This window comes from Bos indicus, chromosome 16 (genome assembly GCF_029378745.1).
Source record: "Bos indicus isolate NIAB-ARS_2022 breed Sahiwal x Tharparkar chromosome 16, NIAB-ARS_B.indTharparkar_mat_pri_1.0, whole genome shotgun sequence".
Classification (NCBI taxonomy): Eukaryota; Metazoa; Chordata; class Mammalia; order Artiodactyla; family Bovidae; genus Bos; species Bos indicus.
The window spans coordinates 80,791,493-81,346,516 of NC_091775.1; the positions used below are offsets into that span (position 1 = coordinate 80,791,493).

At 58.6% G+C, this 555,024-nt stretch overlaps 13 protein-coding genes, 3 long non-coding RNA genes and 1 other non-coding gene across 43 annotated transcripts; 6 read left to right on the plus strand and 11 right to left on the minus strand.

Annotated features, from left to right (window-relative positions):
- Positions 1-91,413: 91,413 nt before the first annotated feature.
- Positions 91,414-95,441, minus strand: LOC139176485 (uncharacterized). Its single transcript, XR_011560989.1, has 2 exons — positions 95,332-95,441; positions 91,414-94,934 (listed from the first exon to the last, which is right to left on the minus strand). It is a non-coding gene; the product is annotated as an uncharacterized lncRNA (long non-coding RNA).
- Positions 94,263-100,043, plus strand: SYT2 (synaptotagmin 2). 2 transcript variants are annotated; one of them, XM_070768789.1, is made up of 8 exons: positions 94,263-94,434; positions 95,277-95,443; positions 96,596-96,715; positions 96,845-97,012; positions 97,166-97,333; positions 98,031-98,148; positions 98,539-98,672; positions 98,935-100,043. In XM_070768789.1, the coding sequence occupies exons 1-8, from the start codon at positions 94,263-94,265 to the stop codon at positions 99,139-99,141; spliced, it is 1,254 nt and encodes a 417-aa protein (XP_070624890.1). In that variant the 3' UTR covers positions 99,142-100,043. The 2 variants fall into 2 exon arrangements, with proteins under 2 accessions (XP_070624890.1, XP_070624889.1); XM_070768788.1 differs by lacking the exons at positions 94,263-94,434; positions 95,277-95,443 and having other exon boundaries at positions 96,021-96,715.
- A 3,598-nt stretch (positions 100,044-103,641) lies between these two features.
- PPP1R12B (protein phosphatase 1 regulatory subunit 12B) lies at positions 103,642-274,229 on the minus strand. 11 transcript variants are annotated; one of them, XM_070768778.1, is made up of 25 exons: positions 273,850-274,223; positions 226,728-226,858; positions 221,221-221,339; positions 219,594-219,753; positions 217,553-217,697; positions 216,552-216,626; positions 214,978-215,057; positions 214,182-214,372; positions 210,430-210,542; positions 207,791-207,991; positions 206,820-206,902; positions 205,854-205,979; positions 200,103-200,282; positions 172,133-172,223; positions 161,692-161,895; positions 159,592-159,781; positions 159,396-159,508; positions 158,568-158,609; positions 122,934-122,950; positions 120,222-120,351; positions 119,484-119,588; positions 114,964-115,014; positions 114,334-114,384; positions 110,679-110,834; positions 103,642-107,958 (listed from the first exon to the last, which is right to left on the minus strand). In XM_070768778.1, exons 1-24 carry the CDS (start codon positions 274,132-274,134, stop codon positions 110,700-110,702), a joined length of 3,018 nt encoding a protein of 1,005 aa, XP_070624879.1. In that variant the 5' UTR covers positions 274,135-274,223; the 3' UTR covers positions 103,642-107,958; positions 110,679-110,699. The 11 variants fall into 11 exon arrangements, 10 of the variants coding, with proteins under 10 accessions (XP_070624879.1, XP_070624883.1, XP_070624882.1 ...); XM_070768782.1 differs by lacking the exon at positions 273,850-274,223 and adding an exon at positions 233,448-233,565; XM_070768781.1 differs by lacking the exon at positions 273,850-274,223 and adding an exon at positions 227,097-228,883.
- Positions 240,567-240,757, plus strand: LOC139176573 (U2 spliceosomal RNA). Its single transcript, XR_011561034.1, has one exon. It is a non-coding gene; the product is annotated as a U2 spliceosomal RNA (small nuclear RNA).
- A 3,169-nt stretch (positions 274,230-277,398) lies between the features above and the next one.
- UBE2T (ubiquitin conjugating enzyme E2 T) lies at positions 277,399-282,106 on the plus strand. The gene is made up of 7 exons (XM_070768790.1): positions 277,399-277,517; positions 278,637-278,785; positions 279,269-279,338; positions 280,590-280,695; positions 280,790-280,888; positions 281,001-281,078; positions 281,757-282,106. Exons 2-7 carry the CDS (start codon positions 278,677-278,679, stop codon positions 281,880-281,882), a joined length of 588 nt encoding a protein of 195 aa, XP_070624891.1. The 5' UTR covers positions 277,399-277,517; positions 278,637-278,676; the 3' UTR covers positions 281,883-282,106.
- A 71-nt stretch (positions 282,107-282,177) lies between these two features.
- On the minus strand, positions 282,178-284,689 carry LOC139176486 (uncharacterized). Its single transcript, XR_011560990.1, has 2 exons — positions 282,685-284,689; positions 282,178-282,638 (listed from the first exon to the last, which is right to left on the minus strand). It is a non-coding gene; the product is annotated as an uncharacterized lncRNA (long non-coding RNA).
- A 433-nt stretch (positions 284,690-285,122) lies between these two features.
- LGR6 (leucine rich repeat containing G protein-coupled receptor 6) lies at positions 285,123-371,370 on the minus strand. Of its 5 annotated transcripts, XM_070768798.1 has the most exons (18): positions 370,836-371,368; positions 353,560-353,631; positions 351,187-351,258; positions 345,461-345,532; positions 314,650-314,865; positions 311,128-311,199; positions 299,135-299,203; positions 297,442-297,513; positions 297,211-297,282; positions 296,446-296,514; positions 295,652-295,723; positions 294,799-294,864; positions 293,976-294,047; positions 293,496-293,567; positions 292,127-292,252; positions 291,653-291,804; positions 288,504-288,584; positions 285,123-286,388 (listed from the first exon to the last, which is right to left on the minus strand). In XM_070768798.1, exons 1-18 carry the CDS (start codon positions 371,036-371,038, stop codon positions 285,193-285,195), a joined length of 2,826 nt encoding a protein of 941 aa, XP_070624899.1. In that variant the 5' UTR covers positions 371,039-371,368; the 3' UTR covers positions 285,123-285,192. The 5 variants fall into 5 exon arrangements, with proteins under 5 accessions (XP_070624899.1, XP_070624901.1, XP_070624900.1 ...); XM_070768800.1 differs by lacking the exon at positions 311,128-311,199 and having other exon boundaries at positions 370,836-371,369; XM_070768799.1 differs by lacking the exon at positions 297,442-297,513 and having other exon boundaries at positions 370,836-371,369.
- A 1,365-nt stretch (positions 371,371-372,735) lies between these two features.
- On the minus strand, positions 372,736-391,402 carry LOC139176487 (receptor-type tyrosine-protein phosphatase V-like). 10 transcript variants are annotated; one of them, XM_070768793.1, is made up of 35 exons: positions 390,040-391,399; positions 388,646-388,749; positions 388,399-388,465; positions 388,079-388,127; positions 387,680-387,952; positions 386,987-387,256; positions 386,555-386,818; positions 385,733-385,987; positions 385,395-385,634; positions 385,006-385,281; positions 382,907-383,179; positions 381,449-381,712; positions 381,031-381,297; positions 380,474-380,755; positions 380,166-380,306; positions 379,751-379,961; positions 379,391-379,455; positions 378,462-378,579; positions 378,332-378,379; positions 377,873-377,966; positions 377,697-377,787; positions 377,532-377,608; positions 376,511-376,645; positions 375,907-376,029; positions 375,365-375,525; positions 375,090-375,225; positions 374,688-374,761; positions 374,451-374,607; positions 374,296-374,350; positions 374,100-374,176; positions 373,883-374,011; positions 373,663-373,773; positions 373,424-373,581; positions 373,058-373,193; positions 372,736-372,926 (listed from the first exon to the last, which is right to left on the minus strand). In XM_070768793.1, exons 1-35 carry the CDS (start codon positions 390,151-390,153, stop codon positions 372,867-372,869), a joined length of 5,355 nt encoding a protein of 1,784 aa, XP_070624894.1. In that variant the 5' UTR covers positions 390,154-391,399; the 3' UTR covers positions 372,736-372,866. The 10 variants fall into 10 exon arrangements, 7 of the variants coding, with proteins under 7 accessions (XP_070624894.1, XP_070624893.1, XP_070624896.1 ...); XM_070768792.1 differs by having other exon boundaries at positions 373,424-373,584; XM_070768795.1 differs by lacking the exon at positions 373,883-374,011 and having other exon boundaries at positions 373,424-373,584; positions 390,040-391,400.
- Positions 391,403-393,408: 2,006 nt separating this feature from the next.
- PTPN7 (protein tyrosine phosphatase non-receptor type 7) lies at positions 393,409-400,993 on the plus strand. 2 transcript variants are annotated; one of them, XM_070768804.1, is made up of 9 exons: positions 393,409-393,628; positions 394,028-394,211; positions 394,462-394,546; positions 395,613-395,689; positions 396,835-396,972; positions 397,186-397,296; positions 397,731-397,979; positions 398,966-399,079; positions 399,752-400,993. In XM_070768804.1, the coding sequence occupies exons 1-9, from the start codon at positions 393,570-393,572 to the stop codon at positions 399,902-399,904; spliced, it is 1,170 nt and encodes a 389-aa protein (XP_070624905.1). In that variant the 5' UTR covers positions 393,409-393,569; the 3' UTR covers positions 399,905-400,993. The 2 variants fall into 2 exon arrangements, with proteins under 2 accessions (XP_070624905.1, XP_070624906.1); XM_070768805.1 differs by having other exon boundaries at positions 397,822-397,979.
- Positions 397,292-401,988, minus strand: LOC139176492 (uncharacterized). Its single transcript, XR_011560994.1, has 4 exons — positions 401,825-401,988; positions 399,285-401,711; positions 397,773-399,158; positions 397,292-397,681 (listed from the first exon to the last, which is right to left on the minus strand). It is a non-coding gene; the product is annotated as an uncharacterized lncRNA (long non-coding RNA).
- Positions 401,989-402,124: 136 nt separating this feature from the next.
- On the plus strand, positions 402,125-408,671 carry ARL8A (ARF like GTPase 8A). Of its 2 annotated transcripts, none has more exons than XM_070768806.1 (7): positions 402,125-402,393; positions 406,253-406,333; positions 406,520-406,593; positions 407,608-407,701; positions 407,838-407,905; positions 408,123-408,193; positions 408,480-408,671. In XM_070768806.1, exons 1-7 carry the CDS (start codon positions 402,271-402,273, stop codon positions 408,527-408,529), a joined length of 561 nt encoding a protein of 186 aa, XP_070624907.1. In that variant the 5' UTR covers positions 402,125-402,270; the 3' UTR covers positions 408,530-408,671. The 2 variants fall into 2 exon arrangements, with proteins under 2 accessions (XP_070624907.1, XP_070624908.1); XM_070768807.1 differs by lacking the exon at positions 402,125-402,393 and adding an exon at positions 402,697-402,930.
- A 3,624-nt stretch (positions 408,672-412,295) lies between these two features.
- GPR37L1 (G protein-coupled receptor 37 like 1) lies at positions 412,296-416,620 on the minus strand. Its single transcript, XM_070768803.1, has 2 exons — positions 415,598-416,620; positions 412,296-413,555 (listed from the first exon to the last, which is right to left on the minus strand). The coding sequence occupies exons 1-2, from the start codon at positions 416,618-416,620 to the stop codon at positions 412,749-412,751; spliced, it is 1,830 nt and encodes a 609-aa protein (XP_070624904.1). The 3' UTR covers positions 412,296-412,748.
- Positions 416,621-471,329: 54,709 nt separating this feature from the next.
- ELF3 (E74 like ETS transcription factor 3) lies at positions 471,330-475,557 on the minus strand. Its single transcript, XM_070768809.1, has 9 exons — positions 475,376-475,557; positions 474,852-475,022; positions 474,427-474,648; positions 474,239-474,334; positions 474,029-474,148; positions 473,795-473,884; positions 473,548-473,664; positions 472,539-472,734; positions 471,330-472,037 (listed from the first exon to the last, which is right to left on the minus strand). The coding sequence occupies exons 2-9, from the start codon at positions 475,012-475,014 to the stop codon at positions 471,923-471,925; spliced, it is 1,119 nt and encodes a 372-aa protein (XP_070624910.1). The 5' UTR covers positions 475,015-475,022; positions 475,376-475,557; the 3' UTR covers positions 471,330-471,922.
- A 2,460-nt stretch (positions 475,558-478,017) lies between these two features.
- Positions 478,018-491,626, minus strand: RNPEP (arginyl aminopeptidase). The gene is made up of 11 exons (XM_070768808.1): positions 490,991-491,626; positions 486,674-486,814; positions 486,264-486,412; positions 484,768-484,884; positions 484,106-484,341; positions 482,339-482,452; positions 481,639-481,751; positions 481,445-481,553; positions 480,496-480,720; positions 479,411-479,553; positions 478,018-478,510 (listed from the first exon to the last, which is right to left on the minus strand). Exons 1-11 carry the CDS (start codon positions 491,429-491,431, stop codon positions 478,352-478,354), a joined length of 1,947 nt encoding a protein of 648 aa, XP_070624909.1. The 5' UTR covers positions 491,432-491,626; the 3' UTR covers positions 478,018-478,351.
- A 7,030-nt stretch (positions 491,627-498,656) lies between these two features.
- Positions 498,657-512,368, minus strand: TIMM17A (translocase of inner mitochondrial membrane 17A). Its single transcript, XM_070768810.1, has 6 exons — positions 512,219-512,368; positions 508,068-508,167; positions 507,882-507,945; positions 504,054-504,182; positions 503,336-503,446; positions 498,657-501,322 (listed from the first exon to the last, which is right to left on the minus strand). The coding sequence occupies exons 1-6, from the start codon at positions 512,242-512,244 to the stop codon at positions 501,237-501,239; spliced, it is 516 nt and encodes a 171-aa protein (XP_070624911.1). The 5' UTR covers positions 512,245-512,368; the 3' UTR covers positions 498,657-501,236.
- Positions 512,369-516,782: 4,414 nt separating this feature from the next.
- Positions 516,783-544,217, plus strand: LMOD1 (leiomodin 1). The gene is made up of 3 exons (XM_070768813.1): positions 516,783-517,227; positions 541,531-542,979; positions 543,493-544,217. The coding sequence occupies exons 1-3, from the start codon at positions 516,967-516,969 to the stop codon at positions 543,517-543,519; spliced, it is 1,737 nt and encodes a 578-aa protein (XP_070624914.1). The 5' UTR covers positions 516,783-516,966; the 3' UTR covers positions 543,520-544,217.
- A 3,200-nt stretch (positions 544,218-547,417) lies between these two features.
- SHISA4 (shisa family member 4) lies at positions 547,418-550,147 on the minus strand. Its single transcript, XM_070768814.1, has 5 exons — positions 549,995-550,147; positions 549,574-549,745; positions 548,760-548,893; positions 548,010-548,177; positions 547,418-547,894 (listed from the first exon to the last, which is right to left on the minus strand). Exons 1-5 carry the CDS (start codon positions 550,065-550,067, stop codon positions 547,848-547,850), a joined length of 594 nt encoding a protein of 197 aa, XP_070624915.1. The 5' UTR covers positions 550,068-550,147; the 3' UTR covers positions 547,418-547,847.
- Between the last annotated feature and the right edge of the window lie 4,877 nt (positions 550,148-555,024).

Genomic DNA, 555,024 nt, shown 5'->3' on the forward strand with positions numbered 1-555,024 from the left:
ACAGAGAAAGGAAGCTTAAGGCCACACTGCTCCTGGAATAGAGCCTTGCCTGTGGAGATCTTCTCTGCCCGTCTGGGCTGCCCCGCTCCTGCCCTGCCAGCTTTTCTTCTTCACCTGGAGGGCTGTACATGATCCCTGACAGTAGCATCCTGGGTGCTAGAGATTCTTTGCCCCTCGGGGATGGGGGGCAGGAGTGTGTGTGAGCTGTCCCTCCCCGGGTGAGACCACCGACCTTTCGTACACGATGGTGCTGCAGTTGGGGGCGTGTCGCGGGCTCACTGATAGCTGCTGGTGAGGAACCCGGCCTGCTGCGTCTTCAGCCCTCCCCGCACCACCTCTTGCCCGCGTGGCTGTGCAGCGTGAAGATGCAGACCTCCTGGTCACCCCTCTTAGGGACGCACCACGATGCTGGCAGTCATGTGTGAGCTCTGAGGCTGCAAAGACAGTCACACAAGCGAACTGACAGCTTCCTGTCTCTGGTCTGCAGCCGAATGAGGAGGAAGAGGGCCGAGTGCTGAGTGAGACTGGCGTCTGAGCTGGGAGGGCCTGTGGACGGAGAGCCTGGTGCGCCGCCGCCTCTGGCGGCCGGGGCTGCTCGTGCAGCACGGTGGACCTGCCTGTGTGTAGACTGCCCTGGAGGAAGACAGGTTTGGGCGGTCTGTGAGGAAGGTCTGCCTCTCTACTCTTCATTCCAGCGCCCTGGGCGTAGGGGCTTGCTCACCCTCAGAGTGAACCTGAAGCCGGAGATGCCGCCTGTGCTTGGGGTTGACGGAAGCCTGCTGCTTGGTGCCTGTGAGCGCTAGCGACAGGAGGCAGAGGCGCTGGTGAAGTTTGGGGTGCTTTGGCAGAGGTGTGACCACAAGCTAGCGACAGGAGGCAGAGGCGCTGATGAGGTTTGGGGTGCTTTGGCAGAGGTGTGACGTGCGACACACTTAGTTTGCTAGCACATCCACCATAGAAAGGAGCACGGCCTTTGGGTGCCTGGACGGGGGTAAGCCTGTGAACAGAGTGGGTGCCTCCTGCACTGGGTGAAGCCTGGCTTCTCTCCACCTCTGGTTGAACTCTTGTCACAGGCCCCTGCCTCTCTGTCTTGCTGTGATCTTGATGGATAATGCAGCATTCCATTTACACCCCCTTGCGGCTGGAACCCGCCTTGGTTGGAGTTCACTGCCCGTGGGTGCTGTTCCAGGCTAAGTCCTTTCAGGGTTTCCCAGCTTGTGACAGACTGGAATGGACCACAGATAACCGTGTCCTGTAACGGGGGGGCAGAATGCACAGCAAGGGTCCGTGCCCGTTGCCGTTCAGTCACTGTGCCAGTCTGTGCTGGGCATTGGCCTGTGTTAGAAAGGCCTTTCCTTGGTGGAAAGATGCGGACAGCACATCCCTTCCACTGGACTTGACCTGTTGGGGAGAAGCACTGAGGAGAGGTGAGGAGCCTGGTGCGCCGCCCTGAGCAACCAGGGGGATGGCTCCCGCCCTCCACCCTCCCGTCCAGCACATGGCTCCTGAGAGCCCCTCTGCTCCTCAGGGCAGTCCCTGAGAAGCTCCCTGGACAAGACCTCGTGTGAAGTCACACCACTGTAAATCCAGTTCCAAAACATAGAGTCCACGTGTAATGTGTGCGTTTCACTTCTTCCAAATCGGTGTGTACTCTGCCGTGTTTCAAGACTGCTCACGCAGGCATTTAACCTTCTTGCCGGGGGCGTGGAGCCTGCAGACGGTGGCCCAACCTGCTCTTCTGTCCTGGGCTACTTGCACTAGGAGGAGGGGCGCGCTGTGCTCTTGTTTTCAGGAGGACTCACTGAGTTGGATGGAGGAGTGCGATTGCGAGGTCGTGGGCCTGGTTCAGGTGAGTGGAAGCCAGAGGACTATTCTGTTTTCCTTGAACTGGAACACAGGAGAAAGTTAATGGCTTTTCTCAGGGAACATGGTTATTTGCTCTATGGAAAATAAATGCCCAAGACACAGTCTCCCTGGAAGCAAATGCAGCTCCTACAAGCTGAATGTCGGGGACGCGGCGGGGGCTCAAGCAGCGGCTCCTTTCTGCCCGTGATCCCAGCACGAACACACACGGGAGGCCCCTCGTGTGCAGGCCAAGGACTGGGGGTTGGATAGTTTATCAGAACGTCAGCGGGTGAAAAAGGGACGCTTCCTGTTCCCTAAGTCCTGTGTTCATCCACTTAAGAGACTAAAACTGAGGAAATCACAGCCTGGGGGCAAGGGCTTTTCTCCACAGTGATCGCCATGCATTATCTACGATTTTCAGTTTGGGCTTCCATTAAAATGGATAAAGAATTGAGACCTCGTGTGAAGGAATTTGACTTTCAGAATTCAAATACTTTTTCTGCAGTCTTCTATAAGTTTCACCCATACCAAATTTAACAGCAACTTTATAAGCAGTTCTGTCTAGTTTTTATAAAAGCAACTCTTTATACTCAGTGGTTTATAGAATGACAGACTTTCCTGGTGGTACAGTGGAGAAGAATCTGCCAGCCAGTGAGGGCACACGAGTTCGATCCCTGGTCTGGGAAGATTCCAGATGCCTCAGAGCGGCTAAGCCTGTGCACCGCAACTACCGAGCCCGCACACCCAGAGCTGCGCGCCTCGGCAGGAGCAGCCGCTGGGACAAGAGCCCCACGCGCCACAGCGACGAGTGGCCCCCGCTGACTACAAGTAGACAAAGTGAGCGCCGTAACCAGGGCTCAGCACAGTCAGAAATTCAGATCGTCTGAAAATCGTGACTACAGCTTGGAATAGGCGAGACCAGAGAGGGCCAGCTGTAGGCCCAGAGAGTCCGGGCTGGGAGACCCCGCGTGGCGAGCTGCGTGTCCTGCCCTGGTCCAGCCCTGGTGAGGCTGCAGGCTCCTGGGACCCTGCTTGGTGCCCTCTGGCCGGGGCCCACCGAGGCTTCTGGTCTCAGAGCGGGTGGTGCGCATCCCGTCTCGTGTGAGAGAGCCAGCACGTGGCAGCCCCAGGAACCCCGGTGGGGTGAGCCTCCTGGGCCTGTGCCTGCTCTAAGCGAGAGCTCTGAGCACATGCCTAGGGCTGGGAGCCCACTGCATCGCTCTGCCCCAGCCCCGACGCAGGGGCTGGGGTCGAGCAGGACGACCTCGCTCCCAGTATCGATGGGACACGAGCCCTGTGGCCCTGGTGGTGCGGGGCTCCAGGTTCTTCACGAAGCTCCCTTTTCCCCGTGGATAGCAAGGACAAAGGCAGTAACGTGTCTGTGACTGCTGGACTTAACCACATGCCTCTGTGGGTGCCAGTGAGGCCAGGGTCTGCTGGGCACAGACCTCCCAGCTTTGTCACGCTCGAGATGGTCTAGTTGAGCTTGCGGTGGACATGGCTTTGGCCTGTTTCCTGCACTCTAAATTTCCACCCTCCACCCCCACCTTCCAAGAAACTTCAAGGAGCAGGAGTGAGCAACTTAGAGGGTCTTACTGCATCAAGGCGGAGCAGGGCCCAGAGAGCAAGGCAGAGGCCGCTGAGCAGGAACCAGGAGGTGTTCCTGGGAACCGAGCACTCGGCCAGCAAGGCCCTGGCCACTGCCCAAGATGCCCAACCCCGCACCGCCTGCTCCTGGTGCTGGCAGAGGTTTCCCTGGTTGGATTGGCCGGGAGAGAGAAAAATAGGGGCTTAGTCTTTGGGATTCTTCAATGTTACTGAGGCTCCCACACCTGCTTCCCAGCTTCAGTCTTTGGAAGATGGGGAGAGCGGGATTAGGGACCACCATTTACCTGGCAGAGGTCTGCACTGTGCTGATGGGGACCCTCCCTGCGGCTTCCTTCCCCCAGAGCCCCTCCTAGACTGCCCTCTGGAAGCAGCGTCGGGGTGTGCCTTGCTCGGGAGCCAGACCCAAGCCCGTGTCCTGGAGACAGCCAGACCTTCCTGCTGTGCTGGGACCTGCACAGCACGGAGTGCTCCACAGCCACCAGGTGCCGTTCCTAGGGCTTCTCTGACCCGAGGAGCTGTTTCTCTGTGGGTGTGGGGCCTTCACCCTTAGCTTCAGAGCTTGAAATTGGAAGCAGGTGGGTATTAGTTGAGGGGGGAACCTCCAGGTTCCTGTGAAGGCTGTGCCCCCAGCCTGGCTTTGTCCCGGGTGACAGCAGCTGAAGTGAGAGGCGGCCCTCAGGACGGGCCTGCAGGGCTGTTGGGGGGCGGCAGGGGGCGGCAGAGGGCTGGTGCTGGGCCACGGTCCTGCCAGGTTCCTGAGCCCGGCCTCCCCGATGCGTGCGCCTGCAGCCTAGGTCCCTTAGGGATCCGGCTCTGTTCGGGGGAGACTCCGACGGGGCCTTGAGCTGGGCCCTCAGGCCTTCTGCCCAAGCGCCCGTGGCCCTAGTTCTGGGCTTCATGCGAGGTTAGTAGATTTGTGGCGTACAAGAACTTGGATGCTCTCCCTGAGAAGCTGAGTCCAGGGCGGAGGGGCTGGGACTCGCTGGTCTTGGCCTCACGACTGGTGGAGTCAGGAGAGCCGCCCTTGGGTTCTGTCACCCCACACTGACTGTGCAACTGTGCTGAGGGGAGGCCGGGCCCACTCACCTCCCCCAGCCCCACCCAGCCCCCACCTCAGAGCCCTCTGAGCAGGGACAGGCCTTGCCTCCGAGGGGGACCCTTGGGTACAGACTCTGCGGTGAATGGAGGAGACATCTTCAAGGACCCCCAGCGTGACCAGGAGATGTATGTGGTGGGGGGGGGGGGAGGTTGGCAAGCAATGATAAGAAACAGGCTAGCACAGCCCTTCATACGTGCTGGGTGCTCTCCGAAAGCTGAGCCTGCCTTCACGCTCTCTCCACAGCCTTTTGTGCGGCCAGCACCACCGTCGTCTCCCAGATGACGTGCAGCTGCTAGGACTGAAGGCCCTCCAGCCGGGGCTCACGCCCAGACAGTCAGGGTGCACAGTCTGGACCCATACACACACGGTGACAGCCTCTGTGTCCTCTTAAGCCTGGCCTTTGGGGGGTGTGGCTCCCCAAGGCCACAAAGAATTCCTAAACACTCCTCTACAAGCTCCTGAAGCCCTTAAAGCTGTGGGTTTTCTCCCACCCCCAGTGCAGTGCAGCCTATAGGAGCCTTGGAGAAATGACAGGATGTGGTTTTTCTCCTAAACTGGTTTGCTTAATTCAGACAGGTGGGAGATGCACTTCAGCTGTCTTATTAAGGTCCAGGTATCTGCAGCTTCAGGGTGCAGGGACCCTGCTGATGGGGGGCATCTCCCCCCTGGCACTCTGCCCTCACCCTGCACCTCCTCCCATGGTTGGCAAAGGCATGTCACTTGGCACAGGCCAGGCATATCTACTGAGATCCTGACAAGTGAGCAGGAGAAAACAAGACCTTCGGTGACGGGGGGCGGCACGTCCAGGTGACGGGCCTGGCCTCAAGCAAGGCTCTGGTGGCCGCCTTCTCTGGACAGAAGCCCCAACAACACCCACAACCCAGAAGAAAAGACCCAACTCGCCACGCCGCTCGTGGACCTAGCTGCACACACGCAGCAGTATTTCAGACCAGAGGCAGAGCAGACACGCCAAGCCCTGCCCCAAAGACGAGGCTTAGGCTCAGGTCCTCTCCTTCCTGAATCTTGCTGTGGGTGGGCCACAGGCTGAGTGAGGAAGCTTCCAGGCTCACTGTGTCCTTGGGAACATCCGTCTGCCTCTCTGGGGCATATGAGGACAGCCATCATGAAACTTGCTAGCCAGAGGCAGCAGTGACAAGCCCCGGCTGCAGCGCAGCCCCTCTAGGTGCCCCCCCGCCACAGTCCCGTGAAGTGAGCTCACCGCTTAGTACCGGAGCCTGCGGGCGGCGAGCTGACCCCAGCTTGAGATTGAACCCAGGCAGCTGGGCACCAGAAGCCACAAGGGCCAGTTCCACCTGCAGGCCCCCTTGGGCAGTCAGCAGGGGAGGGGGCCAGAGTGGGTTGACCGGGCTCCTATGTGTAGATGCCCTCAGTGGCCTCTGCTCACTGCCGCAGAGAACCTGTGAAGAGAACCTGAACGACCTGTCTGAGCCCACCTGCCTTAGCCGAGCCCTCGGCCCTGACCTTGCGTGACTCCCCGACCCCGGCACAGCGGCCCCCTTCCTGCCACTGAAACGTCGTGGCTGCCTGTTGTCAAGGCCCTTCCCAGGGTCCCGCGGCCCCCGCCCCAGCCGCAGCGCCTCAGCAGCTGCTGAGGTCTCTGTTTGACGGAGACACGACACCCTGCTGCCACCCTGACCTGCTGCTGCCATCTGGAGGCTCCAGGAGGCCACCTGGGCCAGTCGCTGCAAGACTCCTGCCATCCGCCCGGGGAGTCGGGGGTCTCAGGTGCCACAAGCCACGGGGGGTGTGCCAGTGTCAGCCTTGGCGCTCCCAGCCCCTGGCAGGTGCCGGACAGACAGCATCTCCGCTGGGGGACGGGGTTAGGGCACACGGGTGAGGCTGCAGTCGAAGGTGTCTGGCTTGCTGCAGACGTGCAGAGGCCCAGGGAAGGGCAGTGGGGCAGCCTGGGACACGCTGGCCGGCCAAGCATCTGTCGAGGCCTCTTCCCCCTCGACGGCCTCTGCACTGCCGGCTGCTCTGAGACAGCCTCAACGCACGGACACTTCGTGGACTGGGAGATGTAAAGGGCCCCGCGGGAATTATTCAGAAAGGGTCTCAGCTGGTTTGCTTCTCACCCCCCTTGATGGTGGGTGTCCTGTGTCCTGAGAGCGGTACTTGCCCTCGGGAAAGAAGGGTTCGCCTGGTGTGGCTCCCAGCTTGGAGCACTCAACAGCACACAGCCCCTTCCGTGCATTTCTGGATTCAGGGAAGACAGGGGCTGTCTGGGGAAGGAGCGGGGTAGCTCAGGAGAAGCTGCTCCTCGACTGCGGTGTGGGGGCCTCCGCTCAGAGGCATGCACTTACCTGGGACACCAGACTGGCAGGTGCTTCGCTGACGAAGGAGGAATATAAAGATAAAACTGAGTGTTTATTACTATTCCCTTTCAAAAGAAAAATCATGTTTACTTCCAGAAAAGTTAGATCAAAGAATGTAAAAAGAGGAAGTCCCTATGATATTCATGAGGTCCTGTGATCTGATCAAATCTGAGATCATCATCTTTGGGATTTATTTCACTTCCTCTCTATGCCAGGTATGGTCCTGAGAATCTTAAGATGACTTTTCTAGCAGTATAAAATTAGAGAGAAGTCCTCCTCCACTCTCCCTATCTTGTGGTATTTGAGTTTTATTGGACTCAGTTGTTAAAACTTAATTGTTTTTGTTCATTGCATGGGGAATAAATAGTTCAGTCGCTCAGTCGTCTCTCTTTGCGACCCCATGGATTGTAGCACGCCAGGCCTCCCTGTCCATCACCAACTCCTGGAGCTTGCTCAAACTCATGTCCACCGGGTTGGTGATGCCATCCAACCATCTCATCCTCTGTTGTCCCCTCTTCCTCCTGCCTTCAATCAGGGTCTTTTCCAATGAGTCAGTTCTTCGCAATCTGGGGGCCAAAGTACTGGAGTTTCAGCTTCAGCATCAGTCCTTCCAATGAACACCCAGGACTGATCTCCCTTAGGATGGACTGGTTGGATCTCCTTGCTGTCCAAGGGACTCTGAAGGGTCTTCTCCAACATCACACTTCGAAAGCATCAATTCTTTGGCACTCAGCTTTTTTTATAGTCCAACTCTCAGATCCATACATGACTACTGGAAAAACTATAGCTTTGACTAGACAGACCTTTGTTGGCAAAGTAATGTCTCTGCTTTTTAATACGCTGTCTAGGTAGATCATAACTTTTCTTCCAAGGAGCAAGCATCTTTTAATTTCATGGCTGAAGTTGCCACCTGCAGTGATTTTGGAGCCCCCCAAAATAAAGTCTGTCACCGTTTCCATTGTTTCCCCATCTATTTGCCATGAAGTGATGGGACCGGATGCCATGATCTTCGTTTTCTGAATGTTGAGTTTTAAGCCAACTTTTTCACTCTCCTCTTTTACTTTCATCAAGACGCTCTTTAGTTATTCTTCACTTTGTGCCATAAGGGTGGTGTCATCTGCATATTGGAGGTTATTGATATTTCTCCTGGCAATCTTAATTCCAGCTTGTGCTTCATCCAGTCCATCATTTCTCATGATGTACTCTGCAGATAAGTTAGATAAGCAGAGTGACAATATACAGGCTTGATGTACTCCTTTCCCGATTTGGAAAGAGTCTGTTCCATGTCCGGTTCTAACTGTTGCTTCTTGACCTGCATACAGATTTCTCAGGAGGCAGGTAAGGTGATCTCATATTCCCATCTCTTGAAGAACTTTCCACAGTTTGTTGTGATACAGTCAAAGTCTTTGGCATAATCAGTAAAGCATAAGTAGATGTTTTTCTGGAACTCTCGTGCTTTTTCGATGATCCACTGGATGCTGGCAATTTGATCTCTGGTTCCTCTGCCTTTTCTAAAGCCACCTTAAACATCTGGAAGTTTATGGTTCACATACTGTTGAAGCCTGGCTTGGAGAATTTTGAGCATTGCTTTGCTAGTGTGTGAGATGAGCGCAATTGTGCAGTAGTTTGAGCATTCTTTGGCATTGCCTTTCTTTGGGGTTGGAATGAAAAGTGAACTTTTCCAGTCCTGTGGCCACTGGCATATTTGCTGGCATATTGAGTGCAGCACTTTAACAGCATCATCTTTTAGGATTTGAAAGAGCTCTGCTGGAATTCCATCACCTCCAATAGCTTTGTTCCTAGTGGTGCTTGCTAAGGCCCACGTAACTTCACACTAAAGGATGTCTGGCTCTAGGTAAGTGATCACACCATAGTGGTTATCTGAGTCATGAAGGTCTTTTTTATATATTCTTCTGTGTATTCTTGCCACCCCCTCTTAATATCTTCTGCTTAAGTCCATACCGTTTTTGTCCTTTATTGTGCCCATCTTTGCATGAAATGTTCCCTTGGTATCTCTAATTTTCTTGAAGAGATCTCTAGTCTTTCCCATTCTGTTGTTTTCCTCTATTTCTTTGCACTGATCATAGAGGAAGGCTTTCTCTCTCTTTGCTGTTCTTCGGAACTCCACATTCAGGTGGGTGTATCTTTCCTTTCCTCCTTTGCCTTTTGCTTTCTTCTCAGCTGTTTGTAAGGCCTCCTCAGACAACCATTTTACCTCTTTGCATTTCTTCTTCTTGGGGATGGTTTTGATTACCACCTCCTGTATAATGTAACAAACCTCTGTCCATAGTTCTTCAGGCACTCTATCAGGTCTAATCCCTTTGATCTATTTGTCACTTCCACTGCATAATCATAAGGGATTTGATTTAGGTCAAGCCTGAATGGTCTAGTGGTTTTCCCTACTTATTTCAATTTAAGTCTGAATTTGGCAATAAGGAGGTCATGATCTGAGCCATAGTCAGCTGCTGGTCTTGTTTTTGCTGACTGTATAGACCTTTTCCATCTTCAGCTGCAAAGAATGTAATCAATCTGATTTGGTATTGACCATCTGGTGATGTCCATGTGTAGAGTCTTTTGTGTTTGTTCATCACATGGGGAATAAATAATTATAGTTCACTTAGCCAGCTTCCTGGAGGAGTTGGCCTTCACTGACTGCTTAGACACCTTTTTTTTTTTAATTAAAATTTAAGATATGCGAATTATGTGATACTTAACTTTATCCGTGTTTCATTTTTTGGTTCCATCTAATGAGTTAATGTCTTTGGTATTAAAAGCATTTTTATGCAATAGCTAAGAAATTAAGTGGAGTTGAGTATGAAATATATTAGTGTAAGTCAAACTAAAATACCTCTAAACCTGGTGTGTCTACAAATCAGGTCAGATGAAGGTCACTAAGACCTGAGTGGCAGGAATTGCACAGAAGTTTTAAAGCCCTTTGCTCTCTCATAAGCAGGGAGGCAAGTGCCTCAGTGGAAGCTTCACCAAAGTTTGCTGAATTATCAGAAGCAATGCAAACTGCTCCAGAGACTGACGGGGTATATGGGGCGTGGGGGGTGTAGCTTTGGGGGCACATTCGTGTTGGGAGGGGTGTGAGGAGAAAGCAGAAGCCGGGAGCTGCTGAGGCCTGTGAAGTGATGGCCGGCTTGCCCCGCTGGCTCTGCTCTGTCTGCTCGAACGACAACAGCAGAGCTTTGGAAGATTCTTGAGGCAGAGACATCCCCAGAACACAGTGGGGGTGCAATCCAAGTGCCAGCAGACCTGTGAGTGATGGAGATGGGCACAAGCAGGATTATTTAAGCAGCTGAGCGGCCAGTGGGTGGGTGAGGGTGCAGGGGGTCTGGGTCCCCAGGGAGAGCAGTGATGGGGGTGATGCCACCTCCCTCTGGCCTGCCTCTGGCTTGAGACAATTGGAAATGAAACAGTAGGAAGCTCTGTTCAGCAGAAAGTGGTGAAGCCGAGTAACCAGGGGGTTGTAGGCTCGTTCTCCCTGGAGAACCCTCAAAATTAGGCAGCCCTCTCCTACCTTCATGGGTTCAAATGGTATTGCACAGAGACAGAGTGATTGCCTTGATGGCCTAGTTGAGCAGCAGTTCAGCGTCTAGGGTTGACCACAGGCTCTTCTTTCAAAGGACTAACAGTTGGAAAGCAAAGTAGTAACGCGGGTGGGTGGTGGGCAGTGGGCGTCCCTCCCACCCTTCTCTCAGCTCCAGAGCCTGGGGAATGGGTGCCAGGGGTGCTGAGCTCCCAATCATGCTTGTAGCCGACACTACTGGTCCTGATGGGTTAATGCAGAGGCCGTGGCCAGGAACGTCGCATTTTTCATTAAACCAAACTGACTACAGCCTAGACTCTAAATAGTCTGGGAGGCAGGCCAGCTCCCTCTGCCCCTGGGTTCTGGGATCATTTAGGAGGAGCCCTGACAGCAGGTGACACAGGTTTTGACTGGAGTGTAGGCAGTGAGGCAGCCCAGTCGGCTTGGCTGGATTCTGTGCCAGGAGACTGCAGCCCTCTCTCTCGCCTGCATCCTGCAGATGCGTCACCAGCTGGGGAGCAGGAAGGACAACCCGGGCCCTCCAGTGAGGCAGCAGGTCCTAGGATGTCGGCCAGGGTGGGCAGCCTGAAGGTGTCAGCTCAGATGCCTCTCGTGGTCTGGATTCAGATTCCACTGCCCCTTGCTCTGTGCGTGGGGGTGACCTCCAGGCCTCCGGCAGGCGCAGCTTCAGTCTCATCAAGGACCCCGCAGGCCTCCCATGCCCTTGAGGCAAGCTGGCTGTGACAGCCTCCATGAGTGATACGAAAAAGCCCTGCTCCTCCCCCCGCCCCCCTCCCTCAAAACTTACTTTCTTTCTGCTCCACCCCCACCCCTGGCCCCGCTCGTATTCCCCCTCACTCAGGAAGTGTTACTGAGAACTGAGGTCAGGTCAGGCGCATTCTGGCGGGAACCTCTCTGGGCATCTCTGGGAGAGGCAGATACTGCCCTCTGGTGATCAAGTTGACTCCAGGAGAGCTCATGAAGATTCAGATATTCCAGATGCCGCAGGAGTTCCAGGTGCGGAGCCGCTCCTCCAAGCCCTGGAAGGGAGAGCAGCAGCTGGTGCTTCCCACCCCGCCCCTTCCATGCCTCCACTGACTATCTGCCGCTACTTGGCCATAGGACCATTTGGGGGCTGTTTGCTCCCTGCAAACCACCCCAAACCCACCTCAGTTCTGAGGCCAGTCCGTGTGGAAAGCCCTGTCGTGTGATAATTGGTCCTCTGCTTTGTTCCTCCCACCTCCCCGTGCTTCTCCCTCACCCACGCTGTTCTCTGACCCGCTCCAGGCACCTTTAATACCTCCCAAGGGTCCTCCTCTTTCTCACCAAAGCTCGAGGCTCAGAAACCCCTCCCTCCAGGTGACAACTGCAGGTGGAAGTGACCTTCCGAGGAGGAGGACGGCGAGGAGAGGGGCTCAGAGACCCCAAACGGCTACCAGGGCTCCTGCGGCCAGTGATGGCGCCTCGAGCTGCAGTGGGTTTGGGACGTTGAGGGGGAGCTGGCACGAGAGAGACAGCCGCTCTCGGGTGAGGACCGCGAGGCCCGGTTCCCGGTCCGACCCTTCCTGACCTTGAGCAGGAGTCCGGAGTGGGCTCTGAGAGCCCAGAGATGCTGCGTGTAGGGCACCCGGGTCCACCCGGGGCAGGCCCGCCCCCGCCCCCGCCCCCGCCCCCGCCCCGCCCCGCCCCTATCGCCCCTCCTCTCCCGCCCCGCCCCACCCCGCCCCGCCCCACATGGTTCCCTCCCCCTCCCCCGGACTCTGCCCGCTTCTGGCAGGTTCCCACCTCCAGCCGGTCACCGCCCGCTTCGCGGGCCCCGACTCCACTTCCTCTCGCCCCTCCGGGCCCCGCCCTCTCCCCGGACTCCGCCCCTTCTTGACAGGTTCCCACCTCCTGCCGGGCTCCGCCCCTCCCCGACCATCCGGGCCCCGCCCTCCTGGCTCCGCCCCCACTTCCCGCCCCGCCCCTCCTTCGGGCCACGCCCCTGCCCCGCCCCTACCCCCTCCCCGCACTGCAGCGCGCTCCGCGTGTTGCGAACCTCCCTCGCCTTCTGCCCGTCTCCGCCCGGCCCCGCCCCACCTCTCCGGCCCCGCCTCGTGCCCCCCCAACCCGGGCCCCGCCCTCGGCCCCGCCCCTCATCCGGGCTCCTCCCCCACTTCCTCACGCCCCTCCACCGGGCCCCGCCCCCGCCCCCGCCCCCACCCCCTCCCGGCACTGCAGCGCTCTCGGCCGGTCGCGCGCCTCCCTGCCTCCTGCCGGTCTCCGCCCCGGCTCCGCCCCACTTCCTCCGGACCCCGCCCCGGCCCCGCCCCCATCACCTCCCTGCACTGCAGCGCGCTCCGCGGGTCGCGCGCCTCCCTCGCCGCGGCGCAGGCTGCAAGCTCAGCAAGTCTTGCGGCAAAAGACACTCCGGCCGAGTTGGGGCCGGGGCGCCGCGGGACTCCGGGCCGAGCGGACGCCCCCTCGGCCGTCGCCGGCAGCCCGCTTGCCCTCACTTCGGGGACGCGGGTCCCTCTTGGCTGGCCACCCCGGTGAGTCGTACCGCCGCGGTGAGGGGCGCCGACCGCCTCCTCAGAAGTTTCTGCTCCTCACCCAGGGGCCGCGGGTGGGGTCCGCTCCCGGGGGCGGGCGGTCGCGGAGCTTTGAGGCCGAGGGGCCCGGGTGCCCGCACCGTCCTTTGGGGGAGTTTGCGCGCGTCCAGATGAGGCGTCTGGGGAGCCGGACTCGAGCGGCACGGAGCCACTGCTCTGCGGGTTTGGGGCGGGAAGAGGGGGCAGCTTCCGCCTTGTGTCCCCCAGGACGAGCTGCGGAGCAGAGGGCCGGGCCCACTCGGCTGCGCCCCCGGGCTCTGCGCCCCCGACCCTCTTCCCGCGCCCCCGACCCTCTTCCCGCGTCTCGGAGACGTCCCCACTCCCGTCTCGCCCACCCCTGCGCGCCTGAGCGGTCTTCAGCCGAGGTTCTCCTTGCCCCCACCTCAAGCTTCGGGGACCCCCGGCCCCGCCGTCGTGGGGGGGAAGCAGGGAGGATCCTGAGCTCCAGGAGGTAGAGACCCTGGGTCGGGGAGACGGCGCGGATGCAAACCACGGGGGTGGTCTGCAATCGAGGGTCCGGAGGAGCTGGGCCAGGGATGCGAGGGGGTGCAGGCACCCCTCACCTCTTCCAAATCTCATGACTCAGCAGACATAGGACGTCCCGTCGCGCTGCAGCCCTCCCCCGCGCTGGGCAGCACTCCCGCCACCAGGCAGCTCTCCCCCCACTGGACAGCCCAGCCCTCCTTCCAGCTGGGTACCCAGGCCCAGGAAGCACAGACAGCCCCTTCCTCTCTCTGGACCCCTATCATTTACCCCTACCTCCGCCTCTGTTCCTGCCCCGAATCTGGGCACAGAGTGGTTATTTTTTAACTCCAGAGACATGGCTTATCCCTTCTCCTTCCCTATTTTCATACCCACACTCCACAGGTGCAGCCAGGACACCCCCAGCCCATGGTGTGGGGGCACCAAAGCCTGGTCTCTCCCTCTGCAGCACGCCCCCTCCCCAGTCAGGGAGAGGAGAGTTGCTTTCCCTGGTGGTGGCAGAGATACAGGAGCTCAAGGACAAGGAGGTGCTGACCCAGGAGGGGGCACTGCAGTGAGAAGAGAGGGCTCCCTGCTTGGAGTGGGGTGGGCTGGGGGACAGGAGGACCTTAGGATCTGGGGACACCCAGAGAGAGGAAGGTGGGCTAGGGTCTGACGGGGAGCTGGAGGGCGCCCTCCCGGCCCCACTGCCACCCTGAAGGGAGGCTCCATGTGTAACAGCGTGTCCTCAGCCCATGGAACCGGCCCCTGGGAACCTGGGCACTTCATCAGAGGATGTGACCATTAAGAGCAGGGCACCCTTAACCCTCCCAAGTCATCTCCCCCTGCTTAGGGCCACCTCCGACCTCCAGGCTGCATCTCTGTTACCCCTAGAGAAGCCAGAGGGAAGAGCCGTGCCCAGGGCCCCTAAGGCCCAGCCCGGGGGCCAGTGGGAGAGGCAGGGCAGCTCTGATGCAGTGGGACGTGCCTGGTGTCCTGGTGAGCTGCGACCTGGCAGGCCCTGCAAGCTGCAGCATGGGTCTGGGCTCCCAGGTGAGTCAGCACCAGGGGTCCTGGCCAGGCACACTGCAGCCACCCAGGGAGCTTGGCCTGGGCCCCTGCTCTCCACGACCCTGGGGCGTGACCAGAGCTGCCCCAGGGGTCCTCTCCCTGGGCTCCTCTCCTCTGGGGACCAGCCTCTGCCAGGTTGGCTCTCAGGCAGATGCCCCAGGGGGCTTAGCTTTTTCTGGGCACCTCTTGGGCTTAAGGTTCGCAAGCTCCCCTTCTCCAAGGAGCTGGGAGCTTCTGGAAAACTGAAGCAGGAGAAAGAGATAAATGTTCCATGTCTAGCCTCACGTGGACCTGGCCCCTGTCCCTGGGAGGAGGAGCCCAACTACTCTGCTGAAAGTTTCGTCCAGGGCTTTTTTTCAGGCAACAGCTTTTAGGTTGCGGGGGCGGATTATGCAAATACAACGTTCAGTGTTTCAGCTTCAGGGCCTGCTGCCCGCACACAGATCAGGACCAGGAAAGGTGCTGGTGTTTCCCCACAGAAGAGCTTGCGGCTGGCTTCATCTCCTGACTGCTGCTGGCTTTATCCCCGGGCACAGCGCGTACCTCATTGCACACCTGCAGGGGCAGGGAGACCCTTTCTGGAGCTGGGGCCAGACTCTGACCTTACACTGTGGCCTTCCGCCCTTGGGCGGCTTCAGGCAGATGCCACAGGGCTGTCCCTGGTGCGGCACAGACCTGCAGAAGCCCCTTCCCTGCCCTCTCCAAGCCAGTACTCCCCGCCCCAGGCCAGTCTGGCCTCTCGTGTCCCTTCAGTCTCTCCCCGGGTTCTGACATCTCTCAGCTGGGACCCCTCAGAGAGCAGGCGGAGGGAGTTGGGGGGGATGGTTAGGATGGTGGGAAGGAGGCTGGGGCTCTGGGGCTGGGAGAATGGCTCTTCGACCCCTCCCAGGCAGAGCGCCCCCTCCCCGGGCACGATGTCCTCGTGGGTGGTCAAAGGCTGTGGGAGAGGAGGAGCTGTTTCACCTGACGCTGCAGCTGGGTTGTTGGACTGGGTTGTTGGATGGTCCCGACATTGGGTCCAGCTGCAGCTGGGCTTGCTTTTCATAAGCCAGACAACTCAGGGGTCAGGTTGATGTGTATACGCTTTCCGAACCGAAACAGCAGCCACAGGGACAGTCGTGGGTATTTAGTCGGTACAGGGGGGTGTTGACATAGGAAGCAGGCATGCGTGCACGCCAAGTCACTGCAGTTGTATTCGGACTCTTTGAGGCCCTATGGACTTGCAGCCCGCCAGGCTCCTCTGTGCATGAGATTCTCCAGACAAGAATACTGGAGAGGGCAGCCACATCCTCCTCCAGGGGGTCTTCCCGACCCAGGGATCAAACTCCTGCATTGTCAGGCACATTCTTTACCATTAGCGCCACCTGGGAAGCGCAGAGGCTGGGAGCCCTACAGGCCTGGGTTCAAACCTCCAGGCCACGAATTACAGAGCATGACTATTAATTCAGCCAGTGCTTATTGGCGAGGCCTGCCCTGCGCCTGGCTCTGTTCCGCTCACTGTGGATACTGGAGTGAACACAGCACACAGCCCCCGGCCAGTTTAAACTTTGTGTGCCGGGGGCCAAGGCAAGCTCCTCAGCCTCCTGCACAGCAGTTTCTGCGTCATTCTGCCTTTGGTTTTTGAGAGTCTGCTGTGTGCTTGGTGCCGGCAACGAAACAAACCTGGTTGCTGCCTTCATGGCCCTTACAGTCCAACGAGGAACGCAGACAGATAACTACATAGATGATTAACCACACCATGACAGGTGTTAGGTGAGCACACAGGTTGCTTAGAGAGCATATAATGGGGTGACCCGACCCCCTCTGGTGGGTCTCATCTGTGAAAGAGAGCTAATGACACTTGGCCACACGGTAAGTAAGCTCTCAGCAAGTGGTGACTGTTCACACGTCCCACCGGACAGACAGAATTCTGAATTCCCTACATGAAGCATCATCGCACAGGCACCCAGCTCACACTGCTCCTCCACCGGTCGGGGGAACTGGGGTCCGGGCCCGCATACCCCGAGCAGGAAGCCTGTGGGCTCCTTTGGGGAGAGTCCCATCACAGATGTTGGTCTGAGGCACTCATGCTGACCGTGGGCGACTCAGTCAAACCCTGCTCTCAGTCTCCCTGTCTGCTGAATGGAGATGAAGCTCACGTGGGTGACACCGGCTCTGGGGAGGATTAAACGAGCTCATTCCTGTAGTGTGTTTGGAACAGTGCGGAGCGTGGTGAATGCCAGCTCAGCGCCTTGTCATTATCAAGTTGCTTCTGCACACAGACCAGACTTTTTCTGGGTTCCCCAACTGAGGGGAGCCCTTCCCCGACCCTCACCCCCAGCATTTTTTTTTTTTTTTCAAAACTCAATAGAAGGACCGGCAGCTGTCACTTCCTCAGAGGCCATTCCACTGTCTCACCCCTCCGGCTTTCAGCCTTCCCGGCCGTGTCTCACCAGAACTTAATTTCTGGGAAGGGTTTGTCCCAGAATCCTTGATTTTCACCCCTGCACTAATGGTTCAGGGGGTGGCCAGAGTGATGGGTAAATTTGGATCCTTGGCCAGTGACTGTGAGTCTGGACTGCGGGGGGAGCCCCTGGCCGCCAGCCCCTCCTCTGAAGACGTCTGAGCTTCAGCCAGGTGTCCAAAGTCACCCACCAAGAAGGACCCCCAAATGCAAGGGCCACAGAGGGGTCCCGAGGCTCCCTCCTTGGAGCACCTCATTGTTGCCCACCTGTCTGGCCCGGAGACCATCTGACCAGACACCAGGCAGGGGCCAGCCCTGGCCGCTTAGGGAAGTGGGGCATCAGTTGCTGGGGCCACTATAGTGGCCACTGAACCTCAGGGGTTTGGTGTCACCAGGCAGCCCCAGACTGGGGGTCTGGCTGCGCTTGTAAAGTCAGGACAGGTTGTCTCTGGCTGCTGGCCGGGCCTTGGAGCTCAGCGTTCTCTGCGGGGGACACAGAGCCGGGTGCCCACCCGCTGCTTCAGGTTCCCCCTCCCTGAGTCTGCCCCCACGGTGAACAGCCTGCAGCTCTGTCCCTGCGGCCCTCAGGGCAGCCTTCACAGCCTCTGCTGCCCCGTTTCACAGTGAGAGGATAGACTCCCGGACAAGTTCCATGACTTGCTCAGGATCTCAGAGCACCTGCTTGGGGCAGGGGGCAGCTCTGGACCCTTCCGGCTGCGGCAGCTGATCGCTCAGAATGTTCCTCCATCAGCCACTCCTCCCCACCTTCCCGCTGTTCCACCTGTGCGGGTCCTCAGGGAGGAGAAGAAGGCAATCAGGCATCAGACGCCTGATGGAATTGCTGGGGTTGAGTCGGCCTCCTCCCCTGCTACGGGGTTTCGTGGGACTGGCTGTGGAGCTTTGGCGGCCTCAGGAGCACCTGAGCTTGAAGGGGTGGCGGGGGGAGCCGCGGTGGGTGCATCAGAGGGGTGCTAGGGGCCCGGCCTCAGCAGCCTTACCTGACGGCCTTGGCACCAGAAGCCTTCACAAGGTCATGATTCGGTAATTACAGGCTTCCTCTGACGGCTGGGACATAGGTCTGCGCACACCTGTGTGTGTGTTTACACACGCGTGTGCATGCCGCCTGGTGCTCGTGCATACTGGGGGCTCTGGGGACCGAGAGGGAGCTGGGGTCTGGTTGGTGTCTGACTGCCCCTCCGTCCAGGTCTGAGAAGCCGGGATGCTTGTGGGACTCACAGCTCTGCTCCCAGGCTGGCCAGGCGGGGGCGGCTGGACCCCCCACCGGTCCCACCGCCCCTCTTCCTTCCGCTCTCAGTGTGGACGGAGGCCCAACGGTGCTGGGAGGCTGGGCCTCACCGCGCCCTCTCCAGCAGCCTGGGGGCGCCCACAGGGTGGCGGGGCGGTGCTGGGCCCCGAGATGTTCCCTGCCCAGGACAGCTGCCCACCAGAACCAGGTTTCCTCAGGGTGGGCAGCCCTCCATTCCCTCCGCAAGAAGCCAGGAAGCCTGAGACCCTCATCCGGCCCTCTGGGACCAGGGTAGGACTGTGGCCGGGTTGGGGGCAGCTCCCCTCAGGCGTCTGTGGGGAGGGCGCCTCTGCATGGAACGGGGCACCCTAAGGCCATGGAGAGCCCTAGCAGGGCTTCCAGAACTGGGCTCATGCAGTGGCCCCGGGGAGTCAGCAATTAGGGAATATTGCAATTAGCGTGTAATTCCCCCATTCCATGCATTTGTATGGAGTGTAGTGGCTGCAACTGTGAGCCTGGCCCTAGGGAGACGGGAACACAGAAATGAATGGGGCGGGGCAGGGTGGGGGGTGCAGGGAGGCACTCAGCCCTCCCGCCCCCCGCAGGCCATGCGTGAGGCCCAGCGGCCCGCAGCTCTCCTAGGCGTCCTGCTCACCTTGGAGCAGGTGGGCATGGAGCAGGCTGCCTGGCGGTGTCATAGCTGATGGCCGTGGGGAGGGAAGGCGTGAGCAGGCGGCCCCTCCCGACGACTCTGCTCTGAAGTGATGGCCGCGGGTCGGGCGCCTCCTCCCTTTGGAAGCTGACCGAGGGAGCCGCTTTCCTGCTGCTGCAGAGAGGAAGCCCTCTGTGAGCTTTGTGACCCCCTGGGTGAGCAGGAGAGCCAGCACGCTGTCCGTCTCCTGGGTCCTCCTCCTGGGTCCTCCTCCGTGTCTCCTACATCTCCTGGCTCCCCTCCCCTCAGCGTCAGCCGTGCCCCCTGACCCGGCCCGTCTCAGGCCGGGGGCGGGCCCGCGGGTTCCCTCTTACCACCTGGAGGGGCGGGTCCTGCCTGAGGGGTGAGGGTCTGGGGCTGACACCCAGCCTCCCACTGGGAGTCCAGGAAAGTGCAGGCACAGGCTGGCTCTCCCAGTTTGATTCTCCCCGGGGAGGAAATGCACCGTTTTAATGAGGCCGCCCTGGATCTGAGTCAGGCCTGGCCTTGCAGGAGACAGGAGGCAGAGGGCAGAGGGGAGGCACAGTGGCCAGCTGGATTCGCTCGCTGATGCTGGGCACTGGGCTGCTTGGGGCAGGGGCAGGGCAGCCGCCCCAGGTCTGAGCTTCCAGGGAGGCCCTGCCCGGGGAGCACAGGCGGTGAGAGCAGCCAGTCCTCACTCCTGCCAAGCCGGAGAGACTCCCCGGCTTCCCCTGGGGTGTGGACAGTGAGCGTAGAGAGGGGCAAGAAGGGGTCCCCAGTCTGTGCCCCACGGTTGTGTGTCCTGCGGGTGAGATCTCGTGTGTGGCTGTAGTGGACGGCCCACGTGGGGACCAGGCTCTCATTGCAAAGTGGAGACTGACAGGCGGGGTATGGCCTGGGGCACCAGTCATGAGCTCCTGGGACAGCAGTTCTCAGCGTGCACCGACCTGGGGGGCGCAGGGGCCGAGATGCAGAGTCGGTGTCCCAGCCCCGGCGGGGATGAAGGCTAAGGGCCCGCTTCCTCTTCCTGCACCATGAGCCAGGTGCGGGCGGGCCCATGATGGGCCCTGTGTCTGCACAGCTGCAGCTGCGACTCAGCGCCCTGGGCTCCAAGGTGGGGTGAACGGGAAGTCTTGCCTTCTGTTCTGTGGCTTTCACGGCTATAGCTCTGAGAGGCTGTGGTCAGATCACCCCAGGAGGGTGAGTGGAGCGTGGAGCCAGGAGGCCTGGAGCCACTGGAAGGGCGGCCTCCAGGTGAGAGTGAGCGCTGAACCGGAGGCCCCACATCCTACTTGTGGTCACGCGTGGTGAGGGACCACCCTGGCACGTGGCTGCTTCCTGGTCAGCCATCCTGGGCTGCCTTCCAGAGTCCAGGAGTAGGAGGAGACCGAGACAGGAAAAGACAACCCCTCCTATGAGAGGGGTCAGCAGAGCAGTGTGTCCCTTTCTGGGGGTGGGTGTTCAGACCTGGACGTGCTCCACGGGGTTTTCCAGCTGCAGCGGAAATTCTTTGCTCTCCCAGCTCTGCCCCCTGTTCAGCTCATCCTCCCCATGCCCCCGAGGTGACTGGAGGTGGACCCGGGCTGGACTCGTGGGCAGAGAACTCAGTAGTGATCAGAGCCTCTCTAGGGCCACTTGGGACCCCCAGGGCTGAAGTTCTGTGGCCCCGAGTTCTGGCCTTAAAAAGATCCATGGTGCCCCTCTCAGCCCACGTGGACTGGCTCCCCTTTCAGAGGGCAGCTCCCTCTTGTCGGGGTTAGGGGCACCTCCAGGTGTGTGGTCAGAGTGGGGAAGACCCACAACGCCACGTGTCACTCCTGCCGCGGTGTGGGCCGCTTGCCCGCGGGCCCTGGTCCCTCTCGCTCTCCTTCCTTGGAAATCGAGGATGAACTTGACCCTGAGGCTGTACCTTCAGACTGCAGCTCCTCCTGGAGTTGATCTGGGGCTGTGGGGCTGAGAGGCCGGGGCTGGCGGGAGGCAGTGAGCTGGTGTGTCCGGGTCAGGACCTGGGCCCTGCCCTGGTGACACATGCTTGGGGAAGGAAGGACGAGGGGAAAGGCGCATATGAAAGCTTGTGGACTCATTCAGTCCTTTCAGCGGCAGGCTGGGCTCGCATGGAGCAGGGGCCTTTCAAAGCAGCGCTCAGCCTCGAGAATCCCTTCTGTGTCCCAGGCCTCTGCGGAGGGAGCGTCCTGACGCTGCCTGTTCTCTGAACTCAGTGTCAGAGGAGAGGCAGGGCCCCGGCCTGCAGCCCCGCACCCGTGTGCCCCTGGCCAGCCCCCAGGCCTGCACTCACTCACTCATTCCCACAGGAGCGTCCACGGGCAGGCACCCTGCCAGGACCGCGCAGGCCGGCCCTGCCCTCAGGGCCCTTACGGTCTCAGGGAACTGGGCAGTAAGCAAAAGAGGGTCACTTCATCACAATTATGGTAACTGGTGTGGAGTAAAGGCTGCCCAGTGTCCCGAGGGCTTACCATGGGGGCGCCCAGCACGTGGGGGTCGTGGGGCCCCACCCCGACTCACAGGCCGTGGAGGGGCCTTCTCCCCGGACGGGGGTCCCGCGGGCACCTGCGTGGTGCGCTCCGCCTGTGCAGTAGTGTGCGGCCTGCAGGGCAGTGGGGGGTCTGCGTTGGGGGCGGGCTCTGGTGCTAGAGGGACTGGGTCGCGTCTGCCCACGGTTCCCAGGTGGCTTCCGGTGCTCACTGTCCCTCCTTGTCACTGCTCCTTCCTCTGTAAAATGAGGAGGTTGGGTGAGGAAATCCCGCTGGCCATCCTCAGAGCCCCAGGAAAGTGTCCGTAGTTTGCAGAGGCCAGACTGCCTTTCGTCCCCTGAGGCTGGGACAGGGATTTGGGACCAGGACGATTCTGTGACCCTCGCTGCGGAGAGCAGGGGATGGAGGCCAGGCCGAGTGCCCGGGGTCTCCCAGGTGGCCGGCATCGGAGGTGGAGATGGACGGGGCAGCCCGCGGGACTCGGGGTGGACATCAGGCAGCACTTTCCTGCCTGCTGCACTGAGACATCAGGCAGCTCTCCAGACGGGGGAAGTGAGGGCGTCAGACAGACACTCCAGAAAAGCGGAGAAAGAGCCTTTCGGGGAGAGTGTTTGTGTGAAGGCGGCGTGGCGGGTGACCTTCCAAGGTCTCCCCCTCAGACAAGTCTGTGTCTCCCTCCTCGCCTTGCCACTGATGTCAGCGCCGTCTGGGTGTCTCTTGGAAATGAGTTTTTGGGCATAAACTGTCCCCAGTTCACGTCCCTTGATGACACATGTGGCTAACTGTGAGTTGTCACACTCCATCACATCGAGCCCAATTACACCTTTGCTGTCTTGTCCTGCTGTAATGGAAATATGGCTTCTGAGAAGTGTATTAGTTGCTGGTGGTGTGATCGCTGGGGAGGCTGGGCCTGGGGGTGAAGGGAGGCCAGGGTATTTCATGCTTCAGACCCAGAAACGAGGGCGGGAGACAGACTCTTCGGGGAACCTGGGACAGTGCTGTCCCTGGAAACAGGGGCAATCAAATGCCCTCTCCAGGGACCTTTGTGTCCTTGGGCTTTTTTTTTTTGTCATTACCCGTGGCCACAGGTTCTCCGTGTGTATGTGGGTGGGGGGGCGGTCCGGTGAACCCCCACCCCACTTCCATGAGGGAGACTCTACGTGTCTTTAAAAATGATTCACAAGGTCAGAGAGGCATAGGATTAACCTGACGTGTGAAGTATTTCAAGTGGTTGTGGAGGGCGTTTCTGAAGGGGAGTGTGGCTGGACATTGTGACAGAAGATGGAGCAGGTGGTGAGACCGCTTTCCAAGAGGAGAGGCAGGGCCGGGGTAGGTCTGGAAAGGGTAGGCTGACCAGCAGGCCTGCCGTGGTCCCAGGGTCTCTGCAGGTGTGGGGGGAGCCGAGGTCAGGTGGGTCACTGCGCTCAGTGAGGGGGAAGACGACGTGGGGTGGAGGGGCTTAGCAGGGCGATCAGCGCCAGGTGTGGTCACGTGGTCACAGGGTAAGGGCGTGTGTGAGAGTCAAGGCTGCAGGAGGTCATGCAAGTGCCCCCTCCGCCCGCTCTGCTCGTTTAAACCCAGGAGGCTGGCGTCTCCTGCTGAAGTAGCTCTGTTTTGGATGCGGTCCATTCACAACTGCAGAATGTTTGCCCTGCAAAAGCCACCATCACTCCACCCTAGGGTTGAAGGGAGTCGAGAGCCAGGTCCCTGAGGAATATGGCTTCTCGGTCTTTCAGCAGGGACTCCAGTCTGGGGCTCAGGATAGACTCAGCCCCCTCTTTTCAACACAACCTTGGTATCTTTCCAAATGTTCCCAGTGAATCTCAGGGTTTATGCTAGAAACATGTAAATCTAATCTGAAGTTACTTTGCCACTAACAGAGGACAGGTGCTCAGTGCTGTAATGCTCTGACCCCTTCCCCAGTAGACTTCAAGGACCCAAAGGAGGGTCACAGTCTTTGGACCCTCAGTTCTGGACTTTGGACATATGACCTTGAAAGATCCTGACACCTGCCCTCTAGCCTCTTGACGGGACTCTTCCGAATCCCCCCACATCCTTGAAATGTCCTGTTATCCACATAGCCTCCACATTTCCCTTCTGAATTCCTTCCCCCTGAGGCTCACCGGGTCAGTCTTGTTTTCTCGCTTTTAGCTGCTCCGAAAGGCTCTCAGCCTCTCAGATCAGGGGGCCATGCCCAGTTTAGGTGATGAGCAGGTTGGGAGGGTGCACTTCCCCGTCTCCGTGCTCCAGAACATCTTCCTGTTTATTTGTTGTTATTTTAAATTTATTTATTTTTAATTGGAGGATAATTGCTTTACCAATATTGGTTTTTGCCGTGTATCAACGTGAATCACCCGTAGGTATATGTATGTCCCCTCCCTCTTGAACCTCTCTCCCTTTTTAAAAACATTATTTATTTTTAATTGGAGGATAATGATAGAAGGATGGAACACCCCAAGGCACCTCCCGAAATGCCAAGGCCTCGGGGTGCTGAGATCACAGGCCGCGTTGTGCGGTGGTTCAGCACCATGGACAGAGCTCGGCGCTGCTCCCTGGAAGGAGGGTCCCGGTGGCAGTGTCCTAACCTTCTGGGGAGACAGACGCGGTGGGGGGGTGAGGGGAAACCTGGTGCTATGGGCATTGTTCCCGCCCTTTGAGATGCGGCCACGCCTCCTTCTCCCCCTGGGTCCACTGTTTACAACAGAATGGGGCGATGGACTCCAAGCACCGCACAGTGAGCCCTGGGGTCTGCATTGCCTTCACCACGAGGCCTTTAACAGCAGTGAGGCAGGCCTGGCCCTGGTTGGCGGGCTGTTGGCTTGCAGGTGTTGGAAATACACAACCTCAGGTCCTGCAGCCTGGCTGTGGTCTCCCAGCGTCAGTGACTTGTTGATTGTCTTTGTTCCAATACCTCATCACCCACTCCTCTCGTGCAGCATCCAGCCTGGGGTGGTGGGAGGCGCCAGCTTTTGTGGTGGGTGCTGTCCTGTGGGGCTTTCTTGGGGCCCCTGCCCTGAAGTGAGGCTGGAGTAGGGAGGGGGCTGCATAGGGATTCGAGATCGGTGGGTGGGAGCAGGTGATGGAGTTGCAGGGTGGAGGCAGCTGTAGCTAGGAGGAGGCATGGGTGGGCAGGATGCGATGGGACCCCGTGCCAGGGAAGGTAGGCAGGGACTGGCCTTGCTCAGGATTCAGAGGGCCCTGGAGCAGGGCAGCACTGCTTTCCGGCCTTTTGATCCCCCTGGACAGGGTCCTTCCTCTGCTTCCGGAGCTCAGGACACCCTTGGGTGGAGGAAACCTCTCCTGCCTCTGTCCCTTCCCCTCCACCCTTCGACCCTCAGTGCCTCCTGGACCACTGTATGCCCTCCGAAACTGATCATCCACACCCTCCCGGCTTCCTGTCCAGGGCACATGGCTGGGCCAAAGGTCTAACGTTTATCCCTCGAGTTATGAGAGACAGCTCAGCTGCCACCCTCCTCATGGGGCCATAGGACCCTCCAGGATTTACCTAGCAAAAGCAAAAACCCAGGCCGCACTCAGGTCACCTGCTGTCTCCCCTTGGGTGCCTCTCCCCTCACATTGCACTCAGAGATGCCAGGGGCCTGCCTGGGACCCCTGCCACCCGGGCCTCCCCTCCTTGGCTCCTCCTGCAGGCTGTACGTCGGGCAGAGTTTCCTCGTGCCCTGGCCCCTCCCCCAGGCTGTACGCTGGGCAGAGCTTCCACGTGCCCTGGCCATCCCACAGGCTGTACATCGGGCAGAGCTTCCCCATGCCCTGGCCCCTCCCCCAGGCTGTACGCCAGGCAGAGCTTCCCCATGCCGTTCATACCCCCAGGTGGTCGCTGCCTTCCCCCTCAATGGGCAGCAACAGATCCAACAGGGGGCGGGCATGTCTTGGCAGACAAGACCGGTGTCCGTGTGTGGACACAGAGTTCTTGCGACAGGAAAGGAGACCTGGGGCTTCCCTCTGGCACCAGGAGAGCTTGTTGCCCAGGTTCAGTCTGGAAAGCCAGTGCCAAACAGGGAGGTGGTTCTGGGGAACGGGGCCAGGCTGGGGGAGCAAGCTGGGGCCCCTGCCTCACTGCCGGAGCTCCAGGCTCTGTCCTAAACCTGTCCCCCTTCTCATCCCCTCCTGGGCCCTGTGAACAACAGCTGATCCATGAAGCCTGACTGCGACCCACTCTCAGGAAGAGGGGTCGGCCAGGACCTGGGCTTGTTGGGTGTGAATCAGCATCCTGTTTGACACTGGTCCCTGGGAGACGCTGGGTGACTGTTGACCGGACGCGTGCTGGGGTAGGGGCCTGTCTGTGGGCACTCAGTGGCGTGCTGTTAGAGGGGCCTGCCGCCCGGCAGGCTTGGTCCTGAGGGCCTGTCCTCTTTGTCTGGGAGAGTCCGGGGTTCTGTGACCTCGCCTTGGGGAAGGCGCCTTCAGGAAGCGGCCGGGGCTGCACTGGCAGTGGCGTCTTTCTGGGGACACGGAGCTTGGGACCTTCTGCCCAGACACGTCTGCCACCAGACATGCCTGTCGACCTTGAGAGAGAGCAGGTCTGTGTGCTTCTCGATTCTTGGAAATCCTTGTTGGGAGGCTCCCAAGTGTTAGCCTCAGCGTGGCCGGTGCCTTGCTGGCCATCTGTTCAGCAGGGTGACAGCCATCTGGATACGGTGTCACTTTGCAGAGGTGGGCATCCGTGGGACCCCGGGTGGGTGAGACAACTGGCTGCTGTTAGGGGGACTGGAGGTGGGGTGGGTTTGGTCCTGGCTCCAGTTACTCCCATGCTGTGTGTCTGGCTCTGGCCCTGACGGGGATGAATAATTGATGGTGACTAATGGATCGTTGCTCCTACATGAGATACTCTACGGGGACCAAGCAGACTTGCATAATCAGATGCTCCACTGCTCTCCTGGTGGGTGTGGGTCTCCCGGCTTCCCTTGACTCTCAGAACCCTGGGGTGGTGGGTGCTTCCCAGAGCGAAGGGGCATCTTTCTCAGGGTGAACTTTCTGGGGGAGGGGCAGAGCCCTCAGTCCTCAATTCTGGGGACTGGGCTTGCTTGCTTTGCTGGGTGTCTCTACTGCCCGACATTTGGAATGCTGGTGAACTTCCAGGGGAGGCAGCAGGCAGCCCCGAGGTGTCCGAGAGGCAGTGGGACAGTGATGGTGGACAGGGGGACACGCACCGGCCCCCGGTTCTTAGAACAGTCCTGGAGGGCGGACTCACCTCACTGACGAGGAAGAAATCTTGGAGGATGAGGTGATGTGCCTGAGGTCATGTGTCTGGTGGGCGGTAAATGATGTCACCGGGACCCCAGGATAGAATTACAGCCACAGCAGCCGTGTGCTGAGAAGGCTGGCTGGCCCCTGCGGGGGATGGGAGGATGGGAGTGTGTGTGTGGGAGAGTGTCTCCGGCTTGTCCCTGCATGTGTGGTGAGGGGTCTGAGCTAGTCTTTCCCTCCATCGCCTGCCCCGGCCCCCCATCTCTACAGGGGGGGGAGTGCAGCAGAGCTCAGGGGGGACACAGGGACGGGACTCACTTGGGGGCTGGCTCCCAGGTGGGGACGGAGGGGTAGCTGCCCCCACCACCCCGGCTTGGGTGGTGCCCGCTCCCTTGGAGCCGCTCCCCGGAGCGTGTATCCATCCACAGACTTGCCGGCCACAGCCAGAGCCTGCACGTACCCAGTCCCGTGTGATCTTTCCTCTGCCACCCTGCCTGGGGCTCCATCACCTCCAGAGGTGGGCGAGGGGCTGCCTGAGGCCCTGCTTTTTCAGGCACAGACCACTGGCCCGCACTCACAAGCTCTGCAAGACCCTGGGAGGTGGGGCGGTTCCTCCGACTGTTTCCACGTCTTGCCAGCTCCTTCTGGGGTCGGGAAGCTGTTCTAGCCCCAGGCCCCCTGCCACGGCTGCCCGGTCGGTCCGCACTTCTTCCCCACAAGTTCTCCTGTAACGTCAGGGGTGGGGGGACACGCATGATGCTTGCTTAGCAGAGTGGAAAATGGGATCGGGATGTGGGTGCAGTGCCAGGAGCTTGGTAGCTCTCTCCAGGAGGAAGTAGAAGGTGCCCCAGGAGTGTCCCCTGCTCATGCCTGTGTCCTCTGTGAGAGTGTCCTCTATGAGAGTGTCCTCTGTGAGTGTCCTCTGTGAGGAATGTCCTCTGTGAGTGTCCTCTGTGAGAGTGTCCTCTGTGAGAGTGTCCTCTGTGAGTGTCCTCTGTGAGTGTCCTCTGTGAGAGTGTCCTCTGTGAGTGTCCTCTATGAGTGTGTCCTCTGTGAGAGTGTCCTCTGTGTGTCCTTGTGAGAGTGTCCTCTGTGAGGAATGTCCTCTCTTAGTGTGTCCTCTGTGAGTGTGTCCTCTGTAAATGTGTCCTTGTGAGAGTGTCCTCTGTGAGGAATGTCCTCTATGAGTGTGTCCTCTTTGAGTGTGTCCTCTGTGAGTGTCCTCTGTGAGTGTGTCCTCTGTGAGTGTCCTCTGTGAGTGTATCCTCTGTTCGTGTGTTCTCTGTGAGAGTGTCTTTTGTGAGTGTGTCCTCTGTGAGTGTGTCCTCTGTAAGTGTGTCCTCTGTGTGTCCTTGTGAAAGTGTCCTCTGTGAGGAATGTCCTGTCTTAGTGTGTCCTCTCTGAGTGTGTCCTCTGTGAATGTGTCCTTGTGAGAGTGTCCTCTGTGAGGAATGTCCTCTATGACTGTGTCCTCTTTGAGTGTGTCCTCTGTGAGTGTCCTCTGTGAGTGTGTCCTCTGTGAGAGTGTCCTCTGTGAAGAATGTCCTCTGTGAGAGTGTCCTCTGTGAAGAATGTCCTCTATGAGTATGTCCTCTGTGAGCAGTGTCTTCCGTGAGTGTTTCCTCTGTGAGAGTGTCCTCTGTGAGTGTGTCCTCTGTGAGCGTGTCCTTGTGAGAGTGTCCTCTGTGAGGAATGTCCTCTATGACTGTGTCCTCTTTGAGTGTGTCCTCTGTGAGTGTCCTCTGTGAAGAATGTCCTCTGTGAGAGTGTCCTCTGTGAAGAATGTCCTCTGTGAGTGTGTCCTCTGTTAGTGTGTCCTCTGTGAGTGTGTCCTCTGTTAGTGTGTCCTCTGTGAGTGTGTCCTCTGTTAGTGTGTCCTCTGTGAGTGTGTCCTCTGTTAGTGTGTCCTCTGTGAGTGTGTCCTCTGTGAGCATGTCCTTGTGAGAGTGTCCTATGTGAGGAATGTCCTCTCTTAGTGTGTCCTCTGTGAGTGTACCTCTGTTTGTGTGTTCTCTGTAAGAGTGTCCTTTTTGAGTGTGTCCTCTGTGAGTGTGTCTTGTGAGAGTGTCCTCTGTGAGGAATGTCCTCTCTTAGTGTGTCCTCTGTGAGTGTGACCTCTGTGAGTGTGCCTCTGTGAGTGTCATATTAACAGGGCCATCCCCGCTGGTACCAGGGCCAGGGGAGGAAGGTGCAGGCAGTGCAGGAGCCCACATTACAGATGGGGAGACCGAGGCTCACAGCAGCGTGCCCGAGTTCACATTGCAGGTGGCGGAGGGGGTGGGCTCGCACCCTGGTGTCCAGCCTGAGTCTAGCGCTGGGTCTGGGGGCCGCGGTCAGGAGCTCTTCCCACGACGGTGCCTCTGTCTGTTAGTCTCTGCCGCAGAGGAGGGCCATTGCCCCTCCATGAACGTGCCCTCAGCCTTCTTCCAATTTCAGCTTCAGTTCTGGGTTCGCTGCAGAGGACTTGCCATAGGGGCGGGCACGGGGCGGGGGAGGGGGAAGAAAGGACCCCAAAAGGCAATGCTTAATCGCATGGAAAAGGATATGTTGTTTAAAAACAGCCCTTCCTGTCTGAGCAGCCGGGCCAGGGTGTCACACCCTCTGCTCGCCCCAGCGTCCAGTGGGGCAGTCCCCGTGGTCCCTTCTCTGCCCAGCGGTCCCTCAGCCCCCAGCCCGGCTGAAGGTCCCCAGGGGCCCAGGCTCTGGGCTCCTCTCTCGGGCGGGAGGCAGGAGGGCTCAGCGCCCCCATGGGGGCGGCTGCAGGGCCTTGCAAGCCTCACTCCCTCACTCTCTAGCTGCCATGTTGTGGGGGCCGGCTGGAGATGCTCGGGCCGCCCCACGCTCCACCAGCTCACGGAGGGCACGCTGGGGTAGACGTTAGGCTTCTCTGGATGGACGGAGGGACCAGGGAGTCATGGATGAAGACTCGGGGCCCAGGGGGCTGTGAGGAGCAGAGAGGCAGGGGTGTGAGCGGCCGTGTGCAGGTGAGGAGCTGGCCCCAGGCCCCAGCTCCCGCTGTGGGGTGAGGAGAGTGGCGGGGTGTGGGGGCAGAGAGCTCCGGCTTGCAGAGAGGGGCAGTGGTCCTCGAGGTGATGGGGGGCTCTGTTTGCCCCCCAGCAGAGTGTTCAAAGTGGGTTTCGGGACAGCTTGCCCTTGGCTCCCTGGGGGACCTGGGTGTGGGGAGCCCCTGCCCCAGACTGCCACCCGCTTCTCTCGGGCTGTTGGAGACCTAGGCAGCAAGCCTTCACCCTCAAGAAGAGAGGTGTCTGTTTCCCGAGACCCTGTCTGTTGGAGGTTAGGACGGGAGGTGGGGGTCACAAGGAGGAGCTCCGAGTCTGGACTGCTGAACCACCAGGGGGGTCCCTGCCACCCGCTCTTTTTAACTTCCGTGTTTGAGCCCTGACGCTGACCACAGCCTGTCTTCTTGGCCGGGTTTTTCCTCTTGTTTCGTATGTGTTTACTTGTTTGGCTCCGCCGGGTCTCGTTGCCACACGAGGACCGTTTGATTTGCGTCTTTGGCCCGTGGGATCTTTAGGTGCGGCGTGAACTCACAGCTGTGACAGTGGGATCTAGTTCCGCGAGCAGGCATCCAGCCCCGGATGCCGAGGGAGCGCCGAGCCCGCCCCTGGACCACCAGGGGGGTCCTGTCGCCAGCGATTTCTAACCCGGACTGAGCGGCCTTTGCCGTTTGCAGAGGTTTGTGAAAATGCTCAGGGACCCAGGCCGTCCGCCTGCCCGGAGGACCCGCGTGTGGTGCCTTGTTTCTGGCTCCAGGTTTTCTTTTTGCTCTTAACTCCGCCCACCCTACCCAGGGGCCCGGGCCAGCCTCACCTAGACGTCTGGAGGCCGCTGCTCTCCAGCTCTGCGCCTGACTGCCTGGTCTCCATCCTTCTTGTTTTCTGCAGTTTCTCTCTGTTACGTCTAGACTCACACTTTTTCTGCTTGGAGTTTGCTGGGTTCTTGAACCTGTGGGTTGATGTCTTTTCTCAGCCCTGAATCTCCTTTTCCGTCTCTCTGTTTTTCCTCGCTGTGACTCCATCTCAGGCCTCGTCTTCTTCCGTCTTCTGCCCTTTCTTCTGCGTCTGTGAGTGTTTGGCTGGGCCCCCTCCCTGCTCTGTCTCCCGGTTCTTCCCTTTCCTCCTCGGCTGCCTCAAACCCAGAGTGGGGCCTGTCCGCCGGGTTTGCTGCATTCATCAGCGACAGGCTCCACGTTTGCATAGCCCTGTGCCCCTGTGGGTCTCTGGCCCCCTGCTCTTCCTGACTGCGCACACTCATGGCATCTCTGAGCTTTAGTTTCACGCTGAGCGTCAAGCGTGACATGCCCTGGGCTCTCTCCCTCCAGAGATGATTGGCATTTGCTCCCACAGGTGCTGGGGGCATTCCTTGAGCAGGAGACTTCATTGAAATTCAAGGCTTGGGTTTCCATCACCAGAGGTGAAAGGTGACCAGAAGCCCATCCAGCCCATGCTGAGATGCATGTCCATGATGGGACCAGGGCTTAGAACAACAGGTGGTTTTTATCAGTCTCTCCCGCGTGGGCCCCACCCCAGGGGGGCGCTCAGCTCTTCCTCCTGTGGTGTGGACGTCCTCAGGACAAATGAGCCTACCCTGGGCTGCCGCCGCCAGACTGCAGCCCGGCATCTCCTTGCTCGGTTTCAGACGCTTTAACGTGACCGTTGGGTGGCATGGAGCTTTCCCCACTGTCTTCTAGGGGGCTGATCTGAGCTGCCTGGTTTCCCTTTTCCGAGAGGGAGTCTCCCTGTCTCATCCGTGCACGTGTGGCTGCCTCGGCCCGATGCCTGCCCTGGCCCTGGTTGAGGGCTCAGACGGACGGATTGGGGATGGGGAACTGAGGGTGAGGCCCCGGGCTGGGCCACTCTGACTGCTCCTCCAGACCAGTCGGCGGCTGTGGACATGACTGGTCACTGGCCCTGACTGGACTTGCTTGGGCCAGCACTGCCCATGTGGCAGCCATGGGTAGTGGCCGTGGGCCCAGGCGAGGGTGGGGAAGAGTGTGACTGAGCCAGCCTCCACACCCCCACGTTGCACTTGCCGTGTGAGCTGTCGAGGGCCTGTGCTGACCGGAGATGCAGGCACTGGACAGCTGGGATGAATGTCAGTACAGATCTGAGACTTGGGGCACCAGCGTGCCCCCTTCGCTTGCTTCCCAGCACTGCTCCAGGCGGGAGCGGAGAGGGGTAAAGGCACCCGGCACGTTCCCCTCGCGTCGTTCAAGCCAAACGTGGCCGTTTGGATGTTGGAAGTGCTTCAGTCTGGGAGTGCGGTAATTAGTCCTGGTGGGAACTTCATTAATCTTGATTTAGTGGCCAGTGTAGTCACACCCCTCCTACATGGAAGCGACTCGGAAAGCACGTCCTTCTCGGTGATGGCTGCGGGAGTTGAGGGGCTTGGGTTCTCCCCCACAGGGTGTCAGGAGCCTCCCCCACCAGATGCCGCCAGAGGCTCCCTGGTGTCAGCGGAATTGGGCCCAGGAGCATCTCTGTCCCCTGCGACCTGCCCGTCTGGGTTCAGAGGAAATGGCACCCCAGACCCCGCCATCTGCCCCAGAGTCATGAGGAGGGGTCGCTCGTGCAGGGGCCTGTCTACCGGCAGGGGCTGCGCCCTAAGTCCTCGATGTGGCCTGGCTCCCTCTCCCGGCGCGGGGCCCTCACTGATGATTGAGGCCGGCCGGGGGCTGGAGGAGGAGGAGGACAGGGGTGGCCGCTGACCGCAGTCTTCCTTTTGGGTGAAGACTATTCTGGAGTTCGCTGGCGGTGCTGGCTGCCCTCCTCTGACCTGGGGCCGCAGAGGGCGGGCGGTGTGGTCCTTCCATCTCAGGGGTCGGGGCACCTCTACACCCTGTGACCCTCAGAGACCCCAGGCCACCCCTACTCCCACCCAGGGAGGTTAGACCACAGAGATTCGCTTACACCCCCGGCACCATCTCTGCACTTGTGTGAGGCACACCCTGAATTTATCAACCACTTCCACAGACATTATCAGCCTGCTTACCCCTGCACCACACCTGCGGGTTTTAGATCTCATTAAGGAAAAGGGTCAAAGCCGACCTTAGGAGCGTCAGCCACACTCTGTGCGTGATTCAGAGTGTGCAGTGCCCGTATGTCAGGAAGAGTGTGTGCAGGTGTTTACTTTCGCGTGTCTGTGGATATGTGTGCACTGTTGCTGTACCCTCAGGCCCCGGATCCCCCGCCCCAGGGACCCCGGACCCCCAGTCCCAGGGACCCCGGACCCCCGCCCCAGGGATCCCGGACCCCCTGTCCCAGGGACCCCGGACCCCCGCCCCAGGGATCCCGGACCCCCAGTCCCAGGGACCCCGGACCCCCGCCCCAGGGACCCCGGACCCCCAGTCCCAGGGACCCCGGACCCCGGCCTCTGTTCTGCTCGTGCCAAGTGGTCCACCTGCCCATGGTGGCAGGACCCTGGCAGCATGCAAGGGGCTGCTATGTACTCAGGGCACCACCCCGAGGGGCTTCTTGAGAAAGTGTGAGCTAAAGTGTCGGCGCCTGTCTCTGGCCACACTTGTGTTCACACACACACACACACACGTGCTCACCATGCCGGTCGCCTGCTGCTCTCAGACCCTCTCCACGCCTGCCCTCTGCTCGGCTGCACAGGCTGAGAACTCCATCTCCCAGCTCCTTTACCAGTCGGGATCTGGGCATGTTCTGCCCCAAGGCAGGCGCTGGCGAGACCGGAGGCCTCTCCCCATTTCCCAGGAGGCTGCCTTGGCAGCCCCGTGTGTCTTCTGTAGCTCTGGCTCCTAACAGACGGCTCAGACTCTGGTCCTCGGGGCCCCCCACCCGTCTGCCGGCCCAGGGAGCTGTGGGTTCCTGCTAGCACCACCCCCCTGGAGCCCTCCCCCGTTTGGCTCCTGCCCTCGCACGGTCCCTCCTCCTGGTATTAAGTGTGAGACATAAGGACGATGCAGACGCCAGGGAGGCCTGGGCCGTTGGCTCGCTCCGTGGGCCTGTCTGCCCTGGTTTCCCAGGTGGGATGTTTTCTGGTGGAGAGAATTTTACCATTTCCCCAGCAGATTGGACTAGATTCTGCTGAAGCGGGCAGTCGGGCTGTCAGACCACTGGGGAGACTCAAGTTAAATGAGCTGTTTGGCATCCTGAGGATGAGGAATCATGTAACCTTTTTTCCTATTGAGAGCTGCTGACTAAAAAATGACTTACTTTAGTGAGCTCTTTAAAGAAACAAACTGTGCCCCATTTATCTGCTTCTTAATTTAGGAATTGTGATCAAAAAAGTCGATTGAGTAAGCACAACAAATAATAAAAATATAAACTTGGACTAATGACCAGTTAACGTGGAAAAACAGGACAAGGGATGGAGTGAAGAGGGGGGCGGGGGGTGTCTGGGGACTCGGAGGGCCTGGCTGGACTGTTTGTCTCCCCCCCGCAGAAGGTGGGCTCTCCCTGGCCTGCGGGTTTCTGCTGCTGGGCGCTGACCATCCACCCAGCACCCAACCCGAGAATGTTTCCATGACTAGTCACCGCCCTGCCACCCTGTGAGCCAGTGCTGCTGCAGGGTGAGCCGTGTCAGCTCTGTGAATGCTGATTGGATGCTTGCTCTGTGCCAGGCCCTGGGTTGAGAGGAGGACCAGAGTCGGCTTGCGGCTCGGGCTTCCAGCCCGGGTGGGGTGGGGGCTGCATACGAGGGCACAGGTAAGTGAGGAGCCTGGAGGCATGAGCTGTGATGGGGGGCTGAGCACAGCAGGAGATGCAGCAACCCAGGTGAGGCTTTCTAAGCCGAACCCTGAAAGTGCATCCCACCTGGGAGAGCAGGGGAGGCTTCCAGGCAAAGGAGCGGCAGGTGCAAAGGCCCAGAGGTGAGAGAGCGAGCCTGTGTCTGAAGCGTTGTAAGCCGTTGAAGTGGCAGTGTGGAGGGGACACAGCTGGGCTGGGCTGGTGGTGCGGGGAGGGAGAGTTGGGGTGAACAGCAGACGGACGAGTCGCGGTGGAAATCAAAACTGTGTCCAGTGAAGCCTCAAGATTCAGCCTTCAGTTGATAAGAACTGCACAAAAAAGAGACAGTAACCAAAACAGTGTGGACAGACATTAAGACAGACACACAGATCAGAGGTGCAGAACAGAGACTGAGCCCAGATATAAATCCACACATCCTTGGTCGCTTAATTTAAGACAAAGGAGCCAAGAATATACAAAGGGGAGAGGATAGTCTCTTCAATAAATGGTGTTAGGAAAACTGAACGCTTACCTTGCACCGTATACCGAAGTCAATTCAAAATAGATTCAAACATAAGACCTGAATCCTAGACAAAAACATAAGAGAATACAAGGGCAAAGCTTGAGACAAAGAGGGACGTTTGAATGTGGATTGGGTGTTGTATACTATTAGGTAATATTACTGTACCAGGTGTGATATGGCCAGCTAGTCATAGAGACATACATATAGTTTTTAAATTTTTATTTTTTATTGGAATATAGCTGATTAACAATATTGTGTCTCAGGTATATAGTAAAATGATTCAGTTATACATATACATGTAACTATTCTTTTTCAAATTCTTTTCCCATTTGGTTTTTACAGAATATCGTTTAGAGTTCCCTGTGCTACACAGTAGGTCCTTTTTGGCTATCTGTTTGATATCTAGTAGTGTGTACGTGTCCATTCCAGACTCCCAGTCTATCCCTCCCCCACACTTCCCCCGGTAACCATAAGTTCATTGAGCTATATATATATATTTAAAAGGCATTTTAGTTAGAGGCCTTTACTTATACTGAAGTATTTATGGGAAAAGTAACGTGATATCTGGACTCACTTCAAAATGCTCCCCCCCTGGCCCCAACAAAGGAGAGCACGATGGATCTAGGCAAATGAGATTGCAAACTGTTCATACATGTTGGGGGCAGGGGCCAAGCATAGGAGGCCCTTCTTTCTGCTTTTTCGAGGGTTTGGTAACACCTGCAGAGAAACGTGTTTGTAAGAAGTTGACCCTAAGTTTTGAAGTGGAGCCAACAGAAGCCCATGGTGCTGTGAACAGGCTCAGGGAATCCCACAGGGATGGTCCGTTTGGAGGCGAAGCTGGGGCACTCACTGGGAAAAATTGTTCTTTCTGCCAAGGGTGATGCCCCTCGTCTTGGGGCAGAAGGCTGCCTGAGCTCTGTCTCTCGGTGACCGTGTGAATGAGCTGAGGACAACCATCCATATCTCCAGATAGCTCCTTCTCCTGGCCAGCTGGGGCAGCCTTGGTGACCCCTTCCTGCTGCCTCCTGGAAGGGGTGGGTGGAGGCCGCCAGCCTGAGCCTGCCCTTGGGGTTTGCAGCTGAGGGTTCCCAAGGGCTTGTGGCCCCTTAGGCCCATCAGTTCCTTGGCCTTTTTCTGACAAGGGGGTCTTTGCACGTGTCAACCTTGGCACCTAGCACTTTGCCTGGTAGAGAGTAGGCTTGCAGAAGTACTGAATAAGTGAGTGAATGAAAGAGCAAGTGAATGGAATGAATGAGTTAACGAATGAGTGGGTAAACAAAGGAGACTGAATGAGTGAATGAATGAATGAGGGCGGGAATGAATGAGGGAGGGTATGAATGAGGGAGTGAACGAGTGAGGGAGGGAATGAATGAATGAGGGAGGGAATGAATGAGTGAATGAATGAATGAGAGGGAATGAATGAGGGGTGAATGAGTGAGTGGGTGAGTGAATGAGGGAAGGAATGAATGAATGAGGGAAGGAATGAATGAATAGGGTGGATGAGTTAATGAATGACTGAGTGAATGAGTGAATGAGTGACAGGATGAATGAGGGAGTGAACGAACAAGTGAATGAATGAATGAGGGTGGGAGTGAATGAATGAGGGGGTGAACAAGTGAGTGAATGAATGAATGAGGGAGGGAATGAATAAGTGATGAGTGAATGAGTTAATGAATGAGTGAATGAATGAACGAATGAGTGACTGAATGAATGAGGGCAGGAATGAATGAATGAGGGGGTGAACGAGTGAGTGAATGAGTGAGTGAGCTGATGAGTCATTCGATAAAGGATTACATGGTCCCCAGGGTGAGGGTTTTGTTTGGCCAATTGCCTGATGGCCCCCCCAAAAGGTGTCTGGGGCCAAGTGGGGGCTGGTGACCTGAGGACCCAGGGTGGGAAGGGGTGAGCCGCGGCGGGAAGTCCTGCTCCTGAGTGCTTGCGGCAGAGAGGGGTGAGGTCGCGGTGGGGCCGGGCACCAAGCACGGGGCCCACCCACACACTGCAGCCTGCAGGCACAGGGTCCCCTCTGCTTCTCAGGACACGGTGAGCCCCCGGGTGCCTGAACTGAACCTACTGACCTGGAGTCTCTGGGGCTGGGCCTGGGGCTCTGCACCTTACGGCGCTTCCAGGAGAAACTTCATGCACCTAGAATCTGGGAGGCGTTTGGCTGAGGCTGCGGGGTGGGGGCTCCCAGCAGTTGTGGTGAACAGACTCAAGGCCGGTACCCCTCGCCGCAGCCTGTGAGCTGTGGCCCATGCCCTCCTGTTCCTGATGAGGAGACAGGCCCCCGGGGTCAGTGCAGTCGCCCTGGGAACCCAGGCGGAAGGCGGTGGAGTTGGGACCACAGCCTGGACTCAGCATTACCCTGCCTGTGGGGTTCCCTCTGCCTCCCGGTGGGTGTACCCCTGATGGCTGACCTGACCCCCTTCCTGCCCTGAGCTCAGGGGCAGAGAGCTGTCCCTGCGTCCACAGCCTGTGCCCCGGTGGAAACGCCGTGTGCGGGGTGGTATCTCCCAGGCTGAGGGCTGGCTTGTTTTCATCTAAAGACCTCCTGCCCCTTGGGCCTGGGGGCCCCTCCTGCCAGGCCTGAGTCTGGTGGCAGCGGGGAGGGGCCCCGACCTCCTAGCTCCGAGTGCCACGTCGCTGGCTGTCACCTGCACGCAGATGGCAGGCTGGCAGCCCATCCCCCAGGCTGGGCCAGCCTGGCCCCGCTCTGTCCTGGCTGCCCCCGAGCTAGAGCCACCTGTGCCTGAGAGACTGGCTGCAGAGCGGGGCGCGGGTGGGGCCCCGCCGCCCTCCAGGTGAGGGGAGGGGCCTGGGGGCGCCGAGGGTCACCTGCCACCCAGGGCCTTTCCTCTGCTGGCCTCGGGCACACTGCGGTCCCTGGGGAGAGGGCGGGGTCTCCAGCAGCCTGGGTCAGGCTTTGTTTCCCTAGCTGATTGAGCCCGTCCCTTTCTAATTGGAAAGGCAGAGCTGGAGTGAAAAGTTCCCTGGAAACGAGACCCGAGAACAGAAGAAGGGCACCAAGGCAGAGTGTGTCACCAGCTGGGCAAGCGGAGGGGCCCCTCCCCCGGAGACCCCTGCAGCAGACTGGCATCTGATCCAGCAAAGGGGGGGTGCAGTCATCTACTCCCCCCAAAGAAGCTCCTTCAGAGAGAGCAGGGTGGGGTGAGGTTGAGCCCCTTGGGTCTAAAGGCGTCTCTTCTCAGTGATGGAGACTCAGCCAGAGGCTTGGGGTCAGGGTTGGCGCCGAGTGGTGCTCCAGCCACGGATGCCGAGGTGCCTGCCCCACCAGGCTGCACCCCAGGACTGGAGTCAAGGGCTGCTCAGGGGCGGGAGGAGGGCCGGCTGCCAGGTCCCGGAATCAGAAGGGTGGACGTCCCAGGCCGCCTGGCCGCCCCTTTTTAGAAGCATTTGGCTGTGCTTTTCCCTGGGAAATGAGGACTTTTAGGGGAAAAAAAAAAACTAACAAAAAACCCCAGCACTGTATTGCAGAGCCGCTGCGCTGGGCAGGCTCTCCTGTAGTCAGGGCCCGTAGTCATGTCTGCCCTGGAGCCGGAGCCAGGGAGCTGGGGCCCGGCCTGATGATGCCAAGGGACGACTCCAGGGCCAGGGAAGGACCCGAAGGGTGGGGGCGTCTCCTCTGCCTCCACTTCCCACCCAAGTGTCTCCATCCTCGAGGGCACATTTACCTGAAACCTGTCCCTTTACCTGAGTCTCCATCCTCATCATTTCTCCTCCTTCTCCCTCAAAAGGGACCGGCATCCTGGACTGTTCACCCACTGCCAGCCCCCCAGACCCCAGGCCCCCAGGGCAACTGGAGGTGAAGGGGCCGCATGGTCACCCAGACCCCACTTATGGAACCAGCATGGCCCCCAGGCCCCCGGCAGAGACCTGACCCGCCCGGCCAGTCCTGGAAGGGCGCCGGCTGCTCTGGGGCAGAGCCCGCCTGGGCTGGCTGCTCCAGGCAGCTGCGGGGAGGGGCAGCCGGACCCCAGCGCCACATGTGGGGTCAGCCCAACTGCCCCATCCCTAGCTTTCTCGGAGCCCTGTGCCCCCGACCCTGCAGAGGGGAAGCCCTCCCCCAGCCACTGGCCGGCCTAGAGCCCAGACTGTGTGAGGGCTGTCCTCGGCTCCTCACCTGGGGCAGCATTAGAGAAGGGGCCGGGGGCGCCTCCCCTACCCTAGGAGCCGGCACTGGGCAGCCCCGAGTCGGGTGGGCCCTCCAGGGTTCCTGCATCCCAGCGTCGACTGCCTGCTCCCCTCCGACCCCTCCCAGGGGCCTGTGGTCACCTGGCCCTCAGCGGGAGGGCAGCCCTGGGAAGCGGGCTCTGGGCTGGCGGCTGTCCTCAGGGAGGGAGAGGGCCAGGCTCCTGGAGGCTGGATGCTCACTGCCAGACGAAGCCTTGGGGAGACGGAGCCCGATTAGTACAGGAACCCCCTCTGACTGCTCTTGACGGGGTGTGGACATAGAAGTCAGCGGCGGGCTGCCACAGCGTGAGCAGAGGCGGGTCCATCAGGGACGCAAGTCGGGGTCCCGTGTGGAGGTGGCGGCCAGGTCTCACCTCCTCCCTCTGAGCATGGGCCCCGGATATGAGAAGGGACCTGGGCATGGCGTCCGGCTCTGGAGACACGGGCGGGAAGGTCCGCCTCCCGAGGACCGAGAGGGTTGTGGAAAGAGCGCTCAGCGGGCGGGAGCCCCCTCGGGCCTCAGCTGCCGGCAATGTTCCCCGTCACTGATGGCTCTTGGGCACTTGACCAGCTGTTGGTTTAGTAACAGATAAAGGAAACAAGGACCTGCGTGAGTCTCAGATGGAGGAGCTGACCAGGACGGCCTCAGGCAGCGGGGTGCATGCCCGTCTAGGAGGGCTTTTCCCGCCTGCACGCCAGCCCTCAGCCTCAGCCCATCCTGAGTGGACGCTGCGCACGCTGTCAGCCTGGGCTCCTCTGAAGCCTCTCGTGCCCCCTGCACGTCTCCTCGATGCCCTGCAGGTGGCTCAACACCCAGCTTTTGCTCGCACCCACCTGCCCACGCCTGGGCTGGCTCTAGGGCTCCCTGCCCCCTCACCAGCGCCCCCCCTCACCCCACACCCACCCTCCACCCGCCTCTGTCCTCCCAGAACCCGCCAGCTTTGGTCGCCTCTTTCCAGGGCCCCTGGGCTCCCGGGTCGTGCAGCAGCTGCTCACTCTGCCTGCTGGTTTCTGTGCAGCTTCAAGCCTCCACGCAGGTGCTGCTTCCTCCAGGAAGCCGCCCTTGATCTTCCTGCTGAGTCCCTCTGGTGGGCCTATAGCACCCTCCCTCCCCACTTCACAGTTCCGAGTGCAGCATACGTCGTATGCGTGCGTGGTTGTACAGTGTCGAGTGTGTGTGTGGTTGTACAGTGTTGGGTGTGTGTGTGTGGTTGTATGGTGCCGGGTGTGTGGGTGTGGGTGTGGGTGTGTGGTTGTACATATCAGGTGTGTATGTGTGTGGTTGTACAGTGTGTGTGTGTGTGTGTGGTTGTACAGTGTCAGGGGTGTGTGTGTGTGTGTGTGTGTGTGGTTGTACGGTGTCGGGGGTGTGTGTGTGTGTGTGTGTGTGTGTGTGTGTGGTTGTACGCTGGCAGGTCCCTACCTGGACTGGCACTGTCTGAGGACACAGCCTTATCTGCTCTCACTCAGCAGGGACCCCCGCCCACGCCAAGCTCGGAGTCTGATGCATGAAGTAGGCCATCCACACAGGTTGTAGGGGTGTGTGAACAGGCAGGGCTGAGGCGGGTTCACGTGAGGAAAGGCTGGAGGAAGACGTCCTGGCCCCTCTGAGATCGAGGCTTGGGCTCAGTGCACGTCACGCAGGTGCAGGCGACTGTCAGGCTTGGCAGAAAGCTGGCCCATCGCGGGCCAGAGCTGGCCGGCGCAGGGCCTTGTTGGGAGAGTGCACCTTCCAGGGTCTTGTGCCTGCTGCTGCCGGGCCTGGAGCGATCAGTTACGTTAATTGGCTCATCCATTTGAGCAGCGGCTAAGGCAGCGGGCCTGAAGACTGGGGAAAGACATTCAATTATTTGCACTGTGTCACCCTGTTTTCAAGAAGCTCGGCTAAGGAAGAGGTTTGAAAGCCCAATTAATCCCCCGTTGGGGGCCTGGGGCAAGAGCGGGCAGAGAGTGGGCCATCAGTGTCTCGAGCCCTGGCATCACTGGAAGATGATGCAGCGATTAGCTCCCTGCCCCTCCATAAAGGACGTGGATTTTGGGGGCTCTGAGGTGTCACCCCAGAGAGAATAACTCGGCCGACGTCCAGCAGGTCAGCTCTGGGACAGCCCGCCTCTGTCCTCCCAGCGCCCGGCCCAGCCGCTGTTGCCCCGTTCCCGGGTCGTGCAGAAGCTGCTCACTCTGCCTGCTTGGTTTCTGTGCAGGCAGGTGGAGGGCACAGGCGGGTGGCGGGGTGGGAGCGCCCTCCCCACAGACAACCTCGCACCAGCATCTGCTGCGCCTGCTCAGCTGAGGGGACCGCCCTCCTGGCTGATGGTTGGTGGGAGTGGGCATCACTTCAGGCTCCACAGTCAGCTTGTGTGGCTTAGGAAAGCTATGCTTCAACTTGCCAGTTCTGCAAAATGGGTAGATCATATGTGGACAGAAACTCACACCTCAGACCTTTAGGAAAGAGAAAGGAAACAGTGTGGGAGCATTTCACAACTGCTCAGACCCGAGGCAGGAGCTGTGAGAGAGGAGTGCACTGAGGTGGCGAGGAGGATGAGCCTGTGTCCACGTCTGGGAGCAAAGCCGGTCGCGGCCGCTTGTCAGGTGGTTGACGTCTCCAGATCAAGTGCTTCTTTGCCATCTATGAGTCAGTGTCTTCCGGAGGCATGTCCCCATCCAAACCCCTCTCTGAGCTCCAGGCCACGTTTCCAGATGCGTTCTGGACATTTCCCCTAATTCTGGTGCAGGCCCCCCATGGACTCCCCAGCTCACACCTCCCTGGACCCTCACCCCGACCCGGGCCTGTGCTCCTGCTCGTAAAGGGGAAGCTCATCCCACTTCCAGTCACCAGCCCGACCCAGGAGCCGTCCGACCCCGTGGCCCCAGCTTGGGGTCTTCCTCCTAGAGTGCACATGCAGGCCACCCTCCCCCTTAGCCCGGCCAGGCTCACCGCCCTGACCCAGCAGCCCTGCTGCCCCCGTGTGGGGCCCCACGAGCTATCTGTCTCCCAGTGCCTGTAGTTATGTGTACACTGTCCTGTGTGGAGGCAGTATGTCTAAAATCACAGCGTGCATACCTTAATTTAAAATACCTCGTTTATAAAAATGCTAACCTGGATTGGAGCCCTCAGCCAGTCCTCGTAGTGACATTAGAGATCACTGTCCACAGATCATCATAGAACATTAACGAAGACATTGAACTGTTGGGAGAATTACCAAATGCCACATGGAGACACGGAGTGAACGAAGGCTGTTGGAAAGACGGTGCCGGGGGCTTGCTCGCCCCAGCCTCCCGCTAGAGCAAACACAGGGCCTGCAAGGAGCAGCCTGAGGCCTGTGTTCAGGGTGTGAGCCACCTGCTGGGCAGGAGCACAGCTGAGGCCCAGGGTGTGTGTCCTCAAGGGAGGCTGGCCTCGGGGAAGGAGACGCTGGGTTTGCAGCTTCCGGGGCCCTGGGCATGGGGCGGGAGCCCTGGCCTGGGCCCCTCGCTGCCAAGTGAACTCCGCCAAGTCATTTGCATTGTGGAGCCTCAGTTTTCTCCGCTGTAAGCTGGGCACAAACACCCATTTCATAGCGTAACTGTGAAGACTGGGCGGCACCCAGCAGTCCACACCTGTCCAGCTTACAGGGAGGAACACGGGCCCGGCCTTGATCAGCGAGGTGGGGGCACAGGGGGCAGGGCAGGGCCCAGAGGAGACCCTGCACCTTCCGGCCCCGCTGCGAGCACGGGCAGGTCACTGCACCCTCTCTGCCCCTGTGAAACAGGCTCAGGAGCAGTCCTCTTGCGGGGTTCTGTTTGTGTGGGGTGAGTAGAATCTGGTCCGTGGAGGCTGCTGTCCTCACTGTCAGCGTCTCAGACCCCGACCCCCACCTGCTCCCGCAGGAAACCCCCAAGCCAGCCTCACCTTCCCCCACCTCCAGGAAACCCCCCCCAAGCCAGCCTCACCTTCCCCCACCTGCAGGAAAGCCCCCCAAGCCGGCATCATCACCCCCACCTGCAGGAGACCTATCCCCCCAAGCCGGCCTCAGCTTCCCCGACCTGCCCACCCAAGCCGGCCTCACCTTCCCCCACCTGCAGGAAACCCCCCAAAGCTGGCATCATTCCCCCCACCCGCAGGAGACCTGCCCCCCCAAGCCGGCATCATCCCCCCCCACCCACCCCCCGCCAAGCTGGCCTCACCTTCCCCCACCTGCAGGAAACCCCCCAAGCCGGCATCATCCTCCCCACCTGCCCCCCAAAGCCGGCCTCACCTTCCCCCACCTGCTCCTGCAGGAAACCTGCCCCCAACAAGCCGGTCTCACCAGCCTGGGAGCCTCCACAGCCGCCCTGCGAGGTGCCTCCTGGCTGCGTGCCCACTTGTGGCTGGCCTGTCTCAGTGCCCCCTGGGAGAATGAGAACCCCCAGGGGTGAAGTGCCCGTTTGGGGGGTTTCCAGGCAGGTGGTGGGGGCCCTGACCTGCTGCCCAGGTCCCTGGGTCAGAGGAGGTCGGCTGCCGGCCACCCTCCCCACCCGGAGGGTCCCTCCCTCTGGCCCTCAAGCCCTGCTGTGCCGTCTGGCTCGCCTGTCAGCTGCATTCTTTGTTTTCGACAATTTCTTTATCAAAACCCCAACCTAATGGCTGCCAGGCCTGCGCCCCACCCGGACGGCTGTGGGTGCGGCGCGTCCCCAGGTGTGGCTCTCCAGCCCCGTGTGGAGCGTGACGGAGACGCTTGCTGGGACGAGGGGATGGCGGGCGTCAGCCGTGACCTGCAGGCCTCGCACGTGGCACACGAGCCACTGCTCCGGGAGAGGCTCGGGGTGAGCAGGCGCTGGTTCCTGCATCAGCGCCTGCAGAGAGCGGGCACAGAGCTGATGCTCTCGGCCCCCGTCATGGCGCAGACGCCCTTCCCAGCCTCTGCGTGTTTTTACTGATGCAGCCTTCACAGTGTTTGGGGGAGGCAAACCCTTTGTGTCCCCGTTTGACAGAGGAGGCACAGAGAGGCCGAGTGACCGCCCAAGGGTGTGCAGCGGCTGGGGGCACAGCCAGGATCCTCTCCCCACAGGGGTCTGGTTTCAGAGCCTGTGTCTCAATCCCAGAGTCTGCCGGCTGTGAGGGTCCCGTCCTTCCAAGTCTGTGGCCCCAGAGTGCTGCTCAGGTTATCCAGTGAAGCCCAGGGTGGGCAGGGTGGGGAGGGAAGGGGAAGGGGAGGAGAGAATGGGGGTGGGGGATGCGGCAGAGGAGGGGGAGGGGGAGGGGTGGGCCGCCAGTGGCGCCAGCGGTGGTCACGGAGCTACTGCAGGGTTTCAGTGTCCTTTGGGCAGAAGCCCAGTTGCTGCATCCCTGGAGGGAGAGCTAGCTGAGAGTCACCGCTCCATCTGCACAGCTCTGAGGTGGAGACCCAGCCTGGTGGAAGGGCCAGAGCAGCCTCTGGAGGGGGCTCCCCTCCCTCCCCCTCCCTGAGCAGCCGCTGGACCAACTGGGGGAGCTGGCCAGGCTGCCTCCAGGGCCAGCTGGGGGCGTCAGGTGGAGGGCTGGGGCCGGGCTGCCCACTTCCTGGCAGCAGCCTTTGTGAAGGCCCAGGTCAGACCGAAAGGAGGACACGGGACAGCGGCAAGGAGCCTACCCAGAGAGACCAGCCAGTCCCCTGGGCCTTTCTTGATGGCTCCCCTCCCCGCCCCGCCGAGCCCGCAGCAGTGGCTTCAGCTCAGGTCAGGGGCAGCCTGGGGGTCTCCATGGAGGAAGCATAAGGGACCCCCTCCTGGGCCGTGGGCATGGACTAAGCCGGACGTGGCTCTTGGGGAGATGCTCTGCTGGCATCTGAGGCCGATGCAGGGCAGAGCCGGGAGTCGGAGAGGCCAAGCCTGGGCAGGGAGGGAAGGGGGCTGCAGCTGCTATCCGTCCATCCTGGAAGCCGGGGACAGACGTCAGGGCTCAGGAGCTGCTGGGTGAAAGGGGGCAGGGGGCAAGGAGAGAGGCCCCTGGGCAGAAGGGCGGGCGAGGAGGCTCCATTCTTCGTCCCTTTCTTTCCAGCAGGAACTGACCCCGTGCTCCAGGCACGGTCCTGGTCCCTTTAGTCCCCGCAGCTGCTCCGATTTGGAGTTGGAATTGGAGTCCCTGTGTGGCAGGCGCAAAGCCAAGGCTCAGGGCTCGCCCAAGGTCATAGCGTACACTGGGAGCACCGGGACTCCAGAAGCCTCAGAGCCACGGAGATTCTGAGGTGGTGCGGTGCTCCCCTCCGGAGCCCGTGGTCTGGGGAAGAGGTGAGAACAAAGAATGACCGGCAGCCAGTGCTCAGAGGACACGGACACGCACAGGGAGGCAGCGGTGGCGGCGGGCGGGCGGGCGGGCGGAGGGCAGTGTGGGCAGAGGCTCTGTGTGGCAGAAGGAGAACCGCCCTCGCAGTGCAGCTGGAGCACGGAGCGGGGGCAGAGCCGCTGTGGCTGCAGGACCGAGTCCAGTGAGGGGGTACCTCGGGGGGGGGCGGCAGTGTCGGAGGGGCTCGGAGGGAGGTAAGGAGCCCCCGAGACAGGCGTTGCCACAGGTGTGCCCCTAGCCCACGTGGACTAGGGGGCTGGCGTCCGGTCACAGGACCCAGCTCCACACCACGCTGCACCCTGAGATGCAAGCTTCCTGGGGCTGAAGGGGTGAAGGCTGCCCTGCCCACCTTGCTGCCTCTTGGGACTGTTTCCAGGCTCAAGTGAAACCAAGGCTGGAAGTTGTCCTGACCACCCTCCCCTGGGGAGGGTCCTCTGGTGTGAGAGGTTTTCTAAGCTCCTCTTTGCAAGGGGCCACAGCGCTCCTACCGGCCCGTGTAGCCCCAGGCCAGCCTGGGGCCGCGTCCCCTACCTGTACAGAAGCCCATCCTAGAGAGGAAGGGCGTGCTGGAGGGAGCTCTACCCTCAAAGGAGCAGACAGCCCTCCATAAATGCTTTGTTTTCTGTAATTAGGCCATTTCACCCCTCCTTGGACCACTTTACTGGAGGCAGCTTTGAGTGACGCTCAGTGGATCTTTTGCTCCGTTTTACTAGAAGGAGCCCGAGGGCCATTCATCCATCCCCCTGCATCCAAGCAGCATCACTGTCCAATCATCATGCAGGGTGGCGTCCCCCGACCCTGGGCATCAGGAAATACCAAGCGCCTAACCCGAGTCCAGCCTGTGGGACTTTCAGCTCCTTCCTCCTCCCGGAGAAGACACTTTGTGGGCTTTCAGGGGAGAAGCTTCTCTCTCTCCAGGGAGGGATGGAAGAGCGACCTCTGGGGTCAGGTCCCCTCAGTGGGGTAACCAGCAGCCCGGTTGGGGCTTGATGTGGGAGGAAACCTCCCCTCCTGCCCAACAGCTGACCTTGAGCCCCTGACCCGCGGGAGGCACGTGAAGGGTCAGCAGAACTGACCAGCGGGTCTCCGCGCCGCGTCCCTTCGCCCCGCTTCCAGCCCGCATGCCCCCAGCCAGGAGTGCCGGTGGAGCTCACGCCCGCGCTTGCAGCCTGGAAACCCCGAGTCAGCGTTTTCCGCAGACCCGGCCGGTGCCTGGCTGGTCGGTGCCCAGCGCGAGCGCGGTGCCGCCGCCGCAGTGCGGTGGCCGCTCGGGCGATGTGGCTGGCGGGCTGGGGACGCAGGGAGGAGGGGACACAGAGGGCTTGCAGGGCTGGGGGTTCCCAGGGTTCCTCGGCTCTGACGCTGCAGAGGTGAGGCGCCCCGGGGAGCCTGGCTAAGTTCTGTCCTAACACACCGGATTTGGGGGGGTCACTTCCAGGGTGAAACCCCAAACTTGATTCCGGATTCTGAGTCTGCAGGCGGGAGCAAGCAGAGAGGAGGGAGCTCCTGAGAGCGGAGCGGAGGGGCGGGGTCGAGGCCGGGCGCGCCGACACAAACCAAGTTCCACGCGGCTGAGCGGGTCCGGAGGTCCGGACGCTGGGTGCCGAGGCCGGAGGAGGGGCTCAGGGGTTCCTCGTCCCCGCTGCCCCTCCGGCCGCTGTGCTAGGGTGGGGGGCCCAGGCCCGGCCTTCCCGAGAGGCCCCACGGAGGTGCCCTCTGAGAGCGGGGTCGGGGTCCTGTGCCCTCCCCACAGGGCCCCTCCGCCCGCGTCCGTCCCCCCCGCGCCGCGGGAAGAGCCTGGGCTCCGGGCTGCGGGCGGACGGCCCCCGCCTCCCCCAGCCTTTGTCTCCGCGCTCCACTTCCTCTCCCTTTTCTCTTCCCGGCCAGGAAAGCCTTCATTCGTAGCCCCGGAGCAAATCGGCTCCCTCCCGCCCGCGAGCGGGTCCCCGAGCGCGGGGAGGCGCCCGCACGCCCGCCGCCCCTCGCAGCCAATCCCCGCGCGCGAGAGGCTCGGAGAGCCGGTGGGTGGCGGGGCGCGCCGGGTTGTCGCCGGGGGCGCGCGGCCGGCCTCACCCACCGCAAACTTCTCCCCCTCCCCGGGCCCGAGTGGGGCGGGTCGTGGGGCGGGGGTCGCGCTGGGAGGCCGGGCCCGCGCCGCCTGCGGACGGCCGAGAGCGGCCTCGGGATTGGCGGGAGGCGGGCGCGGGGCAGGTGTTACTACTGCGGCGCGAGGGAGCGGGCGGAGCCGCCGCGGCCGGACGCCGGACGCGCCGAGAGGGGCCTGCGCTCCGGGAGCGCGGCGTCCTGCCCACCGCCCTCCCGCGAGCTCGGGCCGCCACGCCGAACCGTCTCCCGGTAAGAGCGGCGCGCGGGCGGCCGGGCCGGGGCGCAGGTGTCGCCCTCCTGGGACGCTCGGACTCTGGACGGTGGGGGACGGCGCTCCGGGAGTCCGCGCGCTCCGGGAGCACCCTGATGGTTCCAGGGGGAGAATTCGGAATTATCCCGGGAACCCCGCGGCGGAGAGTGGCTGCGGGCGCGGGACCCCGCCGGGGACCTGGCGGAGCGCGCTTCCTTTCTGTGCCCCTCGCCCGGCCGCGGCCATCCGGGTCTGGGATGGGCGGCGGCGTCTTCCGCCCCTTCCTCTCCCAGAAACTTTTTCTACTCCAGCCAGCGCGCGACCAGTAGGTGGGGGAGGCGAGGGCCCGGGATCCCGGTGAGCGGCGTAGCTTGGAAAGACCGGGCTGGGGTGGGGGGCCGTAGGCGCGCAGACTGTGCTCATTTTTCTGTGTGACCTTGGACGAGCGGCCGCACCTCTCTGAGCCTTCAGGTGATGCGATGCCCCGGTGGGGAGTCGGGGCGTGGGGGGGTCAGGGCGGTGGGCGAGCAAACCCACGGGCGCACCTGCCGGCCGGGCCGCCCAGCAGGGCCCCGCCTCCGTTCCCCGCCTCTGCAGGAGCTCCGCGGCCGTCTTGGGAGGCGGGTGGCGGTGTGGAGCTGCGCTCCTGGCGTGCCAGGCGGAGTAGGGAAGCTTCCATGCCAACCCCGCCTGTGACCTTGGACAACTCTCTGACCCCGCCGGCCCTCAGTATCTTCATCTGGAAAATGGGGGTTTGGAGTTTATGGTGACTGAATCTCTCCTGGTCCTGCTGGCCTGCCTGCAGGTGGGGTGCGCTGAGGGGATGGGGGCACACCCCTGGGTGACCTAGCCTCTGGGGAGAACTGCAGCGCCCTCCCCTACAAGGCAGCGCACCTGAGACTTTCCAGCACCACACAGCCTTCTTGCAGCGGCAGAGCCTTTCCCCAGAAGGGTTCCCAGTGCGGCATAGGTGCCTGGGGGTTCAGGGGGTGTCATGGGCCTCCCAAGGTCACACTGTGTGTAATTGATGAGGATGGCTTGAAAGGCCGCACTGCGATGGCCGTGGACACAGGAGCTTAACCCGAGCCTGCCTGGGGTGCTCTGGCTCTCTTCCAGCTGAGATGAGCGGTGGCTTCTCAGGGGGTCTCAGGGTGCTGTGGGGAGGCTCCCGCTTTAAAATAGGAGGCCTGAGTCTAATTCTAGGTGCTGCTTCTCATTCTTGTGACCTTGTGTGACCTTGGGCGAGCCCCTTTCTTGCTTTCCTTGACTGTACATGGCAGGGGTCCAACCAGATGACTTCCCGGGACCCCTGCCGTCCTGTGGCTGCAGTTCCAGACAGAGTCTGATCAGAAGTGGGCTTGGCTGGGCGGTGGGGCCCGTGGCCCTGGAATTCCCAGCGCACGTCTGTCTGCAGAGTGGAGACCCTTGAGGCAGATTCTGGATGTGAGTGGGCCACCGGCAGGCGTTCCTGGGGGACCTGGGCTTACCAGTTAGTGGCTGTGTGACCTTGAGCTTCAGTTAGTTGTCAGGATGAAGTGATAACAGCTGTGGTGTTTTAGTTGCCGTGAGGCGTGAACAAGCGACACGTGTGTGTGCTCCGTCCGGTGCTGAGTTCTGAGAGGCTGCTGCCCGTGAGAACGATGAGGACCTGCAGGGGCGCGGGGGACCTGCCGTGCAATCTCCCAGCAGCTTCAGGGCGTCCCTGCAGAAGCGGGCAGCGGCTCTGCCTCCTCCCCTGTCTGTGTGTCTTTCTGTACCTCTTTCTTGGATCATTAGAGAGGTTCTACAGCTAAAAATTCACAGGCGAGAAAGTTGCTACTTTAATCTCACGCCTCTTTTCCGCTGGTTCCCCTGCCCCACTTCCCATCCCTTCTGAGGTTACAGGATGTGGTTCAGTCCATCCGCTCCAGAACCTTCCAGGAAGGAGCCAACAGGGGCCTAGAGAGGGTGAGGCTGGCCCCCAGAGGGAGTAGCCAGAGTGCGTCTGCACCCAGGGCAGTGGCGGAAGGACCCCCAGCAGTGGGGGGACCCAGAGCAGCAGCGGGAGGACCTCCAGGATCCTGGGGTGCCAGTGTGGACTGCGGGCTGCCCTGGGGTGGGGAGTGGCGTTGCCCCAGGCTCACTGTGTGACCATGGGCAACGTGCACTCAACTGCAAGGGACAAGGTTGGTTTAGCTGCTTGAAGGGCCCGTTGGTCTGCTTTTGCCGAGGCGGGGGGTGGGGTCCCATGGGCCGTGCCTCTCAGCCCTTTCCACTGGGGTCCTGTGACAGCCTGGGACGGTGGTGACGTCTCGGCGGGAACGCTGATGCTTAAAAGCAGACAGATCCAGGCTCCCATCTTGGCCTTTTCCTTTCAGCTGTGTGAACTTGGGAAAAGTACTTGACTTCTGAGGCTCTGTGCTGTCGTCTGCGGACTGGGAACACCGTTGCCTACTTGCCAGGGAATAGTTCACGCAAACTCCTGGGGTGTGGGCAGTTCTTGGTGTGAATCAGCGCGCTGCCCAGGTAGTGGCCTTTTGAGGTTCTGTGTCGTCACGGGGGACGCAGGCTAAGGCAGAGCGGGGACAGAGCCCCCTGCCCCGCCGCCGTCACCAGGCGTGGGGCTGCAGGCTGGGGTGAGTCTGCGGAGAGGAGTCTGGGCCAGCAGAGGCCCCCGGGGCCCAGGGACAAGCAGAGCCCGGCGGCCTCCATCTAAGGCTAGTCTAAGGAAGGGCTTTAGAGAAGGGTTTTGGGGAAAAGGCCTCACCGTCCCTGGGCCGTGTTGAGTGAACCACAGCCTAGGGCGCTGGGGGCACCTTGGGCATCGTCCGTTCAGCGTCTAGTTTTGCTGACGGGGAAGCAGGGCTGAGAGAGGGGCGTGCCTTGTCCGGGATCACACAGCATGTGGGCATCAGAGATGGGGTTGCACCTGCCCAGTGGGCCCTCAGGCCAGCCGCCTCTCCACTCTCCCCGTTAGGAACCAAACGGGTATTCTCTTCTAAAATCAGAGTACACGGTAAAGGGGCTTTGATGGCAGCAGAAAGGGGGTGAGGTCCTCAAGTGCAGCGTCCCCAGGTTGAACACTGAGGCCCAAGAGGCCTGGAGGGTCGGCCACAGTGGCCGGAGCCGAGACGCGCGCTCCTGCCCATGCCCTGCCAGTGACGCCAGCCGCCGCCCGCTTCTCTGGGGCCCGACAGGCCGCCTGGCAACGGGACAGCAAAATGCGGAAAACAAACCCAGGGGCTCGGGGGAGGCCCAGAGGCCGGAAAGGCAGAAAGAGCGGTTCCCAGAGCAGCCCTCCTCTCCTGGCTCGCCTCTTGGCCCGTCTCCGCCGGCCCGCCTGGGCCACTCCTGAGCACACCGCGGCCTGCCCACCTCCCTGCTGTGGCCTGAGTCTGCCGGGCGGGTCTGGGGTGGGAGTGCGGGGAGGGCTTCCGGAAACCGGGGCGGCGGGCCGGGGCCTCGGGGGGGCTCTTGGTCCTGAGCCGGCCGGTGGGCGAGGCACGCTGAAGCGCCCTTTGTGTGGACCCGTGCCCCTGCCCTGACCCCTGTGTACCTCCCTGGCTGAGGGGACCCCTGCAGAAAGGCCCTGGAGTGGCTGGCCCTGCGCAGGGCTCAGGCCCGCTCCCTCGTCTGCCCCCGAGCTCAGGGACGACGTGGAGAAAGTCCTCGTCAGGTCCAGACAGGCTGTGCGGCCTCTCTGCCTGCCCTTGTTTTATCTCCTCATTGTTCTCTGCATCCTGTTCACCTGTCCTGTGTCCTGAAGCTGGGGAAGGGCTGGGGGAGGGCGGCCAGAGCCCTCTGCCTTCCTGGACTGACAGGGACTGGCCTTCAGCGGCTTTTGTGGTCTCTGTGTTGCTGTAGAACCGCGTCTTTGCAGGTTCACGAAGGGGGCTTCAGGAAGCAGGGCGCTCCTGCCCCCACCCCCGGGCTGCGCTGTAGCAGGAGGGGCTCAGGTGGCACAGGGGGGCTTCCTGCTGTGTGGTGACTCTGCCAGGTGGGAGACATGGGTGGAGCCGGAGCCCCTGCCTCTTGTGGGAGGGCCTGGCTGTGCCACCTGCCCCCAGAGACCAGAGAGCCAGGTTGACCTCCCACCGTGGGGCCGGCCATGTGCCGTTGGACCTGGGGCAGCGCTGGAGAGACTGCGGGAGGGCCTGCACCCCTGCACCCCAAACCTCCAGGTAGCTTGCCTCCTGCTCCGAGCGGCCACCCAGCAGTGGCGGTGAGGGGCCTTCAGCCTGCTCTCCATGCTGGGCCCGGCAGGCAGCCTGACAGCCGGAAGTCGCTTACGTACCGTCCCCCGGGCCCCAGCACATGGCCTCAGGCGAGAGCGCAGCCCAGAGTGGACTCTCTGCACCTTCCTGGGCCCTGACCCGTCCAGGTGGGGTCTGGGGGCTCTCGACCTGGCGCCTCACAGGTGCCCGCATTGCCACCCCGGTGCCAGACACCTGTGTCCAGATCCTGCCTCCTGCAGGGCTGTGGCTAATTTTTTGAAACACTTGGGATAGCACGTGAAAGAACTGACAAAAGATTAATCTCCAAAATATACAAGCAGCTCATGCAGCTCAGTACCAGATAAATGACCCAGTCAAAGTGTGAGCAAAAGAGTCAGACAGACGTTTCTCTAAAGAAGACACCAGTTCAGTTCAGCTCAGTTGCTCAGTCGTGCCCGACTCTGTGACCCCATGGACTGCAGCACACCAGGCCTCCCTGTTCCTCACCAACTCCCAGAGATTGCTCAAACTCATGTCCATCGAGTCGGTGATGCCATCCAACCATCTCATCCTCTGTCGTCCCCTTCTCCTCCCGCCTTCAACCTTTGGGCCTCTGCCCAGCGGTTTTGAGCAGGAGCCCAGCCCGCCTGCTGCAGCGCCCCTGGAGTGCACACACCCTGGAGCCTGCTGTGTTCCCTCCGCCCCCGCCTCCGCTTCCTAAAGGTGTCTGCCGGGGCTGGAGTGTAGGGTCCTGGGTGGGTGCCTGTCCCCTGTGACCTTGGCTGTGGCCTCAGATCCCACAGGAAGCTGGAGGGGCGTTGAGAGGTGGGAGCACTTCCTGAGGGCTCGGTTGGGGAGGTGAGTGGAGGCTTTTCCCTGGATATTTGGGCTACAGGCTGGATTCAGGAAAAGCTTCAGGAAGAACCTCGGACGTGGAGTTCCGTAACTCAGAGTCCCGAGTCGGACCCTGCAGCCGGCTGCGGGCCGTTGCTAGGGCTCCCTGGCCCCATCTCCCTGCTCCCAAAACTGTGATCAAAGCCTTTCCCTTGCAGGTTTACAGGGTTTTACTTTTTTTTTGGCCATGCCACGTAGCACCCGGGAACTTAGTTTAACCCTGATCAGGGACTGAACCCCTGCCCTGCAGGGGAAGCTCAGAGTCTTAACCGCTGGACCACCAGGGAAGACCCCAGCTGAGGTGTAGCTCCGTGCCACACGGTGCGCTCACCCGAAGCGCGCAGTCGGTGACTTTTAGCACACGCTTTGCAGCCAGCACTGCCAGCTAACTGCAGAGCTTGGTCACCCAGAAAGAGCTGCATGCGTCAGTGCTCACCCTGTCCTCCTTCCCCCCAAGCTCCACCAGGGGATTGTCTGTCTTCTGTCTCTGTCAGTCTGTCTCTCTGGACGTTTCATATAAGCAGAATCATTCATCCGATGGTCTTCTGTGACTGGCTTCTGTTTTCAAGGTCAGTCCACGTCCGGCCTTTGTTCCTCTGAGCTGCTGAGTGATGTTCTGTGGCAGGGATAAACCACAGCGTATTTATCCATCTGTCGGTGGCGTTTCGGTTGGTGTTTGACGATGTGAATGCCAGTGCTGTGAACATTTGAGGGCAGGTTTTTGACAGGACACCTGACTTTATTTCTCTTGGGCATGTGCCTAGGAGTGGGCCTGCTGAGGCAAAAGGTATACAGTCACTCTCTCTTTATCTCTTTTTATCTTTATCTCCTCCATGTCTGGGGATTCAACCGGCTGTAGAGTGAAAATATTTGAAAAAAATTCTGAACAGTTTCACAGAGGAAAATTTGAATTTGCCACATACCAACAACTGTTTATACAGCGTTTCCATTGTATTTACAACAGAGTTTACTTTGTGTGGGGTGTTCTCAGCAAAATAGAGGCAAATTAAAGTGTCCAGGAGGGAGGTGTGCCGCGTGTATATGAGAGACTCGAGCACCCATGTGTTTGGTGTCTGAGGCGTCCTGGCACAGTGCCCATGGAGGCTGAGGACAGCGGTTCCTATTTTTCACTTATTTTTGAAGTTGGCAGTGACCCAGGCCTGTTCTGAGCATTGCATGTGGATAACTCCGCCAGTTAGCGCGATTCTCTGTGCAGAAGGTACTGTCGTTATTCACTTTCTAGAATAAGGAACCTGGGGATCAGGTTCCCAGGACACTCGCCTGGAGACCTGGACTTGAACCCAACACACGGGCTGAGTGCCATGCGCTGGGGGTGCTCCCCAGCACCGCTGCATGCTCCCCGCCACTGCTGGGTGCTCCCTGCTACCGCTGAGTGCTCCCCATCACCGCTGAGTGCTTCCTGCCACTGCTGGGTGTTCCCCATCACCACTGAGTGCTCCCTTCCACCACTGAGTGCTCCTCGCCACTGCTGGGTGCTCCCCGCCACCGCTGAATGCTCCCCACCAGCACTGGGTATTCCCCATCACGCTGAGTGCCCCCTTCTACCGCTGAGTGCTCCCTGCCACCGCTGGCTGCTCCCCATCACTGCTGGGTGCTCCCTGCCACCGCTGAGTGCTCCCCATCGCCGCTGAGTGCTCCCTTCTACTGCTGAGTGCTCCCCACCACCAGTGTGTGCTCCCCATCACTGTGGAGTGCTCTCCGCCACCACTGGGTGCTCCCTTCCACCACTGAGTGCTCCCTGCCACGCTGGGTGCTCCCCGCCACCAATGCGTGTTCCCCATCACTGCTGGATGCTCCCCACCACCGCTGAGTGCTCTCCACCAGCACTGGGTGTTCCCCATCACTGCTGAGTGCTCCCTGCCACTGCTGGGTGCTCCTCATCACTGCTGGGTGCTGCCCGCCACCACTGGCCCTCCTGGGGAGGTGACCAGACCCCCACACCCTCTGTCCCCATGTGGGGCTTAGGGACTCCCATGCCCCCCAGTATGGAAAGCCTCCCATGTTGCTCTTAAGAGGAGACAGGGAAGACCCCGGCCCTGGAGCGGGGTGTCCGGACTCCACCTTGGTCTGCTCTCCTGACTTGGGGAGAGGCCCCTTCTCTGGCCCCTTCCCTCTGCCCGTCTCTCTCCATGAGGCTCTGCACTGCCTCACGGCAGCGGGTGACACTCAGGCCCCCACAGAGCTCTGCCCTCTTGGAGTGCCGACTGACCAGGCGGGCGGGAGGAGGAGGGGCACCCGCCGCAGAACCCCCATCCATCACCCCTGCTGTGGGCTGGGGGCCCCTGGGTCCAAGCCAGGACAGAGCCTGTCGCCGCATGGCCCGTGCCTCCAGAGCCCTGCTCTGGAGTCCCGCACCAGCCAGCTTCTGACGCTCAGCCCTTCTCCGCCGTCTGGGGTCTTTGTGGGAAAGTGCTGAGCGCACAGGAGGTGCCCCGTGTGTATTTAGCCCACTCCGAACCTCCAGCTAGCCTGGCGACGCCAGCAAGGCGGCACGGCCCCCACGCATCTTCCCTCTGCACATCCAGCCCTGCAGCCTCTCCCAGGCCCTCCACTCCGCCCACCCCGCCTCCTGGAACCTTCCATCCGCGCTCTTCCTGACACCCAGGCCATTCAGTCCAGTCGCTCAGTCGTGTCCAACTCTTTGCGACCCCATGGACTGCAGCACGCCAGGCCTCCCTGTTCATCACCAACTCCCAGAGCTTGCTCAAACTCATGTCCATTGAGTCGGTGATGGCATCCAACCATCTAATCATCTATCATCCCCTTCTCCCGCCTTCAGTATTTCCCAGCATCAGGGTCTTCTCCAAGAGTCAGCTCATCGCATCAGGTGGCCGAAGCATTGGAGTTTCAGCTTCAGCATCAGGCCTTCCAATGAATATTTAGGACCGATTTCCTTTAGGATGGACAGCTTGGATCTCCTTGCTGACAAAATGTGGTCCACTGGAGAAGGGAATGGCAAACCACTTCAGTCTTCTTGCCTTGAGAACCCCATGAACAGCATGAAAAGGCCCTATGTCACAGAGCCTTTAACCCGCAGAGGGTCAGCAGTGCCTCTGCTGGGGAGAAGAGGTCCAGGGTGGGACGTGCCTTCTGCAAGCTGGCAGCCGGGCCTGGAGGACATGAGTGAAGGCCGTCTCGTCCCACATGCCCAGGTAAAGCCTGACCCAAGTCTGTGACCTCAGAGCTTCCAAAGTCAAACACGGAGGAGACGCTGGGGCACGGTGCCCCAGGACGGTGCGTCTGGTGCTGGGAGTGCCCACCTACACCTTGGTTGGTCATCACAGCGAGGTTCCCAGACAGCAAGGGTTTGCTCAGCAGTGACTGCAGGGGCTTCCCTGGTGGTCCAGTGGTCAGGAATCCGCCTTCCAGCGCAGGGATGTGGGTTCGATCCCTGGTCAGGAGACTAGGATTCCACATAAGCATGTGTACCTGTGCGTGCTATCGTGTCTGATTCTGTGCAACCCCATGGACTGTAGCCCACCAGGCTCCTCTGTCCATGGGATTTCCCAGGCAAGAACACTGGAGGGGGTTGCCATTTCCTTCTCCAGGGGATCGTCCGACCCAGGGACTGAACCGCGTCCCCTGCGTTCCCTGCATTGGCAGGCGGAGTCTTTAACACTGCACTACTGGGAAGCCCTGGGATCCCATGTGGCTCGGGGCAGCTGAGCCTGCACTGCAGAGTCTGTGCCTCAGAGAGAAGCCGATGTGTCGCAGCCAAGACTCCACACGCTGAAGACCTAGCTCAGTGCAAAAAAATAAATAAATAAATTGTAGTAAAAAATAATAATAATACTGGTTTTAAACAACGTGACTGCAGGCACACTGCCGTGGAGACGGGCACATGGAGTCTTCAGTCTGCGCGTGCATCTGAAAGTTATGTTGCGCCAGGCTGCAGTCTCCTAAGTGTGCAATAGCGTCATCTCCGTAAAAACAACTTGCGTGTTTTCATTACAAAACGGGCTTCCCTCATAGCTCAGTTGTTAAAGAATCCGCCTGCAATGCAGGAGACCCTGGTTCGATTCCTGGGTTGGAAAGATCCCCTGGAGAAGGGAAAGGCTACCCACTCCAGTGTTCTAGGCTGGAGAATTCCATGGACTTTATGGTCCATGGGGTCACAAAGAGTTAGACATGACTGAGTGACTTTCACTTCACTTCATTGCAAAACACTTTATTGCTGAAAATGCCAAAACAGCTGCAGGAGTAATATCGAAGATCACTGCTCGCAAATCACCACGGCAAATCCAGTAATAGTGAACGTTTGGAATGTTCACAAAAGGGGGCCTTGAAGGTCGTGCCGGCCAGTGCTGGGCACCTTCTGTGTCTTCCAGCAGTGGTCCGTCCTCAGCTTGAATTCCCCCAGTGACAGGGCACTCGTCCCCTCACAGAACCGCCGTCATCAGGGTTTCATCAAATGCTGAGATGCCCCTCACTCTGGGCCTGCATCTATGCTCCCACAGCATGAGGTGGGGGGCTTGCCCGGGGACGTCCGGCTGCCCGTGTCCAGGCCCCCGTGCCCCTGGAGTCGGAGGAGAAGCAGGGAAGCTGCTGGGCAGCGACTGGGCTTGGGTGGGGTCTTCCCGACAGGGACCCTGCTCGGGTGTCTGGCCACCGCAAGGAGCGAGATGCTGTTGGCAGGGCCGAGTTACACGCCTGGAGTGCGTGTCAGAAGCGTACAAATAGGCCAGCTCTGCTCACGGAAGCGGCAGGCGCCGGCCGTCGTCACCTCCGGGGCTGCGAGTCTGACGGTGCCTCGCTGGGGGCTCAGCGAGGGCTCGGGTTCCACGCCATCAGCCCTGCCCTGCCGAGCGCGCTGCCTCCTGCCCCTGTGACCTGGGGCGCGTCTCTGCCTCCTGCCAGTCCTCGTGGCCCTGGGTGTGCTGTGCGTGGACCTTGGAGGGGGTGTGCTGGCCGATCTCTCGGGGAAGCAGAGTCCCCAGCAACCATGGAGGGGCGGTCCTCTGCTGGGCAGGATGCTCCCGAGAGTGTGAGCCTGGAGATTCCACATCCTGGCCCAGGAGGCTCCAAGGGGTGCGTCCCCGGGCAGTGTCCTGCTGTGTCACTCCCAGGGGCCGGCTGTCCCCCCATCTTGGGGTCGGCGGCCGTGAGCCCTCCCATCTAGTTTTGTGGTCCTCACAGGCCGCTCCTGCCAGGGGCGGAGTTTCTGGGGTGGAGACTGGTCAGTGTCTTCCAAGGCCTTCCATGACCCCCGGTTCAGGGCACCTCTGCCAGGAAGCCCGCCGGTGGTACAGCCAGTCCTGAAGCCTGTCCCTGCGCTCCCTCAGCCGGAGCCGTGGAGACCGAAGGCTGGGGTGGACCCACCTGGGCTGAGTGCCGCCCTCTCTGTGCCCCACACGCGCCTGTCCCCATGCCACCTCCATGCAGAACCCTCCACGTGCCACTGTGCCCGCCAGAGCCGGCTTCCTGCCCCCATGGCTGTGCGCCCAGTGACCCCAGGGCTCAGCCGCTGCGCCCCCCGCCGCTGAGCCGGACGCCTGTCCGCAGCTGCTGGCACTGCCGGCTGGCAGGTCGCTGGCATGGCAGGGGTTCGGCTGGGATGTCTGGGTGGCCCGGCCTCACTGAGTGCAGCCCTGTCGCTGGTGGGGATGGGGGGCCTGGGGACGGGGGATGGGGGGACGGGGGCCTGGGGATGGGGGGCCTGGGGACGGGGGGTAGTGGGTGAGATGGAGGGTCGAGGTCAGAGGCGCCAGGTCTGCTTCTCAAGGCTGGACGGGGCAGAGGCTGCACCCTCGGTCATTAGGGATGTGGTCCTCACACACACATTCACACACATGTTCACACACACACTCACTGCATACACACCTCACACACACTACACATATGCATTCACTACATACACACCTCACACATGTGACATACTACACACACACACTCACTGCACACTCATCACAGACACAGTGCACCTCACACACACCTCACGCACACACGACACACACACTCACTGCATATGCACCTCACACACACACCTCACAGATGCACCTCACACAAACACCACAGACACTCCACACACGAGTTGTTGTTGCTCAGTCGCCAAGTCGTGTCCTCTTCTTTGCGACCCCATGGACCGCAGTACACTAGGCCTCCCTGTCCTTCACTGTCTCCTGGAGCTTGTCCAAGTTCATGTCCATCAAGTTGGTGATGCCATCAACCATCTCATCTTCTGTCCCCTTCTCCTCCCTCCTTCAATCTTTCCCAGCATCAGGGTCTTTCCCAGTGAGTCAACTCTTCGCATGAGGTGGCCAAAGTACTGGAGTTTCAGCTTCAGCATCATTCCTTCCAAAGAAATCCCAGGGCTGATCTCCTTCAGAATGGACTGGTTGGATCTCCTTGCAGTCCAAGGGACTCTCAAGAGTCTTCTCCAACACCACAGTTCAAAAGCATCAATTCTTCGGCGCTCAGCCCTCTTCACAGTCCAACTCTCACATCCATACATGACCACAGGGAAAAACCATAGCCTTGACTAGACAGACCTTTGTTGGCAAAGTAATGTCTCTGCTTTTGAATATGCTATCTAGGTTGGTCATAACTTTCCTTCCAAGGAGTGAGCGTCTTTTAATTTCATGGCTGCAGTCACCATCTGTAGTGATTTTGTTGTTCTTAATATCTTGAGCTGTTTCTCACTTGAGGCCTGGTCTTGTCTGTGTTTAAGGCCCTTAATGTGTCTTTTTCTCCGACCATCCCTGAATGCTGGCCTCAACTCTTTCTCACTGCGTCCTCCACTTGTTTCTTCCTGGGGCCCTGATCGTGTCCCTGACCGGTTCCCCTACCCTCTCTCTCAGTCCTCGATGGTGTTTGTAAGGCCCTGACACTTTTTACCTGATGCCCTAGCTCTCCCGCTAACATCCTGACACTGTCCCTAACTAAGATGCTGATACTATCTTGCCCCAAGCCCCAGGATATCCCTATCTAAGGCCTCTGTGCCAAGTTGCTTCAGTCGTGTCCGACTCTTTGCAATCCCACAGACTGTGGCCCTCCAGGCTCCTCTGTCCGTGGGATTCTCCAGGCAAGGATACTGGAGTGGGCTGCCATGCCCTCCTCCATCTAAGGCCTCTATCGTCTTCCCGTTTTGTGGCTGTGGTCACCATCTGCGCTGATTTTAGAGCCTAAGAAGAGACACTCTGTCACGGCTTCCACCGTTTCCCCTTCTGTTTGCCATGAAGTGATGGGACTGGATGCCATGATCTTAATTTTTTCAATATTGAGTTTTACGCTGGCTTTTCACTCTCCTCTTTCACCCTTACCAAGAGGTTCTTTAGTTCTGTTCACTTTCTGCCTTTAGAGTGGTATCATCTGCATGTCTGAGGCTGTTGATATTTCTCCTGGAAATCTTGATTCCATAATCAAGACTGTAATCAGCTTGGCATTTTGCATGATGTGCTCTGTGTATAAATTAAATAAACAGGGTGACAATAAACAGCCTAGCCGTATTTTGTTCTCAATCCTAAACCAGTCAGTTGTTCAGGGTTCTAACTGTTGCTTCTTGACCCTCATACAAGTTTCTCAGGAGACAGTTAAGATGGCTTGGTATTCCCATCTCTTTAAGATTTTTCCACGGTTTGTTGTGATCCACACAGTCAAAGGCTTTAGCATAGTTGATGAAACAGAGGTAGATGTTTTTTTGAATTTCCTTTCTTTCCTTATGTCCAGCGAATGTTGGCAATTTGATCTCTGGTTCCTCTGCCTTTTTAAAACTCAGCTTACACTGGAAGTTCTCAGTTCATGTGATGCTGAAGCCTAACTTGGAGGATTTTAAGCACGACCTCACTAGCGTGGGGGGCGAGTGCAGCGGTCTGGTGGTTTGAACGTTCTTTCGTATTGCCCCACCTGGGAATTGCGATGCAGATGGACTTTTTCCAGTCCGGTGGCCACCGCTGGGTTTTCCAAATTTGCTGGCGTGTTGAGTGCAGTGTTCTAACAGCATCGTCTTTAGGATTTTGAATAGCTTTGCTGGAATTCCACCGCCTCCACTAGCTGTGTTGACCCCAGCGCTTCCTGGGGTCCGCTTGACTTCGCGCTCCAGGATGTCTGGCTCTGAGCGGGAGGCCGCACCGGCGTGGCTTCCTGGGTCACTGAGACCATCTCTGTGCGGCTCTTCTTTGTGGTCTTTCCGTCTCTTCTGGGCCTCGTCTCCTTGATTAGGGCTTTGCTGTTTCTGCCCTGTACTGTGCCCGTCTTTGGTGGTGGTTCCTTGACATCTCCCGTTTTCTTGAAGAGTTCTCTAGTCTCGCCCTTCCTGTTGTTTCCCTCTGTTTCTTTGCGCTGCTTGTTGAAGAAGCTGTTGTCTCTCCTGCTGTTCTCTGGACCTCTGTGTCAGTCGGGCGTGTCTTTCCCTTTGCCCCTTGCCTCTCGCTTCTCTTCTTCCCTCGCCTGTTGTAAAGCCTCCTCCGACAGCCTTTGCCTTCTTTCTTCTCTTCTCTTTCGGGCTGGTTTGTTTGTGGTCTCCCGTGGAGCGTGCGGGCCTCCGTCCGTGGCTCCTCAGGCACTCTGCTCACGAGATCTGGTCCCTTGAATATTTGTCGCCTCCCCTGTATATTCGTGGGGGTTTGATTTAAGTCATACCTGATTGGCCTAGCGCTGTCCTCCGCTTTCTTTAGTTGAAGCCTGAATTTTGCTATGAGGAACTGATTATCTGAGCCACAGTCAGCTCCCCATCTCGTTTTTGCTGACTGTATAGAGCTTCTCCATCTTCGACTACAAAGAATATAATCAGTCTGATTTTAGTGCTGGCTGTTTGGTGGTGTCCATGTGTAAAGTAGTCCCTTGGATTGTTGAAGAAGGGTGTTTGCTATGACCAGTGCATTCTCTTAGCAGAATTCTGTTAGCCTTTGCCCTGCTTCATTCTGTACTCCCAAACTTGTCTGTTACTCCAGGTATCTCTTGATTTCCTACTTTTGGATTCCAGTCCTCTATAATGAAAAGGACATCTTTTTTGGGTGTTAGTTATAGAAGGTCTTGTAAGGTTCTTCATAGAACCATTCAACTTCAGCTTCTTCCGCATTACTGGTTGGGGCATACACTTGGATCGCTGTGATATTGAATGGTTTGCCTTGGAAACAAACAGAGATCATTCTGTTGTTTTTGAGATTGCATCCAAGTACTGCATTTTGGACTCTCTTGTTGACTATGATGGCTACTCCATTTCTTCTAAGGGATTCCTGCCTGCAGTAGTAGAGGTAATGGTCATCTGAGCTAAATTCACCCGTTCCCGTCCATCTTAGTTCGCTGATTCCAAGAATGTCTGTGTTCACTCTTCCTTCTCCTGGTTGACCATGTCCAGTCTACCTTGATTCATGGACCTGACACCCCAGGTTCCTGTGCAATACCGTTCTTTAGAGCATCGGACTTCCGTCACAGACGCGTCCACACTGAGCATCGTTTCCGCCTTGGCCCAGCTGCTCCCTTCTTCCTGGAGCTGCAGCAGCTGTCTCTGCCCTTCCCCACTAGCGGGCTGGGCACCTTCTGGCCTGGGCGCTCATCTCTCGGGGGCCTGTCTTTTTACCTTTTCATGCTGTTCATGGGCTTCTCATGGCATGAGAATGCTGGAGTAGTTTGCGTTCCCTCCTCCAGTGAGGCCTGCTTTGTCAGGACTCTCCACTGTGACCCGTCTCAGGTGGGTGTGGCTCCCAGCTTCACTGAGCTATGCAGACCCCTTCGCCACAACAAGCTGTGATCCAGGAAGGACCAAACCCATTCCACACCTCACAGGTCACAGTGCACCACACGCACACCACGAGCACCTCTTACACACCTTACACACACATACCCCACCTCACAGACCACACGCACGTGCACACACGCCACACATACACCTCACACAGGACACAGACACGCAACACACACATGCAAGATAGCAAACATACCACAAACACACCCCTCACACACACCCCTCACACACACCCCTCACACACACCCCTCACACACACCCCTCACACACACCCCTCACACACACCTCACACACACCCCTCACACACACCCCTAACACACACACCCCTCACACACACCCCTCACACACACCCCTCACGCCCCTCACACACACACCCCTCACACACACCCCTCACACACACACCTCACACACACACCTCACACACACCTCACACCCCTCACACACACCCCTCACACACACCTCACACACACCCCTCACACACACCCCTCACACACACCTCACACACACCCTCACACACACCCCTCACACACACCCCTCACACACCCCTCACACACACCCCTCACACACCCCTCACACACACCCCTCACACACACCCCTCACACACACACCCCTCACACCCCTCACACACACACCCCTCACACACACCCCTCACACACACACCCCTCACACACACCCCTCACACACACCCCTCACACACACCCCTCACACACACCTCACACACACCCCTCACACACACCCCTCACACACACCCTCACACACACCCCTCACACACACCCCTCACACACACACCCCTCACACACACCCCTCACACACACACTTCACACCCCTCACACACACCCCTCACACACACCCCTCACACACACACCTCACACACACACCCCTCACACACACCCCTCACACACACCCCTCACACACACACCTCACACACACACCCCTCACACACACCCCTCACACACACCCCTCACACACACACCTCACACACACCTCACACCCCTCACACACACCTCACACACACCCTCACACACACCCTCACACACACCCCTCACACACACACCTCACACACCCCTCACACACACCCCTCACACACACCCCGCACACACACCTCACACACACCCCTCACACACACCCCTCACACACACACCCCTCACACCCCTCACACACACACCCCTCACACACACACCCCTCACACACACCCCTCACACACACCCCTCACACACACCCCTCACACACACCTCACACACACCCCTCACACACACCCCTCACACACACACCCCTCACACACACCCCTCACACACACAACCCTAACACACACCCCTCACACACACCCCTCACACACACCCCTCACACACACACCTCACACACACCTCACACCCCTCACACACACCTCACACACACCCTCACACACACCCCTCACACACACCCCTCACACACACCCCTCACACACCCCTCACACACACCCCTCACACACACCCCTCACACACCCCTCACACACACCCCTCACACACACCCCTCACACCCCTCACACACACACCCCTCACACACACCCCTCACACACACACCCCTCACACACACCCCTCACACACACCCCTCACACACACCCCTCACACACACCTCACACACACCCCTCACACACACCCCTCACACACACCCTCACACACACCCCTCATACACACCCCTCACACACACACCCCTCACACACACCCCTCACACACACACTTCACACCCCTCACACACACCCCTCACACCCCTCACACACACCCCTCACATACCTTATTATATTTATCACACACACAACTACACACTCCCCATAGACACTACAACTGCACATACTGCACAATCTCACAAGCCACAAACACCTTATACACACCACACACACACACGCCACACACCTCACACACACCCCTCACACACACACCTCACACACACACCTCACACACACACCTCACACACACACCTCACACACACACCTCACACACACACCTCACACACACCCCTCACACACACACCTCACACCCCTCACACACACACCCCTCACACACACCCCTCACACACACACCCCTCACACACACCCCTCACACACCCCTCACACACACACCTCACACCCCTCACACACACCCCTCACATACCTTATTATATTTATCACACACACAACTACACACTCCCCATAGACACTACAACTGCACATACTGCACAATCTCACAAGCCACAAACACCTTATACACACCACACACACACACGCCACACACCTCATACCACGCACCCCTCACATGCACACCACGCACCCCTTGGACACCTCACACACTCCGCACACTCTCTCGTCTTCATGTTAAAAAGCATTTGCTTTTGCCTCATTGCTTCCACACTGTGTCTGAGAAGCCACACAAGCGTGTGTGTAGAGGGAGCACGCCCCCCTGCCCACCCCGGCCAAGCTGCCTCCAGCTGCACCATGGGCTCCCCAGGAGGCAGGCCAGGGGTCGCCTCTCAGGCCCCCGCGGGACACAGCCTGACCCCACCCAGCTCCCACGCCGTCTCCCAAGGCTGTAGCTTCCTCAGGGGGCCATGTGTGGCAGAGCTCGTGTGTCAGAGCCTCTAACGTTTAGTCGGCAAGAGAACGCATCTGTCTTTAGTGGCTTTCGGGTGAGTGTGACATCGTGTATCTGGGGGATGGGTGGCGGGGTGGGCCCCGCGTGCAGGGCGGGTTTGTGTCCTGAGTCGTCACTGCTCGGGTGCGGGGCCGCCCCTCCTGCCTGCAGCTGGGCCCCTGACACTGAGGGGGTCTCACCCAGCCCAGCCCCGCTCCACTTTCCTCTCTGCCACCTGCCCTGGCCACCTGTGTCCCTCAGTGTCCACGGGCCCCACTCAGTCACCCTTCAGGGTCCCTCTTCCCCCACCTGCTCCTTCAGACCCTTAGCTCATGAGGGCGCCTGTGGGCTTGGGAGACGGCATGGGAGCTGGGTGGGGTCAAGCTGTGTCCTGCTGGGGCCCGACGGGGTGACCCCCGGCCTGCCTGCTGGGGAACCCACGGTACAGCTGGAGGCAGCTTGGCCAGGGTGGGCAGGGGGGCATGCTCCCTTTACACACGTGGTTTTGTGGCTTCTCAGACACAGGCTCTGGGTGGTGGTCTGCAGGGTTCCCCGGGCTCCTGGTGTCCAGAGTTCTCTGCTTTGTGAACCCTACACCCAGGGTCTCGGTCCAGGGAGTGAGCTCTCTGCTCTGACCACCCTCACTTTGGGGAGAGTGGGCGGAGGCCTGGGATTTGCTGATCTCAGCCTGGACCCAGGGAAGGCAATGGCGTGTGGGTGTAGCAGGAAAGATTGAAGTGAGATTCTGGGCAGGACTTCCCAAGGCTGGGGCCCTGGGGCAGGCAGCTCCCCGGGGCCAGGGCTGGGCAGGCTCTGCTGCTCCACGTGGGCGGCAGCCTGGCTCCAGGCACAGGTGTCCATGGCCGATCCAGGCAGGCGCTTGAGGAGCTCACACAAGTGGCCATTTTTAGAACGCACTAGAAAATTAACTGTTTTAAACTTTAGCTTCTATCTCCCAGGACCAAATGTCGGACCAGAGCATGGGTCCAAAAAAATAAAGACAAATTTATCCTTAAGTATTGCTCTTCTTTGATCATGAGTTTGAGCAAACTCCGGGAGACAGTGAAGGACAGGGAAGCCTGGCATGCCGCAGTCCATGGGGTCGCAGAGTGGAATACTACTGAGCGTGAACAACAGCAGTCGATCTTAGCTACTGGGCACCTTGCTGGTTAACCTCTTTCACCTCCTTCCTGGGGTTTCTGCAGACACAGCGCCGTCAAAGTCAGCTCCCCATCCTCCCGCGTGGTCGAGACTGGGCCTGCAGCGACTGCACCCTCGTGGCCATGCCTGGTTGGCTGGGGGACCTGGGGGGCTTCGGGGGCGTGGACACCTGTGCCCCCGGCAGGGTTGGGGGTGGAGCTCCTTGTCTCCCTCGTGGGGTCAGGTTCTGTTCTGGAAGGAGCCTCCCCTGGGAGGGCGCGGAAGCTGCAGGAGGACCTGCTGTGTCTTTGGGCGGAGGAGCTGCAGGCGGCCCCCTCGTGGGGGTTGGGGGAGGCATCGCTGGGCAGCTCCCTCTCGTCCAGATCCAGGGCCCTTGGAGGTCTGGTTGAGATGCTTGGGGACCCTTGGGGGAGGTTCTCTGGGGGACTGGGTACCTTCGTGGAACCAGCTCCCGGTAGAGATGAAGGGTCTGGGAGCCTGGGAGGGCCGGTTGTGGAGCTGAGCAGCCGCCCTGGAGAGATGGACCGGACGGCCCGGGCTCGTTCCTGCAGGGGCGGGGTTGTGGGCAGGTCGAGGCCCAGCCTCTCCCGGCCTGGTGGGCAGAGACCACTGCTGTCTGGGCAGAGCCTCCTCGGCCGGCGGTGGGGTACTCCCCTCCCCCAGGAGGACGATGGGGACGGGCCAGCCAGCAGAGCCTCGGGGCTCATTTTCCTTCCAGCATCCGCCGTGGGCCTCAGCCTCCCATCCCAGGGCTCCGTTCTGTGAACCAGCCTTGACCACCACCTTGGGGTGAGGGGCCTCACTCCTGCCCGCCGAGTGGACGGGAGGGGGCTGTGGCTGCTGGCCGTGTCTTCCCCAGCCCAGCCCGGCCCCCTGCCCACGCACCTGCTTCCTGCTGAGGCGCTGTTTCCTTCTTCCCACGTCTGGCTGTCTGGCTCGGGAGATCCATCTTCTGAACACCGCAGCCCACTGCCCAGGACCGCGGCCAGAGCCTGGGGGTAGCCGGGACGAGCTTCCCCTGCCCCTGCTGTGCTCCGGCCCGGGCTGTGTGGCCTTGGGCAGATTCCTTCACCTCTCTGGGCCCTTCCCCACAGGGGTCCTGAGAACTGGTGTTGGGGCTTTGCATCTTTGCTTCCTTAGCTTCTATGGGGTAAGAGAGGGTGTAACCCTACCCGTTAGGCCTGTTGGGATGGGAGTGTAAAGCCTCGGTTTTTGCTGGAGAAATGGCTGGTGATTCCAGGAACATTCCCCTCGGGCGGGAGGGGTCTAGCCCCATCTTCCCGCCGGGGCACCCTCCGCCCCGGAGTGCTGCAGGTGGCTGTGTGCAGAGGCCCGGCCGCCGCCCCCCTTGTTTCCTGAAGTTGACTCTGACTCTGGAGGAGACGCGGGGGTGGGGTGGGGTGCTGACGCCTTGGATGAGGGCGGCCTCCGGAGCTCAGCAGGGGCAGCAGCTTCCATCCTGGCGTCGGCTCCCGGCCCAGGAGGCCACATGGCAGAGCAGGCCTCCCGCCCTGGGTCGAGCTGTCGGGTCGTCCCGCCCCGCTGCCCTCTGGGTGCCCCCCACCCCGGTCCGGATGGGCTCCGCAGGCCCGTTGCCCCCATCGCTGGGGGGGCGGGGCGCCCCTGGGCCCAGTGCGGGGGCCTGTGACGGAGGGCTGGGTGCCCATCTGTTCTCCCCTCGTCCCGCACGTGCCCGTTGTCTGCCAGGCGGGGTGACCCCGCCAGGATGGGGTTGCGGGGGTCTTTCCCCGAGGACCAGAGATGGAGTGTCTCAGGCTCAGGGGGCTGCTGCCCACCCCTGCCGCAGTGTGAAGGCCGCCAGGACGGGCAGAGCATGGCCCTGCCTTGGTGACTGCAGGCCATGCTGGGGCCGGCGGGACTGCGGCGAGGGGAGGGCAGGCTGGGGGCCTAAAGGCCATGCCCTGGGCAGCTCCGCTTCTCTGGATGGGCTGTGTCTGAAGGTGGCATGGCCGGATTTACATTCTGGAAGGTTGCCTTGGGGGCGGGTGTGCAGCAGGGCTGGGTGGGGGAGGTCATGGTGGGACGCGGATGGCATTTTGGGAGCTCTGAGGACTCGGGGCCTTCCTGTCTTAGCCCGGGGAGTGATGAGAAGTGGTTTATTAGAATAGGATGCTTGTGAGGCTGACAAGCAGATGGACGCGAGGGTGCCGTGCCCCCAAGAACTTAGGGGCCAGTTTTATAATCAGAGGGAAAGTGGGGAGGGGAGAAGACCACCTCCCTCTTCATCCTGGAGTGGCCATCAAGCCTCCAGTGTCAGCTCCTGCTCCAGGTCGGACAAGGGCGCTTTCTTGTCCCTCACGGTCAGGCCGGGGCAGGCGCTGTGGACACCGTTTTTCAGGTTCGGTGGGGGAGCTCCTTTCCATTGCTGCTGCTGCTGCTGCTGCTGCTGCTGCTGGGCCTTCACTGCGGCCGGCAGGCTCGTTGCTGCGTCGCCTGGACTCCCCTCTGGCTGCAGCTCGCAGGGCTTCTTGGTTCCGTGTGTTGCTTCTCTTGCTGTGGAGCCCCGGCTCCAGAGCACTTGGCTCAGCATGTGGCCTTAGCTGCCTGGGGGATCTTAGTTCCCCGCCCAGAGGTTGAACTCGCATCCCCTGCACTGGAAGGCGGATTCTTAACCAGCAGGCCACCAGGAAGGTCCCCTAAACTGTTGTCATGTGAGCAGAGAGCACGTCTTCAGTCCAGTTCCGTCTCTCAGTCCTGTCCGACTGTTTGTGACCCCAGGGACTGCAGCACGCCAGGCCTCCCTGTCCATCACCAACTCCTGGAGTTCACTCAGACTCATGTCCACTGAGTCGGTGATTCCATCCAACCGTCTCATCCTCTGTCGTCCCCTTCTCCTCCCACCTTCAATCTTTCCCAGCATCAGGGTCTTTCCCAATGAGTCAGTTCTTCGCATCAGGTGGCCAAAGTATTGGAGTTTCAGCTTTAGTATCAGTCCTTCCAATGAGTATTCAGGACTGATGTCCTTTAGGATGGACTGGTTGGATCTTCTTGCAGTCCAAGGGACTCTGAAGAGCCTTCTCCAACACAACAATTCAATAGCCTCAGTTCTTCGGTGCTCAGCTTTCTTTATAGTCCAACTCTCACATCTATACATGACTATTGGAAAAACCATAGCTTTGAGTAGATAGACCTTTGTTGGCAAAGTAATGTGTCTGCTTTTTAACATGCTATCTAGGTTGCTCATAATATTTCTTCCAAGGAGCAAGCATCTTTTAATTTCATGGCTGAAGTCACCATCTGCGTTGATTTTGGAGCCCCAAAAATAAAGTGTGTCACTGTTTCCATTGTTTCCTCATCTATTTGCCATGAAGTGATGGGACCAGATGCCATGATCTTCGTTTTCTGAATGTTGAGTTTTAAGCTAACTTTTTCACTCTCCTCTTTCACTTTCATCAAGAGGCTCTTTAGTTCTTTGCTTTCTGCCATAAGGGTGGTGTCATCTGCATATCTGAGGTTATTGATATTTCTCCCAGCAATCTTGACTCCAGCTTGTGCTTCCTCCAGTCCAGCATTTCTCATGATGTACTCTGCATACAAGTTAAATAAGCAGGGTGACAATATACAGCCTTGATGTACCTCTTTTCCTATTTGGAACCAGTCCATTGTTCCATGTCCAGTTCTAACTGTTGCTTCCTGACCTGCATATAGATTTCTGAAGAGGCAGGTCAGGTGGTCTGGTATTCCCATCTCTTTCAGAATTTTCCACAGTTTATTGTGATCCACACAGTCAAAGGCTTTGGCATAGTCAATAAAGCAGTAGATGTTTTTCTGGAACTCTCTTGCTTTTTCAATGATCCCACAGATGTTGGCAGTTTGATCTCTGCTTCTTCTGCCTTTTCTAAATCCATCTTGAACATCTGGAAGTTCATGTTTCACGTACTGTTGAAGCCTGGCTTGGAGAATTTTGAGCGTTACTTTGCTGACGTGTGAGATGAGTGCAATTGTGTGGTAGTTTGAGCATTCTTTGGCATTGCCTTTCTTTGGGGTTGGAATGAAACCTGACCTTTTCCAGTCCTGTGGCCACTACAGAGTTTTCCAAATTTGCTGACATATTGAGTGCAGCACTTTCACAGCATCATCTTTTAGCATGGGCTAGAGATCATGCGTTTCCGAGCTCACTGGGTGGGGTGGGGCTTTTACTGTTTGGGGCGTGTCTTGTGCTCCTGTTCAAGGTTATGTTGCTGATCGAGTCAGCTTGGTTTTACCGTGAAGCAAGCCTGCTCTCTTGAGTGATCACTAACTTACGGGGGTCTCTCATATCTTTTCCTAGTTACAGCTCCCTAGTGGAATCAGGGAGCTTAATCGCCTGCTTTGTCTCTTCATCCTGGCCCTGTTAGCAGGGTCACTGAGGCCTGGGAGAGACGGGGCTTGAGGGAAACAGAGGGGTCAGTGTCGTGGCCAAAACCAGGGCACTGCGTGCAGGGGGCCATCGCGGGGCGTCCAGCGTGACGGGCACACGTGTCCTCGGGGCTCGGTGGTCTCTCTTCACAGCGTTGTGAGGGTGGGTGGCGCCCAGGGAGTCAGAGGGGGACTGGGGCGAGAGTGAGACAGAGAGCGGGGCCTGGGCTGGCCTGGGCGGGCGGCTGTTCCAGGTCTCCCAGGAGAAGCGAGGAGGCAGCAGGCGACCCCAGTGTGGACAGGGAGCTGCGGGGGGCGCGAGGGCTGAGCACTGGGCTGGGAAGCCCCGTGCAGACTGCTTGCCGGGCAGGGCTGGGGTCAGCTGCGGGATGGTTTCCAAGAACCCGGAGCCTGGAGGCAGGCAGTGGAGGTCAGGGCCCCCCCCACCCAGGTGCCTGGGTCCTGTGGAGGAGGGCTCAGCGAGGGCTGCCTCCCCGGCGCTGGTCGCGCCCGTGGGGGCTCTACCCGGGCCCCGCCCGCCCTCACGCCGCGCATTGGGGTCACCGTGAACTGGGGCTGCCGGAGTCTGCTCCGGGTGGGGCCAGTGTTTTGCAGGGTGAGTCTCACCACGAGACAGAGGAACGGGGTGCAGGGCCCTGGGGGCTTCGCTGGCAGGACGGGCCTTGGTGGGACGTGAGCCCGGGGGCCAAGAAGCTAAGGAGATTTCAGGGGGGCTCCCCAGGTGCCACTCGTGGTAAGAACCTGCCTGTCAGTGCAGGGGACGTAAGAGACCTGGGTCGGAGAGCCCCCCGGAGGCGGCCGCGATAACCCACCCCAGGATCCTTGCCCGGAGCGTCCCGTGGACAGAGTCGGGCACAACTGAGCGCCTGAGCACGCGTGTCCAGGCTGAGGGTCGGAGCTTGCCGGCGGCTTGTGGCCACCGTGGCGGGACGGTGGTGGAGGCAGAGGCGACGGAACGGCATGGGAGGAGCCGCTGGGCCCAGGCCGGCCGGGCCGTGGTTCTGAGCGTGGACGGCTGCGCCGGGGCTTCACCCAGCTACCGTGTGGGCGTCAGGACGAGTGCAGGGCCCTGGCCGCCTCCAGGAGACGGCTGTCATGGGGCAGGCTGGGCTGGGGGCACAGGGAGCGGAGGTGAGAGTGTGCAGACCCCCCGGCTGTGGGGTGGGCCCAGGGGGAGGACCCCAGGGCTTTGGTCGAGCCAGGTGCCGCCCGCCTTCTCCCATGGGCAGCCGAGTCCTCAGGCCCGGGAGCCACCCGCAGGCCCTGCCCCCTCCCAGCAGCACTCTCCCCCGGTGACCTCCGGGAACGAGGTCTTTGATCTTTCATAAGAACCTGGATGACAAGACACTCATGTTGGCTGTTTTTTTTTAGCCCTTTATTTTGGAGTGTAGCCAATTAACAATGTTGTCATAGTTTCAGATGCATAGCAAGGGGGACTCAGCCATACATACGCGTGTACCCATTCTCCCCCAAACTCCGCTCCCACCCAGGCTGCCGCGTGACGTTGAGTGAGTTCCCTGGGCTGTACAGGAGGTCCGTATTGGTTATCCAATTTAAACATGGCGGTGTGTGCATGTCCATCCCAAACTCCCTAATACCCCTGGCGACCGTAAGTTCATTCTCTAAGTCTCTGAGACTGTTTCTGTTTTGTAAATAACTCCTGCATATAAGGGGTGTCACGCAATATTTCTTTTTCTCTGTCTGACTGACTTCTCTCAGGATGACACTCTCTAGGTGCATCCACCTTGCTGCAAATGGCAGGATTCCATGCCTTTCAACGGCTGAGTAATGCTCCACTGTATGTACGTAGCACATCTATCCATTCTTCTGTCGAGGGACGTCTAGGTGGCTCCCCTGTGCTGGCTTCTGTGAACGGCGCCACAGTGGCCACAGCGGAGCATGCATCCCTTTGGACCGCGCTGTTCTCTGGATACGCGCACGGGAGTGGGGCTGGGTCACAGGGCAGCTCTGTTTTCGGCTTTCTAAGGACGCTGCTTACTGTTCTCCCGGTGGCTGTGCCAGTTTACAGTCTCTCCAACGGCGTAAGCGGGCCCTCCTCTGTGCACTGGCTGCAGCACTGCGTGTGCGCTTTCTGATGACGACCGTTCTCGGGGGCTGAGGCGACACCTCACTGTAGTTTAGACTGCGTTTCTCTAATGACTAGGGATGGTGAACATCTTTTCATGTACCTCTGGGCCATCTGTGTGTCATCTTTGGAGAAATGTCTATTAATTAATATTAATATTAATTAATGGAAATTAATCCTTTGTCAGTTGTTTCATTTGCTATTATTTTCTCCCATTCTGACGGTTGTCTTTTCACCTTGCTTATAGTTTCCTTTGCTGTGCAAAAGCTTTTAAGTTTAATCAGGTCCTGCTTGATTACTTTTGTTTTTATTTCCATTACTCTAGAAGGTGGGTCATAGAGGAGCTTGCTGTGATTTATGTCATCAAGTGAAATGGTCAAAGAGACCAGGAAAAGGTGACCAAGAAAGGAAAGTTCAGTCCACACGCCTCGCCCATCTCTGGCCGCCCCCCTCGCAGGGACGTTGGCTGTCTCTTGGCCTTGGCAGGTCGGTATGAACCCCGACAAGGCTCCCTTTTGAGGGCTGCCTTCAGTCATGATGAGGCACCGCGAAACCGCAGGGCAGGGCTCATCACCTGCTTCGTGCAGGGCGTGTCATCCATTCACAGAAGCACACTGAAGAGGCAGTTGAGCAAAGCCGAGAACGCGTACACTGAGGAAGCCAAGGGGCTGGAGCTCCGAGTGTTCTTACCTCGTCCCGAGGATCCCGGATGAGCCCCAGGAGGGTAGCTTTTGGTGAATGGTGTCGGATCCGTGATCTCCGAAGAAGACTGAGCTTTGCGACCAGGGACCAGGCTTGATCGCTCAAGAGCTTTTATGAAGCAGAGTTTTATTAAAGTGAGAAAGGGACAGAGGAAGCTTCTGACACAGACTCAGAAGGGGCGGAGAGCACCCTCTCATTTTTTTTTTTTAATTTGGTTTTATTTCCATTATTTCAGGAGACAGGTTTAAAAAGATACTTGTTGTTCAGTCATGTCTGACTCCTTGCGACCCCATGCACCGCAGCACGCCAGGCTTCACCGTCCTGTATCTCCCTGAATTTGCTTAAACCCACATCCATTGAGTTGATAATGCCATCCAACCATCTTATTCTCTGTTACCCCCTTCTCCTCCTGCCTTCAATCTTTCCCAGCATCAGGGTCTTTCCCAGTGAGTCAGCTCTTACATCAGGTGGCCAAAGTATTGGAGTTTCAGCTTCAGCATCAGTCCTTCCAATGAACATTCAGGGTTGATCTCCTTTAGGATGGACTCGTTTGATCTCCTTGCAGTCCAAGGGACTCAAGAGTCTTCTCCAACACCACAGTTCAAAGGCATCAATTCTTTGGTGCTCAGCCTTCTTGAAGGTCTAACTCTCACCATCCATACATGACTACTGGCAAAACCATAGCTTTGACTAGACGGACCTTTATTGGCAAAGTAATGTCTCTGCTTTTTAATATGCTGTCTAGGTTGGTCATGGCTTTTCTTCCAAGGAGCAAGTGTCTTTAAATTTCATGGCTGCAGTCACCATCTGCAGTGATTTTGGGGCCCAAGAAAATAAAGTCTGTCCCTGTATCCATTTTCCCCGTCTATTTGCCATGAAGTGTTGGGACTGGATGCCATGATCTTAGTTTTCTGAATGTTGAGCTTTAAGCCAGCTTTTCACTCTCCTCTCTCACCTTCACCAAGAGGCTCTTTAGTTCCTCTTCACTTTCTGCCATTAGGGTGGTGTCGTCTGCATATCAGAGGTTGTTGATATTTCTCCTGGCAGTCTTGATTCCAGTTTGTGATTCATCCAGCCTGGCATTTTGCATGATGTCCTCTGCATATAAGTTAAATAAACAGAGTGACAATATACAGCTTTGACGTACTCCTTTCCTGGTTTAGAACCAGTCTGTTGTTCCATGTCCAGTTCTAACTGTTGCTTCTTGACCTGCATACAGATTTCTCAGGAGGCAGGTAAGGTGTTCTGGTATTGCCATCTCTTGAAGAATTTTCCACAATTTGTTGTGATTCATACAGTTGAAGGTTTAAGTATAGTCAGTGAAGCAGAGGTGGATGTTGTTCTGGAATTTTTTGCTTTTTCTATGATCCAGGGGATGTTAGCAATTTGATCTCTGGTTCGTCTGCGTGTTCTAAATCCAGCTTGAACATCTGGAAGTTCTCAGTTCACATATTATTGAACCCTAACTTGGAGAATTTTGAGCATTGCTTTGCTAGCATGTGAAATGAGTGCAATTGTGCGGTAGTTTGAACATTCTTTGGCACTGCCCTTCTTTGGGGTTGGAATAAAAACTGACCTTTTCTAGTTCTGTGGCCACTGCTGAATTTCTTATTTGCTGGCATATTGAGTAGAACACTTTAACAACACCATGGTTTAGGATTTGAAATAGATCAGCTGGAATTCCATCACCTCTACTAGCTTTGTTTATAGTGATGCTTCCTGAGGCCCACTTGACTTCACACTTCAGGATGTCTGGCTCTGGGTGAGTGACCACACCATCATGGTTATCTGGGTCATTAAGCTCTTTTTTGTACAGTTCTTCTGTGTATTCTTGCCACTTCTTTTTAATATCTTCTGCTTCTGTTAGGTCCGTATCGTTTCTGTTTATTGTGCCATCTTTGCATGAAATGTCCCCTTGGTATCTCTAATTTGCTTGAAGAAATATCTAGTCTTTCCCACTCTATTGTTTTCCTCTATTTCTTTGCACTGATCACTGAGGAAGGCTTTATCATCTCTCCTTGCTATTCCTTGGAACTCTGTATTCAAATGGGCATATCTTTCCTTTTCTCCTTTGCTTTTTGCTTCTCTTCTTTTCTCAGCATTTGTAAGGCCTCCTCAGACAGCCATTTTGCCTTTTTGCAGTCCCTTTTCTCGGGGATGGTCTTGATCCCTGTCTCCTGTATAATGTCACAAACCTCTGTCCATAGTTCATCAGGCACTCTATCAGATCTAATCCCTTGAATCTATTTCTCACTTCTGCTGTGTAATCGTAAGGGATTTGATTTAGGTCATACTTGAATGGCCTAGTAGTTTTCCCCACTTTCTTCAGTTTAAGTCTGAATTTTGTGATGAAGAGTTCATGATCTGAGCCACAGTCAGCTCCCGGTCTTGTTTTTGCTGACTGTATAGAGCGTCCATCTTTGGCTGCAAAAAATATAATGAATCTGGTATTGGTATTGACTATCTGGTGATGTCCATGTGTAGACTTGTCTCTTGTGTTGTCGGAAGAGGGTGTTTGCTATGACCAGTGCATTCTCTTGGCAAAACTCTATTAGCCTTTGCCCTGCTTCATTCCGTACTCCAAGGCCAAATTTGCCTGTTACTCCAGGTATCTCTTGACTTCCTCCTTTTGCATTCCAGTCCCCTATAATGAAAGGACATCTTTTTTTTTTTGGTGTTAATTGTAGAAGGCCTTGTAGGTCTTCATAGAACTGATCCACTTCAGCTTCTTCTGCATTAGTGGTTAGGGAGGGCATAGACTTGGATACTGTGATATTGAATGGTTTGCCTTAGAAACGAAGAGAGATCATTCTGTCATTTTTGAGATTGCATCCAAGTACTGCATTTCGGACTCTCTTGTTGACCATGATGGCTACTCCATTTCTTCTAAGGGATTCTTGCCCTCAGTAATAGATATAATGGTCATCTGAGTTAAATTCACCTATTCCAGTCCATTTTAGTTCGCTGATTCCTAGAATGTCAACATTCGCTCTTGCCATCTCCTGTTTGACCACCTCCAATTTGCCTTGATTCATGGACCTGACATTCCAGGTTCCTATGCAATATTGCTCTTCACAGCATGGGACCTTGCTTCCATCACCAGTCACATCCACAGCTGGGTGTTGTTTTTGCTTCGGCTCCGTCTGTTTCTTCTTTCTGGAGTTAGTTCTCCACTGATCTCCAGTAGCATATTGGGCACCTACCGACCTGAGGAGTTCCTCTTTCAGTGTCCTATCTTTTTGCCTTTTCATCTGTTCATGGGGTTCTCAAGGCAAGAACACTGAAGCGCTTTGCCGTTCCCTTCTCCAGTGGACCACGTTTTGTCAGAAAAAGATCACTGTGATTTATGTCGAAGAGTGTTCTGCCCGTGTTTCCCCAGGGGTTCTGTAGTGTCTGCTCTCACACTCTGGTCTTTAATCCCTGTCGAGCTTATTCTCGTGTGTGCTGTTAAAGAGTGATCTGCCTGCATTTCTTTGCACGTAGCTGTCCGAGTTTCCCAGCACCATTTGTTGAAGAGACTCTTTCCAGCGTTGTGTAGACCCGCCTCCTTTGTTGATTAGTTGCCGTAGGTGAGCGGGTTTGCCTCTGAGAGGCTTTCTGTCCTGTCCTGTGGATCTACATTTCTGTTTTGTGCCAGCACCATGCCGTTTCATGACTGCAGCTCTGTAGTACGGTCTGAAGTCAGGGAGCCTGATTCCATTTTTTTCCTTCTCAAGATTGCTTCAGCTGTTCGGGGGTCTTTTGTGTTTCCATACACATTTTAAGATTTTTTTGTTCTAGTTCTGTGAAAAATGCCATTGGCAATTTGATAGAGATTGCACTGTAGATAGCCTTGGCTGATGGTCTTTTTGACAATATTGAATGTACCAGTCCACAAACATGGCATGTCTACCCAACTCTTTTTGTCTTCTTTGCCTTCTTTCATCAGCATCTTATAATTTTCAGAGTGCAGTCTGAAAGATTGTACTTAGTCTCCTTAGGTAAGTTTATTCGTGGGTATTTTGTTCTTTTTGATGTGATGGTAAATGGATTTGTCTCCTTAACGTCTGTTCCTTTCATTGTTAGTGTATAAAAATGAAAGAGATTTCTGAGTATTAGTTTTGTAACCTGCAACTTTACCAAATCCATTGCTGAGCTGCGGTGGTTTCCTGGCAGCGTTTTCAGGATTTTCTACGTGTAGTATCATGTCATCTGCAAACAGCGACAGTTTAACTTTTTTTTCCAATTGGATTCTCTTTATTTCTTTTTCTTTTTCTGGTTGCCATAGCTAGGACTTCCAAAACCGTGTTGAGTAAAAGTGGTGAGAGAGGTCGTCCTGGTCTTGCTCCTGCTCTTAGAGGAAATGCTCTCAGCTTTTCACTTTTGAGCACGATGTCAGCTGTGGGTTAGTCACGTACGGCCTTCATTGTGTTGAGGTAGGTTTCCTCTCCCGCTTTCTGGAGAGTATTTATCATAAATGGGTGCTGGATTTTGCCCGAAGCTTTTTTTGCATCTATTGAGGTGATCATATGGTTTTTATTCTCAAATTTGTTAATGTGCTGTATCACACTGATTGATTTGCAGACACTGAAGAACTCTTGCATCCCTGGGATAAATTCTACTTGGTCGTAGTGTGTGGTCCTTTCAATGTTGTTGGATTCAGCTTGGTAGTGTTTTGTTAAGGATTTCTGTGTCTGTAGTCGTCAGTGATACTGGCCTGTAATTTTCTTTTTTGTGACATCTTTGTCTGGTTTTGGCATCAGGGTGATTGTAGCCTCATCGAGTAGGTTTGGGAGTTCTCCTCCTCCTGCGGCGTTCTGGGACAGTTCCAGGCGGCTGAGTGTTAGCCCTTCTCTAAACGTCCGATGGAGTTCGCCTGTGAGGCCATCACATCCTGGACTCGGTTTGCTGGTTGGTTTCGGTGCTTGTGGCTGGTCGGTTCATGTTCTCTTTTCCTCCTGGCTCCGTCCTGGGAGGCTGTGCCTTTCTGAGAATTTGCCCACCTCCCCCAGGTTGCCACACGGTTGCTAGTGGTCTCTCATGACCCTTGGTGGTTCTGTGGTGTGGGCTGTAACCTCTCCCTTTTCATCTACCGTTCTATTGATTTGAGTCCTTTCCCTTTTTTTTGGATGAATCTGGCTAAGAGTTTATCAATTTTGTTTATCTTTTCAAAGAATGAGCTTTTAGTTTCATTGATCTTTGCCGTTGTTTCTTTGTCTCTATTTCATTTATTTCTGCTTTGATCTTTATGATTGATTTCCTTCTACCAACGTTAGCTTTCGTTTGTCCTTTCTCTGGGTGTTTTAGGTGTAAAGTCAGGCTGTTCACTTGAAAGCGTTCCCGTTTCCCGAGGCAGTGTTGTGCTGCTGTAAACGTCACTCTCAGAACCGCTTCTGCTGCATCCCGTAGGCTTCGGAGCATTGTTCTCACTTGTCCTTAGGTACTTTTTGATTTGCTCCTTAATTTCCTCAGGGATCCACTGCTTGTTTAGCGTGTTGTTTAGCTTCCACTTGTTTGGTTTAACATTTTTTCTTGTAGTTTATTTCTAATCTCATAATGTCATGATCTGAAAAGATGCTTGCTGTGATTCCAGTTCTCTTAAATTTGCCGTCTCGCCTTTTGGCCCCGCGTGTGGTCAGTCCTGGAGCGTGTTCCGTGTGCACTTGAGAAGGACGCGTGTCCACTGCTTCCGGACGGGGTGCGCTGTGTTCCTGTTGTCCAGTCGCTCAGTCGTGTCCGACGCTTTGCGACCCCGTGGACGGCAGCACGCCAGGCCTCCCTGTCCATCACCCACTCCTGGAGCTTGCTCAGACTCGTGTCTATTGAGTTGGTGATGCCATCCAACCATCTCATCCTCTGTCGTCCCCTTTTCCTCCTGCCTTCAATCTTTCCCAGCATCAGGGTCTTTTCCAATGAGTCAGTTCTTTGCATCAGGTGGCCAATGTATTGGAGCTTCAGCATCAGTCCTTCTAATGAATATTCAGGGTTGATTTCTTTTAGGATTGACTAGTTTGATCTCCTTGCAGTCCAAGGAACTCGCAAGAGTCTTCTCCAACACCACAGTTGAAAAGCATCAATTCTTCGGCGCTCAGCCTTCTATATGGTCCAACTCTCACATCCATACATGACCACTGGAAAAACCATAGCTTTGACTATACAGACTTTTGTTGGAAAAGTGGTATCTCTGCTTTTTAATATGCTGTCTAAGTTGGTCATAGGAGAAGGAAATGGCAACCCACTCCAGTGTTCTTGCCTGGAGAATCCCAGGGATGGGGGAGCCTGGTGGGCTGCCGTCTATGGGGTCGCACAGAGTTGGACATGACTGAAGCGACTTAGCAGCAGCAGCAGCATGCTGGTCATAGCTTTTCTTCCGTAAAGCAAGCGTCTTTTAATTCCATGGCTGCAGTGACCATCCACAGTGATTTTGAAGCCCAGGAAAATAGTCTGTCACTGTATCCACTGTTTCCCCATCTATTTGCCATGCAGTGATGGGACCAGATGCCATGATCTTAGTTTTCTGAATGTTGAGTTTTAAGCCAGCTTTTTCACTTTCCTCTTTCACTTTCATCAAGAGGCTCTTTTTTTCCTTTTCAGTTTCTGCCATAAAGGTGGTGTCATCTGCACACCTGAGGTTGTTGATATTTCTCCCGGCAGTCTTGATTCCAGTTTGTGATTCATCCAGCCTGGCGTTTCGCATGATGTCCTCTACGTAGAAGTTAAATAAGCAGGGTGACAGTGAGCACTCCTGATGCACTCCTCTCCCAATTTTGACCCAGTCCGTTGTTCCATGTCCGGTTCTAACTGTTGCTTCTTGACCTGCATACAGGTTTCTCAGGAGGCAGGTAAGGTGATCTGGTATTCCCATCTCTCTCAGAATTTTCCACAGTTTGTTGTGATTCACACATTCAAAGGCTTTAGCGTAGTCTATGAAGCAGAAATACGTGTTTTTCTGGAATTCCCTTGCTTTTTCTGTGATCCAATGGATGTTGGCAATTTGATCTCTAATTCCGCTGCCTTTTCTCAATCCAGCTTGTACATCTAGAAGTTCTCAATTCACATACTGTTGAAGCCTAGCTTGAAGAATTTTGAGCTGTTACTTTGCTAGAGTGTGAGATGAATGCAATTGTGTGGTAGTTTAACATTCTTTGGCACTGCCCTTCTTTGGGATTGGAATGAAAATTGACCTTTTCCAGCCTGAGTTTTCCAAATTTGCTGGTATATTGAGTGCAGCACTTTAACAACATCATCTTTTAGGGTTTGAAATAGCTCAGTGAGAACTCCATCACCTCCACTAGCTTTGTTCATAGTGGTGCTTCCTAAGGCCCACTTGACTTCACATTCCAGGATGTCTGGCTCTGGGTGAATGATCACACCATGGTGGTTATCTAGATCATTAAACTTTTTTTTTTTTTTTGTATTGTACACAGTTCTTCTGTGTATTCTTGCCACTTCTTACTATTTTCTGCTTCTGTTAGGTCCATACCATTTCTGTCCTTTATCGTGCACATCTTTGCATGAAGTGTTCCTTTGGTATCTCTAATTTTCTTGAAGAGATGTCTAGTCTTTTCCATTCTATTGTTTTCCTCTATTTCTTTGCATTGTTCATTTAGGCAGCCTTTCTTATCTCTCCTTGCTATTCTTTGGAACTCTGAATTCAGATGGGAATATCTTTCCTTTTCTCCTTTGCATTTCGCTTCTCTCCTTTTCTCAGCTATTTGTAAGGCCTCCTCAGACAGCCATTTTACCTTTTTGCATTTCTTCTTCTTGGGGATGGTTTTGACCCCTGCCTCGTGTATAATGTTATGAACCTCCATCCATAGTTCTTCAGGCACTCTATCAGATCTAATCCCTTGAATCTATTTGTCACTTCCACTGAATAATCATAAGGGATTTGATTTAGGTTATACATGAATGGCATAAGGGTTTTCCTACTTTCTTCAATTTAAGTCTGGATTTTGCAATAAGACGTTCAGTCCATATAGTCTAGTGCATCATTTAAGGCCTGTATTTCCTCATTAGTTTTCTGTCTGCATTATCTGTCCATTGTTGAGAGTGGGGTATTGAAGTCCCCACTGTTATCGAGTTACTGTCAGTTTCTCTTTCTGGTTGTTAGTTTGCCTTACACATTGAAACGCTCCTAAACTGGGTGCACATGTATTTACAATCGTTACATCATCTCTCGGATTGACCCCTTGATCACTGATCATATTATGCGGATGCGTAAACCCTGCGGCCGCTCCCCATTCCCCTGTGGGTAAAGACAGCCCTCCTGCTGTGGCCACAGGCCTGCGTGTCCGGTCCCGCGGCCCCTCCACCCGTGCGGGGCTCCTCCGGGCTCTGGGCCCCGCCGCTCCCGTCCCTGGGCCTCCGCACGTCGTCTGTGCGCCAGCGCCTCAGGAAGGCGTTCCTGCTCTCCCAGAGTGGGCCAGACGCCGCCCGGTACAGACGGCCCTCCCGGCCCCTGGCGGCCCTCACAGCCGAACCTTTACCCTGGTTCGTGTGCGGTTGCTGACGCTCAGCTTGCGGTGCGCTCCCCGCGAGCAGGGTGTGAGCCGCGGTGTTGACTGAACGCACGGCCCCCCCACCGCGTCGGTGTCCCGACTGCCACCGTCTGGGTCCAGCCCCTGTGACCGGGCTGTGAGCGCACCCCTGGGGGCCCCCTGCCCGCCTCCCCTCTGCCCCCCTTTTCCTGGACTTCAAGGCCCCCGGCGGGCTTTCCCCGAGGCTGGTCGGTGGGCCGCCCGAGCCCGGGAGCGCGGCGCCGGCCCCTGGCGGGTTCCGGCTGCGCCTCTGCTGTGCGCGGGCCGCGCGGGCCGTGGAAGGGGCTCCGGGTCGGATCCCATCAGCGGCGGTGACCATCATCTCCAGGCAGACCCGGCGAGCTTATTCCTGTCTTTTTCACACCAGTTTTGAAACGTGGGTGTTATTTTCTCCAGTTTTTATTTGAGGAAATTGAGTTTCAGAAAGCGACTTGTTGGCGTCACGTGGCAAGCAGTGGGCACCCTGGGGCTCCGGCCGGGCTGCCTCCCCCGAGCACCGCCGGACCCGCGCCGCTGGCGGGGCGTCTGACAGAAGCCCGCGGGTACAGGCTGCGTGTGCACACGCCGCACGGGACACACACAGGCACCGCAGCACACCCACACAGACTATACCACACACACACACACCACACACCCACACCACATACACACTATACCAGACACACACACACCCACACCACACACACACATACACACACACACCACACACTCACACACACACACACACACCCCCCCACACACACACACCCACACCACATACACACTATACCACACACACACACCCACACCACATACACACTATACCACACACACACCCACACACTCACACACACATACACACACACACCACATACACACACACACCACACACTCACACCACATACACACTATACCAGACACACACACACCCACACCACACACACACATACACACACACACCACACACCACATACACACTATACCACACACACACACACCACACACATACACACCCACACCACATACACACACACACCACACACACACACTATACCACACACACACACACACCCACACCACATATACACCACACACACACACACACACACCACACACACACATACACACACACACCACACACATACACCCCCACACCACACACACACACACCCACACACCACACACACACTATACCACACACACACACACCACACACCCACACCACATACACACTATACCACACACACACACACACACACCACACACATACACACACACACACACCACACACACACACACCCACACCACATACACACTATACCACACACACACACACCCACACACACCACACACCACATACACACACACACCACACACCACATACACACACCACACACACCCACACCACACACATACACACACACACCACACACACACACCCCCACACCACACACACACACACCACACACACATACACACCCACACCACACACATACACACACACACCACACACCACACAGGCGCCACAGCACACCCACACAGACTATACCACACACACACACACCACACACTCACACCACATACACACTATACCACACACACACACACACACCCACACCACACACACACATACACACACACACCACACACATACACACACACACCACATACACACACACACCACACACACACACCCCCACACCACACACACACACACCACACACATACACACACACACACACACCACACAGGCGCCACAGCACACCCACACAGACTATACCACACACACACACACCACACACCCACACCACATACACACTATACCACACACACACACACACACCACACACTCACACCACATACACACTATACCACACACACACACACACACACCACACACACATACACACCCACACCACACACACACACACACCACACACACACACCACATACACACTATACCACACACACACACACACACACCACACACACATACACACCCACACCACACACACACACACACCACACACACACACCACATACACACTATACCACACACACACACCACACACACATACACACCCACACCACACACACACACACCCCCACACCACACACACACACACCCCCACACCACACACACACACACACACACCACACACATACACACACACACACACACCACACAGGCGCCACAGCACACCCACACAGACTATACCACACACACACACACCACACACCCACACCACATACACACTATACCACACACACACACACACACACACACACACCACACACACACATACACACCCACACCACATACACACCCACACCACACACACACACACCCCCACACCACACACACACACACACCACACACATACACACACACACACACCACACAGGCGCCACAGCACACCCACACAGACTATACCACACACACACACACCACACACTCACACACACACACACACCACATACACACACACACCACATACACACTATACCACACACACACACCACACACACACACACACACACCCACACCACATACACACTATACCACACACACACACCACACACACATACACACCCACACCACACACACACACACACCACACACACACACCACATACACACTATACCACACACACACACCACACACACATACACACCCACACCACACACACACACACCCCCACACCACACACACCCACACCACACACACACATACACACACACACCACACACATACACACACACACCACATACACACACACACCACACACACACCCCCCCACACCACACACACACACACCACACACATACACACACACACACACACCACACAGGCGCCACAGCACACCCACACAGACTATACCACACACACACACACCACACACCCACACCACATACACACTATACCACACACACACACACACACCACACACTCACACCACATACACACTATACCACACACACACACACCACATACACACTATACCACACACACACACACACACCACACACTCACACCACATACACACTATACCACACACACACACACCACATACACACTATACCACACACACACACACACCACACACATACACACACACACACACCACACACATACACACACACACCACATACACACACACACCACACACACACACTATACCACACACACACACACACCACACACCCACACCACATACACACTATACCACACACACACACACACACACCCACACCACATACACACTATACCACACACACACCCACACCACACACACACATACACACACACACCACATACACACACACACCACACACACACACCCCCACACCACACACACACACACCCACACCACACACCCACATACACACACACACCACATACACACACACCACACACTCACACCACATACACACTATACCACACACACACACACCCACACCACACACACATACACACCCACACCACACACATACACACACACACCACACACACACACCACATACACACTATACCACACACACACACACACCACACACACACACACACACACACCACACACACACACACACACCACACACATACCACACACACACACACCACCACATACACACTATACCACACACACACACACACCACACACACACACACACACACACACACACCACACACACACACACCCACACCACACACACACACACACCACACACACACACACACACACCACACACATACACACACACACACACCACACAGGCGCCACAGCACACCCACACAGACTATACCACACACACACACACCACACACCCACACCACATACACACTATACCACACACACACACACACACCACACACATACACACCCACACCACATACACACTATACCACACACACACACACACACCACACACATACACACACACACACACCACACAGGCGCCACAGCACACCCACACAGACTATACCACACACACACACACACACCACACACCCACACCACATACACACCACACACACACACCCACACCACACACACACATACACACACACACCACACACACACACACACACACCACACACACACCACACACACACACACCACCACATACACACTATACCACACACACACACACACCACACACACACACACACACACACACCCCACACAGGCGCCACAGCACACCCACACCCACACACACACCACATACACACTATACCACACACACACACACAAACCACACACACACACCACACAGGCACTGCAGCACACCCACACAGACTATACCACACACACACACCACACACCCACACCACATACACACTATACCACACACACACACACACCACATACACACTATACCACACACACACACACACCACACACTCACATACACACACACACCACACACACACCCACACCACATACACACTATACCACACACACACACACACAGCACACACTCACATACACACACACACACACCACACAGGCGCCACAGCACACCCACACAGACTATACCACACACACACACACACCACACACCCACACCACATACACACTATACCACACACACACACACCACACACACACACACACACACACCACACACATACACACCCACACCACATACACACTATACCACACACATACACACACACCACACACATACACACACACACACACCACACAGGCGCCACAGCATACCCACACAGACTATACCACACACACACATACCACACACTCACATACACACACACACCACACACACACACACACACACACACCACATACACACTATACCACACACACACACCACACACATACACACACACACACACCACACAGGCGCCACAGCACACCCACACCCCCACACACACCACATACACACTATACCACACACACATACACACACACACACACCACACACACAGACTATACCACACACATATACACCATCACACACCACACAGACACCACACAGGCACCACGGCACACCCACACAGACGACACCACACACACACACCACACAGGCACCACACTATACCCACACACACAGCACACCCACACACATATACACATATACATACCACCCACACACACTATGCCACACACACACAACACAGACACCCACACACACATACACAATACACACACACACACCCCCCGTACACACGCCACATCACACATTCCACACACACAAACCCCACACCACACACACATACCACAGATACCACACCACAGACACATGACACACACCACACACGCATTACCACATACACACGTCTCACACACCGTATGCATACCACACACGTATCCCACGTATGTACCATGCACAACACATCGCACACACAGTATCAGAACTAGTAAGCCAGTTCATACGGCAGGACATGAACCAGTACAGGAAAATCTACTGCATTCATACGTTAGTAATGAACAATTTGGAAATGAAATTAAGCAGGTCCGTCTACCACAGTATTAAAGAGACTCAATATCTACAAATTTAAGGAAAGTGTAAGACTTTATGCTGGAAAGTGAAAGGGAACATTGCAAGAAATTACAGAAGATTTTAAAGGGAAGGACGCTGTAAGACACTGTTGTTAAGGTGGAGATACTCCCGACACTGACCTGCAGATCAGTGCGTCCCGGTCAAAATCCCAGATGGCTTGTTTTTTAATAGAAATGAACATGGCAATCTTTTTTTAAACAAGCACACCTTAAAATCTGTATGGAAACTCGAGACACCCGAAATAACCAAGACAACCTTATTAAAGAACAAATTTGGAAGACTCACGCTGTCTAATTAAAAAAGCTAACGACAGGCACTTGTCCCTGGTGGCCCAGTGGACAGGACTCTGCACTCCACCGAAGGGCACAGGTGTGATCCCTGGTCCTGGAACCCACATCCTGCACGGCGGCAGCCGCAGCCGACCACTGCCCCGCCCCCAGAACCAACAATACTTTACACGGTGATTAAGACAGCGTGGTGTTGGCACATGGAAACAATGCGACAGAGAACACAGGAATAACCCGCACATTTATGGTCAGTTGATATTTTACAGGAGCACTAAGACAGCTCAGTGGGGGAATAATAGTCTTTGCAACAAATGGAGGGCCACACACAAAACACATTCATGGAGATGAACTCAGAGTGCTTTGTGACCTGAATGTAGGAGCTAGAAGCACATGGCTCCGCTAAGAAAACCTAGGAGTAAATCTTTGTGCCCTTGGGTTGGGTGATGGTTTCTTAGACACAACACCAAAAGCAGAGGCCATAAAAGAAACAAATTGGACATCATCCAAATCAAAGGACCCGTCAAAGAAAGAGCAGACACCGCGAAATGAGAGCAGAACGCGTCTGAAAAGGGGCTGGTACAGAACATACAAAGAACTCGTACAACTCAACAATAAAAAGAAATATTCAGTTAAAACATGAACACAGGATTTGAATAGACATTTCTCTGAAGGAGACATACAAGTGGCCGATAAACACGTGAAAAGAAACTTGGTGTCATTAGTCATCAGAGAAATGCAAATCGGAAGCCCAGCGGGATGCCACGTCACCTCTACTAGGATAGCCGTAGACAAAAGGATGTAACGACAGGTGCTGCCCAGGGTGTGGAGAGCTCGGAAGGCTCAGGCAGCGCCTGCGGGAAAGTAAATCGGTGCAGCCATTTAAAAGAAATTGATTGGAGTATAGTTGATTTACAGTGTGTTAATTTGTGCTGTACAGCAAAGTGGTTCAGTTACACGCGCGCACACACACACATTCTTCCGTAAAATATTCTCCGTTGCGGTGCATCACGGGATGTGAATGTGGTTCCCGTGCTGCACAGGAGGGCCTCGTTTACCGCCCTGTATGGAATAGTTTGCACCTGCTGACCCCGGGCTCCCGTCCTTCCCTCCTCTCCGCCCACAGCCGCAAGTCTGTTCTGCGTCCCGAGTCTGTTTCCGTTTGTAAATCGGTTCGTGTCCTGTTTCAGATGTGACGTGAGTGGCATGTGATGTCACATTGGTGATGGCGTCTTTCTGACTCGCTTCACTCCGGTGATCTCTGATCCACCCACGTTGCTGCAAGTAGCGTCAGCTCACTCTTCGTGAAGGCTGAGTGTGCGGTGTGCGTGCAGCGCGTCTTCCTTGGCTGTTCCCGTCGGGGCGCCCAGGCGGCTCCCGCGTCTTGGCCACAGTGTGTAGCGTCGCTGGGAGCAGAGTGCGTGCATCTTTGAATTAAAGTTTTGTCTGGCTGTTTCCCCAGGAGCGGGAGTGCCCGACCACGTGGGGACTCGGTTTTTAGTCTGTTAAGGAACTTGTACACCGATCTCCCCAGTGGCTCCGGGAAGTTTGGTAGTTCTTTAAAATGTCAAATGTAGTTACCATATGACCCAGCACCTCCGCTCACGGGTTTTTATCCCAGAGAAATGAAAGCATGCACAGAGAGGTTTACGGCAGCGTTGTTCAGGAAACTGAGGTGGAAATAACCGATGTCCATAAACTGATAAATGTGTGACCGGTGCGGAGGAATATTCCTCGGCCACAGAGCAATGAGGCGCTGACGGCGGCTCCACGTGGTGCCCTCGACGCTGTGCTGTGGGAGAAGCAGGACACCGGGCTTGTGTCATGGGATTTCGTCTGTGTGAGAAGTGGGAACAGGGGAGTCTACACACAGCTCAGGGGTTGCCCAGGCTGGGAGGAGGGGGAGTGGGGAGGGACAGGTGAGGAAGTGGGGCTTCTTTTTGGCGAAACGTTCTAACTGGGTTGTGGTGATGGCTGCACGACCCTCTGAATATACTAAACCCCCCCGAGGAAAGGAAGAGTGCGTGGATCCCGTGGGTGTGAACTGCCTTCACCTAAGCCTCCAGAGTCGGGGGCAGGGTTGCGGACGGCGGGGTAGGGGCGAGGGCCCAGGGCAGGGGCTGTGGAGGGCCGGGGTCTCCACCTGCCTCTCAGGGCGCATCTCCAGGTCGGGGCTGTTGACCAGCATGGAAGGAGCTGGCCGAACGCACGGCGAGTACGCGGGGTGCCAGGGGTGGCTGCGCGGCCTCCGCGGAGGACGCGGGCTCTGAACTGTGCCCTCAGCAGGACCCTGGTGCAGGGGGATTGTAAAACTCCTGTGCTGCTTGTCTGATGACCTGGATCCCCAGGGGTGCCCCCCTGGCTGCCCGGTGTGGCCGGGCAGGCGGATGTCATGTCCGCCCCACCTGACCTCAGGGGGCCTATTTTGAGCAGCAGAAACAGCTCGGTGGAGAGGGGAGGGGAGCAGAGTTGAAAAACTCCTAAGATCATTACCTTAAATGAAGACCATCACAAGAATACTTTAGCATCAAGAACTTGAAAACGAGCCAAGCTCGACAGTGGATGACTGCACGAGTGGGGTGTGTGTGACTGTCGGGCTGGGCGTTACATAGCTATTTAAGTGAGAAAGGAAGATTGTCATGATAAAGGAAAATACTTGGGACAAAATTTTACATGAAAAATGCAGAATACCTCACTCCCAGATGGAACTAGAGGTAAAGAACCCGCTGCCAAGGAAGGAGAGACACAAGCTCGATCCCTGGGCCAGGAAGATCCCCTGGAGAAGAAAATGGGGACCCGCTCCAGTGTTCTTGCCTGGGAAATCCCATGGACAGAGGAGCCGGTGGGCTGCAGTCTGTAGGGTCGCAGAGTCGGACGTGATTCTGAAGCGACTTAGCATTCAAATTATATATAGTATGGTCTCAACACAAAACACAGAAAAGAATTCTTTGCGGATCTTCCAAAGACACATGAGTTGTCCGTGGAAGGCAGGGTCCTGAGGAATGTCACCCAACTCTCCTCCCTCCCCCATACACCTGAGTTACTGCTGTTAGTAACGAGCAGCCCCCTGGCGGCTCAGACAGTAAAGAATGTGCCTGCAGGCAGGAGACCAGGGTTTGATCCCTGGGTTAGGAAGATCCCCTGGAGGAGGGCATGGCAACCCACTCCAGTATTCTTGCCTGGAGAATCCCATGGACAGAGGGGCCTGGTGGGCCACAGTCCATGGGGTCATGAAGAGTCACACTCGCTTGGACAGGAAGTTAACATGCCGTTGTGGGGAGGGTGCAGGGCTGGCGAGAGGCCCTGACTCAGCCCGGGGAGGGAGCGGCTCCAGGGATGGATGTGGGTACCACCTTCCTGGACCAAAGGCTGAACCCCACCCTGGGCGGGTGTTGATGGGGCCTGCGGCGCGGGGCCGAGGGTGGTCTGGAGGGTGGGGTGCTGGGCGCCGGCGTGGGCCCGGGAGGACGGCTCGTTCTCGCTGTGAGCTGCCTCCTGCCCTGGGCGGGGTGCTCGGGTGGAATGGGGTTCGGGAAAGCCACGTGCTCTGGGTGAGTGCGGGGGTGCCCAGGCTCTGTTTCTGCCTCTGTGAAATGGGGGTGTGTGTGTGACTAAGGGGGGTTCTGCACAGCCCTGGGGGCACATGCCGGCCGAGGGGTGGTCGTGTGGGTGCCACTGCTCCAGTGTTGCTACTGCTGGAAGTATCCTTGAACTTAAAGGGATTAAGTCGGAAAAAAAAGGCTTAAAAAATTTTTTTATTGAGGTTGATTTACAGCATCATGTTAGTTTCAGGCATTTCACATGTCATACGCAGAGCCACGCTTTCTTAGATTCATCCCCATGTGAGTCCCTACAGAGTGTGGAGTAGTCCCGGTGCCATACAGTAGGTCCTTCTGTTTTATACACGGTCGTGTGTATCCGTCAGCCCGGCTCCCTATCCCTCCCATCCCTTCCCCCTTATTTACCATGTTTATTTTCTACATCTGTGCCTATATTTGTTTTGTAAATAAGTTCATCTGTACCGCTTCTTTTAGTCCACACGAGTGATGTCTTTGTCTGACGTACTTCACTCAGTATGACCATCTCTGGGCCCACTGGTTTCACGGCAGGGTTATTAGTCCATCCTCTTCGGGGCTGAGTAGTATTCCACGGTGTGTGCGCTGTGTCTTCCTTCTCCACTCCACTGCCGATGGACGTGCAGGTTGCTTCCATGTCTTAGGCCATTGTGAACAGAGCTGCAGGGAACACTGGGTCGCATGTATCTTTTAAAACTATGGTTTTCTCCAGGTCAATGCCCAGGAGTGGGGGTTCAGGGTCATATGGTAGCTCTGTTTTTGATATTTTAAGGAGCCTCCATACTGTTCTCCATAGTGGATATAACAATTTGCATTCCCACCAACAGTGTAGGAGGGTTCCCTTCTTTCCAGGATTCAGTTTGCAGACTTTCTGAAGCTGGCCATTCTGACTGGTGCGAGGGGATGCCCAACTGGAGTTAGATTTGTGTTCTCTGATAATCAGTGATGGTGAGCGCTTTCTCATGTGCTTTTTAGCCATCTGTATGTCTTCTTTTGGAGAAGGCACTGGCACCCCACTCCAGTACTCTTGCCTGGAAAACCCCATGGACAGAGGAGCCTGGTAGGCTGCAGTCCATGGGGTCACTAGGAGCCGGACACAACTGAGCAACTTCACTTTCACTTTTCACTTTCATGCATTGGAGAAGGAAATGGCAACCCACTCCAGTCCTTGCCTGGTGAATCCCAGGGACGGGGGAGCCCGGTGGGCTGCCGTCTATGGGGTCACACAGAGTTGGACACAACTGAAGTGACTTAGCAGCAGCAGCAGCACGTCTTCTTTGAAGAAATGTCTGTTTAGATCTTCTGCTCCTTTTTAAATTTTTTATATTGAGTTGCATGAGCCATTTGTATATTTTGGAGATTAATCCTTTGTCAGTCTCTTTGCAAATATTTTCTTCCATTTTGCAGGTTGTCTTTTTGTTTATGGTTTCCTTTGCTATGCAAAAGCTTTAAAGTTTACTTAGGTCTCATTTACTTTTGTTTTTATTCTTATTACTCTAGAAAATGGGTCAAAAAAGATCTTGCTGCAATTTATGTCAAACTTATGTCTATGTTTTCCTCAAAGAGCTTTATGGTTGTCTGGCCTTACATTTAGGTCTTTAAGCCGTCTGAGTTTACTTTGTGTTTTGGTGTTAGAAGTGTCCCGTTTGCCCAGCTCCACTTATTGAGGGCTGTCTTTACACCATTGTATATTCTGGCCGGCCTCCTTTGTCAAAGATGAGGTGCCCATAGGTGAGTGGGTTTATCTCTGCGGTTTCTGCCCTGCTCCATCGGTGCCCATAGGTGAGTGGGTTTATCTCTGGAGTTTCTGCCCTGTTCCATCGGTGCCCATAGGTGGGTGGGTTTATCCTGCAGTTTCTGCCCTGCTCCACTGGTGCCCATAGGTGAGTGGGTTTATCCTGCAGTTTCTGCCCTGCTCCATCGGTGCCCATAGGTGAGTGGGTTTATCCCGCAGTCTGCCCTGCTCCACTGGTCTATGTTTCTGTTTTTTTGTGCCGGCACCACACTGTTTTGATGACTGTAGCTTTGTAGTTTAGTCTGAATTCAGGGGGCCTGATTCCTTCAGGAATTCCTGATTCCTAGATTTTTCTTTCTCAAGATTGCCTTGGCAGTTCAGGGTCTTTTGTGTTTCTGTAAGTTCCAAAATTGTAAATTTTTTTTGTTCTAATTCTGTGGAAAATGCTATTGGTAATTTGGTTGGGATTGCATGGAACTGAATCTGTAGATTGCTTTGGGAAGTGTGGTCGTCTGACAACACTGACTCTTCCAAGAGCACGAGGTCCCTCCATCTGTCGTGTTGCTGCGATTCTCTCATCAGGGTTAGTTTTCCGAGTGCAGGTCTGTTGCCTCCTCACGTAGGTTCACTCTGGGTGTTTTATTCTTTGTGATGCAATGGTAAGTGGAATTTTCCTCTTAACTTCTCTTTTTGTTCTTTTGCTATTAATGTATAGGGACCAAGGGGTTTCTGTGTATTAATTCTGTGCAGGTGAGCTTCACTGGTCTTCTGGCAGCACTGTGAGGGTTTCCTGGCATAGGGTCACGTCACCTGCAGGTTAGCTTCACTGTGAGGGTTTCCTATGGGGTCACATCACCTGGAGGTGAGCTTCACTGTGAGGGTTTCCTATGGGGTCACGTCACCTGCAGGTGAGCTTCACTGTGAGGGTTTCCTATGGGGTCACGTCTCCTGCGAACAGTGACAGCATTGCCTCTTCCTTTCCAACCTGGATTCCGTTTATTTCTCGCTCTCCTCTAGCTGCTGTAGCTGGGACATCCCCTGCTTGCTGAGCAACAGTGGCGAGAGGACACCATTGTCTTGGTCCTGATTTTAGTGGTGAGGCTGCAGGTTTTCACCATCATGAGGATGTTTGCTGTGGGTCTGTCACATACGGCCTTTGTCCACAGTCTTTAGCTTCTGGAAGAGCCTTCCGCAGCCTGTGGGCAGAGCCGTCTGCACTTGGGCCTCTGGGGTGCTCACCCTGCCCCCTTCCCCCGCAGCTGTCCCTCTGCCACCATGAGGAGCATCTTCAAGAGGAACCAGGAGCCTGTGGTGGCTCCTGCCACCACCACCATGCCCGCCGGCCCAGTGGACAACTCCACAGAGAGCGGGGGAGCGGGCGAGGGCAAGGAGGACATGTTTGCTATGTTCAAGGAGAGGTTCTTCAACGAGATAGTCAAGCTGCCTCGTGAGTGTCCCTGTGTGCTGGGTGGGCCAGGGGGGTGAGACGGCTGCGCACTCTCCTAATATTTGGGCTCTAGGCTGGATTCTTTGGCAATCCCCTTCAGGACTGGGGGTAGTGGGGGCGGCAGAGGGGTCTGTCACTAATGAAGGGAATAGGGAGTTTCTGTGCCCTCACCTCCCTGGGCAGAATGTTCTTACAACTTAGAAGACTCAAAAGGTGAAACCTAAAGATGAAGTTACACTTTCCAGTTACACTTTGAAATAGTTCTGTTAGACAATAACCCCCTCCCCACCGGGGCTTCCCTGACAGCTCAGTTGGTAAAGAATCCGCCTGCGATGCAGGATACCTGGGTTCGATCCCTGGGTTGGGAAGATCCCTTGGAGAAGGGAAAGGCTACCCACTCCAGTATTCTGGCCTGGAGAATTCCATGGACTGTATTGTCCATGGGGGTCACAAACAGTTGGACACAACTGGCCGACTTTCACCCACTGCTTCATAGATTCCTGGTGAAGATAGTGAAGAGATGCCCAAAGTCCAGACTTGGGGGGAGCAGCTGAGGGCTGGCCCCACTGCCCCTGCCACCCCCCCGCCCAGGTCACTAAGGAGCTCAGCCCTCTCAGCACTGCACTCAAAGGCTGCCCCAACCCCCCCCCATCAGGTCTGCACAAGGACTGTCCCATCCTCCGTGTGAGCCACAGTCACGTCTCAGCAGAGCCTGGCTGGGCCCCATGGGGGTGTGACGGCGGGGGCACAGGGCGCGTCATGATGGGCAGAGCCTATCTGGGTTTCGACTAGAGGGGGTGGGCTGCCCGGTGGCACCGCTGACCCCGTCTCCCCATGGGCAGTGCCCCCCTGGGCGCTGATCGCAATTGCCGTGGTCACGGGCCTTCTGCTGCTCACCTGCTGCTTCTGCATCTGCAAGAAGTGCTGCTGCAAGAAGAAGAAGAACAAGAAGGAGAAGGGCAAGGGCGCCAAGAACGCCATGAACATGAAGGACATGCGGGGCGGCCCGGTAGGCGGGGCGGCCCGGTGGGCGGGGCGGCCCGGTGGGCGGGGCGGCCCGGTGGGCGGGGCGGCCCGGTGGGCGGGGCGGCCGGGTAGGCGGGGCGGCCGGATAGGCGGGGCGGCGCGGTAGGCGGGGCGGCCGGGTAGGCGGGGCGGCCCGGTGGGCGGGGCGGCCCGGTAGGCGGGGCGGCCCGGTAGGCGGGGCGGCCGGGTGGGCGGGGCGGCCCGGTGGGCGGGGCGGCCCGGTAGGCGGGGCGGCCCGGTGGGCGGGGCGGCCCGGTGGGCGGGGCGGCCGGGTGGGCGGGGCGGCCGGGTGGGCGGGGCGGCCGGGTGGGCGGGGCGGCCCGGTAGGCGGGGCGGCCGGGTAGGCGGGGCGGCCCGGTGGGCGGGGCGGCCCGGTAGGCGGGGCGGCCCGGTAGGCGGGGCGGCCCGGTGGGCGCGGCGGCCCGGTGGGCGGGGCGGCCGGGTGGGCGGGGCGGCCGGGTGGGCGGGGCGGCCGGGTGGGCGGGGCGGCCGGGTAGGCGGGGCGGCCCGGTGGGCGGGGCGGCCCGGTAGGCGGGGCGGCCAGGTAGGCGGGGCGGCCAGGTAGGCGGGGCCAGGCTGCTCTGCCGGCAGGGCTGGTCCGGGGCGAGCCCCGCCAAGGGACAGGGGATCTGGGGTTCCCACCGGCAGGCCAGCGGGCCAGCCAGAACTCAGAGAACTGGGCTCCTCTCCGCCCGTCTCCTGGGGGCCCAGCCCGGAAAGGGCTTGGAGGTGTCCCGTGTCTCCTCTTGGGCACCTCACTTCCCCTTGTTTGTTGTGTGAGATGTTTCTTGCTGAAGGAGTCAGTGCAGAGGACTGCAGGAGGGCTCAGCCTGGAGGCCTCAGGGTGTGTGCATGGGAGCCCGGGAGGCCTCAGGGTGTGTGCGTGGGGGCCCGGGCGCGCGTGGGGCCTGTGTGTGGGGCGTCCCCGGCTCTACGCGGGCTGGTCTGCGCTGCGGGGTTTCTCACCACCGTCTCCTCTCCTCTCCCTGTGGACGCACCCGGCCTGGATGCCTGGCCCACACGCCTGGTACGTGTTGTCTGGGGTGGCGTCCTGTGCGGGGAGGACCGGGGCGGGCTCTACATGGGGGCGACCCCCCTTCTGTCCCTGATGCACCCCGCTCTCTCAGCCCCCCAGGATGACGATGACGCGGAGACGGGCCTGACGGAGGGTGAGGGTGAGGGCGAGGAGGAGAAGGAGCCAGAGAACCTGGGCAAGCTGCAGTTCTCCCTGGACTACGACTTCCAGGCCAACCAGGTGTGGGGTCAGGTCACCACCTCCCGGCGAGCCCGGCCCAGGGTCACTCGGTTCCCTGCGGCATGGAAACCCTGCATCCTGCCTGGCCCCCGCCCACGGGGGGCTGACAGGTGCCCGCTCTCTTCACAGCTCACCGTGGGCGTCCTGCAGGCTGCAGAACTGCCCGCCCTGGACATGGGCGGCACCTCGGACCCTTACGTCAAGGTCTTCCTCCTTCCAGACAAGAAGAAGAAATATGAGACCAAAGTCCATCGGAAGACGCTGAACCCCGCCTTCAACGAGACCTTCACCTTCAAGGTGACAGGCGGGAGGCACGGCGGACCGTGTCCCGGGCCATGATCCAGGCCCGGAACAGCTCGGTTGGGACCAGAGCCCGAGTCTCTGCGATGTCCACAGCCTCCGGACGCCCCCGAGCTGCCCTGACCCCTTCATCCTGCCTGTGCCCTGCAGGTGCCATACCAGGAGCTGGGGGGCAAGACCCTGGTGATGGCCATCTACGACTTTGACCGCTTCTCCAAGCACGACATCATCGGCGAGGTCAAGGTGCCCATGAACACGGTGGACCTGGGGCAGCCCATCGAGGAGTGGCGAGACCTGCAGGGCGGGGAGAAGGAGGAGGTGAGGCGAGGCGGGTCGGGGCGAGGAGTAGGAGGAGGTGAGGCTGGCGTGGGGCGGCGCCGGCCGGGCCCCCGGGTCAGCCGCCCGGCGAGGCCGCAGGCGCAGGGGACACCGCGCTCCTGTTCTCTCCACTGCCCGCTTAGCGCCAGTGACCCACCTGGGTCCTCGTGTGTCCGCAGCGAAGGCCCGCGCTGTCTGAGCGGGTTCTCAGCACAGGGCTTGTCTTCCCGGAAGCGGCTGCAGCACCTGCTCACACACTCACCGAGTACGAGCCCCCGCTGTGCACAAAGCCTCTGTTTAGACGCTGCCCTCCGAGCACCAGCCCCTGGGTGCGGGGTTGCACCCTGACCGGGACATGGGGGAGGTGGCCGGCTTTGGCCCCCAAGGCCCCCTCTGAGACGCTTCGGCTCCACGCCGTGGCAGTGGCAGAGACAGACCCTCCTCTCTGGTCGCGAGGTCCCTGCACTCTGGCACTGACACCAGATGGGAGGTGCCAGGGGCTCTGAAGACGACAGCGTACGCTGCGGGCGGGACCCCACAAACCCTATGTCCAACCAGAGCCTCCTGGGCACCACCGGCCATGGTGCCTGCAGCTCCAGTGTCTGCCTGCCGCAGGCAGGGCTGGGCTGCCCCTGGCCCGAGGCCCCACGGGGTCAGCCGTGCTGCTGAGATGGCCCGTACCCCGCTCTCCTGACAGCCGGAGAAGCTGGGGGACATCTGCACCTCGCTGCGATACGTGCCCACAGCCGGGAAGCTCACCGTCTGCATCCTGGAGGCAAAGAACCTGAAGAAGATGGACGTGGGCGGCCTTTCAGGTGGGCGCAGGGCTGCTGGCCGCCACCCAGGGCACCCGAGCCCTCAGGCTGCAAGGGAGGTGGGGGCGGCTCCCAGGAAGGGGCTGCAGGGCGAGGGGCGGGCTCTGCCAGGCTGGAGGGCTGAGCGACCACCCTGTCTTCGGCTAGTGCTCGGGGTTCCTGAGTCACCTTGGGCAGGCCGGTTTCATGTAGGCGTGTCTCATGGCCCAGGTCGGAGGATGGGTGGGGTGGGTCCCAGGTGTTCCCTGCCCAGGACAGATGTCACCAGGAGCCCCGAGCCCCTCACCGAGCCCCAGGCTGCGGCGGGTCACAGGGGCAACGCCTGTGACCACCCTGGCCCCGGGCTGGCGGTCCGGGGTGGGCTCAGGGCCTGGCTGCTGCACCCCACAGACCCCTACGTGAAGATCCACCTGATGCAGAACGGCAAGAGGCTCAAGAAGAAGAAGACGACGGTGAAGAAGAAGACCCTGAACCCTTACTTCAACGAGTCCTTCAGCTTCGAGATCCCCTTTGAGCAGATCCAGGTGCAGGGCTGGTGGGGCTGGGGCCCCCTGCTGACCCCCGCGGGCGGGTGGGCGGGCAGACGGCCACCACCCTGGGGCCTGGATCCGGGCGCTTCCCGAGCTGCCCCTTGTGTGGGCGGCAGGCCTCTCTAGCATGGCCTTTGTTACTCTGCAAGGATGGGTCTGCCCCTCCGGCTGCACGGGACCGGCTGGGTGGAAGGAGGTGGGAGCTGGGGGCGCTGCCCGAGGGCTCCTGCCCACCCTCCCCCCCCTCCCCCCGCAGAAGGTGCAGGTGGTGGTCACCGTGCTGGACTACGACAAGCTGGGCAAGAACGAGGCCATTGGGAAGATCTTCGTGGGCAGCAGCGCAACGGGCACGGAGCTGCGACACTGGTCCGACATGCTGGCCAACCCCCGCCGGCCCATCGCGCAGTGGCACTCGCTCAAGCCCGAGGAGGAGGTGGACGCGCTGCTGGGCAAGAGCAAGTAGGGCCGCGGCCAGGCCGCCGCTGAGACCCGGAGCCACGGACACCTCAGCCGCGCCCCCGCGGGGCGCCCTGCCCGTCTGTGTGGTCGTGCCCCGTCCCCTTTTTATAAGGACCCTCCCCTCCGACGGCTGTGGGAGGAGGGCCCCCAGAGGTGGCGTGGCCTGCCCAGCCCACCCCGGGAGCCGTCCCCGCTGCATGCCCGCACCCCACTCCTGCGAAGCTGCACCCCAGGCTCACCCCGAGGCGGTGCTCCCGGCTGGCAGTGCAGCCTCTCCCGTTCCCTGAGCGTATGGCCCCCCGAGACGGCGGCACTGCTGGGTTCTGGACAGGGCCCACGCTCTGGCTCCTGGCCGGGCGGGGGTGCGTGAGTGGCTGCTTCGGAGGCCAGGCGTGGAGACTGGATTGTGCAGAAGTCACTGCCCCTCGGGCTGGTTTCGGGGACAGCATGGACCTGAGCTGGTGGCCGGACTCACACGGGGTCTGTCTGTCCTGCGAGCTCACCTTGTGGACGGGAGATGTCAGACCATGAAGACACAGAAGACCCCTCCCCAGAGAGAGGGCGATGGGCCTGCTGAGCCCTGGTCTCCGGGCGGGAGGCGCGGGTGCCGGCCCCCAATGGGGCCGAGAGCTGAGCGGTGTCTCCCACCATCCTGCCAGCGCCAGTTTCCTCTTTTAGTCTCAGTGGAGCAGCACTGTCTGTGCAGACCCGGGGGCTTCCCGAGGAGGCCGTCCTTGGGCCTAGGTGAGCGGGGTGGGGGGGCAGTGGCCAGTGGCCGGCTGGCCTCCTGTCGTCCCCCGGGGCTTCTCTGGGTCCCCAGGGCATCCGTCCCTGCCCCGGGGTCCCCATGCTGGCTCCCCGCTCACCTCCCGTCCCCAGTGTTGATAAAAAGCCATATATACGTGAGTCCAGTGTGCACACAGGCTCCTTCCCCACCCGCAGCCTGGGCAGGAGCATCAGCCCGCGCCCCCCCGGTGGGCTCCCTCCTCCCCTTGCAGCCCCCAAGCGCCCAGAGCTGCTCCCCTCTCAGCCCACGTCCCCCCACCTGGACGGATGGCCGTCTTCGGCAGGCTCCTGCGGGAGGAAGACGCCGGGGTGTGTGCGCAAGGGCTTGTGTCCTGGGGGCCCCTCTTCACGGGGGGGAAGGGGGCGGCCCTGCCTTCAGGACTGGGTGACCACAGAGCAGCGGGATTCGGTGCTTCCTGAGGATCCCCCCATTTCAGGGCTCCACCCCAGGCTGACTTCTCACCCCTCCCATCCCCAGGACTGGCCTCCATCCTGATGCGTCTGCTGCTCTGGGGGTCTTGAGCCTGGATTTGGGGCTGGATGACAGTACTGGGCTGGCTGAGGGGCAGGGTGGGGGCACAGGGGCCTGCCAGGTCGGCTGGGCCCAGAGGAGCAGTCTGAGCAGACGTGTCTGCTGGCCTGTGGCTGCGGGAGATGCACGCGTGCTCCTGTCTCTGCCTGAGGGTCCTGGCCTGGGCCTGTGGGTACCCTAACCCTCCGTGGAGTGAAGGTCGCCAGGAGGGAAGTAGCAGAGGTGCCTCTCACAGAGGGGCTGAGAGTGACACGCAAAACCCAGGCCCCCAGAAACGAGCGGGGCCGCAGGCTGCTTCCTCGCCTCTCCGGAACAGGGGCTTGGGGCAGGGCCTCCGACTGTGGCCAGGGGCGTGGGGGGTAGGGGGCGGGGTGGTCTCAGCACAGCCTCAGCCCCTCCTCCCAGGAGACCACACAAGCTCCTGCTGCGGTAGCCTTGGGGCGGCAGCAGAGAGGGCCAGGGTCCCCGCGGGGGTGGGGTGCGGTGGGGCGCAGTAAGCAGGGTTGGAAGAGAGCCCCCCCTGGGTCCCGCAGGGTCTGGGTTAGTTCTTGGGCCCCCCCAGAGAGGCTGTCCCCGCCCCGCGGCCCCCTCTCCACCTAAGAGCCCTGGTGGCGGCCGACACGGAGGGGTCCCGGGCCTGATGCTGGCCGCCCTCAGCCCGGCAGCCCAGGTGCCAAGGTAAACGTGAGTTTCAGACAAACCACCAGTAACTGAAGGTGTGAGGCCGCCCTCAGCGCTGGCCGGGATGCCCCCGCACCCACTGACCTGCGGCCGTGCTCTGTTGGGCAGCCTCGTCCTGCGGCCACTCCTGCCTCCCCGGCTTGGGGGCAACGACGGGTCGCCGGGATTGTACCCATTTTCGAGCTGCAGGACTGGGAAGGGGACGCTGTGACCTGGAGACAGAGCAGGAGCCTGAGAAGCCAGCCTCGTCTGCCCCCACGCGCATTCAGCTGCACACGATGGCGGCCACCCATGCACACGCCGCCCTGCCCACGCCCGCCCCGGCTCCGTGCCAACAGCTGCATGGCCGTGCCCAGAGCCCAGCTCCGCATCACACCCCCGAGCTGCTCCCCGACCCCGTGTGTGAAGTCCGTGTCTCCCCCAGCTCCCCACGCCTGGGGAGTTGGCCTGGGCCCAGCCTGACCGGCTGGTGCATGTCCATGGCAGAGCTGTCCTGGCGGCCTGTGTGTGTGGCCTGCTCCCCTGCCTGCTGTCTGATCCACTGAAAAGCCATACGGAGGTCTCCGGGGCCGCCCTGTCAGAGCCCCCGGCCCCTCTGACCAGCTCCCCTCAGGACACTGTGAAGGGCTTGCCTGCCACCCCCCTGCCCCGCGTCCCGAGGACAGATGCGTGTCCTGCGCTCCTGGTGGGGTCCCAGCGGTGTCCCCCCGGCCCTGCTCCACATGGCGGGGGTGGGCAGTGGGGGCCCCGGGGGACGACTGGGATGCATGGGAGCTGTTGGAGGCTGGGTCTGTGGTCGGGTCCTGATGCCCCTGGGTGGACGCACAGCTGAGGGGGTGGGGGTGGCGGCGGGCAGCAGGGCTGGAGAACAGGTGCGTTCAGCTCCTGCTGTTGGGCAGGGACACCCCAGGAGTGGGCAGCTGTGGCTGCTCTGAGGTGGGGGGGGTGGGACCCCCATCCGCACCCAGCCCCGCCCCACCGCCCCCTGGGGAGGGAGGGAGGGACCCAGAGGACGGCAGCTCCTGCCAGCAGCCCCTGGGTAGGGTGGCCCTTCCGTGGGCCCTGCTGAGAGGGTGCACTGGCTGAGGCCATGGTGGGGCGTGGGCCCCGCGCTCCACGAACTGGGGGAGGGGGTGTGGGCGGGATGGACCCCAGACCCCTCAGAGCAGCCGGGCGTCCTGCCCCGACCCCTCCTGTCCCAGCACTGGCGCTGCGGCTTCTGAAGCCCCCAGACCAGGGCAGGCAGGCCCAGGCTCCTGCAGCGTGTGGCCCACCAGGACCCCAGCCTGCCTCACAGGCCCCCCACCCACCCCCTGCCCCCGCTTGGCAGTGCCCCCCCCCCCCCCACGGACTCTGGTCTCTCGTCAATTTGTTCTTTTGTAACGAGCAGCATCTCCTTATTAAAGAAAAGAGCTGAAAGCAAGCTGGGGGTGGGGGTCTCTGCTTGTTCCCGCTGGGCGGGGTGAGGGCACAGTTCTGAGACCCTGGCCCTGGGCTCAGGAGGGTGGTGGGCATGCGGGGCCCTCAGGGCAGCTTCTGGGGGGCCTTCAGGGAGGAGGGGTGGATCAGACCCTCGGTGCCCCCCCACCAGCCAGCTAGAGCAGGCCTGGGATGCGGCCGCAGCCTGAGCCCCGCGGGGTCTGTGGAATGACGCCACCTACAAATGCTGGGTTAGCTTACGGAGAAACCCGAGATGTCTGACCTCTGAGGCCAGGGCTTCGGGGGTTTTCAGGGAACAGGCAGCACCCCCCAACCCGGAAAGTGTGCCCCCCCGCAACGCTCCCCCTCACCTCAGCCCGTGGCGGTCTCCTCGGGGGTCCTGGCAGGCCCTGAGGCCTGTGGGCATCTGGTCCCGACTCCGGATCAAGAAGGCAGAGTGCCCTTCAGGCTGGCCGGGGGTCTCAGGAGGGAGTGGCCGGGCCTCAACGGTCCCCGGGTCTCTAGGGGATGCGTCTCCACTGAGCACAAGGAGCCCTTGCTGCGCACCAGCTCCTGAGCCTTGGACCTCTACGGGTGACCGTGGGGGACGAGGCGCCTGGCCCCTCCCCGGCCCCCAGTGTGGTGATGGGGCCTCTGCAGGGTGTGAAGAAACCGGGGGGCATGGGGGTGGATGCAGGGCCAGGCCTGGGCGGCTGCCTGCGCTGAACGCCACCATCTCCGGTGACCCCATCCACTGCCTTTATGGTCTGGAGCTCTGGAGGGGCTCTGGCTCCCCCAACCCAAGCAGTGGCCCTGAGACCCCGCTGCAGAGGGCAGAGACCAGGACCTGGCCACGAGCACCAGGGTCACCGCCGGACAGGCCCACAGCCCTGGGATGCAGGCCCCGACGGCCGGGACGGTGATGTGGGGATGCCACGGGCTGGCCCACGGCCATGCCATCCCAAATGTGCCAACCGCGTCTGAGATTGGATACCAAGCCGAGTCAGGCCTGGTGGGAGAAATACCACAGGCTGGCCCAGACATGAGGTTCTATGAGCCCCGTTTCCTAAAGCTCGGAGACCATCACAAAGTTAAAACACAATTTAATTTACTCATTTATAAATACTGTTGTGTTTACAGGCATCATACAGACGTGAATATTATTATTCCCAAACTTCCAAACACAGAATACTTAATAATACTATATAACAACAACCAGTAAAACAAAACCATTCACCTCAGGGTTGAAAGGCCACTCAAAAGTTGCATAAAAATACATTCAGCTCACGAAGTGCATCTGGGCTCCTCCCTGAACCCCACCCCCCAGGTGTGTGTACAGAGGTGCTGTCCCAGAGGGGAGTCGGGGACGGGGGGCTGAGGTGACGGGCGGGGGTGTGGGGACCCCGGGGAGCTTCTCACGCGTGCGCTCCACCCAGCCGGCCAAGGCAGTGGCAGGAGACGGGGGGGATGGGGACCAGAGTCACAGCCTGAGGCAGGGCCCCTCGCGGCAGGTTGGGGGACAGTCTCCCCTCCTGACCGGACAGTCGGCCTTTCGGGGGCTCAGAGGCCCTGCCCCTGCAGCCCGCTTCCAGAGGGCCTGGCTGGAGGCCAGTCCTCCAGCCCAGGAGGCAGGTGGGGTGGAGGCAAGGGGCAGGGCAGAGCCCAGGGCTCCGCCTGCATCCGAGACCACCTAGGCGCCTCCAGTTGAAAGCAGGGCTGCCCCCGGGGCCCTGCCAGGCCAGGCCTCCCCCCGAGGGCGTGTGCAGCTTTGCAAGTTGGGGCGACTCGTGGAAAACCCCTCCTCCTCTAAGCACCACGGGCTCCAAGTGAGAAAAGCAAAGACTGAGCGTTAGGGAAATGCGGGCGCAGGAGGGTGGAAAGCGTGTCTGTTCTGGAAGGACACAGGCGCATCCCAAAGCCACCGTAAGGGGCCACCCAAGGCAGAGATCACTCTGGAGTCCCCGTCAGGACAGTGAGCAGAGGAACCAGAGTGGCCGGGCAGTGGGGGGCAGGGGGCAAAGATGCAAGTTAACAGAGCCCCCGGATGAAGCTGGGGTGAGGCTGTGACATCTCCGAGCAGCAAACACACTACACGCAGGCAGGAAGCAAGAGTGACCCCTGAGCGCAGCACCCCTCAGGGGGACCAGACTCTCAGCAGCTTCTGCCTGCAGTCTTCTCCCCAGCCTGCACCCAGCCCGGCCTCCCGGGAGGCAGCGCCACTCTGTCTGGCCTTTCCTCGCCACAGAACCCGCTCACTCCCCAGGAGCCGCGACAGTGACCGCTCCCGGGCCCCAGGGAGTCAGCACAGGCGACAGACGCAGTCCTCGAGGGGCCGCAAGCTCCGTCCTGCAGCCCTGCTCCGGGCAGGGGGACCCACCTCGGCCCGGGACAGCCCCAACAGCCCCCAGGACTGAGACTGGTTCCCATTCAGGATGGTCCTCTGCCTGCTTAAGGGCGGCTGCTGGGGAGAAACACAGCTCAAGGCCACCAGGGGCCGCACCACCTCCCGAGAGGGCCACTCGCCCAGAGGCTCACCCAGCCACCAGGGGGGACTGCCCTCCACGCTGAATTCACTCTCCCGCTTAACCATACACTTAAACAGTTTGAATGGAGAAGAAAACAAGAATTTATGAAGTTAGAATGAGCAAAATCTGAGTGTGAGAACTATCTGGTCTCCTTAGGAATCTAAAAAACCACATACTCTCAGGTCTAGAGACCCGACCCCAGACCAGTCCAGCCCCTTCAGACGGCAGCATGGCTGCCCCGGGGCCCAACGCCCGGCCCTGTCCTTCCAGCCGCTTCCTCCTGCTGCCCCCCGCCTCCTCACGGTGCCCGAGGACTCACCCCCAGGTGCTGACACCTGCCCTGAAGCTCAGCACGGGGACAGCACTCGGTACTGGCCCTGACTGGGAGGACTGCCTATGCCCGCTCCGTCCAGAGGCGGGGTGCCAGGGGCTCCCCCGCTGGCTGGAGCTGGGCCCTCCCTGCTGGCTCAGCTGTGAAGTCGCGAGGCTTCGCCCTGGAGGCACACGGGCTGGGGCCGGGAAGCCCCTCCGTGCTGTCTCCACTGCCTTGCACCCACAGCAGCGCCCACCCCGTCGGGCTCCTGCGCCAGCAGCCTGGCTGAAACCCTGACGTCTGTCTGTCCGTCTGGGCAGATCACACAGTCAGGCGGAGGCGGGGGCTACTCCAACAGCCCTGACCCCTCCTCGAGGCAGGCGGCGGGGGCCGAGGGAAGCCAACGCCCTGCAGGAGGGGAGACGGAGGCCTGGTCCTCGGGTCCAGGAGCAGCGGCCTCGGGAACAGGGTGGCGAAGCGGCTGCAGCTGGAGGCCTGGTCGTCAGGCCCGCAAGAGCGGCCTCCCTGGAAAACCGCAAACCGCCGCCGACTAGGACCCTCCCAGTCGCCAACCTCCCATTCAGGCACCATGGTGACAGGGCAGAGCCCCCGGGGCAGCAAGGAGGCCCTGGCCACCACCTTACGACCCACACGGCCCGGAAAGAGACCGGATTCAGGGTCCCCTACAGAATGAGCTGCGTGAGACCGTGCCTGAGACTGCGGTGGCGCACACCACGGGCTCTGGCCACAGGGCCTGCCCTCCCGAGCTGGGGCCTAACACACGAGGGCTGCGGGAGGTGCCCGCGGCCCAGAAGGCACAGCCGGAGCTCCTCTGCCGGCTCCGCCTGCCGCGAGAAGGGTGGGGTGACCCCTCCCACTCAGCCTCCTTCTCCTGAAAAAGAGGCAGGGCCCTGCCAGCCCGGTGCCGGGGATCAGGGTCAAGACCCCCTGCAGGTCCCCCAGAGCAAAGGGGTGGTGCATTGAAGACTGGAGCTTCCCCTGACGTGGTGTCGCCCCTGACCCGCCTGTCCCCACTGTCAGACCCCCCGTCGTGTGCATGGGGAAGGGTCTGCACGCCCTGAGAAAGCAGTTTTGCTCCAGGAGACAGACTTCCTGTCTGGAACCGGGACTGTGATCAAGCATAGCTCTGGGTTAAGGAGCACGGGGCGCTTCTGAGGACCACGGAGGAGCTGGAGCACTCTGTCATTTTCTCAGACAGAGGTAGCATTTGCTGACAACTACACACCAGACGTCAACAGCAACCCCAAAGCTGACCTGCGCGCTCATACCAGCCAAGGGACGAAACTCCAACAGAAAGCACACGCCTCAGTGTTAACACCAAGCCATCACCAAGGACTCATGACCAAACTCTGCACTGGACCAAGGGCGTGGTCCGTCCAGGCTTCTCTCCGGGGAGGAGGCCACGCCAGGACGAGAAGAGAGAGCAGGCCATGTGGGGACTGAGCTTTGGGCCAGGGAGCCGCCGGCGCCTCGGGGTCCCCAACCACGCATGGCAGGGCTGGCACGTCACGGGAGGGCCTCAGGAAGACCTCCGCTCCCACCCAGAACCTTTCTGGTCATCATCGTCTCCCAACTTGCGAGTGATAAAGGCACAACCCCCGAAGCTCCCTGACCCGGGGTGGGGTCCCTGGACACGGCTGTGGAGGGGGGCCCTGCCCCTACCGGAGCCTGGACTCCTGCTGCTCCTCAGCAACTGAGCGCCTCTCCCCACACACGCCCAGAGTCACCACGTCAGCGTCCTTGAGGCTCGTCTCCTCGTCAGGAGCGAGTGGGCCCCACTCACACCCACCTCCAGCAGCCCGCCCCACGCGCCTCAGAAGCCCTCAAGAAGGTGTTGCTTCTCTCAGGACAGGAAATCGGGTCAAGGGAGCCGAGGCAGGTGGGGCGCTCAGAGCCCAGGTTTTCTGGTGAAGAAACTGCTGTGACGGGGGCAGGCGCACTGAGAGCCCGGCCCGGCTTCGCGGCCTGAGCGCCTGGACGGACTGCGGAGCTCGGGGCCTGTCCGGCATCTACGCCCCAGGCACGCACAGCGGGGTCACCAAGGGAGGGCCGTAACAGCACAGAGGCGGGGATGAGCCAGGCCGCCCGAGCTCGGGGCGGGCGCCTCAACAGCCAGGTGCCAGCAGGTGGTCAGTAGAAAAGCTGCTGCCACCGGCATCGCCGCGTGGGCTCAGAGGAGAGTCAGCTCCTGGGCGGCAGGGGCGAGCGGCCGGGCAGCGGGAGGCCGGGTCTGAGGCGGGCCTGGCAACCCCAAGCCGCCTCCGGATGCCCAGCCGGCCGAGGGTCGCCGTGGTGCCTTGATGGGAACTGTCTGAGCCGGGGGGTGGGGGTGGGGTGGGGGGTGGGGTTGGGGGGCCGCTGAGGGCATGGTGGCTGACGGTGGCTGGCAGCCAGAGGCAGGTCCTGGCTCGGCCGGCGGGCGCGGACACGGGCCGTCCCCGGCAGCCCAGGCTGGGCCTACTTGGACAGCTTGCTGATGACTCTGATGAGGGCACCGTTTTCGTCTTTCAGCCTCTGGTTGTCGGACTTGAGCTCCGTCAGGACCTGCAGGGCGGAGGAAGAAGCATGAGGCCTGGCGTGGCCCGCACCAGGCCTCTGTGTGAGGGTGACCAGCGCCAGCTCCCAACCCTGCGGCGGGCACACCCTCTCCCCTTCCTGGGCGAGTGACTGCTTCCTGTGTCCTCCCCGGGAGCACTTTGGTTGGAGAGACTGGAGCAGCGCGTGTGCTGGGAACCCAGGGATGTTCGGAGGGCGATGGGGGCGGCGGGGGACGGGGGCGCAGCCCAGGCCTCCGCTCACATCCACGGGACGACGTGCGGGTCCCGCTGCTGCAGCCCGGGGATGGGACCACTGAGGCCCCTGGGGTCGCGGCACACGTGGCCTCGTCAGCCCCAGCACCGGGCCGGGACTGCCGTGGGAGGCGGGTGCGCTGTTCCGTCAGCCCAGGACCCTCACACCCCGCTGCTTGACCTGTGGGACGAAGGGAGCAGTGGCTCCCAGCCCAGGCAGGGCGCTCCCAAGGGAGGCGTGGGGTCCGAGCGCCCTGACGGCCCCGCAGGAACGCGGCTGGTGTGTGAGCCAGCTGCAGGCACTGGTCCGAGAGAGAGAACTCGTCTACCTCGAGGGCGACCAAATCTCTACTCCCATCCCTTCAGGGCCAATGTCCTCTGCTCAGTCGTTCAGGCCTAAGTCCCCATGGGGCCATGTTCCTGGGGCTAATTCCAGGTCTGGCTCTGCTAGTAACACTCAGGGGCCAGTCAGATTCCTGAAAAGGATGGAACTGTCCCCTCAGCCCCTTACGGATGAAGCAGGTTAAGTTGCAGACAAACGTGTGTGGACCGCAGATAGAAGCACTGGCACCCAGAGGACAGAGGGTGTCCGGAGCGTCAGGACGGCCTCAGGGGCTGGGACACAGCCAACCTCACGGCCACAGGTGTGGACAGGAGCCCAGCATCGCTGTCCATGCACAGCCCCTCCCAGGAAGGCTGACGCTGCAGGTGCGGGTCCAGAAGCCGGGCCATGTCAGGCACCTGGCTCTCTTCTCTGGGTTTACCACTTTGTATCTAGAAAGGCCCATCCCTGCCCTGGTGCCCCACAAAGCAGGGACTCTGAGGGGCCCACAGCCGTGGCATGGCATGTAGGAGGGCGCTGATCCAGAAACACCAGAGCAGGGCAGTCCTCTGAGCCCTGTGATGCCCCCAAAGCCCCATCAGAGCCCAGACGGCCTCCCTGCCCACCCTCAGCCTCAACTGCTCAGATGCCTGGGCCAAGAGGCTGGGAGAGGCCCTCTGACGTGCCTTCCCAGGCCGCCAGCAGACGCCCGGGCCGAGTTCCCACAGCGGGCTCTGGACGGGAAGCAGTTCCACGTGGGTATGGCCGTGTCACCACTGGCAGCTCTCAGATTGGGTCTGAACCGCTGCCTTTGAAAACACGTCCAAAAACGGCCTCGACTCTCGGGAGATTCACTTCCAGGTTAAGACTCGATTCTTTGGGAAAACTAGGTCGAGGCACTTTCTCAGCCGCCTGAGCTCCTGCTAACAGTCTGGGGCTGTCGGAAAGGACCGGGAGAGGCTGGCGCCCAGACGGCAGAGGTCGCCTGCCCCACACTCTCCCAGTGACCTGGGGTGGGTCACTTCTTCTGACTCGGTTCTTCCCACAAGAACAGTGACTGGTTTCTCACGGAATGAGAACTTATAAGCAGAGAGCTTGGCACGGGCCTGCACAGACCTCCACCAGCTCCGCGGTCCCCAGCCCCAACCAGGCCCAGGATCTTCCGCACCAGAGGGGGAATGAGAAAACTGGGCCATCTTTTGGGGCCCCTAGTTCACCCCAAGTCAAGGGCTGATCTTCCTGAGTGGAGCGTGGCCCTCATGCACCTTCCCAGGAGGCCAGGGGCTGCTCGGCCGGCAGGGGGACCCCAGTGTGCCTGACGGGAACGGGGGTAGGGGGTTCAGACCCAGCGGGTGCAAGCTGCCAGCTATTGACCCAGAGGCACAGCAAGCCTCGGTCGGGACTGATTAGATTGTTGCTGGAAATTAAAAACTCGTTTCAGAGAGTGAAACCACAGAGCAGTGAGGACAGCTCAGGCCACCTTGGTGGGAAACGTGCCGACTGTGAGTCGGGCCTCAGACTGCGTGAGGGAGTGGCTCTGAGTCCAGCGCACGAGTTTCCTGGTCCTCTGGTGACCGCTCACGGCCACCTGCCTGTGGCCCCGTCAGGGAGGGCCTGGCCGTAGGAGGGTCCCTGCCCCAGACCCAGACCTGTGATAGGCAGGAGGGCACGGCCTGCAACACAGGAGAAGGCAAGACCCAGCGCGGCAGCTGGCGGGAGAGGAGCAGGCTCTGGGCAGGGCCCGGGGCCTGGTTCTCGCCTGGCTGCACACTGAACAAGCGGGGAGCTCTAGACACCCCAGATTTCAGACTCGGAGGCTGAGCAGCACGTGGAATCCAGCCCCGGGGGTCTGGAGCCCGCAGCCCCTGCCCTTGGTCACAGCACCCCAGGCCCAACCTGACTGCTGCAGGGAACAGGCTGCACTGGGGGCACAGCTGACCGAGAGCCCCCCCTCCCCCCACTAGAAACACGTGGTGTTCACACACAGGCCAGGACCCGCGCGGACCTGCGTGGCCACCTTGAGGGAAGAGTCTCAACAGGGCCCAGGCCAGGCCCCTGCCCTGCGCCTGCAGACCACCAACCTTCATGGACCCCACACGCGTAGGCTCTGGGGGCGAGTGCAGAGCCCGAGACCGACAACAGAGGGAACGTGCCTGGAGAGGAGGGGGGGAGGACTAGAGCCCCTGGGGGTCCGAGCCCTCGACGGCCTCCGAGAGTCTGGCCACAACCCGGGTCAGAGCCCGGTTCTCGGCCTGCAGCTGCTCATTCATGTGCTTCAAGGTCTGAATCTGTTTTAGCTGGTGGAGGTTCTGCAGAGAGTGAGACACGGACGGACAGACAGACAGGACAGGCCAGAAAAGAGAAAAGTGGGACAAAGAAGTCACATGACTTTCTGTTTCTGCTTTTAGTCTGCATGCAAGGAAGGCAAGGCGAGGCAGAAGACGGGGGCAGGCAGGGGGCGCTGGGGGCTGGCTGTGGCAGGGGGCGCTGGGGGCTGGCTGTGGCAGGCGGGGCTGGGGGCTGGCTGTGGCAGGGGTGAGCCTGGGGGCTGGCTGTGGCAGGCGGGGCTGGGGGCTGGCTGTGGCAGGGGGCGCTGGGGGCTGGCTGTGGCAGGGGGCGCTGGGGGCTGGCTGTGGCAGGCGGGGCTGGGGGCTGGCTGTGGCAGGGGGCGCTGGGGGCTGGCTGTGGCAGGGGGCGCTGGGGGCTGGCTGTGGCAGGGGTGAGCCTGGGGGCTGGCTGTGGCAGGGGGCGCTGGGGGCTGGCTGTGGCAGGCGGGGCTGGGGGCTGGCTGTGGCAGGGGGCGCTGGGGGCTGGCTGTGGCAGGGGTGAGCCTGGGGGCTGGCTGTGGCAGGCGGGGCTGGGGGCTGGCTGTGGCAGGCGGGGCTGGGGGCTGGCTGTGGCAGGCGGGGCTGGGGGCCGGTGTCCGGGGCTGCCCTGCTCCCCTCTCCTCACGTCCTCCCCTGAACTTGGCTCCTGACTCCCATTCGTCTCCTCTCTGAATCTCTACTACCTCACTTATGTTTCATTTTCAATGGAGCAAGGCCTGTGGGAGGCGCTCCTGTGGCAGCAAGGCCTGCTCTGCTGCCCGGAAGCCAGGGTGGAGACCTGCTCCCTGCCCCGGGGCAGGGCTGGGAGCGTGGCTGTGCCTGAGGCCGAGGCCTCGTCTCAGAAAGTGGACGAGCGGCCAGCGCCAGGCCCGTCCAGTGGTCACCCCACAGCACGGCGGATGGAGCAGGGGAGCGCGCACAGCCGTCCCATGAAGGACTACAGCCAGCGATAAACAGGATCCTGCCCGGCCCAGTCCTTCCTGCCAGACCTCTGAGCCTGAAGCTGGGACCATCGGCTCTGGGAGGGAGAGAATGGACTCCACGGATGGATACGATGACCTGCGGGTTACATGACTACAGACAGGTCGCCAGGCACCAGAGGGAAAGGACAGAAATGGAAGGTGAGGAAGGCTATAGTTTCCAGGAGAGAAAGAAGAAAACAAGCAGCAGCATGAAGGGGAAACGGTGAAAAGGAAACACACAGACAGACGGCCGACCCTGGACCCACAGCCGGAGACTAGCCGCCTGGGAAGCAGGAGGGTGGCCCGCGGTTCCCAGGACCCCAGAAGGGCCAGGCCAGGGGGTCCTCTCAACGAGCGGGTGAGTGGGGTTACGGTGCAGCGCGCGGGGCCAGGCGCAAGGACCCGGGGACAGTCCAGAGCGCTGCCCCTTCCCTGGGGCTGACGGGACTGGCGCTTTCAGTGATCACGGTCCCGCCATGAAATGGTCCTTGCCTCCTAGAGTGGCGTTCGACTAGGAGAACAACTCTCAGAACCTGGGAGCACAGGCGGGTCGAGGGGAAGAATGTCGCTGTCGGGGCAGGGCAGTCAGCAGGGGCAGGGCTAAGAACAGGCGTGGCAGGGAGCAGCCGAGCAGGGGGCCAGGGTCAGCCAGGGACGCTTCCAGAGCAGGAAAACAAAACTCCAAGAGCAGTATCCACAAGGATGGGCTGCAGGGCCTCCCATGCCAGCACCTGGGGGAGGGGAGGGGAGGGGAGCAAAGGGGATGAGGGGGTGAGGGGAGGGGAGGAAGGGGACGAGATTGGGAAGGGTGAGATGGGGGAGGGTGAGGGGGTGAGGAGATGGGGGAGGGATGAGGAGGGAGGAGATGGGGGTGAGGAAGTGGGGGAGGGGAGGGGTGAGGAAGTGGGGGAGGGGAGGGGTGAGGAAGTAGGGGAGGGGAGAGTATGAGATGGGGGTCGGGTGAAGGTGGAGAAGGTGGGGGTGAAATGGGGGAGGGGTGAGGAGATGGAGGGGTGGGGAATGAGGAGGTGGGGGAGGGGAGGGTGTGAGATGGGGCAGGGGGGAGGGGGGAGGGGGGAGGTAGGCCAGCCCACCTCAGGGTCCAGAGTCAGGAAACCAGCCCCAGCCCCATCTGTCCTTGAGCCCCTCCTGCTTCCTGCGACCACGCCTGCAGGGCCTGAGCTTCTGTATACACCGAACAGTCCCCTGGGCGCAGGTGTGACCAGGGTCTGCGGCTGGCCGGGAGAACAGGCTGGCCGCATGAAAAGCCAGGTTCCGGTCAGCATGCCTGCTGCCCGGGGTGCAGACACAGGCCCCACCCGCGGCACAGAATCCGGGCCTCGTGGGGCACCGCCCCGTGTGCCTGACCTCGATGCAGAGAAGACAAGGCCTGTGACCCAGCTGAGGGAACCGCAGGGGGAGAGGAGGAGACAGAGCCACCTGCCTGAGCTGCGGCCTGAGGGCTCCCACACAGGCGGGAGCGGCCCGGCGGCTCCCCCCACGCAGGCCAAGCAGACCAGAGGGCAGCCTGGCCTGGAGCGGATGAGGCCCAGGCTCCTGAAGGCCCTGTTTACAGGGTCCCAGCTCGGGCTGTGTCCACGCTCTCCTACGCGCTGGCCTGTTTCCTAAGGAGCACCCTGATAGCAGCCACAGTGTAGCTCAAGGGTGGCAAACACAGAGGAGCCCCGAGGAAGCAAGGCCACCCTGCGGACCGGCGCACGGACGTGCTGCCTGTGTGGGGGGCACGCTTGGAGCGCCGGGCAGAGCGTCCAAAACCAGCAGCTGGGGAGCGCGGGCTCCACGCCCTCAGGAGAGGCGGCCCTGCTGCAGACATAGGTGGGCCCTGCCCGAAACTGCCCAGCAGCGTGGCCCGTCCATCCACCCTGGGACGCCGAGCCTGCCGCGCGCGTGCCTCCCGTGCTGGAGCCGTGCAGACCGACGCGACTCCTGGTACCGGACTGCACGTGAGTTTTGACATTGTCAGGCCCTGGGCAAGTTTTTTCAGTAAATAACCAACCTTTTCAGACCATGGGAACAAGGAACAGTCTCCCACAAAGGGCTCAGCTCACAGCGCGGTGCCTCTGGCTCCCAGGGTGGAAGCCTGAGTGTGTTTCACACGAGTGTGCAGCCCCCTCACTGTCGCCCCAACGCCCAGATCCGACGCTGCCGTGCCCTGCCCCGCCCCCCCATCCTGTGCCCATGAGTGCAACTCCCAGGGCCTGAGGGCTGATGGTGGGGATGGTCGCTGCAGGTCCCTAGACCCACCGAACGTTCCAGGCGGAGGGCCCCACCTGCGGCCCGTCCTCAGGGTTTGTCCTCTTGTCCAGCCCCTTGGGTGAAGCCCTCAGAGGAAACCCTCCAGGTTCAGCTCAGGTTTGCCCCAGCCAGTTAGACGTCCCCTTGGCCCAAAGGCCACGTCCGTTCCAAGGGGCTGAGGGTCGAGCCCAGGCTCCCCTCACCCACACTGTGCACACCCCTCACGAGCCCCCGCGGCCGCCCACAGGTAAGCCTCTCCATACCTTCATCTCCTCTTCCATCTCCGACATCTTCCGCTCCAGGGCCCGCCTCTCCTGTTCAACAGAGCAAGACACTGAGTACTGATGGACTCCAAGGCAGTCAAGAAGCCATCCCCCCAGCCCCGCTTAGCCAGGACCTAAATGTAAAACGGATCTGCCTTCCAAATTAAACACAGTAACAGGAGAGATGGGAACGTATTTTATACTCCAGGTCAAGACGACATTGGAGGTTATCAGTACATCTGACTTTTCCCAACCCAAGAATGTCGACCCCCAGAAAGATCCTGAGTGTGCTCGGGAGGAGTCAGCAGCTGACTGAGAAGCCCCCTCTCCTCGGTCAGAATGAGCAGACTGTCCGCTCACGTTCGGTCCTTAGCCTTCACTCCAGGGCGCTGCCGAAAGCTCCCCTTCTGTTCAGCGGGGCGGGAGGGCGCGTGCGCTGGGGCAAGCACTCTTCAGGCAGCGGAGTCTGCACAGCTCCACCTGCCCCAGCGATGCCAGCGGCCCCCTGGACCCCTGCCCTGAGCTCAGAGGCTGCCCCGGGACCAGCAACCAAACTGCCGCCCGGAGGCAGAGAGGACGGCACGCACTGGGCCGGCCGCGCCGAAGCCCTGCCCCCCAGTGCACACGCACCCGCTTCTCCGTCTCCAGCGCCGACGACCGGTCAGGGACCTTGTCTTGCTTCTGTTGGTGCAAAAGGAAGGAAGGAAGGAACACAGTTGTTACTGGGGGTCTCAGGGCCAGAGGCTTGTCTCGTCCAGCCCCCACCGGCCGCCCACGAGGTGGCGGGGCTCCAGGCGGTCACACAGCAAGCCCTGCACACGGGTCCTGACACGACTGAGACGCACTTCACCACCACTCCTGGTTTCACAGAATCCCCACCGGGGGGGCGGGGGGGCGGGGGCAGGGCCCCCGGAAATATGACACGGCAGGGACACGGCTGCATCGTCACCACACACACAACACACCAGACACAACACAGACCCACAACACACCAAACAACACACACACTACACGCACACACAACACACCAAACACAACACACACACTACATGCACACACAACACACCAAATATAACACACACACTACACGCACACACCACACGCACACTACACACACAAACACACCAAACACAACACGCACACACACAACACGCACCCACACCACATACACATGTACACACACACCACACACACACTACATGCACACACAACACACCCACACACCGCACTACATGCATACACAACACACACACACCATGCACACAACACACACACAACACACATCCACAACACACCCACACTACACGCACACACAACACACACACACAACACACACACTACATGCACACTACATGCATACACAACACACACCCACACATAAGACACCCACATTACATATACGACACTTCCCAACACACACGTGTACACACATACATGTATATACACACAACACACACAAACACACCAAACAACACACACCCTACACGCACACACAACACACACACACACTACATGCACACACAAAACACACCCACACATACGACACCCACATCACACACACAACACTCCCTAACACACACACATGTACACACATACATGTATATACACATACCACACCCACAGAGACTACATACACACCCACCACCCACACTACACACACATTTTTACACACACCACACACAACACGTACGCACACAAGCAACACACCACACATCACACACACCCACATGTACACATACATGTATACACACGTTCAGCACACACTACATACACATTACATACACAAACAACCCCTCAATACACAGTGTGTGTACACACACAAACATCCAAATACACTACACGCCCACTACATGTGTATACACACAACACCCAGCACACACCACACACCCACACGTCACACACACCCACATGTACACACCACATGTACAGATACATCCACCACACACAACATGCCTACACACAACACACTATATGCACACTACACGTATGTGCACACGACACAGTACTACATGTATACACACAACACACACTACATGTACACAGAGGATATGCCCACATTTATCACACACAACACACTACTACCACATGCCACACGTGTACACGCACACACAACACACACACACACACACCAAACAACACGCACCCTACACGCACACACAACACACACCCACACAACATGCACACAGAGAACACACACACTGCATGTACACATACACAACACACACACTACATGCACACACAAAACACACCCACACATACGACACCCACATCACACACACAACACTCCCTAACACACACACATGTACACACATACATGTATATACACATACCACACCCACAGAGACTACATATACACACACCCACCACCCACACTACACACACACTACATTTTTACACACACCACACACAACACGTACACACACAAGCAACACACCCACATGTACACACCACATGTACACACCACATGTACAGATACATCCACCACACACAACACGCCTACACACAACACACTATATGCACACTACACGTATGTGCACACTACACAGTACTACATGTATACACACAACACACACTACATGTACACAGAGGATACGCCCATTTATCACACACAACACGCTACTACCACATGCCACACGTATACACGCACACAAACACACACATGTACATACACAGACACCACCACACACAACACACATCCAACACACACTACATACACACTCATTCACCACACACCCACAAAACAGACTACACATATACACATTCACCACATAAACACATCAGACATACACGACACGTATACACAAAACACAGAGAAACACACCATCTGTATACACACACACATTCACCACATACCACACACTGCCACACAAGCCCACACACACTACATTCAACACACACTACACACACCCACACACTCACCACATACACAACACACACTAAATACAAACACATGCACTACACACTCACAACACACACATCACACATGCACACATTCACTATACACTCGCACACAACACACACTCATCACATACACACCCACACAAATACACACACACCTCATATACACACATCCACCATATACACACAACACCCCCCCCCACACACAAATATACATGGAGATACAAACACACTTCAAGGCTGCCCGTCCTGCCCTGCACCGCGCCCCCTGCCCTCTCTGGAATCTCGGGCCAGAGGGAATGGAGGTGCCTTCCCCCGTAAAAGCCGGAGCGCCAGCCGCTCTGAGCGGCCCTTCTGCTCCGCTCCCTCTGTTCTGGGGACAAAGGCGGTGGTGTTCACGGTGGGCGGGCTGGAGTCCCTGAGGTCTCAGTCCGTCCACAGACCTGCCTGCTGTGCGCAGGGCCTCCTGCTTTCTGCACTGGGCCTGACTCGGGTGCGATCCCATTTGGACGAGGGAGGGGCTGCACTGCGCGCTGCCCTCTGCTGTTTCCTTTCTTTACACTGGCTGTGCTGGGTCTTCGCTGCTGTGCAGGCTGCTCTCCAGCTGCGGGGCACAGGCGCCGCACTGCGGTGGCTTCTCTCGGGGAGCGTGGGCTCTAGGCACGTGGCTCGGGCTCCAGGTTGTGGAGCGTGGGCTTAGCTGCTCCTCAGCATGTGGGATCTTTGAGGACCAGGGATCAAACCCATGTCTCCTGCACTGGTAGGCAGATTCTTTACCTCTGAGCCACCAGGGGAGCCTCTACTTTTAATACATAATTTGGAGAGGAGCTAAAAAGATTCAGCCACCACAGCTAAAAAGCAGAGCAGCTTCAAGGCTGGATTCCTCCATGGGGCATGGGGACGCCCCCAGGCCCCTTCTGCTCTCAGCACTTCAGAACCAGGCAGAATATCTTATGACCGATAGACCGTTGATGACGACAAAGTGACTGCTTATGCTGAGTACCAGGCACAGAAACACTGAATAAATACAGAAAGCACGCTGGCGTTCTTGAGAAGGCTTCTTTTCTCAGTGAAGCACTGGCCGGAACCGGCAGAGACCTGGGATTTCAGGCTCCTGTCCGAAGCTCTCGCCAGTGTCTCTGAAGGGCACGGCTGTCGGCCGCTCCCTCCACGGAGAAGCAGGAGAAGAGAAGGGGCAGGGCAGCTACTCCCTGGTCCTCCTCCCTGAGCCAGGGCCACGGGAGCCATTTCACAGCTACTTCACCTGCACTGGGAGAGCTGAACTAGCTTCTTGGGCAAAAGACTCGTTCTGTTTTGCCTTGGTTTAACTCTAAGCCCTCCGAGTTCGGGTGGGCCTTCCCTGCAAACACGCCGTGTGTCCATGTGGTAACCGTCTGCACACAGATGCGTGGGGCCGACGGGCCTCCCCCTCGCTGTCCACTGAACAGTCCGTTTTTGGTAAAGAGCAGAGGCCTGGCTTGCAGCGCCAGCATTTCTTCTGAATTTCAGTAACTCGAATTTGGCAAAACAAAGCATATTCCGACACACCCAGTACAGCAGTTGGCTCAAAAGTCCACACGCTTCCCCAGGGACGCAGAGGCTGAGCTTGTCTTCAACAGCCGCCACACAGTCACCATCCCAGCCTGTGGGGCACCGTGCCATGAAGGCAAGACTCGGAGGTCAAAGAGGCGCCGTCGGAGCTTCTGCAGAGGGAGTGGGGGCGGGGCTCCTCACCGGACGCCCCCGGCCTCTGACCCGTGCAGCCCAGGCCTGCGTGGCCAGCCCGCAGCCCCTTCAGGACAAAGTCAGCTTTGGCTGCCATGAGCAGGCAGGGCCCTTCCAGGGTGAGGATGAAGGGCAGCTCCCAGGACAGGAGGCTCTGCACTGCGGAGCTGTCCAGAAAGCCCTTGGGGCAGGCCCCCCCGGGACCGGCCCCCTCCCTGGCCCCCCGGGCGCTGGCAGCCCTGCTCGCCCAGGGTTAGGGGACACTGTCCCCGCAACGTGCTCGCTGCTCAGGTCCAGCATTTCCGTCTCTGCTTTCAGGCCATCCTGGGGCACAGCCAACAGCCGGCTCTGGCCTCCACCTGGGCCTCCTGGGCAGACTCAAAACTCTCCCCGCCAGGCCTCCAGGCGGCTTCCCACTGACCCAGCAATGACCCGTGGCAGGTGAAGCCCACCTCTCATCTCTGGGGAGGGCCATCCTGACCGCCTCGCTGCCGCACCCAAGCCTGGTTCTCCTCTCCCCGCCTCACCTGGGCCATCTTCTCAAGCTTGGACTTCACATCTGCTAGCTCGAGCTGGGCCTCCTGAAGTTTTGTCTTCAGCTTCTGGTTCTCGGTCAGGGCACTCTCGTAGAGCTGGGGAGGGAGAGAGGAGTCAGGTCCCCACCGAGTGGGCGGCTGGGGACAGGTCTCCTGCTGCTGGAACCGTGAGGTCCAAGGGACCGAACACAAAGACGGCGCTCCCCTGTTGCCATCAGCGCTGCTCCCAGGGCAGGGGACAGAGCGGATGCAACACTGTGGGTCTGTGGCGTAAAAACCTGGTTCCCGTACCAAAGAGGCTTGACGCTGGAGCCGCCCTTGTGTGTGTACCCATTTTAGCCAAGTTCTGCGTAACAAAACAAACGTTTTGGTAACAAAAAAGTTCTTCCTGGCACCCCATGCACAGGAAGGGTTTCGAGCCAGCCCCTTGAGCTGGGTTCTCTTCTGCAAGAAGTGAAGGAAATGAGCTGTGAAATAACATAAACCCTCAAACCAGAGTATTCTTACTGACCGCGACCGAGCAGCGTGTGGCTGGCGCTCACAGGGCTCATGGAAAGCAAACGGCTTTGCTCTCCCTTCCACAAGTCTCAGTCCTTGCTGCTTCCCACACCTCTAAGCACCCGATTCAGGGACATTTTTACTGTACAAGAAACAGTGGCCGGCGGAGAGGGGCGACCCAGGCGCCCTGCAGGGCTGTCCCGAGCGGGGCGGGCTGGGGGCGGAGCCCACCTTCCTGTAGTCCCTGCCGCCGTCCTCCTCCGTGCGGCTGCTCAGGGTGGCCAGGCGGGCCTCACGGGCCTCCCGGCGGGCTCTGGCTGAGGCCCGCTCGGTGGATGCGTCACTGCCTCCAGATTCCAGCCTGTGGGAGACACAGGGAAGGGGAAGCTGGTTCCGAGAACAGCAAGGTGTAGGGGGAGATGCTAAAGGGCAGCGGACATTTTCCCCAGAGGTGCTGAGCGCCACAGGGCACGCCCGCCGGGGCAGGGGCCAGCCCGCACCCAGTACGCAGTGGGCTGCGAGTCGGCGGTTTAGACGCTTGTGCCGGCTGAAATCTCAGAGCTTTTCACACTAGCTTCAGGGTAAATACCTTCCCTCGAGAGAGTGCTTTTAAAAGCAAGTTTCTTGGATCTCAGAGGCTCTTACAAAACAATTCCAATCAAGTCAAAAACACGTGGGCTTGGTGCTCCTTGCGGGGTGGGCGAGGCGGGCACGGGCGGGCGAGGAGGGCACGGGGCAGGCGAGCTCAACGTCCACCCCCTCCTCTGGACGCCACAGGGGGGCGGCCGTGCCCGGGACAGGACTTCACAGTGTGTAGGGGCTGCATGCTTGGAGTGGACGGTGGCTTCGTTCTAGAACTGGCTGGTCCGAGAGTGGATCACAGACTGAGCGGATCCCTAACAGTGTTCCTCTTTGTCTGGGGCTTTGCTGTTTCCAAGCTAAAATGCAGCCCACGGAAGGCCACAGACAGACTGGCCCTGCCGGGCTCCACCCTGAACCAGGACGCGTGAAGGCCCGGCTCCGGACCATCTGCCTGTGGCCCTGTCCTGAGGCCACTGCCCGGAGGTGGGTGGGACCCAGGCACCAGCAGAGGCGGGGCACAGAGGGCCGCCCTGTCCTCAGAGGGGGCTGCGTCCTACAGCAACGTTCTTTTTCTTCTTACACTTAAAAAAATCACCTTCTGTAAACAGAAATCTGTTCACTGACTTTCCTGACTATAAAAGCGGTACTGCTTGAGCAACTTAAGCGCGGGTCTCGAGTGCCTCAACAGAGAGTGAAAGTCACCCCAAGCCCCGCCCCAGGACAGTCTCTATCAACAGCTTACTCCGTGTTCCTGCAGGATGTTAGACGCGGAGGTAGGAACAGACACTTCTGTAAACAAAGTCAGGGAACACTTTCCGTGTCTGCCCCTCCTCTTCTCCCCACACGTATGTAAGGACAGGTCTCCCTCAGTAAAAAAAAAAGAGATGATTGTGGAGATTTCCACTGTATGGCCACGTGAGCGCTTAATCCATTATTGAAAGGCCCACACCGTCCATGCTAAGGCACTTAGGTCGTGTCTGACTTTGCGACCCCAGGGACGGTAACTCGCCAGGCTCCTCTATCCACGAGATTCTACAAGCGAGAATACTGGAGCGGGACGACACTTCCTTCTCCAAAGCACACACTGACCTGTCTATAAGGCTTGGTCTATCTGTTCAGTTACTTTCTTAGCATAAAATTTTAGCAGCGGAACTGTTTGGTCAAGAAGTAAATACACTGAGCATCCTACATACAGTAGGGCTTTTAAAACGGACGTCAAAGTTGCTCAGTTGTGTCAACTCTCTGAGACCCCATGGACCATACAGTCTGCGGAATTCTCCAGGCCGGAATACTACCGTGGGTAGCCATTCCTTTCTCCGGCACATCTTCCCAACCCAGGAATCAAACCAGGGTCTCCTGTGTTTCAGGTGGATTCTTTACCAGCCGAGCCACCAGGGAAGCCTTAGAACTAACGCAAGCTGCAAGAACGTTTTCCCCACTTCTGTCTCTTTACTAGCAGAAATCTGCATCTTGTGTGACGAGAGGAACCAGAAAGGCACATGTGACTTGGGGACTGTGGGCCGGCTCCCCCGATTCTGAGCCCCTCACCGTTCTACTCACTAGTTTTACAGCACATTTTGAAGTTGGCAGGGAAATTTATTTTCATAAATGGCATTATAATGTAACAGAGTTCACAAGAAATTAATGGAGTAAAGCGCTTCTTTCCACCAATCTGCAAAATTAATTTTCTTTAGGGTTAGAGGGAAATTAGATTTACCCTCAGCTGGTGCTGGCGAGAGGACACGCGAGGGGAGAACACGTGCCAGCGTGTAAATGTTAGGGTCTATCAACTAGGAAGCAGCGGCTCCGTCACGGATGGATCCGCCCCGCGCCTCCCGTAACCACGCACCCGTCCCTCTCAGGTTCATCAGAGGGACCACAAACCTGGGGACCGACGGTCTCCACTCTTTCACTTCGTTCTTCAGAAAGACCAAGTCTGCCCTTAGGTACTCAGTGAAAAGTTACAGAGGACCCCTCCCCAAACTCTGACAGGCTTCTTCAAGTTTTCAGGGCTTTAGCTCACTGGACAAACTTCCCCTGGGCCCATCTGGGTACAGGGAGAGGGCTGGGGCCCCTGACCCAGAACCACGGGTCCGGCCGGCCACCCCTCTGCCCCGAGCGCCATCAGCACCTCCCTCGGGGCCTGGCTGCTTCCTGCTGAGACTGTCCGTCCAGCCGTCTGTCTGTCGGGACGCTCACGCCCCCCGAGCCCAGGGAACCGAGGTGGAGGCAGGACGCAGCGTGATGTGGATGGAGGGGTTGTGCGGGGGACAAGGAGAGAAGAGAGGACACAAAGAGGCTGAGGCAGGCGGCGGTGCAGGCAAGCGTTTACTCACGGGTGTGGTGCAGGGAGGGCCTTACCTGGAGAGTCGCTCATGCTGCAGAAAGGAGACAAACAAGAAATCAGTGTCAGCCGCGGGCCGATGTCGGCTGTTTCCATTCCCAAGAGTACTTTCCAACCAGACACCCCAGCTTCACAGCTGCAGACGGGGTGCGGCTTCCCAGGCCGAGGAAAGGCTGCTCAGCGAGGCACTGCCCCACGCGCCCAGCACGCTCAAGACTTGCGGCTGGGTGGGGAGGGGGGAGCGCGTTGCGTTAAGCTGGGGTTCAGGGACCTGTGACGGGACCACCAGCCCCCAACAAACAGCCCTGCGTCCCAGGACCACGCAGGCCTTGACAGGCCGCCTCTCTGCATCTCAGTGTCCCGTCTACCCATCTCCTTCCATTCACACCCAGCCCTGCTCTCAGGGACGCCCTCCTCTACTCCGTGAAGGCCCAGGACCGTGCCCACTCCCCCCAGACCCCTGGTGAAGGGAGAAGAGGGCAGGCAGAGGCCCCCTTGCCCCCCGGACGGTGGGAGGAGCAGGGCGAGAAAGCACTGAGGCCTCGGGAGGAGGGCTCACAGGCCTCACCTGGGAGCCCGGCTGCTTACGGCCACTGCGAGCAGCAGCGTTAACAGAGTGGCTGCCTCATGTTTATCTTTGATCACAGATGACCTTTACCCTTTATCTCCACTTTTCTAATAAAAGAACTCAGGCAAAAACCAAAAAAACCCTCCATCGCTGTAGATGTATTTATTTTTCTCTTCTGAGGAGTTAATAACAATATCGTCAAGGGGAGACAGAGGCGGGAGGACGAGGAACAGGACGCGCAGGATCCCGCCGGGCTGGGCCTTCCCGGGGAAGGCACCCCACACTGCGGGCCGTGGGCCCCGACCTGGTGGCCCGGCTGCGAGGCGCCATCCCCGAAACCCCCGCCTGACCCGGGCTCACGCCCACCAGCTCTGCCTTCCACAGCGCCCCACTGGACCTCCGGCTGGCAGATGCCCCCTCAACAGGCCGAGAGCCAGCCTTCCTCCATGAATGGCACCATGGCCCCGGGTGACCTGCAGCTGGACGTGAGCATTCTGAGTGAAGACCCGCCCCACCACCTACGGAGGAGGTGCTGCAAGGCCTGACCTGGGGCCAGACGCCTCCTGACACCTCTGTAAGGCCCGGCCCCGCCCCTCTTCACCAGCCCAGCGGTGTCGCCTGGCCTGAATGCCGGTGCTCAGGCTGCCCCCAGGGGCTGTGCCGGGGTGGGGGGCTCATGGCCGGGGCCTGCCCATCAGGACAAGCCCGGACCCCAGAGAAGTGAGGCCAAACCCGGGCTGGGCGACAGCAAGGGCCCCAGCGAATGGAGACCGCTGCACAGGGCCTGCGGGGAGGCCGAGCGGGGGCACTGAGAGCGCGGCCAGCAGGCCTGCCTGAGCAGCGCGGGCAGACGGAGCGGGGCTAGGAGAGGCAGCGGGGAGATGGTGCTGCTCACGCGCCCCAGGGCCCCCCGCCCTCCTGGTGATGCCCCAGGACCACGCCCAGCCAGGCAGTCAGGCTCTCCCACCCACCCCACGCACCCGGTCATTCCGGGCCTCTGAGCGGTAAACCATCCCTTCCTGTCTCTCCTACAGAAACCCGAGCCCCTGGGCAGGGTGTCCGCAGATGGGCCCGTCTGGTGGCCCACAGGTTTACTGCTTGGGGGTTCCTGACGCCCTCTCTGTAAGAGTGTGACCTGTCGGGTGAGACTTCAGCCGCGTCTCCAGCTTAAAGTTCTGCGGCGCGGACTGTCTCTGGTGGAGACAGGAAATTCAGCGTCACCAGGTCCGCTTCAGCCAGTTCACCTCCGTCAGAGCACACGAATCACGTCCGGGACTCGCTCCTCGCAGGGCAGGGGTGGTGATCTCCCCACTGGGGTGGGTTCCCGCCGTCACGCCCCTGCGGTCCTCGGGTGGGACAGATCGCATGCGGGGACACGGCGTGGCCTCCACCAAGGAAGCTACACAGACGGTGGGCCAGCCCTGCCACGCCGCCCTCAGGACAGCCTGTGGCTCCCCGAGGGGCCGCCTGTGGGGCCGGAGGGATACACCCCTGCTTCTCCTGAGGGGCCGCGCTTCTCATGGTGCAAGATCCACCTTGGGCAGACTTCCACCAGAAGGTGGGGATGCTGGGGTCAGAGGGAACCGGACCCCTCCTCCACCCCTCCCAACCTGTGACCGCTGGAGCCCTCTGGGATCCTCGGCTTTTCACCTCTCACCCCTCCCAACCTGTGACCACTGGAGCCCTCTGGGATCCTCGGCTTTTCACCTCTGCCTGCAAGGACGAGCCTCAGCCACGTTTCGAGAAAGTGACCGGCCCCTCAGAGGACAGCGTGAGTCTCAGGAGACATGATCTGGGTGCAGGCGAGGCAGCTCGGCCACACACGCACCACTTCAGTGGGGGACACCTGGGGTTTCTAGAGACGGCGCTCTCCCTGCAGCAGCAACGAGCCCGAGGAGGCTTCTGAGAGCCCCGAGGGCAGGCGGGCCTGGACGGGTAGAGGCCTCGGGATGCAGCCCGGACTCGGACGGCACGGTGCTGGTGCTGAGATCGTATTCCAGAAACTACTGTTGTGCCTGGCTTCTTAATGCCCTAGATAATCTGGCGTCTAATGGAAAAACACCAGCTATGTTTAGGGAGAGAGAAATCTGGGTTTCTCGATCAAAGGAGCTGCCACTCACTCAGCCCAGCTCCCTGTCACTGCACCTCATTCGGAAGTGTGGGCCTGTCCCTGCAGGGAGCGCTCAGAGCGGGCTGGGAGAGTGGGCGGCTAGCCTGTCAAGGACATCACGAGAGTTGGGGAAGGGCCCAGGGCCCCCGGGGAGGAGCCAGAGCCGCCCCAGGGGCAGCAAGGGCCCAGGCCCAGCTAGGCCGCGCCCTCGGAGGACAGGCCGGGCGTCCTTGTGCCCGTGCTCTGGACACAGCCCGAGTCCCCCGCCCTCCAGAGCCACAGGTGAGCACAGGTGTCTGGCGGCCCATGCTTGAGTCAGCACGTCTCAGGAAGGACTCCCGGTTAGAGACATCGCTGCTCTGCTGGCACTGAAGACCAGCGCTGTCGGCCGCGAGATGGGACTGTGTGCTGAGTCTGGGCGGAGGGAAACTACTCAGTCAGTCTCGCAGCCTTTATGGCCCAACTTGGGGCCTCAGCAGCAGAGACGGCAAGCTGCTCAGAAAGCAGCAGGCACGCAGAAAATGGAAAGTAGAAGGAGGAGGACCCAGACAGACCGCAGCTCAGAAGCGCTCCCAAACCAAGAAGCTGGCTACCCCCCCGCCAACTCGCGAACCCTCCCTAACGACCTCACTGGCCGGGGCCTGTTTCTAATAAGAGAGCAGGGCCGCGGGCGCCGTGGACTCACAAGGCTGTCCTGAAACGGGACGGGGCCAGGCTGGTTTTCATTTGTGAAATGTAGAGGCTCTTGAAACACCAGCGGCTGGCTTAGAAAAATCCCCACAAAAGCTTTTAGCTTGGAGTTACTGGGAGTTCAGGAAGGTGGATAATTAAAACCAAACTCCTCTGACCAAGTTTAAAATAAAATCGTGGCTCTGGAGGCCAGGCCCAAGGGAGAGGGACGAACCGCGTCACGTGCCCAGGCCGAGACCAGCGGGCTGACTCCAGAGCCGTGGGAAAGCCTGTTTCCGCGCTCCCTGCAGAGGATGCAGCGGGCGCCAAGCCAGCGACTGCCTCGCGCCCAGACGAGGGCCCGCCTCACACCTGGCCACATCTGAGAACGTCCACACGACACCGAGCCTCTGAGAGCCCTTCCCCACATGCAGATATGGCCTTGGGGTCTGGGAAGCCTGAACCGACGGCCCGGGGGCTTTAGCTCTGAACAGGGCCTTCCTGAGTCCGGGCTGTCCCAGCATCCGGGACTACACGCGGGGGTGGGGAGGGAAACTGTCCCTCTGCAGAGAGCGGTGGGGTCAGGCGCTTCCCAAAGCTGGGGATGGGTGTCACCAGGTCTCCGCTGGACCATCTTCTCTTGCACAGCTGCCATCCGTGTGGGCCAGGTCCTGCCCTGCTGTGCCCCTGTTCAGGCTCCTGGCCGAGCCCGGCTGTGCCCCTGGGCTGGTACCGCAGCCCCCGCCTCCGACAGGGATGCGGCCGCCTCACACTCCTCTGCTCCCCCGCCATCAGCCCGGGACGCTCTGTGCTCAGGGCTGGTGGCTGGGTCAGGCCCGCCTTGCCGAGGGCTGCGTGCCCACCACACAGTCCAGGGAGAAACACGTGAGCACAGTCGCAGGCCCCAGCCCAGGCCGGGACACCAGCTCAGGATGTTATGGAAAGCCCCATGGTCAGAGGCTCGGCCGAGCTCACCCCGCACCCCAGGGCAGGAAGCGTCCACAGTGCAAGGCCCTGCAGCGGCGGCCGGCTGGCGGCTCACAGCCTGAGTCAGAATGACGCCGGGAGCATGACACGCGGGCGGTGGGTGTCCTCTGGGCAGTGATGTGGAGGCAACACTTGAAGGCAAAATCCAGCTTTTAAAAGTATTCAATCACACCTGACTTCATCGCGTTTTACTGCATTTGTCTTTACCAAGTACTTACTGCATATGCAAAGTAAACCAAGGGAGTCCAGAAACACAGGACTCACGTTCAGTTCCTGGAGACATTTCTGAAAACTCTCACTGCCAGATCGTGACGAATCGCATGGGAGGCTGGTGGAAATGAGGTGACCAGCTGTCGCTGCACGAGCTCTGTGTCCCCGCTGGCAGAGGTGCAGCCCGGCCGCCCCTCTGGTCACGCTGGCCCAGTCTCCACTCCATCCAGCCGGCACCTTCCCCTTGTGGTCACTCCCAGTTCCCCAGAATTCCCACATCTCTCGTGCTGTGCGTAGTCGCTCAGTCGTGTCTGACTCTGTGACCCCATGATCGTAGCCCTCCAGGCGCCTCTGGCCGTGAGGATTCTCCAGGCAAGACCACTGGAGTGGGTTGCCATGCTCTTCTCCAGGGGATCTTCCCGACGCAGGGATGGAACACAGGTCTCCTGCATTGCAGGCAGGTTCTTTACCGTCTGAGCCACCAGGAAAGCCCCACAGATCTTTTGGGAGCTCACAAAGTGTACTGATAGAAGGAAATACACGAACGTACCAAAGTTTCCCCGAAGAACCCGGGGCAAGCCCTCTGCACTTAAACACCGTTCGCAAACTGTCCTGAACCCACGGACACAGCACCCTCTCCAGGCGTCCTTCACGGGCCAGGTGACACGGACCAAGGACACGAGCCGGTTCTCGTGGTTCCAGTCAGGGGCGCCCCGCCGCACGCAACACGCATGCGCACGGGTCCTGGGTCTGCACGGCGTGCGGATGGAGTGAACCGGCATGGCGCAGGCACCGGAGGAGCTCCGTCAGCATCCGCCCCTGCTGCCCACTCACTCGGCCCCTCGGGCTGCGGGGCTGCCGGCCGCCACAGGAGTAAGCTCAAGCACACCCCTGCCCTCAAGCCAGGGTTTTGATTATTTGTAGATTTTGATTATCCAGGCTAATCCCTACTTGCCCTCTCTAACCCATGGGCACTTCGGGTTATTATTTGACTGAACAGTTACACTCTCTCTCTGATAACCAACCACTCGAGGTCGATGCACTAACACGAAGACGCTGCTGTCACTGGGAAGCGGGCAGCAGTCAAGGCCAGGCCTCCCGGGGAAGATGCCTGCTCTGCGGTCCAAGAAGGCGGTGGGGCTCCGGGCTGGGACTGCGCTGGCCCCTGCGGGACACACACTCAGGACCAGGAACCAGAGGAACGAAAGGCCGGCTCGAGCCTCTCCCGTCTCCTGACTGTAACCGTCGGCCCGCCCGTGGGGGATGAGGCCGAGAGACAGCGAGAGCCATGCTGGGCCCTGGAACCGTCTCAAACAGGAGACGTGGGCCGTGGAAGGCAGACTGGAGCCCCAGCCTCTCAACCCCACTGCCCTCCACGACCCTCCGCTCCCGGGTTCTCTGGGATGGACGCTCGTCACCGTAACAGCCAGATGTGGGCCCTAGCTCCCTGCAGGGGCGGCCCGGGTGGAGCCCTGGCCGCTGCGGCTCCTCCCCGGGCTGTGCTCCCTGCTGCTCCCCATGGTTTAGGTCACACATCTAAGCACTCTCTGCCCGTGATTTTCTCCTGAGCTTTAGACCAACCACTTCCCATCACCCCTGAGCCTCCCAAAGCACCTCTCACTGGACACGTCGCCGCAGGGCTGTGTCTGCCATCTTCTCCGGAGCTGCCCATACCGCGGCCTGCGGGTCACGCTGGGCCGCCCCCGCCCCCCCGCCTTCCAGGCAGATGCGCCTACTGCCCAACGGGCCTCCTGCGCCCAGCACCGCACCCGCGCCCTCACCTTGACCACAAGGCTCCCTCTGCCCCGCAGTGACCCCTGTGTTTCTCCTCATCTCCCCTGTGAGCCGGCAGGCCTCCGGGCAGGGAGTCCTTCCGTCTCACTCCCGGGTCTAGAATCGGCCCGTTGCGCGTGGAACGGTCCCCAGGGAAGATCCACCACAGTGCCGAGAGTCCCAGAACCAGCCTCTGGTCTGCAAGCCTCTCCTCTGTGGCTGACCCAGCCCAGTCGACTCGCGACTCGGGGCGCTGCTGCGACGGCGGTGGGACCTGCTTCCAGGCCGACAGGCCCTCCCGTTCTCGTGAGGCGCTTCCTGCTGAAGAGTCACTGCTGACGAGCTTCTACTCCGTGGATTTAAAAGACCAAACCAAACCCAGCACACCGGTGGTTCTGATTAGAAAGAAAGCAACAGCCAGCCACCCGCGCCCCTGGTCTGTATTATTCACCCAGACAACGCTTCTCATCCTGGGACAACAGGTTCTAAAATGGAGTCAAGACCGCATCCCAGACCGTAAGTGCCGGGTCAGGATGGGGGCAGCAGGAGAAAGTGACACCTATGGGGCTGCTCACTGTCTGCCATAGGGGCTGGTGGGGTGGGGGGAGCTGGAGACACCAGGCACAGCAAAGGGTGGGGCAGGCAGGGAGACAGGTGCTTTGTGGGGTGGTCGCTCCCCTCTGTCTGGGAGGCAGATGCCTCATGGGGTGGGTGAGCACTCCCTGCTGCCACAGGACCCAACACCAAACGTACCCTTGTTAGTTTGTAGAGCTGGTTACAATTTTAGCTGGTAAAATGTTCCCTTTATTCACATTAATAGCTAGGGTGAAAAATATTATGTAAAATCTGTGTATTTTCTGTTGAGATATAAGTCCTGAAGGAATAACAAGCCAGGTTACATGGGGAAAATACTACTGATCTTGGTTTATAGATGCAGGTCAAATCCTATTATCATAAATACCAAGCAATTCAAAGAAAATCTGTCTAATTAAAAGACTCCCAGGGCGCAGCTGATGTCCCACTTACGCCAAGACTATTTGGTAGAACAATGTCAACCAAGCACTGCAGACATGAGACTTTCTCGGCACTGTTATCTGCAGACGTGAGACCTTCTCGGGCACTGTTATCTGCAGACGTGAGACCTTCTCGGGCACTGTTATCTGCAGACGTGAGACCTTCTCGGGCACTGTTATCTGCAGACGTGAGACTTTCTCGGGCACTGTTATCTGCAGACGTGAGACCTTCTCGGGCACTGTTATCTGCAGACGTGAGACCTTCTCGGGCATTGTTATCTCTGGTATGCCCTGTACTGAGGGATGTTTTGGTAAATTAGCAAATGATATTTTGAGAATATTGACCAGAGGTTACCTGGCTCTTACTTTCAAGATGATTTAAAAATGCTAAACCATGTAAACTGACTAGTTTTTAAGAGAATTTATAGACTTGAAACCCGATAAATAGTCACAGTGGTTACAGAGCAAAAAAGAGCTGGAGGCATCTACGACACTAGTAGCTCGGGATTATTTTTGTATATTGGAAAATTACATCAAAAGGCAGTTTGTATGGCATCACTGATTCAATGGACATGAGTTTGAGCAAACTCCGGGAGTTGGTGAAGGACAGGGAAGCCTGGCGTGCTCCCCTCATGGGGTCGCGAAGAGTCGGAGCGCCTGAACCACAGTGCGTGCGTGAGCCAGGCACCTGGCGGAGCTGCTCAGGGTGTGAAGAGAGGCCGACCTTCAAGTGCTCGTCAATCAACGCGGGGGGAGACTCGCGCGGGACTCTGGAAGCTGTCTGGCTTTCCCTGAGCAAGAGGTCAGAGACGGCAGGCCTGTCACTCGGGGACCACCCCTCAGTTTTCAGACAGAGACGCTGAACTAGTGCGAGTCTGCTGTGAAAGGGGCAGCGGGGACCAGCATTGTGGGTCAGGAGGGAGGGTGGCGGCGCCCTCCTCATGGGGCTGGATTTAAAGCCATGGGCGGGTGGCGGGCGCCCTCCTCATGGGGCTGGATTTAAAGCCGTGTGTAGGAGTATAATCAGGGGCTCAGAGAATGAAAACTTTATCATTTTAAAATGACAAACTACAGAAAGTCAACTAGACCCTTGGTTGGGGAGGACGTATCTTTTGCACGTAAGTGAATATTAAGCAGGATGTTAGTTGCACAATCTCCAGGCAAACATTAGCTTACTACATTATCTTGAAAAGGTCGTCGTTTTACCACGTACAGAGACGCTGAATTACATAATATTAAAAGTGCCAGACGCTGCTGGGAGTTCAGAGGCATGATAACACAGTTTCACTTTCCAACTCCTGAAAACTCACCCTGTCGTTTGTTTTCTAGAGTCAGAAATAACCCGTTTGAGCTGCAGTTTACAGGCTTCCTGAGCACTGAAGAGCAACATGCCCTGAACTCCCCCATGAGAACAGCCGCAACCTCACAATTCCTCTGAGATGTTTTCCTTACAGGAAAGGAAAATGGAAGCATTTGCTGTTTAGCCCTTTGGATGACACAATTTTCCTTAGTGGGGGCTTCGAGCCTCGGGCCTGCAGAACTGGCTCCGGTGGCGTGTGGCCTCCGGCAGGACAGCCGTTCCCAGCAGGGTGCCCCAGGTCCTCTGCCGGCAGGCCAGCGATTCTGCCCCGGAGGGGGCTCAGGGGCCCTGGGGGCCTGGCTCCCGGGGCCCGCAATCTCAGTCTCCTGTGGCACCACCACATCCCAGGGCCACTCAAGCTCGTAACGGCTGTTTGGGAGCTGTGGGTCCTCAACCCTCACGAGTATTTGCCGCGTGCTTGCTGACAAGGGGCTGGGCCGGGTTCCACACTCTCTGGGGAGGATGAGGGGATGGCAGCACCCTCAGCAGGCCCCCGGGGCTTGGAACCGCGGCCTGGCCTGTCCTCGGGGCATCTGTGCTGCACACGCGCCCGGAAGCAGCATTAGGAGGCAGAGGAGACGCTGGCGCGGACCCCACAGGACACGAGCCAAGGCCTGCTGGGAGATGAAACCAGGGTTCCCCGCCTGTCCCGAGTGTCGACAGCCCCCGGTTAGTCTGCGTGTCTGACACCTGAGCGGAGCGGGAGGGCTTTCCACAGCGCAGGCCCAGGCTGCCTGGGTCCCCGGGGCTGCAGCCAGCAGTGGGAGCCCGGCCGCTCCCTGACCCGAGAAGCTGCACCCAGGCCGGGTTTTGGCCCCTCTATCCCAGAGCCTCGACTCTCTCCACCGTGGCCTTTGCCCAAAAGTTGGGGGACAGGTGGCCACTGGGGACTGAGACAGGAAGTAAGCTGCAGCCCGTGTAGAGAGGACACAGGCTCCCCAGCATGGGAAAGGGGCGTCCCTGGAGACCCGAGCAGGGTGCTGCCAGGAGGCACTGCTCTGGGAGCGGCCCCAGGGCTGAGCGATGCTGACCGGGGCTCCTCTCACCACAGGATGGCCCAGCTGACCCCACCCGCGGGCCCTGCCTGGCAGCTGCGGGGCGCGGGCTCCCCAGCTCCTTAGGGACGACAGCGGCCAGGCCATGTGCAAAGAGGCCCCCACACTCCCAGGACACACACAGGAGAGGCCGTGCAGTCATTCACACCATGAGAAATTCACTGAAAGCACATATAGAATTGCTCAGAAGACACACAAGACTCCTTCAGGGTTCCCCTCCAAATAGGAGAGCCGTGGCCACCCCCCAGGAGGAGCCGTCCCGACCCCCGACCGCCCCCCGAGCAGGGCGCTTGCTGCCACGTGCAGACACGCGCCCTGAAGTGGGAGCTGCCGGGGCCATCACAGCCAGCAGGGGCGCCTTCGGCTTCTCCAGCACAGAATTTCCTGATGGCCACCGAGGACTGGGACCCCGTGTCCGGAAAGTCTGCCCTCTGCTGTCCATCACTCAGAGGTACCCCGCGCACACACACAGAGCCTGCGCTTGCCTGAGGTCACCGCACATGCTTCCGCGGCCCTGGGGACACAGCGCCGACCCGAACGTCACAGGGAGGGGCCGCTGAGCACAGCTGGCCTCCACTCTGCTGTTGGCGAGGAGCTCCACCTGAGCTTTCCAAGGCCGCCCCGCAGCACCTCTGCCCAGCCTGACCCCAGGGCCAGCCCGGCCCCACAGGCCCCAGGGCCCAGTCCACAGCCTACCCCCGAGCCCAGACCCCAGGGCCAGGCTGACCCCAAGGCCCAGCCTGACCCCACAGACCCCAGACCTCAGCCCAGCCCAGCCCCACAGACCCTAGAGCCCAGCCCACAGCCTACCCCCGAGCCCAGACGCCAGGGCCCAGCCCGACTCCAGCAGACCCCAGGGCCCAGCTTGACCCCATGGCACAGCCCGACCCTAACACACCCAGGGCCAGTACAGAGCCTGGCCCCAACCCCACAGACCCCAGGGGTCAGCCCACAGCCTATCTCCGAGCCCAGACCCCAGGGCCAGCCTGGCCCCACAGACCCCAGGGCCCAGCCCACAGCCTACACCTGAGCCCAGATCCCATGGCACAGCCTGGCTCCGACACAGCCCAGGGGCAACCTGACCCCATGGCACAGCCCGACCCCAACACATCCCAGGGCCCAGCACATAGCCCACCCCCAAGCCCAGACCCCAGGGCCCAGCCTGGCTCTGACATAGCCCAGGGGCAACCTGACCCCATGGCACAGCCTGACCCCAACACACCCCAGGGCCCAACCCGACTCCAACATACCCCAGGGCGTCATAGCCCAGCCCCGACCCCACAGACCCCAGACCTCAGCCTGGCCCTGACCCCACAGACCCCAGGGCTCAGCCCACAGCCCCACCCCGACAGAGCACAGATGGAAGGGGTCTGCTTACTCGGAGAGTCTTGGCCGTCGGGGAGGGCGAGGCCGGGGGTGAGTCCGACTGGGCCGTCCTGCTCCGAGCGAGGTCCTTGCCCCGGCCGTGCAGGGAGGACATGGCCCCAGGGGGGTGCAGGGAGGGGCAGGGCCACCGAATGCCTCCGATCGCGCCTCAGAGCTGAGCAGGTCACGGGGGAGGCCCCGTCGGTGAGTCCACGCGGGGTCTGAGCGCGTCCAGTCCAGCCCAGCCTGCTTTTCCCCGAGGAGCTTCTCACGGAGGCCCGCACCCGCAGAATGAGGTCCAGGCTCCGGGAGCACAGGTCACGCCCGGGAGGATGAGCCTGCAAACAGCCGCCCTGTATTCATCTGCGGGGAGGACGCACCAGCCCCCTGGACACCATGCCGCCTCCCGGAGCCAGGCGCCGGGGCTGCACTGGGCCCTGTGACCGCTGGCCGCGACAAACGCAGCTTAAAGGACTTAAACATACAGACGCCAAACGTAAATAAGGCAGCCAGGGCTCAGGAGAAGGAAGCGGTCTGGGGAAGTCCGAGGAGGCTGCTCTTACATATAAACACGCGGCCCCACATGCTCCCGCCCTCCACTCTGACATTCCAAATCCTATTCGCTCAGCGAGGAATGCTGGGCGAGGGCCAAGGGCAGAGATGCACTTTCCACTCGGAACTCACTCGGGTTGGCACTTGCAGGAGGAGGAGAAAGCCCGTGGCTCCTGGGAACGCAGGGGGCCCTGGGGGCTAAGCCGGGGGGAGCGGGGACTCTTCCACATCTGGGCCCGTGAACGACAAAGCCCAGACAGGCACACGGAGGCCTTTCATGTCCAAGTGTAACCACACGTCACTCCTGCCGCCCCGTGAGGAAGCCGCAAGTTGAAACTCCGGCCACAGTGGAGGAAGCTCTCCGCACACGAGACCCTGGCGGCGGAGCCTCTGAGAACACAGCTCGGCAGAGTTTTACAAAATGCCATCACTGGAGGATCATGAGGGGCGGACAGAGCCAGGAGGAGCAAGCAGAGGACAGAGGCTGCGGGGAGTCCAGAGTTAAGCAGAGGAATTTCTCTGCTTGGTGTGGAAGGGCTCTGCGTTTGGCCTTAAAACATCTCAAGTTTAATCTCTTGCGCTCTGCGCTCTGCGCCATCGCCACGGTAGCCAGCACTTCCAGGCCAAGCGCTTTCTCAGCCAGCGGCTCCATCCCCGAAGTAACGAGGCACTCAGCATCCCGCCTCCTGCCCCACTCGCCCCCAGCAAGCCCCCTTCCCTCCAACGCCCGGGTATCTTCCCCACCCTTCTGAGCAACTTCTGAAGCTGAATCAAGGGAACTGGGCCTGCTCTGAAGAATACAGGCTGAAACGTCTATACAGGGGCCCTGATCCATTCCCAATCTAAACCCCCCTAGGAGGACTGACCAGTTCTACCACGAGCCAGTTACATGCACCCAAAAGGCAGGGATCTTGGGGCTCAGACCCGTAAGTCTGACCTTCTGAACCCTACTCACATGGCTACTCCCGCCTTTGGGGGCACGTGTTCCACTTAGAAGAGAAACACCGAGAAGATATTCCCACAGCGCGACAAGCTGGGGAGGTCAGGCGCTGTCTGATCTGAGAGACCCCGAGGGCCGGCACCGCCCCCGGTGCGGCGACCCGCTCCTTGCGGGCAGCTGCTCCCTGCTGTCCCTGTGCATCTCTCGTCTGCGTCTCAGCAGCACCGATGACCGTCAAGCCCTCCGTGTCTCAGTGTCTCTAACACCCATCATCTCGCCCGGCCCTCTCCCCAACACGGAAAAGGACGACCACCCTACAGACGGGGAGACAAGCCCTTGCGGGCTGACGACGTGGCAGGAGATGTGCAGCCAGTGGGAGAGGAGCGAGGCACAGGGCCCGGCAGGGAGCCCTGACTTCAGCAAAGCATCTCCAGGTGTCGGGGAAGGGCGGACAGCTCCAGCGGTTCGTGTAGATGCTGGCCGTCCGAGACGCTCACAGGAAGCGGCAGGCGTGCAGGGACAGAGATGAATTCTCCAGAAAGGTAAATCTCAGCTCTTTCTTTATCCACTGGTCCTTTTATATGCTTGACTTTTTCTTCAAGCCGGCAACAAGCCCTTACTGTCTCCCTCCTCACTGACGAGGCGCTGGCCCCGAGGACGTCCGTGTCCTTCCCGCCCCGATGGCCCCAGCGCCGCGCCTTTGGGTGGAGCCCGTCTGGTTTCCAGGGAGCGCCGTGTTGCAGGACCACTGCTGCATCGGGCGGCCAGAGACGAAAGCACCCCATGTCTCTCCACGCGGCCCCGTCACGAAGCGTGACCTTCTGACCTGGGCACACACGTCCCCATGGGGCGGCTGCTCAGTCAGACGCGCGGCATGGAGCAGCGGCGTGGTAAGAGTGGCCCCCTCGGTCTCCACCCGAGGGTCTGGCCTTTCCTCTCTCAGCCTCGTCACCGAAGCGCCCAGGAAAGGCGCCCTCCAGAGAGCGCTACACCATGTATTTCCACACAGGCAGGCGGGAGAGAATGTTGGGTTTGTGCTTCCTTTCTTCCAGGGAGACAAAGGAAAAAAGTTCAGCAATGTTAGGAGGTTCTCTGTTATAACTGAACCAGAGTCCCAGGCTGTCAGCTCAGCAGAACCTCCGACAACATGGGACCAGACGCAGGCCCCTGCGTGCCCCCTGCGTCTGACGGCACGTGTGCCCGCAGGCGTCCGCACACAGCAGGGAAGCTGTGTGTCCTGCCCACCTGCTCCCCAAGGGCTCTCCCAGCCTCCCTCAGTGGGCTTTTTGGTTCAGAATCGATGAGCCATGTGAGTCATTTCTAATGTCTCCCCTTACGTCTTAAACAAAGGAAACTGAGTGCACGGTTTAGGAGCGACGACGTTTGGTAAAACGCGCCCCGAAGCAGCAGCATGGCTGACCCAGCCGCCCCTCAGAAGAGCGTGTGCGCTGAGGCCAGGCCGCCTGCGCGCCGCCAGCCCGAGCCGCCGTCTCGAGAAGGAACATACGGAGTCCCAGCGCCTCCTTCCTCAATGAGGAACATGCTTCCCACACTCCCCCGTGAACGGACAACTCTGGACTGTGCTCACCCCCCGAGAAGCGCAGACGGCAGCTGCCTCCAAATTCAGCCTGTGTGAGCAGGCGGCAAACACGGCGTACTATGACACAACTCCTGTGTCGGCTGGACCTGCCATTCCACACAGACCAGCCTGCAGCAGGGGCCTCGTGTTTACTCAGAACAGATCTAAGTGCTCAGAGACAGAGACTGCAGCCCACCAGGCCCCTCTGTCCGTGGGATTCTCTGGGCAGGAATACTGGAGCGGACTGCCATTTCCTCCTCCAGGGGATCTTTCTGATCCAGGGATTGAACCCTCACTCCCTGCACTGCAGGCAGATTCTTTACCACTGAGTCACCAGGGAAGCCCATATATATTTCTATATATCTACGTACCACTTACTCTTTGGTTCATGTCAAACTAATTTTTTTAAATCCTAAGGGTAGAATATACAAACACAAATGTATGTACCCAGAAATGGAGTGGATATACCCACAGAACTGCATGCCAAACACAAACAACAGCTAAAAACAGTCTCATAATCAGACAGCAAACCCAAAGGGGGTGTATTTTATCATGGGACATATAACCTGTGCAGGTCAGGAAGCAACGGTTACAACTGGACATGGAATAAGGGACTGGTTTAGAGGTAAAGGAGTACGTCAAGGCTCTGTATTGTCAACTCTGCTTATTTAACTTCTATGCAGGGTACATCGTGAGAAACACTGGGCTGGAGGAAGCACAAGCTGGAATCAAGATTGCCGGGAGAAATATCAATAACCTCAGCTATGCAGATGACACCACCCTTATGGCAGAAAGCGAAGAACTAAAGAGCCTCTTGAGGAAAGACAAGTGAAAAAGGTGGCTTAAAACTCAACATTCAAAAAGCTAAGATCATGGCATCCAGTCCCATCACTTCATGGGAAATAGATGGGGAAACAATGGAAACAGCGGCAGATTTTATTTTCTTGGCTCCAAAATCATTGTGGACAATGACTGCAGCCATGAAATTAAAAGACACTTACTCCTTGGAAGAAAAGCTATGACCAACCTAGACAGCATGTTAAAAAGCAGAGACACCACTTTGCCAACAAAGATCCATCTAGTCAAAGCTTAGCAGTCACGTATGGATGTGAGAGTTGGACTATAAAGAAAGCTGAGCGTCGAAAAATTGATGCTTTTGCACTGTGGTGTTGGAGAAGACTTTTAAGAGTCCCTAGGACTGCAAGGCGGACAAGGCAATGGCACCCCACTCCAGTACTCTTGCCTGGAAAATCCCATGGACAGAGGAACCTAGTGGGCTCCAGTCCATGGGGTCTCGAAGAGTCGGACACGATTGAGCGACTTCACTTTCACTTTTCACTTTCATGCATTGGAGAAGGAAATGGCAACTCGCTCCAGTGTTCTTGCCTGGAGAATCCCCAGGACGGTGGAGCCTGATGGGCTGCCGTCTACGGGGTCGCACAGTCGGACACGACTGAAGCAACTTAGCAGCAGGACTGCAGGGAGATCCAACCAATCCATCTTAAAGGAAATCAGTCCTGAATATTCATTGGAAGGACTGATGCTGAAGCTCCAATACTTTGGTCACGTGAAGCAAAGAGCCGACTCATTATAAAAGACCCTGATGCTTGGAAAGATTGAAGGCAGGAGGAGATGACGACAGAGGATGAGATGGTTGGATGGCATCACTGACTCAGTGAACATGAGTTTGGGTAAACTCCAGGAGACAGTGAAGGAAAGGGGAGCCTGGCATGCTGCAGTCCATGGGGTTGCAGAGTTGGACACGACTGAGCGATAAAGCATAACCTCTTGGAATTGGTCACAAAAGCAGACCCGGGGCTGCCGCATACAATTCTGGAGCTTCTGGCCAAGGGGTCAGAAAAGGGCCTCTGGCTGCACTTTTGAGGATCACAGCTGACCCCTGGGATGAAACGTTTAAGTTAACAAATAGACACTGTAGAAATTTAGCCAGAAATGTGAGGTCTAGACTTCTCTGAAGATCCCACCCTGAAACCCACTCATCCTGAACTGTGGCCTCTTCAGAAGAGCGGCGGGGATGGGGTTGAGGGCAGGCTGTTGGTTCGGGAAGGTGAGGGAGACTTTCAACAGGCTCTCCCGGCCCCAGGGAGGTCTGCTCAGAGTCTGGCAGCCAGTATTTAGTCTTTTAAAAATCCTCCTGCTGCTCTTCTTGCAAATCGATTTTGGGGGACAGCTTAGTGTATAAACTTCTGAGACACCATAATATACAATACTTTAGTTCAGATCTAGGGAAGGAGGCAACGAGTCAAGTTATTAACAATCATTAACTATAAATAGTTCAGATCTCCGTTCCTCCTTCTGTAACCGAGAATCTGGAACAACAACAACTTTCAGGTGTACTTATGAATATAGGGCCAAATAAAGTATTTTCTACTTTTAACCATCAATTTGATTTTCTCCCATCAATCCACTGAACACCACTGAGTGCCCATGCAACGGACTTCCCAAACAGGTCTTCCCACTGAGAGGAGGCCAGCACACGCCAGCACACACTCAGAAGAAGAGTCTGGGGTCCTAGGAGCTCCATGGACTTATGCTGCTGTTTTCATTACTGGGTGCCTGGAGGGGCCACCAGCACCATAGTGGGAGGGGAAAAAGGAGCTCTTTGCCAGGCATCCCGTCTCTGCCCATTTCCCCACCTCCATCTGCATCCTTGGTCTGTGTGAGGGGAGGTACCCTCTGGGGGCCGGGCACAGACTCCTGAGCAAGGAGGACACAGCAGGAGCTTCACCACAAAGCAGACTCCTACCTTCCCTGCCTCTGGGAGGAGCCCTCCTGAGGAGAGCCGGTCCTTACCCCACATCTGGGTGGACTCCGGTTTCCTTCCCCATCTCTGAACAGCGGTAGGGGCAGACCCCCTCTGATCGAGCCCCCGAGGCCTGGTAAACCCTCCGCAGATTGGCTCAGGCCTGGCGTCTCTGGCCCAGGCTTGGAAGGCGGTGGTTAGAGTATTACCCGATTTCCTCTGGTGGTTATGGGGCTTTTCTATTTTCCTATTACTTCTTGAATAATTTTGGTATTTTATATTTTCCCAGAAAAGTATCTGCTTAAACCAAGTTTTCATGCTTATGGTCATAATGCTGTTCAAAAACACATGATTAATGTCCGTTTTCTCTTTTCTGTCCCCCTCCCTTCCGGTACTGTTCATTCTGACTGTCCCCACCAGCCCCCAAGCCATCGTGTGTCAGAGGTTTACCGTATTTTATGTCTCTTCACGGAATCAGCTTCTGGTCTCACAGATCACCTCTAGGCTGATTCGTTTCCGGTCCGTTGATTTCTGCCCGTCTCTTTATCTCACCCTTTCTACTGCACTTGGGCATTCTCTGTTCCCTTCGCAGCATCTCGAGTTTGAAAGCCTGGCTCATTGGTTTTCGTTCTTTCTTATTTTCAAGCATTTTCAACCGTAGTCTGCACTGAAGGCTGTAGCTTTTTCTCTTTAGCTACCCCCCCGCCCCGCCCCGAATCTAGTGTGAAGTAACCTCATTCTAAATATTTTCTAACTGGTGACAATAACCTCCCTGACCCACGCAGTGTCTTTATAAGGGGTTTTCAGCGTCCTTGTCCCCCACCTACACCGCTGCTGCTGCAGCCTCTGCGGTTTCGATGCCGCCCCCACGTCGCTCCTGCTCTCAGGATGGGCCCTGAGCTGCCGCCGGCTGCGGAACGCGCCGCTGTGCCCGGCACTCAGAGTCCCTCGCGCCCCCCTCCGCCTCTCCCTGCACCGCACTCTGGCAGAACCACAGCCTCGTTTAAACTGACCTTCCTGCCCTGCCACTGCCACTCCATCACTGCGAGGGGCTGGCAGAAAAGTACACCACCACACTCACCGGTCTCGATTTAAATACACCCCCTTGAGCCGGGGTGGGCCCCACCGCCTTCCAGGGCTGCGATCATACCCCTTCCACATGTTGTTCTCCAGCTGCTGGTCTGCTTGCTGCTTCACTGGGGAACGGCAGCAGGCAGGCCACATCCCGGCTGTGGATGGCCCTCTCCTGGGGCACCCGTGGCCTGGGCCTGCTCCCGCCCCCTCTCCCGGAACACCCTCGCGCTCCGCAGCCTGGGTCCACCCCCTCGCCCCCTTGCGCCGGCTCCTGCCAGGCCACTGCTCTGCTCCGCCCAGTTCTGGGCTTGCTCCCCACCGTCTGCCTCCCCCAGCCCCATCGGCCAACTTCTGTGTCCCAAGAAGCACCCCTGTCTTGACCCCATCTCTACTGTGAACTATCATTCCATTTCTCTGCCCCCCTCTGCTGAGAAACTTGTTTGCAAAAAACGACTGTTTTTCATGTTTCTAACTCCTCTCCCCAGCTGTGTCTTGAAACCTCTACTGCCAGCCTTTCTGCCCCCTGGCTCCAACGGAGCTGGCCCCGCCAAGGTCCCTGCGGACCCCCACACGGACGTCACTGGGCAGCCCTCGGCCTTCATGGCCTGACCCGTGAGCAGCCCTGAGTGCTGCGGCCACTGTCTCCATGGTGCACTCTTCCCACTCACACGGGACGGGGCACCGCCACTCCCCGGGTCCCTCCGGCCCCTGGGTCCGAGGCCCTCCCTGCAGTGCGGAGTGGACCCAGCTCAGTCCTTGACCCTCTCCTGTCTCAAGTACCTTTCCATCCCCTCACAGAGCCTCACGGATTTAAGCATCACCCAGACGCGCCACAGGCCTGACGGCGGGCAGCAATGGAGACCTCGAGCTCAACAGCCCCCACCCAGGCCCTGCATGCCTCCCCAGCCTGCGGCCTCCAGCTGCCGGCAACTCGGGCTTTGCAGCTGCTCAGACCAAAGACCTTGGGGTTGCCAAGACCCCTCTTTTCCTCACATCCCATATGTCCAGAATACTTTTTTCCATTGAGGTACAGAGTTCAAGTACAATATTATATGTTTCAAGTGTTTGAGTGAACTCTGGGAGTTGGTGATGGACAGGGAGGCCTGGTGCACTGGGATCGTGGGGTCGCAAAGTCGGACACAACTGAGCGACTGAACTGTACAATAAAATGATTGGCAGTTTCTAAAGTTATATTCCATTTATAGTTTTAATAAAAAAACTATATTCCGTGTGCTGTACAACATATCCGTGTAGCTGGCTTACAGACAGTAGTTTAACCTCTTAATCCCCTGCTCCAGTGTTCCCTTCCCCTTCCCTCTCCCTGCTGGTAACCACTGGTTTGTTCTCTAAGCCGGGAATCTGCTGCTTTAGTTTCTGGGTTTCACACTTTTCTCCCTCTGACGTTTCACGCAGTGCAACGCCTTCCGAGTCTATCCACGCTGTTGCAAATAGCAAAAGTTCATTCTTTCCTGTGGCTGAGGGACGTTCCGCTCCACACACCCACCCCACCCCCACCCCCACCCCCTTCACCCATTCCTCTGCTGAGCTGAGGGACATTCCACGCTACACACCCCCACCCCACCCCCTTCACCCATTCCTCTGCTGAGCTGAGGGACATTCCACTCCACACACCCCCACCCCCACCCCCTTCACCCATTCCTCTGCTGACACGCCTAGGTTGCTTCCGTACCTTGGTAGCTGCAAATCATGCTGTTATGAACACGGATGCGCTATCTTTCAAATCCACGCTTCTGTTTCTTCTGGGTGCATATCCCGGAGCAGAACTGCTGGGTCACATGATAGTTCCGTTGCCAGCATCTCGCTTTTCACGGTGGCTGCGCCAGGTCACACTCTCGCCAATGGTCTGAGTGTGTGGGGGCCCTTTCTCCACGTCCTCATCGTCTTGTTTGTGTTCTTTTCAACAACAGGAGTGCTGAGAGGTGTGTGGTGATGCCTCACTGCAGTCTTAGGTTGCCTTTTCCTGGTGATTAATGATGCTGGCCATCTCTGTATCTTTTCTGGAAAAATATTCAGGTCTATTCAGGTCTTCTGCTTGTTTTTTAATTGAGTTGTTTTTATGGGGCGTCCCTGGTAGCTCAGCTGGTAAAGAATCCACCTGCAATGCAGAAGACCCTGGTTCAATTCCTCGGTAGGGAAGATCTGCTGGAGAAGGGACAGGCTACCCATTCCAGTATTCATGGGCTTCCCTGGTGGCTCAGATGGTAAAGAATCTGCCTGCAATGCGGGAGACCTCGGTTCGATCCCTGGATTGGGAAGATCCCCTGGAGGAGGGCATAGCAACCCACTCCAGTATTCTTGCCTGGAGAATTCCCCTGGCGGGCTGCAGTCCACGGGGTTGCAAAGAGTCGGACGTGACTGAGCGACTAAGCACACAGGTGATACCTCACTGTGGTTTTAGTTGAGATTTTCCTGATGACTAATGATGTTGAACATCCTCTCATGTACCTGTTGGCCATCTGTATCCTCTCTAGAAAAATGTCTGCCCAGGTCTTCTGCTCGTTTCTAGTTGAGTGGTTTGCTCTTGTGAGGCCGAGTCGTATAAGCTGTTTATACATTTAGGATGCTGCCCTTCATCAGTCATGTCGCTTGGAACTATTTTCTCCCGTTCAGTGGACTGTCTTCCTGTTTTGTCGATGGTTTCCTTTGCGATGCAAAAGCTTTGAAGCGTAACTGGGTCCCCTTTATTGCTGCCCGTCTCCTCTGCTTCAGGAGGCAGAGCGAAACATTCATAAAGGTGGTTTGTTCCTCCATCTGCTTGTGTCATCTTCCGCTTCCTTCCTCGGCCTCTGCAGGGCGCAGGGCTTTTGCCTCCTCAGGAAGGTTTACTCCCAGGCATTTTATTCTCGTTGCTGCGATGGTAAATGGGGTTGCTCCCTTAATTTCTTTATGATCTTTTATTGATAGTGTACAGGAATGCAAGAGATTCCCGTGTGTTGATTTTCTGTCCTGCAACGCTGCCAGCGTCACTGAGCTCTAGCAGTTACCCGGCAGCACCATCAGGGCCCTGTGCAGAGTGGCAGGTTGTCTGCAACACTGACTCTCTTCCTTTCCAGTCTGGATCCCTTTCATTTCCTGTTCTTCTCTCACTGCTGCAGCTAGGACTTCCAAGACTATGTGGAGTGACTGGTGAGAGTAGACACTCTGGTCTTGTTCCCGTTCTCAGCTTTCAGTTTTTCGCCATCAGGTAGGATGTTAAGCTGTGGGCTTGTCATAACCCGCCTTTATCATGTTGAGCTAAGTTTTCTTTCTCCTTATTTTCTGGAGGCTTTTTTAATAAAAATTGGATGTTGAATTATTTCAAAAGCTTTTTGTGCCTCTACTGAGATGATCGTATGGTTCTTATTCTTCACTTTGTTGACGTGGTGTATATCATATTGTCTATGGATACTAAACCATCCTGGGAAAAGTCCCACTTGATCACGGTATATGATTCTCTAAATGTATTGTTAGATCTGGTTTTCTAGTATTTAATCGAGAGGTTTTATAATGTGTTCATCAGCGATACTGGCCTGCAAACGTGTGTGTGTGTGTGATACCTCAGTCTGCTTTGGTATCAGGGTGATGCTGGCCTCACAGAGTGAGTTGGAAATCCTCCTCCTTCTGCAACTTTTTGGAAGAGTTTCTGAAGAGGAAACCAGTCCTGAATATTCATTGGAAGGACTGATGCTGAAGCTGAAACTCCAATACTCTGGCCACCTGATGTGAAGAAATGACTCATTGGAAAAGACCCTGAAGCTGGGAAAGATTGAACGCAGGAGGAAAATGGGACGACAGAGGATGAGATGGTTGGATAGCATCACCGACTGGACAGACATGAGTTTAAGTAAGCTCGGGGAGTTGGTGATGGACAGGGAGGCCTGGCGCGCTGCAGTCCATTGGGTTGCAAAGAGTTGGACACGACTCAGAGACTGAACTGAAGAACAGGTGTTAACTCTTCTCTAAATGTTGGTAGAGCTAATCCGCCTGCCAATCAATGTAGAAGTAGATTTGATCCCTGGGTTGGGAAGATACCCTGGAGAAGGCATGGCAACCCATTCCAGTATTCTTCCCAGGAAAATCCTGGGGACAGAAAAGTTTGGCGGGCTACAGCCCACAGGAGTTCAGAGAGTCAGACACGATGGAGGCCCCGGAGCACGCGCACGCGCGCGCGCACACACACACACACGCGCATGATGCCATCTGGTCTTGGACGTTCATCTGCTGGGAGTTTCTGAAGTAACTGATTAAACTTCATTATTGGTAACTGATCTGTTCCCGTTTTCTGTTTCTTCTGAGTTCAGTCTTAGAAGATGGAACATTTCCCAGAATTTGTCCATTTCTTCCAGGTTGTCTGTTAACAGCACACAGATGTTCGATAGTCTCTTATGATCCTGTGTATTTCTGTGGCGTCAACTGTAGTTTCTTTCTCATTCTTTGATTTGGGCCTGCTGTTTTTCTTGAGTCTGGCTAAAGGTTTGTCAATTCTGTTTATCTTTTCAAAGAGCCAGTTCTTCTTACAACAGTTGAATTTACTTATTTTTGGCTATGCTGCACATCGGCATTCCCTGGCTAGGGTGCCTGGGCCTCAGCAGCTGTGCTGTGGGGCTTATGCCCTGACCGCGGAGCGAACTCGAGTCTCCTGCACTGACAGGTGGATTCCTACCCCCAGACCAGCAGGGAAGCTCTCCCCTCCAGTGCCCCAAGGCCTGGCTCTAGCTGACGCGTCTGTCTGGACGACTCTCCCTCCAGATGTCTTTGTGGCTGACTCGCTCACCTTCTTCAGCTCTTTGTTCTGCTCTCAGTCAACAAGATTCATTCCGACTTCCCACCTGGCAACAGAGCGTGTCCTCTCTCCACCCAATCCTCTTCATGCAACTTCTTTTTCACGCCGTGTCTGACATTTAATACTCCTCGCTGTGCTTGCTCTTTCCCACCCGCCACCTCTGCCTTCTCCCTGTTGAAGGTCAGCTTCAGGAGCCCAGGCTCTCTGTTGACTGTTGCATTTCAAGTGCTCGGGACAATGGATGTTAAGTATCACGTACTCGATAAATACTTGATGAATGAAAGCATGCAGCTGATTTTTAATTCACTGTGGTCCTCAAGATACAACCCCCCATGTGCCTGGTGTAGCTACCAGAACAAGCTGGCCATTTATGTTCTCCAAATCTTTTATGTCCTTCAGATGATTGCGTTTGTTTGACATAACTAGTTTCTGAGAGAGGTGTGTAAAACTCTGCAGCTCTGATTGTGGACATACTATTCATTTGCTACCCTGACAGCTTTTACTCTACGAATCTTGAGACCGTGTTTTCGGTGTTTACCGTCCATTATTTGGTAACCCCCTTGTGGGCTGCTTTTCACAATTAAGAAGTATTTCCCTGTCATTTGATGTCTTTTGCTTAAAATTATCTTTTGATGGATATTAATGTTGCCGTATCAGCTTCCTCTCGGGGAACATCTGCATACATCCCCCCATACTTTTATTTTTAACCCTTCACTACCGTTTTGAAGACAGCATGCAGTGTAATGATTCAACCTGAGTGTCTGCCTGGCTTTACAGGTAAATTCATGCTCATCAAGACTGTGAACATTTTGTTTTGAATCTATTTACTCTCTTCCCCTTTGCTTCTTTTCATCTCCTTTCCTGTCTTCCACTGGATGGAGTGAATTAATCTGAAAAATTTCCTACTTTTCCTCTACTGATGGGAGTTGTACCTTCTATTTCTATGTTATTTCAGTGGCTGTTCTTACGTAATGGTGTAATAGTTAAGGCATTTTTCCCTTTAGAAGTGTATGAAGTTAACCAGCCTCTTTCTGCTCAAAACTAGAACTGCAGGGCACTTTTACACCTTTAACATTACATCGCTTCTAGAATTCCAGATCCAAGTTTAAACATTAAGAAAAATTGGCTTTATCACCATGTTCCACACATCTTCTCTCTTCTGTCCCATTTCCCTCTGTGTTTGTTTTCCCTTCTGCTGAGAAACACGTGGTCCTCGTGCCAGAAGGGCCCATGGGCTGAGTCAGCCCGCGTGCCTGCACCGCCTCACTCTGTGCCTGCTGCGTGGCTGCGTGGCCGCGAAGAGCAGCGGGCTCGCAGCTGCTCCCCCTCAGCACGGCGGAGGCACCACACTGTCTTCTGGGGTCTGCTGCTGCCGATCTGACTACCATTCCTTTGCAATTGACTTGTATCATTAATGGCTTTTACTTTTGAAGTAACAGCAGTTCAGTTCCCCTAACATCACAAGTCAGAAAAAACATCAGTAAATATTTCCAAAGCTCAAACTCAAAATCAACTGTAGTGGAGGAATATTCCTACTGTTTGGAAGTTGTATGGATTGAAACTTTGGGTGTACTGGGAAATGAGACACGGAGGGCAGATGACTCTGACACGGTGATAAGCTTGGGCAGTAGCAGCCCCAACCGCAGGGCCTGTGTGTAAACCCTGCCTGTATCTCCCCGTGCGATCCACAGAGGAGGCCGCTGTCCCTGGAGCCAGACCACGGCACTTCCGCCCCAGGAGGTGCCCGGCCCAGGGGAGGACAGCAGCCTGGAGCCCACGGCGGGCGGCCCCTGCAGCTCCCGGATGGCTCAGAAGCTGTGCCCACTCTGGGGCTCTGGACTTTCAACCTGTAAAATAAGGAAGTTGGGGTGGGATTGTTTCCACAGTACCTTCCAGAAATAACTCTGTGACCCCCAGTGTCTGGGGCCTCTAAGGGCCGGGGCGAGCATGTGGACGGTCCACACAGCAGAAACCGGCGGCGTTGGAGGGCGGGGCGCAGCCCAGACAGCAGCTTGCACTTCATTTCAAGCCTCTGCTTTCCCAATGTCTGTGCTGCCCAAGCACTTAGAAAAAAATGACAGAAGCAACCGGGGCTCATAAGAGCAGAAGCAAGCGGGGCACCCTGAGTCCCGCCACGGGAACACGGCCACCAGCACTCGGCGACTCAGTCCGAGGCCCGCGTGCACACGCTCACGTTGCCGGCGGGACTGTGCAGGACTGTGCACCGGCCCATGCAGCGGCGCCCCACACGCACTCACCCAGGGCTCTGTGCGGCCTCTGCAGCTCACTCGCCACCAGCGGTCCGACTCCTGTCTCTTCTCAGGAAACCCCCCAGAGCTGGCCGTCGGGGATGGAACACAAGCTGTGATTCACAGTGTCCACTGCGAGGGTGAGGCACCGTCTGCCTAACTGCCGCCATGACAAAGGATGTTTCGGTGGTTTCCATTTTCCCACTAACATAATTGCTAAGTGGACTCTGCTCTGTTCAAAAGCACCAAACAAACGCCTCCCATGTAACAGGCATGTGAGCATTTACTGAATAAACAAATGTTTATACAGCCACGTATGTATTGTATAACCTCTGCTGAAAATGACTGCGTGTAACACTTCTCTTCTTTATCATATTTAGAACTGTTTCTAGAGACAGAGTCCCAAAAATGAAAATTCTGGATCAACTCGGGGTCTTTGATAGCTTGGCAATTTGCTTTCTAAAGAGAAGTATTAAAGTATTAATTTGTATTCCCAACATGAAATATGAGGCGATTCATCTCACAATCCTCTCAAACTGGCCTTTATCTTTTCCAAATATTTTCATATTTTTGTTGGTTAAAAAAATTCTACTTTATTTTGCTCATTTCCTTGGAAGAAAAGCTATGAGAAACCTAGACAGCATATTAAAAAGCAAAGATGTCACTTTGCTGACAAAGGTCTGCATAGTCAAGGCTATGGTTTTTCCAGTAGTCATGTATGGATGAGAGATTTGGACCATAAAGAAGGCTGAGCACCGAAGAATTGATGCCTTTGAACTGTGGTGTTGGAAAAGACTCCTGAGAGTCCCTTGCACTGCAAGGAGATCCAACCAGTCCATCCTAAAGGAAATCAGTCCTGAATTGGAAGGACTGATGTTGAAGCTCAAACTCCAATACTTTGGCCACTTGATGCGAAGAACTGACTCAATGGAAAAGACCCTGATGCTGGGAAAGATTGAGGAAGAGAAGGGGATGACAGAGGATGAGATGGTTGGACGCCATCATCAACTTGACAGACATGAGTTTGAGCAAATTCTGGGAGATGGTGAAGGACAGAGAAGCCTGGTGAGCTGCAGTCCATGGGGTTGCAGAGTAGGACATGACTTAGTCACTGAATACCAAGTTTTGAATACAAGTGAAGTTACATATTTTTATTCATAGATGTATATTTGTGAACTAATCTATTTTGAAGTAGTTTTCTAGTAATAATTACAATCTAAATCAAATTTATTCCTTTAAGCTTAATTGTTGTTTAGTCACTAAGTCAGTACTGACTCTTCTGAGACCCTATGGACTGTAGCCTGCCAGGCTCCTCTGTCCATGGGATTTCCCAGGCAAGAATACTGGAGCAGGTTGCCACTTCCTTCTCCAGGGGATCTTCCTGACCCAGGGATTGAACCCAAGTCTCCTGCATTGGCAGGTGGATTCTTTACCACTGAGCCACCAGGGAAGGCCCAAGCTCAGCTGTAGCTTGCAGTATAAAAGTATTTTGGGGAGGTAAATTCTAGAAGACACTTTCTTCAGAGGACTGACCTGAACACAGAGCAGGAAGTAGCTTATTCACAGAGCAACATGCGGTAACTCATGGTACAGTCAGGGTCTGTCTCCCAGGTCCTGCCCTGCCCCTTACTGTCGGGAAGTTCCGTTTCGCCTGTGATGTTTCTGGGGCGACGCTGTGCACCGAGGAGGGGAGAGCTGGGAGCCATTCTAGATGAACCCATGACCCCAGGGCTGTTTTCCACAACTGTTACCCTCCTGGGCACCTGGGAGCCTCAGAGACGGGCTTAGGTGCCGTCAGAGTCTGCAGAGAGCTAAACCTGTCACTCAGCAGGTGACTGCCTGTGTCCAAACTGTGGCTGGAGGCCTCAGGAGGTGGGAAGGGACAGGCTCGGATGGGAAGAGCTGGCAAGGGGCAGACGGGACCGTCATCTCAGGCTTTCTCCCCAGCAGGCCGTGAAGTGAGACCACAGGGAAGCTCCGTGGAGACGCTCCGTCCTCGACACTGCCCTCCGGGAAGTTCTGCTGCGTCCCCTGCAGCAGTGCGCTTCCAGGTGAGGACAGACGACACGGCTGCCTCCTGCACGACTCCCCTGCCCACACACTGCCGGTGATGCTCAAGAATTGAAAAAACGCTGCATCGACAAGGTGGGGCTTGACGGGAGGCACAGGGGCACCAAGAGGCACGCGGCCACCGGCAGCCTGTCCGAGCCGGTCACCTGACGCTTGACCCACAGGCCAAGTCCAGCCTGCTTCGTACGAAAAGTTTCGTCAGAACACAGCTACGCCCATTCAGGACACGTTGTCCATAGCTGCTTTCTCGCTGGAACAGTGGCGCTGAGCGGCTGAGACGGACCAAGTGTCTGGCCAAGCAGACAATACGGACGATCAGACCCTACATACAAAGTCTGCTGAGCCCAGACTGGCAGCATTTAGTGCCGAGACGAAGACCAGGCTGCCCCCTGCCCCCCGCAGGACAGGCCCCAGCACTTGCCTGACCCCCAAGGCCCAGAGTGCAGACCCCCCAAAGAGCCGGACGCTTGGACAGAGGGCGACCTTAGCGCTCAGGGACGACAGCCCAATGACCACCGAGGCGGTGAAGGTCTTCTCTGAGTCCCCCAGCGCCAGGCAAAGCTCCATTGTACGGCAGGCGCCCTTTCACTTGGTACAGAATATCCTAACACAGCATTTCCTTCTAGATGCTTCTCTAACCCGACAAAGATTTCAGGAATATAACTGGAGCTATAAGCTCCAGGCCCACACTAAGTGTTTTAGTTTGAACTATTAATTTGCTAAAGCGCTTTTTACAAGTCCTTTCTTTCTTCTCAGTAGCCATGGAAACTGGCGTAATTCACAGTGTAAGACTTGGGGCTGTCAGGAAGCGAAACCTCTGAAAGCGCAGGGAGCACGCGTGCTCTGGCCACCTGTGCCGACACCTGTGTCCCTCGAGCGCTACGTCTGGACAGAACATTACGATTTTCTATGAGAGAAATTCAGGCCCCTGAATGCCTGTTCCAATTCCCAAGTTTGCCTGATGGAAAATGGAGCTGGAGAAAACGAAGCCTGATAGACAGTGACCACGGCCCCACCAGCCCAGCCCTCCAGCCGAAACATCGGTCAGGGCCCCACCAGCCCAGGCCTCCAGCCGAAACATCGGTCAGGGCCCCACCAGCCCAGCCCTCCAGCCCTCCAGCCGAAACATCGGTCAGGGCCCCACCAGCCCACCCCTCCACCCGTAACATCGGTCAGTGCCTCAAGTTCGACATTCCTGCCGGGGCGAATCTATAAACACTTCCTTTGCTGAGAAAGAGCCGCAAATCCCCCACTAAGCTTGTTACCTCAATCATGGGGCTAGAAGGCTGACATTAGCTAGGCCTAAGCCATGGTTAAAGGTCTCCAGAAGAAATGAAGACTCCTGTAACTAAGGAAACCTCCAGACTGCACTGCACAGGGAGCAATTACCCTTGCGGGCTCCCCACGATCAAAGCCAGTGCGGCCTGACTCCATCCATGAAAGAGCTGAACCCGAGGGCGTTGAAGCCAGCCTCACACAAAACTGTCATCATGGTAATGACAGGGGCCCGGAATGCCCAAGCTGAAAACGATCTTCTTCTTACGAAAGCCATTAGCTGGTCTCGGGATATAAAGCTCTTAGGAAATACACTGCATGAAATTCACCGGAATGTTAAACAATCATCTCATTTGAGTGAACAACTTTATTTTCACTCTTTATAGCGGTAGGAATCGCCTCTTATAACAAACATTTTCTACTCCCCACCAACTATGACTATTCTGAAATGAAATTCTTAAGAGGTAAAACTCAGCTAAAACCACAAAAAATCAATAGTAAAACACGGAGAAGAGACAAAGGGAAATCACTGAAAATGAAGTGTGTGTTTCAATGTGCAAATCTGGGGCCAAGAACACCAGGAGGCGTCATGAGGCAGCCAGAGGTGGACCCCAGGAAGTGTCCTGAAGGCTCACGGCGGCGGAGATGGGGGTGTGTGCGGCGGGGGCTGCCGAACGACAATGTCCTCGCACAAGAGGCGATGCGGCTGGGGACGCGGTCAACCCACGTGCAAGCGGCTTCTCCTCAACCGACGTGGCGGACTTTTAGAAGCTCCCTCTGCCGAAAAATGTGAGCTCACACACAGAGTCAAGTCTGGCTTTGAACTCGGATGACAGGGAGGCTTTCACCCCTGACTGTGCAGGGCGGCGGGCAGAAGCCCAGGGGCAGGACAGTTGTGTTCAGGGGCACAGGGAGGCCTGGCTTCCTCGGCCCCGCCCACGGACGCAGGCACAGCATCTCGCCCACAGCGACCCCTACAGGACAACCTGCCCTAGAAGCTCTCGCACGTCTGTACGTCACGTGCTTTCTGTAGCAGAGCACACGCCTGATCGCAGAAAACAAGCTGCAGCACCGTTTCACACCTCTAACAGCGAGGTGCAAGGTCACAGGTTGTGACGAAACTGGAGGCCGTGAAGGCGGCCAGAGGCAGGAGGGAGAGACCCGGGTAAGTGGAAAGCTCGGAGGCTAAGTGTCCTCCCCTCAGCAACCGATGAACCTCCGCATCCCTGGACCTCTGAGTGGGGGCCACACAGACGCCCTGAAGGTCAGTTTACTCCATCTGACAGATTCCTGCCTGAGGCAGCATCCACTGACGTGACGGGGCCGCGGCCCCCAGACTGCAGGGTCTGAGAGGAGTACACGTGCACTTTACTGAGCTCTGCTCGGCAACAGCGTGACCTAAAACTGATGGAGTCCTTAAAAGGAAAATGCCAAAAGAAACTTCTCAGGCTGGCTTCTCCAGCTTGGCTGGAGGCAGGCACAGACGTGACCCATATATAGACAACCCAGCAGCCGCGGGATCCTAAGAACTACGGGTGCAGAGCAGAAGCGCGTGGGGGGCGAGGCGGTCCCAGCGAGCATGGAGGCAAGGCTGGAGCAGCCCCGCAGGCGGCCTGGACAGAGGCGCTGGCCCGCCTCCCCCAGCGCCCCGCCCGCGGTCCCCTGCCCACACAGCCCTGCCCGTTCCATCTGTCCCGGGAGCACTGTATCAGATTTCTCAGGGTTCGCAAGCCCTCTCATTCTGGGGACAAGCTAACTACCTTTTCCCTTTCTTCCCCTTCTTTTCCAGCTAAAGACAAAGAAGCTGAGGGAGGAAGATCTATATTTTACTATCTTTTCACTCAATTAAAAGGGAGAGTGGCTTGCTTAAAAAAAGATGATGGTGGTTTTCCAGTGAATGTGAAAAATACTACTTGACTACAGAAATAAGCTGTCCCGTCCGGAGCTTACCTACCGGGTCTCTAAACTTAGACGGTTGTTCTGTCTCAACAGCTCAGCTCGTCTGGGACATACTTTACCTTATTAGGCAATCGGGCCCTGGAGAGAAGGGAAAGCAAAACAGGCCTCGGCTTTTACCTAAAAGGAGAGCAGCAAAGACATTACCCAGCGGGGGCGCAGACAGAGCCTGCTGGGCGCCTGCCAGCAGACGGAGGGGCTTCAGCAGGCTGGGAACAAGGCAGAGTCCTGCCTGACGGAGGGGACAGCGCCCAGCAGAGCGCCAGGAGTAAGGCTGAGGAAACTCGAGCAAACAGGAGGGGAGGCTGCCACCTACTCCAAGCGAGTGGGGGTGGCGCGTGCGTCTGTGTGAGTGTGTGCGCGTGTGCAGACAAGCGGGAAGGCGGGCGGGCACAGGAGCGGGAGGGCGGCCGGCAGAGCCTGGGGGCTGCTGAGCACACGGCACACACAGGCGCCCCGAGCTCGCCTTCCTCCCGGCTCTGCCTGGCTCTCCGGCACCTTGGCATTCCCTTTAAGCTTTACTTCTCAAAACCCATCAGGTCCACTCTCAGAGCACAGGCACATGCTGGAGCCGGGGCTACTTCTCTGACTCCAAAAAGTCCATCCTTTATGGATAACTTAACAGCCAACCTCAAAATCAGAGTGTCTTCAGGTCAGTGAGAGTATTCCAAGATTCAGAAAATAGTCTGAATGGCCGTGACTCATCTCTAGCTATTTCAGTGTACTAAGTGTTTTTCACTTCACGACTCTAAGAGGTCGACACCATCATCAACCCCGTTTACAGACAAGGAAACGCAAGCGTCTCCTGCAGAGCAGCTGGGCTGCCGGGCCAGGCCTGCGCTCCTCTCGCCGTGACACTGCGTCAGACACGCGACGGGTGCATACTCAGTTGCAGGGTCCACACACAGCTGTGCGCACTTCCCCTGGGGCTTCCTGTGAGCTCTAAGGGAGGCGCTCAGGGACCCCCGGAGCTCCAGGGGCTTGGACTCGGTGCTTTCACTGCTGGGACCCATCCAATCCCTGGCCAGGGCACCAAGGTCCTGCAAGCCGTGCAGTGTGGCCAATAAATAAGGAAAACAAGAAGTTTTAAAGCTTCCTTTGGTTCTAAAATCCCAAGCCTATGACTGTCGTTTTAGACTGACCAAAGCTCCAACTCACAAACCCATAAGGACCACCGCATAGCACGCGGGTTATGGCCAACATTCCATAACAACCGTGAGACTGTTAGAAGAGAGGAACTGTGTTGAGGAGCTCGCTGTCTGCAGGCGGTCTCAGACGCTGGCTCAGCTCTGCTTCCCTCTGCCTGGCCCGACTTTGCTGAGTGTTACTACGTCTTTGAGTGTTCTCTGTTTTCCTTAAGGAGGGGCTTTCTTTGGAAAACGTATTTCTGGGAGCTCTTCTGTATGGAACTCTGATTTAGCCTGCGGATGGCTAGAATGGCACTTGTTCAGTTACTAAGTCGTGTCCACCTCTGTGTGACCCCAAGGACTGCAGCACACCAGGCTTCCTTGTCCATGACATTCCCAGCCGTCAAAGACCTATAGATGAGGTCGGAGACAGGCCGCGTCTCCTTCCCAGAAGCCATCAGGGGAGCTCCAGGAGCCAGCTCTCCACAACCAGAGGGCCTTCCCATGGGGACGCCCCCACACCAGCTGAGAGCTGGGGACAGGGGCCCTGACCCTGACCCTGAGCACGGCCTGCCCACGGCGGGCACCTCAGAGGGCTTGTTCCATGAGTGGAGTGGCTCCAGAAGACAAGGGACAGGAGGGGAGACGCGTGCAGTGGCTTCAGGTATAAGAGACACTCCCGCAGCCAAGTGGCTCCCAGAGCAAGTTTCATTTTCTGTTACAGCTTAGTTCAAAGCCTAGCTGTGCTGGAAAAACCTCAGTTTGGGTCTCTCTCTGATTCAGTTTGAAAGTCTTAGACCTAATCGCTTACGCCTTCTGGAGCACTGGACCAACGTGCCCCTGGACGAGCTCACCAGCTGTCTCCAGCAGGGATCTCAGCGCCCTCTGACCAGCACTTCCTCAGCACGTCTCCTGGGCAGGCCTCGCCAGGAGGAGGCATCATCAGACCAATGGTCCACTCTGGATGGGACACTACGCTGCCGTTCGAAGGTCAAGTGTCATGATTTGTTCAGATGATGGCACATGATTTGCCAGAAAGCAACAGGGATGTAGGGGGAAAGCACCTTCCTAAGTGGAAGACGGGAATACCGCATCCTGGTGGACAGACACACGCCCAGGTCGGGGCAGCAGGGGAGCGCTCCCCCGGACATGGATCAGACTCTCACGCGGCCTCTGAGCCGCCCTTCAAGGGAACCTTCCTTCCCGCGAGGAGGCACAATGCCACCAGCAACTCAACTCAAACACGGAACCTGCTCAGTAAAAAGACGACGATGAAGGAGTGAGAGTGCACCTCCCAAGGGGCAGGAGGCCGGAAGGACGGCTGCATGACGCGTGGAGTACGGCCAACGTTCTGCAAGAGCTGTAAACGGGCATCATCTCCGAGACTGTGGATCGCTACTCTGCACAGCTGAAGCTCACACATACTGTGCGTTAATATACTTTAACAAGAAAACCAGCTAGGAACGTCTAGACTCACCCTCCATCTTCTGAGGGAAGGTAGAGGGGGTCGAGACTGAGGTAATAACGAATTATACACTTGATGAAGCCTCCAGAAAAACCCAAAGACCGTTGGGTCTGGAGAGCCTCTGGGTTGGTGTGAGAGATGCGTGCCAGGCATTGGCAGACCCACCTCCACGGGGCAAAGCTTCTGAGCCTGGAAGCCCTCCACACCCCACTGCTAAGCCTCTTCATCAGGCTTCATCTGTGTCCCTAAATAGGGAAGGGGAACCACAGGGGACATGAGGTCGGCCCCAGCACAGTCACAGAGGCTCCTGAAGTGGGCCGGGGGCCGCCTGGAGAGCGCTCGCTCCCCGGGTGCTCTGCTGGCCCAGGCCTCAGAGCTCCCCCTGTGAGGCAAGGCCCCTCACTCAGGCTTTCTCTAACTTCCTCCCAGCTCCAAGGTGCCCACGTCTGGGAGGCGGGCAGCTTCCCTGCACGGACGTGGATTCCCTGCCACGTCACCTGCCTCCCGCCCGGCCTCCTCAGGCATGGCTCTTGCTCACCACGGCTCCGAGACACGTGTGCCCTCTAGTGATGAATTCAACTACACGTTGGAACCAGCCTGGGGATTGGGAAACAAGAACAGGGAGACCAAACAGCGTAAACAGAACAAAGGCAGGCCAAAGGCTCAAGTGAGAAAAGGTGCAGAGCCTGCAGGGCCCTGAGCACACAGCCTGCCCTGGGGCCAGGGGGCAGCCGCCTCCCTCGCGTCAAACCCAGACTCGGTTCGGCCTCACTTCCAAGATGAAGACAGGCGAGGACTTCTGGGAGGGCACCCGCCTCCCACGGACAGCCGTGCAGACCTGCTCCCAGCACGGCGCCAAGGGGCTGCTGAGACGCAACCACTGCACCACCTGTGGTCTCAGCACCTCGTGGCTTTTCCAGGGGGCCGGGGTTTGCCTCGATGGGTGCACCACGTGGGGCCTGGACGCATTCCTGTGTCACCCCACGGAAGCGCACGGGGCCTCTCCTCTCACCCAGAACTGAGAGCACCCAGGGCCGTTCCAGTCGTAAATCGTACCCGGACACGCATGTCAGCGCCACTTCTCTAGCTGAGCTACACGACAGGAAACAGACGCCCACGACATCAACACAGATTAGGGTTAGGCAACAAAGGTTTTCTAACCAGGCTCTAGTCTCTGAGAGGAGAGACATCCACACACATTTGGGATCATTCTAGCTCCCACCTGACCGGGGATGGACTCCCAGGGTCCATGGGGACCGGGACTGCTGCCCCGGGGGCCAGTAGGGACCCCGGCATCACACCTGCCCAGTTGCACAGGCAGCCGGGGAAGAGCTCACCAGGGCCAGGCTGGCATCGGGGCACGGGCTCACCGCACACCCTGCCCTCCTAAGCCCACACTCGGCATCCCTGCCTGGTGCCCCGGCACCAAGGAGCTCAGAAACGCGGAGACTGTGGCCTCCCCGTAGGGATCCGGCCTAAGCCTCCCCGCTGGGCTCCTGTGTGGAGCTGCCCGCCTCGACTCCCCTCCACACGCGGTGGCCATGTCCAAGCTCTGCAGTCACACTCGGGCTCTCCCATTAGGTGTCAGTCACAGCTTACTCTGTCTCCCAAAGCCCTGGCAACCCCCAGGAATGAGGTTGCGGTCACGGGCACACACCTTGCCCCGGGGGCCTCCTCGGGCATCTGTGCCCACACCGCCCCCCCAGCCCTTCCCTGTGAGCCAGCTGCAGCCCTGCCCCCACGAGGGGGCTGCACCCTTCTCAGTGGTCCCAATGGCACCACCTCTATAGGCCACTCCTGACCGTTCTGGGTCTCGACCCCAATCCAGGCAGGTCAACGACAGCAGAGCATTCCTACTTCCTCTCTAAAAATGAACTAGCTATTGACTTTCAGGATGAGTTGTTGTATATGTTCTGATAACATACTGTCACATAACTTAGGGTAGAAAAAAGGCCATCTATTTAGTAATTTCCCAGAGAAATGCACATATTCTCTCAATTCATTTGGTCAAAGCCAGACCAATCCCTTCCTCCTGGAGAAACAGCAGGAGGACGTCCCCGTGGTGCAGTGGGCAGGACTCGGTGCGTCACTTGGTGGCTGGGTTCCAGCCCTAGTCGGGCAGAGAAGACCCCCCAACCCTAACCCCGGGAGCCACGCAGCACGGCCAAGAAAACAAACAAAAAGCCCAAAGGAAGAAAAAGGAAAGACGCAGGGTGCTGCTCAGGAGCACGGAGCCGCCGCTCGCAAGCCACACCCAGGCAGGCGAGGGCGCCAGGTGTGCAGACCTGGGAGCTGCACAGGCCAGAGCAAAACCTCCTCTCAAGAGGCAAGTGTAAGTGACTTCCGACGGTCTCCACCCCGCCCTCTGCTCCTCTGCAGCGTGCAGAGGATGCCGATGCGCGAGAAACAGCATCACTGCATCCTTCTTCCCAAGATTTCAAAGGACTTTACACACTCCAACAGGACAAGGGAGAGGAGACAGAGGCGGAAATCGAGTTAAGAGCCTGGCCGGAGGCGCAGGAAACCTCGAGCAGGAACACGGCCCGGCGCACCACCTAAGGAGACGGGACGCGGGCGAGCAGGCGGCGCGGCCCAGGGCAGCGTCCCCCGACCCCGGACCCAAGCCTGCATGCAGCCTGCTCCTCTGTTAGGTGGGCAGACGCAGGCAGGGCGGCCCCACGGGGCAGCCTCACCGCAGGTCACTTACCCACGCTTTCTTCACCTCTTCCGGGACTTCCGTTTCATCTTCCTGGAAAGGCAGGCGGAAGAAAAACAAGCGGTCACGGTCGCAGACAGAGCTGGCAGCGCCAGTCAGCCCCGTCAGCACGCGCCTGGGCAGGGAGGGCTGGCGGCCAGGGGGGCCGTCGCTGCGGCCTCAGCAGTGCCTCGGAGCACCTCCTGCAGCCCGAGCGGATGCCCGGCGGGAAGAGAACTGAGCTCCCATGGCGACCGGACGCTCACACCCATCGCTTCTAACAGCGACCACCACCACCTCTCTTCCAGCCTCATCGAAGCGGCCATCTAGTTCCCAATGCATCACGCTCACCAGGACCTGACCCCAGCCGCTCGGTCCGTAAACGTCAGGCGCAGGCTGAGCCAACAGGCAGAGGCCAGCGGGGCGCGGACGCACGGAGCCCTGTCCTTGCTCAGAGCCAAAGTCACGCTGTGTCGCGTCACCCGCTCCTTCTTCTCCTTCGGAAGGGTAACCCTGAGTCAGACGACACTCTGAGAGCCCGGAGTCCTCGGCCAGCCCCGCGCGCACGGACGCCACGGTACTGACTCCCTGTGCGCCCTCGGAGCCCCAGGGGCGGCTCCGTCCGCAGGGCTTGTGCGCTGGCTCTGTCTGTCTGCCCTCACCGCGCCCTCGCCCCTGCCCGTGCGCTTGGCACTGCCCTGGGTGCCAAGCCAGAGCCTCCCAGACAAGCCCGCGCCCCTGCGGTCTGTCTTTCTCGTGACACGTCCTGACACGCAGCCTCGGGCGCCGGGTGGGACTCTTGCACCCACACAGGACGCCTGGCACAGACAGGCCACTTACGTCCTTTGTCCAGAAGTTGATGCCCGTGCCCCGCCGGCGCTCCCGGGGCCGCCTCCTCTCGCGGACGGACAGCCTGCCGGAGGGCTGGTCGCCCGGCTCTGCTTCCTCGCCCTCTGTTCAGGGAGGAGACAAGGCTTGGAGCTCAGGAGCCCGGGGCACGCACACTGGAGGCTGCGCTTTCCGAAGCCCAACGTACCGTTTTTGTCCATGTCCCGCGGCCCGGCAGTGTCTGTGGGCGGCTCTGAGCTCTGCGAGTCGGGGGCGGAGGACCCACCCGTCCGGAGCAGGTAGGAGCTGCTGTAGAGCGAGGGTCTCGGGGCAGAAGGGGACGCTGGCACTGTGGGCTGCTCGGGCTGAGCTGGACACCGCAGGGGATGATACACGGGCTAGAACAACCCACAGGACGAGACGTCAGGGGTCAAGTCCAATGAAAGCGTAGGGACAGTAGGTTTATTAAAAATGGGCTTTTCTACATCAAGAGGCTTATAAGCAGTTAACCAGCCAGAAAGGAAACAGGTCTGAACTCCTACTCTGACGACACTGCCGGGGTGACAGCAGCCCAGAAAAGTTCCTCCTAAACTGATGGAAGGGCGCTAGAAGCACCGGCTTGCTAACACAACTCCTTTGATTCTACAAAGCAAACAGGAAGGATGCTGGCCTTTCAAATTGGGGCATGGAAAGGCAGGGTGTATGCGGGAAGATAAGCTCAGGATAGGAAAAAACAATGTAAGAGTCATCTAAAAACAGATCAAATCTGGACCTTCTGTCAATTTATGAGCCTTCTATCAACTTGACATAACTAGGCTTGCTGACACTAAAAAACCCCACTTTCTGGGACTTCCCTGGCAGGTGGCGTCAAGATGCACCCCCACTGCAAGGGGTGCGGGCGTGATCTTGGGCTGGGCACCCCAAGATCCTGTATGTGCACCCCCACCCCCAAAATAAAAGTAAAAAAAAGTTCTTCTTTGAACTTTTTTTTTCCTTGAGAGTTAGGACAGAGCTCAACAATCAACCTTAGCATTTATTTGTTGAAGATGCAGAGATAAATTCTCACCACATACGGAGATTGTCTGATTCTCTGTTTATAAGTTATAGAGACAGAAGCAATAAGATACAGTCAGCTTGGGAGTCTGATAGGACGGGGTTCAAATTCTAGCTTCGGCACAAAACGAGCCGTGTGACCTAAGAAGGCGACTCGAGTTCTGAGTCTCCACTTCCTCCTTCGTAAAGCAGGGAAAACAAGCTCTTCCTCAGAGAGGCCTGGGAGGACTGGATACACCTACCGTACGCTACGTGCTTAGAACGGAACCTTGTACGTAGCAAGCACTCAAAAAACACTGGCTGATAAAACAGACGGAATAAACAACAGAACCGTGGCTCCTAAAGAGCAGGAAGACTTCTCTTCCTGCAACCATGGTCACCATAAAATTTATCGTCCCAACCGGGGCATTTCTGGGCGTGAAAAGGAATGGTATTGACAAACACCCCGAGACAAAAGGCATCACTGGACGTCTTCGGTGAACCAGGAGCACGCTCACCCTAAACAGGACCCGACATCTCTGACTGTGCTTGCACTAAAGGGGTGAGGTGCACGGTAGGACGCCCACCGCAGCGCAGGAGAGGCCGTGGGCTGCGGCTCAGCACCCCGCCACCTCTTCTTCCAAATCCCTCACTGGTGTCTGGCCGCGCTGTGCGGCGATGGGATCACAGCCCCCGGCCAGGGCTGAAGCTGGGCCCCGCAGGGACAGCGCAGCCTACTACCTGCTGGGCTGCCAGGGAACCCGTCGGGCTCTCCTGAGTCACGGAGATGCCAAGCAAAGTGCTGAACACCCCACAGCCTCAGTGCAAGAAGGACTGGTATTTATCTCACAGGGCTGTGCTGAGGACTGAACAGTTTCATATATGTGAAACAGCTAACACAGTGCCAGGCATAAACAATAATAAACGCTTCTATTTCTACCTGCACTTTATTACATCGAGACCTTTCTTTTCAGAACTGAAAGGCTTGTGGCGGCAGTCATCTCACGGGCACACGCACAGAAGCGTGCTGCAGCCTAACCTGCCCATCATGCCTCAGTGAGACTGGGAACAAGCACAGGAGCTAACTCCCGAGGAAACAACGCGTCACTTAAGGACAACATCCTCTGAATTCTTTCAGTTACACAGGCCCGCAGACGACAGATGGATGTAAGCAGGCTTCCTGAGAGGCGTCCACGCAGAGCAGCAAGCGCCGACTCCCCGCGAGCAAGAGTCCCCCGGCCACCCCCCGGACCCTGCTCTCCACGCCGGCGCTCACCTCTCCCTCCGGGCTCCGGCCCCAGGGCTGGCGGCTCTCCCCAGCTTCCTGGGTGGGGGCCGCCAAGGGCTCGTGCTTCCGGGGGCCGCCCTCAAGTGCTCCGGGACCCACGGGCTTCAGGCTGGGCTGCTCCTGAGCCTGACGCTCTACCCTTGACCGGCTGAACGTCCTCTCCGCTTCCTGAAGGTCCGTGAGGGTGACGCCCTGGGAAGACACCAGACAGTCAGAGGTTGCACCCTAACCACAGACACCTCCCCGTGAACGAGCAGGGAAGCTCCTCAAAGGTCTAATGGTACCAAGTTCCAAACAGCTCCCAACAGGTGTGAGGCCATCTGCAGCTAATATACACCGGACACAAACACCCAGGTGTGCAGAGGCCCCGGGCCTGGGCCAGGCGCACCACAAATGCAGCCCTCCAGCGTCGCTGCTCGAGCTCCACGAACACCCCCTGCCGCGTCCACACCCATGCACTCACGGCTCCTCGGGGCCCTCCCGACCTTAAAGAGCATGTGGGCACCAGCTGAGCCTGCCCTGCAGATCCCAGGAAAGCCGGAGTTGACTCACAGAAAGAGCCAGGCTCAACACAGTGAAATGTCAGTCAGGCTAGGACAACCACCAAACCCCAAACTGCATCCATCTACACACACACAGAGCCGACCGCGAGGGGACGGCCAGGATGGCGGAGCAGGAGACCCGGAGCACGGCCCTCCAGGGCCCTCCAGAGTGACCACTGTGAGGGGATGGCCGGGACGGTGGAGCAGGAGACCCGGAGCACGGCCCTCCAGGGCTCTCCAGAATGACCATCGTGACGGGGCTGGCCAGGAAGGGTCCGCCACAGATAAGGAGAGAGAAGCGGCCGCCGCAAGACGGCAGGAGGGGCGGCCCATCCGTGGCAGAGCGACTAACCACGGAGGTCGCCTCCGGGCAGCGAGGGGCTGAGGGGCGCCCCAGCTGGGGTCCTGTGCCGGGGAGGGCGAGTCCCCAGAATGCAGGGCTTCGAGGCCAGTGGGGCTCCCTCGGGGAGTCCCCGAGGGCTGTGGGGAGCAGAGACTCCGCTCCTGCAGGCACACACAGAGCTTCACACACCGCACAACCCAGGGCGGAAGCAGGGACTTCAAAAGAACCAGATCGGACCCACCGGCTGACCGGAGTGTCCCTGAGAGGCAGGCCGTGACACTGGGGACAAGACACTGGCGGCAGCCACACTGGGAGCTGGTCCCGCCCCAAGGACGCCGCTGCAGGCCAGCGCCACGGTGGGACCCTCCCTCTAGCCCAGTACCTGCGGCACGTGGCCCCCAGCAACACACACAGCATGGGAAGCCTCAGGCCCAGCAACCAAGCAGGCAGGGACGTGCGCCCGCACCCCTCCCCAGCAGACAGGCTGTCTGATGAGTCCTTGAGCCCACGGCAGCCCCTGGACAGCCAGCCCCTCACACCAGACAGGTGCTGGATGGGGACGCAGGGACCTGCGCCCGTGGACCCTGGGGCCCAGGTCCACCCACCAGTGGGCAGACTCCAGACCCAGACACGCCTGGGGCTCGGCCCTGTCCACGAGCAGCCTGAGCCAGCCTGGAGACCAGCCTCACACACCAGTGGGTGGACACCAGCCCCAGGACAACCGCAGGCCACTGCCTGCCGTGGGCTGACCCGGTCCACCACCTGCAGGCTCATACCAGCCCTGGGATTTCCTGCACTGACTCCCTCACCAGTGAGCCAGCAGCAGCCCCGGGGTCCCCCAGAACCCACACGGGGGCACCCCTAGAGCATGGAGTGCTGCTGACCACAGTGGGGTGCACTGCTGGCATGCACAGGACACTTCCTACTAACGGCCACTTCTCCAAGATCGGGAAAACAGAACCAACCTGCTAGATACGCAGAAACAAAGACAGCAAGTTAGGCAAAGTGAGGCAACAGAACGTGTTCTAGATGAAGGAACAAGAAAAAACTCCAAAAAACAACTAGAAACAGGCGATCTCCCTGAGAAAAAGATCCAGGCGATAACTGTGAAGGTGACCAAAGAACTCAAAAAAGAGTGGGGAGGCTTTAACAGACAGTCAGAAAATACAAAGAACGACCAGAGATGAAAACTAACATTAAAATGGAAATGCACTAGAAGGATTCAAGAGGCGACCAAGTGACACAGAGGAAGGAACCAGTGACCGAAGAGAGAGTGGGGCCAGCACACTGGACAGGACAAGGAGAAAGTGCACGTGAGGAAACGGGGCAGGCGTGGGGCCAGCACACTGGACAGGACAAGGAGAAAGTGCACGTGAGTAAATGGGGCAGGCGACCTCAGGACAACACCAGATGCACTGACGCTCACGCTACAGGAGTCCCAGCAGGAGAACGAGAGAAGGGGCCACAGAACATATTTGAAGACATAACAGCTGGAAACTTGCCTAACCTGGGAAGAGAAACAGACATCCGGGTCCAGGAAACACTGGGTCCCAATCAAGAATAACCCAAAGAGGATTATACCAAGACACCTCGGAATTCAATCGGCAGAAGTCAGAGATGAAGAGAGAACATTAAAAGCACCAACGGAAAAGCAACAAGCTATAAACAAGGGAACTGCCATATAGTCATCAGCTGACTTTTCAGCAAAAACTCTGCAAGACAGAAAGAAGGGGCACGCTGTATTTAAAGCGATGAGAAGGAAGGGCCTGCAATCAAGAATACCCTCCTCAGCGAGGCTCTCCTTTGGGCTGGATGAAGAAAGCACAAGTTTTATACACAAGCAAAAGCTAAGAGAGTTCAGCACCACAAAACCAGCTTTACAAGAAATGTTAAATGGATTTCTCTAAGCAAAAGACAGGAAAAAGGTGACAACTAGAAACATGAACATTACAAAAGGAAGACTCTCGCTGGAAAGGCAAATATGCAGGACAGGAAGTATCGACAACTCAACCAAGTACAAAGCCAGTGCGCCCTGGCGGCTCCGATGGCACAGAGTCCACCTGCAACCCGGGAGACCTGGCGGCTCCGATGGCACAGAGTCCACCTGCAACCCGGGAGACCTGGCGGCTCCGATGGCACAGAGTCCGCCTGCGACCCGGGAGACCTGGGGCTCCGATGGCACAGAGTCCGCCTGCGACCCGGGAGACCTGGGGCTCCGATGGCACAGAGTCCACCTGCGACCCGGGAGACCTGGGTTTGATCCCTGCAGACAGGTTAAAAGACCAACGAGTAAAATCAACTATATCCACAATAAGCAGTTAAGGGATAGACAAAATGAAAGGATGTAAAATATGATGTCAAAAACAGCAATCTTGGAGGGGAAAGAATGAAAAATGCAGGGTTATTAAAATCTTTTTTCAAATTAGAGCGATCATCAACTTGAAATTATCACATATGTATGTATATATACTGCTATATACAAACCTCATGGTAATTACAAACCAGGAAACTATGATAGACACACACACGAAACAGGGAAAGACGTCCCAACACACCACTGAAGACAGACATCAAATCACGAGGGCCGAGAACAAGAGAGGAGATGAATGAAAGAACCACAGAAACAATCTCAGAGCAGTAAGAATGACAGCAGGCACAGACAGAGCAATAAGCACTTTAAACGTAAACGGGTTAAATGCTCCAATCAAAAGAGAGAGTGGCTGACTACACTCTGATTCAAAAACAAGACCCATACACACATATACTGCCGACAACAGACACCCTTCAGACCTAAAGATACACAGTCTGAAAGCAAGGGGAACGAGAAAAGGTATTTGATGCAAACGGGAATCCAAAGAAAGTCAGGAAGCAGTACTTATGCCAGAAAAATACACTTTAAAATAAAGAGTGTTGCAAGAGACAAAAAGGGAAAGGACATAATGATCAAGGGGTGACTCCAAAAAGAAGACACAGCAGTCATATACGCACCGAACACAGGAGCGCCTCAATGAGTGAGGAGAACGATAAAGACGTAAAGGGAGGAGTCAACAGCAACATGAACACAGGAGCGCCTCAATGAGCGAGGAAAACGAAAAAGACGTAAAGGGAGGAGTCAACAGCAACATGAACACAGGAGCGCCTCAATGAGTGAGGAGAACGATAAAGACGTAAAGGGAGGAGTCAACAGCAACATGAACACAGGAGCGCCTCAATGAGCGAGGAAAACGAAAAAGACGTAAAGGGAGGAGCCAACAGCAACATGAACACAGGAGCGCCTCAATGAGTGAGGAGAACGAAAAAGACATAAAGGGAGGAGCCAACAGCAACAGAACAGGACGGGACCTCACCCCCCTCACACCAACGGACAGACGACCCGCACGGAGCATCAGGACGGGGACACTGACCACGTGTCACATCAGACCAGATGAACGTAATCCACTCAAAAGCAGCAGATACATATTCTTTCCAAATGCATATTCTCCAGGATAGATCTGTACTACTTAACACAAGCCACAGTAGATTTAATAAAGCTGGAATCACATCAAGCATCTATTACAACCACAAGGCTCTGAGATTAGAATTCAACTACAAAAAAGAAAAAAAACCCTGCAAAACCCACAAACATATGGGGGCTAAACAACACGCTACTAAACAGCTGACGGATCACCGAAGAGGTCAGAAGAGGGTGCAGAGTGCACCCGGAGACAAACGACGGAAACACAGCGCCCCGAGACCTTCGGACGCTGCACAGGCAGTTCTAAGAGGGATGTTTGTAGCAATACAGGCCTACCTCAGGATACACAGAAAACCTCACACAACCTAACCTTAACTAAAGGAATGAGAAAAAGAGGAATAAACAAAATCCACAGTTAGCAGACAGCAAGGAGATCTAAGCAGTCAATCCTAGAGGAAATCAACCCTGAATATTCACCGGAGGGACTGATGCTGAAGCGCCAATACTTTGGCCACCTGATGCCAAGAGCCGACTGATTGGAAAGACCCTGGTGCTGGGAAAGATTGAAGGCGGGAGAAGAAGGCAACAGAGGATGAGACGGTTGGATGGCATCACCGACTCGATGCGCACGAATCTGGGCAAACTCCTGTAGATAGTGAAGGACAGGGAAGCCTGTCCATGGGGTTGCAGAACGTTGGAGATGAGTTGGTGATTGAACAACGACAACAAAGTCAGCAGAAGAAGCATAATGATCAGAGTAGTAACAGATCAAACAGGAACCAAAAGTAACTGGAAAGATCAATCAAATCAACCTAGTTCCTTCAAAGGATAAAAAAAATTGACAAACCTTTAGCCAGACTCATCCAAAAAAAAGAGAGCTCAGATCAACAGTCAGAGAAGAAGCCACGACCGACACTACAGAAGTAAAGACACGGAGAGGCGGCTATGACAGCTATATGCCAGTAAGAACCACCACCTAGAAAAATGGACACATTTCTAGAAATGAGGATCTAAACCAGGAAGACAAAAACTATGGACCAATTAACAGTAATGAAACGGAGTCAGTAATAACAATGAAAGCTCCCCACAAACAGAGGTCCAAGACCAAACGGTTTTACAAGTGAATCTACAAAACATTTAGAGAGAGAACACCTGTCCTTCTGAAATGCTTCCAAAAAACTGAAGAGTAAGGAACGCTTCTTAACTCGTTCTCTGAGGCCAGCATCACCTCGCTACCAAAACCAGACAGATACAACACACAAAAAGAAAATTATAGGCTGAAATCCCTGATGAACATAGATGTAAAAACTGTCAATTAAATACGAGCAAACCAAATCCCATAAACATTAAAAAGATCAAACACCATGATCCCTCTTCATGGACCACAGCTTGCTGTGGCGAAGGGGCTTGTGCAATTCAATGAAGCTATGAAGCCCTGCAAGGCCATGCAAGACAGACGGGTCTCAGTGGAGAGTTCTGACAAAACATGGTCCACTGGAGAAGGAAATGGCAGCCCACTCCAGTATTCTTGCCTGGATAACCCATGGACAGAATGAAAAGGCAAAAAGATATGACTCTGGAAGATGAGCCCCCAGGTCGGAAGTGTCCAGCGTGCTACTGGGCAAGAGCAGAGGGCGCTACCGACAGCTCTGAGAAGAATGAAGGGGCGGGGCTGCTCAGGTTACACAGAGGGCGGGGCTGCTCACGACTGCACAGTAGCGGGGACGAACAGATGCAAGGGCCAGACCTGAGAGGGCGCCTGAGGAACTACCCAAAGAAAAAGAAACACGAGCAGGCAATGTGGTTGTCTGAGGCCTACAAATATCTGAGAAGTGGAAAGCAAGGGAGAAAGGGAAAGACAGCCCCACCTGAATGCAGAGTCCCAGAGAAGAGCAAGGAGAGATAAGAAAGCCCTTTAAACAAACAGTGCAGAGAGACAGAAGAAAACAGCAAAATGGGAAAGACTAGAGACCTGTTCAGGAAAGCTGGAGATGTCACGGGAACACTTCACACAAGGTCAGGCTCAGTAAAGGACAGAAATGGGAGGCCCTGCCAGAAGCAGCAGAGATTAAAGGGGGCAAGAAGTGACTGAAAAACTAGACAAGAAAGGTCTCAATGACACGGATAACCATGATGGTTGGCCACATCCTAGAGTGTGAAGTCAAGTGGGCCTTAGGAAGCATCACTACGAAGAAAGCTAGTGGAGGTGACGGGATTCCAACTGAGCTCTTTCAAATCCTAAAAGATGACGCTATTAAAGTGCTGCACTCAATATGCCAGCAAATATGGAAAACTCAGCAGTGGCCACAGGACTGGAAAAGGTCAGTTTTCATTCCAATCCCAAAGAAAGGCAATGCCAAAGAATGCTCAAACTACCACACAATTGCACTCATTTCACATGCTAGCAAGATAATGCTCAAAATCCTTCAAGCTAGGCTTCAACAGTACATGAACAGAGAATTTCCAGATGTACAAGCTGGGTTTAGAAAAGGCAGAGGAACCAGAGATCAAATTGCCAACAGCCGCTGGATCACAGAGAAAGCAAGGGAATTTCAGAAAAACATCTACTGCTTCATTGACTACACCAAAGCCTTTGACTGTGTGAATCACAACAAACTGTGGAAAATTCTTCAAGAGATGAGAGTTCCAGATCACCTTACCTGACTCCTGAGAAATCCGTATGCAGGTCAAGAAGCAACAGAACTAGAGATGGAACAGCTAGCTGGTTCCAAATTGGGAAAGGAGTACATCAAGACTGTATATTGTCACCCTGCTTATTTAACTTGTATGCTGAGTACATCATGTGAAATGCTGGGCTGGATGAATCACAAGTTGGAATGAAGATTGCTGGGAGAAGGTATCAGTAATCTCAGATATGCAGATGACACCATTTTAATGGCAGAAAGTGAGGAGCAAGCAAAGAGCCTCTTGATGAAGGTGAAAGAAGAGAGTGAAAAAGCTGGCTTAAAATTCAACAATCAAAAAACTAAGTTCATGGCATCTGGTTCCATCACTTCATGGCAAAGAGAAGGGGAAAAGACAGAAACAGTGTCAGATTCTATTTTCTGGACTCCAAAATCTCTGTAGAGTGCAGTGAGTGCAGCCATGAAATTCAAAGACGCTTGCTCCTTGGAAGGAAAGTTAGGACAAACCTAGTCAGTGTATTAAAAAAGCAGAGATATCAGTTTGCCAACAAAGGTCCACAGTCAAAGCTACGGTTTTTCCAGTAGTCGTGAGAGAGCTGGACCATAAAGGAGGCCGAGCGCCAGAGAATTGACGCTTTTGAACTGTGCTGCTGGAGAAGGCTCTTGAGAGTCCCTTGGACTGCATGGAGATCCAACCAGTCCATCCTGAAGGAAGTGAGATGGTTAGATAGAATCGCCGACTCAGTGAACACGAATTTGAGACGGGAGGACAGAGGGGCCAGGCGGTGCCGCAGTCCATGGATCACAGAGGCCTGGACTCACAGACGGACAACAGCAGCTAGTGATGCCGTGACGAGTGGGCTTATCCCGGGCACGCAAGGGTGACTGAGTATCTCCATATCCGTCAATGGGACAGACGCCGCATTGACAAACTGAAGAATAAGAACCATACGATCATCTCTGTAGAGGCACAAAAAGCTTTCGACAAAATTCAACATCCATTTATGATATAAAAACAATTCTCCAGAGAGTGGGGATAGAGAAAACACACCTCAATAATAAAGGCTACACAGGAGAAGCCTCGAGCGAACACCATGCTCAACGGTGGAGTTCTAAAAGCATTTCGTCTACGATCAGGAACAAGACAAGGATGCCCACTCTTGCCACTTTTATTCAGACAAGAAAAAGAAATAAAAGGAATCCACACTGGAAAAGAATAAGTAAAGCTGTCAGTGTGTGTGGATAACATGATCCTATACACGGAAAATCTCAACGATGCCACCTAAAAGCCACCAGAGCTCATGGATTCGGTAAAGGCACAGGGTATAAAATTAATGACAAGTAAGACAGAAACATGGAGAAGGCAGTGGCAGCCCACTCCAGTGTTCTTGCCTGGAGAATCCCACGGGCAGAGGAGCCTGGCGGGCTACAGTCCACGGCGTCACAGAGAGTCGGACACGACTGAGTGACTAAGCAACAAGACAGAAATGTGCAATCCAGCCCATTCTGCTTCTGGGTCTGTATCTAAAGATGCAAAAGCAGGGACTGAAGAGTCAGTTGCACGTCATGTTCACGGCAGCACTGCTGACGGCCGCCAAACGGTGAGAGCGACGCCAAGTGTCCATCAGGGGTGGCGGACGACCACGATGCGGTGTGGACACACCACGGAACACGGCCCGGCCACATGAGGGGAGGAGGCTGACGTGAGAGACACGAGGGACAGGCTGCCACCGACGGACGGCAGCTGCGCCCCCACTCAGCGGGTCACCTGGAGCCAAGGCCACAGGAGAAGGCGCACACGGGGGTGCCGGCAGCTGGGGGACAGAGGAGTGTCCGGGGGCTGAGGGTTTCAGTTTGGAAGAGGGAAGCAGTTCCGGAGATGGATGGCTGCAAAAAAATGTGACCGTCTTTACTGCCAATGAACTGTTTGCTTAAAAATGGCCAATTATCAAGCTGCACGTTACATATGTCTTCCACAATAAACCCAAACAAACATGGCAGCCAGTCTGGTCCTCTTGGGGTCATGTCCTCCGGGGGGAACGGACTGCCGTCAAGCACGAGCAGTCACAGCTGTGACAACCCCGGCTCAGGAGGGCGCCTGCCTGGCCCCGGGGGTCCGTCAGTCCTTAGCCTTCCTGCTCGGCGTCTTTAGCACCTGAAACTGCGGGGCTTCCCCGCCCCCTGGAAACGGCCTTCTCACCCCTCTGGACCATCTCCTGTTGACTCACCACCACTGCCGGCCCGGCTCAGCCTCCTCTGCCTCCCTGACGCCCAACCGCAGCCCCTGTCCTTGTCGCTGCCACACGCCCACGGCCCAGCTCGGCCAAGGGACAGCCGCCCACGCACCTCCAGGCTTCTGAGACCTCCCACCAGGTCTCGGCAACCTTTTCGAGATATTCCTCACTGCAATGCCTCCCTTAGGGCTCTTTCCTTTTGTAACATCACTAGTGAAACATAAGCCACACCCCGGCAGCACACACGCTGTCTCTGAGCATGCTCCCGGGGCTGCGCAGCATCTGCACTCAGCATCACAGACGCCCCCCACACCCTCAGGGTCGCTTCCCGTCCCCCCTCTCTCCAGCCCTGAGCAAACACTCATCTACTTTCTTTTCTCTGCCAGTTCTGGACACTTTCATACAAATGGAATCATGCCCCGTTTCTTTCACCCAGCATAACTTTTTCTTAAGGTTCATCTCATTGTAGTATGTACATGTTTTAGGACTTCATTTCTCTTTATCGCCAAACAACATTCATTGAATATGGAACACTGTTCATCCATTCATTGATCAACAGGAACTTGTGTGCTTTTCCCAGTTTTGCTAACTGCTTAACTCGCTCAGTCTGTGCAACAGCCCAGCTCGGGCCCCCCCCCCCCCCACCTGCTGGGACCCCCACCACCCACACCTGCTGGGACCACCAGGCGCCCCGGCTCCACAGCGCTGACCGTGCTGCTCCTAAGGGTCCAGGGCTCAGCCCTACAGCCAACATGCACGCTCCCGTGGGTCTATGCAGCAAGTAAAGCCTAGCCAGAGGACACACTGAAGGGGTTTCTGACTCCCGTGAATAATGCTGTTATAAAATCTGTGTAGGGGCGTCTCTGTGGACGCCTGCCTTTCTCTCTCGATTGCACACCCAGGAGCAGCACGCGGGCCCCGTGGTAACTGTGGTGAGGACCGAGCTTCTCCTGTAGGAATGAAATGGGGGCCTTAGCACAGTGAGATGATTAGGCTTAGGGAGGAAAGAGGAGAGACCTGCTCTGCTCCTGGAAGAACAGAAGCGAAAGCAGGTGTGTGTAGCTATGAACGCATCTGATTCTGTGCAGTGTGAGGTCTAACACGAAAGCTTCTGTTGCAGGGGCTGCAAGGAGGCACTCGTTTGCCGTTTTTTAACTGTTCCAGGGGGACAGCAGACAGACAGAGGACTCAAAACGCAGAGGCACACTCACTTGGGTAGACCTTCGGGTCTGCCGAGCCTGTCTGGAGCGCGCCTTCCGTAAGGACTCTGCTTCCTCGTCCCGGACAGGAGTCAGATACGACCTGTGGGGAGAGGCACACCAGAGGTGAGGCCCCGGCACACGCGGGCGCTCCCCACGTGGGCGGGCCCCGCGCACCAACACGGAGCCTGGCAGAGGCGGCCACAGAAGGCCACAACGGAGGATGACAGAAGCCAAGACTCAATCTGGACCTACTACTGCGTGCAGAGCCGCGTCCTAATGGTAACACAGGAGCCTTCCTTCCCCTCTCCCATCCTCACACGGCTCCTTTTCTGGCCTCATGCTCCGGTGCGAACCTCCAGAGCAGGTGAAGAGCGGTGTGACCCACCACCCGGCTCCCGCCTTCAGAGCTGGCTTCTGGCTGAGACAGCAGACTCAACTCCCCAAGTGCAGGCAGCTCCTCCCTCCCTGGAAGCAGGTGGGGGTGTGTGTGTGGGGGTGTGGGTGTGTGTGTTTGGGGGGTGGGTGGGTGTGTGTGTGTGGGGTGTGTGTGTGTGGGGGTGTGTGTGGGGGGGTGTGTCAGTGTGTGGGGTGTGTGGGGGTGGGGGGTATGTATGTGGGTGTGCGTCTGGGGAGGGGTGTGTGTGTGGGTGTGTGTGGGTGTGTATATGTGTGGGGTGTGTGTGTGGGGGGGGTGTGTGTGGAAGGGTGTGGGTGTATGTGTGTGGGGTGTGGGTGTAGGGGGTGGGTGTGTGTGTGTGGGGGGTGTGTGTGGGGGGTTGTGTGTGTGTGTGTGTGTGTGTGTGTGTGTGCACATCAGCTAAGCCTTCAGCAAGGTGTTATCTTTTTGCTGGTGGAGGGTCTCGCCTCCATGCTGATGGCTGCAGGCTGAGCAGTGTGGTGGTTGCTGAGAACTGCGGCAATTTCTTAAAATGAGACAACAAAGTTTGCCTGATTGGCTCTTCCTTTCATAAAAAGCTTCTCCGTAGCCTGTCATGTTGTTTGACAACATCTCACCCACAGCAGAATTTCTTTCAAAACTGGAGTCAATCCTCTCAAATCCAGCCACTGCTTTATCAACTAAGTTTATGTAATAATCTAAATACTTTCTTGTCACTTTGAAAGTCTCCACAGCTTCTTCACCAGGAGTAGATTCCACTGCAAAAAAAACTTTAAAAAATATTTTATTTTTTAAATTGAAGTACAGCTGACTTTCCAGTTGTCACGTATGGATATGAGAGTTGGACTGTGAAGAAAGCTGAGCGCTGAAGAATTGATGTTTTTGAACTGCGGTGTTGGAGAAGGCTCTTGAGAGTCCCTTGGACTGCAAGGAGATCCAACCAGTCCATCCTAAAGGAGATCAGTCCTAAATATTCATTGGAAGGACTGAAGCTGAAGCTCCAATACTGTGGTCACCTGATGTGAAGCGTCGACTCATTGAAAAAGACCCTGATGCTGGGAAAGACTGAGGGCAGGAGAAGGGGACGACAAAGGATGAGATGGCCAGATGGCATCACTGACTTGACGGACACGGGAGTCTGAGCAAGCTCCCGTGAAGGACAGTGAAGGACAGGGCAGCCTGGCACGCTGCGCTCCACAGCGGCGCAAAGAGTCGCACACGACTGAGCGCCTGGACAACAACACTTGATTTACAATGTTCTGTTAGTTTCAGGGGTACAGCAAGGTGATTCAGTTATACACATACCTCCATCTGTTCTTCTTCAGAGTCTTTCTCTTCAGGCTATTACAGTGCTGAGCACAATTCCCTGTGCGATACAGTAGGTCCTTACTGTTTATCTATTTTATGTGTAGTAGTAGTGTGTATATAACCCCAAACTTCTAATTTACCACCCTTATTTTCCCTCTAGTAACAGTAAGTTTGTTTTTATGTCTGTGACTATCTGTTTTATATGTAAGCTCATTTGTATCTTTTTTATAAAGACTCCACATATTAGTGATATCACATGGCATTTGTCTTTTTTCCGTCTGGCTAACTTCACTTACTGTGACAATCTCTAGTTACATCCCTGTTGCTGCAAATGGCACCATCTCATTTTTATGGCTGAGTTTTATTTCACGTATATATGTACCACACCGTCTTTATCCATTCATCTGCAGATGGACGCTTCTCATCCACAAGAAGCAAATCCTCACCCTTCAAGCTTTATCACGAGAGGCAGCAATTCTGTCCCAGCTTCAGGCTCCCCTTCTCAGCCTAGTTCTCCTGTGCAGCTCCTTCACCACTCAAGTCTTGGATCCCTTGAACTCATCCATGAGGGCTGGGATCTACTTCCTCCAAACTCCTGCTAAGGTGGATATTTTGATCTCTCCTCACGAGTCACAAACGTTCTTGGTGAGTCTTCTCCAGAGAGTTTTCAACTGATTCTGCCCAGGTCATCAGAGGACTCACTGTCTGTGGCAGCTACAGCCTTATGAAATGTAGTTCTTAAACAATATGCCAGAGAGTCAAAATCACTCCCTGACCCACAGGCTGCAGGACAGACGTGTTTTCAGGCATGAACTGCATGGATCCCACCGTCCACCTGCATCAGCGCTCTCGGGTGGCACCCAGCGCACTGTCAGTGAGCAGCAATGTTTTGAATCTTTATTTTCTGGGCAGTAGGTCTCAGTGATGAACTTAAAAAGTTCAGTAAACTTTCTGTCAACAGAAGTGCTGTCATCTAGGCTTTCTTGTTCCTGCACAGAGCACAGGCAGGGTAGACACAGCATAACTCTTCGGAGCCCTAGATTCCCGAAATGCTAAACGAGCACTGGTTTCAACTTAAAGTCGCTGCGACAGGCGCGCTAAATCACAGGCGGCAGCGATGGGCATGCTAAGCGCAGCCGAGAGGAGCTACCCCACGTCCGAGGTCAGGGGCAGAAGCCGGGAGGACCCCATACCTGAAGGGCGACGGCCAAGAGGAGCTACCCCATGTCCGAGGTCGTGGGGGGCGGCCGAGAGGAGATACCCTTTATTTTCTGAGCATCCGAGGTCAGGGGCAGTGACAAGAGGAGTTACCCCACGTCTGAGGTCAGGGGTAGCGGCCGGGAGGAGATACCCCACGCTCTTAAGCCCGAGGCCAGGGGCGGCTGGCGGGAGGAGCTACCCCATGCCCCCACGCCCGAGGCCAGGCCTGTTGGCCGGGAGGACCAACCCCACGCCCGAGGCCAGGGGCGGTGGCCGGGAGGACCAAACCCACACCGTGGCTGCGCGTGCACAGGAGGGCCTAGAGGAGCTATCCCATGTTGAAGGTCAGGAAGGGCGGCGGTGAGGAGATACCCCTCATCCAAGGTAAGGAGCAATGGCTGCGCTTTGCTGGAGCAGCCGTGAAGAGATACCCCACGCCCAAGGTAAGAGAAACCCAAGTGGACGGTAGGTGTTGCAAGAGGGCATCAGAGGGCAGACACACTGAAACCATACTCACAGAAAACTAGTCAATCTAATCACACTAGGACCACAGCCTTGTCTAACTCAATGAAACTAAGCCATGCCCATGGGGCAACCCAAGATGGGCGGGTCATGGTGGAGAGATCTGACAGAATGTGGTCCACTGGAGAAGGGAATGGCAAACAACTTCAGTATTCTTGCCTTGAGAACCCCATGAACAGCATGAAAAGGCAAAATGATAGGATACTGAAGGAGGAATTCCCCAGGTCAGTAGGTGCCCAGTATGCTACTGGAGATCAGTGGAGAAATAACTCCAGAAAGAATGAAGGGATGGAAGCAAAGCAAAAAGAATACCCAGCTGTGGATGTGACTGGTGATAGGAGCAAGGTCCGATGCTGTAAAGAGCAATATTGCACAGGAACCTGGAATGTCAGGTCCATGAATCAAGGCAAATTGGAAGTGGTCAAACAGGAGATGGCAAGAGTGAATGTCAACATTCTAGGAATCAGCGAACTGAAATGGACTGGAATGGGTGAATTTAACTCAGATGACCATTATATCTACTACTGCGGGCAAGAATCCCTCAGAAGAAATGGAGTGGCCATCATGGTCAACAAGAGAGTCCGAAATGCATTACTTGGATGCAATCTCAAAAACGACAGAATGATCTCTGTTCCTTTCCAAGGCAAACCATGCAATATCACAGTAATCCAAGTCTATGCCCCAACCAGTAATGTTGAAGAAGCTGAAGTTGAATAGTTCTATGAAGACCTACAAGACTTTTTAGAACTAACACCCAAAAAAGATGTCCTTTTCTTTATAGGGGACTGGAATGCAAAAGTAGGAAGTCAAGAAACACCTGGAGTAACAGGCAAATTTGGCCTTGGAATACGGAATGAAGCAGGGCAAAGACTAATCGAGTTCTGCCAAGAAAATGCACTGGTCATAACAAACACCCTCTTCCAACAACACAAGAGAAGATTCTACACATGGACATCACCAGATGGTCAACACCGAAATCAGATTGATTATATTCTTTGCAGCCAAAGATGGAGAAGCTCTATACAGTCAGCAAAAACAAGAACGGGAGCTGACTGTGGCCCAGACCATGAACTCCTTATTGCCAAATTCAGACTTAAATTGAACAAAGTAGGGAAAACCACTAGACCATTCAGGTATGACCTGAATCAAATCCCTTATGATTATACAGTGGAAGTGAGAAATAGATTTAAGGGCCTAGATCTGATAGATCGAGTGCCTGATGAACTATGGAATGAGGTTCGTGACACTGTACAGGAGACAAGGATCAAGACCATCCCCATGGAAAAGAAATGCAAAAAAGCAAAATGGCTGTCTGGGGAGGCCTTACAAATAGCTGTTAAAAGAAGTGAAAAGCAAAGGAGAAAAGGAAAGATAAAAGCATCTGAATGCAGAGTTCCAAAGAATAGCAAGAAGAGATAAGAAAGCCTTCTTCAGCAATCAATGCAAAGAAATAGTAGAAAACAACAGAATGGGAAAGACTAGAGATCTCTTCAAGAAAATCAGAGATACCAAAGGAACATTTCATGCAAAGATGGGCTTGATAAAGGACAGAAATGGTATGGACCTAACAGAAGCAGAAGATATTAAGAAGAGATGGCAAGAATACCCAGAAGAACTGTACAAAAAAGATCTTCACGACCCAGATAATCACGATGTTGTGATCACTGACCTAGAGCCAGACATCCTGGAATGTGAAGTCAAATGGGCCTTAGAAAGCATCACTACGAACAAAGCTAGTGGAGGTGATAGAATTCCAGTTGAGCTATTCCAAATCCTGAAAGATGTTGCTGTGAAAGTGCTGTGAATATGCCAGCAAATTTGGAAAACTCAGCAGTGGCCACAGGACTGGAAAAGGTCAGTTTTCATTCCAATCCCAAAGAAAGGCAATGCCAAAGAATGCTCAAACTACCGCACAATTGCACTCATCTCACATGCTAGTAAAGTAATGCTCAAAATTCTCTAAGCCAGGCTTCAGCAATATGTGAACCGTGAACTTCCTGATGTTCAAGCTGGTTTTAGAAAAGGCAGAGGAACCAGAGATCAAACTGCCAACATCTTCTGGATCATCGAAAAAGTAAGAGAGTGCCAGAAAAACATCTGTTTCTGCTTTATTGACTATGCCAAAGCCTTTGACTGTGTGGATCACAATAAACAGTGGAAAATTCTGAAAGAGATGGGAATACCAGACCACCTGATCTGCCTCTTGAGAAATTTGTATGCAGGTCAGGAAGCAACAGTTAGAACTGGACATGGAACAGACTGGTTCCAAATAGGAAAAGGAGTACGTCAAGGCTGTGTATTGTCACCCTGCTTATTTAACTTATATGCAGAGTACATCATGAGAAACACTGGACTGGAAGAAAGAGAAGCTGAAATCAAGATTGCCGGGAGAAATATCAATCACCTCAGATATGCAGATGACACCACCCTTATGGCAGAAAGTGAAGAGGAACTCAAAAGCCTCTTGATGAAAGTGAAAGTGGAGAGTGAAAAAGTTGGCTTAAAGCTCAACATTCAGAAAACGAAGATCATGGCATCCGGTCCCATCACTTCATGGGAAATAGATGGGGAAACAGTGGAAACAGTGTCAGACTTTATTTTTCTGGGCTCCAGAATCAGTGCAGATGGTGACTGCAGCCATGAAATTAAAAGATGCTTACTCCTTGGAAGGAAAGTTATGACCAACTTAGATAGCATATTCAAAAGCAGAAATACTACTTTACCAACAAAGGTTCGTCTAGTCAAGGCTATGGTTTTTCCTGTGGTCATGTATGAATGTGAGAGTTGGACTGTGAAGAAGGCTGAGTGCCGAAGAATTGATGCTTTTGAACTGTGGTGTTGGAGAAGACTCTTGAGAGTCCCTTGGACTGCAAGGAGATCCAACCAGTCCATTCTGAAGGAGATCAGCCCTGGGTGTTCTTTGGAAGGACTGATGCTAAAGCTGAAACTCCAGTTCTTTGGCCACCTCATGCGAAGAGTTGACTCACTGGAAAAGACTCTGATGCTGGGAGGGATTGGGGGCAGGAGGAGAAGGGGACGACAGAGGATGAGATGGCTGGATGGCGTCACTGACTCGATGGACGTGAGTCTGAGTGAACTCCGGGAGTTGGTGATGGACAGGGAGGCCTGGCGTGCTGGGATTCATGGGGTCGCAAAGAGTCGGACACGACTGAGCGACTGATCTGATCTGATCTGATCTGTAACAACTGAAAGTCATTAGCCTGTAACCAGTGAGGCAGTCTGTCCTTTGAAGCCTGGAAGCCAGGCACTGACTCCTAACTATGGAAGTCACGGGTGGAGCCTTCTCCCAGCAGAGGCTGTTGTTTAGTGCAGCCACATTCATGAACGATCCCAGCTGCATCTCCTGGGTGACTTGCTGCAGTTTCTACGGCAGCACCTGTTGCTTCACCTTACTGTGTTATTCAGTCGCTAAGTCATGTTCCACTCTGTGCGACCCCATGGACTGCAGCCTGCCAGGCTCCTCTGTCCTCCACTATCTCCTGGAGTTTGCTCAAATCCACGTCCATTGGGTATGTGATGCCATCTAATCATCTCACCGTCTGCTGCCCCCTTCCCTTCTTGCCTTCAATCTTTCCCAGCATCAGGGTCTTTTCCAAAGAATTAGCTCTTCATATCAGGTGGCCAAAGTCAGCTTCAGTCCTTCTAATGAATATTCAGGGTTACACTTCTACGTTATTAAGATGGCGTCTCTCCTCAAACCTCATGACCCAACGTCTGCTAAGCTTCAAACTTTCCTTCCACAGCGTCCTCACCTGTCTGGCCGTCCCAGAACTGAAGATAGCTTATCTGGACGAGGCTATGACTAAAGGAAAGTTGTTTCTGTTTGGCGTTCTATCCAGACCACTCAGGCTTTCCCTCTATATATCAGCAGTAAGGCTGCTTCGCTTTCTCGTCACCTACCGAAGCAGCCCTCTGCACCTCCTTTAAGCGCCTTCCAGCCTGGCTGTCTGCTGTAAGAGGCCTAGCTTTAGGCCTGGCCTGGCTGTCGAAGTGCCTTCCTCACTGAGCACAATCATTTCCAGGTTTTGATTTAGACTGAGAGACGTGTACCTCTTCCTGTCCCTTGAATACTTAGGGACTCTGGTGGGGTTATCAGCCGGCCTGATTTCAGTACTGCTGTATCCCCAGGGAGAGGGATGCCCAAAGCAAGGCAGAGAGATGGGGGAACTGCTGGTCAGCGGAGCAGTGAAAAGCAGCATTTTTGATTGTTTGTGGTTTCATATAGGCGTGGTGTGTAACACCCCAGACAATTACAACAGTATCCTCAAAGATCACTGATCACAGATATCATAACGAATACAGTAAGGGAAAGTTTAAAGCACTGTGAGAACAGCCAGCTGTGAAAGAGAGACATGAAGCGGCCAAACGCCACTGGAGAAGCAGTGCTGGCACACGCACGCCTCGCGGGGCAGCCACCGAGCCTCGTGGGGCCACACAGGGCCCGGGAGTGACACCGGGGCGCAGTCATGCAGCTCTACCCGCGTCTACAGCAACGGCTCTCAAGACTGTTCAGTCACAGACACTTTCACATTTTAAAAAGTTCTGAAGATCTCCAAACAGCCTCTGTTTATATGGGGTATATCTATTAATATTAACCTTATTAGACATTAAAATAGAGAAATGAAACATGCATTTGTGAATTTATTAGAAAATGACAGCCCTATTACATGTTAATATCAATGTTATCTTTTATGAAAATAACTACATGTTCTAAAACAAAATTTTAGCAAGAATGGTATTACTTTACATGTTTGTAAATTTCTTTAATGTTGCCTTAAAACAAGATAGCTAGATTTTCATACACATTTCTGCATTCGATACGTGTAGTATTTTGTTTTAGCCAAAATATGCAAAAATACCCAGTCCTGCAGAGATATGTAGTTGGAAAAGCAAGGAGTCTTGGAGCAGCTTTTTGAGGTAACGACAGTCCTCTGTAATCACACAGTCAGACGTAACTGACGCACGTGGTGACCTGAAGCTCGGCTGCCACGTGGAACCTGAAGCCGTGTTAGCAGAGCTCTCGCGCCCGTCACGCTGGAGCCAGTCGTCTGCCTTGTACCTGGGCTGCAAAGCCTTACCCAGGCATGGCTCTGGGGAAGTACTGGTGCAGCCCTCCCAAATGCACACACATCTCATCACGCAACAGCAACTTTAAAAATCACATCCTTTAACAGTTTCCTTGACATCAGCCTTGGCAATGACTTTCTGACACCAAAAGTAGAGTGGACACACGGGACTTCATCAAACTTCCTGCTTCTGCAAAGGAAACCAGCAACTGGACAAAAAGGCCTCCCACTGAACGGGAGGAAATATCGCAAGTCATATAGCTGATTCAGGGTTAACAGCCAAACTGAAGAACTCACACAACTCAGCAGAAAACAAACAGTCTGATTAAAAAAACGGGCAAAGGATCTGAACAGGCTTTTCCCCAAGAAGATGGACAATAGGCGCATGAAAAGGCACTCACACCACTAATCAGCAGGGAAACGCCAACCACAGGCACAGTGAGAGGTCACCACACACCTGTCAGGACGGCTACCAGACAAGAAGCAACCAGTGCTGGCGAGGACGTGGAGACGTCGTCCTCATGCACTGCTGGGGAATGTAAGCTGCTGCAGCCACTGGGAAACAGCAACGCCGGAACTCCCACGCGGCCCAGCGAGTGCACTGCTGGGCCTTGACCGGAAGGAAACCAGAGCACCACCTGGACCGGAGCTGAAGCTGCACCCCGTGCACTAGTCACAGCTGCCCAGACAGGGGAACAGCCAAGTGTCCATCAGCAGACGGACGGACGAAGAACATGTGGCGTCAGTGTGCGCGCGTACACACACAGTAGAATGCTATTTCGTCACCAGAGGAGAAACCTCGCCGTCTGCCACAGCACGGATGGGCCTCGAGGGCCCACACTAAGTGAAATAAGCCAAAGACAGGCACGATGCGATCCTACGTGCATGTGGGATCTAGGAGAACTGAGCGCGCAGGTGTGGAGAACGGACGGGGTTGCTGGGGGCGGGGGTGGGCCAAGCGGGCGAGGCTTTCAGAGGCACAAACTCACAGCCACACAGGCGGCCAGTCCCGGGAGTGGGCACCGCGCGGGCGGCGGTGACCAGCGCACACCGCGAATCCGAGACTTGCTCAGACAGCAGACCTTAAAAGTGCTCACCACGAGGGAAAAAATGAGGCTGCGTGTGGGGCTAGACGGCAATTTAATTTATTGTGGCAATCCCTCTGTAATATGTTATCAAATCATTACGCTGTACACCAAAAAGATGTTTTATTTCATCAATTATATCAATAAAAAATAATAAAATTCTTAAAACTCCACATTCTGTAATACTGTCTTTGGTCTCAGAACAGTCTTTGCACATTGGGAAGCAGTGAATACTGTCACCCAAAAGGTGTAAGTCTTCCGAAATTCTAACTTCTGCCTTAAATGTTATAATTTGCAACCAATACTCAAAATGACAGTTTCAGTTCGCTCACTTCTAAGAAAATGTGGGCCACACACCTACATCTGAACAGCGGGTCTGAGCATCCACGTCCCAGGAGGAAGCGGCGCCGGCCGGGAGAGGCAGCCGGCCCCCCTCCCCTCCAGCTGCAGGTCAGCGCCCCAGGACTCGCCGCTGCCCTCTGATCGTGAGGACGCTCCTCCCGGCCTTTCTGCTCTCTCTCTGGGCTGCATGCTGGGCGCTTCCTGCTGTCCAGTGTGTTTAGTTCACGAGTCCTCTCTTTGGCTGCTGTTCTACAAGTGATTTCTTAATTTGTTATTTTAGTTTTCAGTTCTAGAATTTCCATCTTCCTAAACAGAGAGCAGTTCTCTATTGAAATTCTCTATCTTGCCTTCTATTTCCTTGAACGTGTTAACCATAATACACTGTGATTACTCTGAAGTCCGGGTCTGATATCATCCATATGAGTCTGTCCTAATGTCCGCATTTTCTCTTAGTCTTTCATAAATCAGTCTTTTACTCAGCATGTATGGCGATGTTTGAATTAATGCCAGACTTTTTAATGAAAGAAAATGGTACTGGCTTGCAGCTCTGGAAGCGTTGCCACCCTCCAGAGGAGACCCTCTTCCCTGGCCATCAGGCTGAGGAAGCGGTCCCCCGACTTCTCACGCAGCGGCCTCGCTTAGAAGGCTGTGACGATGAATCTCATGGGGCTCCCCCCTCCAGCGCTGACTCAGCAGGTCTGGAGGGCATCCGAGAAGCTTCTGACTGGTTCTCAGGTGACGCTGGTGACGTGCAGACCACACTGTGAGGAACAGGGGGCTCAGGCAAGCCCTCTGAACCCACCTTGAGACCAAACTGCTCAGAGGCTGGGCTTCAGCCTCCACAAAGCCGGCCTGGGTCTGGGAAGATTGGCGGCCAGAAGGTGGGCCCTTGGCAGTCCCAGTGGAATCTAGGGGCCCCTGGGGCCCTGTTTCTGAACTCTGGCTTCTGTCCCCTCAGCATGAGGAGCCTTGTAGCCAGCGCCTTGGGGACAGCACAGCCCGGGGCAGGGTTCACCTCCTTGCGACTCCCTCCAGGACTGGGACATGCCCAGTGGTCACTTCCTCACCATCTCTCCAACACCTCCAAAGGCTTCTTTCCCTTCTGTTTATCCAGGTTCTCTGCTTATTCTCAGTGGGAGGGTGTGTCTGTTACAAGACATGCCATAGTCTGAACAGAGGTCCTCAGCCAGGCTGCACGTTGAGAGAGATTTTCCCGCCACATGGGTTAGTAAACTGGAGCCACTGCACACTCTCAGAATGCCTCCTCCCTTAGCGTACGCCTCTCCTCCGGGGCTGCACAAACCTGAGTCTCCAAACTTGCAAGCATAGGCCAGACTCGGAGTCAGTGACCACACCGAGGACAACCCCTGCCCGGGCAGCCCGCCTGGGTGCCAGGCAGCCTCCTCACACCGCACCCCCTCCCTGCAAACACAGGGAGCACCCCAGGACACCCGATTCCTGACTGTGGTCTCTTCTCTGCACCGCAGGCCTCCAGCGGGCACATCTCACCACCTGCTCCAGTCACTTTTCTCGAACAAGAGAAATGCAGCTGGTAAAAATTGCTCTGGGGGGAAATCAAGGGCCTTTCACCTCACCTGGAGTCTTAGGTGTTTGAAATCACACACGTTCTTCTCAGAAACAATCAGAAAATAGACCAACGTGTGAAAACAAAAACAAACTTAATTCCTCCACAGGAAGACAAACTCACGTTATTCTACTACACAGGCGTCTAGATGTTTATCCATGTGTGCATATTCAGTATCTGTACACTACATCATAATCTTTTTAATTGATATTACGTACGTTACTTTGCACCTGTGTCAATATGTGAGATCTGTACTAAGTTGTAAGGGAAAAAAACTTATAAAAACAAACCTCAGAAAACCCAAGTACTTGATTTTAAGAGTTTCTGAGGAGGGAAGGAACATCCTCATTCACTTCTGTCCTCCCAGATGCGGGTTCCAGATCCACAGAAGTGAGCACCTCCATGCCCGGTTTCCCGGGGCACACGCTGCACCTTCAGTAGCGCCGGAGTCCTGAACATTCTAAGCCCAGACCAAAGAGCACATTGCAGTCCTGGAGCCAAACCCGGCCACCACATTCTGCAAATCAGGTTTTACCAACAGCAGCAGCAGCAGGGTTTAGTGTTTGTGACTGAAGCAAAATGGCCTGCAAAGTCCAAAACATTCATCACCTGGCCCCTTAAAGAGAATTTTCTGACCCGGCAACACCCATGCCGGGCATACCCACAGCAGCGCACCACGGGCGCTCACGCGTCTGCCCTGCACAGCTCTGCTCTGCAGACGAGTCTCAGCCCACAAAACACTGCAGCGAAGGCACAGCAGAAGCCGTGGCTTTACATCTGCCCCTGCTCTGGCCTCCAGATAAAGACCAGGCTCACATCTGCAATGCAGGGACAGAGGAAGGAACTTTGATGCCAAACCATCTAATTACCATACCTGCCTACTGCATTTCCTGGAAGGCGGGAGGCATTTTGCTTTGTCTGAGGTTACATGGTCAGTAGAATTCAAATACTTGGAATTAAGCAAAATAATGTGTTACTACAATAATTTGACTACAGGAAATAATTTGCTCTCTGCCTCTAAAGTTCACAGTGCCCAATTTACATACAACACATGCACTAATTCTATCTTAGAAAGCTGTGCAAAATCATCAGTGAACATCAAGAAAGGCGTAACAGTAATAAAGGACCTAAAATACTTTCGACAAGTTCAGTATGGAGACGAGGACCCTGACACGGACCCAGACCGCCAGGGTTCGAACGCTGGCCCCTCAGCACCTGTGCCAGAGGACTCCGGACAAGACATCTGAGCACTCTCAGCCCGAGGTCCTCAGGCAATGAGGGCGTACCCGGCTGCCACCGCCTCATCACCCAGCACCAGGGCAGGTGCCACGTGGCCCGGCCGCTGCTTCTGGCCACGACCTCTCCACCCCATGTCAGAAGCTCAGCAGTGATTTGGAAAAGAAAGAAAGGCGCCATTATATCCATCCCACCTAGTTTGTTAAGGAGCTCCCCTTAATTAGTTTTCCTGGAAATGGATAATTCATTTGGAAGAGGTCATAATGGCCTTGAAAATACTTTCAGCACAGGCTCCAGGGCTCTCTAAGTAAAATGAAAGTATGTGAAGCAGAATGAAGAGAAGGGACCAAAGGGTCTCCCAGGACTGCACAAGGCTGTGTTCCCCAGTGATGAGAATCGGCTCTCGCACAGAATCCACCCATGGGACACTGCTTTCTGGAACAGTGTTGGGGAATCCTACATCTGAACTCTGCTCTGAGGAGAGAAGGGGACTGATGGTTAATTTCAAACCGGGAAGGAAGCAAGATACACATCTGCCTATAGCTGCTGCTGCTAAGTCACTTCAGTCGTATCCGATCTGTGCAACCCCACAGACAGCAGCCCACCAGGCTCCCCCACCCCTGGGACTCTCCAGGCAAGAACACTGGAGTGGGTTGCCATTTCCTTCTCCAATGCATGAAAGTGAAAAGTGAAAGTGAAGTCGCTCAGTCGTGTCCAACTCTACACCTGCTCCATTAAAAGCACTGCAGCCTTGAACGCCAAAGCCACTTCCACAGGACAGTGCTGTATTTACGCAGGCCACTCTACAGTGAGCTCACGGTCAGAGCAGGCATTATGGGCGCCACAAAGGGTAGACGAGCACCAGGGCAGCAAGGCCGCTCTGTCTCACTCGCCAGGCTACGCCCACCAGCTGGCCTGGCCCACTCTCAAACACCCGGCCCTGGCTGCAGGAGAGACCAGGTCAAACACAGCATCACCACTGCTTTTTCTCTTTTAATCGGAAAGAAAGAAAAGCCAAGAAAGTCAACACACAAATATTTACGGAAATAACTCAGATCTTCAACAATAGCCATCCACGCGCCGTAAGACAAACTGGACTTTACATCCATGTGAACCTGCAGAACGCTAGTGTCTAGACTGTGTGACCGGAGAAGGAGAGGCACCCACTCCAGCACTCCTGCCCGGACAATCCCAGGGATGGGGGAGCCTGGTGGGCTGCCGTCTATGGGGTCGCAGAGAGTCAGACACGACTGAAGCAACTTAGCAGCAGCAGCAGACTATGTGAAGACCTTGTACCAAGTTTTTTAAAAAAGGGCCAAATTCCAACAGGAAAAAAATCAGCAAAGCATATAATAAGGGAATTTAGAAAAGAGGAAACCCCAAAAGCCTTATAAACAAAAGAGAAAATGTTCACTTTAATAAGTAATCATGAAATACAAATTAACACAGAGAAACCACTTCATCTTCCATGGATTTGTAAAAACAAAGCACCGATATCATCAAGCGCACCGTAGGCTGCGGAGAACTGCACGCTCAGCGCGGCTGGCAAGCGCACACAGGAGCAGGGAGGGGGCCTCTCCAGAAGCTGCGCCCACTCCTGACAGCAGGGCCTCCTCGGGGAACAAACGCCCTGGACAGAGCCCTGCACGCGTGCAAGGGGTCGGCAGCGAGCGTGCACGCCGCAGCTGCAGTGCTGGGGGGACCATGCGAGTGCCCTGGATGTCCACTAGTAGAAAACACACCTAACCACACTGCTGTGGTCACACGACGGCCTGGGCGAGCACTGAAAACGGACAGACAGGCCTGCTGAGTGAGAACAGCAGGTTTCGGAATGCCGTCTAGAGAACGACACAATTTGCACACGCAGCAAGACCTTGTGGAAGGACGGTGCATGTGTGCACACACCAAGTGATGACTGACGAGACCTGAAAACGGTGCCTGCCACATTCAGGACAGCGGCCCCCTCGAGGGAGCGGTCAGGGAGATAGGCCGAGGGGACGCACGGTGTGAACTAGACTTTAGTAATTTACTTTAAAAATTAAGCCAATATGGCAAGACAGAGGACTTGATAGGGCCAAACCCTAATCTGTTGGATGTCTTAAACATGTAACAAGAGTATTTTAAAAAGGAAACACGGCACAGCTTTATCTCCAAGTGAGTAAAACTTAAAGATGTCAGCAGAGGTACTGTGGGGTGGTGAGACTATGAGTAACTCTTCAGTTCAGTTCAGTCGCTCAGTTGCGGCTGACTCTGCGACCCCACGGACTGCAGCCCGCCAGGCCTCCCTGTCCATCACCAACTCCAGGAGCTTACTCAAACTCATGACCATTGAGTCCGTGATGCCATCCAACCATCTCATCCTCTGTCGTCCCCTTTTCCTCCCACCTTCCATCTTTCCCAGCATCAGGGTTTTTTCAAATGAGTCAGTTCTTCGAATCAGGTGGCCAAAGTATTAGAGTTTCAGCGTCAGCATCATTTCCTTTAGGATGGACTGGTTGGATCTCCTTGCAGTCCAAGGGACTCTCAAGAGTCTTCTCCAACAACACAGTTCAAAAGCATCAATTCTTCAGGTTTCTTTATAGTCCAACTCTCACATCCATACGTGACTACTGAAAAAACCATAGCCTTGACTAGACAGACCTTTGTTAGTAAAGTAATGTCTCTGCTTTTCAATATGCTATCTAGGTTGGTCATAACTTTTCTTCCAAGGAGTAAGTGTCTTTTAATTTCATGGCTGCAGTCACCGTCTGCAGTGATTCTGGAGCCAAGAAAATAGTCCCTGTTTTCCCATCTATTTGCCATGAAGTGATGGGACCAGATGACATTATCTTAGTTTTTTGAATGTTGACTTTTAAGCCAACTTGTTCACTCTCCTCTTTCACTTTCATCAAGAGGCTCTTTAGTTCTTCACTTTCTGCCATAAGGGTGGTGTCATCTGCATATCTGAGGTTATTGATATTTCTCAGTTCCCAAGGGAGGGGGTGGAGAAGGAAATGGCAACCCACTCCAGTGTTCTTGCCTGGAGAGTCCCAGGGACAGGGGAGCCTTGTGGGCTGCCGTCTATGGGGTTGCACAGAGTCGGACACGACTGAAGCGACTTCGCAGCAGCAGCGGCAGCAAGGGACGGGGAAGGGCCGGGGTTCCCGAGGGCAGTGTAGGTGGAGAGGGAGGGTGTTCTGATGGATTCTCAAGGGAAATGGCAGATAGGACTCGAGGAGGACTGGGCACTTCTTGGGAGAAGAAAAGAAATCTTGTTTGATTTTCATGTTCCTCAGCAGGGTGACATTTATTCAAGACCACTAACAAGGACAAAAATATATAAGAACAAACAGACTTTTCTGGCTCTTTCTTGCCTTTCAGAATCAGAGAGAAGGGAGTGGTTTGATTTGTTTATACCCTCATTCTAAAGAGAAACTTAGAACTCCAGAAAGTGCACACCTCCAGCATCACCTTAAATAGATGGAGATAAAATAGAGGGGAAAGGAAAAGAATGGCCAGAAAAAAAAATGGCGAGGGTTTCCCTGGTGGCTCAGTGGTAAAGAACCCACCTGCCAAGGTAGGAGACACGGGTTTGATCCCTGATCCAGAAGATCGCACAGGCCAAGGAGCAACTAAGCCTGGGAGCCGCGACTGCTGAGTCCCCGTCCCCTAGAGCCTGCTGCAACTACAGGAAGGCCTGGACACGGCCATGAAGACTCACTGCAGCCCAAGACGAGTAAATAAAATCACACACGCACACACACTCTCTGGACGCAGCCACAAAGACCCACCACAGCCCAAGATGAGTAAATAGAATTACACACACACACACATATATATAAAAGACTATCGAGAGTTCCGGGCAGCCCCCAGCAGTCAGGCTCCACGGTGTCAGGAAGGAGACCCGATGATGCAGGAGGGGCCTGAGCAGCTGGCGGGGGTGGGGGGGGTCCCAGAGGAGAAGAGGAGCGGCCTGCAGGGGTGGGAGGGCTGCAGGAGCCAGAGGAGGGAGAGGGTAGGGACTGAGGGGACGGAAGACACAGGCTCCGGAAGTAGCGGCCCCGAAACCACGGGCAGAGTCGGCAGCGGAGGCGTGGGGTTGGTGGGGACGCGGTGGGGCAGAGGCCCTGGTCAGCAGGTCTCGGAGGCGGGGGACAGGGTGCATCAGCCTTGCCTCGAGAGCGACAGGGAGAGTGGGTGACGGGCGGCCGGCACGCGGGCTCCAGGCCAGAAGGTGACAACGCGCCCCTGGGCAGGCCCCTTGGTCCAGGGACACGAGGCGGCAGCCCTGCCGTCCCCAGCGTGCTCGGGGCGCCCCTTCTCCAAGTGCTTCTTCAGGGAGGAGCCGAGTTCCCCCAGGGCCCCCGAGCTGTCACTACAATTTATTACAGGTCACCAAAAGCACACAGGAGTTGTGAGTCATATTCTATTTCCCCCGTTTTAAGGTTAGAAGACTAGGATTTCTTCAGAGGAAACAAAATAAAAGCTAGGCCACTTTACTGCCCAGGGTGAACAAAGAGCCCGAGGAAAAGCGTCAAGAAGAACCAGAAACAGCGGCTCGCCCAGGTAACTCCGCCAGCCAACCCCAGCTCTTCAGCTCTTGTTAACACAGAAAGAGGTGCCCCCCAGGCTCTGGCGCACCCCCGAGGGCACCGTGCACCCGCCTAGGACGCAGCAGGCGGCTTCCAGGAGCCCTGCATGTCCTTCGGCCTCAGACGGGACAGAGAGCTTTCAGTCTTTGTTCTCAGGAGTGGGTTCTCCCAGGACACATAGTCATGTCCTTCAAAATCAGAACGTCTGGAGTGCCTAGGCCTGCGCCCACACTGCCAGCTCACGGTGCCCAGGGACCAGTGGAGACTGGAGCCTCGGACGCTGCCCCGTGGGGTCAGAGCAGGGGACGGTGACGTCCCAGAGGCCTGGCTTTGAGCCCTGGCTTTGCCACTTACCTCTGTGACTGTGGGCAGGACCATAGTCCACCTTAACTTTCTTATATGTGCCAAGAAAAAATACTATTCATCTCAAGTTATGAAGGCTGAATGCATCTGGAGGTACTGGCGTATACTAAGTGTTCACAAATATCAATCCCCTCACCTGTCTAGGCCTTTCTTGTGTTTAGGCACCTTGGGTCCCCCTCACTTCATGACCCTCTCTAGGTAGGTCATGTGTAGGACCGCCCACCCTACACAACCCGCCTTCTTCTTCGAGCGCCTAATACACCCCCCGCCCCTGACAGTCTGCTCCCTCATGGCCTCCGAGGTGGGCACCTGGCATCCCCGGTCTCGGGGCACAAGGCAGGCAGGGCTCTCGTTTTAAACCCACGGCTCCCGGCACAGCAGTGAGCGTGTGGCCGGCGGGACAGCCACCTCTGGACTTCAGGCGGACCGGAGCTAAGTTAAAAGGCAACCTCAAGGTGCAGGGCCCGGGAACCCTTCCCTGTGCCTGCCGCTCTCACCAGGAGGAGTGTCCACCAGCCCGGACACCCCCGGGAAGGAACGACCCAAACAGAGCAGCAGGGTCTCGGGAGGCCGCCTTCCCGAGTCACCACGGTCACCGTGCGTGCCTCTGCTGCCCCCCGCTGGACATGGGCGTCACTGCACAGCGGCACGCTGCCGCCCCCACCCAACACCTGCGTGCTGTGCGGAGATCGCGGCAGGACCAGCGCCCGGAGCTCCCGTGGCGGCGGCAGCCGGACCAGCCTGAGCACAGGGCCACAGAGGCACACGGGGAGAGGACCCTGAGCTCGGCCGGGCCTGGGGGAACAGAGCCGCAGCGGGGTTGATACCAGGAGCTCTCCCAGCAACAACAGAACGTGGTTCAGCAGACAAGGGGACAGCGGCCGTCCCAGAACAAAGGGTCAGCATGGACGTCAGACACACTCGGGGACGTCTGGGCTTGCTACCTGCAACATAAAGTGGGGCAACCGCCAGAGACACGCGGGGCAGGGGGGCGGGAGGAGCAGGGAGGGAGGGTCTGGCTCCGGGAGGCCGAGTCCAGAAGGTCCCACGAGCAGTGACTCCACGGGCCGAACCGACGACCCAGCAGCAGCAGAATCTCGTGCACGGCCTGATCCGGTACCTTCTGAATTCTGTCTGGTATCTGGTCCTCTGCGCACCCAAGACCATGAGGGGACGACTCACACACACGGGAAAACATTCACTGCCATTAAGATTCAATCCAATTGTCAGGTTTGTCGCAGGCGAAGAGCTTCTACTCCGAGCTCAACGCATCAGTCTCTTTGCTTTATGATTTCCTGTTCAAAGGCCAACTCAAGTGGTGCCCTATACCTTCACACACCCACACCACCTTCTCTAACTGAGGTAAATATCTGACGTGTTTTATTCACTTAAAATTCATACTATGTAACGTGTAAGATGAAGCAACACAACCACACAACCAGCGTCTGAGCACTGCTGGCCCCCTTGAGTGTGACGTCACCGAATCTTATCTCAGGAGGACAGGCACGTTTCCTCTTCCCCAAACTCCTATCTGCCCTCTGCCTGCCTGACCTCCACGAGCAGACCCTGAGTCAGCGTGTGTGTTTACACTCCCTGGGACGGAGGAAATACCAGCGAGGGTCCACACGGGTTCTGACCCACACCGCATCCTGGCCTCACCACTTCCAGCCCCAACCATGGCACCCGAGCAGCGTGCACACCCACCCGCCTCCCGAAGAACCGGAGGGGAGGGCGGACAGCGGAAAAGGCTCCGGCCGTCAGGGTCTCCGGCAGACTCACCCGCCGCTTCCGCACTCAGGCCCCGCGCTCGCGGGGGCCCGGGGTGGCACGCCAGCTAGCCGCAAACCCAAAGCAGCAAGATCCACTTCCCGCGCCTCCCACTTCTGCAAATCCAGGGGCGGCAAGGGCTCTGCTGCCAGGTCAAGTCACAGAGGGGAGAGGTCGGGCGCCCGGACACACCGCCACACACCTGGGCCTGGCAGCGGCGTTGCCGGAGCCTGCTTTTCAACGGACAGGTGGCCGCCCCTCTGCAGCCCTCCCCTAGTAAGCACTAGAGGTCGTTTCGTGAGGTTGTTGCAAGCGACCATTTTCCTAACATGGGAAAATCACCTGGTACGGGGTGGGGGCGGCTTGAGTGAGGGCCCAACATTCTGGTCCCTCCCACCGGGCACAAGCACTCACAGCTCTGAAAAAAGAACCCCCTATCAGGAGGAGATTAGCTGTGCCCTCAGGGCTGATACGGCCGGCGCTGGCGCTGCGGGGCTGGGAGCAGGGGCAGCGGCCCCGGGCCCCCGGGACATGGATGTCCCGCGGGGAGGGGGTGCTCGGGGAGCCCCACTCCTGAACTGCTACGTGGGGAGCTGAGCAGCCACGTGACAAGCGCCACTGCCTCTGGGCCCGATGAGTGCGTGTCTCAGGGGCTGCATTCAGCAACAGAAAGCAGCCTTTCCCTCCCCGGCCCCTCAGCCTCACTGCAGCAGCCCTCGGCAGGCACTGCCCGGGCCCGCTTTCCCGGAGCTGCTGAGGGGGCTGGACACCACCGTGCTATGTGTAAACAGCTTCCCGGAGCCAGGATGCGCCACACCTCCACTCAAGTGCTCCCCTCAACGGCTTCTGTATATTAAAAGTTACGCGATCAGCACCATAGTCAATTTTAAAACACTGGGATCAGCCCCAAAGGAAACCCTACACACGCTAGCAGTTCCTTCCCACTTGGCGCTCTTAAACCCAGACCAGCTGCGTCTCCCCCTGGCTGACTCATGCCCTGCAGTATTGGATGTAAGCCGGCGGTGACGGCAGGACCCTCCACTTCACCCTGAGGGGGACAGGCGGGGCTGCCACGCATGCTCCCCACCAGCTGTAGACATCCCTCCACAGTCACTGGGAGGTGCCTGCAGACCCCGACACCCTGTGCCTGTGGGGCACGTGGCCGGGCGGAGGTGCCCAAGCACCCGCAACCACACTCGGGCAGGTGCAGGGGCCACGGCGGCAACAACGGGGTGGCTGTCGGAGCTCGGGACACACGAAAGGCGCCCCCAAACCAGTGATACTCGACGCTGCATGGCAAGGCGTGTGCTTGGTGACCAAATGGCGCAAACGACCTCCTGACATGGAAGAAACAGGCCAGGCAAGTGTAGTCTTTAACCGCCAGTAAGTCAACATGGTAACTCACCACAAAAGCAACCCAGCAACCCGCAGTGCGGCCAGAGACAGGCATGGACCGACAGCTACCCAGCCTCGTAGGCAAAGGAAACACTCATTTCAGAACAAAGCTCAGAGGCTGGAGGAGCTGGGAACCCCTTTCCAGAGTACCTCTCCTCGAGCTGACCACTGCCTTGTCTTCAGCATGGATCCTGAGAGATGAGTCAAACAGCTTTAAAAAACCATGACTCAGAGTTTAATTACTTGGTTTAAATCTCTCACATTCCAAAGACGAGGCCAAATTAATCTGCTGACAGCTTCACTCAGCGGAGTAACTGCCCAGCTTCCTAAGACCCCGAAGAATTCAGGAAGGTCGACCCATGTGGTGTGCCCAACTCGGCTGTAAACACACCACGCAAAACAAGTGTGTGGGAGCTACTGGGGAAAGACAAATAATTTCAGTTCATGTAGAGAGAAACCATTTTGGTTATTTCTATAAGAAAAGAAAAGCGCGCCAAGAAAAAAAAAAAACGTAAAATTCAGGGCTGGGGCTTGTGGGAGGGGGAAGCTGGAGAGGACCAGAGGCGGGCGCTCTAATATTAGCAGGGCTGTTTAGAGGGTTGCTAAGGGAAACCTGAGGCTGCGGGTCTCTCGGCAGCTGCTCCGGCCACGTGCCCTCCCCACCACGCCTCCAGTCCAGTGACCTTACACAGTCCCATGGCCCCGGGGGCCTTCAGGCCCAGGAGCAGCCCCGGAACGGGGTGCAGGCCTGGAGGGCCATGAGGTAGACATGGCTGTGCTCCCGTCACACGTGGAGATGGACTGGCCCCGGGACTGAACCTTTTTTTTAAATTTTAAATCCAAAATAAGAAATGGTTAGGAAGTTCAATGGGGAGGAAAAGAGGCTTGAGACATGGCCCCCGTCGCCCACCTCGATGCTCTTGGGCCTCGGCATTTCCACCTGCAACTTGGGGCCGTAACCTCCTTCCTTTCCATCGGGTAACAAGAATGTGCCAGGCACAGGGGTGCTTTTCAGGGAAAAAAAAAAAAAAAAGAAACTTTGTAAATCTAAGATTGTGCCCTTCTCAAAGGTAATAAATTTCCAGAGGTCCTGACCTGAGCTTATGCAACAAAATCATAAATTACCTAGACTTCTGCATACGGTGTCGGAACCACTTAACTATTAAGGCTGCTCCTCAAGGACTGCGGCCTCTTCAAAGACTCACATCCTCACAGAGACCTGTCCACAGAGCTCGCCGGCCCTCCACCACCATTACAACAGTAACACTCCATCACTCTACAACTCTGGAAAATAGAGCAAAAATAAGTTATCCCTCATCCCTGAGAAGAGCCCGGTGCTAACCTTTCCCGTGTGGTCACCACGTGGTGTCGCAGCCGTGCCCTGGGCCAGCCCCTGCACTGACGCCAGTGGCCCTGTCTGCAGCTCGCAGGCTGAGCTCAGGGCCCCATAGGGGGCAGCTGCTCCTGCACCCACCGAGCCACGGAGGCAGCTCAGAAGGGGAGAGCCAGTGCACTGGGCACGGTGACCCACACCCCACTTCACAGGCTGCAGTGACGCTGCAGAGGGCGATGTTTCCCAAGACGACGTTCCCCCAGTCAGGTCCCGCTGTGACCGGTCTGAAGGACCGGTCCCGACACTGTCCGTCTCCGACGGGACCCGTAAACACAGGCTACAGGCCTCCAGTTCCCAGCAGGAGCCGGAATACCGCCGCAAGGACCCGACTTCAGAGGACGCTGCGCGTCAGGGCGAAGAGTGAGCACCCAGCGTGTTTTCTCAGAAGGAAAATTCGGTTGTTTGCAAAACATGTGATTTGTTTCTCTTTCAGCCTGTGTTTGTCTGAAGGAGAAACTGAATGACTTTGATTCTGTAAAGGCTTAAATGGCATGTTTTATTTGCTCGAGTTGTTCCCCAGCTGAACACACTCTAGCCCACAGCCTTGAGAGCAGCAGCTCAGGCTTCTCAGCACAGACACACACCACCACCAGCTCCTGCCCGCCCCTTGGGAGCCACAGTCTCCAGATTATCCCAGCGGAATACCACTGGGGTTCCTGTGAAAAATACAAGGATTCCGCAGACACGGAAAGTGGGGAAGGCTGCAGATGCTCACCCTCCCTGCCCTGAGGCTGGAGAGGAAGCCTGTTCTGAACCGCAGTTGACCATCTGAACCGCAGTTGACAAGCTCACTTAGCCACAGAACACTACTACTTCATCTAGACCTGCTTCACAGAAGACACTTGGGCAAACGCCGCACGGCCTTACCTCCCCCCAGCGTCAAGCACAGTCACCTGTTCCTTGCGCGTCTCATGTTCCCTCTAAATCACCACCCACTGCCCACAACCGACCCCTCAAAACTCAAGCCCGGCACCTCTGTGGGCAGCTCCCCTGCGCCTCCGACCCGCACTGTGCGGTCGGCCCGTCCACACGCCCGACCTCAGATCTGCAGCTTCCGGGTGGCCTGCTGGCCTCCCCAGGGATACACGGGCCAGCTCTGCTGGGACTGCGCCTCCTGACACCTGCGCTGGACACACGGCAGTCTCACTGCGAGGCTGCAGCACGCTCACACAGCACTATTGAACACACGAGCATGCAGCAGAGCCTCCTGTCCCAAGAAGCGCCCCCAACCCCTCACTTGACTGCTCTGCCTACAGACCTGCCTTTAGTACAACTGCTCGCTCCCAGTTACCCTCACTGTGAGTAAAACTCAGACTTCGTGGCAAGACAAGAATGACTCAGGCGTAAAACTACATCTCTGTCCTCTGGCCCCTCCGCCTCTACCGTGCAGCGTGTCTGCCTTTCACACAGACCAAACCTCTGTCGGCAGAAATGCCTGCTCAACTACACGCAGCAGCAGCAGCAGCCCTGACAAGACAGCCCCTCAGAGAGAGCCCTCCTCCTGGATGGGGCCGTGAGGATGAGCAGACCGGGTCGTGCCAACCGCCAGTAAGACGTCATGGATGGACAGACGGCCTGTGGTCCCAAATCTCACAGCCCTGCTGTGCCAGGACCTCCGACGGGAGAACCGTCCTCGGGGCCTCCTGAGACGGTCTTCCAGGTCACAGTCCTCCGGTGGGGCTCCAATAAAACCCTGCGGGCGGACTGTGCTGACGTGACGGTCGAGGCACAGTCTGCGGTTTCTGCCGGAGCTCGCAGGCCCGGACCTCGCTCTGTGCACACCCTTGCCTGCCGCAGCGCGTGCAGCGTTGCTTGCGAGGGCATCTCTGGAGGGGACCGCGGCACGGAAATGCCTCAGACCCCGGGCTGCACATGTGCTTCTTCTCGAGGTAGTTTCGACCGTGTGTGTGCCATGCCGGCCCCCAGGCTTCCAGAGTACACAGCTGGATCCTACGTTAGAGTCTTGGCTTGGGATTTCCAAACTGCATGCGTAGTAAAAACAGCCCAAAGATTTTTCTGATGACAAAGACTACCGTAAGCACAGCGAACTACATTCAGTATCTTGTAATAACCTAAAATGGAAAAGAACCTGAAGAAGAAAATAACATATACGTATGTATTCTTTAAAATCGAGAGTTTTCCATCCCTGCCTAGACCTCTCTCTTCTGGAGCAGGGGCCGGGACCCAGGCAGCCCAGATGGGCTCCGGGTGAACGGTCTAAACACACTCAGGCCCACAGACCGGCATCCTGCGTCCACACTGGGCACCAGATCCAAGCCTCCAGCCCCCAGGCCTCAGGCTGCCCCGGGCCACACAGACCACTCTGGCTTTTGGGGCCTCCTCACATCTGCCCCCTGGGAGCTTCCTTTCCTTCTTCCTCGCTCAGACACACTCTGCTACGCTGACCGGGGAACAAGGTCCTTGTGGGCCCACCTACTGCGCTGCTGGAGCTGCCCCGAAGGGGCTCCTCATCCTGTCCCGCCACGGCCACCGCCCTCCTCCATGCGCCCCGCTCCCCTGTCTGCAGAGGCCCCGACGGGTCGCCTCACCCGCTCCCCGTCATTCCTCCCTGTCCACTCCACACGCAACGCTGCAACCAGAGCTCAAAAGGCAGAGTTTTAAAAAATGTAACTCAGACCAAGTTATTATTATTATTTTGGCTAAAATCTTCTATGGACAGATAACTAAGAAATTCTACGCTGAGGTATACACCCGAGAGAAATGAAAACATAAACCCACACAGAAGCTTGTACCTGAGTGTTCATAATAGCCAAGAGGCAGGACCAATCCAGATGTCCAGCAACTTACGAATGTCAAACAAAATGCAGGACAGCCATCCAACAGGACAGTGTTCACCCACACAAAGAAGAAAGTCCTGACGCACACCACAGCACAGAGAGCCTTGGAGACACCAGGCCGGGGAAAGAAGCCAGTCACAGAAGACCATGCCCGGACGGCACTTCGGGGCGATGGTCCAGGTGGGGAGCTCCAGAGAGACAGAGGGCAGGAGCGGGGAGTGAGGACAGCGAGGAGCGGGGAGTGAGGACCGGGGCACAGAGCGAGGAGCTGGGTTCCTCTTGAGGTGAGGAAGGCTTTAACGTGGACAGGTGATCGCGCCTGGCAACTCACACACTGTGTGACGCGTATCTCTGCAAGGTGTTCAGAACACTCTTCCTGAGGCCGATGACGGCTCTGCGCGCAAGCCCGCACTCCTCCCAGCTGTGGCCGCCCGCCCCTCGCAGCCCCGGCCTGCCCTGGGGCCTCAGCCCGGACCACCCTGGCCAGCACCCTCCCCATGTCAGTCTCCTCCAGGGCCTCTGGAGCGCGGAGCGCCTCGCGCACTGCCTGGAGTGCACACTGCCTGGAGTGCACACCCGCTCCCCGCAGCTCCCAACAGGGTGGGCCTTGCACTCCTGGCCTGACTTTCTCTGAGCCCCCAGGAGTCCACTGTAAGGCACCTTGACTTAATTCTTTTATGCGCGCTGCTCCTTGAGGAAACGCACCGCATTCCACACAGCATGTGGTGCAGAGCTGTTACTCAGTAAATACTGCGGATCGCAGGAGACTCCTGAAGCAAGCCCACAGTCCGCAGCAGGCTGCCACGCAGAGGTTATAAAGCCCCGGCAGACCGTCGCCGTGTCCCCTGCTCTCCCTGCGGCTCCCGAGCAGCAGAGGGGCAGCCTGCAGCCCCTGGCTCAGCGTCCTTCAGGGCCCGTGGTCCCAACAGTGGATTTAACCCATTTCACTTGTCTCCACTCAGGAGCAGTTTTCAAAGGGAGTTTTTTTTCAGCAAATCAAAGATGACTTTCGCATTCAGTCTCTGGATGAAACTAACAGCATCTGACTCACGTCTGAGCTACGAGACGCACAAACAGCAAATACTGAAGATCTGATTTACTAAACCTGTCCTGGCTGGAGGCTCATCATAAGACGACAACTGTTGGCTCTGCAACCTGTTAGCCCAAAAAATAGAATCTCTTCAAGTTTTATGTAAATAATGAAAAAAGAAAGGAAGGAAACGAAGAAGAAAAGCACTTTTTCAACCTATCTTCCTCCATTTCGTCTCAAAAGACATGCCTTTGAGCTATCTTTACAATAAACACGTATCTAGAGCATATAACTCACTGTATCTGTAGATGAAAAGACGCTCTGACCTGCGACACATGTGCACACACTCACAAACACAACACTCCTTCTTTTTGGATATTCAGAATAAAATGGAGTCAAACTGGAATCTAAATTTTGCTAACATTTCACTTCTTTTTATAGTCTTAAAAAACGGATAATTATGTCTTCAGTCTTCAATTCCCAAATGGAATGCATTCTATTTTTCACCACTTCATCAAATGGGAGAAAATGGCCTGTCCATTTCAGTCCATACTCCAAGGTCTCTCAGGCCCGACGCTTAGTTCAGTTCAGTTGCTCAGTCGCAGCGTCTGACTCTTTGCGACCCCACAGACTGTAGCACAGCAGGCTTCCCTGTCCTTCACCAACTCCCAGAGCTTACTCACACTCCTGTCCATCGAGTCGGTGATGCCATCCAACCATCTCATACTCTGTGGTCCCCTTCTCCTCCCGCCTTCAATCTTTCCCAGCATCAGGGTCTTTTCCAATGAGTCAGTTCTTCGCATCAGGTGGCCAAAGTATTGGAGCTTCAGCTTCAGCATCAGTCCTTCCAGTGAATATTCAGAACTGATTTCCTTTAGGATGGACTGGTTGGATCTCCTTGCAGTCCAAGGGACTCTCAAGAGTCTTCTCCAACACCACAGTTAAAAAGCATCAATTCTTCGGTGCTCAGCTTTCTCTATAGTCCAGCTCTCACATCCATACATGACTACTGGAAAAACCATAGCTTTGACTAGAGACACCTTTGTTAGCAAAGTAATGTCTCTGCTTTTTAATATGCTGTCTAGGTTTGTCGTAACTTTTCTTCCAAGGAGCAAGCATCTTTTAATTTCAAGGCTTCAGTGACCATCTGCAGTGATCTTGGAGCCCAGAAAAATAAAGTCTGCCACTGTTTTCATTGTTTCCCCATCTATTTGCCATGAGGTGATGGGACCAGATGCCGTGATCTCAGTTTTCTGAATGCTGAGTTTGCAGCCGCTTGTTCACTCTCCTCTTCACTTTCACCAGAGGCTCTAGTTCTTCTTCGCTTTCCACCCTAAGTGTGGAGTCAGCTCTCTCAGCTCCTCCCTAAAGTCTCTGAGGTCAGCTCTCAGCTGCTCCCTCCACCCCTCCAGTGAGTCTACAGAACAGCCAGCCACTGACCCCCGCCACTCGCCACACACTGTCCACTGCCTTTTCTGACATTCTTCTCAAATTAATCCCCACCGCACATCGAGCTCTGCTTCTCGGAGCCTTTTATCGCGTCCCTGCTCTCCTTTGCTGCCAGAGGTCGGCACGGGCCGCACAGAGCGGGACTGAGACCCTTCCCTGTGCTCAGGCGCTGCAGTGCCAGGGGAGACAGGGCCTGAGGGGCCTCTCTTCCGTAAGATGAGGAGACAGAAGAAACGCCTGTATCCGTAACAGAAGAAGTACGTACGTTAAATAACCAGAAGTAGTTAAAATCTCCACCAAAAGTCTCCAAGAGGCAGGGTACAAACCCGAGCCGCACCAGAAAGCTCTGTCTCCAAGAAGCCTCTGAGCTGGGGGCTCACTGTCGCCGCCCACCCTGCACCTCCCACCTCCTGCTGCAGAGCAGAGCCCACAGAGGGCGGGGGCCACACACCTCCTCCTCTGCCTGGCTTCCACAGAGGGCTCAGGGCCAGGGGCGCAGAGCAGCGTGGTGGCTGGAACCCCGCTGGCAGTGCTGGGCGGGGGGCGGTTCGTGATCACACAGAGCGGGCTGCTGCAGGCGACGCCGTCGGCTCTCTCTGCCGTGGAGTCGGCCTGGGACCTGTAAGGGGTCCTAAAATCAAGAAGGACACAGCAGAAAGGGAACGGTCAGCACACAGACACCACTGCCCTGGGACCTGTGAGGGGTCCTGAAGTCAGGAGGACATAGCAGAAAGGGAACAGTCAGCACGCGCACACACACACAGACACACACACACACAGACACACACACACCACCGCCCTGGGACCTGTGAGGGGTCCTGAAGTCAGGAGGACATAGCAGAAAGGGAACAGGCAGCACACACACACAGACGCACACAATCACAGACGCACACACACACAGACGCACACACACACAGACGCACACACACCACCGCCCTGGCAGAGGCAGAGCCTTGAGGAGGGCTTGCCCAGAGAATCTTCTTGCTCAGAATTTGTCTGTGGTTGGTCTGTTTTCTTAATTCTGAGCTCTTAAATCTTACAACAGTGATTATGCTTTCAATCTGACATCTTGAAAAGGGAAAAAAAAATTTTGAGATACAAAAAAATGTCACTTAATTAGCTATGGCACAAGTAGTGACAGACACGAAAGTGCTCTGAATGCCTCCTGAGCACCACCTGGTCTCCACACTCTCTCTCACACACACACACACACACACACACACACACACACACACACACACACACACACACACACACACACACACACACGAGACGACACTGAGGTCACTTACACCGCCCGCAGCCCCAGGCAGGGAGCCCCGAGGGGCCGTGGCCGACACCAGGCAGGCAGACGACTGTCTTCCCAGATCGCCCAGACCCACTCGGGAGCACTCTGCAACCTCACCTAGCGGAGCAAGCGCTCTCTCTCCAGGGAGCCAGTGCCCGACTGTCCACATTCACAACTGCAGACAGGAGTGACCCAACAGAAACTAACGGGATCCTACGCGCAACCCTGAGACAGACTTCCCTTTGGCAAGCTGTGCAATTACACTCATTTACATGAAAACAAGATCTTTGTTTCTTAACAAAGACTTGAGAGCAGCCATTGGCTCTGCACCCAAAAAGCCATCGTTTGTGATGTCACAGCTTGTTGCTGGGGTAACAGAGACCCAAAATTGATACTCACAGACATGGGGAAGCAATGGAAGTAATAAATGCTAAAAATCTGTTTTTTTCACCTAATTACAACTACCACAAATGCTTTAAGTAGCTATAAGCTCATTTTCAAATAATCACATTATAATAAGCTTGAAAGAATGATCAGATCATAAAACTACCAATACGGTACCTAGATGCAAGGATAAAAATAGAACAGTTCTCAACTGGTATCTAAAAAACACAAGACACTTCTCCAGAAGCAGTTAATAGCTCAGGAAAAAGGTGAGATTTCACTTTTTTTTTTTTTATTAAAGTGAAGGCAAATAATTTCTCAGACTTCCAAGATGTATAAGTCTCCAGGAAGCACTAATAAAATTAACCAGAAACAAAGGTATAAAAAATTACAATCATCAAAACCTCACATGAAATTCTGCTTAGTTAAAACATGCTTTGATCTCTGCAATTTCTTATGCTGGAGAAATGCCAAGTATTTTATTTTGTTAAATTACAGAATATGATTTTTACTATTTTGAAGTGCATAATTTTACAGGCTGCTGGGATCGGAAGAGGAAAAGCTCCAGGGCTCTGGAACCACCTGGGGCCAAGCTTAACCTCTCCCATCTCTCGCCCTCTAAGACAGGGATAACGATGACTGCAAGTGCAAGGTCTTGTGAAATTAAATAAGACAAACCTGTGGAACACTTAGTGCCCAGAATAAAAGATAAACTCAGTAGAAACAAAAAAGTGAAAAAGAAAAGAGCCCCAAAATGCACAGACCCAGGCTCAGCCCGCCTCTGCTCCTTCCAGCCTCGTGGCCGTGGTTAGATGGCTGGACTCTGGGTCTGTTTCCTCATCTGTAAAGTGAGGCCGCCGCTCACAAGCTGGGGGGCTCCTCAGGACCGAACAGGACACACCCACAGTCATGCTGCTCACTCCAGGCCCCTATGGCTCAGGGCAGCCACGAGCCTGGTGAAGAATCCACACGCGTCAAAGTCTCCCCGGCCGCGGGAGGGAGCCAGCGAGGCTTAAGCAGAAAGCTAGTGCTTCGGGGGAAATTCTCAGTTCAGAGGCATTCCCTGTTGGCACACAGCCCTGTCTCCTCGTCCTCCCTTGAATGGCCTAGAATGCAGCCGTGATGGCGAGGACTCTAGCAGCTACTGTGGGCCACGAGGCAGCCCCCGGAAACGGAAGCCACGCTCTGGGCCATGAGGCAGCCCCCGGAAACGGAAGCCACGCTCGGGACCACGAGGCGACCCCGGAAACGGAAGCCGCTCCAACCACTGTGACTCGAGCCACGCGCCAGCCCTGTCTCGGGACCGTCCTGACTGAGGGGAAAAATGAAGACTCATCACACCGCAGTCCCCATTACCGGGTGTACTGTACGTGTGAGTGAACCAAGTCCTGATGTCACGCTGTTCGGCACGAGCCCCATGCCTGGCCCAGACTGGGGCTCAACACAGGGCAGCTGCTACGCCTCCTCTGCCCCCCCGCCCCCAGGCCACGCTCTGAGCTCGCCGGGAGCCTCTCTGCCTCAGCGTCGCCACATGCGGGAGAACACGGCTGTCCCCACAGGCTAGCACCCTGGGCAAGCGCACTGTAGTGGGGCCTGGCGCGAGTGCGCACGGTCACACGGGGCTGTGAGCAGCGCCCAGCAGAGGGCAGCACCACGCCGGGAGGACAGCATCAGGCGGCCCCAGCACGGGCGCAGGCGGCACCGCCCTCGCGGACGCTTCGTTGCCTGCACCAGCTGCAAGGGCAGGAGCAGAGTGGCCCTGGCCGCAGCCGGGGAAGAGCTCTGACCACAGTCACACCAGCTACGGCCGCAGCGGACACTCCGCGCCACATCACACTCCGCCCGCCCAGCTGCTGCTCGGACGGGCCGGACGCCAGGAAGACTCGGCCGGGACAGAGACGACCAGCGCCACAGCCTCCTCACCGCGGCCCGAGCGCTTCCGGTGCAGGACCGAGCCTCCTGTCACCGGGGTCTGGACGCCGTCCTCCAGAAAGAGACACAGAAGAGTCCTACTGAGCACTACAGAAAATGTAGGTGAAAGATGGGATGTTTGTGATCTCTGATCTGCCACACAGTCTGAGCCTGGACTCGCGGTCCAGACCGCAGGGCTACTGAGAAGTGAAAGCGGCCATATTAAGCTGAAGCCTGAACGCCCCTCCGTGGACAGGACAGGCAGCCTTGAGGCGGCTGCGCACACCTAACCCGAGCTCGCCAAGCCGCACCTGAGGGCCTGCCGGCGGCCCAGCGCTTACCTGCCGTGGTGCACAGACCAGCAGTGTGCCCTGCACGGAGCAGGGTGGGAGGCGGGCTGCCGGCCGCCCGGAGCTGGACAAACCCCCAGCAAGGAGGGAGGCAGCAGGAGTGGGCTGCGATGGGCTGAAAGGTGGAGACGGAGGGGCCACTATGTCCAGCACAGGATGCACTGTCACTTCCTCCAGGACGCGAGGCTCACCACCCGCCCAGCGCCACCTCCCCGCCCATCTGGGCGCTTCAAGCAAGTTGGGCAGAGGAGAGGACGCAGCCGCTGGGAGTAGAGGGACCCAGCCTGACCCGCGCTGGGCCTGCAGCCAGCAGGCCTCGTCCATAACCTGCAGAGGGGAGGACAGGAGAAGAGGTGCAACAGGAGGAAGCAGAATGCATGGACGAAGTGGGCCTGAGAGGGGAGGCTGGAAAAGACTCCGACAACCCCTAGGACAGAAAGTCATGCGAGCCCAGAGGCCTCCCTGAGACAGAAGCACCACTGCAAAAGCTTGGAGACGCTCTGGAGCAGAGACTCAGCGCAGAGCGCAGAGCGGCCAGAGGCCAGGGCACCTGAGGGTCAGGGGTCCATGTCTACACAGCAGCAGCCGGGAGGTGGCGGAGCTCAGCTTCTCTGCTCCACCAAGACACGCAACCACCACCTCAACTGCAGCAGGCAATCATGTGAGTCTGAATTTATTTAAAAACTTGACCATAACAGCAACCTGGGGGTGTGAGCAGAAATGGTCAGGAAGACTTCTTGGGCAAAAGACGCATCTTACTGGCTGTACAAAAGGAATTTCTGCATAGAACAGCAAACGGGAAGTTTCTGAGAGTTGGCATAGTCTAAGAATGACAAACACCTCCTCGCGCTTTCTGTCTGAAATAGCGACTGTGTATGTTTCTTTCCTTTTGAAAGATCATAAAATAAGATCTGCTCTCTCAGACTCGCTCACACAAGGAAGCGCACTCCCGCCCTACAGAGAAGCGGCCTTCCCCCCAGCCAAGCTCTCGGCTCACCAAGACTGTGCAGACGACATCTGCCCACCAAACACTACTCCCTCCACGCGCCCGCTGAGACGTGGACGTGGAAGCCCCAGCCTGCCACAGTACCCCACCAGGCCTGAAGAGCGAACACGGCCTCGCCCCTCCAAGGTCTAGGACATTATTCTCCTTGACAACTTTTCTTAGTCCTGGATCCAACCATAAGGAGCAGGAAAGCATCTATTCAGACTAAGGCTTCGCCCCGGAAGACAAACAGGCAACAGCCTCAATAAAGCCAGAAGCACGGAGGCTGTGGGACAAGCTTCCGTTGCATCCCTGAACCGGGCAGGCACGCTGTCCAAGCTGAGCCTTCTCTTACAGGACACATCTGCAGAGCTGAAATTTCAAAAGGCTACAGTGGCTCTCTGATTTCAGAACGGTGCCCAGGTTCTGATGTTAACTGGTTGATAAGAGTCTTCCAAGCAAATGAAAACAGTTTTTATCCCAAACATAGTGTGTGGCCAAAGCCTGTATCTAGGCAGCCGACCAAGCACCAAAACGCCTAATGATGGAGACTGTGGCACGAAGAGGCAGGTGGAGGGCAAGAGAGTGGGAGTGAGGAGAGGATGCAGAAGAAGCCACGAGAGTCAGATTCTTCCACAGGAGCAGCAAAGTTTAAACTGAAATATTAATTGTGTCTTACAGCTTCAGGGCTCTGGCAGGGGTGCGCTGCTTGCTGGCTGGTACATGGCAAAGAAAGTAACTGCAGAGAGGGGCATACAGGTGAGAAAGGGGCAGGATACCCGGGTACCTTCTCTGCACCACACTTGCGACTTTCACATCTTGATGGATCTGAGGGCCATTAAAGTCATAAAAAAAAAAACAACAACTCAAGTCCCTGAATGAACAAGCTTCAATACAAGACTTTTAAATAAAAAACCGTCCCCATCTCCCCTTATACCCTCTGGGCCCCTCCCTGCCTCCCCGCTCCCCAGGTGAGACTGGAGACGAGGCTGGGGCTTAAGCTCAGTCCCGCTCAGACACTGCTGGGAGCCGAAGTGGCTGCAGATTGCACAGGACTGAAAGGGCGGAGTGTGTATTCAGATCTGTCTGTGGGGAGAAGTTGGAATTAGCTTACTCTAACTCAGTTAGGAAAAGAAATTAACTTTAATTTAAAATTACTTAAGATGTTAATCCCAAGAAATCTAAAAGCAATTATTTTTTGATTCACTTTTGTGATGCTAATTGGGTGTAAAAAGGCATGCAGTCACTACCCATCTGTCCACAGCCAGAGTGAGGGGCAGGTACCTTTTCAGGAAGGTCGACACGTAGGTCGAGGGAGCGGCCGTCTGCGGGGTCTCGCTCCCCTTGGCTGCGTCCCTCCAGGGCTGCCGGGGCTGGGAGCCACTGCGCACCAGGTTAGCAGCCGACTCTCTGCGGAGGCAACAGACAGGGCGGCGCTGAGGCCGCTGCCTCCCGCCGCGCCAGGGGCGGGGCGGACAGGGAGCGCAGCAGAGGGGCACGCGGGACGCCCTCCAAGGGCCTGTCTGCGGACTCCGCTGCTCCCTGCACAGACGGAGGACCAGTTCAGTATCTCTGTCTGCCCGTTCACCCACTTCAGGGCCAGCCCTCCTCACTGGGGACCAAGGCCTCGCTCCCAGGGTCTGGAGCTTCTGGAAGGAGCAGTCACTTTGCTCCTCGTTTAGAAAGGCTGGCGAGTCAGCCCAGGGCAGGTCACTCCAAGCAAGCAGAGCAGGAGTGGGGATGGACAGGACAAGCGTCCAGGAGAAGCAGCCCCTCGGCTCACAGCAGGGCACACACCCAGGAGAGGCTCACCCTCAGCTGACAACTCGGGCCTCTGCCTCCCCAGGTCCCCCAGCAGCCCTTCCCAGGTGGGGACTGTGGCAAGTGCAGGCCGCTCCAGCAGGCCTGGGTGGACCAGGCCTCCGCGCCGCCAGCAGGCTGCAGGCGGCGCCCGGGCTGCGGGGGTAGGATTGCGCCTTGAGGAGCCGGCTCCAGCCCGCGGGCGGCTCTGAGACACCACGTAGGTCACAGTTCCCACATTCATCTTAACATGGACATAAAAACTAGAAGCTGCTCACTCCGTTCTGTAACAAGGTTTCTAGTGCTGCCCGTGGGCCAGGCCCTGTGCTGAGAGACCCGTGTGGACACTGAGCCCCCTTCTCTGAGCCCGCTGTGCACAGACACAAGCCCCCTGGCGGGTCGGGGACCCCGCACTGGACTTTGGACTTGGGGGGTGGGGCACGACAGTACCTGTTCTCCTTCTCCTCAAGGTCGCTAGTGCTGCCCGGCCTCCGCAGCCCCAGTGAACTCAAGGAGCTTCTGGTTTCTCTCTCCTGCAAAGTCAAAACAAGTGAAGCACAGAGAAGGCCCGCCCTGACACACTGGGGCAGCGAAGCAGAGCTTACACACCTGCGTGATTTACTTCCCAACTCAGCACCAACTCCTGCTTGAGCGGTATTAACAAAGGCTTATTCCCAGCTCTCCTCCATTAGACGCCAACACGTAGGGAGAGAATTCTCTTGGGAAAAGCCGGGATGATCAAATAAGGGAACAGCAGCAGGTCCCACCAAAAGGGGACCTCTGAAAAGCCAGAGACAAGCTGTGCTCTGACGTTGTCTGCCTTGAAAGGTAGCCACAGGCACGACAGACGTGCTGACACCCTGGCCCGAGCGTCTCCAGAAACACAGGGCTGACTGAGGGGGCTGCGTTCGGAGGAGACCCGGCCGCTCAGACAAGCCGCCAGCATGCCCCGTGAAACCTGGACCATCTCAAGACCAGGAACACACGGCTCCCAGGGAACAGCGGGTGAGAGCTCAGCCCCCGCATACACCCATTAGTCAGGGAAGTAGATGCGGAAGTTTGTTTTCTAAGTGTTCAGTTGCCCGAGCTTCATTAGGCTTGAAAGCCCAACTAAGGAACTCTGCTTCTGAACACTAAGAGAGCGAGCCACTGGTGCTGGTTCAGAGAACGTTTTAGGCCACATCCCTGCCTGCACGCTCTCAAGTTTCTGCCCTAGGGGACCACGGAAGGGAAGAACAGAAGGCAGGCCAAAAGGAAAAGGGTTTTTCTTTCTTGGACAACCAAATCATCTCAAGCAAACAGCTATCCGATGGTCAACACGCGGGTCTCCTCTTACAGACTGTACTTCCAGAAGCAGCTTAGGCCCCAGACACTGTCTCCATGTGTCCCCGAGGCTGAACTGCCACCGAAGGACACCGCACCTTTTCTCTGTTGTCCATCAGGGCGGAGATGCGGGGGCTGGAGGCCGAGCGGTGGACAGATGCGCCCCGGTCCCGCAGGGCCTCCCTGGCCCCAGCGGCCTCGCTGAGCACGTTCTGGCTGCCAGTCTTCCTGAGGCCCAGCCTCCACGAACACGGAGACTCGTCCCTGGTCTCTTCCGGCTTGCTGAAGAGGCTGGAGGGCTAGAGGGAAGGGGCATTGGAGGTGAGGTCCCGACGGCTCCTCCCATCCTTGGCTGAGCGGCGAGGGCAACGTGAGGAGGACAGGGGGCCCAGAGCAGGCCGGGCGCCACGGCCACCCCCCAGCAGCCCCCAGCCCTCGCAGGGCGCCCACCCAACAGAGGACCCACCAGCTGGGTGAGTGCTGACACAGGGCCAGGGGACAGCAGCCTGCCCGTCTCCAAGCCTCCACCCACCCACCTGTGAACCTGGCTGAGCGCTGACCCTCCTGCAACACGTGGACCCTGGGGAACACAGGCGAGCCACGGCCCTGTGGCGGGGCTGTGGTGAGCTGACTTAAGGCAACACTGACACACACCGCAGGCCTCTCCACCCAGACTCTAGCTGCTTCAAGAAAACAGCTAATCTGATACAGGCGACAGTTCTAAGCATTTCAGATTTCAAGAAGCAGCAAAATCAAAAAGAAAAAAATGGCAGAAGTTATACGGTTGCCAGGTTTTAAATTCTGCCAAGAGAACAGCTTTCAAAAATGAATGACCGTTTTCATTACCATCATTTCGTTAAAAAGTAATGTTAACGTTAAAAGAGAAAGATTCACGGAAAGCTTACACTGTCCTTAAGCATCTCACTTCCACAAACCACAGAACACATCACAGACCGGAGTCAGCCAAAGACAGGCTGAGGCACAGCTGGCCCGGGGACCACCAGCCCACCGCCTCCCTGGCCACGGGGGCCCCGCTGGAGCGCTGGTCCTGCTCCAGAACCAGGCCAACTCTGCTGCTGGCACAGCGGGATGCAGCAGAAGCCTCGCCGTGCTTAGATCTGCTCTTTCGTGCACGCCCCTCTGAGGGGCTCTGCAGAAGCACCCTGTGGGCTCTTTCAGAGCCGTCCGGGCTCCCTCAGCATCTTCTGAGCAAAGCGGCAGGGGTGTGTGTCAGTGGCTTTCCTAATCCAGTCCTTTTCCTCCTAAAGAGCGGGTGATCCGGTCACACTCCTCACAACGGAGTGAGGACCACGTCCTGCCGGGGCCGCCAGAACGCGGAACGGCCGAGTGTCTGCCTCCTGGTCCCCATGGGAGGCGCCGAGGGGCCAGCGAGTGAGGGAGCGCGTGCAGAAGCACAGCGCTTCCCAGCACCTCAGCCAAAGCATGTGCCAGTTCCCCTGCGGTGAGCCTCAGGCTGACGAGGCCAGGGAGGCTCTGGCCCTCAGCCCCTCTGACCTCTGCCCTCCCGCCAGCAGCTGCACAGACCTCACCCATGGAGGGAGAGTGAAGACACGCGTGCTCGTCGCTACGCCCTGGCTTCCACCCAGCCTGACTGTGACCCATGCGCCCCAACCTCAGACTCGGGATGACAGACCGTGGCAGCACTCCCCTGGTCCCAGGCTGCTGGCGCCTGGCCACCCCGCACACGGCAGCCACATCGCCGGGCCATGGTTTCTAAGTTCTTTAAAACACACTGCGGGCAAGTCATGAACGCACTGCTCGTGTCCACCCCCCAGACCCACACCCCGACGCCCTGACACCCAGAGTGACAGCGTCTGGAGACCAGGGGGTCGTCTGAGCTCCAGGAAGAGAGCCCTCACCACGGATGGAACCTGCCAGCACCGTGACGGCAGACTTCCAGCCTCCGGACGGTGGGACACAGACCTCGAAGTATAAACCACCCCGTCTGTGCCCCCCGTCACAGCAGCCTGAGCCCGCCGTGACGGGGGGCATGTGGAGACGCAGTACACGATGTGATCAACACTCGGCCACGACAGAGCCACAGAAAGGGATGAGCTAACGCCATCTGCGGCGACTCTGACGGATGGAGAGGTGATCGGACCACGTGCAGTCAGAGAGAGACACGCATCCCGACACCACTTGTGATGATCAGACCACGTGCAGTCAGAGAGAGACACGCATCCCCACACCACTTGTGTGTGGAATCAGAAAAAAAAAAAAACGATTTTACAAAACAGACTCACGGACAGAAAATAAACTCACGGTTACCAAAGGAGAAGGGGTGTGAGGGATGAATGAAGAATCTGGGATTAACATATATACACTGCTACATATAAAACTGGAAAAGGAAATGGCAACCCGGTCCAGTATTCTTGCCTGGGAAATCCCATGGACAGAGGAGCCTGGAGGGCTACAGACCATGGGGGTTGCAGTCAGACTCAACTTAGCAACTAAACAACAAAAGTATATAAAATAACAAGACCCTACTGTATTAACACTGGCACCCTGTACTCAATACTTTGTAATAATCTATAACGGAAAAAACCTGAAAAAAAATACACATGCAAGTATAACAATTACTTTGCTGCACAACTGAAACGCATGCTGTGAGCCAACTACACTCAAGTAAGAAAAACAGGCTCGACTGGATCTTTAAGGTCTTTGTAATTGTATCACCGCAACGGGGGCAATACCCAGATTAACCGCACACACTCACTCTCCTGGTTGAAGAGGCGGGAACGGCGCTCTGCGGGGCTGCAGGGGTCCGCTCCGTGACGCTGCTCCTGTTGTCAGAGTTGGGACGGCTGGGGACGGCGCCCGGCCCGTCATCTGGGGTGAAAGACAGGAGAAGCCACAAGTGCATGAGGAAACCCTTGTGCGAGTCTGTACTGTTCTGACACAAAAGACTCACCCGTTACCACACGGATCACCAGGGCCACGTGAGGCTCAGACTCCAACCACGATGAAACCTCCCGCAACCTCTGCCTCTTACAAGAAAACGGGCTCAGGTGAAATTCTGTCTTGACACCAACTCCCACACGAACAACGGACAGCCTTCTCCTCACACACGTCACACACACACAGTTCATCAGTAAGTACGGGCAGAATCCACTCTGGGGGCTGGAGAAAAAGCCAGAGAAAGTACAAGACAGACCTTGCTCCCTAGGCAATTTGAAAAAGAGGTAAGATGCAAAACAGTCACGGTGAGGACGTGGCGAACACACCCAGTGCCGAGCCTGGTGGGCTCAGAGAGGAGCCGGCCCGAGGGCGGAACGTGGGCCTGGCGGGGGACAGCCGCAGGCCAAGAGCACTCTCAGGGCGCTCCTGGGGCGTGGTGGAGACACAAGCAGGAGGGCCCCCCCGGGTGTCGGCAGGAACCCGTCTGCTTGCGCCCAGGGGCTGCTGCGCCTCTAGTCCCTGGACTCCCCAGGCCCAGCCCCGCGACCCCGCGGAGCAAGTCTTCCTGGGCAGAGATGTTCAGACTGCCCTGAATATTCACAATAACCGCAAGAGCTGTCCCAAGGCTGACCCGGTGAGCCTACACCTTGGGTGTGCCCTCCACCCCCCCACACACTGACCCCGGGCCTGACCCGTGACCTTCTGTGGCCCCTGGGCTGGGCATGCCCCACCACCCGCACACTGACCCCAGGCCTGACCCATGACCGTCTGTGGCCCCTGGGATACGTATGCCCCCCCACACTGACCCCAGGCCTGACCTTCTGTGGCCCCTGGGGTGGGTATGCCCCCCCTACACTGACCCCAGGCCTGACCTGTAACCTTCTGTGGCCCCTGGGCTGGGCATGCCCCACCACCCGCACACTGACCCCAGGCCTGACCCTTGCCCTCTGTGGCCCCTGGCACAGAAGCAAAGGGACACAAGCAGACGCCTGGAAAGGCGCGTGTGCGGAGCTTGTCCTCTGTGGTTACGGCTGGAATCCAGCTGCCACGGGGAGAGCAGGGCTGCCTGCCTGACGGCCAGAAGGGAGAAGCCCCCTCAGCCGCCGGCTCAGCACACGCCTGACTGTGCCAGCGCTGCCACACGAATGGCAGGGAAGCCGCCTGGCAGAGCGCTTCCCAAGCCACCAACCGCTAACACCGCTGCATGCACAGAGCCGTCTTGCTGCCCCCCAGGCTCTGGGCCGGCTTGTCACGCAGCAGCAGACCACTAACTCAGCAGAGGCTCACGGCAGCTCAGGACGAGAAAGGGAAACGCAGGCTGCTTACACCTACCGCAGAACATCGTTAACACTCCCTACAACCACACGCGTGCGTCACACACACGGAACCGTCACTTTACGAGGCTGCGCCTGAGGCCAGGCCTGCTCAGTGTGCGCGGGGGTCCAGGTAGCACCTGGAAGCTTCAGGCACAAGCCGCCCCCCCAGGCCCCCAGGTGAGCGCTGCGCACCTGTCCCGCCCAGGGCCCAGCCAGACACGCTGCGCCCCCGAGCACCTGTAACGCACGGCTGGGGGAGAGCAGATGCGCACGGAGGCCGAGCCATCCAGGCAACACAGCGGCTCCACCCGTGGGAACCCGAGTCAGAGGAGCCGGTGCAGAGATGAGCGGGCGGCAGGAGGGCGGGGCTGCAAGGGGCACCCCCGTCAGGAGAGCGTCTCGGTCAACTGGGCACAGGAGCCCAGGCGCACCGGCCCCCCATACGGCGCGGCTCTCCTCAGCCCCACCCAGCTTCCCTTCCTGCGTGTCGCCCGCCCTGCTGCTCTGAGCCCCAGTCAGAGTCGGGGTCTCGGCACCCACCACCCCCCGCTCTGAGACCTCACTCACCTCACCTGCAGGTCCCCTCCCCGCTTACACACAGGGCAGTGTAAGGAGTAAACGAGCACACGTTACGGGTGTTGCGATTTAACACACCATGTAAGCGTGACGCGCTGTGCCCCGTGTGGACGCACGCGGGGCGTTCTTGGGAGGGTGTGAGCTCCTCGTCCTCCTTGACCTCGACCCGAAAGTGTCGGGATAAATCCCAAACTCACAGTCCTCCTCACAAGGGGACACAGCCAGCTGCGTTCACCGCTCACGTGACGTGTGCCTTGCTCACGCACACGCCCTCCTACCCTCTGCGCGCCCGGGGCACACTCAGCAAAACAGCCAGTGACCGTGCCTGCCCCTCCCAGGCCAAGTGCAGGCTGAGACCCAGAAGCGACCCCCGGAGACCCCAGCCCCAGGTCCCTGCCACGGCCTAGGAGGAGGGGGTGCCGCTGGAGGGCAGATGGGTGAGAGGACGGGATGGGGCTGCCTCTGCAGCTCCCCCACAGGGAAGGCCTGAGCAAAGACTCCCTCAGCCTGGCAGGCCCGACAGCCTCTGACCAAAGTCAACCCCCGGTGGCACAGCTGAACCCCACGGCACAGCAACTGTGGGGTGGGCCTCGGGGCCCGTGTGGGAACTCCAGCAGCCCAGGGCGGCTAGCCCACACCCGGACCTGGGGACAGCGCTGCAAAGGCCAGCTGCAGCCTGGCAGGAGAGGTCAGGGAGGCCAGGCCACTGGGCTTGGGACACCCTCTGCAGGCAGAGCCTTGAAGGGGGCACGGGAGGGCTCTGAAGAGGATGCAGCAGCGTGAGCAGCATGGAGCCAGGCTGCAGGGAACGAGAGACCTGAGGCCTGGGCACCTGGGGCCAATCAGCAGCCCAGGCCGCTGAGGCGGTGACCTGGCACAGAGAAGCCTGGGCGCGTGTTCCAGACAACACTGGGAGCCTCAGGAAGAAAGCAAACGCTAGAAAGATGGACGTGTACATGTGTGACGGGTTTGCCATGGGCGTTTCCAGAGCACGCTGTGCCTGCAACTCGAGTCTCAGGGACTAAACGGTTTTCTCCTGCTCTACAGACCAACCCGCTGCCCGTCTGCTCTACAAAAGCGAAGATCCTAAATGTCCTCGGAGAGACCAGACGTGGACAAGGGCAGCGCTCCCCTGAAACTGCAGAAATCACGTCAGTAAAGGAGACCCCTCACAGAGCGGGTGCCAGGGAGGGGCAGGCTCCGGGGGGACACACACTCGACTCTCAGCCAAAGCGGGCCCACCCCCTCACCGAAAACCCTGCATCTTCTCGGGATGCCTCTGGAGGGGAACATGTGGTGACCACAGGCCCCGGCCTGTGGAGTCTGAGCTCATCCCGAGCCCCCAGTTATCCAGCAGAGCCACTGCCGCAGGCAGACCCACCCAGCAAAACCCAGATCTGCCAGGTCCACCTGGAAGGGGACACCTGCCCACGAGTGGAGACCCCGGGCTAACCCAGAGCCTGGTGGTCCGACCAAGCTCAGCACCCCACCCTCACTGCACAGCAAACTGAAGACTCTCGACACAATGTGCATCGTCAAGAGTCAGCAAGGTAACCAGGATTGTGTTCCTTCTTCCATCCCCAACCAGCAACTGAAGGGGCTTCACATGATGAGAAGGGAGAAGCAAACGGTCTGGGGCCCGTTTGGGAATCAGTCCCCCAGGGCTGGCTCCACCTGCCTTCTGACACGTGGCGGCCCCCTGCGCTCTGCGGCCGGCCGGCCTCGGGGTCCCCCGCCTCCTTCTCGGCCTCTGACTCCGAGGCCTCGTCCTCGCCCTCGTCCTCCTCGGAGCTGGAGCTGCTGGACTCTTTGCTCTCCTCCACTCGCTGGGACTTGGGCGTCTCCTCCTCACAGAGCATCTTCTCTTTGCTAAAGTAAAGACGACAATCTGAGTAACTCAGAGAGGAGAAACCACTTTCTGAGCTCGCTGCGGAGCTGGTACAAGGGGGACAAGCCTAGGAACCTCTGTGTAGAAGTGGTAACAGAAACACACATAAACCCTCCCTCAGGTCCCTTTAGTGTCCAACGTGAGAGTGTGACGTAAGGAGACCTGGCTGCTCTGCACTCGGGAAAACGGGGCTACGACTCCTCATGGTGAACGAGGTGAACAGTCTTAACAAGTCATTTAACAAATGTTTACTGCGTGATCACTGCACACCAGGACCACGTGAGACGCCCGAACAAGGGCAGCGGAACAGACGTGGCCCCGAGCTCAGAGCTTCCAGTTCGGGAAGCACTTGGGACTAAGAGCCCGCAGCTGGGAAAAAAGAAACACACGGTCTCCATTGCTTCACAAAGTGAGCGCAGACCCCTACTCGCAGGTCCCCCGTGGCCACGCCACACACCTCCTCACCCATCGAACATCCCCCGTGTTTAAAGGCCATCTGGCTACAACCAGACACGAGTCTCTTCGCCATATGAATTCTCAAGCTACGTCCATCACACGCAGCTGGGCTCAAACCCAAATATCTTACTTCTTAAAGAGTCTGCTGTGCAGCTTGCTGTTCAAGTCTGATTCGATTAGCTTATTCCGTGTCTCTTTTTCACTTCGAAGCTGGAAATCAAGAGAAGAGGAAAGGGAAGATGTTGACTACGGGAAGAAATCAGCAGTGACGAGAACTCCAGCGGCCCCATCACTGCACCAGCACCAGAGGGGAGCCGGGGGGCGGGACAGGGGACACAGCGGAGGGTCTGCTCAGAAGATGAAGACAGAGGAAAGCCCTCAGCCAGTGAGAAGAGGAAAACCATGGCACCAGAGCTTCAGGGACACCAGCCTCCTAAACATCCAAACCTCATCACCCCAAACCTCACTCCAAAGGGTGAGACGCCAGAAGCGCCTGTGAGAGAACGCTCTATGATCCGATGCTGAATTAAGTTGGCGAGGCTTCTACAGAGAAACAGGTGCCAAATGGGAAACGAGCCCTTAGGAAAACCTGCCCAGCACTTAGACACACGCTCCAGACAACATGTATTTTTATGCCTGGACCCCAGAGTTATGCGGAGGCAAAGGCAGGCAGCACTCCCAGTGGTGGGAAGATGTCATTTAGTGAAGACACTATTCGTGTTCAGAGACAAACCACACTGGGTAAAACACACGTGGGAACTCTCTACTGTATTTCTGCAACTCCTACGTGAGCCCCAAAACTCTTTCAGAATAAAGTATTCATAAAACAATTAACACGTAACCGTGAAAATCACACTCTGATGTGAGCAAGGCTGCGACTGCTCAGTGACGGAGCCCACTGGGCCCAGTGCATCTGCCACTCTGGGGCCGGGCTCCCCAGCCCGACGGCGCTGAGCGCCGGGAGCCCCACGCTCTCCCCTCAGAATGGCTCTGCACGCCCTTCTGAACCCGAGCCTCGGCCCCGCAGAGGGGAACACAGGAAAGCAAGAGCGTGACCTTCCTCCACCCCAAGGGGAGCTGCCGGAGCCCTGCGGTGACCGGCCCCGTCCTCCCCACCGACAGCCCTCCTGCAGTGGAATGTGACTCACTCCCTGCTCGCCCCGGTCTGGGAGGGCTTCCACACTGTGCCTGGACGTGGGCACAAGCCTCCATGGTCCTCCTGAGAGGCACTGTGCCACGGGCCCAGGAGCAAACCATCACACACTCAGGAGAGCAGGAAGGGAGCGACTGGACATCGGATGGACCTGGGCTAGGTATGAATCACTGACCAAGCGCCGGCCCAGGCCACATCTCTGAGCTTCGTGGGTTTGCTTGCTTTCTAAGAAAGAAACATATTCCTCCCTGTAGTCAACCTCCTTTAAAGAAAGAAGTCCCTTCAGTCAATAAGGAACTCACGAGACATCCTCAACTCAGTACTCCCTGTTTGGAAAACACTGACTCCAACACACCACACTCACTTCCTAGAACTCCAGCAACCAGAGCCGCCATCGCCGTGTCTGCCTTCCAGCTCGTGATACAAGACAATGAGCGAACTTCTGCAGCAATGGCTTTGGGGGTGTTTCCTCTAATGGACAGTTCCTGGAGGAACAGCGACCACTGCCGGGACTCGGACAGACAGACCACACGGCCGCCAGGCAGACTCACCACGCTCTGTCTCTTCTGCAGCGTCTCCAGGTGCTCCACCAGGCCCTCGTCGGCCACATCGAACGGCGTCTGGCCCTGGCGAGGAGACAGACGCCACGGTCACGCACCTCTACCCGGGGACTAGCTGGCGCTCGCCTCACGCCTCTGACCGCTGCCTCCCTAACTCGCCAACTTAGCACCAGGATGAGGCCCTCCTCTATCAGAGAGGAGGCGTAAGACAGGGGACCCCCACAGACACAGGGCTTTGCGTTTTGTGAAACAGTGAGCAGGAAATCCTCACCTCACCTCTAGTGTTTATCGTCTCTTGGCAAATAATCAACTGAAATCTACTTGTATCTGTTCCAAATGCTCACAGTTGCTACAATGAACTCAACAAGGGGCTCTCAGAGGCCTCAGAAGGAGGCCCAGGCGTGGGCACTAAGACCAGTCACAGGAAGCAGCCCGTTAAGTGAGACCCTCAGGCCACAGCTCAGCGAAGGGCCCGGGCCCACAGACCTTGGGTGAGCGGGGCGGGGCGGGGCAGAGCGGAGTGGGCCCTGAGCAAACAGCCAGGCCTCGGCAGCAGCAGGTGAGAGGAAGCTGCAGGGCCTCTAAGCTGCCTGAAGCGAGGCTGGACAGCACTACGATCACCAAACTCGAGGATGCTGTCGTCGTCACGTTTTAACGAATGGACGTGAGCAGGGCTCAGCTATTACGCTTCTGAATGAAAAGCTGAAACATTTCACACTTCTCCCGATAGCGGTTTCGGGCTTCCCCACTGCTCACTTCCGCTAAGGTAAGAACGTTTTCTTTTTTCATTTTCTGTCTGTTTCAGGGGCTTCGGTGTAAGCAGAGTCAGCAGACGGGTTTCATGTCACCAGGCGAATGTGCCTGTAGGTGGGTGGATGGGGCAGGTGCAGGGCTCTAGCTGCTGGGGGTGCCTGCTCCAGATGGCAGGCCTGGCCACTGGGCAGGGCCTTCCCGCCTCGTGCTCCAGGACGCCACTGGGGGCGTCCACTCACCAGCTTGTTCCTGATGTCCATGTCGCAGAGGGCCTCCGCCAGGATGGAGCAAGCCTCCTTCACGCCCCAGTGAGCGGCTGCGTGCAGAGGGGTCCAGCCGTCGTGATCCTGGACGTTGAGCTCATAGCCAGCCTGAATCAAAAGTCTGAGGAGAATCCGGACGAGACGTTCAGATCCTCTGCATCAGGGTTCCCTGCCCAACGCACAGCCATCTGTCTGATGTTGCAGACCCCAGCCCCGAGCCCCAGCCCCGAGCCCCGGCCCCGAGCCCAGGTCTGCTCTCTCAGGCATCAGTGCAGCTGTCACAGCTGAGTCCCCCCCGAACGAGGCCACACTGGGGTGTAGCCATGTCATCCCTCAGCACAGAGATCACCCAGAGCCCCGTCCGGAGCCCGGCCCACGGCCCCTCATCCTCTCCCTCCTCCCGCGCCCATTCTCCAGGCGGTCTGCCACCTCCTACCGCAGGAGTGTCTGCAGGGGCTCCCACTGAGGCTCCAAGGCCGCGGGTCATGTGGAGGCCAGCATGACCCCCAGCTGATGGAGGCAGCACCGCCGCAGGCCTCCAGAGAAGCAAGCAAGGGAACCCTGCCCTGAAGACAGGAGCACCAACACCCACCACACAGACCAGGAGCCTTGTCCCAGGACACAAGCAGTGAGAGCGCCTGCTGACAGACACACACGGAGCTGCCAGCAGCCAGCGCTGCACCTGCCGGCGGCCCTGAGGCTCCACAAAGCAGGGGGATGCACAGGGATGGGAAGACGGAAGAGTCCAGACCCCTCCCGCACGGGCGACCGCCCTACCGCAGCGAGTACAGCTCCCCTGAAACCTACGCCACCAGCCTAACGAGTCCACAGAGGACACAGGGACGCATGTCTGCTTGTACCGCGGGGGTCGGTGGGGGGTGCAGGGGACCCGGAGATGAACCGCCAAGCAGCAGGAGACCCACCAGGCCCTCCAGGCCACCCCAGCTCTGCTCCCCGGAGAGCGCCAGGAGAAGCCGGGGCGGCCAGTGGGAGGAGGGCAGGGAACGACCCAGCAGGTAGAGGAGGAGGGGGGAGGAGGGCTGGGGGGAGGAGGGGGGAGGAGGGCAGAGGGGGGAGGAGGGCAGGGGGGAAGGAGGGACAGCGAGGGGGGAGGAGGGCAGAGGGGGGAGGAGGGGGGAGGAGGGGGGAGGAGGGCGGGGGGGGGAGGAGGGGGGAGGAGGGCGGGGGGGGGAGGAGGGGGGAGGAGGGCAGAGGGGGGAGGAGGGGGGAAGGAGGGACAGCGAGGGGGGAGGAGGGCAGGGGGGGAGGAGGGACAGCGAGGGGGGAGGAGGGCAGAGGGGGGAGGAGGGGGGAGGAGGGCGGGGGGGAGGAGGGGGGAGGAGGGCGGGGGGGAGGAGGGCAGAGGGCGGAGGAGGGCAGAGGGGGGAGGAGGGCAGGGGGGAAGGAGGGGGGAGGAGGGCGGGGGGGAGGAGGGGGGAGGAGGGCGGGGGGGAGGAGGGCAGAGGGGGGAGGAGGGCAGAGGGGGGAGGAGGGCAGAGGGGGGAGGAGGGCAGAGGGGGGAGGAGGGCAGGGGGGAAGGAGGGACAGCGAGGGGGGAGGAGGGCAGAGCGGGGAGGAGGGCGGGGGGGAGGAGGGACAGCGAGGGGGGAGGAGGGCAGGGGGGGAGGAGGGGGAAGGAGGGCGGGGGGAGGAGGGGGGAGGAGGGCAGAGGCGGGAGGAGGGCAGGGGGGAAGGAGGGACAGCGAGGGGGGAGGAGGGCAGAGGGGGGAGGAGGGCGGGGGGGAGGAGGGACAGCGAGGGGGGAGGAGGGCAGGGGGGGAGGAGGGGGGAGGAGGGCGGGGGGGAGGAGGGGGAAGGAGGGCGGGGGGAGGAGGGGGGAGGAGGGCAGAGGGGGGAGGAGGGCAGGGGGGAAGGAGGGACAGCGACGGGGGAGGAGGGCAGAGGGGGGAGGAGGGACAGCGACGGGGGAGGAGGGCAGAGAGGACAGTGCCCCCTCTGGGAACCTCAGCGCTGCGTCTGCTCCTGGCTGTGTGTCCCTGCCGCAGTGCGGACCCACCTGAGGACCTCAGAGTAGCCCTTGGCTGCAGCCACGTGCAGGGCAGTGGCCCCCGAGCGCGCCTGCCTCACGTCGGCGATCCTGCCGCTGTTGAGCCACTGGCGGGCGTCCTGAAGCATCTGCTGCTCCTCCTGCCGCCGTGCCTGCTCGAGGTCCAGCCCTGCGGAGGCATGCCGGACAGCCACTCAGCCGCCGCGGCCCGGCAGGCCCGCCTGAGGGCCAAGCGCCAGTAGCAGCTTGGTGCTCAGCCAACTCACTCTGCATCAGAAGAGCCATGGCGTTCACAGCCGCCAGCAGTCCCCCAGGGAGAGGCCACAGGGCTAACACAGACGGCGGGCCCACTGAGGCCTGCAGGCACTCTGGCCTTAAGAACCTGAAGACAGGCGGGCTGCTGCTCTGTAGCACCTGCAGCAGTACAGTCACAGCCTTTCCACACGCTAACCTTTGCTTCCCCACAGTCCTCTGCGGGCAGCTGTCACCACCCCCACTGAGCACAGGAGGGGATAAACACGCGGAGGCCGGGCGGTCACTCGGGGCCACAGAGCGGTCGCCCCAGGCCCGTCTGCCCCTCCTCTCCCCTTGCTACACCTAAGACGGGGCAACAACCTTAGTCTCAGGTATCATGTACTTTGATAAATTAACTCCCTCTGAAGTTCATTTCCCTGAGTACAGAAACATGCTGAGTGAAGCTCTGTGGCCTAGAGTTGAGGAGCAGTCAGCACAGAGACACTTCCGAGGGATTCTATTTCAGAACATTACGGACAAGTTATTAAGTGTTAGTATTCTCAGCTCTGCAGGCACTCGGCCTGTCTCAGCGCCTCAGCTCTGCTGCTGGAGCAAAGGCGGCCTTGGGTGGTGTGAACGCAGGCCCGTCCGGCCAGCAGGAATCCCATCAGGAAGGTCACAGCAGAGAGACCCCCAGGGGGACCGCAGACTGTGGGTGCGGGGCTCCCGGCAGGAAGGCACGTCCCCGCGCCTCGGGCCCACACGGCTCTGAGGCACTTCCGGCAGATGCCCCAAGGCCTGTCCTCCCTGCCATGCAGGCCCAGGGTTACTTGCAACTTTTTAAATTAAAAGAACCCAAAGACCTCCAGTCAGAGATCCTGACCGGTTCTCTGAAGTGGATTCTTCTGAAAATATAAAGTAAGTATTTTCAGAGTTTCTTCGTCTAATTAATTAGCTTCCTCACTGTGACAAACTGCCAGAAAATTTCATAGTCAGGATGGTTAAAGATCACTTCAGAGGCTGCAACAAATGTCCCATCAGCACCACGTTCAGCTCTGCTCAAGAGGAAAGGCGCAAAGTCAGAGAGAGGACTGGCCAGTGCTCAGAAGGACAAGGGCCGCGGAACGCCACGCCCACGCCGTCTGCACACTCGGGAGCTGGCGTGCGCCCCTCCTCAGCCTGCCCTGCAGCGCCACAGCGCCCACCGGCCGCCCGACTACACCGCGGTGCACGGCCCAGGGCTGCAGGGGCGGGCCGACCGCACGCGCCTCTGGAGTCTGGCCTGGCTGATCCGCGCACGAGGACTAGCAGGACATGTGCCGTGGGCAGCAACGGCCGGCGTGAGCAGACAGTGTCGTGCAGCGATGCCCAGGCCCCTCCTGCCCTCTGGCCCTCAGCTCACCTTGCTTCTTCACCTGCTCCAGAAGAAGGTCCTTCATGGCAGGCTCTTCTGCAAGGTCAGAGGGAACTTCACCTTCGCTGTTGACGATGCCCACGCTGGCTCCATGGTTAATGAAATACCTATGCAGACAAGACCAGAATCAGAATCAACCTCTCCAGTCTGAGACCAGCGGCACTCCTGTGCCTGGGGCTCCGCGCAGAGCATGGCCTCCATCTGGAGTTTTAGTGTGGTCCCAGATAAGGCACTCCACTAGCCTTCAACAGCTGGGATCAAAAGCGTCTCTATTTCTTGATAAGAACAATGCCTACAAGTGGGATTTCTACACTCGTCCCTGAACCCCATTCTCTCAGTCCCGGTGGGCGGCAGGGCGCTGTGTAAACACCACCAGGGAGACACGCAGCCTTCGAGCTCACCCCAGGCCGAGGCCCAAACCCAGGCTTCCAGGAGGGCTTGGGACACCGCTAACACTGAGAACGGAGTCCCCGGAAGAGACGGAGCGATTCTCACAGAAGCGCTCCCCATTCCCATTGAGAGCACAGTGAGCAGTGCCAGGGCACGAAAACAGAACGAAGGACAATTACAGTTTTCATAAATCTGCCTAGGCTACACGTCCACGGAACTCTCCCTCCAACCAGCCAACTCCATGAAGTCTACACTCTGAGACAAAACTAAATGACTGAAGAAATAAACGAGTATATTCTAAATAATTAGATTCTATATCGAAAGGCAATACAGTGTTCAATACTAAAGAGCAAAGGCCTGATAACTTTGATACCTTACAGAGATCCTTTTGATTTTCAAAGTACTTTCACGTACAATTATATAATGAGTCTTACACAATTTCAGGATTAGGCCACGTGGGTGCTGTTAGAGCTGAAAGACAGAGCTATGGCCCCATCTTCTGACTTCAGCTCCAGTTCATCTTGGCACCACAGCAAGTCACTCTGGGGCCAGTGAGAACCCCAACAATGCCAGAGTGCTCCCAAATACAAGTATTTAAAGGAGAAAGAAAAACTGCTTAAATTAGACTTCAACCAATCCACAACGCAGCAAGCATTTACAGGTCCCCTTCTGCGTTTAAGGGTGCACGTTTTTAGCACACTGAGGCTCCCCTTGGGGCTCAGTGGTAAAGAACCCACCTACCAGAGCAGGAGATGCAGGTTCGATCCCTTGATCAGGAAGATCCCCGGGAGAAGAGAATGGCAACCCAGTCCAGTATTTTCCACTTAGCCTGGAAAATCCCAGGGACAGAGAAGCCTGGGGGGCTACAGTCCATGGGGTCGTAAACAGTCAGACACGACTGAATGACCAAACAACAACACGTTTTAAAGACACTGCAGAAGAATTTAAAAAGATAATGCGTGGCCACTGCATTCAGGAGCTGGCAGAGGAGAATCTGCAGCTATTAGATTTATAGCACGTTTTTCGAGGGTACTGCTTTCTCACTGCTTAGTACCTGGTATAAACAGAGCACCCATAAATGTGTCTACCTTACAGGTGGATTGCACATATATGAACTCATCTGACTTTCAGCTGTCTCCACTCTCCCCTCACAGACTCAGAGGAAGACAGACTCCGCGCTGAGGCTAGCCGCTCCCTCTGCTCTCCTTGACCACACTAAGGCCACCTGCTGCCCTTCATGTCCATGCTCCTTCACCTCCCAACCCTGGGAAACCAAAATGCAAAAAATACACAGAGTGAGCGCAGGACACACGCTCCTGGACTGAGCCGCACCCTCTCTGCTCACTCTGAACCCCACACTCCCCCAGAGTCAGCCCCGCACACACACATGTGGACTGAGCTGCACCCTCTCTGCTCACCCTGAACCCCGCATTATCCCCAAACACAATAGCTCACTTGCCTCCCACAGTTCAACAGTCCCTCCAACTGATGAAACACACTCCCCTCCCCCCTTTCCTGCTATTATTAGAAACTTTCCATGTCTTTCAAAGCCCCTTTTAGAGGCCTTTGCATGTTCTGACAGCCGAACCTTCCCTCTTCTTCCTTGGACTCCGCCTCTGGCACTAAGTCTGGCCCTCTGCCCCCGCCCGCCCCCAGCTGACTGCAGCTCCAGGACAACAGCTGTGTCCTCCTCACGGGCATCACCACTGTGACATCCAACGTGCACTCTCTCCTAGCAACCCACAAACACTGCTCGAAATAAACCCAGCATCGAGCTGCTCCACTCGGACGCCTTTTCCATTCTTTCCTGGGTCAGCGGCAACGTCACTCGGGCATAAAGGCCCTGCTTTTCCCTTTCCTGAGAAGTTCTCGGACCCTGATGGAGACGACTCCTGTCCAGAAATGACCTGGGTCTCCCCGAATCAGAGGGATACGTGCCAAGTGAGACACTGCCCCAGACCATCCTCACCCTGGGGGCGGGCTGATGGGGGCGGAGCCTCTCCAGGTTCACACTGTTACCTGAACAAGTATCACCTATGAAGTCTTCTTTCTGTTCTGACCATGCTGTGCGGCATGAGGGATCTTAATTCCCCCACCAGGGACGGAACCCACGCCCTTTGCAGTGGTAGCACAGAATCTTAACCATGGCACCGCCACCGAAGTGTCCATGAAGTAATATTTCCTGTAATCCTGAGGATCTTTACAGTTACCCTGAGGCTCAGAAATACCTCTTAGCTCAGTAAACATGGGCTTCCCTGGTGGCTCAGAGGGTAAAGCGTCTGCCTGGAAGGCGGGAGACCCGGGTTCAGTCCCTGGGTCGGGAAGATCCCCTGGAGGAGGAAAATGGAAACCCACTCCAGTATTCTTGCCTGGAGAATCCCATGGATGGAGAAGCCTGGTAGGTTACAGTCCACGGGGTCACAAAGAGTCGGACACGACTGAGTGACTTCACTTTCACTTTCAGTAAACATGGCCTTTAGAAAATAAAGCCTCTCTTGGGACTTCCCTAAAGGCCCGGTCATCAGGACACGGCGCTTTCACAGCCATGGCCCAGGTTCCATCCCGGGTCAGGGAACTCAGATCCCACGAGCCATGCACAGCTTGGCCAGAAAAGAACAAGAAGAAAGAAAGAAAATAAAGCCTCTGTGTCCTTCTTAAGTCACCACCAACGTAAGGTCTTTTTGCTACTATTCTAAGGGGTGAACAAAGAAACCGAGATGTGTTCAAAAACTCAGAATAAATTAGCACCACTAATATAAAGCCGCTCTAAATGCTGTTGTCTGGGTCCGTCCGCCGCTTCCAAGTCAGACACCGGTGCTAACAGGAGCATGAGACACGGTCAGTCTGCCGCTTCTAAGTCAGACACCGGTGCTAACAGGAGCGTGAGACACGGTCCGTCCGCCGCTTCTAAGTCAGACACCGGTGCTAACAGGAGCGTGAGACACGGTCAGTCTGCCGTTTCTAAGTCAGACACCGGTGCTAACAGGAGCGTGAGACACGGTCCGTCCGCCGCTTCTAAGTCAGACACCGGTGCCAACAGGAGCGTGAGACACCCAGCTGACTAGCGACAGGCCTGACTCCAAGCGCAGTAACAGCCCTAACCTCTTTTTAAAATGTATCATACAGAGTTGAAATATGAGACTAAAAAAGGTCATCACGCTAGAATGCACTGATTCTTCCCTAGAAAGGGAGTCTGGCTGTTCTTCATTTCCACTTGCTTGAAATTTAGACTTTCTAAAGATTCTGGGAATGAGAGTGTAAGGTTTTTACTCTCATTCTTACTCTTTTACCTCAAGAATTATAAAATCTTTAAGGTTTTTAAGATACAAAAAGAAAAACGAGGGAAAGACGGGGCACTAATCTCTGAAACACCGCTCATAGACCCTGCGGTTGAGGCCCTTAAAGGCGGGGGGCTCTGTGGGCAGGGGGTGGAGAGCTCTGGGGGGCTCTGCGGGCAGGGGGGGGCGTGGTGGAGGGCTCTGGGGGGCTCTGCGGGTGAAGGGGAGCTCTGCGGGCAGGGGGTGGGGGTCTCTGCAGGGGGGCTCTGCGGGCAAGGGGGAGCTCTGGGGGCAGGGGGTGGGGGTCTCTGCAGGCAAGGGGGAGCTCTGCGGGCAGGGGGTGGGGGGTCTCTACAGAGGGTGCTCTGTGGGCAGGGGGTGGGGGTCTCTGCAAGGGGGGGGGCTCTGTGGGGGGGGAGACTCTGCGGGGAGGGGGTAGAGGGCCCTGGGGGGCTCTGTGGGGGAGGGCTCTGCGGGCAGGGCTGGGCGGTGGTCTCTGCAGGGGGACTCTGTGGGGGCGGGGGGGCGGGCTCGGCGGGCGGGTGGGGGTGGAGGGCTCTGCGGGCAGGGCTGGGGGTCTCTGCGGGGCAGGGGGGCTCTGCGGGCCTGGGAATGCAGCCGCACGGGGACACACGGGGAGGGTGAGGACAGCCAGCAGTGGCCCGGGAGGGCTGGTCCAGCTCGCGCCTCCGGGTTGGCCACCTGTGCCCGAGGAGACAGTGACTCACCAGTCTACTTCACTCAAAGTAGTGGTTGTTCCGGCAACAGACACTTAACAGTTTGAACTTACTTCCAAAGGAACCATGTTCATCCACAAGCCAGGGTAAAGAAACCACGGCAACAAAGCGATCGCAGCCACCGTCCGTCTCAGCTTCACTTTAAAAGGAGGGAGACAGACCCTAGGATTGGGCCAGCACGACTCCAGGCTGAGCTCTGCCTGTCACCTTCTAGGGGAAAAGCAGAACCCCGGACGGAATGAGATGTAGGAGGTCAGAATCACAAACAAGCCGCTGAACAGACAAACACCAGTGAGAAGGGACGGGCAGGCTCTGTTCATGGTTCTCAGGTAAATGGATGTCTCTGCAGAGGTGGGCTGAGGGGCCGCCCAGGAGGGGAGCTCTGCTGCGGGCGCCTGCTCCTCAGAACCTGCAGCGTCTGTCAGCACACCGCCTCTAACTCCCTGCACCCGGCACCCTCTCACGGGACCCAGCGAGGCTTCCGAGGGATCGCTCCCAGCCCTCTGCAGCGCTGCCAACAGAGCTCGCCCTGCTGTGCAACAGGAGGGCTATAACGGGCTCCACTCCTGCAGAAAGGGGCCGTGAAACACCTCATCTGACTTTCAAAGGACCACGGCTTTATGTAGAGAACTTACCTTAGCAATCCACAGTTAGTCTCATCCAGAACACATGTGACTACCTTATCTCCCTGGCCACGCCTTCACTCAGCACTCACTCACTCAGCACCCCTTCCAGCCCAGACACTGTGTGGTGGGGCTCTTCTACACAGAGTGTGAAGAAATTCCCCAGGTCTGCCCCCGCACATGTCCAGCTACAGCCGCTAGAAACAGCCCAGACAGTGCGACCAGCAGAAGCCACCCCCGCGCGTCCCAACAAGTACGCACCACCTACAAACAGGAGCAAACACAAAATCTCAACCAAGAAGCTGCAGATTTAGCAGCTGCGCAAAACACAGTTATCAATTATTCCTTAGAACTAATTCAACTGCCCGCTTTTATGAACTGCAGTAAAGAGCGGTCACGGCTGTATGTGAAACTCAGACTCGAGAGCAGAAGAGCACGTGTGTCCGCACGCACCGCCAGCCACTCACTCTGCTATGTTGAGGTAGCCACAGGACGCTGCTGCGTGCAGGGGCGTCCAGCCCTCGTTGTCCTGCTGGTTGACGCTGGCTCCGTTCTCCACCAGAAACTTCACCACGTCCAGGTTCTCGTCAATGCAGGCCTGCAAGGAAAAGCCCGTCACTGACTCAGCAAGTGCGTGTGGGGACGCTGCCCCGGCTCTGGCGGTGCGGCGGAGCCGGGGAACAAGGCGTGTCAGCCCCCACGTCCTGAAGGGTGTCTGGGGGGCTGCTCAGCCCTGGGATCTTAGGCAAACCCCCCAACTCCCTCCCTGCCTCAGTGCTCAGCTGTGAAAGCGGCATGATGGCAACTGATCGTGTCACAGTGCCGCGAGGACTAACCAAGGACAGTGATCGCTGAAGTGCTGTTTCATCACGTCATCCAAGAGCGACGTCAGGAACCACTGATTTGCCTATGAATCTTACAGGCTCAAATACGCCTTTCTCAGTGGGAAGCTGCAGTTGAGGTTCCAGGACTGCTGAACCATCTCTGCTCTGGCGAGAGGGTGCGGTGAGCCCTCAAACAGAAGCCGTGTGCTCCTCTCCACGTCCGTCTGAGCAGCTGCAGACAGCACGGCACGTGTGTCTGTGCAACGTCAGGAAGGCAGAGAAGCTTCCGGAACAAAGGCTGCAAGCCCACTCTCAGCCAGCAAGGACAGCCACAAGACCCACAGGCCATCTGAGCACAGCCAGAGGACAGAAGCAGGGACAGCCACGTGGACAGAGGCGACTACCGTCAAGGCTCCGGTGGACCCAGAGCAGCGGAGATGCTTCAGGGCCCAGCAAATGCGAGTCCCTTTTTTAAAACTTGTCTCTTAGCCCCTCCTTCGCAAAAGAAGAAAAGAAATTAAAACTTTAGCTGAGAACAACTATCCAGGTCAAGCTGACTTGTGTACACTGTTAATATCCGGCTTGCCCCTCACTGGCTGAGGCCCGCACTCAGACACGCAGCCCCACGGCGAGGAGCCGGGAGCCTCTGAGGGGCAAAGCAAACACCTAGAGGCCGGTTTCCCTCAATAATGACCCTGAAGAAGCCGTAGAAACTCTTAACGTGACTAACCCTCAATCACGGATTCTAAGTGTCCTTAACGCCCTCTGACAACCGCAAGCACGCGTGTGGCCCTTCCCCACAGCCCGCGCTCAGCGCCGACTGCGGACAAAGCCTCTGTGTACCTGCCCAAGGTGCCAGATGAACACGCAGCTTTCTTCACAGATGCTACTTTACCAAAAAGAACCAACAGATGAACTACGACAATCAAGGCGCGAAAGTGAAAAGTGAGCCTGTCACTTCAAAGGGAAAGAAACCTCGTATTTCTTGCCAATGACAAAATTTGGCCATCCAATTAAAACCAGAACTTTGAAAAAACTACCAAGAGCCTGACAGCTCCCTAATGTTCAGTTTTCCAATGTGATCAGTGGGATTATCAAAAAAGGTGATTTATACTGTAAACGGAAATACATACTAACATCTGGAAATCGGTGTAACTCAAGGAACCCATACTTTCCACAAAAGCAAATTCATGTGTGAGAAAACCACGCAAGGTAAAAAATCCACTCAAAACACAGGGTAGATGCTGGACTTTAACGTCACAAAGTAAGGAAACTCCACTGATTCCACAGTGTGGAATCCAGATTCCAGACTGTGACTAATATTTAAGACGCTACTCTTGCTGGCATTTCAGCACAGCACCTGGAACACCCGTAGCCGTGTGAGCAGACTGTTAGGACACTCCCCCCTTCCACACAGACACCCGTGTGAGCCCGGATTTCCCTCACATACATTCATCAGAACAACCTATCACAGGACACAGAAGGCAGACGCGAGCAGAGAGTCACGCAGGTGCAGGACAAGCCGCTCTTCCCTTTATGCCACGTCGACGGGCTGCTTTTACTTTGCTTTTGGTTCTGAAAGTACACAGCTCTTTTCCACTAAAGTACCTGTTTCATATGAACATATAATGGGCTACTGCTATTTTGACTGAATTACTAAGCAGGTAGTTTCAACACTTTTCAGTAATATGTAATAATACTTATGAACGAAAGCTCTTTAGGGTCCTGAAGAAATTTTCAGAATGTCAAGGATTACTTAGATCAAACAGTTTGAGAACTGATGTCTTCAATGAAACATACCAATGGATATTTTACAGTTATAATGAGCAACTGGGGAAGACTGAGGGCAGGAGGATGAGACGGGTGGATGGCATCATCGCCCCAACAGACATGAGTCTGAGCAAACTCTGGGAGATAGTGAAGGGCAGGGAAGCCTGGTGCGTTGCAGTCTGGGGTGGGGGTGGGGTGGGGGCAGGTCACAAAAGTGACAAGATAGCGACTGAACGACAATGGACAACCGTTTAAATAGCAAAAGATTTCCCTGGGGAGAACTGAACCAGGCTTCTGAGGAGAACTACAACACTTAAGAAGCATCTATCCAGCAAGAGGACTAAAACAGAAACCTCTCCAGATAAACCTCATGTCAATCCCATTTAGAAACAAGCACTGGATGACAAGCGGTTGATTCAAACTAGAGGATATTTATTTAATTAGGTAATCTTGGCTGAAGATTCACCTCATGGCAAAGAGATGAGGAAACAATGGAAAACTGAGAGAGACTTTATTTTGTTGGGCTCCAAAATCACTGCAGATGGTGACTGCAGCCATGAAATTAAAAGACGCTTGCTCCATGGAAGAAAAGTTATGACCAACTTAGTGTATTAACAAGCAGAGACATTAATTTGCCAACAAAGGTCCATCTAGTAAAAGCTATGGATGTGAGAGTTGGACTATAAAGAAAGCTGAGCGCTAAAGACTTGATGGTTTTGAACTGTGGTATTGGAGAAGACTCTTGAGGGTCCCTTGGACTGCAAGGAGATCCAACCAGTCAGTCCCAAAAGAAATCAGTCCTAAATATTCATTGGAAGGACTGATGCTGAAGCTGAAACTCCAATACTTTGGCTACCTGATGCGAAGAACTGACTCACTAGAAAAAACCTTGATGCTGGGAAAGATTGAAGGCAGGAGGAGAAGGGGACAACAGAGGATGAGATGGTTGGATAGCATCACTGATTTGATGAGTTTGAGCAAGCTCCAGGAACTGATGAAGGACAGGGAAGCCTAGCATGCTGCAGTCCACAGGGTCGCAAAGAATCGGACATGACTGAGCGACTGGACTGAACTGCCTGAAGAAATCTGGGATAGACACCAGGTCACTCAGGTCTGACCTAAATCAAACCCCTTCTGATTATATAGCAGAAGTGACAAATAGATTAAAGGGATTAGATCCAATAGACAGAGTGCCTGAAGAGCTATGGACAGAGGCTGGCAACACTGTGCAGGGAAGCGTGACCAAAACCACCCCAAAGGAAAAAAATGCAAGAAGGCAAAACGGTTGTCTGAGGAGGCCTTACAAATAGCTGGGAAAAGAAAAGTGAAGGGCAAAGGAGAAAGGGAAATATATACCCAACTAAATGCAGAGTTTCAGAGAATACCAGGGAGAGATAAGAAAGCCTTCTTAAGTGAACAATGCAAAGAACTAGAGGAAAACAACAGAATGGGAAAGACTAGAGATCTCTTCCGTCAGGAAGCATTTAACAGGAGGCTTCCTGTGTGCTGTGTTGGATCTGTCAGGAATTCTCTGCTCCTTATTAATTCCTGAATATTCAGGAATCAAGAGGAGAGGCAAGCGTCTCCCAGGACTGAGGAATCCAGGCATTTCCTTCATTAGTGTTTCTATATGGTGATAAGTACCCTCTTTCTTCTTGTGAACCACACCGTAAAAGTGATTGTTTACAACTCTCTCTCTCTTTAATATGGATCGCCTATGTTTTGTAAGCCTGGAATTTTAATCTTTATCTTTGCTGAGAATAACTACCTTGTAAGACAGTATATATGCCCACACCATGTTGATTAAAACACCTTTGCTCCATCAGAGCTCTGGTCTCCGTGTCTGTCTTTCTCTCTCTCTCCCTCTCTCTCTTTTTCAGGCTGATCCCCTGGAGCACTGAGGCTCTCTGAGTTTACTTTCCTGCCTGGGCTTCTAAGACCCTCTCGAGAAGGCGCTCTGCATCTTCACCCCATCGAGAGGGCACCTGAGGCCTCTGTGAACAGAGCAAGTCCCATGTCAGGGGCTTTACTGGCTTTCTGTGTAAACCAAGGAATATCAGCCTCTTTCTCTCCTTTACTTTCTTAGTGGTCGACTCCGGACCACCAGGTTCTGGTCCATTAAAGGACCTCAACACTCTTCAAGAAAACTGAGATACCAAGGGAACATTTCATGAAAAGATGAGCATGATAAAGGACAGAAATGGTATGAACCTAATAGAAGCAGAAAATATTAAGAGGTGGCAAGAATACACAGAACTGTACCCAAAAAAGGTCTTAATAACCTGGATAACCACGATGATGTGGTCACTCACCTAAAGCCAGACATCCTGGAGTCTGAAGTCAAATGGGCCTTGAAGCATCACTACAAACAAAGCTACTGGAGGTGATGGAATTCCAGTTGAGCTATTTCAAATCCTAAAAGATGATGCTGTGAAAGTGTTGCACTCAATATGCCAGCGAACTTGGAAAACTCAGCACGGGACTGGAAAAGGTCAGTTTTCATTCCAATCTCAAAGAAGGGCAAAGGAATGCTCAAAATTCTCCAAGCTAGGCTTCAACGGTATGTGAACCAAGAACTTCCAGATGTTCAAGCTGGATATAGAAAAGGCAGAGGAATCAGAGATCAAATTGTCAACATCTGCTATATCATTGAAAAAGCAAAGGAGTTCCAGAAAAACATCTATTTCTGCTTTATTGACTCTGCTAAAGCCTTTGACTGTGTGGATCACAACAAATTGTGGAAAATTCTTAGAGAGATGGGAACACCAGGCCACCTTCCCTGCCTCCTGAGCAATCTGTATGCAGGTCAGGAAGCAGCAGAACCAGACGTGGAACAGTAAACTAGTTCAGAATTGGGAATGGGTGCGTCAAGGCTGTACACTGTCACCCTGCTTATTTAACTTGCACATGCAGAGTGCATCGTGAGAAACGCCAGGCTGGATGAAGCACAAGCTGGAATCAAGACTGCCTGGAGAAATACCAGCAACCTCGGATATACAGATGATACCATTTTAATGGCAGAAAGTGAAGAACAACTAAAAAGCCTCTTGATGAAAGCAGAAGGGGAGAGTGAAAAAGGTGGCTTAAAACTCAACAATCAAAAAACTAAGATCATGGCATCTGTTTCCATCACTTCACGTCAAATAGAAGGGGAAAAATGGAAAGAATAGCAAATTTTACATTTTTGGGCTCCAAAATCACTGCGGAAGGTGACTGCAGCCATGAAATCAAAGGATGGTTGCTCCTTAGAAGAAAAGTTATGACAAATGTAGACCGTGTATTAAAAAAGCACAGACATCACTTTGCTGACAAAGGTCTGTAGAGTCAAAAGTATCGTTTTTCCAGTAATCATGTTCGGATGTGAGAGTTGGACTAAAAAGAAGTCTGAGCGCAGGAGAATTCATGATTTTGAACTACGGTGCTGGAGAAGACTCTTGAGAGTCCCCTGGACTGCAAGGAGATCAAACCAGTCCATTCTAAAGGAAATCAACCCTGAATATTCACTGGAAGAACTGATGCTGAAGCTGAAGCTCTAATACTTCGGCCACCTCATGTGAAGAGCTGACTCATTTGATGCTGGGAAAGACTGAAGGCAGGAGGAGAAGGGGACGACAGAGGATGAAATGGTTGGATGGCATCACCGACTCAATGGACACGGGTTTGAGTAAACCCCGGGAGTTGGTGATGGTCAGGGAGGCCTGGCGTGCTGCAGTCCATGTCCATGGGGTCACAAAGAGTCAGATATGACTCAGCGACTGAACAACAACAATCTTGGTTACAAAAAGCATCGTGTTCATTTCCCCCAAACCACATGATATACTTTTTACAATTAGTGTAATTAGCTAAACATCTTAACCTCGATTTGATTTGAAGTCATATATCCCTCCAATTTGACCTTTTGAGGCCAGATGACTTTTATAGCCAGTATTCAAAAAAGCCTCTTTTTCAACCAGCAGTTCCAAAAAAAATCAAAAATTTTCCTATTATGTTTGCTTAGGTTGATCAACTCTATAAGCTTTCCTCATACTTCCTTACCATATAAAATATTTCATAACTATTCATAATATTATGAACCATTTTGTAATTCAGATTATCAGTGAATCTCTCCCACTCTGCATGTCTGCCAGTCTGCAACTCCACAGGTTAAGATTTAGCTAACCCCCTACAGAATATGTCACTAAAAGCTGCTAATACTTTAACTGGAAGGATGGAAGACGGTATTTTCAAATAGGTACTGAAATTCGAGGAGGAGACAGTGCTTCAGAGGTTAAGGACACTCTCTGCCCAGGAGTCATATACTGTGTCGGGAGGTCAAATGTGCCCTCTTGGCCTGTGCTAGTAAGGAGCACGAGTCAGCTGCTCCTTGCTTGGCTGCAAAATCTCTCTGGCTCTGGAAGGAGACCAGCTGGGACACTTAGCCAGGGGCCATACCATCACCAGACAGAATTCTGGGAGCCAATGTTCTCAAGACAGTTCTTCATCCTTAGATGACTGAGCCAAATTCCAGAGGTAATGTCACCCCAGCGCGGCAGGTACCAAACAGGAGAAATGTGTCTTCTCTTCCCCCTCGCGTCTCCCCTTCCTTTTCTTTACCTCAGCGTAACTTCCGCTCTCTTCCTTGCCAGCTCCATGATCACTCCCGTCTATGACTCTCACACCCCTGACACGGTGTCCGTGTAAGAATGACACCGTGAGGAACAACGCCGTGAGGATGTCCGAGACACCGCCACCAGCCTCGTGTGACAGCGCCCGTCTGCAGAGTCATCCGGGAGGAGGCAGAGCGGCACACCTGTCAGATGCCCCGCCTGGCACTCCACAGGGCATGGCAGGGGCCGGGCAGACCCGGGCTCGCGACCAGCCCTGCCAGTGCGCACAGTCCCGAGTGAGGACGCAGCCTGAACACCAGGGCTCAGCTGGGGGTGGGGACACCACCACCTCGCAGGCTTTGTGAGGGTTCAGAGGGTATAGCCTTGGCACAGTGCCTGGCGCTGTTTCTAAGCCAACGGTTCAACTCAACAGCAACAGCCTTCCCAGGAAAAAGCATGAATCCTACTTCATCCTCACGCACCGCTGCCCTCCAGCTCTAGACTCTGAGCCAGCAGGATCACGGAGCCTGTTCCCTACGCCTGCCTTCAGGAAACCCCTGTAGCGCCTGGGATGCTGTGGGGCCCTAGGTCAGAAGCCACGGGAGTCAAACAGTCTGTCCACAGTCAACTAAAGCGGACCCTGTCAGGCAGGCCAGCCCACAGAGCTGCAGGCAGACGCTCTCGGGCACCTGCTGCTGCTGCTGCTAAGTCACTTCAGTCGTGTCCGACTCTGTGCGACCCCATAGACGGCAGCCCACCAGGCTCCCCCGTCCCTGGGATTCTCCAGGCAAGACCACTGGAGTGGGTTGCCATTTCCTTCTCCAATGCATGAAAGTGAAAAGTGAAAGTGAAGTCTCTCAGTCGTGTCCGACTCTTCGTGACCCCATGGATTACAGCCCACCAGGCTCCTCCGTCCATGGTATTTTCCAGGCAAGAGTACTGGAGTGGGGTGCCACTGCCTTCTCCGCTCAGGCATCTAAGGGGGACCATTCTCTGTTCTTTGTCTTGGGGAATTTGTTTCCCTCTAGGAGGGTTTCCATGATGGCTAAAGAATCCGCCTGCAATGCGGGAGCCCTGGGTTTGGGTCTCTGGGTTGGAAGACCCCTGGAGAAGGGAACGGCTACCCAGTCCAGTATTCTTGCCTGGTGAGTCCCCAAGGACAGAAGAGCCTGTCGGGCTGCAGTGCGCGTGGTTGCAATGAGCCGGACACAACTGAGCGACTTTCCCCTTCACTAGGAGAATGAGTATGACTAAAGGAAGAGAAACAAACAGTCCTTGAGAGGCTTCTCAGCTAAACACAGACTACATTAGACGCTTCTGCCCACTCCCTCTGCAGCTGTGCTGCGCCTCTTCCGGGCCTCAGTGAGGGGCGGGCAGGCGGCCACCTACGAAGCCACGGCCCCCACGCAGGGCTGCACGGGCCTCCCATGGAACAGGCCAAGACACTAAAGGGCTTTCTGATGTCACTTTCGACACAGAATATTACTAAAGTAACAACCTGTTCTAAGCTCCTTGAGAAAAGGAGATATTATTTAATTATTAGTCCAGAAGGCTACCAGAGAAATTGCCAGGTAATCATTTAAAGCTTCCTAGAACCAGCATGTCACCGTTCCCTGGCAATAAGCATCTCTCCCCCAGGAAAAAGGCTTGACTTCAGGGCCTGGAGAAAAGGGAGCACCACCCCCCTCAACTGTACCTTGCCCTGCCCTCTCTATCAGAGGCAGGAGCAGCTGACGGCGTTAATCTGGGAGTGTGAGGGAGGCCTCACAGAACAAAGCTGCCTCCATCCCCAGAATAGCCCGCAACTGTCACCGCCACCGCACGCCACGGGCCCAGAGCCGACCTCGCTGCCGTGTCTCAGAGCCTGCCCTGGCCTGGAGGAGCGTCCCCCCAGGCCCGTGCACTCCGGTGCAGGCGCAGCACACTGACGCCGGGCTCTGGGCAGCCGGATTTCCCGGCCTCGATCCCACAGATCACGCTGGGGGATGAGGTTGCTGGGGGGTGATGATGCCAGGGGTGGGGCGGGGAGGGGGCGCCCGGGGGCGGGGGTGGCGCGGGGGAGAGGGCGACACTGGGGGAGGGCGACGCTGGAGACGCGGCCCCTTCCACACCTTTCACTATCTTGTCCTCTATCCTCCAAACTTGCATAACCCAGTAATAACAATTTATAGTTTATATAACTCAAAATTTATATAATTCCCAAAATTATGCAATGTCTACTTTATGCTGAAAACCCTAAATGCCTGGACATAACAGCAAAGAGCCAAATTTCTTTCACACAAGTGCTTATCACCAAGCACCGGAATCACCTACATGCAGTCTCAAGTCCACCAGCAAAGCCAGAGTGCAGCTCCCACAAGGGAGGGCGCTCTGGAGATTTGTTCACTGATAGATCCCAAATACCAGGACCACACTTGGCACCCAGCAGGTCCCCAACAGACGTCTGTGGAAAAGAACAAACGCCCAAACACATAGAAACTCCCATTTTCTACAGATTCAGGTGACTCCTGGCTACCTGGACTCTAAGACCTCTCCAGACTCATCCCACTGAGAGCAGACGGCACGTCCTGGGGTGGGCCGGCCCCACTGAGGGCAGCATGCTGACGCCGCACGGCTTGTGCTGGGCACGCATCTCCATCCACCGGGCAGCGGCGGAATGGTAGCCTAGCGGGGTGCGTCCACTTCCTAACCCAGGAGCCGGAGGGGGACCCGACTCAAACACGGGGGCCCTGCGGGTGTAGGCAGGTTACGGTCTCCAGGTGCGGAAGTGTCCTGGATGACCCGAGGGGCCCCAAATCCAACCAGCGTCCTGCTAAGAGGTAGACAAGCAGGCAGGGGAGAGCTGGCGAAGACAGGAGAGGAGCGGCAGAGTGCCTGGGGCAGAGCCTGGAGCACGCTGGCCGTCACCAGGAGCTGGGAGACTAGAGGAGAGCCTCTCCCTGGAGCTCCAGGGCCAGGGCGGCCCCAACGCACCCTGACTTCAGGCTTCAGCCTCCCACCTCGAGAGCCGTGAGGGGACAGGCTCCTGCTGTTTCCAGCCACCAAGCTCGTGGTGGTTGGCTACAGACCACAGGGCCCCGACACGCCTGACATGGAGCAGGCATCAGCCCCGCAAGGACCGGCGGCAACCTCGCCCTTGGTGCCAACGGGGGTCACTGCAGCCAGTCACCGCTTCTCTGCCAGATGAAAATGGTCAGGAAATCAACTACACCACTTCTTAAGACACAGCTGCATTTTACCAGAAGGTTTTAAAATCAATTTTCAGCCCAAAGAGCAAATGCCCTGAAAGGCCTGACCATGTGCTCTCGTCAGACGCGCTGCTGAAAGCACCGCCTGAGGACTGGGGCCATGGCGGGCGGGGACGTGGGAGGGCTGAACCACGAGGCTGTGGACCCGACACGGCTCAGCTCACAGGCCCCAGGCTTCACCGACACGGCTCAGCTCACAGGCCCCGGGCTCCAGCAGGGCAGCCTCAGCATGCCATCAGACGCCTTCGAGCGGAGTCAAGGCGGCCCAGGCCTCAATACATTTGGATAAACCCTGAGCAGATAAGCCCTTCAAAAAGGCTCTACTTTACTGTAGCTCAGACCGCCTGACCCACGACTGAGTCAAGCGTCCACTGCGGCCACAGAGAGCCTGCCTGTCGGGGATCACGACGGCAGACTGTCCAACGCAACAGGTGCCCCAGCACCGCCAGCCTGGCTCAGGGCTCTGGGCTGCGGGCATGGGTGGCTTGGCCCCAGTGGTGAGAACTATATCTGAAGATGCGCTCAGCGCTCGGGCCGGCTCTGGACACAGATCTGTGGCCTTTCAGGGGAGAGAGCCGACAGAGGCAGCACAAGTATTTTCCATGCAGTGTCACATGACCAAGATTCTTGCTCTCAGTAAACTGGCATCCTGTCCCCAAGGCTGTAACCGGCTATAATCTGCGGCCAGAGAAACCTTCCTTCAGTTAAGAGCAAGCACCTTATTGTCTGAGGTTGACACTGTTTTGATTTCAAACACATGTTCACTCGGGGTCTAACAGGACCGCCTAGAAGTGCCACCACCCTTACCCTTCAAATAAGGTCTCCCTCACCGTCCCTGGGCATTGAAATGAAGAAATGCCCACTGAGCTGTCAAACAGGCATCACGTGGCAATTTCTGTACTACATACAAAGGCTGTGCCCAGCGACCCTAACTTGTCATCGAGGCGGGTTTTTGAAAAGTCAAGAAGAAGATGAAGGGCCTGGAAGATGAACGCAGCATTTTCTCAAAGCCCATGATTCGTCTCAGATAGAAGTTTCGTAGTCCAGTCTCCAAACCTCAACCCTGTCATGCACGGAGGGTCCTAACACCGAGGGACCGCGAGTGAGGCCGAGTAACTGGCAAATCCCAGGCGAGCGCTTCTCTCAGACCAAGGGTGCACGTGTCAGGGGTCACACCGACCACGGAGCCCGCGTCATGGATCACACGCCGACCACAGAGCCTGCGTCAGGGGTCACACACCGAACTCGGAGCCCACGTCATGGGTCACACGCTGACCGCAGAGCCCGCGTCATGGATCACACGCCGACGGCAGAGCCCGCGTCAGGGGTCACACACTGAACTCGGAGCCCGAGTCAGGGGTCACACACCGACCACGGAGCCCACATCATGGATCACACGCCGACCACAGGGCCCGTGTCAGGGGGTCACACGCCGAACTCGGGGCCCAGGTCAGGGGTCACACGCCGACCGTGGGGCCTGCGTCAGGGGTCTCAAACAAGCGAAGGCCCACAGGGCACCGAGTGTCCAGCATATGAGATGCTCTGTGAGCAGCAGCGGCTACCGTGACCACATTCTGTATATCACCACACTTGCTGAGTCCCTAGGAAAAGGCAGAAAGTATCCGCTGCATTTAAAATAGACAGAAATGAGGTATAAACTCTGGGTGAGCTCAGACCACAGCAGCAGCCCTGCCGTTAACAAGAGAAGGAGGTGCACAGAGGAGATCGGAGGACCGGGAGACACAGAGAGCAGCTCACGGGGCCCTGGGCCACAGACCGGGTCTTGCCAAGACAGGGTCACCAGCTGTCGAAAGCCATCAAGTCCCTGTTAGCACAAGAGGAGAAGCTGGGAAGACATATCCAGCACTGACACGCATCACCGAAGAACAGGTTAGACTCTTCCTAGCGACCTGTCCAGGGTGTGAGGTGCTGTCACACCCTGGGAACATTTTCTGAGGCCAACATTATGCCAGACACCGTCCTTTGGAAAACAGGGAGGAATCAAAAACGAGTAAGACTTTACCATTTAGTGGTAGAACAGTCATTCAAATATACACGTCACAGGAGTGAGAGTCTAAAGTAACAAAAGAGCTAAGTACAGTGTCAGAGGACAGACATCATGAACTCTGGGGGTCATGGGAAGCACCTCCCAAAATGGATGTTATTCACCCCTGTTATAAAGGAGAAGGAGTCACCAGATGAAAACAGAGGCATAAAGAGAATCAGAAGAAAGTGAAGTGAAAGTCACTCAGTCGTGTCCGACTCTTTGGGACCCAATGGACTATACAGTCCATGGCGTTCTCCAGGCCAGAGAATTGGGGTGGGCAGCCTTTCCCTTCTCCAGGGGATCTTCCCAACCCCTGGATCGAGTCCAGGCCTCCTGCACTGCAGGTGGATTCTTTACCAGCTGAGCCACCAGGGAAGCCCAATTAGAAGAAAGGGAGCAGGACACACAAGGGTCTAGAGGAGAGGAGCAAAACCAGTTTTCTGGAACGGTGAGGAGTCTGGCCAGTCTGCGCTCCGTTGGGGGTGGGGCCCACATGAACACGGGCACACGGCTTCACCTGCTGGACCGAAGTGCTCAGACAGGCGGGCAGGGTGGAGCGCAGCAGTGGAGGCCGCCCCTGAGGCAGCAGGGAGGGCCTGCGGCTTTGAAGACAGGAATGGGGTCGTGGGGACTGCGTCCGAGGGTGAGAACAGACGCCCGACTGCCAGCAGGAAGAGCCTCGCTGCTGCCCGAGGGAAGCAGGTACAGCGAGGCCAGAGGAGGGGTCCTGAAGGGGCACCGGTGTGGAGGTGGGGAAGGACGCGCCCAGCCGCCCAGCGGTCAGGACGCAGCGCTTCACTGCGGTGGCCCAGGTCCAGTTCCTGGTCCGGGAACTGAGGCTCCACAGCCGAGAGGCAGGGTCTACACAGGTGCTTTCATGAACAGATCGGCTGAAGCACTGCTGATACACACGCCTGGTCTCTGGCACACAGCGCAGTGAGGCAGGTATATACACTTCACATTATTTCCATCATCGCAGGACGCTGACCAGCGCCCTCGGGGCCGGGACGCCGGCTGTGCAGCAGGGCCTCGGCGCGGCATCTGCTGACGGCGCTCAGGGTGTCTCCATGTCTTGGCTGCTGCAAACAGCGCTGCAGTGAACACTGGGACGCATGTAACTCCTTGAATCATAGTTCTGTCTGATACATGCCCAGGAGAGGAGGACTGCTGGATCATACGGTAACTCTATTTTTCAGTTTTCTAAGGATAATCAATTTTGCTAATAATATAAATTCACTACTGGGGATAAAAGAGAAACTACTAAAAATTTTTTTAAATGTAAAGTTCTTTTTCCTGAAACCATCCACCACAATAATTTAGGGAACATGGCCCTAGTCCAACTCTCAGATTACTTTTGAATTAACGGAGCTGGAGAAGACTCTTGAGAGTCCCCCGGCCTGCAAGGAGATCAAACCAGTCCATTCTAAAGGAAATCAACCCTGAATTTTCATTGGAAGGACTGATGCTGAAGCTCTAATACTTAGGCCACCTGATGAGAAGAACTGACTCACTTGAAAAGACCCTGATGCTGGGGAAGACTGAAGGCAGGAGGAGAGCGCAGCAGAGGATGGGATGGTTGGATGGCATCACGGACTCATGAGTTTGAGCAAGCTCCAGGAGACAGTGAAGGACAGGGAGGCCTGACGTGCTGCAGTCCAGGGGGTCGCAACGAGTCGGGCACGACTGAGCGACTGAACGACAGCGGCAAACTGCACAGAACCAGTGACCCCCACAGCCTGGTGTGCATCCTCCTAAAGTGCGGGCTAGACACATGCACCTCTACACGGACAGTTTTTTACACATCTTTTAGGCTTTTAAAAACACAAATAGAATCGCTTCTCGGCCTTTTGGCTAAGATCAAGTGTAGTATCTGTTCTTATCAGTTTAATATTTGATACATCCTCTATCCGAGGACAATATATTAAATGGATTTTTGGGATTAGGAGTTGGAATAGGAGCTTGCTCCGTCCACTCCACGCATCGACCCGGTATTGCAGTACGTCCAGGAACGGTGCACAAAAGAAAAAAAGAAAGGAAAAAAAAAAAATAAAAACACAAATAGGGATATATTATTTGTATTTCTCTCACTAAAAACTTCTTTTGGTTGCTGTGCTCAGGCTCGCTGCGCTCCACGGGGCACGGGAGGCTTGTGCTGGGAGCACAGGCTCTGGGTGAGCAGGCTCCGGCGGCGTGGCGCCCAGGAGTTACGGCACACGAGCTTAGCTGCCCTACGGCTTGTCTTCCCCAATATTTTCACACCTTCCACGTAACTGCACGTCTATCCAAGTCTATCCTTTGTTCACAACTGCGAAAGACTGCCACACTACGAATATATCAATATATTATAATTTACGTAACCCTTCCCCTCTTCATATAAATTTAGGTTTGCTGTAAGTTTTCCTTCATAAACAACAAACTAAAAAACACGTCCGGGGACTTCCCTGGTGGCCCAGTGGCTAAGACTCTGCTCTCCCAATACCGGAGGCCGGGGTTTAGTCCCTCGTCAGGGAATTAGATCCCACATGCTGCAACTGAAATCCAGCAAAGATACATGAACAAATATTAACAAAAACCAGAACACAAACACTTCTGGAGCTTCCCTGGTGGCTCAGCGGTAAAGAATCTGCCTGCCAACGCTGGAGACACGGGTTCACTTCCTGAGCCAGGAAGATCCCACAGGCTGCAGGGCAACTGAGTCCAGGCGCACCCCTCTGAAGCCTCAGGCCCTGGAGCCTGTGCCCACAGCGGGAGCCCCCACGTGTCCCCCCCTGAAGCCTCAGGCCCTGGAGCCTGTGCCCACAGCAGAAACTCCCATGAGTCCCCTCCGAAGCCTCAGGCCCTGGAGCCCGTGCGCACAGCAGGAGCCCCTGCGGTGAGAAGCCTGACCCAGCCGCTCGCTGCGCCCAGAGGAAGATCCAGTGAAGAAATAAACAGAATCACCTTTAAACGAAGAAAACTTCCGTGCACACATCTTTCAGTACACGTGCCAATAAAAGTGAAGAAAACCTGGGGCCAAATAATCTGCACGCGCTTTTATGAATTTCGCCGATCGGCCTCTGAAGAGGCTTCACCCGTTCACAAGAGTGTAAGAGCCCCGTGTCCCAATTCCACGCCCACAGCCACACCTGACAGAGCCAGTGTTTACACTTACGTTAAGGTTCTGAACAAAAACATCGTTTCAGTGTGCCTTTTCCTGATTAATAATCAAAGTGGGCAGTTTCTCAGTTTTTAAGATTTTAAAACTGCTTTACTGAGACACACACCACGTAACGTGCCCACTAAAGTACATAATTCCGTGGTATGCTTGCTCTTCAGTGTTAGTTTCTCTTTTTTAGTACAGTCCGAGTGAATCCATCACCATGGTCAATTTTAGAAAATTTCTGTCTCCTCAAAAAGAAAGCCCACCTGTGAGCCCCCTTCCCCAGCCCTAGGTAACCACTCCTCTACTTCTCATGCTGGCTGATTCCCTGTCTGGGCCCTCATATGAACGGATCATACAGTATGCAGGCTTCTGTGACATCTTTCACGCACATTCTCAAGGTTCATCCAAAGCTATAGCGTGTATCAGTACTTCACTCCTTTCCTTATTTATTTGGCTGCACTCAAGCCGACATTCATCTGCTGTGGCTCTCGGGGTCTAGAGTGCGTGGACTCGGTAGCTTCTGAGTCTCTGGCTTCTCTACTTGTGGTGTGTGGGCTTAGCTGCCCGTGTGGGATCTTGGCTCCTCAGCCAGGGATCAAACCCAAGTTCCCTGCTTTGGAAGGTGGATTCCTAACCACTGGACCTCCAGATAAGCCCCAGGACTTCATAGCACCCCACTCCAGTACTCTTGTCTGGAAAATCCCATGGACAGAGGAGCCTGGTAGGCTGCAGTCCATGGGATCGTGAAGAGTCGGACACGACTGAGCGACTTCACTTTCACTTTTCACTGTCATGCACTGGACAAGGAAATGGCAACCCACTCCAGTGTTCTCGCCTGGAGAATCCCAGGGACTGAGAGCCTGGTGGGCTGCCATCTATGGGGTCGCACGGAGTCGGACACGACTGAAGTGACTTAGCAGCATCTGGACACACCACATTCTGGTCATCCAGTCATAAGCTGACGGCCATCTGGGTTGTCTCCAACCTTTTGGCTATCACGAACAATGCTGCTGTAAACATCTGTGTTCAGGTTTTTACGGGAACGTCTTCCATCTACTTTGAGTGCACGTATTACCTGGGGTGGGACTGCTGGGTCATAGGGTAACACCACACGTAACTGTTTGAGGGACTGCCAGGCTGTTTTCCAAAGCTGCTTTACCATCTTATATCCCCTCCAGGGTGTGACAGTTCCAGCTTCTCTACATTCTAATTTCAATGAGTTCAAACTATCTTTTCTTTTTTTCCCCCCATCATGCTTGTGGTGTCATATCTAAGAATCCTTTACCAAGTCCAAGGTCATGGAAAATATTACTGCTATGTTTTCTTCTAAAAGTTTTAGCGTTTGCACTCAGGTCTGTGGTCTATGTTGAGTTAATTTCTGTATACAGGACGAGGTAAAGGTCCAACCTCCCTCTTTGGCATGGGACGACACAACTGCTGTAGCCCCATTCGCTGAAAAAAATGATTTCCTTACTGAGTGGTCTTGGAACCTTCGTAAAAAATCAGTTGGTGAATTTCTTTCTGAACTCTCAATTCTATCTCACTGACTTGTATGTCCACCTTTGTGCCAAAACCACGCTGTCTCGATCAGCACTGCTCTGAGGTCGGTTCTGACCAGGCAGTGAGGCCTCCTACCTTACTCCTTTTCACGACTGTTCAGCAATTCTGGGTCCCTGGCAATTCCGTATGGGTTTTATGCCACATATTTTCCACCCAAAAAAACAGATGCCCATTCATAGCCTTTCTTCATTTTTCTTTTGGATAATTAAATTCTTAAAAATTGTTTGCATGAACTCGGATTCAAAAAGACACATGCACCCCCACAGTGGGGCTATTCACAACAGCCGAGGCAGGAGAACACCTCCATGTCTGTCGGCAGATGAACGGGTAGAGAGGCGGCACGTGCGTCAGTGCAGTATTATTCAGCCATAAAAAACGAAACAATGATGTCTGGAGCAGCATGGATGGGCCTAGAGACTATTATACTACGTAAGTCAGAGAGAGGAAGACAAATACCGTATCACTAACATCTGGAATCTGAAAGATGACCAAAATGAGCATGTCTCCAAAACAGAGACGGACTCACAGACAGAGAGCAGATCGGTGGTCGCCAAGGGGAGGGGCCGGGGGAGGGTTTGAGTGGGAGCTGGAGGTCAGCAGACATGAGTTTCTGTGCACAGCATGGATACCCAGCAGGTGGGCTGTACAGCGCAGGGAAGTACGCGTCCTGAGGCGCACGCCTAGTCGCTAAGCTGTGTCTGACTCTCTGTGATCCCCCGACCCTGTGGACTGTAGCCTGCCAGGCTCCTCTGTCCAAGGGATTCTCCCAGCAAGAATACTGGAGTGGGGTTGCCATTTCCTTCTGGAGGTGATCTTTCCGACCCAGGGATCACACCCAAGTCTCCTGCCTTGGCAGGCGGATCCTTAACTACTGAGCCACCTGAGAAGCTCAATATCCTACCATAAACCATAATGAAAAAGGGTATTTAAAAAAAAGAACGTGTCTGTGTGTGTGTGTGTGTATATATCTGAATCACTTTGCTGAACAGTAGATATTAACACATTGTAAATCAACTATAATTCAAATAAATAAAATTTAAAAATTTTAAACTGCTTTTATGAAGAATTCATTGCCCTGATCCTCGGATCATAAACCTCCTTCCTAGTCTGCTGTCCATCTTTCAACTTTTGTATAATGTCTTGTCTTACAGGAGCTCTGAGTTTTGTTTTCTTTAGGAAGCCTTTTCACTCCCACCCCGTCCTCTATTCCTGGTTATAAAAACATTCACCTGTATGTCCTCCTAACAACGACTATGCTTGTGTGTTGAGTACACGCTGCGTCGCTGCCCAGCCCCTCCCCCTGGGCAGGCACAAGCCTCGTCTCTGCGTCCGTGAGCCTGCTTCTGTTTCGTAGCTAGGTTCGTTTTGTCATATTTCAGATTCCTCGTCTTACATGGACACGTGGATCCACATGGTGGATCCTGGATCCATTCTCTGACTGGATCTTTGATTCTTTGGAACTTATTTTGCGGATGCTGAGATTTATGGGCTCTAACTTTTTCCCACCAGCTAGAGAACTGTCCTCTAACACCACTGATTAATCAGTCCATTTCTGTCCTATTAATTTGAAAAGCCATCTTCATCAAAATTAAATTCCCATTTGTATTTCTGGAACCTCTATTTCTTTCATTGATCTATATCTTTTCCTGTATCAATACTATTGAAATTAATGACTTTACTACAGGTAAATACTCTTTTTCAACAACACAAGAGACAACTTTACACACGGACATCACCAAATGGTCAAAACCGAAATCAAACCGATTACATTTTTGTAGCCAAAGATGGAAAAGATGTACACAGTCAGCAAAAACAAGACCTGGAGCTGACTGTGTCTCAGATCCTCAGCTTCTCATAGCAAGATTCAGGCTTAAACTAAAGAAAACCAGGAAAAACACTAGGCCAGCCAGGCATGACTTAAATCTTGTATGAATTCCCAGTAGAGGAGACGAATGGACCCACGGGACCAGCTGGCTGACAGCACGCCTGAAGAACTATGGACAGAGGTCCGCAGCACACGAGGTGGCAAGCAAAACCACCCAAAGAAAAGGGACGCGAGAGGCAAAGCAGTCATCCGAGGAGGCTTCACGAACAGTGGAAGAATGTAGAGCAGCAAGGGAGAGGGGAAGGGAAAGCAAGGGAGAGAGGGAACGGCACATCCAATTAAACGCAGAGCTTCAAAGCTAGAAGAGACAAGGTGGCCTTCTTCAGTGAACAGCGTTTAACGATAGAAGAAAACAGCACAAGGGGAAAGACTAGAGATCTCTTCAGGAACTTGGCAACATCAAGGGAGCATTTCGCCCAAAGACGGGCACAATAAAGGATAAAATGGTAGAGACCTAGTAGATGCTGAAGAGATCAGAAGAGCTGGAAAGACTACAGGGAAGAACTGTATTGAAAAAGATTTTAATGAACCAGAGTACTACAGTGGTGTGGTTAGCCACCCAAAGCCAAACATGCTGGAGTGCGAAGTCAAGTGGGCCTGAAGAAGCACTGCTGCTAATAAAGCTACTGGATGCGGCAAAATCCCCACAGAACTATTCAGATCCTAGAGGAGGACGCCACACCAAGGTCTTGCATTCAGCACGTTAGCAAATCTGCAAGACCCAGCTGTGGCCACAGGACTGGAAAATGCCAATCCTCACCCCAATTCCCAAGAAGGGTAGTACCAAAGAATGTGCCAACCGCCAGGTAATTGCACTCATCTCCCATGCTTAAAATCTTGCATGCTAGGCTTCAGCATTATGGGCACCAAGAACTTGCAGATGTCCAAGTTGGATTTAGAAAAGGAAGAGGAACTAGAGATCAAATTGCCAGCGTTCGCTGGATTATAGAGAAAGCAAGGGAATTTCAGAAAGACATCTACCTGTCTCTTGTTTCATCAACTATACAAAGTCATCGGACATGACGGAGTGACTGAACTGAACTGATGGAACAACTGATTGGTTCAAGATCAAGAAAGGAGTCCGACATTGCTGTCTGCTGTCAGCCTGTTTGTTTCACCTACATGCTGAGCACATCGCGGGCAACATCGGGCTGGATGAGTTATAGGCTCATCCAGAATCAAGAAAGGCGGGAGAAACATCAACAACCTGAGATATTCGGGTGATACCACTCCAATGGCAGAAAGCAAAGAGGAACTAAAGAGCCTCCTGATGAGGGTGAAGGAGGAGAGAGAAAGCCGGCTTACGACTAAAATATTAAAAAAAAAAACTAAGATCATGGCATCGGCCCCATTACTGCATGGCAAACAGAAGGGGAAAAGGTGGAAGCAGTGACGGCTTTCCTCTTCTTGGGCCCCAAAATCACTGTGGACGGTGACTGCAGCCAGGAAATCAGAAGACGACTGTTCTTGGCAGGAAAGCGATCACAAACCTAGACACTGTTGAAAAGCAGAGACGCGACTCTGCCGACAAAGGTCCGTATGGTCAGGCTACGGACTTCCCAGTGGTCACATATGGTTGTGAGAGCTGGACTGTAAAGAAGGCCAAAGAATTGATGCCTCTGAACTGTGGCGGTGGAGAAGACTTCTGAGAGTCCCTCGGACAGCAAGGAGATCAAACCAGTCAACCTTAAGGGAGATCAACCATGAATATTCACTGGAAGGACTGATGCTGAAGCTCCAGTATTTTGGTCATCTGATGCCAACAGCCAACTCATGGGAAAAGACCCTGATGCTGAGAAAGATTGAGGGCAGAAGAAGAAGGTGTCAGAGGATGAGATGGCAGGATGGCATCACCGATGCAATGAACACGAACTTGGGCAAACTCCGCGAGATGGTGAGGGACAGGAGGCCTGGCGTGCTGCAGTCTGCTGGGTCGCAAAGAGCTGGACGTGACCAGGCGACTGAACAACCACAACGGTGCTAGGCTTTGGCACCTGGTGGGCAAGACCCAGCTCAGTGGGCTCTGGGGTTTTCCTTGGCTCTTCCTCTTTTTCTGCCACACACTGAGCTTGTGGGGCATTAGTTCCCCAACCAGGGACTGAACCCACACCCCTCGCAGTGGAAGCCTGGAATCTTAACCACTGGACTGCCCGGGAAGTCCCTTGGCTACTTCTGAACACATTCTGATTGATTCTTTCAGATAAACCTCAGAATGATCTTGCCAGATTTTCACAGAAATTTTGATTAGGGCATTTTAGAGTGTCAAAGTCTTTATGTAACTAAGAACAAGCAGAAAGAAACCCTTCATCTTTTTGAAACCAAGTTTCACCTTTCCTGCTCTGAACATATTTTTATACACTCAGTGAGACAGCCTATGTAAACAGTATGGCCCACCCTACTTCCCAGAGCACCAGCAACTTTACTCGTCAATATGCCACACTGACATGGTTGACAGCTCTTTAACTCAAGACCTTACAGTTACTTAAAGCATCTGTTTCCCAGGGCTGTGGTAAAGGCCAAGGGCACAGTGATTTCCCCAGGTCAGCCAAGAGGGCAGCGGAAAGACCAGAGCAAGCACCAAGAAGTCCGAGGGAAAACCAGCAACTGCATGCAGACCCAGACATCACCGCTCCACTCTCTCAGTCAACAGACTCTGTGCACTGGCCTCGAATGTCCCTAAAACATTCTTCTCCCTGGACTCAATTTCAATTCTTCATGCCTTTTTTTTTTTTTTTAAAAAAGGCCTTAGGCAAAGATATATCTCAGTAGGTCCTCATGAAAATGGCCCTCATGCAGACCAGCACGTTACAAAAAGCAAATGGCAGTGAGATGTCTCTCGGTCTCCAACTCTTCGTGACCCCATGGACCGCAGCTCGCCAGGCTCCTCCGTCCATGGATTTCCCAGGCAAGAATACTGGAGTGGACTGCCATCTCCTCCTCCGGGGAATCCTCCCGACCCAGGGATGGAACTCAAGGCTCCTGCCGGTCTCCTGTATTGGCAGGCGGGTTCTTTACCACTGAGCCACCTGGGAAATCTCAAGATAAATATACCACCTTGAAAAACAAAAAGCACTTTGTCAAGGTGTTTGATAAAATAGCACTTAAGCCAATTATTAACTATTCAGTGCCTTGATTTTTCCCACAAAGAGGGTCAATGGAACACACTAAATACAGAGGAACTCATTAAAGTACTCAGGTTTACAGGCACATTTCTGAAGTCAGTCATGAATAATACTATGAATAACAGGTCCTGGGCTCCCGGATAGCAGAGCCAGGATTCTCCCTACTGCAAAACCCCCTCCCCCTATCTGCAGAGTCCCTTCCTCCCCTGCAACAATCCTTTTGAATAAAGTCTCTCTGTATTAAAAAAAAAAAAAAAAGGCTCTTGGAACAATCATTTAAACTATCACAACACTAACCAGAGGGAAAGGTGGCAATTAGTATGATTGAAACAGAAAATACACTTGAAGGATCCAAGGTTTCTCTTCTCCCACAGAGCAGCCACCACAGGGAAGGAGTACTGGGCCCAGAAGAGACACAGACGGGGCCCTGCAGACACAAACCGCTGAGACCCGGCCCGTGTGACGGGGGAGAGGAGATCCTGCAACAGGCACGTCCAGTCCCGCTCGACTCCCACAAGCCTGATGCGACGGCAGGCACGCGCAAACCCCAAATATCAGGCGATGCGCCACCTGGTCCTGAGATCTGACAACTAATCACGAAGAAACCCACGCAGCAGAACCGACAGCTGCCCACAAAAGCGCTCCGCAGAGCTGCACTGAGAACGCAAGTGACGGACTCGGGAACCTTCTCGGCCGCGGTCCGAGGAGTCAGTGCTGTAAAGAACCCGAGGCAGCTGGTGCGCAGGACGTGGAGCGACAAGAACCTCCCTCACGGCCCCCGGAGAGACTCACAGCGCCCGAGACCCAGTGCAGCCCAACACAGAAATCACCAAAGTCTGCTCAAAGCAGCCGTCACTGTAACAGCAACACAGCAGCCAGGGCAGCGTCTGCCGCTGTCTCCGCCGTCTGTGTGCTCACACCACGAGCGAGCGTGCAGCCAGCCAGAAAGGGGAAACGCTGCGCACACACGACGCGGCACAAGCTTCTCAGTTTAATGAGGAAGACGCCTAAAAAGAAACGGCTTCCTCCTCCCCAAAATTCAAACGGTAACAGGATGTGCTAGCCCACAGTTTAAAAATACGACCAATTTCATTTTGTTGTATAACTATCTCTACATAAAGAAATGAGTCTAAAAAAATTCAAGGGATCAATAAGATTTAAACTTTATCTATATCACTATTAAATAATAAATAAAGATGCCACCAAAACCAAACAACAACAGAAAGAACAACTAGACAGGTCAGGTCTTCAGAAAGAGGGAGATGCAGGTTTGCGTCAGCATCTGTGAGACAGAGAACACAGCCAGTCAGGAGTAGAGCAAGGACTCGCTTCACCAACGCCAGTGCCATCTGTGCAGTCCAGTTACTCTAAGCGACCATGTGAACCCTGGTGGAAGATGGAGCAGTGACTTAAAGGTGACATCGCAGACACTTCAGACCTTAGTCCTTCCAGTGTTAGAACAGAGCAAATATGACTCAAATAAGGAGAATTCATAGTCAAAAGGAATGTGCGTAATCATTCCTGTGGAGCAGAGGTCTTCAAAGGGATGCACTCAGATTCAGAGAAACAGCAGCCAGGAGAAGTCTTGGAATAAATCGTAAGCACACAGGTTACAGAGGAGCAGAGACCACCTCTGCCGGTGCCATGGAGAGAGACAGGGCCAGGGCTGAGCGGGGGACGGGCGATGCTGAGCGCAAGACCTGGCCGGGCTCTGCTGTCCACTCCCCGGGTGGGAAACAGGGACGGTGACCCCCAAGGCCAACGGTGCTCACAGACACCGTGAGAAGCACGCTCTCCCCTTCGTTTACAGGTCGTATTGGAACCACCGGGGCGGCAGCAGCTCTGCCTGCCACGCGCGACGCTCGGAGAGAGATGCGATGCGCAGCCTGTGAAGCGCCTCCACGTCTTCACCCGCGTAGCTGAGCAGAACTTACAGTGACTGAATGCGTGCATTTGGGTGCTGATTGAGCGTCAGTCCTAAGCTACATTTTTTTCCATTGTTTAAAATGAAAACATGTGGGGACGTCCCTGGCGGTCGCGTGGCTAAGACCCACTGCGGAGACCTGGGATCAACCCTGCTTTCAGGGTTTTGACTTTCCTGTCTGTTTTAGACAGAAGCACACTCCGGAGTACTCTGCATCACGTGATATTCCTCTTACCTAGGACAGTGCATGATGGGCAGTGTTGTTTTTTAGTCACTCAGTCGTGTTCGACTCTATGCGACCCTGTGGACTGTGGCCTGCCAGGCTCCTCTGTCCATGGGCTTCCCAGGCAGGAATACTGGAGTAGGTTGCTGCTTCCTTCTCTAGGGGATCTTCCCGACCCAAGGATTGAACCCATGTCCCCTGCACTGCAGAAGATTCTTTTCCGCTGAGCCACCAGGGAAGCCCTTGTGACATGCAGTGATGCTCAGTAAACATGTGGTTAAATGCTGGTGGATGAGGGGACAGCTGAAGAACCTCCCTGTCCTTCTTCAGCTTCCACAAGACACCAGCTGGCCCTTGGCTTCCCCCTCAGGTGCTCCCCGCTCCCTTCCTCAACATGCAGCTCCCCAAGGGCAGCCCCGGTCTGAGAGCCCACCTGCCTCGAGAACCTGCATGGGAACAGACTCATTTTTTCCCAGCAGTGTGCTGGACACTAAGGAGAAAGGATGGTTGAGAGAGCTCTGCAAGCAGGGGCTCAGGGCCTAGCCCAAGACATGGCAGGCCTGAAGCTGCGGGAGACGGCGTCTCACACGGCTGCCAAAGCCACATCAAGAGCAGGATGCCGTGAGAACAGGACAGAAGGAAGAATGAATTTTAACAGGGTCGCTGTCTCAGAGGCAGTGACGTCTGAGCTAAGCCCTGAAGGCCAGGAGGACTCTGCAGGTGCAGAGGGCAGAAAGGGCGTCCATGGTGGCTCAGCAGTGAAGAACCTGCCTGCCGGGGCAGGAGACTCGGGTCTGAGCCCTGGTCAGGAAGCTCCCTGGAGGCAGGCATGGCAACCCACTCCCGTATCTTTGCCTGAAGAATCCCATGGAGACGAGCCTGGCAGGCTACATACCGTGGGGACACAGAGCCAGATACAACTTAGGGACTATACCACACCAGCAGACGGGCAGGGGCACCGCAGAAGACAGAGCCACAGGAGCAGAAGCTGAGGGCGGGCGGGCGGGGGGCACCTCGGCAGACAGAGCCGCGGAAGCAGAACCTGAGGGTGGGCGGGCAGGGGGCACCGCAGCAGAGAGAGCCACGGGAGCGGAAGTGGAGGGTGGGCAGGTGGGGGCACCTCGGCAGACAGAGCCACGGGAGCAGAAGCTGAGGGCGGGCAGGCAGGGGGCACCTTGGCAGACAGAGCCACAGGAGCGGAAGTGGAGGGTGGGCGGGCAGGGGGCACCACAGCAGACAGAGCCGCGGAAGCGGAGGGTGGGCAGGCAGGGGGCACCACAGCAGACACAGCCACAGGAGCGGAAGCGGAGGCGGGCGGGCAGGGGCAGGCGCTGTCTGTGCTTGTCCCCGAGAGTGGCCAGGAGGAGAGACGGAAGCTGCTAAGACGGGCTAACACCAGAGGTGCCACACTGCTTGCCTTTCTGCCTGCATTCCAAGGGTTCCCAAATGCTGCATCGGAACGGTCTGCGGGCAGGTGACAATACAGACTGCCAGGCTGGGCCCACTCAACTGGGGTTTCCAAAGGGGAGCCCAGGCCTCTGTATTCCGACAAATACTCTGGTGTGGAATCAGATTCAGCAGCGATCATGTTTTAAATGTAAGTTCCGTCACTAGACGGGTATTTCACAGGTAACGAGAGGTGCTACTAAAACAGGCTGTACGTGTGCGTCAGGGGAAGGGGCCCATCAGCAGATGAGCAGGATGCCCGCGGTGTTCCAGGAGCACGCCGATCACACGGGCCCGCACGCTGTACGTGTGCGTCAGGGGAAGGGGGCCATCAGCAGAGGAGCAGGATGCCCGCGGTGTTCCAGGAGCACGCCGATCACACGGGCCCGCACGCTGTACGTGTGCGCCCGGGGAAGGGGGGCCATCAGCAGAGGAGCAGGATGCCCGCAGTGTTCCACGGGCACGCCGACCACACGGGCCCGCACGCTGTACGTGTGCGCCAGGGGAAGGGGGCCATCAGCAGACGAGCAGGATGCCCGCAGTGCTCCACGGGCACGCCGACCACACGGGCCCGCACGCTGTACGTGTGCGCCAGGGGAAGGGGCCCATCAGCAGATGAGCAGGATGCCCGCAGTGCTCCACGGGCACGCCGACCACACGGGCCCGCACGCTGTACGTGTGCGCCAGGGGAAGGGGCCCATCAGCAGATGAGCAGGATGCCCGCAGTGTTCCACGGGCACACCGACCACACGGGCCCGCACGCTGTACGTGTGCGCCAGGGGAAGGGGGCCATCAGCAGAGGAGCAGGATGCCCGCAGTGCTCCACGGGCACGCCGACCACACGGGCCCGCACGCTGTACGTGTGCGCCAGGGGAAGGGGCCCATCAGCAGATGAGCAGGATGCCCGCAGTGCTCCACGGGCACGCCGACCACACGGGCCCGCACGCTGTACGTGTGCGCCAGGGGAAGGGGCCCATCAGCAGATGAGCAGGATGCCCGCAGTGTTCCACGGGCACGCCGACCACACGGGCCCGCACGCTGTACGTGTGCGCCCGGGGAAGGGGGGCCATCAGCAGAGGAGCAGGATGCCCGCAGTGCTCCACGGGCACGCCGACCACACGGGCCCGCACGCTGTACGTGTGCGCCAGGGGAAGGGGGCCATCAGCAGAGGAGCAGGATGCCCGCAGTGCTCCACGGGCACGCCGACCACACGGGCCCGCACGCTGTACGTGTGCGCCAGGGGAAGGGGGCCATCAGCAGATGAGCAGGATGCCCGCAGTGTTCCACGGGCACGCCGACCACACGGGCCCGCACGCTGTACGTGTGCGCCAGGGGAAGGGGCCCATCAGCAGATGAGCAGGATGCCCGCAGTGCTCCACGGGCACGCCGACCACACGGGCCCGCACGCTGTACGTGTGCGCCAGGGGAAGGGGCCCATCAGCAGATGAGCAGGATGCCCGCAGTGTTCCACGGGCACGCCGACCACACGGGCCCGCACGCTGTACGTGTGCGCCCGGGGAAGGGGGGCCATCAGCAGAGGAGCAGGATGCCCGCAGTGCTCCACGGGCACGCCGACCACACGGGCCCGCACGCTGTACGTGTGCGCCAGGGGAAGGGGGCCATCAGCAGACGAGCAGGATGCCCGCAGTGCTCCACGGGCACGCCGACCACACGGGCCCGCACGCTGTACGTGTGCGCCAGGGGAAGGGGGCCATCAGCAGACGAGCAGGATGCCCGCAGTGCTCCACGGGCACGCCGACCACACGGGCCCGCACGCTGTACGTGTGCGCCAGGGGAAGGGGGCCATCAGCAGAGGAGCAGGATGCCCGCAGTGCTCCAAGGGCACGCCGACCACACGGGCCCGCACGCTGTACGTGTGCGCCAGGGGAAGGGGGCCATCAGCAGAGGAGCAGGATGCCCGCAGTGCTCCACGGGCACGCCGACCACACGGGCCCGCACGCTGTACGTGTGCGCCAGGGGAAGGGGGCCCATCAGCAGATGAGCAGGATGCCCGCAGTGTTCCAGGAGCACGCCGATCACACGGGCCCGCACGCTGTATGTGTGCGCCAGGGGAAGGGGGGCCATCAGCAGATGAGCAGGATGCCCGCAGTGTTCCACGGGCACACCGACCACACGGGCCCGCACGCTGTACGTGTGCGCCAGGGGAAGGGGGCCCATCAGCAGATGAGCAGGATGCCCGCAGTGTTCCAGGAGCACGCCGATCACACGGGCCCGCACGGGGCCCCCACGGCTCGAGTGGAGGCGTTTAAGAGGACTGGCCCGTCCTGCTGGCAGCAGACCACAGGGGAAGTCTACTGTGGCCTCCTGGAGACCACCACGACTCCCAGTGTGGTGAGCCCAGGAGGGGGGCCCGGGGGCTGCCCCAGACCAGCCGGTTCAGGTGCTTTAGCGTCTCCACCTTCACCACAGCGATGCTGATGATTCTCCTGCAGTCAGATGGGCAGCAGGGGAATGATAACTTCCTCCCCAAAGACTAGACAGGAGGAACAGGTCCACGTCTGGCGTGAAAACAGTTTTGCTCTGGAAATACCCAGACGGAGGGCTGGACAGACCTGGACACAACCCACGCAGAAGCTCCGGATGAGGCCCTGGGGCGGGCAAGGCCACCAAAGGAGCAACGAGGGGCGACCAAGCAGGCAGAGGGTGAACATCTGGGAAGAGGGGCAGTGGAGGGTTAGTGGGAAGGAGGGATTCAGGACGCAACAGAACAGCGGGGGACAAGCAATGAGGCGGAAGGACAAGAAGAGTTCTCGGTAATAACAGGAGCCAAGTGCGCGACACGTTATGAAACGGCCCAAGAGGGAAGGCACCAAGGCGGAGGGCAGGCCGGCCGCTCAGGAGCCTGGGAAAGCGCGACCCTCAGGAAAGCAGTTTCAGCGGAGTGCAGGAGCTGGGGCAGAACAGAGAATCTGAGGACAAAGGAAGCAAAGTCTGAAAAGGCATGAAGACTAAGGGACTGGGTTTCTGGAGGTCGCTTCATCTGTGAGAATGGAGACGCCCGCAGTGTCTGAAAGGAAAGAAGGCGACAGGCAGCGAGAGGGGCAGGAAGGCAGAGACGGGCACAGGGCCGGGGCAGGAGCAGGGGAGGGCACAGTCAGCCTCTGAGAGGAGGTGGCAAGGAGACAGGGCAACGGAGCGTTTGCAGGTGTACAGCAGGAGCCCGGACGTGCCTTTCCTTTCTTTAAGTAAGTGATGACTAGGTCACCATCCTTCCCAGGAAAGAGTGAAGATGGGGGTGGTCCCTGAGGCGTGGTCATCGGGGATGACAACGATGCTGGCAGGCGATAACGAGGACCCAGACGAGGCATCGCACAATCCACGTCCCCAGCCAGGACGCGCAAGCCATGCCCGGCAGTGTGCGCGGCACCTTACACACTCGCTGAGCCGGTGCTCAGAGCAGCCTGAGTCGGAGACTGCCATCACCCTCCCCTCACCTGCGGTGAGACGGCACAGAAAGTGGCCGGCCTGAGCTCCTGCGTGGCGGACCAGGGCCGACATCCGCACGGCCCGGCCCCGCATCCCACCCTAAACATCTGCTGCGGCTTCACTACAAACCTCAGTGTGTCTGCAGCGCAGCCAAGGAGAAATGCCAGGTCTCTCCTGCTCTGCCGAGCAGCTCAGGAGAGCGGGGCCGGGAGGGGGCAGTGCCAGCGCCACACGAAGGGAGCTGGGGCCACTGAGGGCAGGACGCCACCAACTGGTCACGGCCCCGGGCCTGTTGACCCTGACTCCAACACGCCTCAGACCTCAGCCCTTCTCCGAACTCTGACTGCTGAGCACACGCCAGTGATGTGGCATCTCCTAGCCTTACCTCGAGCCACACACGCCTGAACAGGGCCCTGCTCTGCCCCTCACCAGCCTCCTTGTGCAACCTGTGTCTGCTCACGGCTAAGCAGTGGATGGGGCTTCCTCACCACTGGGCTGCCAGCATCCGGCACCCAACGGGTGCTGAACAAGCATCTGCTGGATCTCAGGGCACTGTCCAAATGTTAAGGCTGCCTTTGCCTCTGTCCTCTCCTGCTTTCTCTGTCTGGGAAGTCTCACCATCCTGTGTTCCCCCATTACGGGGCCATGGAAGCCACTCCACAAGCCACTGAGCATCTTAACTTCTGCTTCTTTGGCCTCAGCCAGTTGGTCAGTTCAGTTCCATCGCTCAGTCGTGTCCAACTCTTTCCAACCCCATTGACCACAGCACACCAGGCCTCCCTGTCCATCACCAACTCCTGGAGATTGCTCAAACTCATGTCCATTGAGTCGGTGATGCCACCCAACCATCTCACCCTCTGTCATCCCCTTCTCCTGTCCTCAATCTTTCCCAGCATCAGGGTCTTTTCAAATGAGTCAGCTCTTTGCATCAGGTGGCTGGCCAAAGGACTGGAATTTCAGCTTCAACATCGGTCCTTCCAATGAACACCCAGGACTGGGTCTCCTTTAGAACGGACTGATTGGATCTCCTTGCAGTCCAAGGGACTCTCAAGAGTCTTCTCCAACACCACAGTTCAAAAGCATCAATTCTTCGGTGCTCAGCTTCTTTACAGTTCAACTCTCATATCCATACGTGACTACTGAAAAAACCATAGCTTTGACTAGATGGACCTTTGTTGGCAAAGTAATGTCTCTGCTTTTTGATATGCTATCTAGGTTGGTCATAACTTTTCTCCCAAGGAGCAAGCATCTTTTAATTTCATGGCTGCAGTCACCATCTGCAGTGATTTTGGAGCCCCAAAAAATAAAGTCTGACACTGTTTCCCCATCTATTTCCCATGAAGTGATGGGACCAGATGCCATGATCTTAGTTTTCTGAATACTGAGCTTTAAGCCAACTTTTTCACTCTCTTCTTTCACTTTCATCAGGAGGCTCTTTAGTTTTTCTTCACTTTCTGCCATAAGGGTGGTGTCATCTGCATAGCTGAGGTTATTGATATTTCTCCTGGCAATCTTGATTCCAGCTTGTGCTTCCTCCAGCGCAGAGGTTCTCATGATGTACTCTGCATATAAGTTAAACAAGCAGGGTGACAATATACAGCCTTGACGTACTCCTTTTCCTATTTGGAACCAGTCTGTTGTTCCATGTCCAGTTCTAACTCAGTCCATCCAAAACAGTCTTCATCACATTAATCATTTAAAATACTCTCCTCAGGTTACTCTTCTGTGCCAAAACAGTCAATCTCTTTACTCAATACGCAGTTGAGAGACGCCCAACAAGCTGCCCCAACAGTGCCTTTTCCAACTAAAGCAGCCTCAGCCTCCTCAGAGCACCACACCGTCCATCCCACGGTCACCGCCTTACACCCTCCTCAGAGCACCACACCGTCCATCCCACAGTCACCACCTTACACCCTCCTCAGAGCACCCACACCGTCCATCCCACGGTCACCGCCTTACACCCTCCTCAGAGCACCACACCGTCCATCCCACGGTCACCACCTTACACCCTCCTCAGAGCACCACACCGTCCATCCCACAGTCACCACCTTACACCCTCCTCAGAGCACCCACACCATCCATCCCACGGTCACCCGCCTTACACAGCCAGTAATGATCTGCTCCCGCAATAACACCTCATCCCACCCAAAGGTGTCGCGTCCTTGGGGGAGGAGGCTGATTCTTCTTCTCTTCTCCTTGCGGGCCCTGCAGCACGTGCGGGCACAGGAGAGCACCCAGCATTCAGAGAACAGACGCACCGTCCGTCACGGATTCTGTTTCGCTCCCCTATCCTGTTATTCAACATTTACATTATATTGAGAAAACTTAAACGATCCTTTCCATATTACTTTATTACAAATAACAACTTCCGGGGCAATTTCATATCAAATTAAAATAAAGACTAATTTTATTTAATTCACCGATGACTTCTAAAAGGATGTAAGTCTTTTTAGGTACAAGATTGCATTTACACACCGATTTCCAAACTGTACTAAAAAACGTTTTATCATTACTACAATTCTCATACTTCTACCAATTCACTCAATTTAAAACTTGCTTCAAGTTTATACAAAAGCTGTGGTACTTCGAACACAGCAATCTGTCTGAACTTCACAAAAGCTTTCTGTATCAGAGACACTCACTCCCAACAGTTGTACTCCTCGCACTGACACACTGCTTGAAGGTCAAGGCTCTAAATTCTGCAATATTTTTAGCACCTAAATCCTGGTTTATGCTCTCCTTGTTCTGTTTGTCTTTAAAAGACATAAGAACATGATACCCAATTCCTAATTCCCTCTAAGACCTAACCAGGCAAAGTTTACCCAATAAAAAAATCTAAAATAAGAACCAATTACTAAGAAAGAAAATCATATACTTTGCAGCAAAGAAAGTTATAAATAGGAACTCAAATTCCAATTCTCATTATTCTCATTATTCTCATTATTCTCATTATTCTCATTATTCTCTTTATTCTCATTATTCTCATTATTCTCTTTATTCTCTGGAACAACTCAGTGCTTCTCCCTTGCCAGCACCCCGTTCTCCTCATGAATTCACTCACAGAGTGAACAGCTAGTTCTAATGTCTACGGTTTAATAGATGGTATGGTGGATGCAGTTAACATAATGGTGAATAAGTCAGGCATGGTTCCTGGACCCTCAGACCTTAAAGTCTGGTGAAGGGAAAACAGCCAGTTCAATAAGAAGCTATAAGACGGTATGACAAGCGCCCCAGGACAGGTAAGCTGTAAGATACCAGGGGGAGCACAGAAGCACGCACAGGTGAGCCGCCGCGGGGAGGAGGGGAGCTGAGGGGCCCTGAGACCTGAAAGGTGGGCAGGCCAAGGACGGACACAGCGAGGCTGGGGAAGCAGAGGCGAGAAATAACGCGAGTGAGGGAGTGAGAGACAAGCCACGCCGCTGAAGGCGCTGAACCCAAGGCCGGGGAGGCGAGGAGCCTGGAGCCACCGAAGGGCCTCAGGGAGCGCGGGATGCACGACTCTTGGCTCAAAGAGCAGGAAACAGGAAACCGGAGGAGAGACTGGAACCATCAGCAGACTCCTTCTGCGACCCAGGTGAGAGATGAAGGCTGGGGCCAACAGAACGAACAAGAGGCCGAACGGAAGCAGACCGGTGTGAGAGGCGCTCGGGAGGCGAGACCGGTGTGAGAGGCGCTCGGGAGGCGAGTCCGCAGGGTCTGGGGGCCGAAGCTCACGAGAGGACCACGATGGTTTTGGTCCTTACACACCCTCAGGCCTAGGAAGCACCTAACGCACAGGACGTACTGGATGAACACTGCAGAACAAATGAATCCAGAAAAACAAGGCATTGCAGATGTCACCCAGGTCTCCAGGACGGCTGGGCAGAGGGAGGTGCCGTTTACGGAGGGAGGAAACACAGGAAACGGGACACATGAAGGCCTGGTGCCTGTGACCCACCCAAGGGCAGACCGCGGGAGGGCAGGTGCATCCTGGAAGTGAAAACGCGAGGCAGCCGCAGCAGCTCAGCCAACTGCAGCTGGCAACGGGTGCCTCTCGGGGGCACGGTCACTGTCAGGGAGCACTCTGTGCGGCGCCACCGCAGCCACCGCTTCAACGTCCTAGGCTTACTAACTACTGGTTCTAACATCAAAGGTACCAAAGCCTCACTGCTCTTTCCTGATCTTCGAACAGTAGCGAATAATCTTTTATTTGTTGACCGAGGTCATGGTAGCTCAGGCCTCTGCTTTATAAAAATCCATTAATTATATAGTTTTGTTTCTTACGTACTTTTCTGAATGTGTATTAAATTTCCCAATAAAGAAAGTTTTTAAAAACCTTAACAAATTAGAGAGAAATCGCTTCATCAAAAGAAACTATTAAAAAAAGAGCAAACATCACATTTAATGGAGACATATAAGAGATGTCTCTTTAAGGAAAGAAAACAGACAAAGACGCCTTCCATCACAATTACTATTCAGCACTCTCTGAGCTGCTGGTCAAAAAATGCAGACCAGAAAAGGAAGATTTACCCTTTAGAGTTTTTGCAACAAGTGGTGCTGCGGCACCTGGATATTCGCAGAAGAATCAAGCTGGACCTCCTCCTCACACCACGTGGAAACACAGAATGGATCAAAGGCCAACATGCAAGGACTGAGACTATGAAACCCACACAAGAAAACACAGACGTGAGTCTTCATGACTATGCATTACTCAGTCATTTCTTAGATGTGATATTAAAAGCACACGCAACAGAAGAAAAAAAATAAACTGGACATCATCAAAATTTTAAACGTTTGTGCTCCAAAGGGGCCAAGCTCAGAGGGCTAACGGGATGAGATCATACAACGCCTGGGGGTGGAGGGTCCACAGTAAGGACTGAAGGCTGATTATCTAAAAGTATACAAAGGCAAATTATAGATAATCAACACTCTCCCACTCCTACTATGAACAGGGTAGCAGAAAATGGAGGCAACCCTACCAGAAGCAATCCAAGCCAGACGGGAGTCTCTGAAGCTGAGCTACCCGACCCCTGAGGGCAGGGACACACCACAATAAATATGTGGCCAAAAACACTTAATAAAGGATCGTTTAAATTTTTAAAGATTCAAACCTCAGAAGTGCATTACAGAGACAGAACAGGAAACTTCTCTTCTCTAGATACTAAAAAAAAAGTAAAGGAAGATACGGTAATAGCTTTCTTCACAATAATGAAGACACTGACTGACAGCTCAGAGCTATTTCCCACTGAAAACCCGTGCTAGCAAGATCGCGCTCAAAATCCTTCAAGACAGGCTTCAGCAGTATGTGAACCGACAACTTCCAAATGCACAAGCTGGATTTAGAAAAGGCAGAGGAGCCAGAGATCAAATAACCAATATCTGTTGGATCACAGAAAAAGCAAGGGAATTCCAGAAAAAAACATCTACTTCTGCTTCACTGACTACAGTCTTTGTGTGGATTACAACAAACTTGAAAATTCTTAAAGACATGGGAACGCCAGACCACCTTATCTGCCTCCTGAGAAATCTGTATGCAGGTCAAGAAGCAACAGGTTGAACCGGACATGGAACAACAGACCTGTCCCAAATTGGGAAAGGAGTGCATCAAGGCTGTATACTGTCACCTGCTTATTTAACTTCTATGCAGAGTACACCATGCGAAATGCCTGGCTGGATGAATCACAAGCTGGAACCAAGATTGTTGGGAGAAATATCAATAACCTCAGATATGCAGATGACACCACCCTTATGGCAGAAAGTGGAGAGGAGCTAAAGAGCCTCTTGATGAGAGTGAAAGGGGAGAGTGAAAAAGCTGGCTTAAAACTCAACCTTCAAAAAATGAAGATCATGGCATCTGGTCCCATCTTCATGGCAAATAGATGGGGGAAAAGTGGAAACAGTGACATGTTTTATTTTCTTGGGCTCCAAAACCCCTGGAGAAAATGAAGCCATGAAATAAAAGATGCTTGCTCCTTGAAAGAAAACCTAAGACAAACCTAGACAGCATATTGAAAAGCAGAGACATTACTTTGTCAACAAAGGTCTCTATATTCATTGGAAGAACTGATGCAGAAGCTGAAGCTCCAGTACATTGGCCACCTGATGCAAAGAGCTGATCTTAGAAAAGACCCTGATGCTAGAAAAGACTGAATGCAGGAGGAGAAGGGGATGGCAGAAGATGAGATGGTTGGATGGCATCACCAACTCAGTGGACGTGAGTTTGAGCAAACTCCAGGAGACAATGAAGGACGCGGAAGCCTGGATTGCTTGCAGTCCACAGGGTCACAAAGAGCCAGACAGGACTGAACAACAGGAGCCCTCGAGCTGCGGTGATCCTGATGCTAACTGGCATCAGTAGAGACAGTGGAGCAGGCACAGAGCGTCTCCTTGTACCTGGCGACTGTGCCAGTGGTGAACACCCTCTGAGCACCGAGAGTCCCAGCAGGAAGACCCTCGGACGCCAGCCCCGCACGCCAGGCGGGGCACAAGCGGACGGGCTGCCTCCCTCGGGTCCCCGAGCTCCCAGCAGGCAGGAAGGCTCCCAGCGGATGGGGCCGGGCTCGTCAGCCTGTATCCCAGACACTGCAGGAGGTGAATCATCCTTCTGACCTCATTTTTCACGCTGTTTACCTTCAAAGCGGGCAGTTTAAACACTCGGAAGAAAGGCAACAAGAGGCATGAGCACAAAACGGTGATGCTGAGTCCCAAGAGCCAGATAGTGCATGTGGAGCTTCAGGCCCTGTCTCACGGCTAGGCCAGCCAACTTTCAAAATGAGTGAATGAAAGAACAAAAATCACTAAAAACAGATACCTGGCAAAAACACTGCAGAGAAACAAAGAAAATAAACCTGCTTCCCATGAAATGTCCCATATAAATAAAACTCAGTTCATAAAACTGTGTTCATAACAAAACAAAGTTCAAAATAAACACAGCGCCTAACACTGCCTACTGTGGAGGCCCATCCAACAGAAGCGCGGGCCTCTCCTGGCCCCAAAGGGCCCCCACAAACCCAGTCTCCACGCAAGCAAGGACGAGCGCCCCACCTGCCGCAGACGCACCGCCCGGACACGCACCCCTTCCTTCTCCTCCCTGGCGCGGCTGCGCCTGGAGGAGCGGCTCTCCTCTCCCCGTGCAGCCGACTTACTCTGTGTTTCAAGTTTTCTCTGGAGCCTGTCCCTGAAGCTCAGGGCTGGTGCAATCTTCGGGGGCAAGAAACCATATTACTGAGCTGAAATTCTGAACAATATGTCAAAATAGTGGGAACTTCAGCTAAGAGTTAAGGAAACAGCTGGAAAGGTGATGAAGTTTCGATCCTCACAGTCAGTGTCACTGACAAACTTTTACACACCAGGGCACTGATCTAAGCTTGCCAGCGACGTGTCAAGCCGTGCAAGAGACAAGGTTCACAATCTACATGCTTTGAACCGGTCTCAAGTTCCCCAAGGAGAAGATCAACAAAGGGATATGTGATGATAATTAGAAGAATGCATTAATTACTGATTAATAGAACTCAGGTCTAGTTAAGACAGGCTTGAAACTTCAAGATTCTGTTTAGGCCACCACCAGCCACTAAACCACAAACAGATAACTTGATATCATGTGCCTCCTGACAGAAGTATACACCATCACCTATGAAATACTCTTGCCTAAAATTCAAATCAAATCAGATCAAATCTATGGATCTGACAATCAGTTTATGGAAAATACAGGAGACCATGTTAGCATTATAAGCATGCAGTCAACAGAATCAAGATTGTGGGCAATTCTATAGTACAAACAATTCAGTTTTTCAACAAATAAAATGCAGAGAAAAAAAATGAGCAGGAAACTATGGATTAAGAGAGTCTTAAGATACACAGGAACCAAAATGCAGATCTTACCTGAATAAACCAATTGTTGAAAAAAAAACCCATGAACCACCAGGGAAATTTAAACACTACCGGATACCTTATGGTTTTAGGGAGTGAGTGTTCAATTTTTAGGCGTGCTAATTAATTTGTAATTGTTTTCATTTAAATTCCTATCCCTTAGAAATATATGTTGAAATATTTACAAATAAAAGTATGTGATAATTAGGACTGGCCGTAAAATAACCCAGAGTATTGGGGACGAGGAAAGAAAGGTGAGAAAATCAAACAAGACTGGCCACGAGCTGCCAACTTCCGAGGATTCATTACACTACTGTTTGTATGCTGAAATATTTCATAATTTAAAAGTTTAAAAAGAAAAAGAAGGTGGGTCACTAGACCTAAATTTCATAGGTGGAAGCCAGGTTTTGCTGGATATGCTGTGGACACTCAGAGCGGGCTGCAGAACAGGTCCCCAACAGCCCCAGTGCCACAGTCTGTCGGGACGGTAAGAACAAGCCTTTTCTGCATCCTTACGTAACCCCCATAAGCACACTGCACACAATATTGCATCAGAAACTACACGCGGATCAGTCCTCTACACTGAAAGCTAAGGCTTCGGTTTTCCAACTAACCTGCCTTATGAAACAAACACAAATTCTACATGCCTGATTAAACAGCAAGTCTCCAAACCTACTCAAATCGATTACAGTCTAAAATTTAAGAAATATATCTTAAATTATACTTCAAAGGCAGAAGAATAAATAAATTTAAAGCAAAAAAAAAAAAAAAAAAAGTCACCAATTTGAGCAAGCTTCAACTAGTAACCCAAATGAGGTTTCAATTCAATTGCCCTAAGTTCTGGGTCAGGATTTTGCATCTGGATCTGGGACTTCCCTGGTGGCCCAGAGTTTAAGACTACAGGAGGCTGGGGTTAGAGCCCTAATCGAGAGGAACTAACATCTGGCATCCTGCATGCTACAATGAGTAGCCAAAAAAAATTTTTTTAATTAAAAAAAATTTTTTAAAGATCTTTCTTTTGGTTTATTATTACTATTTGAGACACTACAGATTAATTAACAATTAACTTCCCTCTTCCACCATCTTTAAGAAAACAGGACTACATGAAACAGTCCCAAATACCAAAGAATGTGACCCTCGCCCACCAACCCGCCAGAGCCAGAAGGCTAGAACAGTAAAACGGTCTGTAGCCAATTTCCCATCACGAATGATAATAGGAACCAGCTGCTGCTGCTGCTGCTAAGTCGCTTCAGTTGTGTCTGACTCTGTGCGACCCCATAGACGGCAGCCCACCAAGGCTTCCCTGTCCCTGGGATTCTCCAGGCAAGAACACTGGAGTGGGTTGCCATTTCCTTCTCCAATGTATGAAAGTGAAAAGTGAAAGTGAAGCCGCTCAGTCCTGTTCGACTCTTCTTGACCCCATGGACTGCAGCCCACCAGGCTCCTCTGTCCATGGCATTTTCCAGGCAAGAGTACTGGAGTGGGGTGCTATTGCTTTCGCTAACATTCTCCAAATTCTATTTAGATTCTAAAATGTATCAATCGCTAAATAACAAGAAGCAGAGTCGGGAGCAGTAATTCATTCGATAAGTGAACGTGAAAGAGTAAAGGACGGATGGTACTAATCTCCCCACCACGGCCCCCAGGCTGCCCTCCGGGGACAGTGCTGATGAGCGTCACAGGGGCCAGAGCAGGCGGGGAAGTGAAATAAGCTCAAGCAGCTAGCTCGCCCTTCAGTAACAGGAGCGCAACCTTCTGCCTCTAGTGCTGGGCTTAGCACCCTAAAATACCCCTCACTCATGAGTAACAAAGCCTCTGGAACTAAGCGGAAACCAACATTTTGGGAGTCTTCTCAGATATCTTGGGCCCTAATTTTCCCCTTCCAAAAGTCAACAGGAAAACTAAGTTATCCTTAATAGTGAAAACATGATACAATCTCCATGAAAAGTCCTCAAAACACCTTCCCACTGAAACTGCTCTCTCAAAAATTATAAATGACCACATCTAAGTTTTTTCCCCAGGCCTGGTCCTCAATTTCCTTTCACGTTATTGACCATTCATTCCTGAAACTCCTCAGTATCACTGGGCTTTCGTGGCTCTCCTCTTGCTGCTGTAACAAAGGATCAAAACTCAGTGGCTTAAAAGTGCACGTATTCATCTACACATCTGGAGGACAGAAGCCTAAAGTCAGTCCCACTGGCCGACACCCAGGTTTGGTAGGACACGCTTGGGGGTGGCTCTTCAGAGCACTCCATCCCAAGGCCTTTTCGGTGGCAAGAGCCTGCCGGCCTGGGCTGGAGAGCCCCCGAGATGCTCCTGCGTCTGGTTTCTGCCACCACCGTCTCCTACGACTGACTGTTCTCCCACCTCCCCTTTATAAAGACCCTGAAGATGACGCTGGGCTCACCTAGACAGCCCCAGGCTCATCCTCCCATAGAAGACCCTAAGCATAATCACCTTGCAAAGCCCCTTTCCCCTGGAAGGGAAGCCATCCGCAGGGTTCCAGGATTGGGACAGGCACAGCCCCGGGGGGCACACCTCAGCCAACCACCTTGAGAGGCACACCGGCCTCCTCTCTCCCACCTGACTGTGCCTTCTGGTCTTCTATATTTTCTCCCATCCTTTCCCACACTCATCAGTGCTCACCTTGACGCTCGTGTCCAAGTCTCATTTTAAACGTGAAAAACTGGAGCCTAGACGGGGTGATGACCAGCCCCGAGTCACACGGACATGGACAGGATCCTCCTACTCGGGTGTCTTCAGAGCAGTGGAGCCCCATGCCGGACTGAGCCCTCCTCCTGTCTGAACAGGGCAGCGTCTCCCTCAGGCGGGAGCTGGCTGCACGACGCTCTTCTCCGCCCTCTCGGCAGGCTCTTTCCTCTCCATCCTCATTCATTCTGAAATCCAGCTGCAGCTTCCTACTCCGAAGAGCTGACGCTTCGGCTGTGCCACCTCTCCTGCCCAAACCCAAAGCTCTCCACCAAGGACTGCACACTCTCGGAAGCTGCCCTGCCCCGTCCCCGCTGCCAACATGCCACCCCCTTCCTACAACATGCCACCTGCTTCCTACCTGTCTCCCTGAACTGCCTTCCTCGTCCCTCCACTTAGAAGTGAGTCACAGAGCTGCTGCTGCTGCTAAGTCGATTCAGTTGTGTCCGACTCTGTGCGACCCCAGAGACGGCAGCCCACCAGGCTTCCCTGTCCCTGGGATTCTCCAGGCAAGAACACTGGAGTGGGTTGCCATTTCCTTCTCCAATGCATGAAAGTGCAAAGGAGTCACAGAGCACACCACTCTAAAAGGAACTGCTTTTTCACTTATCCATCTCCAAACCAGACTGAGTCACTTGTGGTCAGAAGCCATTCCTACCAACACACACACAGCAGGCCCGCTCCAACCCTGGTGTCACTTTCTTCAGTTACTTGCCATCAGAAAATACCAAACGGGAAATTCCAGAAATGAGCAATTCCCAAGTCTTAAATTGACCAACGTTCTGATGAGCAACCCGGCCCACCGACTCCGCCCCATTCATTCTGAAATCTCTGTCCAGCAGGCCCAGGCTGCCCACCCATCAGGGAGGAAAGACAGTACCACGGACCCTTGAGCTGTGCAGGTCTACGCAGAGCCGACTTTTCTCCATGTACTGCGGTGCTAGACAGTACCCAGGGGGCTGACTCTGCAGATGCGGAGCCTGGGACCGGAGGACCGGCTACTGTGGGGTGTCAGCACCCGGACCCACCTGGAGTACGAGCAGGGCTCAACGCCACGTGTGGCTTCAGGCACCCGCCGTGGACACGGGCGACTGCTGCAGAGATCAGCACAGGCTCACAGGGTACCACCAGGCATGCAGCAGCACTGCGAGCTAATCATCGCAGAAGAGCTCTCGCCTAAATACGTGCTGCTGCTGCTGCTAATCACTTCAGTCGTGTCCGACTCTGTGCGACCCCATCGACTGCAGCCTGCAGCCCACCAGGCTCCCCCGTCCATGGATTCTCCAGGCAAGAGCACTGGAGTCGGTGCTGTCGCCACCTGTGTGCGTTAAATATATAAAGAGCGCACGCTAACGATGGCACCACATTCAAACAGCAAAGCCTGCGCTTTCCAAGCCACTGAACGATACGGGAAAACGATCACCAAGGGAAATCAGGAAGCACGGCATGGGGCACTAATTCGCTTTATAAATAACAGCCTTCACACATATAAACTCAATATAAGAACAATTGAAAAAAAAACCTGAAGGGAACACACTGAGATGGCATTTCTCTCAGAGCAGCCTAATTTGCCAACAAAGGTCTGTCTAGTCAAGGCTTTGGTTTTTCCAGTGGTCACGTATGGATGTGAGAGTTGGACTGTGAAGAAAGCTGGGCACCGAAGAAGTGATGCTTTTGAACCTGGTGTTGGAGAAGACTCTTGAGAGTCCCTTGGACTGCAAAGAGATCCAACCAGTTCATCCCAAGGGAGACCAGTCCTGGGTGTTCATTGGAAGGACTGATGCTGAAGCTGAAACTCTAATACTTTGGCCACCTGATGCAAAGAAGTGACTCACTGGAAAAGACTGATGCTGGAAGGGATTGCGGGCAGGAGGAGAAGGGGACGACAGAGGATGAGATGGCTGGATGGCATCACTGACTCGATAGACATGAGTCTGGGTGACCTCCGGGAGTTGGTGATGGACAGGGAGGCCTGGCGTGCTGGGATTCACAGGGCCGAAAGAGTTGAACACGACGGAGCGGCTGAACTGAACTGAGCCTGATTTTAAATTGTTTCTACCTTTCTCTCCTGTTTTCCACCCAGTTTTACGATGAGCAGTACAGTGCAGCAAGAGGCTCACGACACAAAGCTAAGCACAGGGACTTGACCCTCCACCTGCCTCAGCGTAAATAAATTCCAACTTCGCCACTGGTTACCTGTGCAACCCTGGCAGTGCGTCCCATTCCCCATCTCTGTAGGATCCAGAAAATGATAAAGTACCTACCTCATGAGTTCTTCGTATACTCATGAGTTAACAGATTAGAAGAACTTAGAACAGGCCCTGGGTCAGAGTAAATACCATCCAAGTGGGAGCTACAATGGCACCCCACTCCAGTACTCTTGCCTGGAAAATCCCATGGACGGAGGAGCCTGGTGGGCTGCACTCCATGGGGTCGCTAAGAGTCCGGCACGACTGAGCGACTTCACTTTCACTTTTCACTTTCATGCATTGGAGAAGGAAGTGGCAACCCACTCCAGTGTTCTTGCCTGGAGAATCCCAGGGACAGCAGAGCCTGGTGGGCTGCCGTCTATGGGGTCGCACAGAGTCGGACACGACTGAAGCGACTTAGCAGCAGCAGCAGCAGGGAGCTACTGTTACTACTTCTATCAGCTACCCTGCTGCCACTGTGATTAAAGATTACAAAGTATTATTACTAGTATTAAGACTGTCGTTGAAAGTTACTCACCACCGCATAGTTAACATGGCTTTTTAAAAAATGACATCAAGTACTGGTAAGGACGGAAGCAATGTTTATGGTGGCTTTATTCATTATTACCAAAACTGTAAATAATCAAAGTGTCCTTCACCTGGTGGACACACAAGCTGTGGTGCGTTGGCACAGTGGGACACCTCTCCGCAAGACCAGCACGCTGCGGACACGCGCAACCACACAGGGACTCCACGCGTCACCGACGACGAACTCGGCCCGATTCAGAGGCCACAGCGCAGGCTCTGCCGCTCGGCCCATCACTCCCGCCGGAACATGATGAAGGGCCGGGGGGCCCAAGGGGGTTCCCGGTCGTGATGCAGGTGGTGGCTACACTGCAGCGTTCGCCTGCCGTACTCAGAGTCTGTTTAACACACACCTACACACAGACCACAAACACGCACACTTTACACTGTAAAGACGGAAACACGCAAGGACTGAACTTTAATTTACCAAAACACCTGGCCAACCCTCTACCTTTAACAGAACCATGCTTCGTCTACACGCAACAACAGCTTGGCTGCTGTAAAATACAGAGATGATCCTGAAGCCGACATCACAGGAGACAGCTCCTTTACGGGACTCCAAGCAGGGGGAACAAAAATTTGGCTAAGGAGCACATAAAAGGTGGTGGTTAGACAACTTGTGTCTGTCCTCCCCCAGCTCTCCCACCTCCCAATAAACCACCATGAAAACAAGCTTCATTTTCAAATCTGGCTTTGAAGTCCACGATGGCATCACGACTGGAGACAAGACTGGGAAGGCAAGGCCAGGTGGCCTCCTACGAAGCAGGCTGAGAGGTCAGCGACCAGAATGACTCAGCAGGCGTGCTCCAGACCCACGGTGATGAAAACGCCGACAGACTCTCTTGTTCCCAGATCACCCTGGGCCCTAAGGCAAGCAGAATTCACCAGTATACTGGGTAAGTCACTTCACACGTGGAACTCTAAGAGGAATGAACAATGAAGTTCGAGTAAAAGAGAAAAGGTAAAAGAAGACAACTTTTACCCCAGTTATAAAATAGTCATGGGGGTGCAATGACAGCACAGTGATCGTGGTCAAAACGACTGCAACCCAAGCTTGAAAGCTGCAAGAAAAGTGCACCTTGAAAGTTCTCATCACGAGGGAAAACCCTAACTTTGCGTGATGACTAGAAGCAGAGGCTAACAGTGCTAAATGTCAACTACAAGCTTCCCCGGTGGCCCAGGGGCTAAGAACCCGTCTGCCCAGGCAGGAGCACGGGTTTGACCCCTGGTCGGGGAAGATTCCACGTGCCACGGGGCAACCAAGCCCAGGGTCCCAACCACTGAGCCCGCACCCGCACCCTAGAGCCCGGGCCCCACAGGAGACACCACCGCGATGAAGAGCAGGACCCGCTTGCTGCAACTGGAGAAAGCCCGAATAGTAACGAAGACCCAGCACAGCCATAAATTAAAAAATGGAAACACGGGTGGCTTCCACGAGGTGTCTAAACACCTCAATTTAAAAAAAGAATACACGTTTTACTTTAGCATACAAATCAGCACACAGACGTACCATCTGGATCCGAAGTGAAGGCTTCCCACCTTTGTCTTCTGTCTCACTGAACAGAAACCGCTCTGCCTTTCTTCCTTCCCTCACCTATCCCCGCCTAGTCTCTTCCAGGGAAACAGACCCTTTCCATTCCCCTCAGGACACAGGGGCAGACTGAGGCAGCTCTAGAATGACCGAGGCCACTAGGAGTTGAATCCCAGCCTGGGGCAACCCCAGGCGCAAACGTGGACTCTGACCACCAGGAAGCCCGCCCGAACCTGCGTCAGGCACAGCGTCCCCTAGCCGCCTCGGTGTGGTCCAGATGGAGGCTGGTCTTGAGCGCAGAGCCCCGAGGACCAGCATCAGCGTCGTCCCCACACCCGCAGACACAGCGCCCACAGCGTGCGTTCTGGGGGAAGCGCAGGCGCCCGTTTTGACAAAGCCCAGAAAATCCTTCCAAAAGCAAGTGGCTGCCTCTCAGCAGCCCAGTAAATTGGCTGATGCAGGCCTACGAGCCTGTATCCGGCCCCAGAGGACCCAAAAGCATAACGCTAAGGACATGAGACAGGCGCTAATAAAAAACCTTACCACATAAACACATAAAAAGAAAATGTTTAAACTACCAGCCCACACTGAATTACAAGCCCACAACTTCAAGCCCAACAATACAGACACACAAACGAAACGGGAATTCCCCTGTGAGCAGGCACACTCTTCCGAGAGTTACGAAACTCAGTTAACACCCTTTTCATGGACGACACTGCATGCACACCAAATCTTAATTTATTTGCCCATGTCTAGTTGGTATGCATCAGTTTCCAAGGCTTTCACCAGAGTAGGGCTAACCTTCAAGATACTTCTTATCCGGATCTATTTCAAGCATTATTAGCAGGCGCCCTGGAACTTATCTTTGATTCAAGCACCTCCTGGCAGAAGCAAAGGCTGCCAAAAAAGAACGGTCTAAGTCAAAAGCAGGGTCAAGGCAGCGCGCCCTGAAACACAAAACGCCTACTGTAACCTTGAGGGGGAAGAGGGATCGTCCAGCGACTTCTGCTGGGGTTTCTCCCAGCCGGCCCAGAGGCTGTGGCCAGAACATGGCCAGCAGCAATTGTCTCGATAATTCACACCACACTTGCAGGCCAGTGGCTATTTCAGCGAAGTAATTCAGGTGCGCGTACCACTCTCCGCTTCACAGAAGGACAGGCACGCAGACACCTGATGGCCGTGCAGCCACCGGCAGCTCCAGCCCCACGTTTCAAAAGCACCCTTTTAGGTACCTTAAGAGTTCTTCAGGCTTTGGAGAAACACACTGTAACTCTGTGGAAACGGACTAGGAAGAGTTCCTGAGCCAATAAAGGCCCCCGTCTTGATTCAAAACAAAGAGATGGTCTGTTGTTTCCCCTCAAATCTTCCAGCAGCTTAGCCAGTGGCTGAAATTCGTCAAGTACTGACTACACCTGGTCAACTCAACTCGCCGTGAGCTCTGCAAGTAGGAGCAACACACAAAGCGCTTGCAGGTGTTTCAGAGAAGACGCCATGGCTGCCATCTGTCCCTCTCCTAGTTTAGGAGACCACAGAATGTGAAGATCACAGGAGCTGAGAGAAGCTGCAAGTCAAATCTAGGGTGGTAATTAACAGGGAAAGAAAGACTCCAAGAGGCCCAGTCTCAGGGAAAGGGGTCAGAAAGGTGGTCTCCTGGTGTGGGAAGAACCACCAGGCGCAGCCTCGCGGCGCTGCTAAAACGTGTGTGGTCAGGCGGACACATCGGGCAGAGGCAGCTAAAACAGTGCCACTGAGTTACACTCAGAAAACTGCCTCAATGAAGAACACGTGCGCTAGAAATGGCTATTTCTCTATCCTCTAGGATCCCTTCAAGTGGTTTTTTTCAGAACCTAGACCTCCCAAATACATCTGAAAAGTAAAAACGCACCCTCTCAAAGAGCTCAGAAATTTAAAATGCACGTGGCCCTCTTAGCGCCCATCTTATACATATTCAGCTCCTTACTAGATGAAATATAAGGCTCTGGAGTTTAAATCTGAAAAATCCATGCCTAAAGGCAATTTCTCTCTTCTAATCCCATACAAGCAACAATTTTCTGAGCTTCAGATTCATCACCTATAAAACGGTTATTATATCAATAACAAACACCTACCTCAAAGGATCACTGCTGAGATTCACATGCAGTGAGACATAAAATAATTTTTAAACAGCGAAGAATTATAAAAATGTTTTTTGGGCTCCAAAATCACAGATGGTGACTGCAGCCATGAAATTAAAAGACACTTGCTCCTTGGAAGAAAAGCTATGATCAACCTAGACAGCATACTAGAAAGCAGAGACATTGTCAACAAAGGTCCATCCAGTCAAAGCTATGGCTTTTTCAGTAGTCATGTATGAAGTGAGAGCTGGAATATAAAGAAAGCTGAGCGCCAAAGAATTGATGTTTTTTAAACTGTGGTGTTGAAGAAGACTCTTGAGAGTCCCTTGGACTGCAAGGAGATCCAACCAGTCCATCATGAAGATCAGTCCTGGGTGTTCATTGGAAGGACTGACGATGAAGCTGAAACTCCAGCACTTTGGCCACCTGATGCAAAGAGCTGACTCATTTGAAAAGACCCTGATGCTGGGAAAGATTGAAGGCGGGAGGAGTAGGAGACAACAGAGGATAAGATGGTTGGATGGCATCACCAACTGATGGACATGAGTTTAAGTAAACTCCGGGAGTTGATGATGGACAGGGAGGCCTGGTGTGCTGCAGTCCATGGGGTAGCAAAGAGTTGGACAGGACTGAGCGACTGAACTGAACTGGTTGCTCTCTGAGGTGGGGCGCCGTTCTGAGTGTGAAAACACGGACACGAGCAGGGTAAAGAGAAGGTCCTTTGCTCTGAAAGAAAGGACTGGAAACACGGCGAGGACCCATGCTAAGCTCCTGGCTAGCGTGTTCAGAGAAGTGGCGTGACGCAGGCTTGTGTTATTATTTAGAAGCACATTCTCATGCCAACGCACCCACTTGCACAGACAGCAGCAGAAGGAAATCAAGAAGGATTAAGAGTGGGTGTCCAGCTCCCGGCCCCCTGAAATAACTGATGAAGTTCCACGTGGAGAGGGAGGGTGGAGTTAATCCTGACAGTGACACGGAACACGGGGGCATAAGATGGGCGTAGCGAAGGTGCTGGTACCGAGCACACCAGGTGGTCCACGGGCTGCGGCCCGGCCTGGGCACGTCATTCCCGCAGGGCTGTCGGGTTGGGAGAAAACAGGCTCCCCCCAAGCATCGAGCCAGGGGACCCCGCAGGTGGCCTCTCCGCCTAAGCGCCTGACGCGGCGGGGAGAGCCTGGGGTCACGAAGCCGCCCCCGGACCTTCGCAAACCCGAGGACGCGGCGCGGACCAGCCCCGCTCTCGGGAGCACGGACAGCCGGCCTCCGCGAGGGCACCGGGCGGGCGGCGCGGGCGCGCACCGGGGGACACCGCGCGCACGGGGCGGGGGCGCTGGGCGCCGCCGGGTGGCGCGGACCCCGGCTCGGCCACCCGGCCCGCGCACTCACCTGGTGCAGGGCGGTCAGGCCGTCCACGTTGGCCGTGTCCACGTCGGCGCCCCGGGCCAGGAGCCGCCTCACTTCGTCGGTGTCCCCGCTGGAGCAGGCGGCCAGGAACACAGCGCCGTCCTCGAAGCGGACCCGCGGGCCCCCGCGCCGAGCCTGCGGCCCCGCGCCCGGCCGGTCAGCAGGCTCCTGCTCAGTCGGCGAGCCCCGCCAGCGCCGCAGCTGCTCGGCCCGCCGCGCCCGCGCCGACTCGGCCCGCTTCCCGCCCAAGTGCTCCAGCTCGGCCATTGCCGCCGTTGCCCCGGGCCGCCGCCGCCGCCGCCGCCGCCGAGCGCCTCAGCCGGGAGCGGAGGGCGGAGTCCGGCGCGCAGCCATCTTTACTGCTCCGCCGCCCGCACGCCCCGCAGCCTCAGCACGCAGGCGCGGCGACGCCCCGAGGCATCACGGGACTTGTAGTGGGAGCCCCTCGCGCGCTCCACCACTCCGGGCGCTCCCGGGACCGACCGGAACTTCAATTCCCTGGATGCATCCGGAAAGAGGCGGGGTCGGGAGGCTCCCGGCCCGGCCGCGGACGCGCGGGGTCACCTCTGCCCTGAAGGCGGGAGCTGTCCGCGGCCCGAGTCACCTCCGTGCGCTTGTTGGAGGCCGTAGTTTATTCTTGTTCTGACTTCCAGCTAATCTCGGCTTCCTAATTATAACGTCAGTCTTTTGAAGTGGAAAAAGAGTAATTATTCTTGGTTTCTGTTGAGAAAAACTGGACTGAAAGTACTCGAAATTCTCGAAACCCTGCCCTGGTTGTAAATCCAGTTTTATTAACGTTGTAACTTAGAACGCGTTAACAAGGAGCCCTGAAAAGACCCTGGAAAGGATCCTCGCAGTTTATAGTGGGAATCAACAATCTGTGTATGACTTGAGAAGTTTTTCAAAATTTAAGTCATTTATGTTTTTCCCTGAAACATCTTCCCCCAACAGAGGCTCTCTGAAAGTTCAGTTCAGTTCATTTGCTCAGTCGTGTCCAACTCTTTGCGACCCCATGGACTGCGGCAGGCCAGGCCTCCCTGTCCATCACCAACTCCCGGAACTTGCTCAAACTCTGAAAGTGAATTACACAATTGTTTACTATCCATAAACAAACATGATAGTCTTATTTCCTAAATATGGTAAAGAAAATAATACTGATACTTTATATGAAAGTGAAAGTGAAGTCGCTCAGATGTGTCCGACTCTGCGACCCATGGACTGTAGCCCACCAAGCTCCTCTGTCCTTGGGATTCTCCAGGCAAGAATACTGGAGTGGGTTGCCATTTCCTTCTGCAAAGGATGCTTTATATACAAGTGAACAAATCCTGACCGTCCTGTATAAGTAAAACATAATTCTCGTTTTTTTCTTCCAGTTTTATTGATATAATTGACATTCAGCCTGTGTAAGTTTAAAGTGTGCAGCATAATGACTTGACACATACATCATAATGACCACAGTAAGCACGGGTCATCACATACCCATACAAAAATAAAACAGTATATATTTTGTTATGAGAACTCCCAAGATTTACTCTTTTAACTTTCATATATAACATAGGGCAGTGTTAATTATATTTATCATCTTGGACGTTATATCCGTGTGTGTGCGCACGCATGCAGGCAGCGCTCAGTCACTCAGTGGTGTAGGACTCTTTGTGACCCCATGGACTGCAATTATATAATTACTTATCTGATAACTGGAATTGGTACTTCTTGGCCACCTTCCTCCAATTCCCCCAGATCTGGTAACCACACATCTGTTCTCTTTCTCTATAAAGATTTTTTGTTTGTTGAAGTATAATTAAGCCATAAACTACATCAGTTCCTGGTGCACAGCGTAGTGACATTACAAAGCGATCCCCACACTCCTGAGCCTCTAAATGTACCGAGTCTGCCAGTTAACGATGCACACACATCAGGAAGCTTTTATTAAACAATCATTTCCCACAAATTAGTGTGTGTGTGTGTACGTGTGTGTGTGTGCGTGCCTGCGCTCAGTTGTGTCCGACTCTTTGTGACCCCATGGACTGCAGCCCTCCAGGCTCCTGTGTCCATGGAAATTTCCAGGCAATAATACTGGAGTGGGTAGCCATTTCCTACTCCAGGGGATCTTCGCACTCAGGGATCCAACCCGAGTCTCTTGCATTTCCTGAACTGGCAGGTGGAATCCTTACCACTGGTCCACCTGGGAAGCCCATACTCCATTTTTTAAAGCAATGACACCTGTACAGTTTATGAAAAATTTTCAGCATGGCCTCTGTTCTCGCCAGTTAACATACCTCCCTCTGGTGGACAAATAGGGACTGTACATTTAGCCCATGGAACTCTTTCTTTTCCCTGTTATCCCGTTTTTTCTGTTCGGTTCCCCAAACTACAGGTCTTTGCTTGGTTCATCATACCATCTCTCCTTTCCACCAGGGTTAGCATAGTGCCTGGACCGTCTAAAGGACATGTTAAAGATTTCCAGGCTTCCCTGGTAGCTCAGCTGGTAAAGAATCCGCCTGCCATGCAGGAGAACCCAGTTCAATTTCTGGGTCGGGAATATCCCCTGGAGAAGGGATAGGTTACCCACTCCAGTATTCTTGGGCTTCCCGGGGGGCTCAACTAGTAAAGAATCAGCCCGCAATGCGGGAGACCTGGGATCGATCCCTGGGTTGGGAAGATCTCCTGGAGAAGGGAGCGGCTACCCACTCCAGTATTCTGGCCTGGAGGGCTACAGTCCACCGGGTCGCAAAGAGTCGGACGCGACTGAGCACAGCACAAGCATAGCACATTTTCAGAAAACCACCGGAGGAAGGAATTAATTTCAGTTCCGAAGATAGAACAGCAATTGCGACACAATTACAGTTGACGTGGAAAATAAGGAATCATATTGAAGAGATCAAAATAGAAAGTATCAGTAGTAAGACAGGCAGCCAACTCGAGCGTTAAGACGGAAAACACGTCCCCACAGTGAGTGCGTGCTGACAGTAACTGCGGACCACAGCTGACTGGACAGCAACGGGATTCCCGTGTGGTTCGCGGCTCCCGGCGGGGCCCGCTCCCACAGCCCACGGGAAGCCTCGGGAGCACCGCGGGCTTGCGGGGCCGAGAGGACGCCCACGCCGCGGCCACCCGGAACCACGGCTACTTAACGCCGGTCTGGGCCGGAAGCAGAAGTCCCGACTGGGCCGCCCGCGGGAAGGTTCAGCAGGACCGGCCGCTCCTCCCGCGGCCTGAGCCGGAGGCATGGCGGGCGCGGCCCGAGCGCGGCGGACGGCCCCAGCGCCGCGCGCCCCCGGTCGGAACCCGGCTCCGAACGTCCGGTTCCTCGGGCTCTCGGGTCTGACGGTCCTGAGGTGGCAACCCCACCGCGCGAACAGCCGGACAGCAGTCCCTCCCACACAGACGCTCCCGGCTCCTCCCAGCTCGCCTCCTCCAGATACGCAGCGAGCCAAAGACTCGACAGTCCCCGCACGCAGCGCTCGCGTTCAAAGGGCGTGGGCGGGGCCCGCCGGAGCCCGGCCAATCGGAGGCTGCGCGCCTCCCGGGCGACGCTCCGGGCCAATCACAGCCTCCCGGGCGGAAGGCGGGGCAAGGCGGTGGCTGGGCTCGCGCAGGCGCGGTGCCGGCTGCTCGGGGCCGTTGCTCTGCGAGGAGAGACCGCGCAGGTGAGAGGCCGCGGGCGGGCGTTCACGGGCGGTTCACGGGCGGCCTGGTGGGGTTGGGGGCGCTTTCTTCCTGCCTGACTGCGGAGCCTCCTCTTCTCCGACTGTGGGTTGTAGAACGGACGCTCCGCTTGTCTTGGCAACGCGGTTGGCGCTCTGCCCCGGCCCGGCCCGCGTCCCATAGCCGCCCCAGCCGTTTTCCAGCCGCCACGCCCACCTGCTGCTCCCGGCCCCCCACCCGACGTTTTATTAATTGTGTATATTTGTTTTATTGTTCCTGATTCCCAGTACCTGCTTACTGAGAGAAGCAGTAAGGGTCAGTGTATAAATGGAGCTCAGTCGCTCAGTCGTGTCTGAGTCTTTGCGACCCCTTGGACTGTAGCCTGCCAGGCTCCTGTGTATGTGGGATTCTCCAGGCAAGAACACTGGAGTGGGTTGCCATGCCCTCCTCCAGGGGATCTTCCCGACCCACGGAGCCAAGCAGCGTCTCTTGGGACTCCTGGATTGGCAAGAGGATTCTTTACTAGGAGCGCCACAGTATATAAAAGTAGTTAATGACCTAGTGAAATAACTGGATCCCAGAGATGATGGTCCTAAAGACGTATATAAAGAAATTTGGAATAATTTACATGAATGTCTGTTGTGGTGTTAAATTAATTCTGTTTAACATACTAATTTGCCTGGAGTATTGCTAATTCTGGGACTCCCTTGGTGGCTCAGTGGTAAAGAATCCGCCTGCCAATTCAGGAGATGTAGGTTCCCATCATCTCTGGGTCAGGAAGATCCCCTGGAGAAGGAAATGGCAGCCCACTCCAGTACTCTTGCCTGGAAAATCCCATGGATGGAGGAGCCTGGTGGGCTCCAGTCCATGGGGCCGCAGAGTCGGACACAACTGAGCAACTTCACTTTAGAACTTCAGTGTTTTGTTTGTAGAAACTTTTCATTGTTTTATACTTTATTTTTAAAATGTGTTTGCTTGAATAGATAGCACGAGGGGAAAAACTCAAGACTCCCTTCTCAGAATAGCAAGTGACATGAGGGCTGTCTCTGTCCTTCAGTGAACTGAGCTGGCACTAACATTCACTGCTGCTGACCCTTTGCGGGCGCCCCTCTTCTCCCCAGGATCCCTGCCAGTGTGAACTGAGTGCTTCTGCCTGAGGTCATGCAGAGAACATCGCGTCTGAAGCGAGAGCTGAGCCTGCTGGCCGCGGAGCCGCCCCCGGGCATCACGTGCTGGCAGGATGGGGATCGGATGGAAGACCTGCGAGCGCGTAGGTGTCACCCCAGGCGAGCGACAGTTGTGCTGAGACGTGAATACCGTGTGTTCCTCTGAATTAGGGCACGAGTGCATCTGCCTGCCTCGTTTGCTACGTTTATAAAAGGTCTCCAGGACGTTTCTTCTTTGGCCTTTTACCCCCCACCACCCCCCACCCCTTCTTGATTTAAACAAGACGTGGGCATCAGCCCTGAAGCAGTTCAGCACCACGGATGCGTCACCTTTACACGTCCGTGAGGCCAGACTGGGCAGCACGTGGTCGGAACGCAGCCGGCCTCCCCAGCAGGGCTGCAGGTGTCTGTGGCCTGTGGCCAGATCTCCCACATAGCCCTTGTGTGACACCAGCCTGGGCTGGCGCCTCACGTGGGGGCTGGTCAGACCCTGAGAGCTGTCCCAGACCCAGCATCTCCGTCAGGACCAGGCGGGGAGCTGCTCCAGGCCACCCAGTCACCTCTTCACTGTTTCTTTTTCTTTCAAGAGATTCTAGGTGGAGCCAACACACCTTATGAAAAAGGTGTTTTCAAGCTGGAAGTTCACATTCCAGAGAGGTCAGTGTGAATTATATTTACATTTCCAGGCTAAACCAGTTACTGGGAGACAGCACTGTGGTAGAGTGTTGAACACAGGACTTACAGGACCTGGATCTTAGTCCTAACCTTATTAGGACTTCCTGTGACCTCTAGCACCTTATCTTGGGAGTTCAATCTCTTTCTCTTAAAACTGGGCTACATCACATCTAACACCACCTCCCCCCACCCCGGGCTCACCGTTGCACTAAAACACACATAACATTGTGGTAACACACACACCATTGCAGTAACACACACACGTCATTGAGGTAACACATACATACCCTTGCGGTAACACACCATTGCAGTAACACACACACACCATTGCAGTAACATACGCATACCATTGCGGTAACAAACACGTGTCATAGAGGTGATACATACATACCATTGCGGTAACACACACACAACACTGTGGTAACACACATAACACTGTGGTAACACACACACCATTGCAGTAACACACACATAAACTGACCATTTAGACCCTGTCTAAGTGTATGGTTTTAGGCGTTGAGGTACATCCAGCCACCCCACCACAACCATCTCGAGAACGTTTTCATCTTCCCAAACGAGTCCTCCGCAGCCCTGTGACGCCAGTTCTCTGTCCCTGCCCGGTCCCTGGTGGCCCCGTTCCCTCTGCCTCTGTGTAGAGGCCCCGTTCATGCAGGCGTGCTGTAAGCCTCTCATCAGGGGGCAGCGGTTGTAGTTTGTGGTTTGTAGACACCTGTTCACAGGCCAGGTTTGTTACAAGTCCCGAGAGAAGCAGGTAGTCCCAGGGATGTCAGTTCTGAGACACACAGGGGTTTTCCGAGGTCTGTGTCTCACCAGAGAAAAAGTAACTGGGTGCAGGGTGTAAATCAGAACTGGACTCTGGTTCTCAAAACCCATCTGTAAAAACGCTGCAGCCGAGGCTAAGGGAATCTGAGTGGTAGGTGAGACCGAGGAGTAATTTTTGCATTTTTTTCATGGGTGTACTGACAGTTTTGCAGCTCTGTAGGAGAGGGGCCTTATTCTTAGGAGATCATGCTGAAGTTTTTCAAGGGCTAGGGACTTGATCCAGGTGGTGGGTAAAAGGGTTTTCAGTACTGTCAATTATCATCATAAAAATTGGGGGAGAACAAAGGTTTGTCTCTCAAAGGTTGCTGTCCTAATTAGTCATCAGCAGCTGTTCATAACATCAGAAGCAATATTGTAGTGAAACTTCCCTGTTCTCCTGTGCTGTCAAAGGTACCCATTTGAACCTCCTCAGATCCGATTTCTGACTCCCATCTATCACCCCAACATCGACTCTGCGGGACGGATTTGTCTAGATGTTCTCAAGTTGCCACCAAAAGTGAGTGGCAGGGGCAAGGTCTACCCTCTAGCCTCACATGATTGGAGAAGCACATTCTTAGAGCTGCTGCCTGTCTGTCTGTCCATCTGTCTAGGGTGCCTGGAGACCATCCCTCAACATCGCAACCCTGCTGACTTCCATTCAGCAGCTCATGGCCGAGCCCAACCCGGACGACCCGCTCATGGCTGACATCGTAAGTGCCCAGCCCACTTTCCCCATGTCCCACACGCTGTCCAGGAGGGTTGCGTGGCGGCTGGAGCTGATAAGTCTCGTTTCTCTCCATTGACTCTCCGCTTCCGTCTTAGTCCTCAGAGTTTAAATACAACAAGCCAGTCTTCCTCAAGAACGCCAGGCAGTGGACAGAGAAGCACGCACGGCAGAAGGTGGGGTGTCTGGCAGCTCTGACTTTGCTCCTGCCTCTCATGTGTTACACGTGAATGTGTCTGTATACACACAAGATTTTATTACATGTGCCGAGTCCATGCTGTACCCAAGGGTGGCTGGGTGATCTTCGCCTGCAACCTTCCTTGTAATCATTCAGCAGATAGATAGCTCAGCCAGTGGGAGCGAGGGTTTCTAGGAGCCACCGTCCACTGAGGACCACCAGGCAGCTGGGGCCTCTGCGGGACTCGGGGAGGGGCAGGGGTGTGGGAGGGAAGGGAGTGGACGTGGAGGGAGGGAGGAGCCACGCCCCCAGTTTACCTCACTTAACAAAGGAGACACTTCAGGAGCAGAGACGATGCTGAGCACGCGTGGGTCTGCTGAGCCGTCCCCTCCTTGAGACGGAGTCACGTAGCCGTTAGTGTCAGTAGGGGGAAGAATTAACAGATAAACGGCACAGGGGATGGGAGCAGCTTTGGAGAGAATGTCTGTCCGGGGGGAGGCAACAAGGCCCCAGGAGAACGTTTGCTGTGAACCGTGTTCGGTGTGAACCCAGAAGTACGGTGTGAACTGTGTTCGGTGTGAACCATGTTCTGTGTGAGCCGTGTTCGGTGTGAACTGTGTTTGGTGTGAACATGTTTGGTGTGAACTGCTGTGCTTTCCCACCTGCTCCTTCTCAGACAGACGAGGAAGGGATGCCTGGCAGCCTCCCCGAGGTGGGCGGCTCAGAGGGACCCAGCGCCGCACAGAAGAGGAAAGCTGGGCAGCTGAGCAGCGGTGGAAAGAGGTTTTGCCCTGACGTTTAGGGATTGTCCTGGCCCGTCTTTGCCGGGATGGTCCAATTTGCCTACATTTCTGGACTGTTTTCTTTGTATTTGATGATGTGATCATTTTTGTATCTTGTGAAACAGACCTTGTATATTTACGTGTTCTGCTTTACGTTGATTCTTTGAGAGTTATTTTATTTACCTTGTGCATATTGATTTTAAAACTCGTAAGCCTGAAAAATAAATAGTCATTTAATGTTGAATATGGGTTTATCCTGAATGTGTGTTTGGGAGCAAACTGGCCAGAGAGCTATTCAGAAGGAGTGTTACGATATTTGGAAGAGTCCTTTATTTTGCCAACCAACCAGCATCAGTCAGGACACTGAGGATGGACATGTGTCTAAAGGAGATTTAGAGAGAATTTGGTGCCCGCCATGCTTCCAGAATTCTAGGTTTCAGATGTCTGGCAGTGCGGGCTTAGGGTCGTCACCCTCCTTGAGTGTTGCTGGCAGCCTTCTCTCTGGCTCACGTGGCTGGTCAGAATACTGCAGCGCAGCACTGTGTGTTCACCAGATCCAGTGAGCACCTGCTCCGTGCCGAGCGTCTGATAGGATATTAGTGAGGCAGTCAGGTGATGATCACACAGATTCACATGGCTCTTCACAACTCCTCGTGTCCCTGGCAGCTTCATTTGACAGCAGGTACTAAGGTGCCAAGCTCTAGTCCCTGCCCAAGACTGGACAGGGCCCTGGGGCCTGTCCTCACTGTTCTGTGTAGACGACGGAGCAGGCGGACCTGGACCCGTCCTCACTGTTCTGTTCAGACGACGGAGCAAGCAGACCCGGGCCCGTCCTCACTGTTCTGTTCAGACGATGGAGCAGGTGGACCCAGGACCGTCCTCACTGTTCAGACAACGGAGCAAGCAGACCTGGGCCCGTCCTCACTGTTCTGTGTAGACGATGGAGCAGGCAGACCTGGGCAGAAGTCAGCTGAGGTGGAATGAGGTGCCGAGGCACGGAGGCTCCATACCTCGCCATGTTGAGCCTGGTGGTCCCGGGCCAGGCCAGGCTCAGGGCACACAGAGGGCCCCTCGAGCCATTTACCTTCCTCCACCACAGAACCGCCCTGTGCTCACAGCAGCCTGCCTTAGGACACAGGCGCAGTAACAGACGACGGCATCAACCGAAATGTGAATTTCATGCGTGTCCCCACTTCATGTGTTTCCAGCTTCTACAGAATTCTTGAAACCACTTCTCAAAATCAGCTACCGTTCTCTCATCAAACCCAGGAACTCATCTGCTGTCCTCTACTTGGGCACATGTGCCTCAAACTGGGGCTTCCAGATGCCGTTAGGGTATCAACCAGGAAGCTTCATTTGTAAGAACCAAACAGCTGGTGATGCCGGGCGGGCCGGGTTGGGGCCGCACTCACAAATGCTGCACTCACTGTCCCTCCTGGAGGGACCGCCAGCAGCCGTCAGGGCTGCGTGCTTCTCGTCCACAGTGAGCGCCTGTGGCGGGAGACGCTGACGGGGGGACAGGTCAGGTGTGAAGCCAGATGGCCTTGGGGTCGTCGTGGGAGAGCAGACAGCCCTCCGCAGCGGCCCGCCATGAGTGTCAGCTGCCCTCCTGTCATGGCCGGAGCCTCGCCCCCGGCCTCCAGCCCTGACCGTCCGCAGTGAATGCGTGTAGCAGCAAGGTCTTCAGGTGACGTATTAATAAAAGCCAGGTTGTACCTCCTCCTGGAGCCCAGGAAAGCCCTGTCTCCTGTCCCCTGCCCACCAGTGCTGTGGGCTTCACCCCCTCGCCTGCACACACCTGCCCCTCTGTAAGCCACGTGCAGCCACGCGGCCACACCCATCTGACACCGGCCCCCCTGCCGGTGCTTCCACACGAGACGCCTCATGCGTCCCCTGAAGGGGATGCGGCCTTTTCTTGGTGGACCTCACACCCTGCACCGTCTGCCGGTGTGTCCACTCCACGGGCTGGGTCATGGCTACAGAGCCTGTGCCCTACTCACTAGAAATGCCATAGCCGGAAGTCACCGGAGGCCCCGTCTCTGAGTGCACAAGCAAAAGGGACCCGGGCAGAGGACAGGAGACGGGGAGGAAGGCCAGGCCCCGCGCCCAGCCCGGGGAGGAGGGGGAGCAGGGGAGCAGGAGCGCAGGTCCAGGAGACCCGCCCGGGAAGCACCACCCGCTGGCGGGGGCCAGAGTCCCGCCCGAGCTCTGCACGCTCTGTCTGTCCTGCAGCGGCTCCGGGCACCCCTGGGAGGGCAGGGCCGGGGACTCAGGGACGGCCGGGCTTGTGGCAGAAGGCTGCAGGCAGAGAACCGCAGGGAGGAGCTCGGAGCCACAGGGAAGCTGGGAACCCCGTGTCTTCCGAGGGCAGAAGTTTCTCTGGTGCCTGCGAGCCATTCACCGTCCCCCCACGGACCACGGGGCAACCCGCTCCACAGTGTTCTCGGGGGGGTAACATGGTTGAACCCCAGCTCCCAGGATGGGGGGCCTCTTGTGGTATCAGCAGGGGTGCAGAAGGGGGCCCCTAGGAGGGGCGGGGACTCGTCTGTGAGGTGCTAATAGCTACTCGATGGAAACCATACAAACTACCCCAAACCTACTGGTCAAGAACTGGGGGACCTGGGTTAAAGCAGGTTCTCCTGCCTCTTCACCGCATGGACTTGCTCCCCACGTCTCTGAGAAAGGGGCACCAAGTCCTATTTTCTAAAACCAATTCTCACAGAAGTCTTGTAAGGGGTGCGTTCAGGGCCCGTGGGGTGTAGAGCATGGGGCAGTCCCTGGCACCCCTCCCCGGCCTTCCTCTGAGTCCCCCACCCCGGCCTTTCCCTGCCCCCCCGGCCTTCCTCTGCGCCCCCCACCCTGGCCTTTCCCTGCCCCCCTCCAGCCTTCCTCTGCGCACCCCCCGGCCTTTCCCTGCCCTCCACGGCCTTTCCCTGCCCCACTCCAGCCTTCCTCTGCCCCCCACCACCACCCCCCCACCCCGATCCCGGCCTTTCCCTGCCCCCACCCCGCCTTTCCCTGCCCCCGGCCGCCGCGCCTGCTCCTGGGCCACGTGGGCCAGCCCCGCCCCAGGTACAGTCTTCTGCTCCCCTCCTTTCCCTAAAGTGAGAAATGTCCAGACCTCAGGCAGTCCTCAGCCTCCTCAGATGCCACAGAGAAGAGGCCAGAGCAGGACTGAGGAGAGACCCGGCCAAGAACCGACAGGCAGCGGCCTGGGAGGGAGGCGACCCGCAGGGTCAGGGGTGGGTCGTCCGCGTGGGTCACTCTGGGTCATCCTGATTTATTTTACAGGCAGCAGCATCATCCATGGAGGGGGCGGGGGGAGGACATTCAGACACCTGAGGCCAAGCCGGACGACTGGAAGCCCCCGCCGCCTGCCCGGCCCCGGCCTGCTAGCGAGGCCTCTGGGGTCCCCTGTGCCTGTCCACCATCCCTGGAGGGCGGCTGCTGCCCAAACCGGGTTCCCTCCGGCTCTGCAACGTGGCCGCCTTCCAGCTTGAGGCCCCCAGGCTGCTGGCGGGGGACGAGGGCCCCCAAAGGGAGGCCTTGGGTCTCGGAGGCCTCGGCAGTGAGCTCCACGTCGGGGAAGGCCACCAGGGCCTGCGTAGAGTCGCAGGAGCTCGGCTCCCGCGGGCCCCCCCAGCAGGGCCGGAGGCGCCGCAGGTCCTCCCGGGAGTGGGGGCTGAAGAGCAGGTAGAGCAGGGGGTTGAGGCAGGCGGGCAGCGGCAGCACCAGCAGCAGGACGGCCTTGACGGCCTCGGGGGTGACCGGCAGGAGGCCCAGCGCGGACGCCAGGCTCAGGAAGGCCACGGGGCAGTAGAGGAGCCCGTCGGTGAAGGTGAGCCAGGCCACGTGGCGCACGGCCGCGCAGTCCCAGGAGGCCTCCAGCCCGGCCGCGGGCAGGCGGCAGGAGAGCCGGATGCAGGCCAGGGCTGCCGCCAGGAGGCAGGCGGCATGCAGCAGCACCAGCGCCACGGCGAAGCCCAGGGCGGCCGGCCGGCCGGCGGGCGGGGCATGGGGCAGGCAGAGTGGGGAGGCGCCATACTCGCCCACCGAGGCCAGCGGCAGGGCGGCCAGCAGCCCCGCCAGCGCCAGGCAGCCCAGAGCCCCCGCGCGCACACTGCCCGCGGCCGGCGCCTTCCCGCGGGCCCGCACGCAGGCCGCGGCCACGCTGCAGTGTGCCGCACCCAGGCTCAGCAGCAGCACGGATGCCTCGGAGCCCAGCACAGCCAGGAAGCCCGCCGCCCGGCAGCCCGGGCCTGCCTCCCAGCGCGCGCCGAACTCGGCAAACTGGCCGAAGGTCAGCGCATCGACGGAGGCGAGGAGGCCGCAGGAGAGGCCGGTCAGGGCGTTGGCACCCGCGAGGGCCCCCACCACGAACTTGGCCGGGGGCAGCGGGCCGGGCCCGGCCACGGAGAGGCTCAGCAGCACCAGTGCGTTGCAGAGCAGGGCCAGCAGCACGACGGCCCACACGGCCAGGCGGACGCCCCAGCTCTCGAAGAGGTGCTTGCAGGGCTGGAAGGGGCCTGCGGGAGAGAGGCAGACGCTAGGCAGGCCGGGCCGCACAGCTCTGCCCTCTGCCCATGGCCTGGGCTTGGGCTCCGGCGGGCAGGGGCAGAGCGGACACCCGGAGGGCCTCTTCCCCCTGTGGCTGGGGGTGGACACGGGCCCAGGACCCCAGGAGCAGATGTGGGAGACACACACACACCGAAGCAGCGCAGGGAGGCCCTCCCTGCAGAGCAGCGTCCAGAAGCAAGGGCGGGACAGGCCGGCCTGGCGGAGTGGCCGGGGCACCGCTGTGGGGCAGGCCAGGCCGACCGCAGAGGGAGAGGGGTGGCCGGCTCTGCTTCTCAGGACGGTGCCACCCCAGCGGGAGGAGGCTCCATGGCCACGCTCAGTGCCCCGGAGTCGGTTGGTGCTGGGGGCAAAGCACGGGGGGACTGGTAGCCCTGGGGTCTGCCTGCCGGGTCCTGCCCTGGGCAGGGAGGCCTGGCCTTGTCCCCCTCTCTCGGGGCCGTCATCAAACCACCCTGTCGCTTTGATTCTTCACTGTTTTGACCTTGGACTCCTGCTCAATGCGCTGCCAGGCGGCCTGGGGCTTTGGGAGGCTTCTGTGCCAGCTACTTCTTAAACACTTTTTTCTGATTATCAAATAATAGACAGTAATTGTGGAAAAATCGGAACACAGAACATGGAAAAACTGAAACTGCTCATGAGAGAAGCCCCTCAGAGAAGCTCCTTCTTTTGCGAGGTTTTCTATCAGTTTAATACATACATGTACATATAGATCTTTAACTTATTGGGACTTTACTGCATATCGTTTCTTTTTCTCTTTTTGCTGGAGTATTATCGTGCGCGCTCTCCCGGGTCGTTATGCTCCTCAAACATGTGCGGGTGCCTGTGCGGGACGTAGGGCACCAGATCTCCTCGGGCCGTAGGCACCGGCTACTGGGAAAGCGAGCAAGCCAGAGCCTGGACCGTCCGCGTGAACCCGACCAGCCCCTCCGGGTGCGCTTCCCGCCGCGGGCACGAGGGGGCGCGGCTGCCGGGCGGGTGGGGACCCCGTCCACCGCCTCCTCCCGCTTGCTCGCCCCCAGGCGGCCTGGGCCGCACCAGCGGGGAAGCTTTGTTCCCTGACATCTTGGGGAGACTGAAGCCGTCAGGAATGGACGCTGCTGGACGGAGCCCCCGGGGACGCCTGGAATTCTATGGCCCAGAGCGCTCTATCCCGTGCGCTCCTGGGAGGGAGCGGGGAGGGGGCGGGCAGGGTTCAGACTGGCCAGCGGCCCCTCAGCCCTCCCTGAGCGCAGGGCGCCCACTGAGAACCGTCTCCTCCTGGCGGTGGCACTTCCGAGGGTGCTCTGGAGAAGTCACTCGGACTCCTGGACAGCAGCACGGAAGGGGGCGACAGCCCGCCCCTCGCAGCAGTCACCAGGGCAGGCTGCACTCGCGGAGGCGGGAGCCCCGAGGGGGCGGGGCCCCAAAGAGGGGGCCCCGAGGGGGCGGGGCCTGCAGTCCTCCCCGCCCCCGGGCCTTCCCGCCTGTTTTGACCAAAGAACTGAAAAATGGAGATGCAAAGGAAGTAGTCCAACAGGACAAGTAGTAACAGTTTAGTCATTAAACAAAGCCAAAGACCTTCCTTCTCAAAGGCTATAGATGACACTCTGAGCCGTACCCTGCGCCCTGTCTTACAGATACTGAAAGCCCTGCCAGGGGAAACGTTCACGACAGGACGGTAGCCAAGACATAAGAAGCCGCCACGACTCTGAGGACTGGCCTCAAGGAAATGGGAACAAACCAACCAAGGAGCTGAAGATTAACTGCACTTAAAACAATGACAGTGATGCTGGTCAGACCACCGATGACCAATTTCAAGATGACTGTCAGAGCTGATCGCGCTGCTTCAGGCAGACCCCTCCCTCCACGCATAGAAGCTCTTGCCTGCAGATCGATGTCCGGGGGAGGTCAGGCTTTGGACACGAGTCTGCCGTCGCCCAACCACCCTGGTTGCCAGCCTCCGAAATAAACTTTCCTTTCCCCCAGACTTGCCCCTCGAGTACTGGCTTTTGAGCAGCGGGACCTCACTTTCCGAAGCAGCCCTTCCCCAGTGCCCGCCCTCCCCACCAGAGGTGCCCTCTCACCTGGAGCAGGGCTACACTGGACTGCGGGATGGGGCCTGGGCTCCTCCATCTCCAGCTGGAGCTCTTCCGGGTCCAGATCATCTGAGGAGAGCAGACGGGGGCTCAGACCTGCTCTCGGTGTGGGTCAAGCCCGCCCTTTCCCCAGACGTCCACCCCAGAGACGTCCGCTGGGCACAAGGCATCCTGGTGGCCCCAGGGAAATGCTGTCCGACCATGTCCCCTCCACCTGTGATCCTCCACGCCCGAGACCTGCTCCTCCTCTGACTCAGGGAGCACCCGCACCCCTGCAGCTGGGCAGAGTCTGAGGAGGCTGCCCTAACTCTGGGGGCTCTGTACGCTGGCCAGGACTCCACATCCAGCTGGAGGCACCGCACACAGAGCGGGACAGAGCAGCAAGCCGGATGTGCTGCAGGATGTGGACCAGGTCTAGGCAGCTGGGAGGAGCACTCGGGAAGGGCAGGGCCAGGGGAGGAACGCTGGCCTCAACGTGTACAGCCTGAGGGAACCACGCCACCCTACTGGCTGACAGCCCCGACGGCAAAACCAGCATCAGTGGATGAATCACAGGAGGAGAACCACGGTCCTGATGGACAAGCCCCCGGATCAGAGTCATGTGAGGGGGGCAGTGCCCGCATGAGCCCGGGGCTGGGCACACTCTGGGGGGCGTGGACAGGACAGCCCTGCTCTCGGGCAGTCGTGGCTCCATGCCCTCGCTGGGCAGCTGGGACCACAGGCCAGCTCTCGTCCTCCAGGCCCACGCCCGCTGAGTCCACATCCTTGCAGCCGTGGGGGCCAGGCGCCCTCTGGTGCTGCTGCACAGGTGAGGTGAGGACGCTGCCCTGGTCTCATGGCCAGGGCGCGACAGGGCCAAGTTCAAAGCCAGCCTCACTGGGCCCCAGAGCCCAGACGCTGGACTTCTCCACCAGGGGCTGGTTTGGGGGACGGTCGGGGGGCTTTAAGGTCCAGGAGGTGGGGGGAGCAGCAACTGAGGAGACTGGAGCAGAAAGCCTTGTGAGAAGGGGCGCCTCCCTACGTAGCTAGCAGATGGGCCAGATAATGCTTGTGGCCCCTCAATTCTAAGTCTAGGCTCTGCGATTCTGCTCGTCTGAGAAAACAGGGTCAGAAAGGCAAATCCCTTGTTAAAGAGACTCCGAACATGCTGGATTATTTCCCTGCTCGCTCTTGCACTGCCTCAGACCAGGGCCTGCAGCGTCCTGGGGTGGACGTCTCAGGGGCCACAAACTCTTTAAGAATACCGAAGTGATAAATGAATGCTGTAAACCGTTTTATAGTTTATAAAGGCGAAATCCTGTTTTAAAGTGATAATTCATCACTGGAAGAGGTTTTTTTTTTTTTTTTCCTGGCTGATTGGCTTGTGAGATCTTAGTTTCCTGACCAGGGATTGAACCCGGGTCCCTGGCTGTGAGAGCTCAGAGTCCTGATCATGGGATCTCGAGGGAACTCCTGAAAGACTTTGTCTTAAGAACAAGAATCTGGTTTCTGGAGATGGGCTGGGTGAGGTAAGGGAGCCAGATGGCCGCTCCCTTGGGTCTGGGCCAGGCCAGGCAGGCAGCTGGGTCATACCAGTCCCCGCCTCTGGCTCAGGGCTGGCATCCTGCGTGGAGCCTCGCTCCTGCTGTAGGTTGGAGTCGTCCTGGGAGGCCGGAGGCCGGGAAGTGCCCGCAGCCTGGCGGTCCACCCCTCGCCACCTTTCCCACTCTGCAAAGGAGCTTGGGGATGCCTAAAGGAAGCGCGGGGGAAGCCGGAGGGCTCCGGCCAAGGTCGGAGGTCATAGTAAAGCTACTGACCGAGGCGCTAGTAAAGCTCCTGTGGCTGCGGCCCCTTCTCGGCTCTGTGGACCCTCGGGAATGGGACCCTGCCCAGCTCCCCTTACCATCCCGATGCCTGTGGTTTTCTAAGACTTCAACCTGGTGGAAAGTTCCACCTCGAGGAAGGCAGGACCCCTGTGGGCAGACGGCAGATGCCACACTGCCCTTGGGATGCATCTGCTGGGCCAACGCCGGCCGTACACTCGCCCGGGAGGCTCTGCACCCGCCCCCGCCCATGCTGGCCTCTGGGGCTCCTGGCTACATGCCTGCATGTTCACGTCTGCATGTTTACCTCTGAGCAGGACCCTGGGCGCATCTGCGGTCTCCCCAGTCTGTGGGGTGTGAACACTGCTCCCGCTTTAAGGATGAGAAACAGAGGGTCCGACAGGCCTGCAGTGGCCCAGCCCGTGAACCGTCTCATCCAGTTAGAACCCGGCTCTGTCTACACTGTCCTGCCCGGCTCTGTCTACACTGTCCTGAGCGTTCTCCCACAGTGGTGGTGGTTTAGCCGCTCAGTCACGTTCGACGCTTTGTCACCCCATGGACTGTAGCACTCCAGGCTCCTCTGTCTGTGGGATTTTCCAGTCAAGAATACCAGAGGGGGTTGTCATTTCCCTGTCCAGGGGATCTTCCTGACCCAGGGATCGAGCCCATGTCTCCTGCATTGCAGGCAAGTCCTTAACCACTGAGCCTCAGCCACGGTTAGACCTGACTCTTCTGCTTCACTTCTGCACTGACATTCTGTGAGGAGGGAACCCAGCCCTTCCCTCCCCGCCCGCCCCCGGATTCCGCCTGTGCTCTGCATCAGGCTGCTAGCCAGGGAGGCCCTTCTCTCTGCCCATCATCCGAGAGCCCGCCCGCAGGCCGTCCTGTCAGGGTGAGGGGCCACTCCTGCGAGGCCAGAGCACTGGGGTCTCCGAAGTCGCCGGGGAGACTTGCCGGGGGCGGTGTTTGGCTCTGGGAATGGCATGAGGAGACTTTTCTCTGGAAGCAGGCTTAACTGAATTAACGGAACCGCGCTTGGCTGTAGCTGATGGAAAAGGGCTGCCTGCTCTAAGAACACCCTGCGAAGTGGGAGTGGGGCGCCGTGGGGGCACTGTGGTCCACAGGGTGTGTGGACAGGCAGGGCTGTGACGGGCGTGGCCCTGAGCGCCCGGGGCTGCAGAGGGCTCACGGACCCCTCCCCAGGCCTTGGAGACAGGCCTGGACAGAGGTGGTTCCCCCCAACCCCGAGCCCTGCAGCCCTGCCGCTCCCCGCGGGCCCACCCGCCCCTCCCGGGCCTCCTCCCCGCCGCCTGCATCCCCACGTGGGTCACTCACAGCGGCTCTCGGCCCGGTCGGCCAGTGTCCGCTTGGGAGGGTCCTGGGCGTCGGGGGGAGGGTGCTGGGGCCCCCGCAGCCCCGAGGCTGTGAAGAAGCCGGGGCAGCCGCTGTAGGCACAGCACTGGTAGGCGTAGGGCACCTCCAGGGTCCTGGGGCCGGGAGACAGCCGCCTGAGCCAGATCAGGACTCCGCCCGCCCTCCACCTGCCAGGGCCCCGAGGGCAGCCTCCTGGCTCCTTCCCGTGCCCGGCTGCCCCTCCCACCCCCTCCCCCCTCATCTCCAGGCCCCGACGCGACCCAACCAGGCAGGACACCTTCCCCTCATCTTACATCTGTCCTCGCCAGGGTCCCCCAGGGCTGGGGTTGGGGTGGGGACGCTACCCAGGGGCTTGGTCTGGGCCAGACTTGGGCCTGTAGGCTGCTCCTGGGGCGAGGCCTGGGGTGCCCCCGCCCTGGGGCCGGGCAGCCTCACCTCAGTCTGGGGAAGCTGTCCTTGGGGAAGGCCTGGGACAGGGCACGGTTCCCTCGGAGCTTCAGGTGCACCAGGCCCCCCAGCCCGGCCAGGGGCAGCACGCTCAGCTGGTTGCCCGTCAGGTCCCTGGACAGCGGACGTGACCAGTTTCCGGTCAGCGGGAGGCTAGGGCAGGCTGTGCTGTGGCATGGCCAGGTGCCCAGGCAGAGAGGCCATGGACGCCGGGCAGAAGCAGCGGGGCGGCAAGGGCGCTGGCCTGGGGCCACCTACCTGTGGGGCTGCTGGAGGGGCGCCCCGCCATCCCCCCCGGGCAGCACCCCTGCAGGGCCCACCCTGTCCCATCAGAGCGCCGACCGCTCCCCGAGGGGGTCCCCCTGCTGTGCTGGCCCCCGCCCCCTGCACCCCGAGGACCCAGGGGCCAGAGCTGGGAACAGGACAGACTGCCCACACACAGGAGTTCGGCCACCTGCCCTATTTCAGAGTCAGCTTGGAGCCAGAGGTGAGGATGCCCACAGCTCCCCCGGAGAAACATTAGAGGAAGCCAGACATCCACACCAGACAGCGCGACCACAGGCCACGTGGCGTGGAGACCGGCCTGGGCTGGCCAGCAGGAAAGCCAGCCCGCCACTGGCTGCCCGTGAAGCCAGGGCGTCACGTCTGCCTGAGCCCCAGCAGCCTCATCTTTCAGATGAAGATGCCGCCCCCACCGACCAGGGGGATGAAGATACCGCCCCCCTCCACCCACTGACCAGGCGGGTGCAGATACCGCCCCCATCATTGACCAAGGGGATGAAGATGCCGCCCCCACTGACCACGGGGATGAAGATACTGCCCCCCAACTGACCAGGCGGGTGCATATACCACCCCCCTCATTGACCAAGGGGATGAAGATACCACCCCCCCACTGACCGGGGGCTGCTGAACAGACAGGCAGGAAGCAGGTTGGGAGAGTGGCCTGGGGCCCAAAGCACGGGGCCATGAGCTCTGGGGACCCTGAATCCCGGCCCCAGGAGGGAGGGCCCCCACCTGGGCGCACCTGTGCGGTGAGGGGCAGGGCTGCTGGGTTGCTGGCGGACATGCCTGAGGATGCAGTGGAGAGCCTGCGCCGCTGTGCGTGGCGGCCCCCAGGACCTCTCTTGCGCTGACGCACATCCCAGTGCTTTGGGGGACCCCCACTCTGTGGCCCCAACCCCCGTATTCTGCCCCCCCCAGCCTGGGGCCCGAGGCAGCGTGTGACCTCCAGGGCTCACAGAGGGGGGCTCCTTACGCCAGAGCTGGGTCCCCCGATATGTGTCCCACACCCACAGCGACTCCCCTGGGCTGGGCCCTCCCCACCGCGGGCGGCACCCAGGAGGAGAGCCGCACTCACAACTTGACCAGGGAGCGCAGGGTCGAGAAGGCCTCAGGGTGGATGGATCGGATGGCGTTCCAGCTCAGGTCCCTGTGTGAGAGAGGACGTGATGAGAGGAGGCACACACACGGAGGACCCGTCGTTCTTGCCCTGGGGCGCGGGTGTGCTGGGTGCTCACGGGGTGCGGGGGTGCAGGAAGGCCCTACTCAGAGCGATCACAGGGAGGCGGGCCCCCTACTCACAGGGGTCGCGGGGAGGCGGGCCCCCTACTCACAGGGGTCGCGGGGAGGCGGGCCCCCTATTCACAGGGGTCGCGGGGAGGCGGGCCCCCTAGTCACAGGGGTCGCGGGGAGGCAGGCCCCCTACTCACAGGGGTCGCGGGGAGGCGGGCCCCCTAGTCACAGGGGTCGCGGGGCGGCGGGCCCCCTAGTCACAGGGGTTGCAGGGAGGCAGGCCCCCTAGTCACAGGGGTTGCGGGGAGGCGGGCCCCCTACTTACAGGGATCGCAGGAAGGTGAGCTCACGGAAGGTGTCGGCTCTGACTTCCCAGATGCGGTTGTGCTGGAGGCCGCTAGGGCAGCAAGAGGCCTGCTGAGCCCAGGGCCAAGGGCTTCCTGCCCCCACCCCACACACTGGGAGAACGGAAGGACCCAGCTGGCAGAAGTCACCAGAATTAAGGGAGCACAGGGGCCCCCGGCCGCCTTGGGTAAGAGTCGGTCAGGAGACTAAACTACAGGCCATCCCTGTGGCTCCAGGGCAGTGAGTTTCCAGGGCTCCCCGGGGCCTGGCTCCCAGCCCTACTAACTTCACCCTGAGGGCCCTCCAGACCCTCTTCCAGCAGCAGAGCCCATCAGACCGGTGTCTGAGTGAGAGGTGAACCCTGGGCCTCGGGACAGCAGGACCCACCCTGCCTGGCCCCAGGGTGCAGAGACAGCGGTCTGCGGGCCCCGCGCTGGGGACACAGGAGCTCGGAGAGCCTGTGACGGGGTTCTGTCCTCGTGGATCCTGCAGCGCAGGTTCCCTCCTGGACACGAGTGTGCGCATGTGTGCGTGTGTGTGTGTGTGCACATGTGTGAGTGCGCATTTGTGGAAAAAGAGAGCCAGGGCCCCTGCCGGCCAGCAGCCGCTCCCTGTCCAGCCCTAATCACCACCTCACTTTGTTCCGTTTGAGCCCCGAGTGGCCTGAGACACGTTTCAGCACCAGCTCCGGGGCCATCACCCGCAAGTTCTGCCTGCCTGTCCCGGCCCCACCGAGTCCCCAGCCAGGGGCGGAAGGTCCGTGTGCCTGCCAGCCCCGCCCTCGGGCCCTGCCTCACACTCACATCTCCTCCAGCTTCTGACACCCACGCAGGCTGGGCAGCCCCTCGATCCGGTTGTGAGACAGCTCCCTGGGGACAGGCGGGGATGGTGAGGGGAGCCGGCCACCAGGGACACGGCTGGGCAGGCTCCTCACCCCGCCCGGGTCCTCAGGACTCCCCTCCACATTGTAGGGGCGGCGAGGGCCGCTTCATCCACAGGAGGCCTGGGGGATGCAGCCAGGGCCCAGGGTTGGGGCGCAGGAGCTGAGGGGGTGCTGAGGCGCCGGCAAGGCCCGCATGCTGCCGCGCCAGCTGGCCGAGGCTCAGGCGTGGAGCTGACGCCCTTGGGGATCCCTTGGCAACCCCTCATCCCGCTGAGGCACAGGAGGGGACAGGACCCCCAAGGACGCACCGCCTGTTGGTGGCAGGCTGGACCCCGTCTTGAGCCGGGGGCGGCAGTGAGCACCCAGGCCCAGCGGGACCCCTCGCCCGTGACTGAACACTGAAGCACCTCTGAGGTCCCGGAAGGGCGCATTTTCCTTCATGGACTCGGAAAACTTACTAGAACCACTCCAGAGGGACCTGCCAGGTGCCTCCCACCCTCCAAACGTCCCCAGATGACAAGCAGGAGGTCAGGACCACTGAAGGGAGAGCCGGGCCTTGCCTGGCAGGAAGTGGCGGAGCTGGGCCTCAGACCTGGTCTGACTATGATCACCCGGGCTGCTCCCGGAACTGGGAGAGGCGGCCCGGTCACTCCTGGGCAGCTCTCTCAGCCAGAGCTCCCCCACCCACCAGGAAGAGCAGAGAGTGCCCCAGGGGCGGAGGCCGGAGGGGCTGGGCCGGGCCACGGCCACGGGGAGGGCAGGGAGGCACTCACAGGACACGGAGCCTGGGCAGCTGCTGGCACATCCCCGGGGGCAGCCGCTGGAGCCCTGCGCGGGTCAACGTCCTGCAAGGACGACAGGCCTGCACCGAGCCGCCTCCGCTTGGCCTGCTGCTGTCTGGAGCTCAGCACCGACAGGAGTTGGGGCCCAGGGCGGGGGTGCCTCGGAAGGAGGGGGCCGTCCTGCAGCCACACCCCCACCACGCCCCCCAAGGGTCCCCATGTCCCCACCACACAGGGGCTGGACTCTGCAGCCCGCGTGGGGCCACGGACAGGTGTGCACGGAAACCCAGCCCCTCGCCTGTGCCCCTGTGCCCAGAGAGCTGGTGGGGAGACCCGGGGAGTAGGGTGGGGGCGGGCAGGCTGGGCACCGCTGTCCCGAGAAGAGCTGAGCCAAGGGCATCCTCGGGGAGCACGCCGTCCCTCAGGGGAGCTTCCAGCTCTGGGGTCCCCTGACTGCTTGACCCCTCTCTCACAATGAGCGGGGGGCCCGCTAAGCTCTAAGGACCCCCCACACCCCGACACTACAGGACCTTAGGTGGGAGCCAGGGGGCCAAGGAGGTGGGCGTCACAGCCCTCCGCCCCTCACAGGTCCTCTGCGCTCCTCCGTGGGTTAGGGACTCTGAGAAACCCCAGGATGGGAGTGGCCCCCTCCCCCAAAACTGCCTGCCCTGCCCCTAGCAGAAGCGGTGTGGGCCCCTGGCCAGGCTGGAGCAGACGGCCAGACCTCGGGGAGCCTAGTCTGGGGGATCTGGGGGCTGAGGGTGTGGTGGGGGGCATCCACTCACAGGCTCTCCAGGCTGGTGGTACCTCTGAGGTCTGGGAACTCCTGGATGTCCGTGGCGCCATTCAGGGAACTGGGGGCAGAGCATCAGAGGCCAGAGAGTGAGGTCGGCATCCAGGGGCCCCCGACCTCCCACCAGTGACCAAAGGGCAAGGTCAGCATTCAGGGGGCCCCCGACCCCCAGCCACTGACCAGAGGGCGAGGTCAGCATCCAGGGGCCCCCCCGACCTCCCACCAGTGACCCTGGACCTTCTGGTCCCGGGGGAGGCAGACGCCCAGGAGGCCAGGTCAGCTCCATCCAGCCTGGCCCAGGTGAGGCCCGTGGGACCTGCCCTGTTTCAGAGCAGTGGCCTGCGTGCTTCTGGGGAAGTTCTGGCTGCAGAGGCTGCTCCCTGGAGCCGGGCAGCGGGACTGCCCGAGGGTCACTGCTGGTACCCTCTGCACCGGGCACCCCAGCCCAGGGGCCATACGGCCCGCATGGGACAAGAGCCCAGCAGGGCGTGCGCTGCCCGACCCAGAGGAGCCCTGGGCTTGCGCCCAAGCAAGAGGGCCTGGGGCCCAGCGCCAGCCTCCAGGTGAGGCTGGGGGCGCGTGAAGGTGCAGCCTGTGCCCCACAGACTCGGGGCGGTCCCAGGCTGCCGTGTGCGCAGTGTCCCGAGAGAGGCTCTCTGAAGACCCACACGTGGGGCGCCCGGGGGTCGAGGCCGAGGCTCCGGGGCCACACAAGCAGGATCCCGACCGGGGGATCGAGGAGGGGGCGCCAACTCACAGGGTGTGCAGCCCAGGCAGGTGCTGGAATGCCGACCGCCCCACAAACTGGATCGGGTTGTCATAGAAGTGTCTGCAGGACAGACAAGATCTTCGCTGCCCTCCCAGCAGGCGAGGCACATGTCCGCTCCCCCCGCCCGCCCTGTTGCCCCCAAGACCGGAACCAGCACATGGGGAGCACCCCCATCCCACGCGCCAACCACGCCCGCCCCCGAGGGGAGCAAGGGCTCACATGGTCTGCAGCAGAGGGTTCCCCAGGAAGGCCTTCTCTGGGATGGCCCTGATGTTGTTGTTATGGAAACCCCTGGGGGACGACACAGGCATCAGGGAGACCCCAGGACGCCCTCCGGCAGCCAGACAAGAAGGCTGGGGCCAGAAGGACGCAGCCGGGGACCCCGGGGACCCCCTCCCGTCTCTTCCATCCTTGGGAAGGAGAGCCAGCAGGCTGGGGGTGGGGGTGAGAGCGGAGAGGAGCAGGCCTGGACCCCGAGGGCAGAGCTCTGCAGGGTCCCTGGGAGGGCACGTGGGGAAGCACAGAGAGACAGGGGCTCCCGGAGGAGACGCGGGCGCCAAAGGCAGGCGGGCTTGGTCTCAAGGCCATGAACTGGGGAGCAGACCCACGGAGGGGAGGGCCGGGGCGGGTGGACACCCATGGCTGAATAGAACTGGTGGGTGGAGCCCCCACCGAGTGCCGGGCTCTGGGAGCCGGGAACGGCAGGTCTGGCGTCGGGGATAAGCGTCCAAAGTCAACACTGGACTGGGATGCACGGTCCTCTCTGAACTGCCCCGACACCCTCAGTCACTAAACTGCCCCCTACCAGTGCCCGCCTGCCTGCCGAGTTCGTGCAGGGCCCCGCGGGAGTCCGCCCCTCTCATGTCTGATCACCCACTTCTCGTCCAGGGCTGTGCTGAGCCCCGAGGGCCAGAGGTCCGAGCCCTGAGGGCCAGAGGTCCGAGCCCCGTCCTCAGGCCGCCGTGGATGGACAGACACACACACGCCCGGGCTGCTGCTCCTGGTGCCCCGGCCTGCACACCCCGGAGCCCCACGCCCTCCCCAGAGCAGTATCCCTCATCTGGGGCTCCGGGCCCCGAGGACAGGCAGCCGTTCCCCTGGGACCCTCCCCCACGGCCCCATGCCCACCGCCTGGCATCCCTGCCAGCGTTGGACTGGGTGAGGGTGGCGTGAACCTGGCACCCAAGGTCACAGGTGGCAGTGGGGCAGACCCTGCGTGGCCTGGGGGCTCGGGCTCCGGCTCCAAACCTCTGCCGCCTGAACCGGCCGCACGCAGACCCCGGCCCGCTGCCTGGTGGCCGCTCCCCACAGAGGCTGCCTCCCAACCCCGGGCCGCCCCCTCCCCGCCCATCTCCTGTCAGCCTTTCCACCTTCGTTCTCCCTCCCTGATCGCCCCCTGACCACACGCAGCCTCCAAGGCTGACCTCAGGCCCGTCAGCCGGCAGTGCCCTCTGGACACCAGACCATCGTCGCTGAGGAGACAGTCCAGGGCTGGACCTACACGCCGGCCCTGAGCCGCCCTGTCCTGCCCTGAGCTGTGTCCTCGGGGGCCTGGGCACACCTCCGACCGTCTCACCCCAGCGTGCATCCAGCAGGCACCCTGCAGAGCAGGTGCTGAGCAACCCATCCGAGACTAAGACAAGCTGGGCTCGTTGTCACCCCCGGGGGTGGGGGCTGAGGAGGGGCCCCAAGGTACAAATGAGGCCCACTCCCAGGCCTTCCAGGCGGGGCCAGCCTCGCTCTCCCAGGCCGGAAGGGCCCAGCTCCCCTGACGGCCCAGCTGGAGACGCTCCGGGCCGAGCAGTGAGGCCTGTGACCCCTGACCTGGGGGGAGGGGGTCACGACCTTGGGAGGTGAGGGCGTGGGGGCCCGCGGACACAGAGGACAGCCCGGACCCCACAGTGGCGCTTACAGTTCCTGCAGGCGGCCCAGCGTCTGGATGGCCACGGGGAACTCGTGCAGCTGGTTGCAGTTCAGGTCTCTGGAAAGGAGGCGGGCGGTCACTGTGGGGGCTCCCGGGGCTCGGGGCCCGGGAAACAGACGCTGGGCTCTGGGTTGGCTGAAGGGAGGGCCTGCCTGGCCACAGATCCGTCTGCGGGAATACTGTGCTGATACGTAGAACCAGACCTTCAGGAGGGCCCTGGGCTGAGAATAGAGTCTCAGGCCTCGGGGACAGTGGCGACTAGGAGGGGCCCGGGAGCAGGGGCAGGTTAACACTGCAGCTGCTGGGGCGGGGGAGAGGCCTGGACGCCCCCCGGGCCCACCCCAGCCCCGCGCTACAACCCAATCCAGAAAGGCGCTCCGCCACCATGCAGGGAGCCCGGCTGGTCCGCTGCCCCGCGTGGGATGATGGCCTCGGGGGTCCTGCTGATGGCCAGCACCCAGGCCCCTGGCCCCGGCCCCGAGTGGACGCCCCGCCACTGGGCGACGGGCACAGGGGTCCGCGAGAAGTCATGTGCATCATTCACACCACGGATCAGGGCTTTGGGGGGCGTCCACGGGGCAGTGACGAGACACTCCACGTGCCTTTCCTCACGAGACACGCTAATGTCTGACAGAGACATTCTCTCCACCAACTGGAATGCAAGCTCCTGAAGGCACAAGCTTTGCTCTTTTCCAGTTGAAACCCCAGAAGGGCCCTGGCACAGAGCCGCGGCCAGCAGACCTGTCGCCTCCACAAGTGAGTCAGGGAAAGGTGGAGACGGCGCAACCAAGAGACACGCACGGACTGCCCCGAGGCACCCAGGCTTGAGAGGCACCAGCACACCCTGGGCGGCGCCCTCGGCTGCTGGGGCAGGAGGCTGGGGCGGGCCCCTGGGGGCTCGCTGCCCGGGCCTCACACACTTCCCCGGACTGAGCGGTCCCAGCCCTCTCGCCAGCCTCTGGTCAGGAATTTTGCCAGGAACGGCCTGACAGACAGTGGGAAAGGCATGTAAACCAACCGGCTGTGTTTACAGGAATACGTGGGAGAATAAAAACGGTGCAGATGTCTAAAAGATTCTGCAAACCGCACGCCAGAGGTGGCCTGCGTTTCCCATCTGGACGTCTACGCAGCTTCGAGAACCTGGGTAGCTGCCAAGCCCTGCTTCACAGGGGGCCGCGCGGACGCTGCCTCTGGTCTAACTGCCCAGGAACACCCCTGCCAGCTCTCTGCCCCCCGAGGAACCAGCTCGGGGCGGAGGGCATTTGCTGCCGGCCCGAGACACACGGACGCCCACCCGGGCAGAGTGGGTGGCAGCGAGGTGGATGGGAAGCGCCGTCTAGACAGCAGGCCGAGCGGCTGCGGCCGGATGTGGTGGGTCCCGCCAGCCCAGGTGCCGGCCTGTGCGGACGGAGCTGCAGGCGGCGGGGGCGCAGGGCAGGTGCAGGCACAGGCGGGTCTTCGGGGCAGACAGGTGGGTCTGCAGGCTCCATGGGTCATGGCCCTGGTCCAGGTGTGGGTGCAGGCTGGACCTCAGGCGGAGAGCGTGGTGTGCAGGAGGTGGGGGGGAGGCGGGGCCACAGCTGAGCAAACGGCACTGTTTCCAGGGGAGGCAGGGGAACGCACGCTGTCCGGCCTGGTTTCTCCCTGCTTGACGGGATCCCCAGACACCCTCGCCAGCTCCAAGCCTTCCCCTGCGGGCTTGCGGGCACTGCTCGTGGTTCACCTGTATTACGGCCAAGGGAAGGCAGCACAGGCACTGGAGAAGGTTCCAGACCACACCCAGCGTGGCCTGGCCACGGCGGGGACCGCTGCATCCACTCCAAACCCCCGTCCCCTCTGTCTGCAGCCACACTGCCCAGGGCCACAGCCACCAGCCCCGCTGGCCGCACACGCGTGTGACACATTCACAACGTGGAGGGTTTCGTGCTTAGCGTCACGGGCCACACTCCAACTGCGCGGTCACGAGTGCTGGCCGCCGTGTCAGCGGCCCAGATGGGACCTCCCCACGGCCACAGGAAGCTCTGTCCCGCATCCCCATCCCTGGTGATAGGAGGCGCGGCCGGGATCTCGGGGTTCCGGCTCCCCGCGGTCGGCGTGGCCACAGGGCTGGTCCTCCCCACAAAACCAGGAGGGCAGGCTTTACAAAGCACCCAGCCTGCCCCGTGGCCTCCCCCCACTTCCACCAGCTGGAGGCCAAGTGCCAGAGCCCTGGGCACGCCTAGGCCCCACGCCACCACGTGGAGGAGGGCCGCCTGCTGAGGAGATGGGGCCCCCACCCTCAGCGACAAGCACACGGTCCAGGAATAAAGCCCTAAACTCCTCCCCGGTTTGCGCCACGCCCTGGGCCTTGGTCTACTGGCGGCCGCTCCTGGGCCCTGCGCCGACCCAGCGTCACTCCAGGGCTTGCCCTCGAGTCTGGGGCCCACTGGCCAAGTTGTTGCTGTTGCTGTTCAGTCACTAAGTCTGTCCAGCTCTCTGCAACCCCACGGACTGCAGCACACCAGGCTTCCCTGTCCTTCACTATCTCCCGGAGTTCGTTCAAACTCATGTCCACCGAGTTGCTGATGCCATCCAACCATCTCATCCTCTGTTGCCCCCTTCTCCTCCCACCTTCAATCTTCCCCAGCATCAGGGTCTTTTCCACTGAGTCGGCCCTTCGCATCAGGTGGTCAAACTATTGGCGCTTCAGCTTCAGCATTAGTCCTTCCAATGAGTATTCAAGATTGATTTCCTTTAGGATTGACTGGTTTGATCTCCTCACAGTCCAAGAGACTCTCAAGAGTCTTCTCCAACACCACAGTTTGAAAGCATCAATTCTTCAGCACTCAGCCTCCTTTATGGTCCAGCTCTCACATCCATACATGACTACTGGAAAAACCATAGCTTTGACTAGACGGACCTTTGTCAGCAAAGTGATGTCTCTGCTTTTTAATATGCTGTCTAGGTTGGTCATAGTTTTTCTTCCAAGGAGCACGCGTCTTTCATTTCACGGCTGCATCACCATCCACAGTGATTTTGGAGCCCAAGAAAATAAAGCCTCTAACTGTTTCATTTACCCCCTTCTATTTGTCATGAAGTGATGGGACCAGATGCCATGATCTTAGTTTTCTGAATGTTGAGATTTAAGCCACCTTTTTCACTCTCTTCTTTCACTTTCATCAAGAGCCTCTTTAGTTCTTCTTCACTTTCTGCTGTAAGCGTGGTGTCATCTGCATATCTGAGATATTGATACTTTTTATATTATTATTTCTCCCGGCAATCTTGATTCCAGTGTGTGCTTCACCCAGCCCGGCATTTCGCCTGATGTTCTCTGCATATAAGTCACATAAGCAGGGTGGCAATATACAGCCTTGACGGACTCCTTTCCCTGTTTTCAACCAGTCCATTGTTCCACGTCTGGTTCTGTCGCTTCCTGACCTGCATACAGGTTTCTCGGGAGGCAGGCAGGTTGGTCTGGTTTTCCCATCTCTTTAGGAATTTTTCAGTTCATTGTGATCCATACAGTCAAAGGCTTTAGCATAGTCAGTGAAGCAGATGTTTTTCTGGAATTCCCTTGCATTTCCTATGATCCAACAGATGCTGATGATTTGATCTCTGATTCCTCTGCCTTTTCTAAATCCAGCTTGAAGATTTGGAAGTTCTAGGTTCATGTACTGTTGAAGCCCAGCTTGGAGAATTTTGAGCATTATTACCAGCCTTAGAGATGTCTCTAAAGTGGGAAGCAGAGGCTGTCACCCTTCCAGACGCTTGGAGAAGCCTTCTCATGACTCACAGAGCAGCGTTCCGTGCCTCATGGGCTCCGACCCCTGGAGTGACCTTTCAGCTCCACCAACCGTCTCACCTGGTGGAGTCTCCCCTTCCCGGTACAGCTGCGACCCCTGGGCCCTCGGCCCACACCCTTGCCCCACACCTTCAGGGCTCCCAGCCCTAGGCCCCCTTGGAGTGCTACCTCCTGAAGCCAACCCTGTCCCTGGGTCAGAACAGCTCACTCCCTCTTCCGGAACTTTTCTGTTGTTTTCTCTAGCAACCCGGTCAGGTGAGACAGGAGAAAATGCTGGTGGGGTAACACTGCTGATGAGACGGTGGCAACTGTGGTCGGGTTCGAGCTGCTCCGCCGTTGCAGGTCATTTCCCATGCCAGGCCTTCAAGGCAGCTACTGTTATTGCCTCTGTTCTGCAAAGAGGAACACGTGCAGAGGGAGGCCACCCCTGACAGCAGCTCGAGGAGAGGATGCTCGGACTGCGGCCCTGGGCGCGTGCGTCCAGCACGGGGCTGTCCTGGTTCACAGCGTCCTCCTCCTGGTTCATACTGTCTGCCCGGGAGACCAGAAGCCTGCTGTCATCAGGAAGCAGACGGGATCCCCTGTGGGCTTCCGAAGCCGAGGCACCGGCCGTGTGTGCGATATCCACCGTCAGGGCGATGGTCTGACCCCCTGGGCCCTCGGGCCAGTGGTGACCTGAGGGCTCCTGAGGACTGAGCCTGCCTTCCCTGGTGGAAGGCCGATTCCTCTGTAGCCGGTGATTCACAGGGCCTTAAACCTCAGCTGGAAAACTCCTGAAGGCTGTGGAGTCCATTCTCTTTAATGGCCTGGAATCAGCCACAGCCCAGAGCTGTTTCGTCTGCGGCTCCTGGAGCCGGGTGCAGGAGAGGAAGGGCTGAGGTTAAAGGGAGCTGGTTCCCACCTCCAGCCAGAGCTTGGTGTGGAAGTGCAGCTGTCGTGGCTGGTCCTTCCCCTCGTCTGCTCATCCAGCCAAGCCCAACAGGATGACAGTGTTGGCGAATGTGGCCAGGGACGTGCCAGGACTGCCTCCCGGGTCTCCCTCCGTCCGCTGTGCAGCAGTGGCCGCTCCTGGAGTCCACAGAGCCGCACTGTGGATTCGGAGCAGAGCCGGCGGGATTACCGTCGCCTTGTCCAGCCCCAACATTTTACTGATCAGGAACTGAGGCTCAGAGAGAAGCTGTGGACCTCTGCCCATCAGAGCAGGACCCCGAAGCTGGCACTGCTCTTTCGGCTCCAGGCTCACACGTCTCGGAGCTACCCAGAGTGCGTCCCGCTGGGCTCCAGGAAGCAGGGCCACAGCAAGGCTTTAGGGAAAGTGGGAGAGAGGGTGAGCAGAGGGGTTCTGGCTTCCCCAGCTGCTCGCAAGCAGGTCAAGGTAGGTGCCTGAGCTGGAGGCCGGGTCTTCTGTGCGTCTTCGTCTCTGGAGCAGGTGGGAGAGTGCCGATCGCCGGGGGCCAGCAGCATCCCCTGGGCCAGGCGCTGACCTCTGCTGGGCTTGCTCGCCACCTGCTCCTCCGGGGACGCCCACTGCGCGAGGGGCCCTGTTCACCAGGCCCAGAGCGTGTAGAGAGGGCTTCTCTCCTGCTCCCTCTTCCTGGACACGAGGCTCCGGAGCGGAGGACAGACCCACAAGTTGGTCTCCACTTTCCACAGTCGTCCAGAGGTTACCATCATTAATGGGGCTTCCGCTGACATTTTTACTCTCAAGGCTAATGGTAATCGCCAGATGACAGACAAAGATGCGTGGGGGAATGTGGGGGAGCCCAGATGTTTCTGAGGCTATAAACCCTGAGCCCCCTTCATCCCCACGGCCAGGATGCAGGGCGGCCACACGCGGCGAGCGCAAGCACCTCTGCACTGCTGAGCCCGAGCCCCAAGCGACTCCACATGCTCGGGGCACACGGGCGCAACTTCAGGACCGACAGGAGCGACTCCACACGCTCAGGGCACACGGGCGCAACTTCAGGACCAACAGGCTGCTTTCCTGTCTAACAGCCTGCCTACCAGGCCACCCATCAACAAAGGCAGCAGTCAGCACATCGTCCTCCTTTCTACCGAGAGAGGAACTCGCCCTTCCGCCTCCCTCCACCTCCGCCCTCTTCTTTGCCAGAAAGACACCCTGGACTGTCCCTGACGGGGTAGTCCTGCTGACCGTAAGGGAGCTGCTGTTCCGACACCGAGGGCCCATGCTGCCCTGCCGTCAGGAGGGCCCCGAGAAGCCTCGACTGGCAGAGAGAAAACACTCAGCAGGCCAGGGGTCATCCCTGGGGTGCTTGGCGCTGGGGCTCCACCTCTGCCTGACGCCTGCTGCCTGCGTGGCAGCCGCTGGTGTTTCAGTCACCGCCTCGTCCTGAGCATTCCCTTCCCCGCCCCCTTGGGCTGCGGGCAGACGACCACCCGTGGGCGACAAGCCTCCTCCACCTCTGGGTCCTCCCAGGTTATTTGCATCAAGGTTTGCAGCCTCGTTACATTCTCACCACCTTGCCCAGAAAAGCCCCGGGTGCTCTGAGATGTGATGCTCAGAGAAGGACCCGGCTCTGTAGGTGAAGGCGGGTGCCCGCGGCAGCACCCCTCAGCTGGACCACCAGGACGCGGGGCCGTCCGTGCAGGTCACGGTGGAATGCAGCGGCCTGAAGAAGGGGCCCCGAGGCCAGGCCGCAGTGCGTGTGGGGGGGACCCCGAGTCAGGCAGGGACGAGGGACCACCCGCTGAGTGTCTCTCCGAGCTAGACGGTGTGACGGGATCGGGGCCGCTCCCGGGCTGTGGATCTTTAAGTCTGGTTCTGGCCTTAGAGCCGTGTAGTCTGTGACGAGGGTTATGACTTTCTGGTTCATAAATGTTCCGAGCCTACAGCAGGGGCCTGGCACACACTACACACCCAGCAGCGTGCACGGAGCCAGTGAACTGAAGAAGCAGAAGAGAGGGCGGTCCCCGCCTCCTTCCCGTGGGCGCTGGGGGCCAGACCTCAGCCCCCCAGGCCTCTCTCCACGGCGTCCTCCGGAAACCTGCAGCCCAGCGGTCTACAGGCCCTCCTTCAACCACCTCCCCCACCCCACTGCGGACCAGCTCGAGCAGGGCCTGGGGTGCAGGACCCACGGGGCCCGCAGGCTGGCAGGGGAGCGGTGACAAGCACGGTGGCCATGGCTGCCCCAGAGAGAGCAGGTAGGGCTGCCCTGCAGCAGAGAAGAATCAACCGTCGTCCTGGGTGGGACACAGGCGGACACACCAAGAGCTCAGCTTTCTGCCTGTGAGGAGTCATTAGTGGTTCTGGGGAAAAGCCAGAGAAAAGATGTTTTATATGAACAATAAATTCTTCCATGAGCCACAAAACCCCACAGATTTGCAGCTAATAAGCCCACTGCTGCTGCTGCTGCTAAGTCGCTTCAGTCGTGTCCGACTCTGTGCGACCCCAGAGACAGCAGCCCACCAGGCTCCCCCGTCCCTGGGATTCTCCAGGCAAGAATACTGGAGCGGGTTGCCATCTCCTTCTCCAGTGCGTGAAAGTGAAAAGTGAAAGTGAAGTCTCTCAGTCGTGTCTGACTCTTAGCAACCCCATGGACTGTAGCCCACCAGGCTCCTCCATCCATGGGATTTTCCAGGCAAGAGTACTAGAGTGGGTGCCATTGCCTTCTCCGAATAAGCCCACAAGCGTAGGTGATTAAGGACTAGCAAGGGAAAAGCTCAGTGTCCCAGGTTTGGCCTCGGGCAGCCGCGGGCTGACACTGGGCCAGAGGCAGGGCACTCCGGGTGCCATCCAGCAGGCAGCGGAGCAGACTGAACTGTAGCCCCCAAAAGACAAGTCCGAGTCCTCACCCTTGGAAGCTGTGACCTTACTTGGAGAAAGGGTCTTTGCAGATGTAAGATAAGGACCCTCTCAAGAGTGCTGGCTTATCAGGGCGGGCAGCAGAGCCAACAAGGTCCTCACCCAAAGAGGAGCCCCAGGACGCCTTGAGAAGCGGACGCAGAGACTGCAGGGAGCGCCCACCAGCCCAGGGACCTCAGGGACCTCAGCAGGTGCCAGATGTGACGGGCTCCTGCAGATTCCGCTGCAGACCCCTCAGAGGAACCACCCCCTCCAACCCGACTCCAGACCCCCTGCCCCCTGAGCTGTGGGGAAATACAATTCTGGAGTTGTTTTTAAGCCACAAGGTTTGTCTAATCTGTTACGGCAGCCACAGAAAACTAGTCAGTGGCTGTGCCCAACCTGCTGGGCACCCCTGTCCGGGCATGCCTGGCTCCCAGCCTACAGAGGAGGTGATCCCGGCTCAGGCGCGGGGAACACTCTGCCTGCGCCTTCTGACTCAGTGCAGGAGGGAAGCGGGGAGGAGGGAGGGAGGAAATAAGAGTAACTAACTACTGGGGGGAAAGGCGCATTGCTGTCCATCTGGAGCTACAGGGACGACAGGCTGAGGCAGCCAGCGTAAGAGAGCACCAGCGTTCCAGGCTCTGGGAACTGTAAGACATCTCCCCGCTTTCCACCTGTGGGGACTGAGGCCCCCACAGCCCAGGCGACCTGCACATGGCGCATGCCAACGGCAGAGCAGGGTCTGGACCCCGCAAGGACCTCCGTGCAAAGCCGCCTGGGGGCTGTCCCTGGTCAAAGCTGACCATCGGGCCCAGAATGGGGAGGTTCAGTCAGTTCAGTCCCTCAGCCGTGTCCGACTCTTTGCGACCCCGTGAACCGCAGCACGCCAGGCCTCCCTGTCCATCACCAACTCCCGGGGTTTACTCAGACTCATGTCCATGGAGTTGGTGATGCCATCCAGCCATCTCATCCTCTGTCGCCCCCTTCTCCTCCAGCCTTCAATCTTTCCCAGCATCAGGGTCTTTTCAAATGAGCCAGTTCTTCGCATCAGGTGGCCAAAGTATTGAAATCTCAGCTTCAGCATCAGTCCTTCCAAGGAATAGTCAGGACTGATTTTCTTTAGGATGGACTGGCTGGACGTCCTTGCAGTCCAAGGACTCTCAGGAGTCTTCTCCAACACCACAGTTCAGAAGCGTGAACTCTTTGGTGCTCCCTGGGATGTGGCTGGATGCTTTCAGGGCCCAGGCCAGGCCGCTTTGGGGCAGAGTCTGCTGGCCGGGGTGGTTTCAGGGACGAGAGGCAGAGGACCCTTTGCCTGGCGGCTGCTGTTGCCGTGAGAACGCTCTGCGAGGCAGATCCTGGAAAGCCCGCAAGGAGGAGGCACAGCTTCAGGCCGTCCCCCCAGACCTCTGCTGGGCGCTGGTCCTGGGCTAGAAGCGCCGTGGCCCCAGCCCCTTCACGGGGGTGGCCCAGCAGCACAGGCACTGGGCTACTCTGATTCGTTCAGTGAGGTGAAAAGAGGCCAGAGGGAGGCGACGCGCTCTGAACCCAGGCCCCTCTGTCCTCACAGGGCTGCAGTCGTCAGACCCCAGACCCAGGCCGGTGGGGGCGGGCTCAGCTGTGAGCACGGTGGTTAGGCCTCTTCTTTCTGAACAACTTCAGCTTTCTAAACAAATTCACCGGTAAGTTCAGCCGGGCCTTTTAGGACTTTCCTCAACAGTTCCGCAGGGCATGCCGGGGCCTGCAGGCATGGTTTCCAGACACTGACCTCAGGGCCTGACAACATCCTCGGAGAACCTCCCTTTTCCTTCTCACTGGGCCCCTGGCAAGTCCAGGGACTGGTCTGAGCTCAGGGAGCTGGCACTGAATGGAGCGACGCGCCAGGAAACCAGAGGCTTGGGGTCCACTGTCCGTCACTTATGAACTACAGAAACCTGGGCAGCTTGCCCCGAATCTCTGGATGGGTCTGGCCTGGAAAGTGGAGGTGCAGGACTCCGGAGCACTCTGACCTGGATCTCCCAAGGGGCCGGCACCCTCACTGTGGGAGCAGAAAGGAGGCATGCATGCAGGATGGCATCTGTGCCTGCTGCCCGCAGCCAGGCTTCCCTGCAGGCTCTGCACGGTGAGGTGGCCTCAGGGAGCCAGGAGCCAGTTCCCACAGCCTGGCCCGTGCGATCAGACTCCCCGAGCAGGCAGGGCCTGCACCCCCCAGTCTGCGGGTTTCGTCCTGCCGCAGGAGGGTGGGCAGGCAGCCCCGGCCCCCACCCCGCCCTGGTCTCCTGGTGCTGCTGTTCTGGCATAAAAGAGAGTGTGTGCGTGTTCATCTCACTCGTGCAGGTGAGAGAATCCAGGGCCCACAGGGCAGGGGGCTCCTGCTCTGGTGCCCCAGCTGGCAGAGGAAGACCCGGGTGGGCGGTGGAGCCCAGGGCATCTGGCCTCCAGAGCAGAGGTCACAACAGAAGCAAGGTGGTCACAGGGTCCCTGTGCAGTGCTCGAGCCATGCGCCCTGGTGTGTGTGGGAGTGTGTGTGTGGGTGTGTGTCTGGGCACCTGGCCCTCCACCCCTCCCCGGGTGGAAGAGCTGGGGGCCGCTGTCTCTCTGGAGAGGAGCCCACAGCTCAAGCCCAGCTGCAGCTCGGGCCAGGAAGCTTTGGTAGAGGGTCTAAGTGGCGGAGCCTTGGCCCTGCAGAGAGCCATGCACAGACGCCCCAGGGTGACCACGGGGCTGCAGAGCAGGCCACTGACGCAACAGTTCAAGGTCTGACTTCCTCTCCTCCCGCTTCCAACCTCCCCCTCCACCCCCCACGTCCGGCTGTCTAGCCGGCCCCCCAACAAGCACTCTGGGCGACAAAGGACAAGAACATACCCTCCTTTTCAACGGGAGAGCAAACGTTGGAAGGAGAACTCAGTTCTCGGGGATGGGGTGGGAGGGTGTTGAGCTCACGGCTGGGGTGGGGTGCAGGGGCGCTGGTGCCCGGGGGCGCCAGCTCCAGCAGAGCCCCCACGGCTCTCCTTCAGTCCACATGCGCCTGGAAGGTCGGCGTCACTGTGGGTGAGACACTGCAGGCCTTGCTGCCGGGCGGTCCTGCCCCTGCAGCAGGTCCCTCAGCCGGTCCGTGCCCTCCACAGAGTGGGTGCAGGCCCCGGGTCTGTGCGGCAGGCTGGCTCCGCTGCAGATGAAAGGCAGGTGGGCGCCACCCGTGGCTCTGAAGCCCAGCCAGGCAGGTTGAGCCCAATGCCCTGCACTGCCATCCAGGCTCATTGAGAAAGAACCAGGCCGCCGCCCCGATGGTGAAGAAACCACCGCTAGCTGGCTTTCGAGAGGGAACGCACACCCACCATGGCCCCCTTCCCAGCCGACTTCCCAGCAGAGCTCCCCGTCCACCCACCGGCCAGGCAGACACAGGCCTCCCCCGACGCAGGCGCCTCATGGCTCCAAACCTGCCTCCCAGCTCCGGGTCCCCGAGGGAGGGGGCTGTGGGCACGGTAGTCAGGGCTGCTGGCTGCCTGCCCCCACCGCCCAGGGGCTGCTGGCACCGGGCACACAGCAGGCAGTTCACACGGGGCCCAGAGACTGGACCAGCTCGGGACCTGGGCGTGTTTTCTCGGTCAACCCCCAAGGTCTGCTCTGCCCACGGACAGTAAGTCCAGGACCAGCTCTGCAGATGCCCACAGCCCAGCACGGCAACCGAGGGGCCTAGACCATGCTGGTCAACTGTCCACCTGCCCCTGGCGGCCAGCCGGGCAAGGCCGGCTCTCCTGATCACAGGCTGGTGCAGCGGCCCTCGCGGGAGGCAGGCTGGGGTGGGCAGCCCTGCGCTTCGGCCCCGCGTCCCATCCACTCCCCGCAGCCCAGGCTTGCTGGTCCCAGCCTGTCTCCTCTGCTGCTTGGATGCGGGAAAGCCCTCACCTCAGGAATGAGGCTCCGTGTGTGGGGTGGGGTGTCAGGGGCAAGAACATTGGCCCGTGAGTCGGGGCTCACTCTTGGGACCTCCCAGGCCTGGCCCTGCTGTGGGTGACTGAGATGTAGCCTTCCCGGGAGCCGTGGGGTGGCGGGACCGCAGAGGGGGCGCCGAGGGCGTGGGCACGCTCTGGACAGAGCTGATCCAGGACGTGACGTGGGGTCACGCGGCCTCCCCAGAGTCCACAGCTTGGGCGCTGACAGGCGCGCCCCACTCCATCAGCAGCGCGCTCCCTCCCCAAGCCTTCTGTCTCCAGGTTCAGGGCCCTCATTCTTCCTGCTTCTCCTCAAAGCCCCACGTCCATCTCAGATCTCGTGGGCTTTGGTCTCCCTGTGGGCACAGCCCCTCCCCCAGGAAGAGGGGGGCGCCCTCTGAGAGGGACCCTCCAGGGAAAGGCCGCGCCCATCGGGACTCGGGCCGTCGGCAGCACTCACAGGGTCTCCAGGTTCTGCAGCCCCTCGAAGCTGTGCGCCCCCAGATGCCGGATGCGGTTGTTATGGAGATGCCTGTGTGGGAGGAGAGGCGTGTCAGGGGAGGACCCAGGGCCGCATGGCGGGGGTGGGGGACGTACGCTCTCAAGCAGGAACAGCCAGGTCTCCAAGGCTGGAGACCGCGGGCTACACTGTGTCCGCTTCCTGTCAAAGGAAAAAGCCAGAGGCGTGGCCTCGGGCGCGGGGGTGGTGAGTGTGGGAGAGACTCCCGTGGTCGAGAGCAAACTGAAAGTAAACCACAGCACGTTCTCCCAATTCCTAATGGAAAGAGTGCAAGCATTAACACGGAAACGGGCCCCACCCCAGCCCAATATTGTAACAGCAGCAGCACAGCAAGGACGGAGAGAGGCTCAGAGCAGAGGCCGAGGCCGCGGAAACGCGCCGGGCCCTCAGCAGAGGCCCAGCTGTGAAAAGAAGGTCCTGAGACGGCTCCAGGGAGCCCCCGAGCTGGAGAGACGCAGGGTGTCTTTCCGGGGGGTGGGGGGCAGGGAAGGAGATGAAGGCTCCTCCGGAGCTGAGCCCAGGGGGACCTCTGTCGGGAGGGAACGCGCATCTCCCACAGCCTGAGCCTGCGGAGGGAGCCCTGCCTGCACAGCACCCCACACACCGGGGCCCACCCCACACACCAGGCCCCGGGCACCTGTGGGCAGGCGACCCTCATTCACCCACAGTCCCAGCCCATAAGCTGCAGTCTGGGGGGAGCCCAGGGGGCCCTTGGCAATGCAGCGGTCCCAGGGGGAGCCAGGAAAAGGTGTCAGCTGGCAACCGTGCAAGCACACAGCAGGAAACTAGGAGCAGCCAAGGCCGCTGGAGCCCCAGCCCGCAGGGGGCTGCTTGAGCCGCAGCCCGCAGGAAGCCGTCGTGGGCAAGGGGCAGCAGGACGCTCATCAGCCCCTTCTGCCGCAAAGCAAGCCCATGAGCACCCCAGAGGCAGCACTTTAAATGGCGGGGAAGGAGGCTGTAGACTGTGAATCGAGGACCAAAACTACATCATGAAAAACTAGTCAATAAATTTGCAGCAGGGAGCGGTACAGGGCGTCAGAGAGAACGCCTGAGCTGACACCAGAAGCTGAGAGGCCACGGCTGCGAGTCACACGCGGGCGCTGACGGCTCTGGGGCCGGATCCAAAGGCAGACAAAGGGCGTATTCAGAAGCGCAACCAGAAGAAAACCCTCCAAAATAGAGTGGAATCCGGAGGTGAAAAGCACGTGTTGTTTCAGGAAAACTGGATGAAGAAAATCCCACACTGTGTCATAGTCTAGTGAAGCCATTCAAGTTCAAAGATTAAAAAATATCTTTGGGCAGGAGAAGGAAATTGCGAACAAGGGAAGGACTCAGTCTGGCCTCCAGGATGCTCAGGGAGCAGGGTGGCAGGCGTGGCGGGTAGGGACTGCGTGCTCCCCGCTCCTCCGCCAGGAGGCACCAGACTCCGCAGGGGCTTCCGATTTGATGGGGGAACACAGCCCCCGGCTTCCAGGAGTGAGCCCTGGCCCTCCCCACTTCCTCCAACTCTCAGCACACTCAGCCTTTCTCCCTGTGCCCCCACCCCACTGAAGCTCGTCTCCAGCCCACTCTGCCATCCCAGTGCCTCCTGCTTCTGCACGTCCAGCCTCAGGCCTGCAGACCACTGCACTAACCCTGGCGTCCTGAGCGCCTCTGGCAGCCCAGCCTCCTGGGACTTCTGGTCTGGAGGAAGGGATGAGACCCACACCCAAGCCAGCACTGCAGTCCACTCAGGCCCTCCCAGGGGTCCCCGCAGGGCGGCCTGATGAAGGCTCAGGGCTCGGGCTGAAGGGAAGCCCCTCTCCGTCAGCTGGTCACCCATGCCTCTGGCCTGAGCCTCGAGCACCCATCTTTCTCCTCTGCGCTTTTCTGCAGGCCAGCCCGGAGGCCTGGGCAGCCTCCTGCAGCCCCCTTGCCCTGGATGGCCTCCAGCCACAGCAGCCCCTCTCCTGCCTCAGGGCGGCATCAGGGCCTCCAGGCTCTCCTGAGCTCTCCCGCCCCTGCCCCTAGGAGATCTGAGATCCCGGACTGAGCTTCTGCACCCCACTCCTCGACCAGACCCTGGCCTCCGACCCTGACTCTTCCTCCACAATGTCCCTCAGGCCGGTGCGTCTGCCTCCGCCCTCCCGTGTCCCTCTGTGTCCTGCAGTCACCCTCCTGGGGCCCCTTCCCACCTCCAGGCCCCCCCCTGGCAGGCCAGAGTCAAACCTGCGCTCCGAGGTCCCAGCTCACCTCTCCAGCCTCCTCTCCAGCCCCACTGGCCCACTCGCCGGCACGTCCTCACCGACACCTGCCGAGTGCCTGTCCCCTGCTCCTCACCCATCCAGCTCTAAACTGTCCTTCCAGCCAGGACCACCCCGCAGGCCCCTGTCCCCCACCAGCTGCTCCGGCCGCCCTGCGCCCGGGCCGAGGCTGACTCAACACCCAGTACCCTCGTCCTGCGCTCCGGGGCGGCACTGCTGTCCTTCCCAGTGCCCCCGCCACTCCCCCAGGCCTGGGGCAGCAGCTGGAGCTCACTCCTGGCTCTGCAGGTCCCACAGGACGTGGCTCCTGCTCCCACTTGCTCCTGCTGCTCAGCAGTCAGTGGCCCACCGTGAGGACCCCTCATTCCAGGAGTTCCGTCTCTCAGAGACCCACGATTCGCAGGGAGCATCAGGACGTCACAGGGGTATCACCTAAGCTGGATCAGGGCTCCCGTCCTGCTCGCCCTCTGCCAACCCACGGCCACCCAGGGAGGATGCTGCGGCCGTCCCGACAGAGGATGAGGCTCTGGAGCAGTTCATCTGTGTCTCCCGTCTCCCAGGACAGAGAATCAGACAAACAAATGCTGCTCCTCCCTCTCTCAGAAGGAACTAAGCCTTGTCCACTCCTTGGTTTGGAAAATCAAACCAGATTTCCAAGAACAGAGGAGGCCTCACGCCCATTTCACAAAGTCTGGACATTCCCGTGGCAGTAAGTCTGTAACCCAGAGCAATTACACACAGTCGCCAAGCCCTGGGTAATTGCCCTACGAACTCAGTAACTGTCCACGGCAATTAGCCAGGAGCTAACCCGTGCCCGCAGGTCCTGGGGGGGCAGTGAGCCCCAGGCCGCAGGCCCTGCCTGGCACACCGTCTCCTGGGGCGCTCCCCCGGCAGCGCTCTGCTCTTTACTCAAAGCGCAGGCTCTCTGCTGCTTCTCCAGGCTGGCGGATGAAGGGAACTTATCCCAGCCCTGCACCAAAGCACGACGCTGCACCCGCCCGTCACCGATCAAGAGCGGTGAGTCATTCCCGGAGTGCGCTCCCAAGCGTGGCAGTTACAACCTGTGCACAGAACCGCAGAGGAAACAGCAGCTGAACGCGTTTCCCAGCCTCTCAAAGCACTTCCAGTGCCGACCGGCCTCCTGACAGCCCGGAACGGTCACCTCACTTTACCACGGGAACCCCAGGGACACCGCTGAGCAAAGCCGGCGGGCACTCACAGCACCACGAGGCTGGACAGGTTCCAGAAGGCGTAGTCGGGGACGCGGCCGATGCGGTTCAGGGCCAGGGTCACAGCCTGCAGGGCACGCAGGTGGCTGAGGGCCCTGACGGGGATCTCGGTGAGGGCGTTGTCGTCCAGCCACAGGTGGCGGAGGGAGGTCAGCCCCTCGAAGCTCCTGTCCGGGACCAGGGAGATGAGGTTGGCATCCAGGCGCCTGCGGGAGGGGACAGGGAGAGTCTGGGCCGGGGCAGCGGGCCCCCCGGGCTCCACGGCCCGGCTCCTCAGGTCCCGGGTGCCCCTCCGCTCCAGCCCGAGGCCCTTTATGCTTTTTATCCCTGTTGGTGACCCAGCGCTGGTCCACAGCCCAGGACCACAGTACCCGTCATGCCCAGGTTCCCTGTCTGTGCTGCGGCTCCCCTGCTCTGAGGACGCTGGCTCTCAGCCCCGTCCGCTCCAGGCAGGGCCGGAAAGCAACCATGGTCCCCATCGACTTGGGGACAGTTCCACCCATGGACACAGCCCAGGAAAGACCTTCTCAGAGCCGCAAGCCAATGCCTGGCACCTGACCCCGGCGCCCCTGCTCCCCGGCGCCTGGCCCCTGTACACAGATCACGGTGCCCCTGCCCCCTGGGACTGCCCCCCGGCTCAAGGGCTAGCTGTCAGACGGGGCTCCCTGCTTGGCTGATGCCTATGGGGACTGCTGGATGTCGGACAGGCAGACAGGGGACAGCCTGTCCACAGCAGAGCGTCCAGGGAGGTGGAGGACCTCGGACACGAGTTCAGGACTCTGCCAGCTGAGCAGCCCGTCCCGGCCTCTCAGGACTGCGCCAGGCCTTTACCCCGTGCCTCCTGGGCTGGGGCTTGGGCTGAAGCCCCACCTCCGGCAGCTGGTCCCATAGGGTTGGGGCAAGCTGGCCGGTGGCCATGGAGCTGCCCGTGGGCTCTGCTGTCTTGAGGGGCTTGGCACCGAGGCCCGGTCCTCCGCGTGGGCATGTGGCACCTGTGTCATGGAAACCCCGGACCCCAACCACACAGCCCCAAGCCCCCTCATCCTGGCCCCAAGGACGACTGCAGTGCTGGGTGGTGGGGGGCCTTTCTCCCGCCCCAGCAGCACAAGCCCGCGCGCCAGCAGCCAGCAGGGCTCCATCTGCTCTGAGCTGCTCACCAGTGCCCTCCCCATCCCTGGGAGAAACGCCAGGCCAGCCAGCAGGGGGCTGTGGGTGAACAGGCCGACCCCGGAGCCTCGGATGAGAGGGCAAACGGACCGAGACAGGCCCTGAAGCCTGCAGCGGGAGAGACCTCCACGCACGTCACACCTGACCCGACGGCTACAAGCCCCTCGGTAAGGGCCTGTCCCTCTGGTCACTGTCCCCAGAACCTGATGGCCCAACTGTGGCTACTGACCTGGGGGCCACAGGGGGAAGCAAATTCTAAGACCCCGCCCAGGATGCCTGGCTCAGAAGGCCTGAGGGGGCCTGCAATCTGCCTCCACGAACAGGCAGGTGGGAAAGGGCTGGACGAGCATCAGCTCTGTCCCTGCCCTCCGCATCAGTGGGAAGGCCAGGCTGACAGTCCCAGAGCAATGTGACGGCCAGGGGCGCGTTAGCAGGGGCCCCAGGAGAAGGGGATGCCGCACAGCGGCCTGCCGGACGAGGAGGAGTTAGCTAGTGAGGGGGACAGCAGAGGGAGGCCTGTGGGCGACAAGCGGCCACGAGGGCCTTCAGGAAGGCGAGGGGTGGGAGGGAGCAGGGCAGGGGCAGCTGGCGAGGCCGGCGGGGCTGGGGCTCAGGGGCCCTGCCGCAGGGAAACAGGAAGCCAGGAAGGGCTTTACCCTAAAAAGGGAAGACAGCCGTGGCCAGGATTCCGGTGCTAGGGAGGAGCCCTTCCAGAGGGGGACATGTCAGCAAAGGGACTGGCGCTCTGCACGAGCCCCTCACCCAGAAGCGGGCATGGGCACGTCCTGGGAGCTCGAGGGTGAGCTCGACCACTGCAGGGTCGGGTCCCTGGAGAGTCCCTTCCTGATGGTGCCCCTGCTGCCCGGCCCTGGGATGTCCCTGCCCCTCCAAGGTGCAGGAGCCAAGGTGCAGGCTCCCTCGCACAGGACCGTCAGCTGGCAGTTCCGGGCGCCTTGATCAGCCCCACACGGACGCGCCCTTCACCTCGCCCCACCCCAGGGTCCATCACAGACCCTCGCAGAGCAGGCCCGTGGGATGAGCACCCGCGGCCCCACGTGGCCGCACCTCCTCCCTGCCAGCGTTCAGGGCCCAGGGTACTGAGAGTGAGCCCACTGAGTCCCGGGGCGTTGTATGCATCAGGCTGTCTAATCCTCACCTGTGAGGTTCACATTTCCCAAAGGAGAAAAGCCACGTGCAGCCCCATCACATGTCCAGTAAGCGGCACAGCTGGGCTTCCAGCCTGGCGGCGGCTCCACAAGACAAACCTCTAACCACCGTGCAGGTCGGCAGGCACGCAGCACGTGCTCCCTGCCCCTGCGCCTCCCCGGCCTCGGCCCAGGCTCCTCACCCGCTCACACAAAGCCTGCCACCCCATCGAGGAGGCTGGCCACGCCTGCTCCGCCATCCCCTCCATGGCATCGCTGGGTGCCTCAGACCTTCCTCTGGCAGGTGGTCCGTCGACTGTCAACTCAGCACCGCCTGGGACCTCGGCGGAAAGGCAGAGTCTGAGGCCCTGTCCCAGACCGGCGAGTCAGCACCTGAATTCCAGCCCGACCGCAGGTCATCCACTGAGTGCTGAGTGCAGCGGTGTCTGCTGATGCTCGGGTCGGCGGGAGTGACGCCGACAGGAGGGGAGCCTGAACAGTGAGCCAGGCGCCTCCTCCTGTGCTGGGGCTCTGCTCTGGGGTCCGCACACCCATCACCCCAGGCCCGGGGCTCCAGGCCACCCTCCAGGGAGAATCCCCCACACCTCCCGGCCGCGGGGCTCACAGACAGCAGGGGAGCGGCCCCCAGCCTGGGGACCCGGGCAGACCTTCCTGCAGGATGAGTGCACCTGTGACTCGCTCAGATGTTCGTTCCACGCTGTGGGGGTTCTCCCCCACCTTGCTCCCATCCAGAGACCTCTCACACCCTGGAGACCCCGGGGGGCGGCACCTTCGTCCCAGCTTTCCCAGAGACTGGGCAGTGAGCGGAGCCCCGAGTCCCCCCAGATCACAGCCCACGCCAAGGGCCTTAAGGAAAGGTGGGAAGTAGACCAGGACAGAGGGGCGGGGTGTTACGGGCGAGGGCCGCAGGCAGGACACAGGGCAAGCGCGGGCCAGGAGTGGGCACAGACCTCAGACGGCTCAGGTCAAATCCAAAGGTCCAGCAACTGCGGGACGGGGGTGGCCGAGTGGGCTGGAGCTTGGCTCTCAGGCTCTGCCTCTCAAGGGCGTCTGGGCCCCCCAGGCAGAGACGCACCCCCTCCGTGACACCCAGGACCCCGAGATGTCACTGTTCCCACTTACACGCCCTTGCCCTGGGCCCAGTCGGTGGGAATAACTCCTTAGACTGCGTAGGTCCCACGAGTGTGCGCTTTACGTGGCAGGTCTCCCCTGGGGTCCTGTGAGCAGACACATCCAGGCACACAGCCCTCATTTAACCTCTGGCTGGGTCTCCTCAGCGGACTAGTTTGACCACTACCCATCTGAGAGACTGTTCAGGTGAAATGCACACAGTGTTTCCCTGATGTGGGGGCGTCCCTGTGGCTCCACTGGTAAAGAATCCGCCTGCAGTGCACAAGACCCCAGTTCAGTTCCTGGGTCGGGAAGATCTGCTTGAGAAGGGAATGGCTACCCACTCCAGTATTCTTGGGCTTCCCCTGTGGCTCAGCTGGTAAAGAATCCACCCGCAATGCGGGAGACCTGGGTTCGATCCCTGGGTTGGGAAGATCCCCTGGAGAAGGGAGCGTCTACCCACACCAGCATTCTGGCCTGGAAAATTCCATGGACTGTATAGTCCATGGGGTCACAAAGATTCGGACACGACTGAGTGACTCTCACTTCACTTCACACACAAAGCACAGCTCAGAGGCTACCCCCCAGCACCCCTTCCTTCTAACAAGGAGGACATCCAGAGGGGCCAGGGACTTCAAGGATGAGCGGGGGACCCCAGGGAGGGGCGGGGGACCCCAGGGAGGGGCGGGGGACCTGGCAACTGCAGATCCTCCTGGTGGTTTTGGCCGTGAGGACAAACAGCGCCTTCAGGGAAACCCCAGCCAGGAGCCGGGGCAGCCGAGGGGGGTGGGGGCCAGGCTCCAGGTGGCCGTCTTCAACTTGACTCACCCACAGCCTCCAGAAGAGCAGGTGGAAACTCGGGTCCTGCTCCCTCGGAGCTCAAGGAGCCACCAGCCTCGCCCATCATGCCCGAGGGGCCCGGAGCCCAGAGGAGGAGAGAGGGCTGCCCCAAGCGGGTCAGTGGCCGGGCTGGACTCACACTCAGCGCCGCTCCACAGCCTGGCTCCCTACCAGGAAGCACCTCTGAGCCCAGGGGCCACATCCCCCCAGAAAGCAGAGTCCCTGCAGCCCACAGAGCCCTAGACTGACCCCACAGACCCTCTGGAATTTCCTTCTCTGATCCTCCCTATATCCCACCAGATCTCAGTCAGAGACAAGACCCGAGGAACAGATTGGGAGTCCTAGTGGACCACCAGCTGACACGCCCGTCACCAGGGATCCATTTAAAAGGCTAAGGCCCGTTGCCTGCTCCCCAAGCTCTGAGAGCAGGCCGGCAGGACCCAAGGAAGGGGGAGGGCGGAGGGCGGCAGGGCAGGCTCCAGTCCACGCTGCTCCGGGCGGGGGGCCTCTCCCGCTCCAAGTCAGGCACGTGGAGGAGAGAACGCAGGGCAGCAGGGCAGGAGCGGCCACTGGCTGAAGCCGGCGGCCCTCAGAGAACAGCCAGCCTCTCCTCTAGCCGGCGCTCCCAGGGCTCCCCTGGGGCTGCCCCTCGCCCTGAGCAGCGCCGTGGCCCAGCCAGCCTGGCGGGGCCCTTCCTGGGCCTGCCCCACCGCTCCCACAGAGGAGTCCCTGTGGGCAGCCGCCTCCTCCCTGCACGCAGCCCTCCAACCGCACACATAGAAGGGCAGGCAGGCAGGGAGCCCCGAGAGTCCGGGTGGCCACGGGGAGCCACTGGGTGGGACACCCAGGAGCATCCTGCTCCCTGAACCAGAAACCCTCCTCCCCGAGGCCATCCTGACTCAGGAGGGCAGGAGGCCCTAAGCACGGGGCCCCTTCCGGGGCACCAGACTGCTGACCCCCAGCCTGCAGCCACACCAAGGGCAGCCTCTTCGCTGGAGGCCCCGGGGCCCAGCCCCGTACCCACGGCACATGGGGCCTACACAGGCCTCGCCAAGGAAGGGAGGGCAGGGCAGGGAGGCGCTGGGGGAGGTCCTCACGGTGGAGAAAGAAAGCAGCCACTTCGGAGCAGTGACCCTGTGCCTGAGGCGGCGTTGGCAGCGGCGGGTGCTGGGGGCCGGCCACAGGGAAGGCGGGGGCTTGGGGACAGACTGGCACCGGCTGGGCGGCAAGGACATGCCCGGGCCGCCCTCATCAGCACCGCTGGCAGCGCCAGCCTCTGCAGGAGGGCACGCAGCTCCTGGGGGGCAGGCTTGGGAGGAGGGCACTCGGCTCCCGGCGGGGTGGGCTTGGGAGGAGGGCGCTCGGCTCCCGGGGGGCGAGCTTGGCAGGAGGGCTGGCCCACCTGGGGCCAAGCAGACACGGCCAGCTCACGCCGAGGTGCCCCTGCACACTGACCCCCTCCCCACACCCTGCCCCCGAAGGCCTCTCTGCTCTCACTCAGCTGCCACAAAGCCACTGGCGTGCCCCCACTAAGCACCGGGCCCCCCAAAGTCCCCTCATCTCTGTTCAGTCACTGAGTAGCCCTCAGCTTGGTCAGGCTGGATTAAATGCAGCCTGGTGGCCTGACTGAATCCACTAAGCGCTCACAGGCTCTGAGTGCCAGGCCAGCCTGGGCTCAGTGCTGGGCTCCGGCATGAGCTGCACACAGCCTGTCTCTGGAGAAGCTCCTGGACTGTCTGTCCTTTAATCAGCAACACAAAGACCTCGGCCATCGACTCCCTTGCAGGATCCTCGCCAGGCAGGCCAGCCTTTCACACGCGCCTTCCTACTGAACCCCCACCCAGAACCTGGAAGGCTGTCGTGTTTGCCTCCTCGCCTGCAGCAAGGAGTATGTGGCTCCAAACCCATGGCTGGGACTTAATCAAGTGTGTGGGAAATGCTCTGCAGCTGGGGCCTGCCCTCTGCCTGCGGGAAACCCATGAAGGCCTCATGGAGGAGGTGACATCTGAGCTGGTTCCCAGGGCAGGGGTCTCCCGAGGGGCAGTGCTGGAGGAGGGCAGGAGGAGCAAGCCCGAGGCAGGAAGGGGATCAGGTGCCTGGGCTAAGCTTGCGGGGGTGAGAGAAGGGCCTGAGGGTGAGGCGGTGGGCCCCCAGTGACTCAGGAGGGGAGGGGGGCAGGCAGGAGGTGGGGCCCCGGTGCACAAGCCAAGGGCCCCCCGAAGAGAAGGCTCCTGAGGGGCAGAGGCCATGGTCAGGGGACACAGGCGGGTAACCGAGGAACAGCGAGCGCCTCCTGAGGCCCCCAGCAGGGCCGCACGCCCCACACACTGCACACACACAATGCCCCACACACACTGACGCCAACCCCCAGCCGGGCCCCTCCCCACCCCAGCTGCACGGAGCAGACGCCGCGGCAGCCATACAGGCCAAGTGCTGCCAGGCCGCCTGGAGCAGAGCCTCCTGTGAACCGGCCAGGCCCCTGACCAGAACGGGCAGGGCCGCGGAGGCCAGTCCCGCAGGGGCCCCGGGGCTGAGGCTGCATGTCTGCCCTGGGAGTAGCCATTGAGCCTTGAGTCCAGAGGAGGGGACCCCAGAGTGTTCCCGGGGTACCCTCTGAGCCTCTCCTCCAATCCAGCCCCAAGGGTGGGGCGGCGAAGGGCTCCCAGGCCCTCTCCTCTGCCGGGGGCAGGCGGACTGCTCTGGGCCTGAGACGGCGCAGCAGAAGCCACTGCCCCCGGCCCCCGGGGCCCTCCACCAGCGGGGGGAGGCCGCTGTGCCTGTGGAACTGTCTCTACGGTGAGTTCACCTGGATCGACACACATGCCTGGCAGCAACCAGCTCTGAGAACCCAGCCTGTTTGTTTAGGACACACCAGTGCCCATCCCAAGGGGCTCCCCGGCTCGAGGCATGAAGGTGAGAAAGCAGCAACAGGTGCGGCCGTGGCGTGAGCGTGCAAGGCTGTGTCCACGCGGCACAGAGGGGGTGCGTGCCCTGGGGCGCGCGGGGCTCGGGGGCAGGAGCACGCGGAGGACAGCCCCTGGGCTCAGGGGCGGGCCTGGGAGGGGAGGCCGGGCCTTCTGCAGACACGGCTCCTGGTTGTGCCCTCTGAGCCAGGACAGGCCTGGCTGAGCACGCGTGCGGCCTCCTGCGGACACTCTGGGTGGCCACCCTCCCACCACGGCCCACACGCATTTCAGGGTGACTAAATCTGCCGGTTGGGGCGGTAGTCCTCTTTCAGAATATGGAAATTGTGCATGCTCAGTTGCTCAGTCTTGTCTGATTCTTTGTGACCCCACGGACTGCAGCCCACCAGGCTCCTCTGTCCACGGGATTTCCCAGGCAAGAATACTGGAGTGGGTTGCCATTTCCTTCCCCAGGGGATCCACCCAGGGATTGAACCCCCATCTCCTGCTCTGGCAGGTGGACTCTTACCACTGAGCCACCGGGGAGGCAGCCGGCACGGGAGCTGCGCGCGGTGACTTTAGAAATCCAGGTATGCTCTACTTGGCAGCCTTTAGATTAACGGAGAAGACAGCTTTCTGAGAGAAACTTCTGGGACGGGGACACAGGCTTGGAACTCAGGGAGCTTTGGCCAAAAGGACAGGGCTCCAGGGAACATGCTCAGCGTGCGTGTCGAAGGCAGGCCCAGGTCAGCGCTGGGCCCTGGACCATGACCATGCTCCTCTCTGATTAACGCGAAGGCCACTGGGGCACCAGTGTGTGCGCTCCCTGAAACTCGTCGAGGGGGCCTTCAATCTGTGTGGCTTTGGTTTGCTCTGGTGGGCTTTGGGGTGCGTCCCCACTGTTCATAGGATGGCGTGCCATGAAGAGACCTTCGTGGAGTGAGAGCTGAGAGGGACCCTGTGACCCAGGAGGAGGGCTCAGGGACGGTCAACGTCAAGAGTACGGAAAGAGCAGAGCCGGAGAAGGTGGCTGGCCTGGGACCCGGGGTCCCTGCCCTCCCGCCCTGGTCCCTTGGGGAGCAGCCACAGACAAGGTCTCAGGGGTCCCCTCGCCTGGTCTCCCACGTGTGCAATGCTGAGTCCAGCGGGTTGGGACCAGCACCCCAAGGGGAAGTGCCCTGAGGTGATGGAGAGAGTCGGGGGCAGAGTGGACACTGATGACTAGGCCCCCAGAAATTCAGTTGCGCTTTGCTGCAGGTGTGGGTGGGAGTGGGGGGTGCAGGAAAGGGATTCTTATTCCATCTGTGTCTCCACCCAACAGAGGGGCTGTGGGGACACCCAACGGGGGGTGGGGTCACCCAACAGAGGGGCTGTGGTGTCCCCACCCAACAGAGGGGGTGCGGGGTCCCCACCCAACAGAGGGGGTGCGGGGTCACCCAACAGAGGGGGTGGGGACACCACGCCGCCTCGCCCTACACAGGAAGATCTGAGTCTGTCGGAGGAAAGCGGTTTCGTCAGTTCTTTTTATGCCACCTAATAAGATCCTTCCCCTCGCCGGCAACCTCCCAGCAGATCAAAGAGAGACTATTAAGATGAAGCCAATCCCTACCTGCCCTCCAGGCTCTGCGAAGGCCCCGCTACCCTGCCCTCCACCCCTGAGAGTGACGGATGGGCCAGAAGCCCAGGAGCGGAGAGCGCTTCCTTTGTGCACATCAAAGGGGACACCTGAGCGCGCCTCCGGGCCATTTCGTGTGTTTAATCGCAGCAGTGTATAAAGACGATTACCCATCCTCCAGGCGGAGGCGGGGAGGAGCCTGGCAGCCTCTACCAACTTCTCCAGAAGACACAGACCTACAGATCCGGGCAGAAGGCCAGCTTTGTGGGTGACAATCCCGGAATCCGGGGTGGGGACCATGAAAGGCAACCGTCCCAGATCCAGAGGGCAGGCTGGCTTTCAGAGAGCCGTTAGCCGGTCCTGCGGCCATTCGGGACCCGGGTGCCCGCCCTCGGCAAGGGTGCTGGCGCCGGTGGAGGAAGGGGCCCCGGGGTCTCCTACACCCCGCCCCCTGGGAGGGGCAGTGACGTCAGAGGTTGAGCAACACGCAGCGTCCTGGGCAGCCCCGGCGGACTGTGCGTCCGGGACCGAGCAGAGGGTGCCCGGGGGCACCGGGGGAGGCCATCGGCTCTGCGTCCCTGACGCAGGTCCCCGACTCCCGCGGACCAGGGTGACAGCTAGCAGGTCGCAGCTGCGTGGCGTCCATCCGCTCCTCCCAGCCCCACTTCCCGTCCCCCCACCGACCCCTCTGTCTGTCGGCCCGTCCACGTCCGTCCATGTGTCTGTCCGCTCATGCAGACTCGGGACCTCCCACGTGCAGGCTGGTCTCCCCGGCTCAGGCCTCCAGTCGCCCCGTGTCCCACCCCCCGTGACGCAGCCCGCCAGGCCGGCCTCAGGACCCTGCACGCTGCCGGTGTCCCCGGAACCTCAGACGTCACCGCCCCCTCCGGACCCTGAGGCAGGGGCTTTAAGAGTGCCTCCGCGGAGTGACCCTCCCGCGCTGGCTTCTCGGGAGGGCGCGGCCTTCACTGCATCGGGGAAATGTCTCTCCCCTGCGCCGGCGCCCGCGGGACACTCACCCCTGCCCCCTGCCCAGAGTGGGGCCGCCCCCGCTCTCCCTCAGGGGCCGGGGCCCCTCCCCACGAGGCCGGTCCCCCACACGCGGCGTCTTCTCAGGCCTCGGGCCGACCCCTGAGCTCCCGCCCCACTCACGCTGAAGCCTCTCCTCTGGCCCCAGAAACAGGTCAAACAGTCAAGCTGCTAAGTCACTTCAGTCGTGTCCGACCCTGTGCGACCCCATAGATGGCAGCCCACCAGGCTCCCCCGTCCCTGGGATTCTCCAGGCAAGAACACTGGAGTGGGTTGCCATTTCCTTCTCCAATGCATGAAAGGGAAAAGTGAAAGGGAAGTCGCTCAGCCGTGTCCGACTCTTGGCGACCCCGTGGACTGCAGCCCACCAGGCTCCTCCGTCCATGAGACTCTCCAGGCAAGAACACTGGAGTGGGGTGCCATCGCCTTCTCCACAAAACAGTCAAGCAAGTTCAGCTACAACAGAGCAAAGTGTAAAACACTCATGAAGATACAGAAGAAGATGAAAGCTCAGACCCCAACCAGAAGCAACATGCGACCAAATCTGACACGTGCTCTGGCCCAAGTAAAATAACCAATCACGGAAGGTGGGAGCGACCCTGACGCGCCCAGCACACGACTGCGTACACGCGGCGGACAACGCCTACGCCCCCGAAAGGGCGGAAACTCCGACCAGCTCCCACGGGCATGAACCCCGAGTACGGGATGCTGCGTGAAATAAGCCAGACACAGAAGACAAACTGTGATTCCGCTTAAGCGAGCTCCCTAGAGGCAAATTCACAGGGCGGAAGGGGAAGGGTGGGGGCTGGGGGCGGGGGTCAGGGTTAGTAAGGGTTCAGCGGGCTTCCGTCTATGGGGTCGCACAGAGTCGGACACGACTGAAGCGACTTAGCAGCAGCAGCAGCAGCAGCGGGTGCGGAGTTTCAGTTCTGCAGGATGGAAGGAGGCCTGGGACGGACGGTGGGGATGCTAACCCAGGGATGTGAAGCGCGTCATGCCACGCACGCACACCTGACTACACAAAGACGGTAAATTTCATGTTACACGTTTAAACAAAATCATTAAAAAGAGAAGCGACAACTTTTTTTTTTTAATTCTGAAGAACATGAACATGATAATAGCATCCCAAAACCCAGGAAAAGATGCAATCTCTAAACATAATTTATTCCTTGAACGGGAATAAGCAGCAGGTGGTTCATCAGCATCAATAAGGTACAAGGAATAACGGTGTAGATGAGACAGGAGCAAATGCACGGGGGAGGAACGGCAGATGCTGAGGGGCAGCAGCACAGGACGCGAGAAATAAAGGTGGATTTCAAAGAGAAATCAGGATGCAAGCGGAGCTGGGTGGGCAGGGAAGCTGCGAGGGGCGACTGGAAATGACTGGAGAACAAGCGCGACAGCTGTAATTTCTGAAATCTGTTGAAGCTGCAAAAAATGTACTTTACAAATGTCTACTGGGTTCCAGACAAACTGAAGGAAAAGCGATTCACACCTGGGCACATTCTGGCTAAACTCTATAAAGATAAACGGAGCAACTCCTGTAAGCGTTCATACAGAAGACGCATGCTCCTCTCTAAGGACCAAAGCAGTGAGGCCAGTCTCTGACCTTCCTGGCGACCACGTGCCGGGAAAATAGAGCCACACTGACAGCACCCTAAGGGAAAATCGTCCCGAACTTTACTTTCAGATAGCTTGACAAGTATATGTGAAGTCCACAAAAACGTATTCTCAAATACGTGAGGGATCAGAAAACAGACTGAATGGGATTTTGGGAGCTGGGGTTAGGTGTATCTTCACAAATTAAAACTAAAGTCCATGTCATAATGGCTTCCCTGGTGGCTCAGACAGTAAAGAATCTGCCTGCAGTGCAGGAGACCCGGGTTTGATCGCTGGATCAGGAAGACTCCCCTGGAGAAGGGAATGGCTACCCACTCTACCATTCTTGCCTGGAGGATGGAGAGACCATTCTTGCCACGGAAAGAGAAGCCTGACAGGCGGTAGTGCAGAGGGTCACAGAGAGTCAGACCCAACTGAGCAACTAACACTTTCACGTCCACATTATAAAATACACAGACAAGCACAATACAGCAGAAACGGGCTGGAGCTCTCCCTCTCAAACATGAAAATACCACGACAAACAAGCCAAAACCCCAAACATTAAAATACGTGATTAAAAACTATTGGAGCTTATAAATAAGTGCAGCAAAATTGCAGGATACAAGATCAAGACCAAAACCCAACTGTACTTCTACACACTTGCAATGAATAATCCAAAAGTGAAATTAAGAAAACAATTCACCTTCAGTGAGTGTTGCTGCAAAAGCTGGACAGAACATGTAGATCAATGAAGTCAGAACACACTCTCACACCGTACACAAAAATAAACTCGGAATGACTTAAAGACTTAAATATAAGACATGACACCATAGAAGTCCTAGAAGACAACACTGGCACAGCATTCTCTGACATACATTGGACCAGCGTTTTCTTAGGTCGTCTCCCAAGGCAATAGAGATAAAAGCAAAAATAAACAGGATCTAACCAACTCCACAAGCACTGGCACAGCAAAGGAAACCATAAACAAAACAAAAAGACAGCTTACAGACTAGGAGAGACTATTTGCAAACTATGTGACTGACAAGTATTTAATTTCCAAAATAAACAAACAGCTCATACAACTCCGTAACAAAAGAACAAACAACCCAAACAAAAAGCGAGCAGAGATGTCTCCAAAGAAGACACACAGACAGCTAACGGGACATGAAAAGATGCTCAACACTGCTAATTACTAGAGAAATGCAAATCAAATCTACAATGAGATATCCCCTCACACCAGAGTGAACGGCCCTCATCAAAAAGTCTACAAATAATAAACGCAGGAGAAGGTGTGGAGAAAAGGAAACCCTCTTTCCCGGCTGGTGGGAATGTACATTGGTGCAGCCACTTTGGAAAGCAGTGTGGAGGCTCCTCAGAGAACTAAGAACCGAGCTGCCATGTGCCCTGCGAGCCCACGCCCGGGCACATATCCAGACAAAGCCCACTCAGAGACACACGCACCCCAGTGTCCACTGCAGCACTGGTTGCAACGTCAAGACGCAGAAGCAGCCTAAATGTCCAACAGATGAACGGATAAAGAAGATGTGGTGCGCATACACAATGGAATGCCACTCAGCCTTTACAAGAATGAAATGACGTCACCAGCAACCACATGGACGGACCTAGAGATTATCACACTAAACGAAGTAAGTCAGCCAGAGAAAGACAAATATACGATATCACTTATTCGTGGGATCTAAACTATGATACAAACGAACTTATTTACAAGACAGAGACAGACTCAGAGACAGAAAACACTCGTGGTCACCAAAGGGGAGGGATGCGTTAGGGGGTTGGGAGTAACATACACACACTGCTGCTGCTGCTGCTGCTGCTGCTGCTGAGTCTCTCAGTCGTGTCCGACTCTGTGCGACCCCACAGACGGCAGCCCACCAGGCTCCCCCGTCCCTGGGATTCTCCAGGCAAGAACACTGGAGTGGATTGCCATTTCCTTCTCCAATGCATGAAAGTGAAAAGTGAAAGTGAAGTTGCTCAGTTGTGTCCAACTCTTAGCGACCCCATGGACTGCAGCCCACCAGGCTCCTCCGTCCATGGGATTTTCCAGGCAAGAGCACTGGAGTGGGGTGCCATTGCCTTCTCCGATATACACACTACTGTATATAAAATAGATAAACACATATATAACGTAAGACGACTTCCTTCTAGCACAGGGAACGGTCTGCAGTGTCGTACACTAGTCTGTTACGAGAAATGTGTGCACGTGTGCACGTGCTTGTACAACTGGCCCACTTGCTGCACCCCAGAAACCAACACAGCACCATGTATGTCAATCAGGAAGAAACCAATTCAACGTACAGTGACATCAACACGAATATTTAGGAAGAAATTCAACAAAAAGTACAAAGTCCATACTTTGAAAACCATAAAACGTTGAAAGAAATTAAAGACTATCTAAATAGATGGAAAGACATCTCATATCCATGGATTTTTAAGATGGCAACACCCCGCAGACTGACCTGTAGATTCGACAGGACCCGATCAAAACTCCCAGTGTCCTCCCTCTCTTTTTTTGCAGAAATTGACACAGATCCTAAAAATGCATCTGGAAATGCAAGGGAGCCAGAATAGTCAAAAGAATCATGAAAAGGAGGAACAAAGTTGGAGGACTCACATTTTCTGATTTCAAAACTTATGTAACAAAACTGCAGTCATCAAGACCGGATGGCCCTGGCCTAAGGATAGACAGGTCAAATGAATAGAACTGAGAATCCAGAAATGCGCTCACACGTGCGTGCTGCATGCTAAGTCACTTCAGTCGTGTCTGACTGTGTGCGACCCCACGGACTGTAGCCGTCCAGGCTCCTCTGTCCATGGAATTCTCCAGGCAAGAATACTCGAGTGGGTCGCCATTTCCTTCTCCAGGGGATCTTCCTGATCCAGGGATCGAAGCTGTGTCTCTTCTGTCTCCTGAACTGGCAGGTGGACTCTCACCACTAGCGCCATCTGGGAAGCCCGTGAATTCACACACTTGTGGTCAGCTGACTGTCAACAGGAAGCCGCGCTGCAGTCCACGGGGTCACATAGGGTCACAAGCAGTGGGGCACGGCTGAGCGACTGAACTGAACGAAACTGAAGACAGTTCAATGGGGAAAGAACAGCCTTTGGTGTGATCAAACAGTTGCTGAAAGAGCTCACCGTCTGCGAGAAAAAGAAGGAAATGGAACCTCAACCTCACACCGCATACAAAAATGGACTTAAAACAGATCAAACACTCAAAACTATAAAACTATTAGAGGAAAACGTAAATCTTCCCGACCTTGGATCAGGCTATAGTTTCTTAAATAAAACGCCAAAAGTACAAAAACAAAACGCAGAAAAACTGGGCTTCATCAAAATCAAACCTTTTCTTCTTCAAAGGACGGTATCGAGAACACGAAAAGACAAGCCACAGAATGGGAGAAAATATTTGTAAGCCGCACATCCGATAAGGTACTAGCGTCTAGAATATTTAAAGAACTATTCTAAATAACGATAGAAAAAGACAGCCCAGGTTTTTAAATGGTCAAAGTCTCTGAGCAGAGGTTTCTCCAAACAAGGCAACCAGTACGCACGTAAGGAGAGGTTCCATTCCATTAGTCACGAGGGCGTGTAAATCAAAACCACAAGACGCCACTTCACACCCAGGAGGAAACCGTAATCACGCGGCCGGCAGCGAGTGTGGAAACGGACAGAGGCGCCACGGGGGACGGCGGGCGCTGTGCCCACCTGGGGAGGCGGCTTAGCAGGTCTGCCCACGGCCGCCCACACGGTCACCACGCGGCCCGGCAACTTCACTCCTGGCTGTACACCTGAGAGAACTAACACGCATCTGCACAGGTGTTCACACCAGTATTATTCACAAAAACCAAACAATGAAGACAGCCCAACGTCCACCAGCTGGCAACAGGTAAACAGACCTGGGCTAACCCCACAGCGGATATCATTCAGCCACCCAGAGAAGCAGAGTCCTGGGGTCCCAAGGGCAGCAGCTAAAACCCAGTGCAGCCAGAGGAATGAAGACTTCTTTTAAAAAGGAAAGTAGTACTGACAGAAAAGCCATGACCAACTTAGACAGCATTTTAAAAAGCAGAGACATCACTTTGCCAACAAAGGTCCAGCTAGTCAGAGCTATGGCTTTTTCAGTGGTCGTGTATGGATGTGAGAGTTGGACCATAAAGAAGGCTGAGTGCCAAAGAATTGATGCTTTTAAACTGTGGTGTTGGAGAAGACTCTTGAGAGTCCCTTGGACATCAAGGATATCCAACCAGCCATCTTAAAGGAAATCAGTCCTGAGTGTTCATTGGAAAGACTGATCTGAAGCTGAAACTCCAATACTTTGGCCACCCGATGCAAAGAACTGACTCAGTGGAAAAGACCCTGATGCTGGGAAAGACTGAAGGCAGGAAGAGAAGGGGGTGACAGAGAATGAGATGGTTGGATGGCACCATCTCCGGGAGTTGGTGATGGACAGGGAAGTCTGGCGTGCTGAAGTCCACGGGGTCACAGAGTCAGACATGACTGAGTGACTGAACTGAATTGACAGACTAACGGATACCCACGTGGGTGAATCTTGACAACATGCAAAATGAAGGACGCCAAACACAAAAAGCCCCATTTTGTGTGACTGCATTTATGAGAAATGTCCACAATCGGCAAGCGCAGAGAGCATGTAGATGGATGCCTCAGGGGCTGTGTGTCGTGGGAGGGAGAGCTAACCAGGACAGGGAGACCAGAATACGCTGAAGTCAGAGATGGTAATGTCTGCACAAGTTTGTAAACATGCCACAAAAAAAAAAGCCACTCAGGTGTCTACTTTTAAAGAGCAACTCATGCTATATGAATTATATCTCAAATTCTTAAAGTACTTAAAGGTAAAACGACTACACCAGTGCCAGTCTTCAAGGAACCACAGATCAGGCCCCAACACAATCTGTGAAGATTCAGCACATCACAAAGGAAGGGTGAGCTTAAAAGAACAAGAGTTCAGAGAGAGACGGCGTGATAGTAAGCGTCGTGTCTGGGTGGCAGGATTGTGGGTGTTTCCATTTTATTCATATTCTCTGTATTTTCTAAATTTTCTACAATGAATCAGAACAAAAACATATTTTTAAAAAACAAAGTGTGTCAGGATATAGTTAAGCCCCAGGCTCTGGGGATCCCACAGCGCTCAGCTAGGGATGGTGCACACAGGGGGCAGGTCTGGGGAGGGGAGGGCGGGGGGTGAGTGGAGAAGCCGCACTCTCTGGGGCCCCTCCCGGGCCGTTGCTGTGGTCCAGGCTCTGTCCTGCCTGGCCTCACAAAAGGGCCGGCCCTCCCTGCAGACCAGCCTCCTCCAGGCTGCCCACTAGGCTGAGCCAAGACTGCCTTCTCCAAATCCAGCCCCCGGGGCTGGTGGCTCAGCTGGTAAAGAATCCGCCTGCAATGCACGAGACCCTGGTTCAATTCCTGGGTCGGAAAGATCCCCTGGAGAAGGGATAGGCTACCCACTCCAGTATTCTTGGGCTTCCCTAATGGCTCAGACGGTGAAGGATCTGCCTGCAGTATGGGAGACCCTGGTTCGATTGCTGGGTCGGGAAGATCCCCTGGAGGAGGGCATGGCAACCTACTCCAGTATTCTTGTCTGGGGAATCCCCATGGACAGAGGAGCCTGGCAGGCTACAGTCTGTGGGGTCGCAAAGAGACAGACACGACTGAGCACCTGAGCACACCCAGGTCACAGCCTTCTCTCTGCTCAGCCCCCTCCCCTCCCAGCAAGGCTGTCCTTTCCTCTCCACTCTTCACCTCTCGTTCTCCCGGCTCAGCCCAGCAGGGAGCTTTTCATGGAGCTTTGCTTCTCTTCCAGCCAAGAGAGGCCCCAGGCCTTGCAAAGCTCCCGCTCACCTCAGAAGCCAGCTGCCAGGCCCTGAGACCAGCAGCTCTGTGACCCGACGACCCCATAAACTATCAACAAGACTCAACTGTACTATTCCAGTTAACTGCATCCGAACAGGATGGCGTCACTAATATCCCATCATCCTAGAGCCACAGTTGAGTCAGATGCCGGGGCTCCTCTAAACCCGAACACTGTTGGCACTTATTTCGAGGCAGCTCACGTTTGGCCACAGTTTCTTGCAAGTCCTTGCTCTTGGCTCCAGGCAGATTCACGGCTGAGCCGCTGGCCCAGCAACACCTCCTCTAATATTGGACGGAGCTAAGGACCGTGTTGTCTGGAAACTATGACAACACAGACCCAGTGAAGCTCCCAGTAAATTCCTGTTTGATGGAGACCTTAGTTTGGACCAAGTAAAGATGACTGTGGCTGTGGAGGGTGGATTTGGGTTTGAAAGTCCTGGTCCAGATGTGGAAAGTTAACGTGTCCATTTCCCAGGTGGTGTTAGCATAAAAAACCCGTCTGCCAATGCAGGAGACATAAGAGACACAGGTTTCATGCCTGGGTTGGGAAGATGCCCTGGAGAAGGGAATGAACCCTCTCCAGTATTCTTGCCTGGAAAATCCTTGGACAAAGAAGCCTGGTGGGCTGTAATTCATGGGGCACAAAGAGCCGGACATGATGGAAGCACAAGTGAAGTGTGCACACAGCTCAGGAAGGTGCAGAGGACGCTGCAGGCAGGAGGGTGTGAGAGAGCAAGGGACCGGCCCTTCCTCCACTGCGAGAGGACGGGCGGTCCTGGGAGCATCTGGACAGGATGGGCGGTCCTGGGAGCATCTGGACGTGAGATCCCGTCTTGGCCGCGTGGCTGACCTGGGCAGTGACATTCTGTTGGACTCTTAGGTAAATTTCCCAGCTGTTTTGCCCTTTGAAAATAAATTTACAAAAAAAAAAAGAAAAGAAACTAGCGGTCAAACTCCATCCCCACACAGGAGAGAGAAGGAGCTGGATTTCTGATGAGCACGAATTCAGGACCCTGGCTCTGAAACTCGTGCCTGCACAGACCTGCAGATCCCAAGCTGTCCTGCTGTGACCACATCCTGAAGCTGGCAGCTCACCGGCCTGCTGGGGGGTGCTGAGGGCCGTGGAGGGAAACGGGTGCCCAGCCCCTCAGGAGGATGCCGCCGGGTTCTGCGGCAAAGCTGAAGCCACGGGTGAGTCCGACAATAACCCTCGTCCCAGCACCACCTGTGCGAGCACTGCAGCCCGCAGAGCAGAGCACGGAGCATCGCAGGGACCTTCAGGGCAGTCACCCCATCGCCCCTAGCTCACAGCTCACAGAACCAAGGCTCAGGAGGCGCAGATAACTCTCACCTCAAAAGAGGTAGGGCTGGCTTATACAGGCAAGCAGCAGCGATTTCAGAGAGAGAGGCTAGACTCACATATCCCCTCACAGCTGAAAGGAGCATTTCCGGGAGCCCCACCCACCCCAGGTCATCAGATGCATGAGGTGAGGCCTTGACAACAGGGAGGTGAGTGACCACCGGCCATGCCCCACGAGCCTCACTGCCCTTCTAGCTCTGACTCCCAGACTCGGAGGGGCTGGGACAGTCAGATCCAGGATGCCGGTCAGGTCACATCAGGGAGAGATGGACCATGAAGGGTCCCGTTTGCCTGGGCTCGCGTGGAGCCCTTTCTCAGAGCTCTCCAGACTGGCCTGAAGTCCACCACTCAGCATCCCAAACAGACCTGTGGACAAAGGCTATTTACTGTCTGTGCCCAGCCCTGCCCCCACCTCAGCCTGTCGGCTGAGTGAATGCAGGCCAGAGTGTCCTCCAGCCCGGCAGCAGCGGACAGGCTCCAGGCCAGCACAGCAGAGACAACAGAGCTCCACCTGGCCCCTCCCTGCTCTGCTCCGCTAGGGCCTCCCTCCTGCCACCCTGAGAGAACCGAGGGGGTCTGGTTCTGGTACTTCGTGTACTCAGAGACTCAGAGTCGGATGGAAATCTAGGAGGACTTCTGGAGGAAGTGTGTTGCACTGATTCAGTAGCGAGGCAAAGCCTGGCAAGAAGGAAAAGCACCAGATCCCAAGGACAGCTCAAGCCGAGGCCTGGAGGCAGAAGGGCACTGGCGGGGTGTGGGGGTGGAGGTGGGGGGTGGGGGGGGCGCGGGGGGGGGGGGGCGAGAGGCACCATGGGGTGCGCAGCCCAGCTGGATGGATGGTGAGCCGGGTGGGCTCACGACCTGAGAGCAGGTGTAACTCCCAGGAAGGCTTGGCCGGCTGGCCCTGAGGTCTGTGGTTTCTGATCTGAGCCGCGATTGAGAATCGGAGCTACCCAACAGCGTCGGGAGCCCTAGACCCGCCCTCACCGCACCTCTGAGAGTGGGGAGAGTAGCCGGCTTCCAGCGCCCCCACCCCCTTCCCAGGCTCCCGTCTCCAGAGGTTCCGTGGGAGAATTTCACTGTAGTCCCTAGGCCCAGGTCAGCGGACAGACCGGCAGGTGAGAGCTGGTGAACCTTCACCCCGAGGCTGGCTCCACCCCCCAAGGGAGACTTCCCGTGGCAGCTCACGCGGCAGCCCCGGCTGCAGGCGAGGGCTCAGGAGGGATGAGGCCAGGGGAGGCTGCGGAGGGGACGGAGTCCAGGCGCCGGCAGGAGGGGCGGACCGAGCTCCAAGTGCAGGGGCGGGGCGGGCCTGGGGCCGAAGACAGCGCTTCACGGGCAGCCGCGATCTCCAGACGGGGCTGGGAAGGGCCTGCTGGACGGAGGGGAGGCCCAGGAGGACCCAGGAGCGCGGCTGGACACTGTGAGCACCGAGAGGGGCGCCTGGAGGGCCTGGGGCGGGCCTCTGAGAGATGGCGGGGCCAGAGCCCACCAGCCTGAGGGCCCCGGGCTGGTGCTGTGCCCTGGGGATGCCCAGAGCCGCCCCCGCCCCTGCCCCCTCCTCATAGTCCACGCCCCTGCCCCTCCCCTAGTCCCTTCCCCTGACCCCCCCGCCCCCCACCGCCTCCTCCCTTAGCCCCTCCCCCTGCTCCTGCCCCCTCCCCCTAGTCCCTCCCCCTGCTCCCGCCCCCTCCCCCAAGTCCCTCCCTCTGCTCCCGCCCCCTCCCCCTGCTCCCGCCCCCTCCCCCCAATCTCTTCCCTGGGACCTTGACCCCACACAGTGCTGTGTTCCCCTGCTCAGGGCATCAGGGCGGGATTCCCTGTGAAGCCTCCAGGGGAAGGTTCCTCCCCAGGAAGGAACTCTAGACCTGCCCTTCCTCTCAGGGAGAGATGGCCCCTGATGCTCTCTTCTGCGTGGCTGCCAGGCCCCTCGAGACACCCCTGCCTCCCGCTGCCCTCCCGAGGGTCCACAGAGCCCTTCAGCCCAGGCCTCGCTGCAGCAGGAATGGTTTTATTTCAGGGGAGGCTGGTGGAAGAGTTGGGTGTTGGGGTCAGTGCAGGGTAGGGGACATTCCAGAACAAGTGACCTTAGAGTCATCTAGCCAAAGAGGTCACAGAGACGCATAAGGACACCTCCCTTTCAGGAAACAGCAGAAAAGCACCTGCAGGTCGGCTCTTACTCTCTGGTGACACCAAGGATGCTAACCCTAACCCTCCCCTCCCTGGGCCAGATGCCCATGCCTCCTCCTGGCCCCCCTCAGCCTCTGCGGTGGACAGAGCAGGAGCTGGGCGCTCACCACCTCTTCCAGCTGGTATGCACATTCCCACACGCCGAAGAGTGGCTGGCAGCCACCTGGGCTCCAAAGGCTCAGGAACAGGTGGACAATGACTCACAGACTCAAAATAGACCCACATTCCCAGCCGCTGACCACAGAGGGCTGCGGGGCTGGGGAGGGCGGGCAGGGCTGCGCTGGGGGAACACCGGTGGCTGGCACATGGTGCTATCCACCTCATCCGGGCTGGGATCCAAGCCACGCCTCACCTCCCTCTGGCACTCTCAGGCTTCAGTGGGACAGGATTCTGAAGAGGTTGTGAGCTCCCAGAAAACGTCAAGAGGGGAGCAGAGTGGGAGATTCCCCAGGCCAGACAAGGGGAGTGTGACTGGGGACCTTCCAAAGACACTGGGCCCTTTCTCTCCCTGTGGTTAAAGGCAGCTGGAAAGTTGCTCCCCAAGCCTAACCTCCGTGTCTCCAGCTCCATCTTCCAAGGTCATCTGGCACATCTCGTCAGCTCTAGGCAGGCCCCCAACCTCACATTTCCGTCCCATACGTGCAGGGGATGACAGGGAAGAAAGGGGTTAAGGCTTGACGATTTTGCAAAGAAAGTCCGTAGGGCCAAGGGATGGGGGACAGGGAGCCAATAACAATGGCGGCTCATCAGAACTGGGGTTGGGAGAGAAGGCAGGTGTCCCAGGAGCTCCTGACCGAAGAACACTGAGTCCCAGATTTCAGTGGCGTGCTCATAGCTGGGAAGGTTCGGGGTCTTGTTAAAAGGCAGAGTCTGACCCCCTCGGTCTAGAGGGGAGCTTGAGCCTCTGCACAACTCACCAGCCCACGTGAGGCCAGGGCTGCCGATGTAGGAAACACTCTGAGTCACCAGGATCATCGCGTGGTTCCCAAACCCGGCTCTGCATCGGATCCCACCAGGGAGACTTGACAAGTCCACCGTCCTGGGCCCCAGCCCGCAAGATGCTGACTGAGGTCTGAGAAAGGGCCTTGGAACCTGCACCCTGTGCACTTCTCACACGCCGTAGGGCAGGCGGCCTTGGGAACCAGGCCCCTGGGGTCTCTCCCAGCTGACCTTCTGCACGATCTACGGTTGTGGCTAAGAGCACAAGTGCAGACACACCATCTACCAATTCTGTGACTGACTCCCTGAACCTTCACTTCAGCATCTGTGAAACGCGGACCACCGGACCTCACATAGAGGCCTGTCACAAGGAACAGACGAGCTGATGTCTGCTGAGCACTGGCCTGGAGCCTGGGCTGCGGGAGCCGGCATATTGCATATTGAGTGCATATTGCATATTGAGTGCAGCACTTTCCACAGCATCATCTTTCAGGATCTGGAATAGCTCAACTAGAATTCTATCACTGCCGGGAGCCAGCGTGAGGAGCTCCACCCATGACAAAGGTCATGAGGAAGGAGGCTCGGCATATGCAAAGGCGGGATCGAGCCTCAGGAATCCCCCTGGAAATTCTCAAGCATCTACCCCCAAAACCAGAGTCTGCCTACTTTCTGCTTTGTGCTTTCACCTACACCTCTGACTTTACGGGGGGCTGTCCCCCACTACCTCTCTCTGAAAAAAGAGTTAGCTTACAGCTCCAGTTAATAATTCCTGGGTGTGACAGTGTTTCAACCTACAAACTCCTTTGGAAGTCCTCTAGCCTGCCTGAATAGGTTTTTCCGGCCACATGTGATTGCTCAGAGCCTCCCAACTGTGAGAGGCATGAGATGTTCTAAACTGTCTAAATACAGATTCCTTTGAGCAGTTAAAAGATTGATTAGAAATTGTATTGGTGAAGGGTTTTTCACTTGTTGGGCCAATGTTTGCTGCTAAGTCTCCATATCCCTTACCTGCTGTGTCCCTGGCAGTGTATTGATTAATGTAATTGGTGTAAATAGTAGCTTTAATGTTTGTAACCTGGGACCCTTGAGTTAATTCTTTTTCTTGTTATAGCCCACCACACCTTTGCTCTGTAGGAATGCAACTTTATCTAATGCTTTTGGAGGGTGGCTCCTGACCAATCACCTTTAGAGAAAAATAAGTTTTCTGAAGAAAGGGTCTTAAAATGTTAACAGGCCTCCGGGCCAGAAGATGATGCAAATCACCTAAGCTTTTGCATATGATAAGTTTGCAGGAAGAAAGCCTGGCTTGCTGCATGACTCTACCCCTTCCCCCATTATCCTCTATGCACAACTTAAGGTATAAAAACTACTTTGGAAAATAAAGTGCGGGCCTTGTTCACTGAAACTTGGTCTCCCCATGTCGTTCTTTCTCTTACCTTCTGGCTGAATTATTCAGCCTCTTTTCTCCACTGAATTTCCTCACTGAGCTATCCTTATTTCAGCCTCTTTTCTTCACTGAATTTTCCTACTGAGCTATCCTCATTCTATTACTCTTTATATCCTTAATTAACATTTAATTAAGCAGTTGTTTCCTGATCCTCGCCTATGCCATCTCTCCTTCGAATACCCTGGATCAGCTGGGGCTGGACCCCGGCACTGGGCCACAGTGAGCACTCAGATATGAACCACAAGCGTGATGCTTATTACACACACCACCTGGTTTTCATTATGTCCGTCAGCTCCCTCTTCACTTTTCTACACTGATTTTACATCATATTCACCTGCACTGACTTTCTGTCTCAGTAGCTTAAGTCCACAGTGTACAGGAAGGGAGGGATAAGGATAGGGGTCTGGGTGTGATATTCTCAAAACAAGCAGGAGCTGCTGAAAGGCAAGGCCCTTGTTTTATTATTGAACTCAGGCACTTGGCAAGGCTTAAACAAGCAAGCAAACAGTTGGATGGATGGATGGTTGGAGGATGGATGGACAGATGAATGGATGGATGCATGGGTGGGTGGATGGGTGGATGGTTGGTTGGATGAAGAATGGATGGATGGATGGATGGATGGATAGGTAGATGGATAGATAGGTAGATGGAATGACAGATGTGCGCATGGATGGATGCACAGGTGGTTAAAGGGATGGACAGAGGATAGATGGGCAGATGCATGGATGGGTGGGCAGGTGAATGGCTGGATAGGTGGATGGGTAGATGGATGGATGGGTGGAAAGATGGATGGATGGGTGGGTGGATGGATGGGTGGATAGGTGGGTGGGTGGATGGATGGATGGGTGGGTGGGTGAATGGCTGGATAGGTGGATGGGTAGATGGGTGGATGGATGGGTGGATGGTTAGATGGATGGATGGGTGGAAAGATGGATGGATGGGGGATAAATGGATGGACGGATGAGTGGGTGGGTGAATGGCTGGATAGGTGGATGGGTAGATGGGTGGATGGAAAGATGGATGGATGGATGGGTGGATGGGTGGGTGGGTGAATGAATGGATGGGTGAATGGATGGGTGGATAGGTGGGTGGGTGGAAGGGTGGGTGGGTGGATGGAAGGATGGATGGATGATGGATGAGTGGATGCATGGATGAATGGGTAGGTGGATGGATGGATGGGTGGATGCATGGATGGGTAGATGCATGGATGGATGGATGGATGGATGGGTGAGTGGGTGGGTGGATGATGACTGAATGGTTGGATGGATGGGTGGGTGGATGGATGATGGTTGAATGGCTGGATGGATGAAGAACGGATGGATGGGTGGAAAGGCGGATGGACAGATGGATGGATGGATGGTTAGATGGATGGACAGTTGGATGGATGGGTGGATGAGTAGATGGATGGGTGGATGGATAGATGGATGGTTGGATGGATGGGTGGATTAGTGGATGAGTGGATGGATGGATGGACGGATAGACGGTTCGATGGATGGTTGGACGGATGGGTGGATGGATGGGTGGATGGGTGGATGGATGGGTGGATGGGTGGATGGATGGGTGGATGAGTGGATGGATGGATGGATGGATGGATAAGTGGTTGGATGGATGGATGGTTGGATGGGTGGGCAGATGGATAGATGGGTGGGTGGGTGGATGATGGTTGAATGGCTGGATGGATGAAGAACGGGTGGATGGGTGGATAGGCAGATGGACGGATGGATGGATGGTTAGACAGATGGATGGACGGTTGGATGGATGGGTGGATGCGTGGATGGATGGGTGGGTGGATGAGTGGATGGATGGGTGGATGGATGGATGGTTGGATGGATGGGTGGATGAGTAAATGGATGGATGGGTGGATTAGTGGATGGATGGGTGGATGAGCAGATGGATGGACACCAGCGGTTGGGTCTCTTCTTCCCTCCAGCTGCAACCAGAACCTGGGCCGGGGTTCTGCACTGGCACTAGCTGCTCAAGAGGAGGCATTAATGCAGGAGGAAGGAACCTGGCCTCTGTCATCTCCCCTGCGGGGAGGGGGTCACCCCACTTCTGGGCTCTACCTGGGGCCCATGCACACTCAATCTCAATCTGAGTGGTCAGCCCCCACTCAGAGGTGCCCCTCACATCTCAGGCCGAGGCCTGTAGGAGCTCTGCAGGGCTGAGAAGCCCACAAGTGCTGAGTGCCACGCTGCTCCCGGGTGGCCCAGCTGGGGCCAACTCTACCCCAGACCAACGTTTACGTCTGAAAGAACCCCCACAGGGTCCCCGTCACAAAGACGCTCACCTAGTGTCTCTGGGAGACCAAAGACCTGTGTCAGACCCTCCTCACGTGCAGGGGGCTGCCCGTATGCCCCACCACCACCCACCTCGAAGCAGCCTCTACCCCAGACACACGTAGTAATCAACTCCCGGAACCTTGGGAGATCCAAATAAAGCAGCCTGTAATCACCGGGCCCAAAATAGCCGTGCCAGGGAGGCCATCTGCCACCTCGGGCATCCCCGGGGACCCCGCGACACGCCCCACAGCGTGGCTGGGCCATGGGCCCTCTCTGGCGGGCAGGCAAGTTCAGCCATGCTAAGCACACCCAGAAGGTCACCTGAGAGCTCAGAATCAGCTCAGGGGCTGGCCTGTGGCTGAGCAGGCACCTCCGGGGTCAGAGCCGCCCAGACCTCCAGGCCGTGTCCCTCCTCCTGCCAGTTTCCTGGCCTCGCTGTGCAGACACCGCCCTCCCTGTGGGGCTGGCTCACAGGCCACTGCCCTCCCCAAGACTCCCGCCTCCTCAGTGCTCAACTCTACCCCGCCGCTCCCCACAGGACCCTTGCCCCCTCTCCTCTGCCACCCGACCCCCTGCTGGCTGGGTGGTGCCTCCCAAGCAGGAAAGTCACCGTCATAACCCGCAGAACCTGTGGAGGGAATCCTAGAGGAAAAAGGGTCTTTGCAGGGGTGAATAAGCTACGGACCTCAAGGTGAGACCTCCTGGATTATCGGGGTGACCCTAAATCCACTGTCACGTGTCCTGTGAGAGACACAGAGACACACACTGGGGACAGGCCACGCGAGGACAGGGGCTGTGGCCACACGGGGCGGCGGCAGCCACAGACCCGAAGAGGCTCCACGAGGGGACGCCCACGCCCCCAGATCACTCACACATCCCTTTCTCGCATCACTGGTTCTCACTCTGTAGTGGGTGTCAGAATCTGCTGGGGGTGGGTGTCGCTCATGAAAACGTGATCCCGTCCCGCCTTCAGAGTTTACGATTTTGTGGGTGCAGGTAGGATCTGGGAGGGCAGCTGCCCCGGGACCCCACTTGGAGAACTACTGTTCTGTGGTCTATGTGTCCCACCAGACTATGCTAACTGTTCTCTGCCTGGCCTGTGCGCCAAAGACACCGTCCTGGCCCCACAATGCCTCTCCTTCCTGCATCACTCAGACCCAAGAACGAGCTTCTCCAGGGGACCCCTCCCACACACAAGCGGCTCCTCCTCCCCGCACTGGGGGGTCTGCAGCAGGGCCCCGGCTCCACTGCACCTCACGTGGCCAGGGTGGGACTGCTGTTTCTGGGAGAGCTGACAGCTATGAGCACAGGCAGCCTCAAGGCCCTCCGAGACTGCTTGGGGTCTGACCAGGACCAGGGCTCTATAGAGCCACCAGGACACCAGCCATCGGCAGCCCTGGCTCCCCAGGAACCCACTCCACCTCCTTGTTCTGGATGGTCTGTGTCCCCTGGGATTCCCCAGCTTGTGTGCAGTCCTCACCCCCGGAGGATGGAAACAGGAAGCGAGGCCTCCGGGAGTAAAGGGGGGTGAGACGAGGGATCAGCGAGGGGCCTCGTGTCTCACTTGTTCCGGCAGCACAGCTGGGGGTGCAGACCCACGGGCGCACACGTCCTCTAGCAGGGTGTGCGTTCCTGGGGGCGGCGGCACCGGATACACAATGGTCCAGAGCCCCCGACCGGCCGCCGCCCAGGCTGGTCATCTGCCCGCTCGGGCCCCCAGCGTTGCCCTGGGACAGCCTGGTGTCCCAAGGCGGACATGGACTGGGCCCGGCTGCCCAAGTTTTGACCCTGGCTCTCCACGCACGGTCTGTGTCCCTGAGCCAAGTCCTGCACCCACTGAGCCTCAGTTTACCCATCTGTGACATGGGGGTGATGCAATTACCAGTCTAAGCGCCCCACAGAGCCGCCAGGTGTAGTGAGGTGTGTGTCCTGGTGGCTCACGCATACAAAGGGCCGCGAGTGCTAGCCACCACAGGTCTGGGGGGCCGCGGTCCCTCGGGGGAGGGTCAGTCATATGGAACGTGGTGGGGCCTGCTCGGAAACCCCCCAGGAAGACCTCGGATCCCTGCCCCTGAGAGCCTGTGCACTGAAGGGATGACCCAGCGGCTTTCCTCCCCACCCCACTTGGCGAGTCCCCTCACAGAGGGACCACCCACTGCACAAACCCCCCAGGGACCAGGCGCTTGGGGATGGGCCCTCCCCGCCCTCCACCCCCACTGCAGGTCCCGTCGTGTTTCCACGGGCGGCGGGACCTCTGCACGGAGCGGGGTGCCGAGGGGCGCGCCTTCCGGGGCGTGCAGGCGGGACTCTTGCCACGGGGCGCCTCTGACTCCAACCTGGGCCCCCTCAGCCCAGGCCGAGCCCTTCTGGACCTCCCCCCGACCCAGGCGCTGGTTCCCCCGGGCTCGGCAGGCTACTCGTGGTTCCTCCTGGCTGTGGCTCCACCCTGGCGTGACACATCCAGCCTGGCGCCCCCCACGCAGGTCAGGGAGGAAGCAAGTTGGGGGGCTGTGGGCCCAGACAGCCTGAGCGCCGAGTAGGACAGGTGCCCCGGCCGCCCCTGCCCCCGCCGCTCTCCCTCCCCAAGCCCCCTTCCTGTCCTGGGAGCACAGGACAGAGCTTCCATGGGTGGTCCAGGGGCCTCCCCGGGGGTCTATGCAGGGGGGCAGGGCAGCCTTCCCCGGGGCCCCGACCCAGGCGAGCCCACGGGCCTGGCTCGCTGCGGACAGGCGGCCCCCGGGAGGCAGCCCCGCAGGCAGGGGGACCTTCTCCTGGCCCTGATGGAGAAGGACGGAGGTGCAGTGGCTTCCCCGCAGCTGTGATGGGGCAAACGGCCTTGGATAAACACCTCTGCGTGAGGCTCTGAGCTTGTCCAAGCCTCTGTTTGCTCCTCTGAGAGCAGAGCGACCCCTGCTACGGGGGCTCACAAGCATGGAGTCAGGTCACGCCTGCGAGACACCTGGTGGGGAGCGCAGGCACACGGGCACCCGATGGTGGCCCAGCCCTCGCCTCTCAGCCCAGCAACCTGGGCTTCCGCGTCCACCTGTGACGGGGTGCCTGAGTTAGGTGGAGGTTCTCACTCTGACGGAACAGCCACGAAACAGGACCTTCATGTAGGGCTATGCCCCCTTCTCCGCAACACACGCACACACACGCTCGCACAAGTACGCTCTGACGTCCTGCAAGCAGAGGCCCGCGTTCCGTCCTGTCCCAGAGGCCGGCCACTCCCCCGCGGTACCGCACACCCAGAAGTCCAAAGGGGCCCTGTGCCCGCGCGGCTCGCCCCGCCGCACGTCTTGCCTACCCCTCGATCAGCACGTCCTCACTGAGCCCCTACCACTTGCCGCCGGGCTCTTGGTGAGCAGCCTGGCCATCCACGCGGGAGTCCTCTCCACCACCACAACCCGCGCTCACCCACAGCAGGTCGACAGCGCCGCCCACACGAGGAACCGCGGAGGCGGCAGCACCAGATGTGCCACCCACGTCTGCAAGAGTGCAGCTCCTCCTGTGCAAGCAGGGGCCTCCCTGGTATTGGAGAAGAACGGGAGCACCGAGGCCAGCCCGCCGTGGGCCTTACAGGAGTGAGGGCAGGAGCCAAGCCTTGAGCCAGGCACTCCCTGCCCCCAGAGCCCTGACAGTCGACTTCTTGATATTCCCAGAGTCAGCCAACCGCTCCTTCAGCACCGCCTCCAGGCTGGCCTCCCTGACTGCTGCTGGGGTGACTTTCAATGATGTAAACTCACGTTGAAGGTCCTTTGATGGCTTCCCAGGCCCAAAGCATAAACTCTGGATCCCTGGCAAGGCCCTCCCCCTGGCCTCTTGCTGATTCCAGACCTTGCTCCTCTCCTGCCCCTCCCACCAGCTCCCCTGCTACACACACGGCCGACCACAGTGGCCCCGTGCACGTGCTCTGCAGCCTCTCCGTCCTCCTGGGCCCCCGCACGTGCTGCTCCCTGCGCCTGGGACGCCCTTCCCTGCCCCTTCGCCTGTCGCTAACCCTTCAAGATGCGAAAGGCTCGGCTTTGCCTCCCCGGGGAAGCCTCAAGCGCATGTGAACCAGGCGGGCAGGTGGGTTAAGTGATCTGCACCCGCTCTCCTGAACCCCTGTGAGGTGGGCGGGGGGGCCGTGCCCCACGGGCGGATGGGCCGCTGGGCACAGAGGGTCAGTGTGGTGGCGGCCAGGACCAGAGCCAGCTGCCCTGCGGGCCAGAGGACTGCCAGAGACAACGCGTGTGCGGCGGGCCCGGGGCCTGATCCGACCCCGAGCCCCCAGGCAGCAGGGAGGCTGCCGAGGAAGCTGGCCATGGAGGGTCCTGGCTGCGGGGCCGCCATTGCTCAGAGAGCGCAGGAGCGCCTCTGTGGCCCGAGACCCTCAGGGTCCCCAAGCACGACAAGACAAGAGTCCCAGGGACAAAACGAAGCTCGGAGTGAGTGTGAAGGAGGCAGTGAAGGTCCTCACCCGTGGAAACACCCCCAAGGAACTGTTAGTCCGCCCTTGATGGGCACCAGGAGCCACACAGGCCTCCTAGTCACTGACCTCTGACCTTGGCCAGCACTGAGCTGGACAGAGGGAGAGGAGGCGCTGGGGCCCGAGGCCCAGCACACGCAGGGATGAGGGGACACGGAGGGGTGAGGGGGTGGGGGCAGCTGGGGAGGGGGAGAGTACTCACAGGCAGGGAGGCACCACCCACTCCACATGCCTCAGGGCCCCCAGGCCTGGCCCCAATTCTGAGTCCCCCCAACCACCTAGTCTCCAGTCAAATTCAGCTGGCTCACAGGCACGCATTGGGCACCAGCCTGCTCCGGGCCCGCCCTGTGCACCCAGCACCTGCCCTGAGCACCGAGCGGCCGGGCCCTCCCTCACCCCACCATCTCTGCTTCCGCCCGGGAACCACGACGGCCCCAGTGGATGGACAGAAACCGCAGGGGTCTGGGCAGGGCCGGACGGGTCCCTGGTGGCCCATGAGGCGTCTGAGCTCAAAGTCTCGCCAAGCCCGGGAGCTGGCGAGGTCAGGGAGACAGCCCCGTCTGGCCACGGTTCTGGGGCGGCAGCTTCCAAGCCCACCCAGGCTCCATGGCGGAATGCCAGACGGCCCAGGATGGCGCCCGGGGCCACCCAGGGAGACCCCGTCCCCTCAGCCTTCCACAGGGGCTGAGCACCTGCACACACATACACACCCCCCAAGGAAACCAAGGCCAGGAGCACACCATCAGAACCTGGGGTTCAGGCTCAGGCAGAGGCGCCCAGCCCGCTCCCCAACTCACAGAGACTGCAGGCCTGGCAGCTCCCACAGCGCCTCCATGGGGATCCCTCCCAGCCGGTTGTTTTGCAGCATCCTGTGAGGAGGAGAGGGCTTGAAGGACCCCGCCCACAGAGCCCACAGAGCCCAGCCTGAGCCCCGAGCCCCGACTGTCCCCAGGGGTCCACAGGGCCGGGAGGGCGCCTCCCAGGGGCTTCTGGGACGAGGCGCCCGGGAAGACATGGAGGAGACACCCAGGGCAGCAAGGCAGGAAAGCAGGGCAGGGGCCCCTCCAGCATCCCGGCCCAGAAGATGCCGCATCTCCTCCCAGGCCTCAGTCTCCTCTGCAGCTGAGAGCCTGCAGCTTCCCTGGGAACTGGAGGCTGTGCAGGTGCCCAGGCAAATGCCTTTGTGGTGTGTGTGTCTGCAGGGACAACTTGCAGCCCTCAGGTCAGAAAGCCAGCACAAACGACCCCGCAAAAGCAGGCACATCCAGCCAGGCACGTGAGCCACTCAGAGGACCGCCCTCCTGGACCAGCAGGGCCGTGAGCCTGAGAGCAAGAGGGGGAGAAATGGGGACCCCAACCGACCCCGGGCCCCAGAGCCATGCTCAGAACAGTCAGAAAGCCACTCCAGAGCCCTGGGGCACTGCGCAAGGGGCCTGCTCACCCGACTCTAAGGGGGGCCTGGGTGGCCACTGTCTCTGGGGGGTACTTCCCTGCTGGCCTCTGGCGGGGGCGGGGGGCAGGCGCGGTATGTGGGCAGAGAGGAGGTCAGGGAAGAGCTGGGGGCAGGAAGGTGCCCCCAGGCCTGCACACCTGCCCTTTTCACCCAGATGCAGGTGGCACCTCCACTCTGAGGGCACTAGGTAGGTGGGTGCCTTCCTCAACGCCCCCCCCCCCCCACTCCTGAAGCAGAGGAGGCCTGCAGGCAAAGAGCAGGCATGAAGGCTGTGGGTGACTGAGGGGTCTTAGGGGTGCCGCTGGGGGTCAGGGACAGGCTACCCTCAGCTCCAGCCGCTGCCTCTCCAGCCACCCAACCTGCGGGGCCAGCACCATGTCAAGGGGGCGGGATTGCAGCTTCGGGAGGCTTTGATTAACTGCTTAAGGCAGGTGAGGAAGAAAGGCGTGTCCACAAGCTGGAGGCTCAGACACAGGACCTGAGACTCATCTTCTGAAGGCTGAGTAGACAGAACCCCGATCTCCAATCTGGCCACAGGCCTGGGCCTGCCCCGGGCAGGGACCACCACCCAGCAGGCCTCCCAGGCCGTGTCAGGCTTGGGGGTGCCTCCCCGCCCGGCGGCAGCAGCACTGGGGGGAGCAGGACAGACAGACAGACAGAGGAGGCAGGAAGGACTTAGCGCCGGAGGGAGGCCAAGAGGAGGCAGGTAGGGCCGGGATGGGACGCCCACAGGCGGAGCAGGAGCGAGGTGGGGAGGGTCCAGGGCCCCAGGGCCCGGAGACAGGAGGGGGTGAGGGACAACACCGAGCGAGGAGGGCGCCTGGAGGTGGTGGGGCTGCCGACCGGCTGGGAGCAGGAATCTCCCGGGCAGGGCGGACAGGGCCACCCACCCACAGACAACCTGGAGCAAAGAGACACCTTTCTAGATGGGTGCAGCCCAGGACAGACACAGGACCAGGCTGCGCGGGCGCAGGAGGGCCGAGAGGAGCTACTCCACGTTCAAGGTCAGGAGGGGCGGCCGTGAGGAGATACCCCACGCCCAAGGTAAGAGAAACCCAAAAAAGACGGTAGGTGTTGTGAGAGGGCATCAGAGGGAAGACACACTGAAACCAGAATCACAGAAAACTAGCCAATCCGATCACATGGACCACAGCCTTGTCTAACTCAATGAAACTCAGCCATGCCGTGTGGGGCCACCCAAGACGGGCGGGTCATGGTGGAGAGGTCTGACAGAATGTGGTCCACTGGAGAAGGGAATGGCAAACCAGTTCAGTATTCTTGCCTTGAGAACCCCATGAACAGTATAAAAAGGCAAAATGATAGGATACTGAAAAAGAAACTCCTCAGGTCAGTAAGTGCCCAATATGCTACTGGAGATCAGTGGAGAAATAACTCCAGAAAGAATGAAGGGATGGAGCCAAAGCAAAAACAATACCCAGTTGTGGATGTGACTGGTGATAGAAGCAAGGTCCGATGCTGTAAAGAGCAATATTGCATAGGAACCTGGAATGTCAGGTCCATGAATCAAGGCAAATTGGAAGTGGTCAAACAGGAGATGGCAAGAGTGAATGTCGACATTCTAGGAATCAGCGAACTGAAATGGACTGGAATGGGTGAATTTAACTCAGATGACCATTATATCTACTACTGCGGGCAGGAATCCCTCAGAAGAAATGGAGTGGCCATCATGGTCAACAAAAGAGTCCGAACTGCAGTACTTGGATGCAATCTCAAAAACAACAGAATGATCTCTGTTCGTTTCCAAGACAAACCATTCAATATTACAGTAATCCAAGTCTATGCCCCAACCAGTAATGCTGAAGAAGCTGAAGTTGAACAGTTCTATGAAGACCTACAAGACCTTTTAGAACTAACACCCAAAAAAGATGTCCTTTTCATTATAGGGGACAGGAATGCAAAAGTAGGAAGTCAAGAAACACCTGGGGTAACAGGCAAATTTGGCCTTGCAATACGGAATGAAGCAGGGCAAAGACTAATAGAGTTTTGCCAAGAAAATGCACTGGTCATAACAAACACCCTCTTCCAACAACACAAGAGAAGACTCTATACATGGACATCACCAGATGGTCAACACCGAAATCAGATTGATTATATTCTTTGCAGCCAAAGATGGAGCAGCTCGATACAGTCAGCAAAAACAAGACCAGGAGCTGACTGTGGCTCAGATCATAAACTCCTTATTGCCAAATTCACACTTAAATTGAACAAAGTAGGGAAAACCACTAGACCATTCAGGTATGACCTAAATCAAATCCCTTATGATTATACAGTGGAAGTGAGAAATAGATTTAAGGGACTAGATCTGATAGATAGAGTGCCTGATGAACCATGGACTGAGGTTCCTGACATTGTACAGGAGACAGGGATCAAGACCATCCCCATGGAAAAGAAATGCAAAAAAGCAAAATGGCTGTCTGGGGAGGCCTTACAAATAGCTGTGAAAAGAAGAGAAGCGAAAAGCAAAGGAGAAAAGGAAAGATATAAGCATCTGAATGCAGAGTTCCAAAGAATAGCAAGAAAATATAAGAAAGCCTTCCTCAGCGATCAATGCAAAGAAATAGAGGAAAACAACAGAATGGGAAAGACTAGAGATCTCTTCAAGAAAATTAGAGATACCAAGGGAACATTCATGCAAAGATGGGCTCGATAAAGGACAGAAATGGTATGGACCTAACAGAAGCAGAAGATATTAAGAAGAGGTGGCAAGAATACACAGAAGAACTGTACAAAAAAGATCTTCACGACCCAGATAATCACGATGTTGTGATCACTGACCTGGAGCCAGACATCCTGGAATGTGAAGTCAAGCGGGCCTTAGAAAGCATCACTATGAACAAAGCTAGTGGAGGTGATGGAATTCCAGTTGCGCTATTTCAAATCCTGAAAGATGAGGCTGTGAAAGTGCTGCACTCAATATGCCAGCAAATTTGGAAAACTCAGCAGTGGCCACAGGACTGGAAAAGGTCAGTTTTCATTCCAATCCCAAAGAAAGGCAATCCCAAAGAATGCTCCAACTACCACACAATTGCACTCATCTCACACGCTAGTAAAGTAATGCTCAAAATTCTCCAAGCCAGGCTTCAGCAATACGTGAACCGTGAACTTCCAGATGTTCAAGCTGGTTTTAGAAAAGGCAGAGGAATCAGAGATCAAATTGCCAACATCCACTGGATCATAGAAAAAGCAAGAGAGTTCCAGAAAAACATCTATTTCTGCTTTATTGACTATGCCAAAGCCTTTGACTGTGTGGATCACAATAAACTGTGGAAAATTCTGAAAGAGATGGGAATACCAGACCACCTGACCTGCCTCTTGAGAAATCTGTATGCAGGTCAGGAAGCAACAGTTAGAACTGGACATGGAACAACAGACTGGTTCCAAATAGGAAAAGGAGTACGTCAAGGCTGTATATTGTCACCCTGCTTATTTAACTTCTATGCAGAGTACATCATGAGAAACGCTGGGCTGGAAGAAGCACAAGCTGGAATCAAGATTGCTGGGAGAAATATCAATAACCTCAGATATGCAGATGACACCACCCTCAAGGCAGAAAGTGATGGTGATGGCAGATGGCCTCTTGATGAAAGTGAAAGAGGAGAGTGAAAAACTTGGCTTAAAGCTCAACATTCAGAAAACTAAGATCATGGTATCTGGTCCCATCACTTCATGAGAAATAGATGGGGAAACAGGGGAAACAGTGTCAGACTATTTTTCTGGGCTCCAAAATCACTGCAGATGGTGACTGCAGCCATGAAAGTAAAAGACACTTACTCCTTAGAAGGAACGTTATGACCAACCTAGATAGCACATTAAAAAGCAGAGACATTACTTTGCCAACAAAGGTCCATCTAGTCAAGGCTATGGTTTTTCCAGTGGTCACGTATGGATGTGAGAGTTGGACTGTGAAGAAGGCTGAGTGCCGAAAAATTGATGCTTTTGAACTGTGGTGTTGGAGAAGACTCTTGAGAGTCCCTTGGACTGCAAGGAGATCCAACCAGTCCATTCTGAAGGAGATAAGTCCTGGGTGTTCATTGGAAAGACTGATGCTAAAGCTGAAGCTCCAGTACTTTGGCCACCTCATGCAAAGAGCTGACCCATTGGAAAAGACCCTGATGCTGGGAGGGATTGGGGGCAGGAGGAGAAGGGGACGACAGAGGATGAGATGGCTGGATGCCATCACCGACTCGATGGACGTGAGTCTCAGTGAACTCCGGGAGTTGGTGATGGACAGGGAGGCCTGGCGTGCTTCGATTCATGGGGTCACAGAGTCGGACACGACTGAGCGACTGAACTGAACTGACACCTTGGTGATCCCCTTGTACAAAGAAGCCCTGCAGGTCAGGGCGGGGCTGTGGGGGCAGCAGGGCAGGGGGCGGCTCACCGCTGCAGGGGTCTTCAGGCGCTCCGGGGTCGGCCCCCAGGATCCGCTTTGCCCCCAGCCCGGGGTCAGGCCCTCCGAGGACCCTCCCCAGCCTGCCCTCGGACCCCCTGAGTCCCATTCGTACTTCCTTTCACCCACACTCTTCGCAGGGACGGGGCGGGGACTAGGGTTGGGGAGAGGCTGCCTTCACGTCCCCTCCCCAAGGGGGCTGTGGGGTCAACGGAAGAGCAATGCAGGGTTCTCTTCCAGCCTCAGGTTCCTTCCGCTTCAAGGACACAGATGCCTGGGAACTGGAGGCGGGGGATTCCGCGCTGCGGCCAGGGTTCAGAGGGAAGGGCAGTTAAGAATCCAGTGTGGAGTCTTCTCTGCAGAAACAGTCCAGCTCCTCCTGGCCTGAGAGGCCTGACCTGCCTGCACCCTCGGCCGCGTTCATGGCACATCACACTTCCTGACACTGTGGTGCAAGCATCCGGCCGTTAAGCATTTGTTAGCAAACCACCAACTTTCTTACGGACAAGGCAAAAGCAAAGACCTGGAAATAATTAAAGGGAAAAGTGAAGAGAAGGAAATAAGCAAGCCAGTGGCAAAGCAAGACACAGGCTACCAAGCCTCCTTTTGCCCAGAGTCCTCAAAGCTGAGTCTCCATGTAACGTGGGGCCTAGACTCACAGGATTTTCAGGCTGCTGAGGCCGGAGAACGCTTGTCCCGGGATGTGCGCGAGGCGGTTCCCGGAGAGGCGCCTGCAAACCAGAGAGAAGGGCGGGTGATGCTGGCGGGCGGCTGGGCAGGGTGGTGGCCCCACAGCAGAGTCCCGGGACATGGGTAGGGAGGGTGGTGGAGACTGCCCTGCTGACCTCACAAGGACCCCCACTTGCAGAGGAGGAAACCGAGGCTCAGTTCAGAGTGTGTGCGGCACCTCCCAGACCCGATTATCTTCTGGGCCGCATCCACCCACAGCCTGCCCTGCGCTGTCCTGTCGGCAGCGGAGCTAGATGTGTGGGTCTCCCTGAGCTCCAAACTGCACAGCCAACCCCATTAATCTGGAGCAGAAGCGGGGTGTAGGAACGAATCTACCACCGCGGTCTAGTCAAGAACGTCCACACTGGTCACAGGTGACCATCAACCCTAAAAGGAACAGATGAGGCACAGGGCGCCTGACACGCGTCCCCATCGGAGTCTGCAAGGTGCATGGGGGCCTCAAAGTCCCCACGGGCATCACCAGGACTCAGCTCTCAGAGGCCTGCTGACATGGGAGCTGGGCTAACACAGCTCAGAAGCTGTCTTTTTTAATCTCTCTACTGAGCGTCTCTAGTTGACATTTGTTGTTTTTCCTTTCATTTTGCTTTTTTACTTCATCTTATTTCACTTTATTTCATCTTATTTTATTTCACTTTATTTCCCTTCATTTCACTTTATTTCATTTCCCTTTTTCATTTCGTTTTCTATTTCAGTTTATTTCATTTTATTTCACTTTATTTGGCTCCTTTTCATTTTTGTCACAGAAAGTGGAATCTTCATTTTGCGGCTTGCAGGCTTCTCTCAAAACTTCCTGTTTCAAAAAAAGTGCTGTGATCTTTGGGGTCTCCACGCTTGGGTTCCGTAGGAGGGCATTTCTGCCTCCAAAATGGGCCAGCAAGCCCCTCAGGGAGTGGAGGACAGAGGACCAGCCCCGGGCTCAGGCTGTGCGCGTCACCAGCCCGACTCCATGGCTGCTGTCCTGCGTTCCTTCTCACCAGGCAGGCCCCCTCCGTGGCCTTGCTGTCCCTTCCCCTGAGAACAGGCCACGGTTCCTCCAAGAGGCCTCTCCCCACTCCAGGCCAACGCACGTCCTGAAGCCGAGAGCCAGCGTCCATAGGCATTGCTCGTGCACTCGGGCGGGGCAGGGTGCCCTCGGGGCCCTGCCCAGGGCCCGGTAGGGAGGGCTGTACCAGGGGAGAGGGCTCGGGGTGCAGGTGGAGTGCTGAGTGTTTGGAACCAGGAGCCTGATCTGAGAGTTTAAGCGAAACCAGCAGAACCCCAAGACTGATGGTGCCCAGCATGAACCAGCAGGCTGGGGTCCTGGGGATCAGGCGAGAAGGAGGGCAGGGTGGCAAGAGGGCGGCTGGCTGCCCCAAGGAGACAGAAGGCGCTCGGTCCAAGGCGCTGACTCACTCAGCACGGCACTAGCGCGTCAGACCAGCATGCAGGCTTCCAGGCTGTGGGAAGGGACCAACCCGAGAGGGCTTCCTGGAGGAAGTGGGCCTTGTGTTGGCCCTGATAAGAATAGAGAGACAGTGGACCTGCTGGGCTGGAGGGGAAACTGGCTCCCATGGAGCACAGCTGGCTGGTGGGCTTGGGCCAAGTGAGGGAGGGTCCTTGAAGCGGCTTTTCTGGGTTGTGGGGAACCAGAGAAAGCTCGTGAGCTGGTGAGAGCCACCCACAACGGACAGAGTGTATCAGAGAGGGAGGAGTGGTTTGTCCTTACGCGCTGGGGCAGCCCCCAGTGAAGGGGTCAAGCGGGCACTCACTGCAGAGGAAGGACCACCAGGACAGGGAGTGGCCAGCAGCCAGACCCAGGGGACAAGGGCAGGTCAAGGACGGCCCCAAGGAAAGGGGCTTCCCTGGTGGCTCAGTTGGTAAAGAATCTGCCTGCCATCTGGGAGACCTGGGTTCGATCCCTGGGTTGGGAAGATCCCCTGCAGAAGGGAAAGGCTACCCACTCCAGTATCCTGGCCTAGAGAATTCCATGGACTGTATAGTCCATAGAGTCACAAAAAGAGTCGGACACAACTCAGCGACTCTCACTTTCAAGGAAAGGAGAAATGTTGACAGCAAGCTGGTCAGCTTCAGGGAGGTGGAGGCTCACGTCCGAGTTCCTATGTCCACGCTGCCCCCACTCAGCCCCACGCCTCGGCAGGTGGCGCTGACACTGTCTCAGAATGGCTCCTTCTGCCAGACTCCCGCTCCCCGGGGAAGCCCAGTGCCCTGGTGTCAGAGGTCACAGTACCCCCTCCAGCCCTTCCCACCAGCCCCTCCCACCCCCCACCAAGGCCTCTACTCACAGCTCCTCCAGGAAGCGCAGGTGGTGGAAGACGCCAGGCCAGAGCTCCGTGAGGCTGTTCATGCTCAGGTCTCTGCGAGACAGAAGCAGGCACATGAGCAGACCGTGTCCCCCGGGCCCCACGTGGCGCTCCCCGAGGCTCCCTCCTCCCAGGGGGATGGGCCATGATGAGGGCCGAGGAGGAAGCTGACCCCTCATCAGGGACAAGCCAGAGAAAAGTTCACAGACATTAGAGCAGGACAGGGCTACTCAACACGCAGGACCCCATGGACGTTTTATCCGAGACCCCACGGGCTCCTGGGACCATCCCCAGACTGGCCAGCGGGATTCTACAGCCCTCTAGGCCTGCAGTGTCTCCCTCCTGCTGTCCCCCCACCGCACCCCCAGGCTCCTTCTCCTCTTCTCCATCCAGAGGGCGCGGGATCCTGCCAAGTCCCACCTAGACTAGCTGCCTTCCCACATTATGAGACCCTGAGGGCGGCCTCCGCGCCACACCTCCAAGGCACCCTGCACACAGACGATCTCGGCAGGAACAGCCAGCATCTGCCGGAGGTCCACTGTGTCCAGTGTCGGCGGCCCTTTACCCAAACAATCCCACTGAATTCTCCCAATGACCCCAACGTGGGTACCGATGCTGCTTCACTTTACACTTGAGAAAGCAGAGGGAAGACCGAAGTCAACTCTCTCCTTCATTTACCCACCTGACTGAGGGCTCTGAACTACTCTCTGTCACCTCATCCATAATAATGGGGGAACGCCCCCAGACTCCTAGGGTCCTTGTACGGATTAAGTGAGCCAGTGCCTACAGACTGCCTGCCAGAGCGTGCACAGCATTTCCTCTGCCGCCTGTACCTCAGTGACCAGTGGGCAAGAGCCCCACAGTCTGCGGGCCGGCCCGGCCCCAGGGTTTTCCTCCCAGCCCTCGCCGGGGACTGCATGTGTGCGTGTCACTCTCGGGATCCGCGGCATCTCAAACCCCTAACAGCGGCCACTGGCCTCTGTCAGCTCCCTCCTCCCAGGGATGCACTTGCACCGCAAACCCCAGGGTCTGCATTTCCTGTAAGAAATGCCCGTGCTGAGGTGTGTGCTGGACACGGGGTGTGGGGCAGGGGCTGGGGGAGTCGGGGCCCAGCTCCCGCCGATGAAAAGGCTGTTGAGGCGCCAGCGTTTCATCCCTGGTAAGGCGGGACACATCCTCTGAGGAAGGCGGGCGCCCCGTGCGGGCAGAGGTGAGGGGCCGGCGGCGCCCCGACCCGCCGTCCAAGACGGGGCCGGCGGCCACAGAGCCGCGGGGCGCGCAGGGCAGCGACGGGAGCGGCAAGCGCGGCCCGGGGCCAGGCGCGGAGCCTCCTGCGGGTCCCGGGCCGGCGCACCGTCAGCCCGGCGGGAAGAGTCGAGGAGCCGCGGAGCCGGTACCCCGGAACGCGCGCCCGAGCGCCTCCGGACGTGCCTCCACAAGGGCTGGCGGGGTGTGTGACTCAGGCCTCGTCACTCAGCCGTCGCCCCGGGGGCCGCAGCTCCGCGGCTCTGATGTGGCTCCAGGCCCCCCACCCGCCCCGGGCCCGTCCTGAGAGCGGCCTCATTGTTCTCCCCGGGAGGAGCGGCCCGCCCCGCGCCCGCCCGCATCCTGCCGGGACAGCGCCCAGACCAGCTGCAGGGCTGGGGGGGCCGGTGCCAAGGAGGGGGCGGGGGAAGCGCGGGCCGCAGAGCGCTGTGGGGGCGTGTGAGCCGCCGGGCACGCGCGGTCCGAGGAGCTCCGGGCGCGTGTCTGTGCACGTGCACGGCACTCCAAGTCCGCGCTCTCCAAGTACCCGCCTTACCACGACGTAAACCCTCTGGGGGACGCTCAGCCGAGTCGCCCCCCGCCCCCCCGGCCCGGGTTGAACCCTTCTTGGCTGTGACCCTGGGCGAGCCAAGGGGCTCCGACCCACCGGGGAAGCGCAGGCTGCTTCGTGGGGCTCGGGGCCCAGGTCGTGGGCAGACTGGACACCAACGCCGGCCGCAAACGCCACTGCAGTGCCGCCGCCCCACGAGAGCTAGCAGCGCACACGCAGGCAGAACACACACCCGCATGCACCACGCACGCACGCACCACGCACACGCACGCACGCACGGCTCCCAGGATGTGCTTTACTCAGCACCTGTTTGGTCGAAGCCTGCACTCTCTGGCTGCGCAGCACCGCCTTCCCGCACGCTGGGCCTTGCCCACTGCTTCTCTCAGCTCGAAAGCAGGGCGAGGCTGGGTGTCACCCGCCATGCGGCCTTTCCCAGCAGCCCTCGGGGCGCTCTGTGCCCCTGGCTGTACTCGCCAGGGGCGGGGCCGGGAGAGGGTCGACGGGCGAGCCTGGCAGCCTGCACACCGGAGCGTTCTCAGCGCTCGACCCTGGGTGCCCCGGACCACCAGGGAAGCCGGGAGAGGCAGCTGTGACGACCAGAAGGATCCAGGGACTCAGGGCAGAGAGCAGGAGGACGCGAAACTAGGCCGCGTGGGGGCAGTAGGAGGCCCGCCGCCGAGGTCTTCGGCCGACACCCAAGGGCCCTGCGGGACTTGTTCAGTGTGCGTTTTTCCTGTGAGCAGACGACAAAGCCCCTGGTCCTGCGAGGTGGGCCTGGGAGGACTGTCCCCACCGGGGGTAGAGGCCTGGACGCAGGGCCCATCTCTGCAGCCAAGTGGCCGGAGTGAACAGGAAACAGTCCCTCTCCCCCCCCCCCCCCACCCCGCCGTGCCCCCAGGCTATCTCCTCTGAGAGGCCCTCCCGCCAGAGCTGAGCAGCGTCCTGCGTCCTGCACTTTTGTTCAGGCTCCCTGCACTTTTGTTCAGGCTCCCGCAGGGGCGTTAGCTGGGCTCTTGCCCTGTTCCTGGCACTGCCCTACCCCACCAGCAGCCAGCTGCACTGACCAGCCTGCGGGCCTGCTTGTGCTGGCTGACTTCCGGCAGCCTCCCTCTTCCCATATGTGAGATGGTCCGGGATGTACTTGCTGGAGCTGAGTGAGAAGCACAGGAGTCAATAAACAAACCAGTTAGTAAACACAGGGCCGGCTCAGCAGGCCTTCATAACATCCTCACCCTGAGGAATTATGATGCTCAGGGCTCAGTACCCCTGTGACCCCGGCTCCTGCTCAGGGAGGACTTACTCTCAGGCCTGGGGCATCTGGCACACAGGGGCTGCAGCACCCCCAGTGAAGGACCCCAGCCAGCCTGGCCCCACTGCCTTCCTGGAGGCTCCGAACCAGCCGACACAGAGTTGTCTCAGAGTTCTGCACATCTCCCAACAAGGGCATGACTCCAGCCAGGGAAAGAGCACCAGCTGTCACACGCACCACAGCACAACCTCAGGCTCTCGGGCTTTGCACAAACTCCTGTGTGAGAACAATGCTGTATTTTTAAACAAAGGGGCTATTGCTTGATTCTGCCCAGTCTTGACTCCTTTGTTTGTAACACAGCCCCTTAGCTAGGGTTCAAGGAGGAAATGGGCGGCCGAGGGTGGGGAAGACAGATGCTGATGGGGAGCGCTGGCATCTGACCTGGAGGTCAAAGGGGGGTCCCCGTGGTTTCCAAGCCAAGACAAGGCTTGTGCATGTCATATGGAACCGGGGAGAGACAGGAAACCCAGAGGGTCATCAGGTGACCCAGTTAATTCAGGCGGGCAGGAGGGATAAAGCCAGGGAAGGGGACATTCCTAAAAGTCAGGTGAGAGGGGATAAAGTAGATTTTAGCCCTGGATTCTAAACCCACAGGAGTCAGGGAATGGTGCTCACTTTGTCTCCTCCAAGTGACAGCAGAGGAAGGAGACAGAGCCAGGAGAGGCTAGAGAGATGCCTCCTGCTCAAGGATGCTGCATTCAGAAATCGAGGTTTGGCACCGATTTCAGGCCACACCCTCATTTCCACCTCTTTTTGGAAAAGGGAAAGTGCCGGCTGGACCAGCAGGAAAGGGTGCGGGTGCCTGAGTGAGGGGAGGAGGGTGGCCTCAGAGGTGGAGAGGGTCCCAGGCTGATCTGACCCTCAGCCCTGCAGGAACCCCTAGGTGGGGGAGCCAGGCTGTCCCAGGCTCAGGGGACATGGCTACTTTGCTGGGCAAAGTGATCAAGCTGGGGGGTCCCAAGGCCTCTGCCCAGTCAGAGGTGCTTCCCTGCCCCAATGGTCAGTGCTGACCCCCTGGGCCTCCCTCCACTGAGCCTGGAACAGGCTCTGCAGAGAACGGTCAGGACAGGCCGCCTGGGTGTCTGCTTCCCTGTGCGGGCCACCCACACACAGAAGCCAGCAGGACACCACTGGCCCACTCAGGGCAGCCTCACGCAGCCCAGCGGGGCGACAGGCCTCCCCCCGCCCCGAGATGGTTCAGCCCTCCACCCCCTGCACTGACTGTTCACACTTCAGGTCATTAAATCAGAGTGAAAATTCAGTGCCTCGTCTACACTGGCCACACGTGGCTAGCAGTTGCCACACCGGACGGAGCAGACACGGGGCGTGTCCTTGGTGTCCTGTCGGAGGTCCTGGGATGGCCCTGCCGTCGGCCCATTCCCCCCCTCATCTCCGCTCTCTGCCGGCTGCGTGACTGGGCGAGAGACCTCAGCTCTCTCTGTGCCATCTCCTCCCTAGGAAAGCGCTTTACCAGCGCTGGGCACCCTGAAAGCAGCGCCGCGCCTATGCAGCTGCCCACCGCGGCCCAGCACACGCACCTCTGACCCCCAGCCGCTCGGCGCCCTCCAGCTCGTGAAGCGCCTGCAGTGCATCAGGCCTCGCGCCACATGCTGAAGCTGCCGACCCAACAGTGTGGGACCCCCTCAGAGCCCAGTCAGGTGGCACAGTGACACGAATGGGCAGTGACACGGGCTGGGGCTGGACCTCACAGGGCCTGGGCGTGGCCACTGACCCTGCAGGCTCAGCTGGTCTGCCCACACGATGGCTGCCAGGACACCCTCATCACACACACAGCGCCGAGGGGTGGGTGCTCCCCAGGCAGCCCCGACCAAGACTGACCCGGAGCCAAGGGTCCACCTGGGGGTCCCCCTAGATCCCGCCCAGCTCAGCACCCTCCACTCACCAGTGCTGCCTTCCAGCCCTGCCCTGACCTTCCCTCTGTCCATCTCTGGATATGTGAGGCGGGAATCTGTTCCCCTGTGGGCCCGGAGCCCCTCAGAGAGGGGGCTGGGGCATCCCATCAGGTCAGAGGTCCTCCAGAGCACCCAAGAGAGGGGATGGGGGCAGGGGCAGAGGGCAGGCCGGGGACCGGGCAGCCCTGCGCCGGGCGGGAGGCGGTGCGCTGTGTGTGCCGAGCGGGAGGCGGTGTGCTGTGTGCTGAGCAGGCCGCAGTCCTGGGCCCGCTTGTGGAGCCGAAGCTCCAGCCTTTGTTGCACTGGCTCAGGCGCACTCTGCTGCATCGACACAGTGGCAGGTGTGTCTGGGGGAAGCTGGAGAGGTCCTGTATCCAGAGTTCCTCCACCCCCCACCTCCCAGCTGGATGCCTTCCTCTCGCATCAGGACCGCTGTCCCAGCAGCTGCCCTGGCCACCCTCGCCCATCCCGGCCGGATGGTTCTCTGAAGTCTCAGCTTGAGTCTGATAAGAAAGAGGGGACGCTGGACTCAGAGCACCAAGAGCCACCTTTGCAGGGAGGGACCGTCGTGCAGACACGGATCAGGGCGGGGACCCTCCAAGGCCGCCCTGGAGGCCCCCACCCGTGCAGGTGCCGTCTGGAGCCTGGCACGGCCTTGGCCTCATTTCGTCTAATCCTTTCATCAGGCCGGGAGAGAAGTTCTTTATTTCCTTTTCAGTGCAGAAAGGAAGACTCGGAAATATCAAGTTACTGCCCGTCTAGTCACAGTAAGAGGCTTGGTTCTGCTGAGCCCAGCCGGGCCCCGCGCCTGCCCCAGCCGCCTGAGGCTGAAAGGTGCGCGGTGGGGGCGGCGGCCAGGAACAAAGGAGGGATTGGGCCTCCTGGTCCCACTCGCCCGGCTGCCAGGACCGGTGGAACTTTCCAGAGCCCAGCCCTGCTGTCTCTCCCCCGGGAGGTCCTGCCAGCCCGCAGAGCCTCCCGTGTCCTTCCGCCCAGCGCCCCCAGCCCTGAGTCCCTGAGCCTGGCCCGGCGGATCCCACCGAGTCCTGTGTGGGTCATCTCCTGTCTGCTACCTTCTTCGTCCCCCCCGGAGGGGCTCTGACAACCCGCCCCCTCCCAGCTCCCGCCTGTCTGGGCCACAGGCTCGGGAAACGAGGGTCAACTAGCAGCCCCGCGGAAGAAGGGGCCCCACCAGATGTCCAGCTCGCTCCCTTGTGCTGTGCTCGGACTGACCATCTCCTGAGGGGGACGCGGTCTGTGGACGCCGAGTCTGACCTTGGCCTGTCTGCTTTCCAGGTGCTTGATGCGACCGAGTTATGTTTCCTATGTTTTAGTTTCTGCACCGACACCTGTCGCACAATAGCTCCTCTTTGGGGAGCTGTGCCGGGATCAGCCCTGCCCACCGGTGCCCAGCTCCCACCCTCAGCCGCCCTCACCCCCAGAGCCCTCGTCTGGAGAAGCTGTTCCTTGGGTTACTTCGGGGGAACGCGGGAGGGTGCTCTGGGCCTGCCCTGCCCTTAGGAGCCACCAGCTGCCACTGCAGCCTCCAGAGAGTGCCGCCTGCCTCATCCCTCATCTTCCCACCTTTGATCTTCCGATCTCTGGCCAGGGTCCCCCAGCCAAAGGCATTCCTGTCTCCTGGCTCCTCTAAAGAGAGCAAACGGCTGGGCACCCCTATCCCCCGGGCTTCCTTCTTCCCTGTGTTGTGGGCATAGCCAGGACTCCTGCAGAGGCCCTGGGACCAAGAAATAGCCCAGTCCCTAGGGAGGGGGTTGTCTGGAGGGAAAGGGGGCATGGGAAAGGGCTGACTACTGGGCCGCCACTGGGCATGGTGCCCTGGGCCAGACACACTGGAAGGGTGCCATCGGCCTCGTTCCTTGCTCCGGCACCTCACGTGCAGAGCTGAGCCGAGCTTGGGAGGTGTGTGTTGGGGTGTGCACACAAAGGAGGTGTGTGTGCACAGAAGGGAGGTATGTGTGGGAGTGTGCACACAAGAGAGGTGTGTGTGCACACGAGGAGGGGGTGGGCACTCAAGCAGGGGGTGGGCACACCCTGCCCTCAGAAGCTGCAGTCCAAGGACACATTCAGACCACAGGCACAGCTGGACGTTGGTGCTGGAGGAACCCCATGCCTGGGGACCAGGACACAGGCAGGGAGGGCTTCCTGGAAGAAGGCCACGAAGGACAGGGTAGCCCTGAGAAAGCGGCCTGGCTGAGAGCATGGCCGAGGCGGCACCTGGGCAGCGGGGCAGCCGCAGAGATGGTGCTGTGGGCTGAGCGGAGGTCCTCAGAGACGTGTTGGGGTCCTGATCCCCAGGACCTGTGGGAAAGGGTCTTCCCCGTGAAAGTGAGTGAAGCATCTGAAGTGGAGGAGCCTCTGGGCAGCCCGGGGTGCAGGTGCCGCAGAAGAGACGCGGACACACACGGGGGCGGGCAGCGGCTGGGGCGATGTGCCCCCGGGCCCGGAAGCCAGCAGCCCAGGGAGGTAGAGGACGAGGCCCCGCGGACACCGCCTGGCTCGGGGCGCGGTGACAGGAGACGGGCGCGATGCGGGGAGCACTCGGATAGGCCTCCGTACACCCCACACCCTCCCCGTCCTCCCCACCCCGGAAGTGCCCTGCTGACGCCCTGGACCACAGCCCCACCCAACCGCCCTCTGCCTGGAGCGGCCTTTGGGGTCTGCTGTGACCTGGCAGTTCTCCTGTGTGTCCGTGCGTCCCAGACCCCTGCCCGGAGCGGCCCCAGCAGCCCCATCCCGAAAGCCCCAAACCACAGGATCTGTCCACGGCGCCCGAGCCCACCCACAGTGAAGATGGTAGCCGTGGGAGCAGGCGGGGGCTTCAAACAAGGGCCACACACAGCCCTGCTCCGTCCACATCAAGGCCAACACAGGCGAGAGGGGCCATGGCCGAGGCTGCCCCGGGATTCGGGGGCAGCTGGTACTGGGGGCAGGCTGCTACTGCTCCATTTCCTGGTCTGGGCACTGGTTACCCAAGTGTATTCAGCTTGTAGAAATTTACCAGGACACATTTGCCAAAGGTACACTTTTCTGTGAGTACACTCCACATAAACAAAAGTTAAACAATCAGAGAGGGGGGACTCATTCTGAAAGCCCTCCAGGAACGCAGCGCCGGCTAAGGGCTCCTGCTGGATTTCCTGATTATACTGCCCAGCCTTTATCTCAGGGGACTGAAGTAGGAAGTGTGTTTCTGTGTGTCCACCTCATCTGTGTGTCCCCGGCATACCTGCTGAGAGTTGCTGCAGGGCCAAGGGCACGCTGTTCTGAGTCACCCCCAGAGGTCGCTGGCCATGGGTCTCAGCACCTGGGTGGTCCCAGGAGCCCCTGTGGGACGCACCCTCCCCGCAGCGCCCCCCTGCCCTAAGCCTGTCCCCACCTGGCACCTGCAGGGTGGCGCCCGCTGGCCCACCAGCCCCCAACCTCCCCGGGCATAGACGAGGACCTTCAGAGTCGGACACGGCGCAGACTCGAGCCCAGAGCCCCCGGCCCCGGAGCCCTCTCTGCACCCACACTCTGTCTCTGCTCCTTGGTCACGGAGTGGAGGCTTCTTTTCTAAGAAGCAGTAAAGGGAGTGACGGACAGGCCGACGCTCCCGTGCGGCAGGGTTTATGGGGCAGACGTCCCACTCTCGGCGAAACCCGAGCCGGGCTGCGGGCTGGCCGACTGGCAGCTGAGTCTGGCTCTCACCGCAGCCACACGGGTGGATGCCACCCCTCGGGCCTGCAGGGGGGCCAGGCCACACTGCCTCCGGATGGGAGGCTGCCCACCGGCCCAGCCGGCTCTCCAGAGCGCTCCACGCCGCCTGTGTGTTCGTTTACGGCCTTGTTCATCCCAGCGACAGCTTTGGGCACCACGCACTGAGCGACACCAGCCAGCTGGGAAACAGGCAGTGAACGGCAGTCAGAGCCAGGGGGGGAAGCTCCCGGAGGAAGAGCGGGGGCCTAAGTCAAGCTGACACTTCCCTGGCTCCCTCCGAAGACGGCCCCCCAGAGTGGCAGGCTTCCGGCTCAAATGCCTTTCTTAACCACATCCTCGCAATAAATCACAGAGGTGACCATGAGGCCCCATCTAAGTAACGACTCGGGTCAAAGCAACCCCAGGGCGGGGCTGGGGGAGGGTGCAGGGCTGGCTGATTTATTCCACAGAGAAGCTGGAGGCTGGTTCTGGGCACACTTGAAATGCAGTCGTGGACCCAGCAGGTCTGGGCTGGGGTCTGAGCCCCTGCACCCGGACAGGTCCCCAGAGGAGGGAGACTGCTGGCCCCATGTGGAGTAAGGGCTTCAGGATGTCCAAGGGTCTGCAGGGCATAAATCACATTTGCGCAACCCTCCTGTTTGTTCAACAACTTTCTTGTTAAGTATTGAGCAAACTGGCTCATGGAGACGTCCAGCTACTGCCCGGCCTGGACAAGGTGGCCAGCATAGGGGCCTGCCCCCTCTCCAGCCCTGCCCCCTCCACGCCGTGGGGCCATGATGCATTGTGGGCTGGCTGCAGGCAGGCGCTTTGACGCTGTGTGAGTCCCACGAGGGGCAGCCCAGGCCCTCGGCCTCCTCCCTCAGCCCCCTGAGCAGCTGCGTTGCCCTGGGGGATGACGGGGACCGCCCGGCACCTCCATCTCCAGCCTTCAGGGCCAACAGAGCAGGGAGAGCCGCCTTTCCCCTCCGCACAGAGCTGGTGGGGGGTGGGAACTGGAGGAGTTACAGGGAGGGCGGAGAGCCCCAGGGATCACACCCCTGCGGGGTCCCTGTGACCTGCGTCACAGGGACTGGTAGACGGCGGGTCACTCCGAGCTCTGTAGTAGCCCCCTGCTCTGTCCACCATAAAGACGGGAGGAGCCCCCAGCCATTCCCCTGGAGGCCTTGCCCACTAGTCTGACACCTGACTGAAGCACAGCTCGGCCGTGGTCCCCGCCCCGCAGACGCTGTGCACAGGCCCAGCCGCCCCGTACTGTCCACTCAGATGCGTCTGCACAGGGCCCGGCCCCAGCATGGCCCTCAGAAGGGCACCCGCCGCATCCTCCAGCCTGCTCTGCCTGCATCACTCATGCTCACTGTGATCCCGGGCACAGCAGCAGAGGGTCCAGGGCACAGGCACAGAGGGGACTCGCTCAGCCCATGACCACTGGGGGTCGGGGTCAGGTTGAGACCCTCATCCTACAAACAAGCGCAGGGCCAGCAACACACTCTGCAGGACTCAGAGCAAAATAAACACGAGGCCATCGTTCAAAACTCAAGACCTTGGAGGTGGGGACAGTGGAGCGGCGGCCCAAGACAGCCCCTACAGCGCGGGACACGGCTCCTGGCAGGGGGGCCCAGGTCACCACCCCCGAGCCACACTGGGCGGGCGCCGTGCTGGGACTGCGGAGTCAGCCCCTGTCCCCACTCCCTCCCGCTTCTGTCCCGGACGATGGTCCTCCCAGCCTGGCCGTCCGGTGTCCACCACAAAGGCAGGGAGGGCATTCATTTACAGTTCTTCCTGGCTTGGTGCTCACAGCCCGCACACTCGATCCAGCTCCTTCCATCCCCAACACCCACCGGGCCTCCGGGCCTCCGGGCCTGAGCTGGGGGAGCGGTGACCAGGATGACGCACTCCCGCCATGCAGGGCGCCCCCTGCAGGAGGAGACCCGCCCCGCAGGAGCATGTGTGTCTGTGTGTCTGTCTCGGTGTCTCTTTGTGTGTCTGTGTCTGTGTGTGTGACTGTATATGTGTCTGTGTCTCTGTATCTGTGTGTGACTCTGTGCGTGTGTCTGCGTGTGTCTGTGTGTGTGAGAAGGGAGGTGCCATGTGGACCCCTTGGCCCCACCACTCCCCGCCCCTCTGGGATGCCACGTGCCCTGGCTCTAAGCCTGGGACCGCACAGACCCCTGACACCCAGACGCCCCAGGGCCGCCCGCCCATCCAGCGCCCATAGAGGCGTAGGGGGAGGGGAGAGGGCGGTGGTCCTCCCAGAGCCCACCCTCTGGTCTCGCCCCAGCAAGCCTCGTCTGTGCTGCAGGCGCCAGGGTGCCAGGCGCCTGGCTCAGCTTCCCTCCCAGGACCCCGGAGGCCAGGCGGGGAGGAGGCGGTGGCCACGTCCCGGGCACCGCCTCCTCCAGAGGGCCGGAGGACGGGAGGAGCAGGCGGGCCCCAGCAGGCAGCTCTGGGCACACACACAGACACACAGGGCAGTGCGGAGACTGGCCCTGCCCGCGGGACAAGCACACCAGACCTCCCCGCAGGCAGCCCGGTGCGAGGGGGGTGCCCTGCCGGGCCGGAAGCTGCCTGAGGAGGCTGGACAATCACCCCAGCTGCCCGACACCTCGAGCTGGCTTTTGTTTTCTGTGTTTTGCTTTTTTAACGTGACCTGAGGAGGAAAAGGCAGAAAGCCCTTCTCTGGAAGGCCCGCCTCGGGAGGGACGGAGGGGTCGGGGGGTGGTGGGGGGGAGGTGATAGAGAGAAACCCGCGGGTGCGTCCCCTCCCCCAGCCCGGCCATCGGCCTCCGGCCCCTGCCGTCTGAATCTCGCATCCACCAGCGGCCAGGGCTCCCCGCTGCAGCGCCTTCCCGGGCAGCCATCCGCCCACTGCTCCGGGCCGCCGGTCTCCCAGAGTCACCCCGCGTCCACCCCCGGCAGAGCCGCAGCGGGCAGGTGGCGAGGGGAACCCCTGACTCTCCCCAAGGCGGGAAGGAAACAGGCTCCCAGGGACTGCTCGGCCGGGGCGGTGGGTGGGGGTTCAGGTGCCCGGCGTCTGCCTACCCCAGAGCCGGACCCCTGGGCGCTGCGAGGCGGGCTCACAGCGCGGGGAGGCAGGCAGCCCCACTCCCTACGGTAAGGTGGGCCAGGCCGATGCCCCCTCACGGCTCACACGGCCACGGAGGCGGCCCCGGGGTGGCAAGGGCCCGGGTAGGTCCGCAGGCCCCAGGAATGGCCCAGTGTTTTCCCAAAGAAGCTTCTGGACTTCCTGGGAGCGTACAGGATGGGAAGTGCGGGCATTTCCCCCACGCGGTGGAGCTGGGAGGGAGGGCAGAAAGGAAACAGGTGAGAGACAGACTGGGGTGAGGGGCGAGGGGCTGGACAGAGGGCCTCTGCCCCGGGGGCTCCTGTCGCAGGGCAGCGGCCCGCCCCAGCCGCCCACTGCCCGGTGCCCGCCCGCTGGCACGGCTCGGGGGGCGCAAGGCCAGCCCCCAGCTCTCCTCTGCACCGTGTCCTCCTGCGGCTTCCAGAAGGACTCTCCGCTCTCTGCCCAGTTTGGGCCTCTGGGGTGTCCTTCCCCTCGGAGAACTGCTCTCCCACGTCCGCGGGGGAGGCAAGGCCTGAACTGGTGTCAGCCATTGGGAGCCTCTCCCGTTATCAGGGGACTAGTGAGCACAGAGGGGCCCCCATCACTAGGAGAGCCCCAAGTCAGCGAGTCCATCTCAGTTGGGCTCAGAAGCCTTGTCTTTTCCAGCTTGGGGGCAGAGGGTGGAAATGTCTCCCATCGCTGTCTCCTGCAGCTTCCCAAGGGGCCCGAGCCCACTCAGGTGCCCAGAGCCCTGCTCCTGGGGACCGTCAGGGTCCTCAGAGACCCCGGGTCTGTCCTGGGGCAGAAGGAGAGCCCACGCCTCGGCCCACCCCAGGGCCGCTCTTTCCCGGTGCTGCATTCAGGACCTGCGCATTCCACGGAACTCGGCTTCTTAGCAGAAGCTGGATCCTGCAGACCGCAGCCTCCTGGAAGTCCTGGCTCTTCCTCCTGGAACATCCCCGGGTGTCCCGCTTCTCCAGGCACCACGGGAGACCGGTCATTTCCTCCATCCCCCCAGCACCCGCCGTGCCAGGAACCCAAGAGCAAACAATGCTCGGGGAAGGCCCTGCGCTGAGGTCCCCGGGCGGGGGCTTGATGCACACGGCCGGTGGCGGGGAGGGTAGGGAACGGACGACGGGCAGCGCCTCGGGCCCTGGAGCCCAGACCCCAGAGCTCCCCCTTCACAGGAAAAACAAGACCCACCCACAGGTGTCAACGTTTCACACCAGACACGACACATGGCCCCAGGCTTGGCCCCCTCCGCCTGGTGGTGCCTCCCACCCACCCACCCCCAGCCCCAGCCTGGGTGCTGTGCGCAGGACCAGCCTTGGATGAGTGGCAGTCGGAAACCACGCGGGGCTGAGCCACAGGCCGTGGGCAGAGGGGCTGAGACGGCCCAGGCCAGTCAGGGCCTCCGCTTTGGGCACTGGGCCCCACGCCCACCTGACCCTGCCAGCCGGCGGGTATGATGCACACGGACGGAAGCGCTGCTGCAGGGGAGCCCCTCAGAGCGGGCCAGCAGCACCCCCAGGCAGCCTTTCTTCTCCTCGCCAGCGCCCCGCCCGCCACCCCAGAGGTTTCCTCTTTGTTTTGCCTGGGGCTGCCTCCCGCCTCTCCTTTGAACTGCTCACTCTCCTCCAGCGACCCCTGGGCCTGCCCCCAAAGGTCCCTGGGGGACCCTGCTTCTGGGAGGGGCTCCCCCACCTCGTTTCTCAACAAGACCCCTGGGCACCGCGGTCCTGAAATGTTCCGGGACGTGTACCCGAGCAGCTGACTGGCTGGCGGTTAGAGCTCACACCCCAAGTTCTGCAGGGGTACCTCATGCCCTTAGAATCTTCTAGAAAAGACCAGTGCGGGCTGGCCCAGAAAGGGAGGCCTCTGGGCTCCAGAATGAGACGAGGCTCGTGGGTCCCCCAGACTCAGCCCCCAAGGCCGCTGCCCTCCCCCGGGCCGTGTGCTTCTCTGCCTCCTCAGACAGCAGGCCCTGCTGGACTCCGTGAGCTGGGGTCTCCCAGCTGTGGCTCCGCCCACCCCACCCCATGCCACCCCACCCCACGCCATCCCACTGCAGATCTCTGCGTCCACATCAGCCAGGAGAAAACTTAAGCCGGCCCAGGTCCCAGGGGCTCCTCGCGGCTCCCTGCGCCTACTCTCTGCCCTCTCAGCCTCCACCAGGCACACACATCCACCCCACACCTCTCCACCCACCCCCTGCTTCCTCACACTTCCTCCTCCAGGAAGACCTCCTTGACTAACACTTCTTGGCCCTGGCCACCCTAATAACAACATTGCTAACACCAGGCTCTCCCCAGGGGCCAGGCACTGTGCCAGACCCTTTAGGAACGTTGCCTCATTGAATCCAGATGACGTCCCTGTGAGGCAGGTGTGAGCTCCGTTCACAGGTAGGAATCGGGCCCAGGTCACCAGCTCAGATGACTCCAGCCCTGCTCTGCCGTGACCCCGCCTCCGACCTGTGCCCCCAGCAGTGATGGACGCGGACTGCCCAGAATCTTCCTTCGGTCAGGGTCAGGAGTCAGCGGTCAGGGGGTCAGAGTCGGGGGTCATCACAGCAGCCTTGCAGCGAGTGAGACCGAAGGAGGCAGGAAGCTGCCTGGTAAAGCCGTTAGCGCCCAACAGGTCCCAAGCAGCTGTCCTGCCTCCTGTCGGGTGTCCGGGGTGGGGAGGGGGTGCGAGAGAGAGCCTGGAGCCTCGGTGGGAGGGAAAGTGCCCCCGGGCCGTTGGGGGAGGAAGGGAGGCGGCCTCACTCGGCTGCCCTGGGTCGGGGTCCAGCCAGCTGTGAATGAGGGGTTGGGGGGGAGTGGACACAAGTCTTCCAGACACGGGAGGAGAAGGCGAGAGGTCAGATCAGGACACTTGGATGCATGGGGAGCGGCTGGCCAGAGGGTGCCTACAGCGGTGGGCTGTCAGCCCCCCACTGCCCACCCTGGAGGGGCCCCCAGCCGCGGCGGCAGAAGGTGGTGGAAACGCAGGCTGAGGGGTCCGATCCCCTCCAAGCAGTACCGCTCCCCTCCTGCTTCCTGACCAAAGTGGGGACTCAGAGTACCACCCAATTCCCCAAGTCAGGGACAGCCCTGGGCACTGCCCGCAGCTGTGTGTCTGCCTCTTGCTGCGTGGCCACCCCACCTTCCGGTCGCCCCAGAGACGGGGCCACTGATCCCAGGCGAGTTCCAGGGAGAATGTCCACACCAAGTCTCACTGAGACCGCAGACCAGAGGGATGCCCAAGGGCCTGCGGTGCTAAAGCCTGCCCCTCCCACCTGATCAGCCTGGCAGCCAACCCCAGGGGAGTGTCGTCTTTGCAGCTAAACCAGAGATGGCAGGGGCACTGAGAAGACTTTCTGGCATCCCTGGAGCCCAGACAGAGGAGCCAGAAGTGTGTGAACTGTGACAGCGACCAGGCAGAGGGGCCCCCCAGGGTGGGCAGCAGCAGGCTGTCCCCCCAAGCCCGGGGCTCCTCGGCACCCCTACGGCTCAGTCTCTGGCTCCTTCAATGTCTTCAAGGGCACCCTCTGGCCGGCCACTCCCTGTGCATCCAAGTGATCTGACCTCTCGCCTTCTCCTCCCGTGTCAGGAAGACTCCTGTCCACTCCACCCCCACCTCCCCAGTATTCATAGCTGGCTGGACCCCGAGCCCAGGGCAGCCGAGTCCTAACTGAGGCCAGCACCTTGAGGCCACCTCCCCTCCTCCCCCTACCGCCTGAGGGGTCAGTTTCCCTCCCACCGAGATTCCAGGCTCTCCCTCCCACCCACTCCCCACCCCGGACACCCGACAGGAGGCAGGACAGCTGCTTGGGACGTGTCAGGAGCTCACGACTTTACAGGACACATCAGCGCACTTATGCTGCCCGCCACACACCTATCCCCACGTACAGATGAGGACCTCAGGCTTAGAGGACTTGAGTGACCATGTTGGGGGTGGAGCAGGAGGGGGCCAGGGTTGGAGAGGCCCAGAGGAGAGGCCCTGCTGGTCACGACATCAGACGCAAGCTTGGCCGGTCCCCGACGAGAACGGAGCCCCTTGGGGCCAGACCGGCGTTTCCCCACCGTGCAGCACTCTCATGCCGGGGCTTCCCTCCAGAGAGGCAGACGGCTGCGCTCACCACCCACACAGGAATCAGGCCAGAGGGGGAAGGGCCTGCGTCTCCCCTCCCCTGACACTGCGGGGCCCCTGCTAAGGTCCCCAGGCCACACGCGACCCTCTGTCCCACCCCCAGAAACACGGGCTGGGTCCCGGGAGAGCAGGGCTTTCTCAGGCCCCCGAAAGGCGTGGGGTCGGCTCAGAAAACCCCAGATGCTGCTCCAGGGGGACTCTGACAAGACAGTGGGGACAGCCCTCCGGCAGGGTAGCTGGGGACACCCTGAGAGAGGGTGGGCCTGGGGAAGCCGGCCCCCAACGTGGAGGCAGGGCCTCTCTTCTGCCCCCCAGAAATCTCTCCCAGACTCAGCTGAGCCCCAGAACCCTGTCTTCACAGGAAGTCATGTCCTCACCCACACCCCGCGCACACGCAAAACAGCTAAAGAGGAGGTGCCCCGGGCATTTAATCCAGCAGATACCTGCTTGACTCAGCACGACCCGCTCCCCTGAGAGCCCATGGGTCCTGAATCCGGAGGCCACAAAGCCCGAGACAGATGACCCCGGACTGACGCCCGGACTCGCCCACATGCTCTCTTCACCCTGGAAGAGGTCGTGGGGCCTGGGCAGGGCTGAGCCGGGACACTTCTCCCAGAGCTGAGGGAGGCAGGGGGCCTGGAATGTGCCCTCAGCCACCTCCGGCCCCAGTGATAGGCCGGAGCCCCCTCCCCGCCCCCAGTACAGTCCCCTTCACCCCAACTAAAAACAGTCCTCTGGTTTTCAGCCTGGCGCCTGCTCACAAATGAGTGTCTCCTGCACAGCCTCTTGGGACCCACTTCGGGGAGGCCCTGGGGAGCCAGAGGCCACCGTGAGCCGGGCTGGTGCCGCAGCTGCCTCTTGCAGGAGCTGAGAGTGGGCGGCCCCTCTCCCGGCCTCTGGGATGCCCATCAAGGCCACCCAGCTCGGGTGACAGCTCTGCTGGCCTCGTCCCCCAGGGGGCCCTCCCGTCTCCTCCACCGAGTCCACTCCGCCACTGTCCTGGGTGCTGCTCTTCCGGAGAGGAAACCAGCAGGACGACAAGGGGCTGCCGGCCCTGGCCCCTCTGCTCAGGGCTCGGGGACTCCCCTCTGCCCAGGCCAGGTCCCCATCGTGAAGCCCCAAGGCCGGGGCCAAGTGGGAACGAGCCAGGGGAGCCCGGACTCCCGGCTGACTCAGCCCTGCCCGCCCGGGACTGCGCTTCCCCACCCTCAGCCCACAGCCCAGGACTGGCAGAGGGTGCTGCGCCTCGGGGCTCCGACCGCGCGGCGGCCGCGCAGCTAGGCAGGTGCCGGGGGAAGTGCGCGTACTCACAGGTAGGCGGTCAGGGGGTCCAGGCCCGCCGGCACGGTGGACAGCCCCCGCTCGGAGCAGTCCACCCACAGCAGAATGCCCGCCTCGCGGCAGCGGCAGGGCACCGGGCAGCCGGGCCGCGGGCGGGGCGGGGGGGCGGCCGGTGGGGCGCAGAGCGCCGCGGCGCACAGCCACAGAGGCAGGAGCCGGGGCGCGCGGGGCATCTCGGCGGCCTGCGGCGGAGGCACCTGGCGGGAGTGCCGGCTCGGTGCGGCGCTGGCGGGGCGCGCGGTCGGACAGGCGTAGGCTTCGCCTCTTTGCTCCCAGCTTCGCGGGCTGGGCTTGGCAAGGGAGGGCGAGGCCGCGGAGGAGGAGTCAGGGAAACCTCGCCTGCCCGCTCCCCTTCCTCCCAAACTGGCAGGAGTTTCATCCAGGAAAGGAAAGAGTGAACAGTCCGGAGCGCGGACCTGCAGGCGTTTGGGCGCAGGACCTCCTGCCTGGGGGACCGCCTGGGGGCGGGGCTGGAAGAGCCCCGCCCCGGGACACCTAGAGCGTTCCCACAGCCCCCCCAGCACCGTTCCCGCCTTAGGGAGCCGGGAGCCGGGAGGGACGGGCTTTGTTCAAGCTCATCCCTGGTGGGGGCTGGGGGGGTGGGGGTCGGCGGTCCCAGACGAGGAGCTCCGGCTGCCCTCTCACCCGTCACCCCGGGAGGGCTGGTCCTCAGAGCCCAGCAGTGAGGGGCGGAGCCTGCGGGGCGGTCACTGGGGCTACAAGGAGCAGCCTTCCGCCAACCCCCAGGCCGCCACCAGAGAAGGGGTGATGTCCACCCGCCCAGTAGCTGTGAGCCCGGGAGCTCTGACCTGCTTCCCACCGGACGGGGCCGGCGGGCGACCCCCTGGCTGTCAGAGCCGGCCTGAGCGCAGGCAGGTCAGGGCCCCCCACCCCGCGCCCCCAGAGGCCAGCTGCGGCTCCATCAGTCTGGCTGGCCGGGCCAGGACAGAGGCCTGAGGGACAGAGTGGGCATCTGAAGCCGGGGTCGTCCGTGGGGGCCAGACCCGGCTGGCAGGGGTAACTCCAGCCCCTCCTGCTCTCTGGTCTCCCGCCACCCCTGAGAATACAGCAGCAGCCTGAGGCCTCAGGGCGGCCAGGGGTCCTTCCGCCGGGACCATCCCTCCCCCCACCAAGGCCGCTCCCCACTCCTCCAGTTCTCTGCTAGTGTTTTCCCCCCCAGGCCCTGGGGCTGCACAGCTGGGCCAGGAAGGGGGAGAGCTGACCTGCAGCCTCGCAGTGGGCAGGGCCCTGACATAAACAAGCCCCAGGAAGGCCTGGGTGGTCAGCGCTTGCAGCTCCGGCCGCGGGAGCCCTGTGGCCCCTGGGCAGCGGGGGGTGGTGACTCAGTGTCTCCAGCCTCTGGAGGGTCGTGTGGGCCAGTCCCACTCCTGATAAATGCACGTGTGAAGAGCGTGTGACCCAGCCCGGGGCCCCGGAGCCGCACCCCACCCTGAGGAGGCCCCTGCCCCTGCTCCCGTCCCACAGGCCTTCACCAGGAGCTGGGTGCCGCCCCTCCCCGCCTCAGGGTCTGCCCCCAACTGAGGGGCTCTGCCTTGTCCGGCCTCTCTGTGTCCCCCAGACTCCCCCCCAGGAGTCGTCCACGGCCTTGCAGTTGATACGGGACCCCCCTGGCCAGCCCCGGGGAGGCTGTGAGCGATGGTGTCACCATGGTGGGCACCTGTGCCCTCCTTCCTGGTTCCCCTGCCCGGGTTCCCTCACTGGTGGAGGGCGGGGGCAGAGGAAACCTGGTTGCTCTGGCCGGGAAGCAGCCACCCTCCAGCGCCGGCCCTGGGCAGGGTCATGGCGGGAGGGACGGCCAGGCCGAAAGCACCCCTATCTCCCAGTCTCCATGGACAGAACACACTCGGCCTCAGGCTTCACCACACCCTTTATTGCCCTTCACAGCTCAGGGCCGGCGTGCAGGCCGCCCTCCCGGGGAAGCGGGGCCACAGTGGGCTTGCCGGGCCGGCACCGCCTCCTGCACAGCAGCGCCTGGGCAAGTCACGGCAGCCCGTCCGAGAGCGCGCTGTTGAGGCAGCTGTAGAGGTGGATGTACTCCTCCTGGGGGCAGGCGGGGGGCCGCAGTGAGGACAGGGAGGCTGCACGGCCTCCATGGGCAGCAGGGCCCCAGACGGCCCGGGGCAGACCCCTCGCGCCCCCACGTTCCGAGGCTGAGCCCCGGGGCCGCTCACCAGCGTTGGGGTCATGAGGCCACAGGCCTGTGACTGCTGCAAGGCCACGGTGAAGATGTCCACGGCGCCCTCGGCCCCTGCCTGCTGCAGCAGCTGCTCCAGGGCCAGGAAGGTGCCCAGCTGGGCCGCATCCTTGCTGCAATTGACCTCAAGTTGGAGGAGCACCTGGGGGCCTGGGCCGGGGGGCTGGGGGGCCGGGGAAGGACACCCAGGAGAGCCACCGCCAGCCTGGGCCTAGGCTGAGGGGCACAGGTTCCCAGAGGGTGTCGGGACAGAGCGAGGAGGGGGCCATGTCGTCTGGCCCTTGCCCCGAGCCAGGAGGCCATGTGTGCTCCGCCCGCTCCCCGGGGCCCCGTCCAGCGGCACCTGCAGTGGCTGAGCAGCGTGCCTGGCTGCTCAGTGTCCCAGGGGCAGCACCGGCCCACGGCGGCCAGGAAGGGCAGCAGGGTCTCGGGGGGGAGCACCTGGCCCGGCTCCCCGCATGGAAACTGCAGCCGCTGCACCGGCCTCTCCTTCCCGCTCGCCTTCTGGGCAGAGACATTGGCACGGCTGCCCGGGGGACCCGCGGCTCCGTGGAGCCCCCCCGACCACGCGGCCCAGCTTACGTGTGTGACGTGAAGGAAGGTGCAGGGCCAGCCTGCAGCACTGCCATCCGCCACCCAGCGCACGGTCACCGTGTCTGTGACGACCGGCTGCGTCTCCGTGGGCCAGAATTCCTGTGGCAGACCCATTCGGGCTGCTCGGCCAGCCGGCCTGACCCCGCCCGTGGCCCGCACCGTGCCCCACTCCAGCCCCCGGCGGCCCAGCCTCTGCTCTGCCCCTCACCTTCTCCTGGGGGTCCGGTGGGCACAAGGAGACCAGCACGCAGGCCCCATGCTCCCACACCAGCTCCCAGAGTTCAGCTGGCCCCGCGGGGCCAGTCAGCACCACATGGTCGCGGCCAGAGGGCCCGCCCTGCAGAGCACAGGATGTCCCTACCATCTCAGCTCTAGGGCCCCCAGCACCCCAGGCCTGCCCACACAGTCAGAGGGCATGTGCTCACGGGGAAGAGCCAGGCTTCAAGCATCTCCCCAGCCGGGCCGCTCTCTGCCGAAGGGGGCCGCTCGTGACAACAGCCATCTGCAGGAGGGGGCAGGGGTGAGCCTGCCGGAGGCCCAACCCCGCCCGTGCCCCGTGCCCGGTCTACCCGAGCCCAAGCGTCCGCCGGCACTCATTGGAGGCTGTGCCATCCTGCTCACCCCGGGGAGACGGCATCCCAGAGCCGGCCTCGTTTTTCAGGGCCTGGAGCAGGAGCTGGGGTGCGAGGGGGCGGGGGTGGGCGCTGTGAGGCAGGCCGGGTGCAGAAGCGCTGGCTCGAGGGGACCCCACGCCACCCTGCCCAGCCCCCGGCCACCTGGTGCTCCCCAAGGAAGCCCGCGTTGCCGTCGGCAGCCCGCTCCGCGCACACCCGGGCAAAGTTCCTCACGGGGATGGGCTGTGGCCTGCAGGGGGCACCGGCCACATGGGGGGTGCCCGGGGCTGCCCAGTGCCCGCTGTGGGTCTCTGCAACCCTGTGTGGATGGAGTCAGCGGCCTGGTAGTAGGAGGGAGGGGGACCCCACCCCCTCCAGCAGCTCCCGGAGCACACGTACTCAGCAGTGCGGCTGCTGGGGGGCCCTTCCAGGACCCTGCTCAGGAGGCATCTGTGCAGGAAGACGTACTGGCTCTGGTGGGGGGGCGGGGAGGCTGGCTAAGGGGCTGTGACCCAGCAGATGGCTTCCAGACTTCCGGACCCAACCATCCCGGTGGCCGGCACAAGGGAGAACCTCTGGGAGTCCTCCTGTGGGGCCCCGTGTGAGAGCTGGCGGGGGGCCACCCACCAACCCCCGCGGACCCCCGCCCAAAGGGAAACAAGCCCCTTTAGGAGGGTGGCTGTCCCTCAGGGTCCTTCCCTGCCCCCTGGAATCCTGTGGCAAGGCCACTGGCCCTGCACCCTCGAAGGCGCCCTGCGGCCCTGCCCACCGCACCCTCCCGCGCCCCCGCCGCGGGCCCACCGGGGTCTGGATCATGAGTGGCCGGTGCAGGCGCAGCATGTGCACCGCGTGGAACGCGTCCACCACCTGCTCCTCCTCCAGCTGCCGCAGCAGCCGCCACAGGGCCACGAAGGTGCCCGAGCGGCCCACACCCGCGCTGTGGGGACATAGGGCCAGGCCGTGAGGGGCCTCCCCGTGCCCCCAGCCCAGGGCCTGCCTTGCCTGCAGGGCGGGCCCTGGAGGACGGAGGGCCCAGGGCAGGGGCTCCCGTGCCCCCCACCCGCCGCCTGCCTCACCTGCAGTGCACCAGGAGGGGCCCTGCGCCCACGGCAGCCCTCGCCTGCTCCCGGGCCAGCTCCACAAAAGCCAGCAGGGAGCTGGGGGCCTCGGGGACACTGTGGTCCGGCCAGGTGGTGAACTGCAGCTGCTTCACCCTCCGCAGCTGCTGCTGGGCAGCCTGGGGGTGGGGCGGGGGTCCTCTCTCAGCCCTCATCCTGCCACCAGACCCTGCGGGTGGGCTTAGACACCCCGCCCCCAGGATGTTGCCCTCACCTCCTCCAGCCTCCCGGGGAGTCTGCCCGCTGGGGGTGCCCAGGCAAGGGGCACCGCTGCCCCAGGAGGTCACGGCCCGGGAGGCAGATGGGGCTCGGGGGCCTGAGCCAAGCGCAGCACAGGCGGAGACGTCCCTTCTCTCCCGGCCTTGGATGACCCTGAGTCTCCCCTCTGCCTCCCAGCCCTTCCATAACCACCAGCCTCCCGGGCTGGCAGGAGGCCAGAGACCCAGGGGTGAGCTGCCCCTCCCACGAGAGTGCCCCCCGCTCCCCTTGCGGGCACACACGTGGTGCAGCTGGAATTCCCGCGTGGTCCACTCGTCCTGGGGCTGCTCGGCCAGCAGGCAGATGGTGACGGGCCCGTGGGTGACCGGGCTGGAGTCGGCTGGCCAGTAGTGCTCGCACAGCACCTAGGGCCGGAGGGCAGCGTGGGGATGCGGGGCGGGGCGGCTGGGCCCAGCCACCCTAGCTCGGTCGGCATCCCTCCCACCCTCCTTCTAGGCCGCCCTCCTCGTCCAGAAGCCACTCCGTCCCAGACGGGCCCCAGCATCCCCACCCCAGACCTCAGGTGGCCCCTGGGGCTTCCAGGCAGTGCCCGGGCTCCTGGGGCAACTGCACAGCCTTACTCAGGGTCACCTGGCTGGGCCACACCGCTCCACAGGAGGGCTCAGAGGTGTGTCCAAAGCAAAGACGGACTGCCCTGTCTCCACCACCCCTGGCCCTGGGCCGGGAGCAGGAGGGGGCACTGTAGAAACAGCAGAGGCAGCAGAGGCGAGTCCAGCTGGGAGCCTGGGTGCCAGATCCGCGTCCCTGTCCGCCTCCCAGACCCACAGCCAGGCCTGTGGGCAAAGCCTGCCGCCTGGTGGCCACCTGGGGCTGCAGCGTGCTCACCCGCCCGTTCTCCATGCCCACCGTCAGCATGACGATGACGTGGACCTGCTGCTCCCACACCAGCCTCCAAAAGTCCGCCAGGGTCTTCTTGAGAGGCCCCTGGGTGGCGATGAACTCCTGCGGGTGGGTGTAGCCCTGGCACGGGGGACGGGAAGACATGAACCGGGGCCCCCAGCACACAGCTGTGCGTCCACGCGGGGGCTCTGCAAGTGAGGACCGCGTGTGCATGCTGGCACGTGTGCACACACGTGAACACACGTGCACCAGGAACCCAAACGGGAGGGTGGCTCGGAGACAGCCCTACCTGGAAGGGACGGTGCCAAGACTGGAAGGGCCCCAAGGAGCCTCCCCTGGCCGGCTGCCCACACCACCTGCATCCCCCTGGGCTCCACTGCCCGCCCAGCGGCCCCGCCCCGCCTGGCGGTCGCCCCTCTCCAGCAGCCCCACTGCCTCTCCTGCCTCCACCCGACGACCCATCCAGCTCTGTCCGCAGGTCCCCCCCAGCTCTTCTCCAAGTCTTTCCAGGGACATCCACCCCCTCACTGCTCATCAGGATCCTGTGTCAAGAGCCCAGATATCTCTCCTCTAGGAAGCCTTTCTTGACGTCTAGTCCTGGGTGGACTAAGTGTTTCTACTGAGCACGTGTGTCTCACACACACACGCACACAGACCCAGACACACACGCACAGACACATGCACACACAGACACGCACGTGCATAGACACATACACATACACACGCAAACGCATGCACACACAGACATACGCACAGGCACACACAGACACACATGTGCACACACAGAGACACACAGAGACACACACGCACACAGACACACACACACACACACACAGACACACATGCGCTCTTTTGAAGGGCGGAGTCTGAGCAGCCGCGCCCCACCCCCTTCAGGCCCAGCAAAGGACACACAGACACACAAGCGGGCGGTCTTCATGGACGCCCGGGGCAGGACAGCATGCCTGCACGCGCAGTGGACACCACAGCCAGCCTCGGGCCGCCCTACCGGAATGAAGCTAGCGTTGATGTAGTCAGAGTGGGGCTTCCCGTCCAGCAGGGCCAGCCTGACCCGGGAGTGGTCGTCTGCAGACGGTAAGGTGTGCGTTGGGAGCGGGCGCAGGCAGGCCGCTCCGGGCCAGCCGCAGCCCCGCCCGCCCACCGCCGCGCTCACAGGGCAGCACGTGAGGGTAGCGGTTCTTGGTACTGTTGGCAGGGTGCTCAGCCTCCAGCCTAGGCTGCTCCTTGCCCACCTCCTTCAGCTCCTGCAAAGATCGGGGCCGGGACAGACCCACGTTGCCCCCCACACCAGACAGGGGTCCCCCAGAGCCCTGTGGGCAGAGGCCTCACCTCAAACTCCTGAAAGAAGGCCTGGCAGGCGTGGGCACTCTTGCTCTCAAAGCTCTGCTGGAAGCTGTGCGCGGGGATGGGCCGGTGGGTCCGCCTGGGTCGGGGAGGCAGAGGGCCTGGTGTGCGGAGTCCTGCCCTGGTGCCAGCGGACGTGGGCACACAGCCCTGGGCTCCAGCCGGGGGACGCAGGGCGGGGGGCAGACAGGACGACACGTGGAGGTGGGCGGGAGTCTCAGAGGGCCAGGCCCTGAGCCCTAAGGACGCTTTGGGAGTCTGCTCAGTGTGAGGCCAACATCAGGAGGCAGAGGTGTGACCCGAGGGTAGATGAGGGCCCAAGGCCGAGAGAAAGAAGAAAGCGACTCGGCCTGAAGCCATCAGGTGCTTGGTCAGGGCCCAGGTGAGGATGGGTGGGGAGTCGAGGTTGGGGCTGAGGGGCTGAGGGCGCGGGTGGGTGCTCACCGCAGGTTGTAAGCCGTCAGCTCCTGGGAGCGCAGGCTCTTCTCCGCCCTGCAGGGGTGTCCGGGTGGTGGGAGGCTGTCCGGGCCCTCCCCCAGCCTCCCCGGTGGTGGGCAGCCCTCCCCTCACTCACCTTTGCCCCTTCACTCGCCTCCCGCACAGCAGGCCCAGCCAGACCAGGGCTAGCACGCTGGCCACGATGCCCGCTGTCACTGGGAGGGGCACCGCCCAGGACGGGCTGGTCCGGGGCTCTGTGGATGGCAGGTGGGGGTGAGCTAGGGGCCTGGAGCTGTCCTGCAGCAACACGCCTGCTCACCGGACCTGTGGCCCTCTGGGGAGGACACACAGGCAGAGCCCCCGGAAGCGGGGGGCGCCCCAGATGGGGACCGAGCACAGTCCCCCCAGCTCCAGGTAAGGGGGCCCCCCCGCAGCCCCTGATGAACTGGGTGGTCCCGCCCACCTCGCACTGGGAGGTCCTGAACCCCGTCGGGGAGAGGAGGGCGGGGCCTGGCTGCCCTGTCCATCGGGTCACCTCACAGCCCTGGGCTGCGGAGCTTTGGAAACGGAGTAGCTCAAAGTTCGGATTTGCTACAAGTGTGAAATGCACACAGGAGCGCAGAGCCTTACTGATAAAAAAATAGATGCAAACTATCTCATTATTTTAAGAATTGATCACATGTTGATAGATTTTCAGTATCTCAGTTTAAAGAAGATGTTGCTGAGATTAATTTGTCTGTTTGCTTCTTTTTCGAGTGCTGCTAGGCATGCTGACTCCCACGTGTCTCTCACTCGCGGCTTCCTGATGTCTCTACCGCTTCAGTGCTACCCCAGAATCTCGCAGGGTGGAGGCAGGGGGGTAGACAGGTTTCTTCCACGTCTGCCTGCCCACTGCTCCCCAGCCCACCCAGCCCTCCTGAACCATCTGCCTCCCGGCCCAGGGGCTCCCAGCACTGCCTCGCGGGATGGGTCCCCACCAGTGGCTGGGACAAGGCTCAGAAGAGAGGTTCCAGCAGCAGCTCCCAACCCGGGATCCACTGGGAGCCCCTCCGGGCGCCTGCCTACCTGAAAAGGCTGAGAAGGCGATGAGGGTGTCAGGGCTATGCCTGGAAAAGGCCACGACACTGAACCTGGGGCAGAGGAGCAGGAAGCTGAGTCCCGGGCAGCAGGAGCACCCCCTACCTGCGGAGCCTGAGATCCCATCCCTGAATCTGCAGAGCGCCCACCGCCTCCCGCAGCAAAGTGCAACAGAGCCCACCCCTACCCCGCCTGGAAAGAGCCGTGGACGGGGGCGCTCCAGGCGTGCCCTGCCTGCCAGGAAGCCCCACGTGTCTCCCCTGCATCAGCACAGGCTCTGGTTGGCATGAGGCACGAACGGCCCCAGTGAAACCCGGAGTACCCCCCTCCGTCAGCCGCGGCCCTCACCGATACCGGGAGCCTGGCCTGAGCCGCCCGTTACATATGTCGCGGGTCTGGCCGCAGTCGTCTGTGCCCACAGGCACCGGCCAGGATGTGGGCGCGGCCCAGGGCCCGGCGTAGAAGGGGTTGGAGAGCAGCACGGCCAGGTAGGCGTCGCGGCCCCCGTAGTAGTGGTCGAACCACGTGCAGTTGATGGCTTCGCGGGGAGGCCGGGCCACTGGGAGAGGAGCAGATGGGCAGTGGGGCCCGGGCTGCCCTGCATTGCTGGACATGCCAGTCTCGCGCTCCAGAATGCCCCACGCCCTTCCTGTGCCGGGACACTCCCCAACCCCGACATCCATTCTGCCCGTGTCAGCGCCCGGCCCCTCACCAGCCCTGCCAGGTGGTAGCCGGGGGCCCCCACTGCGTGGCCGGGACTCACGCGACATGTTGGTGCTGGCGATGACCCCATACCACTGGATCTGCCCGTCCTCCTCGCCAAACATGCCCTGGGCGATCAGCACACCCATCCCCGTCTCGGGCTCCAGCCGGGGGGCTGCAGCCAGCTCCGGGGGGTGCCAGGCTGGGAGCGGAGGGGGAGTGAGGCGCTGAGAGCTGCCCCCAAGGGCAGGGCTGTGCCCAGGCTGGGCCGGGCACCCGGGCATGAGCCGCGCAGGGTAGTGGCATCCGGGACAGGGCCCAGGCGGGGGCTGGGGGAGGGCCCCGGGGGTGCGGGCCAGAGGCACCTACCCTCGGGCACAGTGGCGCACACCAGGCTGACCACCCGGCTCCACAGGCCGTTCCTGCCCAGCACCGAGAGGCTGAGGCGGTAGGACGCAGCGGGCGCCAGGGGGGCCAGCAGGAGGGCGCCCCCGGAGGTGTTGGCCCGGAAGATGAGCTGGGCGGCCCCTCCCGCTGCCAGCTGCTCCGCCACCACCAGACAGGTGTCCACATCCCCCGTGGGCACTGTCCAGACCAGGGCCAGGCGCGTGGCCTCGGGCTGGCACTGCACGTCCTCCACCGGGTCAGGCTCTGTGGGTTCAAGAGTTCCGTGTCGAGTGGGGGTCAGTGCACCTGAGAGGGGCTAGAATGCAGAGGCTCAGAGGCACTGGGCACTTTTACCCCAAAATGGGGCAATGACAGCAAGGAGAAATAAGCGCTCCTCCAGACCTCCCCGCTCCCTGCACCCATCTGGAGAGCGAGGGGCGGCCCAGGGCGGGAGGGCAGGGCTCCCACTGCACGAGAAGGCGCGGGGCGGGATGGCTCAGGGCTCAGGGTGCCCCACCCCCCGACAGACGCCCACATACCCACGGGCAGCAGCACAGGGTGTGTGGAGGCCTGGAGGGGCCCTGCCCGGCACTGCACCGTCAAGGACAGGTTGCGTCCAGGCGTGAGGTCCCTCAGGACCAGGCGGGCTTGGCCCAGGGCCAGGGGCTGCTCCCGGGACAGGAGCCTGGCCCCCGAGAGCTGCGCATGGCAGGCTCCGTGCCCCAGGGGGCCGCTGGCCCAGGCCAGGCTGACCACGGCGCTGCCCGCCTGCATGGACACCAGCAGCTCTGCGGGCACCACTGGGGCTGTGGGAGGAGAGCAGGGAACCTCTGACCCCATGCAGGGCCCTTGTCCACAGGCAGAACGAGGGGCTGGGGGCGGGGGCGCCCCCCAAGGGAGGGGCTCCAGGTGGCCCTGCCCACCGCTCCACCCCTCCCCGTCCCCACGCCCACTCACGGGTCCAGCCGGCAGCGCTGGCTGCCACCGCACGGAGGGGCCCGGCCTGCGTGACCACCTCCACCTTGTACTCAGTGCCCGGAGTCAGAGCCAAGAAGCTGGCGCTGTCCACATGGGCCCCCACGGGGCTGGAGCGCACCTGGACGCCCGCCTGGTACAGGGTCACCCGGTAGCCATCCCGGCCCCCCAGCGCGTGGACCCAGGACGCCCGGAGCTGGGTGGCGCCTTCACTGGTCACATTCACCAGGGCAGGGGCGAGGGGGCCTGCAGGGAGAGTGGGGTGGGGTTGGAGAAGGGAGGTATAGGACCTGAACTGTGTCCCCCAAATTCACGTTCACCTCCTGACCCTCAGGACCCAGAACGTGCTCGGAGATGCAGCCTCGAAAGAGGGGATTAAGGCCAAAGGAAGTCACTGGGGTGGGTCCTGGCCCAGAGGGGACTGGGGCAAGGACACAGGCAGGGACAGCCCTGCGGCCCCGGAGGAGAGGGCGGGACACAAGCCAGGGCCTCAGCCTGTGCCCCCAGAACTGCGGGGGGCCTGTGTGAGGCCCCTCTGCAGACGGCACGGGCAGGGTAGGGGGGCAGCCCAGCCTCTGCTCCTTCCTCCGTGAAAGGCCCCCGTCCACCCTTGGCAGGGTTGGGAACACTGGCTCAGGTGACCCCACCCCGACCCTCCCCAACAGCCAAGTCCAGGGTCTGGACAGACTGCACCCTGCACCACCCGAAGGCTTCAAGCCAGCACCTTCCCCAGCCCAGCTCCAGCTTCAGGTTAGAGGCCGGGTCTGGGGTCTAAGTGGGGCCTCTGCCCCCTCCCCTGAGCCAGGGCCCGGGCTGTGTGGCAGACACCTCTGTTGTAAACTGAGGCTCAGAGAGACACAGAGAGGGACAGGCCTGCTCAGGGCTCAGCCGGTTAGAGCCTCAGGGTCCTGGAGACGGGAGGACCAGGCGGGGTGGGCCCACCACGGTGGAGGGGGCGCAGCAGGGCAGGGGGCCACTGTGTCCAACTGCACGGGGCAGGGTGTGGGCCCCCAGGGGGGATTCCCGGCCCATCATGTGGCTCTGGAAGGAGGGACACGCCCGGTGCTTCAGTAATCGAGACCCTTCACGGGAGACCCTCTGAGATGGAGGCCCTCGTGCCCGGCTGCGGTTTCAAGAATTAAGTGAGAGAATGCTGAGCGAGGGGCCCGGCAGCAGGGTGGGGGGTCCCTGATACTGGCCATGAGAGAGCGTGGGGGACCCACCACGGTGCTGCATGAGAGCAAAGCTGGGTCCCGCCCACCTGCCTCTCACCAGGAGGGCGGGACCCAGGGGCTCCCAGCTGGCAACAGGTATCCTGGTGCCCTAGGGCCGGGGAGCAGCTGACGTCAACCCAGAGGCCTGCTCACCGACCACAGGGCTCAGGGGTCAGCCCCCGGGACACCCAGCAAGGGCGGTCGGTGGGGTGGGCAGGGCACTCACGCGTCCAGCCCGTGGCGTTGGCAGCGCTGCTCTCGTCGGGGCCCCGCAGGGTGGCCAACCACACCAGGAACTCAGTGCCTGGAGCCAGCCGGGTCCAGGAGAAGGTCTGCACCTCAGGGCCCAGGGTGTCCTGGCCCTCCAGAGCCGGGGGCCGCAGGCAGTAGAGCCGCAGGAGAAAGCCGTCCCTGCCCCCCGCGGGGGGGCTCCAGACTGCCCTCAGGGCAGGGGGCTGGGCGGCCAGGCCCAGGCTCAGGCTGACGGGCGGCGCAGGGACTGCAGAATGAGCAAGAGGCGGATTCGAGCCCCCTGCCCAGCCCCGGGCCGCACGCTCAGTGCTGGTCTCCAACACGGCCTGCCTCGACTCAGCTGCCCCCATGCTTCCCAGGAAAGCCTCTTGGCCAGCTCAGTCCCTGCCCCACACCTGCTCCCTTCCCTGCTTCCCAGGCCTCAGCTCCAAGGGTGACTTTGTTCTGCCTGTACCACCCCAGCACTGGCCGCCCCAGGCTCACACCAGGACTGGGCCTCCCTGCGAGCTCCTTCCCTCTCTCTTTCTCCCCAATCTCAGGGCCTGGGGACACACCCCCCTCACTAAGGCCCCTCTCTGCCCACCTTACTCAGACCCATGTGCTCCTCAGCCCACTCCCCTCCTCGGGGAAACCTTCCTTGACCCCTAAGGTGGCCCTTCTGTGAGCCCTCAAAGATTAGCCATAACCACAGAACATTCCTCATAGTCCTTGATCTTAAACCCATGAGGACAGAGACTCACACGGTTCAAACACACTGTGCGTGCACACTTGCTCTATGATATACACACCAATGTAAGCCACTTTAATAGACACACTGACCGTATGTTTACTTGTCTGTCTGCTTTTCTACACTATCTTCTTCATAATTTTTAGCTTTGGCATGTAACCCCATACCTAAGCATGGAAGGCATTCTTTAAATATTTGTTGGAAGGATGAATGGATGGTTGGGAGGATGAATGGATGTTTGGAAGGATGGATGGATGGATAGATGGTTAGAAGGATGGATGGTTGGATGGTTGGAAGGATGGATGGATGGTTGGAAGGATGGATGGATGGATGGATGGTTGGAAGGATGGATGGATGGATGGATGGTTGGAAGGATGGATGGATGGTTGGAAGGATGGATGGACAGTTGGAAGGATGGATGGTTGGATGGATGGTTGGAAGGACAGATGGATGGATGGATGGATGGATGGATGGGTGGATGGTTGATGGATGGATGGACGGTTGGAAGGACAGATGGATGGATGGATGGATAGTTGGAAGGATGGATGGTTGGATGGTTGGAAGGATGGATGGATGGTTGGATGGATGGATGGTTGGAAGGACAGATGGATGGATGGATGGGCGGTTGGAAGGATGGGTGGATGGTTGGATGGATGGATGGATGGTTGGAAGGAAGGTTGGATGGGTGGATGGATGGATGGATGGATGGTTGGAAGGACAGATGGATGGATGGATGGATGGACGGTTGGAAGGATGGGTTGATGGATGGATGGTTGGAAGGAAGGGTGGATGGTTGGATGGATGGATGGTTGGATGGTTGGAAGCATGGATGGATGGTTGGATGGATGGATGGTTGGAAGGACAGATGGATGGATGGATGGATGGTTGGAAGGATGGGTGGATGATTGGATGGATGGATGGATGGTTGGAAGGATGGATGGATGGATGGTTGGAAGGACAGATGGATGGATGGATGGATGGACGGTTGGAAGGATGGGTGGATGGATGGATGGTTGGAAGGAAGGGTGGATGGTTGGATGGATGGATGGTTGGAAGGATGGATGGATGGTTGGAAGGACGGGTGGATGGTTGGATGGGTGGGTGGATGGATGGTTGGAAGGAAGAGTGGATGGTTGGATGGATGGATGGTTGGAAGGATGGGTGGATGGGTGGACAACTGACCCAATGGCATGAGGTGGGGAATGCTTGCAAACAGGTCATGAAACACCCTATCCTGACTAGATGCATGGCCTGAGTCAGGCACACAGAGGAAGGTGTGTGAAGGATGTTGGTACCCACCCCACTGCCCAGGGCTGGCCTCCCAGGGGCCACAGCCGGGAACTCACGTGTGCAGGCGCGAGCCCTTTGGATGCTGGAGCTGAGGTTTCCCGCCCGAGTCCATACAGACACGGTGTAGCAGGAACCGGGCACCAGATCCGGCAGCATCAGGCTGGTGTTGTCTGGGCCCAAGTTGACAAGACCGCCCGGCGAGCTCTGGCTGCCCTCCTGGTGCCAGCTGACCCTGTAGCCTTCCCGCGGCCCTGCTGCTGGGGCCCAGCCAATGGTCAAGGTGGAGGGGCTATCCCTGCCGGTGACCTCGAGTGACTGTGGCGTGGGGGGCCCTGACAGAGGAGAGGGTGGTAAGGAGGCCGCGCATGGTGTGTGGGCCTGTGATAGCCCCTCTCCACCCAAGGCAAAGCCCCTCGGCCACCGGGACGCAGTGGCCGGCACTCACCGGTGTGGCCTGTGGGGCTTGCGGAGGCAGTGCCCAGAGCGGAAACAGCGTCCACCTGGGAGCGGGCCCCAGGCCCGTGGAGTGTGACCAGGGTGACACCAGGTGCCCCCGAGACATTTCTGAGGAGGCAGGGGGCTCCCTCGGTGTAGGGCAGTATCTGGCTCCCAGGCTCCTCGCTGGCCTCCGGCCTGTCCAGGGGCAGCTCGGTACCACTGCCCTGCGGGCGCTGGGCTAGAGCATCTGGAGGGGTGTGGGCCCTGGATGGTGAGGGTCCACTGCTCTCAAGGCAGGTGCCCCTGGGCAGGACCCCAGCCTGTTCCCCACCAGCCCAGACTCACCGCCCAGCCAGGCAGTGGCCTGGGCCCGGGCCTCGTAGGGCCCTGCCAGAACTCTCAGCTCCAGAGCGTAGTGTCCAGATGGCAGGGGCCTCAGGAACGTGATGTTGAGGGCCCCAGGGCCCAAACTTAGGGTCTTGTCCACAGGCCCGCTCAGCCTGAGCAGGTAACCCTCCCGGGCCCCCGGGCCCACCTTCCAGCTGGCCCTGAGCCCTGGGGGCTGGGGAGCGAGCCCCAGGTCCCGGGGCGTGGAGGGACCTGGGGGGAGGGAGACACGTGCAGAAAGTCCTTGCAGCCGGCCGGCTCCTTCCTGTGCGCCCTGGACAGGCCACATGTTGGGCGAGTCCTGGGACCCAGCCAAGGACACAGAAACAGAGGAGAGCACTCCCAGTACCAGACCTGGCACCCCCTCACAGCACGGCCGCTGTGGTCCCCTTCGAGGGGCAGAGGCCAAAGCACAGAGAGAGCGAGCACTCTGTCTGGAGACCCACAGGCAGGCAGTGGCAGCAGTGGGTCCCGGGGCTCAGCCCAGCCCAGACACTCCCGAGCCTGGGTACTGGTCCCTGTCTCTCCACCATCATGGGGGACAGCATGACTTATGGGGGTTAAATGACATGCCACACAGAAGCACCTGGCATGGCACTGGCACACGGCAATCATCATCACTGTCACCTTTGGGGTGGGGTCTTTTTTACCACCAGCCAGCAGGCGGGCACCCTCGGGCCTCACCCCTTCCCTGCAGGACCCTGGACGCCCCCCGCATAGCCGGATCAGCCCGCTTGGCTGAGGGACCTCTGCAGTGGCCAGCCAATCCCCAGCACTCACGGGTCCACTCAGTGGCACTGGGCCCCACTGCCCAATGAGGCCCAGCGACAGCGCTAAGTTTCAGCGTGTAGGGAGTTCCAGGAGAGAGGCACGGGAAGGTGTGACTGGAGACACCTCGTGTGACGCCTGCCGTCAGGTTGAAGCCACTGAGGAGGTCCGTGAGCAGGAGGTGCAGCCAGGCGGCCCCCCCAGAGCTGTACCAGGAAGCCCGCAGGGCTCTGGTGCCCAGGGCGCGCAGCGCCAGCTGCCCTGGAGGCACAGGAGCTAGAGGAGGGTGGGCAGGGTAGAACCGGGCTGGAGAAGGGGCCCAACCAGGGACCCGGCACCAACCCCGCACAGGAGCCAGGAGCCCGGCACATTGGCACGTGGCTCTGGACCACCTCCTACCCCCAACCGGCTGTCACCTGGGGCCTTGCCAGGCGTGGGCCCTACCTGTCCACTGGCGAGTGCTGGTCTTCGCTTGGAGGTGGGCGGCCCAGGTGGTAATCTCCAAGCCGTACTCACTGCCCGGTAAGAGGTGGCTAAAATTGTAGGACAGGGTGCCGGCGGACGTGGAGACATTGTGAACCACTGTCTGGGACTCCAGATGGCAGAGGACAAGCTGATAGCCATCCTGCCCCCCGGGAGCAGAGCCCCACGAGGCCTCCAGGCTGGATGGGCTCTCAGAGCCGTGGAGCTTCAGGTCCTGGACAGTGGACGGGGCTGCGGTGAGGCAGAGAGCAGCGCTAGGTTCAGGGCCGGGCATCACCTCTGCTTCTAACGTTCCTCGACAGGTCACTGTACCAGCGTGGTCCCCAGAGTCCTCACCATCCTGCTTGGCCACGCCTCCGCCCTCAGACCACGCCTCCGCTCTCAGACCACGCCCCGCCCGCAGGCCCCGCCCGCCCGTAGATCACGCCCCCTGCCGGCAGGCCACGCCCCCATCAACTGGACCTACCCGCAGGCCACGCCCCACCTGCAGGTCCCCCGCCCCCAGGCCACGCCCCCGCCCTCAGACATGCCCCCTGCCAATAGGCCCCCCCACAGACCACGCCCCCGCAATCAGGCCCCGCCCACAGGCTCGCCTGCCCTTGTCCACAGGCCACGCCCCCGCCCCAGGCCCGCCCCCGCCCGCAGGCCGCGCACCTGTGAGCGCAGTGAGGCTGAGGCTGGCGTTCTGCCCGCAGGGGCGCACGGCCGTCACCTCCAGCTGGTAGCGACTTCCTGGCACCAGGTCCCGGAACTCGAAGCTGGACGCGTTGGTGTGAGCCTGGAGCAGCTGCCCTTCAGGGGAGCCACGGGGGCTCAGCCGGCTGAGGCGGAGGGTGCGGCCGAGCCCACCTGGCCCTGGGGCGTCCCAGTTCAGCGTGAGGCTGGCAGACCTGCCCCGGCTGCTGACCGTCACCCTCAGAGGCGATCCTGGGGAACAGGGGTCGTCAGGGCCCCCAGTGCCCTGTACCCTAAAGGAGGCAGGGGCAGGAGGGGCCAGAGTAGAGACGGGCCCAGGGGAGAGACGGCCCTGTTCGCCCGTCCCCTGCCACCTACCTCCACTCGCCCAGCTGGGACCCTCTTCTGGGGGCTGGCACTCGCCTTCCTAAGGAAGGGGTATGAGGGTGGGGGAGAGGGGCAGAGGAAAGGCTGTCCACTTGTCCGTCCCCCACCCCAGGCGTGGCCTAAGGGCAGCAGGCAGGACACCAAGGTGAGGAGGCCCCCAGCCTGGGCAGCTGCCCTGTGTCCTGTGGGACTGGGCAGGAGCTGCCTCTGCCCAATTTCGTGCAGATCAGCCGGGGCCCTTGGGGCAGCGGGAGGCCTGAACACCACAGAGAGCAGCCCCAACCCTGCCACGGCCCCAGCGCCCATCTCACCTTGGCCAAGAAGCCTGGGAGCCAGAGGATCGCCACGAACAGGACTGGGGGTCTCATTCCAGGGAGTCTGCAGGGAGAGCTGGGAGGTAGCAGGAGGGGCCGTCCTGCCCCCCGCTGCTCAGCTCCTGGCTCCCTGGAGAGCTTGGCTGCCTTTCCAACCCAGAGCCTGTTCTCAGCAGGGCCCCGGGAGGGGGGAGGGGGAGCGACTCCTGGCTGCAGACACAGCAGCCTCCCGCTCTGGCCCTACCTCCGGTGCTCTTCAGCAGCTGGCTTTCCAGGCAGGAAGAGACGCAGACCTGGAGAAGCAACGCCCTGGGGTGGGCAGAGACGGCTGACTCCCGATGCCCTGCCCTGGGGAGAGGAGGACAGGGTGTTCGTGTTCCTACCGGGAGGTTCCTGCTGACATCGTGGTGCTGGGAGCTGGGTGCTGGGTGGACGGACAGCTGTGAGCGAGTGTCCCCTTGTGGACACAGAGGAGCATGTTCTAAAGGCCTTTGTTGCAGGGGTGGTGGACCCAGGACAGCCCTCCTGTTTCTCGCCCTTGCGCCACCGGTGAGGAAGCGATGTCCACGGAGGGAAGAGTGAGCCCTGCCCCAGGGTGAACCCGGGTCTCCAGCCTCGGCTCCTTACCCCTGACGGGCTCCTGACCCCTGACGCCTGGGATGTGTGCTTGCCTCCAACCCCCGCCTGCTCCACCTAGACCCTCTCCCCGCCCCACCCCCGGCCGCCCCCTCATGGACACAGGTGCTGCTGAGGCTTAGGGCAGCTGAGAGTTTCCTGCAGCCTGGAGCCAAGGACTCACCAGCCCAAGGCAGCTGACAGGGGAAAGGTGGGGAGGGAGACAGAGGAAAGGACAGGGCCCTGGTCCCCGAGCTGGAAGTAGGGAGGGGGACGCGTAGCACCAGGCAGGTACAGAGACACTGGGCAAGGAGCTGGCTTCTGCGGACCCTTCTATCGCCCCACTCAGCCAGCCCCCAACCTCAGAGCCGCCCACCAACCTCTGGATGGGGCCTGGAAACTCAGCACTGCAGGCCCATCAGATTTTCCAGGTGGCTTGCACGTGTGTGTGTGTGCGCATGCACACATGCATTCTTTCAAACGAGGAGGTGGGGGAACAACCAGGGAAACTGCCGTGAAGGGGGGAGCCCCAGTCTGGCCGCAGGGGGGAAACACTGCACCCTCCCCACCCCTCCCCTGCGGCATGCGCTCAGCTGGACGACAGAGCCTGCAGCAGTGGGATGGAAACGGCCTGATTCAAAATCTAAGTAGAAAAGGTGCACAGGACAGGGGTTTAGGTAAGGGGTGGGGTCTCAGGCTGTGCCCAATAGTCCCCACAAAAGGGGGCCTGCTGGGGACAGCACAGACCCCATGGCTAGGCCTATGGATGGGGCCTGGCCATAGGGACACACCTGTCAGCCCCCAGCCAACCTAGGGGGCAGCCTTGGCCCGGTCGGGGGTGGAGGGGGTGGGAACGCTCGAGAAGGTGAGGAAGACTCAGACGTAGGAAGCAGCCTCCCAGCCCAGCGTCTCTGTTCAGCAGAAAGTACCCCAAGGGCTCTGTCTGGTCCCAGCAGCAGTTCCCACAGACAAACCCACATCCTCCACCTGGAGCCCCAGGGGTCCTCCCGGAGCCTCACTTACTGTTCCTTCTGGGGAGAGCCGGCCGGACGCAGAGGCGGGCAGCGGGCAGTCTGGGCGTGCTGGCTCCCTGGCTCCTGAGTGCCAACAGTAGTCTCCCCTGCTGCATCCTGGCATCTGTCTTCCGGGCTCTCCCCTCCACGCCCACCGCGGCAGCTTGGCCTTGAGCACCCCCACGCCCCGGAAGATAGTCTCCGGGAGGAGAAGGGCAGGAGGCTCTGGATGGCCCAGCCTCCCACACGCTGGAACCTCTCCAGCTCCCTGTATCTCTGTCTCCCCCACATGGCCAGGGACACAAAGCCCGCTGGGCTGGCCCAGGATCTGGAGGTGTGTCGGGCGGGGGACCGGGGATCAAGGTTTCTCCTCCGAGAGGAGCAAAGAGGACGGGGCGGGCGGGGCAGCCGGGCCCCCACAGTGGGCCAGTCCTGAGCCGGCCTCAGGGGCTCTATCAGGGCGCAGCCTTTGACCCCGGGGCAGGCAGGTGCTGCAGGAATAGGGAATTCTCACTGCACCAATACAGTACCCAATACTCCCGACCTTGGGGCTCCCAGCCCTGGACCTGGGGAGTGGTTGGAGGAAGGGGGTGGGGCTCTGCTGAGATGGGGCTCGGAGACCTCAGCCCTGGCGCCCCTGGCCTTCCTGGAGCCACTTCTCCAGCCTACAGCTCCGAGCACCACTGGTCCCGCCCTCTGATCGATGGGGGAGGGGTGCTCCTCGGCCCCCGGGGAGAGGACTCCTGAGAAGCAGGGAGGAGCAGGGACCCTGGTCTCAGCAGGGCTCAGCAGGGGCCTCCTGGCTTCCTGTGCCCCCCACCCAGCTCTGACGCACATTGGCAGGTAGAGAGAGTGGCCTGAGAGCCGCCGTCGGGGCAGGTCCACACAGGAGCTGGGGAGGCTCAGGACGGGAGTCACTCCCACAGCCTCCAGGCCTTCGCCTGCACCCCGAACCCTGGATGGGCAGAGGCCACCCCGGACAGGGCCCAGGCCAGGCTGGGGGCTGTTGCAGGGCCCTGTCTTCTCTGAGGCTTCTGCTGGCGCCTGGCTCCCCCAGCTGTGTCTGCACCTCCAGCGATGTCCAGGCATCTCTTAAGCAGAAAGGGGTGCGGGGTGAGCAGGAGGCAAGGTGAGTGTCGCCCCCAAATACAGCCAAAGGGAACTAAGCTGTCCTTGGGGTCTTACCTGGTGCCCAACCGTTACCCATCTGGCCTCCACCCACTTTCTGCACCTCTGGGCCCCCACCTCTCCAAACAAAAGCACAGCCTCCAGCCCCTCAAACCCTGAGGGGAGGGGCGCTCACAGCCCGCAGGCTCAGACCTTAGGGGCCTGGGGGCACTGGCAGTGTAGTGCGGGGCACACATCCCCGCCTCCTCCCCCCACTCCTGCGGTATCCTAGCTTCCTGTTTGTGATAAGAATCAGCAGCCTGCCCCAGAGAGGGTGGCCTTCTTTCCAACCCCCTCCTGCCCCCTTTCCTTTCCCAGGCCCCCCGCTACCCACTAGTGGAAACACGGGTGGGTTTCAGGCCAGCTAAGCTGGAGGCCACGCCCCCCAGTCTGCCAGGGGTCCCCAGGCTCCTGCCCCATCCCTTCCACCTAGGCTCCCCCGGCTCGGGCCCCCAAACACCAGAGGGCCACCCTGCCCTGCCTGAAAACAGCCCCCCGCCTCCTGCATGCCACCCCCGGCCTGTCGTACACAGCGCTTTTCGCTGTCACCTTCTGATGGCTGAATCAGGGAAGTGGGTGGCGGGGTGAGGATGGGATTGTGGGCGCCCAGAGGGGAGGGGCAGGTGTCAGGGATGTTTCCAGGGGACAGGAACCCAGCAGGGAGCCAACAGGAGGCCTGCTGGGTGAGCCAGGGGCAGGCCAGTGGGGTCTTGGACTTAGGGTCTCCCCTACCCAGGGCCCAGGCTCCAGGCGCCCCAGCAGCACAGCAGACATGGGGGTTGCCTTGTGCGAGAGCCAGAGGTCCACCCTCCATGGGTCGCTGAATAGATGTCAGGGTTCTGGGAGAAGGCCTGTGTGCCTGGGGGTGGGGGAAGCCCCCAGACCCTGCTATGAGGTATCTCTACTGCTCACCTCCAGAGTGGCTGACCTGGCTCAGACCTGCTCAGAGCTGGGGGCCTGGGGTTGACCCTTGTGGCTTGGCCTGAGCCTTTCCTTTCGTGGAGAGAGACTCCTGCCCCCCTTCCCCACCCCCGTGTGTGCCTACTTCTCCCTGTTCCTGGTGGGATTCCCGCAGCTTGAAGGGGCAAGGGCTTCCGGGGGGCAGTCTGGGGTGGGGGTCGGCCCCGCCGTGCCCAGCAAGCAGGCAGAGGCAAGAGGCGACCAGGGCCCGGAGGAGAAGCCCTGCAAGGGAGGCAGTGGTCAGGGCCAGGCTGTGGCCAAGGTGTGGACAGGCCGGGCCGCGGGGTCAGAGGCGGGAGGCCGCTGGCCCTGCTGGTGGCAACAGGCAGCTGGGTGCGCGTGGGTGGCAGCTAGGAGGGGCGGAGGGAGGAAGCGGGCTTCCTGAGGCCTCCCCAGCCCTCAGAGACAGACAGACAGACAGACAGACAGCTGGCAAGAGGAGCCTGGGGACACGGCCGCCTCGTAAGTACCTGAGGGGCGGGGAGGAGCCCGGAGGCCCCAGGTCGTTGGACACAAAGGGCCGGGAGGGCGGCCCCAGGAGGGCAAGCAGGAGGGCGCCCGGGGGGTCACACGCTAGGTGGGCAGGGGCGCAGACACTGCTGACGGCCCCGAGGGCGGGCAGGGCACGGCAGGCGGGGAGGGCAGACAGGCACCCTGCTGTGTCCGCCCCTGCCCACTCAAACCCTGCGGGCACGGCGACCCCAACACCCCAGCCAAGCTCCGGGCCAGGCCCTGGCCTGGAGGCGGGCCGTGCCCTCGGCGAGGCGCCCAGCTTGTGCCCCCAGCTGTCGCCTCCCCAGGCCCTGCGCTCGCGGGCTCCGTGAGGCCACTTCCTGTGACGGTTACTGCGGCGGGCGGGGGATGGGCGGGAGGAAGGCAGCACCCCCAGCCCCCATCCCGGGCCGGAGACCCCAGAGGCTGGGACGACCCTGGGTGGAAGGGCCGGCTGCCTCAAGCACACCGGAGGTCCACCTTCTTGTCCAGAGGAGGCCCCTGAAGACCCAGGGGTGTGAGCCCACCCTCCACCCAGAACGGCTGCACGCCGCCCGCCCCCTCGGCTGCTGCCCCCTGGCCCCTGCCCCTCCAGATTCCTCCGGATCCCGTCCTATCTCGGCTCCGTGGTGACCCTTTATCTCGCCCTCACGCTAACCCCAGGCGGCCGCCACCCTACGCCCCTGCAGAGATCCTGGCCTTCCCCCAGAGTGACACTGCCACTTCCTGGGGAACAACGGAAGACAGCGAGAAGACCCGAGGTGCCCAAGGGCAGAAGGCTGCCCAACAGCCTAGAGGCCAAGCCACATGGCCGTGTGAGCTCCCGGGGGCGCCGCCCCCAGCATGGTCCAGGCCCGGGGGCCGCTCCAGAGCAACGCTCCGGCCTCCCCATCGCCTTCATAGTTGCCTTCAGGGGCAGCCATGACCCAGCCTCCGCCAGACCAGGCCCCAGCCAAGAAGCACGTGCGGCTGCAGGAGAGGTGAGACCCTCTCGGGAGGGCCCAGCCGGGCCCGCCTGCCCTCCGCTGTCCCTCCAGTGGGACCCCCATGCCTCCCCAAGCAAAGGAAACCAGACTGCTCATTTGCATATCTGTGTCAGCTTTGCGCCTGCGCCCCAAGTCCCAGGCTGGCTTGAGCACCCCTCGAGGGGCCCGGAGCCTCCGGGCCTGGGTGTGGGTCTGAGCTTTAGGGGCCCAGCCAAGAATGGGAAATGGGGGCAGCTGGAGGCAGCAGCTGGGTTTGGAGCCTCCTCGCTGGCCAATGAGGGGCAGGGGTGCCAGGGGCCTGGGCCTCGGGGTCTGGAGGAGACAAGGAGCCTGCCGTCAGCGGTGCCGGCACAGCCGTGACTGTTGAGGCCGACCGCGCTGTCTCTGCTGTAGGCGTGGCTCCAATGTGGCCCTGATGCTGGACGTGCGGTCCCTGGGGGCTGTGGAGCCCATCTGCTCCGTGCGCACGCCCCAGGAGGTCACGCTGCACTTCCTGCGCACCGCCGGGCGGCCCCTCAGCCGGCAGGCCCTGCAGCACCGGCCACCCAGTCCCACACAGCTGGAAGAGGAATTCCTGGTGAGAACAAGGGCCCCCCGAGTCACTGCCCTTCTGGATCAGGAGCAGCTGGCAGGCCTGTCCCCGTGGGCCCTTGGGAGACAGAACCCCAGGGGCTCTAGGAAGGAGAAGGCTCCACCCTCTCCCTGCACCCCATTCAGACCTGCCTCCCGATGCCAGGAGGGAACGGGCCCCCTCCACCAGAGAAGTGGGGGAAGGGAGGCCAGGAAGGGAGCCACTGCTCACGCACCTCCTCCCCCGCCCCCGCCAGAGGATCCCCTCAAACTTCGTCAGCCCCGAAGACCTGGATATTCCTGGCCATGCCTCCAAGGACCGATATAAGACCATCTTGCCCAGTAAGGACTGCGGTGGGGCTGGGGTGGAGGCGTTCAGAGGGCAAGACATGGCCTCATCCAGGACAGGGCTGCCCTGCGTGGGGCCTCTTCTTTTGACAGAGGGGTGCCCCCGCCTGGCCCTGGCCAGGGAAGGGGGGCAGAAACCACGCCAGCCTGAGACTAGGCCCGCGCTGCTCAGCGTGGCCCCGGGTAGTCGGTGGGTGCTGTTCTGACCCGTTTTCCAAATGAGGAAACCGAGTTACAGAGAAGTCGTGCAGCTTGCCTGAGGTCACACAGTCAGGCGCACCAACTCCCTTCCTCCTGTTCCTCCCGCCTGGGAAACGGCCCGCACCGTCTGCAGGGGACGAGCCCCGTTCGGACGGCTCCTGAGAGATGCTGCGGATCTCAGACGGAGGAGGAGGCGGAGGAGGCGGCAGGCAGGGTTCAGGGGGCTGACAGACCCGGGTCAGCACCTCCTGTATTCGGAGGCACGCATGGGGCCCGCTGACCATGAGGCCCGGAAGGCTCTCCTCCCCGCTCCGCGCAGAGCAGCCTTATCTGACCAGCTGCCCCCAGCAGCCCCCAGTCTGGAGGCCGCAGCCCTCTGCCAGCCCGTTAGTGCCCAAGGAAGGGGCAGGGGCAGCCTGCTCTGGGCCCTGAGGTGCCCTCTGCCCAGACCAGCTGGCCCCTGGGAGCCAGGGTCTTCATTGGGCCTGGACTGGAGCTGGAGAAAGGCCCCCTTAGAGGCTGACTCAAGGGGTCAGGCGGGAGTGGGATGGAGCCTGAGTTCCAGTAGGGTCATTCAGGAGAAGCTCTTCCTCGAACATCTCTCTCCGTTTTTGTTGCCGTGACCCCTCTCCACCCCTCTCTGACCTTCAGGCTCAAATGCTCAGTAGCTGCCCCCTCCTGCCTGTCCGTCCTGCCACCTCCCGGCACTGCCCTGGCCTCGGCCTCTGCTGCTCAGAAACGCCCTGCGGCCCCCTGCTCTTCACGGGCACCTTGACAGGCACAGGGCTGTCCTCTTGCCGGCCCTGCATGCGGCTGCTTTGCTGGTTGCCCTTTGACCTCTGCTGGTTTTCACTTCTAGACCCCCAGAGCCGAGTCTGTCTGGGTCGGGCACAGAGCCAGGAGGATGGGGATTACATCAATGCCAACTACATTCGGGTGAGTTGCTGGCAGGGAAGGGGGCGCTGTGTCCAGAGACACTCCTGCCCCAGGACACCTCCCAGCGCAGCGGGGCACCTGGTGCCCTGGCTCCAACCCCATGAGCTCCTGGAACAGGCCGGGATGCCAGGATGCACACAGCAGACGTCAGGCGCTGGAAGGAAGACCCCAGTCTCCTGTCCCCCTGGTCCCCCACACCTGCCAGCCTCTCCATGGAGAGCGGCGCTGGCCACCCCAGCCCAAGACTCCCAGGCCTGCAGCCCAGTGAGGCGTTTGGCCGGTTCCCTCCCTCTGCCTGCGCTGCTCCAGGCGGCCCCTCCTTCTTGGAGGCAGCTTAAGTCAAGGAATTAAGGAACCGGAGGCCGGGAGGCCAGGTGGACTCCGAGCCTAGACTTGTCTCCAGTGCCCAGTGCCCAGCGCCCAGCCTCCAGCCTGCGGGGTGGGAGGCGGCAGGCGCAGACGTGAGCCCTCTAGTGGCTCTGAGTGGGTGGGACAGTGGCCGGGAGCGGAGGTGAAGAGCCCGCATCAGCCACCTGATGCGGAAGAACTGACTCTTTTGAAAAGACCCTGATGCTGGGAAAGATTGAAGGTGGGAGGAGCAGGGGATGACAGAGAGTGAGGTGATTGTATGGCGTGACTGACTCGGTGGACGTGAGTTTGAGTAAGCTCCAGGGGTTGGGAATGGACAGGAAGGCCTGGCGTGCTGTGGTCCATGGGGTTGCAAAGAGTCAGACATGAACTGAACTGAACTGAACCGAGGGCCTGGGGGGTGAAGCACGGGCCAGTGAATGGTCTGGATCCCCCATCCCCTGAGGAGCAGGAGGATTCTGAGGGGGAGAAAAAGGGCTGGCAGGGGTGTGCTACGCCTCGCTGCTAACTCCACAAAGTAGCATGTCAAAGGGCAATGGTTTTCCCCGCCTTTGGGGCTAGTAGAAGGCAGAGGAAGGAAGGGACCATTCACAGAGGCCCAGAAAGACTGAACGCGACACGCTGTCGAGTCTGACCCGCACCGCGGTGGCTGGGTGGGCACGACGCACGGTCTGCTGGCCGTCGCCACCAGCTCGGGGCTCCCGGTGCGTGCGTCCCTGACGCTTGTGTCCGGGCCGCCACGGACCCGCGCTCACCGCCTGCCTCCCTGCCTACAGGGCTACGACGGGCAGGACAAGGCCTACATTGCCACCCAGGGCCCCATGCCCAACACTGTGTCGGACTTCTGGGAGATGGTGTGGCAGGAAGAGGCGCCCCTCATCGTCATGCTCACACAGCTCCGAGAGGGCAAGGAGGTGGGGCAGCTCCAGGCTGGGCCCCCGGGGGCTGAGGACACCTGTCAGTCCCTGAGTCACAGGGCACGGAGGCCACCCTAGCCAGAAGCCAGGGCGAGGGGAGGCAGGTGTCAAGCAGGTGTCAAGCCCGCCGGGGGGCAGGGGGATGCCTTGGGGGGGGCCCTGATCCAGCCGATAGACCCCAGCCCCTGACTCCCAGCTCCCCCCGCCCAGAAGTGTGTCCACTACTGGCCCACAGAGGAGGAGACCTACGGGCCCTTCCGCATCCGCGTCCAGGACGTGCGGGAGCGCCCGGAGTACACCGTGCGGACGCTCACCATCCAGGTACCCGGGGCTGCAGGGGGCTGGGCCACCCCTCTCTGGAGGTCCCCTGGGGACCTCGGGTTTGCTCAGGGAGACCTGCCTGAACCCACGCCCGCAGAGCTGCTTGGGCCCGGAAGAGGGACGTGGGCGCCGCCCTGGGGCCCCTCCAGGCCGGCAGGGCAGGCGCCACCATCCCTGTGGGAAGCAGGGCGGGCCCTGGAGGCACTGCTGGAGGGCGCCCGGCAGTTCGATGAGAGGCTTAACAACACGTGAAGCCTAAGCCCCCATCACTGGAGGCGCCTTCCGCTCTCCAAAGCAGCTCTCTGGCCTCCGAGCATCACAGCCCTGTGCATGAGGCTAAGGGACACGTCCGCAGGCCTGTGCTGGTGGGAGGCAGGGCTGGGACCTGAACGTGGGTCTCTGCTGCCCCTTCCTCACGCCCTGCCCCACCCCAGCACCAGGAGCAGGCCTGTGCTGGAGGGAGGCAGGGCCGGGACCTGAACGCGGGTCTCTGCTGCCCCTTCCTCACGCCCTGCCCCCGCCCAGCACCAGGAGCAGCGCCGGGCCCTGAAGCACATTCTCTTCTCGGCCTGGCCCGACCACCAGACCCCGGAGTCGGCGGGGCCCCTGCTGCGCCTGGTGGCCGAGGTGGAGGACGGCCCAGAGACTGGGGCCCGCTCTGGGCCCATCGTGGTTCACTGCAGGTATGGGCCCCTCAGAGGGGCTCCTAGGGGAGCGGGGGCTGGCCCGGGCCTTACTCACACCGAGATCTCCAGCTCATCCAGCAAGTGCAGAACACGGACGTGTGGGCCGGGCACCCAGGCACAGTCCAGAGAGGCAGCTCCCGCTCCGCGGGAGGACACAAACCTGCTCCCTGCCGCCAGGGCGCATTTATGCATTCCCCAAATGTTCACTCAACGCCTGTTATTGCCAGGCGCAGAGTTCGATGCTAAGGAGACAGTGTGAACAAGACCGTTTGGTTACTGCCCAGTTTTACGGTTTGCAGACAAAACGAACAGAATGCATCGTGATGAAGTGTGATGGGGGTGTTGGGGGCACAGAACCAAGCCGCCCCCACCAGACTTTGGCCAGAAACGGTCTTCCAGGAGGAAAGACCTCTAGGCCAAACTAAGACTTGGAAGGTGAAGGAGGAGCAGGGAGCACCCCAGTGGGTGGGGCTGCAGCTCCCGAGGCCTGACGGAGGCTGGGCACAGTCAGGGCACGGGCCCGGGACACGCGGGCGGGCTTGAGAGTCTGGAGGGTAAGAGCGGGTGTGTGGATGAGGGGCTACACGGGACAGGCCCAGAGACCCGGGTGTGCCGCCGAAGAGCCCCGGGGCCTCGGGCTAAGAGGCCGGCGGACGGAGGGGTGAGGCAGGGACAAAGACAGGCAGAGCGTTCGGGAGGCCCATCCTCAGGAGCTCACACGGCCGCAAGCACAGGCAGGGGGTTGTGGACCCTCCACAGGTGCAGCCGGCGGATGCTGGGGGTCAGGGGTTCACGCAGGAGGGGAGACTTCCTGAAGAAGGGAGGAGGGCAGGGCGGAGCAGGGGGAGAGGACTCGGGGCAGGACGGGCAGGCAACGGGCGAGCGGCGCCATCAGAGGGCATTGGCGCGTCCAGAGGCGTGGCCGATACCCTCCTCGCCCGCCTGCCCCCTTTGACTGCCCTGCCCTGGACCCCTGTACCCAGCGCAGGGATCGGCCGGACTGGCTGCTTCATCGCCACCCGCATCGGCTGCCAACAGCTGAAGGCCCGAGGGGAGGTGGACATCCTGGGCATCGTGTGCCAGCTGCGGCTGGACAGGTGGGTGCTTGGCTAAGCGGGGTGAGGACACGGTGGGCGGCCCTATGCCTCCTGGAGGCCCTTAGGCTCTGGGCATTTCCTGTGGGAGAAAACGGGCCCATTGGGCTTCAAGAGCTTAGCACCTTACACCCAGGCCAGAATCTCCATCCGGAGTTTAGCTGGGGGTGCTACAGCTAAATAGGACACTCTACTAAACAGGGTTCACCTGAGCTTCCGGTCTTTCGTGTTTCTTGTCTCCATTTTTCCAAATACCCTTCTCAGGGGGGAAAGTGGGGAGACAGCGACGGTTGGTTCTGGAAACAAGACAGCCACAGGCAGCTGCAAAAGTTCACTGGTGTAGAGACAAGAGACAGGGTCCACCCCCCGCGCGTCTCTGTGTCTCCTGGGCCCCCACTTCTTTACCCAGAGAGACAGTGGCCCCCTCCCCAGAGAGCTGCTATGAGGAATGAGTTCACCAATGGGAAAGCACTGGGAACACGAGATCTGGGGAATCACTACTTCTAAGACCTCTGCCACATGGGGCCCTCCTCCCGGGTGGGGAAGGCAGGGCCAGTGGGGGGAGTCCCAGTCTGCCACAGAGAGGACGCCCCTGGGAGGAGGCGCCACAGGCCTTCGGGAGGGTCAGGCTGTCCCCACCCGCCTCAGCTCAAGACTGTGCATCTCTGCCCGCAGGGGAGGCATGATCCAGACGGCAGAGCAGTACCAGTTCCTGCACCACACCCTGGCCTTGTTCGCAGCCCAGCTGCCAGAGGAGCCCAGCCCCTGACCTGGAGCCCTCCCTGCCCGGGGCTGCTTCCCTGGGCCTGGGGAAAGGGGGCCTTGTGACCTGGGGAATCCCCAGGGGCCTGTCTGGGGTCCCGGAAGCTGGCCAGTGAGGATGAGGCCAGACACTGGCTCTTGAGCACTGGCCACTGCCCCCTGCCCCCAGTGGACACCGGGGCGACCCCCATGTGAGAGCCTCGGTCTCCTCCTCGGACATGGACCTGGTGTTGCTGCCACCAGAGCAGAGCAACCTGAGGGTTCCCAGAAGCTGCTCCAGCTGCACCCCCTTCCTGGGGCTGGCAAGAAAGTGACCCCAAGATCATACCCACCCCGGGTATGTTCTCGGTCCAGCCCGAGAACAGGCCGATGGCCGGAGTTGCTGCCTTGGCTATGTCCTCAGCATCCTGCCAGGGACTCTGCCTCCTCACCCCACATCAAAGGCCAGACACCCCCAAGAGAGCAAAACCCAGACCAGCCCCGTGCCCACACTGGGGTCTGGTGAACAGGCTACAGAAATGACCAGACGAAACAGTTAAAGCCTCTAGAAGAAGGAAAGTGTGGGAACACCTCCCGGGGTCCAGACTGCTGCCCCTGCCTCTGTACCTACCAGCCACCCACCCCAGCCACTCCCGAGGGAGACCCTGCGTCCTCAGCCTGCCTGCCAGCCTCAGAAGGGACACGAGTGCCCAGGAAGAACACAAGAACTGAGCGAGGAGCTGAGAGCACTGCCTGACTCCAGATAATAGCCCCGCCACGCCCTTCTCCCTGCAGAGCACGCCTGGACCGCACGCCTGTTGCCACCAGCATCCTGGATTAAAGCACCTATGTGGGCCAGGGGCTCAGGCTGAACAGGGTCCGCCACAGTTTACCCTGGAGAGTGAACTGCCCTCCACGTCTCTTGTCAGCACGAGTCCCAGGGCCCCCCAGGTCTAGTCTCAGGGCTGACCACCACCTGGGAGTGAACTCACTCCTCCTGAAGCTTTCCTGCCTTCAAGAGGCACTCCCGCTGCCCATGGAGCTCAGACCCCCCAGGAGGAAAGCTACCACGTGGCGGCGGGTCCCCCTTCCTGGGTGCTGCTGCCCCAACCCTGTCCAGACACGAGGACAGGCCGTGGAGAATAACAGGTGGGGAAATAAAGGCTTCTTCTTGTCCTCAGGCCTCCGGGGCCCCTTCACAGCAGTTAGGGTAAGAATCCACAGAGCAGGGACAGGCGGCCGCTCTTTACCCCGGAACGTGCACTTTCACAGCCCTTCCAGGGACACGGGGAACAGCGACCCTGGTGTGGGCTTCTGGGGGGGGGGTGGGGGCGGGGGAGACAGAGGTGTTTCTTGGGAGCTAGAGAGGAACTTAATAAGAGCAGGGACTAGAAAGGCCATGTAACTGCTCGGCACGTTCCGTAGGCCGAGACCCTGCGATCCCACCATTCTGGCAACTGATTATGGGGTCATCTTGGGTGGGTTTGGCAGGTATGGTTGCTATTTGAAAGTTTATGCACCTTTGATTAAAAGCACAGACGCACATGAACACACCTGGAGGTCAAACGCTCAGATGCAGCCAAGGCGGGTGGCAGCTGGGGGCCCCGGGGACAGCAGCACCCCAGCAGGCCGCCACCCCCACCGGTGGCTCTCCGGAGCCCAACTATGGCTTTTACCCAGCACAGGCCAACGTTTCCATTTGCCACAAACGTGCCTCACGGGAAACCGCCTGGCAGGATCTTCTCCTAGTAAAAGCCTCTCTGGGCCAGAGGCTTATAAGCACGGGGTTCTGGTACGTCGTGGTTGACAAAGCGCTCACGGGCGGCTGTTCCTCTCCGCGGGTACCCTCTGAGAGATCGGGGCTCGGTACCCGGAGATGCTCAGAGGCCAGGACCTAGGGAACAAAAGATCTCAAAGACCTCCCCCCCCAACCCCCGCGTCCCGGGAGGCCGCGGACCACCCTCGTCCACCCTGGAAATGCTCCCGCTGGACGGCGCCCTCGCCCACCTCCGACCCACTGCCTGGAAGACTAGACGGGTGCCCGTCTGGACGCGGCAGCTCGCGAAGGGGAAAAGCAACCGGAGCTCCTTTCCCCAGACCCCCCTCGCGCCTGCGGGCCCGGCGAGCCCCGCCCAAAGCTCCGCGGCTCGGCCCGCCGGCCTGGCGCGGAGGAGCGCGCTCGCTCGGGGGCGAGCAGGGCCGCCGGCCGCGCGGGCGGAGCCGGAGGACGGCGGCGAGGAGGACGGCGGCCGGGCGGGGGGAGGACGCGCCGAGGCCACACCCATCGGCGCGCCGATCCCGGCAGCGAGTCGTCGGCCGCCGCGCGCTCCTGCCGAGCCTCCGCCCGCACCGAGCCCGGAGCCGGGCCGCACCGGGGAGGGCCGCTCCGGCCGCAGCGCGAGGGCACCAGGGGCGGCGGGGGGCCGGCACCAGGCGCGGCCGGCGCAGCGACCATGATCGCTTTGTTCAACAAGCTGCTGGACTGGTTCAAGGCCCTGTTCTGGAAGGAGGAGATGGAGCTCACGCTGGTCGGGCTGCAGTACTCCGGCAAGACCACCTTCGTCAACGTGATCGCGGTACGGCCGCCGGCCCCGAGCCCCCGTCGCGCCGGGCTGAGAGGGTCCCCGCCCGGTGTGGAGGCCCGGGGCCTACCATGGCTCCGGGGCCCCGGCGGCGCACGCCCGGGCCGGGATGGCACCGAGGGCGCGGGGGGGCGGGGGACAGGGGACGCGGCCCAGGACGGGACTGGTGGCTCCTAGGGTGTCACGAGGCCCGAGGGACCGCCGCCCGCGGAGACGGCCCGCCTTCCGCACCTCAGCCGGGCGCATGACGGGGCGAAAGTGCAGGGCCTGCTGCGGGGAGGGTCGCGGGATGCGATGCCCTGCGGCTTGGGCAAGGGGGCCCGGCGGCCCAAGCCCCACCCCGGGGGGTTAACCCCGCCTGGCCGGAAGGGGAAACCCCAGCGCTATTGATGGTGGGGGGGAGTGGAATCCGCCCGGGCCCAGGGCTCCAGCCTCCTCTACGGGAACCTCTGCCCAGCTGGAGGTCCGGGGGGGATGGACGGCACCCCGAGGAGCTCGGAGGCCCCGCCTGGCCCGGAAGTTGCAGAGGAGGTGGGGACCCAGAGGATGGGGTGGAGCTGGGGGGGCAGGTCCACTCTGGGGACAGAGGGGAGAGTGGCTCCGGGACCCGGGTGGGGGAGTGTGAGCCTTTCAGAGTCAGGGCGGTGGTGGGGAAGGAGTTAAAATGTGTCTCAGAAAAGGGGAAGACAAGCTGAACTGCAGTGGAGGCCGCGGCCTGGCGGGCGTTTGTGCGTTTGTGAGCCGGCTGCGCTGGGTCCCGTGGGGCTGAGGGAGGCTTGGGCAGGGCTCGGCTTGTCCCCTGCCTGGGTTTTCTGAGAACCGTGGACCGGGCGTTCATGAGATGGGTCAGCAGAGAAGTATGACCGCCGGCCTGGGTACCTCCCCTGCCGGTTCTGCGCAGCCCCGAAGAGAAGGGTGGAGGGAGGCTGGGGTTAGATTCCCCACGAGGGCGTTTGGGCACTGGCTCCCCTTCCTAAACGTGTTTGTGATGTCCTCTGCCCAGGGGCTCCTGGCCGCCCACCCAGCAGGACGAGCTCGTAGGGCCCAGGCTGGGTTTGTTGGCAGGATGGTGTCTGGGCTCCTGTCTGTCCAGGTCTGGCCCTCCGAGGGAGACCCCTGGCTAGAACTGGCGTTGACTTGGGCTTGGGCTCCAGGAGCAGGGGCCAGGTGCCTGGCTGAGAGATGACCGTGGTGGGGCCGGGAGGGGCCGGTTCCGCTGCTCTTGTGGCTCAGCCTGGGCGTCACCTCTGGTCCCGGGGACGCACTCCTCCTGGAGCGGCTACAAAGCCGTGTTCCTGGTGGAGATCCTCAGGCACCCAGGTGGTGCTTCTGTGTCCTGGTCGTGTCCAGAGAGCAGGACGGAATCCCAGAGTCACAGATTCCACCACCAGGGTCAGGAGTGTCTGAGGTGCACAGGGAGGCTGCCGCCCGCCCCTGGCCACACCTTCATCTTCACGACATGAAGTGTGCCACCTCAGCTCGCACAGCCCCAAAGTGCAACCTCGATTTCCCTGGAAAGAGGCTTCCCAGGAACACCCATCCTTGTGGGCCGCAGTGGGATCGCCCACGTCTGGGCTAGTCCAGAATTCTCAGGTCCTCTGGGGCTGTACCCGGGTATAATCTCAGTGGAGTATCTTTCAGAAAGAAACAAAGAGTCCGACTCTGGGCTTTGCCCTTGTGCCCAGCACTGACCTTCTGAATCCCGCTGGCGGCCTCTTCATTTGGCCTTTCTTTGTCTCAGCTTTTCCCCGTTTGTTTTTTCTGCTCACTCCATGAGTCTGACTGTAGATAGAAATTGAGTTTATGTGTCAGCTGCTCAGCCGGCTAATGTGAGCTGGGCAGCGTCATTGAGAGACTTGTGGTGCTCCTGAGAGACTTGCGGTGCTCCTGAGAGACTTCCGGTGCTCCTGAGAACCCGAACCTCAGCTTCCCAAGCTCTGAAAAGGCTGTGCTGCCTGCAAGTAGGAGGTGTTTTGCCCAGGGGAAACTAGAGGACAAATATTTTCAAATACTTTAAAGTGTGAATGACTGTCCAATGGAAGAACTGATCTTGGGGTGCCCAGGGGTAAACTTGGGAAGATGGATTTTTGACTCAAAGAACTTTGGAGTGCTGTAGCTAACCCAGGAAGGATGAGCTAGAGGGGATTCAAGTCTGAGGGGGCGCTCCACTAGACAACTTTAGGGTTCCTGCTGACCTTGAAGGAGGAGCTTGTGAGATCTGAGGCCTTAGCCGGGAAATGAAGTTGCGACTGGTTCCAGCTTAGCTCTGATTCACTGCTGACCTGAAATCCCGGGGCAGGGAGCCTACCTCCCTGAGGGTCCTCCTGGCACCCTCCTCTGCCAGGCTGGGCTTTTTATTTCTACGAGAGCCTGTGGGTGTTCTGGTCGCCAGGGAGCAATGATGGTTCCTCACGTATGGAAACCATTTCCAAGCTCTTTGTGAGCCCTCTTGGCCGCTTTCAAGGAAACCAAACCCCTCTGCCCCATTTCACAGAACGAAACGTCAAGGCCCAGAGAGGTCAAAGGTCTTGTCCAAGCTCCTCCATTAAGAGTGGTAAATGAGAAGTGGGCTTCCCTTCCCCAGTCTCCGTGTTCCTAGCCGCTCCGGGTGGGGGTGCGCCCCCCCCCCACCCTGCTGGGGTTTGCAGAGGTTAACCACACATGCTTCTCCCTCCTCAGCCAAGAGCGAAGCTGCCTCCTCAAGGCGTTCCCTTTTCCTCGAGTTTTCTCCGTTTTAGAGGCTCTTGGACCCTTCTGATATCTGACAGAAACCAGAGACCCTTTCGCCAGTGTGCGCGGGCACGCTGTGCTCTCTCAGGGTCTCTGAAGCCCCTCGATTGCCTCATCCCTAGCACGTGTCTTGGGTGGCCCCTGCTCGTGTCCGAGGGCCTTGATGACTCCTGAAGATGAACGGGAATCTGTCTGTCTCACTCAGCTGGGGCCCCGGGGACTTGGTTCCCGTTCGCAGGCTCTGAGCAAGAAGCCACCATGTCCCCACTGTGGCCAGTGACCAGGGTCCCTGGCCGCTCGGTGTGGCCAGAGGCAAGTGACTCCTGCCACCTGCCACAGAAGGTGGCATCACAGAGGAGCAAGGCTGTCCCCTCAGGTTCAAGGTTAAGGACACCACATCGCCTTCAGCCTGTGTCCGAGGGGGAGCAGAGGCGTCCTACCCCTGAACGTGGAGACGGCCTTGGGCGGAGTTCGGTCCGGCCTTGTAGTCTGGCTTAGAGGCATGTGGCTAGTTTAGAACAATCTAGAGATCATGAAGACAGTTTAGAGGGGAGAAGTGAGAATTGTCAGAATCTGAAACTGGGTTATGGGAAATTGAGTTAGTCCCCAAGGAGCTCTCGGTCTGGCAAGGTCCCCCGGAGGACCACCCATCCTACCATGGGTACAGTACAAAGAAGCCCAGAAATGGCTGCTGTGCATGTGGGGTGTGGCTGACGCACCACCCGGATTTGACACGAACGCTCGCTACCTTGTGCAAGTGTGAATCTTGACTGTTTACCCCACCTGCTCCACCAGAGGATAAATGGGGAGGGGTGGGGGCGGGGGAGTGGACCTCAGGACGAACTATCTCCGTGCAGGCTGAGCCACTTCCTGAGCCCTCTTTGTCACAGGAGAGCCGGACTGCAAGGTGGACGCTGGGCTTGGTCAGGGCCCCGTTTTGCCTGAAGGCGGGGGTGGGGGGTGGGGATGTGGGACCTGCTGGGGACCCCCTGGTTGCCTGGAGGGGCTGCTGGGGTGGGGTGGAGGCAGGAGAGGCTCCCCACTGCCTGGCCGTGGCCGCAGGGGACCACCCATTGGCACCTGCCATTTGGGCCCCTTTCCCAATTCTGACTCTCCCTTCCAGTCAGGACAGTTCAACGAGGACATGATCCCCACTGTGGGCTTCAACATGCGCAAGATCACCAAGGGGAACGTGACCATCAAGGTGCGCGCGGGCCTGGGGAGCAGCCAGGGGACTCTCTTAGTGAACAGAAAATAACCCGGGCGGCCTAAGGCCGAGGATCCCAGGACAGACGGGAGCTGGGGGGGCGTGGGGGCCGGGGAACCGGAGGCCGAGGAGCCCCGGGAGGGCGGGGGGGAGCCCGCCGCTGACGCTGCACCCTCTCTCCAGCTCTGGGACATCGGGGGACAGCCCCGCTTCCGCAGCATGTGGGAGCGCTACTGCCGTGGAGTGAGCGCCATCGTGTGAGTGCGCGGGACGGGTCCTGGCCGGCGGCGTGAGCCCCTGTTGCCGCTTTGACTTCGCCTTTGCTCGGACCGACCCTCTGGACGCCCACAGTCCAGCCTGAGAGCCGGATCAGCGCCGCCTCGTGCGGAAGCCTCCGCGTGTACCTCCCCCGACTCAGACTCACCTGTGTCCTGAATTTTATGTGATTTAGTGGTTCATTCTCTCTTTTTTTTTTCTTTTTTCCTTTATTTTCTTTTTCATTTTTGGCGCACCACACATCTTGCAGGATTTCCGTTCCTAACCCCGGCCCTTGGCAGTGGAGCCCTAACCACTAGAGTGCCAGGGAATTCCCTCCCTTGCTTTTAAAAAATAGCAACAACCACAACATATATATGTGCCCAAACAAAAGGTCGTTTAGCTTTCATTGTTGTTGATTTTTAAATTTTATACAATTTTAAAGGTAATACTCCATTTACAGTTACGCCAAAATATTGGCTCTGTGCCCTATGTTGTAAAGTACATCGTGTGGCCTATCTTACACCCTGTAACCTGATTTTTTATTATTGTTATTATTATTTTTTAAGTTTTTTGGCCACGTGGTATGCGGGATCTTACTTCCTGGACCAGGGATGGAACCGGTACCCCCTGCAGTGGAAGCTCCCAGTCCTAACCACCGGGACCACCAGGGAACTCCCCAATCTGATTTCTTTAAAAGCATGTTGAGCATAAAGTCTGTTGGAGCCTCCTTTGCAGTTTTCTCCCCCCTTGTCTAGTCCTCCCGTGAGAACCTCCAAGGTTCACTCTTGGAAGGACTCGGGTCTCATCTCACAGGACCCCGTGTTGCCGAGCGAGCAGCAGCCTCTCCGGGGTCTGTCGGGGGCGGGACGCGGGCAGGGCGCCCCCCCCCCCCCCCCCCCCGCGGTCCCTGCAGGTTGTCCCATCGGAGCCCCTTCCTGAGCCCTCCCAGGTGGCAGCTCCCACCCCCACCCCGGCCTGTGGGGTCAACTGCATCCCCACCTGCCGTCCCCCAGGTACATGGTGGATGCCGCTGACCAAGAGAAGATTGAGGCCTCCAAGAATGAGCTCCACAACCTACTGGACAAGCCCCAGCTGCAGGGCATCCCGGTCAGCCCCGCGTGGAGTGGGCGGGCGGGCCCGGCTTTGCGCGGGTGGGGCGGTGTGGGGGCCCCTGGGCCCAACCCCTCCAGGGCGGCCGGGCCGCGGCAACCCTGGTCTGAGCCCTGTCCTCTCTTCGCGGCAGGTGCTCGTCCTGGGGAACAAGCGAGACCTCCCCGGAGCGCTGGATGAGAAGGAGCTGATCGAGAAAATGTGAGTGGGCCCCGCCCCTGCCCCGGCACGGAGCAAGGGGCTCGCGCGCTCCCGGGGCTCGCGCGCTCCCGGCACCCGCCGCGCGGTGGCGCCCGCGGGCCCGCCCCTCGCGCGCCTCCTCGCCCCTCCCCCCGCCTCCCCAGTCCCAAGTCCCCTGCCTGCCCCAAGCCCCCAGTCCCCGCGGCGGCAGCTTCAGGACACTGTGTGGTCCCCGCAGGAACCTGTCTGCCATCCAGGACCGAGAGATCTGCTGCTATTCCATCTCCTGCAAAGAGAAGGACAACATCGGTGGGTGTGGGGGGTCCGCGGGGCGGGGCGGGAGGGGAGGCCCCGGGCTACCCGGGTGGGACCGGAGGCAAGAAGCCCCCGCCCTGCGTCCACTGGTGTGCGGTCTTGGGCGAGCCCCCCGGGACTCCGTCTCTGTCTCCTGCGCGGCTCGGAGCAGGTCTGACATCGGGAACCGGGCTTGTGCCGCCCGTGGGGTGACCCCAGCTGCAGCCCCCTCGCCCCCGGTGTGCGCTCTCCCCAGGAGAAGCAGCCCCGAAGCCCTGTAACCTGCTCCCTTGTCCCCCAGACATCACTCTACAGTGGCTTATCCAGCACTCAAAGTCGCGGAGGAGCTGAGACCGCGGCCGCGCCTCGGACCTGGGGCCGCCTCCCAGCCTGAAGCCGAGCTCCCCCTCCCCCTGCGGCCCCCCAAGCCCACCCTCCCTACTCCGTGCGGGGAGGGTCCTCGGGGGCCCCAGAGTCCCGTTCTGCTGAGGTTTGAACTCCTGATTTGACTGTAAAATAAATGGCTCCCGCCCGCCCCCTAACCTCCCCCTCCCCGCTCCGTTTTCCGTCCCGCCCCTCTCCGCTCCCCTTTCCCACACTCTGTTATTGTCCTGTGTGTACAGTATATATATGTATATATATTTTAATTTTTTAATTTAAGCAAAGACTAAAATCAACCATTTGATGCTGCAGGGCCCAGCCAGGATCAGGGAGGGGGCGGTGGAGAAAGCAGGAGGGAGCCGCGGGGTCGGCTGGGGCCGGTCCGCCCGGAAGGGCACCAGCCTGGCAGGGCCGGCCGTCCCGAGCCTCGTCTGTCCCCGCAGTGTTTGGGTGTCACAGGCAGACGGGAGCCTTCAGGGACTCCCCTCTCGGCCCCAGCCGGGCGGAGGGCAGGGGCCGCCTCCCAGGTGCCCCTGCCGCCCGCTCTCCAGCTCCTGCCCCTCCTCAGGCCCCTTCCTCCACGGGCCACCTCACTTTCTGTTCTCATTTTGCAGAGTTGCACAAGGAGAGAACTCAGCATGGGGGGTTGGTTCTTTGGATTTTTGTTTTCTGTTGGTTTATTTAATTTAATGATTTGTAAAGTGATGTTCCTCTTCCTTTTTTACACTTTTCTGCTCACATTTAACCTCTGTTTGGAAGATGATTCTTGTAACTGTACATTTTTTTGCCTCCTAACAAGAATAAACGACAATTTTGTGTTGGGGGGTTGCACGATGTGGGTTCTTTGCCCCCGCTGGCCCAGCAGGCTCAGGACTCCAGTTCTCCACCCGGGTGCACCCAGCCAGCGGGAGGCACGCGCTGGCCCGGACACACAATGGCTCTTTACAGAGCGGCCCCCGCGTGCGGCCCGGCTCCTGCCTGCCGCCGCCTCCTCTGGTCCCCGGCTCTGAGCTGCCAGCGGCCCCGAGAACGCCGGTGTCACCACCTGCCCGGCCGCGCCTCCGCGCGGAATGCCGCGCGCAGTGCGTTCAGGGCTCCGCCTGCAGCCCGAGCGGGCGGAGCCAGTGAAGGGCCCTGGGGCGGGCAGCGCGGGGCGTGCGGAGCCCGCAGCCGACCCGCTCCGCCGCTGGTGTCGGGGCTGCTGGTTTCCCAGGAGAGGCTGCGCCCTCCCTCCTTCCACCAAGACCCCACCACCACCGTACCTCCAAAGCACCTCAGAGCCTCGCGCCCGGCTTCTCGAAAATCCTTCCCAAATCCGGGGCCATCTTGACCCAGTTTTACCGTAAGCCCCGCCCCACTGGGCTCCCCTCCGCCCAGAAATGGGACGGCCCTACATGCAGGCTTCATCCATCCTCTGCTGGGAGAAAGCAGCTTCCAGGGTCCTGGGAGGGGGGCCTCCCCTGGTGGCTCTGAGCTCGGTACGTCCTCCGTGCTTTCCCCTGGAGGCTCCTTCCGGTCATCAGAACGGCAGGGAGGAGTGGCCTGCCTGGAGAGGGGCTCCCCACTGCCGCGGAGTTTGATGGAATTTGGCAAATGGAGCCAGATGACTTTGGGGTGCCTTCCCAGGTGGCTCAGTGGTAAAGAATCCGCCCGCAATGCAGGAGACTAGATCTTCCTGGGTCGGGAAGATCCCCTGGAGGAGGAAATGGCCACCCATTCTTGCCTGGAAAATTCCACGGACAGAGGAACCTGGCGGGCTGCAATCCAAGCGGGTGCAGAGTCAGACACAACTGAGCGTGCGCGCGCGCTGACCAGCTCCTCAGGAATAGGCAAGGGGGTCCAGGGCTAGGATGGGCCTCCTGGCTCCTCGGTGACTGGCGATGCCGTGGCCTGGGGCGCTGGGGCAGGACCAGCACCCACGGTCTGGAGAACAGGGTGCGGGGGTCCAGTGACCTGCCTTTCTGGCCTCCTGTGTCCTCCGAGAAGGGCAGGACTTGAGCTGAGACAGGCTGAGCTGCTCACCAGCCAGGAGGCACCCTCCTGCCCAGCGCACACAGCAGGCGCCTATAGGACAGACTGCAGATTCTTGCACCGCGGTGGGGGTGGGGCCCTCTGCCGCCCTGCAGAACTGCACCCCCAGGGGAGGACAGGAGGGGAGGTGCTGGACACTGGGCCTCCTGCCTGGAGCTCTAGGAGTCCTGTCTCAGGCCTCCAGTGGCTCCAGACCTCTGTGGGGGTTTGTCCCGCTTCACTGGGGTCCAGGAACTGTGTCCAGTCTGCCCAAGGGAGGCAATTCTGACTGCAAGTGTGGGGGAGGGGGGGGGGCTCAGTGGGTCGGCCCCTCCCAGCTGGCTGGTATCCCCTAAAGACCCAGCTCAAGTCCACTGCTCGCCACTGCCAACCAGCACCCCCACTCCAGGCCCAGGACCCCTAAGCAACAAATGCAGCTTTGTTCCCCCGGCTGGCCAGGCCCAAGGGACCGTGGCTCCTTCCCAAGGTCCGCTGGCCTGCTGGCTGACTTAATCCTGCAAGCCACTCACGTTGGCTGCCCGGGGCAGCGGGGCGAGCTGGGCCTCCGGGCCGCCGTCTCCTCGAGCAGCTCTGAGCTGGGAGAGGCAAGGGTGCCCCTTGGCAGAGCCCCCAGACAGGATGTGGTGGAGCCCCCCCCGCCCTGCTCGTCCCCATTTCACCGCCCCCCCATATCCCATAGGAAGCTGCTGGTGCATCTGGGACTGGGGGGGCAGAGAGGAAGTGGCGGAGGGCACCCGGCCTGCCCTTGGCCCACCCCCAGCCTGCTCCTCCTCCATCCTAAGCTACTGCAGACGAAGCTGGGGGCTTCAGTCACTGTGGCGGCCGCCTGCCTCTCTCAGTACAGAGAGTATGCGTGCGCCCAGCAGCGCCATCACCTAGCAACGGCCTCCCTCTCCCTTGGTGTCGCCCGTCCTGGGGGTGGTGCCAGGGAGAGAGAACAAGGCCGCTAAGATCCCGGGGCGCGGGGGAAGGAGGCTGAGGCCAAGGGCTGTGGGTGGGGTAACCAGCAGAGAAGGGAGCCTCGGGCACTCTACCACCCTGCCCCCGCCCTGGAGACCCTCCTGGGCCCGCGGGTGATCGGGGCACAGCTGGCAGCGGGGACTCGCTGGCAGTGGGGACTCTCCTCCAGGGGACCCAGAGCTGCACGTCAGACGGGAGGGCAGGCTCCTGGGGCCTCAGCCAAGGCGCCCCCCTGGCTGACCTTGTGCCAAACTCTCTGGGCCCAGACGAGGCTCGGGGGCCTCTGGAAGGCCCCCCGTTGCGGTGAGAGGAAAGAAGCAAGAGGAAAGAACACTTGGGGGGTGCGTCGGAGCTCTGGCTACGGCGAGGGTGTGGGGTGGGGGCAGGCGGAGGGCAGGCGGCTGGGTTGTCTGTGGGCTGAACAGTCCATTCTAAGAAGCCAGACAAGAGCCGTTCTCAGAGGCAGACCCTCGAATGGGGGCTTTGTGCGCAGGGAGCAGTGAGAGGGCCCTCCGTGGGAGACAAGTTTCCAGCCTTCTTACGGGGATGGCTGGGTTCAGGCCCGACCGAGGGCACAGGGCCCCAGCCCCCAAGCCCTTCCATTCACTCTGCCCTCAGTCCTGGGCCCCAGGCTGGACAGGACGCCAGCCACAGGCTGGGAGGGGCCGGCAGTGGCCAGGGGGCAAAGCCCAGGTGCACCTGGGCGCTGCCAGGATGTGGCGTAAGAAAGGCCAGTGGGCACAGGGCTTGTCTACCTAGTTTATTGCTTTCCAAGAGGGGCCTTCTACGGGGGAGCACCTGAGCGGGGGGCGGGAGGGACAGGTCAATTGGGGGTACATCGGAGGAGGAGGCGGACAAAGAGACAAGTCCTCCTGGGGGGGACGGTGCCCAAAGGAGGCGTGCAGCGCGGGGCCGGCCGTGCCCAGGGAGGAGCCCGGTCCTGGGGGCTCGGTGCGGAGAGAGACACACTGGCGGTTCGGTCAGGCTCCAGATTGCGGAGGGGGGGCGAGGGCGGGGCCAGGTGAGGTTCTGGAGAGTTTCAGGGCAGCTCTAAGGGCCTGCAGGACCACCACCCTGGCGAGCGCATGGGTGGGCAGGCCCCAGCGCAGCAGGGAGGGGCTCCGGCAGGCCTGGACCCCAGCCCGGGGAGCCGAGCCCACCTCTGGGCAGAGCTCCCCCACCGAGGGCCGGCTGGGCCTCAGCAGGGCGTGCCCAGGGCCAGGAGCGGGGGCGCCTCACGGGGCTTGTGGAAGTAGCCGGAGGCGGACAGCTCCGTGTGCAGCTTGGCACGGGGGCCGGCGGGGGCCGCCCGCCCGCCGCAGCCCTCGCCGCAGCAGCAGCAGCAGCAGTCCAGGAAGGCGCGGCCCAGCGGGCGGCTCACGCACAGGAGCAGCAGCGGCGTCAGGGCCGCCTTGAAGAAGGTGGAGAACTGCGTGACCAGACCCAGCAGCTCCAGGGTCTGGCGCGTGAGCGCGGCCGACAGGTAGGCGGCCACGACATTGCACACGTTCTCGGGGAGGGCGCAGAGGGCGTGCACAGCAGCCAGGCCTGCCACGGTGCTGCTGGGCCGGGCCCCCCGCGGCTCCTGCGGGCCTGGCCGGCTCTCCGGCTTCCTGCCCGGCGTGCCCCGCACCCTCCACGTCACCAGCTGGCAGGTGACCGTGAAGAGCACGGGCAGGCAGAAGTAGCAGCCGAAGGACCACCACATGCGGGCGTTCTGGTAGGTCAGGACCAGTGAGTAGAGCGACTCAGGCAGGTGGGCCGAGGGCTTCATGATGCACGTGTCCACGGTGCCCGCAGCAGGGCTGGGCTCCCGCACCAGCTGCCACAGCAGGAGCTCGGGCGCGGCCAGCGTCATGGAGCCCACCCAGATGACCGCCAGCTTGGCCAGGATGGACGGGCACGGCTCTATGGGCCTGGCCTTGGGCAGGGTGCTGGTGGCCACGTGGAAGCGATCGATGCCCAGGGCACAGAGGCTGAAGGTGGTGACGCCCAGGGAAGAGACCTGCAGGGCGCGGGGTGGGGAGAGGGGTCAGCACCACGCTCCTGGGACTTCAGGAATCGTCCCCGAGGATGAAGGCAGGGATGCAGGGGTCCTGGGCCTGCCGGGCTGTGGATGCCCGTGTCCCCCGGGCGCGTGGAGGTGGGCGTGGGTAGCCTTGAGGGGTGCAGATGCAGACTCTCTGTCCTGCCTTGCCCTGCCGGAGAGGCCCAGGGTCGGGCCACCCGGGGAAGCAGCCCCTCCAGACTGGCCCACCCAGGCTCAGCCTGTTCACCCAGCACACAGGACGACTGCCCTGTGAGCAGAGAGGAGGTGAGTGCCAGGGAGGGGGGGCTCCCTGCTTGGACCTCCCCTCCCTGCTGGGGCGTGCTGTGGGGGCCCCGCCCCTCTGCAGGCAGGCCCCGGGCAGGGCTGGAGGAAAACAACACAGCCTCTCCTTTCATCCCAGAACAGCCCCCGGGACCCTGCAGCTCACTCCGCCGCCCAGGGCCTCCTGGGCCCCCTACGAAAGGGCCCAGAAGCGCATCTGTCCCTCACCTCTCACCGACACCCAGCCTGCAGGGAGGGCTCACGGCCACCTGTCCTCCAGGCTGTGGAGGGGGCAGGTGTGCGGGACCCCAGTCGGGCGGGGTCCGGCTCCCCTCAGCCACGACTCTGCAGACAGGCCTCACAGGGAGCCGCCCTCTCCCTCCCCTGAGACCTTCCTGGTAAAAACCACCACTTGAATCGTTTTAACTCCAAGCACACTGTAGCTGTCACACCTGTCACTCGAGCGTTCACTCGGCCACGGTGACGCAGATCACCCATCACCCATGAGGGGGCCGAGCTAGGGCAGGTGAAGTGCCCCACACTGGTCACTCAGCTGGTCTGCCCGCCTCCAAGGCCCCGCGTCTGACCCCCATGGCTCAGCGGGGCTCCAAGCTCCAGGTAACTGAGATGCAAAGCTGCGCCCAGCCGGGGGGCTTCCTTCAGGTCTGAGCACTTGGGTGCTGGGGAGGGCAGAAAAAGGCTGTGCTGCCTGCTGAGCCTCGGCGAGTCCGTCGGGATGAGAACTCATCACTAGTTCACGGGACGCGGCGAGAACCGGGAAGACGGCAGCATTCAGAGGCTCATCCTGATTCCTTCCCCGCTCGGGCCGGCCGCCCACGCACTCCGCCCGGGAGGAGCGCGGCTCTGCGGGGCACGGCCACTCTAGCCCTCATTACTCCCCCTGAGCCCCACGTAAACAACACTCGGAAGGCTGCTGGCTGTACAGACACGGTGGCCTCGCTGTGTCCCACACAAATGCACTTATTTCGGGGTATTTTGGCGTGGTTTTGATTGCACTTTCTCCTCCTGGTCTACACATCCATCAGCACCCAGTGAGGAAGGGCCCAGAGATAAAGGGCCATCTGGTCTACCCCCTGATTGGGAGATAGGGAAACAGGAAAGGAGGTCTGACCTTCCCAGGGACACCCCAATATGCCCCAGCCTCAGCTGCAGCCCCCAGAACCAGGGCTCCACTTTCAGAGGACGGAGCCAGCAGCAAGGGTGACGGCAGGGACAAGGGTCTCGGTGAGGGCCTCGCCTTCCGTATTTGCACTCCGGGGGTGGGTACAGGCCTGACTGGTTAGGGGGGTGGGGCCCTGCAGGGAATTGGAATCTCCCTTCTTGCACCGATTGAGGTGGCACGAAATTGAGGGGCAGAGAGGGGGCACAGGGCAGAGCCATTTCTTGGGTGGGAAGACAGAGGGGTTAAGGCAGGGGAGGGAGCTCTCAGTGTGGAGAGAGGGCACAGGGCAGAGCCAGTTCTTGGGTGGGAAGACAGAGAGGTTAAGGCAGGGGAGGGAGCTCTCAGTGTGGAGAGAAGGGGGCCGCCTTGAGGTGCTGGGGGCGGGAGCCGGGCTGGGGGGCGGGGGGCCTGAGAGCTGCTGGAGCCGTGCTGCGTGCACCTCCCTGACCAACCTGGGGAGAAGCGAGACAGGCTTGGGGGGCCTCGCGCACTCTTCCCGCCCATGCTGGCAGCCCCTGCCCCCGCCGTGGGCTCTCCCCGGCCACACACTCACCTCCACAAAGGGCACCGCCCGGCAGGACACGGCGCCCAGCAGCCTCTGCTTGGTGATCTCATGGAAGGTGACGACGGGGAGGCAGAAGAAGAGGACCAGGAAGTCCCAGAGCGCCAGGCTGGCTAGGACGGAGTTCCAGGCGCTCTTCAGGTAGTAGCTGTGCCACACAATGCACATGACCGCCAGGCTGCCCACGATGCCCACGGCAAACAGCAGCAGGGCCAGCAGCAGGACGGCGTAGGCCCCATAGGAGCGCTCGGTCACTGGGTACAGGGGGTTCTGCACCTGCGGGCGCTGGCCGGGCGGCCCCGTCACGTTGCCCTGGGGCTCCTGCCCGCTGCCCCCAGTCGCTCTGGCCCGGTCCGGGGAGGGGCTGGCGGCCACCCAAGGCTGGGTGGGCTGCGGGGCGGCAGGGCGGATGGGCCGGGGGTACTCAGCCCACCCCTCGGGCACGTACTGCTGCAATCCCTTGGCGTCCTCCCGCTCAGCTCCTCGCCTGGACCGGTCCGGCTGCTCCTGGGCCACAGGCTGGTGCCCACCCTGTTGCAGCCAGACCCCCCGAGGGGCCCTCTCGGGCCCGGCTGCCAGCGCCACGGCAAGGGAGACGCCCAGCGGCCACAGCCACCGCATGGCCGGACGAGTGGCACAGCTGCCCGCACACAGAAGCGAGGCCAGGCCAAGTGCGGGCCCAGCTCGATGGGCAGCTGGCTGCTGGGCCCGCCCCCACCGGGCGTCTGGCATCGCCAGCCGGCTCCAGTGGTCACCCCCCGTCCCTCCACCCGCAGCAGCCAGGCAGGACAGGGCAGGGCCCTCTGCTGGACACAGGGTGCTCTGTGCCGCCCGCAGGACACGCCTCCCCAGGCCCCATGGGCGGCAGCACTCAGACCTGCGGGGCCCTCGGGGGCCGCCCACCCTCAGTCCCGGCCGTGCACACGGGGTTGTGGGGACAGGGCAATCGCTGCTGCTGTTAGCCTTAGGCTTCGTGAGCACTCCCTGGGCCAGGCTGCCGGATAGAAGCCTCATACATGTTTACATTGCTACCGCAGCTCAGTGAGGCAAAGTAACTTGCCCAAGGCCACACAGCCGGGATCCAAACTGCAGGTGTGTCCAACTCCAGAGCTGAAACTCAGCCCCTCGGTCACGCAGCATACAGGAGTCCAGCAGGAAAGGGGTCCTGAAGAGCCTCTACACCCACAGTCTTCTTTCTCAGACGTGGAAACCATGGGAACCGTGGCCAGAGAGGTCAAGTGCCAGGGCCAGGCACACACAGGCCAGGTGGTCGGTGACCGAGGAGAGGAGGCGGCACCCTCTGCTCCCCCTGCTCTGCGTGTGCGCGTCGGCTGCACCTCGGAGGGGGCGGGCCACAATACCCGACCTGGGAAACGCAACTATGGTGCTGGAGAAGACTCTCGAGAGTCCCTTGGACTGCAAGGAGATCCAACCAGTCCATCATGAAGGAGATCAGTCCTGGGTGTTCATTGGAAGGACTGACGATGAAGCTGAAACTCCAGCACTTTGGCCACCTGATGCAAAGAGCTGACTCATTTGAAAAGACCCTGATGCTGGGGAAGATTGAAGGCGGGAGCAGAAGGGGATGACAGAGGATGAGATGGTTGGATGGCATCACCGACTCAATGGACGTGAGTTTGAGTAAACTCCAGGAGTTGGTGATGGACAGGGAGGCCTGGCGTGCTGTAGTCCATGGGTTCTCAAAGAACTGGACACGACTGAGCGACTGAAGTGTAGAAAGGCAGCCCCCTGCCGGCCACGGCCCTGGCTCTCTGGGGCCGTGGGGACGTCAGAGGCCACTAGGTGGAGCCAGGTGCTCAGAGATGGATGTTCACAGCTGCCTGGCCCTTGGCCCTAGCCCAGCCCACCTGCCAGAGCCCGGCCCACAGACCCCCGGCAGCTGCTGGGGGAGGCGGTCTCAGGAGACCAGCTGCTGGGGGAGGCGGTCTCAGGAGACCGTGTGGGTTCCAGGGCAATCCCAAAGCTGAGGCCAGGCACCTGTTGTTCCGCCCCACCCTCCTGGGTCCCTCGTGGGTCTGCCTCCCCAACAAAGACCCCTCTCCGGGACCACGCTGGAGCGGCTCCCCCACCAGGGCAGGCCACATGGAAGGCGACCATTTCCCAGCCGCTAGGAATCTCTCTCCTTTGTCCCAGAAATTCCCCGTCCTCGTCCCGGGGAATTCCCCAGGGCTGGCCGCAGGAACGGTCCTGGGGCGAGTCGGGGTGGAGTGGGGCTGGGACCTTGCGGCAGCTGTGAAGCCGCCCGAGATGGCTAGAATCTGGCATTTTCTGGAGCAAGTCCGTGGGCGGGCACTGGCCAGTGAATGGAAGCAGACCATCCAGATCTGACTCCTCTGCCGCTTACAAGCTGTGTGACTCCAGTCAAGCACTGAAACTCTCTGTGCCTCGTCTGCAGTGAGGAATCAGTAACAGACTAAATGGGCTTGTCTTTGTCCATCGCTAGAACAGCGTGTGGCACCTGAGAAGCGCTAGATGAAGATGCACTTCCGACTCACCGTGGCCTCTGGAGGCAGGTGCCGTTACTGTCTTCACGTCACAGGTTTGGGAACTGAAGGACAGAGATGCGGGAGGCGGGCGGGGGGCAAATTCGAGACAAGCCCTCTCCACTCCCAGCCCCAACAGCTGGCACCGGAGCCGGGCAGCGAGTCTTCTGGACCCTTCTCTGCCAGCCCTGCAGGCTCTGGGCTCTTGGACCACGGTGAGGTGTGCTCCCAAAAGTCAGAAGCTCAGGACCCGCTCCCGACTCAGAGACAAGCCCTCCATCACTCACCCTCATGGTCCAAAGGCTGGCTGAGCGTCTACCCTGCGCCAGAGGTTGCCACAGGCGCTCCGGAAGCAGTGAACCTCACAGGCATGACCTCTGCCCACTGAGATCCACACTCAAGGAAGGAGGCAGCCACTGAAAAACCTGAGCCCCAGAGACCATGAGTATCAATCGTGAGGAGGGACATGGGCAAAGGAGAAGGTGCTGTGCCAGCGAGGAATCTCTTCCCTTCACTTTGCTCCTGGTGAAGGTCAGTGGCACCCTGGGGCCTGTGGTCTGCAAGGATGCTATTGCGGTGGGACGTGGGCATTGCCACGGTGCGGCCTCCACGGCGATGTGTCGGTGCTTCTCAACCTGTGGCCCCTGGACAGCCAGCCTGGGGAGCGGGTCAACACACTGGCTTGAGCAGACGTTTGGGAAGGCCCAGCACCCACGCTCCAGCAAACGCGCCAGAGGACCCTGGCGCGGCTCGAGTGGACGGGCTGCGGGTGGAGCGGACGTGGGCAGTGCTGGCCCTGAGGGGCTCTTGGGCCTGGGACCCGCCCAGGCCCGGCTAGCAGGGCCTGTCTCCATCTCCTTCCTCAGTCCCTGGCATCAGGAGATGTTGGAACACACAGCCAGCAAAGGCACAGAACCACCCACCCAGGCCTCCCTGCCCCGGGATCCCCAAGCCCCCTCGATGGAGGAGGGGGGAGAGGAAACCCCTCCTCAACAAGGAGGATTCAGATGGCCGGGGAAGACTTCCCACCACCTGAAGGTGCTCCTTCCCGGGGACTCATGCTGTTACTCCCCAGCGTGGTGCTGGGCCCCAGGCTCACCAGCTCCCCACCCCTCCTACAGCCTGACCAAGGCAGCACTGGGATGGTCCAGCCCAGGGGAGGCTCAGGGACAAGGTGCCAGGGCGACAGCTGGGTGCCAGGAGCCGATCTGGCCTGTGAGACGTCACCCTGCCCTCCCGACCCCAGAGTGCTCTCTGGAGCTCTGGCCGGCACCCAGCACCCCGAGCTCGTCACAGACACTGCCCTTTCCCCGTGGAGAAGCCAGGTCCTCTAACCCAAAGACAGCCCTCCACTCCAGGGTCTCCCAGTAAGCACCCTCCGACAGCAGGATAACCCAACCGGCTGGCTCGTCAGAATAAACCCCCACATTTATAAGATGTGTGCACACCATAGAAGGGGAGTGACTTCTGCTGCTGCTGCTGCTGCTAAGTCGCTTCAGTCGTGTCCGACTCTGTGCGACCCCATAGACGGCAGCCCACCAGACTCCCCTGTCCCTGGGATTCTCCAGGCAAGAACACTGGAGTGGGGTGCCATTTCCTTCTCCAATGCTTGAAAGTGAAAAGTGAAAGTGAAAAGTGAAAGTTGCTCAGTTGTGTCTGACTCTTCACAACCTCATGGACTGCAGCCCACCAGGCTCCTCTGTCCGTGGGATTTTCCAGGCAAGAGGACTGGAGTGGGGTGCCATCGCCTTCTCCACTGGAGGAGGGGAGTGACTTGTGCTGCTGCTGCTGCTGCTGCTGCTAAGGCGCTTCAGTTGTGTCTGACTCTGTGCAACCCCAGAGACGGCAGCCCACCAGGCTCCCCCGGCCCCAGGATTCTCCAGGCAAGAACACTGGAGTGGGGTGCCATTTCCTTCTCCAGTGCATGAAAGTGAAAAGTGAAAGTGAAGTTGCTCAGTTGTGTCTGACTCTTCGAAACCTCAGGGACTGCAGCCCACCAGGCTCCTCCGTCCGTGGGATTTTCCAGGCAAGAGGACTGGAGTGGGTGCCATCGCCTTCTCCACTGGAGGAGGGGAGTGACTCGTGTTAGTATTTACTTAACAGATGTTTCTGGATGCCTGTTTAAAAGTGACATTAGAAGCACCTGTTACTAACGAACAACCGTCGTTTGAAGCCTCCATCCTCAGGGAGGTCACTGACATCCCAGGCCGCCCGGTCCAGTTCCAGACAGCTTGGATGTGGAAGTTGCTCCTTTATTAGAAATGTGACTCCAGGAAAATCCACTGGGGGAGACTGAACACAGCCAGGCTCCAGTGGGGCGTGGTCAGCAAGACATGCCTCCGCCCATTGCCTGGGCGTTGCAGCAGGGCCCTGGCAACAGGCGGGTGTATGTGGGGTGGGGGGTGCTGGGGCGGGATGTGGAGGCCCACCGGGTGGTCCTGGGTGAGTCAGGAAGGCTTCCTAGAGGCGAGCCTTCGCAGGGGTTCCTCCAGGAACAGAATAAGGACGAGAGAGGGTGCTGGTTCTCAGATGGGAGGCAGGCCGCGGTCCAGCAGGCCAGTGGCTGGCAGGGAAACAGGCTGATTCCAGGAAGAGCCAGCCTGCTGGGAGGAGTGGAGGGTCACCCAGCCGGGGCAGAGAAGAGGAGAGAGCTGCTGCCAGGATCTCAGGACCAGGCCTGGGGGGCCAGGCGGGGCGGGCGAGCTGGAGACGCCTGGGAAGCCCATGGAGGGCGGTTCCCTGTTCTGCCCCGACCACCCCTTCCCCCAGTGACCCCCTGCATGTCTGTAGCTTTCCCTGCAGACAGCTCCGTCAGGCTGTCCCCCTGGGGCACCTGGAGGCCCCTGGTAGCCCAGGAACTGGTTCTGGAGCTCTGGGGTGAGTGGGGAGGGTCAGGGTGAAATCTCTGGGGACAGCCAAGCCCCCAGCTGTGGGCTGTGACTGTGGCAGGGTCTGGCTGCAGCCTGGGGGGCCGGCAGGAAGCCCCTCTGCTTAGGGGGTGAGTGTGGGAGACGAGGGGATGCTCCAGATGGCCCAGCCCCTCGCTCCGAGCCGCTGGCACAGCCTCGCCTCCCTCTGCGCCTCAGGTGGCGGGCGGGGACAAGCAGATCATTCACTGCCAGGCGCCCCTGCCACCGTGTCCTTTGCTACCGTGATGTCCTGGCAGGGCCGCCAGCCAGGCTCAGCCCAGAAAAACGCGGAGAGGAACCGACAGGGAGGCGCAACCCCTCACCTGCGCAGGGTGGCACCTGTCCGAGCGGCGGCAGGCACAGGCTGGCACTGAGGTGGGGTGGCTGGATTCCGTGTGAGGGTCCCTCTGCACCCAGCAGCTGCTCCGAGTCCCACCCTCACTGCGGACACCGGGTGGTCCAGGCTGGGTAGGCCAGGGCCAGGTCCCTTTACCTTCTGACCCTCAGCTCTCCTGGCGGTAAGCCCTGCCTAGAAGGCTCGCCCTGGACATCCAACCACACCGCTGAGCAGCATCTCCGAGACAAAGAGGGTCCCTCAGAAATGCCCACGTCTCTCCTCCTTCACACTGGCCTTGTCCCCTGCCCCTCTAAGAGCCACCCTCAAGTGGTCCCAGACGCTCATGTCCATGCAGTGCAGCCCCTGGGACCCCTAGGTGGAAGGGCCCTGGGCCTCCCATTCAACCAGTCTGACAATGGGCTGTGACCCAGAGGTGGGTGTCCTTGGGACTTGCGTCCAGGAGTCCAGCACCCGGGGACCCTCGGAGGGTGACAGGGGTACTCCGTGCCCACCTGTCACTCCTGGATTGGGGTGAAGAGGCGGGAGTGCTTCAAAGGAGAGGATTAAGGCCCCCAGCCGTGTTACCCCGCATGCAAATGTGACTAAGGACAGACAGGCCCCCCACAGCCGCCCTGTCCCACAGCCCAGCCTCTGCCAGGAGCGAGCAGGGCTGGGCAGGCCGCCCCGGACCTTGGGTGCGGCTTCACCCAAGGATGGAGAGAGCGGTTTCTGCCCCAGCCAGACGTGCCCCTCCCCCCGGCCAGCTGTCCCTGGTCGTGAGGGTCGGGTCCTGCCCTTCTCTGCTTCCCCACAGGACTCACTCTTTTTCTCTCCTGTCCAAACCAGCAGTCTGAGTCTGTGGGTCTGCAGACCGGCCTGGAATGGGCCCTTGATCTTGGGAGCTGAGGGGAGGTCCTTTGCTGAAGCTGCAGACGTGAACACTGACTCAGGGAAGTGGGCGCCTGGCTGACGGGGCCCCCAGCCCCCGCGCGCCCACCGACGTCCTGGTGCAAGTGTCACGTCCTGCCTGGCAGTGCGGGGCTGCGCTGGGTTCAGTCCAGGCCATTCCCCAGGTCAGGACTCGCAGCAAAAGCACACTGCATGTGGGGGTGAGGAAGGGCGAAGTGGGTCTCCTCTGCGCCCCCCAGGGTGAGCCCACGTGCCCCGACGTCTCTCCCCAGGCACCCCCTCCCCTGACAGTCTTCCAGGATGAGCCCACGTCCCCCGATGTCTCTCCCCACGCACCCCCTCCCCTGACGTCCTCCAGGGTGACCCATGTCCCCCGACGTCACTCCCCACGCACCCCTTCCCCTGACGGTCCTCCAGTGTGAGCCCACGTCCCCCGGACGTCTCTCCCCACACACCCCCTCCCCTGACGGTCCTCCAGGATGAGCCCACGTCCCCCAGACGACTCTCCCCCTGCACCCTCTACCCTGATGGTCCTCCCAGCCCTTGGGTCCCGGGGCATACTGCCCTTCTCCGGGCCTCCCTCCGGGGCTGCCTGCCCACCGCTGCCAGGCCGCCCTCCAGGCTGGGTGGGCCCACGAGGCGAGTCTGGCCAGGCTGCCCTGGATGGAGGGCCCTCACCTATGGCCCGTGGCTTTGCTCGAGACCTCTCAGTCCCTTCCCACTTCAGTATTCCCCGAGGGACTTCAGGGACGAGGCGGGCTCAAGTGTCTTTGTTTGCTCTTTTGAGGGCGAGGGAGCTCCCTGGCCCCCTGGACGCCGCCGTCTGCTGGGCCTCTTCTGTCATCACCGGGGGTGGGGGCGGGAGATAGCGGCGAGCCTGGCAGGGGCAGGAGGGGGTGCACGGCTCCCCGGGTGGGTGTGCTCGTGTGCGTCTATGCTCTCTGTCCTCAGCACACGGCCGTGTGCGCTGCCCCTGCGGCAGAGCCACAGAGCTCCCACACACACCCGCGTAAAGAGGTTTGTATTTCTCTCGGGAACGGCTGGGGCAGGGGTGTGGCCCAGCAGATGGCTGGCAGGTTACAGGTGTGCCTGGCTGGAAAGGCAGGCGGCCTGGCGTCCTGATTGGCGGGCCGTGAGTCACGGCGGTTGGGTTCCTGGAGCGGGCTCGCTGGCTGTCATGGAGTCGGGGTCATGCCCTGTCTTATCTCCAGCACCTCCTCTGCCCAGACGGACCGTGCTCCCCACCCGTGTCGGCGGTGACGCACGGTCAGTGGGTCATGCCCTCTGGGTAGCCTTCCAGTGGGGCGTGAGCCCACTGCGCCTGGGACGGCGGGCCTCCCGGGTCCTCCAAGTGGGAGCGATGTGAGGGACTGGCTGGCCACGAAACCTGGAAAAGCCAAAGGGGTTTCCTCGGCTTCCAAAGCCCCACTGAACCGACCAGCGACATAAAAATGTTTGTGGGTAAACATTCCAGAAAGCAGCTCCAGGCTTTGGGAAGGGCCTTCAGGGAGACAGGCCAGGAGGAACGGCGGCCAGGAGTAGGCCGTGGTACAAGGGCCCCCACCCTGGCTTCCAGCACAAGGGACCTGGGACGTGTCCTGCCCCCCAGCCCCAAATCCCACGGGCCTGCAGAGTCTGTACTTCCCAGGTCTGGTGGGTGTGGCTTCATGTCCTTCCAGGAGGAGAGCCCAACAGTCCCAGAGGAACACAGAGAGGCCTGAGCCGGAGAGTGCCCGCCCAAGGTCACCAGGTGGAGGCTGGCAGCGAGCAGGAGCAGACACAGGGACATCCACGCCACGACACCTGCCAGAGCTCTGCCCGCCTGACCATGCAGACAGCTGCAGCCCCCAGCCCTCCACAAGGGTCCCGGGACCACTCACTTGGCCGGGGGACGGCAAGGAGCTCGCACGGCCACCTCCACCCAGGGCTGCAACTGCCGAGAAGCTCCAAGGTCCCAACAAACCTCCACAAGCTTCCCACAGCTTCCTGTCCCGTCTGCCGGCCTGAGCAGACAGGACTCTGGAGTCTGGGTGGGGGCAGCTGAGCTGGGAGGCCCCGGCCAGCTCCCTGTGGCTGCCAGGCTGCCTGCAGTCCCCCAGACCTGGCTGGGGCCCACCTGGCAGGCACAGAGCCTGGGCTGCACGCCAGGGGGAATTTTCCACCTGCCTGGCCCTGCCGTCTGCTCTGTGGTCTGGAGCCGAGCGTGTCTCCAGCATACACACCCGAAGGGCTGATGCTCACCGAATCCCATGACAGCCGACAGTGTCAGAGGAGCCGTTGGTTCTGGGTCATGAGGGTCCCCAGGTCACCCAGTGAGCCCCACCTTGAACAGACTGAGGCCTAAGAGAGCAATGGCACCAACAAGGCCACAGGGAGAGGCGCCCTGGGCCCAGACTCGGGCCACAGCCTCAGTGCAGAGTGCTGACTGGGGACGCGGGCCTCTCCCCCACTCCCCTCCACCCCAGGATCACTGGGCTGCCCCCCACCCCCACCCCTCCCCACACACCCTGTCCTCCCTTCTTGGCACAGCTCAGTGGGTCTGCCCTCCCCAGATGGATGTGAGAAGCAGCTCTGGGTGTGTGTGTGTGCGCACATTTATCCCTGGCCCTGGTGTGTGTGTGTGTGTGTGTGTGTGTGTGTCTGCCCTCCCCAGATGGATGTGAGAAGCAGCTCTGCGTGTGTGTGTGCGTGCACATTTATCCCTGGCCCTGGTGTGTGTGTGTGTGTGTGTGTGTGTGTGTAAGGGTGGGGCCAAGGCTGTGCATGTGACGACTGAAACCGGGTGAGCACGGAGGCGGGGGATGGCTTCTCTGCTGCCCCTCCGATCTCCCGCCTTGCTGGGGACCCCAAGACCCCCGGCCCGGCCCTAGGCCACCTTCAGGGCGAGGTCAGATGGGTCAGAGGGCAGCTGGGTCCGCGGGCTGGGAGCCCGGCCTCCGTCGCGCCCTCGGTGAGGTGACCCAGGTACCTGGGCTCCTGCGAGCAAACGGCAGAGGGAGGCCCGCGGCCGAGCCTGAACTGGGTGCCCAGGGCGGCTGAGTCACACTCTCGCTCCACGCCCCCGGGGTCGGGGGCGGGTACAGGCCCGCACCCCCTCCTCCGGGGCTCGGAAGCCTCTGCTACCACCTCTTCACCCCATCGAGTTAGGAGGCTGCGCCCCCGAGGTGGTCCAGAGAGGCCAAGTAACTTGTCTACAGACACACAACGCACTCGTGACCCCAGAGCCGGAACACGCGCCGCAGGCCCGCCCCGCCCCCAAGCCCGCCGCCCAAGGGGAGGGGCTGCGACTGCAAACACCTGGAGGCCTGGTCCAGCCCGGGCTGCCCTGGCCGCCGTCCCGGAAGCCCTGCCCGCCGCTGCGCCGTCGGGGCGGGGCTGGACGAGGCCTGCGGAGGAAGTTCCTCCCGGGAGCGCGGGCGGAGGCCCTGGTGTGGGTCCGCCTCTGCGCGGGGCCTGGCTCCGCCCCCGAAACCTGCCGCGCTGCCGCCACGCGAACTGAGTCACGCAGCGTGAAGTCGGGCCTTCCCTGCTGCGCTGCTGGGTGAGGAGCGTGGAATGCAGAGAATTCAGAGTTTCGGTTCATCTAGCTCTGTGAGCTGGTCAGCCCGGCCGAGCCCTGGGCGGGTGTCTGGCTCCCGGAGTCCGCGTAAACACGCCCCCCGCAGGGCTGCTGAGCAGACTCAGTGGAATGATGTGTGTAACTGGCCCGGGGCCTGGCATGTGGCAACTGAGGCTGTTTTTGGATGATCGAATATTCCAGAAGGGGACTCTAGCATTAATAAGCCAGAGTTCAGAAAGACAGGGTAGTGTCCCTGATTCCGTGCACCCTACCACCGGCTGTGACAGCCGGGCACCCTCTGCCCTCCTCCAGGGGAGGACGGGGGTTGGGGGGGAAGGGGGGCGGAGCTTTCTGTTACCCCGAAACCAGTGCACCTCCTCACACTCTGCTCCTCCAAAACAGTAGCAGACCTGAACCCCAAACCTGCAGGGCGTCCCAGGGCTTCCAGCACGGGGGTGGGAGGGCGCTCTGTTGTTCCCCAGCCGCCACTCAGCTGAGGGGGCCTTTTCTGTCCCAGGGAGTTTCTTAAGATGGGGGAGCAGGGGACAGGGACTGACCGTGTGTGACCATGGCAACCATGCCCCCTGGACCTCTCGGAAGATCCAGCCAGGACCTCACGGTATCCAGGAGAGTCATCAGCCTCGCAGGGTGGCGGTGGCAGGGGGCACTGGGCTAGGCCCCCAGGAGACAGAACTGAGAAGACGTCAGTTGGGACAGGGCAGCTGGGTGGCCGTCGGAGCCTGGAAAGTGCCCACGTCCAGACCTGCAGCAGGGGCAGCCGACCTTCGACCTCAGGCCTGAAGGAGGAAAAGGCCTGGGGAGGGAGAGAAGTGCCTGCCTTTGGGCGCGAGGCTGGACTGCCCTCTGGGCAGAGTGGGTCCAGCCCTGTGACGTCACACCCTGGGCAGGGCTTCTGGAATCAGTGACCCTGGTTGATGTCCCCGGGAAACAGAGGGGCTGATGGAGATGCTGTAACTCGTGGTGAGGGTGGGTACGGCATTGCAGGCGTGAGCCACACTTAAAGGGAGTGCACGTCGCTGTGCTGAATAGGCATGTCCACGATTGCTTTAAGGGGTGCAGGGGAGAGAGGTGGGGAAGGGCCCTGCTGAGATGGGTGGGGGAGGTAAGGGCGGGCGGCCTCTGCAGCCAGCAGCAGATGGGAACAGCTCTGAGGTCAGGACACGGAACTCTGTGCTCTCTGTCTAAGCCGTCCATCTCCTGCGTGAGGCGGATCACCCGTGTTTCAGAAGGAACACCACGCAGACCCCCAAGGACACTTTCTCATCTTTACCACCGATGGTAGACTCCCAGAAGCTAAGTCCCAGGTTCTTCATCTGGAAATACGAGTCTTAACCCCATCTCCGCTGGCTATCACAGGACTCTCGTGAGGATTCAGTCAGGAAACACAGGCGAGAGCGTCTCACTGCAGGGGCCACAAGTGCGTGAGGCCTGGTGCTGGGGCTCTGGCCTCGCCCCACCGGCTCCTTCAGTCCTCATGGGGCGGGTTCTGTCATAAACTCCTTGAAGACAAGGACCTAACCTGTGCTCCTGTTTAATGGCCTCTGGGGCAGGTCTTATCCCACAGGAGGAAGGACAAGCCTTGCTGAGAGGTCTTTAAAGGATTTAAGCCTCAGGGACTCTTTCTGGCAGCATTTTCTGCCTCTCCTGCTGCTCCTGACGCCAATCTTGGTGACAGTGTAGGAGAGGAAAAATTCTTCCTGTACCCTCTTACGTTCAGCGCCTGGTATCTGCAACTCAAACTAGGGAAAGAAAGACAGATTACAGGAGAAAAGACATACACATTTTATTTGATGTCAATATTTTATTTTTTATGTGCATGAAGTTCTTCACAAAAGAAGTGAAGGGACTTCCCTGGCAGTCCAGTGGTTAAGATTTCATGATTCCACTGCAGGATTCAAGCCTGGTTGGGGAACTAAGATCCCACATGCCATGAGGTGCAGCCAAAAAATAAAGTAAATTATAGTAACAATAAGTTTAAAAAAGAAAAGTGGAGAGGTCAGGGGCCAAGAGCCAGGCCACCATTGCAGGCCAGGAGGACTTCTGTGGTGGTCCAGTGGTTAAGATTCTGTGGGCTGACTCTGGGTTAACTGTGCTATAACTGCAGGGGGCGCAGGTTTGAGCCCTGGGTGGGGAACTAGGATCCCGCATACCACGCAGTGCAGCCAAAAAACAAATGGCTGGATGATCAGGTCAGGGTGATCACGGTGTCCCTGGCTCGGCCCTGGTGCAAGCCTGGTTCACGGACTGGTCGCAGCCACACAACCCAGCAGCTGCATGTTGACAGGTGTGAGAATGATTCCAGAACTAGAAGAGATCCAGAAAGGTAAGCAGTACTCTCGGGTGGACATCATAATCACAGGCAAAGATAAACTCCTGCGTTATGCGGACTGCTGACGCTGCATGATGCGGTTTGCCGCACCCCGGGTGGTGGTGGACACTGAGAAGTGAGAGGGGAGAGGACGAGTAGGTCCGGATTTTCCTGGAAAAGGAGGCGTGGTCACTGCTCCTGCAGGGATTTTCCCACTCCACCCTGGAAGAGGAGAATGCGTAAAGGCCTCGTGGCCTCTGGTTAGATAGCGGGAGAACTGGTGCGAACCACGCGCGCCTCGCCAGCTGACCGGTCCAAGGCCCGAGGGCGCACGCGGGGTGGTGGTGCAGACAGCGGGCGCCCTGGGGCCTCGGCTCCCCTCCCCCCACCCCCGTGAAGTTCCCGACGGTGACAGCCACAGAGAGGCCATCATTTTCCCCTGGCTTTTATGTTGTAAGCTTGAGGTGAGTTTCCTGTGCAAGATCGCTTGATCAGAGTGCGTTTTAATGGCGGAGCTATGCAGCTGGCTCGTACATGGAAGCATCTGGGCAAATCCATTCCTTTCCGCTGAGTCAGGGTCAGTGCTCCGCGGCCCGGTGTCAGCTCGTGCCTTCGGCTCTAACCAGCGCGTTGCGGGTTTGGGTGTTGTCGTTGCCGGGCTGCTCCAGGTCTTCACGATGCACCCAGGCTTCTCCAGGTGCAGCCCGAGGCCTTAGTTGACCCGCGGCACATGAGATCTTAGTTCCCCAAGCAGGGTTGGAACTCGCATCCCCTGCATTGCAAGGTGGATTCCTAACCACTGGACCACCTGGGAAGTCCCTATCCACAGCTTCAATTGTGCTGTTAGTTCCGGGGGTGTATGCAAATGTCAAAATTTATCAATTTGTACAATTTATATGTGTGCAGATTATTGGACGTCAATGATTCCTCAATAAAACTTTAAAAAATCCTGGAGCCAGAGTGTGCAGAGACACAGCCCACACGAAGGAGAGTGCCTGCCGTGTGCGTGTGGCACGTCCTTGCTGTGTGAGCTCAGGCTGCGCTCATTAATCCAGTCACGTCACAGGCACTGAACGTCCTCCGGCTCTACAGGGTGTTGGCCTGAAGCAGCAAAGCCACCACCCTCACATTCGGGGCGCTCACAGTCTGGCTGGGAACACCGGCGATTTCAATGCTCTGAGGCACCGAACTCTATACAGGAGGTGTGATCATGGTGTGCTTCCTGGAAGAGGTGTCACTAAGCTGACATGTCCATAGGGTAGGGTAGGAGTTCACCGGAAAGATGGGCTTTCCCAGCAGAGGGAATATCATTGAAAAAGTCCAGAGACAGGAGAGGGGTCCAACAAGCCCACGCGTGGGGTGTGGCTACCGGGTAGGAAGGAGGCAACCAGAGAGGTCCACAGTCAGGGTCCAGGCTCGGTCCTGAGGGCAGTGGAGACCCTCAGGAGCTGAGGGTGCTGAGGTCAGAGGCTCGGGGGCTGCAGGACGGAGGGTGGGTGGGAGAGGCCCGGGGTGGGCGCATGGCTGGAGGCGGCGGGTGATGTGGTGTGCCGGGCAGGACGTGCTGAGTGTAAGACGCTGCACCCGACGCAGAAAGAGGCGGCAGCGGGCAAAGCTGCCTGCGGCTGGTTTAATTAAAAGCAGAGCAGCACGAAAGCATCTGAAGTGAAGACTGAAGCCAGCCCCGCTTCTGACAGTGGAGGCTCCTTGCAGACCAACACCGGCCGGTGCGTCCAAGGAGGTGGGGTCCAAGCCCCGGGCAGCGGGCCTCGGCTGAGACAGGTCTGCACAGGGCCCTGCTCTGCGCTGGTCCTTCCTGCAAGTGCAGTCGAGACTCTGTTTGGGCCCTCTCGGCAGTTCTGAGAGCCACCTTTAGCCCTGAAAAGATCTCCTTTAGCTGAAAATAGAACAGACGCTAGTTTGCAGTTAAGAACACTCAAGAGTTAAGCAAAAGGGTGGCTAAGGACCGGGGGGTCGGAGGGGCTGTGGTGCCAGGCCCAGAGGTCTGCGTTGCCTCTAGAGCCGGAACAGAAAGAGGTGGGTCGGTGCAGACCGGAGGTGGCAGGACTGTGTGGGGTGGGGAGGGGTGTGGATTTAAGCTGAAGCAACAGGGCAGTTCCTACAGGATGTGGTCATGGAGCCGGACCACTGGGGCACAGTGGAGGGGAAGCCTGGGAGCTGAGGGCAGGGAACAGGGAGGTCACTGGGTGGATAGGGTTTCTCAGTGGTCTGCGAAATCACCCAAATAGTGGCAGGACCAGAGCCCCCAGAGCAGGCCCCCAGAGCAGACAGAAAGGGGCCATGTCACCGCAGGTGGTAGAACAGCAGAGCGGGGAGGTGCTAAGGCTGGGGGAGCAGCAAGGGGGGGACCCTGGTGAGCAGCCCAAGGAGCCTGGCGGGCAGGGGGTCCTCCGGGCGGTGGGGGCCGGCAGGGCCCCCGGGAAGGGGTGGTGGAGCCTGTCCGTGTTCGCGCCTCAAGAGCTTCAGGTGTCTCCAGGGGAGGAGCTGGAAGGGCGGGAAGCGCCGGGCGGGAGGGGACAGTCCGAGCAGCGAGGGGACGAGGGCACCTGGGTGGCCGGCGCTGTGGGCGCCCCACGGGGCGGTGTCTCCCAAGGAGGTTGGAGCAGCCCAGCCAGCACCCCAGGCCTTAGAGGAATCCAGGCCATGCAGACAAGTCGTGTAACTTCTCTGGGACTCGATTTCCCTGCTTGTGAAGTGAGTACAAGAATGTCTAATCTGCCAGGTTGTAATTCGGCGCTAACAGCAGCTGGCCCAGGGCAGATGTTCAGTAAACAGCAGCTGCTGTTGTTTTTCTGATTATAATTACGTCTCTTTGGGAAGAGTGAGACTCAGAGGAGAGGGGACATGGGGTGGGGTCCTGGGGCCTACGGAACCTCGGGGTCCAGCCCTCCTGGCCCCCTTCCCTCACCCTCCCTTCCCCTTAACTGGCCTCCTCCAGAAGGCTGGCCCTGGGGTGTCCGAGGACCCAGGCGTCCTCTTTCCCCGAGACTAGGTCACCATCCCTATGTGGAAAGCCTTCGGCCGGGTAGGCCGTGCCTCCCAGCTGCTGCCCCCCCCCCCCGCAGCCCCCAGCCTGCTCCTCCCATCAGCAGCTCCAAGCCATTAACCCCCTGCTCACTCCCCACACCCCTCAGCTTGTGAGAGACCAAGCCTCAGCCGGAGGACCACCGGGGGGGGGGGCACCGTGGAGCCAAGGTGGAGGGCTGAGGATGCTGTGGGGAGCTGTCCTGGAGGGGAAGGACCCGCCGGGCCCACCCTGAGGCCCGCAGTGCCCTGCTCCCTCCCTGCCCCCTCTGGAGCGCCTTGCATCCCACCCCGGTTCCCGCTGCTTTCTGAAAGGGAGCAGCAGACCGGAAGGTGATTTTTGATTTGCAGCGTCAGCCGCGTTCCACAGGCATGCCCACCCCACCCATCGCCCTTCCCTGGGGACCTCTGCCCCTTTGCTCTTCCCTGATCCTCAGTCACCAGGACAGGCGCCTCCAGGCCCCCCTGGTGTCTGGGGCTGGGGTCCCAGGAGGGTGCAGCTAGGGGGCAGAGCCAGACCTCGAGTCCCACCCAACCGTCGCCAGAGCTACCGGAGCCCCCCAGGTCCCGGCTCCACCCAGAGCGCCCCAGAGCGGAGGAGGGGGTGGCCACCCACTCCCGTGTTTCTGCTTGGGAAAGGCCGTGGACAGAGGAGCCTGGCGGGCTGCAGTCCACGCAGTACATGACTAAGCATGCATGCATGAGGGTGGAGGGGGATGGCTTGGTAGCAATAAACTAGTAGAACTTAAAAAAATAAGAGGACCCCAGATGAGCCTCCCCGCCAGGCCGTGTTCCCCGGGGGTCTTCAGTCTGGGACCAAGAAGAGGTCACTCGTGCAGTCCCAATGCCCCCATCCCTGACCTCACCCAGGGGGCCTAGGCAGCCCCTCCTGCAGCAGCCTCCCCACCCGCCCCCTGGCTTCCTCTGCCAGGACAGCCACCTGCCTCCGCCGGCTGGAGCAGGACTGGGCTGGGAACGTCTCCAGCCCCTGACAGGCCCAGTGTCAGTTCCAGGCCCTTCTGGGGAGGGTGGAGGCCCGGGGCGGGGCTGCCAAAGTCAACACACCAGTGTCTGTAGGCAGGGACTGGTTTGGCACCTGTGGGCCTGGTTCCAGCCCACAGGCCCAGGGCTCAGCCTCTCCTGGGTCACCCAGAGTTCCCGGCCCCCAGACCTCTGCCTCCGCCAGGCAGCCAGTGCTGGTCAGAACCACTTCCCACCCAAAACCGGGCCAGCGCCTGGAGAACTGAGACCCTAAACCTGTGCCTGAGAGAAGGTCCCTGCGCCGTGTGATCAAGTCACATCTCTCACCCCTCACCGTCTCCAATGTCACCAACCCAGGGAAGGGTCCTGCTCGCTCACGAGCACAACTTCCAAAAGGACCCGTCATCAACGTTCGAGCCCTAAACCTCTTTGAATCCTCTGCATCAGAATCGCTTGTCTGCTGCTTCCACCAATCCTCACCCAGTTCTGCTCCAGGCCCCTTGTCCTGAAAAGGTTAGGGTCCCATCTTCAGTCCTAAACCAGACGTCCGGCTGTGCCCACTGCTTCCCCACCCCCGCCCCGGCCAGGTGTGCCGTAGACTCTTAGTGAGGTCTGGGGAGTGGGCATTGGACACTCTCTACTCATCTGCTCCCCGCAGTGAACCATATTCCCATCCAGAAGGCTCAATCCCAATAAAACCCCAAGCCCCGCCCCCACCCTCAACAGCAAAGCCCAGCCGCCTCGACAGCCACCCCGACAGGGAGACAGGGAGGGTGAGTGAAGGCCCGGGTACACCCAGGTCTGGCCGCTTGTGGAGGAGGGTGTTGGGAGGAAGGGGCTGGATTTAACTAACAAACGTGAGGGGCACGGGCGCAGGGCTGGACTGGGAGGCCGGGCTCCACAACAGCCTGATTTGCTTTGCAAAGGCTGTGGGTGGTCCACGCCCAGGCAGGGCCACCTAGAGGGCAGGTGTTACGTTCTGCTGAAAGATGACGCCCCCAGGAGCCCCCTTCTCATTCCTCCTTCCGGGGCCCTCTGCACCCCAGTTCTTCATTCACCACCCCCATGCCTATGTGCTCAGGGGTGGGGGGCCGTCCCCGAGGAGCCTGCCCCCCCACAGAGAGAGCCCTTCGCCCCTGGCCTGTCCCCATAGGGACAGAAACTGGGCCCCTCTCACCCACCTGGGCCTGGGTGTGCCCCCGGGGCAGGCAGTGGGCGCACAGATGCCCTTTGCTCAGCCGGCGGGGTGGGGGTGGGGGGAGCCACGCCCGGGGCCGTCCTGCCCAGGCCCCCTCCCCACCAGGCACCTCCTTCCTCTCCCCCAGCAGCCGGGGCACGGGTCCCAGGGCGGCACAAAGAGTCCTTTGTCTGGGCTGCACACGATTGTTCTCCCCTCTGCGGGAACAGGGCTGCGTCTCATTATCAAGCTCTTGGAGGCGGGATCAAAGGGCTCTGTCGCGGGCGCTGTCCTCCCGACGGCCCTACCTGGCCCCCGACTCTGGGACACAGTTTCCGCCCTGGGCAGGGCCTGCGTGAGCCCCGGAGCGGCAGGGAGCCGGACGGGGGGTGGGGGGTGGTGTGGCGAGGGCCCGGGCGGGAGCCCACACCCCCACCGGCACCCAGCGCTCAGGTTACAGCCCCCGCCAGCGCCCTGGGTGTGAACGTGCTGAGAGGCACTGCCCGGCGAGGAGGGTGCGGCCTGCCTGGCCGGGGGCCACCCCCCGCTCCCAGAATCCCATCGGGGGGCAGCCCTCGGCTCTGGGGCCCCTTCCCTCCACGTGCTTTGGCACCAGGTCAGTCCCGGTCCAGATGAAACGTGGCCAACCTGTTCCACCCCCCACCGTCCTGGCATCACCACGGGAAGCGCGAGCCCCCGGCCTTCCCCACCCGCGGCTCCTCTGCCTCCATCAGCAGGGCGCACATGACTCTCTCGAGCCAAGTCCTAGGTCACGTGGAGATTAAAGCCAGTCCTCCTCTCAGGCCTGGAGCCCCCTGGGCCAGGGCTAGGACCTGCAGATAAGTCGCATGATCGAGGGAAGAAGCCCGCGGGGCGGACGGAGGGGCTCGTGACCGCGCCTCCCGCACACGCCGCGTCCTGGTAGTCGGGGGATGGGGCACCAGAGTCCCTGGGATTTCAACAGCCCGAGCTGGGGGTGGGGCAGCCGAGGCTCAGCCAGGGGGCTCCGCAAGTTCCCGCACAGCTGAGGCTGGAGGTCGGCCTCGCGCTATCTCCAGCTGGTCTCCCCGCCGCGGCCGCCACCAAAGCTATTATGAGTCACGTGTCTGGGAGACCCAGTCTCGCCCCAGGAGGCTTACAGGCCTGCGAGATGCAGCAGACACGGGGGACTGGATCGGACAGCAGTGCGCACGCGCGCTCGGGGCAGCGCCGCAGGTCAGAGCAGAGCCTGCGCCCACGAGCCTCCGAGAGACCACGACCTCTGGGAGCCGCGCTGGGGGCCGCGGAGGCCCCGAGGACAGGCCGGGGCCGGGGCCAGGGCTGCGGATGGAGGGGCCGCAGGCCCTGTGGAGCGGAGGAGTCAGAACCCCGCGGAAGGAGACAGGGCCCAGGCGTGTGGGGTCGGGACACAGCACCTCGGTGGGGCCCCTCACCCCCTGGGAAGCCGGAACCTGGCGGTCTTCTGGGCCCTGCCTTTCCCCCGAGTCCCCACCCCGCCCACCTGGCCCTCACAAACCCTCTGTCCAGCGCTCCACAGCCCAGGACGCGGTCCTGCCCTCCCCGCCCCCAGCCCCACCTTGAGGCCCTCTGAGGCCGCCTCCTCCTCCAGGGTCTTCCCTGACCACACCTGGTCACCTCTCCCAGGTATCCTCTCTAACTCCTGCGGGCTCGGGCCCTCCCCGCCCCCCAAAGGTGTGGGCCAGGCCTGCCTCCACCCAGAGCAGCCCCCGGGCTCAGCAGGGGCTCAGGAGAGGCAGGGTAGTTAAACTGCAGTTTATACCTGTGGACACAGAGGCCCAGGAGACAGGAGAGCCTCCCTGCCTGCCGCCCAAGAGAATGTTAACAACACGGGTCAGCTTCCCAAGGCCTCTCACTCCGCACAGTCATCCCAGACTCTCACCACCCTGCGGCCTTCAGAGGCTGGTCCCCTACTCCTCTCACTCACACGCTCCTACCCTGGGGCCTTTGCACGTGCTCTCCTCGCAGAAGGTTTTGCTCACCACCACTCCTGGTCCTCCAAGACTGCAGAGAGGCTATCCCGACCGCCATATCTACAGCTGTCTGCTCATCTCCCGTGTGACCCTCCACACATGCTCCCATGTCACCCTGTAATCACTGGGGAGTGGTTGGTCCCCGACACCCTGAGTGCAGGCCCTGCCTGGTGGTGGCTCCGTGCCCCAGCTGTGCCAGTGCAGAGGGGCTCCCAGGAAACATGTGTTCCGCGGATGAAGAATGTGTGAGTGCGTTTGGGAAGGACGCCCGATGGCTGGCAGAGAGGAGTGGGAAGGGGAATGCCAGCAGCCCTGAGCGGCAGAGCAGAGCCCAGCAGGGCCACGGGGACCGGGGACGCACGCTCCGCTGCGTGGGCTCGGGGCAGCGCAGGCCGTGGCTGGCAAGAGGCACACCGAGCCGGGGCGTCTCCAGCTCTTATCAGCTTTCTCTGAAGCGGTTATCACTCTGGACTTCAAACAGCTGCCCCTATCTTGGCCCCACCCAGGCACTTATCGGGTTCTGGAATAACAGCTCTCCAGGTTTCTGGGAGCCTGGTGGGCAAGCCACACTCCCAGCCCCCAGGCCCTCCTCAGTCTGGGGAGAGAGCGTGTGGGGGGATGTCCCCCGAAGCCGTTTCAGGCTGGTCAGGGTAGAGAAAAAAATCCGGCCCAGGGGCCCGGCTGGTCTAACGAGCCTGTTCAGGGCCCCAGGTGCCTCCTCTACAGCAGAATCCTGGGCTCGGAGGGCTTCTGGGGCCCCTGGGACCCTACACAGGCCTACTCTGAGAGCACCGCCATCCACTTTGGCCTCCAAGGGGGAAGGGGAGTTTGCAGGGAAGAAAGGCCAGGTGCCCCGAAAAACCACCCCCAGTCCACCAGGACCTCGTCCCCTTCGGGACCCAGCGGCCAAATGGGCTGGTGGACGGGGTCCCCGGGCCAATGCAGTGGAGGCCAGGCCCCCAGGGAGCAGCCCACCCACCGGTGGAACGCAGGCTCCAAGAAGCCCAAGTGAGTCCAGGAGGCCAAGGCTGGCCCTGACTCACCTCTGTGCATACCAGGTGGGGCCCCCTGAGACAGGACAGTGGGGCCTCTCCCCACACCCGGGGGCAGGGGCAGGAGGGGGCGGAGGTGGGAACGCTCCCCCCAACCGTGCCCTGGAGGAGGGGGCACCGCTTTCCCCTCCCCCTGACCGGCTCAGGGACGCGTGGGGACCCGGGAAAAGCTGGCAGGCTCCCTGCACCGTCACAGGGGCAGGCAGGCAGCTGCCAGCAAGGACAGGAGGCACCCAGGGGCTAGGATTCAGACAGCATGTGCTCTCCTGTGCAGAGCAGTTTGTCTGTAAATAAAGGTCAGGGTAACTGGAGCAGAGACAGCAGAGGGCATGGAGGCTGGAGGGAGAGACAGTTGGTTTCAGATCCTGGGGCCCGCTCAGCTGGGCGCAGAGCTCAGACTCGACCCGGGGGACCGAGGAAAGCTCTGGGCGCTCGAGTGGAGCCACCAGCACCAGCTCTGCAGGTTTGAGAGACCCTCTGGCTGCAGAGAAGGGCATGGCAACCCACTCCAATATTCTTGGCTGGAGAATCCCATGGACAGAGGAGCCCGGTGGGCTACAGTCCAGGGGGTTGCAGAATCGGATACAACTGAGCGACTAAACCAGCACGTGCGGAGGGACACAGACCCGCAGAAACGCGGCGGGAGAGCCGGGGAGGGACGAGCGTCTGGGGAGAAGCCGCAGAGGCCCTCGTATTTCTCAACATGAAGATGTTAGAAGCCAAGTTCCCAGCAAGTGGAGGGCCAACGGGTGTCTTTTGCTTGTTTGTTTTTGAAAAGGGAGTCTTCATAGTCCCACAGGCCAGGACAGACAGTGTGGCTTGGTTTCCAGACCACCGAGATGTGGCAGATATCGCAATAAAGCAAGGTACACGGAGATCTTGGTTTCCCAGCGCCCGTGACAGCTGTGTTCACACGATCCTGGGCCCTGTTAAATGTGCAGTAGCATTCGTTTCTACAGAAATGGTGTGCACACCAAACTTATAGAAGTTTTATTGTTAAAAGAGTGCTAAGCATCCAGCAATGCACGGCTGTGACTACCCTTCAGTGTAAACGACACAGCGCCTGAGGTCAGCCCAGGCTGCCTGGTCACTGACGAGCCCGCCCTGCAGCTTCTCTGTCCACCCGGGACAGTGAGGACAAGAGCAGCACAAATTCAGGGCTTGCCCAGTGGTCCAGCGGTTAAGACTCTACGCTGCCAGTGCAGAGGGCGCGGGTTTGATCGCTGGCTGGGGAACTAAGATCCTGCGCGCCTCGCTGTATGGTCAAAGAATAGAAAAAGAAGCATAGTGTGGACTCCACTGGACACGGAGCCGCAGCCACTCGCGGCGAGTGTTGGCCAGATGCCAAGTAAGTGGCGTGTTGATCTGCCCCTGCCCCCCGGACCCTAAACCCCCGCCCAGCACCCTGAGGGCCGCCCTGGGGTGCCAAAGAACAAGACGATCTCAAGTGAAGATAGCAGTTTTTAGAATTTATAAAACAGAAACACAAGGAAAGCAAAAGTGCAGGCTGGCTGGCGGGGCGGTGCCCGTCAGCGGGGTGGGCGTGGGGGGCGGTGCCCGTCGGCGGGGTGGGCGTGGGGGGAGGTGCCCGTCGGCGGGGTGGGCGTGGGGGGCGGTGCCCGTCGGCGGGGTGGGCGTGGGGGGAGGTGCCCGTCGGCGGGGTGGGCGTGGGGGGAGGTGCCTGTCGGCAGGGTGGGTGTGGGGGAGCACAGCCAACCATCAGGCTGCCACAGCCCCGCCCAGCTCAGGGCGGCTTCCAGGGCCCCTACCCGGGGCCTCCTTCCTGGTCCCCCAGCAGGCCTCCTCTCTGAGGGTGTGGGACCCCTGGAGGAGAAGGTTAGCCTGTCATCAGGAGCTCAGACTGACCAGCTAGCAACGTATGGGGTTGCCCAGGTCCCCCGAGTTCTTTTCGTGCAGATTGGGGCAACCATAGCCAGGCACAGAATTCAGATCTTGAATGATTTCTTGTTAAGGTCATCTATCATTCAGACAGAGTACACAGAGTGAAAAGGGACTGTGGGTGTGAGCACAGGAGGGCTCCCAGGGGGTTCCCGTCCTGAAACACCCCCAGTGCCTTACCTTGTTTGATCCTCAAAACAGAATTACTGATTCCGCAGGTAGATCTCCACCATGTAATAGGTGAGTAAGTCAAGACAGGGAGCACTGAAGTGAAGCAGCCTGAGTCACCAGTGGCCGGGGGGTGTCTGTGTCACAGCCCTCGGCCTGGGCTGTCCCCTCCCGTCCTCCTCAAGCCCTCCTGCCGGATTCCCCAGAGCTGGGTCTTGCCCTCCTGATGTGCCAGCCTGCACCCAGGACTCCCACCCGATGGGGTCCTGGTTGCCGGCCGGCAGGAAGCGTCCAGCCCCAGACCCCATCGTGTCCCCTGCTCTCGGACCACAGCCGCCCGGTTTCCCCGGGAGTGTAGGGAGCTGATTGGAATCGACACTTCTGGACGGAAGGGAAAGGACTGGGCCCGGGGGTGCCAGGCGCCAGAGGACTGCTCTGCAGGAGGGCTGAGCCCAGGTCAGCCCACGTGGGGCCGAGAAGCCGGGGGTTTGCACCCCCGCCGCGCTTGTTCCCCGGATCTGGATCCGGGCTCCCTGGGAAGGGTGTGAGCCTGGCTCTCTGCCATCGGGGCAGACCACGGACCTGACACCCGGGAGCAGCCTGGTGACCTCGCTCCCCGCATCCGCACAGCTGGTTCCTCTGAAAGAGGCCAAGCAGTTTAACAGGCCTTGGTTCAACAAACAGTGCCCGAGAAGTACCGTTGCAGGCGCTGCTGGTACACAGAGCCGAGACAAAGCCTGTCTCTCAGGAAAGGCGAGCCTGTGACGTAACAGATGCAAGCTCAGAGCCGCACTCTCCCACGGTCGACGGTCACGGATCCACTTGACGGTGTGAAGAGTAAGGATTCAGGCTCCAAGTAGCGTGGGCTTGACAGTTGTCTTCCTAAACAGCTAGTGATTTATAACCCCCATATCTTCAGTCTAAGTTAAAAGTCACGAAATTAAAAGATGGTCGCTCCTTGGAAGAAAAGCTATGACAAACATAGACAGCATGTTAAAAAGCAGAGACATTACTTTGCTGACGAAGGTCCGTACAGTCAAAGCTATGGTTTTTCCAGTAGTCATGTATGGATGCGAGAGTTGGACTATAGAGAAAGCTGAGTGCCGAAGAACCGGTGCTTTTGAACTGTGGTATTGGAGAAGACTCTTGAGAGTCCATTAGACAGCAAGGAGATCCAACCAGTCCATCCTAAAGGAGATCAGTCCTGAATATTCATTGAAAGGACTGATGCTGGAGCTGAAGCTCCAATATTGTGGCCACCTGATGTGAAGAGCCAACTCAGTGGAAAAGACCCTGATGCTGGGCAAGATTGAGGATAGGAGGAAAAAGGAACAACAGAGGGCGAGATGGTTGGATGGCATCACTGACTCCATGGACACGAGTTTGAGTAAACTCTGGGAGATAGTGAAGGACAGGGAAGTCTGGTGTGCTGCAGTCCATGAGGTCGCAGAGTCAGACACGACTTGAGTGACTTAACAACGATACCTCGGTCACCCATTTAATGTACACAATTCAGTGGTTTTTAATCCATTCATAGAATTGTGCAACCACCCCCACAGTCTTGTTTAGAACACTTTCGTCAGCCCCGAAGAAACGCCATACAGACGAGCAGTCACTCGCCATCTTCCCCAACCACCCACGGCGCGGGTGTGTTCTCAGCTGCTCAGTCATGTCCAACTCTGCGACCCCCTGGACTGTGGCCCACGGGGCTCCTCTGTCCGTGGGATTCTCCAGGCAAGAATGCTGGAGTGGGTTGCCGTGCCCTCTTCCAGGGCCTCCTCCTGACCCAGGCATCGAACCCGCGTCTCTTGTTCCCCTGCCTTGGCAGGCGGGTTCTTTACCCCCGAGCCGCCTGGGAAGCCCTAGGCCCCAGCAGCCTGACTCCACTTCCTGTCTCTGTGCATTTCTTGTTCTGGGTGTTTCTTATCAATGGAGTCACACAACAGGTGGCCTTTTGTGACTGGCTCCTCTCATTTTGCTTAATGATTTTAAGGTTCGTCCACATCATAGTACGGACTGGTATCCTACTTTTATGGCTGAATAATATTCTGCTTTATGGATAGACCACGTTTCGTTTATCCATTTATCAGCTGAGAGATTTTCCCTCTTGTGAATAAAGCGTCTGTGAGCGTCCATGCGCGAGGTTGTGTGGGCTCTCTTGCCTGAGAGTAAAACGGCTGGGTCGTGTAATCATAAGATCTTCACTGTTTTGAGCAACTGCTAGGCTCTTCCCAAGTGGCTGCGCCCTTCCCTTGTACAGTCCCCCCGGCGTTGCGCGAGGGCTCCGCTTTCTCCGCATCCTAGCCAAGTACTTGCTGTCTGTCTTTTGCTCTCTTTTTTGGCCACCCTACATGGAATCTTAGTTCCCCAACCAGGAACTTTATTCTGTTTAACGTTTATTTATCTGCTGAGCCGAGCCTTGGTTGCAGCTTTGGGATTTCTTGTTGTGACCTGTGAACTCTAGTTGTGGCAGGTGGGATCTACTTCCCTGACCGGGGGCTGAACCCAGGCCTCCTGCACTGGCACAGTGGGGTATCAGCTGCTAGACCACCAGGGAAGCCCCTGTGCTTTTGATCACAGCCGTCCAGGTGGCTGTGAAGTTGTGGCTCTGATTTGCGTTTCCCTACCTGCTGATGATGTTGGCGTCTTTTCATGCCTTAAAAAATTTTGGCTCAGAAGTAAAATGATCCAGTGTAGGGGTTTTCACACTTGCTTGAGCCTTAGAACTGTTAGATGAGAGTTTACCGGAGAGTCTAAAACACAAAACGAAGAGTATGAGAGCTGGGATCAGGGCGCTCTACAGGGTGAGAAGAGAGCAGGGCTCGAGCCGCCCTGCTGGCGTCTACCCAGAGCCTCCGCCACCGCCGGGATCACCCCAAAACAACTACAACTCTGTCAGCCACTGACCAGGCAACATCGCAAGATGACCGAGAAGACAGGACAGTAAGTAACTGGGAGTGACCGATCACCCAGTGAGTGGGACCGAGCGAGCGCGTTTTCTAAACAAAACAGAGCAACAGGGTCTGAAAACAGAACACTGGAAAATCCTGTCTTCATTCAACAAATACTAACTGAATGCCTTTCCTGCCCCACGATTCCTAGGTTCTGGGGCTTAAGGCCCTGATCTCGCGGGATCTGCGTTTTCACAGATGGAGGCAGCCAGCAGACAAATAGAACATCAGGCAGGAATTAGGACTCGGCAGGGCTGAGAGCCCTTCCAGGGACCGGCAGCCACTGACTCCTTTGGCCGCTCCGGTCTCAGTGCTGCGTGTGTCGCCACACATGGGCCCTGGTGCCCTGACCAGGGATGGCACCCAGGACCCTGCTTTGGTAGCACAGAGTCTTAGCCACTGGACTGCCTCGGAGGTCCCTGACATCTACTTGGGTGAGGATGTCCGGGATGCCTAAGAAGGTAACATTTAAACTGAGAGCGGGAAGACAGGAAGGCAGAGGAAACGGTTGATGCTGGCCGCCCCCCAGGCCCCAGCGGGACCTGCCCAGAGAGCCCTGGGAAGCCCCGGCCGCTCTGGATCAGGCTAAAGATTTGGATTTCAAGTGCGATAGGAAGTTGTGGGGATGCTAAGTGGAAAGAATGTTGTGGGCTTATCGTTTTCTTGGAATAAACTTTTGCCTAGGGGTGGAGTTTAGAATAACGTTAACTTTCTAGAAACATGAGGGCTCCTCCCAGGTTCAGCACTTCCCGTAGCGGGTCTTACGTCACATGTGAGCACTTGTCACGGAGTGTGAGCCTGCCCTCCGCAGCTCACTGGGTCCACGCTGTATGTGGGTGCCCTTGTTCCACCTAATGTCCTTTCTCCTGTTCCCAAATCCCATCCAGGGACCACGTGACGTCCAGTTGCCGCATCTCCTCAGACTCCCCTTGCCTGTACCACTTTTCCAGACTCCCCTGTCTCATCGCTGTTTGTTTGCTTCGATGGTTGCATTTCCTTGCTTCCCTGTTTTTGGCCATGCCGGGCCTTCACTGCCGCGAGAGGGCTTTCCCTGGCTGTCGTGAGCGGGGACTGCTCTCCAGTTGCGGTGTGTGGGCTCCTCCCTGCAGGGCTCCTCTTGCTGTGGGGCACGCTTGATTGGTTCTCCCTGCAGGGCTTCCCTTGTGGAGCACGCGTGACTGGCTTCATTTTGGCTGATCAGCTCTTAGCCGTGGCGGGCGGGGTCTTCGCTGCGTCCTGTGTGGTCTTCCGTGGGCTTCTCTCTAGTTGCAGCACTTGGGCTCAGCACTTGCAGCCCTCAGGCTTAGTTGCCTAGTGACATGTAAGACCTTATTTCTCTGACCAGGAATCGAACCTGTGCCCCTTGCACTGGAAGGTCTATTTATAACTACTGGACACCAGGGAAGTCCCAGGCTTTCCTTGTTTTTGACAACCTTGACAGTGTGAGACTGCCAGTGAGATATCCTGGAAAATGCTCCCCAGTTGCCGTTTCCTGATGTTTCTCATGCAGTACAAACGTGCAATACAAGCAGGGCTGGGTGTTGAGAGCCGTCCAGTGGGGCAGCATTTATTCACTTCAGAATCAGTTCAGTTCAGTTCAGTCGCTCAGTCATGTCTGACTCTTTGTGACCCCATGGACTGCAGGACGCCAGGCCTCCCTGTCCATCACCAACTCCTGAAGTTTACTCAAGCTCATGTCCATCGAGTTGGTGATGCCATCCAGCCATCTCATCCTCTGTCGTCCCCTTCTCCTCCCGCCTTCGATCTTTCCCAGCATCAGGGTCTTTTCAAATGAGGCAGTTCCTCGAATCAGGTGGCCAGAGTATTGGAATTTCAGCTCCAGCATCAGTCCTTCCAATGAATATTCAGGGTTGATTTCCTTTAGGATGGACTGGTTGGATCTCCTTGCAGTCCAAGGCACTCTCAAGAGTCTTCTCCAACACCACAGTTCAAAAGCTTCAATTCTTCAGTGCTCAGCTTTCTTTATAGTCCAACTTTCACATCCATACGTGGCTACTGGAAAAATCATAGCTTTAACTAGACGGACCTTTGTTGGAAAAGTAATGTCTCTGCTTTTTAATATTGCTGTGTAGGTTGGTCATAACTTTTCTTCCAAGGAGCAGCTGTCTTTTAATGTCATAGCTACAGTCACCATCTGCAGTGATTTTGGAGCCCAAAGAAATAAAGTCAGTCACTGTTTCCATTGTTTCCCCATCTATTTGCCATGAAGCAATGGGACCAGATGCCATGATCTTAGTTTTCTGAATGTTGAGTTTTAAGCCAACTTTTTTACTCTTCTCTTTCACTTTCATCAAGAGGCTCTGTACTTCTTCTTTGCTTTCTACCATAAGGGTGGTATCATCTGCATATCTGCGGTTGTTGATATTTCTCCCGGCAATCTTGATTCCAGCTTGTGTTTCTTCCAGTCCAGCGTTTCTCATGATGTACTCTGCATAGAAGTTAAATAAGCAGGGTGACAATATACAGCCTTGATGTGCTCCTTTTCCTATTTGGAACCAGTCTGTTGTTCCATGTCCAGTTCTAACTGTTGCTTCTTGACCTGCATACAGATTTCTTAGGAGGCAGGTCAGGTGGTCTGGTATTCCCATCTCTTGAAGAATTTTCCATGGTTTATTGTGATCCAGTCAGTCAAAGGCTTTGGCATAGTCAATAAAGCAGAAATAGATGTTTTTCTGGAACTCTCTCACTTTTTTGATGATCCAGCGGATGTTGGCAATTTGATCTCTGGTTCCTCTGCCTTTTCTAAATCTAGCTTGACCATTTGGAAGTTCACTGTTGAAGCCTGGCTTGGAGCCTTTTGAACATTACTTTACTAGCGTGTGAGATGAGTGCAACTGTGCGGTCGTTTGAGCATTCTTTGGCATTGCCTTTCTTTGGGATTAGAATGAAAACTGACTTTTTCCAGTCCTGTGGCCACTGCTGAGTTTTCTAAATTTGCTGGCATCTTGAGTGCAGCACTTTCACAGCCTCATCTTTTAGGATTTGAAATAGCTCAACTGGAATTCCATCACCTCCACTAGCTTTGTTCATAGTGATACTTCCTAAGGCCTACTTGACTTCACATTCGAGGATGTTTGGCTCTAGGTGAGTGATCACACCATCATGGTTATCTGGGTCATGAAGATCTTTTTTGTATAGTTCTGTGTATTCTTGCCACCTCTTCTTAATATCTTCTGCTTCTGTTAGGTCCATACCATTTCAGTCCTTTATTGTGTCCATCTTTGCATGAAATGTTCCCTTGGTATCTCTAATTTTCTTGAAGAGATCTCTAGTCTTTCCCGTTCTATTATTTTCCTCTATCTTTGCATTAATCACTGAAGAAGGCTTTCTTATCTCTCCTTGTTAGTCTTTGCAACTCTGCATTCAAATGGGTATATCTTTCCTCTTCTCCTTTGCCTTTCGCTTTTCTTCTTTTCCCAACTACATCTAAGGCCTCCTCAGACAACCATTTGCCTGCTTGCATTTCTTTTTCTTGGGGGTGGTCTTGATCACTGCCTCCTGTACGGTGTCACGAACGTCCATCCCTGGTTCTTCAGGCGCTCTGTCTATGGCCATGTGGGCGTTGCTCAGTGCACTGGGTTATGTGCTAATCATACTGCACTTGCTTTGTTGTTCAGATGGCCCAGGCTTGGCCGTTGGGAGTTCTTTCAGCTGATCTCTGTATCCAAAGACAGCAGTGTGAGCGGTCAGAAGCAACCCAATGTACAAGAATAGAATGTGGTAAATGCATCTTCCAGCCCCATCAAGCCTCTGGCCAACATCTAGACTGAAACCTTATGAGAGAGCCCAATGTGAGCCCACCTAGGCAAGCCCCACCAGGATTCCTGACCCCTAGGATTTGTGAGAAAATAAAGTTTATAATTGTTTTAAATTTCTAAGTTTTGAAATAGTTTGTTATGCAGCAATAGAGAAAAAGCACACAGGAATAGAATGTCATGAAAAAAAAGAGCACTTGTAGAACATAAAGGGCTCTTGGAAATTATACACAGGAAAGCAGGAATGATAAGCTCAATAGACAGAAAGTAAAGTTGAGAGAATCTTCCAGAAAGTAGAGCTGAAGGACAACGTGGGCCACTCTCACTTTCTGGGACGGCCCACACTGTCTGTGGAGTCTGCTTCTCTCTAAGTAAATCCACTTCTTACCTGTCACTTTGTCTCCCACAGACTTCTTTCTGCCATGAGACATCAGAACCTGAGAGTCAGTGTGTCCAGACGCAGATGCTGAGCCCCCGCCAGGCGGAAGAAGTTCAGTGTCTGCTGCCCACAGGCACGTAGACCCGAGACTCGCTGAAGCCGGAAGGTTGGTGACGCTGACTGTCACTCACCACACCACCAGCCCGTCAGCACGGCGTCCCCGAGCTGCTCACACAGGCCTTGAGCCACGACTACTCCCTCCAGGTCCGGACACACGGCTTTGAGGGCATTAGCCCTCTGGGGCCCCTCAGCCTTGGCAAAGCAAGTAAAGATATTCTTTTCTACTTCACCCCCCTTCACACACACACACACACACACAAATAGACAATGTGATGGAAAATATGAGAGAAAAATAGGAAAATCAGAGTTAGTCCTGGAGAGTTAAACTTCTGAAAAACAGGGGTTCTTAGAAGACAGAAGAGAGGAAACAGCAGTAAGGAAATCCTCTTGGAAAGAGCTCAGAAAACCCCCAAATGGAGCTGAAGCAGCCTTCAGTTTCCAAGGGCAAATGGCAAGGCAAGTGCCCAGGAGAGAGTTTGCAAACAGAAGTCATGCCACAGCTAACCAGGACGCCAGGGTGTGGAGCCCTTGCCAGCTCCTCTGACATACAGAGAGGGGGTCACGGCCAAATGACCAGCAACCAAAAGGGGTCCATACCCTACTGGGGGCGGGGGTGGATACATCTCCTAGTAACTTTCTTAAAAAAAAAAAGCAAAATAATTTTAAAAGATTTGTAAAATGTGAATCATTTTTAATGTCTTTATTGAATTTGTTACAATATTGCTTCTGTTATCTTCGGGTTTTTTGGCCGTGAGGCACACGGGTCTTAGGGATCGAACCCACACCCCCTGCCTTCAAAGGTGAAGTCCCAACGACTGGACCACCGGGGACGTCCCCAGTAGCTTTCTGAGAAGAAAATGTGGAAGGTAACTTTTTGGGGATCATTAAAAATTGTAAACATCCATCCCACTCTTATACTTAGTGGATGATTTGGCTAGGTATAGAATTCTACATGGGACTTCCCAGGTGGCTCGGTGGTAAAGAGCCTGCCTGCAAGGCAGGAGATGCTGGTTCAGTCCCTGCCTGGGTCAGGAAAATCCCCTGGCAAAGGAAATGGCAACCCACTCTTGCCTGGGAAATCCCATGGACAGAGGAGCCTGGCAGGCTACAGTCCATGGGGCTGCAAAGAGTTGGAGACGAGTGAGTGACAAGCAGCAGCAGCAACAGGATTCTACACAGAAATTTTTTTCTTTCAAAAGAGAGATTTATGTTTCCAAAACAGAAGCAGGCTCACAGACACAGATACAAACTTCTAGTCACTCAAGAGGGGAGGGGACAGAAGAGGGCTGGGATTAACAGGTACAAACTTCTAGTCACTCAAGAGGGGAGGGGACAGAAGAGGGCTGGGATTGACAGGTACAAACTTCTACGCGTAAAGCAGACACACCACAAAGACCTACTTTGTAGACAGGGGACTACTCGGCATCTTGCAATAAACTAAACGGAGAAGAATCTGAAAAGAAAGCGTATTCATAACTGAGTCACTGTGCTCTACCCCTGAAATTAAGCAGCATGGTATTAACACATCAGCTATATTTCAGTAACTAAATATAGATACTGGCTACTCTGGACAAGGTTTGCAGAGGGTCCAGGTGAGGGAACAGGGACTCTGGTGAAGGGCTGATGCAGTGAGTGGGCAGGTGTGTGGTGAGGGCTGGGGTGTCAGAGGAGCGGCGGAGAGAACTAGGAACGTTTGGAACAGTTCTGAAGTGTGATAGAAACTTCTAGTGGATTAATATGAGGTGTGAGGCGCAGAAGAACCCAGGCTAATTCCTTGAATTTGGCCTCAGCAATCAGCTGGACATGGCAGCTCCTGAGATGGGAGAGAAACCTGTCTGCCCTGCTGCTGTCCCTGAGGGTGGGGGGCCGAGACCAGGCTGCAGGTCTCAGAGGGCTTGGGGGGCCGGGGAGAGTCACAGAGGGCAGAGAAGACCAGACGGGATAAGGGTGGGTGGGTGAACGGGTGGGTGGATGGATGGAAAAATGGATGGGTGGGTGGGTGGATGGATGGGTAGGTGGATGGGTGGATGGATGGGTGGGTGGATGGATGGGTGGGTGGGTGGGTGGGTGGATCAGGGGAGAGAGGAGAAAAAGAGAGAGATAGACAGCAATTGAGAAGGAGGCAGGTACAGGTGAGTGGATTTATTGCTGAGACTTAGTGTCACTGGACTCTAAGCCCCACTAGGATGGACCCGACTCCTGATCCAGCTGTGTCGTACACACATTAAGTGCTGTTCACGAGTTTATTGAGGAACTGTGAACTTGTCCCTGGTTGGATCCAAATGCCACAGGGTCCGTGTTCAGCCTGCGCTCTGCTCCCCTGGCCAAGGAAGGCCAGTCACTGAGCTCCGATTTCCCTCCAGGGTTGAAATCTTCGGGGAGGGGGGCACTTCCCAAAGCCCACGCCTGACCATCGGCCCTTCCACACACTCATTCCTTGTGAGCTTAGCGGAGCCTCCTCTCCCTCCAGCTGGAGGACTAAGGGGAGGAGGGCAGCACAGGTGGTTTCCCCAGCTCTTCCGCCAGCCTTGTCCCCGGACACGTTTCTAGGGAGGACCACAGGATCCCCGGCCACCCACACTCATCTCGTCCACCACCCTCCTGTCTCAGGATAACGCTGAGCAGGCCAAGTGGGCCGCTGGGTCAGCGAGGTGTGGCCAGCCCCGCCTCCACAGGGGCCTGGGTGCTCTGCCGGGGACAGTCCCCTGAGTCCCGCTGGGTGCGTGACTGGAGTCTATTTGCTCAGCGGCCGTCCTGCGTGCACCCCCTCGCCCTGGCTGTGGGCCACACCACCAGGCCGCCCACATGCAGCGCGCTCGGTTACACAGCTGCCCCGGTCGCTGCGAGGCCAAGGCCACACCCCAGCCCGCAGGGAGCCCAGGCGCCCCTGAGCACTGGACCATCCTAGGTCACCAGGAGAGGCGGGCGCGGCCCTGGTTGCCATGGATACAGAATCCCTGCTGGCCTCCCTTCCCCTTTCCAGGACTCACTGCCTGGGGCTCCGTCCAGCCGCTCCGGGCCTGTCCACACTTGCCAGGCGCACCTGAGTCTCGGCCCAGTGCCAGCCCCGCCCTCCTGACCTGGGCCCCTGGGCTGGGGAAGCATTTCGGCAGCGGAGATCTCAGTCGCTGGGCCGGGTCCCCCCGCTGTGTGACCTCTGAGCCGACAGCTGCTGACGCCCTGAGCCCCGTCACATCTGCAGGTCTTGTCAGCTCTGCCTCAGGGCCCTGTGCATGCGGGGCACCCACCGGCTTTAGTGCGTGGCTTCCTCGTCTCACTCGCGGCCCCCTCCCCTCCTGGGGCTCTCGGCTCCCAGACAAGTCCTGGCTTGAATCTCACCGCTCCAGAGAGGCCTGGGCCGGCACGACCCAGTCTGTGCTGCCGTCCACTCCGCAGGGCTCTCGTCACCCCCAAAGTACCCAGTGTCCCTGTTTACCACGCGACTCTTTCTGCCTCGACCACTGACAGCACAGATGCTTTCCACGTGTCCCACGAGGTCGCTCGACAGAAACACTTCTGAGACACAAGCGCGCTGACCGTGTGCACACCTTCCCCACACTGACAGCACGGCGACAGATGGTCGAAATTATTACTCGATATTTCAGTAAATAATACAATAGGAATACGACAAAATACATCAGGAAATAAAAGGGAATGACGTATGTACAAGTTGGATGAACCTTGGAAAGACGATGCTGAACGCGAGAAGCCAGTCGTGAAGGCCGCATTGAGGAAGTGTCCAGAACAGGCAGATTCATGCAGACAGAGGGCAGATGGGCGGTCCTGGGGGCTGCGGGGGGAGTGGCTGCTGGTGGCACCAGACTCCTCTGGGGACAAAATGTCCTGAAACTAGGTGTGGGGACGGCTGCATAGTCGTGTGAGGTTACTGAAGCACGCTGCTCTGCCCCGTGTAAGGAGCTGTTTCGAGCCGTGGCGTCAATCCCAGGGAAACTGCTGCTTTTACAAAGTACTAGGCGGCCGCTCCATATTTCAGACTGTGCCCAGGGAGTAAAGAGACGCGAGCAGTCATCTCAAAGCTCACCCCTGGAGGCAACGGCCGTTAGCCCCCTGGCGAGGGTGCCCCACACGCTGCTTGGCGCCTGCGTGGGGCTGGACGGCCCTCACCGCCTCTGCTGAGATGAAAAGATCTGGAGACATGACTCGGTCCCTCAGGCACCCAGCTCACGTCGGAGGGTCTGGCGGGAAGCTTCCTCTGCTCGGGGTTAGCTCAGGACAGAACTGTGATGAGGGGCGGGGAAGCTTGGGCTTGAGGAGACCCCCACCCCCCCCCCCCCGGCATCAGGTGACTCTGACACAGCAAAGAACCTGCGGATAAATCCTGCATAAATGGCACCGCGTCAGATTGTCTGCTGTGACCAGCTTGGTCTGACCTTTCCTCCCAGCCCTGCGTCTCGGACAGCCTGTGGGTTACCATCAGGTGCTCCACCCAGCTTGGGTACCACCCGCATGATGGTCCACTGAGAGGAGGCTGCGTGACTCACCCCACAGTCCCCCAGGGAGACCACCTCTTCCAGGAAGCCTTGGGTGCTGCCCGTGTCACCCCTCCAAGCTCTGGGGGGAGCACCCAGCGCCCGGGGACCTCCTGATGGTGGGGCTGCAGGTCACTGCTTTGGCTTCCTCACCAGAACCCTAGCGGAGTGCATATACCAGCAGTAAATACCGAATAATCACACACCCTGAGGAGGTGACTGCAGGTTCCCCGGGGCCTGGTCAGCTCTCCCAGGCGTCTCTGCCGCTGCGAGAAACAAACCACTTGCCTCAACACTTGGGTGGTTTCCATGTTTATAAAGCATTCTCCTGCACATGCCTGTTTCTGGCTGCTTTTTAAAAAATATCTCTTGAACGTCAGTGAGCAAGAAGGCACACCCTTTGCGCTGCCCAAGCTGAGTTCAGAGAAGCGGAAGGCCTTCCTCACTGTCCCCAGGCTCCCTGGGTGAGGCCCCCGCCCACCCGCCCTTGACGGGGCTCCTCCAGAGCCGAAGCGGGGTCCTCCCTGCCAGAGGGCCGCGGGCAGCAGAGTCCACAGCTGCACCCCAGGGGCGGCCTGACCACCTGGACCCCGCCCACCGTGCCCCAGAGACTGAAGAGTTTTAAGGCCCAGGTGGTACCGGAGCTTGAGCACCCCAGCCCTCTGCCCGCGGCCAAGCCCCTCCCCAGGCGCAGGGGCCGGGGAGCCCGGCCTCCCCGCGGTGAGCCAGACCTCAGGACACCGCCCTGAGCAGGGTCTCCAGGCTCACCCTCCTCCTGCAGCCTGGGATGTGGTCCAGAGACCCGTGCGGGCCACTGTTTAGAAACTGTTACAGCAGTTTGACAAGTAACTTTCTATCCGGAGGGGGAGCAGACAAAACAAAAGAACAACTTTCTCACTGCTGATAGAAACACAGGTAACAGCTACTACGACAGCCCGCTTACGCTGAAGTAAGTCACAGGTCGCTTCCTTCTCATTTTTCTAGTCTTTCATTTTTATTGTTTTGCAAAAGCATCAGATTGGAAAATCAAATCAAGACAAAGTCAAGCAAAACCAAACTGGTCCTTCAGCACAAATAGTTGAAGAGGCCATTCAACTCTTCACCTGAGCGGACTTGCTGACCGCCAGGGTCCTCAGCCCCTCAGAGTGCACACAGGACAGCGGGACTCGGGCGGGGGTGAGGGGCAGCGGTTGCAGAGCTGGACGAGCTAAGGCGCAAAGCACCGCTCCCCTCCCTTCTGCTGGTTCCAGGGCCACCTATTCTGACAGACGGAGAAGCCGAGGGGCAGAGAGAGAAGGAGCCACAGGGAGCTGGGTCAGGCAGAGTCAGGGCCGCAGGGGCCTGGGCGGAGAGCCCTGCGGGAGGGCAGGGCCACAGATCGGCGCTGTGAGCGGCTGTCTGGGGGTCGAGGTCCCCGGAGACGGAGGTCGGGCAGAGAGCCGTCCCCCTGAGGCCTCAGTCTCGGAAGACAAGGCCTCCCTCCTGAGTGAGTCACGGCTCCCGAGGGCCTGGCCCTCCCTCACAGCCAGACGCAACCCCTGGGGTCGCCCCGAGTGTCCTTCCCGGGACAAGTGTCTCCTTGCGGGTCCCCTGGAGAGGCCCCTGCGCCCGCACGCCCCTCGCCGGGCCCAGGGCTCCCAGCCCACGGGCCTTGCGTGGGGTGAGGGGCTCCCACCGCCCAACGCTGTGTCTCCCTGACCTCGGTTCCCCGGGAAACACCCACTGAGGACAGGGGACGGGCCACACCCTCCTGACTCTCCGGCCCACACAGCCCCCGGGAAGCGTCTCATCCTCTGGGACCCAGAATCCCTGGCCCAGGGCAGCCTGGGAGGAGCGGAGGCCTGAGTCACCTCCAGTCCTGCGCCTACACCCCCAGATCTCTGCCCAACCTGTCCTACAGGTGCGCCTGGCTCCCCGCCAGCGGGCCAGGGCCCAGCACTTACGGGAAGGAAGGATGTAAACAGAGGGCAAGGGGCGGGTGGAGGACAAAGGCGCCCTGGTCTCTGCTCGGCCCTCGCTGGGGCTGGGGACCGCCCCTCCAGGGGGCTCCACACGAGCCTCGGGGGCCCCATTGCCCCACGGATCCCCTTGCCCTCCCCTGGGGCTGTCCCCGGGGCAGGTGCTAAGTCACTGGCCAGAGGTGGCCCTGGGGCTGCTAAGTGGAGAGGAGGGGCCATCGGTTTGTTTCCCCATGGGACGAGGTAGAGGGCAGGGGACTGGGGGCATCTGAAAGGGCCTCAGCGGACTCGTAGGGAAGGTGGGACCACCCCCACCACCTGGTGGGGCCACTGCGAGTAACATGCCCGGGAAACTCAACCCCGCTGCAGTGGGCGACGACGCGGAGGCCTCCGCGGTCCTGCCTGCCCCTGCCCCCATCCCAGCGGGAGGACAGACCCTGGGCCAGAGGAATGCGCCCAGACCCCCTGCAGCAGACGGTAGCAAGGGCTGGGGGCAGAGCGCACAGGCTGCTGGAGGCCTGGAGCCAGAGACAGCTGGGAGCCCAGCACCCGGGGCCCTCGGGGCTTCGAGGGTGCTCTGCCTGATGAGCCTTGGACCGTCCAAGCAGAGAAGAGTTCACAGCTGAACTCGGAGTTCCCTGGACCCCTGAGGGTGTGGGTTAGGGATACATTATATACTCATATGCGATGACATGTTCCTATCCATAGCACACTACGTCAATATGTCATTATTACATATTAGTCACTGGTTTTAAGTTTTCTCAAATTGTGGTACAATATACACAGCAGAGGGCTTCCCCAGGGGCTTAGCGGCGAAGACGGCCTGCGGCGCGGGAGCCCAAGAGGCGCGGGCTCCATCCCTGGGTCGGAAAGCTCCCCTGCAGGAGGGCGTGGAACTCACTCTTGCCTAAAGAGCCCCATGGACAGAGGAGCCTGCTGGGCTCCAGTCCATGGGGTCAACAGGGACACGACTGAAGCGGCTTAGCGCACACACACACCGGGACACGACTGAAGCGGCTTAGCGCACACACACAGGGACACGACTGAAGCGGCTTAGCGCACACACACATGGCACAAAATTCACCGTTTTCACCACTTTTAGTGGCATTACGTGTGTTCACATTGTGGTCCAGCCACAGCCACCGTCATCTCCAGGACAGCTCCTGTCCTAAGCTGAAACTCTGCCCCAGTAGACACCCCTGCCTGGGACCCCTGTCCCGCTTTCTGTCCTGCTAACTGGCTCGTCCAGGGGCCTCACATGGAAGGAATTGTCGAGGTTTGCCCTGTCTCTGCTCACTCCCCGGAGCTAGTTTCTTGTTCTCTGTCATGAGGGGTACCGATATGGCCACGACCCCGTTGGGTTCGTCCTGGGAAGACCCGAGCAGGTGACAGCCAAGCAGATGATCTGAAAACAGTAAAGCCCAACTTGAAGGTCAGGCTGCAGGATGCTCAGCGGCAGGTGGGAGGCGGGGTGGGGGTGGGGGCGGGGGGAGGGCTGCGTCCGCCTGAGCCAAGGGGTCCTGAGCTTCCTTCCAGACCTGAAGGGACAGCAGGTGGTCCCCACACCCTGGGCCACTGCTGTCCCGGGCCCAGCAGTGTGCGGCTACTTGCAGAAGGCCCTCAGGTCCTGTGTCCTCAGCTGGGGCGGGGGTCCTGGTATGGAGTCCCTGCGATCGTCCCACTGCCGCTCAGCACACGCCTGCCCGCCGCAGGGCAGTGGGCAGTGGGCTGGGCCTGCTCACCACGGGGCAGTGGGACACGGCCCCTCTGCTCAGCACCAAGGCTGCTGGCCACCTCAGCACCAACCCAGGGGGACCCCCGTGAGCAACTGCCTTCAGCAGCCGCTCCCCTCGACGGCTTCTGGATACGACGTCATGACAGGGTGTCCCCAAGGAGCCTGGGAAGCCCAGAGAAGAGCCTAACCCAGCCTGGACAATGGCGGAGGCAGTCAGGGAAGGCTCCCTGGAGCAAAGATTACTTCACCTTCTGCTCAATAACAGCAGCAAAAGAGGCTCAAGGACAGATGCACCGCGCCACGCGGCTGACAAGCTCGTGCGCTAAGGACAGACGCACCGCGCCACGCGGCTGACAAGCTCGTGCGCTAAGGACAGACGCACCGCGCCACGCGGCTGACAAGCTTGTGCGCTAAGTCGGTTCAGTCCTGTCTGACCCTGAGCAACCCTGTGGGCTGTACCTGCCAGGCTCCTCTGTCCATGGGATTCTCCAGGCAAGAACACTGGAGTGGGTTACCAGGCCCTCCTCCAGGGGACCTTCCCGGTCCTGGGATCCGACCCACCGCTCTTAGTCTCCAGCCCTGCGGGCAGGCCCTTTACCACTAGAGCACCTGGGCAGCCCCCCGATGTGCTTGACGCCAACTAATTGTCTTGCTGGTTCCACAAGGTAGGAGCCTTTAGCGCCTCCACTTTACAGCGGAGGGAGCTAAGGCTCAGCGAGGTTCGGACACTCACTTGAGATCACACAGCCCGCAGGCAGCAGCGTTAGGATCGGAGCCCAAACCTCCACTGTCAGCCCCCAGGCTGCCTCCTGAAGGGCAGGGCCTCGAGCTGTGGGCAAGCACCTTGCCGCAGTGACTCACGGCCGATTACCAGCTGGACTGAGGTGGGACAAACGTTTCTAAGTTCCAAGAGATGCGAATTCAGGCTCCAGTTCTCCAGGAAAACAGTAACCAGCACAGCAAACCCTGGATGTCACAGAGATGAAAGATTTCCTTTTGAATTATTTTAAGTAAAAAGAAAGTCTTTTTGTAAAGTCTAAATCCACATCTAATTAAACTCTTCCAAGGGTCACTTAAAAATGCTATCAACTGTGTTTTTTTGTTTGTTTTTAACTGTGGAAAAATATTCGCAAAATGAAATCAACCATTTTAAAGCGTGCAGCTCAGTGGTGTTAAGTTCACTCACATCGTTGTACAACCATCACCACCAGCATCTCAGGAACCCACACCCTGTCCCCATCAGCACGCCGCCACCCCCGCCCCACCCCGCCCTTCACTTCTGCCTCTGTGAGCTTGACTCCAGGGACTCGCAGGGGTGGAATCCTTCAGCATTTTTATTTTGTGTCTGGCTTGTTTCACTGATAACGTCAATGGGAGCCTGTTTACAGGAAAAAACATTAGGATAAGTCATAGTTGAGGACGTCTGCCCATGTGGCCACAGCTCGGGGGTGGCTAAGGTAGGAGATCGTGAGATGGGGACAGCGGAGGCTTGCTCACCCTATCTGCTCAGGACAAGCCCAGAATCGGACCTGCTTTGCCAGCAAACTTGCTGGAACAGGACGCAGAGGCCGCAGGGAAGGGGGGCAAGGGCCCCTCAGGGAATCGGCCAGGGGCTGCCTGGCGGCTCCCAGGGCCCGGTGTGCGGCTGCAGGCCCCTGCGAAGGCCCAGGGGCAGCTGACCGAGGACTTGTCTGTGGGTGCCCCCTGCAAGGGCTCACTTTCTCCCCACGGCCTGACAGGGCAGCACTCAAGCCTAGGCTCCAAGGGGCTTGGGCCCAGCACGGCTAAGACGCAGAAGCCAGTGGCTGGTGCCCTGTGTCACAGGGTCTGAGTCAGAGGAGGAGATAAGCTCAGGGCAGGATCTGAGAGATGAAGACTGAGGCTGGGACGCGCTCAGGCTGGGCCTGGGTGTGAACAGTGGAGGCACTTCCAGAAGCAGGGGGGCCTCCCCACCAGGGAGGGGGTGGGCAGCGTCCAGACTGGAGGACCAGAAACGTCTGGGTGTGATAGTTCATACACATTCTACATGAAGATACATAACTGAAGTACACAGGTAATATATGATGAGTGTGTATATGTGATATACAGTGCATGTGTATACACATATAATTTATTAAGTTTATATGTATATACATCTTTAAGTCCAGAATCTTGTATTTTTCTAACATCTAATTTGCATTTGCATTGCTAGAGGAGGACCTTTTACCAACTTTTACGGTTAGTACATCTATTTCTGAAGAAAGAATATTTACACAAGACCCACAAGTGTCTCGAAAAGCAATCCCCTTTTAAAATTTTCAACAATCACAAGGAATCTTCTTTTGAAAAAGGACATAATTCTAATGGGAATGGAGTCACCATGGGGAAAAAAAGAGCTCCAGCCAAATTCTTTTCTGCGCAACATTGCCTGGGGGACAACATCTCTTCAGGAGAAGAATTCTGGTTTTTCCCAGTTGAGAACTTTCTGTTTCAAGTTTCTCATGACATGCTGAAGTCAAAGCTCCAATCCTTTGGCCACCTGATGCGAAGAGCCAACTCAGTGGAAAAGACCCTGATGCTGGGAAAGATTGAAGGCAGGAGGAGAAGGGGGCGGCAGAGGATGAGATGGCTGGATGGCTTCACCAACTCAATGGACACGAATCTGAGCAAACTCAGGAAGATGGTGAAGGACAGGGAAGCCTGGCGTGCTGCAGTCCATGGGGTCGCAAAGAGTCGGACATGACTAAGCGACTGAGCGACCCCAGCAGGGCAGTTTCGACATGTTACTTCAGTTCTGGGTCCACTCTGGGGTGGGAAGCCCTTTCTGTGTCATGCGTAACCTAAAGCGGACAGAGAGGGGGCTGAGGTCTTAGGTGGTAAAACATATTCTAAAATATACATCGTACATCTTGGTTCAGTGGCAAACCTGCCCTTTTCAGACAAGGTGAGATGAGTAAACGTCCACCCGAGCTCACCTGAAACGCAGGCCGAGCGTCGCGGTCCGAAGCTGTGGCGTCAGGCACCCCTTGGCACACAGACCAGCGTGTGTGCTGCTGCTGGGCAGCGGCAGAGAATGAGGCAGAGGTTGCCCCACGGCCCGGCTCCGGCCCTGGGCACCCCATGTCCCCCGCCCTGCGGACGTGCCCCCAGCTGCCCCGGGAAGGCTCTGCTCTGGGCTGGCCAGCCTCGCCACGCTCGGGTGAGGTCATCCTCTCCCTGGGAGGCGAGGCCCTGCGGCAAAACCAGCCAGGCCTGCACCTCGGGGCTGACGTCACCCACCCCGCAGGGCTGCTGCCCGCCAGGCCACCCGTGGGCTCGAGCAAAGGGCATATTCCTGGCTGCAGTCCTCTCCCTCACCGTCTGGTGGAAAGCCCCGGCCAGCCCCCGGGCCCTGGTGCGGCAGGAAGGGCGGCGCTCCAGGGAGAGGGGCGCAGGGGGTGCTGGGGGGTGGGGGGCGCGGTGACTCTGCGGGTGGGGACACCCAGACACGCTCTGTGGACAGCCCCGAGCTGGGGGCCGCCCACCCTCGGTCCTGGCTCCCCCACACGCACCCCGGGCTCCGTGGTGGCCCCGCCCACTTCCCAGATGAGGACAGACCCTCCTCTCTGACTCTCAGCCCCTAGCCTGTGCCGGCTGCTCTCGGGGAGGATCTATTTCATCTTCAGGACAGGCCCATGTGATGGACGGAGCGGGAGCAACACCTGTGGGATGGGAAGAGGGGCAGGGAGCCAGGAGTGCCCGCCCGGGACCCCTCCCAGGCCCTGGACCTCCAAACCAGCATGCCCGGTGCCCACCGTCCCGCCCTGGGTCCTCCCACCCAGCGTCCCGTACCCTCCACCCTCTGACTTTTCATACCCTTTCCTCGCAGACCCCAGGCCCTGCAGGTCCTCAGGGAGGAAGGTCTGTGATGAACTAACTCACACACACATCCCGTCCAGCCCAGGAGAAGAAAGATGAAAATTAGTGAGGAGCAGAGAGGCCAACCTTTTCCCCGCCGATCAGAGCTAAAGGTCAGAGGTCACCAATCGGGGCTCAAAGGTGATAGCTAACGGCCGTCAATTTCTTTAGGAAGTTTGAGGTGGGGATTCACGTGGGGGACAGATCACGTCCTGTGCAGCTGCTGCGCGGTGGGAGGGGGTGAAGGGATGGGGGCTGCCCTCGCGGCGCTCAAGTCCTCACAGGGACAGACATCAGCAGCAAGAGCTGACTGCTTAGCTGGGTGGCGGGTCCTCGCAGAGGACAGGGCGAGCGAGCAGCGCTGGCAGGGCTGGGGGCCCCGCTGCGATCCAACTAGGAGATCGGAGGAGGCTCAACGTCTGAGTGGAGGCGCCGGCGACCTCCAGGCTGTGGGGGGTCGGGTGGACTCCGGGGGGCAGCGTCCACTCAACGCCCAGGGCAGTGAGGAGGCTGGGGGCAGACCACAGAACAATTGGGCATGACCCGAGGTGGGGGGCCCCAGCTTTCCCTCCGGGGGAGAAGGAAGCACAGGGGGTCTGGGGGACTGCCGGGACCACTGAGGGAGGAGCAGTTACTGGGAACAAGTGGGCAGGTCGGGCCACAGAGGTGGTGACGGGGTCAGATTCAGGATGGGATTTGGACAGACAGCCCACAGGAAGGACCTGCTTCCAGATAGAACAGGAAGCGAGAAAAGGGAGGAATCAAGGCTTGAAGAACTGTCCGGAAGGCAGTCATTGCCATCTGGTGTGGGAGGAGGGTGCGGGGGGAGGCGAGGAGCCGTGTGGGAGCACTGGGAGTCGGAGTTGCCGGTGGACAGGCTGTGGGGAGGCTGGACCCTCCAGGCTGGACCTCAGGGCTGGTCAGCGCTCCCATGCCATCTGACCACCGAGAGCCAAGTGAGCTCACAGAGAGGAGCCTGAGGGCAGGGCCGGCTGCTCCCCTCTGCCTCTGCACTCAGCTGGGGAGGAGCCCAGGAGGGGCGGCCGCCGGAGGGTCTCAAGGCGCCAGGTGAGGGCAGGCCTATCATGCTTCCCCAGAGCAGAGACAGCGAGGCCTGTGACTGCGGCTCCTGGTGATGGGGGCCCAGCGCCCAGCAGGCCCAGGAGACCACAGGAACCCTAGGGAGTCCTGGAAGGGAGTGGGGCAAGAGACAGCATGTGGGTTCTCTAAGAGTCTCTGCAACCCCGTGGACTGCAGCCCTCCAGGCTCCTCTGTCCATGGGATTCTCCAGGCAAGAATTGTGGTGGTGGTGGTTTAGTCGCTAAGTCGTGTCCGACTCGTGCGACCCCATGGACTGTAGCCCACCAGGCTCCTCCGTCCATGGGATTTTCCAGGCAAGAATACTGGAGTGGATTGCCATTTCCTTCTCCAGGGGATCTTCCTGACCCAGGAATCAAACCTGGGTCTCCTGTATTGCAGGCAGAGTCTTTACCAACTGAGCCACCAGGGAAGCCCTTCTCTTAAAATGGAAGAAATTAAAGAAGTTAATAGAAGAGATGTATATGTCCCTGGGGCTAAGAAAGTAAAAGGGGCACCATCTAGGGTGAGGGAGGGGCCTGCAGGACCAGGAGGGGAGAAGCCGGCGGACACGGGTGCATGCTGGGGAGTGGTGGACACCGTGGTCTGAGGGGCTGAGAGGTCTCCTCTGATTCTTTATTTTCTCGGGCAAACAGGGAGCAAGGTCCTGGAGTGGCGTGAGGAGGGGAGGGGATGAGGGCGGGGCGGACGAGCCCGGGGACTGGGAAAGGCAGCCCCCAGGCCACCTGGAATTGAAACCAGTTGCTCACTTTCAGTTCATTGACATTTTAGGCTTATAAATCCTGCTTGGGGCGGGGTGGCTGTCCTGTATATTATGGAGTCTTAGCAGCCCTGGCCTCTGCCCCATTTCCAAGCCATGAGCACTGGGCTGATGAAGAGTTATCTGAGCTCTCCCGCATTTGAAGACACCCTCCCCACCCCCCCGTCCCGCTTTCTCCCTACCTCTCAGATCACGCCGTCTCCTCCTCCGTCTGTCCTTTGACCCACTCCCCTCTGCTTTCTACACACTCTGCTTGAGAGATCTCTACACCTTAGCTTTAACTGTGGTGTGTGTGCTTGGTGACCCTAAAACCCGTATCTTGGGCCCACATCTCCCTCCTGAACATCCCAAGCCGTCAGGTCCAACCAGGCCAGCAGTACATGGGTTTCCTTTCTTCTAAAGAAAAGGAGGCTTCCACCTCCCTACTCCTTCACTCAGAACCTGGCTCATCTGGACTCTGGCCCCAGGCCCATCACCAAGTCCCACCACACAGTGGACTTCCGAGGCTGTCCTGCCCTGGGCCCACCCGCCCTGATCTCTGCAGCCGGCGCTCTGCCAGATTCTCCCCGCTCTGGGAACTGCAGCCGGCGGCGGCTGCTGACCCTGTCTCCAGTTTAGCCGTCCACCTCCCAAACTCTGACATCAGCAGTGTGCTCCGTTGTTGTAAGCACCCCAACCCCCTCAACAGCTACTCTCACCCTCAGGGTGCACACCCTTGACAGCCTCCCTTCCCACCAGCCCTGCCTGGAGGCTGGGCTCCAGTCCTGCTGTACACAAGGGGCCTATCCCCTCGGCTTCGCCTTTGCCCAGGATGCTCTTTCTACCCGGATGCCCCGTCTCTGGACCCAGGCGAGCTCCCGCACCTTCCCCAGCCCACCCTCACCTGCCTCCCCGAGCTGTGCTCTGTCCCTGGCTGCAGCGTTACTTTGTAAGAACTTTCTGGTACCCTCATCCCTCGAGTCGTCAGGGGATGTGAACACCTGCTCACTCGTGACCTCACAAGGGGAGAGTCCCTGCTGTGGCCGCCTTGTGTCATCAATGCCTGGCACACAGGCTCTTCAATGAATCACCATTTTTAATAGGGACATAGTATTTCAGGTTATAAATAGATGAGTCATGCTTTAGTTAACCCTAACCCAAACATCAGACGTGCTGTTTGCTTCACCTTTCAGAATCACTAAGGTTTATTTTTCAAAATAAAGAAGACCCTCGTCTGTCCTCTTCTGTTTTCTTTCTTTTTGATTGCACTGAGCAGCATGTGGGATCTTAGCTCCCCTGCAGGGATCGAGCTCACGTCCTCTGCAGGGGAACAGTCTTAAGTTCTGGACCACCAGGGGAGTCCCTTCTTTTTATTTTAAGAACAGTACGACTTTTCTGTAAAAGAAAATTCAGGCAATACAAAAAGGCTTGAAAACAAGGTGAAAATCGTGCATGATCCCACCATCGAAAGACGGTCTTTCTCATCAGGCTGATTGATACCTCTTCTAGGCTGTTTTCTATGCACTCCATTATGTCCACGTTTAAAAACCAAAACTGAGACATATCACACATGCTGCCCTATAAGCAGCTTATAAGCAGTGTGTCTTGAACATTTCATGTCATTAGATATTCATGTATCATTTTGAATGATGATACACATATGACAGTTTATTTCATAAATCCCGTCTCTTCAGATGTTCCTAATGTTAGGGGGGTGCTGTGAGTCTTCCTGCAGATGTGTTTTTGTGCCCATGTCTCATTATTTTCTTAAAATACAGTTCTTGACATAGCCTGTTGCCAAGGGGAAAGGGGTTGGGAGAAACACAGACTGGGAGTTAAAATTAGTGTGTGTTAGCTATTATGCACTGGACAAGGAAATGGCAACCCACTCCAGTGTTCTTACCTGGAGAATCCCAGGGATGGGGGAGCCTGGTGGGCTGCCGTCTATGGGGTCACACAGAGTCGGACACGACTGAAGCGACTTAGCAGCAGCAGCAGCAGCTATCATATATAGGCTGGATAAACAACAAGGCTCTGTGTAGCAGAGGGAACTATATTCAATATCCTATTCAGAGAAGATAAACCATAATGAAAAAGAATATTTTTTAAAGATTGTATGTAGGAGCCCGAGCGCCTAGTGAACTGCTCAGCGGGCCGTGGCCCTGCCGCCCTCTTAGTTCCTCAACCTCCGCCGGCCGAGGCGCGGCCGCCCGAGCGCCCCGGCGCAGGTGGGGAACCTATAAAAAATAAATAAATAAATAAAGATTGTATGTATATATATATGTAAAGAAGAAAGTGGAAGTGTTAGTCACTCACTCATGTGCAACTCTTTGCAAACCCATGGACTGTAGCCCGCTAGACTCCTCTGTCCTTGGAGTTCTCCAGACAAGACTAATGGAGTGGGTTGTCATTCCCTTCTCCAGCAGATCCTCCTGACCCAGAGATCGAACCTGGGTCTCCTGCATTGCAGGCAGATATATATATATAATGGAACCACTTATTTTCTACAGCAGAAATTTATACAACATTGTAAAGCAACTATACTTCAATAAAAAACATTAAAACGGGAGACAATATGCAGTCCTGGAAGCTGAGTTGTTGGACTGGATGCTTGCACATCCTTAATGCTCTTGCCTGGCTGTTCTCCAGGAGGCTGTACAATGTCGTGCTTTGAACAGCGCGTAAGGCAGCTCCAGTCCCCCTGCCACGACCAGCACTGGACATGCTGTGCGTTTCCTCTTCTTCAGTTCTGGGTGGGGTGGAAGGGCCGTGCTTCCATCCTCTTTGAGAGAATACTGAGCAGCTTTGAGGCCACCAACCGTCAGACACTCACACGGTAGATGCTTAGTGAGCATTTTATGGGTGATGAATGGTGAGTGAGGGCAAGTCCATGACGGCACATAGCACCTGGGATACTGGGCTTGGGTCAGAGATGCAGGATTCAATTCCTGGTTCCAGGAATTCCCTGGTGGTCTGAGGTTAGGACTCCACGCTTTTTCTGCTGAGGGCCTTTTCTGCATTCACCACCTGGTCGGGGAGCTAAGAGACCGCAAGCCAAGCGTCCGAAAAACAAACAAAGCAACAGGAACACTTCGGAAAACCTGGTTCCAGGGTTTGTGCAGTCACAGACAAGTCACTGAACTTGATTCAATCACGCGGCTTACTCAGTTGTGAATCGGAGAGCGTAATTCTTACTTGATGGGATTTTTGTGAAGTTAAAGAGATACTGTGCTTTAAAACTGCGAAGGAAATTTTGGAAGTCATACTTACAGATGACAAAATGCTCATCTAGCCCAGCAAGCTGTGCTGTAAAGTCTCCTCACCGCCGACTCCCTCTCCCATCCCAGACGCACACTGGGTTACTTGGAGCCCTTCCCGCGTCTCTCCCACCCCACCCCCACAGGGTAGCCGATGACATACGCTGTTATATGTCTGCTTCTCCACTTAATCTGGTCCACAGCCACCCCATTCCTCCTCGCTGGTGTAGTCTGTTTAACCACTTCTTCATGAGCAGCCATGCAGACATCGTGCTTCAGAGCGCAAGCTCGGGGATCAAACTGCTCAAACATACGATTCACACATACCAGCTGTGACCCCTTGAGGAGCTGGCCTCAGTTCTCTGCGCCTTGGTTTTCTGATCAATGGAACAGGGATGATATAGACCCACCTCAAAAGGTGGCCGTGCAGATTGAGAGTCTGCATATGTAAAATATTAACTACGTCTGGCCCACAGTAACCCCTCAATAATGTGACTTCCTTTTAAGTTTGTTTCCAGTCTTTTATTGTTTTCAAAGAAATATTCTGCAGTGATTATCCTTGTGCCAATCTCCCCGGCAAGGAACCAACAAGTCCAGGGTACAGGGGTGCCTGTCCTGTGCACACACGTGGATGGAGGCCTGTTTCTACTCAGGACACAGAGGCCCCAAAGGGCTGGCTCAGCCCCAACAACAACAACAATGGAGAAAAACTACCGAATCAGGGAGCTGAGGTCACAGGACAGCCAGGGAGCCTGGAGCCCGAGGAGAGACAGCTGCCCCGCGCCACGGGCAGTGGGCCAAGACGACTCTCCTGAGGCAGTGGTTGGGGGGTGCTGTCCGGGAGATGAGAATTTTGTGAATATGTGTAACGATATGTGTAACGAATCGCTGAAGGCAGAGGGAGGGCTCCTGACGCAGCAGTCCCTGGAGTTGCGTCTCGTGGACTTGATCCTCAGGCCTCCACATGGATCAGGATAAAGTGGGTGAGGGGTGGAGGGGCCTCCCCGGGAGGGAGGGCAGGAGCCCCCCCAGACCTGCCCCCAGGAGCAGGGGGCGGAGGGGCGGAGGGGAGGGGAGGGGCGGGGTGGAGAGCTGAAGGTGCTGGGGGACGGCAGGAAGCAGGGGGAGGCCAGAGGCCCTGAAGCAGCAGGTCTGTAGGGGAGAAGGGTGCCTCGTGCCAGGGACCGCGGCAGAGTCTGGAGACAACGCTTGTCCTCACAGCTGGGGTGGGGGCATGCACTGAGCGCCCCAGGCGGGCGGGGCCAGGGATGCTGCCGAAGCTGTGCAGAGCCCAGAGAGCCCACCCTGAGTGGCTGGCCAGCCTGAATGCCAGCAGTGTCCAGCACGGAGGCCTGGGTGCCACAGGCCTCCCAGGGCCGGAGGAGGGGTGCCACAGACACAGCTCGGCAGCCACGGGCTGGGGGCCATGATCACTGAAAACTTCCTACCCTGGAGGCCCAGATCCACGGCCGGGCCTGCCCAGGAGGAGCCGGGCTGGGACGTGGGGATGTCCTGAACCCAGACCACCGGCCACCAGGACAGCAAGCCCCAAGATGAAGCTGTCTACATGGAGCAGAGCCAGACAGAGGCCTTCCGAGGCCAGGGCGCAGCAGGACGGGGAGAAAGGCCGATGCTGGAGGAGCGAGGGGCCCGGGCAACTGACCAACCACATCGCAGCACAGAACTCAGGCCGACCTGAACCCCTGCCCAGACGGACTGAGCACCCCGGGGGTCCACGCGCGCGCGCACACACACACACACACACAGCCTAGTAGAAGAGGCACACCCATAACTGGCCACATGTGCTGTTTATCTCAGTCTCCACGGTTCTACACAGATGTCCCCTGGGCTGCAAGGAGACCCAACCAGTCCATCCTAAAGGAAATCAACCCTGAATATTGACGGGAAGGACTGATGCTGAAGCTGAAGCTCCAACACTTTGGCCACCTGATGTGAAGAGCCGACTCATTAGAAAAGACCCTGATGCTGGGAAGGGTTGAAGGCGGGAGGAGAAGCAGGCGACGGAGGTTGAGACGGTCAGATGCCATCAGTGGACGTGAACTTGAGCAAACCCTGGGCGACGGTGAAGGGCAGGGCGGCCTGGAGCGCCTCAGTCCACGGGGTCTCACAGACGGTGAAGGGCAGGGCGGCCCGGAGCGCCTCAGTCCACGGGGTCTCACAGACGGTGAAGGGCAGGGCGGCCCGGAGCGCCTCAGTCCACGGGGTCTCACAGACGGTGAAGGGCAGGGCGGCCCGGAGCGCCTCAGTCCACGGGGCTGCACAGACGGTGAAGGACAGGGCAGCCCGGAGCGCCTCAGTCCACGGGGTCTCACAGACGGTGAAGGGCAGGGCGGCCCGGAGCGCCTCAGTCCACGGGGTCTCACAGACGGTGAAGGGCAGGGCAGCCCGGAGCGCCTCAGTCCACGGGGTCTCACAGACGGTGAAGGGCAGGGCGGCCCGGAGCGCCTCAGTCCACGGGGTCTCACAGACGGTGAAGGGCAGGGCGGCCCGGAGCGCCTCAGTCCACGGGGCCGCACAGAGCTGACATGACGTGGGGACGGAACAACATCAGCGCAGATGTAGAGCATTTAATAAAAAATCATGAGACATACACACAAAATCAAACGACAAACACCTCACTGTCAAGAAGCCAAGTTACCAATAGAACCAGGTTCTTGGATACTGGTTGGATACACGTTCCTGAACACAAAGGTTGTCAGACGTTAAAGGTTCTAGTGGAAAAGTGAATGAGCACGAACAAATGGAGAACCTGAGCAGACGCGGTGAGCACTGCGGACGCCTCAGAGGGATGCCGGGCAGGTGAGTGGCTCCACAGGGTCCTGAGAAGACACAGTTCCTGGGAGGGAGGAAAGAGAGATGCAAGAACTCCAGAGCTTGCTGTGAATCTCTGGGCCAAGTCCCAGCCTCTCGGAGCCAAAGACTCCTCGCTAAATTGAAAGGCCTGGTTCTTGCCTCTGGGTGATTGACATGAAGGAAGGCTGTGGGGACCTCCCTGGTGGTCCCGTGGTCAAGAGAAATGCTTCCAATGGAAGGGACATAGGTTCGATCCCTGGTTGGGGAACTAAGATCCCACATGCCAAGCAGTAAAAAAATTTTTTAAAAAAGAAAGACTGTGTAGGCAGCAGGTGTAAATAACAGCCTTTGGAAACATCTCACCTGTTGACACCTCAAGTTTTTTTTTTTTTTTTCCAAAATGGGAAATAGCTCAGTTCTTTAAATAATTTTTATGTATTTGTATATTTTGGGCTGTGCTGAGTCATATACACGATTTAATTTTCTTTCAGAAAATATAGTTGTTTTCCATGATGCCACCCAGAGATAACCACTAACATTTTACAAAAGTGTATCATTCTACACACAGAGGAGGCAAGCCCACTTTCTTCCCACTGAATAGACTTCGTGGGCAGCTGCCCGTGTCAGTAAACGGGGCTGCACAGCGCTGCTCTGTGGGCTGCCTGTGGTGTGAGCCAGTGTCCCTGCTGTGGGGCGCCTCAGCCTCACTGCCCCTTGGGTGGCACCTAGCTTGCCGCCAGTCATGTGCAGTGAGCAGCAGCCCTAAGGAGAGTCCTAGGGCGTGTGTCTCTGTGCATCTACCCAATCGCTTTCATTGGAAAAGTCCTCAGATGTGAGATTGCATTTCCAGGCCTTTAGACAGCTTGTCAAATTCTTCTTCAGAAAGTGTCTTCTACTTCACACCTAGACCCACAGTTTCTGGCAGGCTTGAGTTCCTTCACATCCTCACCAGCCCAGACCACAGGGGTGTTCTCTTCCCTCTCTGATAGTGAGAGGCAGTGATCTCCTAGCCTTAAGCTGCTTGCCCGTCAGACGGTGCTGCAGAGGACAGTACCTGTTCTGTGTGCAGCCCCCAAAGCCCAGCATTTGCACGGACCTCCCCTCCCCTCTTGGCTAGAAGTCAGCCAGGGCCCCAAGCCTGCCACGCAAGGACTCTCAAACACAGCATGCCGGGCAAACCCACAGGTCGGGCCGAGGAGGACGGGTCAGGGGACGCTGGGGCTCTCGCTCCGGCCGGGCTCGGGTCACTGGGGCTGGCAGGTGTGGAGTGGGCAGGTGAGGCTGAGTCATCCGGGACTCTGGGTGTGGTTTCCTGGATCAGCTCCAGAGTTGACACGAAGGTTCCAGTAACGGGTGGCTGAGCTGGGCTAATTGCTGCTGGTGCTGCCCCAGCCCTACCCTGCACGTAGCAGGAGCAGGGGGAGGGGAGGGGAGGGGGGGGAGGGGAGGGGAGGGGGGAGGGGAGAGGAGGGGGGAGGGAAGAGGGGAGGGGGGAGGGAAGAGGGGCGAGGGGGAGGGGAGGGGGGAGGGAAGAGGGGGGAGGGGAGAGGGGGAGGGGAGGAGAGGGGAGGAGGGGAGGAGATGGGGGAGACGGAGGCGGGGAGGGGCGTCAGGACAGGAATGAGGAGGCTCCTGCGGGGGTCTCAAAGACTGACACTCACTCTCCGCTCCCGCAGGATACCCAGGAAGCGCCCCCAAGCCCACTCTGCACACTGCGCCTGGCCCTTGGCCGTGGGGCTGAGGAAGGGGGCAGGGAGCCAGGGTGGCGGGCTCCCCCCTGGGAGGCCTGCAGGAAGCTGACAGGGGTTTGCATGCTGGGATCCCTGGGGCTCTGCAGTCCTGGGTGGCCCTCCTGTCCCGGGCACCCAGCACACAGCCCAGGGCTGTCGCAGACGTTCAGTGAGAGGAGGAGCATGTGATGGATGCTACTGGCGCTGAGGGCTGAGCTGCATCTGCGTGCCCACACGCCCTGTGTCTGTGAGCAAGTCGCCGACCTCCTCTGAGCCTCAATGTCCCCATCTACAAAATGGGGCGTGTTCACCTGGATCCAGGGCCCTGTCCCACAGCCACCAGTGGAGGGTTACGGGGCAGGACTCCCCTAGGGCGCTGTTCTTCCTGAAGAGACATCAGTTTGGGGAAGAGTCGGGCTTCCCTGGTGGCTCAGATGGTAAAGAATCCGCCTGCAATGCAAGAGACCCAGGTTCGATCCGTGGGTCGGGAAGATCCCCTGGAGAAGGAAATGGCCACCCACTCCAGTATTCTGGCCTGGAGAATCCCATGGACAAAGAAGCCCAGTGGGCTACAGTCCATGGGGTCGCAAAGAGTTAGACACAGCTGAGGGATTAACACTTTGGAAGAGTCTGAAGAGCTTGGATGGATGAATCAGAGGGGAGGGGCCAGACCAGGACAACGCTGCTGGGCAGGGGGCCCTTGGGCACCAGCTCAGAGGCTGCCCATATCCCAGGGTGCATAAGGGCCTGGGCACGTCTTGCAACAACTGGGCTGGAAAAGGTCTTGAGGTGAGAAGTTTGGGTGCTCCTCGTAAGTGCCGGGTGACCCGTCCCAGGCCCTCACCGTGTCTGTAGCCCACCCACAGCGAGGCCCTGTCACTGGTTGACTGATTGACAGCCTCGACGAGCCATCGTCTTGCAGGTAGAGGGGAGCTACTTGTTGGGGAGCTGTAGGTGGGGGTGGGCACAGCTCTGTCCCGCCAGGGCCAGGCGCCAGCGTGGCGGGGCTGATGGAGGCTGCGGGTGCGGGCCGGGCTGTGCCTCCCCAGACGGTGGTCCCGCAGGCAGCCGGCGCAGCGTGGCCAGATCTTCTGGTTCTTAGGCGAAGCCCCCACCCCGTTACTCTGGAAATTGCTCTGATTTTAAGGACTCAGCAGCAACTTGTTCCTGTCCTGCTGTGCAGAGGCAGCTGTAGGGGAGGCACCGGGTGGGGTGGGGGTGGGGTGGGGTGGGTGGCAGCCCGCAGGGTCCCTCGGGGGGCCGGATAGGGGGGTCCCCACGCCAGTGAGCGCTCGGCTCTGCTGTCGCCACTTAGGAGTCGCTAATCATTTTTTTGTTTTGAATAATTCTTAACTCGGGTGTTCGTTTAGCACTGGGCTCGACCTGGGTGTGGGGAGACCTGAGCCCATCTAGGGGGAGGAAGGGAGAGAGGCCTACAAACATGGGGAAGGAAAAAATGGGGGAGGAGGGTAGCTAGTGAATAACGGGCTGGGCTGGGGGCTGTGTGTGTGTGTGTGTGCGCGTGCACAGAGGGAGGTGGCGGGGGGCAGGCTGAGGCTGTGACCTGTGTGTGAGCGGTGTGGCTGTCAGCTGGGGGTCTGTGAGTGTGTGTGTGTGTGTGTGTGCACACGGGGAGGGTGGTGGCAGGCAGGGAGAGGCACGGGCCAGCCTGACAAATATTTATTGAGCCCTGCTCTGCCAGGCCTGGGGAGGCCTGAGATGAGTGAGCCTGGCCTTGCCTGGAGGCCCCACAGCTCCTGAGGGCAAGAGGGTGTAAACAGTGAAAGGAATCAAGGCAGATGAGCAGCCCCCAGCCAGGCAGGGAGGGGAGCCGGGCGAGGCCAGCCTTCCCCGGCAGCCACACCCCGAGGGGCTCCCTCCCCCTCCAGCAGCCCCCCATCCCTCAGGGGCAGGGAAGAGGTGACCACGCCCTGGGGCCCGGCTGCCTGGGGCTGCGATGGGCTCTGCGGTCCCGGGTTGGGTGAGGGCAGTGTCCTGAGGCAGACACACCCCTGTGGAGGGGGCGAGCCCCGCCCCAGTCACCCCCTAAGGCCGGCAAGAGCCCCGCTCGCCTGGGGTCACCCTTGTCTCCGCCTCTGACCTTGCATCAGCGTCCAGCCCCGCAGGGCCCGGGCCGCCCAGTCCCCTCTGAAGGCTGTGGGGCGGCTCAGAGCAGATAAAGGAGGAGGAAAGCGCCCCATAAACTGCAAACAGCAGGACAAAGGTCGGCGCACTGTGGGCGCAGCTGCCTCGGCCCTTTGGCACAGGAGGAAGGGCGGGCCCGGCGCTCCTGCCCAGCAGACCCTCACCTGTGCCTCCGGGGGGCGGAGGTCCTGGGCGCCCGGGGCCCATTCTCAGAATGGACGCAGGCAGCCAGGCAGCCCCTCCAGGGGCATGAGGACCCCGATAACTTGGCTGGAGAGGTTAGCACAATGCCTAGAGCAGCCATTTTCAAGAAATGAGGTGATTGTTGGGCCGGGACCCCAGCGGACAGCAGACACGCTGAAGCGGGGCGGCTGGAGGCTAAATCCCCGCCCGCCCCGGCCACGGACCCCCTTCAGAAGGGACGCCTCTACCCAAAGGACTCCAGAGGATTCTAGCTTCTCCCATGGCTCCATCCGCTCCCGACCACTTCCCCACCCTCCTCTCCCAGGTCCTGTCCTCCAAGGTGAATGAGCCCTCCCCAACACGTGTGCACGCACATGTAAACACACGCACACACATGTACACACTCACACGTGTAGTGCATGCACATGCATCTGTTTTCCTCTGATCCCTTCCTTACCCACATTCCCTTAGTGAATAATCTGATATTTCTAAGACAACTAAAGAGCATTTCAGACCCACAAGTGGCCTTCTAAAGTGCTGATGGGAAATCGTTGGCCCACGGGGAAACTTCAGGAGGACGCCCAGGACGGCCCCTCAGAGCCCAGATGCGTCGTCCTGTGCACACGGAGCTGCACCGTCTGGAATCCGCTGCCCCGACCCTGGAGAAGCCGCTGGGAGCCAGCATCTCTCCCCATGACCATGGCCGAGTCCCTGGGGCCGTGGAGCAGTCTCTCTCCTGGGGAGGGGGTCACAGGGGCCGTGCCTCCTGGGGGGGGGGGTCACAGGGGCAGTGCCTCCTAGGGGGGTGGTCACAGGGCCGTGCCTCCTGGGGAGGGGGGTCACAGGGCAGTGCCTCCTGGGGGGGGGTCTCAGGGGCAGTGCCTCCTGGGGGGGGGTCACAGGGGCCGTGCCTCCTGGGGGGGGGGTCACAGGGGCCGTGCCTCCTGGGGGGGGGGTCACAGGGCAGTGCCTCCTGGGGAGGGGGTCTCAGGGGCCGTGCCTCCTGGGGGGGGGGGGTCACAGGGCAGTGCCTCCTGGGGAGGGGGTCTCAGGGGCCGTGCCTCCTGGGGAGGGGGGTCTCAGGGGCCGTGCCTCCTGGGGAGGGGGTCTCAGGGGCAGTGCCTCCTGGGGGGGTCTCAGGGGCCGTGCCTCCTGGGGGGGGGTCTCAAGCGCTCTTCTTGCTTTGTTTTCCCTCTACGAGCTCATAACTGATTCCATGTCTGAAAACAAAAGCTCGGATTTATCTGACGTTTACTCAGCCTGCCGTCGACTCAGCTGGAAGGCACGACATCTACTCCATGAGGCCGGACACGCACCCCCGACTCCTCAGCAGATGCACACTGGCCCAACGCGGGAAGCAGGCAGCAGAGGCCTGGTTCAGCTCAGGTCACCTGGCCGGCGCCTTGTCTGCAGGATGGCCTCACCCAATCCCAGCCTCAGCCGGCAGGCCTGTGCCCTCGAGCCTCAGCTCTGGGACGTGGAGCCCACCCCAGGATCTGCCCCGCCTTCACCTCCGGCCAGCAGAGCCCTGCCCTGGTCCCCTTTCCCAACCCTGCTGCCTGCATCCAGGCTAGAGCTGCAGAGTTTAGTGCACAGGTCGCTAAGACAAAGGTTAGAAAAAGTCCAGAAGGCACTTTATTGGAGCGTCCCCTTCACGCGGGGAGGGAGCAGAAGCCCCACCCTCACCGGCCTGTGAGGGCCTGGGGCTGCCAGTGTGGCCCCAGCACCCGGTGTGGGAGGCGTGGGAAGGGAGCGTCTTAGAAAAAAATAGATTCCTATGTACATGTCCGTATTTATAGCACATAAATTAGGGAGTGCTCTGACCCCTGCCCGCGGAGTCCAAGCGGGGAGGTGGAAGCCAGTCCAGAGAGAGGGGGCCCCCCTCTCAAGCCCCGGGGCCCGCAGCCTCCTCGGCCCATCCAACCTCTGCAGGAGGCAGGCGTCCCCAGCTGGGGTCCAATGAGGTCCAATCAGGCAGAAGGGGCTGCACGTGCAGCGACGGCCAGTGCACAGTCACCTCAAACTCCAGGCTTGTAATTCCAAAAGGAGGGCAGACCGCGAGGCCACCGGCCCCAGAGGCCAGGACGACGCTGAGGGCCCAGGGCCCCTGCTGCTCTTCACGGCACAGGCTGCGCCCTGACGGCCGGGCGGTCCTCCCAGGGGCTGCGCTTCACGTTGAGCGTGGTTGCAGGGTTGGTCTGGCCCTCAGTTCCTGTGTCCCACCACCTCCTCCTCCTTCCAGCCGCTGGAGTTCCTGCCGAACTTGTAGACAAGTCTCCGGCCGTCTACCCGCTCAAGGATCTCCCGCTTGTAGTAGTACCTGAGGGGGACAGGTGGTCAGAGGTGCCAGGCAGAGGCTGACCTGCCCAGGGTCCTCAGGTGACCTGCCCGCTGGGCTCTGGCCCAGGGGAAATGGGCCTGAACCACGTCCCACACAGGAGGAGCCTTCGCTCCCTCACCCAGCTCTGTTGGGGGCACCTGACCCTCCCCGGGACTCTGCATGGAGCAGTGTGGTCTGGGGGCTGGAGGAAACCTTTGCGATGGGCTGGGAGGAAACTGAGGTCCAGAGACAAGCAGCTTAATTACTTCAATGGTGTGGGCCATGGCTAATGCCCTGTTCACCATCAAGTGCCTTTCATGGGACAAGCCTTACAGATGATAGAAATGCCTGTGAGATCAAGTTCAGTATGTGCTGCAGGCCAGTCAGCTGCATCCCAGGCCATCGCTCGTCCACACGAGGGGCAGGCCCTGCGATTCCTCGCCACAGGGGACTCACGCCGGCCTGAGGGGTGGGACCCTGACGGCACCCGAAGCTGCCCACCTCATGGCCCTGCTCAGCTTCTCATAGGTCATGCTGCTGTTCTTCTTCTTCTGGCCCCACAGCTGGGCCACAGCCTCTGAGCGCAGGAACTTGAAGACACCCTCTTGCCGGTTCTCCCACTTCATGAGGCCCTCGTTGAGCTCCGGGTGGATGAGGATGTCACGGATGAATTCCCACAGGTGGGTGCCTCTGGGGGCTACAAGGCCAAGCTCCATCAGTCAGCGGCCCAGGCACCTGTGGCTCCCCCAACTGCCGCCTGGCCCAGCACATGGTCTACTGATGGCTGCCTCCCTCCTTGCCTACCCCACTAGACAGCCAGGGGAGCTCCAGTAGGACCACGTGTCACACGGCACAGAGGTCTAACCTGCTCAAAGACTGATCAACGTCTAGCTGGGGTACGAGAGCCGTTGAGACACAGTGGCACCACTTTAAGGAGCTCACAGTTTGGAGGAGGAATGATAAAAAAGTAAATACACCAGTGGGTGGTGAGAGCTCAACAGGAAGGGGACGGAGCTGGCCCCTGCCTGGGGGATGAGGGGCAGCTTCTTGAAAAAATAATCCTAGAAGCAAACAGGCCCCCTGTGTGTGGAGGGGAACGAGCTGTGGGACCCTCCTGGTAGCTCCAGGGGCGGGAGCCCATTGATGGCCTGAGGCCAGCAGGTAGGAGCTTGGTGTGGAAGGGCCACCCCTGCAGAGCCCTCAGGGGGTGGGGCCTCCAGCGGCCAAGCCTCTGTCCATGCCTGAGCCTGCTGGCACCGCCAGCAGTGTGTCCCTCGGGCAGGAAGGCTGGAGTCCAGCCTGAGGCCTTCCTCCTGTAGCCGTCGCTGCCCCCACACAGGACCCCCTAGCCAGGCCTGGCCATTAGGGTGTGACCCACTTGCATGCTGGACCCATGGCTTGAGCACGTGGAGGGCCCCGATCAGGAGGAGAGAGGGCCAGCCGGCCTCACCTCGCCCCCAGCCCAGGGCCCCCCACGATGTGGCCCCCCAACCCTTGGGTGCCCACTCACCGTGCTTGCTCTTCTTGCCTTCCAGACACTCTCGGGACTCTTTGCTCAGCTTTCGGGGCCGGCCCCTTTTCCGCTTCCCGTGCTTAAGCTCCCCCTTCTTGTAGTCAGGAAAGCCGTCTGGCGGGGGTGGGGCAGAAGGTCAGGAGTGGGAGGGCTGGGGGCTGGGGGGCAGCCTCCCTCCAGGAAACCCTAGAGGAGAGCAGGGGAGGGGGGCACCCTTGGGGGCCAGGAGGCCCCCTCTGCTCACCCCCGGGAAAGAGCTTGCTGTCCGGGGCATCCAAATCCACGTCACTTCCACCAGAGTCTGAGGCGTGGGGGCTCTGAGACGCGCCAGTCCCTGGGGGGCGGGCCAGAGTGAGCCCCTAGCAGCCCGAGCACTGCCCAGCCAGGGCCTGTCCTCTCAGAAAGCCTGGGCGTTGGTGGCCCGTGGAGACCAGGGCTCAGGACATCCGGGACAGCAGACGCCCGAGGGAGGGCTCACCTGCGGTGGAGACGTCGGAGCTGCCCGGGGAGGGTGCCCTCGCGCCGAAGCTGCCTGGGTAGGTGGGGCTGGCCTGCCTGCAGTCCTCGAGCATCTCCTGGGCAAAGGGGCTTCCCTGGTCTGGGGGGCAGAGATGAGCGGTCAGAGGGGGCCCTGGCTCTCCCAGCTGGGGGCCGTCAGGCTGGGGAAGGATGGAGGAAGGGCTCTCACCGAAGGGCCCTTGCTCCCCGAGAGGCTCCTGGAGGGCCAGGCTGTCCTTCTCCAGAAGCTCCATGATCCAGCTGAGCTCGTCAGGGAAGCTGGAAGCTGAGGATGAGGGGGCAGAGCTCAGAGAGTCAGCACAGCTCCCCTCCCCTCCCTGGGGCAACCAGCCTCCCTGCCGGGGTGGGGGCACTCACTGAGGTCCCACAGCTGCGAGTAGAGCTGGTCCCCCAGGGGCCCGAACAGCAGGCGCAGCTCCTCGGGTGCGCAGCGGCACAGGGCCGCCCCGTCCAGCTCGCAGCGTGAGAGGTCGATGGTGCCGGGGTCGCATCTGTGCTTCTCTGCCTGGTAGCTGATCCAGTCCAGGACCTGCGCCTTGGACCACAGCTGGGGTTGCTCCCCTAGCCAGCTGGACTTCTCTGCAAGGGGCCGGCACAGTCAAGGGTCAGCCCCCTCCGGCGCCCGCTGGGGATTCCCGGGGTCCCCCCTCCTCCGACCAGGAAGGGGGCTAGCACGCCCCCAGGCAGGTACCCCCAAGTCCCAACACCCCAGCCCGCCCCCTGCCGGATCCTTCCCTGTCCCAGGCTCTCGCCCCAAATGCCCAGCCCCTCCTGAGACCCACCTGTGCCCTCCAGGGCCATCTGCGGGCTGCCCAGGGCCAGCACCAGGTCATCGGCCCCAAAGGTGGGCGCAGGGGGCACAGAGGCAAGAGTGGGGTCGTCTGAGCTGTACATGGTGCTGAAGTAGTTGCTGAAAACGTTGCTGATCTCACAGGTCGCAGCCATGGGGCTCCCTGGGAGAGGGGGAGGCTGGTGAGGCCCGCACCCTGCCTCACCCGCAGGCGATCCTGCTCCCACCAGGCCTGGGGCAGTTAGAGCCCCAAGGGCGGGAAGGTCAGCCTGTCTTGGGACAAGCTCTCCTCCAGAGAGGCTCCAAGGTCTCAGAGTGGGGTGAGAGCATGTGGTGAGCAGGGCACCAGGCCGGGCTCCCTGCTCTGCCCACCGGGGTCTGTGGGAGGGACTGGCCATCACGGCCACTCTGTCCTTCCCTTGCCATCAGGACATGGCCCGGCATTCCCACTTGCGCAGGTTCAGAACCGAGCTCCACCAGCCCCTCCCCATCCCCCGGGCCAGGCGGGGGTCCTACCGTGGCAGCTGAGGGTGTGGCAGGCAGGCTAGGGGCTGCCGGAGGAGGAAATCCAGGGGAAGGGGCCCGCCAGGTAGCCAGGTAACCGAGGCTCCGGCCGCGCTCCCAGGGCGCTCAGTAGGGGCGTTGGAGCTCCGCCCGCACCCGGGCCTTTATAGGCGCCCACGGTAACCTGAGCTGGCGGCTCATTGGCCGAGGGGATTTCCTGGCCTTTAGACGGGGCTCCTGGCCCAGGTGATTTGCATACTTTGTGCCACTTGGCTGGGATCCAGGCCTGCGGTGCTGGGAAGTCAGGCCTGGCTGGTTTAATGATTGTCAGGCCCGTCACCCGCACCCTCTGGGGCTGGGCCCAGGGCAGTGGCCTGGGCGGGCAGCCGCTGGGTGGGCATGTGCCCTCTCTGCTCAGGAAATTCCTCAGGGGGGCCAGGCTGGGGCTGGGCAGAGGGGACGGGAGGGGACGGGGGTCAGGGCTGGGTCAGGAAGGCTACCTGCAGGACTGAGGACTAGGGGCCAGCAGGCAGGCAGGGCAGGCAGGGAGGGGGCGGAGGTCTGGGGAAGACTCCGGACGCAGGGCAACACTCAGGGCTGCTGGAATGGCGGCCGCAGGGCCCCAGCCATGGGCCCACCGCTGGCAGGAGGCTGGGGGCAAGGTCTCGGCACCCCCTGCCTGCCTGACGCCACCTGAGCCTCGGGGTTGCTGCAGCCGTGTCTGGGAGCCCTGGCGCTGTCAGAAGGACCCCCCACTTCCCTGCTCCCGACAGAGCCGCCTCTGGGGCCATAAGTGAGGGGGCCAGACCCGTGCGGCTGTGCTTACCCATCTGCCTGGCCCGACCGGTACTGGCCTGCTGCCCTCTAGCGTCGGAGGCCCGGCTCCCTGGGCCCAGCTGGGTGCTCTTCAGGGAGCAGGCCCCATCTGACCCTCAACAGGGCTCTCAGGGTGGCAGCTGGTGGCCCACAGACTCACCCGGGCCAGGCGGGCTGGTGAAGTGGGGCTGAGGTTTGAATCCCCAGCTGGTGCTCCCCGCAGACGCCCTCGCCCTCCCTGTGGGCAGGGGACCCCTCCCACCCATGGCCCCTCCATGAGCTCAGCCGTAACCACAAGGGCTGTCCCGAGACCACGGAGGCCTGCGTGGGGGCAGCCAGGGGTCAGACCCAGGGGTCTCTTCCATTTCCCACCCTTGAAGACAAGGTTCTGTGGGCCTGATAGCCCTGGGTCTTCTCCGGATGTTTTTTTTACACGTCAAAGATGCAACATCTGAGCACCCCTCGCCCTCCTCCTTGGTCAGCACCAGGGCTGGGATGGCTCCTGCTCAGTCTCCCGAGAGGGCACCCCTGCCTTACTTTAACCCCCAGGAGGACAGGTACCCCGCTCTGGCACTGAGGTCCCAGCCCCTCCCTCGGCCCAGACGTGGGGGGCCAGGCCAGACTGGGAGGCGGGGAGAGCTCCCCAGCCCTCCAGCCTCCCCCACAGCCCGAGGCACGCCCTCTACCCCAGCCCTGGAATGTGGGCGAACCGGCTCCAGCCTCAGGACGACTCACGCTCACGTGCTCCTGAGCCGGCCCTCCAGGGCAGCGGCGGCCGCGGCTGTGACCCAAGAGGGCCTTGGCGGGGGCAGGCCTGCAGGGGCTGCACAGGACAAGCGGGCAGACAAGCCTTCCCTCCAGGGTCAGCCTGTGAGAGTGAAGGCAGGCGGGGGCCAGGCCAGGGCTGTGGCAGGGGGTGGTGCGGGCCAGGGCCCCCCGGACCCTCTCTGCCTGGACAGAGCCCAGCTTACCTCCAGGATGGGGCAGGGACGACACAGGGGCCCACCTCGAGCTCTGAGAGCAGACGGGCCCCCCGGCAGGGCGCGGTGGGGGGTGATAGCTCAAGGTGCCTGCTGTGCCACTGGACTCGACCCCGGCTGAGGAAGGGCCTCAGGGTCCACAGAGCTCCGGGGTCAGCACAGAACCGAGGCTGAGCACCTGGACGCTGATGGGGGCACAGGGGTCCTCAGGGTCCTCGGTGTCCCGGGGATCACACATCCTGGGGTCCACACGGAATCGAGGCTGAGCGCCTGGACGCTGAGGCGTCCCGGGGCCACGGCAGTCCTCGCCTGTAACAGCAGCTGGGGCAGCCCCGGCCCAGCCAAGGAGACAGTTTGCTGGACAGGGTGGGGGTCCTTCACGGACCTCGCCACCAGTACAGAGCCACAAGAGCTACAGAGCCTGGCTCTAGGAAGACCCACTTGGAGATATTTAAGTGCTTCTCTGTGACCCTCCCCCCACCCCAGGTTGCTAACTGCTTCGATCCCCACTTGGAAATCAATCAGAGCTTGGGCTGAAGTTCTGGGCAGACTCTACTTCTGACCACACACTGAGCTGCAGACCCGGGACCTGGCGGGGCAGAGAAAACACTCCAGGGCTCAGCCATCTCAGCGCCTTACAGAGGGGGCGAGGCCTGCAGAGGAGGGCCTGCCCCCTCTGGGAGCGTGGCTGCCACTGACGTGGACACGTTCCACAGAGCCCCACGCAGCCCTGCTCCTCACAGCTCAGGGGCACGCCACCTCCAGCCCGGGCCCCCGAAGGACGGGGAGAACATCCTGCCCTGACCTGCTCAGAACAGAGCAGGGCCTGGGAGAAGGAATTTCAGCCACCAGAATACCTTTCGTTTAAAAATATTTATTAAAATAATGATTAAACCTGAAAAAAGAATCTCCAGAAATTAGCCCTTGGCACAGTATTTCAAGAATCAGCAAAAAAAATTAAAGAATAAAAAAAGAAAGAAAAAAGAAAACGCTTCCTGCTCTCCCGAGACCCCGGTGCGGTGGGGAGGCCTGCCACCCCCAGCCCAGGGAGCAGGGAGGTTCTCGGTCACAGGCTGGGTCCAGGGCCGGCCCGTCAGAGCAGAAGCCCAGCGTCGGGGAACAGGTGCCCTCGTGGGGCCTTGACCTGGAGCAGCTGCTGTGCGCGGAGCCTGCAGAGGCCGGGGCGGAGCCTCTACCTGCCCAGGGGCTCCAAGATCTGCTGGACGTAGTGCACCACGTTGCTATGCAGCTGGGGAGCTGTGGCGGCAAAGGTCTCCTTGGCGAGGGTCTGGGCGGCCTTGCTGCCCGCCATCATGGCGTGGTACAGCGGGAGGGTGTACTTCTGTTTCCCCTGCGAGAGACGGCTCGTGCTCAGGGCCTGTCAGGGCCTGTCGGCCAGCTCAAGGGTCTGCCCCAGCTCCGCCCCGGGCCCATCTGACAGCCCAGTGGGTCTGCGACCCAGCCTCCTGTTGCCCCAGGGCCCAAAGGGATGTGGATTTCAGTGCTGGAAGGGGTGGGGGGCTTCCCAGACACAAGGCCTTGTGTTCTGGAATCTTCTCAGAGGCCACAGACCCACACGGCTAGGTCTCCACGGTCACGTTCCTGGATATGTCCACACGCGACAGAACCGAGTGGGTGGGCATGCAGGAGGCTCCACATCTCAGAGCTCCAAGAGGTCAGAGGTCCGAGGCAGCAGCACACGGCCAGGACTGCAGTGCCTAACCCTCAAACGGGGCTCCGGAGGACGAGCCGCAGCCAAGAAGGAAGCCGTGCCCGCACATCCGCACCGAACGGTCACACACAGGATGCTGACCCGAGGCGGGAGGCTCCGGGGCTCGGGAGGCAGCCTGACCCAGCCTGGCCCCAGGCTCCTGCCCTGCTCTGGAATCAGGGAACGACCTCCCCAGCAGGCCGGCTGGCCTCTGAACCCTCAAGCACAGGCCTCCCCAGGTGGCCGGACCCTTTGCTCAGCTTCCCTCGCTTCTCCTAGCCACTGGCCTCTCCCCAGACCGGCCTGGCTGATGCATGACCCCTCTCGCCTCCCTCCCAGCGTCCGGTCAACGCTGACCAGCCCCCTCCCCTTGGGCCTCTCCAGCTAACCAGCACAGGTGCACAGACCGGGCCGTCTCCCCCACAGGGCGGCACCACAGCCTGCTCTCGGGACCTGCCAGGCCCTTTGCCTCAGAGATGGCAGCCTGCATGGCCCTGCCCACCGTGTGCCCGAGGGGGACAGGGAGCCGGGGGCACCCACCTGGCTGTGCAGGAATTCCTTCACTTTCCAGAAGTCCTCCTGGTGGTCATTCTTGAGGACAATCTGGCCCCATCGCAGCCGCAGCTCTGCATTCTGGGCGTTTGAGATCTTTGGGTACGTCTCTCCAAGTTTCTTCACGTTTCCTGGAGAAAAGAAATGGGTCATGAAAGACTGCCAGCAGAGCCCCACGCCGAGGAGGCCGCGGCCTCCAGGAGCTCCAGAGTCACGTCTCTGAGGGCTCCAGGCACCCACTCATCCTGAGCCTTTGGGCCCGACGCAGTTGCGCCCTGGACGTGTGCTTGCCCCAGCTCCACAGCTCCTCCAACCACCTTCCCTTGACGTCACACAGAGGGGGCCGTCCCTGGTGGGCTAGTGCTTAAGACCCCGCGCTTCCGAAGCAGGGGGCCCAGCTTCAACCCCTGCCTGGGGAAGTAGATACCACAGGCCGCAACTAAAGAATTCGAACGCCAAAACTAAGATCCAGCGCAGCCAAATGAATAAGTAAATAAAATAAGCATTAAAAAAAGTACATCAGCGGGCCGGGAGGAAGGTTCAAGATGGACGGGACACATGTATACTTATGGCAGATTCACGCTGATGTACAGCAGAAACCAACATGAGTTTGTAAAGCAATTATTTGCCAATGAAAGTTTTTAAAACTATAAGATAAAATGTATACGTGTATCATCCCAATCTCCAACAGTCTTCCTCCCCAGACCAGAGCGTGTGCCCCAGACGCTCTGCCCACCGTGCCTCGCACCAGCACGGGCTAGCCGGCTTTTCTGGGGTGCAGCCCTTGGTACTATTTCTGGCTGAGAAGCAACAGGGCACTCGTGCTGAAGGGCGGGAGCCAGGCGGAGCTGCACCCCACCCCACCTACCAGCTGAGTAAGCTGTTGGTGCCCCGGGCTCACAGAGCAGCCAGGGGGATGAGAGGGTGTCACGGCAAGGGAGACTGCCCCGCACAGCCAAGGACCCCGTGAGCCGCTGGCTTCACGCGTGTGGACGCTCCACCCCACGCTGGCCCGCTCCCCCCCCTCCCCCGCCCCGCTCCCAACAGGTGTCAAGAGGCCCGCCCTTTCTCACCAGGAGGGAGCGGGGACTTCTGCAGGATCTTATCCAGGAAGTACACCAGCTGGTAGGTTTTCCAGGCAGAGGTGGGCATGGCATTGATGGCCCTCGGGTCCAGCTCCTCGGCCGCCCACAGCTGGGCCAGCTCCTCAGCCGGCCTCATGAGCGAGTCCCCGGGGGAGAGGTCCGGGAGGTAAGGTGGCCAGCCCGGGGTGTCCAGCCAGCGATCAAACTCCAGTCCTGCTTGGCGGAAGAGAAGACCCTGTCAGAACTCCCCGGCAGTGCCACGGCCAGCCTGCCGGGGCTCCCGAGACCTCCCACCTCCATCAGCCCCAAGTGCTCCCCGAAGGCGGACACCACTGCCCACACGGCTACTGCTCTGCAGGGCCCCAGCCCCCGTGACGCCGACAGCCCCGGCTGCCCCCCTTCCCACCGGGGCCTATTCTGTGCAGAAATGAGCCCTCAGGACGACAGGGGACACAGCCCACCCCCACGAGCAGAGCAGCTATGCTGAGGCTCCTGTGCTCTGGGGTCCCGCCCTCAGCAGCCGGGAGCCCCGCCCTCCCAGCCGGGGCGGGAGCTGGCTGGATGGGGCCCAGCAAAGAGCAGGGAGCAGGGGCAAGCCTCCGGGCCACAGGCAGCGCTCGCCCCCAGGAAGCAGGCCTCCCACTGGCTCCCCAGGCAGGGCAGCTGCCCTGGTCCTGCCCAGGGAGCCCCTTGGGGCGGCAGTGGCCTGGGCAGGGCTCAGGATCTGACTGTGTGTCTCAGAGACAGGGAATCCAGAGGGCAGAGAGGAGCAGAAAGGCCGAATGGGGGAAGGAAGCGGGGGTGGCGGAGGTCCTTCTGTGGGGCCCTGGGCCACCCCAGAGCGCCACCCCCAGGGGACACACTGGTCCCTCAGGGCGGGAAGCAGACCCCACCCTGCACAACCTCCTGGAAGCCCTGGGCCGGCTCCTCTGCTCACCCGGGATGGAATCCACCCTCTGTTTCTTCAGCTCAGGGAAAGAGTCCAGGAAGAAGTCCAGGAAGTCGTCAGCTAAGATGCTCTGGAACTTGAATTCGTCCACGTAGGCCTGTGAGGACGAAGGGGAGGCACGGTCAGCTGCCCAGAGCCCCCACTCCCCACCCAGCGGGGCCCCCTCCCCTCGAGCTGATTACCTTGAGGAAGTCGTCAAACTGGCCCTGGTCACCCACCAGGTGGGCCAGGTAGGAGACGAAGCAGAAGCCCTTCTCGTAGGGGGTCTCGTTGTAGGTGTCGTCTGGGTCGACCCCTGCAGAGAGCTCTGGATTCAGAGCGACTGACTCCCACCCCCAGGGCAGCTCGGCCAGGAGTGCTCCTGACCCACCCCGACCTGTCTCCAGGGTCTCGAGAGGGATGACAGGAAGAGCCCGGGGTTGCTGTGTTCGTGGGGTCTTCCCAGCCCCATGTCAACCCCCCGTGTGGCCGCCCACCAGAACAATGGGGGTTTCTGCAGATGCTCTGGAGCCAAGTTAACTAACTGTCCATCCACAGGGAGCTTTCCATTGGAGTCAGAGGCTTCAGTTGCACAGAAAGGTTTCAATTAGTCACACGTGGAAATAACAATGTTAGGAAACAAAAACCTCGAAGCAGTCACGGGCTTTCTGGGTCACGCTCTCTGTCATGTGACAAACCCCAAGGGGCTGAGCTGACCAAGGACAGGGGGCGGCAAAGGGCCTCGAGAGTGACAGGGACCCGGACAAGCAGGGCAACACGGAGGTGCTCAGGACTGGCCGGAGCAGCTCGGAGGGCCTTGGGGGCTCCTCCCGCCCGAGGGACCGGGGTGCGCTGGCGGAGCCGCTAGGGCTCCGGCCCACGGCGGGGCGGGAGGGCCCTGACCTGGCTCGATCCTCACGCGCAGCTTGTTCAGCGGGTGGTCCTCGCCCGTGACGTCCATGTGCTGCCGCAGCAGCGCCCGGCCGGTGGCGGCTTCCAAGCAGGTGTAGGCAGGCCCTGTGGGGCAGAAGAGGAGCTGGCACCTCACGTGCGCCTCCCCAAGGTGCCCTGTGAGCCGGGGTGCTCCCCGGAGACCGCGGGCAGGGAGGCTGTGGCCAGCCGACCCTCGGCCTCTCTTCCGCACACTGTCCCGCTGACAGGGGCCTTCTGTGCAGCGTGATGGTGTCTGCAGAGACAGGAGTCTGACCTTCCCATCTGACCGTTCCTATCGACAGGAGACACTGTCCCCAAGCCTTTCCTCGGGTCCCCGGCCTCCTCCTGGCAGGACGGTGCGCACCAGCCACACGCCTCCTGCGAGATGCTCTGCCCTGGGGTGGCAGCCCGCCCGCGTCAGGGCCCAGCGTGCATAGCGCTCAGAGGCCACTGCGGGGCTCCCAGCGGCTGAGACCGCCTGCTCCGTGCCCACTGATGAAAGAATAAACCTCTACACACTTTCTGGGAGGCAGGAGACAATATGTGCTAAAAAAAAAAGCGCCCTTTAAAATGTTCAAGTCCTGACAAGCACGTTTCAAAGAATTTACTGAAATCACCTGAGATACACATGAACCTGCGTAAAGATGTTTACCAGAATATTATTTTGTTGGAGAAATGAGGGACCTCCCTGGCAATTCAGTGGCTAAGAGTGTGCTTCAACTTCAAGGGGTGTGGGCTCAACTCTTGGTCGGGAACTGAGATCCCACATGCCCCTAGGTGTGGCCAAAACAGCAACAACAACACCACCACATTAAGATTTTTTTTTGTTTAAATTAAAAAAAAAAAAAATTACAGACCAACCTACAACTGGAGGCTGACGGAATAAATTATGAATTTAAATTCTTCTGCATCCGTACAAGAAAATTTAATGACTCAGGAAAACATTTAACTTTACTAAGGTAACAAAAAACAACAGTTCTAAAACCACGTATGGCCTGATGATTCACACACACACAGAGCTGGTGATACATCGGAAAGGACATCCACCGACCATCTCCGAATGGTGAAACGGCAGGTAAATGATTCACACACACACAGAGCCAGTGATACATCGGAAAGGACATCCACCGACCATCTCCGAATGGTGAAACAGCAGGTAAATGATTCACACACACACAGAGCCAGTGATACATCGGAAAGGACATCCACCGACCATCTCCGAATGGTGAAACGGCAGGTAAATGTTTCACACACACACAGAGCTGGTGATACATCGGAAAGGACATCCACCGACCATCTCCGAATGGTGAAACGGCAGGTAAATGTTTTGCTGTGTACTTTCCCATACGTACCAAGGTAGATTTTAATCAGAGAAAGAATAAAAAAAACAAAAAGCACCTAGACACTGTGGGCTTTCAATAAAGAGACGGTGCTGAGAATGTATTTCAAAAGCACAGCTGGGCGCAGTTTGAGGGTCTGCCTTCAGCTGCTAAGTGGCGGTGAGCACGCTTCCCACCTCTCTGCCTTGTGAACACATCAGAGGGGAAAACAGCGTCGTACACAGCAGTGCAGGCGGTGAGCGAAGCACCCGGTCAAGGCTGGGACCGGGCGTGATAAGCGTAACTGTTGTGAGTGGGCCTCCACGGCCGTCCAGGGGCTCCCTGCACCACCACCCCCGGGACACCCCAGAGGGAGCCTGGCAGGCCCCGAACGGGGAGATGGGTCCCTGCGACTCACCAAACAGAACGGAGGAGATCCTCCTCTGGGCGTACATGGTGAAGCCTTCGTTCAGCCAGAACTCCCCCCAGTTGGCGTTGGTCACCAGGTTCCCAAACCAGCTGTGGGCGATCTCGTGGATGATGACGTCGGCCAGGGAGCGGTCCCCGGCCAGAAGGCAGGGAGTGACGAAGGTCAAGCAGGGGTTCTCCATCCCCCCGAACGGGAAGGACGGGGGCATGAAGAGCACGTCGTACCTGCCGGGGCGGGCGGTCACTGGGGGTGGCTCCCTCCCGTCACCAGGCGGTCCCCAGTGCCCCGTGCCAGGGACTCCTCTCCCAGCCCTTCCCAGGGGGATGAGACCGGCTCCCTCGCACCCAGCTCCCCACGCGGGACTGGCAGGCCTGACGGGGCCTCTTGTCAGGGGGACCTCAAGTCTGAAGACGGCAAACAGAGAGCGGGTCTGCCCCCAGTGACGGGAAAGGTTAAGTCAGCCACATCCGCACAGCGAATCCCATCTCCGACCCAGCACCCGCCTGCTCGCCGCTGTCCTGAGATGCCCACCCTGGGCCCACCTCGGTCACGGCCACGGCCACGGTGGGTCAGGCTGGCTGTCCTCTCCTCCCCGCCCCTGCACCCCAGCGTGCGGGAACCGCAGACGTGAAGCTCCCGTGACACCTCACCTTCCCCACACATAGGGTCCAAAGAGCTTCTCTCCCGTTGCCAGAAACTCCTCTATGACTCCGTCATACTCCTCCTTGGCAGCGTCGATGAGGCAGGGCTCAGCCCACACCCGGCTCCTGCGGACAAGGATGCAGAGAGGGTGGCGCGGGGGTTAGAGCCCGGAGGGACCAGCCGGCTTCAGCCTCCCAGGGAGCCAGGGAGCCCATGGGGAGGCGACCTGCAGCAGAGCTGAGGCCCACCCAGAGCTGAGGGCCAGCCCCACCCGCAGAGTGGGCACCGGGAGGGCCCTGGGGGCTCCTGCAGGCAGCAGGCCTCCCCCGCACTGAGCCCCAGCTCCCCGTCTGCCCAGTGTCTTCAGAAACGACTGTTCTTGCTCCGCACCAGCAGCTCGTCCGCTTCCTAACAGAACCTGGCAGGAGGAAACCCCTGGAAGACGTCCCTCTCCTTCTCTGCTCTCCTGCAGCTGCGGGCTGACGTGCTTCCGGTCACCCACTGCCCTGTCCCCCAGGAAGGGAGCCCTTGTCTCGCAGGCCCGGGGCTGCCCGGAGCCCGTGGCTGGAAGCGGAGGCCGACGGGCCTGCCCAGCGCTCCCTCTGACCTCGGGAGCGGAGGCGCGTGGCGCTGGTGCCACTGCCGAGCCCTGTCTGCGGCCTGGCGCCCGGCCAGCGCCTCTGGGGCCGGCAGAACGAAGGACAGCACCGCCACCAGGAGAGCCACGTCCAACCGAGCCTCCCGCCGCGGGACAAAGCGCCGGGAGACAGGACGATGAGCAGAACCCAGGCTCCCGGTCAACTTCTCTTTGGTTACATCTGACAAACTCCTTATTCACCTCCACTAAAGCCCCCTCCCTTCACAGAGTCGGCCCAAGCCTGGGCCTCTGCATCCGGAGCAGACAGGGGACAGCGTCCTCGGGCCTCCTGGGAGGGAGACGGGGACCGCGAGGCGGGTGTTTCCAGGATTAAGCGCCAGAGAAGGCAGGGAGATTTGGTAGCGATAAGAAAGCGCACATCGTAGCTAGAAGGTGACCTCCTAAAACTGCTGCCTGAGCTCAGAGCGCTCTCTGCACAGGGCCAGAACATGGCAGGACTGGGTCTCAGCACAGGATGGGAGGGAGGAGGGGGAAAGAGTCCTCTGATGCCCTCACGCCGCACCCTGTGCCGCAGAAAAGCCCGGACTCGGGGCAGGCCGACACCGCCCCAAGAACCCCCCAACAGGCCAACACCGCCCCAAGAACCCCCCAACAGGCCGACACCGCCCCAAGACCCCCCAGCAGGCCGACACCGCCCCAAGAACCCCCCAGCAGGCCGACACCGCCCCAAGAACCCCCCAACAGGCTGACACTGCCCCAAGAACCCCCCAACAGGCCGACACCGCCCCAAGACCCCCCAACAGGCCGACACCGCCCCAAGAACCCCCCAACAGGCCTGCACGCTGGTCAGAGGCCTCCTTGCTTGGAGGTTGGTCCAGTCTTGCCTCCGGGATCTTGGTCTCCTACCTGGGTCCAACTTCAGCCGAAACCAGATCTCCGATGGCCAAGGCTATCAGATAGGACGGGATGGGCTGACTCATCCGGAAGAAGAACTTATTGGGGCCTCGCTCCTCCCAGGCGTCAGCACTCATTACGGCGGTGAAGCCATCTGGGACCTGAGGACAGAGAACACCGGCGAGCTCTCACCTGGACAGAGGCTGCTTTCCATCAGCAACCTGCCCGGTGATGACGGCAGCCTGCAGTCCACCTGAAGTACAGAGGCTTCCAGAAAGTAGGGCTCAACCAATGGGGTTTAGCACAGATAAAACTTTTGCAGGTGGAGGAGTTCTTCAGAGGGTCTGTAAGCGTCCCCTGAAAGGTGACCTGATGGAGATGACCATTCCAATCCCCAGGGCAGGGACACATGGTCCCCTCACCTCGAGAAGAGCGGAGTATCTGCACTTCACGGCGGGAGTGTCAAAGCACGGGAAGAAGGCTCGGTTCAGGACGGCCTGGCCCTGGGTGTAGACGAAGGGCTTCTTCCTTCCCGCCGTCTGCTCCGGAGCCAGCCAGCACACCTGCGGGGAGGGGCGTGCCGCTCAGAGCCGACAGCCCTGGGGGGCCCCAGGCAGGTACAGCCGCGTGGGCTGCAGGGGACTTCCGGGAACAGCTCAGAGCAGAAGCTCTCTCCAGCTGCGTGTTTAATCCCCCTGGAGTCCAGGCCGCGGCCCGACGTCTACCTCCCGGGGCAGACACCACCAAGGGATCACGCCTCGTGTGTCCCTGCTGCTGCTGCTGCTAAGTCGCTTCAGTCGTGTCCGACCCTGTGCGACCCCGTAGATGGCAGCCGGCCAGGCTCCCCTGTCCCTGGGATTCTCCAGGCAAGAACACTGGAGTGGGTTGCCATTTCCTTCTCCAATGCATGAAAGTGAAAAGTGAAAGTGAAGTCGCTCAGTCGTGTCCAACTCTCTGCGACCCCATGGACTGCGGCCCACCAGGCTCCTCCGTCCATGAGAGTTTCCAGGCGAGAGTGCTGCAGTGGGTCGCCAGTGCCTTCTCTGCACATGTCCCTGGGCCTCGAGAATTCCCGAGCTGCCTCCAGCCCCCTGGTCCTGCCTCCCTCCTGTGTCCTCCTCACTGTAGTAACTTCTCACCAAGAAACAAATGCTGAAGAAGCTGTTCTTCAACTTGTGATGAAAGACACAGAAAAGCAGACGCTGACAGCAAGGTTGACTGACAGGCGTTCCCATCCCTGAAATTCACCCTTTCAGAGTGAGTGTTAGGGGCTTCCCGGGTGGTGCCGACGATGAAGAACCCACCGGCCAAGCAGGAGGATCAATGTGCTTTACGTTACAGGCACTGGCTATGATTCTTCCCCTGCTCCCAATGTTTATTTTGCTTGTTTATTACTTGGCTATACCTGGTCTTAGTTGCAGCATGTGGGATCTTTTCGGTTACAGCGTGCAAGATCTAGTCCCGTGGACAGGAATCGAACCCCAGCCCCCTGCACTGGGACTGCGGAGTCTTAGCCACTGGACCCCCAGGGACGTCCCAGCTGTGATTCCTGAGTTGTCTTCTGTCAGCCCTTAATCGAGGGCACATCTGAGCCATTATTACAAACCCAAACTCTGCCCACAGCAGAGCTTACGTCTAACACGGATGCCGTGTGCAGCTGAGGGGCCCCAGGAGGGTCTCAGAGTGGAAGCAAAACCCCTAGGCTGCACCCTCAACAGCGGGCAGGGTTTAAACAGCCAGAAGGAAGGGAGATAATGTCCAGGAGGTGGGAGCAGCACGGGCAGGCGGGGAATGTGGCTTTCATGGAGCCGGGCAGCTGTGTGTGGTCAAGGGCTTAAACCACAGAGGCGCTGAGACCGATTTATGAGAGGCATAAGGGAGACACGTTGGGAAGCTGGGGTTTTCTTTGCATGTGTGCACGTGTGTATGTGTGTGTGTGTGTGCATGCGCAAACTGTAACAAGTCTCACTCAGAGTCCAGTAAGACGGAAGTGGGGGCAGGGGAGAGAGAGACGTCCTGTGCAGACCCCAACAGCCTGGTGCTTCAGCCTGGTGACTGGAGGCCAGCACAGAGGCCATAAATCAGGCCGATACCATTGCCCTCAACATGACGTTACAGAAGTGACACCTTATCTCTATGAACCTCCGTTCAACTTCGCTGGGAAACCGAAACTGCTCTAAGGAAAATAATCTATGAAAACCAAGCAAACTTCATAACCCCAATCTCATCATGAGAAAAAACAGAAGATAAATTCCAATAGAGGGGCACACCACTGCTCAAAACTATCTAAGTCACCAAAACAGGAACATCTAAGGAATCATCACGGCCAAGAGGAGCCCACAAACGCGACAGAGGGACACGCACCTGGATTTCTGGATGGGACCCTGGAGCAGAGGACACTTTAAAACCTAAGGCTGCTGTACACCTGAAACCAACATTGTAAATCAACTATAATACAAAAAAGAAAAATTTAAAAGACCCAACACTCTAATAACACCTTGTACATGAAAGCTGCTCAATAAGGCAATCTGGAAATACTATAGATTCCAGTTTATAATAGGGTATCAGTACTGGCTCATTAATTGTAACAAGTGTATCCCACTCGTAAGGTGCTAATAAGGGGGGTGGTGGTGGTGGTGTGTATGTGTGTGTGTGTGTGTTTGTGTGGTATGTGCATGTGTGTGCACGTGTGTGCGGTGTGTGTGTGGTGTGCGTGCGTGTGTGTGGTGCGTGCGTGTGTGTGTGTGTGCGCGTGTGGCGTGTGTGTGGTGTGTTTGTGTGTGTGGTGTGTGCGTGTGTGGTGTGTACATGTGTGTGCATGTGTGTGTGTGGTGTGTGTGTGCGTGTGGCGTGTGTGTGGTGTGTTTGTGTGTGTGGTGTGCGTGTGTGTGTGGTGTGTTTGTGGTGTGTGCATGTGTGGTGTGCGTGTGTGTGTGCGTGCGTGTGTGTGTGGGGGGTGTGTGTGTGGTGTGTGCGTGTGTGTGGTGTGTGCGTGTGTGTGGTGTGTGCGTGTTTGTGTGGTGTGTACATGTGTGTGTGCATGTGTGTGTGTGGTGTGTGTGTGCGTGTGGTGTGTGTGTGGTGTGTGTGTGCGTGTGTGTTGGGGGTTTATGGAAACTGTCCTATATGCTCAGTTTTCCTGGTAATCTAAACAGTTAAAAAAAAATAAATCCTATTGATGAAAACAAGTATACTGAGCTGGCAGTCAGAGGAACTAGGCACCGTATGAGGACCTATGTAAAGACAACTGTTGTCAGGCTCAGCTCTGTAAACAATGACTCTCATACCTTCAACCACAATCCCCTACTCATCCTCTTTGCTTGAGTTTTGCTTGCTTTTGTTTTAATGACATGAAGAGAAGACAATGAAGGGGGCTGGCAGGACACACAGCAGAATCAAATCCAGGAGACACCGTGGCCCACGGTGACCAAGGTGAGCGCCCCCCCCCGGGACAGCGGAACAGGAACTGTGCCCACTGGGGACCTCCACAGGGCAAAGGACAGCTCTCCGGGGAGCATGGGTGTCTGCCATCAAGTCTTAAATGAAAGCTGTTTAATTCCGAAATTCAACTTCAGGTGCCACTTTTGGTAAGCAAGCCCAGGAGGCCTAATTTTTTCACTTATTGTCCTTAATTTCTGCCCCCAACCGCGAACCAGAACGTAACAGAGCAACCAAACACATTTCCACGCGCTCCACATGTTCCTCTAGAGCAAGTTACCCGCAGAGGCCAGGCTTTTTCCTTTGCCTGAGAGGTCAATCCACACTGCTTTGGACTTTAATTTTTCAAACAAATTCTATCTTATGGTTCATGTACGTCCCTAATGGTAGAAGATGGAAAAAGAAATGCCCTTTGAGCCAGTTCTAAGAGCAAAAGGGGAAGTGCCACCAGAAGCGCAGGCTTCCTGGGTGGGCGGGACGCCCACCCCACCAGAGAAAGGGCTGCGATTCTCACAGAGGGACCCACAAGATGCTCTTTCCAACTGCTACACTTGCCCCACCTCCCCCACCCCGGTTTAGAATTTAAGAGTCAACAGAGAGAAAGCCAATTATTACAAAGCCTGCTGCTGCTGCTGCTAAGTCGCTTCAGTCGTGTTCGACTCTGTGCGACCCCACAGACGGCAGCCCACCAGGCTGTGCCGTTCCTGGGATTCTCCAGGCAAGAACACTGGACTGGGTTGCCATTTCCTTCTCCAATGCATGAAAGTGAAAAGTGAAAGTGAAGTCGCTCAGTCGTGTCCGACTCTCTGCGACCCCATGGACTGCAGCCTTCCAGGCTCCTCCGTCCATGGGATTTTCCAGGCAATAGTACCGGAGTGGGTTGCCATTGCCTTCTCTGCTACAAAGCCTGGTCCACCCTAATTCTGGTTTTCACTTTTACTCAAATTCTTTTGTTCATCACATCCAGGAGGAAACAATAAATAGTAAGTGCCCAGTCTCGGAGCTGTTCCTGCCTCGGGCACTAGACGGGCACCTGCAACAATGGGCTGAGTCAGCAGCGGGTAACGAGCCAGCGTCTTCAGGGCTGCCCCCGAGCAGAGCACCACCAGGGCCCAGCCCAGGCCGGGCGCACCGACAGCCCTAAACTCAGCTCGGGAACCGTCTGCTGTCCAGCCTGGAGGAGGCAGGGGGCTAGAGACGGCGGGGAGGGGGCGGAGGCATCTGGCTGAAGACCAGCAGGACCAGAGGCGGGGGGTGGGGAGTCACCTGGCCGAGGAGGCGCGGGGGCTGCGGGTACTCACCCCGGGTCCCTCGCCGACGCGGTAGGTGATCCGCACCTGCAGGCACTCGCCTGCGGCGCAGGGCTGCGAGAAGCGCAAGCACAGGGCCTGGCCGTAGTGCGAGAACGGCTGCGTGCACACCGGCAGCGGCTCAGGCTCCGGCTCCGGCCGCCCCGGCTCCGGCCGCCCCCGCCTCAGGGCCGCCGCCGTCACGTCCACGCACGGGTGCGAGTCCAGCCGCAGCTCCGTGGCGCCGCCGGGCGCCCGGCAGCGCAAGTCCAGCACCGCCGAGCCGCTCAGCCCGCGGCTGCCCGGGCCTGGCCCCGGCGGCCCGAACTCGGCCCTCAGGTCCAGGTGCAGGTGCAGCAGCTCGAAGGCGCGGAAGTTGGAGGCCGACGCCACGTCGTCCACCTGCGCCGCGCGCAGCGCCCGCCCGCCGGCCTTAGGCTCGCCGGCCGCCATGGCCCCGCGCCGCCGCCGCCGCCGCCGGTCCGCCGCAGGCCCCGCCCCTGCAGGCCTGGCCCCGCCCCGCCGCCGGTCTGGCCCCGGGAGCCGGGAGCCTTTGCCGCGCACCCGGGAAGGCCCCGCCCTCGAGAAGACCACGCCCCGGAACCGAGCATAGCCACGCCCCGCCGCCAGCCGAGGCCCGGTGACTGCTGCTCGTGCCCCGGAAGGCCCCGCCCCGAACAGACCACGCCCCCTGCAGGTCTGGCCCCGGGCGCTTTTGCCGCGCACCCGGGAAGGCCCCGCCCCCGAGCAGACCACGCCCTTCCCTGACCTTACCCGACTCCCAGCTGTGCACCCTCACGGAAGGACTCTGGACAGGCCGGCGAGCGACAGTTTGATCCACCTCGGCCCGAATTCATCCCGCTGGGATGGCCCCCAGTCCCTGCGCTGAGGTTGCCCGTGTCCGCGTCCACCGGGCAGGCAGCACTGAGCCCGGCGGTCGGGTTTGAGCTCACCAGCTCTGCAGCAAACCTTCCCCAAGAAAGGGGACTCTTTCTGGCCTCTCTGTGCAGTGTGACACAGGAGAAATTACAGCATCTCTTGAGCCCTGGTAACTCAACCGGGGCTCCAGCCTGTGGCCCTTCGTCCTTCCGACAAGAGGTGGCTGTGAGGCTGGTGGGCCGTGTGTCCCCTCTCCTGTGCGGGAGAGCTCGCCGCGCCGGTGACCCTCCCAGGAGCCCAGCTGTGACTAGGAGCCGCTCATTAGCTGTGCTGGAAACTATACCAAGTGGTGTCCGACTCGTTGCGACCTCACTGACTGTAGCCCGTCAGGCTCCTCTGTCCGTGGGATTCTTCAGGCAAGAATCCTGGAGTGGGTTGCCATGCCCTCTTTCAGGGGATCTTTCCGACCCAGAGATTGGACCCAAGTCTCTTACTTCTCCTGCATTGGTGGGGGGGTTCCTTTTGGTGGTGGTGGTGGTGGTGATGGTGGTTTAGTCACTAAGTTGTGTCCGACCCTTGTGACCCCATGGACTGTACCTCCCCAAGCTCCTCTGTTCATGGGCTTTTCCAGGCAAGAATGCTGGAGTGGGTTGTCATTTCTTCCTCCAGGGGATCTTCCCGATTAGGAAATGAAATTTTAAGACACAATGTAGAGAGTTTCCCATAAAGGAAATATGATCCTAGTATGTGCTTCCTAGTTTTACAGTATTAAATACATCTTATTTTTTGAAATGCTTATGGTAGATATTTTGAAATTCCATATATGATCAAAGTTAGTTTTCTTCCTTTTTTTCTCTTTCTTTTCTAACTTACTGGCTAGTGAAATCCAAAAACTTCAGAAAACCACTCTTCTGTGGCGCTGAGGATAGTCATTCAGCACATCTACCTTCAACTTACTCATTCCATTATACGATGCATTTTTGTTGAGCACCTGCATATACCAGCCACTGTATCCTGCATGCTGCATGAAGCAACCAAAGTATTTTTTTTCTTAATTAAATGTATGCAAGAGGGTAAAAAAAAAAAAGAAGAGGGTGACTGACGTTGAAGCTCCTTGGATTATTAGGAGGAGAGTAGATTTAGGAATAAATAAGATTTTTTTTCTTTTTTGGCTGCAGTGCATGGCATGTAGGGATCTTAAAAGTTCACTGACCAGAGATCACACCTGTGCCCCCTGCATTAGAAGCTCAGTGTCTTAACTACTGGACTATCAGAGAAGTCCTGAAATTTCTTTCTTAGGTATATTTTCAAGAAAACCACCTAAAGAATATAGAATTAGTGTAACTCACAAACCCACCAATGGGAAAACATGTGAAAGTGAAAGTGTTGTCAGTCGCACAGGCATGTCCAACTCTTTGCAGCCCCCTGGACTGTAGCCCGTCAGGCTCCTCTCCTTGGGATTCCCCAGGCAAGAGGACTGGAGTGGGTAGCCATTTCCTTCTCCAGGGGATCTTTCTGACCCAGAATCAAACCTGGGTCTCCCGGATTGCAGGCAGATTCTTTACTGTCTGAGCCACCAGGGAAGCAAGGGGAGAAAAAGAAGCAAGCTGCACAGGCTGGTAGTCACCCCAAGCTGGGGGAGGCAGAAGTTTGGGATGGGGCAGAGTTCATAAATACCCAGGTGTAGATTACTTATCAGTTTCTAGCTCACACACCGGGAGATGTACCTTATAGCCTCAAAATACAGAAAGCAAAAATTAACAGAATTACAAGGGAAATGGGCAAATCTGCCAAATCTGCCAGTGAGACATTTATACATCCTGCCCGGTAATGAACAGATCAGACAAAAGTTACACCGACATAAAATACCTGTACAAAAATGTCACAGTCTTGGGACTTCCCTGGTGGTCCAGTGGTTAAGAATCCACCTTCCAAAGCAGGGTTTGATCAAAGCAGGTTTGATCCCTGTCTGGGGAACTAGAACCCCACAGGCCTCAGGACAACTAGGCCTGCGTGCCCTCACTGCTGAGGATGGGAGCCCCGGCGGGGCAGCCTGTGTGCTGCAGCGAAGAGCCTGCATGCCACGGTGAAGACCGGACATGCCGCAACAAGGACGTGAGGCAGAAGGATTCAGTAAAAACTTTTTAAAAGTCACCATCTTTACCTAATCAACACACCCCTAACTTTGCATTTAACCATTAGAGAAAACACACAAAATTTACCACAGACAGGCCATGAAAAGCTCCCAACAAATAAAAGACTCAAGGGCACACAGAACATTCCTGGAACCACAGAGCATTCAAGTTAAAACCAACACTGGGACCCAGTTCTCCGTGGCTCACGCGCGCGTCTGCACAGCTGCACAACGAGGTACCGAACACCCTTTGCTCTGGACCGTCTGGTGATGATGCTTGTAGACACAGCGCCTCGTCTGGAGCAGAGGGTGAGTCAGCTCATCATAATGGTCTGACGGCGTGCAGGATGGGGTGCACAACTCAAGTCCCCAGGGGCCAGGCTGGCACCCTCTGGCTGACGCCTGCCACAACAGAGACAGGGTCTCACTTTGGAATAAAGGGAGTCATGCTGCCCGTGCAGTGTAGTCTGCGTGATGCCTCTCTCAGGGCAAAGAGAAGGGTCCTACTGCCCACTGCAAAAGCTCAGGGTCCTCTCCTCCAATGCCACCCAGGTCCACCCATGTATCCTACCGTGTAAGACATATTCAAGCAAGTTCTCAAGACAGAAAGAAGATGAGGCCAGAGAGGAACTTCAGTTCAGTTCACTCAGTCAGTCGTTTCTGACTCTTCGACCACATGGACTGTAGCACAGCAACTCCTAGAGTTTACTCAAACTCATGTCCATTGAGTCGGTGATGCCACCCAGCCATCTCATCTTCTGTCGTCCCCTTTTCCTCCTGCCTTCAATCTTTCCCAGCATCCGGGTCTTTTCAAATGAGTCAGTTCTTCACATCAGGTGGCCAAGGTATTGGAATTTCAGCTTCAGCATCAGTCCTTCCAAGTCAGGACTGAATTCCTTTAGGATGGACTGGTTGGATCTCCTTGCAGTCCAAGGGATTCTCAAGAGTCTTCTCCAACACCACAGTTCAAAAGCATCAGTTCTTTGGCACTCAGCTTTATAGTCCAACTCTCACATCCATACATGACAACTGGAAAAACCACAGCTTTGACTAGACAGACCTTTGTTGGCAAAGTAATGTCTCTGCTTTTTAACATGCTGTCTGCTGCTGCTGCTAAGTCACTTCAGTCGTGTTCGACTCTGTGCGACCCGAGACGGCAGCCCACCAGGCTCCCCTGTCCCTAGGATTCTCCAGGCAAGAATACTGGAGTGGGTTGCCATTTCCTTCTCCAATGCATGAAAGTGAAAAGTGAAAGTGAAGTCGTTCAGTCATGTCCAGCTAGGTTGGTCATAACTTCTTCCAAGGAGTGTCTTTTAATTTCATGGCTGCAATCACCATCTGCAGTGATTTTGAAGCCCAAAAGAATAAAGTCTGTCACTGTTTCCATTGTTTCCCCATCTATTTGCCATGAAGTGATGGGACCAGATCCCATGATCTGTTTTCTGAGCGTTGAGTTTTAAGCCAACTTTCTCACTTTCTTCTTTCACTTTCATCAACAGGCTCTTTCGTTCTCTTCTCTTTCTGCCATAAGGGTGGTGTCATCTGCATATCTGAGGTTATTGATATTTCTCCCAGCAATCTTGATTCCAGCTTGTGCTTCATCCAGCCCAGCATCTCATGATGTACTCTGCATATTAAGTTAAATAAGCAGGGTGACAATATACAGACTTGACCTACTCCTTTCCCGATTTGGAGCCAGTCTGTTGTTCCATGTCCAGTTCTAACTGTTGCTTCCTGACCTGCATACAGATTTCTCAAGAGGCAGGTCAGGTGGTCTGGTATTCCCATCTCTTTCAGAATTTTCCAGAGTTTGTTGTGGTCCACACAGTCAAAGGCTTTGGCATAGTCAATAAAGCAGATGTTTTTCTGGTACTGTTGCTTTTTCGATGATCCAGTGGATATTGGCAATTTGATCTCTGGTTTCTCTGCCTTTTCTAAATCCAGCTTGAACATCTGGAATTTCATGGTTCATGTACTGTTGAAGTCTGGCTTGGAGAATTTTGAGCATTACTTTGCCAGCATGTGAGGTAAGTACAATTGTGAAGCTGTTTGAACATTCTTTGGCATTGCCTTTCTTTGGGATTGGAATGAAAACTGACCTTTTCCAGTCTTGTGGCCACTGCTGAGTTTTCCACATTTGCTGGCATATTAAGCGCAGCACTTTCATAGCATCATCTTTCAGGATTTGAAATAGCTCAACTGGAATTCCATCACCTCCACTAGCTTTGGTCATAGTGATGCTTCCTAAGGCCCACTTGACTTCACATTCCAGGATGTCTGGCTCTAGGTGAGTGATCACACCATCCTGGTTATCTGGGTCATGAAGATCTTTTTTGTATAGTTCTTCTGTGTATTCTTGCCACCTCTTCTTAATATCTTCTGCTTCTGTTAGATCCATACCATTTCCGTCCTTTATTGAGCCCATCTTTGCATGAAATGTTCCCTTGGTATCTCTAATTTTCTTGAAAAGATCTCTAGTCTTTCCCATTCTGTTGTTTTCCTCTATTTCTTTGCATTGATCACTGAGGAAGGCTTTCTTATCTCTCCTTGCTGTTCTTTGGAACTCTGCATTCAAATGGGTATATCTTTCCTTTTCTCCTTTGCCTTTTGCTTGTCTTCTATTGAACTTCCCTGGTGGCTCAGATGGTAAAGCATCTGCCTACAATGCGAGAGACCCGGGTTCGATCCCTGGGTCGGGAAGATCCTCTGGAGAAGGAAATGGCAACCCACTCCAGTACTCTTGGCAGGAAAATCCCATGGACGGAGGAGTATGGTAGATTACAGTCCATGGGGTCGCAGAGTCGGACACGACTGAGCGACTTCACTTCATTTCACTTCTCTTCCATTCACAGCTATTTGTAAGGCCTCCTCAGACAATCATTTTGCCTTTTTGCATTTCTTTTCCTTGTCGATGGTCTTGTTCCCTGCCTCTTGCACAATGTCATGAACCTTTGTCCATAGTTCTTCAGATGCTCTATCAGATCTAATCCCTTGAATGTACGTCACTTCCACTGTATAATCATCTGTGCCATAGTCAGCTCCCGGTCTTGTTTTTGCTGACTGTATAGAGCTTCTCCACCTTTGGCTACAAAGAATATAATCAATCTGATTTTGGTGTTGACCGTCTGGTGATGTCCTTGTGTAGTCTTCTCTTTTGTTGTTGGAAGAGGGTGCTTGCTATGACCAGTGCATTCTCTTGGCAAAACATTATTAGCCTTTGCCCTGGTTCATTCTGTACTCCAAGGCCAAATTTGCCTGTTACTTCAGCTATTTCTTGACTTCCTACTTTTGCATTCCAGTCCCCTATAATGAAAAGGACCTCCTTTTTGGGTGTTAGTTCTAGAAGGTCTTGTAAGTCTTCATAGAATCGTTCAACTTCAGCTTCTTCAGCATTACTGGTCGGGGCATAGACTTGGATTACTACGATATTAAATGATTTGCCTTGGAAACAAACATAGATCATTCTGTCATTTTTGAGACTGCATCTAAGTACTGCATTTCGGACTCTTTTGTTGACTATGATGGCTACTCCATTTCCTCTAAGGGATTCCTGCCCACAGTAGTAGATATAATGGTCATCTGAGTTAAATGCACCCATTCCAGTCCATTTCAGTTTGCTGATTCCTAGAATGTCTATGTTCACTCTTGCCATCTCCTGCCTGACCACTTTCAATTTGGGTCCATACAAAGAAAAGGTGTGCTAGAAATGTGATCAGTATAGACAAAAAAAAATCAATCTCACTTTTAATTGCTCTGACAGAAGTTGACACCTTTTTTCCTGTAAAGGGCTAATATGGACTTCCCTGGCTGTCCAGGGGTTAAGACTCTGAGATCCTGCATGCCCAGAGGCCCAAAAAAAAAAAAGAAAGCAAACATCTCCTGGCTCGTGCGTCTCTGATGCCGTCACTTAACAGCACTGCTCGTCTGGGCTCAGTCACTGGCCACGTGAAGGGGCAGTGCGGTCGCGCTCCCGCAGGGCCCTCTATGGACCTGGGACCCTCATGTCATTTCGACGCATCATGAAAGTGTTGTTTTCTTTCAATGATTATAAAAACTTTAAATCCATTATTTGCTCACAGATCACACAGAAAGAGGCAGCAGGGTGAATCTGGCCCACGGGCCTCGGTGGCTGCCTTTTGCTCTAAGACAACTGGCTGCTCGAGGCACAAGCAGCTGCTGGCACCGTGCACTACAGCCAAGCACCGCAGGGTGGCGCAGCAGCCGCGCTGGCCGATGGATAGCAGGTCCGCGCGTGGAAACAAGATGGGCTTCACTCAGCTGTACCACGTGTTCCAGCCTGACTCAGAAATTCACTATTTCATGCCAATTTCACACACAGTGGAAGATACTAAGGAAAAATGAGAGAAGCAGATGGGATCTTTCTGATGGGCGTTTTAACCTTGAAACTGAGGAACTGACTCCATTATTCCAGAAAAACACCTAGAGAAAAATTCCTTCCTGTCTGTATGTTTCTGCGTTTATCTTGGTAATTAGAACAAATTGGGTGATTTTACCTTTTATTCTGGGCTCTTGTACACCAAAATTAGTTTCAGAATATTTATTAAACATTTCAAGTCAGTATTTTAAGATATTAGAATCTATAACCTACCTGGTTTCTACTATTCTCTAAACTTTAAAATAATCACATCTTACAATGCTTATCAATGGATTTCATAAACTTCAATTTTATTAGAAAGCAGGGGACAGGTGACCAGGCAGGCAATGGTAAAGTGTTGTAAAGTCAGTCATAGAATCTAGGTGCTGGGTACACACGTGTTCACTGTGAACTCCAACTTTACAGGTTTGCTATTTTCATTGAAAACGTGTTGGGGGAAAGGAGGAGGGGGAATCCGAATCACCAGGAAGCAGCCAGCAGGGTACACGGGTGGGGGTCAGGGGCGGGCACGGGCGTGTCCACCGATGGATGGCCGGAGGACACGCTCCCCTGCCTGGAAATGACGGCACCAGCCTTCCAGGAGGAGACTGAGGGGTGACGCTTGCCTTCCCCCTTGCCCTCCCTCCTCACCCCCCTATCTCTGCACTGGACATGTGAGAGAGGGACCCACTGCCCTCTGGGCCAGCTCCAGCGGGGGAAGGGACAGGCAGGGGGCAGCCAGGCTTTCTGAGAACAGAAGTCCTTCTAAGCCTGGGGCAGACAGAGGTATCCACGGGAAGCAAGAAGCTGGGAAACAACTAGGAAGGCTTCCGGGTTCCCACCTGCCATCCTGCATGTGGTGGAATCAAAAAGAACTGGTCTTTCATCCTTTTCAAGACTCTTCTCTTCCACCCCACCCCTCATTCTAGAAAATTCATCCGTACCCAAGGATCAGTTCAGAGATGCTGAGATGACCAGTAAAATGGAAAAACATGTCAGCATCACACACACATACCCCAGAGACTCTGAATTCACAAGCAAGGAACTTGCTTTCCAAACCGATGCCCCATTTAAGAGGAGTTTTGAGGACCTTAAGAAACATAAAGCATCTTCCCTACATGCTCTCAGCTTTGAACTGTTCTTGTAATAAAGCCTCCTTACATTTACGCCTGGAAGTTAAACCAGCTACAGATTGAAAGACAAACCCCGGATACTCACAAATGGCTAAAAAGTACAGCATCGTCAGTCACCAGGAGAACGCAAGTCAGAACCACAATGAGAGACACGTCACAGGCACTGGCCTGGCTGTAGAGGAAAAACGCTGGCGAGAGTGTAGGAAAGCCGGAGCCCTGCGCACTGCTGGTGGAAATGCCGCGTGGTGCAGCGACTACGGGAGAGCGTGGCGCTTCCTCAGAAGCTGAACAGTTACCACACCCACGGCAGTTCCACTCCTAGGAATGTGCCCCGAAGAAAAAGGAGCAGGGGCTCAGGGAGCCGTACGCCCATGTCCACAGCAGCATCATTCAAATGTCCGTCAACGGAAGAATGGAGAAATAAAACGTGGTCTCTGCCTACAATGCAGTATTGTTACTCAACCGTCAGAAAGCATGAATGAAGTCCTAAATGAAGAGCAACACAGAAAGAAAATCCCACAGGTCCTGCTGACATGAGGTCCCCAGAAGAGGCGGACTCGCAGACGGAGCGCAGTCCTGTGCTACCAGAAGCTGGGGAGTGGGGCGGTGGTTACCATCCCCCAGTTTCTGCTCCTGCTGCTGCAGAAGTTCTGGGACACTAAAGACGGTTGATACACTGTATTTATATTCCACCAAATTGTACACTTAATGGTTAAAAGAAACATGACTTCCTGTGTATTTTACCACACAAAGCTCAACCCAGGATGAGTAAATTAAATGCTTGCTACATATGTAGCACTGAGCTCACCACACAAGGCAGTCACACCAGGCAGGCAACGGGGAGAGAGCCACAGCATGCCTTCTGGAAGGCCACGTGGCATTTTCACCACCAGTAAAGTGGCCGATTCTGAACAGCCCATCTGTCTTCTAGTCCCAGCCAGACCCCAAAGGACACCCTTACAAAGATCAGCTTCAAGGACTTGTAACACACTAAAAACCACCTGGACTTTATAAACTTTCCAGCAACAAACATCAGACTTCTCCAGCGCTGTCAGCTGCTCCGTGAACCTCTGACACAGAGCTGGATTTACGGGAAGGAAGCTTTGCTGATGATTAAGAATCGAGACCCAGCAGCCTCGAAGGCGAAGAGTTCGCGTCTTGCCGCCAACACCCGTGAACCAGGACGCAGCTGCACCCGCAGAGGGAAGGCCGAGCAGCGCCAGCCGGGCGGTGAGCGCTGTGCACCGACCCACAGGCCACCGCGCCGCGTGCCGTCTTCAGTGGACTCTGCCTTGTCGGAATTTGAGGATGAAAAGTAGAAGTCTACAACTCATCCTAAAAGAGAGAGCAACCTCCAGGCATTTTTTATTATTTGACTAACAGAGCAAAGCCAGGCCGAGAAGCCCCCGAGGAAAGTCACGCTTTGTGGCTGTCTGCCGTGCGGTCCTTCATCTTCTAAGCACTCACTGTATTTCCTTCTAAGGATTTTAGACATTTATTTTGATCACAAATGCAATCCAAGTGTGAATAAATAAATGTATTATCTTTTAAGATTCCCACCCCACCCCACCCGCCACCCCGACCACGTTCCTTTAAATAGAAAAAGGTGCTGAAAGTCTCTTCACAGCCTGTTTGGCCACAGCTGTCCCCCCTGCGGTTTTAGAACCAGACTGAACCTGGTCTTCTGACACCCTTCCTTAGACTGAGCTCACTCTGTAGAAGTCCGGGAGGGAAGTCCTACTGGTACTGCCGATACTCCCCGAAGGGCGAGGCTGGTAACTGGGCGGAAGGCAACTGGGAGGGGTCTTCAGCAAACGGAGGACCTGCAGTTCAGAGAGAATTTAAACGCCACCTAAATACTATGTAGTTTGAAGGAACAAGTCTCTGTAGCGAGCAAATCAATCAACTCAAAAAGAAATCCTGCTATGTTCGAGCTGTAATCGAACGTTTGTGGGGCTGCTCGACTCCCACGAGACCGCCTCCTTGGTGTCAGCACAGGCAGCCCCCCACCCCACACCCGAGAGACGGCCCTACACGCTCCGCACAGTCAGATGGACTCACGACAGCAAGGGCAGCACGCCAGCTTTAAAGCAACTGCTGAGCGAGCCGCCGCATCAAGACCGCACCAATCTCTCCCCTCCTGACATACTTTTCAGCAGCTATTTAAAATTATTTTCACGAAGTTTAAGTACCTCAGTCATTTTTCAAGAGAACTCAGTAATACAATCTATACAATGACGAATGTAAGAAGCAGGTTCTGCAATGGGAAGACAGGCCCGCCCCGAGCTTACACAGATGCCAAGCACAGCAGCTGGTGCTGCCTCCCTGACCCGAGGAAGAACATGGCTCATTAAAAGAAAGCCTGTAGCCGTGGCCATCACCCCACTTCCCCTGGGAAACGAGAGCAAACTGAAGGGCGGGAGGAAGAGGCCAGGGGGAAAGAGGGCTCTTTCCAGAGCTCCGTTCATTCCAGTGATTGCTTTTCTTCACTCTAAAATATCTGTTCATTCCAGAAAGCTGAAGGAGACACTGGGTGAAAAAGATAAACCCCAAATAATCCTTGTTACCATTTGGATAGTTTTATTTTTTAAGAATTTTTTCATGTAAGTTAATTGGAAACACACAATTAACTTTCCTAATACTTCCGCCCCCACAAAGCTTTTTGGAAACATCTGGGTCTAAGATCAAAAGCATTTCCTTCAGCTATTCCTTCTGAGGACAGAAGCCTAAAGCTAAGGAAACAAGGTTAGATCCCACAAGATGGTGTGACTGACATCTCCTTATGTCAATTTCCGAATTCCTGAAAATATGCAACTTTTCTAATGTTTTATGTGAAATCTTTCACACTAAAGCGTCAAACTGAAAAGCAAAAGCAAAATCACAGCAGAGTATTTAGAAGCGATGGTGAAAACAGAAGGGAGGCGCGAAGCCAGGGCCGCCTGGGTCACCCACTGGCGCGCTGAGCAGGCCTCTGGGAGCAACGCTGCCCCAGAAGACCCCGCATCAGGGAAACCGAACCAAGGAAGCTGTGACCAGCTCTGAGCTCTGTGCCAAATATTTTCTGAGCTCCAAAAATAACTTTCAACTCCCACCCCCACCCAATGATCCTGTGTCTTTCTGCTGCCTTACGACGTCAAGGAATATTCCTGTTTAGACCGCTTGAGTTTTCTAATTCCCAAGAACCTGCGCATGTTGACTGCAGAGCAGACCCCGCCTGGCCACGTCATGGGTGCTGGTGGCCCAACTGACTGCCCAGCTTTTCACGCTCCCCGGCGCTGGACAGGAGAGGCAGGCAGCAGCATGCCACACTGCCAACTTCAACAGCTCTCCCTGCCGGCTCCAGAGCGAGCCCCCAACCAGGGGTCACCTGCCCTCGAGAAGCACCACCCCCAGGTCTCGCCTCACTCATCTGAGCATGTGCCAGACCCTCGTGCCCACTGCTGCTGGTGGCCAGAGCACACGGGCACGCACACACACAGCACAGGACACAGACTGACCACCGTGCCCCTCCCACAGCTGAAGGACCTCCTCCACGCAGCTCTAAAATGAGCAGCAATTTCTTACAAGAAGCAGACGAGCGCTGACAAGGCCCGGGAACTATGAACAGGATCAGGGCAGGCCATCCGCCATCTCGGCGAGCACCGTGCTCCTCTGAACACAAACAGCCCACTGCGCCCACACCGACCTTTGCAAACAGAACTGCCCCTGCGCCCACAATCCTCGCCAAGCTCAGCACACGCAACGTAATGTGTGGAGCTCAACCGGCCACATTTTAGCAGGCAGAATCTGTGTCATTCCAAATGCCTGAGCTGTGTGCTAACAGAGAGATGACTCACCGTTGGGAAACTGTGCAGACGCAAAGCGTGTCAACAAGATGCCAGCCCCTTCGATGAGAGCCAGGAGAACGCCACCCACGGCAGCCGACCCGACCATGGCCACTGGCCCGTCTGAGGGCATTGGTGAGGGGAGAGACAGAGATCCAGGTTAACATCAGGCACACTGATGGACAGACCTGTCCACAGGCGAAACCCAGCTCGCGGCCTGCTTATACAAATAGAGTTTTACTGGGACAACGTGCACGTGCGTGCACGTGCGCTCACGTGTGGTCTGCAGTGGCTCTTGGGTGGGACGGTAGAGTTGAGGCTTGTGACAGAGGCGTCACAACCCACGATGTCCACACACTCGCCACCTGGTGACCCCGCCCACCCCCCAGGCCCAGAGGAGTTCCGGGTTGCTCTAACCCCAGGGACCCGGAAAGTTCTGCGCTCTACGCTCCTAACAATGCTGTGCGGCAGGTCCATGACTCATTGCAGACTGAGGAGGGAGAGGCCCGGTCACAGCTGGTCAGTGGGGAACTAGACCGTGAACAGCTCTGACCACGGCGGTTACTGGTCGGAGCCCCAGGTGCTCGCACGCTCAACATTCCAAGTAACAGATCCTTCCACTTATCCCAGCTCACACTTGCACCCACACTAAACCGACTGACACAAGGCTCGGTTCAGCTACTACAGGCGTGCCGGGGTCAGATGGCCCCCCCACACACACGCATCTTACTTCTTGCCGCCAGGATGGCTCCGGTTAAGGCACCGCTTGTGATGGAGTTCCAGGGGTCTTCCTTCCCTCGGATCTGAACCATACTGCAGTCAATCATGGAAAACAGGCCTCCCCAAACCGCGAAGCTACCTGTTTATAAAGAAACAAAACACATTTCATTGTTCTAATCTTACATTTTAAACTTTATAGTCAAAAACAAGCTTAAATAACAACACTCACTATATTAGAATTCTCGCACTCTAACTAAGGACTGAACAAGAGTCAGAATGCTGGTCTTTTTAATAAAGCTCGGGCTGTATCAGTGAGCAGCCACGGCCCGAAGCCTCAGCAGACCGGGCTCTGCACTCAGAGCCACTTTGGCAGAGCGTGTGCGCCCGCCTTCCGTCCTTTGATACAGCTTCCCCTTTCGTCTCTTCCTTCTCTTCAGTCAGAGCCACCAAGCACCTGCTCTGTGAAAATCAGCAGAGAGAGCACAGAAGACGCCCAGGCCCTCTGCACTGTGTCACGGGCGCGAGTCAGGACACACCCAGAGCAAAGGGCAACGCGAGTGGTGAGAATTACGGAGCTGCGAGGGATGGAGTCTGCCTTCCCCACTCCTTTCCACCCTTTACTCCTCTAGCACGAAGCTAAAAGCAACCCTCAGTCGTCAGACCACTTCACACTGAAAGTCTCCCTAGACGGTGACTAGTCCGTAAAATGACAAGTAGCGCAGGCGCGAGCGTGGACGTGCACACAGAATGCGGGAGGTGACACCGCGGCCTCCACTGCCAGCGCCTCCGGCGCAGATGGTAACGGGCCATCCAACTGCACACAGAATGCAGAAGGTGACACCGAGGCCTCCTCTGCCAGCACCGCACACAGAATGCGGGAGGGGACACCGCGGCCTCCACTGCCAGCGCCTCCGGCGCAGATGGTAACGGGCCATCCAACTGCACACAGAATGCAGGAGGTGACACCGCGGCCTCCTCTGCCAGCGCCTCCGGCGCAGATGGTAACGGGCCATCCAACTTCTTTATGCTTTCATTTTCCAAATCTTCTAACGTGAGCACACAGCGTGCACTCCACAGAAAGGGCTCTTGTACTTACTACAATGTAAAAAGTAAGAAAAACGACCTGAGGAGCCCTCGTGCTGGGATCTTGCACCCTCTGAAACCTCCGGATGCAGGGGTGTGCTGACCAGGGACAGGGTCTGAGCCCGATCAGCAGACCTCTGTTCTCCCCTGCACGCTACCACCAGTCAGCTGAGCAACAGCCTGCTCACCGCTGGCCCTGCACCAGACACCCCAGACGACAGGACTGAGTCACCCCTTCCAGCTCAGGGGGGCCCTGCCCTGCGAGAGATGACGCCCAGGCATGTCAGTCACCTGGCCACACTCAGACAAGGCCCGCCCACTCCACTCCTCCTCAAGGTCTGAACCTCCCACCCCAAGGATGCCTGCCGGAGTGAGCCAGGGGCTGACTAGACTGGAGACTGGTCCACGCAGACGGGGGCCTGAGAGGGCAGCCGCGGCCAGAGCAGGTGAGCAGGGTCCACGCGAGGGGCACTCCCAGGCACGGGGGTCCGTGTGCCCATGTGGAAGGGTGTCGGGCAGTCTGACCCTGGCCCTGGTCAGCCCACCCCCGCGTCCAGAGGTTTCAGAGGGTGCAGGATCCAGCACGAGGGCTCCTCAGGTCGTTTTTCTTACTTTTTAAATTGTAGTAAGAGAGAGGAGAAAGGAGAAGGACTCTGCAGGCCTGGACTGCAATCAGGGCTATCACTGTGAACCCGATTTCCAACACAGACAGATATACAGAAAACAGATCTAAACGTGAGTGCGTACGTATGTGGTCAGAGGGTCCACGTGTATATATGTAAATACACAGGACGCTCCTAAGAAGGCCTGGGAACGGCTGCAGCCCACAGCAACGATGCTAGAGTCCAGCATCGTACTTGGAAGTACTTCCAAGTCCTGTTCTCAATGGGAAGGAAGGGCTGACTACACTCGGGGCGAGTCCAGGTGCGCAGATGGGCTGGAAGAATGGGGACGTGTCAAAACATCTCGGTTCCGCTCTGGAAACAGAAGACCTTTCAGGACACAACTATGGCTTTCCCACGCTGCCCTTTGCAGGAGCTCGACTGGAAGAGCTCAGTCTGTACTCCCCGAATTAAATTCCAAGGGCCATCCCGGCATTTGTATTTATTTTAAATGTTTTTTAGTTAATTCATTTTTGGCTGCACGGGGGCTTCTTCGCTGGGTGAGGGCTTTCTCTAGTTGTGGTGGCAGGGCTCCTCTCTAGTTGTGGGGGTGTCTCCTCTCTAGCTGCCATGTGTGGGGGGCTCCTCTCTAGTTGTGGGGGCTCCTCTCTAGCTGCGGGGGCGCCTCTCTACTTGTGGGGGTGTCTCCTCTCTAGCTGCCGTGTGTGGGGGGCTCCTCTCTAGCTGCCGTGTGTCGGGGGCTCCTCTAGCTGCTGTGGGCGGGGGTCTCCCTGTGGCAGCTTCTCCTGTTGCAGTCTGGGCTCTAGGTACATACACGGGCTCAGCTGCCCCACACATCCCTGACCAGGGACTGAGTCCACGCCCCCTGCTCCACGCATCCCTGACCAGGGATTGGGTCCACGCCCCCTGCACTGCAAGGCAGACCCCTAACCACTGGACCACCAGGGAAGCCCCGAACACTGTACATTATTAACTGATGTCCGTACTAAAGTCAGGTTTCCTCAGTGTTTATGTCCGTTTCCAGTCCCACCGCATGTTCAGCCGTCACACGTCCTCAGGTTGATCCTGTCTGTGACAGTCACCTGGTCTTTTGTTCACTGAGAACGCATGTGATGGAAGCAGCCTCTCAAGACCCCTGTTAACGCCCGTAGGACCTCTGCGTTTACTGAAGGTCGGGTGGGGTGTGTGCTTGTTTACCAGTTATCACCCCCGAACAGCGTGGGAACCATTAGACCAGAGGAGAATGAGTCAATGTGCTCTCCAAGGTGTCCAACTATCACAGGGGGAAGAACAGGAAACAGATACACCATCACGTCAACCTTGGAGCCTCCATTTCCTCCACTGGAAGACAGAGTAACATCGCTTACCCTCTGTGTTGCTGTGAGGGCTAAATAAAATAAGGGAACACTTGGAGAGTTCAGCACATGACAAGCACTCAGTAAACGACACAGGCCAGCTACCACCTTCTAAAGAGAAAAAACGCTATAAAAACAGAGTGAGAGAGAGGCCGTCTCCTCTGCCGCACAGACTGGGGGGGGGCTTGGTGCTGGCTCCTCTTCTGTGCTGAACGTGGTCCCTTCAGCCTGACGGCGTCTCTGTAAACGAACATAAGCTTCCAGCTTTCCTGCCCTCTCTCCTCCCAGTTTCTGAGTAACCAAGCTTAAAGAACGCGATGAACATCATCTCCTCCACTTCTGCACGGACATCCAAAAAGCTACCTTTGGGGAGGAGCGCCATCAAGCTCTCGTGAACCCAGCCTTCCACTCATACCCTCATCAGCTTCACGCTACCCTAGACACGATCACTCCAGACTCACAGACTTAAGCTGTGGACACACCGTCTTCCTTCTGGATAAGAGGGGAAAACAAAACAAAGACAAACAGAAACAGAACACCACCAAGCTTCTGAAGAGCAGAGTGCCACCTGGATGCAACAATTTAAGTTAAGATAAATCATAAACCAAGACCCCTCAGAATGGGACAAGCAGTTATTTAGACCTAACTAAAATCACTAACTCGTAAAATCTACAAAAGAAAAGGGAAAAAAAATAAAAAAACAGAGCTTCATCCTCAGAAAAAAAAAAAAAACAGGGAAAAAAGCGTTTGGAGTTCAAACAGCAACACTCTGCTTACCTCCCAACTGCGGAGCCCTGGTTTTAATAGCTGTCAAACTCCCTCGAAGTCGGTGGTTTACTCCCTGTAAGGAAACAAAAGCAGATATATTAGGAGAATAACATGTTTCCAACGCACTGACAGGCCCAAGTGATATTAGCAAATAGCAATCACGTGATGGTAACACGAGACTGGTCACCCACTTACCACTGGAGAATTGCGGAAGCCTTTGATTGCCTGGAAGATCCCACCGCCTATGGTTCCCATTGTGAAGGCCCCACCGCAGTCGTCCACGATGCGCCAGGGGCTACGAACAGGAAGGAGAAAGGATACAAGATGAGCACGGTTCTCATTTACAAGCCACAGACCCCCTGCTGACCAGGGACACACCAGATTCCAGCGCAGGGCGCACGGCCACCAAACGGCTGGCCCATGAAAAGAAGGATCTGGCCCACAAGAAGAAGGATCGAACAGACAGAGCTGCTCCGCCCAAGTCCTCTAAGCTGAGGGAGGGAACCGGCTTCAGCTCCCTACTGTTCACAGCGCTCACTCACTCACTCAACTGCTGGTGCATCTACCCTAAGCTGGCAGGGTGCAAAGCCAATTAACAAGCGTTAGGAAATTACACTGTAACCAAACGGTGACCCAACTGCCTCAGGATCAAGCTAAGCTCTCCAGAAGGAGCAAAATTTAAAGCTGAGACCCAAAGAATAAGGCTTCAACAAGTGCAGAGGAAGACACACTATTTAATATTTAAATTTTAAAACTTCTTTTCAGGTTTACTGAGTCCACGTTAGCACTTGGAACTTTAGTTTGTATCAGATCCACTTAACACATTGGTAACCTCTAATATCTGATTGTTAGAGGTTAAATTTGTAAACCTGGTCTCCAAATGCAGCTACCTAACTCATGCAGCACAGTGACATCTGATTAATTTGATGAGTGGAACGAACTAATATTCCAGGAATCTGGCTTACTAAAAACTTAGTCTGTGAATGGGAATCCCCTGGTGGTTGGTGGTTAGGACTCAGTGTTTTCACTGTGGTGGCCCCGGGTTCCATCCCTGGTTGGGGAACTAAGATTCTGCAAGGCGTGGCCAAAAAAAAAACAAGTCGGTGAATAATCCAGTTCATAAATGTCTTTTCTAATCTCAAGGGTGAAGTGGGCAATCCACCTGCTCAAGTAAACATGTGAGTTTAGTGCATCACTGCTGCTGAAGAATCTGAATAATGAGTAATTTCCGACATTGCCAGATAGAAATACAAAATCCTGAAGCTGAAACACCTTGTCCTCTCCAAGCCTAATACAAATCAGAGGCTGGTACAGAATGACAACCTCATGTGACAGGTATCCAACTGTCAGCCTGATGCTTCTGGGCCTGGCTACCCCAGGCTTCCTGTAACGAGCCTGAAAGCAAAATCAGCAGATGCAGACTCTGGGCAGGTTCCACCCACAACCCACTAATCAGAGCCTAAGTCAGCACAGCCCTGGGCAACCTGGCTTCCCGCTGAAAGATGGAGAAGCTCTGAGACTAAAAAGGGTTAGGACACTGTCCTCAAAATGGTAGAAACACTAACAGAGGTGAATTCCCTGGTGGTCCAGAGGTTAAGACTTGGTGCTTTCACTGCTAAGGCCCCAGGTTTGATCCCTGGTTGGGGAAGTAAGATCCCATAAGCTACTTGGTGCAGCAAAGAAAAAAAAAAAAAAAAGACAAGGGAGAGTCACTAACTTTAAAAGGTTAATGATCCTATAATCAGAACAGAAATGAGCATTTAAAAAATCAGTAAAAAGCAGCAGGATTCAGATCAGAGAGCAGCCACAGTATTGCACAGGATGATGTCTAAAACAAACGCAGGACGGAAACAGCTTCTGAACCAGGTCTGCGGAAATCAGTGTTCCCTCAGGGATGTGCCAGATGCACAAAAGCAAAGTTGAACCCAGACCCTAAATATAAATGCCGGCAAACACAGGGCAACAGGGACCAATAATGATTCACAAGATCAAAAGTTAACATTTTTTAAATATCCAATATGGTGGGCTTCCTGGGGGCTCAGTGATAAAGACACAGGTTCAATCTGTGAGTCGGGAAGATCCCCTGAAGATCTACTGGCAACGTACTCCAGTATTCTTGCCTGGAGAATTCCATGGACAGAGGAGTCTGGCGGGCTAAAGTCAATGGGGATGGGGACGCAAGGAGTCAGATAAGACTGAGTGCGCAATAAATGGTTTGGGCGGTTTATAACGCAAATAACCTTACTTTCAAGAAAGCCAGCCTATTTTCTTATGAAGTGAAGTGTTAGTTGCTCAGTCATGTCCAACTTTTTGCAATGCCATGGACTGCAACCCACCAGGCTTCTCTGTCCATGGGATTTTCCAGGCAAGAATACTGGAGTGGGTTGCCATTTCCTACTCCAGGGGATCTTCCCAACCCAGGGATTGAACCTAGGTCTCCTGCATTGCAGGCAGATTCTTTACCATCTGAGTTACCAGGGAGGCCCTTATAGAGTGCCTAATCTTTTAACTTTGCAAAAGAATATTTGTTTCCTCTCCATTTTACAGATGAACAGAGGCTACGAGATTAAGCACTTTGAGCAAGATCATACAGGTATTGATAGAACCAATTTAAATACAAAAAATGTAGTACTCCAAAACCCCCAAGTTCTTTCTACCACAGGCCAAGGGCTTCTGAGAACACGTGATTGAAGAGTAAGATGATGAAGTACCTATGACATACTTAGGACGGGACTAAAGAGCCTCCTGATGAAGGTGAGAGAGTGAAAAGCCTGTCTTAAAACTCCATGTTCAAAAAACTAACAAGAGCATGGCATCGGGTCCCATCAAACAGATGAGGGAAAAGTAGAAACAGTATCAGACTTTCTTTTCTTGGCTCCAAAATCACTGCAGATGATGACTGGAGCCATGAAATTAAAAGACACTTACTCCTTGGAAGGAAAGCTACGACAAACTTAGACAGTGCATTAAAAAGCAGAGACATCACTTTGCCAACAAAGGTCCGTATAGTCAAAGCAATGGTTTTTCCAGTATTCATGTACAGATGTGAGAGTTGAACCATTAGAAGGCTGTGTGCTGAAGAATTGATGCTTTCAAATTGTGGTGCTGGAGAAGACTCTTGATATTGAGAGTCCTGTGGACTGCAAGATCATCAAACCAATGAATCCTAAAAGACATCAACCCAGAATATCCATTGGACGGGCTGAAGCTGAAGCTTCAATACTTTGGCCACCTAATGTGAAGAGCTGACTCACTGGAAAAGCCGGTGATGCTGGAAAAGCCTGAGGGCAGGAGGAGAAGGGGGCAACAGAGGATGAGACGATTGGATGGCATCATCGACTCAATGGACATGAGTTTGAGCAAACTCCAGGAGCTAGTGAAGGACAAGGAAGCCTGGTGTGTGGCCGTTCATGGGGTCCAAAGAGTCAGACACAACTTAGAGACTGAACACACTGAATAGAGAATGGGAATTTAATATTCCATAAAATCTTTAACCCAACAAAGTCAAATATTTTCCCCTCCTACCACCCTGTGTTTATCACACCGAGGAGAAAGTGACAGCAGAGCTGAGCCCCGCACACCTGAGCACCAGCAAGGAAGGGGGACCACTCTCTTGGGAGAAGATAGATTTAAAGAGCTGGGAGGCCCTGAAACATACACTCTGTCTCATTTCAGAGAGGATAACAGCACAAAGCAGCAGCATGGCTAGCGCAGGCAATGTCACACAGCCTGAGAACACCCTGGTTCCCGCTCTTGCACAAGAACTCAAATAACAAGATTTGATTTGTCATTCATGACCCCAGAAGCCTTAAACCGTGTGAGTGCCTGACTCCTCCACGCTTTCATTCCTAGGACAGACCTCGCTAGGCGCCGAACGGACGGACCGCTGTCGGCGACTTGGAGAGCACACTACTCTCCCTGTTTTCCCGGGCGCGGCGCCCCGTCCCCACCGCCCGGGTCCCCCTCCACCGCCCGCTCCCCACCGCCCGGACCGCAGCCGCCGCGCCACGCGGACCCTCCCAGGACACCGCCGCCTCCCCTCGCAGGGCGAGACGCGCGAACGCAAGGACGAGCCCAGGATCGCCAGCGGGCAGCGGGGATGCTCCCCACACGCCGCCGGGCAGGGGTCGCGGCGACAAAGACGAGCCGGGGCGCCCTCGAGCCGCCGCAAGGTCACCGGGAACAGCTCCGGTGGCCCCAGCCGGCCGCTCAAGTCCGGGCGCCCACGGCCCCTGGCGCCGCCCAGTCCGCGGCTGAGAGCGGCCTCGACCCGGGGGCCCGGGGACCCGGGGACCCGGGGACCCGGGGCCGGCGGCAGCAGCGGGGCAGGCGGCAGGCAGGCTCACCAGGGCTCGCGTGCGTACTCCTCCATCTTGACTCCGCGGCTCCGCGATGCCGGGCGAACAGAGCGCGGCCTGCCCGGCAGCGGAAGTGATCCCAGGAGTAGAGCGTTAGATTCTGCGAGGATTGGCTCGCCGCCTCCTGCTGAAGCCAATCGGGGCCGGGGACTGAGCTGCGAGGCGGAAGGCGGGGCTCCGGGCGGGGCGGGGGCGGGACCCCGGCGCAGGGGGAGGTGCTGAGGGGCGGGGCTCCGGGAGTGGGCGGGGCTCCGGCGCAGAGGGCGGGGCGGGGCTCCGGCGCAGAGGGCGGGGCGGGGCGGGGCGGGGCGGGGCGGGGCGGGGCGGGGCGGGGCGCCAGGTACGGAGAGGTACCCATCACTGAAGTCACCCACCCGGGTCTCTCCGCTGCTGCTGCTACTGCTAAGTCATTTCAGTCGTGTCCGTCTCTGTATGACTCCATAGACGGCAGCCCACCAGGCTCCCCCGTCCGTGGGATTCTCCACGCAAGAACACTGGAGTGGGTTGCCATTTCCTTCTCCAATGCATGAAAGTGAAAAGTGAAAGTGAAGTCGCTCAGTCGTGTCCGACCCTCAGTGACCCCATGGATTGCAGCCTACCAGGCTCCTCCGTCCATGGGATTTTCCAGGCAGGAGTACTGGAGTGGGGTGCCATTGCCTTCTCCGGGTCGCTCCGCTAGGGCTCCCCTAACTCCCGGACGCGTTTCTTTGTTCTAGCACCTGGCTGTCAAGTGTGAAGTAATGCTACCTACTTCGTCTGGGTGGGTGAGGCCCCACCGACTCCCGGGAGCTCCGTGAGGGCAGGCAGTGCCCAGGTCCTTTGACTCTCAGCGCCGGGAAGTAGTGGATGTCCCTTAAATGTTTGTGATAATCTGGGACTCTGTGACCCGTGGGGGTTTCTACACACCAGAGCATGAGAAGGTCACCCTTGGGAAACCGTTGCTACAAGCAGGTCTCCTGACAGGGCTGAGGCAGGACTGCCTCTGGAGCAGGGGTCTTCGCGCTCCAGGACACTGAAGGTACAGCTCCCTCCCCCCTCACTTGAGCAGATTGTCTGCTCTCCAGGGTAACAGCGATGTATTCAAATTGTGTCTACTTTATTCAAGTTCCTGTAGACAGTGAGCTCACAGACTGACGGCATCTTGTGTGGAGGATGCAAGAGAGACACCTTCTCCACACTCACACCTGCAGAGGGATGCACGTTTTCAGAACCGACATCCCCCCAATTGGGTTGGGCTCCAGTGAGCCAGAGGATTGGGGGCCTCAAGAGCTCCACCCAGCAGGAGGTCACCACCCTCAGCCCCACCTGGCCTGATGGCTGTGGATGAGTGAGGCTGGCACCACCTCCGGCTCTGGGTCTGGGACTCTGGTCTATGACTGGGGCCTGATGGGGCTTTAGGCTGGGCAGGAGTTGGGGAGGAGAGGCAGGCTCTTTTCTGCCCTCTCCCCCCTCCCCCTGCCCTCTTTTCAGGAAGATGTGTACCCTCTGTGCTCTCTCCTGGGGCTCTCCTCTGCCCAGTTCCGCTCCTCCCCGGAGTGTGGGCCAGGCCAGGGGATGGCTTCAGAGACAGAGTCTGCTTCTCCGGAGGAACTTCCCACCTCCCCAACGAGAAGGAAGCTGGGGAAGCTGTAAACTGAGTGCACACAGGCCAAGTGCTCACAGCATTTGCTCGCTTTGTGTGCATCATTGTATTTGGCATCTTTAATAACTCCATAATGCTTGCAGTAAGTATTCTTTCTCTAGGCACTTCTAGGATTCTTGTTTTCCATTTCCTGCAGCTCAGAAAGGGTAAATAACTCACTCAAGGGCACACATTTCAGATTTGAGCCCATGTCATTCGACTCTGGAGCCCACGGCCTTATCTGCCACACTATACTGCCACCCAATAGTCCTGAAAATGTGACTTTCCTGGGGTCACTCAGTCCAGCTGAGAGCCACTCTAAGCATTAGTTAATTGCTTCTAGTTCCCTGTCCACCACATGTACCACATCTTTTGGGCAGAGTTTGGGGTCCCGGGCCTTTCCTCCCTCTGGTATTGTAGTGCTGGGTTTTCTCTGGGGGCTAGGCCGTCCCATAATCCCGTCACTCTTTGATTAGGAGGCTGTAAGTCCTGCCCTGCAAGTGTGGAAGCCCTGCTTTGTATTTTGAGTTTAGAACCTGGAGGAAGAGACGACTTCTGAAACCAGGTGCCCTGGGCCGAGTGACCCTGCCTCAGGAGAAGGAAGCGTGCCTCGGGGCTGGACAGAGCCGCTTTTACCTGCTCCATGGAGAAGCTGGCTGGGATGGCGCCAGAGCTGGGGTCACAGAAGACGGTGCCTCTTCTGGGTGGGAGAGAGGCCCAGACAGATGGTCGGGGGGTGGGAGCAAGAGACACTTCTAACCACACGGCTCCCGGAGCCCCCCAGGCCAGCCCAGGGCCTCAGTGTGCCCACTGGGGGCTGCCTGACTCCCCACAAGATTAGTGTGTCTCCCTGGAGCTCTGAGCAGTTGCTTCCCCTCTCCTGTGTTATTAATACTTTCCCTTATAGCACATGTAGGTGTTTTTTATCTCAATCGATTTCACATTTGAAAGAGAATGACCGCACTGTAAGTTTTCTTGTATCTCTCTATAGGGCCTGGTCGGTGAGGTGGCGGGGGGAGGGAGAGGGATATAAACATACCAGCCTTGAATGAATGAATAAGTGAATAATGAGAACCAGGTGAAACGGCGAGTGTGTACACACATGCGGGCACATGCACGTGTGCACACATTCGGGCGTGCCTGTGTGTTGAGGGTGGTTTTTGCTGAAGGTCGGAGAGACAAGGATGAGAGAGGAGGTGGGATACGGAGAACGGAACCCAGACCCAGTGCAAACGTGCGTGATCATGACCCCCGTGACCCCCGCAGCCGGTGACGGTGTGCTGATCGTGACCCCCGCAGCCGGTGACTGTGCTCACTGCCTGTCAGCTGTACTGACCAGGCGCCTCACATCTGATGCCCACAGCCACCTCCGAGGCTGGCACAGTGCTGTCTTTGTTTGACAGATGATGGAGCTGGATCTCAGAGGAGGAGGTGGCTGGCTAGAACCGGTGTGGGGTGAGCAGTGGGCCCAGGACCTAGGGCACCAGGTCAGCTGCCCGGGGAGCCTGAGCGTGAACCGTGAAACCAGCCTCTTGCCGCCCTTGTGCTTCTCTTCTGAGACATTCTGTGAGCTCTCCGTTTTCTAATAAATTATTTGAAAGTATTTGTCTGTTAACTGTCTTCACCGCTAGACTGGAAGCTCCAGGAAGGCAGGGACACACTGGTTTTCTGTCCTTAGTCACACCCCCTGCTCTTAGACCCGGTCCTGTTACGTGGTCAGCACTCATCAGCATGTGTTCTGAAAAGAAGGAGCCTGGGGCTCTGAAGCCCCTGCCCCCCTCCCCTCTCTCCTCCGCACTCCAGTTCCACCAGCCGGCCCGCTCCCCCGCCCAGCCTCATCCCAAAGTGAGACTAGTGGGCGCTCAACGCCAGGGCCGGTTTTTCTCCCAGCTGGTCACTGGACTCGTTAAGTACCGACATGTGGCTGTCTGTCTCTGGCTCAGGGTGGGGCTTCACCAGGGAAGAGGGCAGCCGCCACGCAGTGGTGACACCGGGACTTCTAGAGGACTTTGTGACGGGGATGGAATGTCCCTGCGTCTTGTGCAGGACGGCAAGATGGACACTCAGTGAAAGCACTTGAACGAAAGCTGCCAGGCCGTTGCGATAGGATCCCTCTTGACTGCCAGAGTTGAATTTCCCTGAAGACACACCACACCGAGTCGTGCTCCGGATCTCCACGTGCTGGGGGCCTGGGGCTCCTCCTGACGCCCGCACAGGAGATGCCCCAGCAGAAGAAAGGGCAGACCAGCAAGGGAGGTTGGAGGCCTCCTCCTCAGAGCTTCTGGAGGCCGATGGCCCTTTCAGAAATCCCTGACTCCTGCACATCCTGCTTTCTCCCCCAAACACTCTGTTTTCCATCTGGGAACACAGAGGACTTCCTTCGTCCCTCTCTCTCAGGAAGTGGCTGGGGCAGCCTGGAGCCTCTGATGCCGGGCCCACAGGCTCCTGGGCAGAGGAGACTGGGTGGGCGGGGTGGCTCGGAGTTTCTGGAATCGCGTCCCTTTCCCGGGGCTGCAGAGCTGGGGAGTCCCCAGCACATTACCAAATACAGTAGAAAGGAGGCTGTGGACCACACGCTGACCACAGCGCCGTCCACCCTGGCGGGGCGCCACGTGTGCCTCGAACAGGGCAGGCCTGGCCAGCTGCTCGGGGAGCCCGGGTCCTGCCTGCTCTCCTGGCTCTCTGTGGCTCTCTTCTGCTCCTGCCAGCCTCCACATTTTTGTATCTTTTTCTCATTGCGTGGCCCCCTTGTCTTTAAAAGGCTAAATGCTCTGTACTAAATTTGGTCACACAGCGCTCCAAGATTCCCTGGAATGTCCTCAAGTTTCAAACAGCTCTGACGGAGGGGCGGCCCGCCCCCGCCTGGGGATTGGCTGCTCCTCCCGGGGCCGGGCCGTCGTGGGGCCTTATTGGCCGCTGGCGGGACCAGCCCAGGTCCACTAGCCCTAGGCTCCCTGCTGCAGCTCCCAGATCACACTTGGGCACCTGTGTGGGCCGGGCGGGGGGAGCGCGGCCTGGACCACCGGGGGTCTGCTGCATCCAAGCCAGCACGCAACCTGTCCCAGCCCACCCGGACCCCTGCCGCCCCACAAGAGCCGCAGCCCACCTCTCCAAGATGTCCAAGGTAGCCAAGTATCGCCGGCAGGTGAGCGAAGACCCTGACATTGACAGCCTGCTGTCCACCCTGTCCCCCGAGGAGATGGAGGAGCTGGAGAAGGAGCTGGACGTGGTGGACCCCGACGGGAGCGTCCCCGTGGGGCTGCGTCAGAGGAACCAGACTGAGAAGCCGTCCACGGGCGCGTACAACCGGGAGGCCATGCTCAGCTTCTGTGAAAAGGAGACCAAGAAGCTCATCCAGAGGGAAGCGTCCGTGGATGTGAGTGGGAAGGGGGTGGGGTGGGCGGGGGAGGGGGCGCGATGCGGCGGTGGGGGCGCGCTTTCCTGGGAAGCAGACTCCCTGTTGGCAGAGCACTGTCACCGCCTGCACCCCTCTTCGCCGTCTCCTGGAGCAGAGGCCAGGTGTGCCTGGGCACCAGCACCCACGCATCACGCGAGGCTGCTGGCTGCCAGGGGGCGGTGGCACCCTTGGGTGGGCTCTGTCAGTTGCCTCCTCCTGGCTCCGCACACCTGGCTGTTTCCTCCCGTTCCTCCCACCCTGGACAGTCTCCTGCCAGCCCCTCTTAGTGGAGCAAGGCTCACTTTCCAGCCCCGGCTGCCTCGCGGCCTGTGGACCATGTGAGGCGACAGGTCAGCTGGGCGTCCCAGGGTGGGCTCTGCGCCTCCACCCACGGCTTCCGTCTCCGTCCCAGGGGTGTGGGGTGTGTGCTTTCTGGAGGGGCCTCTGGAGGGGGCAGCCCCTCTTTTGGGGGTTGGGCCGCTTGGCTGCAGGATGAACTGTTTCCCAGCCTCTGGGTGTTCAGCGGCCGGGAGGGGACAGAAGAGGGCAGGGGTTGCTGCTGGCCGTGTCCGCCGCTTTGGGCCGGCTTCCGCAGAGTGGCGTTCTGTTCTCCTGGGTCTCTGCCTGTGATCACAGGGGGGCTTTCCTGGGACGAAATAGCCTGGCCTCGCCGGAGGGTGACTTTGTCCGGGTCAGGAGTGTCTGGTGGGAGACCCTGCTCAGCGACCCCCGGCCACCTCTTTGTGCGCCCTCCGCTGAGGGGCCCGCCCAGCTGGGACAGCAGCCACAGAGCCCATGGAGGGCATGTGTGGCCCCCTGAGGGTGGGGAGCTGGGGCCCCATCTCTGCCCTGCTCCCCGGCCTGGGCTCAAAAATTTGCCAAGATACTGGGAGGGCGGGAGCTGTTCTGTGTTATGCAGAAATATCAAATCGTATGCTGGGCACCAGGAACTAGCAGAGCAATAGCATCTTAGGTCAATTATACTTCAGTTTTAAAAGTCGGGGAGCCTAAGGGGAGCCAGGAGCTTATTATCTTGGGGCAAGGTCCAGGCCCAGCTCTGTGGTGCTGGGTAAATGCTAAAACCCCGAAGGGAAAGGCGGCGGGGTGGGACATGCTGCAGGGGCTGTGCCTCGAGGGGCTGTCGGGACCCACGGGAGGGGAGTGAGTGCCCCTGGCACTGGTGCTGCTGTCCAGGCCCCGCTGGGCCCCTCAGTCCCAGGCCCTGAGCTCTGAGCCCACGGCTGCAAAGGTCTCCGGCTGCACAAAACAGTCCTGATCCGAAGCAAGGCGTTCAGGCCGCAGAGCCGGGAAGGGCTCCCATGCACCTGGAAGTTCCTCCGGCGGGAGCTGCCCATCCTGGCCGGCCGTGGGCACCAGGTGGACACTCGTCTCACGGGCAGAGCCCGAGTTGGGGGACACGGTGGTGCCTGGTCGGGGAGGTGCCCCTGGGCTGTTTACCTTGGGAAGAGGCCCTCAGGCCCCCAGCGCCTTCTCCAGGCTAGGCTCCTGGAGGTGGGCAGAGTCCCCTGTGTCACTTGGGGGTGGGAACATGGGCAGGAACCTGGGGCATGGCTTGGTCAGCACACTTAGCCAAACAGGAGCCTGGTATGAACGTGGCTTTGAAATACCCAGTCTGAGGACCAGTGTCCCTCGCTGAGACCTGCCTTGGTCTCCTCGTCCCCGCCATGGGGGCCAGTGTGACCAGCTGGTCCAACTCCTGGGCCAGTGTGAAGCCAGAGGGACTGAGGCACGCAGAGCACTTAGCGAGCTGGGGGGCCGTGGACACGCGGTAACCGGCGCTCTGACCTGGTCAGCTCGCCGGGTCAAGGGGCCCGGGAGCTGGGGAGCCAGCTGGAGGGTCAGGGGACCGGCGACCGGCGGGCGGGGCAGGGCTGGGGTGCCTCTGGAGGAGAGAGTAAGGCTCCGACTGCGACTGACCTGATGACAGTGTTGAGGCTGTGGGTGTGCTTGTGAAAGGATGCTTGTCTTCTAGATGGGAATACGAAATACCTACGGGAGAAAGCCTGCTGGGGTAAGGGAACTTGTTTCAAGGACTGTGGCAAGGGGACTGGGCAGAGTGTCCACTGGAGGACAGGTGCGCGTGCCGGAGCTGCTGGGAGACTGCGGGGCGCCGTCGTGTTCGCCTCTCTGCTTCTGTGGGTGTGCTTGAGATTTTCTGTAGTAAAATGGTGGCCGTTTTTTTTTTAATAGACAGAAACCAAGAGTGGAAGGCGGGCCCAGCCTGCATCCTAAGCTCTGGCTCTTCCTGAGACAGGGCCCTGGACAGGGCCCCCAAGTTCTGTACACTGGCTGTCGGGTGGGGGGGGTCTAGGCTGTGGCAGAGACCTTGCTCTGCTTCTCCCGCACCGCCTGCTTCCTCTGGGTCAGCTCTCATCTGTCCTTGGGTCTCAGGCGCCACAGCCTCCAGGGAGTCTTCCCTGATTTCCCCCGCCCCCCGCAGGGTCCGGCCCCTGTCTGATCTGAGCGATCCAATCCCAGGCGTGCCCACCTGATCCCAGCCCATGCTGCCCTCCTGCCACGCTGTTTCTGAGTCTGCCGTCTCATGCAGCTCCTGTGGGTCTGAAGGACAGGCTAGCTCTGTCTGGAGAGCAGGGGTCAGCAGGCCCCTCCCTCCCCTAAAGCCGGGGTGTGGGGGGGTGCCGCCCCTGTCCTCCTGCCCAGGTAGGAGATGGCCGGCAGGTGTGCAGCCAAGAGTTCAGTGAAACCCTAGTCCCAGCTCAGGTTTCGGGAACCGGATCCCACCGGTCAGCTGCGTGCTCTCTTTCCTTCCCGAGGGGGCGGGGACCTCCCACCTGCCCCTTCGCACCCCCACGTGGCAGGGCCGGGATTAGCACCTGCGCTCAGCCAGGAGCGGGCAGCTCAGCTGGCCTGGAGGAGGCCTCGGTGGGTTCCCCCTTGGGGTAAACTCCAGAACCGACCGGAGGCCCCCCGTGAGCCACTGCGCCCACGCCTCCACACTCACTCGGTCGCTGCCCCCACAACCCCCAGCTCCAGACTCAGTCCCCCTCAGTGTCCGCAGTACCCCCGCTGGGGGATGTGGAGGAGCAGGGCGGCCCCAGCCCTTAGGCTGCCCTTTGCCGAGAGCCCTGGGTGGCACGGCTCCTTGCTTAAGGAGATTAACCCCGATGGGTACACAACCAAAATAGCCTGGAGGCCAGGCAGAGGGGAGGAGAGGGGATAGGAGGCGGGCACCAGGCAGGTCCAGGTCCCACCCTGGACCGAGAGCTGCCTCCACCCGTCCGGGCTGAGAAAGAGCCACTGACCATTTCTTAAACTAGGTGGTGGGATCCGGGTGAGTTTGTTTTAATCACTGTTCTCACTCATGTGTTATGTAGTTTCTTCCGTCTATGTAGAATATTCAGTTTAGTGAATTTTGAGCAAGTGAAGCTTGCTCACAGCCTTCGACTGCTCCTGGGGGCTGCTCCTCCCCAGCAGGGGTTCAGCTTGGTCCAGGGGATAGAGGGGAGGGGGCAGGACCACGGAGATCTGACGCTGGAGAAGCCCAGCAGTGCTGGGGGCGCAGATGGGCAGGGTGGGATGAGTGTCCCACTGGCCAGCAGGAGGTTGCTACCAGCATCGGGCAGGTGGGGGACTCAGGGTCCCCAGGGTGGGAACAGAGCCCACACTCACCGTCTGCCCCCCACCCAGGAGGCCGGAACATTTGTGTCAGACCACAGCTCAGCTGGGCCCAGGGTGCTCGGAAGACGGGGTCCAGGCCACTGCGCTCACAGCAGCCGGGGGAGCAACAAAGCATAGCTCAGTGGAGGGGGTGGCGGGGGGGTAGTTACTGCTCGACGCCTGCCAAGTTGGATGAGCAGGAGTAGTCTTTCCAGATCATTCTGAGCTTGTTTACTAGATCGCTTCTGGTGTAGCTGGTGAAGGAAGAAAGGGTCTGGATTCGGAGTCTGTGCCCCCAGGGCTGACTGGGGTGGGGGGCGCCGCTGGTGTCTGGAGCCCGAGGGGTCTGGGCGTGACTCTGCTGCGGCCCCTGACCAGCTGGAGAACTCAGCTGCTCCCCTTAGGAAGGGAGCTCATACTCAGTGCTCAGAACTTCCTGGACCATCAGTGTGGCTCCTTGAGTCAACAGCGTTACCTGTCAGATGACCTTGGAGGGGACCGTGACCTTGGAGGGACTGTGATGGGCGCTGGACATGGCACAGAGACTTCCCCTCCCCCCCAATCCTGCAGATTTCAAGCCTGGGTTTGCGCCAGATCAACTTTTTCTCAATCTCTCATGAGGTCACACAATGCCCTGCTGGGGGCAGCGAGGGGCTGAGGGTCGGTGTCCGGGAGGCCAGTGGGAGGAGAGTGTTTCATCACTTCCTGCCCCCCCCCACCCCATGGCCTGGTTCCTTGAGCCTCTGCCTAATTATTTCATGCTCAAGGGCCGAGTCCCAGGGCTGGATGCGAGTGGGGCGGGGGAGCTGGAGGAGGTTTTGACTGTGACCCCTCCTTGTCTCTGGGATCCCTGCAGAAAAGACCCCCTGGTTGTCAGGACGCTGTTCACAAACAACTAGGAATTGGACACCCTCCTGCCCACACCCTCCGCCCCTCTCCCACCCCCACCCCCAGGGGGGTCCTCGGCCCTCCGCCTGTCACATCCTCAGCCTGTCTTCCACGTCCCACGCGGGGCCAGCAGGACCCCTCCTGCCCTGAAAGGAGGACCATCCCAGCACAGAGGGTGGCAAGCTGGACGTCAGGGCAGGATCTCCAGAGGCAGCTGGACTGGGGCTCAGACCTGCCCTTTGCTCTCTGAGCCCGGGATGCTCACCCACGAGACAGAAGTCATGCCCATCACCAGTCACAGAGGCACGCGGCAGGCTGGGGGCTGGGGATCTGGAGCTGGGGCTGGGGGCGCCACCCTCTCTCCAGTCCCTATAGGCAGGGTTCACGGACCGTGTTTGTGTTTCTAAGGGGGCAGGCAGATTCCACCACATCATTAACTCTCCAGCAACCACGTGAGTTCCTAGCAGGCACTTTCTAAATCCTGGGACACAGTAGTGAGGAAGACGGAGGGGCTGTGGTCCTGAGCTCATGTTCTAGTGGCTGAGATGGACAGTGCTTGTACAGACCATTCACAGCATCTTCACACAGCACAGGTAACATCTGTTTGTTGTAAAGAATGACCTAGTTTTAGGAAAGCGTGTAGGACCGACCTTCTTGGTGGGGGAGATTCCAACCAGGCACCAGGGAGACATTGCCCAGAGGTGACAAGCAAGCAGGCAAGGGGTGGACTGAAGGGTCAGCCACAGGCTATCCAGAGGATAGGGCAAACGCAAGGCCTGCAGCGGGAGCAGGGACAGCCGTCAGAGGCCAGCCAGGCCTGTGACTGGAGTAGGGGAGCCCTGGGCCAGGGCATGGATGAGACTGGGAGTAGGCTGGGTTCAGGTGAGGTGGGGAGGGGCTCAGGAGGTATAGGAGGTTCAGGCAATGCTGGAGGGTCAGGCAATGCAGGAGGTTCAGGTGATGCTGGAGGGTCAGGCAATGCAGGAGGTTCAGGTGATGCTGGAGGTTCAGGTGAGGCAGGAGGTTGAGGTGATGCAGGAGGTTCAGGCAATGCAGGAGGTTCAGGCAATGCAGGAGGATCAGGTGATGCAGGACATTGAGTTGATGGAGGAAGGTCAGGTGATGGAGGAGGTTCAGGTGATGGAGGAGGTTCAGGCAATGCAGGAGGTTCAGGTGATGCAGGAGGTTCAGGTGATGCTGGAGGGTCAGGTGATGGAGGAGATTCAGGTGATGCAAGAGGTTCAGGTGAGGCAGGAGGTTCAGGCAAGGCAGGAGGTTCAGGTGATGCTTGAGGTTCAGGTGATGAAGGAGGATCCGGTGATGCAGGACGTTGAGGTGATGGAGGAGGGTCAGGTGATGGAGGAGGTTCAGGTGAGGCAGGAAGTTCAGGTGAGGCAGGAGGTTCAGACAAGGCAGGAGGTTCAGGTAATACTGAAGGTTCATGCGATGAAGGAGGGTCAGGTGAGGCAGGAAGTTCAGGCAATGCAGGAGGTTCAGGCAATTCTGGAGGGTCAGATGAGGCAGGAGGTTCAGATGATGCTGGAGGGTCAGGTGACACAGGGCATCACAGGTCAGCCTGGGGAGCTCCCGGTGGGTGGGATGGTGTTGGAGGGTTTTGAGCAGGGGAGAGATGTGATCTGATCTCAGTTTTTGGAAGCATCCATCATTCTGCCAGCTGCATTGTCTGCAGGAGGACAAGATTGGAGCTGAAGGGTCTGGCAAGAGCTCAAGGATGGTTTGGGGAGAAGTGCTTAGATACGGGAAATGCTCTTCAGGTAGCACAGCCAGCCCTGACTGAACTTTTGGGGTCCAGAGAGGAGTGGGGGGCCCAGTCCGGTCTGACCCAGGGGTACATCTGGTGCTGTTTATTGACGTGAGCTGGGGTTTGAGGTGAAGGGTGCTTGATGAGTTCAGCAGACCCCACAGGGAGTGCTGGGTCGGCAGGTGCAACTCCGAGTCGGAGTCTGGGAGCCCGAAAGGGGAGGTGATGCCGAGACTCCTGAGCCTGGAAGAGGCACTGAGGGAGCAAATGTGGGCCAAGGACCCTGTCCCTCCAGCAGGGACTCTGACTCACCAACGTTTCGGGTGCTCGAGGAGGAAGAGGGGCCCTGAAGGAGCCTGGGGAGGGAAACGGGCTCACGGGCTTGGGGCGGGCGTACCCGCTGCTTCCGTTCCAGCTGAGAGACGCAGTAAGAGGAGAACAAGAGGCGCTGTGATCACTGGCAAGACGGGAGCCACCAGCACCCGGACAAGATGCGTGCGCGGGCACGACTGGGGGCTTCCCTGGGGTCCGGGGTTATGACTTCGCCATCTAATGCAGAGGGGTGTCAACTCCATTCCTGGTCAGGGAGCCAGATCACACATGGCTCTGGGTCAAAAAAACAGAGCGTAAACAACCGAAGCAGTATTGACACAAGTTCAATAAACACTTTAAAAATGGTCCACATCCAAAAAAATCTTAAAAAATAAAATAAAATAAAATAAAATAAAGAGTGGACTTGAGGAGGATGCAGGGGAGCGGGGAGGCCTGCAGACAGGACCTGAGAAGCTTCCTTCCGACAGGAAGTGAAGAAATGGGCACCAGTCAGGGGTCAACATGGATGCCAGGAGTGTTTGTTTAAAAGATGGGCTGTTACAGCGTGTTCTGTGCTATGAGGAGAGTCGGTAGTGGGGGAGACCCTCAGGCACATACGTACTGTGGGGTGGGGGGTCGCCTCCCACACTGAGGGGGCACAGCGTGGCGAGTGTGGGGAGCGGCAGGGAGCTCGGCCTCTCATGTGTGGCCGGGTGCCTGTGCTGCTCTGGGGGGCATGGGGTTGCCGACCAGGGGCGACTGGTGGGCAGGAGCTGGGAGGCTGTGGTCAGAGGCCCCGAGAGAAGTGCTCAGTGGTTCCTGTATGCCAGGAAGACACGAAACGCCCCCAAGGGGAAATCCGGCCTGTGAGTGCCAGCAGCACCAGCTGCCAGAGCTGCCCCCAGGCCCAGCAGTCCATCGCCTCCAGGGCACTGATCCCTGTCTCCAGGCCACCATGCCCAGTGGTGGCCAGGGGGGTGGGCCAGGCCCCAGGCTCCCTCCCTGCCGGACGGTCACTAGTACGCAGCCTCGAGGGAGCTCCGAGCCTTAGACAGCTTCACTTTCTTTCTTCCTTTTATTCTTCAGCATCTTGTCTATGTCTTCTGGACAAGAATGGAGTTTTTTCTAGCATGTTTGTATTGAAATATAAAATACATACAGAAGTGTACAAAACATGAATACAGATTTCCCCGATTCTCACAAAGTGAGCGAGAGCCAGTGTGACAGCACCCCCACCCCAGCCCTCCTCCCTGCCCCGAGGATTTTGCCCGCTTAGAATCATATTTTAAACTGTAGAGTGTGTCCTGTCATCCATCTTCACATTTGTGAGACAGCCATGCAGCTTTGTTTGATTTTCACCGTCACTGCCGTATCTCCTTGTAAGAGTTTACCATGATTTACTTGTCATTGAGCAGTTGACGGGCGCATGGCTTGTCTCCACTTGGGTGGTGTTACAGACCATGCTCTTATGAACACTTTTGCGTGTTTTTGAGTGCCCCTATGATTTCATTTCTGTTGGAGACAAGCCTACAAGTGGAATTGCTGGAACACAGAATGCGTAATGGAGTTTCCATCTCTTTACTGCTGAATGGAGGTGATCCTACTTAGCCTGGAGTCTCTGAGGATGGGGCAGAAAAGCTTGCAGAGGTTCTCACCCAGTGATCTGTGGACGGCAGGCATTTAGTCACGCGATGGCCCTGGCTGTCACTTCCCCGGGAGCCCATCTTTGAGGGCAGCCGGATGCCTTTGCATCCTGGGGCACCACCTGCCTCATCGCAGGCCAGGCCCTCTGCTCAGACCTGGAGCTGCACTGAGGCCCCGGGGGTCAGTCTCTCCACCCCTGGACTCTCTCGGAGAAGGAGGCCTCTTCATCCAAGGCAGCCAGACCCGCCTCCGCGTTCAGACCCTTCAGCTTCACCTCCTTCCCTGTGTAGCTTCCGTCTTAGTCATTCTCAGCGTCGACCTCGCTTCTCACTCTTGGTCCCTGCCTTCCGTCACCCGCCTGGATGAGACTCACCCTCTGGCCCGCCTGCCCAGCTGCGTCTCAGACCTGGAGAGAACCACACGGCGGCTGTGTCAGGGTGTGTCAGGGCCACTGTGGGTGGAGCGTGGCCTCAGCCAGGCCCTGAGCCCCCTCTGTACTCCCTCGCTTCTTACAGAGTCAGCCTCACCCCAGCGCTCCACACCCCCCAGACCCCGGGGTTCCGAGCAACTGGAAGCCTTCGGGTGAGAATAGCCTCACGTTCCTCTTCTGCTTCCTCCAGACCCGTCGGCTTCTGAGGGCGTAAGGGCCCCGCCTCCCGTCTCACCCGGGAAAGACGGGCCAGCTGCCGGGTCCTCCAACACCCTGCGCCCCACACGGCTGTCTTCTCTCCAGGCCTGCTTCTCTCTCTGTCTCTCTCTGTGTTTCTGTCTCTGCTCTCTTCCTGCCCGCCACCCCCACAGGACCTAGGATGCGCTCCCCACCCCCTGGGCACCCTCCTGGGCACGTTGGCTCGGCGGGTCTGGTCCGTGTGCTTCCTCTGCCCCCCGACTCCGCCTCGCCCCTCGATGCTCAGACCAGCCCTCTGGCTTCCTTTCCTCTCCAGCTGCTCCCGCCCACCTTCCCTGGGGTCCAGACTGCGTTGTGCGCAGGGCCTTGCCCTCCACCCGGCCTGCCCGCCCACTAGCCCAGATCTCCATTCTGAGTCCAGATGGTTCACTTGCCTCCTGGACTCTTCAAGTGTCTCAAGTTCAACTGGTCCAAGAATAAATTAATCATCAGCGCCCTGGAGCCTGTGTCCCCTCCGCCTCTGTGCTCTGCTGAACAGGGGGTTGCCTCACTCTCTGCTGTGCCCCCAGTTCTCCTGGCAACAGAACCCTGATGCCCTGGCCTCCCGGCCCCGTCATCCACCCCGCTCTCCACCCCCCATCCCTCCCCACTCCTCTGTGTGCAGGGCCGGCTCCACACACACCCACACACAGCCGAAGGCTGAGGGGACAGAGGAGGAATGAGTGAGTGCCCTTCTCTTCCTGCTTGACGGGACTTGCAGAAGTTATCAATTCATCTGTGCTTTTTGGAGATTATTGGAAAACATGACTTTGTGTCCAAAGCCTCAAATGGAGAGAGACTTGGCGTGATCCCTTTTTTCCAGTTCCTGTAACAATCTGTGGAGTCATCCACGAGTTTACCCCCTTGGGCCCCCGCACCCGGAGAGGCCCAGCCCTGTGTCCCCCTCGGTTTGTTCCGGACAGAGTGAGCCTCAGCGACTCAGTTTTAACTTCCATTCTCTCCTTCTCTGATTGTCTCTTACCGCCCCGCCCTCCCCCGCCCCAGGGACCCGAGGTCACAGGCTGCATATTTAGCCAGACCCACCGAGTTCTCCTCTGATCTCGGGGCCCCTGAGACACACTGAAGAGGGGATTAGCGACCAGCTCCACGTTCAGCCGGCTGGGCCGTCGGCACCCGTCACCGGCTCGTCCTGAACTGTCTGCAGGACCTGGCGTTTCGCCTCTACACCCGGAGCAGGAGGCGGCTCCTGCAGAGAAGCGGCTCCAGGCAGGCCACCCCTAGAGCCCAGCGCGGCCTTGTCATGGCCTTGCAGGCCTGCCCACGGAGAGGCTGGGGTCCGGACATGCCGGTTCTGACCCAGGCAGGCACGCCGTGCCTCCTGAAGCCAGACGGTGAGGCTGGAGCGAGCAGGGAGCAGGCCCTTAGAGACGAGGATCAGATTTCCCTCCAGGGCTCTGCAGGAGGACCAAGCCCTGCAGAGAATTAACCTCACGACTATTTCCTCAGTTCTCCCAGAGATGCTAAATAGCTGGTCCCGTTCTAAACACAGAGGGAAGAAACTAATTCCCTATGTACGCTGGACGCCTCAGGGCATTCTCCTGCAGTCCCCACGGATGTGGGCGGACCATTTGCCTTGACCTTTGATCTCTGCCCCAGAAGGGGTGAGCTGTTTTGCTTGTACCAAATGTCCCCAAGATGGATCATCTCCCCTACTCCAACGGCAGGGGACTCCTCCTTCCGCGCCCTGCCCCTGTGCACTATTTGGAGATCATGCGCACTATTGCTGAGCCACCAGGACAGCGTCCACTAGTGACCCAAATGCCGAAGACACCAGTGTCCAGCGGCCGGGGTTCCTGCGAGTTGGGGGAGGCGGAGGCTTTGTGTTTTACTCCCTACCCTGTCACTGGAGGTGCTGCTTCTTCAAAGAATAATTTATTTTAAACTTTTTATTTTGCATTGGGTTATAGCTGATTCACAATGTTGTGATAGGTTCAGGTGGACAGCAAAGGGACTCAGCCATGCGTGTGCACGTATGCATTCTCCCCCAAACTCCCCTCTCAACCAGGTTGCCGCAAAACATCAAGCAGAGCTCCCTGTGTGCTGTGCGTGGGGAACCGTGCTGGTTGGTTATTCACATTAAACACGGCAGTGTGCACCTGTCCGCCCCAAACTCCCTGAGTAGCCCTCCCACCATCCTCCCCCAGATCCCTCCCTGAGTAGCCCTCCCACCATCCTCCCCCAGATCCCTCCCTGAGTAGCCCTCCCACCATCCCCCCCCAGATCCCTCAGGCTCCTTTCCTGACCCTGTGAGTCTGTTTCTGTTTCCTAAGGAAGTTCATCTGTGTCATTTCTTCACAAGATTAATTTATAATTGTGGTGTCATAAGGCTTATTATGCTGCTGCTGCTAAGTCGCTTCAGTCGTGTCCGACCCTGTGCGACCCCAGAGATGGCAGCCCACCAGGCTCCCCCGTCCATGGTATTTTCCAGGCACGAGAACTGGGGAGTGGGTTGCCATTTCCTTCTCAATGCATGAAAGTGAAAAGTGAAAGTGAAGTCGCTCAGTTGTGTCCGACTCTGTGCGACCCCACAGACGGCAGCCAACCAGGCTCCCCTGTCCCTGGGATTCTCCAGGCACGAGCACTGGCGTGGGTGCCATATAGACGATATCAAAACACAGGGGAAAGAGAGGAAACAACCCGTGACTCCTGCCCCGTTAGCTCAGCGAGGCAGCTGTGGTCACGTCTCGGGGGCAGGTGTGCGCACACGTTTTCTTTTGTCGCTGAGGTCACTTCATGCACAAACACACACACTCACACATGTGGTCTCCTGCTTATTATTATTACTCTTTGCTTATCACTTGATAGTCGTCACTTTCCCACATCACTAAAAGTCCTTCCTGAACATCACTTTCAGGGCCATTACCCTCCATTGTCCAGCTGGGCTGAGCCATTTGCCTATATTTGGACATTTCCATGGTTTCCAATAAACGCACTTTCCCAGTCCCCAAGTGGATCCTGGACACAGGCTCCTTCCCTTGGCCTTTGGCATCCGTCCCTGGAGACACGGAGCCAAACCCCAGGATAAACAGAGCTGTTCACACACTGTTCCCAGCTGAGCCCCGTGGACAGATGGGCGAGACAGACTCGGGAAGGAGAGGAAAAACAGTCTGGACGCGGGAGACTCTGGGGCTGATGCTCGCCCCAGGATGGGAGACGAGCGGCTCCCCAGAGCTGTTGGTAGAGGCTTGAGGTCCTGCTGGGCGGCAGCTGCTCACCCCGGGACCGGGTCGTCTCTGCAGTGTGAAGGGGCAGCCGCCCACCCTGGGACCGGGTTGCCTCTGTAGCGTGACGGGGCGGGCGAGCGGGCTTCTCTCGGCAGTGGGAGCAGAAAGTTGTTCCTACTGACAGAGAGGACAAGGTTCCAGCCTGGGAAACTGCAAGTGTGGGAAGATGTCAAACGGGACACCCTGGACACCCTCCTACTTCTGAGAACCCAAGGGCCCCCCAAGGCCCCAAAGCCCAGGCACCAGTTCCCACCCCAGAGGAGCAGAGGACGGGGTCTCGGCCCCGCAGCCGCAGGCAAGCTCTGCGACGTCCTGGGACGCCGCCTACCAGCCCCAGCCGTCTCCCACGGGCTTCCCCACACACCACCTGAGTTCCCTCGCATCAGTCTTGCAGTGTAGACAGGATAGGCAGGGTTTAGCCTGCTTGTCAGACACAGGAGCCGGGGCCAAGGAGGTCAACCAGCTGCGACGAGGGAGCATCTCCAGTGTTTCCTCCTGACTTCACGTCAGCAGGAGAAAGAAGCCTCTCGACCTCCATTCAGGGCCTTCCCTCGAGCTCGGTGCAGGCGGTGTGCCTGCCGTGGCAGGGGCTGCGTCTGGACCCGCTGGCCTGGCCGCCTCGCCCTCAGGGGTCCCGGGCGGGCTCCTCCCTGACGCAGACCCAGAGCTCCGCCAGCTCCCACCCACCCCTAAGGCCCCCCAGCTGTGGTCGCTCCACTCGCCCCTCCCGTGACACCGGGTCACTGAGGGTCTTTAGGAGTCACACGAGCCCTTGCTACTTAGGCTTTGATGCTCATCACAGATGGGGAGGAGCGGAGGGAGGAAACCGCCCACACCGAGCAGGTGCAATCACTCTGGACTGGCCCTGCTCCGCATGCGACTGGTCCCCGTGCAGGCTGGGGCGGAGGGCGACAGTCATCAAACTCCTAGGGCTCAGTGGGGAAGAGAGTATGAAGCATCTCATCAGGAATTTTATAGTGATCACAGGTAGAAATAATTTTGGGATGGGTTTAAAACATTCATTTTTATTGATGCTTTTAAAACACAGGATTTATTAGAAAACCTTGTGATCACCCCTCCCTGTGTGTGTCCCTCGGGCATATCTTCACAGAGACGAATCTGCCGTGGGCCGGGTGTGCACATGTGTGTGCCCACTGGTGCGTGTTCTCGGGATGCTGGGAAATGGCAGGATAGGATTGATTCAAGGTTGTTCAGTCGATGCTCAGAAACATCGATCTGTAAGGTTAGTGACTGCCCCTTCTAATTCAGGGACACTGACACTTCAGCACACACATTATTCAAGTTCACTTCGCTTGTTTTCTTTACTTTTTTCAACGTGGCTACTAGACCATCGAAGGTCAAGGGTGTGACCCCCATTATGTGTGCACTGGATTTGTTGCCGTTTAGTCACAAAGCCGTGTCCGACTCTTCTGCGACCCCGTGCTGTGGGATTTCCCAGGCAAGAATATTGGAGTGGGTCATGGGCTGGTCTAATATAGTATTTTCAAAAACGGTCCCAGGCACATAGGCTCATTTTATATATTCAGTTCTTTGTCTAGTCTTTATCCTTTAGAAATGAAAGCAAGAGGAGATAAACACAGTGTGTAAAATAAGATTTTGTTCAGTATAACCTTTCTATCATTGTTTCTGTGATTAAGAGGAAGACCTCTTCTAATTATCGTTAAATTTTTATTGTGATAATTCATATACCATAAAATTCAGCCTTTTAAGTGTGCAATTCGGGGGTTTTTTAAACTAATTCACTAAGCTGTGCTACCGACTCCATTCCCTAATTCCAGGATATTTTCGTCAGCCCCAGAATAAAGCCCGCACCCACCGCAGCTCCTCCCCAGCTTCCTGCCCCCAGATCCCGGCGACCCTCCCTGTCTCCATGGCTCTGCCAGTCCTGACGGTCCCTGTAACGGAGACGCACAGCACGGGTGGTCTCGGGGGCTGGCCCCTTCTCCTTACCGAGCTTTCAGGGCTCACCTGCGTTGGATACAGCACTTTATTAGTCTCATGGCTGAACGGTACCGGCTTGTGTGCGGACAGCGCACTGAGTTTGTCCATCAGCAGCGGAAGGATGTCTGTGCTGTCTCTGCTTCTGGCCTCTGTGAGCGGCGCCGGTGGTGAGCGTCTGCGTGTGCTCTGGCCTCTGTGAGCGGCGCCGGTGGTGAGCGTCTGCGTGTGCTCTGGCCTCTGTGAGCGGCGCCGGTGGTGAGCGTCTGCGTGTGCTCTGGCCTCTGTGAGCGGCGCTGGTGGTGAGCGTCTGCGTGTGCTTTGTGCGACGGGTCTGCGTGGACTGAGGCTGTGTGTCACCTAGGGCTGGGCTTGCTGGGTCAAAGGGCGATTCGGGGACTGCCAGCGGCCTTCCAGAGTGCTGCAGCATGAGCTGACTTTTCCCGCAGCCATCCTAGCTGGGGAGAAGCTCTCCTCAGCGGCTTTGCTGACCTCAGAGGACACAGGTTGACTTCAGGAGACAAGGTGGCCTGCCCTCGAATGCCCGCCCTCTTCCTGGCCCTCCTCCAGTCGCCCCTTATCCTTGTGGCTTCACTCTTGCTCCCACATTTGCCACCCCCAGATCTGCCTCTCAAGCCCAGGCCTCTCTCCCGAGCCATCTGGCTTACAGGTCACACTGGGTCGTCCTGGACCAGGAAGCCATCATTTCATGTTCCCCAGCCCCCACCCCACCCCCACGTCCCCCAGCCCCCACCCCACCCCCACGTCCCCCATCCCCCACCCCACCCCCACGCCCCCCAGCCCCCCTACTCCATCCTCCTCCAGATGGTTTAAAGCATCACCACCTCTCCAGCCAACTGAGATGGAAGTCCTGAGACCAGTCCCCACTTGACCAAAACTTGTCTGCTATGCTGAGTGGGCGTAGAATTCGCCTCCTCGTGGGCACTGCTCAGCCTTAGCCCAGGTCACGTCGTGCAGAACTGTCTCCCTGGCACACAGGCTGACTGGCCCCTCCCGTGTAAACATGCGCCTTTCCGTCGCCTGTCCTGTGAGGCCCACGCGTGCAGTCTGGGGTCTGCAGTGACCTGGCCTCAGGGTGCAGTTCCGGGCTCAGCCTCTCCAGGTGTAAACCCCAAGGCGTGCTGTGCCCCGTCGGACCGTCCCACAGGAGCGTCCTCGCCTGCCTCCTGTCCCAGCCAAGCCTCTGCAGGGGTTCCCTGGGAGGCTCCAGTCCCATCCCCTGCATGACGAACAGCGAGGCTCCCGTGTGCCACAACTAAACAAACAGACTGGAAAACTAAGTGGCCCTCGCCAGTGAGTTCCGGACTCTCGGATTCAGCCTGCCGGGGGTGGACGTGGGCCCGCAGGGCCCGCGGGGCAGAGGGCAAAGCCACTTGTTTGTTTCTACAAGCGCTTCCCCGGTTTCTCCAAAAAAGGGTTTGCTACAAGCTTCTTGCCATGAGTCACCAGACCAGTTGGCCAGAGACTCAGGTCCCTGAGGACCGCAGAAACACCAGGCCGGGCCTTCAGGGTCAAGGAGCCGTGGCCAGACCCTTGCTTCTGCCCAGGAGGGGGCTCCGAACCGTCCTGGGGGGCGTCCTGCCTGGGGCCGGCCCAGCACAGCCATGGCCCCCACCGACCGGAGCCCCCTCCTCTGCAGGGAAGCGCCCGGTGACACCAGACGGGCCCTCCCTTCTTTGTGAGGCTCTCGGAGCTCCTGGCAGGGGTCAGGCCCCAAAGTTGCCCCGGGCAGGTCTCCCTGCCCTGGTTGGCAGTTCCTGTCTCTCTCATGGAGTGCTGGCCCTGAGGACACTGGGCAGCCAAGGGGTAGAGTCCGCTGAGGTGCTCTGTGTGAGGGCCGGGCCGCCCCCTTTTCCAGAAGCTGCTCTCCGTCCCTCCACTCACAGGGCAAAGTGGATGCAGAGCTAGCCTGGCCGCAGGCTAAATGTTGTAGACGGTGCCCTGGGGCCCAGGTCCACAGCCTCCCACCATCCGGGGAAGTAAAAATGAACTGTTTGCACTGGCCTAGGAGGCGGTGCCCACACCCCTCCAGCCCTTCTGGGAGGCCCGATATTTATCACTGACTTCTTAATCACTGGAGCTGGGCCAGGCAAGGGTCGGGCTTCATGGAGGGTCCCGGCACAGTGCGGCCAGGCTGCGTGATGGGGTCACCGGCCACCTTTGTCCCCGCCCACCCCCCGCCCCTGGCCTAAGGTATCTCGGCTTTTGCTTTTTTCTTTTTCTATGAAACTGAAATATTTATTTGACAGCACTGGGTCTTCGTTTTGGCTAGTGGGTTCTAGTTCCCCAGTCAGGGATCACACCCAGGTCCCCTGCATCGGGAAAGCAGAGCCTCAACCACTGGGCCACCGGGGAAGTCTCGGAAACGGAAATATTTAAAGGCAATTTATTTTGTGTGTGAAACAACTTTTGTTTTTTTTCCTGATCATAAAAGTAATTCAGACCTTATCTGTTTGTTTGGAAAAATGTTAGACGGCCAGCTCCTAAAACACACCGGATAAACCTGGCGGAACTCAAGGGCTGTACTGAGACCCCTCACGGTTAAGGCTGGGGTGAGAGTTTATCAGCAAAGAGGAGCAGGAGCCTTCCGAGCAGTGGGAGCAGCTCTGCAGAGGCCCATGGCGGTGCTCTCCATGGCGGTGGCAGGTGGGCAGGCGGGGGTCACGGTTTCTCCCATAGGGGCCGATGGGGGGCTGGAAGGTCCGTGCCCAGAGAGGCCCGAGGCTGTAGTGGGAAGTGGGACCTGGGGAGGGCAGGCCCTGGGAGCGTCTGCAGCGACCCTGGTGACGGCAACAGGAGCCTGGACCAGAGGTGCACGAGGGGGCTGAGGGGTCGGGGGTTAGGCAGTCGAGGCAGGACCTGGCTTGGGTCCAGCGACGCCCCTTCCAGCTGAGCTCAGGCTCCTGGAGAGTCCCGGTCAGGCAGGTGACCCGCCTCACTCTTGCCCACAAACCTTCCTTGGCAGTGATGGGGTGAGAACTGTCAGTGGAAGGCGGCTCCAGCCCAGAGGGGAGCTCCCGGGAAAGCAGCGGGGAGCCAGCCGGTGGGCGCCTGGCCTAGGGGTCCGGTCCTGAGGTTCACGGGTCTCGTTTGGAAGGGCACGCTTGGTCTCTCCCCACTGCTCTGCCTTTCGGACAAAGCGGTAAAGGCTGAGCATGAAATGTCAGATGGAGTAAGGTGGCTGTCAGGGCCCGGCCTCTGGCCTCCCACTGCGCCTGGGGTGGCTCCTGTTCACAGGCTCCTTCATGGCCGTCCTGGCGGCAGCTCTGAGCTGCTGGCCCATCTGCCTCCCAGCTCCCACCTTCCCCCGGCTCTGAACGTCCTGGAGACTGGGGCCTAGCCAACCCAGGGCCTCTGGGCTTCTGCTGGGCTGGGCCTGCTTGGGGGAGGCCATGAGGAGCACAGCGGCCCCCTAGCTGTCTGTCTTTCCACAGGACTGCGGGCCCCCTGTGTCCTCGCCCAGCAGCCTGCCTCACTCTGCCCACACGTCAGACCCATGGCCTCAGTGGTTCTGGGCTGCAGGAGTGGCGGGTCAGGGTCCTCAGGACTGACCACCCAGCCCCGGTCATCCCGTGCGGCCCTCCTTACGCACACAAGCCCTGGGCGTTTCTGTCTCAGCGCCCGCCGTGTGGGAAACTAACACAGGAGGCGGAGATGGGGGCACAGACCCACTCCTGCAGCAGCTGAACAAGAAGCCCGATGGCTTCCGACCTTCGTTCCCACCAGGCTGCGTCCCCCTCTTGCCAACCTACCTTAGCAGAGGCCTGGGCACCCCCCCAGTCTAGACGAGGCTGTGGGCACCTCCCCAGTCTACCAGAGACTGTGGGCCCCCCTAGTCTAACAGAGGCCATGGGCACCCCCCTAGTTTAGCAGAGGCCGTGGGCAACCCCCCTAGTTTAGCAGAGGCTGTGGGCACCTCCCCAGTCTAGACGAGGCCGTGGGCCCCCCACCCAGTCTAGACGAGGCCGTGGGCCCCCCACCCAGTCTAGATGAGGCCGTGGGCACCTCCCCAGTCTAGCAGAAGCCGCGGGCAATCTCCAGTCTAGCATAGGCTGTGGGCACCACCCCCAGTCTAGATGAGAAATCCAGGGGGACCAGGGATGTGACTGCCCCCCGCGTGTCCCCCACCCCTCGGCTCCTTGGGGGACTCCCGCCCTGCCATCCCCACACCCCAGGGCTGACCCTCCATGTGTCCCAATCTTGGGAGCCCGGGTACGTCCTGTGCTTTGGCCACTCCAGGAAGGGTGGCGAAGAGGCAGGAGATCTGAGCTTGACTGCCAGCTCCCCTTGCTCCCCTCCTCCAACACGCCATCCGCAGAACCTGGAAAATGTTAGCACTAACCCCCGGAGCCTGCTCACCCTGTGCACACTCTGTTCAAAAGTGGCAAGCGCTCTGTGTTTATCTCTGAGGCTCTATGGTGATGCGACGGTCGTTCGGGCAGACACAGGCTCATGGGGACAGTGCGGCCCATGGGGATAGTGCAGCCCGAGACCCTCAGGGAGGCCATCCCAGGTGAGGCTCCCGAGTGTCCTCCTGCTGAGCCTGAAGCTCAGCTCACTCTGCCTGCCTGGACAGACAGCTGGACAGAGTGCTCAGGAGTAGCTGGACGGACGGCTGGTGTCAAGGCCTCAGTGCAGAGTTCGGGAAGCAGGATGCTGGGTGGAGGGGAAGAGGTTCAGAGCCCAGGGCTGGAGGCCTGGCCTCCACGGGGGACTGTGTGGTCTTGGGCTTCAGCTTCATCTTGTGTGAACTGGTGACAAAGACAGCCTCACGGAGCCGCGCTGGGGCGGGGGCAGCCACCGTCTGGACAGCGGGTGTCAGAGGTTCCCTGGCTGAGGGTTCGGAGAGCAGGGTGTGTGTGTGGGGGGGGTGACAATGCCCTCCACACGTGACCGAAGCTGGGAATGCTGCCAAGGTCCTCACTGGCAGGACGCTGGGGGTCCCCCCCATCCTGGCCGGGCAGTCCCCAGGTGGCCCTGCTAAGCCCAGCCCCTCCAGGGCAGCCCCTCTGAGCCCCTTGCCCGCAGTCCCTGGGCTCAGAGCCCGCCAGGCTCCAGGATGCCCTGGCATGAGGCTCTCCTCTGTGCCCGAGGGACGCGCATTCCAGGGCAGGCCCGCGGGTGGAGCCAGCACATGGCCTGTCCACCCACGGGCGGCAGGCTGGGCCCAAGCCCTCCCCTGGGTCCATGTGGACTGCTAGGGGACGATGCCCCCAGCCGCCCTCCTGACAGGCCCTGACCCGGTGCGGCCTCGTGCCAGGAGCTGGGAACGTGGGGCATCCCGGGCCTCAGACAGTGAGGGAAGGCTCCATGACCCACAGTGCGGGGCCCAGAGCCCAGCCAACCATGGAAACCCCACTCCCTGCCCCGCTTGCGGGGGCCAACCAGCCGCCAGTTACGGGCTGGAGCTGAGCATGTGTACAAGCCCTGAGCGCCCCAATTATGCTTCCAAGGAGAATGCCTGCCTTCCCTGGGGTCCCCCAGCTCCAAGCCGGTAGGGTTTCCTGCAAAGCCAGCGAACGCTGCCCGTGCAGCAGGCAGAGTTTTTTCCACAGCCCCCGGGCCTGCGGCTTTCTCCAGGAAGCTCAGCTGTGGCAGAGCCACAGTTCGGTCCAACGAGCTGGCCTCGGCCTCCCCTGAGGCTCCTGCCCACAGACCCCCAGGGACATGGGCACCTCCACCCCCCCAACCCCCAACCCCAGGAGCACCCGGAAGAGCTTCCCCCAAGGCAGCGGACTCCCTCGGAACTGAACTTCGGGCGAGCCCAGGCTCCCGTGCCTGGAAAGCAAGGGGGCTGGAGGGAGTGAGCACCCCAGGTCCCCATAAGTCCCGGCCCTGCGCTCCCCCTTCCTGTGGTCACATCAGCCCTCCAAGGGAGCTGCCCTCCCAGGGACCAACAGGGCCCCCAGCCTGTGGCCAGCTCCCCCCATCGCCCCCGTCCTGCCCTCCCGAGTAGACAGACGACCCTGACGGCTGCAGGGACTGACATCGGGGTCCTCAGGGGCCAGAGCCTCACAGGAGAATGGGGTGGGGCGGACATGAGCCCAGCTGTGAGACCCCGAGGGGCTGGTGGGGAGGGCGGGAACAGGACAGGAGGGAGAGCTAGGGGGGTTGAGCTCGGAGCAGGAAGGCCCCCGGGTGCTCTCCCAGGGCGGTGGAGCCAGAAGCAGCCCGGGAGAAGAAAGGCTGACATCTAAGGCGCCCTGCCCTACCCCGAGGCTGTCAGCGCCCCCAGGACTTCGGTGAAGGCTGGGGACAGAGAGCTGGCAGTCGAGTCCCTGCCCCTGACACAGACCCTCAGGCCCCCACGGCCCTGGGGACACAGAGCGTCTGGGCAGCGTCTCCGGGTCCTGCTGGGAGGGAAGGGCAGTGGTCAGCCTCGCGGCCGTGCCCCTCCTGAGCGAGCAGAGCTGGTCCTGCACCCCTGCACTCCCACTCGCTTTGGAGATGTTCCCCAGGCTCTCCTCCCTCTGGGGGCCTGCAGACGTCTCCTGTAGGTGTCTCGGGCTGGGACCACTCCTCCTCAGGGGACAGGTCACAGGAAGGACAGAGAGGACCTGGGCTTGCAGGGCACGTGTGGGTGGCCAGGCCTGAGCGAGGGTGGCCATGGGCAGAGGAGGGCTTGGCCTCTGCCCCCAGGGTTCTCACCTCTAGGGACCTCCTGACAGACAGGCTCCCTCTGTCTCCTACTTTGGCAGTGCAAGTGGGAAAGGCTCCCTGTCCAATCAGACAAGACTCCAGGAGACAGGGCAGCTGGGGCCCGAGGGTCACAGACACTGCGTCCCGCCTGCCGGAGACCTGTCGCCGGGTCCTGGCCAAGCGAAGGTGCAGACCAAGGGCCTGAGGGACTCGGGAGCCAGAGCTGCTTCTGACCCTGACCCTGACCCACTGCAGGCCTCTGCCACGCTTCACAGGGCCTCAGAGTTTTTCCGAGGTCATCCTTTCCACTCTCCTGTCTCCAGGAGGAAGTCCCAAATCACCCCCGTGGCTTCCCTCGACCCGAAAGCATCACTGCCTAGCCTCGTGCAGAGGCCTGCAGACCTTTGCCCATGGAGGTCCTGTCCCCCCACCCCACCCTCCCAGTGGAGAGGCCCGGGGCAGAAGCACAGCAGGATGCACCCCCAGCTCTGGGCTGGCTTCTCCTCCGATAAGCGGGGAGGAGCTGCTGCCCAGAAACCAGCCCTGCAGGGCGCGGGCCACTTCTCCTTTTAAGGCAGCATCTGCGTCCTCAGCCCCAGCCCCATCATTCCTGACTGTGTGGAGGAAACGATGATTAATCAGTAACCCCCGCAGCCCCCGCCACCGCCTGGTTTTCATTAGGTTCTTTTTAAAGGGCTGGTGCAGCCCCTCTGGAGCAGACACGCAGCAGGACCCAGTCCAGGAGGTGTGGGGGAGCCCGTGAGGACAAAGGCAGGGGGAGTCAGAACACGGACCTGCTGGGGGCGGGCGTGGGCACCAGGAGGCAGGCTCACCCCTGCTGGCAGCGGGGATGGGGGGCTTTGCCCCACAACCCCTGGGGAAGGTCGGAGGTTACATCAACTTGGGGGCCGCTAGTGAGACAGGCTGCAGCCTGGGTTCTCCTAAACACGGGGTGAAGCCAGCCAAGCTATCTCTCTGGATCCCCAGGTCCCCCTCCCTAGGTGAGGCCCGTGAGCACTGTGGGAACTCTGGGGGCAGCGGGCAGCGGGGCTGCCCATCTGGGGGCCTCACCTCCGTCTGGGGCCAAGGGCCCCAGGCCCAGCCTCAGCCTAGGTCTTCGAGTGGACAGCATCCGTGATGGAGCCACTCTGAACCTGGGGGGCCGGGGGGCCAAGGAGCTACCTGGCCAGGCTGTAGGTGGGTGGTCTGAGCATCCTAAAAGGGTGACTGCAGACACCCCCCACACAGCAGGCCCCTCGCCCACCTTGTATTTGCAAGCTTCTCTCCCCCTTTTGAATCAAGGCACGGTCACACCCGTCCTGCCCAGGCTGAAGCTGCTCTAAAGGGTCACCTGGTTCCGCGAGCCCAAGAGTGAGTGGGTGGAGGGGGGGCCTCCGGGCTGTGCGGTGACCCAGGCCTGCGGGGCAGGAGGAGGGAGTGTGCATTCCAAGGCCCTGGCTCACCAGGCCCCGTGCCGCACAGAGGAGCCAAGGATGCCGGCTTCTAAATACACCCCGGGCCAGTCCCCTGAGGGCTGTACTCGCGGCCCAGAACACACTGTTTCCACGGGACCGAGCAGTTCCCCTCTGGGGGCGTGGCGGGGTGGGGAGGCTCAGAATGCGGTGGTGGGCTTCCAGCCCCCCAGCGGCTCCTAGAGACAGCACGTGTCCCAGCAGTCAGGCCATCGTCCCCCTGCTAAGGGCACGGGGCATCCAGGGTGCCAGCTGCTCTGGAGTCCATCACACTCAAACAGTAAGCCTAATAATTCATCCTAGGCAACTCAGCTGCTCCCATGGCTCTCAGAATAAGGTGCTGACTTCACGCCCCTGCCTCCAGCTCAGCACAGTGGCCCCCCACGCCGCCCATCTCAGCAGGACCCGGTGGATCCCAGGCTCCTCACAGACAGCAGTGGTCCTTAGCAAAGTCCTTACTGGGAAAAGAAGGGAAATAATGTGGGCTTCTCAAAAAGCCATATATATGTGATATAAAGGAACATCCCATATTGTTACCGTCAGACCACAGTCTTCAGGTTATAAATAACCAACCCCTGAAAACTTCACAATGTCTATACAATTTTTTTTTAAAGATGTCATATGCACTTGGTTTGCTTTTAAAATAGTAAATAAAAACTTAATAAGGTCACCTGGAGAAGGAAATGGCAACCCACTCCAGTACTCTTGCCTGGAAAATCCCACGGATGGAGGAGCCTGGTGGGCTACAGTCCATGGGGTTGCAAAGAGTCGGACACGACTGAGCGACTTCACTTTCCCTTCGTAAGGTCAGCTGAGTCAGGAGGTTAACTTCCTTCAGGTAGGAATGCTGGTCATAACAGATTTGATTTTCTGTGGATTCTGTTTCCTTGGGCACTGCCAGCTAGGTCGTTTGTCATCTGAGGTCACTTAGAATCCACACCTGTGGCGTTTTCTGGGTCAGCATGAGGGGTGCGGGGCTGTACCTGGGTGGGCTGCCCCCCTGTGCCCTGTGGACGGACTGGCTGTCCCTGTTCTCCACTCTGGATTCTTACAGGCGTCTCCTGATGAAGGTGCTTCATGATAGCTCTGAAGGAAATTTCTAAACAATAAAATGTGTGTCGCAAATGGAAAACAAACAAACAAAACCACGGCCTGGGAACCATGTCTGGGAACGCGCCCCTTCCCTCCTCTGACCCCAGGCCCGGCTGCCACGCTGCTGGGGCTCGTGGGGACTGTGGGGCGCAGAGCCCCCTCCCCTCCCCTCTCTCGGCTCCCGAGCTGGGCGACTGGGCAGAGCGCCTTCCAGGGCTGAGATAGGAGGCGTGGCGACCATGCCTTGACTCAAAAGGGAGAGATGTGCTCGAAAATACACACTTCTTTGTTGTTGGGTTCCTATTTCTGCGAAATGAGGATGGTAGGCAGGATCTGTAAATATCCCTAACTGAGAAAATAAAGCACGATCGGGCCTTTGTTGCTCTCTCCAATCATTTTTTCCTTTGGAAAAGTCTTGGCTGTAAAACCCCAGGATCTGAGACTCACTTGACCTCCTTGGAGCCAGGCAAGGCCCCGGGGCTCCTGCCCAGAGCACAGGAAACATGGATGCCCATGAACCCAGAGATCAAGACAACTGATGCGTGAATGAATACTGTAAAAAAATCAAGTGTCATGCAAAAAAATCCAAAGATGGACAAAAGAGTAAAATCTCAAGGAAACATAGCAGCAGCCTTGGGGACGTTCCCCTTTGCCTCAGGTTGCAGCAAGGCCGAGCAGGTCCCCCGTCCCAGCTGCCCGAGACAGAGAGGGTGGCTCTGGGCCTGAGGTCTGGGGGTGAGGGCTGCAGCCTCCAGGGCTCCCTCCGGGACCTCACAAGGCGGGGTTTTGAGTCCGATGTCAGCGGGGGGCTCCGCACGCGACCCCAGCCCCACAAGGGGCTGTCAGCGGAGACCGTCCGGAGGTCCCCACACTGTCCCTGGGCGCCTTCCTCTCTCTCTGCAGCCAGCTCCTCATGTTTATTTTTCTTTTCTGCATTCTTAGGAGGGCAAGCAAGTGGAGACCAAGACAGATGCGAAAAAGGGAGAAGACAAGGGCAGAGATGCTGGCAAGAAGCCCCTGGGCCCCAGACGGGACTCAGACCTGGGGAAGGAGCCCAAGAAGGGTAGCATGAAGAAAAGCATCTCGAGGGACAAGGACGAAGCTGACGGCAGGAGTGCAGAGAGGCCCAAGGAGGAGAAGCTCGTCAGGGGCCTGGAGAAGGGCCGGGTCAGGGCCGTGGTGGACAAGAAGGAGGCCGGGAAGGAGGGGCCGGCCGCCCCCCGGAAGGACGAGGAGAAGCAGAGGAATGTGAGCAGAGACAAGGGCAAGAAGGGCGAGCAGCCCGAGGCGGCGAGCAAGACGGCAGCGCCCGAGAAGGCCAAGGGGCCGCGGACGGGCGAGGACACCCGGGCGGAGGCCCAGGAGTCGAAGGGGGGACGCAGGGACAGGGCCGCCAGGCCAGAGGACGAGAAGGCCAGGAAGGAGGAGCCCCACGAGGCAAAGGCCCCCCGAGAAGACAGCAAGACCCCAGTGCCAGAGAAACCCACCCCTGGTGCCCCTGCGAAGCCTGCCGACGGGCCCGCCAAGGCCGAGGAGGAGGCGACCCCCAGCATCTTCGATGAGCCCCTGGAGAGGGTGAAGAGCAACGACCCGGAGGTGACTGAGGTGAACGTGAACAACTCGGATTGCATCACCACGGAGATCCTGGTGCGCTTCGCCGAAGCGCTGGAGTTCAACACGGCCGTCAAGGTCTTTGCCCTGGCCAACACGCGGGCGGACGACCATGTGGCCTTCGCCATCGCCATCATGCTCAAGGCCAACAAGACCATCACCAGCCTGAACCTGGACTCCAACCACATCACCAGCAAGGGCATCCTGGCCATCTTCCGGGCCCTGCTGCAGAACAGCTCCCTGACTGAGCTCCGCTTCCACAACCAGCGTCACATCTGCGGCGGCAAGACCGAGATGGAGATGGCCAAGCTGCTCAAGGAGAACACCACGCTGCTCAAGCTGGGCTACCACTTCGAGCTGGCTGGGCCCCGCATGACCGTCACCAACCTGCTCAGCCGCAACATGGACCGGCAGCGGCAGAAGCGGCTGCAGGAGCAGCGGCAGGCGCAGGAGGCGCAGGCGCAGGAGGCCCAGGCGGGGAAGGCGCTGCTGGAGGTGCCCCAGGCCCGGCCCCCCGCCCGGGGCTCCCCCAGGCCCTCCCTGCAGCCACCCCCCAAGGCTGCTCCCAAGAACTCGCCGGGCAAAGGGGGTGCCCCGGCCGTGCCCCCTCCACCGCCGCCGCCCCTGGCGCCCCCACTCATCATGGAGAACCTGAGGAACTCGCTGTCCCCGGCCACCCAGCGGAAGATGGGCGACAAGGCCCTCCCCGCCCAGGAGAAGAACTCCCGGGACCAGCTGCTGGCGGCCATCCGCTCCAGCAACCTCAAGCAGCTCAAGAAGGTGGGCGCTCCTGGCCACAGGGCGAGGCTGGGGGGTGGACCTGCACTCCCTCCAGGGCATCTGTCCGTCCTCCCAGGAGCTTCCTCTAGCCCGTCCCCCATGTTTCTCCCGCAAGTGGAGAAGCACCTTCAGACACTTCCTTAAAGTCTTCCCATTCCCCAGGCCCACATGGCCTTTGTTTTAGAGGGGTTCTAATCCCCTCTTAGAACCAGTCAGGCCCTAGAGGTCAGGTCACCCCAAAGGTCTTCAAGAGATCGTCCGTCCCTGGAGAGCCGGCTTCTCAAAGCTCCTCCTCCAGGCTGACCCCACCCCTCCTGACCAGGTCCCTCCTGAGACACAGTGCAACCTCGACAGTCCCCCCAGTCATCGGATGGCGTCAGGTTTTTACAGAAAAGGGAAAGGGCCTCTTCTGCCTGCAGCTCCTCTGTTTGAGAGCCCAGGAGGAGAGGAGGGCAAGGCATCCCAGGCCCCCCTGGGGCCCCCTCCTCTAAGCCGTCTGCTCTGCCCTGACAGGTGGAGGTGCCCAAGCTGCTGCAGTAGGCCCGGGCTGCCGGCGCCGCCCGCCACGCCACACCTGCCCAGGCCCCGCTTCCCAGGGCCGCACGGACCCCGCCCACCACGCCAGCTGCCCTGCTCTGGACATCCCTGCCCTGCTCTGGGGGAGCTGGAGGCCGCGGCCACTCCACGAAGGGTATCTTCTCCCCTCGCTTCTTTTCTTGTCTCTGGCGCTCTCCACCACTGTCTCATCCCTGGAGCCGGCGGTTCTGGACGAGAAGAGTCCTACTAGCACGTGACCGAAAAGACGACACCCCTGGAGCCTGAGTGGCTGGCCAGCTGCCAAGGCCTAGGAGCTGGGAGGGGGGGTCCCTCAGGGGTCATGCGACGCATGGGCCCACTGCCCCCAGGGCCAGGATTCAGGCCTCTGAGGAGCCCTGGGGGCAAGCCCGCTGGGCAGGTGGCTCCCTGTGTGGGGCAAGGGTGTAAGACTGGAGGGCCAAGGGCTCAGGGGAGAGGGTGGAGGCGCTGAGGATACCCCAAACCCCTCCCCGCTAAGCAGAGGACTTGAGGGGCATGGCCTGGTGGGGGGTGGGCTGCGGCAGGGGGAGAGGACAGACAGCCGCTGTACCTGAAGACTGGATGCCAAAGCAGACGTTCCCTCACACTCACCTGCTGCTGTTCAGATAGCTGTGATCTGTCCTCCGTGAGATTTTATAATATATACGAGCCTTCAGCTGTGAGTGGCCGTGCCCACCTGGGTGCTGTCCCCAGAGTCCTGGCGCTGACCCCTGCTCGGGAAGCGCAGACTCCCCACCCTGTCGAGCCGCCCACACGGGAGCTCCTCGCAGGGGCCGGACTCAGTCAGGGTTCCTGCCCGGGGTCCCTGGGCGCAGCGCCGAGGCGGGTGGCGGAGCCAGGGCCTCAGTGGCCACATGAGGCGAGCGCTCCGCGCCGCTCCGCGCCTCCCGGTGTGGGCTGGGGGCCGGCGCCCCGAGCAGCCCAGGTCAGGAGGGCCGAGGGTGAATGACCGCGGGGCAGTGCCCAGCGGGTATGCCCCCAGGCCCGACTCCCACTGCCTGGATGCCAAGGGCGTCTCTCCGCTTTGGAGCTGCCGCCGGGCCTGGGGCCTTGTCCCCCGCGTCCACCATGCGCCTGACCCCGGGAGCCCAGTCAGGGCCTAAGGCGACGCCTGCGCGCGGCCCCCGCCCCTGCCCGCCTGTCCGTGACCTACGGCGGGCACGGCCGGGCCGGAGGGCGACTCCAGCCGGCCGCACGGCCCCGCGCGGCGCCCAGGGCCTCGAGGCCCCGCCGGGCCGCCGCTTCAGGGCACGAGGCTCCCGAGGGGACGACCCCTCACGCTGTGCCTGGGGGTGGGTGTGGGGGGCCAGGCCCCGCCCTCCGCGCGCCCTCTGTCCCTCTCCCGCCTACGTTGTCCCCTACGCCTCCCCCGCCGGCCGATGACGTCCCCTTGCCCCGCGGCTCCCGCAGACCAATGACGTCACCCTTCCCGCCCCCTCCCCCGCAGGCCGATGACGTCACCCTTCCCGCCGCCCCCGCAGGAGAATGACGTCCCCTCCCCCGCCTCCCCGCAGGCCGATGACATCACCCTTCCCGCCGCCCCCTCGCGTCCCTTGCAGGCGGATGACGTCCCCATCCTCGGCGGCGGCGCGGCGCCTCCTAGCGGAGACGCGGCCGGGCCTTGCGCGGCGCGCGGACAGAGGGCGGGCGGCTGTACCGAGCGCGGCCCGCCCCGCGGGAAGGCCGGGATGGCGGCGGGGGCCGCCCTGGGATCAGCCGTGTTGAGGGGAGGGCTCGCTAGGCGGGGCCGAAGCCCTCGCTGACGGGTCCGGACCCAAACCTGGGCTGGGATTCCCAGCCGCTTTACCCTCTCCGCACCCCGCCCGGGGGCCGGCGGAGCCCCAGGCCCGGCCCGGCCGCGGAAGAGCGCCCGGACGGGGGCGGCGTGTACGGGCCCGGGGTCTCCGGGCTGCAGGGCCCCTCGGCCCGCTGGCTCTCGCAGGAGGCCCGGGCCGGGCCTGGGGCCCAAGGCCGCTCAGGCGGCTCCTCTAAGAGGCGAGAGATCCGAACGAGGGTCAGCCACCAGGACCACCGGGCCTGGGGAGCCTAGTGGGGGCGGCCCGCTGGGGAGGTGGTAGAGGGGCAGGCGCTGCCCGCCCCACTGGGCACACTTCTTCCGGCCTCCCCTGCTCTGCCCATCGGGCTCTCAGCCTCCTCCCGCTCCTGACCGCCCCCGCCCCCGCGCTCCGCTGTCTTGCTAACCCCTGGCTCTCGGCCCTGACTGTACGTTCCAGGCACCTGGGCCCTAGCCCGCGCCCCGCCATCCTCTTCTGGACTCAGGCTCCCCGGCACCGCAGGCCTCGCTGACCCCAGGATGCGGGTCCTTCCACCTCCGCTTCCCTGACCCCCCAGCGTCCTGCTGCTACCTCCGAGCTGGGCAGGACCCCCACTTATACCACTGCTGACCCAACCCCTGAGGGTCACGGCTGCTTCTACCCAACACCATCTTGTAGGGCGACTGCCAGTTTTCAGGGGTGCTGGGGGAGCAGCTGTGCCCGGTCCCCAGGTGAGGTGTTGGGTCCCAGGAGAGACTAGGGCGGTGCCCTGTTTACCAGCTAGACAATGTGAGGGGCCTCCTCTCTGCTGCCACCACGTGAAAGCTCCACTCCAGCACGATTTCCCCTTTTTCTTAAAATTCTCTTTTTTGCAGTGCTTTGCAGCAACTTAGCAGCAGCAGCAGTTAATTGATTGGAAATGTTGGAGGGAGGGGGTAGGGGGCTCTTATTGGGATAAACTGTCTCCCATCCTAGACTATGGAGCAATTTCTAATTGGCCCCAGGCTGCTGACTTAAGGAAGCTCATTCCGGATGGCATGGCCCTGCATTCATTAACATCTCATCTTTCAGGGAAATGCAGAAATTTTGTCCTGGAAACCTCCACCTCCCAGCTTCAGGACAGAGAGAGGGGCTGTCCAAACCTTGGGATGACTTGGTGACCCCTCTCCCAGCATGCTGGCAGAAACTATGGCCTGGAAGCCAGGACACCTGCGGCCCACCTCTCGTCCCCATCCTCGGGAAAGGTGGACTTGCAGCACAAGCTTCCCCTTTACCGAGGTCAGGTCCAGAGGTGGAGGTCTGGCCCCGGCCCCAGAGCAGCTGGCCCAGAGTCCCCCGCCCTTAATGTGAAAAAAGAGTCTCCAGCGGGCCCTGAGCGCCACCGGCACAAGGGCCGGCCCTCCAGACCAGGCCACAGAGCCCTGAGGCCTGAGGAATGGAGCCAGCAGGTTGCAGTGGGGCCGGAGGGCAAGTGGATGGAGGGGAGGGGACTGAGAGAGGGCTTGGAGGGCTTAGGGGCTTTCCAAGCTGACTTGGTGTTTTCCCCGCGTGAATTAAAGTCTATCGAGCTTCCCTTCCTGGATCTGTCACCAGGCCAGGGGGCGGGAGGGGACCGGCCTGACACAGCAGAGGCACTGAAGTGGGCCTGGGGGTCTCGTGTCTTGGGCGCCCGTGATGCTCTGAGGCGGCTGACAGCACCTGCCCAGCCGGGCTCCTCTCAGCCGCTGGTCCAGGGAAGGCCCTCTGACGGGGAAGGGCAGCTCCAACAAGCTTCCTGTACCCCTGAAGCAGTGCCCTCATTCTACAGATGAGGAAGCGGAGACCCGGCAACCTTGGGAAACACACCTAGGTCAGTCGGTGGGGGACAAGCGCGAGTCCAGGTGTCTCAGATAGGTGGAGGGAGGTGCCTCTCACGCCGGACCCACGTGTGGAATCTGGGACCAGGAGGACCCGTCCCCCCACGGTGGCAAGATCTGCCTCCCCAGCTCTGGCAGCCTGGCAGCCCTCAGCCCAGGGCTTCTGCCTGTGCTCGGGCACCGGCCCTGCCCTCCCCCACGGAGTCAGGAGGTGTGGACGGCCCAGCGGAGTTATGTCACGACGGCTTTAATCCCCCGGAGCGCGGCCCGTGGGGCAGCCGGGGAGGGGGGGGGGCGGCTTCTGCCCGTGGCTGGTGGAGCCTCCCCACCCCCAAGTCCACGGCAAACAGGAGGGGCTCAGCCTTCCTGGCCCGGGGTCCTGGGAGGAGAAGGGCTGGAAGAAAGCAGGGGCCATGCAGGCTTTCCCGCCCTTCCCCCACTCCTGATTAAAAATAGTCCACATGTCCCAGGCCCTCCCCACCCACCCCTCAGTCACGGCCAAGTTCCAGCTCAGCTCCTGTTCCTCCTCCCTGGGGCTCCATTCCCAGAAGGTCTCAGAGCGCAGCTGGGCCTGGGGCCTGGCAAGCAGACGCCCCTGCCCACCCCCTGGGCCGGGCGGAGGCTCAGCCTCCTGAGGGACGGCAGAGACGCAGCTGGCTCCTCAGGCTCCGGGGTAGGAGGGCTGGGGTGGCACGTACGGGGGAGGAGCTGTAAGCCAAGGAGACAAGGTGAGGGTCGGGGTGGCCCAGGAGTGCGCGAAGGAACCCCAACCCAGGCTGCAGGACCCCCAGGGCAGAGCAGGCAGGAGGCGGGGCCCACTCACCTGCAGGGTTGTAGACTGGGGGTCCGGCCGGGTAGAGTGGATACTGGGGTGCAGGACCGCTGGGTGGGTACATGAAGCCGGGCTGTGGGGGTGCGGGGCCGGCTTTGGGGTCCTGGGGGTATGGGTACACTGGCTGCACAGGGACGCCTGTCATGGGGATCTCCTGGCCTGGTTGGGGGACAAGGACCAGTACTCAGGGCACCGCCTCCATGGGACGCCGTCCCTGCCCCTCTGCCCCAAGATCCTGCTGCTTGGCCGAGTCCAGCAGGGCGCCTGCAGGTGGCCCCTGCTGGTTGGTCTGGGTTCAGCAGTGTGCCCACTCAGGGTTTCAGAGACCTCCTGGGCCAGACAGCACTGGCCTAGGGGGCATCCCGCCCTGCCCCGGCCTAGCAGAGCTGCCCCCGAGGGGTCCTCTCACACTGACCCCCACACAGGGTCACCGTTCCCACACCCACCAGGCCTGGGCCTGTGTGCAGGCACACGATTTTGCACACGGAGCGCACCCGACGTCGTTCACGCTCCAGGCCCGGCCTGCTGTTTCCTGAGAGCCATGTGCACGCGCACGGCCCAAGCTGCAGGTACATCGGTGTACCCAGGGTTCACACGTGTCCCTGCGCTCTGGCTTCTGGGGTGACAGGCGGGCAGGTGTGTGTCCAGAGGGGCCCGCTGCTGCCAACCACACCTCCGGACCTCTGGTGCCCTCCGAGGGCACCCCCGCCCCTTCCCGCGTGGACAGACGGACAGACGCACCTTCGAACGGGCTCTGCAGCTGCTGGCGCCGGCGGTAGAGGTAGCAGCAGGAGCAGAGGAAGCAGCTGATGGTGCTGGCCACTACGGCCACGAAGAGGATCACGGCCGAGGCGATGCCCGCTATGGTCTTGGGACTTGGACAAAGAACAGGTCTCCTCACCTTCCAGCCTCACGCGGGGAGTCCTCGCCACACAGACCGCCATGCTGGCTTGGACCCCCGGCCAGAGAGACGCGGGGCTCTGCCCGCCCCGCTGGGGAGAGCTTGGGGACCGCGCTTCCCTGAAGGCTGGGCAGCCTCCTGAGCAGCGGCCTCCCTGCAGGGGCTGCTGCGTGCACCCGAGTCCAGGACTGAACAGCTTGGACTCCAACACAGGAGGCCTGACGGGCAGAGCTCCTTTCTCAAACCGCGCTCGGTCACTGCCTCCCCATACATGTTCTGTATGTCAGCGTCTCCTCCTCCCAAAACAAGTTTGAAAGCCCCGTTTGTGCGCCCCCCTTAATGAGGAGGAAACAGTGACCCACCCGGGACCTGTCCTCCCCAAGATCACACAGCTGGTGAGCGGCGGACTGGGGATTGGACCAGTCCGGCCAGAGGCTGGAGCGCCGCTGGGCCAGGGGCTGCCCCTGCCCCCGCCCTGCACAGGCCCGGGCGGGGGGAAGGGCCCGGCCCAGCCCCAGCCCGCGATGACCACATGACGGTCACCGGCCGGCCCCTCCTGGAGCTCCTGCGCCCTGGAGCTCCAGCCCCGCTTCGGGCCCAGGCAGGGTGTCGGCTGAGAGCCGGAGGGGGTGGGGAGGGGAGGCCGGCGCCCACCTGAAGGCCAGGCAGTGCTTCTGCTGCCTCTCGGTGATGAGCAGGCTCAGGTCCCGGCAACAGTACCGCTGGTAGCAGGTCCCGCAGCAGAAGGTGAAGAACTCGCAGTTGAAGCCCGGATGCCAGGAGCCATTCCGGTCCAGGTACCACAGGCAGTCCTCGCCAGCCAGAGCTGCGGGCAGCGGTGGAGGTGCCCAGTGGCCAGCGGGCCGGGTTTCGGGCCGCCCCAGCCCCACTCCACTGCCCGGAGCTCCACCCTGGTCCCTGCGCCCGGAGGCCTCGGCCTCGACCCCCAGGGTCGGGCCCCCCGTCCAGCCCCCGCACCTTTCCCACGGACCCTAAAACGCCGAGGCTCCGCCGGGATCTCCCGGGCGCCCCCGGGCCGCGCGCCGAGGCCTCCCGCCGCGCCCCCGGCCCTTACCCAGGGGCGCCCCCAGCACCAGGAGCGCGACCGCGGCGAGCGGCGCGGCCCCGCGGAGCCCGGCGGGCGGCATGGCGCGGCGCGGCGAGCGCGGGGCGCACAGGACGACGCCGCCGCCCAGCTCCGCGGGCCGGCTCGCCCGCCGGCTCCTCGGCTCCTCTCCGCCTGCTCGGGGCGGGGCTCGCCGGCCTGCGCCGACCCTGCTCCCGCGCCCCGCCCTCCGGGCTCCGCCCCGGCCACGCCCCTCGCGGGGGTCCGGGTCCGAGCCGCCCCCACAGCCCGCCCCGCGCCGGCGGCCGCTGGGCCCTGCTGCGGAGGGCCTCTTGGCCCTCGGCCCGCTAGCTGCCTCGCCCGTCGGCGTCCCCGCCCTGAGAAGCCCTGCTCCTGGTGCTACTTCCAAGCGCTCAGGCGCAGGGGCCACCCCTGACGCAGGACCTCCTCTACCCAGCGTCCAGCAGGACGTCCTCCGCCGGCGGCGGGGAGGAGAGTCGGGGGCCGGGAGTCACCCCGCCCCCACCCCAGAACACAGGGGCCCATTGAGAGGCTGCTCAGAGCAGCTTTGTCCCCGCGGGCCGGCAGACTTGGGCCCTGCCAGATGCGCTGGCTCCCTGAGTGCCCCTTCCCCCCACCGAGTGGCCAGCTAGGGCCTCCCACTACGGATGGCAGGCCGCGGGGACCACCTGGGCCCGTCCAGTCGGATGCCCTCGGCAGTGGAAACCTCTTTCTTCACAGAGCGACCCCACAGAGAGACTACGGTAGTGCAGAGCATAGGGTGGCCCCTCCAGGGGTCATAGTCTCCTTGCAAGTTTGTCAGTGGCTGTGCCCCTGCTCTGGGGGCACCTGACCAGGAATTTGCAGGGCCTAAGCTAGGGAGAAAATCCAAGGCCCCCTCAGCCCCTCTGCGTGCAGCCCTCAGGGTGTTCGGACAGGCCCCTCCTTTGCGGCTCCCCAGAACCCCATGAGCTAAATCAAGCTCACTGGTGTTATCAGTTCATTTTATAGACATAAGCTGGGACTCAGGGCAGTTCAAGGATTTGTTCAGGTAACAGAACCCGTAAGTGGGAGAGGCAGTCTCAATTTAAGTGGCTTCACCTGCTTAGTGGGTGACGGTGTCTACAGGTGGTATATCCTGTAAGGGTTATACCTTAATGTCCAAAATATACAAAGAACTCAGACAACTCAACATAAAAAAAAAAAATACCCACAGAAGACTTGACTAGATATTTTCTCAGAGAAGATATATAGATGGACAACAGGCACATGAAGAGATGCTCGGCATCACGAATCATCAGGGAAATGCTTCAAAACCACAATGAGGTGTCACCTCACACCTGTCAGAACGACTGTCCTCAGAGACAACAAACAACAGCTTTGTTGGTGAGGATGCAGAGAAAAGGTTCGCACCCTGGAGCGTCGTTAGTGGGGATGTGAATTGGTGTGGGTACTGGAAAAAGTACGGAGGTAACAGAAAGAATCACCGCCCATTTCGGCCAATCCCACTCCTGGGTGTTCACCTGAATGCAAATCCACTAGTTGTAAAAGACATATTTCAAAAGACATACGCACCCTTCCGCTCACTGCAGCATTATCCACAATAGTCAAGATATGGAAGCAACCTAAGTGTCCAACAACAGATGACTGGATAAAGATGTGTACGGATATACAATGGAATGCTACGAAGCCATAAACACGACCTCCGTAGTGGTCCAGTTGTTTAGATGCTGTACTCCCAATGCAAGAGGCCCGGGTTCGATCCCTAGTCAGGGAATTAGGTCCCATGTGCTGCAACTAATTAAATATTTTTTAAAAAGAACGAAATGTTGCCATTTCCAACAGCAGGCTGGACCTGGAGGGTGTTATCCTACGTTAAACAAGTCAGAGAAAAACCAGTAGTGTATGAAATCACACATGTGGAATCTTAAAAAAACAAAAACAAAACCCAAATGAGCAAACATGAAACAGAAATAAGAGTTGTAGATACAGAGAACCCACAGGTGGCTAGCAGAGGAGAGTGTGCTGCATGGAGGCTGTGAAGTACACTGAGCACCAGGCTGTGGAGTGCAGTGCGCTCAGTACAATGAGCGCGGCGGCAAGTCACATAGAGAAGTCGGCAACACAGCAAGGTGTGGGGCTCCCTGGTGCTCAGTGGTAAGGAACCCACCTGCCAGTGCAGGAGACACAGGCTCAATCCCCGATCCGGGAGGATCCCACATGCAGCGGGGCGACCAAGCCTGTGCACCAACTGCTGAGGCCGAGCCCACGCTCTGCGACGAGGCCCCGCCGCAGTGAGAAGCTGAGCCCAACAACTGGCGCGTAGCCCCACTCTCCCCCACCAGAAAAAAGTCTGCACAGCAACAACGACCCAGCACAGCCAAAAATAAATCTTAAACAGAATGAAGTCTCGAGTGCCCATCACGAGGATCCATCAGTCCCGGCGCTCCCACCCCCAGCAGCAGATGGCAAGTGTCTCCAACATCGAGGCGTGGAGGCCCAGCAGAACCTGAACAGGCTGGGAAGGGCGGCGGGGGCAGGCGCGGCCCTGTCCTGCCCCGCGGGTGCTGGCGCCTCCAGGAGAGCAGAGGCCAGGAGAGGGTCTGCTCCTGCTCAGGACGTGGCTGCTCATCTGATGGGGGCCGGGGGAGCGGACGTCTGTCCTGACAAAGGACGAAGCCATAAATGCCGCAGAGACAGACGGATGGATAGAGCCCCCAGCTCCCCACACCCGGCAGCGCGTCCACTTGCTGAGTGCAGGGACCACGTGGCCCCGTGCTCCTTGCAGTCCCCAGCCCTCACTGCGGGGGCTCGATGGGCAGATGGAGGGCTGTCTCTTCCTGCCCTGCCCCAGCCTGAGCCCAGAGCCCACCTGATGGGGGTCTTTTCCAGCATCCCTTCTCTCTGTGCCTTTAGCTCCTCTTTCCTTAGGAAACAAAACCTCAAGTCTCTCCTATTAAAATGAAACAAAGCGAAGTAAAACAAAATGACCTGTTTCCCAAACCCCCTCTCTTTCTGTGTCTCTGCTTTCCACCCTTTTTTCTCCACCTAGTTCTCCTTAAAACTTAACATGCCTGGTTCTAGCTCACCAGGACAACAGTGATTTTCTGATTGTAAAATTCTAGGAAAACTTTTCAGCGCAGATGACAGGAGGTGATCAGACAGGTCAGAGGGGAAAACAGGAGCTGGGTAGGAGGGGGTGCTGCTCCTCAACCCGGGGGGCTGGAGCCTGCGCCTGCGCCTGCGTGCTGAGCCGGGCCCTGGGCTGGAGGAGAGGGAGGGGAGGCTTGGGTGGGAATGCTGGGGACTGGGGAGGGGGTTGTACAGGCCTGCAGGGGCTTCCCTGCACCTTCTGTGGGCAGATACACAGCAGCAGCCTTGCCTCCCCCAGCGGGTCTCCAGGCCCCGGGGGTGGCCAGGCTGTCCCTGGCCCAGAGGGGACAGGGCGTGGAGGGTGATGACACCGGTGATTCCGCAGGTGAGTGTGTGCCAGCGTACCCACGAGGCACCGGCACTAGAAGAACTTAATTTGCTCTGTTCCCAGGCTGGGGCTCAGAGCTGGACTTCTGTGACTTCAAAGCCCAAGCCGGTCCACTCGTCCTTCTGCCTCTCGTGGATCAGGTCTGAACCGCTCCGAGCTGGGCCTGGTGTGTGGGCCACATCCGTGGGCAGACCTCGGGGTGGGAAGCCGGGCCAGCAGGAGTGGGAGGAGCGGGACCGTGACCCAGTTTGGGCCTGGCCCGGGGCTTCAGCCACAGCGTCTGCTGAGTCATCCCACGGCCGGGCTGAGTGGCCGGCTGGGCCTCCTCCCATCCGGCTGATGCGCCTCTCCAGGTCAGGGCAGACCGAATGGCATCCCCGAGGCCTCCCTTGCCTCACGGGGCCCTGGGCCCTGGGGCTCCCACCTCTCCTCTTCAGGAGAGCCCCGTGGACACCCTGCCCTCCCTGCCCCGCGGGCCTCTGTCCACCCAGTTCCTGCAGAGAGAACTACACTCTTTCCTCCGATGCAGTCTCATTGCACCGAAGGAACAGGCTCTCACTAGCCCCCAATAAACACACATTCCTCCTTCATCAGGAGGCTCTCCTGGTGTCCAGTGTGACTTGTACTTGCTGTGGACAGAAGGCTGTCCCTGGCTCAGTCCTCGGGGGCGGGGGCATGGGGGCAGCCTGGCAGGAAGGGTGCCAAGTGCCAGGCGTCTCTGTGGGGCCCAGGGGGTCTGGGCCGAACCTGGCAGCCTCAGGCCGTGGTGGGGCAGCCACTGGCTGGCCCTGGGGGCCGCCAGCCAGGTCACCTTCAGGTGGCACCTTCCTGGGTCCGTGGCCAGGCCAGCTGGGCAGGGCGGGGGCCGACGAGCGCTATTTTGGGAGCCGAGGGGAAGAGACGAAGGAGGCTCTGTTTGCAGCTCTTCTGTCTGCCCACTCCCTCTCCTGGGAGGTCTGTGGACACGGGCGTCCGCCCGCACTGACCCTTCCCACTGAGCTCTATTTTCAGCCGAGACCCGCGTGAGCCCTCTGCGAGGCGAGGATGGTGGCTGTCCTCGCGAGGCTGGCTGTGTAGGGCTGGGCTCAGGTGCGGAGGCTGGCGGTGCACTGGGGGCTCAGCTCATCACCGCCCCACGCCACCGGGCACAAGGCGGCTGCGTTGGAGTCCACGCCCCCGGCGCACGGCTCCCCAGGATGGACTGGTCACGTCTGCTCACCCTACGTGGCCCCGGGGATGGAGAGCAGGGCCGGGATGTGGCGGGGTGGGGTGCCTGCTCGGAACCTCCGGCCGGGGCAGAGGAGCCCCGCCCTACGGGCTGGAGAGGGCCCCTCGGGCCTCAGCTTCCAAACTTGGAAGTGCAGGGGTTCAGTTGGACCCCCTACAACTGCAGGTCAGCCGGCTCGGGGGCTCTGGTCCTCTCTCTGCGTGTTCAGTCGGAAACAATTTGCAAGAGGGCCCTGGCAGGGCCTCGGTGGACCAGCCTCCGGCCCAGCGGGTGAGCCCAAGGTCAGGAAGGGGAGCTAGGCTGAGGAGGGACATGGCCACAAAGCCAGGG

Excerpts from the sequence above, each read along its gene's own strand:
- SYT2 (XM_070768788.1), top strand. The coding sequence starts at position 96,242 with ATGTTTCTTGCTGAAGGAGTCAGTGCAGAGGACTGCAGGAGGGCTCAG. Across the intron at positions 98,149-98,538 it reads GGACGTGGGCGGCCTTTCAG|ACCCCTACGTGAAGATCCAC; the intron begins GTGGGCGCAGGG and ends TGCACCCCACAG. Across the intron at positions 98,673-98,934 it reads TCCCCTTTGAGCAGATCCAG|AAGGTGCAGGTGGTGGTCAC; the intron begins GTGCAGGGCTGG and ends CTCCCCCCGCAG.
- PPP1R12B (XM_070768778.1), bottom strand. The coding sequence starts at position 274,134 with ATGGCCGAGCTGGAGCACTTGGGCGGGAAGCGGGCCGAGTCGGCGCGG. Across the intron at positions 216,627-217,552 it reads TGGACATCAGGAACAAGCTG|GGCCAGACGCCGTTCGATGT; the intron begins GTGAGTGGACGC and ends TCTCCTCGCCAG. Across the intron at positions 205,980-206,819 it reads CTTGAGGAGAAGGAGAACAG|AGAGTCGGCTGCTAACCTGG; the intron begins GTACTGTCGTGC and ends TTGCCTCCGCAG.
- UBE2T (XM_070768790.1), top strand. The coding sequence starts at position 278,677 with ATGCAGAGAACATCGCGTCTGAAGCGAGAGCTGAGCCTGCTGGCCGCG. Across the intron at positions 278,786-279,268 it reads GATGGAAGACCTGCGAGCGC|AGATTCTAGGTGGAGCCAAC; the intron begins GTAGGTGTCACC and ends TTTTCTTTCAAG. Across the intron at positions 280,889-281,000 it reads ACCCGCTCATGGCTGACATC|TCCTCAGAGTTTAAATACAA; the intron begins GTAAGTGCCCAG and ends CTTCCGTCTTAG.
- LGR6 (XM_070768798.1), bottom strand. The coding sequence starts at position 371,038 with ATGCCCCGCGCGCCCCGGCTCCTGCCTCTGTGGCTGTGCGCCGCGGCG. Across the intron at positions 294,048-294,798 it reads TGTCAGAAGCTGGAGGAGAT|CGGCCTCCAGCACAACCGCA; the intron begins GTGAGTGTGAGG and ends TTGCTGCCCTAG. Across the intron at positions 292,253-293,495 it reads CTGCGCTCCCTGGTCAAGTT|GGACCTGACGGGCAACCAGC; the intron begins GTGAGTGCGGCT and ends TCCGCTGTCCAG.
- LOC139176487 (XM_070768791.1), bottom strand. The coding sequence starts at position 390,153 with ATGCCAGGATGCAGCAGGGGAGACTACTGTTGGCACTCAGGAGCCAGG. Across the intron at positions 379,456-379,750 it reads AGGCCAGGCTCCCGGTATCG|GTTCAGTGTCGTGGCCTTTT; the intron begins GTGAGGGCCGCG and ends CCTCTGCCCCAG. Across the intron at positions 373,194-373,423 it reads ACGCTGCTCAGCCACTGCAG|CAAGGATGCGGCCCAGCTGG; the intron begins GTGCCGCTGGAC and ends GGTCAATTGCAG.
- PTPN7 (XM_070768804.1), top strand. The coding sequence starts at position 393,570 with ATGACCCAGCCTCCGCCAGACCAGGCCCCAGCCAAGAAGCACGTGCGG. Across the intron at positions 394,547-395,612 it reads ATATAAGACCATCTTGCCCA|ACCCCCAGAGCCGAGTCTGT; the intron begins GTAAGGACTGCG and ends TTTCACTTCTAG. Across the intron at positions 397,980-398,965 it reads CCCATCGTGGTTCACTGCAG|CGCAGGGATCGGCCGGACTG; the intron begins GTATGGGCCCCT and ends CCCTGTACCCAG.
- ARL8A (XM_070768806.1), top strand. The coding sequence starts at position 402,271 with ATGATCGCTTTGTTCAACAAGCTGCTGGACTGGTTCAAGGCCCTGTTC. Across the intron at positions 406,334-406,519 it reads AGGGGAACGTGACCATCAAG|CTCTGGGACATCGGGGGACA; the intron begins GTGCGCGCGGGC and ends CCCTCTCTCCAG. Across the intron at positions 407,702-407,837 it reads CCCAGCTGCAGGGCATCCCG|GTGCTCGTCCTGGGGAACAA; the intron begins GTCAGCCCCGCG and ends TCTTCGCGGCAG.
- GPR37L1 (XM_070768803.1), bottom strand. The coding sequence starts at position 416,620 with ATGAGGCTTCTATCCGGCAGCCTGGCCCAGGGAGTGCTCACGAAGCCT. Across the intron at positions 413,556-415,597 it reads GGGCGGTGCCCTTTGTGGAG|GTCTCTTCCCTGGGCGTCAC; the intron begins GTGAGTGTGTGG and ends CGCGCCCTGCAG.
- ELF3 (XM_070768809.1), bottom strand. The coding sequence starts at position 475,014 with ATGGCTGCGACCTGTGAGATCAGCAACGTTTTCAGCAACTACTTCAGC. Across the intron at positions 472,735-473,547 it reads AGGCAAGAAGAGCAAGCACG|CCCCCAGAGGCACCCACCTG; the intron begins GTGAGTGGGCAC and ends TTGGCCTTGTAG. Across the intron at positions 472,038-472,538 it reads AAGCTGAGCAGGGCCATGAG|GTACTACTACAAGCGGGAGA; the intron begins GTGGGCAGCTTC and ends TGTCCCCCTCAG.
- RNPEP (XM_070768808.1), bottom strand. The coding sequence starts at position 491,431 with ATGGCGGCCGGCGAGCCTAAGGCCGGCGGGCGGGCGCTGCGCGCGGCG. Across the intron at positions 480,721-481,444 it reads GAGGGTGGATTCCATCCCGG|GACTGGAGTTTGATCGCTGG; the intron begins GTGAGCAGAGGA and ends TCCGCCAAGCAG. Across the intron at positions 479,554-480,495 it reads GAAGTCCCCGCTCCCTCCTG|GAAACGTGAAGAAACTTGGA; the intron begins GTGAGAAAGGGC and ends TCTTTTCTCCAG.
- TIMM17A (XM_070768810.1), bottom strand. The coding sequence starts at position 512,244 with ATGGAGGAGTACGCACGCGAGCCCTG. Across the intron at positions 504,183-507,881 it reads CAGGGCTCCGCAGTTGGGAG|GTAGCTTCGCGGTTTGGGGA; the intron begins GTAAGCAGAGTG and ends CTTTATAAACAG. Across the intron at positions 503,447-504,053 it reads AGCCATCCTGGCGGCAAGAA|ACGGGCCAGTGGCCATGGTC; the intron begins GTAAGATGCGTG and ends CAATGCCCTCAG.
- LMOD1 (XM_070768813.1), top strand. The coding sequence starts at position 516,967 with ATGTCCAAGGTAGCCAAGTATCGCCGGCAGGTGAGCGAAGACCCTGAC. Across the intron at positions 517,228-541,530 it reads AGAGGGAAGCGTCCGTGGAT|GAGGGCAAGCAAGTGGAGAC; the intron begins GTGAGTGGGAAG and ends CTGCATTCTTAG. Across the intron at positions 542,980-543,492 it reads ACCTCAAGCAGCTCAAGAAG|GTGGAGGTGCCCAAGCTGCT; the intron begins GTGGGCGCTCCT and ends CTGCCCTGACAG.
- SHISA4 (XM_070768814.1), bottom strand. The coding sequence starts at position 550,067 with ATGCCGCCCGCCGGGCTCCGCGGGGCCGCGCCGCTCGCCGCGGTCGCG. Across the intron at positions 548,178-548,759 it reads GCTGCAGAGCCCGTTCGAAG|GCCAGGAGATCCCCATGACA; the intron begins GTGCGTCTGTCC and ends TCCCCCAACCAG. Across the intron at positions 547,895-548,009 it reads CCCAGTCTACAACCCTGCAG|CTCCTCCCCCGTACGTGCCA; the intron begins GTGAGTGGGCCC and ends CTTGGCTTACAG.